Consider the following 576,716-nt stretch of genomic DNA (forward strand, 5'->3'; position numbering starts at 1 on the left):
TGCTCAGACTTACAGTTTAGTTGTGGTTTAAGCCTGTTGACGGACTAGTTGTAGGAAAAAGATGAAAATGTAAGGTGTGTTCCTCATCATAGCGAGCTAGCAGTCACTCCTCCTGACAGAAGCTTCAGTGTAAGAAATAATGTCATGGTCATGTTAAGGAGTTGGTTGGGATGGGTTGTCATGAAAGCTCAGTGTTAGTGGCTTTTAATAACTGAGTGGGGATGTGGTCAGCTTTGTTGCTCATTCATTCATTATTCATTCATATGAGCAGCAGGGCATGTCTGTGCTGTTGTTTCTGAGGTCATAGGTCACATGATGTAAAAAATGAGTCTGGAAATAAATATAGATGTACATAGTTAAGTGTATGATGAGTAACAATTGGGCTGCAACATAAGCTACAACTTTTTTCAATCAAGATTAATCTGTTTTCTTTATAATGTCAGAAAATTATGGATAAAAAGCTGAAAGAGACAATTTCATATTGCTGGATTATTCACTCAAACATTTAAAATTATATCACTTAAAGAAAAATATCAACTTTCTCAAATTTTCAATGCAGGAATGACTCACTTTTAATGCGTTCATTTTCAAAATAAACAATCAAGTAATCAACAAATTTTTTCAGCACTGTTTAAAATGTATCCCAGTATAACCCGATGGATTCCCAAGACCCAACTGACCTCCATTTGTGGTTTTTGTTCTGCAGTTCTTTGTGTCTATTGTACTAAAAGGATGGAGATAAAAATGGAGCACCGAACACTAATGAGGTAGCATAATATAGCGTTATAGAATGTCCACATCATGACAAATAATTACTTCCACAAGCACAAAGAAGTTGCTATAGAAGCGTCATTCTTATGCTGCGTTCACATGGATTAAGGCAGAGAGTAGGCAGCAAACCGGATATCATTTTAGTGGACGAGAGCAGCACGGTAAATTGTGGTGAGTTAACGGTAGACGGCATTGCAATTTACAACCGGATGTTACTTACCTCCCTCACTCAACACGAGAAGCTTATCATTTTAGTACAACAACACCCGGAACTTTCTAACCAGCGTTTAAAATCCTACAGAGACATCACACGCAAAACAGAAATCTAACCATAGTTTTATGTTTGCAATAGAATATCAAGAGAAAGCTGCAATTATAGCTACAATTACTAATACTAATTACATAAAAGATTGATTGATGGCGATTGATTTATATAGTTTATTCAAGATCAACAAAGCAACATCTCGAGCGTGTTTCGTTTTGCCGTCCTGTCAGAGTGTTTGTTCTTCCCGTGCCGTCCAAAAGGTGTTGTCCGTCTGCCTTCTACGGCCTTCCTGAATCCATGTGAACGCAGCATTAGTCTTAGTATTCAATTTTTAGCTGCATAAAACTGTAAAAGAAATATTTGTCATATGGCAAACACAGGTCCTAACAGATATGAACTGAAACTTAAGTTGATGTTAACTTTTTTTAACAGCAGACACTTAAACTAATAACACTAATTGCTACACTTAAGTGATTACTTGACCTTAGCCACTGTTTGTGTTATTGGTTCCAGCTGTGAGTTGTCCTTCTGTTTCTAATAAAAATGTCTGCTTTAAAAAAGGTCTGCAGTATGAATCTAATACTTCTGTAAAGAAAAGGAAACGTGGTTTAATTTTCATAAAGGAAACATGACAGGCAAATCAGAATATAGGAAGAATCTTATTGTGATGAAACTCTAAAGTTATCTTGCAATAAATTCAACCTTGCTGCGTTTGTAACCGATCTCCCCACATGTATTCATTCATTTTGAGTGGTTGATTAAATCGCAATCACATACATTCATAGGGGATGTTGTTTTCAGTTTCAAACAGGATGTTTAATAGAAACAGTTTGCCAGCCAGGCCATATTTATTACCAGAAACTCTAGCACTAATTGTAGGCTAATGCATATTCACTGTACTTGTCTGTGGGCCTTAAAATCCATTTAAACTCCCACCAGGTCTCTGCATTCAAGTTTGAGAACTATGGTCTCAAAGTTGTTTGTCCATCACATGATTAATAGATGTCAGGAAATGCCCTTGGGCAGGATGGAGGAAGGATATGCTTCTCATGCTGACTCACCGGTATCATCTCAACGTGCGCTGCAAGTTATACGAGCAGATATTTCACTCTGATTCGAAGCCGAGGCACAGGATAAAAGCAATTTATTTTTTCCTAGAGACTCTTTAATCAAAGTCCTACCACAGTGACGTAATTTGCCGTACAAAACCTGAGCGCTTCAAGGACTCAAGGACATTTTTGTCTGGGTGAATCTGACCTTGTTTGCTCTCAAATTCCTGAGCAGTTCCCTTTTGTCGCATGATCCCGCGCGGTGCTTGAACACATCAGAGCGATCCATCCATCTTATCTCGGAGATCACAGTCTCAGCTTTTTGTTTGTTGTGCTTCGCCTCAATGGAAAACGTCAAACAGACTTTTCTGTAAACTGTTTGTAGGGCGTTCTGAAGCACAAACGGTTGACCAGAGTGTGTCCACATTCCTGTCGAGAATTGCTTGGTCATGCAGAAGACAAGGAAGGAAAAGAGGTAGATAACTTTTTTTCCCCCTCTCAGCTCTTCATGTTTATTTTATCTCCCTCTCTGCGGATAAACAGACCCAGCAAGTCCCTGAACACACCAAGCCTGGATATCTGTCATTACCTAAACTAAACAGTTACTTTAGTCTGTTTCACTATCAGTAATTAGGAGTCACATCATTGTGTACAGTGCTGTTTGTTGCTTGGCAGTTGCTCTGTTTTAGCCAACTAAGTTGCATTTAATTACCATTAAGCGCTTTGGCAGCACACCCTAGAACGTGCATAGTTTAGTTTGGGCTACCGTCCCCCCACAGTAAACCCCATTAAGCTGTCTGGAGTTTGTAGTCTCTTTAGAGCATCTAATTATACACAAAGATCCATTAATCATGCTCAGGCGTTGCTGCCTCTCTCCTCCTCTTCCAGTGAGTGAATGAGACTAAATTCTCATGCCTTTTACCTCCAGACACAATCAAAAACATAATCACATTACGTTGTTTCCCAGGAAATGGATAAATGATTAGTATGTGACCGTAGTGAGATCTGGGAACTTTGTTTTTGTTTTGGGAGCCCGGGGGATATTTTATTCCCGTCCCAGTCTGAGTCTCAGGAGAGTAAATACAGTTATTACAAAGTGCAGCCGGGTGAAAGCTCCACAATTACTGTGTTTCTGTGAGAACAAGGCTTTACCTTTTTGTGCAACTTGAGCAGCCTTGGATGCGGTTTTTTGTACGACAGTGCCACACCCTCACACTGTCGGAGCAGGATAGGACCAGTCGCTGCTGACTAACAAGGTCGTTCTGTCCAGTGGAGGTAAAAGAAACAGGCACTACATCTTCTGGTTTTGTCCTTTCTGTAGGACTTTCATGCCATGTTTGCTCGGACATTCTGTCTTGGATAGATGTTTAATTCCACTGGGTGATATACTGTTTTGTTTTAATTCCTCTGCAGACATTACTCATCTGAATTTACAGGAATAGAAGCTGCATAATGACACCGTCTCAGTGTTTTATTACAGTCTGTCTTACATGGGATTTCAGAGGCTCGGGCTGAAATTAAGCCTTTAAAGCTGCACAAATCAATATCTTCATATTATCAATGGTTCAAATAACTTCCTGTAATGCGAAAGGGATCTGTTAATACCACCTCCACAGTCCTCCACAGCTCTACCAAGGGTTGTTTTTTTTTTGTTGAGTTTAAGCTGCAGCAATAAGAGCTGTTTTCTGCTAAAACCTCTGACCACCTCAAGTCACTGTACATGCACCAATGTGCACATGTTGGTGCTGCACTGCTCAGCACCAACATACTGACAAAGCTTGGCATTAGCTGTGAACATAGTGGAGTATAAAAAGAGTGAATACTTGAAATGAATTGATCTCGCTCAGGTGGCTGAGCACCTGATATCCATCAAAGTAAGGAGATATCCTCACACAGGATCCAAAACATTTTCATCCTTGTGCATAAACTCAAAACACTGTTATGATAAGAAAAAACCCTTTAACATAAACCCATCATGCATTTAAATTCAGCACTTGGACATGTGGCCTATCCAATGAAGCCCTGGATTCACGGCCCATCCATTTGGACCATTTAGCCAATCAGATGAAGTTAGCTGTGAGCTACGTTCATATTAGTTTGTGTCAATTTGATGGCGAATGCAAGGTCAGCTAGCATGACGGGTCAAGAGAGACACATCACACATCGCAAACTTTTAGTTTCAGGTCTTTTGAAGAATGAATAAGAAATAAATAAATAAACTAAAAATATTTCAAATTAAGTCAAGAGTCAATATACATCATATCTCCAAAATACATTAATGTTAGTTAAAGTCTGATGAGTCAGCTGATGTCTCCCTACGCCCAAATATTTAGAGGTGTTGCCACTAATGTAAAATCTTTTGTATCAAAGGCTCAAAATGACCAAAATGGGAATAACAATATTAAAGATCCTGTGAGGAACTTTTGGTATGTGTTGATTTTGGCGCCCCCTGTGGACTCACTTTAAATTTTTGCCCTGTAAAATGTAAACAAAGGCAGCGTGCAGTTAATCGCTTCGTCTGACACCTACCCCCCTCACCAGCAGTTTCAGGGATTAAAAATAACTATATAGAAATAATCAATCTTGCTGCTGATGGTTTGCTTATGTAGGTCATATAGAGTAATCAGAATTAATGTTTGATAACCGGCGAAAAACTCCTCATAGGAGCTTTTAAACCTCTATTACATGAGCTCTTCATTTACTTGCGTGTGAAGCTGTTCTTCTCGTACTTGAGCTTTTGACATTCTAACTCACTGATGCAACTTCTTCATTCGAACTGTCTCACATTTCCTGTGCAGGTTTGTTTCCATTTCCAAATGTGCGTCGGCCTCTTGCGGCGCTCCGAACCCCCTGATCCTCTTCAAGGTATAAAAATGCTTGAGCGCTGATTGCTTTTTCTTTTCTGGGGTCGAGGACAATGAACAGTCATTATGTAAGCTTTCATGCCTCCTCAATCCCTCTTCACCCCAGAGACAGGTGCTGTCTTAGCTGCCAGCACAGCCGCTGCTGGCTGAAGCCTCTGGCTGGACACAGAGCCAGATAAAGATGGGACTACATTGAATGAGTGCAGCTGCTGGTTGTTGTAGACTGGAGGTGCTCCAGTCTCTGTGTGCACATAACTTAGCACAGTCCTGCTAAAGTGCCGGGGACAGCCAAACCCTGAGTGAAGTCGGCGTGACCACTGAGCCGTGAGCAGCAGAGCAGGGAGGTAGAGACGTCTGCGTGTTGAAAGATTCGGGACGTGGCTGGATGACTTCTAAACTGCTGAGCTATTTCAGGCTAAAACACTCAGAGGCAGCAGAGGCGCGGCTATCAACATACACCACCACCAAATCCCAATAGAGATCCACAAACAGGGCAGCTATCAGTGCAGCTGTGGCGGGGTCAGTCTTTGCATTGCCACTGGAAGCTTGAGTGGTGAGTCTGTGTCAATTTGAGTTTTGGATTCTGCCGGTTTTTGCACCTGTTGATGCGATGCCCCGTTTTCTTTAAAGCAAACAGTTTGTCCTGGGTTGCACTTCCTTGGGTGTGTTTTTGTGTATGTGCCTGGCAGACTTGGTGAATGAAGAATGACAGGAAGCTGGAGGGCGAATTTCCGAGTTTTGTTTGTACTTTTTTTCAAAAGCTAGAAAAACTGAAGACTGGACGTTATTGTGCAAAAAGTAGCGTTAAATGTTAATATTATGCTTTTGTTTCTTTAACCAGAGGAAATGTGTTTTGACATTTACACAAGAAGGCGTGTGTGTAGTACAGTTTGCTTCATTTCACCACATTTATCCAAAAGCAGCAGCAATAACTGATTCATAAATGTCCCAAATCAGCCACAGTGAGGCCAGCGAGGTTGAGTGTGAGATAAGCGTGTCGTGTGTTGGTCATGGTTCAGAAAAAGTTGTGAATCGACCTCGCAGGCATGCAGTCACACCTCTTTATATAGTTGACCACAGTGGATAATGCTATTATCAGCGCGCTGTCGGGCCCGAGGAAAGCCCCACTCTTTGAAGTGGACTTCAATTTTAGCTGCTGGCGGCTTTGACTGTTTCTTCCCCCGCAAGACATGCATGTGACTCCATATCGCTGGGGACAAACAATTATATCACACACACACACACACGCACACAAGCTCAGGCTCCTCCTGAGTGTAGGTATTTCTTTAGCCCTAAGGCTCATATAAGCTGATGTGGAATGCAGCGCTCGATTATTAAGTGAACGGGTAAGCAACCTGTTTAGATCACAGAATTGTTCTTTGTTCGCTGCAAAACACATTTAATCTGGCGGCTTTTGTGACTTTAGGCGGGATTAATCGTGTAGTAGTGTTTATTCTTCCATGACAAGACATGTTTTTCTTTCCACTGCCAAACGCACTAAGAACCCGCGGCATGCCAGGGTCAGTTTTTTTAGGGAGATTTACCCTGAAACTAAAGCGGCACAATCACATGGTCCAGGTGAAGATTTTAAACCTGACGGACACATGAAGATGCAGTGTAGAAATCTCTTAACGCAGTTAATAATTGCAGACATAATGGGTTTATTTTTCCACCAAAAGTATGCTGTGTGCGAGGTCAGACAGTTGACTTTGCATATAGCAGAATATCGATTACTTATTTACCCTCCTTACAGCTGCCCAGCAGCCTCCTGGCAGAGTTGCATTGCCCTTTACGAGAGGCAAAGTTGCCCAACGTTCCAAAGAAAGCCGCCGCATAATGACTCACTCTCTGTCCTGCAGTCTGCATGTTTGGAATGAGAGATGTCATTCATTTGCTTGATGTGGTGGTAAAGCAGACTTCTGTCCTTTCATGACGACCTTGGCTGTTTTTAATGCCGCACGCATTTAGTTCACCAGCTGCTCCTTTATTGTCTGCGTGCCGTTTAGAGTTTATGTCACTCCTGCAGATTTCCAAAGAGATTGTGAAAAACCTTTTCGTATCACTGATAGAGTATTTCACCATGTTTGTAATCCTCGTGACATTAAAGGACCGTGCAATGCTTTTGTAACTTTTTAAGTGACGTTTGTTTTTGTGTTAAAATAGCATTTTAATGAAGTATTGTAAAACTGTGAGCCAACAAAAGTGTTCTCGAGGTTTAAGACACCAAATATGTTTTGAAACCAACCACAGCAAATGTCACAACAACATGGTCATTCATTTTTTTTTTTTAGCTTCTTCCAGTGAAAATAAAAAATTTTATTTTAAAGTTTTATTAAGTAAATAAAACAAAGTCAAATAAAATTTGCAAAGAAATGAACTTTTTCTCCTCTCCGCCGTGTGTGTGAGCTCTGAGTTTTGGTTGGCGGAAGTGGCTTCGTCGGCTCCACCCGCCGATCTCTACTGCGCAGACTCTGCCTCCAAATGACGTCACCATCGCAAGATGGCAGCACCCATCATTGGGGCTATTTTGGCATCAATTTTGGACAATGAGAGCAAACGGAGACGCGTCGTTCATCTATATACAGTAATTTATCCATACATTTTATGTACTCTGTTTTCCCGTGACAACGAGTAATATTGTTTTCTAGAGAGCTCGACTTATTTATCGCAAGATAACTAAGCTGCACCACGGTAACATTAGATCATAATGTTTTATCATCAGAGCTGCAAAAGCACAAAACAAGTACAGAAACAGGCTTAACTTACCTCATTAGTGTGGGCCATGGCAGCATGGCACGTCGTGGTCTGTAACATCACAATGACCAGCCTGTTTTGTTTTCTACATCGCTAGAGAGTTATCCCGTTATCACGAGAAAAAACAGCTTTGTTACCCCGAGATAATGCGAACAATAAGTCCAGATCTCGAGAAAAAGACTAAAACTTGTTATATTGTGAATAAAATGTATGGCTGCATGTCCACTTAGGGCTTCCGTAGTAGTCATACTTCCATAGGAATTTTCAGCTGAAGTGGTCACGACTGGCTGATGTGTGCAACAAGTGATGCAGGGTTGTAAATAGACTTTGCTTTGTTCGAAGACATCACAAGCCAAACAGGTCGGGAATGACTGGCCTGAATGCATGCAAAGCCACTGTTATGGTCTGTTAAAGGCAGATATTGATCGTTGGGGGTTGAATTTCCACCTGAAGCTTGAGGTCATTTATGTGTGTGAGGCAGACACACATAGATCTGTGTGTCTGAGCAGCAGCCTCTGACTCAGTGTTGACTGGGTCCTGGAGTCACATGGCTACTTGTCAGCAGGCTTGGAGGAGGAAACATAATCCTGAGGAGGAAGGCTGCTGCTATCAGTCGGTGCATGTCGGCCTGAGAGAGGCACTCGACTCGAGAGGCCGGGACCGCACACGCTCTGCCAAGGCTCACGCTCCACATCTCTAACTCTTGCTCCTTTTGTCTCCCTCTTTCTCTCCCTCTCTCTCTGTTTTCTCCCTCTGTTTGTTTTTGTGCTGCACTCTGACCAGACCCGGGTCTCTCTCCACGGCAGAGTTCAGAATTGCACTACAATGTCTGCGGCGGCTTCTCTGCTGTAAGCACTCAAAGGTATGGAACAATTACGGTTTATATTGATGAGTTTTTGTACTGCTTGTCTTTTACTGTCTATTTAATTCATTGTTTCAATGGGTGAGTCCTCAAATTAGGTTACCAGCGTCCCTATTTATAAGTGACACTCTAATTGAACTTAATACAAATCTTACTGTTTGTGCACACTTTCTAAACATCCAGCTGACACAAGGACAGAGTAGACCTGACTCAGGCTTAAACCATGATGATCTGCGACCAACAGTTGTAAACAAATCCTGCTCGGCTCCACAGGTTGCACGGAAGAAAATATCCCAAACTTTCCTCCCACTGGACTTTTAGGAGCACAAACATTATTTTCCATGGTTATAAGTCTTAAATTAGAGCCTTTAAAGGACATGCTTTTGGGGAAGTGATGCCTATCTAAATGCTGACCACTCATAGTTACTAAAAACAGAAGTATTTGTCCTCTTCTTAAAGCACACTCTATCCTGTTTATCACACGCATATTTTTCTGCATGTGTCTCCAACAAGCGATAAAAGTGTTCTGTAAAGCAGCGTTCACAATGTTACAGCTTGTTTTTGTGCTTGATAAGACGGTTACTTCACGTCACTTAGCAGCTGTCACAATCAGTGTTTAAGGGTAAAAAAAAAAAGTGTTCTTACAGCATGTATCGCCTGCCAACCAGAAACAACTGAATCACACTACGTCTTGTTTCCTGGTAAACTGAGATCAGTTAGACATTTGAAACCTCCTTTCCTCCCTGTCATTGTCCTGCTTTTATTTTATTACAGGCCTGCGCATCGGTTGAGGTTTGGACATTGTGATCAAGTTTCTATTCTAAGAGAGGAATTTTGATCGGCCGTTGGTGCATTTTATTCAACTTTAATTATGCCCCTTTTTGATTTTTGGAGAATTTGTAGATGAGCGTGCCGATCGCGGTCGACACTCGCGTTCCAAGCTACCAATTGAAGCCGGACCTTGGCTGGGATGTTCTGGCAAATCACAAGGTTAGGACACATGTGGGCTTGTATCGTGAGCTCGAGTCCAGCTCATAACCTCCGTCCCGCCGTCTGACTGTCTCGCTGTTTTCCCTTAATGTCATTATGAAGGTCAAAGGTCACACAAGAAGACGGTGGAAGATGTTGAAAAGAAAATTGCAACTTTTGAACCTCAGAGCTAGACTTGGAGTGAAAACGCATCTTTAGTTTAAAGGGGGGGTATTATGCAAATTTCAAGCTTCATATTTCACTCTGTGATACCTGTGGAGTAGCTTAGCATAATTTACAGTTTTAAAAAAATATATACATTTTTCTCACACTGGTGCTGAGTGCAGGCCCTCGTACAGCCTGTGCCTTTAACAACTCAGTCAGCAATGTCCCTTTTAAAGGGCCAGTTCGCCGATTTGTGTGCCTGTGGAGGATGCTTTCTGCTTCTCCAGTTGGCCTTGGAAAACCTGCACTGCACTTCCTCGATCTAAATCGTCAGGTTTGAAATGTAGACTGCAGACCTGAAGATTTGTTAGACAATCCACCGGTATATTCTAATTGTATTTCGGATTCTGTACGGCTCCAGCGTCTCTCGCTAGGCCCCTTTCAGAGGGAGGGGCGCAATGCACACTGGGTGTTGTAGGAATGTAGAATGGGCGAAACCACGAGCTGTTTGTACAACTTTCTCCACAGCTATGGCGCCAATTTCAAATACTATTGCTTCTATCGATCACAGAGAACACCAGCTTTGGCTGACAGTGGCTTTCTCCAGGGGCGAATTGCTCCTTTAAGAAACCTCGTCCCTACAAGCCCACTTTCTTCTGATTGGTCAAAGTGGAGCGTGTAGAAAAAACAGTGTGAAACCTGGCGTTCACAGCAGCCTGCAGACTGAGCTGGGAAGCCTGGGGATTACTCCAACATACTTTTACCTACAGATTTGAAACTTCACCCATGTTTAGTCTGGGCATCCAACATTGTAACAGTATATATATGTCTTAAAATGTAAAACAGCATAATACCCCCTCTTTAATGGTCAGAGGGAAATTTCTGATGACTCATCTTAAGCTTAACATTCTGCTGAAAACGGCAGGCCTGAAATGTGTCTTGATATTCCGAGTAAAAGGAGCTCCCTGAAGGAGACATTTTAATGGTGAGCTGAGCATTTTTATAACTTCTGGAAATTTACAGCATACCAAAGAGACTTTGTCAGGTGTATTTGTGATCTGTGGAAGAGATGACTCACCACCATGTCTACATCACAGATGTTAACAATGACAACGTTCTTCAACCGTCACCTTCCCCTAAAGATGTCAGAGAAATGTCAAAACTTTGATGATATTAAGATAAACTTAAACTGAATCCCTAATACGCCTTTAGATAAGAATGTGTATGACTGCAATGTTGGGTTGCAGTGGAGGTTACTCAATATCAGCTGTTGAGTCAAACAAATAGAGGTTGTGATGAATTTTGACCTACATACAGACGAGCTTTTTCCTCGTATTTTTTTAGGTCATCCTTTTAAAAGAGTTGACTTTTTTTTTCCCTAATAAAAAATTTAATTTGTAACATCTGAGGCTCTTTTGTTAGTTGGATTTGTAAGTTTACTGTCCGTAGATGATAAAGGCAGCAACCTCCACGTGATGCTGATTGTATGCTAACACTCTAGGAGGGTCACATGACGATGACAGTGACGGCCTGTCATGCTGTAAAAAGTCTTACTAACTGATAATGTCACAAGGCAGAGGTTAAGACAATTTGAACTAACCCAGATTAGCTTTGGAGTATAGGTCCAGCCCAAGCAGCGGATGACTAACTCTTTCTTAGTTCTGACATTTTTGGACAGAAGGAAGAACTCCAGAGTGTTTACAGCTCCTCCTGACAGGCCTCGGTCTGTAGCTGTTGCCTTCTTCCTGTTTTCATTCTTACTTCCTCTCAGGAGTAAGTCTTCCCGAAGCCCGTGACTCAGTCCTACATGGAAAAGTTTCGAAGAGCAGAAAAAATTTCCCAAGGAACACATTGTGAACCACCGAGCTTTAAGGGAAGAACTGCTTCCAGGAGAAATACAGAGCGGCTTGTCCTCCACTTCCTCTTGCACTGTCAGCATTCAACCATGTCCCTTTTGTCCTTTTGGCTGTTACATAAGGGACAGACACTTCTTTATTTATTCATGCCTCTGAGTGATTGCAGCCTCTCATCGAGGATCATGCTCTTTATAAAAGAATTGCAGGTATTGTTTTCTTCCTCTGATCACTATTGTTATCGGTATTATTACAGACGTGCCCTGAGGTAGATTAGCTGGTTCCCATGCTTTTCTCTCTGGATCCCAGGGTTCTGTAACGTTATCCCTGTGTAGCCAGCCCTGCCTCTTCCACAGCAGGGGGGTCTAGGTTTACTGAGAAAGTAATCTTCAAACACATGCGAGCCGACTCAAATTGACTCCTTTATCGCCATTACCACACAGATTGCAAAGTCTCAGGCGAGTTAAAGCTGTTACTGTGAATGGAGCAGCTGCTGGGATGTAATTTAGATTTGGCGCAGTGATTACCAACATGGCAGAGCAAACATGGAGCACTGCCAAAACACTGTGTAGTCTGCTCAGTGTCTCCTTGGCAGGTGATGTCTTTGTGCGGTCCAGTCCACATTGTCCAGCGCCTAAACGCTGCTGTCATTTTATCGCGCTTTAACGAAACACACGGAAAACTGTAGCTTCCTCGCTGTCAACAAGGTCGTTGATATGATTGTGCTCGGCCATCAGGGAGGCTTATCGTTTCTTTGATAGCTGCTGTCAGAGAGCCAGGGTGGCTTTGGAAGATGTTGGTTTCAAACTGTGACACAGAAAAGCAACAGGAAGAGAACGGACGACTGCTTAAAGACTGGAGGGAAACGGCTGTCTGTTAACAAGTCAGCCAGGGAGACAATTTTGGTTCAAGCTACAGGACCATGGTTGCCATGGATACTTAACAACTGTAACTACTACAACTTTATTAATTTAAATATATCATGTTTAGCATTTTTAGCCCGTTTTACTATAGCTGGAGCGATATATCAGTTGGCTGATATTAAAGGGGCGTATATCAGATGTATATCGGCACATGCAGTTTCCAGTATGCGGCGGTATGACGTCTCCTTTTACAGAACATTTCATGCTGCTGACAAAGATAAATAGTTTGTTGTACAATGCAGACTGACGAGTGATAGAGTGGGAGGTGATTCGCCGTGGCTCGTGCCGCCGCTTATCAAAGGGTCCTCTACACAGTAGCACTATGTTATCAGGCTCTTATCAGCCTCTAATGGTTAATGACATTGAATGGCAGTGTGATGCACGGCCTGAAATCAAGAAGCAAAGAAAGGAAAAGATACAGAGTCTCTATTTTGTGTTTTTAAGTGCGGCTGGGGCGGAGAGGAACTCGAGGTGCTTCCAGGAAATCCTTTATCACTGAGTCAGACCACATCAGACAGATAGTTTGAAAGTGAAACATGCTGTGTTTTCTGTTTTGATGGATTGGCACGTCAGCAAATTGGATTTGCGCAAATAGTCAGCGCAATTGAGGTCAAGGTTTCACTGTGTTTGTTGGGTGTTAAAGAATGGAAATAAGCCGCTGTCCGTCAAAGCTGGTGTTCTCTGTAATCTATAGAAGCAATAATATTTGAAATTGGCGCCATAGCTGTGGAGAAAGTTGTACAACCAGCTCGTGGTTTGGCCCATTTTACATCACTTTTGATCCATTTGGGGACATCTCAAAAACCATCAGAGTAAAGAAATTCATCTTTCGTGTTCTTCGAGGATGAATTGCGATAATTTTAACTAATGTCACCTCTAGCCCGGCATCTAAGATGAATTAGGTTTTCAAGGTAGACATCGCACCGACCAAAATAGACCCTACACCCAATCGGAGAAACAAAATAAGTCTTGTAACTCATCGTAATATAAACCCTTTTTACACTTTTTACATTATTTAGTCACCAACACGTAGCACTTGTACGCAACTAAAACTACCGCCCAGTTCGTCTAATCAGCGTCCTCAAACCAGCGGCAGCCATCATGGTTGTTTATGGCACTAAGACCTTCCCTTTATAAGATAATCTGTTGTGATTGGACTGACCTGAATCAGGCATGAGGGACATCTGTGTGCAACCAGAAGCATCTGCCAGAACATGAGCGTGCAGATTCGTCTCATTCCCAGGCTAATCAGCCGTAGTTGCACTTTCTGTGACGTGCTAATTAGCAAATGTTGGTGCGCTCATAGGCTCAACTAATTAGCTTAGCATTAGCATGTTAGCATAATCATTGTGAGAATGTATGACCATGGTAAAGCAATGATCTGTCTAAGTACAGTCTCAAACAGCCCCTAGCATGGTGGCTAACTTTTATTCTCCTTTATTCTCTTATTGTTGTCGCAATTTTTTGAGATTAATTAAAAAGTATAGCATCATTAAAACCAGCGCTTATCCGTTCTTATATGCTCGAGTAAAAATCCAAAACAATAACAACCACACCACTTCATATTGAGGGATCACTCTCCCACAGCTACAGTTCCCAGTGCCTCGTTTGCCTCATGTGATGACTCTCCAGCTTCACGTAGACTAACCCCACTGTCTCTATCTGCCTCCAGGTTATGCTGCCCAAAAGCTGTCTGAGTCCCAGTGAGAAAGAGAAGGGCTAAAGCCGCACCGATCCAAACCAGCTTTCCAGAACCTCTCTCCAGCAGCGAATCCACTGCGGAGCCATGAGCAACCCCGGCGCTCCAAACAAGATTACAGATACTGTGGCATCGGTTATTCACAGCGTGAGTACACACGACCGCACTCAGACATGTCGGATCAAGCTCGGCCACATGATACGACGCACGAGGAAGGCTTGGTTGCCCTGGTGACAAAGTTAAATTGTATTCGAGAGAAAATTGACGCAGTTCATGGCCTTTTAATGCACGAGAGTGTAGCTAGTCATTTTCAAACTCGCCCTCTACTTTGATTCATATTTTGGCTGTGCAGGATTTTTGCTGCATCAGCATCCTCCGTCCTCTCTGGCATCAGACTTTATGTCTTTTGGACAGTGCTGTTCCCTCCACAGCTATGTGTGTGTACAAATCTAGTCACAACTTGGAGCCAATTCCCTGGTAGAGTGCTTCTTACTATAAAAATAAAAGTGTTCAGAATAGTTAAAAAGCACAGAGAGGGAATTTCCCTTTTCATTAGAGCGCTGAAGAATGTGAACCCTTCCACAACTGAAACGGTTTCCTTCCTCTTTTTTCTTTAATTCAACATTTTACCAGCGTTGGGAACACTAAAATAATATTGGCACGTAATGAAAAGTGTAATTGCACGGCTGCTGGTGGGATTGATGTGATAAACATGGTGCCCAGGGGCAGCTGGTCAGCAGCCAAAGAAAGCAGCATTCCTCGACTCAAGAGGCTCTCGACGAGTTCATCTCGGGGTGATTAAGATGCTGCAGCCGAAATATCACAAGCTTAAAGGAAAAGTCCACCTCATGTAAAACCTCATATTGCTGGATATTGTAGGTTCGCGATGGTTGGTGGATTCCAGGAATTATTATGTTCGATTGCATCCCAGAAAATTGAAGGATCCTATCCCTGGATTTCCCCGAATGGCTCTCAACAGCCCAGATTAAAGAGAGCCCTCTGTGCTGTGGGTTGAAAGTGTAGGTGACTGGAACACAGTGGGAGCAAAAAAGATTTTCTCTCCACTTCTGACAAACTTGATGAGATGTACTTTTTTTTTTATCGTACTCTCCAGAGATCATTCCTGACACAGCACACGTTCCTGTTCAAACAGTCGTTAAGACGTGCTCATGGTGTTTATTTGAAAGAAACTGAGCCTAGTTGTATTTCAGTGCAACACCAATATAGGAAACGCTCGCTTTCCCTTAGCTTAGCATTTTTTTGTCTGTGAGCGGTCAGCTGCTTCCTTTTCCAGTGTTGCACAACTGTGTGAGCATGCTGACACCTCTGCATCTACCTCTGTGGACTCTCCTCACTGGACATAAACAACATAAGTGCTGTCCAAGTTCGAAACCTAACCCCCGCAGAGTATTTAAGAGGTGGAAGTGGATATAGGAAACTTGAAGACTGGAACATGAAAGATGTGCTGGAGACAGAGTGTGCTTTTAACTACCTCTCATATTTTGTTTTAGCATTTGGATCATTTATTTATTTAAGAAAACAACGTATCGTGTAATTTAGTAGCTCAACCACACCACAAAATCACAGCCAGACACCTACGCTCACAACAATAAGACAAAAACTAAAAATAAATGTAAAATAGATACTTAAATGCAATGTTAGGTTATTTTTATCATCAACATGAATGAAATGAGTTAACACATAAAAAGGTGAAACATGTCTGTTTCAGTGTGATGTAATGGCACACCTTTTTCCTACATGACAGTTTGCAAAAGTATTAAAGTATCACAATGGCATTGTTTGCTTGGGATCACAGAATGAGTCCTTTGTTACTAAAACAGTTTTGTCATGATGATTAAGGGAAACAAAAGTAGTCTCCACCCCTGTCCTGCCTTTTTACAATGCGGAAAACGTCTAATTAAAGACCCAACGTGACTCAAATTCATACCAAAAGCAACAACTCTATTTGATCAATCCACCTGTCTGTTCTCAAAATAAATACCTCACATGGTCTGAGAATACTGACTAAAACTTCAAAGACACATTTCTCATAACACACACAAATGTTAAAGTAATAATCTCTATGATTTTCATGTAAATAAATGTCTGTTAAGTCACTATCACCCAATGAGGTAACACAATGGTGGTCGGTCTCTGCAAGTGTTGCGAGTAAACAGTAATCTACTATGGCTGAACAAACAAAGAAAAGATGGATGACTACAGATACAACTTCAACAAGAAGTGAAAATCCAAAGAAAACTCGACGCTCAGATGAAGCAAACAGTCTAAAAAGGAAAGCGAACGTCAGCTTGAAAATTAAATCTTCGAGATTACAACTTTAACTATAACAGGGCTCTGGTTTAGCTCAGCAGGTAGAGCAGGTGCCTCACATGCACAGGCAATAGTCTCACCCTCGGCCCTTTGCTGCATGTCATCCCCCACTCTCTTCTCCCTATATGTCCTGTCTCTCTTGAGCTGACCTATAAACAAAGGCAAAAAATAAAAACAAATATTTTAAGACAATATTAACCATAATATGTTCATTTGTTTACGTTCATGTTTATTTCATCCTGTCATTTCACGAACAATCCCAGTTTGACTGCACACACTCGAAACACATCTGCTTCATGCAGACAGAGTTTAAAATCAAATCTTAACTGGATTTAAACATAAACAGCTTCTGTAAACTTTCAGACAATAATCTGATTTAGTGTCGAGGGAGGGAAGCTACTGGGCTTTCTTCAGGCACACTCGCACCGAGCCAAGGATCGGCTAGCCACGCCTTGAGGAAGACCCGATGAGGGCTCAAACCTGTCTGTGTTCATTTCTTTAATATTGATGTTCTTTTACGAGAGATGCCTTGATTCAATAACGGCATTTTAAACTAAAACCTTTGCTCGGTGCCTGAAGAAAGCCCAGTGATCCTTGACTTGATAAACAGTCTGTTACTATACTCCTTTGTCTTGCTCTTTATACTTAAAACAGAATACTTTAAAATGGATTGACAGTAGTTTCCCGTGTTGCCCCACTCGCCCACACAGTAACTAAAATACAGACAAATAAGTTCAAAGGGCCTTACGATCCAGCATACGTATGGGCAATATATAGGCCTTTATATGGGCAATGTGAGGTTTACAAGAAGGCTTGTGGTCTGATATCGCACAAACCATAGTCTATACACAAGATAAAACGCAAGATAAAAGATCGTATTAGCTGCTGAAGACACCAGAATATGTTGCATTGCTTTGATGAAAGTTTTGATTGACTCTCTTAAATCCTGCTCAGAATCAGCATGTCTTTATTGCCATTTATAGCACACAGACATATATCTCCCATAAAACCTGTTCAGATTGCAGACTGCAGTGTGACTGTGATATAATGAAACTAGCCAGCAGCCAGGTTGTCCGGTGACAAAGAAGCTTACTGCAGATAAAAATGTTTGCTCTATGACGGGGCCTGCGCTCTTATTGGCTGTGCTCTTGGCTCCAGCTCTTACCAGGTTAATTATTACCTCTTTAACAATGTGTGTTTGTGTACGCGTGTGTGTGTGTGTGTGTGTGTGTGGTCAGGGAGAGTTCAGATAATCTTCTCTGGATTTTTCGGGGGTGAAACAGAGTAATGTCTTGCCGCGGAAATCTGCCCGCGTCACGTGACTTCTAACTGAAATGGGTTGTCTTTCATAAAAGTAGTGGCGCCGCTTTCTTTTACTTTTGACATTGGAAAAGCAAATACAGCTATCTTGCTCACCCGCGTGTAACTTGATGGATTACGTCGACTATCTGTACTCATTACAGGTGAGTTTGTTTAGCATGGAGGAGCTGAGGTAACGTGAGTCCAAAACGTGGTCCTCTCTCTGTTTCTGAGTGTGATTTAAGTCTCGTTCTTATCAAACTCATTTCACTATATCCTTAGTAGTGCAAATACAGATTTTTTTTAAGTCTGTGTGTGACCTCACTTTGGTTGTTTTAGGTAAATTTAACCTCACCACGAACTCCGCAGCTGGTTAATGTTCAGTCAGGCGCTTGTGCTTTTCAGATGCGTTTTTACTTTGTCAACAGCTCATTGACTTTTCTCAGGCATTAGCAAACCAGGGTAATAATTACTACCTAATGTCAACCTAATGTGTCACTAGTTACAGACAGTCACCTCTCTCGTGTCTGCTGCAGTATGACATATTACACCAGCCGCAGCATGCAAGAACAGGGCGGCGGGGCATTGCAGACACACTGCTCCACCTGAGAACACCACTGGTTTTATTAGACTTATTATCATTAAGGAATAGTTTTACACCTTCATGAATTTACTTTCTAGTTAACAATTAAATTGTAAAACAGTGCAGTAAATATGAAAATGGAGCTAGGAGGCTGTTAGCTTAGCCTAGCATACAGACTGGAAAGAGGGGGAAACAGGTGTTAGAGGATGGTTGTTTCCACTTGTAAGCTAGTAGGCTGCTCGCTATGGTTTCATATTAGCTTAACGTCAGAGCAATGTTCTCACCCATCTGTCAGCAAGAATATGAAGAGGAGTATTTTCCTGAATTTTGAGCTTAGGCATTTTAACCAAAGAGATTTTAATTATAAAGTGTATGATTTTTTTGATGCCTGAAACAGTAAAACTCCAACAGCTAAAAAATCTTTCTTGGTAAGTTAATCTTCTCGTGACCCTGTTAGCTTTTTCTCGACCCCTTTCAGCAGTTTGACCCGGCAGCTCCAGCGTGAACCCAAATCGACCGTCATCACTTTATACTGCAATAGTGAACTTTGAGATTTAAGCGCAACCCATATCAGTGACACTTTGATGAGACAGTTGCTGTCCGGAAGTGAGCCATCACGCCTCAGAGAGAAGGATTAGTTCAGAACTGTTCACACCACCTCCCACCTATCATGTTTTATGACATGTCTAACCCTGCAGACTTCCTCAGAATCGCCCTCGCTCGACACACTCAGACTTTATCAGTATCTTGGGCTATCTTTATGCCTGGCTACTGAAACCTTGTTTGCACAGTATGAGTGATAAAGCTGTTGACTGTTCAAAGCACAATTACCGATACAAATATAATCAAAAGGTTTCACCAGACAGGAAGCAGAAACTAAGACATATTGTGCAGACTTATTGGAGGATGTCTCGATTACATGGCGTATACACTGAGTTTAAACAGTGCAAATATGTCTCTTACTTTATGATGAAATAGGAGGCGTGTGTAACACAGTGCCTTCATATTACAACATCAACCATTAGAGGAAACTGGGTTACAACTCCCAGAGAATAATCACAAACTCAGAGCACAACGTTGCTTTCAGATCTCCTTGCAGACTCGTGTAAAGATACGTAGGAATGCAGTGACTCAACAGCCACACGGTACGACGTGTTCGCTGCAACATCCGCAGCCTACAGTATCTCCCCCTTTCCCCTCCAAGTGCTGACTGTGTGGGATTTGAGCCTCGCTCACGACACAGATAATCTGCTCTGCAGCCTCCACATGCTGTTGAGTGTCCGCCTCGTTATATAACTCCGCCGCTGCACATGCACACGACTTTCTTAAACTTTATGAAATATGTTGCTTCATAATTTTTATTTTATTTTACTCTCATGCATTTCTACATTTTAATGACTTTCAGCCAAAGAAAATTCAGTATGTGTTTGTCTTTTCTGTTGTTGTTGTCCGCTGATATTCCTGCTGCCTAGTTTGGGTCATGTGATAAACAGCTTCAGTCACAGACGAAAATATCCTTACAACTATTGGCAGGATTTCCATGAACTTTGGTACAGATATTCATGTCTTCCTCAGGCACATCTAACAACTTCAGTGAATCCTTTCACTTTCTTTTAGCTCTTTTAGCACCATCACCGGGTCAAAATGTCAGTTTCTCAAACTTACATCCAAACACCTGTTAAACTAACGCCTTTAATCAGCTTTAGCTTTAAATGTAAAGCAAATGTAAGTATGCTAACTCTTAACTAAGATGGTAAACATTGTAAATAAGTTAGCATGCTAACATTAGCTTTAGCTCAAACCGTTGCTTTGCTAAGTTCAGTCTTACAGAGCTGCTAGCATAGCCTGTTTACTAGCATTTCTTGAAAACTTAATAAAGTTGGCACTCATTTTAAGATTAGCAAATAGTTAAAACATATTACAGTTACATTTCTATTGTACCTTTTTTCTCATTTTCAGTATATGTGCTTATTAAGAGTTCTTACTCCTAGCGTACAATCACTGTTAACTATAGGTTTTCACATTTCAAATATCAGTATTTGCTTTTTTTCCACACGCTTTCTAGCCTGCTAATTCCTAAAAGTAAACATATAAATATACTACTTTTATTGATCTTATGGATTGCTAATGCAAGATTTTCTAGAAGTACACCTGCACTCATGTATTTAGTCTTGAATGGGGGGTATTATGCTAATTTAAAGCTTCATATTTCACTATGTGGAGTAGCTTAGCATAGTTCACAGTTAAAAAACTCTCATACAGCCTCTGCCTGAAACGACTCAGTCAGCCCTGTCTCTTTAAGAAACCCCGCCCCTACCGGCTCGCTTTCTTCTGATTGGCCAGCTCTCTGAAGCCTGCTGAGGCTGCACTTTGTAGAAAAAACTATGTGAAACCTGGCGTTCACAGCAGCCTGCAGACTGAGCTGAGAAGCCTGGGGGTTACTCCAACATACTTTTACCTACAGATTTAAAACTTCACCCACGTTTAGTCTGGACATCCAACATTGTAAAATTATATATATGTCTTAAAATGTGAAACAGCATAATACCCCCTCTTTAAAGACTGAAAATAAACTGACCAAAGATGGTGAAACCTAGTCCAAAAAAATCCCATATTTACCTGAAATTCTGTAGTAAAGATGTCCCTTCATGGCCCATTGATTAAGAACACCTTGGTCAATATTTAAGCTTAAAGTTGAAGGTTAAACTGGGAGTTGAATGTCAAAGTGAGATTTTGTTCTCTGGCTGTTCAAACACGACTTATCCTTTCAGCTAGCATTCGCCTTCAAAGAGAACAAAAGCATTATTTATTCAGAGCAGACACAGTGGGCTGACTGGTGAAGGTGGCAGGCTGTTTGATCGAGCTGTGATTACAGCATCAAAAAGGCTTTTATATGCCGGGAAAGAGGGATTTCTCCTGCCTGTTGTTCCTTAATAGAGCAGGGCCAGAGCTCCTGTGTTGTCGTGAAGGACGGCAGTGACGCTTGTTGTCTCCAAATCCCATTGATTGGGATTAAGCTCACCGTGTCATCAGCAGATAAGTCCCTGAAACTTTGACTCATTACACAAGTCAAACTTTTCCTTTTTGTCCGTCACTTTTGTTTTTCCTCGGCTCCCCTCGGCTTGTTTTTGCACATGGTTTTCGGTTGTGGAAAATTCTCTCACCTCTTTGAGAATCCCTCACACATCTCTCCCAGCTCTGGGGATTCACTGTGAACCCGTGATATGAATGAGAGCTCTGTAAAAATAAGCTGCAGGATAGTGTAGCAGCACACATCTGGATGGGATTGCATACCCTGATGGGTTTGGATCAGTCGTCTTATTAAATTTTGAAGAAAGATTCTCCTCGTTAATTTTTGGCATGATTGATGAACTGAAGAGAAGTTTGGATTTGTAAAGATTTTTCCTCCAGTAAACATGATCTGTTCTGCTACTTGAAGTGTTCTTTGGTGCTTTAAAGTGCTGATTCGTCTTTTTACAGTTTGCTCTGGAGGTCACTCAGGGGAACATGAAGTTTTCTCGCTCCTTTTCTTGAGACTCTTGTTGACCTGTCAGGAAAAAAAAGACTATATGATGAATTAAACCTTGGGTCAATATTGAATGTGCTCCCGACAAGCTGCTTTCTACCTGTAAGTCTCAGCTGGTCCACACTTCAGTGCAGGCTTCTGTCACCAGTGTGTGGCATGTAAAAACAGCTCAAAGTAAACTCCTCACAGTTATGTGGCTCATGGGAATCAGTTTTTCACACTCTCTTTGGACATGCCTTTATTTATGAACAACTGTCGGGTTATAAATATGATACATTCAGGATGAACTCTGGAGTCTCCTGTCCACAGTTACTCATGTTGGTGGGTTGGATGTGCTTGTTTAAAGAGGATCAAACAAAGGGGCACAGCATGTTGACACGGTGTGTATAAATAGCTGCCAGTTCTTATCTGTCTGTATTAGGGATAGACCGATTATCGGCCGGGCCGATTATTGGCGCCGATATTCGGCATTTTGACGCATATTGGCATCAGCCATTTTTTTTTTTTTTTTTTTAATCCGACGGCCGATAAGAGATCAATTTAAAACTGGGTTATTTTGGCTCTGATGCATATGCTTAAAGGCATTTAAGCAAAGTAAAGTGTTGGAGTTATAATTATTATTATTCAAAATTTTGACGCCAATATTTTCACTTTTACTGCAAATGAATATCGGCTTCAAATATCGGTTATCGGCCTCCGTGACTAATAATAATCGGTATCGGCCCTGAAAAAACCATATCGGTCTATCTCTAGTCTGTATGTGATGGGTTATTTAACTTTATGGAAATGTTTAATTTGATTTGCTATAATATTATTTAGGAATTTATTTTTGCGGTTTTTGATACAGTTTGGAAAACCGTTTGATTATAAATGCGTAATGTTGGATAAAAAAGGCCTTTACTGAAATAAGGAAGCGATACCACAAGTGAAAGTTGTGCATCCAATATTCGATTTATTAGTATCATCAGTAAAATGTATCAAAGTAAAACTACTTTAAGGAAGTGGTCATTGTAATATACTGATGCATGCACTCTGATGCAAACAAGTGTTTTACCGCTGTAGCTGGAAGAGATGGAGGCTGTTTTAACGACTTAAAGCTCCTATCAGGAGTTTTTAGCTGGTTATGAAAGTCACTGGAATGAATACAGATGCCTCTTTATATATATATATGTTTTTAGATTACTTTTTTTGGCATTTGCTTTTATTGCATAGGACAGGAAGAGAGACAGGAAATGTGGGGAGTAGAGAGTGGGGGGTGACATGCACCAAATGATCAGCAGACCAGGAGTCGAGCACTGTAGGCTCTGTACATGGGGTGCCTACTCTACCAACTGAGCTAAACCAGCGCTTCCTGATGCCTCTTTATAAGCTACAAAAGCAAATGAGATATCCTAAACCAGCGAACAGATTGATTATTTCTTTATAGTTATTTTTAATGGCTGTAACCACTGCCGGGGGGCAGAGGCGATTAACTTTGCATTACCAAACTGCCTTTTTTCTTTATTTTCCACAGCAAAGATTCACAGCAAGTGATACGTTTCAATGTTAAAAGAAAGCATGATTTTTTAAAATATGTACAGGACAAGATCAGCAAAGAGATGAGAGGGAACACTTTGTCCACAGGGGGCGCCAAAATCATAGGAGCTTTAATATCCAGTGAGGTTATCCAGTGCTCTACAGAGGCAAAGAAATGGAAGAAAAATAAATTAGGCATTACAAAACAATGAGAAGTAAAATCCTCAATTACACAATAAGCGTGGATTTAATTAAATTACGCTAGAATATAATTATTTGTTAAAGCTAACATTTAGATAGAATGAAATACGATATATAAAACTAAGTTAGAGTGCAGTAATAAGTCCAACAAAGAAAAAAAGCCGCACTAGTGGAAAACAATCAATCAGTTAATCAATCCAGGGGTCGGGCTCCACCGAATGGTCTCAAGATAAATCTGTGGTCATGACAAAACGTTAATTCTGCATAATTCTGCTGCAAAAATTTGGAGATTTCTTTGTTATTTGGCTTTTTGTGAACACTGGATAATTCAATGAGTATTAAGAGGGAGAATGAGAAACTGAAACTGCTTACAAACGTGATACGGCGCCGTAACAAGACGGCCTTTTTATAAGAGGTCACATGACAAGAAAAGGTTGGGAATCTTATACAATACATATTCTTATATAAGCAAATCAAATGCTTCTTTCTGTTAAATATTAATCTGTAAAACAACCCGTTGTTAAAGCTTTCAGATGTATGTAGTAGATTAAAAAGTTAAATATTTTTTAGTTCAATGTACATAGATGGAAAAACTCACATGCAACTTTACTAGGCAGAGTTCAGCACATTCTACTCTTAGTTTAATATATCACAGTGTATTTGTGTACTTTTTCAGCAGTCTGCTGTGCGTGTCAGACACAAAGCTAAGCAGAAGCTGCAGGTGAGAGGAGTAACCGTACACCATCACATGCTTTCTGTTACTCCCTGCAGAACTGGAAAGAATTGAATATATGACACAACATGTTGGGTGTCCTGAGAACCGTTTGTGGGAGAATCAGATGACTTGTTGCCCCAGAAGAGGTCACTGCAGGATCTGACTACCTGTGCAGGATTCATGGAAACATTTAGGCTGCTTCGAGGCGGCTAATGCGCAATCCTGTTAGCCGGAGTAGATCCACTTGCTCTGTTGGCTCCGGCCAAACCCTATCACAACATCCCTCCGGCAGAGCGGGGCACAGTGGGGCGCAGAATCCTGCTGCAAGAAAACAGATCTCTTATCACCCACATGATCCCTGTCACACCACTGCACGGACAAACAGTAACTGATCAATGCACATGGCTATTGTTTCCAATTTAAGTCTCATTAGCAGAAGGGCGTGCGTGAGAGGCCTCGTCATGTGATGTCTGGACTGTGGCGTATTTGCAGAACCAGAACTCCCTCTAGTGTTGGTTTGTGAGGGTGTCCCAAACTCACACTACAGGCTAATTCTCTGCAGGGTTTAAGCATGCATTATGCTCACACTGGAATAAAAAGTAACTGTGCAGACTAAAACACTCCTCCTGATTGACACTATTCTCCCACAATGCAACACACAGATTAGGGGCTTATCACAGCTGGAAACCAGTCAGTCTAATTGTTGATGATGACTTAAGAGTTCCAGAAACATCCCAGGGGACAGAAATAACTGTTAATTTGAAGGGAAAACTTTTTCCTCTCTTTAATTGTTTAATTGGCAGAAAAATCCTAAAGCCACTGAAGTGACAAAAGCTTTATAAAGGCAGGTTTGTCCTGTAACCCGAGAGTTTCACCACTTAGAGAGTACAGGTACAGTCATCACACACGCAGACTTTTAATCCAGAATAAATCCAGTGAGAGTTGATTTATGTTTATTGCAAAAAATAAATATGAAATACAGATTCTGGATTTTAAACGATGACAATATAGATGCTAAAAGAGCAATTCTTTCCTGGTGGTTCTACATGACATGCGTTTGTGTTTGACGTGACCAATGAGCAACAACTTTTCATTTTTGGTTGTTTATTTTCCAAGATCCACAAATCAAACAAAAGGATCGGACGACGAGGCCAGAGTGTCGCCAGGCAAACAGACTACTACAATACTATTCAAACAATATGTCTTTGAAGGATCTCAGTCATCCAGGTCATTGTATTTCGAAGCTTAATCTAAAAGGCAGCTGCTCTTGGTTGAAGTTCTTGAAGACGTTTCACCTCTAATCCGAAAGGATCCTCAGTTCAGAACTGAAAGTCCAGTTGCCTTTTGGATTAAGCTTATTCAAACAATAAGCTTTTGGTGCTTCAGCAGCGGTCTAAAACATAATAGCTGCATACCTGAGAACACCTCTAGCCAAAATGTCTCACTGGATAAATCACAGGCTGCAGTCACCTGTCCATGAAGGGGGCGGGTGTGTTAATACGCACCGTCCTCCCACTCCGAGCCGGCATTCATTAATTATCGCTCAAATCATGACAGATAAGAAAACACACGTAGCAAAATTAATGACAAATTAATAACAAATCAAAATATTCAATACATTTTTAAAGCAACTATTTGGCTCCAATAGATGCAAATCATCAATTATCTGTCGTGCCTGCGGTCAATGATGCTATGTGCTGTGACCCTCCATCATAGATACATAGATCTTTATTGTCACTGTTATAAAAAACAACGAAAGGCAGTTTAGCAGCTCTGGACAAAACACAGCAGTATTAAGACAAAACAAGACACCCTACAAACATATTAAGAACATGCTAAATAAGAACATTAAATAAATAATAAAGGGCGTGTGCTGTGATTGGGGCTTGTTGGAGGGGCATCATGCGTCATATGTTGGCGCCCCCCACCACCTGCCTGGGGTGCACACATATTCACAGACGACTTAAATGCAGAAAAATTAATAAACAGTGTAAACTAAAATGCGGCTCCTACAGTCACAGTTTGATTACCTTTGCATGTCACAGATATCAACAATTCTATGGGTATTAAAGTATGTAGGATACTCCTTAAACTTGTGCTTTTATTATGCATTTTTCTACATTTATTCACATCAAATCTTTATTAACTAATGCCCTATGGCGTATATATAAATCAATCAAAAGATTTTTCCTCTTATTTTGTGTCTCTAATTTAAATACTCATTTGTTGTTTGTGTTGCAGCCAGAGGCTCCCGCTGCCTCATCACTGCACGGGACTCCTCACCCTGACGAGGAGGATGACGGGGACCTGAACAAAGCTTTGGGCGTCCAGCGCTTTCAGCAGATCCTCAGCCCCGCTGCTGCCGTACCTGATGAACAGCACCACAACTACCATGAGGAGGACATTGAATGTAAGAGTCTTCTTTTTAGTTCAATGCATTTCAATATTCAGGAAGCCACAGAATTAATAATAATAAGCTTTTAAAGCATGTGTAAAAAGTTGGTGTATCTTCTCCCCAGACCACCGTCACTCCTCTCACCACATCCACCGCCCGCTGTCCAAACTGCCCTCCGAGGGACGCAGGAAGAAGAGCAGCAAGAAAAGGAGGAAGGACAAAGATCACAAAAGCAGCCACGCTCCCAGCAGCGGCCCCATAGAGGAGGGAGAGGATGAGGAGGAAGAGGAGGACGAGGTGACGGAGACGACTTCTGTTCCGTCTGAGTCTGAGAAAGGCAAAGACGTCGAGGTAATCACTGAACTTTGTGCTGATGTTAAAGTGAATATATGAGTGAGAGGAGAAGCACTGATAGGATTGACTTCTGCCTCAGAACATTGTCAAGTATTTAAGTATTTACTAAGTATTTTACTAAGCAATAAATGAGCTGATTATTGTCTTGATTACAAACACTGTATGCAGATCAGCAGAGAAAAATCTGCGATGTGTGATTACATTGTTCAATATTGCAATAACAATAAGTTGTGCGATAAATAAACAAATATTAAACAGTGCTTATTAGCTATAACTTTTAGTATGTATGCCTATCTGCTGCTCCACATGTTTTACACAGTACCTGTGTTTGCACATGTCCCTCCTGAGTCCAGAACTATTTCAAAAAGTGACATCTATTAATCTGGTGGTAGCTGATAGTTGCTTGGTCTTCATCTTATCGCATCAAAATGGCCTGAAAGCACGACCATTATACCCAGGGCTCCATCCAACAGGTCACATTTTCGAATGCTTAGTGACAAAGCGCGGCTTGTTTACATAAAATGTGTTTTCTTATTAATCGCAATAAATTCAGACTTTTACGATGTGTTTATTGCGATAACGATTAAATTGTGTGCAGCCCTGATGCAGGTCTACCACTTGTTAGGGAGAGTTTTTATTTTATTTTATTAAATACTTTAGAAAAAATGTGCCATTTTACTCTGAAGTGATGTTTCGGTTTATTCAGGATTGAATGCAGAGATCCCTAAAGTCCATTCTTTTCAATAGTTATAAATGGATTATCAAAATGGTTTCTGAAAATGTTTTAAAGTGTGATTTATTTCGAATAAATGCACAAAAGTACAATAGTTGTATCAAGTCCACCAGCATCAGTGAATGTATGACATGTATAATGGTGACAATATCTTGTTTTAACTGCATTTTGTTATAAAAAAATCAAAAACAAAATGCTTTGTATAACGCAGGAAAGTTGGATAAAGAGCGCCCTCTGGTGTAACAGTCAGGTTGTAACTTTGCACACCTTTATCCCTTACCTTTATATATTCTTAAAGTCTTTAGTTAAAATAAGAACACCTGTAAATGTAGATGTAAAGGGGGTCATTGTGACTGTTAATGTCCATGTCTTTACATCTTAATGTTCAGGCTTCAGGATCGATACCCACCCCGCTCGCTCACTGTTGTAGCATTACCATATTTTCCTTTATGAATATTTCAGTATAGTTTTAATCATTCATCAGTGGGTTTCATGTTTGGTTCTTAGTATTATTAACATCATAATCAGGTTAAATCGGGTCCTGTTTTATGAAGCATAATGATTAAGATGAGTTATGTTGGATCAAATAACTGATTTTGTTTTGAAGTCGGATAAGCATTTCTGAATCCTTGTTGCCCTTTGATCCATCCTAATTCAGAACATCAGACGAGGACTTGAGGATGAATGGATTAAAAGCATTTTTAAAGTGCATTTAGAAAGGACACATCACATAAATCTGTCAAATTGACTTAAGAAGAGATTTAAAGAAGTCTCTGATTCTGCACGCCTCAGATCTCATCTCCTCTGGCAGGTCGTTCCAAAGTCGAAGGGCCCTGACAGCAAAAAGTACGTTCGCCTTTAGATTTGAGCCTCCACTTTGGAACGACCAAGAGGGCCCCATCCGAGGACCCAAGTGCTTTAAAAAGCTTTAAAAGTGATCAGTAAAATCTTAAAATCAATTCTAAATCAGTTCTAGAACAGACAGGGAGCCAGAGGAGGGAAGCAAGGACAAGTCGTCTGTTAAACCAGTACGAAGCCGAGCTGCTGCATTCGGGACCAGTTGGAGGCCAGAGATTTTTCTACTGGGTCTGTCCATTGTTTAAAACTGCAGAGTCCTCATGAGATAGATTTTGTTGTGAGAAAATAACTGCAGATTTGTGCCGTAGACATCTAAATACATCTGTTATCAAGATGAATTTCCTTTTTTACTTTAAAGACTTATTGCACCATGCTACTAAAACCCTTCGAGGCGTCTCTGTTTTACTCTGATATCCAAAGTCTTGCTTTGAGTTTTGGTTTCACTGTCGTCTTTAACAGTTAATAGCGCTCTAACTCTGTATTCTCTCCACAGTTCTTTCTTTCAGATGAAGACCATGTGGCTAAACGTGGCAAAGAGAGCCCCCACTCAGCCCGGGAGCTGGATATCGTACCGCACTCTGCAGAGGGAGCAGACACTGACGATGCCACTTCCTCAGAGTGAGTCGAGTCCAGTTCTCGGACTTAAAAACAAAACAGAGAAAGGGGCGTGAGAGATTTATAATCAGGCTTTACCTGCTGTGATGATTGCATAATGCATGACAGGCACATGTTTGCTCGGGCCAGCGAGGCACACACTGTACGTTACCATGTCTCAGGCATCCAGTGGGCCTGCTGGGCACGATCTGATGGACCTGAATAATCCGCTCCTCAGAGACCCATATATCACCTGTCGCTATAGACGACACAACACACCTCAGCAGCACCAGGCTCCCCCCTATGACATTTGCTTTTCCTCTTCATGAGGCTTTAATCTGGGCTGGGGGAAAGCTGCGGATACACCTTTTGCTTGTTTTCAGCCGATCAGAGGGGATGTATTTTACAAAACAAGCTGACGTAAGGGGAAAAGAATAGACTTATAGTTCTGTGGACAGCTGACAGTGACAGGACGGTGAGTTCATTATGTTCATTATGTTCATTCCAAAGGGAATTTAAAGGATTTGTTCTAGCTGAGCATCTTTTTGGAGTTTTTTGTGCATTTAAATCTTAAATGTTCTGACCTGAGAGATGCAGCTTTATCACAAGTGTAGCAACGTCTGCAACACAAAGTATCTGGGGTGAAAAAATGACCAGTAAAAACAGAGTAGTAGGATTTTGTTAAAGTATTTTTTCCTGCTTCACATGCAACGTTTTTTTAGGGGGGAAATGTTCAGTCAACTGAATGAAAATAACCAAAAAACAAAAGCTCCTCAGTCACTTTTTTGAGCCTTCTGAGCTACAGCTTTGTCTCCATCTCCGCTTTTATCTAGTGTACCGACCTCGCCCGACGCTTCCAGCCCTGGTCCGCCGACAGCGCCACCCGAACACATCCCACTCACCCGGGTTTCCTCCTCCAGCCGCGGCTACGACCTGCAGGAGCGACGGCGCACAGGCAACATGACGGGCACCGAGCAGGCCAAGTACCAGCGCATCCCCACCGACGAGAGCGAGGCTCAGACGCTGGCCTCCGCTGACCTGGACGGCATCAAGAGTGAGTACAGATTAATGACACGATGATGGGCAGGTGTGTTAATGGGGCACAGCATGAAGATTTTATCAAGTTTGTCTTTAAAGAGGAGGTATTATGCTGTTTCACATTTTAAGACATATATGTTACAATGTTAGATGTCCAGACTAAACGTGGGTGAAGTTTCAAATCTGTAGGTAAAAGTATGTTGGAGTAATCCCCAGGCTTCTCAGCTCAGTCTGCAGGCTGCTGTTAACACCAGGTTTGTGATGTCACAAAGTGCAGTCTCAGCTGGCCAGTCAGAAGAAATCGGGCTTGTAGGGGCGGGGTTTCTTAAAGGGACAGAGCTGACTGAGTCGTTTTAGGCAGAGGCTGTAAGAGGGCCTGCACAGAGCATCCGTGTGAGAAAAATTAGGAGTTTTTTAACTGTAAATTATGCTAAGCTAGTCCACAGGTATTACAGAGTGAAATATGAAGCTTCAAAATTAGCATATTACCCCCCCTTTAAAAAAAGTATTTTTAATGGCATTCAGTGTATGCCTTCACTAACTGCTTCATGTGACATGAGCCCCGAACCTGCATTGTATCTGTGTGTGTATTTGCTGCTCTAGGATCTGTATATTAATGAATCACATGACTACTTGTATGTCAAAGAGATTCATCTTCCCTTAGCTCTGTTGTGGCATCTTTAAGCTCAGTGTTTTGGTTTTAGACTCCATCTTTACTTCTTTAATGTCTTATTGGTGACATTTTGCACAATAAAACTCCCTGTTTGCTGCCTGCCTAGCAACAAACATTAGCGAGACACGGGTAGCAACTAGCTAGTGAACACATTTGAGCTTTTAGCAGCTAAACTATATCTCTCTAGTGGGTGGAGGAGACCAAACGCAGAGCTAAACAAGACAAAATATTAGTCCAAAAAGGTTCATCTTGGCTTCACTGAACTTCTAAATACTTTTCTTATCAATAGACAATGATTTTAAGGTGTTTTTTAACCCTGACATTTCATCTCACATTCTCTCTGGTGTTCCTTCTTGCGCATACCTTCCTGTTTCTACGATATATGTTTTATTGCATGATAAGCAGGGCATCTCTTATATGACGCCACACCTTTTGTTCGGATCTGTTTTGTCCTATTAAAATAGCTGCCTTAACGAAACTGTGAGAAGGAAACATCTGGGAGGCGCACACGAGCAATAAAAGATAAAGCAGAACAGGAATACCTAAGGCCAAGGTCATTCGGTCAGAGCAACATGTACCACCGTTGGATCAGGGAGGCCATTGAGAACCTGAAACAGGCCTTAAGGACAATGAACCAGGAACGAGGGGGCATATATGTCGTCCCACACCTGGGATGCTGTTCTCAGGAAGCGGTCGCTCCTGTCAAATCTGACAGGACGATCAAATCTGTATAAACAACAGCTGCTTAGACACGTCATATGAGTCTTCTGCGGAAGACTGCAGGAAGACAGCAGTCAAAGCACGTCAGGGTAAAAAACAAAGATATGCATTTATCAGTTGGACATAAACACGACTTGAAGTAAATGCCAGTTTTCCCGTGTCTGCTGGACGTATAATAAGGTCTCTATGTTCACTATATCGACTTCATAAAGTGGTTACGTGTCGGTCTTGTACTTTCTGCCCCCAAGTCATCAACAAATCCATTAATGCCAATTTAAATCTCTCTGTTTTTATAAGGTAATAACGTCAAAATACTTGTGCGATTACACAACAATATTGCATTCTGGGATTTGTTGATGCTCAGATTCCTTCAGAGCAAGGGAGCAAGGGGTGGCTCACGGCTCTAGTTCTTCTACATTGCGTTCGGCTCCCCGCTGCCCTGTGACGTTCCCGGCCCCCCGGCCCAGCGTGGGGTTGTGTTCAAGGTCGGGGAGATTTACGTCAGGCCTCCGACCCCTCAGCAGAGAGCGGCAGCTTATCAGAGAGTGTGTCAGACAGGCCCACATTATTAAATTAGCCGTTCCTGCTGTCAGCTGAGGCCCCTGGACTGAGGCCCAAGCCAACATGGTGGCTAATTGTGAAACATGGACCTCGGTTCACAACCTTGAATCATTAGTGAAATAAAACAGAGTTAAGTGGACGCGAAGGTAAATCAGAGAGGTTGTTGATGGAGGTATGGGCTTTATATCCTCCAGATATTCAGTCATTATGCAGCTTAGAGAAGCAAAGTCGAGCCTCCCAACATCTTCATCACCTCTTATTTTATGTGTCTTCTTTTATCTTCCTGCCGCCCTCATAAATCATCCTGGGAAAGTGTCTCTGTCTCTGGCTGCTGCTCAACAAGAGGAATTATTAGATCACTGTCCCTCCCCTTTTGTGTGACCCGAGCAAATTAACACCTCTGCTCACTGATGCATTCTGATCGCTTCAGCCGAGGCGGGGTCAGGCGCCGGTCAAGAAGCGGCAACTTTTTCCGATTTGTCAAAAGTCACACACACGTCGCACGCTGCAGTTTAGAGGCACGTAGTCAGACGGCCGTGCCAGCGCTAACCCTACGCCCACCACAAATCCTCCCCTACCTTCAAAAGCTGCCAATCAGGCCTAATCTTTACTCCAGGGGCTGCCCCAAGCTTCACTCGGACATCATGAAGGGACTTCACAATCGAGCCACTCAGTAGAAATGAAGAGATTGTAAAAGTAAAGCTAGAATGGACACGATTGATCGTACAGCTTTTGAACTTCAAATTGCCGCTTGGTTTTTAGACGATGAGTTTGAACATTGATGAAGAACCTTAAAAGCTCCCATGTTTATGTCATAGGACTCTCAGGCTCTGACAAAGGTAAGGTTGGTATTTTTTAAGGGGATGTCACTTACTTTCTAATATTTTCTTCTGCAGCATTACAGTCAGATTTGGTTAGATTTCTTTTAGCCAGTGTACCAATTTTGACCTCATCTTTGAAGTCAAATCCTGCTCGCAGTTTTGTGTTGTTTCTGTGCCATCCGGCGTCTCTCTCAGCATCCTTTTCAATGCCTGTTGTGCTGCCAGAGTAACTCTACTCTCTGCTGAGGGACCACAGAAACAAAAGCAAACTACCCTCTGTGACGCGGTGGGCTAAGATCTGAACCTTTAAGATCATTCGTGCATGCTTATTGCTGCAGAGTGAAAAATTGTGCAGCCTGTGAACTATTTTTTCGTGGTTTTATACCTTTCAAACAATATTTATTGAATTGTCTTCTCATGTCGCTTCTCCTCTCTCGTCCATCAGGTCATCGTTTTGAAGATGTTCCTGGCGTGCGCAGACACCTGGTCAGAAAGAGCACCAAGGGACAAGTGGTGCACATTGGCAAGGACCACAAAGAGCCGACCACCCGCAGCCGTAAGCAGGACCGAACCCCACACGAGGTGAGACATTACGCTGGACGTGCATCAATTAATGCTACACCAAGTTTAATGTTTGTTTTCAGCCTCATCAGTATCTTAAATTTTTAAATCTTCATTTCCAGGTGAATACATCCATTTATCCTGTTAAACTTACATGTACATAATAACATGTCTATATTCACCCTACCAGCCAGCATACAACATACACACCAATGCGTGCTTTCACTTCTACTGTTAACAGTTTACACATTCATTTTCTTATATATGCTCACATCACATAAATTAAAATTAAATGTTCATTCACAATACATTTAAAAGACTGGGCTGAAAGCCTGTAGTTTTATTAAAGGCACAATCTGGATCCTAATGTAAACGACACTCAAGTCCTCACGAAAAATCAACAGTCGGACGACGACGATTTAAACTCAAATCTGTCACCTTTTTCAACATATTTACTCAAACTTTAGACATAAATTGTGACAACAAATAATAATAACTTTATTGATATGGCAGCTTTAAAAACAGCTGTTGCAAGTGCTTTGACAGGCAAAGCCAAGCCAGGAACTCAGGAGGATAACAGAGTAATCAGTCAATAGGGAGGTCGAACAGAGCAGTGTACAAAATTCAACAAAAGGCAAGAACACAAGAAATCAAATGATAAAACTGCTTAAAAACCCAGAATCACAAAACGGACGGATATGTTTTAATGTGTCGAATAAATTGTACAAAAACGTGCTGCTAAGGAATTTTTTAGCTCGGGGAATGTTTGGAAAATAGGCAGATAAAACATGGCACGTTTTCAATAATCAGGAAATCAAATGCTGCAGTTTAAAACATTAGTCTGAAAAATTCACGATGCAGCAGTTTTAATTCACTTTCAATTTAAGGACATTTTTTAAGGGAGAACAATCTTATTTCCTACTTTAGACTTTACTTAATTCCCCCCAAAATCTGACCATAACTTGCAGCAAGTCCTGGGAAATGTTTGTCTCACATGCAGCGCTGCCGTCTCTCTCTCTCTCTCTCTTGTGGATGGGAGCGGGAGGGAAGGAGACAATTAAAAATGAATGAATGAGTTCTTTCCTTTCACACAGGAGAGGAAAAAAGAGGGGGGAGAGGAGGAGTGTAGGTAACAGGACACCGGGAGCTCCTGAGAGAGGGAGAGCTATGTTTTATTAACACACACATTCTCATACACAGCTCTGAGCGCCCCCCCCACCTATCCAGCAGCCCCAGTAAACAACAGGTCCCTGTCAGGTGTGTGATGAGGAAGGGTTACCTGTGCGTATGTGTGTAAAAGCGAGGCTGTATCAGTGTTTGAGTCCTCTCCTGCACCGTCTCGCTCCTCCAGTCGTTACCGGTGGTTGTGTACCGCTCCGCCTCGCGGCTTGAAGGCGTCCTGCTGGACGTGGGCTCGGGTCAGATGGCTGGGTACCAGAAGGTGAGGCTGGGTGACCGGCCGGCGTCAGGTTTGACCCGTGTGAGCGTGACTTCACAGGCATGCTGCAGGGGTAGTTTGGCACAGGAAGATGAATGAAGCCTGGTTTTTTTATTGGTCCTCATTTCACAGGAGACTCTGACTGACCAGCATGGTGTTCAATGAATAACCTGTCGACAGATATTTGATGCTGGGAGAGCTGAGAGAAGCAGATGATTGTCTCCCTTTGGCTTGTTTTGGCTGTTTGTCTGTATTTTTATGCAGTCGAACATCCGGCGTAATAACACGGACCGTGTTTCTGATGTGTGTGTTGAGTGAATTTGATAAATAACTTGGTATCCTGGTAAGAATGGAGTGTTTCTGTTGACATGCAAAATGCTCCACTACAGTCTCTACCACTAACCCAAGTTGTTTCAACTGCCCAAATACAAAGTTCAGCGGTTGCAAAATAAATATTTGACATATGCTAAAAGTGCATGCTGTTTTTTTGGGACAGTGCGGATGTTCTGTATCATATCTCACCTGCACCTGCGTGCTGTTCTCAGGTTTTCGTGGAGCTGAATGAGCTGACGATGGACAAGAACCAGGAGATGCAGTGGAAGGAGACGGCTCGATGGATCAAGTTTGAGGAGGACGTTGAGGAGGAGACCGACCGCTGGGGGAAACCTCACGTGGCCTCGCTGTCTTTCCGCAGTTTGCTGGAGCTCCGAAAAACCATCTCTCACGGTAAATTTATTGTAGTTCCTTTTAAGCCTAGAAAACAGCACTGAGCTAAGTATGTGAGTTTCCCAATTTGTGTGTGTGTGCGTGCACAGGTGCGGTGTTGCTGGACCTGGACCAGAAGACCCTGCCTGGCATCGCCCACCAGGTGGTGGAGCAGATGATCATTTCTGACCAGATCAAAGCTGAGGACCGAGCCAACGTCCTGAGGGCCCTGCTGCTGAAGCACAGGTCAGGTGCAGAGCGAGGCTGCAACAAACCTGCAGTGAAACTAAGTAACCTTTTAAGGCAATGTCGGCTCCAGTGATGATCTGCGTCTTTCCATCACTACAACAGCTTGTCTGCTCTTTTAGATTTGAAAACGTTTCTTTTGAATGTCTTTAGTACTTCAAGAGACAGTTTTTGTTATACCGCAGACAGACAATTGACTGAAGAGTCAGATTTAAGTGGCAGATATCTTGTCAGTTGGGAGCAGTTGCCATTTCTTATCAGATACTCACTGACATCCCGTTTTTCAATAGGGACCCATTTATTGTCAGAAGTCTGTGCATCTCCCAGCAATGTGCAGCGGAATCAGCTTTTCTATACAAATAATAATAACTTTATTGATATGGCATCTCTAAAAACAGCTGTTCAAAGTGCTTTGACAGGCAAAGCAAAGGCAGGACCTCAAGAGGACTACAGAGTAATCAATCAATAGTGAGGTCAAACAGAGCAGTGTACAAAATTCAACAAAAGGCAAGAACACAAAGCAAAAGGTCAACAAGAATAAAAGCAAATAAACGGAATAAAAGCAGTAAAACAGGCAGATGATAAAAGGCAGCCAAAGCAATCAAGCAATAAAAATAAAGAGATAAAAGACTAAAAGCAATAAAAGGTTATAAAACAATTGTAAGAAGACGACATCACATCAGAGGAAATCTAAACAGATAAAAAGATTTGAAACAGTAAGACAAATAAAAGATAAATACATAAAAGCAATTAAGGACAGTAAGATCACATCAAAGCAAGTCTGTAAAAGTGAGAAGTGGTTTAAAAGAAGGCAGGTCGCTCCTAAGTCGAGGGGCCCTGACGGCAAAAGCACGCTCACGTTTAGATTTGATCCTCGAGTTTGGGACGACCACAAGGGCCCCATCTGAGGATCTAAGAGCGCGAGACCCAAACGAGCTTTAAAAGTGATCAGTAAAATCTTAAAGTCGATTCTAAAACGGACAGGAAGCCAGAGGAGGGAAGCAAGGATAGGAGTCCAGTAAGAAGCCGAGCTGCTGCGTTCTGGACCAGTTGGAGGCGAGAGAGTGATTTTTGGGGTGATGCAAAGATCCCAACCTGCAGAGGAAATAAAGACTGGAGTACACTGATGTTTGCTTTAGTAGTGTTTGCACTTTTAAGGCTGTAATCAATTATATGGCATAAGAAAGAAAGAATGTATGTTTGTCTTTTTCCTTCTTTGGGCTTTTTAAATATGAGGAAGAAGGAAAAATCACTTCACTAACATCAGTATTGAGGCTGTAACCTGTGACGAGCTTCTAAGCTGGCTTTTCTTCATTTTAAGAGGTAAACAGACAATCATGGTTGTATATGATGTCAATATACGAGGACCTACACTACATACTTTTGATCAGAGCATTTAAACGTCCTAAGTACAAGTCTAAGGATGAGTAGTGATGAATCCGACTGCCGCATACTTGCTGCTGCTAGATGGCTTCACTCCTGGTCACTGCCTCTCTTCCTCCTCCTCACCCTCTCTCTGCCTCTCGCTGCCTCCCATAGTCACCCGAGCGATGAGAAGGAGCACAGTAGCCCTTTCCCCAGGAACATCTCCGCAGCCAGCCTGGGCAGCCTGATCACACACAACCACAGTGCCAATCACACCCATCAGCCAGAGCCGTCGGTGACCGACCCACTCATGGGCACTGTCCACGCGCAGGGGGAGACGGACACCCGCATAGACGTGGAGAAGAACGAGGTGCAGGTGGGTCAAAGTTTATTCCTTATATCCCAGCTACTTCTACGCCTCATGATCCTGATTTTGCTTTTTGTATTGCTTTCCATTTGCAGCAGAAGGAGCCGCCCGTCGTGTATGGTATGCATCGGTCCAAATCCAAGCATGAGCTGAAGCTGCTGGAGAAGATTCCTGAAAATGCCGAGGCCACTGTGGTCCTTGTGGGTGAGTTATCTCCCACTGAAGCCTCGAAAACTTAAAATCACTTCCTCTTACTTTTCATTCTGTCTGGGGCTGATTTAATGTTGTGTCCTGCCGTCCATCAGGCAGCGTGGACTTCCTGGAGCAGCCCACCATGGCGTTTGTGCGGCTGCAGGAGGCGGTGGAGCTGGAGTCCGTCCTGGAGGTCCCTGTGCCGGTCAGGTTCCTCTTTGTGTTGCTGGGACCCCCGACCACCAGCATGGACTACCACCAAATAGGACGCTCCATCTCCACGCTCATGTCTGACAAGGTAAGAAAAACCCAAATCACATTTTACAGTTACATCACGCAAACGATGAAACACACCAGATTATTATGAGTTATAAAGAAAGATTTTTTGTATGCTATTATAGGTCTAGTCCAGTCTTAGTGACCAGTATAGAAAGGGAAGTAAGATAAAATAGATGGTTGTCACATTAACCTGAAAGCAGGCCTGAAAACAAGAGTTAAACAATTACAGTTTGGAATATGTTTGGAGGTAACGAGTTGGTCGCCCTCATGCCTATTTTTGGTTATACCAGCTCCAGTCGTGTTTTAAGACATAAAATGCTCTGCTTGAAATATTAAATTGTGTCTGATATGTTTTTTCTGCAAAATACATTTAGTTACCTTGTAAAAATCCTCCCAAGGCATCCCCTCCTTCCCCCTCATTAAAAATTCCCAACTCTGCATAGGCCCCGCCCACTACGCACATTTCCAACTGCCCCCTCCGTCGCAAAAACAAAACACGTCTTTGCCATTGTTAAGTGGCAACGTGTTGAAACTTAGCTAGCTTGAAATGTAGTAATTAGCAGTAACGTTAACGTTAGCAGTCAGTAGTGAGTTAGCAAAAATGACGATGATGGTTACAGCTGGCTCGCGTGTCGCCGAAGTGGTTGCCATAGGTTACACATAATGATATGCATAGCGTCACCCCGTCCGTTAACTGGATTGGCTCCTTAGGTTTGTGACGTCACAAACCTGCCAATCTGAAAACGTGTTGTTCAGCCTGTCCTTGGTACACTGCAGTTAAAAAGCAGACAGGCCCAGCCGTGGAGATGACTGCTGATGTTGTCCCTGATATGTCTTGTAGCACATGAAGAACACCACATGGAGACGTTTACAAGGTTAAACACTTGATTTTCACTGGAGGGGGTCTTTAAATTTCTTTATATCTGAATCCCCATCCAGCAATTCCATGAGGCAGCCTACCTGGCAGACGACAGGCAGGACCTGCTGAACGCCATCAACAGCTTCCTGGACTGCAGCATCGTGCTGCCGCCTTCAGAGATGGGAGGAGACGAGCTGCTGCGCTCTGTCGCTCGCTTTCAGAGGGAGATGCTGCGCAAGAGGCAGGAGCAGGGGGTCAAGCTGATGGCCAAGGAGCCTAAAAGCCTGGAAGAAAAAGGTAAACGTGCTCTCATTTATAAGACATGAGGTGTTATCAAAGAAGTTTCAGTTGCTGACATGCTCTCTCCGTCACACAGAGGCCCTCCTCACGCCGCTGAAGAAGTCCGACGACCCCTTAGAGCGCAGTGGTCGTCCCTTCGGCGGCCTGATACGAGACGTGCAGCGGCGTTACCCAAAGTACCTCAGTGACTTTAAGGACGCCCTGAACAGTCAGTGCATGGCTGCTGTCATCTTTATCTACTTCGCTGCTCTCTCTCCAGCCATAACATTTGGAGGCCTGCTGGGTGAGTTAACCAGGAGTAGAGTTACGGTGGATTCCCAGCTCATCATCTCGCATGTCAGACCCCTTTATATGCTTTGTATTGATGTACTATTGTTGAAACTTTAAACCTAATTGATGTTCATTACGGTGTTAATCTGTTGTCTCTCTGTTGCTAGGTGAGAAGACGGAAGGCCTGATTGGTGTTTCCGAGCTGATTGTGTCGACAGCAGTGCAGGGTGTGATCTTTTGCCTGCTCGGAGCGCAGCCGCTGCTCGTTGTGGGCTTCTCCGGACCCTTGCTGGTCTTTGAAGAAGCCTTTTACAGTGTAAGTTGATAAAGAGTAAATCAGATCACTAAAAACGGAATCTAAATGGCTGACAATTTCAGAGCCTGTCAGATATGAAAGTAGGTTTATAAGGGACTTCCTGTTGTGGAAATGTTCCTGTGGGTGACGATTGTTTCTCGGCTCTCTGTCTTCACAGTTCTGCAAAGCAAATGACATGGAGTACCTGACGGGCCGCGTCTGGATCGGGTTCTGGCTCATCATCATCGTGATCGTCACGGTGGCCTTTGAGGGAAGCTTCCTGGTCCGCTTCGTCTCCCGCTTCACCCAGGAGATCTTCTCCTTCCTCATCTCCCTCATCTTCATCTGCGAGACCTTCATCAAGCTCGGCAGGGTACGCCTCAGACTTGGAATAACAACTCCTCATTAAGAAAAAGTTTTTGTTGGCACGCTGCGGGTTCACGTCCGCGACACTAAACTGAACAGACTAATCTTTGGACGATATTCAAACCTCGGGGTCGAAATGAGTATGTTTTTCTAGCAAGTGCACCTGAAATCTTTTGAGATTGATTGGCCCTGAGAGTTTATTGGATTAAGAGTTTAAGTATTTACCAGGCTTGAGATTTTGGAGAGTTTGCTTTTTTAGTTTATGGCACTGACTTGAAAGGCTTAATCTCATTTTCCAGGAAGTGTGTTTGCGCTACATATTGAGTGACAAACTTTTATCTCTCCTAGAAGCATGCATGTGTGTGTGAAATATTATGAATTTATTTTAACCCTCTGTGTCGTCGGGCAGATTTTCAAGGAGCACCCGCTGAAACGCTGCTCCCTGGACAACAACACGGGCAACGCCTCGGCAGAAAGTATCACGGTGGTTTTAAGCAACAGCACCTCGCCTGTGGCGGTCCGAGGGGAGCCCAACACCGCCCTGCTCTCTCTGGTTCTCATGGCCGGAACTTTCTTCATTGCTTTCTACCTGCGCAAGTTCAAGAACAGCGCTTTCTTTCCTGGAAGGGTGAGGAGCTGCAAAATGAAGCCTAAAATACTAACCCCCAAATTTGATTGGACTGCCTCGAACCTTAAATTCAAATTCAAAACAACTTTATTAATGCCTCTTGGGGCAATTGATTTGGATACAGCTTGTACATAAAAGACATAGGAAAACACAGCGACATACAGACAACAATATATTATACATAAGAGCTAAAAATAAGAAATAAGATCTAAAATAAAAACAGCTACTGAGTAGACTGATTAATGAATAGACAATCTTGATTAAAGGATAAAAACTCTAAGAAATATAAAAACGCATCATCCAGCGGAGGCCAAGGAGCTCGCTAAACTACACTTCCTCAATCTAGGACGCCCGCCTCTGATGTCATGTCTCGTTCAAAATCGTCAGGTTTGAAATGTAGACTGCAGACCTGAAGATTTTTTAGACGATCCACCGGTATATTCTCGTCGTATTTCGGATTCTGTCCCGCTCTGAGCCGTTGCCTGCAGCGAAACGGTAGTATTTCACTCCAGCGTCTCTCGCTGGGCCGTTCCTTTCAGAGGGAGGGGCGCAATGCACGCTGGGTGTTGTAGGAATGTAGAATGGGCGAAACCACGAGCTGTTTGGACAACTTTCTCCACAGCTATGCGACACTTTCAAATATTATTGCTTCTATCGATTACAGAGAACACAGGCTTTGAGTGACAGCGGCTTCTTCATGAGCTGAATTGCTCCTTTAAGTCTTAGTGCTAAGCTAAGAGGCTGATAGCTGTTGCCTCAGAGAGTAGCTTTATTTTGTCCCAAAATGTTAATCCTCTAAAACTATTTAAGCCAACAGATGACAAATTGTTGTGTCAACCTACAATATATTTAATATTCAAGAATCGATATAACAGTGTTTTCATTAGGTCCATTTTAGAGTGTGTTTTAATTTCACAATTTCCATCAATCCCCTTTCCTGTGATGTGATTAAAAGCTTCAGTAATCCATAATACAGATTCATAAATTGTTGGCTTATTCTTACATATGGTGAATGATGAATTGAATGGTGTTCAAACTGTCACATTTCTGTGGGTTTCAGTTTCGCAGGATGATAGGAGACTTCGGCGTACCGATTGCCATCCTCATCATGGTCCTGGTGGATTACAGTATAAACGACACATACACACAGGTAGGACTCAAATTCTGCCACTTAATCATGACCTTTGGTTTCATGTTCGTATTAATGTCAAAGATTCCTTTGTCGTAATCCTCATTTCTGCCGTCCTCTCGTCCAGAAACTGAGCGTCCCTCGTGGTTTCTCTGTGACGAGTCCCACCAAACGAGGCTGGATCATCAGTCCGCTGGGTTCAGACGGTGAATTCCCCATCTGGATGATGTTCGCCTGCTGTTTGCCCGCTCTGCTGGTTTTCATCCTCATTTTCATGGAGACTCAGATCACCACGTGAGTGAGGTCACATAACACGTGAATATCATCATTACATTATGAAATAGTTTACATTAAAGCTGTAACTTTAATCTCTGAAACTGGTGTAAAAAGTTGGATTATAGTGTTACACTTGATAGCAGTAAGAAAGTCATTCATCACAATGAATATATGATGTACTACAACACTGCTGGTTGACTTCCTCCTGCAGCCTGATCGTGAGTAAGAAGGAGCGCATGCTGGTGAAGGGTTCTGGTTTCCACCTGGACCTGCTGCTCATCGTGGTGCTCGGCGGCAGCTCGGCTGTGTTCGGCCTGCCGTGGATGGCCGCCGCGACCGTCCGCTCGGTGACCCACGTGAACGCCCTCACCGTCATGAGTAAGGCCGTCGCCCCCGGAGACAAGCCTCGCATACAGGAAGTGAAGGAGCAGAGAGTCACTGGACTCCTGGTGGCCATCATGGTTGGTAAGTATCACACTTTAAAATCTCATTCCTGCTCTTTTTTCCACTGTAAATGTTATATATGGCATTAATTCCCCTTTTCTTCTCTCCACAGGTATGTCTATTGTGATAGGAGACCTGCTGCGTCAGATCCCCCTGGCCGTGCTGTTTGGTATCTTCCTTTACATGGGTGTGATGTCCCTGAATGGTATCCAGCTCACAGAGCGGATGATGCTGCTGCTTATGCCACCAAAGTATCACCCTGACCACACCTACGTTCGCAAGGTGAGAACGGGGAGTGAAATTCTGTATGTTAGGTTGAAGAGATGCTTGTTTTTTCATCATTTAACGGGCCTCAAGTGTAAGAAATAAGACTTAAATGATTGAATGACAAATCAAGTCGTCATTTCAGCTCTTAAAAGTGTTAAAACAGTCTTCACTATAATTATTGTGAGCACCAAAATGTGTGTGGATGAGAGTTGAACCGAATAACTTCTGTTTCCTGCAGGTCCGTACGCTGCGTATGCATCTGTTCACCTGCATCCAGCTGGTGTGTTTGGGCGTCCTCTGGGCTGTCATGTCGACCCAGGCGTCTCTGGCTTTCCCCTTCGTCCTCATCCTCACAGTGCCTGTCAAGATGTTCGTGCTGCGCCGCATCTTCACCGTCAGAGAGATCGCTTGTGTAAGTTAACCAGGGTTTACCAGCACAGTTAAAAATCCTTCACCAAATCACTTCTGTAGCAGCGTGCTCGCAGATTTACTGACATTGATAATATTGTACATTTACAACAAAGGATAGTTTTCTATACACTTGAATTAATGCTGAAAGTTTGGTAACATTTAGAGCAATAGTCAAGTCTTTTTTAAGGTTAAACAGGGTGTTGCTTTCTTCCCACAATACACAAATGATACATCTTCCTTTAAAGCTCCTGTGAGGAACTTTCTGTTAGTGTTGATTTTGGCGCCCCCTGTGGACAAAGCCGTACCTCTTATCTCTATGCTGATTTCGTCCTGTACATGCTTAAGTGGTGGTTTTTAACAACAAAATCTCCACCTGCTTTCTTTAACAGTCAAAATATTTGCCCTGGAAAATGTAAACAAATGCAGCGTGCAGTTTGTCTGACACCTACCCCCCCCACCAGCAGCTTCAGGCATTAAAAATAACTATATAGAATTAATCAATCTTGTTGCTGATGGTCTGGTTTGCTTTTGTAGCTCATATAGAGTCATCAGAGTTAATTTCAGTCTGTTACAGAACCAGCGAAAAACTCCTCACAGGAGCTTTAATATTTCATATCATACTACATTATGTACAAATACTAAAAGATACCATACTGTATTTTACTGCCACTTTTATATCAGGCCTTATATTGTAATATATGCTCGTATACCTTTTACTTCATATCATACTGTATTATTTCATACTGCAGAAGTTGCTGCTATTAAATATCCATACATGTCACTTTGTCCCATAACTGTCATTTTAACTTGTCACTTCCTCCCACTTGTATAACAGCTTCAAAAGCCTCTTATTTTATTTGATCTATTCTTATTCTTATAGTATTTATTTACATGCTATTTTGTTTTTGTGCTGCTGAAGCAGCCGCATTTCCCTTCTTGGGATCAATAAAAGATTATCTTATTGCAGGGGTGCCCAATCCTCCTGGAGAGCTACCTTCCTGCATGTTTTAGGTTTCTCCGTACTCTAACACACCTGATTTGAATGATGTGCTCGTTATGAACCAGCTGAAGCTGCTCAGGGGATTGATAACGAGCAAAACATTCGAATCAGGTGTGTTAGAGTGCGGAGAAACCTAAAACATGCAGGAAGGCGGCTCTCCAGGAGCAGGGATGAGACCCCTGTCTTATTGTATCAGCAGTTTGAGAAGATTTCACATTCATTAATTAATTGTGCTCAATCAAGTATCAAGCAGAGATATTTACAATAAACCTAGCTGGATTTTACCTTCAAAAGGATTTTAATTTATAAGGCATTCTGGGAAATGTAGGACATTTATTTAGCAACTAAATGCCAATTGACTAGAAATTTCGTCTCCTCTTTATAATGTAAAATTAGAAACGTTTGAAATTTGAACCCTTTCGTCTCTTTTTTCTTCCTCCAGCTGGACGCGGATGACGCCGAGCCGAAGTTCGACGAGCGCGACTGTCACGACGAGTACTCGGAGATGCACATGCCCGTGTAACCCGCTGCAAGCCCTCATATCACCACCGAACTCCTCTTAGCGACACCTCAACATGTCAAGCACACTACCAACCAACGAGTCCTTCGAAAGCCGAAACACTCACAACCGGACTCCACATCACTGTGCACCGCTTCTTAGAATCACTGAGACGTGAAGGTACGGTTTGTTCGAGGCCGGGTTCGTTCAACTCTAATTAAGTAGCTTTTCATCAGATTATTTGGGCTCAAAGAATTAATTAAAACCGAGGAGATCCAACATAGATTGTATGTAGGCTTTTTAAAAACGTATATTTCAGGGGACAAGAGATTCCAAATCAAATAATCTCGAGCTCATGATTAAATTAACATAGATAGATTCATAAGATTAATTTTAGCCCTGAAAGGTTGCTCTGATTCACATTGAATATGTGGAGGATATATGGGATTTATTCTTTTATATTAACATGCTGAGTTACTGCTATACTAGTTTGTCGCTTTTTTTCATGTTTTAAGCTCACAAAGCGCCTTATGAAGGAAATAAAAAGGTATACTGAGAGGTCCTCATTCTGTCTTTATTAGACAGCCGATCACTTTACCCGCCTCTGAAAGCTCGTAGCACTTTTTTAACAGACACCAAATCAGAATAAAGACTGTATTTTATGATTATTTTATCTCATAGCGTCCACCTTAATCCCTTAAATATCAGTGTTGCTTAAGTGTGCTTCTTAAATGACTACCTGTGATTGGTTTTTAGTCTGTAATAGTCTAACCGTACATTGTTATGAACTCAAACGCAGCAGTTTAGATGATGCTTTTATGTCTAATCCTGTACCTGCAGTAAGTTAAGATCACCAGCAGAGGGAGATCTTAGGATAATGTACCCAAAAAAATACAGTACATGAGCACTGCAGTGTCCTATTACAAAAATGCAATGATGTAATGTTTTGTCTCACATTTTATAGTAGAAAATTACCACAGTGGCATAATAAATATATACTCTAACTGTCTCCACACATGTTTAGAGCACTAATGTAGAGTTTTTTGTGGTCTCACTTGGTGTGATGGATTTATGGGAGTCACTGTAATTTATTGGTTTCTTTGTCCAAGTGCCAAATGTCTGCTGTAAATAGTTTTGTGATCAGATAAATAAGCTGCAGTCCAGCCATCTCACATCTCCTAACATCTCTGTTAGCCTAAATTAACCAAATTTCACAGCCTAACATTCCTTTAATTTATCATAATTTTGCATCGACTATTTGTTTAAACATTTCATTCACGCTCACGTGAACTTGGTCGACCAAATTTTCCACACAAGCCGTGTAGACAATCTGCATCACTGAGAGGGAAGGATTTTAAATAATATATGTATTTCTTTTTGTTTTGTGTCATGTTGTATCAGTGTGACATGGATTGGTTAAAGCTTTGACTGTGTCAAATAATTAAAATTTCTCGGTCCTCTGTTACTCTCAAGCGTGTATTTCAGACACTACTTCCCCCCTCTGAACTCCCCCATGTCAGCCTGACCGATGCTGTGATCTTGTGCCTGTTTGCTGTCACAAAGGTGCACAAAATCAAAGTGCCTGTGGGACCATGAAGTGATCCGCTACAAGTGTGTGTTGTGTTTGTAGAGACAAAAAAGGTGTTACAGTCGTCAAAGAATAGCTGCACTTTTAGGACGCTCATGAATCAAACATCTCTCCATTATTTATCTGCTGCAATATGCAATACGTCACAGAGCCTTTTTGCTGTAATGCGCACACACACGCACACACACACACACACATCTTGCTGCATCATTGCCGTGGAAAATGAAGGGGATGTTAAAGGAAAGTAGGCAGTGGAGTTCAGTGTCAGTTTCGTGTTTGCTTATTGTGCCTGTGAATGAAGTGAAGGTAGTCTGTGTAAGCCAAAGTATCTGTCAAAGTCGTGAAATGCTGATACGATTTCTTGTTCCATTTCAAAAGCAATACACGGTCCAAGGGACTATTGCTGAGGCTCCCTTGTGCATTGATGGTTAAAATATTGATGACAAATAAAAGTTATTTTCTATTTATCCTGGCTGCTGTTCTGTCATGTTTTCTTTGTATGTAAGAAGAAATCAAATTAATGAAGAAAAGATCTTGCCATTTTAATAATGTCAATGTAGAAAACAAGCAAATTTTCTGCAGTGAAAATTCAAACTACACAATATGCTGCAAATCCAAATTACAACATAATAAAACTATCAAAAACAAAAATGTAGAGTGGTTTAGCTCGGTGGGTGGAGCAGGGGGGTACGCTAGGAAGCAGGATCAGCAATTATCGAGGAAACTTCATGGTTAACTCCGGGTTTTTAGTTATACGAAGGCGGTTCACTTCTCATTGGGGTATATCGCCATGGTAATTTCCGCTCCTACATGTCACCTGCACTGATGCAGGTTGTATTGGAGATAACAGATCAACCTGAACTACACACCACCTACTGACCAATCAGGTCTTTTGATTCAGGAGCTTTGAGAGCTGATTGTAAAAGGGAGGAGGGAGAGCAGTAAAACACTTCCGCTTTACCGTCTTGTCAGTACCTTAGTACCCCTGGCACGATGCCAACAGTAGTCGGCAAGAAGAGGGAAGACGCTTTTAACTTAGCTAATGCCAGCAAACTTGACAAAATGAATGGAGTGGATTCCATGCTCCAGCACAGGTTTGAAACCCTTAATTTGGAGGAGAAATTTGAATTAAAGCGCAACGGGATATTGTCATCAGAGATCTGTTGTGTCATATATCTCTTTGCTAGCTTGCAGTAAAAGGTAGCCTACTCACATATCGGCACGTTTCTGCATAAAATACCAAGCCTTTGGTAGTAAGCTTTATGCACGTCGTGTCACTCTTTGTTTTTGATGCAATGCCCGCCACTGTCTCCTTTTCCCCTTTTTTTCTAAACACCTGCATCTTTTATTCTCCCAATAATCATCAATATGCAGAGTAACAATAACTCACACACTCCAACAGTGATGCCGTTTTCAAATAGGCCTACAGCCTTACGATTAATTACTTTCATATACTGATGCTGAAACGTCCATAAAGCCCATTAACTAGTCCACTTTAAAGGGAGCCCTTTAACTTTTGCATAGTGGCGATTTGTCCTGTTATCAACTAACATAAGTAAAAATTTAAAATCAAACCGTCACCCGGTGCTCAAACTACGAAGTTCTTTCAAAACAAAAGCATAAATAAATACTCTTCTATATTATTTATAATAAAATATCTTCCTCAAACAAAATAACAAATAAAAGTCTAAATAATCAAATATTAATAAACTTAAAAAGGTATCATATGGAAAGTGTTACCTGCAGAATAAACTTAAATCTATCAAAATAAAAGCAAATAGTCCCAAAATAAAATAAAAAGTACCTAAAAATTAAAGTCTTGATTTCATTAAGTAACTTTGCAACACTGATAACAGGCTGACTGGATAAAACTTGAGAATGTGAGAATGTAAAAACTCGCGTGCGTACCGAAAGGCCGTGCAGCGTTCCATGGTTGCCATGGTTTGTCTCCAGGTGCATCACTTATACCAAATCATCATTATAACAAACTCAAGCGGTCGGACAGCCACGATAAATATTTCTGAAGTTTTAAAGCAAGATATTTTCGGAAACGTACTCTTCAACTGAGGATTTTCTTCATCCCGACATCAACTACAGACTCCAGAGACCGACTACAACAAAACAACAAAGTTTCGTCATGGAAAATGTGAGATTTTAACTTTTTGACGACCTTACGTGTTTACAATATGATGCAGACTGTACCGGGAATATTTAACCCTCCGTTTAATAATGAGAAACACTTTACCTGAAAGAAGCAAATATTAATAATGCTTTTGTTTTTTATACATCTCATTTATAAACATAATATTATACTGTGAATGTAAGTGTAGCCATGAATGAAACTACTTGAACTTGCTTTATTACCTGACAAAATAAGGTTTTAAGCCCGTTAAAAACCTACTCAAACACAGTTATCTATCATAATGTTGTATTTGTACTGTAAATGCGCTCGTAAGTCTTAAGTAATCGAAGAAACTTAATTATGTAATTTCTAGTCAATCTGAATGTGAAAAACTACCTGACCGTAAAAAAAAGACATTATATAATGTTAAGAGGCCTTTTTTTCAATTGAAAACATGTTTGTTTGTTCATTATTATTTTTTAAATTATATAACATTAAATATGTATTTTCAATTAGCATCCCATGCTAACAGTACGTGTTAGCATGCACTTAGCAACAGTGGCGAAGAAAAACATCTTTTTGAAATATGAACATTCTCGTACATAAACAATAGAATGCATTGTATTGTAACTAATGATTAGAAAAGCAGATCACAACAGTCAGAATGAAAGGAAATTGTATTTAAAAACAGTAAATGTAATGCTTTAATACACATAAGTAATGTAACGCCTCATCCTTACTTTAAAGACAGTTTAAATAGAAATTATTTACCTTAATATTATGATTTTTAGATTAAAATGTGCCTAATTCTACCTGCCTTTCTCACGGTGAGCCATACAAACATCCTGAAGCCTTGTTCTGTGTGTTTTGTTACAGTGTGATGTGACTTTCCCTCTCCTCGACCACGACTATGGTCGGAGGAGGAGGATCCCTGCACGCTGTGCTGAGAGAAAGCCTCAAGCCCATAGCCAGTGTCCCTGCTGTAGGAACCAGGTAACACATTTGATTTTCATATTTTGGCGGAAGAAATGTGTCTTTGAGTTCAATTTGACATAAATTATCATCATCACAATTAGCTTAAACTTTTGTAACCACATTTAGTACACAGCTTTGATTACTTAGAGGTGTCACAAATGAAATATATCATAGCTCATTAGCAGCTACATAAATTGTTATATATTTTATATGCACTATCCAGAATCCACACTTATTTGATGCATACAATTTGGTAGATTTATTAAAAGGGGCATGGCTTAACTAAAATGTAAACTGCTGCCTCGTCTACATTTCTTCTTGGTTGGTTTAACATACAATGACACTTGTTTACCTGAAGCAATAATCATGTTACATCGTCACATTTAGCCTGCAGAATGTGGCTGACTGCCAGGCTCTACCTCCACCTGCGAAGATTGTGTCAGTAACCAGGAAGCGTCCGACGTCATGCTCATGTATATGTTTGTGTCAATAATCAGTAATCAATCACTGTCTAAACCAATCAATCATGTTTTTTCCTCTCATGAACCATCATGATTTTAATTCTGTCTCTTCTGCTTCTCACAGCTACAAGAACGGCCGTCATCGTCCCTACAGCCTCGATGTGGGACAACCAAGCCTCACCTGCAGAATCTGGCTGAGTGCTGCAGCCCATGCCTCCAACTAAACTCAAGCCAAACACCACTGGCAGCAACCTCTGACTAAAGCCTCTGCCAACAACCTGAAGCTACTTCCTCCACCTGCAACCTATGAAGGAAGCCATCAGCCTCTACCTGCACAATAAGAAAGGCCGCTGCCTCCCATGCTTTAAACTCATGCCTCTGCCCGCAAGCAAGGTTGCTAACTCCACCTGCAACCTGTGCTAACAACCTGCAGCCAAAGCATCCGACTACAGCCTCTGCCAGAAACCATGAGGCTCCTCCACCTGCACAATGAAAAAGACAGTTGCCTCCCATACAAGAACGGTCGTCATCATCCCTGCAGCCTCGATCTGGGACGAGCCATCGCCGCCTCTAAGTGAAGCTGCTACCAACAATCTGCAGCCGCCTCCACCTGCAGAATGTGGCTGACTGCTGCAGCACATGCCTTCAAATCCAACCTCTGCCAGCAATCTGCAGCCGCCTCTACCTGCGGATTGTTGCTGACAGCTACAGTCCGTGCCTCTGCCTCCAGCCTCTGACAAAAACCTGCAGCCGCTGCCTCCACCTGCAGCCACTACCAGAAGCCACCAGCCTCTGCGTGCACAATGAAGAAGACAGCTGCCTCTGAAAATCGATCATGTTTTTTCACCTCATGAACCATCATGATTTTAATTCTGTCTCTTCTGCTCCTCACAGCTACAAGAACGGCCGTTATCGCCCCTACAGCCTCGATGTGGGACAACCAGGCCTCTGCTAGCAACCTGTAGCCGCCTCCACCTGCAGAAAGAGTGCTGCAACCCATGCCTTCCTCTCCGTCAGCCCAAGCCTCTGCCAGCAACCAGCAGTGGAAACCATAAGGATCCTCCACCTACGCAAGGACAACTGCCTCACACATCCAACTCAAGCCATGTGAATGAGGAACTCCTAAGAGCAAGTCATTTTGAAAGTCATTTAGCTTGTTGGCAAACATTTTGAATAAAAGGCTGATACTTTTTGGTGAAGGAATAACAGTTGTATATCTTTATGTGTCTAAGATAAGTGAGGTCAACGTTTCAAAGGAAAAAAAAAAATTCAAATGGTTACAAATTTCTTGTGTTACTTAAAATGTTTTGTTTGTAATTGTGAAACAGAGGACAACTAAACCTCTGTTGAAATACTGTAAATGTAGACATACACAGAAATGTATTTCAGGTTTAAAACTCAATACTGCACCCACTCATCTTTGGAGTTTCCTCAGCTAATGTGTGCGTTTAAACTCTCCACATCTATAAACTCATGCTCCTCAGCCAAACCTGCAAACCAGCAGAATTTTAGTTTTAATTCTAAGATCTCAAAGTTCAGAGGAGTTTCAGAGAAAGCAAAGAAAAAGAGAAAGTTTAAAACATCAAAAAGAAAGAAAAAATGGTGCTGTGGTTCGGTAACAGGAAGATCAGAATCAGAATTGGGTTTGTTAGTTTCCACATGCAAGGAATTTCTCTTGGTGTTTTGGACAATGAGACAGAATAAGAATAAAAATAAGTAAAAGCTATTAAACAGTAGTACTCCTACTGTCAGGGAACTTTAATAGAATTAGATCAAAAATAGACAATAAGAATAAAAAACTGCTACAAAACTCTTTTGTGCATGTGCAGAACGGATCAGGCAGCCGGGACGGATGGGGTACTGACACGTCTGATTTTATGAAATATATTAAGATGAGATAAAACTTTATTAACTTCTTCATATCTTTCTAATATCATAGTTTGCTCTGAGCATGTAAAATAGCTGAGGGCAGACTGATTGGTGATTGGAAAAGATACCCTGAGTATGTTTAGCTCGCTGTAGTATAGGTGCCAGGCGTCGCATCTATAGTGGCAACCATACTTCATCTCTCTCTTCAGCTTTCCTTTCAGTAATGGGGATCGAACCACTGACCTTCCGATTGGACGATGACCCACTCTACCTCTGAGCCACAGCCGCCCCAAATGTACTGCAAATGCAAAAAGCAAAACACGATAAAGAAATGCGCTGCAGAGACAAACAACACAAAAGAACACAGAGAACAGAAATGTGCAGCGAACACAGAAACACGCCCAGACTAAACTTCTCATATATTTAAATGTGTTTTCTAAGTTGCATTGCGTAAAAAGACACAGCGTGCTAAAACACTTATGTTGAAGTCAGTCAAGGCAAGACGTGAGTGTAGTCCCTGAGGGAAAGAGGGCTGGATGTTCCCTCCTGTTCAGTAAACCCCACGGAGTGGGTGGGCCGTTGAACTATCCACTCGTCCTCACAGAGGGAGAAAGATGGCTGCTCTCTGGCTGCTGCTGTTCAGTGTTGGAGCCTTGTTCTTTTCCTCTGATGCACAAGAGGCTTACAACAGACTTCCTGACACCTACAAGAAAGGAGTGGACCTGGCCCTGGAGAAGCTGCAGTCTCATGCTGGAATCCAACACCATTTTGGCTTCTTCAAAAGTCTGCGGAAGTCGGCCATCGAGGTACGTCTGCTTCTCAGAATCAGTGTTTATCTCACTCACTGATTTTATCAAAGAAAGCTGTTCAAAGCTAATCCTCTTCTCACTCTTCAGCCTGGTTATGACGTGATGTACATCTACCACCACTTCTACCTGAAAGCCACCATGTGTCCGAAAGGAACAGTCGACTCCACAGGGTGTCAGTTCAGAAACGACAGAGTAAGTCTGAATTTCCTTCCCGACCTCAGAAATGTGGAATATGTGTGTGACTGCCTGCTCTGACTCGCCTGTGTGCTGTTTTGTTTGTGCGTTCATGCAGCCGCTGATAGACTGCGCAGTCTGTTACAAAACATACGCAGGGCAAATTGAACCGGAGCCCAAACCGTACGTCCACTGTGTGCACAAAACGGCTCTCACAGAGGTAAGATCCCTTTGTCAATGACAAAATTATGAAGGAATATACCTTCATAAGATTGTTCCATTCATGTTCACTTTTTCCCTGAACGGCAGGTGATGAAGGAGACCAGGCTGCAGCACTGCAACACTCTTGGTTACAGCAGCGGAGCCCCAACTCTTCTGACATCAATAGGAGAAGCATGAACACTTGACTCATTCAGGTGTGGATGTGAAACCTTTCTGGGTTTTGTTTTTCTTTTAAGGAAAAAACAGATTACTATGATGTCACGTAGTTAACTTCCTTTACTTCTGTTATGTTTCTTGACTCACATTAGCAGCAATAAATGATAAACAAGGTAAACTGACAACTGTTTAAGTTATCAAAAAGTAGTGCCAAAATTTCGGGTGAGATTTTTTGGGTCAAATCCTCTGAAATGTGATGTTTACTTCCATTCAAATATGTAAGCTTGTTGACTTTGATCTGCAAAATTATCAATAAAGTTTAATTTGTACAAATGTAATAGTTTCAGTTTTTTCAATATGTACATTATTGATATGAATGGACTACTGTGACCTGATACTGAGTCAGTTATTGTTGACAAAACCCTTAAATAGTCCCTCATCAATACTTTAGAAACATCTCTGTGGCCCTCGGCCCTGCGCCAGTTCATTCCCACTAGTGTGGTAATAAAGGTTAATACTGTATGAAGTATTTACCTGAAGAGAGCAGGACACTGTAGTGTTTAGAAAACATTACATACACAGTGAATAGTTCATTTGTTGGGGACTATTTTCAGCAGTGGATTAAAAAGCCTGAAACCAGAAGAAAGCATAAGTTCAGATCGTTTTTAAAGGGCCAATTCGCAAATTTTCAACCTCAGTCCTATCATGCCGGTATATTCTCGTCGTATTTCGGATTCTGTACCGCTCTGAGCCGTTGCCTGCAGCGAAATGTTTCACTCCAGCGTCTCTCGCTGGGCCGTTCCTTTCAGAGGGAGGGGCGCAATGCATGCTGGGTGTTGTATGAATGTAGAATGGGCGAAACCACGAGCTGTTTGTACGACTTTCTCCACAGCTATGGCGCCTATTTCAATTATTATTGCCTCTATCGATTACAGGGAACACCAGCTTTGACTGACAGTGGCTTTTTTCCAGGGGCGAACTGCTCCTTTAAGATATATATTTTCACACTTTTCTCCCTTTTGTCACTTTTCTGTGTGCAAACACTGGATTTTTAACTAAAACTGCTTAAATTGAGAAACAAATGAGAAGGAAAAATCTGCTTTTAGTTTTAATCTTCATATTTCCCGTCTTCAGGAAGACCACTGCCTAGTAAGTAAACAGTGCCTCATTTTAAGGGGTCACATGATAAAATGGAGGGAAACACTGGCCAGTAAAAACATACTTTAAGTCTGCTACTTTTATCAGACAGCTATAACTATAAGTTAATTTATGACATCATAAACATTAACATCATAAACATTAAAGAAAAGTGTAAAAGTAGTGCTTCTTAACCGTTTGGTCATGTGACCCTGTGCAAAAGAAGCATCTCTCTGGGGCCTCTTTTCACATGAGCAGTTAATTGGAAACAAAGAGTGATTTCCCATAAAGCCTGTGGAGCGGTTGGTCTGAAGGGGTTTCTTGTCTGTGGCAACACTCGCAGAAAAAAATCACAAGCGGCGCCCAGTTAGTGACGCGTTCTCAGTCTGACTGACTGGATGACTACAGATACAACTTCAACAATAAGTGAAAATCCAAAGAAAAAGAAACAAATTGAACGCTCAGATGAAGACAAACAGTCTAAAAAGGAAAGCGACCGTCAGCCAGGAAAATCAAGAGTTACAACCGGAGCCAACCACGGACGCCACACATGCAGCACTGTCTGGATATCTGGGAAGTGTGCCCCCGCAATTACCGTTTATCGCTATAGGTGCCGCCGTATTTGTACTACTTTCATCAATTTAACTGAAATGCTAACTGAAATAAAAATAAAAAGAGGCGTTACAAAAAAAGATAACTTTATTGTGTGTTTACAAAACTAAATTTAAATAAAACTATAGAGAAAATGTCGAGTATGTGCCCACATCTACAATCACTGCCCTGTTGTTGTAGTTGTTGTTGTGTCCAGTTTATTGACACAGGCAGACTGACTGACTGACTGACACTTGACCTTTATAGTTTGTCTTTTGGTTTTGAGTACACATTTTAGAGTTTGATGTTCTGAGTTTTTCTGGCCCTTTTGAGTCCCGCCCCTGACAAGTCTCCCGTATAACAGGAAAAACTTTGAAAAGCATTTTCAAGAGATAAAAACTAAACCAAACAAACCAGCATTTGAAACGAATTAAAACTGAGCCGAAATTGGAAAGAAAAAGTCAAAACGAAACGGTTTCATTAACTAGGAAAACCCACTTCCCCGTTACTGCGACAAAAAGAGAGCTGGTGAAGCAAAACTGAAAGAGTTCATTCACCACTGCTGACCTTTATTTGTCCTGGTGCCAAAGGCTTTTCGTGACATGTCGGGCTTTTTGTAGTTCATCTAAGTAATAACATTTAAGCATATGAGTGTTAATCCTTTTCTGGCAGATTCATCTGTGGAAACTCCCCGCTGAGATTTGTTTTGTCAAGACAAGCTTCAACCTGCAACCCCCCCACCCCCCACCCCACCCCCGGGGTTGTTACGGGAACTCTGACACAGAAAGTGAACAGTCAGAGCAGCAGACCTCTTGACTGTCACTTGTTGCTCATATAACCGTTACAGGACTTGTTTTGCGTGTGAGTATTGATCCCGGGAGGGTGCTCTCTCTACGCAGAACTCCTCTTCCTCACACACTCACAGTGAAGATGGCTGCTCGGTTGCTGTTGCTGGTTTGTGCTGGAGCTGTGCTGTACCCTGCCGAGGCCCAGGGTCCGAACAATGAGCTGCCTGATAACTACAGGATTGGAGTCGATTTGGCCTTAGAGCAGCTCGACTCTCATGTGGGGGTGCAACACCATTTTCGCTTCCTGAGAAGTCTGGACAAGTCTGAAATCGAGGTAAAGCTGGCATGTGTTCATGTTTGTATAAGCAGCTATTTTATCAGCCCTGGGCATGAAGAGTTAAGGTGGGCCTCTGTTTAAGAGGGTTTAAATACCAGGCTTACTTCTTTTATAATGTCATTGTATATTTAGAATCGCTTCAGTGGGCTTTAAAGTCGCAGCAGAATTTCAGTAAATGTTCCCCTGAGAGTCCTCAGCGCAACCTCAAAATATATTACAAAACTAATCAGCCTGAATTTTAAATCTGTATCTTAACATGTAAAACAATGACTGGGGTTCTGCTGCAGATTCGTCCTGCTTTTTCCTGCATCTGTATGTAGGGTTTGGTTCTCTGCCTTCAGGGAGTTCTGGCTCATGCTTACTTTCACATCTGCTTTTAGTCAAAAGCACTCTGAATAAACATGTTTTCAGCTGGGGTTTGGTGTAGTCAAAGAAAACACTGGTAAGGTGCGTCTCTGCTGGAATGTTTGGCACAATGTGCGCATTGAAGTAAAGGTCATTCCGCCGAACACAAAAATTATCAGCGTTGGTTGGCAGCGTTTCATCTTTTATATATCAGTGTGTACTCAAAAGTTCTGCTTCAACGTGAAACTGAATCCACATGTGAAAATGATCCTCTGCTGTCTTTTCAGGCTGGATTCGGTGTGAAATACCTCTACCATCACTTCTACCTGAAACCCACCACTTGTCCCAAAGGAACATCTGACTCAAGCCCTCGGAGATGCCCCTTCAGGAATAACAGAGTGAGTAAAGGAGAAGCGGTCGTATGACGTATACATACAGTGTTCATGACATTAACAGCATCTTCTTTTTACTCACTCCTCAGCCGCTCATGGACTGCGCGGTTTGCTACAAAACAGCAGCAGACCAGATAGAGTCCAGTCCCAAGCCGTATGTTCACTGCATCCAGAAACCAAGACTCACAGAGGTATTTATATTTATGTACTCTTTGTTTAAAGTCTGTTCATAGTTGACTTTAAGCTGTATACCCGAAAAGGATACAACTTCCAGATTTGTTTTCGAGCTCTTGTCCAGCACACCGTGTATGCTTTAGCCTCTCTGTGCCTTTGGAGGACGCTATCCGCTTCTCCAATGGGACCTGGAAAACCCTGCCAAACAACTTAAACACGTCATGTGGTGGAGGCCATGGAGCTCGCTAAACCTTCCTTAATCTAGGACGCCCATCTCCAATGTCATGTCTCATAGGCGAAACCACGAGCTGTTTGTACAACTTTCTCCTCAGCTATGGCCCCAATTTCAAATATTATTGCTTCTATTGATTACAGAGAACACCAGCTTTGACTGACAGTGGCTTTTTCCTGGGGAATTGCTCCTTTAAGGCTACATTAGCTGCTAGCCTACCAGCATACCAAACCTGGACCCAATGCTTGGTTCCTTTTTGATTTAAAAGTCTGAATTCCCGTGTTCCCACCAATGACTGTATATATACATTTTCTACATATACATTTACATATACATTTCTTTTTATTCAGTCTATGGTTCCCACTAAGAACTTTAAGCTGGAAAACCCCCTGAAGTCAGATTTCAAACCTGGAAAGTCAGAAGAATCTTACCCCAACAAAATCCAAGATGGCTGCTCCACGCATCAACGAGGCTGCAGAGGGAGCAGCATGTAGTCTGATAAATGTCCTCAAAAAGAAAAGTCACTAGATACAGTGTTGGTTGGGTCTGACCCGACAAGTATACAAATGAAAACAATCTTGGTGTGTGGTTTCAGAATGAAATACACTTACCACACTTTAGTGCCCTGCCTCTCATCTGTCTTGGAGGCTAGTAGCTTACGGCTACATTAGCTGCTACTAGCATAACAAACCTGAACCTAATGCTGCATTCAAGTTGAACTGGGAAGTTCGAATTTCAGAGTTCTCATTTGGACAGAGAATGCCCCCTGAAATCACAAAAAAGTTCAAAGACTCTCACCAAAGCAAACTTCAGTATCCAAGATGGCTGCTCCACGCATCGACAATAGTTAAAGCTGTAGAAATATGTTGTTTATTAGCACTCCTGTCTTATTTAAGCTCGTGATGCACCTTCCTGTTTGTGTGTGCTTAAAGTTAGAGATTGTGTGCTCTGTGTTGCAGTCTGTTGTAAACTTACTCTCTTGTTTCAGGAAATGATGATGACGAGGATGGAGCACTGCAAAAAAATGAATTACAACAGCGGAGCTCCGACGCTGCTGGCGTCTACTGGCTAAAACACAAATATAACAGCAAAAATAACATGCAGAATCTGAAGTTGACCTGTTGCATGCTTATTTCACTCTAGTGAAGCTTTGACACACCAATGTTTAATGTCTTAATGTCTGTTGTTTAATGTTTAATGTCATCCAGGCATCTCTTATAATATATACATTTCAAAAAGCTGGTGATTTAAGCTCATTGTAAGTTCAAATCTGTCGTGAAAAATTTGAAAAAGTCGAGGTAACACTGTAATAAAAAAAAGTATGATGTAACTTGGATTGATTTGTTTCACTGTGTGCGGACTTGTTAGACATTTCTATTCTTCATTGGCTGGCTCTCTCATCCTGAATATCCGCCCCCCTACAAAAACACACAACACGTCTGCATGGGCTGAGAGGTGAAAGTCCGTGCAACAAACAAAAATAAAATGACAAGACAAACAACAGGGGCTGCACAGTGGTCCAGTGGTAAGCGCTGTTGCCTCACAGCTAAACCGGTGCAAACCCTGGTTTGGGCAAAGTGGGCCTTTCTGTGTGGAGTTTGCATGTGCATGTGTGGGTTCCCTCCGGGGTCTCCGGCTCCCTCCCACAGTCCAAAGACATGCTTGTAAGGTTAATTGGTGACTCTAAATTGCCCATAGGTGTGGGTGTGAGTGCGAAAGGTTGTCTGTCTCTGTGTGTCGGCCCTGTGATTGACTGTCAACCAGTCCAGGGTGTAACCCCGCCCTTTGCCCAGTGACAGCTGGGATAGGCTCCAGCCCCCCGCGACCCTGAACAGGATAAGCGGTATAGATAATGGATGGATGGATGGACAAACGACAGACATACACAGAAGACATTATTAGGATTGCGGTCATTATTGTAGTAATATAATGTCTATAAATTCAATAAATGTAACTGATTATGTTATACTTCTAAACCACTGCGAGAGAGAAATAGTGCCTTTTTTTACTCCGTGATATTTGACAGTTGTAGTTACTTTTCAGAATAAAGTTTAACATAAATAAAAACATGGTTATAGTGAATAAAATACAGCACACATGTTTCAGATGTTTCTTACTTGCAGATCCATCAAGGAGACATTTCAGAGACATATACAACAGATGAGCTGAAAGGATATCCTGAGCAGGAAATGGGAGCCTGGGAATTACTTCCACTGTAAAGCCAGCTGTGTCCACATGTGGCTCCTCTTCTGCACAAGCAGCAACACAACCCACAGGGATTTTCATTACATCTTACATCTGGGTTACTGGAACAGTGAGGAATGTTGTGGATAAGATGTTTGTGACTTTAAAGTACCCCTCTGTAAAACAAACTTAAAGTTTGTCCTTATGTTGCGTGCCGTAGTTTGTGTTTTCTGAGTGTCTCTCACCAGTGTGCTCCCCTTGCTGCAGCAGGTGATTAGGCTCACCTGTGTCAACTTAAGCAATCAAGGAAAGAGTATAAAGGGCAGGAGAGAGGACGCAGCGAGGGCCAGTGGGCCTTTCGGCTATGTGTGTGTGTGTTTCAGACGTCATCGTGCTCGTGCTCACTCCTTGTTTTTTTCTCGCTTTTTGTTCAAATTTTGCTTTAGTTGTAAATAAATTCCTTTTAAATTTGCCTATACTTTGTTCATCCCTTTTTTTTCCTGGGTTCTAATTATTGTTACTCCCCCCATCCCCCAGCCCAGTGGTTCCCAGCCTCTCCTTGGAGCTCCCCCGTGCTTGTATCTAAGAAAGCCTATCCTATCAGCACAGGATGACTCCAAAGGTTAATGACGCTATGCTCCTAAGATGTTGGAGATGCTTCCTGAATGGTTGGCAGCAGATTTTGGCTCAGCTCGTCCCCGCAGAGACACACAGGGGTTCATTTTGTTTGTGTTGGTCTGAATCAAACATGTATAAACAGGGAAAAGCTGGCAGCCGAGGCACATTTTTGCTTGTTGTGTCCCTTGATCAGAGCCGAATCGAGGCTAGATTTGCACAGAGATACGCCAGGGTCAAAGCTGAGGTTAAAAATTGAGGCATAATGGGTTTTTTAACTGCTGCGATGTCAGGTGCAGGTATGACAAATTGCAAGCTTTAAATTGGCTTTTAATGAATTTGTCACATGTTGCATTTAATCAATTTGTCAATCAAAAGCAGATTAACTCACAAAAATGTTTGAGCTGGTTGATTGTTTGAAGTCCTTTCATCCAGAAAAGTAAACAAAATGCTGTTTTTCTTGATTTTTCTGCCACATTAAACTGAATATTTGTGGATGTTGCACCGCTCTTCAGGGATAAAAAGCAAGTTGTTCACTTTATGTTGGTCTTTTAGGTCATTGTCACAGACACTTCCAGGCCTCTGAAATTAAAAAAACATTTTACAGTTACCTCATCTTGTGAAGGGGTCATTGCATGGGTGAAAAAATCATAAAGTATAAAATGCAATCGTACTTCAAAGAAAACATTGTGAAAATGTGGTACTGGTATTTTTATATGATGAAATTGGCGCCATAGCTGTGGAAAGTTGTACAAACACCTCATGGTTTCGCCCATTCTACATTCCTACAACACCCAGCGTGCATTGCGTCCCTCCCTCTGAGAGGAACGGCCCAGCGAGAGACGCTGGAGTGAAATGCTACTGTTTTCGGTGCAGGCAACGGCTCAGAGCGGGACAGAATCAGAAATACGATGAGAACATATTGGTGGATCGTCTAAAAAATCTTCGGGTCTGCAGTCTACATTTTGAACGAGACATGACATCGGAGGCGGGCATCCTAGATTGAGGAAGTGTAGTTTTGCAAGCTCCCTAGTTTTCCAGGGCCCATTGGAGAAGCGGATAGCGTCCTCCAAAGGCACAGAGACAAATTGCATTTTTTTCCTACCATGATGGCATTAGCTCCACATAACAGCATGAGAGGACTGAGGTTGAAAATCGGCAAACTGTCCCTTTAACACTGAGGGGATTGGCACACAAATCTAGCAATTAGCTCCAGCCGCTGGCCCCCTAGTGGCGTACCATCGGCCACTTATCAATCTGAGCGCTCCTGAAGTCTTTAGCCCCTGCTATAAACGCTAGTTTTTTACATTTTGGTGGACCTATTTTTCTTACAATACAAAACAACACTTTTTTTCGGAAACTGCACAGTCAGTGTGGTTTCTTTGTCCAAGGCCAGAAAGCTAAGCTGCACTGAATGGCCTGCTGCTGTGTGCATCCTGTATAGGACCTTGGATGCGACACAGTACATCGTGTACCCTACACGATGTACAGACTGTGGGAAGTGAGGGGAGACAAAAAGAGCCTCTTTTTGTCCAGGAAAAAAAAAGGAATTGAAAGAAGGTCCCTGTTACATAATCACAGCTCCCTGAAAGCCTGTTGACTGATTGGATAAAACAGAAAGGTCAGGGTAATCAAATTGTAGAGCCTGGACGGGTTTAAGGTTTGCTTAACTTCGTAAAGCTTTCATACTTGTCACGCCACATTTTCTATCACATAACCTGCATTGTTAATGATGGATTTGTTCACCAGCTCGTACATGCCCATCACCTCTGTTGATGGGAACATGACTGCTGATTACTTGGTAAAACTCCTGAAGCACTCCTTGCTTGTGCACAATTGCGTCCTTATTAAGGTGTGACTCACGGATATGTGTCCCTCTTCACATGCATCCATGACAGCCCCTCTCTCCATCATGCCATCTTTCTTTTCAAAGCCACATTAAAACAACTACAAAGTGGGCCTACTATCACCTCAAGAATATATCCAGGATTAAAGGATCCATGCGTTTATCTTCAGTCGACTCGATTACTGTAACAGCGTCTTTACAGGTCTCCCTAAACAATCAGTCAGACGACTGCAGCTGATTCAGAACGCTGCTGCTGGAGTCCTCACTAAGACCGAAAAAGGAGATCACATCCCTTCAGTTCTGAGGTCTTTACACTGGCCCCCTGTCTGTCAGAGAATAGACTTCAAAATACTACTGCTGGCTGAAGCGCTAAATGGTCTCAGGTGGTCAGGGACAATCAAGCCTGAAGACCCACCTGTTCACAGCTGCTTTTATTTTAATTATGTATATCTGCGCTGAAGCTTTTACTCTTATTCTTTTAAGATTTCAGCTTCTGTTTTAGCTGTTTTTAATTTTATCTTCACTTTGCTTTTCAAAGTCTTGTTTCTTTGCTTTCTTTGTTCTGTGTGAAGCACTTTGAATTGTCTTGTTGCTGAAATGTGCTATATAATTAAACCTGCCTTGCCTTGCCTTTCACAGATCACAGCTGTGCCAAAAAAGCCCAAATCCATGACGACATGGTTCGATATTTCAGGGGGAGGGTTCAAGCAATTCAAGCCCCTCTAACAGGAACATTCAGTTCTCAATAAAGAGGCTCTCCCCTCTCTGCCTCCCCTTCTCTCTCCTCCCCCAGCCTCCAGAAGGTATAAAAAAAGGAGTGAAATCCACTTGTTGCCCTTCACTCCGTTTCCTCTGCTTCAGTCGGACTGACGCTGGACACCCGAGCCTGTAAGTACTCTTTTTTATTCTGATGGAGATTACTCTACAAGAGCAGCTCAATGCATGAAGATTGCAGTTTATTGATGATGTGCTGCTGAAATGAAGTTTTTGCATTATGGTTACTGTGAGAATAAATGGATGGGTGTGTATGTATATTCAACAGAGACTTTGTATTTGTTGCAGAATCATGAGCAGGAACTACTTGTCCAAAAATGACGAGCTCCGCAGAGGAGACTACCTGATGTCCAACAACAGGGAGTGGAAGGCCGTTTTCCAGGTGAGAATATTTATGACACTTGTCAGGATGTAGCTACACGCATTGTTTAAGTGGAAATGTACGTTTAGATAACAGAAAAATGTTTCTCCTTCTGCCTGCAGGACGACGGTAACTTTGTCGTCTATGGCTGGACGCCTGTGTGGTCTACAGACACTGCAGGAACTGACGCCGTCCGCCTGTGCATGCAGGGCGACTGTAACCTGGTCATGTACAACAAGTGTGATGAACCCAGGTGGCACACAAACTCCTCCAAATCCAGCTGCAACATGTGCCGTCTCCACCTCTCCGATGACGGAAAACTGCTGCTGAACAAGGAATGTGAAGAAGTTTGGAACTCCGCTAAGTCCAAAGGCATGAAGTGACGCGTTTGATTTTTTTGTATGTGAACATAAATATAATCAAATAAAAGCGTTTGTAATCATTTCTGTACAAATCTTTCCTCCTCTTTGTAGAGAGCTGCGATCAGGCTAACGTTTGTCTCTGCATCTCAGCTTGTTGTACGGCTGCAGAGTGAATGTAAATTGTGTTACAGTAAAAAAATGGGCCGACGCCTGCGAGCTCAGACGGACAACTCGAGCTGCACTGATTTAATAATTGATATGCGTCACTTCCACACCACCTGACCACACTTCCTCCCAATGTGGCGGCCTATTTAAGCTGCAACATTTCCGGTCTCTCCCTCTGCTCTGTCATCGCCACCGCTGCCATCGCTGCGCTCATACTTCCAGCCCCACCACCACCCCAACATCCACCTGCAGGCTTCGACTAGAGGGTTTAAAATATTCTCTCATCACTCCTCAAATTTCTGCATGTAAAATAAATCTGCGAGGAGTGATGAGGTCGGGGCCTAGACGCTGAACACAAGCTGTGTTCTGCTGCTGGAATAAACATTTCAAACTGTAACAACGTGAGCCGTCTGACTGAACTTGGTAGCAAAACGAGTGTAAGATTTGGACTAAATTAGAACAAACAAAACTCCGAATGCTGCAATGAAGCAGACTGGCTCTCAGTGGAAGTGAAGCGAAGTTAAACTTGTAATAAACAACTCACAATATATTGGATAAGTGTTATCGATGAAGAAACATGTGAGAAGCATTTTAGCGTTAGAATAATCAGTCTTACTGACAGAAAGAAGTAAGAAATTTGACATACAAATATTTTATGTCATGTAGAATTAACATATTTCTCTTCGAGCTTGACAAATTAAATGACCAAAGAGGCGTTTTCAGTACAAATGCAGCACAAATGCTGTGAAATAATCTGCAACACCACCCAGCAATAAAACGTGTGACAGGCCTGGGGTCAAATAACGCTTTTAATCGGCACCACTTGGCATGTGAGCACAACGCCAGGCATTTAATTAGCGTCACTGGATTTGTGTTCAAAACCTGCCAACAGGCATTTCAAAAGGACTACCTGGGAATGATTCAGTCCCGCCAAGGGTTAAACCCCTTATGACGCCACTACGTGTGATGCCATCAGGTACCTAACGTGATAAATTAGCCCCAACAGATCATGAGTAAAAAAACATCTTTCTGATCAATAAAGACGTCTTTTTAAAAACAACTCTGTTAAACTTGGACATGCACAAGGAGCTGAGATGCAAAGACGTTCTTAAGCTTGATCGCTGCGCACTCATATGAACTCAAGCTGACCCACAAACATGCAGAAAAAATCTAACGCATCACTTCATGCCTTTGGAGTCTGCTTCAATAAATACTTATGCGAGCCAACATAAGATAAAAGATTAGATCGGTGTCGATGATGAAATAATACCCATCCACTTATTCTCACAGTGAGCCTTACGCGCACAATAAGCTGCAATCTTCATGCATTAAACCACTCTTGTAATGAATGAATAAAAGTACTTAAAGGCCTGTGAGTGCAGCGTCAGTCAGGCTGAAGCAGAGGAAACGGAGTGAAATTCACTCCTTTTTTTTTATACCTACTGTAATGTCAGGGTGGAGAGAGAAGGGGGGGCAGAGAGGGAAGAGCCTCTATTTTTTTTATTGAGAACTGAATGTTCCTGTTAGAGGGGCTTGAATCGCTTGAAACCCCCCTGAAATATCGAAACCATGTCGTCATGGATTTGGGCTTCTCTGGCACAGCTGTGATCTGTGAGAGATGGTGTGATGGAGAGAGAAGGAAGAGGGACACACAGATGCAGATTAATCAGTGAGTCGCATCTTAATAAGGACACTAATGTGCACATGTGCTGCAGGAGTTTTACCCATCAGTGGTAATCAGTAGTCATTTTCATCCCTCAAGAGAGGTGATGGGCATGTATGAGCTGGTCAAATAATCCATCTTTAATAATGCAGGTTATGTGTGGAAGGACGCATTACAAGTATGAAAGCTTTCCTTCAAGTTAAGCTCTATCTGAGCAGTTTTCAGTCCTTTCAGATTATGTAACAGGGAACTTTTTTTCATGACAAAAAGAGGCTCTTTTGTCTCCCCTCACTTCCCACAGTGTGTACATTGTGTAGGGTACACTCTGTACTGTGTCGCATCCAAGTTCCTATAAAGGATGCACACAGCAGCAGGCCATGCAGCTTTAATTTAACTCTGAATTACACTCCTTACTCCTGACTGGCCAGAGGAGCACATTGAGAACAACCAAGCTCCACACGGGGAGGCCCGGGCCAGCTGTGAACCCACAACCTTCTATCTGCAACCGTGCTAACCACCACACCACCATGCCGCCCTGCAGTACTTCACTGTTTAAGTAAAGCTACTTTTCCATTACAGTATGATAATTTAAAGGAAGGCCCTAGCCAAGGTGTTGTTTGTTATGCCACAGGTTGGATTTGAACCAGCATGCGAACGTGATCTTCAATACACAGGACGGGCGCCCTGTCCGTAGAGCTAACTCGATGCCCTTCCTTGAGGGGCATCATCCAGAGATTTAAACTGATTGATTGTAATCAGAGTACTCCTGCGATACACTTGTAATCTGATTACTTAAAAAAAATAAAAATAAAAATAATAATAATAATAATCTGATTACTTTGAAAATTGTAATGAAATAACTATTAAAAAATGTAATCAGATTACTTGAGATCAGATTAATTGTAATCAGATTACTCAATTAAATGCGATTGGATTACTTGTAATCAGATTACTTTGATCTAAAAAAAAAAAAATCTGATTAAATCAGACTTTTAAAAAATGTAATCAGATTAACTATAATCAGATTACTCAATTAAATGCGATCGGATTACTTGTAATCACATTACTGTGATTTTTTTCAAAACAGATTGAATCAGACTTTTAAAAAATGTAATCAGATTACTTTGAATATTTTACTGAAATTACTATTAAAAAATGTAGTCATATTAATTGTAATCAGATTGCTTTGAATTTTTTAAATCAGATTACTTTTAAAAAATTTAATCAGATTACAATGCAAGGGTGGAACGTACGCCTTGATACATGAAACAGGTGCTTTATCCATCGAGATAAGTTAATGCCCCTCCTGAACGGGATCCACCACTCCACTACTCTGGAAAGGGAACCATTATTGATGGAAATGTTCTCTTCGATACACGGAGCGAGAGCTTTCCCTATTGAGCTGACTGTACGCCCTCCTTTATGGACGCTCATTCAGTGTTTTAGTGTTTTTCACAACGGTAATGTTAAATGACTGAGGTGGGAATCGAACCACATTTACACGTGCCCTTAAGAGGTTGGCCTTTGTCATGAGGTGTGTCTTTTTTGTCCAGGTGAGTATTAACATCTGACATTAATTTGAGAACAACACATCACATGACATGGAAGCCATAAAAAGTTTGGTGAGGGAATCAGCTCAGTGCAGAGTCAGGTGTGTGTGTGTCTGATTGCCTCTGATTAAGAGCAGGTGTGCGAAGCCTATATATGCCCGTGTGTTCCAGTGGTCTGTGCTGACTCATTATCTGACCTTCAGAGGTAGTGAGAGGTTCTCTGTCTTTCTCTTGTTGTGTACGGGTGTGTGAGTCTACAGAACCTGTCTGTGTGATTTGCTCACCATTTCTAGCTTCACTTTTAAGGCTTGTGTTTTGGTTTCATAGAGTTTCCTTGTGTCCCTGTCAGTTTATTTTTGAGTCATCTGCTCGGCAGTGTTGGTTCAGTTTCCCCTTATGAGCCTTATTTAGTGATAGAACTAGGAAGTTACCAAGGCTCAAAATGAAGAAGCGACACAGAAGAGTCTGCAGAGTTGCCAAAACCAAGAATTTATTAGATAAGCAAAATAACCACAAAAAAAAACGCAAACCAAACAAAGAGCTGATGTGCCGGCAAAACTAAACAAAAAGAAGGGGAGACACCCAGATAACCCACGAAAGGTCGTGGGATCTGTGCTTCCCTTTAACCTAAAGCCCAACAAAAATAAAGCCTTGGAAGCGAGGCGACCAGTCTCATCAGAAACCAAGAAAAGCAAATGCAAACACCCATGATCAGCAGAATCTCATTGTGCTTTCTTTTAACAAAATGGCTTCTACCGCCCTCTTCTGTGGTATTCAGTTATTAGCATTCAACTTCTGCTGCACCAACTGCAGCACAGTGGCTGCTCTGTAACTTTACTCGTAAGCCTCTGAATATATCCAGCTAAAAATATCTAAAAGGTTACTGTGCAACAACCTGCTTTTCTTCAAAAAAAAAAAGAAACTTTAAGCATCTGGTTAGCCTTTTCTTTGTTTATACTCGATGTGATACTTCTGACAAAGGGAAGGACCCGGATGCAGACTGGGATCTTTATAACAAGTCACAACAAAAAGGCAAAAGGCTTAGGTGTAACTGAGTCCACGTAAATCCAACAAAAAACAGGCGAGAACACAAAGCCAAAACACAGAGAGCCACAAAGAATCTAGACACGTAACCACAACAGGTTTCATGAAGATTGACGCAACAGGGAAGGACGAACTGACACAGAGACACGTGAAGACAAATGTCTACATGAACACGGGTGTTTTTTCCCTCCTTCGTTGCAGAAAAAACCCGTCCACCAGAGCACGGTTATTACAAACAATATGACAACATATTAAAGCCTCTTGGGGCTCAAAAAAATGACTTTCTTTATAAAACGTGAGGGGCGCTCAGACTGGTCGCTCGCTGAGTTTGGTGAGGGAATCAGCTCAGTGCAGGGTCAGGTGTGTGTCTGATGTCCTCTGATTAACACATGGGCGGCTTCTCTCCTGCTCTGTTGGAAATGCCATACTATACTAGCAGTATATACTGATTTGACCAAAGTGTAGTATGTAGAATACAAACAAAAGCAAAATGTGCAGTCAAATGTGCATGCCAAAAATACCCGGATGTCGTATCTCCAGTATGCATCGGAACAAAGACTGTATATATAGAAAATGTTGGTCACACCAAATATTGATTTGATTTAGATTTCTCTTCTGTTCGTTCACTGCATTTTGTTAATTGATGAACACTTCCATTTCCGAAAGCATTCTTAGTTTACAGCATTTTTTCACACCTGCCTGAAACCTTTGCACAGTACTGTTGTTATAAAGTCTGCAACCCCGCAAGATGATAGATTTGTTTTGATTAAGAGGAAGGTGCACATTCCTCTCAAACATAATTGTACATAATAATTGTTAAATATGTGTGAATTAAACTTCATGATTTCTTATTTTATTTTCAGTTTGAACTTAAGATAAAATGCGATGTTTTCATTATTTATTCCTTTAAAATGTCCGCTTGTGCTTTGAGTTCAGTATTTTTCCTTTGTTCAATAATGCTTGAGTGTAATCAACTCCTGAAGAGGTGAGATTAAGTTCACCTGTGGTCAAGCTGGCGCTGATTACAGAGCTCACCTGTGATTTGCTTAAAAGCAAGATATAAAAGGTGTGTGAAATCAACTGTTGGATTGATGCGTGTCAGTTTGGAGGAGAGCCTGTTTTCTGTTTGAATAACCTCTTTTGTCTCTACAGAGGACACTTAATGATGATGATTGATAATGTTTTGTTTTGCTTGTCTGGATGGCCTGAATAAATCTACACCCCAACTGGTAAATCGTCAACCTGGTTTTGAATCCTTTTTTTTTTGTCTCACTCACACTGCCTGTCATCCAGAAGCATAACAACTGTATGTATATATGAAGAAGTGTATACATTTATATAGTCAAGTCAATAAATCAATCAACTTGAATTTCCTGTCTTTTGTTTGGTATTATTTTGGCTTTCATGTTGTTGGTACTTTGTACATCATGGTATTATTTTAGCTGTAAAAAATAGTCAGCATGGTGTAATTGTAAAAATAACTTTATTAACATAATAAAAAAAACGTGTTATATTTAACTGGTATGAATTAATCAGGTTACAAACTAAACTTGGTACAAAATTCAGGAGGAAATTGCTGACAGTGAAAGAGATTGAGGAATCTGAGAAATAAGGTCAATACTCGGGTGTACACTGTGAAAACAGAGGATGTAAGTCTGAGTCTGTGAGTCCTGAAACTGTTGAAGAGTGTGTACAGGGCTACGGGGGAATTTTCTTCATTTAAATGAAAGCTTTTATTGTAACTGCAACAAGGAACCACAAGGTGTCACGCTAACCATCCGGCTGTCTCTGGATGCACATGTGCAGAGCTGAGCATGAATTACCCTCTCTGTGGGTGCACGGAGCAGCTGCACATAAAAAGGTCAAACTGTTAAAACATTTAATTATGCCTCTCTTCATACTGAACCTCTGGTTAAACATCTGATTTAAATATTCAGTTTTATTGATATGACTACAATACAGAACCCATAATCTTGTGTTGTGTTAAAACTAAGTTTAAATTAAAACTGGAACAAAAAAGCTGGGTAACAAAAGATATACACCGATCAGTAGGACCATCTATTGCCGCCAAAGCAGCCCTGACCCGTCGAGGCATGGACTCCACTAGACCTCTGAAGGTGTGCTGAGGTATCTGGCACCAAGATGTGAGCAGCAGATCCTTTAAGTCCTGTAAATTGCTCAACTGGATTGACATCTGGGGAATTTGGAGGCCGAGTCAACACCTTGAACTCGTTGTCGTGTTCCTCAAACCGTTCCTGAACCATGTCTGCAGTGTGGCAGGGCGCACTATCCTGCAGAAAGAGGCCACTGCCATTAGGGAATACTGTTCCCATGAAGGGGTGTCAAAGTGACATCCACATGAGTGGCAGGACCCAAGGTTTCCCAGCAGAACATTGCCCAAAGCATCACACCGCCTCCGACAGCTCGCCTTCTTCCCATAGTGCATCCTGGTGCATATTCTTCCTCAGGTAAGCGACGCTCAGAGAAAAGAAAGAAAACATGATTCATCAGACCAGGCCACCTTCCTCCAGTGCTGGAGCCCAGTCCTGATGCTCACGTGCACATTGTAGACGATTCTTTTTGATGTTGACCGCATGCTGCTGACATTCCTGAAACATCCCTCTGTGCCCTAAACGTGGCTCGTCTAGGCCGCGCCATTGTCTGCCCTGCTCCTTGCGCCAAGAGGAAATCTCATTAACAGTGAGAGGAATTGGCAGAACGGGGGCTCGGTCACAGGCGGGCTCTCTGTGAGCACTGAGCGCTAAAAATAGAGGAGGAAGGTGGTTACTTTATAGATCTGTGATTACAACTGAAGCACAGATCTGATACTATCCACTGAGGGGCCTACGGTGAGTTTATGTGAGCGATGAGGCACAAAACATGAGTGGTGAGCGAGAAATATATACATGCATGTGTGTTTTATATACATCAAGCAAAATATGTAAGAAAAGTATGTTATTTTATATCACAAACAAGCATTGAAAATACAAATATGGTGATGTACTTCACTCTACTTCAGTATATTCTCCACCAGATGACGCGTTTCATGTAGTCTGGCGTAGGTTTTCCAGGGCCCATTGGAGAAGCTGGTAGCGTCCTCCAAAGGTACAGAGCGATTTGCATTTCTTTATCCCACCATAATGGCATTAGCTCCCAATGACAGGACTGGGATTAAAAAAAAGTCGAACTGTCCCTTTAAATTACTGCTTTCCTCCAGAGGTATTTTAAAGACAGAACCACTAGAGGGCGCACAAGATTTACACTACAAAAACTGTTCTCGTGAAGTAATACACACCTCTGCTTGATACTTAGAAATACGCACTAAGTACCGTATTCTTTGTGGATTGGGCTCAGTTTGTTTTGGGCACAGTTTTTTTCCGTACTCACTGAATTTTCAGGAAAGCAGATTTATTGATATATACAATATAATAATAAAACAACTGATCATTTCAAGGCTTAACAGATTGTGAGACCCTATTAGTCAGTTTCCTCAAAAAGTTTCCTCAGGTGGACACAGGAGAAAAAACGGCTATAAAAAGACCCTCAACCAACACAACATCTTACCTTCTCTGTCTTTGATATGACTTCTAAGAAACTTTCTTTAAATCCTTGTCTTGGCCTTTTTAGTTTCTTTCTCAATTACTTTTTCCTCTACAGTGTTCCAATAGAGGTTGCTTGGTGGTGCAGTGTCGCCTAACAGCTAGAAGGTTCCCAGTTTGAACCCCGGTTCAGACAAAGTGGGCCTTTCTGTGTGTTCTCCCCGTGCTCGGTGGGTTCCCTCCAGGTACTCCGGCTTCCTCCCACAGTCCAAAGACATGATCGTAAGGTTGAATGGTGACTGTAAATTGCCCGTAGGTGGGAATGTGATCGTGAAAGGTTGTCTAGGCTCCAGCTCCCCCGTGACCCCGAACAGGATAAGCGGTATAGATATTGACTGAATGGATGTTCCAATAGAAATTATAGTTCCTTGTTTCCTCTCCCAAATCCTATCCAGTGCAGTTACCTAGCAGAACATGACTTCTTCACTACATGCTAAGAGACCAGGACTTATACACTGGATGGGTTCCATATAGGTCACAAGTTTCCCTGATTGAATTAATTTGCAACAATTATTTAAACACAGTTTATCAAGCACTACAGGACATGTGAGCATGGTGTAACCTTAAATTACAAAGGATAGATCTGAAGCGAAGAAACGTTATACCACATGCCCTTCCTGTTCAAATACAAAAGGTCCTTTTTCTCTTTTATTAACACATAAAACATCCAGGCCCTGGTTCCCTGTTCTGGTCGGGGTTCTGGTTTTAGGGTAATAAATGTTGCAGTGTTCTGGGTTTGAATGCCTTGTTGGTTTGGTTTTGATTTATGCTGTCATAAATTACATAAACAATACACACCCGTTTCATTCAAAATCACAGCACCAAAAACTTAAAGCTCCTGTGAGGAGTTTTTCACTGGTTATGAAACAGACTGAAATTTATTCTGAATACTCTTTATGAGCTACAGAAGCAAACCAGACCATCAGCAACAAGATTATTTCTATATAGTTATTTTTAATGCCTGAAGCTGCTGGCGGGGGGGTAGGTGTCAGACGAAGCGATTAACTGCATGTTGCCTTTGTTTACATTTACAGGGCAGAAATTTAAGTGATACATATGACTGTTAAAGAAAGCAGGAGGAGATTTCAGTCAATCAGCAAAGAGATAAGAGGTACTGCTTTGTCCACAGGGGGCGCCAAAATCAACACAAACAGAAAGTTCCTCACAGGAGCTTTAAATATAGATTGCATAAAATGCAAATAAGTGTTAAATTCAAGCATATTTTTATGTCAATCTAATGTATTTCTAACAAAACATTGTTGTCGTCAGTGCCAGGAACCGACAGGATCAGATTGGCCCTCCCTGATTGCCTGACCTTTCAGGGTCAGAGGGTAATGGTGCCTGGCTTGTAAGTAGTTGGATTACTGAATTCGTCAAGGAGCCCTTCTTCTTATAATCTGCCCATGGTTGTGGACTGACAAGCATCTATTTAGCAATATTAGTTTCATATAACGTTGATTTTTAGCTGTAATTTATTAGACCGAAAATAACTAAAAGTAAAAACTGATTCTACAGTTTATTGTTGCAGAAAACCTGAGCTTTAAATTCAACTGTGTTCCCCTTATTTAATTTAAACCAGCTACTTACAGGCAGGCTCGGTTTCTACGCCAACCTAAATGTTTTGTGCGCACACACTGCTGCCTTTACGGTACACCATCCCTCTGCGCACCGTGCCTGGCAGGAGCCCACTGACTGCTTCAGATCCAGAAACACCGACAATGACGCGTGTGGACGATAGTCGAAGAATCAACGTTCTTTACTGAAAACAGAAACATGATTTGAGGGATGAACGCAAAACACTCACCAGGAATCTTTTCACTTCACGGACCGAGCTTTAAGTCCCGCGTGGCTTCAGTGTAACGAGACAGATAAGCTGAAAACCGAGCTATTTTGCATGCAGCCTAGGGCGCATGAAGTCTGGGATATATTTTTCCACCCTGTTCAGTTCTTCCGGTGAGCTTGTAATGTGTACACTGCTAGTTTTTATCTGAAGGGAGGTGTGGGTTTCTCTCTCTGACTGAGGGGTGCCTGTTTGAAGCGATATCCACCTTTTTCCTGTAAGATGTTTTGAGCGCCAAGGGGGCTGAGAGCGGCTGGTGTCATCAGGGGAGGGGGGGGCGGGTGTCTTCACTGCGCAGACAAGCGGCGGAGCGTCTCTGCGCTACCGCTCGTCTCCTCTGATCCACAGCAGACAGACAGACAGTTTCAGCAGGAAGGAGTGGGTGAAGGAGGGGAAGATTTTGTGCGCTGGGAAACTGGAATTATACGGCGGTAAAATGACGATGTCCGTCCCCGAGAGGAAATCAGGATCGGAGGGGAAAGAGGAGGAGAGCGAGGATGAGAGTGAGATCCTGGAGGAGAGCCCGTGTGGTCGCTGGCAGAAACGGAAAGAGCAGGTTGGTGTGTGTGTGTGAGTCAGAGTGTGTATGTGTGTGTGTGATCAGGTAATAAATGAATCAAACTGCCCTCTCTGATCATGCTGGACATCCTCAGTTGTGCAATTATCGAGCCAGGCCGAATAGTATTGCCCCATGGTTTATTGCACCATCCCACCATAACACAGTGGCACATCCGTTGATCGGCTTAGCCCACATAATGTCTATTTCAGGGGAACAGTTTGGCTGTGGTGTTTTTCTGTCTGGATCCATGTTTTCATCGCTGCTGCTTCGCCTTACTTCTTTGTCTGCAGGATTTCTGTTCAGGATCGTGAAATTGAACCTCTGAGCTGAACTTGATGCACTTTGCTTCAACACTTAACAACATTTACCGTGTTTATAACCAAGACTGAATCTTAGATTGCATTTTAGGTCATTAGAGACATCAAGCTTCTTTAATATGAGTATATTTTTGCTTCTTTTATCGCTGTTAAGTGATTATATTTATAGTTTGGACCTTTGACAAACAAGCAAGTGTAAGATGTTTAAGATAACTGTGGTGAACATGTTTCACAAATATTTAGACACCATGATGATGACTCAACAATCAGCAGAGTAATTAGTTGGTTGCAGCCCACAAACTAACTGTTGATCTTTTTAATTATACAAACTTTGACATTGCTGTTATTTTCCTGATCATGAGAGTGTTTTCAAAGTCTATAAAACGCTAGAAAACAGTGACATTTTCAGGACGATGAGGGCGTCAAAATAAAGGTTTACAATTTGTACAACATGTGTCTTATTTCCAAGAACTTCAACTCTTCTGAGTCCACAAAAATGAGCGACTTCCTGATTGCAGCTGCTCCTCACTGAATTTAGGGCAGCTTCAGACACACTGCTGAGGGGCTGATTTACAGGGTGAAGGTTTCTGTGTTTATTAAAACATAATTCATTCTGGTTGTTTGGTGTAATAAGTCCCTGTCAATCCCTGATCTGCAGATATGGCCGCTGTTTTTCCATGTCAGGGTCAGCAGACAATACATTACATAAAATAAGCCGGTGGCCTTGCTTGCAGCTTCCTGTCCCGTAAATAATCCCGTGTTTGTGTCTCGTCAACATCAACATCAAAGACATAAAAAGCAGCACAGCTTCATTCGCTGCATCAAAAAAAAAAGCTGTCCACACGCTCTGTGGGAGGAATATAAGGCATTCACAAAAGTAAGAAGCACACATTTGAATGTCTCAGCAGCTGTGGAGAGGTGGGCGTCGCCTCGTCTAAGAGCTCCAGATAAGGCTCGAGTTGAAGGTTATCTCTCTCACACAAACATACAGTCCTCTGTGTGCACGCTCTGTGCCATTGAGCATCACTCACGGTGGAAAAACACACACAAACTCAGGCCTATCCACCCTGGTGTTTTTCCACTAATTGATTACCCATCTGCGTGTTTCCAGGCTGGTTACTGCTGCAAAAATCCATATCGGAGCATCAATAGCAACAATGTCCTGATGTCAGCTTATGTCACGAAAGAATGCTAAGTTATAAAGTGTGTGATTTGATGTGTTTGTTTTGTTTTTCTTTTTGTTTGAGTTACTTTATGTCTTCAAAATGTAACAAAATAGCCAAAGCTGGCCATCATAAAACCCTAAGCCAAAAGCTGAAGCAATTTTTTTTGGCCGTTTATGCCTTTACAGAGAGAGAGAGAGAGACAGAGAGAGAGAGGACAGTGGATAGTGTTGAAAACAGGGGAAGACAGAGTGGGTGTGTCTCGCGGCAAAGGGCCGAGGGTAGGAGTCGACCCGGGGCCGCCACGTCAGGACTGTCGCCTCTGTATGTGGGATGTGCGATGTAACCGCTGAGCTAAACTTAACGTTTTTAAATTGCTCATTTTGTCCAAATGACCATCCATGAGTCAAAAGATACTCAGGTCACAGTGACATTTGAGCACCTGTTACAGCCAGTTTGAAGCACTTACATAAGTTCAATAGAATCTGGATAATAATACACAGCTGTTTAAAGTCATGTGGGCTGCAAACCTTATTTTAATGACAGTTCAATTTGTAAATAATTTCCTCAATTAACCGAAAAATGTTTGAAGACGAAGGATGAGTAATGCTGCTGGGTCTTTGTAGTGATCACATACAGGTGCTCCTTCAGGTTTGCTGTGGTTAAAGGGCCAGTTCGCCGATTTTCAACCTCAGTCCTGTCATGCTGTTATGGGGAGCTAATGCCATTATGATAGGAAAAAAATGTGTGCCTTTGGAGGTCGCTATCCGCTTCTCCAATGGGCCCTGGAAAACCTCAGCCAGACTTCGTCGTTTGAAAAGTAGACTGCAGACCTGAAGATTTGTTAGACGATCCACCGGTATATTCTCGTCGTATTTCTGATTCTGTACCGCTCTGAGCCGTTGCCTGCAGTGAAACGGTAGTATTTCACTCCAGCGTCTCTCGCTGGGCCGTTCCTTTCAGAGGGAGGGGTGCAATGCACGCTGGGTGTTGTAGGAATGTAGAATGGGCGAAACCACGAGCTGTTTGAACTTTCTCCACAGCTATGGTGCCAATTTCAAATATTATTGCTTCTATCGAGAGAACACCAGCTTTGACTGACAGTGGCTTTTTCCAGGGGCGAACTGCTCCTTTAATATTTTGACTGCAGGTCAGCATAAACATATAAATATACCAGTACCTCATTTTCACAATGTTTTCTTTGAAGGCCGATTACATTTTACACTTCGTGATTGAGTTCATTTTTTCACCCATGCAATGATGAGTGATGAGATGATCACAAGATGAGGTAACTGTAAAATGTTTTTTTAATTTCAGAGGCCTGGAAGTGTCTGTCACAATGACCTAAACATAAAGTGAACAACTTGCTTTTTATCCCCAAACAATCAACCAGCTTAAACATTTTTGTGGGTTAATCTGCTTTCGATTGACAAATTGATTAAATGCGTCATGTGACAAGTCCATTAAAAGCCAATTAAAAGCTTGCAATTTGTCATACCTACACCTGACATCGCAGCTGTTAAAAATCACATGTGCTCACATTATGCCTCAATTTTTAACCTCAGTTTTGACCCTCTCTTTGGCGTATCTCTGTGCAAATCTAGCCTCGATTCCGCTCTGATCGAGGGACACAACAAGCAAAAATGTGCCTCGCCTGCCAGCTTTTCCTTGTTTATACATGTTTGATTCAGACCAACACAAACAAAGTGAACCCCTCTGATAAGATCTCTGCGGGGACGAGCTGAGCCAAAATCTGCTGCCAACCATTCAGGAAGCATCTCCAACATCTTCGAAGCATAGCGTCATTAACCTTTGGAGTCATCCTGTGCTGATAGATCTGTGAGATCAAGTTGCAACAGTGCAGAAGTTTTATGAAGTAATCAATCAAAGAGCGCTGACATTATTCCAAGCACACTTCTCTGTACCGTGGCCTCCCTCCGTGCAGCAGGCCGGGGTGTGTCCCTGCGGCAGGCTTGAAATGTACATGAATACTCAGTAAATGAGCCAGTGGGTGAAAGTTCACAATGCACGCTGCCGTATCTGTTATTCATCCCAGGCATTAAAATAAACACCGGCCACGCTCGCATGGTCAGCACATGGTTTTATTTTCTCAGCAGATGCACAGGCGGGAATGTTTTTACGTTTTAAGACTGAATGAATGTGTTGCCTTCAAAGTCGACACACAGAGCGTGGGTTTCTCTGAGGGACGGACAGGAAACATGCCCTTGAAGTTACCACAAGAAGAGATGACAAGAAATTAATTAAACCGAATTGGTGTTTCTCCAAATTGGGTTGCACACAGTGTTGAAATGCTGCTCTCTTTGTCAACATTACTGGTTGTGACATCAGCACATCAGCAGCACCGTGATTTGTGACTGGGCGCACGTATCCTGTGATTGAGTCATCCCCGCCTTCCCAGACTGGCGACATTAAGGCGAACTTTCACACAGGCAAAGTAGTGTCTCATTAAAGAGTGATGTTGAGACACTTATCTTATCTGATCTTTGCATGAAGAAATATTAGTGAAAATGTAACGAGAGCAGACTTGAATTGGATGCCTTGAAGGGGAGGTTTTACTATGAGGCAGGACGTGAAAGGTTAAAGGTTTTTTACGCTATCAGCACTTGGAGCTAAAGAACAGGCTGTGACACGTAGCTGGCTGGTGCGTTTATACTTTGAAGGGGCTCTATCTTTTGAATGTATACTCTCATATTCTGCATGGGTTTCACATTTTTGGGTGTTTATTGTTCACAGTGAAAAAGTGAAAACTGCATCATTCAGTGTTTTTCCAGAATGACATTTTTAAAAAGGTCGCCTCTGAAACGGGCCGTTCAGAACAGCTGCAGGTTTCTACGTAGAACCTTGCTTTCACTGATATCCTCAGGCTGCCTTCTTGCACTAGCTTAGTCACGATTTCAACTTACCATTCAGATACCTCCTGGTGATTCTGGCTCGTACATATAAGGCCGAAGAACCGATCCTAGAACAGCCATGTTTTCTACAACTTTGGAGTGACAGTGCAGTGCGGCCGCTCGTGGGATCGCACACGTGAGAGGAGGGGCTACGCAGTCACTCCAAATCGTGGCTGAGGTCCAACCTTTGAATGGCAAAACTGCTTGTTCGTTTCAGGAGGAAGGAGAGGCTCAGAAAAATAATTAAATTAAAATATGTATACAATATTTAAAATGAAACAAACGTGATTCAAAAACACATTGATTGCATAACTAAAATATGTCCCCTTTAAAATTCCTGATTCCTCCAAAATTCTAAATTCTTCTCAGTCTCTTACCTCAGTTAAATCCAGACACAAAAGCTTCATACACATATTTTTACATCAAGTGTAACATATTCTTTCCAAGAATATAATTAGGTCTTACATAATTTGTGAACAAATGTCCCAAAAATGCACTAATGATTGAAAAAAGTTGCGCAACAACAGAACCTGCCTGAGAATCAACACGTTTTTAAGTTTTCCTCATATTTAAAGTTGTTTAGTGGCAGTTGTTTGTACATTCATGGGTGTTTTGCAAATAATAACTGCTAATAATTAATTCGGCAAACTGTAAATGCTGCATACAGAATGTAAACAAACTCAGCCCTTAAATAACAGGGCTGAAGCTAACCGCTAACTCGCCTTGTCAAAATTCACAAAACCCCATGTTAAAGCGTGACAGCCATAACAGCACAGTAGTAGTTACATCACAAAGAGGCACAGTCCAGCACTGACAGAGCAGCATCACTGCCCCTATTGTGATCTTGGCTCTATACTGCGGCATGGCAGACCTCCTGAAGTGAATCCACACCCTTCCCCGCACTGTGGTGCACCCGCAGCGCAGGACGCATTCCAGTAATTGCTCCATCTTCTATTTTGAGGAGCCGTCTCCATCTGCTCACAAAGAGATGAAAATGAGGCGGCCGGGGTCTGGAAGGTCGGCACTTACTTGTCATGATGTTATTTCACAAGCACAGATGATTGGTGAGGTTGAATTTAATGGGCGGGTGCTGTTTTCTGCATTTGTGTGTTAACCGTGTCAGGATTGAGAACTGGCACATACAGCAAGTGGTGAGCAGCGATATTGAAGTATATATTTCGACTTTAAAAACACAGATGTATTTACAAAAAATGAATAATGGCTGAATTCCATTTAGCTGCATTGCTGTCAGGCAGCCGGCCATCGCTAATATCGTTAGTAACACCAGTGTTTTCCCACTACAACAAGTCCAAATGTCTGCTGGGAAGAGGTCCAGCAATATATTAATCACAGCATTATTGTTTTGTATGCTGTGATGATATTCAGGGTTTCCCTCATTAAATCGCTCTGCGGAGGGGGAACAGTGGGCCGTCCAGATCCTGACACAGCTCATCTCGAGACCAATAAAGCGTGTGGGTGAAGGCTTGAATAAGAGACAAACTCATTTGTTGTGTTTAATTTATCTTCACAGCTTTCATTCTCTGAATGTAAATCTTTTTAAAGCTCCTGTGAGGAGTTTTTCGCTGGTCATGAAACAGACTGAAATTAATTCTGATTACTTTATATGAGCTACAAAAGCAAACAGACCATCAGAGACGAGATTGATTATTTCTATACAGTTATTTTTAATGCCTGAAACTGCTGGTGGGGGGGTAGGTGTCAGACGAAGCGATTAACTGCACGCTGCCTTTGTTTATATTTTCCTGTTAAAGAAAGCAGGGTGAGATTTTGTTGTTAAAAAACAGAACTTAAGGGTGCCGGTTTGGCTTACTGGTTAAATCGGCGACCATATACAGAGGCTATAGTCCTCAATGCAGCGGCCCCGGGTGTCATCCCCACTCTCTCTTCCCCTGTTTCCGGTCAATGTCCTCAAATTAAGGCATAAAAAGCAAAAAAAAATAATCTTAAGAAAACCCAAAAACCCAAACTTAAGCAAGAACAGAACAACATTTTTTGTCCACAGGGGGCGCCAAAATCAACACAAACCAAAAGTTCCTCACAGGAGCTTTAAGTCATAGAAAATGTAATGAATGGCAGGACATTAGATCTTACAGTATAATTGGTCTGTGCACCCACAGAGAAGTCTCAACTTGGCCAGAAAATATTCAAAATACAACACGTGATATAAGTCATTTATTTAGTCAAGTTTTCTTACAGTATATAAAAACAAGCCCACAATATTCAGCTTTTAATAGCTATAAGGATATAGTGATATTTTTAGTTTCCAGTTACACGATGTGTTACTCTAACAAGTTATCATCCCCTAAAAAGTGTGTTTTGTGTGGCAGGTGTGTTAAAAGTGCTTTGTCGTATGAAGATAAGATAGAACTTAGTTAATTGCGAGGGAAATTAGAGTGCCAGATGGCTCCAAAAATACAGTACAAAATGAGAGAAATGCAAAGAACAAATATAAGTGAAAATATAAAGCGTATGGGTTAATGCAAAAGAGAGAGAGATTATAATATGAAATTTGACCTCTGGTAAATATACCAAATAAAGTTATAACCAACCTCAGAAGTATAACACTAAATAACTTAAGTCAGATATAAATGTTATGTGTTAATATTTTTTATAATCAATAAATCTATTGTAATTTTTTTCAGCTTATCTTTGAAGTCAAAAGACTTCTTAATTCATATATTTGACTCATTTTTTCATCTCAAGTTTTATAAGTTTATCACGTTATACTGCCATTAACACGTTTTAGATCCTTTATGACTAAAATCATCACCTCGAAGGGATAATTTTATGACCGTTCAATGAAAGACGACCGAATATCATCACCTCGACGTATCCTCGATGTATGTCAGCCGTAGACCTCCAGTAGTCTTTGCAGCTTCTCCATGTCTGGCTGTAAAGAAGAGCCCATAAACTGAGCAAACACACCGAAGCACAGAGCGCTGCCCCTCATAAGCTCATGTCAAGTTGCGGCTTGCAGTGAGTGCTGCCTTTCCTGAGGGGATTCTCCTAATGACTTAGACTCCAGAATAATCCAGCAGTGCCGGCGTGTTTGCTGGTGCGACAGCTGCCCTACGAGGAATGACATCCACTCAGATTTCCCTGGAGGGGAAACGCAGAGCAGGGACAGTGAGCTTTGATCCACCTGTTAACATGGTCACTCTGCCAGCGGCGATCCTCCCTGCCTGTTGCTCGGGGTGTCGGGCTTTACTAGGAAGCACATTTGAATCCATTAATTCCTAGAATACAAAAACATGATCTGTGCAGATGAGTGCATCGAGTTTTGGTTATTTTTAGCAACATTAGCAGGAAGTCTCTTGGGCTAGCATTATTGCTATATATGTGGGATCGCCTGCGCACCACTGTGGTCTAGACTGAAATATCTTAGCATCTATTTGACTGATTGACATGAAACTTTGTGCAGACATTCATGGTCACCAGAGGATCAATCATACAGAGCGTTTGGATGCCTGAATTGTCACCTAGTGCCTCCATGAGGTTAAGATTTGTATCTGTTAGTGAACAACAACTGTTAAAGGGCTTACCATAAAATTTGGCACCGATGTTCATGCTGCCCAGAGGCTGAACCTCGATGACTTTGGTGAACCCCTTCGTGTAACACCCCCAACGAGTCAAGGTTTTTCTTCTGTCAAATATCTCTCGTTCTACTTGACGTGTTGGCAGGAAATTTTACACAGACATTCGTGGTTCCCAGATGATGAACCCTATGACTTTGGTGATCTTCCCTCAGCACCATGACTTGTCCATCACCACCATCAGGTCACAATTTAAATTTGAACATCACTTGTTACTTGTGGTGTAGACACCTTGTAAAAGTGACACTTACATTAGCCTTAGCTGTACATTGTGCTTAGTTCTACTTACCTACTGCTAATATGCTAATATGCTAACATGCTAAATTAAGATGTTATATAATACCTGATAAAAAAAAATGTGCATGCATATGTAGCATTTAGCAGAGGGCATCTCTGTGTGTTAGGACTCCAAAAACTCATTCAGGTACAGTTTGTGGATTTACCTTATTGTGATATAACACAAGTAAACATAAACCATACTCTGATCCCAGCTTCTTAAATGTGAATATCTTCGGGGTTCTTGCCCCTCTGTGACAGCAAATGTAACATCTTTGTCCATCCATCCATCCATTATCTTCCGCTTATCCGGGGCCGGGTCGCGGTGGCAGCCTACTCAGCAAGGTGACCCAGGCGTCCCTCTCCCCAGCAACATTTTCCAGTTCCTCCTGGGGGATTCCGAGGCATTACCAGGCCAGACAGGATATATAATCCCTCCAGCGAGCTCTGGGTCTGCCCCGGGGTCTCCTCCCAGTTGGACGTGCCCGAAAACCCTCCAAAGGGAGGCACCCAGGAGGGATCCTAACCAGATGCCCGAACCACCTCAACTGGCTCCTTTCAACGCGAAGGAGAAGCGGCTCTACTCCGAGCTCCCCCCGGATCTCCGAGCTCCTGACCCTATCTCTAAGGCTGAGCCCAGACACCCTCCCAAGGAAACTCATTTCGGCCGCTTGTATCCGCGTTCTCATTCTTTCGGTCACTACCGAAAGCTCGTGACCATAGGTGAGGGTTGGAACGTAGATCGACTGGTAAATCGAAAGCTTTGGCTTCAGGCAAACATCTTTGTGTTGTGGAAAAAAACAAGACATTTGTTGCCGCCATCTTTGGCTTGGAGCAACGTTGACACCAACATTTATCACTGTTTTATGACATTTTATTGGCCAAACAACTTTTAAATCCATAAAGAAGGTAGTAATTGCAGCCCTAGTACAACAAAGGAAAATGGGATATGACCTGGCTTACTCATTGAGGGTAAAGAACTTGACACATCTTTATGTTTGTTGCAGCACAGGTGTGTCCCCGTATGGCCGTTTATTAAAGGTTATTCCAGTTGAACTAGCCCGTCTGTTTTGTTATAATAGAGACCTGCAGCTCCTCCTTCTCTGAACGTGTGAATGATTTAACAACACTGTGTAATATACCCTCTCAGGTGTGATTACACAGTGTATTTTACAGCCTGGGCGTCTCTGGTCCAACATGCCACATTACATTAGCTTGTAGCCTGCTACTCTCATCCGTTGGTTTAACAGCCGTCATTGTTCAGTTTTACTACACAGCTCTCCATCAGCGGGGGTGTTGAGAGTGACATTGCAAATGAATGGTGTCACACTGTTGTTGTTCTCATGAGCTAAGTGCAGCTTCTGTGTTTGTGGAGAAACAAAGAGAAGAGATCCTGGTCTCACGGAGGAGCTGACTACTTTCTGATGTTTACATGCTGCTTTTCCTCAAGAACCCATGCACGGAGGAGGCCTGTTTATACAAAACATTAGCTAGCAGCATTTGCATAGCACCTGGATGAGGGTTGTAGGTGCTTATTACTCACCAGTCAGCATCTAGACAAGGAAGCTTTTACTAACCTCCAGCTCCCTTAAAGCTTGAAGGAAATGTCCGCCCCTTGACGTACACTGTTATCATCAGCTTGTGATATTTAGAGCATTCCAGGAGTTCATTTGAGAGTAAGTGCGGTAGCTGCAGCTGGCAAATACACTTTATTGCAGTTGAACAGGGAACAAGAACAAGAGGATAAGGCTCTAATCTTCCTGCGGCCACTGCAAAAAAATTAAAGGCGGAATCTTGTAATTTCCTCTTTTTAAAGTCAACATGCCCTCTGTGTGCCCTGTACAGAGCTAACTAGATCAGTAATGCCCGTAGATTGTTAGTTTTATGGTTGCAAATTGCTAACTCGTGTATATCACATATTGAATTCTCTTAATTTAATAATTTGTGTCCTAAAGTTGCTTAATTTAATCATTTGTTCCCTGGAACATTTCCACTTGACACAGAGGGACCCTCAATACAAACAGCCTAATAGGATTTACCAACTTCATCAACCTTTCAGTTGTAGAAATAATCGAGGAGTGTTGAGGAATTTCTCTCCTACTTGGCACAAAGAAAAGCACAAGCGTCAACAATCTGGTGCACAAGGTTCACTGTGAATTATAACCTAATGCCATCACTAAAACAGTGAATTAAGCAGATGTTTGTTCTTTTTTGCACCACTAGCAAGCTAACTAGCTACCTAGCTAACAAGCTAAGGGACACGTTTTGTTTTATAGGTTTGGTTAGCTAGCACTCAAAATTAAATTTTTTTTGTAACCTCCCTCAAAGAAACACAGGGACACAGGATTAGAGCTAAAATGTGTTAATTTCACAGTGTCTTTAAAGGTTGCTAATCAACAGTTGGTAAAGAAGACTGCTAGCTTATCCGCTCATTTGTTAGCTCTTTGTTAGCTTGAGCCTTTGTGATGCTACTGGGGCACAGAAGCTTGCTCCTTTCAAAAGATGGTGGAAGCTGATGATGTTTTTTGAGCCAAAGTACGAGCTACCGATTTAAACATTAAAGTGAAGATGCCATTATGGTAGAAAAAAAATGCAATTTCGCTCTGTGCCTTTGGAGGACAATATCCGCTTCTCCAACGGGCCCTGGAAAACCTCCACCAGACTATGTAAAACGCCCGCCTCCGATGTCGTGTCTCGTTCAAAATCGTCAGGTTTGAAATGTAGACTGCCGACCCCAAAATGTTTTAGATGATCCACCGATATATATTCTTGTCGTAGCGGGAGTATTTCACTCCAGCGTCTCTCGCTGCGCCGTTCCTATCAGAGGGTTAAGGCTAAGAATCAGTCTTCTATGTGTTTACAGATACACTGAATGACATTGTGAACTCATATGACCTTTGAACTGGACAGCAAACAACAGATGGTCTTCCACCTATTACTCATGCATCATTTTTTCATGTTACGATCTTGGCTGAAGAAGTTGCTGGGTCATGTGATCTTGAGGTATCCCATCACCTGGTTGTGAAATCTGAGTAGGTCTTTCTAGCGAGGCCTCTTAAGGGGGTCATCAGATCTGACGCGATATATAAAGAGGTATCTGTCAGCGTTTTCCACTCCAGCTGTGTGAAATGGACCTACCCAGATTTTCAGCCATGTCTGACGGGAAAAGCTGGCATGAAAAGGAATCCTCTAGGAATGGCTGACATGACCGCTGCGGGCTTTAACGGAGCTGTCCGAGTAGTTCACATCACATGATGTGTCGGCCTCTGAGGAATGCCTCGCACCTACTCAAGCATGCTCTACCCACAGTCTGCAAAATCTCTGGAAGCAGGATGTCTCCGAGAGTCGTCTTTTGGAAATGACAAACTTCATTTTTCAATGCTCCATTAATTCACGGCATTGATTCTGGCATTGAACGTCTTATAGAACCAATTAGATTTGCATAATTCAAACTGCATGATGGCGGCATTATTCATATCTCCATATCTATCAGACTCTTCTGTTGAAGCCTCTGTTTGCAGTTAACAACTCAGACTCCTAACATTCCTTGGTTTTTCTTTTGTGGTGTGTTGTTATTTTAAGTTCCCTTTTACTGGATAACTGGACAAATACAATCTGACAATATATAAACAGACTTAAATGGCCTCTGTTCAGACTATTGTAGCCACAGATTGAAGAAAGAATCCTTTGTAGATACAAAAAAATAATAATAAGGTCAACAATCCAAGACATAAATCACAGCAGGGTTAATGTGAAGAGTATCCAAGATCAAGAGGTTTTCTGGGAAACTATTCATATTGTATTATATTTAAGTAAAGTAGGCAGAAATATTCTCTGTCAGATCAAGGAAATCTGTCTTTCTAGTTCACTTCATGTTAAAATAATCAATTTTATGCAGAAAGCTGACACTAAGCAGATAGCTTAGACACATTGAATATCAATAACTACCAAGTGCCAAAAGAAAGCACACATTTTCTGCTCACATTTCTTAACTTCTTCACTTTTATTTGATCAGATACTTACTTTCATATATTGTATTTTATTTAGGAAAAGTTCCTCTTTGGCTGCTTGTTTTAAGACTTTTTGTTAAATGGAATAAAAGGTTTTTATAGATTTTATTTTCCTAAATTAAAGGAGCAATTCGCCCCTGGAAAAAGCCACTGTCAGTCAAAGCTGGTGTTCTCTGTAATCGATAGAAGCAAATAATATTTGAAATTGGTGCCATAGCTGTGGAGAGAGTTGTACAAACAGCTTCTACATTCCTACAACTCCCAGCGTGCATTGCACCCCTCCCTCTAAAAGGAACATTCCGGAGAGAGACACTGGAGTAAAATACTACAGTTTTCGCTGCAGGCACAGCTCAGAGCGGTACATAATCCGAAATACGACGAGAACATACCAGTGGATTGTCTAAAAATCTTCAGGTCTGCAGTCTACATTTCAAACCTGACAATTTTGAACGAGACATGACATCGGAGGCGGGTGTCCTAGATTGAGGAAGTGTAGTTTAGCGAGCTCCCTGGCCTCCGCAAGATGACACGTTTTACGCAGTCTGGCGGAGGTTTTCCAGGGCCCATTGGAGAAGCGGATAGCGTCCTCCAAAGGCACAGAGCGAAGTTGCATTTATTTTCTACCATAATGGCATTAGCTCTCCATAATAGCATGATAGGACTGAGGTTGAAAATCAGTGAACTGGCCCTTTAAGAATTCCCTCCTTATTCCCTCCTACACATTGTAAAACTAGCTTCTTACAGTGTCCATAATAGTTATTCAATATAACCTGATTTAACCGGAAAAGGTGAAGCAGAAGTCTTTCTGCCTTTATCTAAACTTTCATACAAACATCCGCTATATGAGAGTAGAAAAATGAGGGAATTTCCCAGTTCCCATGCAGAGTTTTGCAGATGCAGTCTTGTGATTCTGATGCACACACTCTTGGTTATAATAATAGTGTCTGGCCCAGTCTACTTCCTGTCTTGTATTGTAATGTGAAGCCTTTAATAAAGCTCTCAGAAGCCTCCCTCTGTCTAAAGTGCTGACTGATTCCCATCACATCGGAGGCCCGCTGAAAGGCTTTTTGCACAGCGCGAGGAGACTGTGAAAACATTAGAGGTGAAGTTAAGGTCAGGTTGTTGTTGTTATTGAAAGTGTTTCCAGGTCCAAAGTCGTTCCCCTCCTCACATCTGCCCCGCTGTTGCAACTTTGATCAAAGAACATGTGTGACTATCAGCCCTAAAAACATTACACAAATCCCTCAGAGAGCTCCTGCTGCTGCTGGCAGGTGAGGATAGGTTGTGCAAAGCCTTTACAAACACGACTATCTACTTTAAAGACTGCACTGCTTCAACTATCAATAAAACAGGGATACTACAAGAAGTTACATTTACCACGGGAGCTTCAAAGGGAGCTTTCTTCACTTTGTTGACCAGCTGATATGAAAACTGTGAGCGCAGCCTTTAAAGTGTTGTTCATTCCTCTGTCTTGACCTTTGAAACCAAATATAGATATCTCAGCGTGTGTCAAATCTGCACATAAAGAATGATCCTAATTTCAAGGCACTCAATGGAAGGACGTAGCACACATTAATATTCAAGGTTATGTATGTTTGCTGAAAAGTTCAGATGACTTTAGATTTTAATTTAAGTGCTGGTTAGACATGTTTTTAAGGCTGTGTTTGTACTTAGGATGTGTTCTGATTTGTTTCCACCATTAACAGACAACAATGGGCTGGTCTCGAAAAGAAGTTCCTGGAACTAAAAGTTTCTGGTACTTTTGGTTGAAAAGAACCTATCGAGTCCTTCATCTCTATTTTCATTCAGTTAGGGAGTCTTAGAAAATGATGGGGGTTGGGAGGAGCGATGAAGGTCCTCCAGTGTTATAAAAGCAGCTGTGACAATTTGTAATGAGTACATGAGTATACTGCCATATCAAAAGAGAAGTGGAATTAGCAGTTTAGTAATCTCTTCTTCTTCAGGGACCTGGATTTTAGGGATGGCAAGTGTTCTGGTTTCCGTTTGTAGTGCATTTGTAGTCCGAGTAATATTGACCAATCACGTATCAGCAGGCTGCGGCGCATGCAGGAAAGATATTCCCTGTGGAGAGCCGGGTAATGCGCCGTAATGACATCCTGGCTCCCATTAGCAGCTATCTGACAATTATTTAGCTTCTTATCAATCTCCCTATAAACAGACATCTGCATGCTACCAGCTAACAATCTGTTCTAGATCTAAAATTCAACTTGAGATGAATTCCCTCGACGCTGTGTCACGAAAGCTATTCAACGTTTAGTTTTCCTGACTTCCTTGAATGCATCCGAAATGATCGGTCCGGCCTCCGTTCAACAAACGAGCATTTTAAAAGTAGTTTTCTTCTCCTCTTGAGGAGACCTGACGAAGCTTAATTTTTACTAATCTGCATCATGATGTTTTTGGCAAAGGTGAGACCTGTTAATTAAACCTGTGCTGCACAATTAGTTTATTGTAACCGCTGGCGACACGCCCGGCATGTTCACCGTTGTCCCCAGAGGCTATATCGTCGTCTGACTATAGCCGAGGGGATCCGGGATTGGCAGTTTACAAGCACAAGATGGCCATTCAGTGATCGAAGTCCTCCTTTAACACCAATAGTCCAGTCGTCTATGATGTGCAGGTTGTGCATAGCCACTATACAGTAAATGCTTGGATGTGCAGTATTTCCAGTACTTTAAGAGTGATGTCAAAATGTAGCTGGGGTTGTTGATTCTCCTTCCTCCAAGGACGGCATTTATTATGTACTCTTATTTTGTAAATTTAACATTTGTAATGGTATTAAACACAAAAGCCTGAGATAACATCATGAACCTGGCAGCTAGTTGCAAAAATAACAATGGGAGACCTCCTTTCCCCCAAGTTTCACAGAAATTGGGGCCTGAACATTCTCATAATCCTGCAGACAAACATACAAACGTGGCGTCTTTGGCAGAGTTTATGATCTGCCCTGTTTATATTGTAGTCCGTTCTTTTCTTTTTAACCAAGAGCTGATGCTGTCACCGCATATCCCTTATATATTTATGTGTTTACATGGATGATCTCACTTCAGCAAGAAGAAAAAAAAACATCTTTTCCCACCAATAATTGTCGCACAGTCCCTAAAGCGATAAGAAAATGATTGCAGGGAAATGCAATAACATCTTCACTTGTTTAAACTTGAAAACAAGATTGTGCTATCACAGCCCGGGCGGTAAGCTGTCAGTTAAGTCAAATGATGCAGCTGCTGAAGACGCAGCAGGAACAAACTGTCCTGTGTAAAATAATCACATCAAATAGGAGCAAAACCGGTGGTCTCGAATTGTTTACCTACAGCTCCCCTCCCCCTGAGCCGAACATCTAGCTCGTGCTTCACAAGCTGAAATCCGATTTCCATCCTCTCATAAATCCGCTGTTGTCGCCGTGCGGAAGATGCGATCTAATTTGCATTCAGAATTTGAATGTGCTTGCGTTGTTTGTGCAGCCCAGGCAGCTGAAAGTAAAGCCGGTTTCTCTCATGCAGGAGGCACAGTAGAATTAAAGTACATCCCGGCAGCCATCAATCAGGAAGACGTCTGATGAATTAAATATAAAGGCAATGAATAAAAGCCTCCACCCTGCGCTGAAAGGTGATGATCAGCTGCTGTTGAGGACGCAGAGGTCGTGTCCCCTGTAGCTCTTTCTTGGAATAAAGGGGCCTGAAGTGAAGCTCACATATTATTCTTTTCATTATAGATAGTGGGCTTTTACAGGTAGATGCTATCTTTCATTAACTTGTAAACTCCTCTAGTAAATTCCTCAACTCATGGCTCGGGTACTGGTCAATATGAACATATAAAAGACGGCCCTCAAATACAGGCCTGGATAAAGGGTGGATAAACTCCTGATGCCTGCCTGTGTGTGTTTCTCTGACGAGCATGTGTGGAGACGCTGCTCGCCACAGGTTTTAATAAAGCATATCTTCTTCTTCTTTTAATCGTGAAAAATGCAGTCTTTTGCGATGTGTTCACTGTGCATGTTCATATCGCGATGACGCTGAAATTGCGATTCATTGTTCAGCCCTAGTTGGAAATCCGGCAGGTGGAACGTATTTAACAACAGCTACTGGAAAAAGAAGATTTGAACGTTAAGAAACCTGCAAAGATCAGCTAGTTTTACACATTTTTCTGGTCTCGGTCTCTTTAAATGCAGTTTTAGATCGTCTGTTGGCGGGTCCTGTTCCTTTATCTCTCGTGTTCAAGAGCTGGGAATGATTGTATTTCTTTAAATGCTGTTTAGAGGGACTACTTTAGCTTCTACTTCTCAGTAGATACTCTACTGCCACAAGAGGAACTTTGAGTTACTATAGCCCCTTCCCCACTGGACAAAAAACACGCTAACACCCTCTAACACTCGGTGACGCAGCAGAAAAGCGTCAGAAAGGAGTTTACTCCACTGGCAATGGGAAAAGAGACAATCATGCATTTATCAGCGGGTCTTCCCAGGTGTGAAAAACCCGCATTAACGCGCTTATTTTGGTGGGAAAGGAGTTTTAGTATGTGGCAGCACAGGTGCCCTCCATCTTTAAAAAACAACGTTATAGCTTAAAGAGAAGGTAGCCCTAGAAACTCGACCAAAACACAGACAAACGGACAGACAGTGAAGTCTTACAACGCCTTTCAAACTCTGTCATTTCCTGTAAACCCAGACATACAACAAACAAACAGACTGAGGCGTCCTCCATCTTGTTGTTGTTGTATGCAGCCAGCTGACATCACCTCTGCATGTTTATTGAAAAGAAAGCCTCTCAGACCGCTTCGTCCCCGGAGGCCGTTCCTCTCATGCCACTGTTTGATCTAAAAACACCTCACGTTATTAAACTCTGCTAATGACAACCCACACTGTCTACAGGTACATGAGGGTTAAATAAACAGACCCCAACCCCCCCACATGGTGCATTCACAGACACTCCTATTGAGCTTTGTCTTTAAAGTTACATAACAGTAACAGGCACTAAAAGGCAGCTCGCCGTCTCCATGCATGTCTGCCAACAGGGCTTTTGTTTGAACACGCGCTGAGGAGCCAGCTCAGGTTGACTCTCACTACTCGGCTTAAACCCCCCCTCCCTGGAAAATAAACACCACATGATCAGCACAACTCTTTTCTGCTCCGTCATCGTATTTGCATCTACTTTCCTTTAGCTTTCTCTGTATCTCAACATGGGGCCTCCTTTACGAGCTCAATATCAGCCACTTGACTAATCAAGGCTTTAAACGCAACAAGGGAGAGAGCAACCTCTCCTTGCGTTCTCACTGCCCTCTTAACGGGTTTCTTAGCTTGATAATGTTGTTTTCCTGCTCCACCCTCCAGTAATGGGAGTGTTACAAGCTAATGTGTGTCTCAACATGCACGAGCACGCCGCTACTGCGCAAAAACCAAGCTTTTAACTGTTTGGACGGCTACTGTGGCAAACACTCAATAAGCCTGTGCACCGCTGGCCAAGTTTTTTTGAGCTTTTACCCCGATTCACCTCTTCTGCTTGCTGAAAAGTTGTACTGCAGTAACCTCTGCTGGGGTTGCAGAGGAGGGGAGTGCGGTCTGTGGAGCTCACATAACATGTGGCTCCTCTGCTTGGTTTGTAGTAGCAATGAGGCAAGCTGTGTGTGTGGATTTACAAGCATGAATTGGGTAATCCAGTGGGCAGAAATTACCCCGCTTTATGGAGACTCTGAGCGACTCTGCCAGACCCTGTTAAGCCTCTCCAAGAACACAGTTGCACATGTTTTTAAAGAAACAAGAAGGGGGCAGTTTCATGTGGAAGCAAACACACGTTTCTTTTTAGCAGCGTGATTAGAGCTCCGGCTTCTTTTCCAAGAACTGGACCCAAAACCCGAAGCGAAACACTCCATCTTTGTCTTGTAAACCTTCTCGTCTCTGAAAGCTTTCCTCTGGCGCCAAAACTGTGGAAGTGTGAGTGAGTTTGTCGGGAAAATGGAGGCCCAGCTTGGACTTTGAAGCCTAAGTGAATCAGAAAGCAGCCCACTCCCAACGTCCGCCCAAGACCAAAGCACTGGAACTCTTTAAACTTCAGCTGACGTCATCTTCAATGAGGAATGAAACAGCATTTCTGTGGCCAGTAAATGAAGAGGCTCAAATCGAGTCATGTGTTCCATAAAACAAAATGTTTCTCTCTCAATTTTGTTTGATAGAAACCCATGAAAACAAATCAACATTCTGCCACCTTCAACCAGCGCTGATTATACAAACACAGTGTCTTGCATCTCTACTGACTTCTATTGTGCAGCGCTGGTGAGTCATTGTATGAGCATAGAGAACCATTTCAGGTGGCGTAGGGAGCGAGACATATCACATTGTAAGTTGGGATGGGTCAAACAAAGACTGGACTTTCAACCAGGAGGCCGTCGTTTCGAGTCCCATGAAAGTCAGTGTTGAGTTATTAATTGAGTTATTAAAAAATGCAATTTGGAGGACGCTAAACTACACTTCTTCGATCTAGGAACGCCCGCCTCCGATGTCATGTCTCGTTCAAGATCGTCATGTTTGAAATGTAGACTGCAGACCTGAAGTTTTTTTTAGACGATCCACCGGTATATTCTTGTCGTATTTCAGCCGTTGCCTGCAACAAAAACGTTCACCCCAGCATCTCTTGCTGGGCGGTTCCTTTCAGAGGGAGGGGCGCAATGCACGCTGGGTGTTGTAGGAATGTAGAATGGGCGAAACCACGATCTGTTTGTACAACTTTCTCCACAGCTGTGGCGACAATTCCTTGTTTAAGTGTGTTTACGTTACATAGAAGTAATCTAAGTTACATACGAAACTTAACTGACATTACTCCCAGCTGTTTTGCTTAATGGGAAAGGTTACAATCGGCATTCAGACCCGGGTCAGATGACCCTGCAGTAGACCCCGGGTAATTATCGCCTCGGCTCCAATCGGCAATGATGGGAACACAAAACCCATGTGGACACGCTAATCTCCGCCCCCTTTCCGGCACAATGCTATGACACGCATTGAGGTTCCGGCTCCTGTCGAATAAATACATAAGAACAACATACAAAGCAGAAGTTGTTCTTTGTTTCGTGCAAGTCGAGCAACACTGGCAAGACAGCGAGTTGAGAGAGCTGCTTCTGATCCGAGGGGGAGAAGAAATAAGCTGTTTCCGGCGCGTTTGTGATGTCAGACAGTGACGCAGCAGAAAAGGGACCAAAAAGAGTGTACTTCACTGGCAATGGGAAAGAAGACAATCAGCATTTATTAGCGTCTCTTCCCGAGTCTGAAAATCGCTTCCAAGAGATTGACAGGTGAGTATGTTTCCGGTTACTGAAGCTGTCATCCAGCTGTTTCTGGACTGCTCTATAAATAGACCTCACTTCGATGGTTAATGATTTATACAAATTTTGATATGTATTTTATTGATTTAAATGTGACAATTACATCATAGATATTGAAAACTTGAGTCTTGTTTTCTTTATAAAAACAAATTTGGTCTTCAAAAAGCGGGGGGGGGGGGGGGGGGGTCGTCTTAGAATCAGGGTCGTCTTATATTGGGACCAATACGACAATCCTATAAAGTTGAATAACATGCATCCTTGCTGAAGTGGAGTACAAGCACATTAAAATTACTTGAGTAAATGCAGTGAGATACATCCCACCACTGAGGTCGACTGATGGAAAATATGCGTAAAGGCTGAAATAGCCTGCGAGAGAGCCTTTAATAACTTGCTGTTTTTATCGTGGGAAATCCGGTAGCCGTCCTGAGTCAGAGTCTGAGAGTCTGCCGGGCCGGAGACTGGGACCTTGGCAGCCTTTAAAGGGCATCTTCCTGTTCTAAAAAAAAACAGACGCTGAAAAGGAGACGTCATTCAGAAGTGTTTGAGTGGGAGACGAAGGCTCTTTTACCTGACAGCAGGGGCAGAGAGACGTTTGTGTTATTCAGTGAGACGACTCATTTCTCTGTGAATGTGACTGATGAATTGTGGGTGTAAAAAGCAGCTGCAAGATCAATCAATCCCAGTGAGGAGAGCAGAGCCTTTGATGATTCATACAGATTTTCTACAGTTATGACTCGGCATGAATGTTTAACTCTACAGGAGCTGAAAAACGAGTGAATCAGGCTAATTGCTGCAGGGTCTAAAGGAAATGTTCTGCATGTTGTTGCTGCTGCAGTCAGAGAGGGAGTCTGAATGTTTCAGCACGTCTGATTGATTCCTCAATGCGGCATTTAAACTCAAGTTACAGCTTTCTTTATGTTTTACACAGATGATTAGCGCCTACAAATTCATTTAAAAGTTGGCCATCTACAAACTGTAGCGCTGTGTGGCTCTCAATGATTCTAATAAGAGGACCCCCTATTGATCTGAGGTCTGTTTGCCTCATTAGAAATGACTCGCGCAACAGGTCAACCTCGTTAACCTTGGACTCCCCCAGAGGGAGGAAGGGAAGTCTCACCACAGGATCAAATATATTCAGCCCAACATGAAGTTTAATGTTTTACTCAGGCATAAAATTGAGTCTAAAAACAAATGGCACAGATAATTGACATGATTCAAGTAATTCAGACCACAACCAAGAAGGATAACCTGTTAGACACTGACTTTCTTAAGGCTAAATGATTTGATGATGTTAAAGTAGACCTTGGACATGAGGCACCTGCTTTTTCCTGTATTCATCTTTTTGTATAATAATACCCAACGCTTACCCATCAATATACTGAGTAAAAATGACAATAAAAAGGGTCTGACAACGTGATATAAAAACAACATATTGTACACTGTTACACAAAGAGTTATTACTGTCAAAGGGTCTTTATATAGGCTAGTGTTCAATGTACTTGTATTTTGGACACAACATGAACTTTAAAGGCCCTTTTGCTTAATGGAAAATGGGAATGGTTACAATCGGCATTCAGACCCAGGTCAAATGACCCTGCAGTAGACCCGGGTAATTTCCTCCTCGGCTCTGATCAGCAATGATGGGAACACAAAACCCGTGTCGACACGCTAATCTCTGCTCCCTTTCTGGCGCAGTGCTTTGATGCGCATTGAGGTTCCGGCCGCTGTCGCGTAAATACAGAAGATCAACATACAACGGCAAATTTGTTCTTTCTTTTGTGCCTGATGCAGCAACACGGGCAAGCCAGCGAGGTGTGAGAGAGCTTCTCCTCATCCGAGGGGAAGTTTAGTCCTCTGGTTTGTGGGATTAGAGCCGAATCCCTAGCAACGGTCTGTTATCGAGAAATAACAGACCTCGGAATGCAGTGGTTAACCAATCAGAATCAAGTATTTACCACAGCCGTGTAATAAAATAAATATCGGCTGATATATCTTCTATCGGCCTCAAAAAACCAATATCAGTCAGGCCTTATTATTTGTCTTGTCAAGCACAGTAATTTAAGAGCTGAATCCCACCGTTGTGAAAGTGTTTGTTAAACAGCAGATTTCCTGTGTTTGGTAGTGCGTGTGTTGTGAGCTGCCAGTAGTACATAATAAAGGTTTTAGGTAGGATTCAGATATACCACTATACAAAAAAACATGCAATTAAATATCTTTGAACTACGTGTGGCGCCAACAGAAAAATACTAATATATGAAGTTGTGGTGTATCTTCGACCTTTGTTGCATTCCTTTCACTCTCTCACACATTTGTCCTGTACAATCAGCACGACTGTCTGCGATAACTTCCTGTGATTATTGATAGTAAGACACAACAGAGAGTAGTGTGATGATAACAGCACCAGATAATGAAGTATATTGATACTTTGTGCGGGTTTTCCCCTCTCATAGTAGAGGAGGAGGTGTGATAAGGAGGGTGTTATTTCTTTAATGAAGGCCTTTCGTATTTTCCACTGATAGTTTTGTCTCTGAGCCAAGATGTTGGTTCACATCCGTATCTAAAAAACACCTACAACTCATATTTATCATGCTAGATGAACAGACAGCGACGTATAGCATTAAATCAAGATAAACTTCACTTCACTTCTGTTGTGTAAACGTGCCGAGCAATGTCGAGTAGGATAATGTATCTCTTCAGAAATGTTACAGGTCTTATCTGCTTTGTCTTGAGAGGTTGAGCAGGAAGTAAACACGCTGTAGGTATGCAGTTAAAATGACCCTGACCTTGTGCTACCTGAACACGAGGTTGTGCGATTGGTTGAAATAGATGGGCGTGTGTTTAAAGGGCAGTGGGACTTTTCAGATTCACCGGATTGATGCACTGATTTAATTAGAGTTTGATTAGTTGAGGAACTAATTAGTGAAACAACAGAGCATTAACCCTTCAGCAGTCCAATCATATCTGAAGCGTATTGCGGAGCAACATTTCCAATCAATTGCTTTCTATCGCTTAAAATTATACTGATTTTTTCAAAGTTTATAGACATTATTATTAATTAGCTTGTTGTAAAGATCATTTGATCCACTTTAAAGTTGTCTGAATACCCATATTTGTTAAGTTCAAATTTTCTCAACATTGTCATTAAAGCTATTAAAGCTATTAAAATTGCAACTTTTAGTATTTATGAGATCAAATCTTAAACACTTTTTACAACATCCAGCCGTCGTTTTAAGTATTTGAATGTCCGTTTAGGCTCTTACAAAGTAAGTAACCTAAAGAAAGAAACGAGGAAAACAGCATGCTTTATAATTAAGCTGGAGCGGCTGTGGCTCAGTGGTAGAGTCGGTTGTCTCTCAATCGGAAGGTTGGCGGTTTGATCCCTGACTGCTACAGTCACATGTTGAAGGGTCCTTGGGCAAGACACTGGACCCCAAATTGCTCCCTAAGGTATCGCCATCGGGGTGTGAATGTTGGTAGTTCCTGATTGGAGATTGGTCCTTTGCCATCAGTGTGTGAAAGAGTGAATGTGACATGTATGTAAAAGCACTACATAAGTACAGTTAATTTACTATTAAATTGCCTTTATATTGACAAAACACTGTCCACATTAAAATCATCTTGTAAGAGAAATTGAGTAGATCCCGAATGTGGGATTTTAGACCGATATAGAAAAAAATCGATGGCTTACCGATATGGCGGCCGATATAGTGAACTCTTTTATATTGATTGTGCACTGATATTAGTATGCATGCAAAGGTAATCCATAAGCTGTTGAAACAAGTAACTTTATAATAAGTAATGAAATGTGAACAAATTCCTGTGCACATAATTTATTGGTAAGTTGATATGGGCAATATCAGCCTACCAATATATCGGTCAGGTAAATAAAACGGGTCTATTGTTTTGGTATCTGTATTAATACGAAGGGCTATCAGCACCTGAATTAGGAATATCATTTTAAATGTAAGCTCTTAAACAGTGAGGTGCTCATGACTATGTTGTAAAGTATAAATATGTAGAGAGTTATAATTCATGCAGGCATTTGGATGTGCTAAAGCTGTAATGAACCACAACCTTACACTCTTAGATTACTAATTAACATCTCAGACTTGCAGCGTAAATTGGTGTGAAAACAGCACTCCCTCACACGCGTACAGTATTTAACACACACACTCATCCTCTTCTGTCCTGCAGGTAGACACGAGATCAAAGCCTCATCCCCGTGGAATCACCGTCAGTTTGTAACAGCGTTATATAATGAGACTAGCCAGCACTTCCCATGCTTATCACATCCCAGCCAGAGCAGCTTTTCACTTCTTGAATGCAGCTGTGGTGCTGCCTTCTCTCTCCCGCTGGCGTTATAAATCTGCAGCTTTGTCACCGCGACAATGGGAGCGAGGACAGCGTGGCCGGTGTAATCTCGCAGCCCTGGTACAGAGTGAATCACTGACGCAGGCCGCTGCTAGACCAAGGCTACTGATTTTTAAGGAAATATTTTGTAATCTTTCGCGACGCCTTCAGATGCTTTTTCATATCCCAGTTAGGCAGACAAAGCGCAGGATTTGGTCAAGGCTGATGAGTTTTTGTTTGCAGGACTAATTGGATTTTATCAAAGCCTCTTTTATCAAAATGGATCATAGTTTTACAGCAAAACACGACTTATGATTTCCTATTATCCTCAGAGCTTTATGAAAGAGCCTGTCCCTGCTTCCCCCCGTGTTTTGTCTACATTGTGTCCTGTTTCTGTTTGTTTTGCAGCCACTCTCCCCTCTGTATCCATCTGCTCCGCTAACCCGCCTTGCTGTCCTACATTCCTCCAAGTGGGGAGCTTTGAGTGCCCCGTGAGAAAATGAAAAAGTGAGACATGATGGGTGCTGATCCGTCCTTGTGTGTCCTTTAAAAGAGGTCGAAGCTGGAGTCGAGGTCCAGGCAGCAGTGTAATTTAGATAATGTGACACGTGAAGGGATTTAATCTGAGAAAACGCTCCAGACAAGTACGAGTAAATCAGACAGTCATCGAACTGGGAATGTCGATGGTCGCTTTGCACATTTTCTTGTCACGTCGGCTGGTGCCATGTCGTTACACTTCACGCTGAGCAAACACACACACACGCGCTGTCCGAGACGATGACCTGATTGTGTGCTGCACATGTGACATCCTAGGGCGAGAGAGAGGGATAAAGAGAGAGAGAGATGTGAGAGACGATTGTAGAGGGGCTCGTGTGGCCGGTGAAGGTCAGCAGACGGTCAGTGGCTCAAGGCCCAACAGTGACCGGACAGAAAGGGAGGGAGGGTGCGCGACAGCTCTTTAAGCAGCAGGAGGTCTCTATATATGTCCGGTGAAGTCTGGTTTGCTTTGGTGTTTGCTCGTTAGCACTTTGATGTAACTGGACAGTGGTTTACGGAGGGAAATGGAAGGATAAATACACGGTGAAGGTTCGGTCTTAAAGGGCCACACTGGCAGTTTGTCATGGGAGCTACAATACAACCCGAGAAAACAGTTATTATTGGATGTTCTTTGTGGTTGCAGGTACAGCTGTTTAAGAGAAATAACTCATCTAACTTAGCTTTGGCTTTGGCTGCTTTGTAAGCTTGAAAGTTTGTCATCCGTGCATGCAGCTTTGTACACCAGATATTTATTGTTATGTTTTGCAAATACCTCAACTGGTTGTAATATTGATGAAAGAAGCAAAGGAGGAAGTCAGGTTACGTAGTGTAGAGAGTGAAAAACACTGCCTATGTCAGGCTGGATGGGTGGATCCTGATGTTCCTGTCTCATGTGTGACCAAAAACTCTACACCCACTTATATTAACTTATGTGCGCAGGTCAGAAATGAGTCTTCGCCCTCCAGAAATGTGGGCTGCACGGTGGTGCAGTGGTTAGCGCTGTCGCCTTACAGCTAGAAGGTTCCTAATTCAAATCGCGTTGTTGTTCTACCTCCGGGTACTCCGGCTTCCTCACACAGTCCAAAGACATGTTCGTTAGGTTCACTGGTGACTCTATAACTGTCCCAAAACAGGGGCTGCATCCTTCAAAGGACGTATTTAAAGGCCAATTGCGTCACAGCGGCGCATCGAAGGCTTTCCCAATTTGAATTCAGATGTGTCCTCCTTTTCCTGGGCGACGAAGAATCCATAGGGTGAACCTTTTGCGGCCCAACATATCCTGAGATTCATTGAGCACCAAACCACTTTTAAAAGATTTCAAATCAATCGAATAGCTAGCGATACAAATGTCAAAATAAACGAAAGGGGCCTTTAAAAAAAAGTTACGTGACGTTAGTTATGCTAGCTACCTGTTGCAAGGTGACAGGGGCGGCCTTTGGTGAGGCAAGGGTAAGGGCGGGAACAGCTGGTGACACAATCCTGATCAGGGTCAGGGCTGGAGCCTATCCCAGCTGTCACTGGGCGAGAGGCGGGTTAAACCCTGGACTGATCGCCAGTCAGTCACAGGGCTGACACACAGAGACGCGCTCACATTCACATCTATGCATAGTTTAGAGTCAGCGATTAACGAGCATGTCTTTTGAGATGTTAAATTAACTCAAAATCAAAGCATTCAATTAGAATATGTGAAATAAAGTAAAGCAGTGAAATTGTCACATTTCACCTGTTAAACAGAAAAGGCGTTTTTCGGTAGTTGCTGGCTCCATCATCTCAAATGCAAAGTGAAACGTTATCCAGGAGCACAAAATACACTTATTTGGAATAATATCAAACCCTGATTGATTTTGAGAGGCTGCATCTCGGCTCACTCTGCAGAGTTTCTGCCTCTTGCATTTTCATCTCTTTGAACCTTCTCCTCTTTGAAGCCGGTAGAATCTCAGAGAGCGAGAGCACGGAGCAGCAGAGGAAGAAACATGCGCTCATTTACATACAGTACAGACACCTAGCAAGTATGTGGCTGCATAATGCAGATTCCAGGGTGCAGCCTTTTTGCTGTACAGAATCTGCTTATTAAATATTAATGTGGTGGTGCGGCGTATCAGCTCGTCGTGGAGGTACGAGGCGAGATTCTGACGTGTGGGAGACAAAGCTCTTTGTCACAGCGAGGTTTGGACCCACACAGACCGAGACAAAGACTCGCTTTCACATAAGAAGCCTCTGCAGGAGAACCGCGCTGAAAGAGCTGCTGTATACTGTAGTTTCACTCTCTCCTCTATACATCTCTGCTAATCCTCCGTCTGGCTGACTCATCTCTCACCTTCTTTCATTTAGAGATTATACGCCAGCCTTCACGACATGTAAAAGATCCTGCAATGATTCAAGGCAATGAAACTGTCACCGCTAAAGGTCCGGGCAGCGTTTTAAACCCGTTGGAGAGTTAAAGATTTACGCTTCCTCAATATGGATTTTAGCTTAAAGTCTAAACTAAATGGTAAGACATAAAAAACACCACATACAGCCTTTAAAATGACCCTACAGTTGACTCAACACCTCTTTTAGACAACACAAACTGAACATTAAAACTGTCAGGTCGTAGGAGTCATTTCCATGCTGCTGCATTTTACTGTATGTTAGGTAAAATATTCAAATGTTAAAGCTCCTGTGAGGAGTTTTTCACTGGTTATGAAACAGACTGAAATTAATTCTGATTACTCTTTATGAGCTACAAAAGCAAACCAGACCATCAGCAACAAGATTGATTATTTCTATATAGCCTAAACCGGTGGTGGGGGGGTGGGTGTCAGACGAAGCGATTAACTGCCTTTGTTTACATTTTCCAGGGCAGGAATTTAAAATGAGTGATACATAAGATTGTTAAAGAAAGCAGGATGAGATTTTTCTTAAGCATGTACAGGACAAAATCAGCAGAGATGAGAGGTACAACTTTGTCCACAGGGGGCGCCAACATCAGCACAAACTGAAAGTTTCTCACAGCAGCTTTAATATACAAAACTAATATATTTTTCTGTCTTATTTTGCATCATTTACTAATTAAATCTAGTTTTATATTATATTTATTTTCTCCTGTTTCTGACTTTGAAACTCATAATTGTCTTTCATATTATCTCCTTGTGGGCTGCACGGTGGTGCAGTGGTTAGCACTGCTTCCTCACAGCGTGAAGATAAGATAAATCTTTATTCGTCCCTCACCGGGGAAATTTACAGTGTTACAGCAGCAAAGTGGATAGTGCAACATTACAATAAAGGACATATAAAAATAAGTAAGTAAACAAGTATATCCTAAAAAATATGTAAAAAGGTTCCTGGTTTGAATTCCAGTTTGGACGAAATGGGCCTCTCATTTCTCTCTCTGTGTGTCTCTGTGATTGACTGGCGATCAGTCCAGGGTGTAACCCCGTCTCTCACCCAATGACAGCTGGGATAGGCTCCAGCCCCCCACCACCCTGAAAAGGATACAAGGTATAGATAATGGATTGATGGATTATCTACTTGTGGGTTATTTATGGACCTTAGAAAGAGTAGCAAACATATTAGTGGAAACCATCCAGAATCCCATAAACAGCCATTCTTTATCTCTCTCTTGCTTTTCTAATATCCTGTCGAATCTCTCGTCGTATCCCTACTAAAGGTCGAACAGAAAAAATCCCTCTTATAGATCTTAAGAAAGATGAGCTTCACGTGGTTGATTAACTCTCCTTGTCTTGTAGACGACTTGTGCAGTTCTCCAGCGTCTCCCTCGGGAACGTGTGCCACTTGTTCACTTGGCTGGCGGCGTTCGGTTTGCAGTGTTCTCGAGAACACATCATCCGATCGAGTTCACACACCACACTGAATCCCCTCGGGTCCTCAGCGACACACTCACCGAGTGTGGAGTCGATTGGATGAAGGGTTCTGTAGATATACTCACATACACACAAGACAGACAGATTCCTTGTTTCCCTTTGTACAGAGATATACTGTAGTGGATTTGATTATTCAAATGGGTGCGGCTTATGTGGATAGATTGTTGTGGGCCCACAGATTCCAGTAAAAGATTATGTTTCTGAAACGTACGGTTCAGAAATTACAGACCAAAAAGTTTGCGGTTAAAGCACCACAATATTTGGCTCCCTTCCTTCATAGTCAGATATTGTGTAAAATGCTTTTATTTTGGGAACTACATTAAACTGTGGGCATTGCCTGTAGCTTTTAGCCATTGCAAAGTGACACACTGCATGTAAAAAGAGAGGGAACTGATGAATGAAACAACCTTTTCAGCGCTCTGTTGTCCTACATTTTGTGGCTGTCACTAAAGTAGACCAAGTTGTACTAAATACACCGTCCTCATGCCTCTACTTCTACCCATATCCTGACATTAGCTGTAGTTACAGCATCAAAGAGTAACTTGTGTTTTTACTGGTGAGTTTTGTCTTAAAGAATTTGAATAAAGACTGTCACACTTAAAACAAGACCGTGCAAGTGAGCACAGGAAAAAAGAAGTGTGTCGAGGTAATGAGAGGTTAGTGTGGCAGCCTTCAGGATCCAGTTTAACCCTGTTCGGATGTAGAGCAAACAAACATCAGAATAGAAGTGTTGTTTTGACATGAACACTCGATCCCTCAATCCCTCTCCACACCCTTATCCCACCTCCCATCCAGCAGCCAATCACAGGCCTGCGTCTGTGTGCTGTTTACGAGTCTCACGCTACCACGACCAGGCAACAGAGCCCTGGGACGTGGACGCTGGGACTGGGGACCAAGTGTTTCTCAACATCGCGAGGGAAAACAAACAACAGCCCAGGCCTGTCGCCACGGGGAAACCGACATAAATCCCTTCCTGGTGGATATTTAAGCGCAGGAATCTCATTTACAGCCAGAATGAGGGTTGTGTTCCAGCTCTGTAATACCTGTAATCAGATTATCATCTCCTGGACAGTGAGAGTGGAGAGATTATACCTCTTATCACGCCTTCTGTGAGCTTCACAGCTGCACTGAGCAATAAAAAAACCACAGTGACCAAAAACATTTCCTGGCTTACTTCATGGAAATATCAATCTTCAAGTGTCTGGTATCTGAATATTTATAGCCCTTTTTGTGGTCGCTCTGATTGCTGCATGTTTGGCGTCTCTTTACAAGCCCGTGGAGCCGGATACAGAGAGACGTTTTAGACACCATTCATCCCCGAGTCTCGACTGATGATGTCATGAAGCGTGGCACAAGTGGAGCTCTGTAGAACAAATCAATGGTTAGCATTTAGCTGTAAAAAGTAGTAATTGAGGTGCAAATAATAGTGGTTCAGTCACTACCCCTTCATGCAGCTCTGTGAGACGCCCAGCTGTTCAGCAGAGACGGCCAGCTGCCGTGTAAAGACCGTAGACATGATGATGATGATGATGGAGGAGGAGTGTCGGCCGTGCTTGCTGAACACAGCCATGTATCTTCTATAAAAGATGAGGATTCAGGCCCAGGAGGAGAGCAGACATACAGGGATGAGTGTGTTTTATTAAATTCAACAACAGGAAATTGTTATAGAGCAGGTTTCAAGAAGCAATATGTTGTAGATTTACCTCACAGCTGTGGGATACAGATTCATTACATGCCTTTCAAATGTGTCAGAAACTGTTTTTTATGGTTTGCCATATTTTGAAGACCAGCTCCAGTCATGTTTTAAGACATAAAAAATGCTCTGCTTGGAATAATAAATTGTGTCTGATGTGTTTTTCCGCAAAATGTATTTGATTTAGCTTGTAAAAATACTCCCAACGCATCTCCTCCTTCTCCCTCATTAAAACTCTCTGAATCTGCATAGGCCCCGCCCACTATGCACATTTCTAACTGCCCGTCTCTGCCATCGTTTAGTGGCAACTTGTTGAAACTTAGCAAGCTTGAAATGTAGTAATTAGTAGTAGTGACGTTAACGTTAGTAGTCAGTAGTGACTTTGAAAAATGACGATGCAGTTACAGTTGACGAAGTGGTTGCCATAGGTTACACATAATGATATGCATAGCGTCACCCCGCCCATTAACGGGATTGGCTCCTCAGGTTTGTGACGTCTCAAACCTGCCAATCTGAAAACGTGTTGTTCAGCCTGTCCTTGGTACACTGCAGTTTAAAAGCAGACAGGCCCAGCCATGGAGATGACTGCTTATGTTGTCCCTGATATGTCTTGTAGCTCCGTCCACCAGTCAGTTTTAGAACTGAAGAAGCCTTTTGGACGAGAGCTGAAATGTTGCCAGGACCTTCAACCAAGTCCAGTCGCCTATTCAATTAAGCTTTGACATCTTAAAGGGATAGTTCGGGTTTTTTGAAGTGGGGCTGTATGAGTTACTTATCAATAGTAAGTGTACAGTAGATAACAGTCAGCGCAGCTCTGTTAGGAGAAGCCGGACGGATTTCCTACACTGAAGCTAAGCGAAGCACCGCAGCAGACGGGGTCACGAGTACCACGCACTTTAGCCACTTAAAAGAGTCCTACATATAAACAAGCATTTTAGTTTAAGTATATTTTAGTTTTTTGTCACCGCTTCACATTGACGTCAGGCCTAACAACCCTGTATACTTAAGCATTCAGCACGCGGTATCGGATCAGCTGTTCGGGTCAGCGGCTTGTAGAAGAGACAACAAATAAAAGAAAATACAATATTATGGAAACGACGAAGTGCCGCTCACAGTGGGGACTGGAGGATATTGTTTTCCTACGCATGCTGTGATTTGTAATGTGCCATATGCCAGCTGTTTGGGTCAGAAAGTGCTGAGGCGAGCACTGACTGAAATCAAACCTCACTTCTCTGAAGCTATGACAGGTGGTGCTTGCTTGTTTGTTTTTTAAACATCCTGCTGACTCCAGGCAAGTAAAGGGACCCTGCAGACTGACTCTAAAATTGCCCGTAGGTGTGACTGTGAGCGTGAAAGGTTGTCTGTCTCTATGTGTCAGCCCTGTGATTGACTGGCAATCAGTCCAGGGTGTACCCCGCCTCTCGCTCAATTGCCCAACCCCGTGGCCCTGAACAGGATAAGCGTTACACATAATGAATAGGTGGATTATATTGATTATATTACAATGAAGGGGATGTATTCAAGATGATGTAAAAAGCGCATACAAGTATTGAAGCCATAATATGATATACAAAAAGACCCATGAAGAATAAGAGATTTAGCAGCAGGTGCGATAAAGGACTTTTACAGGCAGGTACATCACCCTGAAGGCAGCAGTGGAGGTTTAATCAATATGCACATTGATTTTCTTGTGTTTTGACGGTCTCACACCAACCCATCTGACACCAATTATCTCAAACAACACTTTTCAGGCTGTTTCTGTCCTTCACGTTTCTCTTATTTGCTGCTGAGCCACTTAATAAGAGCAACCGTCAGTGGACTCAGAGACTAGATTAGCTGCACTGACTGATTCATGATCATAAACTGCCTCCATGCACTTAGTGCTTTTATCATGTGTAATGCAGATACTGGTATGTCTAAAATCAATATTATATACGATACAGAAAAGGAGACACAGCCATGAAGCCTCCTTTTCTCAGCCTCTGCAGCTGATTGTGGACAAAATCACTCAACAACAGTGGCCCACAGCGAGGTTTTGCTTGAGAACAAAGCCTTTATTATCTTTGTGTACAGCTGACATGCTGAAAGATTGTGCTGTCGAACTGGTTATCTTGTGTACGGATGACCTCCTTCAGGAAAAAAAATCTGCTGTGAAAGAAGGACTTTAAAGTTATAATCTCGAAGATCTCAGTTTCGTTCTCTATGGCGATAAACGGTAATTGTAGGAGCCCACTTCCCAGATGTCCAGACAGCGTTGCAAATGTGACATTCACAGTTGTAACTCTTGATTTTCCTCGCTGACGGTCGCTTTCCTTCTTAGACTGTTTGCTTCATCTGAGCGTCGAGTTTGTTTCTTTTGTCTTTGGATTTTCACTTATTTTTGAAGTTGTTTCTGTAGTCATCCATCTTTTCTTTGTTTGTTCAGCCATAGTAGATTACTGTTTACTCGCAACACTTGCAGAGAGCGGAAAAGCAGCCGCTTAGCTCCGCCTACCCTCTCTGGCAGACCAACCACTGCTGGGTGATGGAGAACGCTTCACTAACTGGGCGCTGCTTGTGATTTTGTCCCCCGAAAGTCCCCACAGACACCCAGTCTGTAATACTGTGAATGCAAAGGCTTTCATCAGTGGGCCATCGGCTCAATCACCATTATGTTACCTCATTCGGTGATAGATAGTGACTGAACAGACATTTATTTGAATGAAAATCTTAGCACTTTAAACTGTCAAAGAAGACAGCGCTAAATTAAAGATAATTGCAGCAAAAGTAGCCTTCAAACTTCTACAATTCAGATTTTTTTTCTCAAATTATACCATTTTCAGGCTAATTTTCTGTGAACCTGTACTCTCTTTCTTCTGGGGTTGGGAACCACCGAGTTATAGTTTTCAATTCAGGCCAGATGTTAGGCCAATACCAGGATCAACAATTCTATGTCCTCTCTAACTATAAAAGCTAATACATTATTGATCCTTGTGAAAGAATCTCAAAGAAGCCGGGGAGCTTAAAAGGATTCCTTGCTGCGGTAGTAATATCTCAATCAAGGGATGTGTGTGGAAAAACACTGACATAGCAAATCCTTTGGCAGCCAAATAATTTAATATTTTCCCTTGCTGGAAATGACGCCAGCTGTCCATCAATTTCACAAACTGCAGCATGAGTAGCAGTAGAGGGTGTTGCAATGGACTTTTAACCCAAATCCAGCCTGCTGTACTCAGCATTAAGAGGTTACATCAGGTGAACTCATGAGGCAGCAATATCCTGTCATGAGGGGTCTTCTTTTCCGCTGCTGAATAAACGCTGATGGAGCCTCGAGCTGTCTGCCTCTGTCAGATTATGGACACGGCCTCTTCACCTCACTTAACGTTGCTTCCTTCTGTTTTTTGTAGTTCTTTTCTAAATCCCCCGATCCCCTCACTTCTCCCTCTCTGTCTCCGGCTAATCCATCTCTCCCCTCTTTACGCTAGCTGCTGCTCATCCTGTCTCTCCCTCTACTTTTCATCATGTTATAGCCGGCTGGCAGCTTTTAACATAATATCAGTACAATATCTTCCAAATGATGCCTTTACATCCATTAATGGGCATTGATGGCGTTTAAAAAGATGGATGATATGGAGCTTTTAGCGGATATTATAGTCACAGCAGGGGCAACCTCTAGAGTTTACAGGCCTTATCATGGAAGTGGCAGGGTGTCCTTGTACCTCAAATTTACTAGTTTCTCATTTTAACAATGCGTCACTTGACTACAGCTAAATATCACCCAACTTTGTGGTTCCCTTTAGCCCTGTAAACTGTTTGTAGCATTTTTCAGCTCTCTTTTGTAGTTTTAAAACCCGCAACCTTACTGTTTTGGTTCTCTCTCGCCGCCGCTCTCATGGAGTATTTACCAAACAGCAAACACACAAAGTTAGCAACATGCTGGTGAACATATATTAGCATTTAGCATCTAAAGAGCTACTACATATTTCCCTCTGGAGTTGGTGGCGTCCCAAAAAGGAGCTAAAAGAGAGTGAATGCTGGACTGCAACCGAATGCTAACACTGTCCCGTTTTCTAAAAGCTTAAGCTAGCAGCTGTTTGCTGGCATGTGTACAATATTACCTTTATTATATGTCCTTACATGTCACTGTCATGTTCATAGCTTGTTTCTGCTACCTGTAAGTGAAAAAATTATCACTTAATGCGGGCTTATTGTTGTGTTTGTAGTGTAAAATATTACAAATTAGACAGCTAGCATCAAGCTAATCTTACATGTGTTTCTGTGTGCCCCCTGCAGGTGAGCCAAGGTAATGTCCCCGGTGTGGAAAGTGCGTCTCTGGCCATGGACACAGAGGAGGGCGTGGAGGTGGTGTGGAACGAGGTGCTCTTCTCTGACAAGAAGGTCTTCAAAGCACAGGAGGTAATGTGGCTAATTGTGATGCTAATTCTAAGCTAAATCAATGTGTTGGCATGAGCACCAAAGTACTTGCAGGCACAGGGTCTTTCAGAAGCATAATATGGGTTATATTTCATCGTTACACATATAAATCCATTATTTATTCAGTCATTTATGTATTATTTATGAAAGTTATAACATTTATTGGTAAAAGTTAAGGTATTTAGAGATCTGAACTACTTTGGATGTGTGTTTTTTTAGGAGAAGATCAAGGAGATGTTTGAGAACCTGATGCAGGTTGAACATCCCAACATCGTCAAGTTCCACAAATACTGGCTGGACATGAAGGAGAACCAGGCGCGGGTACGGCTTCTTCTTTTACCCTCTCTGATCTCATTTTCTCCCGAGCTGAAACGGCATTTCGAGAATATCTAGCTTACGTATCGTGAGTGAAACAGGACGTGCAGGCGGGACATATCATTAGAGGGATTTGATTTGATCGTTGAGAAGTTGGCGTAAACACACGTTCTCCACAGCGCAGTAGCTAGCTAACTGACCGAGCGTTCTTGGTGCTCTGCGGCTAAATGCTGCAGATTGATTGGTTGAAATTGTTTGGTGCTAACTTATGTAAGCACGGGTTAAATTAAGTTTTACCGGAAGAAAAAAAGGTTCGGGTTTTGATATAAGAATACGAAGAAATTGATTTTCTGTATTTTTTTGGCCTATATTGTCAAATAGATGCACAATATTACCGGGGATGTGATCTAAAAGGATTAAAATGACATTTTTCATTTCACCTCGACTTTAAATTAACCGTTTTTGCTCCTTCATCTGTGCCCCTCAGGTTATATTCATCACAGAATACATGTCCTCAGGCAGCCTCAAGCAATTTCTGAAGAAAACAAAGAAGAACCACAAGACTATGAATGTGAAGGTCAGTGTTTTTTCCCTGGTCACATACAGTGCTGTCCTCTCAGTCTGTCCTGCGGTGGTGGCACAGGGTACTGCAGTTAAATGAGTTCTCAGATCCATATTTCCCACAGGATTAGAGATTATGTAAGCAGACACCCTCATGGCTTAGTCTTCTAAGACGTGTATATTATCCTCGCAGTGTTTAAAACCTGCATCATCCTCTCTCTTTTTTCTGTCTTCCACATCTGCTGCTTTTCCTTACATAATGCAACACTATAAATGCAAAAGAAGGTGCTATATTTAGTGTTTTTAGCATATATTGCTGAGAATTCATGTAATATTCTTTTATGACAGTGCAGTATAAATTTCCATATGCTCTTAGTGGAGGCAAATGTGCATCTTTAGAGGATTTATGTTGCTCTATGACACTACATTTTAGGCCTGGAAGAGATGGTGCACCCAGATTCTCTCTGCCCTCAGGTACTGACTGCTTTCTTCCCCAGAATTTCAATCATGAGAGATTATCCATCATCACATTCATCCCATTAACCAGGTGTTTCATTGTTTGCTGGCAGCTATCTGCACTCTTGTGACCCACCGATAATCCATGGCAACCTGACGTGCGACACCATCTTCATCCAGCACAACGGCCTCATCAAGATCGGCTCAGGTCTGCTCCCCGCAGGGCTTTTTACGTTACTGCGGCCAGTATTGGCCCCTCATGTTGTGGACTGTGGAGACTGTTGTGGATTTCTGGATTCACTCATTTACCTCTGCAGTTTAACTTAACAGAAAAAAATATCTCAATTATGCTTAATTTTCTTTCCACAGTTTGGCATCGGCTTTTTGTAAATGGTAAGGATTGTATAATTTTGTCGTGGATGTGTCTTCATTGGTGTCATATCTGTCCGTCAGTTTATCCCGGCTAACTTTTGCATGGTTTCTGTGTCTTCTTTGAGCAGTGTTTCCGGATGCCAGTGTTCATGGTAAAGGGAGGCAACACCGTGACGAGCAGAGGAATCTGCATTTCTTTGCTCCCGAATATGGAGGTAAGTGTGGAGCGAAGTTTGTCCCCCCTTTTTCTTAATTTCTGAGGGATTCAACCCAAAGTGACGATGTGGGGCGGCTGTGGCTCAGTGGTAGAGTTGGTCGTCTCTAAATCGGAAGGTTGAGAGTTCAATCCCTGACTGCTACAGTCACATGTTGAAGTGTCCTTGGGCAAGACACTGAACCCCACATTGCTCCCAGTATGAACAGGCACAGATTTGAGTGGAGATTGCCACTTGTGTGAATGTATGTGTGAATGGGTGAATGTGGCATGTAGTGTAAAAGCAACTCTGAGTGGTCACAGGTCACAAGGCTAGAAAAGTGCTATATAAGTACAGTCCATTTAACATTTACCATTCAGTCATTACCTCCTCAGCCTTATGTGACTTAAAGCTCCTTTGAAATTGGTAAAAATCAACAAACGGTGAGCAAGTCAGCCGCAGACTTATCACTTTCCAACATCACAGGATAATCTTTCCCATTGAGCACCAACCTGGATTTCAACTTTGAAATTTGGTTGAAAACCAGGTCTGAACGTGTAAGCAGCGGTGGGTTAAATCCGGTCTACACAAAGATCTTATTTCACCGCATTTTATTTGTCATCCAAAAATCATAAACACGGCGCTTTATGGGCTGTGCGATGTTAACAAGATTCAGAGACGTCGTCAAGGGAGCAGTTTCCACAGAAGAAGAAAAAAGAAGACTGAGCATGTGCAGGTACTTCGGTTGTGCAGCTCTGACTATGAAGGCTGAACATCCCCTGGATGCTGACGTAGTTCATTAATACATGACGGGCTAGCATGTTATAGGAGATGACGGTGGCGTGACGGTTATGAGTGCTTGATGTGTATGCAGTTATCGTGGGAGGAAAGCCGACTCGTTGGTGACTGTGATGCACGGCTCACTTATACATGGAAATTGCCGTTAATATGTGTGCTGAATCTTGTGACAGAAGCAGGTGAAATCTGGTCTAAACATAAAATCAGAAATGTTTCATCAACGTGTTGAAATAGTCGGTGAAAAAACAACTTTTGAACGTCTTTTCAACGGAAAAATGCTCGCTGGGTTTAATCACTTTTTACAACAAAATCCATCAAACATTTGTGGGAAATCTGTGAAATAATCAAGTAAAAGACAGCTACATTAAAATGTGGCCACAAACATTCATAAATTTCCACCTAAATTATTCAAAGATGTCTAATTGGATGTTCTTTGTTGCTTTATAGCTGTATAAAGATGGTTAATTATTTGATTTTGGTAAGGCTCAATCTAATGCTTACCGGCTGCATGCAAAGACTTAAGTCTCTCCTAAGTGATCTCTGTGTCTCAACTCCTGCATCTCTGCGTCTTCTTCTCCGTGTCCAGCTGGTGAGGACGATTACGCCATTGACATTTTCTCCTTCGGCATCTGTGCCCTAGAGGTGAGTGAAACAGATCTGTAAGTCCCCCCGCCCCCTCTCCCGCTCTCTCTGTGTTTATGTGAGATTGTGTTAACAGATCATTTGCACCCCTAGATGGCAGTGCTGGAGATCCAGGCCAACGGAGATACTGCCGTGTCCAAAGAGGCCATCATCAATGCAGGTCAATCTCTGGAAGACCCTCTCATGAGAGTGAGTATTAAAATACCTCATGTCCTAAATAAACACGGCAGCACAAGCAAAGAAACATGGAGATGAAGACAAACTGTCCCACATTATTACTCTAATAACACTCGCCTACACACACCACCTTGCTCTGGGTTTATTTCACACCACATGCAGACACTTTGTACAATTCTGTAGTGGATTTTTTCAGTAAAACATGCCAGGAATCAAATCTAGAGCACAGAGAGATGCTCAGTAAACTGGGTCACAGCGTACGGTTATTTGGATACATGTTGGACTCAGTGTCTTGTTGCTTTCTGCAGGAGTTCACACAGTCCTGTTTGCGTCACGAAGCCAAGCTCCGTCCTACGGCTCACGACCTTCTGTTCCACCGAGTCCTGTTCGAGGTCCACTCCCTCAAGCTGCTCGCCGCCCACTGCCTCATCAACAACCAGTGTGAGTTTCTCACCTCCACAGCCAACAAACCACACCGAAGTCTCCTCTTTCCCTGCTGATATCAGCTTGTTTGCACGAGCGGCATATACACTTTATCACTTTCAAGCGTTTTTTAGAGCTGAGTCTAAAGTATGTTTCTGCTTCATGCTAAATTATTCATTAATCATTCATCGTTTTATATTAAAACAAACATTTATTCTATTAAATCTGTTAACTTTCGTCCACACTTGTCCTTCATCTCCAGACCTGCTTCCAGAAAACTGTGTGGAGGAAAAAACAAAGTCGTTTGACCCCAACGCTGTCATGGCCGAGATCAAACATGACGACAGACAGGGAGTGCAGCTCAAGTAAAATCACACACACACCCCACAGATTATTTTTGAATATTCTACAGCCTGTCAGGTGAAAAACACTCACGTGCTCTTCTGTGTTTCCTTGCGTCCTGTAGATATTCCCACGTGTCCCCTTTGGAACTCGACAAGTTTCTGGAGGATGTCAAGTAAGAGGAACTACAGTATATGACTCTTTTTTTTTTTATCAGTTATACACTCTGAGTCCAACATCCTGTCCTTTCCTCTCTTCAGGAATGGGATTTACCCGTTGATGAACTTTGCCTCGTCTCGGCCTCACCCCGTCCCTCGCGCCCTCTCTCTGTCTCAGGAGCAGGTTGAGACCGTCAAGACGCCGACTCCTGAACCTCAGGAGACAGAAACGAGAAAGGTTAGACTTTCAGAGGTCTCTCCGAAGAAGTGTCATAAACACAACCTGTCTGGGTACTGGGCAAAAATGTCTGAGGATATATATATCGCTTGTAAGAAAAGTGTTGTTGTTGCTTACATGAAATCTGCAGGTGCTGTGTGCTTGCCTGTTTGCATATTAAAGATATTATTGCCTGTTCCCACTTTACTCTGTTTGTGTAGGTTGTTCAGATGCACTGTAATCTGGAGTCAAATGAAGAAGGGACCAAAACGCATGTGAGTCACACTGTATTACAGGCACTTTTGTTAAACTCTTTTGTTGGGCTCCTTCATAATCAATCACTTTGGTCTTTTTGCATAAATCCAGCTTGATTTAAATTTGACTTCTTTGATCTCTCCCCAGCTGTCTTTGTTTCTGAAGATGGATGACAAACTTCATAGGCAGCTTAGCTGTGACATCCTCCCAAGTAAGTAAGAATAAGGCCGGCATTGTTCTATATTTTTCTTACTGTCTGCAAAGTCCATAAGAGACCAAAACCACAGAAGCCCCAGTCTGTCTCTCATTATGTTCAAAAATAACCAGCCTTTGTCTGCCCTACCAAAAACTGTAGTATAGTATATAGTATATACTTTCATTTAAAAAAAATCTTTATTTTTAAGAGTAAATAGTGCATTTGTTGGGGACTATTTTCTGAGGCGGATTTGCTGTGCCAGGGAGGATTTTCTTTTAAAGATTACTTTTATTGGTCTTTTCTGACTTTATTAAGTGAGAGGACAGTGGATAGTGGCGGAAACAGAGAAAGAGAGAATGGGGGATGACATGTGCCGAAGGGCTGAGGGTGGGAGTCGAACCTGGGGCCACCGCACTGAGAGCTGTACCCTCCGTGCATTGGGCTGTCAGTTTAACTGCTGAGCTAAACCGGCGCCCAAGAGAGGATGTTTACAGCAGCATGCTGGTGTATGTCATATCACATCAAATCAAATTTTATTGTCATTTTGTAATTCAACGGTTGTACGGAGCAGAATGAGAAATGACATAACATAAAACACAATATAAAACACAATACAGTCCCTGAGCCCAAACAGTAAAAAACATACATGTAAAAAAAAACAGTTAAGACAATTGCTTGCATTTTCTAAAAAAAAAGGTGCCTGTTTAAAATCAGTGCAAGAGTACAAGATAACGGTTAAAGTGTGCAAGTAAATGGCAGTAGAATCAGGGGGTGTAGTGCGTCCCTTAGACCCCTTTCCAACCAAAATTAGCACGTTGACGCAGGTTTTTCCAGACCTGGGAAGACCCACGAATAAATGCAGATTGTCTCTTTTCCCATTGCCAGTGGAGTATACTCTTTTCGGTCTTCGGTAATAACAAACTTCCCCAAGGATCAGAAGAAGCTCTCTCACCTCGCTGTCTTCGCCATTGTATGTTGTTCTTTATTTACACGACAGTGGCCTGAACTTCAATGCACGTCATAGCATCGCGCGGGAAAGGGGGCGGAGATTAGTGTGTCAACCCGGGTTCTGTGTTCCCATCATTGCTGATCGAGCCGAGACGATAATTACCCGGGTCTACTGCAGAGTCGTTTGACCTGGGTCTGAATGCCGATTGTAACCTTTCCCACTAAGCTAAAAAGCCGGGTGTTAGCGGGTTTTTTGACTAGTGGTAAAGATATTTTACAATGTTCAGTGCCTTTTTCAGGCAACAGCTCTGCAACAGTTCTTGGACAGAGAGCAGGGAGACGCTAATGATCTTCTCTGCTCCCCTCACTACCAGTTGACTCACGATTAAACTATAGATTTCTTCTTAATTGAAATAAAGAAATGTGTGCGATGCAATGTGTGCCATTTGGTTTGTAATAGTTGTTGGACTACAAATGGAGCTCTGTAATATTAAAGGCAACAGCTACACCATATTAGGTTTTAGATACACCAGTAATACTTGTCAGTTGAATGAATTCATTGTTGGTTTTTGTCTTTATGTGGGATTTGTTGTCAATAAGAACAATAAAGAAAATCACCTTTCAAAAAATACTCTTTATGTTCATTTTCATCAAAGCTTTTTCTAACTGATTTGTTTCATGTGAACCTTTCAGCTGACTCCTCTAAAGACCTTGCCAGTGAGCTTGTTCACTACGCCTTCATAAATGAGGTAGATATGAAATATATTTTCTTGATGAGCAACAATGAATAAATGTCCTTACTGTGATTTTTGCATTTTAAGATAACAGGAGTCAAATTAGTTGTGTCGACATTCCATATCTAGTGTTAATAATGTCCTGTTTGTTGTGTAGGAGGACAGTGAGAAGGTAGAGAGGGTCCTGGAGGACGCCATCAGCCGATACCGGGTCCGAGCGCTCGCCTCTGGGAGCACACAGTGAGGAGGGGTCACGACAGCTGCTGGCCCAGACAGAGGGGCCCGGGCATGAACCACACGGGGTTAGAACAGCGGGTGGGATCACACAGCCGGGAACTGAGAGAGCGATGGGAGCTGACCCAGCAGAGGGATAAAAAATGGGACAAATACAGAAGGATGCTGGGTCATGACAGTCAGTAAATAATCCCAGAGAGACGGAGGAAACGGCAGCTCTGAGAGAGGAACCAAAAGCACCTCTGGTTGGAGGGCTGAAGGCATCGTGGCTGTGTTCAGCAAACCCACAAGGCAGTGGAAGATTGACAAACTCCCTGCCTAAAAGGGCTACCACGCCTTAAGATATCTTGACAGCTAAGGTTTTCCACAATGCCACTCTTCAGAACAGAAATGTTTTACTTACCGCTGCAGCAGAAGGACATTTTATTGCTCTTTAGCCTCGTTTGCACTCCGTCTACTTTTATTTACTTTGAATTGTAAACAAAGTAAAGCCTCCCTGACAAACCAGATCCTTCAGTTTATTTTAGGAATGTAATTCCGTCCAACATGCACTGTTAATACTCATGCTGTTGACTTATTTATTTCTTTATAACTGTGAACAATAGAAGCTTTGCACAAGCCTGTTTTTATTTGTCTTTGACCTGCAGAGTCCACACACATCTTTGGTTTAGGGTCACTTCTCCCAGAGCAACACGCGCCATGCCTAAATGTAGTGACGTGTAACGAGATGATGCCTCTCTTTTAAGCCTGTAGTGCTCTTAGGGGTTTTCCCTGTGAACGTGTTCTGAAAGCCAAAGACTTGCAAAGTGCCTGATATGGCAATGTGCTTTGGACAAAAGCGGCATCGTTCCCAACTTATCTATTTGGAAATTAACTCATTCAGGCTGCCTTTTGCAATTTATACAAAATAAGATTTGGACTTATTTGAATCTCTAATCATGAGTCATGGGAAGCTTGTTCAGTAAAATCATAGTCCTATATAGGGAGGAGGAAGAGGAAGAGTTGTTGATAATAATTGCCATGTTGTTATATATTTCTGGTACATTTATTTTTGCGGTACGTCCCAAACCATCTGAGGATATTTTCTAACCCTTAAATTGTTCTGTAAATGTGTTTTTAGGTGTTTTAAAGGAAAAATCCACCCAAAAGTCTTTAAGAATGTATGTTTTTAGTATTTTAGAAATAAATGATTTGCTAATCCCTCAAGGTTTCCATGGACTGCAGCTGATGAAAACAATTTTTCACATCCAGTGTAGTTTTTTTCCGGACAATATCAGTGTGATCTTTGGCATTGATTGCACTCCAGCCCACACAAACACAAAAATAGAATTCATCCCTTCAGCTCTTGTCAGATGTTTTCGTCAAGAATCGAATCGTTTGGGTGGATTTTTCCTTAACGAAACTGGACAGCAAAAAACAATACAGGAAGGTCTGATCTGTCTTCAGCATTATACTTTTGTTTGTCAGACTCACTTAAGCTCTGCTTCATCTGTTAACCTTGGTCTTTAAGGTCGCGATTTTATAACTGCTGTACAGTCATTGCTTACAGTACTTACTCTACTCTGTGTCAAGCCTTCTTATTAATGTGTTTCTGAAGACAGGAGTCCTGAAATCACCCAGACATTCACCTACTAGAGGCTGTGTTGTACATATTTGTTCGTGGCTGTTAAAGGGGTTTACTTTTAGACAAACTTTCAATGCAAAGCAGTGCCACTATTGCGCTCATTTCATCTAGTAAGCTGCATGTCTTAATAGCCTGCAACCATTCAAAACTCTGCATTTTGCCTTTCTGACAGTCTTAGTTCGGTTCCAGCTGGGATCTGACCAAGAAAATGAATGTTTAGACTGTGCAAACATGAAAAAAAAACCATCCATATCAGTCTTATTTTATGTCAAATGACATTTATTTCCTGTGCATCTGTTGAATGAAATTTGCCTTTGGATGTGTTCTACTTAAACCTTTGTTAAATATTGTAGCTACTGCAATTAAATACATGACAATAAACAATATGTGACATGTTGGATGTGTCTGAAATTATTACGATTTATGAATTATATATAGGATTAGGATTTACTGTTGTTGTGATTCTAACTGAGACATAGCCCAGTATATATTGAGTACATGTCGACATTAATACACTTATTTGTTCCCACTACATATTTAGTGGGAATTTAATTTTTGCTACAAATTGGCAAAAGGTGCAGTAGATATTGAAGTATTTTGAATTAGCACACAGGCTTAAAATGACAAGTTGGTATTAAAAAAGCAACAACATTCAGTTTTGGACCATTTCAGTCAAATTTTACAAGCCTGAAGCCAATTTTATATCAGTCTTTAAAAGTGTGCAAATGACAAGACAGACAAAAAAGCAAAAATCTTAAAAGAAGCTTGACCTCTTTTATAGGCTACGTGCAGAAAGAAGCAACACTGAAAAACAAACATTGAGCTGGATCCTAAGAAATTGGTTTGATTTACTCTTAAAGAAGCATGGTTGATTCTGTTACAAGCATACACTAACCCAGTAATGTTACAAGCAATAACCTAATTAAGACCACTGCTTATGTTTTAAAGGGAGTAGCATGCCATACAATAACGTTAAGACACTCTACATATTAAAATATTGGAGTTTTGGAAATGACAAAATACAACACTTTTTACACGTTTCTGATGGCCATAATCTTTGGTCAGCGACCAAAACATAATATAATACAACTGAACTTACTAATAATGTCATAATATCTGTGGGTCATAAAGGTATTTATAAAGATATTTTTACGTTATTTGCATCACATTTCAACACGAAATGTACGAAGCCCAAACGTTGTATTCAAATGTCCACTCTATCATCGCGAGGTGTCCGTTATCGCGATATCTTTCATCGAAACCTTTGAGATCTCGCGAGCTTTGTGGCTTCAGGGCCTCTCCAAGAAGGTGTGCTTCATGGCGGTTACGGAGGCTGCGGTAAATAAATTTCACTTTAAACAGACGCAATTAACAATTTTCTACTACAATAGTCGATGCGTAGGTAATACATAATGTGTGGTAGAGCCTAATTAGGTAAAATATCCTGTAAATAAATAATACAGTTATCTCACTGGGGAAAACGGCTTGCTTCGCGCGCATTAGTAATGAATGCCTAACGTAAGCTAATGTCAGCTAGCTCCCTGCTAGCAACAAAGGTGGCGTTGTCGTAAGCTGAATAGAAACCAGGCCTTGCTGATCCTATAGTGCATTTAGTCTGAAATATGCAGTCAACTCACTTATGTATTTAAAGATGACTCGTAGAAATGTTCACATCTTTAGCAAAAAACAAACATTCGGCTAAAGTTTAACCTTAGCATGTTATTGCTAATTTAGCTAGCTAATCTTACGGTTGTGTCGGGATGAAATGCTTCATTAGCCGTCATGCGCATCACGCTAACGTTAGCCGACTAAGATCCAGGGTGAGATGGGCCGGCTATGTTTAGATTGCAATGTAAAATAATACTGGCTGCCTGTTTTTCTTATTGTTAGTCTGAAGGCATTTTTTATTTCCCACTAGAATTTGTTGAATTGTTAAAGCTTCCCCATCAGTCCTCTTCCCCTTGGGGGCTTTCCTGCCTCAGTCTGGTGGACCCAGCGATTAGCGGGTTGCGTAGGTAAGGAGTTCGTCCGGTCCCACCTGGCTAAAATCCGGGTGCATGTCCTGAATATGCTATATGCCTAAATGAAAATATGTGCTGTATGAGGTTATTTGACTTCTGGTTGCAATGCAGGAAATTTCATTTTAGTAGTTATGGATGTACATGCAGGCAGGTGTTTGAACTCTTGAACACTTTATTTTTATAAATTGCTATTTCTGAATTGCAGGGAGGTGAAGCTCTGACGATGGAGAATGGACAGGGCACAGGCTCCAAGCTTGGCCTTCCGCCTCTCACCCCAGAGCAGCAGGAGGCACTTCAGAGGGTAGGAGATACAGTATCTGCCTTAATGTTACCTGGTTCCTTGTGTGCATGTAAATGTAACCATATAGGTTTTTCTTTAATATGAATAATTTACATGAAATGGCTTTTCTACTCTCCTAGGCAAAGAAGTATGCCATGGAACAAAGCATTAAGAGTGTGTTGGTGAAGCAGACCATCGCCCATCAGCAGCAACAGCTCACCAACCTGCAGGTGAGATGTGTGAAATCTTTGGGTACTCTACCCAAAACAAGTTTCTAATGTATGTGTTGCCTGTGAGTCTTGATTCTAGATATAATATCTTAATCTTGTCATACATAAGTAACTCAGACATCTCTCAACTCAGAAGTCGGTTTCGGTTTGTGGTGTTCGATCAGTTTAGCCTTAAATTCCCTCCTCCACAACTCAGTGAAAAAGACCATGTAGATGTAGACCAGGTGCCCTCGCTATTGCTTCTGCTCTTTTTCAGATGGAGATCGTCATGAAGTCATTGGTTAACATGTTAAATGCTTTGCACTTTTAAAGGGGACTTGTTTATGTTTATTGCTGTGTGGTAATTTGTAATTTAGATAGGGGAGGCAACTCCCCAAACTGTATGTTGTTTAGAGGGAGTGTCTGAATATAGTGTTAGCTTAACCGCTCTTGTCTATCTAGCAAAGCAATGACAATTTTGAAAAAGCAAAGCTAAGGGATATCTAACCTACTTTTCAGCACTTTTTTCATCTTTACTGTCTTTCAGATGGCAGCAGTGACAATGGGCTTTGGAGATCCTCTCTCACCTTTACAATCGGTCAATAGATTATTAAATTTTTTTTCTGTGCGCATTCCCAATGGAAAAGGACTGTTAACCTTCTTTTACTGGTTGCTTTAGCAACAATCCCTGCCTTTTTATCTAAACAAAGAATGCATATTTTGTAAGAAACATGGCTTTCTACTGCTAGTCTACCAGCAATCATGTCCGTAAGCCTTTGTGAGATGAATAACTGGTGTTAATCTTTGGAGCTCTTATTTGTTTTTTTGAGTCGTATTGGGATAATTTGTATAAGAATTTTTCAACTAGAAAATATCCGAAGTTCTTTGGCTGTTAACAGGCTTTAATCGACTTTATCAAGGGTTTATATACGTAAAAAAGTCACTCCTCTTTGAAAAATATGCATTTTCTCCATTATAAAAACAGAAAATGCTTGGCATGGGACGAAAGAGGGATAGCAATCCCTTTAATGGACCAAACTGAGAGAACTGCTGAAACAGGGATCTTTTGGCCATCTCAAAGTCAAGTTTTTTTCTGTCAAAGAACAAGTCAACTTTCCTTGATTCATCATTAATTAGGCACATGCCATTTTTGTAGGCAATAGAATGAAATGAGCAAAAGCAGACTATCATCAGGCATCAATAATACACAGCAACTTACGGTGGTTAAGCCACACCTCCCCTTAAGCTTGAGAAGAAAGTTTGAAATGCTTTCATCAAGACTTTGTATGGATTTCGTTTGAACTCCACGATTACTTTTGTTACCTTACTTGCATCCCCGGACTACAGGTCAGTTACTGAAGCCAAATATTTGTGAGGGCTGTGCATGTCAATCACTTTAGTGTGTTTTCCTCCATTTGTCTGTTCAAAAGTAACAGAAAAGAGACCATATTGTAATTACAAGTGGTTACATCAATATTTTATAACTGTTATTCATGTAAGCATTTTATCACAATGTTCTGTCCATTATTTACAGTATCCCATTATTACCCTATTTACCTGTCCAGACCCCCTAACTTTAAATTGGCCTCTTAACTATTATTGGGGATAGCAAGCACAGTAGAAAATACACATTTATTGCTATTAATGTGTGTGTTTGTCCTCCTTTCTTTTTCTCTCTAATTCTTATCATGTGTTGTTTTCCCTGGTTGGCAGGTGGCAGCTCAGCGGCAACGTGCTCTAGCCATCATGTGTCGGGTGTATGTGGGCTCCATATACTATGAGCTTGGTGAGGACACCATCAGACAGGCCTTTGCCCCCTTCGGCCCAATCAAGAGCATTGACATGTCCTGGGATTCTGTTACAATGAAACACAAGGTCAGTGTCAAGCTCTTCCAGTTTGATTTGAACGGTTTGTAGTTAACAAGTCATCAGTGTTGATGTTTTGTTTGTCGTGCACTTCTTTTTGACTGTGCAGGGGTTTGCTTTTGTGGAGTACGATGTGCCAGAAGCTGCTCAGCTGGCTCTGGAGCAGATGAACTCGGTCATGTTGGGAGGAAGAAACATTAAGGTAAGTTGTCCGGAGGTATGAGTATCTCATGAGTTCCTGGTATAAAAGGAAACAGCTTTAAATAATACATATTCTATATAATTTTGGCGTAGGTTGACTGTGGGGTTTTTGAATTATTCCTCTTCCTAAATTTTTGATGACTTGTGAAATTACTCACATGTGACTAATTTCTCTGTCTCTCTTTGCTTGTCTGCCTTTGATTTCCAGGTGCGTGTGTTTTTTGTATGTGTGGGTGCGTGTTTAGTGTATTGTCTGTCTGTCTGTGTGTTTGTGTGTTATGCTTCCATGATTTCATCAAAGCTATTTTAGCGACCAGGATTCCCAGCGGCGCGCGGCGTCACTCTGTACCCATGATGGGCTGATGATGGGCTGCGCCTGGTTGGTGTTGCTTGGCCGCCCCATCTGTAGTACAGATCCCAGTCGCACATAGATACTCGTCTTACAGAGAGAGCTCAGATCTTTTGCAAAAGGCAGGAAGTTGTCAGTGTGCGTAGCTTTAGATTGATACATGCGTCCCCCTTTTGCTGTTGCCACCAGCTCAGCTTGTCACATATAGTCAGAGCTGCATGTTCTTGTTTGATTGTGTCGGTTAGTTTCAAAATTCAGTTTGTATTTTAAATTAAGTGATATTTTCTACTATGGAAATGGAAAGTTGTTTTTTCATTATTGTACAGAGGGCTGTGTAAATTTAACTTAACTCATTAAGAAGAATATCCCAGATAGACTCTAGTTTGTTAAAGTTAAAGTTTTGAATATTTGTACTTATTTAAAATGAGATGGCTCTGAAATATGCTTGTGATCGACTGCGATCTGCAGAGTATTATCCTCCATTAAGTGTTTTGGTAATGTCTTGAAAAGATGGAAGTTAAAGTTAGTGTTTTGTATCTGGTGATACTATCAGAGTAATAGAAAAACAATGACTTGAAGTTTTAAATGCTTTTCAGATCCCAGAACTTCTTTATCAAATCTTCTAAGACAGGGGTGGCCAACTCTGCTCCTGGAGAGCTACCCTCCTGCATATTTTAGGGTTCTCCGTACTCTTAACACACCTGATTTGAATGTTTTGCTCATTATCAATCCTCTGAGAAGCTTCAGTTTGTTGATAACGAGCAGATCGTTCAAATCAGGAGTATGGAGAAACCTAACAGAGGCAGGAAGGTAGCTCTCCAGGAGCAGGGTTGGCCACCCCTGTTTTAAGGGTATATAATGGATGTGTTCCTCAACATAACCAGAGATTAGTTGACAGCATAGCCTTGTGTAATGGTTGTAGGAGGCAAGTGGCTTTGATTAAACTCGGTGGCTACTGAATTTCAGCTCTGCAGGGACTTAGTTTGCGGTAGTGCGTTCTCGGTTGGAGCTGTAAACACCGTACTCAGTAGCCCTGCTGGTATTATCTGTGCTATAGGTTGGGCGGCCAAGTAACATCGGTCAGGCGCAACCCATCATTGACCAGCTGGCAGAGGAGGCGCGCGCCTTTAACCGGATCTACGTGGCATCAGTCCACCCTGACCTGTCAGACGATGACATCAAGAGTGTGTTTGAGGCCTTCGGAAGGATCAAGTCTTGCACGTTAGCCAGAGACCCCACCACAGGGCGACACAGAGGCTTTGGCTTCATTGGTGAGCTGGAGGGCCGTCTTTCGCTCGTGCTCTCAGTGTTGCCTATGCTCTGCTACTAACTACTATTTTATTCACTTACAGAGTATGAAAAGCCTCAGTCAGCCCTGGACGCTGTGTCTTCTATGAACCTCTTTGACCTGGGGGGTCAGTACCTACGGGTGGGCAAAGCAGTGACTCCGCCCATGCCCCTACTGACCCCCACGACCCCTGGTGGTCTGCCGCCTGCTGCAGCTGTGGCTGCGGCGGCAGCCACCGCTAAGATAACGGCCCAGGCAAGTATGAATCCCTTCCAAAGGGATTTAATGGCCTTCCAGGTAAATATAACCCAGATCTAGCTAGAATTGACACCAAAAGCACAGATTATATGGGCATAGAGTTTTGATTGAGGTGACTGGGAGAAGGCCAGTTTTGTAGCGATCATATAAAAACACTAGTTGCCCTGACTCAGTGTCAATTTAACAGCCCTTAAATATAACACTTTCTGGGCTGAAACTTTTTTTTATGTAGTTTAATGTGTTCAAAACACAAACGGTGTATGTACATGTACATGTTTGTGTACATTGTACAGTAACTAAGTGATAAAAGCTCCTCCCATTCACTGATTGGGTGTGTAAGCTAAGAGTCTTCTCTCTTAGTTAGCACAAACACATTGACAGCTACTTTTCAGTGTGAACAGTAACAATGATTAACCAGACAGTTGTGTTCCTTGTATATTTTGCCATGATTGAAAGGTTAATATGACTGCTGTATACAGTATTTATGATTTATTTATTAAGACTAATCTATGACTGGATTCAGTAAATGTGTACTGACTTAATGTTTGACTTTGATTCTCACTAAGAGAGTTGAGGTTGAGCTCACTCTGTGCCATGCTTTGTGATTGTTGACTGTGCTGCCTTGTGCTGTGTTCTGTGTGTTTCCCTTACCTAATGTCTTCGGCCCCCCTCTCTTAAGGAGGCTGTAGCTGGCGCTTCAGTCCTGGGGGCGTTGGCTGCGCCCCAGCTACTCAGTCAGCAAATGGGAATACCTCAGGCTGTCATGGCTGCCCAGGCACCCGGGGTCATCACAGGTGTGTACCAAGACATGAGTGAGTGCTCATTTTTTATAAAACAGGATGTTAAAAGATTTTAAATGTGCTAAGTTAAAACATGCAGCTTTAAAGGAAATGTAACTTTACAGGGTTTTACCTATTGATTTTAAACTTACATTTACTTATGTAAATATGCATTGTTTTCTTTGCACCAATCTATTGATCTAAAGTCAGTATATCTAACTTTCCCCTATATCTATGTTCGTGCAGACCTGATTTTTTTAAGTTCCTTTATGGAGTCGTTAAAATGTGTAAATGTGTTAATTGATGAAAGTTAACTTGCTAAACTGTGTGTCGGCACTGGGTGATTTCTGTGGTACAAAATGCTAAATAAGGAACCACATTTTTGGGTTATATTTAAGATTTGTACCACAAATCCAGCGTCTTGCTAATTAGTACAGCCAGCCTTCTTCTTGTATCTTAAAATAAAGTTTGGTTGATTATCAGCTCATGTTGGCACAATATCCTAAAGTATTAATTTCACTGTGGTTGTTTTATGCTTTTAGCGTGTTCCCATTGACTGCATGTCTGCCTTTTCTTTAAGGTGTGACTCCAGTGCGTCCTCCTATACCAGTGCTTCCCCAGGTCGGTCTTGTGAACCCCGTGCTCGCATCACCGCCAGTCCTGTCAAATCAAGCTGGTGGCTCCAACCAGCAAGAGAGGAAAGAAGAGAAAGAGGAGATGCTGCAGGACGGTACAGGGCAGGAGATGTTGAGTGACCAAGAGCACATGAGCATCTCGGGCAGCAGTGCCAGACACATGGTGATGCAGAAACTGCTTAGAAAATCAGAGGTGAGATGTGGCAAATAAAAGCTTTTATCCTTTTTTTTAAATTGAAGTCAGTTACTTTTACCTTTTTAAAATCTTGCCTTGCTCCCCTCTAGTCCACGGTGATGGTGCTTCGAAATATGGTCGGCCCAGAGGACATTGACGACGACCTGGAGGGCGAGGTCACAGAAGAGTGCGGGAAATTTGGCTCCGTCAACAGAGTCATCATTTACCAAGAAAAACAAGGAGAGGAGGAGGATGCAGATATCATTGTCAAAATCTTTGTAGAGTTTTCCATGGCCTCCGAGATGAACAAAGCCATCCAGGCCCTCAACGACCGCTGGTTCGGAGGTCGCAAAGTTGTTGCAGAGGTGTACGACCAAGACCGTTTCAACAGCAGTGATCTCTCTGCCTAGAAAGGTCTGAAGTGGTTCACCAGCAACAATCCTAATACCTGTTGCCCCAAATCGTTTCAGCCACAGTCACTGCAGCTAGAGATGCGGGTCTCTGAAACTTGTAATTACGTTTTTATTTCCTTTTTTTTTTTTTAATCACTGTTGATATTAATGTTAAATACCCCATTGGGTGATTCATTAAATATATTTACATGTCATATTTTGCTTTGTGATCTGTAAAAACCTGTTTTTTTTTCTTGGTGCAAGTTTCAATTTTTTGTATTCCAACCTTGTAAAACATTTGAGTTTTCCTGTTTTTGCTCCTTTTGTTTTTGTCTTTCATAAATTTGCCGGGACATGAAAACATTTTTTTTTCTTTCTACAATTAAAGGTTTTTGTTTGTCCATGAAAAAGTGTTGCAATTGTTTTTGTTACACCTGGTTATTCATGAAGATATTTGGAAAAACGTTTTTTGTTATGATTGTTGAACAAAGGATAGGATTTAAAAACATGTACATAAACCAATTACATAAATACATGTACTTACTACTCCTTACGTTGTTGTACAGGGAATTCACTTTTAATAAAATCCCAGAATATCAATTGCAGGGTTTGCAGTTTTTACACTGATCATATGAGGTCTTACTCTTTGTTGGCATAGTTTATGAATGGTTTGCCTTGTAAAGATGGGTTTCCCTTTCGTGGCAGCTGCATCATTAATTATTTTGCACTGCACTTTGGAGAGAATATTCCCCTTTCAAGGCTTATTTTATAGTCCTGCTTCTCTGCTGTAGCATCATAACTTAAATTTATGCCAGTCATTTGCTCACTAAAGTTCAGGAGAGGAACCCTTAACATAAGGGAGAATGTAAGTGGATGTTAAACAACTTCTTTGTGTGACCTTGAAGACAGATATTATTGCGTAACATGTCACACAACAGTAAATTCACCATTGCGATATCAAAAAATAAGACCGAACAAACATTTCTCAATAACTCAAACTGCTTTTTCAATTACAGCAGCAAAACGGAGGAATGCTATCCCCACAAGTATTTAAGTGTATTAGCTTTCATTGATCTAAAAGTTTGGAAGACAGAGTCATATTGTCATTAAGGTCTGATTATACCTCCTATTAGTGTATGAATTATTATTTTTTTTAATGTTATATCTGCATTATGTACACACATAGGGACAACAGAATTAAAGAAGGCTCGTGTTATATTCTGTGCAATTAACTTAATGTACATCCTATAAATTAATGAAATTAATTGAAGCAAAAAACATCAAATTGACTACAGATAGATGCGGGGTTTTGTTCAGATTTGTTCTCAAGGACTCAGGACATGGAAAACTTTGAATGTCTACATGCACACCATAGTAGAGCCCTTTTCAGTTATGTAACTAATGCATGCAACTAAATGCGTGGCACATGACAGGAAAAAATATTCCTAAGTCGGTTGATGCAGCAAAAAATTACATTTTAATCAATTAAAAAGCAGTGTAGATGTCGGGCAATTTACTCAAGGAAATGTTATAATTTTATAAAATGGATAATGGTTTAGTTAGTAGAACTGTTACCAGTTGAAGGTAACTAGTACCTGCCGCTAGGTGGAGCTATAGTGTCTCCAGCCACAGAGGCAGAAGTTCCGTGTGGCCTCTGCTCCAGCTCAAACCGAGCCCAGCCCCCAACACGCCAAACCGGCCTGCCTCGGCTCCACAAGGGGAGGGATGCGCGGCAGTTGCTGAAGCTCCGTCTCTCGTTGCTGGCATTTTACCTTCGTCGCACTAAAACAACAGTCTCCGGGCAGCTTTTTAATGCCTACTGGGATGTTGCCACGACACACAATTGGAAGAAGGTGTTTCCGTAGTTTTTGTTATACTAGTGTAAGCTAACGGCAGTTAGCACAAAGGCGCTCAGTCAGCTACTAGCCGATAGTAGCTAACTGTTACTAGCTTGCTAACAACACAGCCGGTGAGGACGAGCACATCATCGCGCAGCCATACCCAGGTTAACCTCTGCGGAGTCGCTCCATGGGTAATGTTAACTGTTAGGTGGTAATAATTTATCTGTAACCTATGTCATGTGGTTGTGAAAGCAGTCGTCACTCATGACTAGGATACTAAAAGCAACGTCTCTGCATCGCTGGGTCGTTGGATACATGTTCTTAAGCTAGCCACGACAGAGCTCTCGGTCTCATACAGGGATGTTGGCGGTAGCAATACCAGCTAACGTTTCTCCGTCTCTGTGAAGAAGTGAGTACAAGAAGTGAGGAAACACTTAAGCCAAGTGGGAGATCTCATTTTTGTTTATGTTAATTGTAATTCCGGGTTGGATGACGCGAAGACGCTGACAATCCTTCAGCACGACTGAACTGAAACTGGGAATATCGCTAACAGATCGAAGGGATTATTTTTGTCTCTAAGTGGATTTTGGCCTCCTGTTCTGGATCGCCGTGGGAACATAGTACGTGCTTTGACATTGAGGGTACCCACTCCCTCCAAAAAACCTCTTTCCCACCGACCTTCCCCCCTGCTTCACCCTCCAATGCGGAGATTTCAGTAGCACCGGCAACCAGATCCCCCTCGGCGGCCGGACATGCTGAAGTGTATCCCCCTGTGGCGCTGCAACCGCCACGTCGAGTCGGTGGACAAGCGGCATTGCAGCTTGCAGACGGTCCCCGATGAGGTGTTCCGCTACAGCCGCAGCCTGGAAGAGCTTCTCCTCGATGCCAACCAACTCAAAGAGCTACCAAAGGTATGCAGACCAAGGTGACGTTAGACCAAGAACGTCATCTGTTTGTCATCAGTGATCTGTAATATTTCCATGACTAAAGTTGATGGCTTTCTGGCTTAAATTAACCCTGTGCCACAGCACCCTTAATATAAAGTAGAGTTCACTGAACCTTTGTGAAAATGCTACTTCCAAGCGACATGAGCAAATAAGTTTACATGACATCACCTGCCCAGGTACTTCCTCCTAAACAAGCCTTCCTTATTTCCCAGGAAATGGGTTTGGCCTTTCTGCATTGCAGTGCTGCTACAACCTCAGATAATGATAACAAAAAGGCCACAACACTATACACACTACCTTTGAAGATCTAGTCATAAACTAGATAATGCTGTTCCTGATAACTGCCGCCCATGTTGGATAATAGGGTGATAATCAAAATGGACAAGGGTGATGGGATGTACTATTCAGTGCATGCTTGGTCTGCTTCATGTTTCGAGGGACTAGCCCTGACCAAAACAGCTGGCACTCAACGCATTGCCTGTAGTAATGGCATTGGTTGCCAGTTGGATTGGATGCAGTGTGGGAAGGCATGCGTGGAATGAATTGCGATGCTGTCCCCACCCACACGCCCACTATGTGAAACATGACAAAAGTTCCAAAGAGTTTATTTTAAGGAGAGCAGAGTGGTTGATGGTCTGTTTTCCCTGTACGTCTCCAGAACTGAGAAACAAAGCACTCGCTGGCTGGACTTTCCTTGTTTTATTCAGTTCAACGAGGCATTGTTTATTATTAGCACAAGGCACTGACTGTGATTGTGATAGAGCAGGGAGTTTGAATGAATAGACTGGTTAGTAAAGGACATTGCCCGTCTCTTACATTTCATGGCCTTTGCCTGGTGGTGAAAGGGACAAGTTGCACACTTGCTAATGAAGATTGTTAACAAGTTGAGGTCAACAGAGACTGACGTGTTGACAAAGCACAGCCTGTTACCTTCTGGGAATCACAAACAATAGAACGTGCTTGTTCGTGCTCCAGCAATGGAGACATTTCTTTTGGAGAATAGCCCCTTTAATTGCTTTGACATGTGTTTTTTTACACATAAGAGAGCTTGTTGTAGATCAGCCCTCTAAAAGTTCCTTTGATAAAAGATGGCCTTGTGCATAACTACTCTGAGGACACAGATTTTGCCTTTGGTGATTGGCCCAGATGGTTGGAGAGCTAATCAAAAAGACACACTTACAGTTGTTGCTGAATATTAACAAGAGTTGTTCTGATACCAATGCTAGTATTTGAAAAGCCTCTGACTCAGCCTAAAATGCATGTTGGGAATCGGCGTATGCCAGTGTATGCTCCCAAAAAGAGACAGTTACACAGATTAAAGCAGTGAAACAAAAACTCTGTCTTTCTCAGACGCATTTTGCACAAAACGGAACATTTAAAGGGGCAGTAGGCCAAGCTGCTGCGAGATGTTTGTAGATGCTCAGCTCAGTTTTAAGGTTAGGCTCTCCTCATTTTCATCATTCATGGGTTTTTACCTGGAGCCAAATTATCTACAGAGGTCTCACACGAGAGAGATTTGTAAAGAAAAATCCCTGTTATACAACGATACAATCATATCACATCCATAAAATGTTAATATTACACAGCAGTAATGTTATTTTTCTTATATAAAAAGATCTCTATCTTCTGATTTGCAAATTCACACACTAAATAATAATGTAAAATCTGTATTATGAAGGAAATGGTGTTCAAGCATCTCTATCTGACACGTCTTCAGTTTAGTTAGGGCCTTACTTTGCACACAAACTGAGGCCCACTTTTCCCGACAAGGCTTACCTGCAGACAGTTGTTGCGATTGCACCACTTAGCTCATACCTGTCAGATATCCACAGTGTATCTGGTGCACAGCCCCTGAAACACTGAGTGACAGATACACCCAAACACTCTGGCGCAGACAGCCAACCGCCAGTCTCTCCGTGTGGCGCAGGCTTCAACCGGGAGACATAAATGCGTGCTGACAGAATGTCTCGTGTGGTCGCGGTGAATGCGTAGCGTGCAGACACAAAGCATATGGGCCCTCTCTCTGGTCCTCAGAGTCAGCGGGGCTTCAGCGAGGGAGCGGTGTGAGAGGTCAGGCATGTACGGGGTTTGGAACAAGGGCACTGTCTGTATGATGAATGACATTACCATAATAAGCTCATAAGTGAGTAAGAATGTCTTTATGCATTTATGTGCTCCTTCCCTGTCATTGTGTATTCATGTCAACATCCAGGGTCAGTTTTGCTCATCAGTTTTTTCTATGCGCCTGTGAACAGAAAAGGTGTGGAGGAATTGTGGAATAATTGGCTGCACCTCCACATACATAATGCCATGGATGGAGAATAATCTGCTCACAAACCGTCACTCCTTTTCGCTGCAAACCTGGAGCAGTCATAAACGAAACAATCAATACATCCATTAATGTTGTCTATAGAGGTGTTAGGTTTGGTGCTGCTTAGGATGGAGAGGTCTAGATGGTGTCGGTCGGGGTTTAACATAGTGAACAGATGGAGATTTAGTCGTCCTGACAGTTTCTTAAGTTTGCTGTGACTCACCCCCACCGCACTGCCCACCAATCTTAGATTATACTCTCAGCCGTAGTGATGCCTCCTTTTGCCACATCAAGAACATTTTAGGTTTGTAAAAATAGAAACAAAGTTGTTTTTGTCAGATCTAGGTTGAGATTGTATCCAGGCAGTCATCATACTACATTAACAAGTGACATATCTGGATGGAGTTTAGAGAACCTGTTAAGTAGCAGGTGGTCAGGAATTCCCCTCATGCACATACGTCCTTAGCTCTTAATGCTGTGTTGTGGCAGTTTTCACCCAGCATTAAAACTAATCTCAGATAGTCCGTACGGGTTCTCTTGCTTTTATGTAGTTTTAACATAAAGGAGCCAGTAAAACTCTAAAGTTCATATTAATTTGCAGACCTGCTTCTTGCAGATGAAGCTCTTATATTTATTATTTATTACATAATTAATTGTGAAACATCTGGTTAAAAATACACGCCCTTGATCCACATTTCCTCCACCTTCTCAGTGTTTTCAGCCGGGAAAGTTTGCATCAGGTGATCTGAATTTCTCCTTTGCCGCTATGGAAAAACTACCCCTGCCTCAAAGATCATGTTGAGGAAGAGGGAATTATCTTTTTAGCATTCTCAAGTCCCATGACAGGTTACAAAGAAGTCCATTCACAACTCTGATTGCCCTCCACCCCCCTCCTCATCATATCCAATGTCATGGCTCTTTTGTGTCTCTTGTGTGCACTGCCCCTGACCAGGCGTACATTAAGTCTGCAAGCATATCATAACCCAGATTAGCGCTTTCAAGATTCTTTGTAGGTCAGTTCCACCTGCTGAAAAATACAAGGAGGTCGCTTTTTTTGGAGAAGGCTGCAGGTGCTTTGCAGCAGCCCAAAAACAGCTCTAACACATGAACACAGCCGCGTATATCAACTTGTTTTCCATGTTTTCCATTGTTGAAATAGGGAACGAATCCCTGATGGGTGTGTCCTCATTACACTTTGCAAAACAGGTTTTATGCTTGTCGCTCCCTGTATTATTACCTAATAGGATCTTCCAGATACACTTCATATGTTACAGTACACATTTCCTGCCTTAACACCTGCCACAACCAGAAATATTAGAACTGTTACAACTAGTAGCTATAAATCTACAGTATGACTGCCACCTGTGACTTTGGAGGTCATAACAAGGGGAAAAAAGGGAACATGAGATGTGTAGATATGTAGTTGTTTGAATTAAGAGGAAGTGTATACAAATAGGAAGCATGACAGTGCAATGTTTTTGACCCTCTATCACCCGTGCCCTGCGTTATACGTGCGCTAACAGAGCTCTTGCTAAAGGGCAGATTAGGGCTTCGACCAGCCGTGAAAATGCCCCTCAGCACCACATCTTTTTTTTACCCTCCCCCTCTTCATACAGGCCAGTGCGTCTCAGCGTACGCTTCCTCTGGGATCTGCTTTTCTGCCGTTTGGGTCTCCTTTCAAGCACATAAATGCTGTGATAAAAATCGGACTGCTTTTCTTCTCTAGTCCCTTGTGTATTTTCAGCCTCAGGTCAAGAGAAACCCAAATTAGGCCCCTCACTCAGCTCCTGCTCAATGTGAATTGGTCTGCTATTGTTTAGCCGAGCTTGAACGGTGAAGCGTGTCTTTGTTTTATGTATTTTTATAATTGTTAAAGATTGAAAAATGGCACCGCCAATTGAGGATGACCGATGCTCCACCCATGTACTGTATAATGCGTGAGAGAAATGCAGACTTTCCGAGCTCGAGATCCAAAAGTTTGCTTCTTACTGAGAGAAGTTTGGTTTAAAAATCTAGGACACTTCACGTTGTGACCTTGTAGTCTACTGTTGAGCTCTGCAGTCCATCTCCTCTCCCCAAGTTTCCAGTTAACTCTACAGGAGAGCCCTGGTTTGTCTCTCCCCTGTGACTGGCTGAACAAGGCTAGGACCAAAGATAAATTACACCTGCCACCGGCCTCTCTGCGGTAAAACCACAGTCGTTCTTTCGGCTCAGCTCTTTGTCTCACTCTTCATTCCTGCTTTGGGAAAGCGTTTTGAAGCCTGAGGTACTTTTGTTCAGAAAGTGTGAACGGATCTAAAGGAAGATTTGTTGTTTTGTTTTCTCACACCAGACTACAAGATTTCGTCAATTTGTGGTTGTAATTGACTCTACCCCTTTTCTGATTGTGAAAAAAAACATCCGAGAGAAAAACAGAAGTAGAGGTTTTAAAATCTTTTGTAGTCCGTACAGAGCCAGGCTGTATCACAGTGCCTGGAAAGTGAAAGAGAGGCCATGAAGACACAGCAATGTGAGAGATCTGGCTTTCTTTTTGATGCAAGAGCACATTCAGCAGGTTTCTTTGTCTGAGCTGATGACCAGCTGGTCTCACATCCTGCCTGCCCCCCTCCCCTCCCCCAATCTGGTGGGACAGAGTGGTAGAGGGAGGTGTGTGTTCGAGTGAGAGAGTGAGGGAGTATGTAGTGGTAGTGGTGGGGGGGGTGTCTTTTATACCGCAGATGGATTAACAGGAGAAGGGGGGCTATGGCACCTACACTAGAGGAAGGGATCAGGAAGCTGAGCTCCACTGATCCCCGCTCCTCTGGGGCTCTTGGTGTTCGGGTCATCCATCCATCCATGAGTCTGTGCTGACATGCCGTGTCAGGTGGGAAAGGAGCAGTAGAGACGTGGTCTCAGAGCTAACAGCTGGTCCCCTGGAGACTCCTGCTGCACAGTGTGGATGGATCTTCTGCTCTTCTGTCTGAAAAGCACACACACACACCCCTCCCTCCTTTTATCCCTGACACTTTGAGAAATCGTGCCGTTTTTCTGGAGGACGTCAGCAATGTTAACAGTAGAAATATCAAGCCTACAGTACAAAACACATTGCTGCTGGAAGAACCGTATTAAGACGGCTACCTCAAGTGTTACCTGCACACCAGTAGTAGCAAGGTGCATGTGGACGTGCTGCTAAAATGTAGAGATTTACTGCTTTTCTGTCTTTCGTTGCGCTCAGCGTTTTAGCTTTTTTAAGAATATTTAAGCATCTACAAATAAAAGTTTTTAAATGAATCAATATTGGTAATATTCCTTGTTTTCCAGCCTGCTTAAGTTGGAGAAAAAACACTCCACATTATACATCCCCTTCATTATAATCTTTGTTCCCCCCTGTGTGGACCTGTTGACTTTCAGTACAGTAGCACTTCCCGCTCCGGCCTCTGTCGTCACATGACACAAGTCTAATGATTCCTGACTCGTCTGTCAGCAGTGCGATTTGGACCTAACACTCGTCTGTACACCAACGCTTCTGTTTCTCACCACTCCTCCATTCACTCTGGCCTTGGTCACCAGCCTCAAAGGTAAACAAGGAGGCAAAGCTCCGGTGAATAATTGATGGCTGTGGTGGCGGTGGCAGCTGTTTGCGATAGGGGAGAGTCTGTGGCGGGGCTGCATGCCCTGCTGGACTGCTGTGATAGGACGGGTGCTCTGTTGACAACAGGCATTAAGTACACACAGACAAGATGCGCAAGTTGACGCCATTTTTTTCCCCTACTGTATTATCATTGTGTTGATTTCATCCTTTCAGCAGCAGCCCGTGTTTAGAAAGCTCTGAGGTAAAGGGCAAAGGCCCGTCTGTATACAGGAGCAGGGAGAGGCACACTTAAATCCTTTTTTAAAACACGCATAAGCTGAAACGCAAAGTGAGAACCAAACTTTGTGTCAGAAGTGAGGAGTGGACTCAGCTCTACTGTGGGTGTTAATCCAGAGTTTTCCACCTTGGGTAAATTTGCTTAGTCATGGTTGGTGTCAAGGGCCACATCTAACATGAAGATTAGGACATGGAATTAGAGATAGACCGATATGTTTTTTTCAGGGCCGATACCGATTATTAGTAGTCAAGGAGGCCGATAACCGATATTTGGAGCCGATATTCATTTGCAGTAAAATTGAAAATATTGGCGTCAAAATTTTGAATAATACAAACTCCAACACTTAACTTTGTTTAAATGCCTTTAAGCATATGTTTATTAAACAAACAAACTTCCTGAAGTTTTATAAAGTAAAAAAAACAAAGTTAAATAAAATTTGCAAAGAAATGAACTTTTTCTCCTCTCCGCCGTGTGTGTGAGCACTCTGCACTCTTATCGGCCGTCGGATTAAAAAAAAAAAAATTAAATAAAATTAAAAAAATTAAAAAAGGCCGATGCCGATACGCGTCAAAATGCCGAATATCGGCCCGGCCGATAATCGGTCTATCCCTACATGGAATAATTGTCAGCCAATAAAAAGTCAGAAAAAGTCAGACCTCATTACAAGTCAAAAGTAATCCAAGACAAAATCCAAGAAGTAGAAATCTTCAGAAAAGTTGAAACAACCAAATGCTTCATATTTTTGTCCTGAAAAATATTGAGCACGATTGATCAGCAGCTTGTTGAAAGATTTTAGTTTAGCTCTCTATAATTCTACTACGGATGCAGGATATTATCAGCACGTTATCGGTATCTGCCAATTATGGCTTGAAAATGACATATCGGCATCGACAAAGTCATTTTCATTGTTGTTATTTATTTAAAAGAAAATGTTATATACAAATAAATATGGCCTTTTGTACAAACCTAAGTTTAAGTACTATTCTTATATCAACCTGTGAATGTGTACATTTTATTATTATTATGTAATTTCTGCATCTGCCAGTGGGCCACTGCAATCAGAGAAGGAATGATATCAATTTCTACTACAGGGGAGAGTTGATGTTCTCTGCAATTAGGTGGGGGAAAAACGTGCCAAATATATCAGTATTTAAATCGGCAAAAAGGATTGGAGAATATCGGCAAAAAATCCAGTATCGTGCATCTCTAAATTTTATAGCCATTTAGAAAACCGCATAAAGTTGTAAATATAAAACTCAAATCCTGCACAAGTTCTGTCTGCTATATAAGAAAAATCCTGAAAATACATTATTATTTGTTAGCTGTCAACAAGGCTTGGTTTATGCAGTCAAGCTTGTCAGCAGATTGCAATTGCCTAGCGCAAGGATGGTTATTTCCCATCCTGTTAGCATTATAGTTTGAGGTCATGTCGTGCTTGATGTGTATTTTTCTGCTTGAGTAATCCGTCTGTCTCACTTGTACATTTTCGACACATTACGTTCACAGACCCAAAAGAGCCGGCTGTCGTCGACAAACAAGCGTAGTTTGGAGTAGTCAAGTGACATTTTCTCTGCGATGGGATGCTGTGTCTGAACCTTTTGACTACACAGAAGCGTAGGATCCACACTCTCTGTATCACAAATGGTCCTTTGAGGCTAATCTGTCAGGGTGCTGCTGATGTCACTGTGGGGGGAAAAGGTCGCCAGGGATGGCATTAAAACCAACCACAAACAAATGCTGGCCTTTATCTGCTGGCCACACACAGTCATTGAGGGCCTCTATCTATCACTCTGAAACCTGATAGCCCTGACATCCTCCACCCAGTGTGCTGTCTGCACCTACAGCTGTCTTATCTCCATCCAGTTCGGTATTCACAGTCAAAGATACCTGCTGGATTTAGAGGAAGGAGACACGTTTTACTACTTGACACAAATGCTTTGTAATATTTATTAAACAGTACAAGTGGGACCAACCAATAAGCAACTACTTCAATCTCATAGCAGCTATCACAACAGATCTGCTGCCCTTTAAAGCGTGTGTTAACACAGGTGGGTAGTTCTGTCTGGGCTAGCCCCGGCGGCAGAGCTGCTTCAGGACGCATGCACAAAACCCTGGTTTGTTTTCTCTGCGGGGCAAGCCAGGCACTCAGTCAGCGTCTACCATCGAGCCAGTCTGATTTTGTTGACGCCGGTGTTTTTCTTGTTGATTCCTTTTTGTTGGGAGCGTCTCTCTCCGAGCAGGATGTGGGAATAATCAAGTGAGCCGTGGAATGCCCTGTTTTTGTGAGGCCATCTCCACTCTGGACCTTGTTTTGTAGACCATTCAGACAACTTGAAGTCCAGGCAGGAAAAACAAGCATTTGAGGGGGGAAAAAAGTGTTTTATTGTGTTTAGTGTTTATGTCCCCTCTTCTAGAACAGCAGCAGCCTCTGGTAAACACACTCAGTAGCTTGCAGTATCTCTGACTGATTGCGTTTATGATAAATGATGTAAGGCACCTTGTTTCCCTGTAATCTCACAAGATGTTGCACCAACCCGTGAAGGAATGTTAAGCCCAAGAGCCCCTGAGTCATGATAAAGGAGTACGATAATTCACTTGTGGCTGCAGCACTGTTTACTACTTCAATGGCCGTGTCTGCACCACTTGAAAACTCCTCACTTCACCATCTCACCGCCTGTCGTCCACAGGGCTCCCGGGTGCAAACATTTGGTTCCATTTTGGGAATATTTTTTTCCCAACCCAACCAATTATGATTGTCCCTAAACTACTATGTCGTGCATTTCTGAATAACTGCTCTTTCTCTGCGTTTACATTTAGAAGCTTCTGTTGAAACTGCCGCAAATAAAGCAAAAGCTGAATTTGCATAGGAAAAGTCACAGGTTAAATTAAATGTATTTTTCGAGACAGCTGGGTAGTTATTATATAAAGCCAGTCATACCTTTTGTGCACACATAAGCTTATTTCTAAAGCAAACGTTTGTCATTCAGTGCACGCACCTACAGTGTTTACCTGCTGACTGATAAAGTACAGATGTGTACTTGGCAGTAACAGGGCTCTATTGCAGAGCTTTGCGTTTCCTGATCACTTAAGTTTTTGTTGACAGAATAATCATTTACAACTTATCTAAATTGCTGTGTTGTCTACTTCTCCTCCGTATTGATCACACTATTGATTTAGCCAACCACTAGCAAGTGGATCAATGAACTTGTTATGGGGGAAATGTTTTCCTCGACAATGTATGCCAGGAAACATGTCATGTTTTTTTGATTATGATGTATTTTTGCACCTTAAGCAGGACAGTGCTTCAGGTGTGCCTTCAGCTGTAATTCCTAAAAAGCCATTGTCAGTCAAAGCTGGTGTTCTCTGTAATCGATGAGGCAATAATATTTGAAATTGGCGCCATAGCTGAGGAGAAAGTTGTACAAACAGCTTGTGGTTTCGCCCAGTCTACATTCCTACAACACCCAGCGTGCATTGCAGCCCTCCTTCTGAAAGGAACGGCCCAGCGAGAGACTCTGGAGTGAAATACTAACGTTTCGCTGCAGGCAACGGCTCAGAGCGGTACAGAATCCGAAATAAGACGAGAATATTTCGGTGGATCTGCTCTAACAAATCTTGCGGTCTGCAGTCTACATTTCAAACCTGATGTTTTGTACAACACATGACATCGGAGGCGGGCGTCCTAGATTGAGGAAGTGTAGTTTAGCGAGCTCACTGGCCTCCGCCAGATGGCGCGTTTTACGTACTCTGGCGGAGGTTTTCCAGGCCGCATTGGAGAAGTGGATAGCGTCCTCCACGGGCACAGAGCCAAATTGCATTTTCTTTCTACCATAGTGGCATTAGCTCCCCATAATAGCATGAGAGGACTGAGGTTGAAACTGGGATCAGTGTTTGAGTGTGATATATTCCGTGCGCCGCAGATGAGCCTGGTACATATTTTAGTAAAGGAGTTATTCAATCTCCCATTTCAAAATATCTACATGCTCCTGTCTGCAACAAGGAGCTCTGTTAAAAGCAGTCAAGTGGGCATTTTTTCTACATGGAAAAATGTATTTATATTCCTGAAAGTATGGCCATTTTTTAATCAAGTGTGAAAACTAGGATTTCTATGATGAAACATCATTTGAGAACCGATCTTATTATGGCTCTTTTTATTTAAAGCATGGAAGTAAAGACCGATTTCTGTCAGTTAAGACTGAAATAAAGAAACCCAGCTCCTGCAGCCCTGCTCCAATCATATAAATATGTTTTGCCCCGAAGCAACACAGCTGCGTAAAAGTTCAGTGAAAACACTGGGCTGCCTGTGAATTTCTGTACGAGCCAGTCTCCAGGCTAGTGTATTGTTGCTGTAGAAAAATAGAAGTGGGTCAGGACCACCTGTGAGGGAAAAGTTCTGATTTGGGAGCTTTCCTTTACTGGATTTTAACAATGATGCTTGGTCATGGTTGGTTAATTGGTTATTGAGCAAACACAATATAACATAGGTTGAATGTGTGGGTTGTGCCACATGACCAGCTTGAGTCTCCTAAAAGAGGTGCTGATGGGTGAATGTTTGTGTGTTGTATGACACAGAATAGATGAGCGAGGTCCTTTGGAGACCACAAAGCAGCACACACACACACACACGCATGTATGTGTCACGCTCATGCGAAACAGTCGAAGCAGTTTGTAGAAAAAGGAGACGGCAGCAGTTCGTGTCCTGTGTGGCTGTGTGTGTGTGTCAGCAGCCCCCCCTGAGCAAATCTATTCATCTCCAGTGCAGCAAAAATGCCCTGATTTTGTTCTTTTTCTAGCTTAACCCTTTCCATCGCTTTGTTCTCGTGTTGATGTCTCTGCTTTTAAGTCAGTTGACACAGTCCCAAGAAACAGATTCAGCAAGTGTTGACAGTTTGGGCATTGTTAATAGTAAAAGGTCAGTTATTTTCACTCGCAGAATTACAGCAGCTCACAATGCAACTCTTTGTTTTCATTCTCTTCACTTTATTCTCCCACAAGGCAGCTTTCTAATAATATTTCTTCAGTCCTTGTTGTGTAAGAGCGCGCTGAAAGTTACAAAAGCATATTTAGGCTGCAGATCCTTAATACAGAAAATATAAATCTTTTTGGTTGAGCTTTGTTTTGGGCTAAACTGCGAAGCCGTGTGTCCTCTTAACTCAGCATAGCTTTGTTTGCACTGCAGCACGTGACATCCGAGGAAACGCAGGCATGCCTGGAATCTCCAGGAGCTTGCCCTTCCCTCGCTCCTCTCTCGCGCTCGCACACACTTGAACTTACTCATTGCACATTCCTGTCGGTGAAGCCCACACACACAGGCCCTACACTGAACACTGAAGCATGCAAGATACTCATGCGTGTCTTGCTTCAGTTGAATTCTCAAGCTAATCGAGCTTAATTTCTGTTACGCCTTGTTAAGTATGAGGCTCCACTCTAATGGTGTGTTAATTAAGCTAGCCCACAAACGTCTGGGACTTGAAACACAAATGGGAATTCTGGGAAGGAGCTGAAAGAGTTTAGAAGTACTTTTTCTTTTTGTGTAGTTATATTCAGATTTTGGCAGGTCCCAGTTATTTTTTTCTTTGGATTCTTTGGAAGTTGTATCTGTAGTCATCAATCTTTTCTTTGTTTGTTCAGATTACTGTTTACTCGCAGCACATGCAGAGACCAAAAAAGCAGCCGCTTAGCTCCGCCTACCCTCTCTGGCAGACCGACCTCTGCTGGGTGATGGAACATGCGTCACTAACTGGGCGCCGCTTGTGATTTTTTCCACGGAAGTCGCAGCCTGTCTGTAACACTGCAAATGCAAAGGCTTTTATCAGTGGGCCATCGGCTCAATCACCATCGTGTTACCTCATTTGGCGATAGATAGAGACTTCACAGACATTTATTTAAATGATAATCTTGCATGTCTCTTGACTGGGAGTACAAATATCTGCTGCAACGACATGCACAGACTTTGCTTTTGCAGAGCTGTTATGCAACTTTTCACGCTCAAGTTGGAAACTGTTCAACTTGAGTGGGCATGTTTACGCCTCACTTAACCTTTTCTCTGATCTCTTTCCACTTTGCGGTATACAGAATCTAAAACCATTGCAGTTGCATGTAAAGCTCTCTTGAGGCCGATTCTATGCTTGTGTACATTTTTGAGACAGGCTGACACGTTACTGAGTTTATCACTATTTGTGCACTCTCTGGTGTGAGCAGAACCCTTCATATCTCTTGTTAGTGCAACCAATGAAAACATTTCCCTCCTCAAATTGCTTCTATTTAATTTTGCACGTCCGTTAGCGAGGGGTTGTAGACTGCATGAGGATTGCTGGGACAGGCTGCAGAGCGAGTATTGTCACATGTTGCTCTGTGCACAGGGATCATTTGTGACTGTGTGAGACCTTGTGAGCACAGGAACAGCATGTCAGGTAAGGTCAAGGACAAGTACAGATTGAGTGCAGTATGCTTGGTTGGACTCTGTCACCTCATACTTTGTTAGACAGGAACATGGCTTGCTGGCAAAGGTACAACATGTGCTATCTGTGCTCTAAAGTACAGTGCATCATCAGGTTCCCTCGTGGTGTATTATTAGATCTGCTATCACACACCAGGTTTATGACACTGGTCATGTAGAGGAGCTGCATTTCATGCAGCCACGGTGGATCGGCGTGTGCTTAGGGCTAGTGTTTTGATGGTTCCTGACGTTGATCCTCTGTGGAGTCATGTGGGAGGGGCGTGCAGACAACTCTGTAATTACGCTGTCTCCATGACATATTAATGGGATTTGGCATGTAATCTTAAGTAACGGCATGCTTGTCTTCTTTGTTGTGTTGAAGATAAGCGCATGTGCTTAAACGTTCTTCCGGGACCGTGTTTAGGAAGATTGACAACGCACACATAAAAAGATAACCCACGTAAACCAGATTACATCACAGAGATGGTTCTCCTGTTTGTGATGAGCCGCTGCAGATGTAGAGATACTGTATTTATTTTCAGAGCAGATAACGTGCCTGAATCAAGCGAGGCTCACTGTCACTCGAGCATCACTCAGGAGGTTTCTGCTCCCTTGTTTCCCGGGCAAATTCAGCCAACAAACTCTGGTCTCCAAGGTAATGAATCTCCCAGGGCCAATAGTTTGCCTGATGCGGGGGCGCGTTTACCCTGTGTTGTCAGGGAGAGTCACCAGATGAGCTGGGGCTTCCCTGTCACTTTAGACCTATAGTACTATCTCTCTCTCTGTGTGGCGATTGCTATTCCAAATCTAAATCTGCATGCAACACTGCAGCCTTTGCATCAGCCTGAGACAGAAGTAACCCAGACCGGAGAAGACGACCCACTTCTCTCAAAGCTTCACTTTCCTAGGGCTCTCAAAAAGCTGCAGCAGCAAGACAGGATGTTTTATAGTGACGCCTAAAGTGGAACAGGTTTTTTTTTTCCATAGGAGCTGGTCGGCTAATTCTTTGAACTGCATAGAGGTGACTTTGTGCTGCCTTTACTTACTGTAGGAGGTTTATATGTTGCTTTATGATCTGTACTCACAACTCTGCAAAAGGGCCAGTTCGCCGATTTTCAACCTCAGTCCTATCATGCTATTATGTGAAGCTAATGTCCCTGTGGAGGACGCTATCCACTTCTCCAATGGGCCCTGGAAAACCTCCACCAGACTAGGTAAAACGCGTCATCTGGCAGAGGCCAGGGAGCTCGCTACGCTACACTTCCTCAATCTAGGACGCCCGCCTCCGATGTCATGTCCCGTTCAAAATGGTCAGGTTTGAAATGTAGACTGCAGACCTGAAGATTTTTTAGACGATCCACCGGTATATTCTTGTTGTATTTCGGATTCTGTACCACTCTGAAAACATTATTATTTCCCTTCCTTTCAGAGGGAGGGCCGCAATGCACGCTGGGTGTTGTAGGAATGTAGAATGGGCGAAACCACGAGCTGTTTGAACAACTTTCTCCACAGCTATGGCGCCAATTTCAAATATTATTGCTTCTATTGATTACAGAGAACACCAGCTGACTGACTTTAGCTTTATGTTATAAATATATGATACTGTTTAAGCATCCCCTGCCTTCAAAACAAGCTTCATGCAGTAGATTGAGTCAGTTAACTGAATTTTTTCTTTTGGCAGTGAGCGAATAGAACATGAAACCCTCACTTTGACCTTTTAATAATGTATTTACTCAAAAACAGCGGGTGGCATTGTGTAATCCAGATTTGTTGGATCCAGGCAAAACTGACAGATGTTAGTCAGCTCGTGGGTATTCAGCACAAGACTGGCTGGTGATGCCACCTGAAAAGGTTGCTTTCACTCCAGGCCCACAAATAAGTCAGGAAATAATCTTTTATCTGTTTAAACTGTTGAATAGTTAAAACTACATTGCCAAAAATCTCTATTTAAAGATATAAACATTGTATGCAAAAATGTAGAGAAGCCATGTTGTGTCTGCTGCTCTTTGTTTCCAGGTCAGTTTCAAACGGTCAGGGAACATTCCTGAGAGAGTAATATAAAGACAGAGACCTGCGTGCAGCCGGCTGCAGGAGAAGGGAATGCCAAGACCGTTGCTGGAAAACGATAGACACTGAGCCACATGATCCTGTGAGGGAGGTCACCACCGGAACACATACAATGCATCAATTGTACCGAGGCTGCTCGTGCACTCCGAAGACCTGTGCTCTTTTCAGCCGGTTTCTGAAGTGTACATCTTACAGTTAAGATGCAGTTTGCTTGGAGAGCATTTCTTACTCTATTCTTGCAAGTGTTAGGCTATAATGTATGCGATTGGACATTGTGACCAGGCCTTGCCTGACGCTCTATATAAAAGCACAACTTCAATAATTTACCACTTTTTTTAAAACCATAACAACCAGCTCAGAAACGTCCGCAGATTCAGTTCAGTGTTCCTCTTTCCATAAATGCTGAATCAACCCGCTGTAGAGTCAAAGTCCTCCCATTATGTTTTAAATTACTTTACGTGCTGACACTTTACTCACAAGCCACAAAATTGCTTGTCTATACAAAGCCTGGGCCATGCTGTGCCCTAAGTCCTGGCAGCCATGTTGGTCCCCTGCAGCAGAGCCTCACTATGGGACAAAACGGAGAGCTGGCAGGCAGCACATACCGGATCTGGCCCATCCAGGAAAGAGCCGAACGTCCTCTGCAGACCGTAAACAATAGGCCCTCTGGTTTTTGTGTCATGTTTGTGGGAACACAGAAAGAGAATGAAGGAGCATGTGATGAAGTCAGGGAGAGGGGGTGGAGAGGAGAGGTGGAGGGCCTCCTTTACAGTTTCTGATCTGAACTCATTCATGCCTGCTGTGTGAGAGCATAGCTGGGGGATCTCCGGCCATTAGTTCATCTAAACAGAACAGTCTGAATGGGAGCAGTGTGCAGGTGCTTGACCTTTTAATGTATCAGCTAAAACAAATCTCGAGGCCCATGCCTTTGTGTTCAAACTGTGGTCCTGATCAGCTCAGTGACTTTCCAGACACCTGCATCATTTACATCGTGTTTGACAGAAGGCTTTAGATTTGGTTAATCACTACATAAGCCCCCCCTACATGGTCGGTCATTCTCTACAGCAGATTTCTCAAGCACACGTTGTAGTTCTCAGTAATTATATTGTTTCCCGCTTCCTTTAATGTAGAGCTACGATCTTGATAACAGTCTATTGATTGTCTTGCTTAAGTGTTGTGATTGTTTTAGTCGGATGGACGATGGGCTTTATGAAACCTCAAACTGCACGCCGGCGTAAGAGCCCTAAGTCCAAGGCTTTCAGTCCGGCTGCTGCTTTGAATCTAGTTTGGATTGCAAATCTGTGCAGGGATTCTCTCAACCCCTATTACTCTCTCTCTCTCCTGTATGTTTCAGTTTATCAAGTGGTGGACATCGTGTCCCGGGACTGGTTAGGCAAGCTTTTCTCCCGCTCTATCGCTGCGACGGTTTTAGTAACCAAAGCAGTGATTAGCCCACCACTATGGCAACAGTTGAGGGATTACTCGTCTATTTTTAAAATGCTGACTGGAAATCGCTTTACTGCACCAAGCGATCGCCGTTCTTTGACACAGAAAGCATAACCCATAGTGCCACGTGCCAAGCGCCAAAGTGTTAACTAGAGATAGACCGATATGGTTTTTTCAGGGCCGATACCGATTATTAGTAGTCAAGGAGGCCGATAACTGATATTTGGAGCCGATATTAATTTGCAGTAAAAGTGAAAATATTGGCGTCAACATTTTGAATAATACAAACTCCAACACTTAACTTTGTTTAAATGCCTTTAAGCATATGTTTATTAAACAAACACACAAAAAGCGCAGGGAGTTCCCAGGGTCAGCAGCATCTCTTATAAAGTTAACTGAAAACTTAAATAAATTAATAAATAACTTCCTGAAGTTTTATAAAGTAAATAAAACAAAGAAATTGCAAAGAAATGAACTTTTTCTCCTCTCCGCCATGTGTGTGAGCACTCTGCATGCACAGCTTTCACTGCTGATTGGCTGTTACCCGTGCCATGGCTCTGCCTGTAACCAATCAGTGCTGTGGGCGGGACAATGCTGGAGACAGAGTAGTGACTGCAGACAGAGAGGCACGGCTGCATCAGAGCCAAAATAACCCAGTTTTAAATTGATCTCTTATCGGCCGTCGGATTAAAGAAAAAAAAAAGGCCGATGCCGATATGCGTCAAAATGCCGAATATCGGTCTATCCCTAGTATTAACCATCAAAACACCTGTCTCTGAAAGGATATATGTAGTTTATCACCTTTGAACATTTACACTGATAAACACTGCCTCCACTTTTGCAAACTAAAACCATAAGAAAGTGTCGCTTTTTCAAAATGCAGTCTATTACATGTTCACGTGTCGCAGAGGTACTCCTCAGCCTTTTACTTTGCGAGTGGAAGAGCCTCTTCGCCTCACAGGATGCCACCTCCACCTGTTCTCTCTCAATCTTCCTCCCTCAGCCCTCTGGAGTCTGCATCAACAGACACAAGTGTGATATAGGCCTTCTATTTATTTCACATTGTGCTGGCATGGTGTATACAGCTGTCTACGAGGAATCTATAAACTAAACATGCCGGGCTGCACAGTTGGCTGCGTTCAAGATCAGCTGAAACATAATAGCATTATGTCAGCGTTCCCAAGAGGCAATGGGGGAAAGCCTTTGCTGTCACTGTGGTTGTTTATGAACCATGTTGGCTTTGGAAGACATTTTTCAGCACTCATTATCGGCCTGTGCTGTTTGAGGTGCTTATTGTTGTCCGCACTGTCATTGCTGCAGTGTAGGCTTCCCTTTTTCCCTTTGCAGTTTCCCCTCATCAACAGTCTGTCCGGGCTTCCACGTGTTTACCCAGACCAGGATGCTGGAAGCCTGCAAGCATATACAAGATCCCTCGCATGCACACAATCATAAACACACGCATACATAAACTGTGTACATGTACCCACGCCTAAAGCCCTTCAGCTGGGGTCATCCATCCTTTCCTCCCCGACTCTGTCCCGACACAGGCTCAGTAAAGAAAACATGGCAGCACAGCAAAAGTACAGGATGTCCAGAGGGCTGAGAGAGCAAGAGAGAGTCGCTGTTTATGCCAGCATGAGCTGAAAGTTGCCTGAGGTGGTACTGAAGTGTGTATGAGACAATTCACTGATCCATAACCGTATTTTGTCTACCACATATTTTAAGGCCTTATGTGTAAAGATTTGAAGATAAAATAAGGAAAGACAGTAAAATCCGGAATATAAGTCACACCAGAATATAAGACGCAGTCTGTTTTAGGGGGGTTATTATTATTATATTATTATTATTATTATTTCAAAACTCTTTCAATGTATTTTAATTAAAAACACATTCAAAATTCAACATGTCGTTCTTGCAATCCTGCTAGCCGCCGGCGCTGTAGCTAGCGGTAACTGGCAGCCTACGGTAACGTTAATTATTGAGAGAGTGGCGGCTGCAATGGCGATCATGACTGTGCATGTCTGTGAGGCAGCTTTGGCAACAATCCAGTTAGTTTTGCTAGCTTAAAACAGCGAGTAAAACACAACACAGCACGGCTGCATGTTGTAAGTAGGAGATGTTGTAGCGGCTCGGACCCGGGAACAGTTTCATGCGGAGGTGTGATGTCACCACTTAACCGACAACTTTAGCTAGATTATAGTACATCGCCTGCGTAAAATACCATCAGACTATAACATACCTCTCTCTGTATTTTATACTGGTATATTGGTCACAGCGGTATATAGGATGCAGCCCACGTTTTACACTGCATTTTACGCCAATGTGAAAAATCAGGGTGTATCCAACGCTCTTCAATGGATGCAGGACGTCAGGAGGGGCTGCTGTCCTTAGCTCAGCCTGTTTTTAACTTTCCTTCTAGGCTATACAACAGTGATATGTAGGCCTACATATTTTTTATCACACTTGTTTCAGAAGGGTAGTCAGTATCTGCAAATACTCAAGACATGGTATCTTAAACGTCATCGGACAGGAAACACGGCATCAGAGCATCTTTAGACGGAACCTGCTACATTATGAAATCAGCTTTAAGCCTCTACAAATGTGTTTTGTTTTCATCCAGAAAATCCTCACCACCACATGCAGTCGTTGCAATTCTCTCCTCATCATACTGATTTCGGCTTTGCTGACAAGGGCAGAGTTGTTACCAAAATGTGTTTTTTTTATGGTTAAGCCGCAGCTTTAATCTCCCCTCGATATGTCATTGTCAGAGCTGTGTTTGGCTACTTTAATGTGACGTGGTGGTATCGCTCGGCCTGGCTTTGGGCTGTGTTTGCTCTCTGCGCAGATCAAAGCCACCAGGACAGGTGTAAGTAGATGGGAGTTAGCTTCCCTGTCAGTCATCCCGGCTTCACCACGCCCTGCTCTCTGTGTGGCCTGTTGAGCGACTGGAGCCGGAAAAAAAGGGGTAGTCACGGCTGAAAGTGCCACTTAAGTGAAACACAAACAGTCCCACTCACATGCACAGAGCTTCATAATTGCACGACAACAGTCACACATGCGTCCTTTTCTTTGTGTGTGCAGTGCACGCATGTTTGATTGAAGTTGATCGCATTAGCTGCTTTGTCTTTAAGTGAAACGCACACACGATGAGACACTATAGATGCAGGGCAGCTGTGTCGTGCTGGTGTGTTTGTGGATGTGGTTGCTCTTGCTCACAAATACACCTGAGCTGCAAGCAACAGAGCGAGTGTGGGAGAGAGTGGGTGAGGGCAGAGGAAGTGTAGTGCATGTTTATTTTAAGGAAAAAGTACGGTGTGTAGGTTAAAATAAGAATAGTCCACTAGATATAGAGTAATGCGTTGTTCCTCAATGGACAACAAGGAACAAGGAATTTAGGGGACTCTTGAAACCAATTAAAACCACACTTAAAGGACATTTGTTGTGTGTTTTGATTAAAGAAATGCATTAGTCTTCTGTGTGAGAGAGGGTCAGTGAGTTGAAATAATTTGTTGGTCAGTGGCTGAGGTCTCTGTCCCCATTTGAGCTCTGTGGGAATCCATTGTTTACCCTCCATTCTCCATTAATAATCCACCATCCCTCCCTTTCTCCCAGCTCTCTTCGCACACAATCTTCCTTTTCTCCTCTGCGCTGCTCTCCCCACTCGCCTCCTCTATCCTTCTTAGTCATTCCTGCCTTTTGTAATCCTTTGCCACATTCCTCTTTCAAGTCCTTCCATTGCTGGCCCTCTCTCTCTCTCTCCCTCTCCTCCGCGGTGCCCTCTCGGACAATGGAGGAATCCCCTGGCTGGGAGGGGGGGGGGAGCGAGAGCCGGCCTGTGACTGACAGCCCTGCTGTGTGGGGCTGCCGGCTTGGCCTTTGTCCTTCTGCCAAGGAAAATGGAGGGAACCCAGAGAGGTGGAGCAGTGGAGAGAGTGGAGGGAAGGAGGAGGAGAAGAGGACCAGTTAGAATCTCATTCATGTGCAGAAGTTTCGGGGGATGAAAAAGTTCTCCGCGGGGGGAGGGGATGCTTTTGCAGAGCAGCAGAGCAACCTCAGCGTGTGTTGCTACATTAGAATTGGCCTTGAAATAACTGAGCATGAAGCGCTCCTACTTTTTGCTTCACATAACTCCGACTACAAAGTTTAGCAAGAGGACATTGATTGATTCTTAAAGCGGAGCTGCTTTGTGTCTGTGGCCTCTCATGTGAGTAGTTTATACCACAACAATGAGTGCAGCTATCTATAGGAGCGAGTGCAGTAATGAGGCTCGCCATCCGAGCGACCGAGCAAGTTACTCAGTCAACCAAATCCTCTCCGCCTTTTTATTTCCCCGGACGCTGAGAGAGTCCAGGCCCTTCCATCCCCTCCCCTCTCTTTGAGCCCCTCACCCCAGCAGTGTGCGTAGTTTGTGTGCATTGTGAGGGACTCGATATTGGAAAGAGTGGGGGACATGCGGACTAGGCCGGCCGGGCAGATTTTGCATGAGATTAAGAGGCTCAGGAATGTGTGAATAGGAATTCCACTTACAGCGGAAAGGAAGTGAATTAGAGTAAAACAAAAAAAGGGAGGTCGTCGGAAGAATAGACGAGAGGTTTAATGACGGTGTGTGGAGTTTGACTTCCTCCCTCTAGCTGTGCCTTCATTGATCGATACATTTGTAGACATTAGACAGCATACATTAGAGTTTTTGTAACTTTGAACCTGGACTCAGGTTAATGATTAAGGGCGAACATGGAGTTAAGTGTCTGGGATTGCTCTACGGTCTCCTGCACACTAAAAAAGTGGCTGAATTTAGTGTCTGTGTGTGTGTGTGTTTGCAGCGCAGGAGGAGCCGGCTCCGTCTGTAGTCTGATGCCATGATTGGAGAGAAACCATAAGCTAAATGGAGTCACTTGACTGGAACACTGCAGCCTCTGTGAACATCAGGCCTCGGTTCACTGAGTTACAGTGGCGCGTATAGAGAGCGTACAGTTTCCTTGCATGTGTCACAAACACACATTCTGCTTCTCGGTTATCTGTCGTTACATTTTAATTAGTTTTTCTGCAGTGATGTGAGGTCCACAAACATTAGCATTCCAACATGAATTTACAGTCTCTTCCAGTGCACGTTAACACACTCATAAACACTCTTAAGCAAACACCTGGCGCTGCTAATACACGTGAACACACAAATCTGCACGTTAACATGCTGCTCTGTGCCCCACTGACACACACACGCTGAGTCTTACTGCTGTAGCCAGAATTTTTGGCAACCTTAAGCAAAGTAAAACTAAGACTCTGTAAACAGTGCTGACTGACAGACCTACAGCACAGCCTCCTCTCTCCTGTGACTTGAGGACGTCTGCAAAGTGCAAAAGTGTGCATGCACACATCCTGAGGCACATCAACCCACTCCGTCTGAGAGGAATGTACGCTAAGCAGGGTGCAGATAACACAAAGCAATGCATTCTACGATGCTCCACACAGCTCTCTGTCACAGGTTGCTCATGGGTGACGAGGCTTCATACACTGTATAGTAACGGGGGGGATAGCTCTAATAAGTACCCGCACCACAGAACTCATTTCACACTAGCTTGCGTTGGTCACATTGTGGATGTTACACGGACCCGATCCTCCCCTGTGTAAGAGCTTATCATGGTCCAACAGAATCTGTGCAGCTGGGTCGGCTTTCAAAGCCGTCTTCTGAGCCATTAATGTAATTTAGCTTTTTTTTACCCTGGAATTTAAAGCAGTTTGGGAGGGAACATGGCTGCAGGCTCGACTCTACTTTTTTACTCAAATGATCACATACAGTTGGCTCTCCTTTTCAGCTGCTCGAAATCGTTTAAAACACAATATCGTGCCAGACACTAAAACATATTGTAATGGATTTCTACTCCAAATGCATTAATAAATCATCCGGAAAAAAGCAAGTGTATAGTTTTCATACATATTCAATAAAATGCATTGTGATGTAATGTATCCTAAAGCACTTAAAGGAGCAGTTAGCCACTGTCAATCAAAGCTGGTGCTCTCTGTAATCGATAGCAGCAATAATATTTGAAATTGCCGCCATAGCTGTGGAGAAAGTTGTACAAACAGTCGGGGGGCATTGATCGCTGCAGGCATGGGAGGCGGGCATCCTAGATTGAGGGAGTGAGGTTTAGCATGCTCCCTGGCTCCCAGAGGTTTTCCAGGGCTCATTGGAGAAGCAGATAGCGTCCATCAAAGGCACAGAGCGCAATTGCGTTTTTTTGCTACCATAATGGCATTAGGTCCCCATAATTAGGGATAGACCGATTATCGGCGCCGATGTTCGGCATTTTGACACATATCGGCATCGGCCTTTGTTTTTTATCCGACGGCCGATAAGAGTGCAGAGTGCTCACACACACGGCAGAGAGGAGAAAAAGTTCATTTCTTTGCAAATTTGATTTAACTTTGTTTTATTTACTTATTTATTTAAGTTTTCAGTTAACTTTATAAGAGATGCTGCTGACCCTCGGAACTCCCTGCGCTTTTTGTTTGTTTGTTTACTAAACATATGCTTAAAGGCATTTAAACAAAGTTAAGTGTTGGAGTTTGTATTATTCAAAATTTTGACGCCAATATTTTCACTTTTACTGCAAATGAATATCGGCTCCAAATATCAGTTATCGGCCTCCTTGACTACTAATAATCGGTATCAGTATCGGCCCTGAAATAAACATATCGGTCTATCTCTACCCATAATAGCATGATAGGACTGAGGTTAAAAATTGGCAAACTGGCCCTTTAAGACGCAGTTTAAACTAAACATGTACTCTAATGATACGGGCGAAGGATGAGAATGTGCCTTATGCTTCCCTCTCGCTGAACAGTTGGTCATACTTGCGTGCGGACTGGATTAAAGACATCCAATCATATACGTTTGTGCATCTTCGTTGAATCTGAAGACAGTAATTATAGACCTGGACATTATAGAAGAGTAATGTCTATTGGAAAAGTCAGAGGATCAATGACCTGCTTCATTTTATAGATAAAACAAAAGTTTTCCTAATTGCTGTTTCTGCTGAAAATGCTTCTATTTCTGAGTATAGTGCTGCAAAAACATGCACTTAATGCTGTGATAATGGCTCACTAAAGGGCTGTTGCTGAGTGGTATGCTGTATTGTGCTCTTGAGACCTCACACTGCCCTCTGCTGACACGGCTATCATTTACCTGCCCACACTCTCCCTCCTTTCTGTTCCACTGTACTTTATCCCCCCCCTCGTCTCGCAGCTTCGCTCCCTTCCTTAAGCAAACAACTCTCACAAGGAGCTCTCATTAAAACAGTTGTGAAGTTCTAAAGGAAAATGCAGCGTGCTAGTTCTCACCAACGTGCTGCCTCGCACCAGCTCAGCCCTGTGAAGGCTGCGTGAGTGACTGAGCCGACTGCTGCGGCGCGCTAATAATACAATAAAGAGACGGTGGCGGTACACTAAATCCCCCTCCTCCCACTTGTTATTCCAATTGACCCATTGACCCGTATAGCACTGTTTGGTTCCCTATTGTTTAATCAGTCGGTGGGAAACGGCAGAGACATCAAGTCCTGTTTCATTGATGGAGTTAGCAGTTGTTAAATGTCAGTGTTTGATTTAAGTTATTCAGCATCTTGCGGCTTCTCAAAGACACTAAAATAGATGTTGTAAATCGCCTTGTTCTTATTAAACGACTGAGTAAAGCTGGGTTGAGCGCCGCGTACAGCATTGCATTTGTTTCCTAGAAAAACACCAGCAGGCCTCTCTGTGATCACCCGCTCAGGAGTGAATGGCCATCTTTGTGAGTGTTCATGACAACTTGTTCACAGTGCATGATTATATTACTGTCTCTCTCCTCTTCACTGACCGAGCTCTGGACAATATCAAGAGAGGAGAGGAATGCGCTGATGCAGAAGCTCTAATTTGGTGATTGGTTTGGCCTGCGTGGAAGAATGGCCGATTGTCCGTTAGCAGTAATCTGGCTTGACATAATTTGGTATAAGAGTTGTGCTTCACGGTGAGAAGAAAAACCCGAAGCCTCAGCATTTATGGAGAGTAAACAAGTTTGTGTATTCTTGTACCTGAAGCACTAGTTTTTAGGTGTGCTCTGCGGCATTAGTCGCAGAGTGTCACCTGTTCTTCCAGCAAGGTTGCCTCCCCTCCTGGGGGCTGGTTCCCATCTGGGCTTGGCCCTGGTCACATGGTCGCCCACAGCTCCTGTTTCCTGTTCCTGCCATCTGATACCTGTCACCTGCTACTCAGGGAGCCAACACCCTCTTTGTCCCTCTCTCCGGCTCCGTCCTGTCCTGTATTTATGTCCTTCCCTCATATCACTCTCCATCAGGTGTGGATGTTAGTTTAAACCACCAGTTAACCGCTGCTGGGAAATGTTTGGGATTTCACTGGAAGTGCAAGATAGAGCTTGTCAGTACTTTCCCAAACAGATTCTGGGAAATAAAACTGGTAGGAAAAAAAACTTGCTGCAGTAGCATAATACGTTTAGAGCAGGATATGTCTGTCACAGAGGAACAGTGCAGAGCTAAACTGGAGCATTCTTCTCTTTGGCAGCGTAATGGTAGCGCCGTCTCCCCGCATGTTGTCTGGAGTGTGTGTACGTGTGTGTTTTCACGCTTGTTTCAAGCAGAAACCTGCTAACACACATCAAAGATGGGTTATCTGATTGACTACATGTTTATGCAACAGTCTGGACACAGGCGTGTTACGGGGCTGCATTTTTACAATGTTAGTCCGAGGGACAAAGGAGGCGCTTAGAAGTGTTTTGGATTCTTATCAATGTCTCATAATTGACACACAATGGTTGTTTTCAGCAGAAGGCCTGGGGTTTAATTTTAATTAATGTTAGGGCTCCAAACATGCAGACGTCTGTGCATCCTTAGTTTAGAAAGCATCCCTGAATAATGAGTTAATACGAATTCCAACCCCAGAAGCCCAAGTCTGCAAGAGTCTTCATTCCTCACAGCCTCTGAGAAGTGGATGCGCTTTGACAGACAGTGGCTCCTCTGTGGGCCGAATAGGAAGGGACTGATTGAGGGGTTAATAACTGCATAGCTCTGGCCCGTTCCTCTTGCTGTCCCCGCCAGCCTGTCTTGTCCGTCCATCTTAACAGCAGATGACACAGACACAGGCGCGCACACACAGCGGGCTGGCGGAGGAATGTTTCTGAACGCTGTCCCGTCCAACAACCAGCCTCTTGTGAAAGCACTTGGCACGGCTACAGCGGCAGCACTCTGCGCAGCCCTCCTATCCAAAGCCACTTTGTTTGGGTTGGTGTTGCCATGGCGAGGGAGAGTTGTTGGGAATATGACGGTTGGAATGTTTTTAAAACTCAGTCCTGTAGATGGGAATCGTCTGAATATACAGGATGCTTTGTGCTTTCAATTTGGAGTCGGTTAAGCAACAGCGCAACATTTAGCACGCTTTCAAGAGTAATCATAACATCATGTTTAGGCCTGCCACTACACTTACTGACTAAATCTGATGTGTGTCCACTTCTGGTGTAAATACTGTCAGTAAAGCAGAACTGATCAGCTGATTAATTTGAACTTGACTAACAGAAAAGCAAGTACTTTAACAAGAGATGTTTTGCCTGCAAAATGTGGTCATCCTGCACTTAAAGGGCGCATCAAAGCTGTTCTTGTTCTTCTTTGAGGTTAACACAGCATTGTTTGTCTCCACAGCCTTTCTTCAGACTACTGAACCTCCGGAAGCTCGGCCTGAGTGACAATGAGATCCAGAGACTCCCTCCTGAGGTGGCCAACTTCATGCAGCTGGTGGAGCTGGACATCTCCAGAAATGGTACGTGAATACACGCACAAGTTCACTGAGCGATTTGTGTTGTAAGACCACCCATTAACACACAATTACTTTAATGATGTGCTTTTAAATTAACCTTCCTCTCTTGCTCGGCCACCCAAAAGACACAGAGCAACCAGGGGGTTGATGTCTGTAGATGTGGGCTCAAGCAACGGGAGCGTTGCCAGATGAGTTGAATCAACACGCTAGCAGCAGCCATTAGATAAATATTTGCTGGCCCTCTTTGCCAGTCAACCCCCCCGGCACAACAGACATTCATACATGAATCTCCATGCCCTTGAAAATTCCGAAAAAAATAAATCTAGCAACACAATGCAGCCAAAAGAGACTTAAGGTGAACCTCCTGTCATTTGGGGCTACGGTTTAATTTCTGCAACACACCTTACACGCATAACGCACACAGGTATCTTGCCCTCTCTGTGTCCTTGCACCACGCTACACACACTCTCGCTCTCAGTAGCAGAGAGGGCCTACATGCTAGATATAAGACATCTGCTCTGCTCCACACTGCGTCGAGTGCTGTGTGAGCAGTGTGCAGTGGCCTGTGAGGGCCTTTCCCATCTGTCTGCCTGTCTGCTCACCTGCTCCTCTGCTGCAGGACAACGCTGAGCCAGATAAACGTCAAAGGCTGCTCGGCTCAGTAGGGATTTCTTAACCTGCACCTGCAGGATCCAGTGGTTCACCCTGTCGAGCCAATAGGTCAGACTGCTCTTTGCAGATTCTAGATGTGCAATCGACTACGCAGGCAGAGTGAAAGTGAAATCATGTCTTCATCTTTTATAAGCTACTTTATACTGTGCAAACTAAAATGCCTGGCTTACAAAAGTGTTTGGATCTTACCAACTGTATTTAAATTCTAAGTCTTTTAAAGGGCCAGTTCGCCAATTTTCAACCTCAGTCCTATCATGCTATTACGGGGAGCTAATGCCATTATGGTAGGAAAAAATGCCATTTGGCTCTGTGCCTTTGGAGGACGCTATCCGCTTCTCCAATGACAGAGGCCAGGGAGCTCGCTAAACTACACTTCCTCAATCTAGGACGCCCGCCTCCGATGTCATGTCTCGTTCAAAATCATCAGGTTTGAAATGTAGACTGCAGACCTGAAGATGTTTTAGCCGATCGACCAGTATAATCTTGTTGTATTTCGGATTCTGTACTGCACTGATTCGTTGCCTGCAGTGAAACGTTAGTATTTCACTCCAGCGTCTCTCGCTGGGCCGTTCCTCTCAGAGGGAGGGGCGCAATGCACGCTGGGTGTTGTAGGAATGTAGAATGGGCGAAACCACGAGATGTTTGTACAACTTTCTCCACAGCCATGACACCAATTTCCAAATATTATTGCTTCTATTGATTATAGAGAACACCAGCTTTGACTGACAGTGGCTTTTTCCAGGGGCGAACTGCTCCTTTAAGGATGTAAGCAGTGGTAGTAGCAATAGTACTGTCTCACAGATCTATGACTAATTTCAAGATGTTGGACTATGTTACTCAGAACAGTGATAACAACAATAAACAGCCCTGTATCAAAATATATTTTTTTAAGGTGTGTACTTACATTATCACTGATGTTTAAAAGAATGTTGGCTTATCATCCGAGGAATCGAAATAGTGAGGAAGAAAGTAGGCCAACTGTTTTTGTTAGCTCATGAACATGTGGCTGTTTCATTAAAATAAAAGAAGAAGAAACGTTAATAAACCAGCTTTAACTTCACACTATCTCAGCACAAACAAGATTTCTGCATGAGTAACGTCAATTAGATTTCCATCGTCATTGGTGGGTTCACTAAGAAGATAGGGAGATCCCATGGTACTTCACAATGACATCAGCTACAGATGTGTGATTGCTTTCTTCAGTGTAGGGGGGGATTAAGACGTAATAATAAACTTTGACCACGTCCTTCCTAGTACAACTTCCATCTATTTCTGTCTCATTTTCCCTTCCTTTCGCTCACTTCTCTGCTCTTGCACAGCTGCTTGTGATTAAAGGAAACTTAAAATGATTTGCTCCATCGAAAATGATCCTCAAGCACCACTATACATCTGTGCGTCCATGGTGCTGACTCCTGTCTGCCTCCTCTTTTCTGCTGCAGACATTCCTGAGATCCCCGAGAGCATTAAGTTTTGCCGGGCCTTGGAGATCGCAGACTTCAGTGGAAACCCCCTGTCCAGGTGAGCCCTGTGACTCAGTGAGAAAATATGATGCAGGAGAAAAACAGTGCAGCAAACAAAGCATTATATAAGCAATATATCTGTGTGCTCTATTAAATGTGCATGGACACGTTTGAATGCATAATCTGCTCTTAATGCTGATTTCTAACTGAAATTCTTCAAATGTTTCTGTCGCTGAGTGTTAATTATGCACAGTGCGTGAACTAATGCATGCAAGAGATCATGCTTTGTGTATGACAGTTAATCCCTTTGATATCAGATGTAAAGTCAGAGCTCTAACCCTCTTTTTACAGCCACAGATGAGAAATGTCTGAGTGGTGTTTCACCTTTTAACTGCCTCCTATAGAAAAGCGACGGCCTGGCGGGCAGCAGCTTTGAGGCTGAATACTTCCACAGATGTAAAAGACCCACTAGTCTCGTGTGTGTGTGTGTGTGAGTCAAGTGATCCCATGCATTGTACAACAAAGCCTTGAAAATCTCTCCACTATTTCCCCCTCCTTTCTTTCTGCTCCAGATTGCCGGATGGTTTCACTCAGCTCCGAGCGCTGGCTCACTTGGCACTCAACAACGTGTCATTGCAGACGTTGCCCAACGACATTGGAAAGTACGTACACACATGCACAATCTCTAGGATAGTAAAAGAGACTGTTTTCAATTCAACATTTCTGATCTAAATTATGGTTAAGAATCTACTCTGTTAAAATTGTTAAATCATGCCATCACACCGGTCCCTGTTGTCAGACTGGAGGCTTGGACTCAGTCAGATCCTTGACGCATGAGGAGACTGAGCAGGTTTTTAAGTATGAGTGCGACTCTGTTGCCCAGTGGGCTCGGAGACAGCTGGTCTCTGGGCTCTGGGCCACTGCTGGGCTCACACAGATGGACGAGCCCCTCACCATGCCAGGCAGCCTAGACGAACAGACCTGCCATCTGACTAACCAACCTGCCTCTCCTCTCCACTCTCTTACTCCCCCATCTTCTCTTCTCAACGCTGCCAACTCCTCTTTCTCCTTCCACTCGCCTCCTTTCCTCTGCCACTCCTCCTTCTATAGCCTCGCCAACCTGGTGACGTTGGAGCTCAGGGAGAACCTGCTGAAGTCTCTGCCCACGTAAGTGTCATCTCCCTACAGTGTACATTTGCAAGGGCCTCCCTTCCATCTCTTTCAAGCACAATAAGCTCGGTGTTTAAATAACAAGACGACAACGTACCCATAAATCATGAAATATTATTACAGCAGTTTCTCCTTGTGTTGCTTTTAAAATATACATCACAATTTGGAAGAACATGACAGAAGCTGAAATGCACATGTAGCAGCGTAGCTTCAAAGACATTCTTTTCATATGTAACATGTGAATGAATGGCATGTCTGCTCTTTGCTCCTACAGGGCGCATACTCGTGTGACTAACTCCATGTGCTCTTTTGTGTGTGAATTCAGGTCGCTCTCTTTCCTGGTGAAACTGGAACAGCTGGACCTGGGCAGCAATGAACTGGAACTTTTGGTAAGACAAATGTCAATCTCGCATTCGCAACACCCCCATGTTTACCTCTAAAAACACAGCAGACCCAGTCAGTCACACCTGAGGCCCTGTGTGCACTGTACCCCACAGCGGGAACGCCCACCTGTCTCAACAGGACAGGGTAAACAATGCCTCATGACATGACGAGGGTGGAGGCTGAGCAAACTGTTGACATAACGCCTAAACCCTGTCTGACTGCCTGCATTCTCCTCTATTTCATTTAGACTTCAGTTTGAGGTAATTTGGGGAGACATAGCATAGTGACTGCAAGAGTGCAAACAAATATATGTTAAAGTTATAATCTCGACGATCTGTTTCGTTCTATTTGTTGGCATACGCCCCAGATAACCAGACGTCCAGTTGTAACTCTGACGATCGCTTTCCTTCTTAGACTGTTTGCTTCATCTGAGCGTCTTTTTCTTTGGATTTTCACTTATTGTTTAAGTTGTATCTGTAGTCATCCATATTTTCTTTGTTTGTTCAGCTATAGTAGATTACTGTTTACTCGCAACACTTGCAGAGACCTGAAAAGCTGCAGCAGAAAAATAAAGGCTATTAAAAGAGGTGGTGCAAATTTAAACTTGATGATTAGTGCAAAAACAGTGCAGTGCAGATGTGCATAAAAATGTATAACCACATAAGTGAGTGTTAAATTATACCTTATAAGAATAACAGATCCCAGAGAGAGAAGATCTGTCTTTAATCATCCTCTTTCTAACGTCGTTGGACTTTTAACGGCAAATACAAAAACAGAAAACCAGATTCATTCATTAAGATTTGAGGTTCATTCAAACTGAACTCTGTAATTCTTACAGCAGTCATACTAAAATTGGAAATCCAAAGCTAGAATCAATTTTGCACATCCTGACATTAAAATGTAACTACGAATCATCCAATTCACTAACAGTGTGCCTGTGTATTTAGGGCACATGCATTCTGTTTATGCTGTGGTCTCAACCCCTCCAAGGAGCAGCTTTCTGCTCACTGTTGCGTGTATTGATTAGAGCATGCAGTCTCTGATTTTGCGCATAAAACAACCAACTGACCCTATGTGCTCCCTCTGTACCTCACAGCCTGACACCCTCGGTGCTCTTCCCAACCTGAGGGAGCTGTGGCTGGACCGTAACCAGTTGTCTTCATTACCACCCGTGAGTACCGTTCTCTTTTAAAGGTAATGGTGGTGTCGTGCATCTGCGGCTTCTACAAGTACACTGTGTTTGCGTGCAGGAGCTGGGGAACCTCCGGAGGCTGGTGTGTCTGGATGTGTCAGAGAATCATCTGGAGGAGCTTCCCTCGGAGCTTAACGGCCTCCTGGCTCTCACCGACCTGCTGCTCACACAGAATCAGCTGGATGTCGTGCCGGACAGCATAGGTGAGACACACGGCAGAAACAGGGAGACATTGTCAGTGCGGAGATTTAGAGAGAAGACAGTGTGGGGTTAAAGGTGCCAGTGAGGCGTTACATCTGATCCAGGAAGTCCAGTTTTAATAACGGATTATACCAGAAGACTGTGAAGAGGTTTATAATGGTCTCTCAGAGGACTTGGTGGCAATTACAGTATCTTTTGTTGACTATATAATTCAGGGCTTAGATGACACATTGCATAGTAGCAAAAGTACAGCATCAATTTTGTACTCATTGGCAGGTTTTTCTTTTTACCTTTCTCTTTAGCATCTAATTAGGCTCCACAAAATACAGCTAACCCTGTGGCATACACGTTGGTCTGAAATAAGACCAGCACTGCCCTCTACTGGAGAAATGATACCAGTGAATAGTAGCACAGGCAGCAACAACAGCTGTAATTTTTCATTCACTTCCACAGAATGGGCTTACACATAAAGATCACACAGTCTTAGTGTGTTTTTGCTGCAGTTTGTAAAAGTTGTGTTGTTGTGTTTTGTTCTCCAGGCTGCCTGAAACAGCTGTCCATCTTGAAGGTGGACCAGAACAGACTGACCCTCCTCACCGATTCAATAGGAGAGTGTGAAAACCTCACAGAGCTCGTCCTGACAGAGAACCTTTTACAGGTACACAGGGAGACATAAACCACTTACAGCAGCCTTACGTTGTCCATTTAACATCTATTAAGCTCCATTATCATTTCCCCTGATTTATTAATGGCTTCTTTCTCGCTACATTAAAGTCACTTCCTCGCTCGCTGGGCAAGCTGAAGAAGCTGACCAACCTGAATGTAGACCGCAACCGCTTGGGCGGCGTGCCCAAAGAGCTGGGCGGCTGTGCCAGCCTCAACGTTCTCTCACTGAGAGACAACCGCCTGGGCAAGCTGCCTGCTGAGCTTGCAGATGCCACCGATCTGCATGTGCTGGATGTGGCTGGGAACAGGTAACCTCACTTAAAGTCCTGCACTCTAAAAACACAGCAGCTTTTCTTGCTAAGGTTAAAGAATTCAATTGGATGCCTTCGCCAGCGTCACAGGCATCCTGCAGAGACATTGGGTTTGCCTCACGGCTATGCATCATTTTCAGAGGGTCTTAGGTAATTGCTGAAAGATTATAGAGGGGCAAGGTTTCTGCTGGATAAGGAACATCAAATTATAGAAGTTAGAAGACTTTTGTGATCACCAATTTTACCATAAAAGATCACAGAACTCTCCAGTGGTTTATATTTCATTTTAAGTTGCTGAAAAGATGGCTGACCTGACCTCCTCCCTTGTTTCGTCCAGATTACAAAACCTGCCTTTCGCCCTGACAAACCTCAACCTGAAGGCCATGTGGCTCGCAGAGAACCAGTCGCAGCCGATGCTCAAGTTCCAGACGGAGGACGACGAGCGCACAGGAGAGAAGGTGTTGACCTGCTATTTACTGCCCCAGCAGCCTTCTCCGAGCCTCGGTGAGTAGCGCTTAGATAATGCAATGTAAAGCATTAATTGGTCTAAAGTCTTGCTCAATCATTGAGACGTGAAAGGCATTTAAATTGTCTGTGCTTGTGGCCTCTGCAGCTTTTTTTGTAGTTTAAATGACACAAGTAGTTTTTACTTAATTTCTAAAAAAGCCACAGCGTGCTTTTGGGTCATATCTTTTTAACAAATTGATGCTTAAACCTGTTATTTTGAAAACATAACTGCAAACCTTTTTTTACTGTAGTAACTAGTAAGAAGTTAGGTTCATATTTGTATGTTCACAATTTTGTTTAGGTCAGTTACCGGACAATTCAGTGTATAAGAAGCACTTCTAATACCTTTTTTAACATCTAAAAAGTGGGCTGCGTCCTGTTTACCAGTGTGACCATTATACCGGTATAAAATGCAGAGAGAGGTATTTTATTGTGGTACGATATTTTACCCAGACGATGCCCCTATAATCTAGCTAAAGCTTTGTGATGAACATGCACCGCCAGTGCAGCCGCCGTAGGCTGAGCTTAACTACCGCAACATTAGCTAGCAGGATTGCAAACTCGACACGGCGTAAACAGATGGTAGGCTATAATTTGTGTGTGTTTCAAATTTAAATAGTCTTAAAAAATGTTTTTAAGTTTTTATTAATAAAGAGCTATAAAGAACCTTTTTCCCTCTGGGAGCCCCCCCAAAACAGACTGCGTCTTATGTTCCGGATTTTATGGTACTTCCAAGCTGTCCCTTCAAAAGTAATCTACAGCTCAGTTTGACATCTTGCTCTCCTCTGCACTTTCCCTTTTTTGTTTCCCACAGAGAACTTGCTACAGAACAGCGTAGATGACAGCTGGACAGACAGCAACCTGAACCGAGTGTCAGTCATTCAGTTCCAGGAGGAGACCAAGGCTGAGGAGGAAGACGACGAGGCTGCAGCAGAGCGCAGAGTGAGGAAACGCGACAGTACAGCTCGACTTTATGCCGTCGCTAATGCGTATTTGTTTGCCAAAATCCCGTTTTTAATCTTTCTTTCTGTTTCAGGGCCTTCAGCGCAGAGCCACGCCGCACCCCAGTGAGCTGAAGGTGATGAAGAAGGTGATTGAGGAGAGGAGGAACGAAGCGTACACATCCAGACCTGATGGAGAGGAAGACTTTCATGACCCACAGGTACGTACATCATTCTCTGTAATAGTTATCATGTCAAGGGAAGTAGGCAAAATGAAGCAGAAATGTCACCCCAGATTTAATCCTGAATTATAGAAACTGATGCTTTTGGTTTCAGGAGAAGCGGCTCAGTGACTTGTCCAATCAGAGCCATGACTCCCAGGTGTCTAACAGCACACTGTCAGCCCACTCCCATGAGGACAGACAAAATGTGACCACACAGAGGGAGGACCTTGTAGACGGCCACTCCCCTCAGGAGGAGGAAGAGCTGGATGAGATGGAGGTGGAGTACATCGAGGTGAGTGTTTATCCATTAAATTGTGAACAGATGTGTTTGGACAATTCCTCATTACTATCCTTCAAACTGAGAGAAAATCCTCCTGTTTTCTTTCCTGCAGCCTACTGTGCACTTTGCAGAGGAGCCCATCATCCGCGGCGGGGATGAGGACGACGAGGAGGACGGCGAGGATGGCGAGAGGAGCGACGAGGAGGATGAGAGGCCGGTCGTTCCCGCCGAGAAGCAGCGTCTGATCAGAAAGGACACGCCACACTACAAGAAGCACTTCAAGATCACCAAGCTGCCAAAACCGGAGGCCGTGGCTGCGCTGCTGCAGGGCTTCAGCCCCGACGGCCTCAACTCCCCGACGCAGCCTGCCGAGGATGAGCAGGACGAGCAGGACGAGCAGGACGAGGAGGACGAGCTGAGCTTGTGTACCCCTCAGCAGCATCGCAGGTTGGAGGAGCTGGAGGACAGCCGGCACCAGAACAACTCCAGTCAAGTAAAGGTACGGAGAGATGTCAGCTGTGGAGGGAAGCATGCGAGTTATTAGTAGATAGTAAGAGGATGATTTATATTAGCATTACTTTCCTACATATATAGAGATATAGAGTCTTATTTTACGCTTAAGATTTTCTCCTCACGTTGTTGAGTTGAATATATTGTCTGCCCGCTCACTGCCTCTACGTAAGCACTTAATACTGTATGCATAGAGTGCCCTTAGCACCTTGCAAGTTGCATTAAGTTTGCTGCTAGCACTTATCAAGGATGTGGAAACGCATGCAGGGTCATTGTGCAAACGAAGACATGTATCCTTGAGCATAAATCAAGGGAACTACTTTCCCAGGAGTTGATGTTGTGGTTTGGCCAGATGTCCTTCACCAAACACTTTGCATCATTTAGACACACACATGTTCTCACATTGGAAGCTTAATTACTCTTTAAATCTGTGTTTCCAAATAAATAGCTTCTTCTTTGCACTAATAACATACCACATATAATGAGCAGCTGCAAGCCTTTCTTGCAACACCACCAGCCCAGTTCAGCACTAAACTTCTCACCATATTTATCAGCCATCTCCTGATTTTAATTGAATAATGACATTTTCACACTATATGCTCTCATAACACTGTGCCTGTGTGCTTGTTGGTATGAATGGAGCGAGTGCCAGTGCTACTTATGCAAAACTGAATCTCCTTATTGATCGTAAGCTCTCGATGTATTTGATATATTTTGATTCATCACGCTGAATGTAGGACGCTCACACTGTGATCAAACGTCACCTAAACGAATCTGTGCTGTGCGTGTGTGTTTTATGATTGTGGGTCTGGATTTGTGGCCGACCTCAGACCAACCAGAACGTATACTGGCAGAGCTGGAATGTGAGATCCAACGAGCCTCTATTGTGTCTTGTTATAATCTTTAATGGTATATTTAATTTACTTTAGATATATAAAGATTCTTCTTGTAAATAAAAGTCAACAGGACAAAATTCTTTTTTTTTTTGCTCTGATTTTATTAAACCTTTTTGTTGAACTTTCTGTAAATGACTTTCGTGAAGTCATCCTTTTTTTGTACAGTCTTTGATTTTACAAACACAAGCCTGTTTTCTAAAATGAAAGCTTGCTACTGGAGGAGTTTGCTTTCTGTGGTGTGGAGGCTGGGAGCTTTTGCCTTCTCCTGTCCGCTCTCTCTACACTGCGCTGCAGCTCAGCTCCTTGGTCTTGTCTTTCCGTCTCTGCCTGTATTTGCTTCTGGTGGCTGGGGAGTGAGTGTGGGATGGCTCCTGCTTCAGGGTGGTCCCTCCCAGCAGAGGTCCCACAACCTGGAAGCAGGCAGATGAGTGCTGGGTGTGTTTGAAGTTTTTGGAAATTGTGGGAGAGTGATTCTTTTTTTTTTTTTGTGCGTGTGAGCATATTTTTATTTTGGCCTGACTAATCCGCATGCCTCTCGCTGGTTCCTGTCCTAACAGGGGGTGTCATTTGATCAAGTCAATAATCTGCTGATTGAACCTGCTCGAATTGAGGAGGAAGAGGTCTGTACATACTCTTTCCCGTCAAATCTGTCTCTCCATGCCTCTCACTGACTCATTCATTCACCCACCTGTGTTCAGATGTAGAAAAAGAACCCACAGAAATCCACCGGCAATCCGAGCCAATCACTAGGGACCCCCTAACCACAACTCATGTATGAGGAGGCCAGAGTGGCAGAACCTGAATGCAGGAATGAAGGGAAATTTGTATTTCTTACTTTGTTTTTTTAACTAGACAGCAGCGGTTCACACAAAAACGTGCAATAAGGTTTTATAAATGTGCTAAGTTTGAGTGCATCACTAGTGAGCAACGTCCTTCACTGTTTTGAACCTGCACTTTGACCTGGCCAATTAACTCTTTTAGTTCTCTTTCAAGGAGCTAAATGGTTCCTTTAGTCTGATGTATGACGGAGCAAGGTGTAATGGTGTAAATAAGTAATGCCCCACCCACCTAGTCAGGGACTGTTTAATAATGTCCCTCAAACCTAATTCAGATTCTGGTCCCTGCAGCAGAAATGCTCCTCCAAAGTAGGGATAGACCGTTTATCCGCCGGGCCCTTTGGCATTTTGACGCATATCGGCATCGGCCTTTTTTTTTTTTTTTTTTTTAATCTGACAGCCGATAAGAGTTCATTTCTTTGCAAATTTTATTTAACTTTGTTTTATTTACTTTATAAAACTTCTGGAAGTTTTTAATTTATTTATTAAAATTTTCGGTTAACTTTATAAGAGATGCTGCTGACCCTGGGAACTCCCTGCACTTTTTGTTTGTTTGTTTACTAAACATATGCTTAAAGGCATTTAAACAAAGTTAAGTGTTGGAGTTTGTATTATTCAAAATTTTGACGCCAATATTTTCACTTTTACTGCAAATGAATATCGGCTCCAAATATCGGTTATCGGCCTCCTTGACTACTAATAATCGGTATCGGCCCTGAAAAAACCATATCGGTCTATCTCTACTCCAAAGGTTCCTGGTCTCTGAGGAAAGTTAAGACATAATTTGTGCGATCGCAGGCACAGTCTGTTCCATCTAAATCTTATACATTACGTGTGCTACTAAACTAGAACTCCATTCAGAGCCGGTAATGAAGCTCTTTATCTCACAAGTTCACCATGGCAGCTGCTTCTTTTATTGTGCCATATTTCTCATTCACAAGGAGAAGCTGTTAACATATGACTCACCCCTGATTACAGCTTTTTAATAACGAGTAGTTAGACTTAAAGGAGCTGTCCTTGTTATTATCCGTACACATTAGTATTTAATCTTAATGTGTAGTTTAATCTTTAGCCGTCCAATGAATTAACGCTGCTAAGTAAACAGTAGCTTTGTACATGGTCCTGCATTTGACACAAAAACAAGTCCAGCATCAGGTCCTGCCACACTGTGTCTCTGCTACTGTACCTTTCCTCTGCTTCTGCTGCTTTGCTTCCTTTCATCTACCTCTCCACGCCGTGTTGCCCTGCAGTGAACGGGCTGGTCACACTCTGGTTCTACACCAGCTTCCTCCAGGTGTATTTTGTTTGGTACAAACAGGTAACTCAGCTGGCGGCCAAAGAAGGAGCTCCAGATTGATGAAGATGGAAGACGTTTACCAGCTGTGTCTTAATTGTCAATCGTATGATTTAACTAACTTGATATTTGCATTGTTAATCTACATTTTTTTGTGTGTATGTATCTGAATACTGTCAGACTTTGTTGTTAGAAACATTCAAGTTTCATTTAGTCACATGTAAAAATAGTTTCTAAACAAGTATTTGTGAGCTTAAAGCCTTTTGATATGAGTGTTATTGTTGTTGTTTTTCTGCCTAAGAACTGATTGTCATCTCATTACAAAAATGCTGGAGTATCTACACTTCAGCTCCAGGATGCAGCCCACTCGTTTCATCTTCACATTTCCCCTTTTCCTTCCACCTGTCCCTCATTTGTCTCCATTCCTACCATTTGCATGGCTTGCAGGTATACTGAATATATATATACAGTCTGTTACAGCTTCTTTAGCGAGTCCCTTCTCCCGTACACTCTTTATTCAGTAAGGGTCGAGTACAATTAACGAAGTCCTTAGACAGTTTATGTTTGTTCTCTTTACGTCTGAAGTCTAATGTCAGGTAAGTGGAAACGGAGGGATGATTTCGATAAAGCTTATTTTTTGTCACAACATTCTTTGAAAGCCAAATTCAAGGCACAAAATCATCCAGCTTCCATGTAAACTGACGTTAGGCTCCAGACAAGTCAGTCCATCCATCTGTTGGCATGGTGACAGGATGCTGCTGTGATAAGACCTCACCCTCTTGCAGAAGGAGGGAGGTGGCCCATAATGTAATCTTAAGATTAAGAAACATTACAGGCTGCCCCCCTCTCAGTCTGACCTGAGCTGAGTGGTCTTTAGAGGAGCTTCACTGCGTGTTGTGTTGACTCCGCCTTACTCGACTTGCAGCACAACCTGACCATCCAGAGGCAAACAGGCGGCCTGGGTATCAGCATTGCCGGAGGGAAAGGATCAACACCTTACAAGGGAGATGACGAGGTAAGATGTGCACCTGAAACCTGGTTAGGTTCAAGAAATCAAAGGCGATATATTATACAAAATTCATTTATTGGTTTTGTGTGTGTGTTCAGGGGATCTTCATCTCCAGAGTATCTGAGGAGGGTCCTGCAGCCCGAGCAGGGGTGAAAGTGGGAGACAAACTCCTAGAGGTAAAAGGTTTACTTTCATCTTAAGCAAATCTTTCTCCGTACAAGTCGGTCATTCCCTCTGATCTTCTGTCTCAGGTGAATGGAGTGGACCTCAATGAAGCAGAGCATCACACAGCAGTGGAAGCTCTTCGTAGCTCCGGCGCCACAGTTTCCATGACGGTGCTGCGGGAGCGCATGGTGGAGCCGGAGAACGCCATCACCACCACGCCGCTGAGGCCGGAGGACGACTACTTCCCTCGGGAGAGGCGGAGCAGCGGTCTCGCGTTCAACTTGGAGACGACGCCAAGCGGGCCTCAGCAGCGGCTCTCCACCTGCCTGATCCGAAACGACAAGGGGCTGGGGTTCAGCATCGCGGGGGGGAAAGGGTCCACGCCATACCGCACAGGAGACACGGTGAGACTTGTTAACTAAGCCCCAACAACACTGGCTATAATGGTTTTATCAGTCGTTGATTGCGTCTTTTGCTTTAGATCGTCTTGCAGTGTCATCTTTCTGTGTTTAATGAGTCCCCATGACATAAACATCAGCCAGCAGGGCAGTCTTGAAGTTAGGTCACAAAGTGTTTGCAGGAACTGTCTTTTTACAGCGTCCACTCCAGCCGCAGCGTTTACAGTCGTCACCAGGGAGACAGAGATATGAATAGCCAGGACTTGACACCCGATAGGTCAGCTGTAATTGGACGGGGTGAGGTGCATATTTGGGCCAGCGCGACAGTGCATCGCAACTCATGCAGCTCACCGGGCCCGCAAAGAGGAAAGGACTCATAAACTTGTGATTTAGGCGGGTCTGACTGTAAGTCTTGCCCCTCTTTCAGAAGCTTTTTGAAACGGACGCAGTGACTCAGCTGGATGTTTGTTTATTTGAGGAGGACGTGCTGCAGACTTTGCTCCTGCATGTGTTTACACATTTTGCTTCTGTGAGGCAGATGAGGAGTTCAGCTTGGTTGAACAAACTGTTTTAATTATCCAGAGAGAGAGGACAGTATGTCTCAGGGGTCATGGTTTTTTGAATCAGCTGATTGTGTCTTGATGATCAAATAACATGCTGCTTGTCACTCGTAATTTATGAATGTGTTTATTATATTATATTTACATCACATTTTCTTGTCATGTGCTGCTAATATCTCAGATATGCCTCTATAAAATGCAAGCTGTGACAAACAGTGACTGACTGTTAACCCCCCCATTTTAGACAGCTCACAGTTAGCACATTGATTTATAGCAGCTTGCAGCCTGTTGCACCAGTTTACCTCCAACCCTGACCCTCTAACGTGACACACACATGCAGGGGAGGCCACAGAGTTAGTTGCAGTTCATAAGCAGCATGTCTGTTATCTTTATTTCTGAGAAACACTCTTAAAAACTGAGTAATTAATTTTAAAATGTACATAATGTTAAAAAAACTTGACAATGTTTTGTGTCTTTTTTTTAGGGAATCTACATCTCACGCATCGCAGAAGGCGGAGCGGCACACAGAGACAGCACGCTGCGTGTAGGCGACAGGGTGATCTCTGTGAGTACTACCCACCGCCTCCACATCTCCATCTGTTCATCACAGCACTCAGAGGATCAAAACAGGGTTTCCTTCACTATGTTTTCATGTGGAAATGTCAGAATGGCTGATCTGGTTTCTCCTCCATTATTACCTCCAATAGAGATCTTAGAACGGTGTTATAGTAGCTACAGTTTTCAGGTGGCTAAAGAACAAAATATAAAACTTCATATTAATCTCAATCTTTTTTAGCCCCATTAAGTACAAAGTAAAGGAAACTCTGCATGTCGCTTGTCATCGCTACGTTTTGACATTTCCATGTCCGCAAAACTAACAGAAAGTTAGCTTCACTGACGTCACTCTCAAAGATCAAGCTGGCAGCTGAGACAGATTACTAACACAATCTTCATACTGATTCTAACCCAGTGTCTCCCTTCAGTTGGTTAAATATTCAAGTACTGAGGTTGTACTGTATGTCTCCCTGCTGTACGGTTCCAGTATGAACTCTCCATGCTCTCATTATTCTGTTGACTTGCATGTTTTTATATCCAGTCAACGCCTTGCAAACTTTCTCATCTCTCACTGTTAACAAATTGATGATTTTGATGCGTCCTCTCTGGCTATGCTCGATGTGAAACTTTGTGCTTCTTTAATGCAAATCCTCAGAAACGCTTCCTCTGCTTTCTTTCCGAGTTTCCTCTCCTCTTTTCCTGCGGGAGTAAATTTTTTTTTAAAGCTTTTATCCAGTTATCTTTATGTAGGCTGCCTCATTTTCTCTCTGTCTTACATCTGCATGATCACTAATGCGTTAAATGCATCTCCTTGCCTGCTTGGTGGTGGGTCCGGTGTTGGGGTGGAGTGGGCTGAGCCTGTCGTCCCTGCTGACATGGTAAACACGCGCGTGTGCGACCACAGCAGCGGGTGCAACAGCGCGTCGGCCGGTGGTAAGAGCTGGTACTGTCGGGTCAGTGCTGACCTCTGCTTGTCACTTTGGACCAGAGTTAAGTTTTTAAGACAGTGCATGCCTGAAACTCTAATACTGAAGCCAGGCTAGAAAAACTAATGACTTAATCGTTTTTAGAACAAAGATGCAGCAGTCCTGGGGCCTGAGAGGCTTGCCTTTGTTGACTTAAGATCAAACATTTTGGAGAAACTTCACTTCCACTTGTATTTTAAGTAAATTAAGGCAAGACTGGTTAGTAAAGTACGAGCAGTCATGAGCTGCAACAGGAGCCTTCATGACGCTTGCTCGTAGCCTTCCTCCCCCGGCTAAAATTGCCTGCAGCAGCCCGCTGTTCCCCCCGCTCCCTCTTTTCCTCTGCCTGTTCCTGTTGCTCTGTAGGTGTTCGGTTCTTCAAAATAACAGTACTCACTTTGATCCACTCACAAACACACTTATTTCTGAAATAACATATATTGAGAGGAGACTGATTTCCGCATGCCATTTCCAGCATGTATCTTTCTTTTTTAACTCTCATCCCGGCCAAATGGCTCGTTGTCTTTGGGAGCTTCTTGGTGGGCTGACACCCTCCGGGGTTGGTTTTACTGTCGATCCAGATCAATGGTGTAGACATGACAGAGGCCAGGCATGACCAGGCAGTAGCGCTCCTTACCGGCACCTCCCCCACCATCGCCCTCCTGGTGGAGCGAGACCCGAAAGCACCAGGGGGCTCTCCAGGTCAGTCCCGGGCGCGAGCCCACTCCCCTCCACCCCCAGAGCCCTCAGACTCACCCGACCAGGAGGAGGAGGGCCTCTCCCTTCATGGGAACCACCTGAGCCAGATGGAGGACGAGTATCCGATCGAGGTGAGGCCTCTCGGGAGCGACTTCAGCACTTTGATATGTTTGAAGGCTTTTTAGTTTTGTAGACCTTGCTTTAGACGCCTCATTAACGATTCAGCGTTAATGTTTGTTCATTTGGCCCCCGCCTTACCCTTAATGCCGTCCAGTTCCAGAGAAGATGGTGCATGGTATGAAGGCTTGGTCCACTTTAAGTAATGCAGTAGTGTAGAGCGTAGCCTGGTTATAACTGCTGTGTCATCCCGATTGTCAATAATGCAAAGATACTGCTGATAGAAGATACTGTTATCTTAATAGCGACTAATGTCAGAAGATAAGTGCATGCATTAGAAGGATTTGTTTTGATTAGACAAAGTATAGATGTAGAAACGAGTTACCTGTGATATGTTTATTTAATTCAATCTATTAGATTTAGGCTTGAAATATTTCCTTCCTTTAATCCTCACAGGAAGTGACCCTGGTGAAGTCAGGGGGCCCTCTCGGCCTGAGCATCGTGGGAGGCAGCGATCACGCCAGTCACCCATTCGGGGTCAACGAACCCGGCGTGTTCATCTCAAAGGTGAAACATCTAACGACATGCGACTTTCCTTGTTTCCAAGTTTGTATTTTTTTGTTTCCTAAAATATGTTTCTCTCTTCCTGCCACGCCTCTCGTGAACAGGTGATCCCTCACGGCCTAGCATGTCAGAGCGGACTGCGCGTCGGGGACCGAATACTAGAAGTGAACGCCATCGACCTGCGTCACGCCACACACCAGGAAGCCGTGCGAGCCCTGCTGGCCAACAAGCAGGAGATCCGCATGTTAGTGCGGAGGGACCCCTCGCCCCCTGGGATGCAGGTACAGTCAGCTCAATCTAATACTGATGTACTGACACATGCCGGTTCACCTGACCTTGCCTGACAAACTGTGTGTTTATCATTGAAGGAAATTGAGATCCAGAAGCAGCCAGGGGAGAAACTCGGCATCAGTATTCGCGGAGGGGCCAAGGGTCATGCAGGAAACCCCTTTGACCCCACAGATGAAGGCATCTTCATCTCTAAGGTTCTAAAACGATCTTATATGTCACAACTTTACATTTGTTAGTACATTTTTAGGCTTTTTCAACACATTTGAAGGAATTGGAGCTCAAAGAGTTACTTTATTACAGCTTATGAAACAGTCACAAGTTATACTGTTTGTTGGACTAAGTAAGGAAAAATGTTAGACCTTGGTGGCCATGATAACAGTTACATCGTCGTCGTAGTCATCAGCTTATCATACTGTGGTATTCAAACAGGTGAGTTCGAGCGGTGCAGCAGCCAGAGACGGACGACTGCAGGTGGGCATGCGTATCCTGGAGGTGAACAACCACAGCCTGCTGGGGATGACGCACACAGAGGCGGTGCGGGTGCTGCGTGCCGTGGGAGACTCCCTGGGCATGCTGGTGTGTGAAGGCTTCGACCCACGAAAAGTAGCTTCTGTGGAGGTAAGAGTTTACAGAATGGATTTTAAAGGAAAGACTAGCCTTCATTGTCTTTATTTCAATTGAGGTATAGACTTGCAGATAGAGTATCTTGAAAAATAACTGTTTGTGTTGATTTTGTATCATCGATTTGTTGTAACTGATATTTCAAATTGTCAAACAAAAGTATTTTTGGTCCGTTTCCAGGCGTCTCCTGGCATCATCGCCAACCCATTTGCGACAGGGATAGTCCGTAAGAACAGCTTGGAAAGCATCTCTTCTATAGACCGAGACCTGAGCCCAGAGGAGATCGACATCATGCAAAAGGTAGATTAGACGTTGTTACATACACTGATATATTGCAGAAAGCAGTCATGTACTGTCCAGGCGGGATAAAGCCCGAGAGAACAGTGTTGGTTTAAACACCAGGAGGCAGAAAACAACCCCAGATAACAGCAACTGTTAGAGGTCAAGTCAACACGTGAGTCAGATGTTTTGTTCCCAGCAGCACTGTGCTTCCCCAGCACTTTGGTTTCAGCAGGTGGAATTTTTAACAACAGCCGAGTTTGACTCACTCCAACCATGAACACCACACATACCCATCTTTTCACTCCAGCCCCCAGAAAACGCCAGCACAGTTGTTTATTTTGTCTAGATTAGCTTTTGGGAGACTGCCCGTACTAGAGGAATGTCAGGGGGCTTGTTGGTTTGCTAGTTCCTGTTGTTCCTCTGCACAGTTTAAGGGTTTTGTCGCGCAACCTCTGTCAGAGCAGGCGCTGCTTCTGTAAGGATTTACGGGATGGGCGTGAGCATTTATTTAATGTCTTCTCCAGGAGTCTGAGATGGTGAGAGAGACGTCGCAGTGGGAGCGGGAAGAGATGGAGAAAGTGGTAAGTGAAACTAAAAATCTATTACTGTTCGGGGAGAGCTAGAGAGTTTGCAACACAGCGAGGGAAGAGAATAAAACATTTGCTGTATCAAGGCTACAAAACACGGCCTAACAATAGTCAGAGTGGAGCTTTAGAGTGAGAAGCTCGGGTTGTTTGTTAGCGGGTGAATGAAGCTTCTCCTCTGCACCCCGTGTGGGTATTGTGTTTGACAGAACTATTCCTGCAATGTCCCACCTTGCATGCTTTTTCTGCTCCCATAGCTAATGAATAGAGCACTTTTTAATGTGTGCCGATCTATCCTTTCTTTCCCTTCTGTTTTTCTCTCCTTTCTTTACCTCTGGTGTGTTTGGTGTGATCATCCAATCATCCAATCATCTCCATACCACTTCCCAAATGTTGTTTTTCTCCACTTCACCCCCTTTAACACGTCTTTCCTCCTCCATAAACCCTCCATCTTAACCTCTCATCGCATCACTGTGTGGCTGTGTGTGCTTGGGTGTACTCTCCTCCTCCTCCCTTCCTTTCTTGGTGAAGGAGCGTATGCGTTTGGAGCGTGAGGAGGCAACTCGCCTGCTAGAAGAGGAGACTGAGGTGAGACACTCCTCATCGACAGCCTCCCTGTCTGACAAAGGGCCACAAAAATACCACATCACTATCTGCGCAGGACTTTACCATTTGTTGTTATTTCAGGGGGAAAAAATAATATATGAATAAGGCAATATATTGTCGTCCTGACTCGTGCAATACTCTTATCGATATGCTGGATTAATTTACAAATATATGGAGCTCGAAACAGATTTCCCTGCGATTTCAACTCACCGCATCACTACGTCATTACGCCTCGCATCAGTACTTATGACATGAATAAGGGTAACATGAAGAAGGAGACAGCAGGATAATGTCAGGCAGCTGTGAAAAGACGTTAAGAGATGCGCCGGCCACTTTCAAATCCAAAGTCCTCATTTGTTTTTACAGCTGTTCTATAATTCTGTTAACTTAATTTACAAACTAAAACATTGTTTCATCTCGGTTTGTGTCAAATTGTATAAAACTGACACCATTAATCCTGCACTTCACCTTTTTAGGGAAATGTTGTATTCTTTAGTTAATCAGATATCGTGATATTATCGTTATCAGGGGCCGCGTATCGCATATCGTATCGAGATTTACCCTGCGATTCCCACCCCGAGTGTTGAGCCATATTCATTCTTGGTTGAATTTACTGGAAAGAGTCCAGGTTGAGTGCTAAGTAGTAGATTTCGCTTTACTTGTATTGACGCTTCAACAACAATTGTAAGTGTTTGTGAGTGGCAAGGGTGGCAGGGCAGACCGTGCCTACATGGTTATAATTGAGCGAGAGGATCAGGAGAAGGTAGATTAAAGATGTTTGTATGTTATAGTCCAGTAGTAAAACGTATCACTATCAGTTATATTTGGTAGAGACGCACATTAGGCTTCTCTCTCCTTTGGCAAACTGGTAAGAAAATACGTTTAATAACGACTAAATCACAAAATCATTTTAACATCTTCTGTGGAACCTGCTTTTACTAGCCCACATCGAGCTCACAAAGCTTCTGTCACAGTGAATATTATCCCAGGAAACTTTGCCACCTTTTCCTCTCATATTAATGTCTGATCCGGTTTCTTACGTCACTTCTTAAAGGATGAGGCTCGCTGTTCTTTTCAACAAACCCAACAATCTGTCATCCCGCCACTTAATACTTTATCACTTCTGCAGCTAATGCCCATTCTTTCCTACTGTGGTTAAAAAATGTTGAACAATTTTCAGCACCTCACTGGACTCCTTAAGTTAGACAATACAGCACCTATTGGTTGTTTTGAAACTTGTCTAGCCGTCTCTGATTTCCTATAGAAGATTCACTTCGAAATAAACCTCATCTTAGTCTCCTTCTTACCTCTCTTCTCTATATATTCTCTTTAGAACATTGGCACTGGACCTCTTAAACTTGACTACAAAACTCTGGCTGCACTGCCCACCACCAGTCTGCAGAAGGTCAACAGGGTAAGTCTTTCAATATTTTCTTATGTTCTCAGGCAGCTTTATAAATCCTGTAACTTTGCAATGAGAGTGCAGTCCTCTCGAGCGGTGAGTTGCTCGTGTCTTTGTGCGGGCTATGTTGGAAATGGCCTTCACGGCTCAGAATAGACCCCTTCATGGAATCCTTTGTGTTCGTGTCCTGGGAAACTGAGTGACCCAGAGCCCACGAGTTGCCCCTCCAGGAGCGGGAATGTTAACCTCCCTCCATGTGCATAACCTCCAAGTCAACATTACAGATGGTGTCTTCAAGGCCAAACCCATTACAACATGTCACGGCAGTGTGATGTCATTTTGTCCTACATGAGAAGAACCTGGATTAAAGGAATAATATGAGGACCAAGGATTGAGGAAGAAGTTTGTGCTCATCCAGAGAGAAGTCAAAACAAGGAAATAAAAGAGGAAGAAGAGGAATCAAAGAGGCTGTGAAAGAAAGACACATGGACGTATCTACACGCCACACAAGAAGGTGGGACTGAAAGAAAGCATGGCCAGAGGGCTGGCACTGTCTGCTCTGATAAAAAGACTGTGAGTGTGTGAAAGAGCTGGCGAGCAGGGGGAAGGGGACAGCTGCCCACTATCAAACGGCCTATCCTCGGCGATATTTTAAACCTGCATCCGGCTCTGAAGTGGATGGAGCCTCTTTGGTGGGTGGGGTGCTAGACTGAGAGGGAGGGTGTCGTCTCAGAGGGACGGACAAGTGTGTCAGTTTGAGCTCCCAAAGTCCTCTGAGGAGTACGTGTGAGTGGACGTACGGCGCTGTGCTGACACCATCCTTCAGGTATTAGGGTTTATTATTTATCTTTCCTTTCTTGTATTCGTCTTCTTTCGGTCTCTTATTTTGATCTCTGTGTTGGCAAAGTTTCTAGTTTCACTTGGTGGTTTAAGACAGACGTAGGCTTTTCAGAAGATTCAAAAAGTAATTGTTCCTATAGAACATTTGGGTCAGACACCAATGTATGCAAGCTTTAAATAGACGGCTATCACGACTTAGTTTTTGTGCCCTACTTGTAGATGTGTGGCCTGTTGGACAGTCCAGAAGAACTTAACCCACATTTCATGAGCAGCTGTTTATGCTCGGGCCATTAGAGCCGGATTTGCTGCTCCAGGACACGTGGTCCTGCTCAGACTGACCCTTTATCACCGCCTTAGAGTTAACAAAGGTTTAGCTTAAAAAACAGAAACGGCTCTGATGATTTAGAAATGTTAACAAACCCTAATTGAGTCTGTGTTCTCTAATGGTTTATTGTGACATCACTAGAAAGAAAGGAAGTTTGGTTTAACACTGTTAATTAAAAACAACATATTTTATCCCCGACAAGAAAATTTGAGGACCCAGTTATACGAACAAGGCATATGCTTGGTCTAAAGCTAAGACTGTCGTAACTTGGCGTTCTAAGTTCAACCTAATAGTTAAGCTGGTTGCACCGTCTAGTTTTTAAGCCTTCATCTTGCTCTGACTGAGCATAGATCTTGCTCCTTGCACAGGAAGTTTCCTGAACGAAGCTCCCTGAGTCGGAAAGAAATAACGAAGTCTAAAATTGTTTGTTCCAAGTAAACTTCTTCTTGTTTTGTGTTGTTTTGTTGGACTGTTTGGCCGCCAGCATGTTCTTGTGCTGGCTGTAATTATGTTCCCTTTCTTAGTGTCGATTAAATTCCCTGCTGTTTTTCTTCGATCATCTGCACAGTTGCTGCAAATGATTAGCTATAAGGCAGGGGGAGATTGTTCACAACTTATCCTAGCTACACACACTCATAGGCAATAGCCATAGTCGCTTAGCCATTGATATTGGCATGCATCGCTCGTACCAGCTAGTAGTAAAGACTAGGCTTAACTTGGGTTTATGAACAATCTTTAGAAAGGACTTTAAAGTGGTTAAACAAACCCAAGTAGCAGTTGTATTTGACCAGTATGTATTTGTGCTGGTTTTAAAAGTCCACCAACATTTAACAAGATGAAGAAAAGCATTCAAAGATCTGAAAATCTCGCAAACAGACTCTTTAAAGCCTCAACAAATGGCAGATTAAAAAGTGTGTGTAAGTTTTACTCCCAACCGTTGTGTCACCAGCTCTTCCCAGCATGTTCGGCTCAGCGTGTTGGCATGCCGGCGAACAAGCAGCAGTCTCTCACACCCCAGCTGTCCCTCACAGTCTGTGTCGGAGCCAAAAGGGCACTCGTTCACATTCCATCCCACTGACCCTCGTCCCGCCGCAGACTCTTATAGTCAGCATGTAGAGAGCCACGTTACGGCCTCACAATGCTTGTTGTATTCTTAGTCAGGCTATTTTAATTATCAGGGTCACGTCTCATAAAAATTATCTGGGTTGAGGCTTTTTAAGGAGGTATTTCTCACTGTTGCGCATCTACAATAAAACATGACACTTCTATAGTTGCAGTTACAGTCTCAGGTTTCTTTACATGGGTTGGGTTAAATAGCGCATATTTCCTCCCCTTCTTCAGTTACACTACACATCCCCTATGTTCAGTACAGTAAGTTAACTGGAGCCTGAGTGTCTCGCTGATCTGATAATGTGTTTATTTAAGGCAGAGGCCGAGAGCCTGGGCTGCAGTAATGTGTCTGTTAGCTTACAGCAGCAGTTAACAAGTGGTGAATGATGAGCAATGAGACACTTATCTTTAAGGCTTCGGGAAAGATTTAGTGATGTGAGGAACTGTTTTTAGCAGCTGTAGACTTGTGTGTCCAGACTCTATTTAAAGAGGCACACAGGACAGAAGGGAATTACCAATCATGTCATCTTATTTGTAATGGATCACTTTTATTTTTACTTGTTACCAACATTTTGGCCATTTTCAAAAAACAGCTTTTTAAAGGATACTTCTGGTTTATTGCAACTTGGATGTTGATTTTGTAGTTTTGATTATTGGTTGTGGTAACATTGTACTCAAGTTATTTACTGAGGTCTCTAGACATGATATAAAACACGAGCAGGCTAAGGAGAGGTAGCTAGGTCGTTAGTCAAACTCATGTTAAACAGAAAACAAAAGCAAAGAGTAAAATTTCTACACAATCTGTTTTAACATTTACAGTTTAAAGGCCAACGTCCTATGTTGACTCATTTATGGGAATAGTTTGCATACACACAGTTTTCCTGGCATAGAAGGATGACAGTAAGCCAGGCTGCTATAACTTGTAGTTGTCACTCAGGTTTGACCTTAAAGTGATGAAGACGTTAAAGTGATGATCTCGAAGATTTTTCTTTAAATAAATGTCTGTTAAGTCACTATCTGTCGCCAAATGAGGTCACACAATGGTGATTGAGCCTATGGCCCACTGATGAAAGCCTTTGCATTTGCAGTGTTACAGACTGGGTGTCACAAGTGGCGTCCAGTTAGTGACGCGTTGTCCATCTGCCAGCAGTGGTTGGTCTGCCAGAGAGGGTAGGCGGAGCTAAGCGGCTGCTTTTCCGCTCTCTGCAAGTGTTGCGAGTAAACAGTAATCTACTATGGCTGAACAAACAAAGAAAAGATGGATGACTACAGATACAACTTCAAAAATAAGTGATAATCCAAAGACCGCTACAAAGGGAGCCAACCGTGGACATGCGAGACTTTCTGGATATCTGGGAAGTGTGCTCCGTTACCGTTTATCGCCATAGGTGCCGCCAAAGAGACGCCAAAACTCGTTAAACTGCTGTCGATAAGTCTTAGATTATCCAGATCTTAACAATTACTTTGATGAGAAAAGTGTTCTAGAAATATAATTTTAAAATGGTCAAGCTATAAATATAGGACAAATGTACTAAAGTGGGATTATCCTTTTACTTCCTTTCATATTTTCTCCTTTATTCTCTTTTCAAACATTCAGCTTTTATTCTTTTCCACTTGTGATTATTCCCTTTGAGTGTGTGTTTAGCTTTTCCTCAGTATGTGAGTTTTACTGTATCTGCCTCCCTCTTTTCCTTGTCCAGTTCTCTACATCTGTAAGTCTGACTGCTCCCATGGAGGCCCCCCTGCAGGCTCAGTTCGGAGCCCCTTTAGAGCCTTTGGGCTATGAGCCTTTTGGTTTATGCCACCCAACAAATCCCCTCGGCAACATGGACCCTGAGTCCTCCCCAAATCTGACCACAGAGCACAGCTACCTGCATGGATCCCAGTTCGCCCCCAATGGGACCTCCACCACGGACAGTGCTGGCTCATCAACTACCATCAGTTCATCAACATTTGTAGCCGAAGACGAGGAGGAATGTATGGTGGACTCTCAGCCGATCTGCTTCGAGGAGAACCCTTTCTTAGTGGCCAATCGTAAAGGAAAAGGCCGTCCAGCCGGAGAGCAGATCCTGTCGGGGCCTCCTGTCGGCTACGGGAAGCAGGGCCAACTGCAGCCATGGTTGTTCAGCAAGGCAAGATGCCTGCCTGCGTGTGGTGTGTTACTGTGCACAGTTTGTTGTTTCACTCACTTGTGACACAGAAATTGATCCAGTGGTTTAAATTGCAACAGGCTAATATTTCCCTCAGGTGTTGGTAGAGACTAAACACCGAGCTAAAATTGAGCGAATATTGGACTTGCATTCTACAGGTGGACAGAAACACGACCCCAAATGATTGATAATGTTGCTTCGTAACTCCTGGATGTGTGAATAAGCACACGCTTTCCAACAAGCTCGTTCACTTGGGTTCATTAGTGTAAGCTTTACTCTCTCATGCAGCGGAGAAGTAAAGTGATTCTGTCATTGCAAATGTTCATGGGGGCATATTTCTTCTCTAAGCCAGGGTGTGTCCAGGTTGTGTGTATTAACCTGAGTGTAACCACAAGCTGAACTGGTGCATGTTTTTGCTGTGAGCACGGCGCTTGTGGCACCTCCTGAGGTATTCGAGCACATAGTCAGAACATCGTCAGGATCGACAGGAATGTTCGTCCCAACAGCTGCGAGCGAGGTCATAAGTCACGGAGGACCACGACCTGCAAGGAGCACAGAAATGTGCATGTTTATCATCCAGAGCTTGTTGTTGGTTGAAGTTACATGATGTTGAAATCTACAGGACTAACCAGTGAATCTTGTTTTGATATTTGTTTGCTACATGATGTTTTTGTGTGAAGGTTTCCGCAGCTGTTAAGTGTTTTTTGTTTGTTTTTCCAGGCACCTTCTTCTGAGTTCCCCAGGACGGACAGCCCGATAAGGGAAGCACCATACTCTCCTACAATCCAACCGGTGAGCCGCCCCGTCACCCTCTATCCGTCATCTGCTCTCCTGCCATCCTTTGACTTAATTTTCTCCTTTTCCATGAGTCATATCTACAGCTATAGACGAGGCATTTTATAGTTGACACTTATGACCTTTCCTCCCGCTGTAGCCCAGCGTCCACTCTTCCAACAGCTCCGTGTGTGCGGGCAGAGAGACACGCTTCGTAAGTGGGTCTTGTGGCCCTCTCTGCTCTGGCCTGGATTTTTTTTTTTAGCTCATGCGACGGCTGCTCTGAGATCTCTATGTGTTAATAAAACATAATTAGTTAGAGCTACCGAGTCTGAAAAGCATGTGACTGCATCTCCACGGCCAGCTGATGACTGATGCTTTGCTCATGCAGACTGGATGTGCATTCATCAGAGAAAAGGCCTTAATAACCAGCTCTGGCTTCTTCTTCTGTCACAGGACCATAACAAAATAAATGCCCATTTTTCCTTGAGCAATCCCAGTGTTAGGGGACAAAATTAAGATATCAGCTTAGCAGAATGTGGGTCCTCCATTGGTGTTCAAACACGCTCAAGGCAAACCCTGGTGGTGTTGCATTGTTTGATAGCGTCTGCCTTTGGCCTGGCATCATCCTAAATACGCTCCTATAGTAGAAATGTAGTGACTGAATGCACTCTGGGTGGAAACTCCATGCATTTAATTTCACTGTTTTTATTGTGTTTTTTCAAATATAACTTTTTGATTTCAGGCCAACGTTCATTTCACCTCCACTCCTACTGCCAGGGACGAAACGTCATCATCAGTGAGTGTGAAAACAACTTGGTAGACTAAAGTTGGATTGATCGCATCCACCATTAGCTCCATTCATTTTGAGTTGTCATTCATCCCAAAGTTCAGTGTGTCTTTTTCCTCTGTACAGATCGTAAGGCAACTTTTTTTATAGATGATCTCATGTATCAAATATTTGTTTACTCTCCAGACGCGACCAGGTGCCATCCAGCCAGTCGGGCGCGTGCGGCAGAGTCCCTCCCCCGCCACTCCGGACGGCCACAGCCCAAACCCCTTCCAGCATGGCCCCTCCCCCTTCAACTCCCAGACCTCTGTAAGACCCCTCACCACCACATAGTGCTGTTTTCTCTCCACATTCTCAGCTCCGTGCCGCCTGCTCTCACCGCACAGCCTCAAAACATCCGAGCGCTGTCTCGCTGCAGTACAGCAGAGAGGCCGATAATCATGGCACCAGAATGATATTTTTTCTAGAACCAAAGAAAGGAAGACTTGTTTTTAACGCACAGGGGAGTAGAGTCTGTGCAGGTGCTGTTGTCTGTGACCCCCAGGCACACCTGGAGGTTCACTGTTTGAACTACACCTGCAAACGCAGCATCCTGAGCTCATCATTTCTTCATGATCGCACCTTTCTAAAACCTTATTTCTTCCTCTGATAAGCAGCATAGTCGGATTGGAGAATAAAGAAGAAGCTCTGATTACATCTCACATCTTCCTGATTTCACAAAGGAGCTCATACAGAAAAACTCTCCAGGCCCTACTGTGTGTCTCTCTCTGGCATATCCCCTCCTCTGTCACATGAAACCAGCCGCCATGCTCTTCACCTGTTCTCCACAGTCTTCTTCAACTCTGCTGGTTTTTTTCATAGTCTACCCTCTCCTCCATGTCTCTGTCTGTCCGTCCTCTTCTTCCCCTCGGCTCCTTTACCATATGATCCTACCCCATCTCCTCCATGACCCCCCTTCCCCCTCCCCCTCCAACCTCCCCCCTGCAGCCTCGCGCCCCCTCCCCCACCTCGCCCGACGAGTTCCCCATGAATGTCAAGCAGGCATACAAGGCGTTTGCCGCCGTGCCTCGCTCACTGGCAGTGCTGGAGCCGCCGCAGGTAGGCCTCGCTGCCCGGGCTCCCCCGGGTCACATCGACAAAAAGCATGCTGTGCTGATTGGTTGGTCTCGCCCCCCGCCCCCTCCTGACTGGGGCAGGCTGTCCTGTAAGGAGCCTGCGCCGTGTCGGGGGGCCTGTGACGTGCTGTGACGTGTGGAATGCGTTCATCGTTGGTTTTTGTACTCCAGTGCCATCGTCCGTCATACTGGTGTTCAGTCTTGATCCATTCGCCATCCATACATGTGGCTCGTGAACTAATATTGAATCACTTTCCCCTTTTTGTACATATTTGATCCCAGCTCCTAATCAGTCTGCCTGCTGCTCTGTACCTCTGTCTTTGTCCTCAGTCTGAGTCTGAGTTTATCTGATTTAACTAACATCTGCTCATGCCACTCTGCCAACAGGATCTGTACGGTGTGAGGAACAATTTCCACCCAAGGCAGCCGTCTCCAGAGGTGAGTCAACATATGGACCATTAAATATTAAAAGCACAGCTGGCTGTTTTCACGTATGTGACAGAATATGAGAGGATGACACATTTGAAAGAATGGGGATCAATTAAATTCAAAGACTGACATTAAGTGTTCAGAACCTTACAATTCTTTTGGTTTGAAGAAATTAACTGTTGCAGTGTGAGTAGTGTGTTGCCTTGATGTTGCTAGGTTACCAAGTTTTTTCAAGACCTCTTGTAGGGTGTGTTAAAGTTGAAAGTAAAATGTTTTTTGCTCTCGCTGAAGAAATACATTCATGACATTTGAAATGGGTAAAAAAAAAATATCTTCTTGGTGTAATGATGTCGCAAAAATTTTGGTCAAGAGATAATAATTTAACAAAAAACTTATGACTCTTAGGATTTTTTCCCAGCAGGAATCTCGGGGTTGTAAAAGAGGCGATAGACTTATATTTGGCCCCAACAGAATTTAACAAGTGAATGTTTAATCCAAGCTGGAAAACCACATATGGCTAAATGTGCTCCAAGTTGCATACCAGAAAATAAACCCCAGTTGCTCTTACTGTAGTCAGTTTCGTCTGACCGTGTGGTGACGACCTCTGTGGCCTTTTCAGCCTGAGTTGAACAACGAGGTGTTTGATGATGACATAGAAGGTCAGGAGGGGGCTGGTAAGAGTCTGGCCAACAAGCCCTCCCCCCGTCAGGACTATATGAGCCTGGCAGCAGTGCCTCGCTTCTCCAGGCCCAGCATGGAACTGCAGGTACCCACCGCCTCCGCCACATCTACGGCAGCCCTGTTCCTTGTTCGGGCTGTGGTGTGCTCGGCTTGACCGGTGGTGGTGTCTCTGCTCCTAGGCTCTGGGAGACAGCCGTGTTACTTCTGTCGTATAATACGACTGCCGGTTTATTTATCTGAATTGAGCTTCATGGTGCTGGGTGCTCTTTTTGTGAAGGCTAATTTTTCTCTTTCTTCGTGGTCCATTGTACTGGTTTTCCTTTGGCGTCCTCTTTGGCTCTTTTGTCAAACTGCAACTGCAACAATTCAAATACCAAAAAAAATGTTCTTATCAGAAAATGTTGGCCTTTATTTGCTGTTTGGTTTTATGTAAATATTGCAGTTGCTTCTGGTGAAAAATGTGTTTGTGTTCTGTCATTTATTCCTCAGAGTCCTTCTCCTGGCGGCAGGAACAGCCCAGAGCAGCGCTCGTTCAGGGACAGACAGAAGTATTTTGAGATCGACGTGAAGCAGCAGACGCCAGACAAACCCAAACCTCGAGTCTCTCTTGTTGGAGAAGATGACCTGAAGAAAATGAGGGAGGAAGAAGGTTTGTCTCCATAGATTCTTCTTGAGCTTTCTTCCCCAACTAAACCATCCCATAGGTCTTTAAATGTACAACTCTGTTTGTCTCACCCCAGAGAGGAAGTTTGAGCAGCGGGCGAGGGAGTACCTGCTGGATGAAGACGAGGAGGACGAGGAGGAGGACTTGGCTAAGCAGATGGCGCAGATGAAGGCCTCTGGCAAAGTGCTGCTGGATGGAGTGGAGTACAAGGTGGAGCCCGCAACCACCCCAACGCAGCACTGCTCCACACCACCCAGCTACAATGTCACACCACCCAGCTACTGCGGCAGCTCAGGGTAAGAAGTGCAATTAACATTATTGCTTTAAACATTATTCGTATTATTTCCTCGGCTAATTGTTTTTGTGTGCAGGCCTTCGTCTGTCGATGGAAAGGGAGACTCTCAGAGGAATTCACTGGACGACAGCTTCAGGTTGGAGCAGAGGCCCAACTCCATGTCCGGGTAATTACATTGAACACAACGACATCAAAGTCTTTTGCTGTTGTTTTTGTCACTGTTGTCATCATTGCTGCGCTTGTGTGTCTTGCCAGTCTGATCCCGGTGTACCCCGGGGAGTCTGCGGCTCCAATCCGCACAGCCAAAGCAGAGCGCAGACATCAAGAGAGACTCCGGATGCAGAGTCCAGAGCTGGCTGTGGCCCTCGACAAGGACCTGTCCCCCGCTGAGAAACGAGCTCTCGAGGCTGAGAAGAGAGCCATGTGGAGGGCAGCACGGTAAATATGACACGGGTCGAGGAATCATATTGTCTTTGAAATGTCCTCAATTCTGACAGATGTACATCACAAGTTACTTCAACTTAAACTTGGTTGGTTAAAATTGCTTTATCGATCTGAAGGCTTTGACAACTTTTCCTCAACAACACAATCCTGTTTGTGTTGTTAGTCTGTCTCCTCTCTTTATATTTGGGTCTTATTTATAATCGCTGGCACTCTAAATGTCTTTTACCTTCCATTCTTTGGTTTTCTTCCCTCTTTCTGTCTGTATGCCTATCTTTCCTTCCTCTCCTCCTATTCCTCCTTCACCCTGGTGTTCCTCTCGCCCTGCTCCCTCCTCCTCTCCTCCACCTCCCTCCCTGGCCTCGCGGGGCCCAGGCCTTACGGCCTAGAGGAGGATGTTAGGCAGTATGAGCAGGACCTTGCTAAGAGGCTCTACCAGGCCAGAGTGAGGGCATCTCAGGGCACGGCCGAGGCCCCCCAGCCCCCCACCTCCTCCTCTACCTCCTCTGCTGCCTCCCAGCTCAGGTCTGCTCCTCGGCCCTCAGCCACCAGGGCCAGACGCACGGCATCGTGGGGGTGTGCTGGGGTGCTTTGGGGTATTTTGCTAGATGCCGAGTTCAGAAAGGTTCAAGCAAGCACTCGCAGGGACACTGTGACAGTGCTTCACTGCCTTTCTAGTGCTGTCTTGCTTCTGCACGTCTTTGCTGTTTCTAGCTTCCTCTGGTCCCCCCTCTATCTTTTCTCTGTCTTGTCCCCCTTCCTCTCTGCAGCACTCTTTTCATTTGCGCCTTGCTGTTCTCTTGACTTTCATATTTTTATTTGTACTAACATCCCGCGGTAAGTTTGCAAGCTATTTGTGAGTTAAGGGTTTGCCTACTGGCAGTAGGTCATCCTTTTCCTGGAATGCTTCTTGCGTTGAAATTAAATCGATTGTCACAGCAAACCAGGACAAGGAGCACCCAAAATAAGCAGTGAAGGACACGACACCCACCTGTAGGGGTGTGTGCCTCCTTTCAGTCTTCCTCTCTGTATTTCACCTCTCAGTATCTAACGTCACTGATCTGATGGTGGTTTTTCCTCTTGTAGGATGAAGTCTCTGGAGCAGGACGCGCTGAAAGCTCAGATGGTCATCGCTAAGTCTCGGGACGGGAAGAAGCGTGGCACGCTAGACCAGCTGACGGAGTCGCCCTCACCTGCCCCAACACCCTCTCCCACACCCATGGAAGGTAGGCTGTTCACTCAGGCCTGTTAAATGACAAATATAGCGTACAGTGCTTCATTGCCATATAATCTTTACTTACTAACAAACTAATCTAACTGCTTACCTTACATTTTGTTTTCTCCTCACAGAGCTCAGTCCTCGAGGACTAACCTCTCCAGGCAGGCTGGTAAGAATGAATTGATTTCTGGTTTGTTTTTGATGGATTCTCTCCGCTGGCCTTCGTGTCAGTGTGATCTGTTGACTGTATCGTTTGCACACACTTGGAGAGCTTGAATGATCAGATATTTGAAAAGGCTGTAACACTCACTTTGCAATTAAATGTAAGGAGCTTTATTTAAAAAGGCAACACATAAGTGCTGGAAAGGGGAAGAATGCAGATTTGCTTCAAACACATTGACATTAATCCACCATCTTGCTCATTTTCACTCTAGCCAATCAGCCACAGCCAGCTGTTTGAATCACCCATTAGCCTCTCTGCCTCCCATCTCCCCTTTTTTTCTCCATCCTTTTCCTCTCCTTTGACTTTTACCTTTTCCACCCCTTCTCCTCCTTTCTTTACTTTTTCCCCAAACTACTACTCTTTTTTTCTTTCTCCTTGTTTTCCTCTTCTCCCTCTCCCTTGACCTCCGCTCATTCCTGTTTGCTATCCTTCTAGTCCCTGTCGTCAAAGAAGTTTGACTACCGACAGTTTGCTGCCATTCCTTCTTCCAAACCCGTATACGACATCCAGGTATTATTGGCTGCATGCTGAGCTCCCGGGGTCCCCGGCCTCCTCCCTCCCCCCTGGCTTCTCCTGCTGCCTCCCCCCTCTAGTTTTCTCTCTTAATCAAGAGGCATCAGTGCGACTAAAGTCTAGGTTTTGGCTCCGCGATTGATCAGAATTTCCTGCTCTGCACTTTAGTGGTGTGGCTCACTAACTCGCAACAAGAGAGACTCACTCTATAAACAGCACTGCACAAATCAGCCTTGGGTCTCCCTCGAATTCTGCCTCTTCTCACCTGGTCTTCCACTTACCACTCACAACTACAAGAGCATCTCTAGCAGTAACCATTTACATCCATCTATCTCTCAGCTAACTAATCTATCACAGACAATAACAGTCACGCAGACAGATTTTTGGTCCCACTAACCAGAATTGGTTCCGGGGGAAAATGCCACAAACTCTGCATCTCATCCACTCTCACGTTCACTTCCATCGGCTGTCTTGTTCCACGCATGGGTCTCATGTCAGACGGAGGAATCACATCCTCCATCAGACTTCCTCTCATGCTCTGGCTTTTGAAATCTGCTGAAGGGTCACCTCCTGCGCTGTTACAAGGGTAGAGCTGCGTAGGCTTGTGTGGGAGAAAAGTTGGGAGGGGAAGCAGGGGAATCCTGGAGAGGTGCTGGAGTGAGCAGTGCTTGTCTGAAGGTGGTCTTTTGATTTTTGGGGGTCAAGTATCTGTGGTTGTCTGTGTCACTGTCAAGAGTGTGGTTGGGTTGTTCCACAGTGACTTCAGTTTGTTCTCCCTTGTGTGGACGTAATTGAATTGACTATAAGTGTTTGTACAACATTTCAGACTACTGCATATGCACTGTTTTAAAGCTGGGCCATAAGGTGACTATTACTTATAAGGGATAGTTCTATGATCTCTAGGGACCACTACAAGCTGCAAAGTCACATGACAGTAGAGCTTATGTAATTAACAATGCAATAATCCAAACATCAACAGTTGTGGAAAAAAGTATTATGAGAGAAGCTAATTTGTGGCAGGGCAGCCCGCCTCCAAAATATGACATTATACCTTAAGCAAACTTTACATTGTGTTAATTTCACTAAAGTAAAAAGACAAATGTATTTTGGACTTTTTAAAAAAACAACAACTTATGACAACATCCTAAAACCCACAGCCAGAGTCTGCCAATGTCGGACAATGGTGAACATGTCGGACGTGTAGCCAGCGGTTAGTGAACAGCTTCCAGTCAATACTTCCTTTTCCGCGTTCTGCTTTGTTTACAGAAAAAGAAACCGTTTTTCTTGTGATTTACTTTAATTGCTTTTGTCGAAATTTCAACATCATGATGCAGATTAGTAAAAAGTAAAAATGAAGCTTTGTCAGGTCTGTCGTCAAGAGGAGAAGAAAACTACTTTTAAAATGCTCATTTGTCGAATGGAGGTCATATTGATCATGATGCATTCAAGAAAGTCGGGATATTTGAACGGCTTTTGTGACACGGCGTCAAGGGAATTTATCTCAAGTTGAAATTTAGATCTAGAACGGATTGTTACTTGCATGCAGATGTCTGTTTATAGAGATTAATAAGAAGCTTAATCATCACCAGATGACCGCTGATGGGAGCCTGGATGTCATTACAGCGGATTCCTGTTTTTCGGATTGGTCAATATTACTCGGACTACAAGCCTAGCACAAACGGAAACCAGAACACTTGCCATCCCTAATATCCATATCACATTTCTATGTAGAAGCTATAGTGCAAAGTTGGTCATATGATCCTCCGCTGGCAGGTTGTAGTGGTCCCTAAGTTAAATGGACAGCTTCTCATTACCGATAACAAAAAGAAAACATAATAGCATGAGCACAAACACAGAAGTTAACACGCTGCTTGGTTTCAGTTGTGCGTTGGTGACTCGTGTTGGTGCTGCACTGTTGCTGTTTGCTGTCTCTTTGTGGATATTCCTGCACAACACAACAAACCCCGGAACTGATGACCTAACTTAACCTCCCTTTCCTTTAACATGCCAATGTCTGCCGGGAAAGTAGACGAGTAGAGGTACTGTGGCTTTAGGCTCTGACCGATTGGGAGCTTCAGTGCTGTCTGCTAAACGAGCAGTGAGCGGCTGGCACGTCTTTCACTCTCCCTCCCTGCTAGCTCCTCTGCTCATATGGTGGAGGCTTCCCCCTGGGTTACAGGTCACTGAAACACCCACACCTCCCAGATATTCACCGTCTCTTCTTGTCTTCCAGTCCCCTGACACAGTCGATGACATGCAGTTCATTGATGACGGCTCCAACAACCCAGGTGAGAACTCGAACTATCCGATATCTTTATAAAAGGGATAAATGAGAAAATGTGTCCGGATGACAAGTAACACGTTTATTACTTCAATTTCTTCTATCCCCTTTGATTCAGGTGACTACCTGGGATAAGCAGCTGCCGTTGGTACGATCCTGTGTGTGTGCATGCGTGTAACTGTAGGCTGACTTTTTGTGTGAGAGGAGTTTGTTTTAGTATGTGCATTTATTCTCTAACCTGCCAATTGTGTTGCAATCTGTGGGTTCAGGTGTTTGGACGGGTGTGTGTCTACTCAGTTGTGCTTCGCCTACTGCCGCCCCACCGAGCAATGTATGAAATAGTAACTGGAGTTTAGATTAGAGTGGAAGAGAAGTCTGCTGTGTCTAAACTAATCATCCAACACTAACCTTGATCCAGACTGTGCATGAATTTGTTAAAAGCTTTGACAGTAGGTTTACATGCCCTCAAGAAAGCAGTTCACCAAAGTAATGGGAGTTGTTGTTGTATGCACTGTAGTAGCCTGGTTACTGCCTGGCCAAAAGAAAAGTCACACGCTCTAATATTTCGTTGGACTGCCTTTAGCTTTGATTACGGCACGCATTTGCCGTGGCATCGTTTTGATAAGCTTATGCAATGTTAGAACATTTATTTCGCCAATCTTAGACCTAGATCTAACCAAGTGAAGCAACCCCAGATCATAACACTGCCCCCACAGGCTTGTGTGGTAGGCACTAGGCATGATGGGTGCATCACTTCCTCCGCCTCTCTTCTTACCCAGATGCACCCATCACTCTGGAACAGAGTACATCTGGACTCATCAGACCACGTGACCTTTTTCCATCCCTCCAGAGTCCAATCTTTTTGCTCCCAAGCGAATTGAAGCCTTTTCTTCCGACTAGCCTCACTGATGAGTGGTTTTCTTAAACTACACAGCTGTTTTGTCCCAATCCCTTGAGTTCTCTTCGCATTGTGCGTGAGGAAATGCTCTTACTTTCACTATGAAACATAGCCATGAGTTCTGCTGTTGATTTGATTTCACCAAACGTTTAAGTGCTCTCCAATCACGGTCATTCAAGATTTTTGCAATGCACTCCGAGTGGTGGGAAAAAGATGTTGAACAAAGGGGATTGCGAGTTAGTTATTTAAGTAACTTTAATCAACTCCTGCTGTGACCAGACTTACAGGCTGGGTGCTTCAGTTTTATTGCTTGAAATTTTTGGGTCCTGCTTGTTTCCAGCTGCTGATCTAAACGTTGGGCTTCTCTCGCAGGTTTAAGGGATCCATCTGCTTTCCAATCAGTCAAATGCTCCACAGCTAGCATCGCGATCGTATGTGAGAAGCAGCTAAACAGCAGTAGATTTGAAAGGTGCTAAGTGGGACTGTTGTTTTTTTCTTGTGTCTATAGGGCCTGCTGCAAGCCCCGAGGCCGAGGTTCCCGCCACGCCGCCTGCCACCTCAGCCCTGGAGGAGATGGCTTTGTACAGCAACAAGCGCAAACTGAGGCAGGGTCGCCGCAGCCTGGAAACCGCCGTGCCCACGTAACACCTCACACTGAGAGAAAAACTACGAAGACATAACGGGAACACACACACATTTTAATCACACTGTGGAACACTGGTAACACGTGGGAGCATCCACAGGAGGAGCAGAGTCACTAAACACTACAGAGTGTCAGTAGAGCGAGATTTCCTCTCCTATATATAACCACTGCAGAGACTATGAAGCTGATAGTCGCATACACACTCACTTATATCCTGCGTGCCAGTCTTGCCTATACAGTCTGTGGATGAGACGGCAAGTTGCTCAACAGACCCTCAAAGGCAAGGAAGAGCTAGTGTGGTTAGCTAGGATTGCTACTTACAGACCATTCTTCTTCTTTTGTTCCACTCTCTGTTTACCGAGTAGAAGCTGATGTATTTTTAAAAAGGAGGTGACAGAAGATTTTAGTGTTTATTTTTGACACCTCAAATGATTTTGCTGTTTTTAAAAAAAAAAAAGACATACTGGAAGATAAAAGAAATGGGTCATAGCTATACTAACGTCTTGAATGATATTTTTAGAATTTCAGTGAATAGATTGTAAAATGTCAGGGCTTTCTTCAGATTCGGGCGGATAGGAGTGTAAATATTAATTTAGGAGGGAACATCCTGCTACCTTCACAGTCGGAGCTTTTCGGTGAAAACAAAACATATCTTTTTTTGCACTGCCACTTGTCAGCTTTTTAACAACCTTTATCTTAAGTAATTTATTGTTTTTATCATTGTATTCAAATTGAAGGCCTTTTATTTTACGCTGTTTTAATCCACCCAGAGAGCGTGACTGATGCTTATAGTAAGTTATCATTTTAACATTTTCAATGCGTTATGGATCAGTCAAACCATATAACTAATCCATTGCATATCACTTTATATATCTTTTTTCTCTTAAACTACATGTACACTTTGATTTTCTTGATTAAGTCATATCTACAAATTAAACTGCCCAGGACACATACAGCTACTTGGAGCGAATACGACTACATATACAATATAACATTAAAGTTTGCACCCTGCGCTTTAAGCATCATATATAAATTAACGGTACTTATCCCGCCCTGTTTGTTTTATTAATTATATCAATGATTCATTTTTATCCTTGAACTATCTGGAGGTATTCCAGAGTGACGTGAAGGTAGCAGGTGTTTTATTTTTCTGTCGATGGTTAATTTAATCTGATGCCACTGAAAAATCATTTATTATTGTGTGAATAATGTACAAATACTGAAAGGAAAACAAACTTTGGGTTTGAATCTGAGCCAGTCTTGACCTACACCAAGCGAGTGTCTGAACTGCTGATGCGTCTGGGTTTGGACGGGCTTGGTATCGGGACGCTCTCTGCATGTATATTGGTTTGTTAATGGGAGAGCTGAGAGAGGCAGAACCGTTTAGAAATCCCTCTCAAGACATTGAGCCCATTCATACATTCAGTTCACTGCTCGACATATTGTCAGTTCATGTATCTGATGGGTATTTTTGCAGAATCACAGCATAGTAGCATTTCTTTTAATTTAATGTAGGGTCTCTTAATAATAGCTTTCCATCTTGCTCTCACTGACTGAAATTCAGTTTGTTTGATAACATTTGCAATGGCTGATATCTCTTTTTTTAACTTACAGTAGGTAATCTTTTTTTCAGATGGGTTTCACTACATTATTAATGCAGTGTTTCAAGTTTTTGTGTTTATTCTTTTGTCTTGAGTTCTCTTTGGGGGCTTTTTCTTGCAAATAGGTCGGAGGGAAAGGGTCAGAAGTCCCAGGGTCAAGGGTTAGAGCTCACACAAGACTGTAACTAGTGAATTTGTACAACCAAAGAAGTCTATTTTGTGGTTCAGGAATAATAAATTTTACTTTTCATTTAAGAAGCTGATTCATTGTGTTGTGTCTTTTGTGACTGATTAATGCACAAAATTAAAAGTGGATACACTTTACAAGAAGTGACACCATGTGTGGACGCCGTAATTCAGGTCTTCAGTTTGTACAAAAACTCACTCATACAGGCTGAATTGGAGGGAGTCTTCTCTGTCCTGCAGATGAGTTCCTCTGCACGGGAGTAGTGGAACGCACCCTGCTATTCCTCTGAGAAGACAGAATTAACAGGTTTGTAGATTACAGATAGTTAAGATCTCTATATAACCGGTTTTAATGACAATGTTGTAGTTCAGGATTGGTGAGGTAATATAACCAAATTATGAATAACCCACTCACCCTTTTCAGCGTTCTGTAGCGAGCGTTGTAGAAGGACTCAGAGCTGCAGCCATCAGGGAGAGGCTCATACGGCAGCTGCTGGTTATAGTCTTCCTAAAATCAGCAGGTATGCAGATTAAACTCGTCACCACAATGTAATCACAACTTTTCCAACACTTGAAGACAAAATGACTTCCTCTGAAAAGCCTGAACTGCAAGTATTCATTTAAGCTAGCTTAGAAAATATATTGACTCTAATATAAATGAGTCATAAACTTGTTCTTTCTTCACGTTTACTAAAGTGTTTTGTTAACTTTGAGGATTTGCTTTTAAATACAAATTTCTTAAGCTCTTACATGGAACAAACACTGTTGTAAATTTCAGGCAGACTCACATGTGCCAGGGTCCTCCCTGTAGTTTCATCCAGCTCCTCCTCTGCTACAAGGAAAGACTTTGAATACCAGTTCTCAAATTCTAGGACACAAACAAAAGCTGTTGATTATTTCCCTGAGCTTTCGAAGACACCAGTCGTTATAGATAAAGGTGTGTAAGGGAAGGGACCTGAGAGAAGGCGCACCCTGCACCGATCCACAAGGTGCTGACAGTAGTCGACCTCTGACTTGATGTCACACAGCACCTCGTATCGCTGTCGATACAGCGCCTTCAACCCTCTGAGCTGCATCAATAATCTTGCATCTGACTCCTGTTGCACTGACTCGTCCCTCATAACCAAATATTGACCTTCATACAAAAACACAGGTTTTGATGATGTGATGATGCGTCTGCACTCACTGTATAGGCAAGCATTGGGGGCTTTAAATATCACCAATATTGACAATTCTCCTCGTTAAAAATCATTTGATAAGAACGTTAAGAGCAGCAGAGCACAAGTTCAAGCATCAACCACTTTACTGATGCAAGCATTAGAAGTACCTCCTCTCATCTCCTTGTGCTGTATGGTGGCCGCGGTGCAGTCGATCTCTCTCTTGACAGCGTTGACCTCCTCAGTGAGCTGCCGAAGAAGACTGCGGCGTTCCAGCAGCACGGCCTTGTTCTCTTTAAGGATGCCGTTGATTTTGCTGCCTTGTCCCACCTTAAAATCCTCAAAGGCTTCTGCTTTGGGTGGAGGAGAGCTGGGCACAGGTGGCAAAGGTAAAAAACAACATCATACACATTCTATTCATACGATAAAGATATCTGATTGATTGATATATCTGACACATACTCAGGGTGGAAGGGTTCATTGCCAGGCGGTTGTGATTCTTGTGTATCCTGGCTCTCGGTGTCTGGTTCCCCTGACTCCTGTTCTCTCTCAGAATTCAGCGTTGATTTGGAGGAGTTCTCCAAGTGCTTCCTTGACACTGGACTGCCCCCTCCCTGCCTTTTGCTTTGGCTGGAAAAATCATATTAGGAATTAGGAAAACCAGACTAGTGCATTTACATAGTCGAGCCCAATCAGGCAGACTTGGACCGAAATACATAGTTATCTAATCGGGCAAATAACTTTTAGAGATGTTGAGCTCTGATGTGTTTTTTTTAATCAATTATTTAATGATAAATTGTATGAGGGTAGTTTTTTTTCATCAGGCAAACTACTATCTCTGCACCCCTGGTCTAATGTATCTCAGAGTGCGGTCGAGAATTATGACAATTAAGAATTCAGATTTCACAAAAATATAAATGTTTCAGCCAAAACATAGACTTAAAGGAGCACTTCCCCCCTGGAAAAAGCCGCTGTCAGTCAAAGCTGGTGCTCTCTGTAATCGATAGAAGCAATAATATTTTAAATTGGCGCCATAGCTGTGGAGAACGCTGTACAAACAGCGCGTGGTTTCACCCATTCTACATTCCTACAACACCCAGCTTGCATTGCGCCCCTCCCTTCCCTAGATTGAGGAAGTGTAGTTTAGCAAGCTCCCTGGCGACGTAAAATGCGTCATCTGGCGGAGGTTTTCCAGGGCCCATTGGAGAAGTGGACAGCGTCCTCCAAAGGCACAGAGCGAAATTGCATTTTCTTTCTACCATAATGGCATTAGCTCCCCATGATAGCATGATAGGACTGAGGTTGAAAATCGGCAAACTGTCCCTTTAAAGGGAAAATAAAACTAAACAAAATGTTTATGAAAATTATCAATACACTGAATTCATCAGCACAATTCACTGGCTTCATCTTCAAATGTTCACTTACCCCTGTTTCTCCCTGGACTTCTTAGTTTTGGCTTTGGTTGAACTTAGGCTTTGGGTGTTTTGAGGTGACACCCCAAAGCTGCTTGCATCCACATCCTCAGCACAGCCTCTGGTATCCAACTCCTAAAGAGTTTACAAAGCAACATCTCATCAGAGCTCAAACACATTGAGTGTTCACTAAACGACAAGAGACAAATAGAAATATAACTGCTAATTTCCATGTGGTGCCCTCAACCGTGAATCAGCTGCTGACTGACCTTGACAGAAGCTGTGTGGGCACTTTGGTCTCGCGCCACCAAGTTGTAGGTCTGGCTCTGCTGAGCAATCACCTTGTGCTCCTGTTTCCTGCTCACATAAACATGCTGAATCGCTTACCATAAACAAATAAAGCCGTGTTCCAATTTTGGTCTTAATAAACACATGATTTGAAGGTGCAGAATTTAAAAAGGTAGATGATACTCACTGCACTGCAAGCTTGAACTGGGCAAACACTGCTTGGACCTGCCTGACACTTACGACCTGTAATATGTCATCCAGAGCGGAATTTGAAACATAAAAAGGACTCAAACCAAAATGGTGTGTTCTCTGTTATGTTCACTTAAATTCAAAAGCTTTTAATGGCATCAACGTTTCTGGAAAAAATTCCTACACTATCAAATAAAACAACAAATATTTGGACAATTTACAATTTTTGATTTACATTAAAATCATCCAAAATGTAGATATGTTATGTGTGTGTGTTTTGTGTTATGTTCTCACACTGATTTCTTTCAGGCTTCCCTCTAGGTATCTCTGAACCTGGCTCTGGATCTCAGCATGTTGTGCTTCAGACAACGGCTGGTATGTGATGCCCTGACGGTTCATCTACAAAAGGATGAACGGTAGACATTCAAATTGTCATGAAAGGTTTAGAATTTGCAGACAATTGCGCTTGAACAATATAATATGAGCAACAACTTAAAGACCAGCTCCAGTCATGTTTTAAGACACATAAAATGCTCTGCTTGAAATAATAAATTGTGTCTGACTTTTTCTGCAAAATACGTTTTATTACTTTGTAAAAATCCTCCCACAGCATCTCCTCCTTCTCCTTCATTAAAAGTTCCCTAATCTGCATAGGCCCCGCCCACTATGCGCAACGTTTCTCCTTTCATAAAATACAGCCGAAAACAAAACACGTCTCTGCCATCGTTTAGCGGCAACTTGTTGAAACGTAGCTAGCTTGAAATTTAGTAATTAATAGTAGTAACGTTGACGTTAGTAGTCAGGAGTGAGTTTGCAAAAATTACGATGACGGTTACAGCTGGCTCGCACGTCGCCGAAGTGGTTGCCATAGGTTACACATAATAATATGCGTAGCGTCACCCCGTCCATTAACGGGATTGGCTCCTTAGGTTTGTGACGTCTCAAACCTGCCAATCTGAAAACGTGTTGTTCAGCCTGTCCTTGGTACACTGCAGTTTAAAAGCAGACAGGCCCAGCCATGGAGATGACTGCTCATGTTGTCCCTGATATGTCTTGTAGCACATAGAGATGTTTACAAGGTTAAACACTTGATTTTCACTGGAAGGGGTCTTTAAAATCGAATGATGTCATAAAAGGTTTAGAATTTGCAGACAATTGCTCTTTAACAATGTAATATGAGAAACACCTTAGAGTCAGTATTTAAATTTAGACCCAATATTCATTATAACAGTTAACTTGTACAATAAACTTAAGCAATTATAATGAAGATTTCCCTGTAAGCTCTACTCACCTGTGTGTTATACATGGACAGTTCTTCCTTCAGCATGTCTACGTCTCTCTGAAGTTTCTTGATTAGAGCCTAATCAAAACAGTGTATTTCATAAGGTCCCTCTGCATGCAACAATAAACTGTAGAGACTGTAAACAATAAAACTACATACAGTATATTTCACCATGCATGTCCTCCTGGAGGAATATTTGTGTCGTATAATAAGGTGAACTCACTGCTGGATCCAGGTGTTCATTTACAGCAGGCTCAGTTTGGACACGCTTCATTCTGCTGGCAAAACGCAGGGTAGAGAGCTGCAAAGAGCATACATCATCATACAGAGTTGTATCACACCATGATGAGTAAGACAGAGACTGCTTTCTGTTTATATCATATATTACACTCCTTACTGTTTCTTCTATCTGTGCAGCCTCACCGTAGATGTTAGCCACAAGCACAGTGTTGCAGTTTCCCCCTTCACAGACAAATACATCATGTTTTACATCTATTGCCACAAAACTAAGTACCACTTAAAACCAGTGGCCTGCCAGTCTTACCCAGTGAGTCTTTGAGGGCATGTGTGAGTTTAGTCTGCCTGAAGGGAATGTGCTCTCTGCGACGATCTGCCAGGGCCAAGATGGCCTGCTCCAGGAACGACAAGGACTTGTTGATATACACGGCTTCCTTTAACATCTGACCCTCTGACTGGAAGAAGAGGAAGCGTAGAAGAAATGGGGAAAATAGACAAGACAATATTATACAGAAAGGTGATATTTTCCTCAACTTTTCCTTAGGGATCAAAAATTTCAAAGTGGACATGTTATATAATCAGCCACACTTGCAATAGAGTCCAACATCCCACCTGCAATCTGCCATACTTGAACATTCCAACAGTCTATGTTTTGCAATCAGTGAAGTAGATAAACTCAAACTCACCCCAGTCTTTCCCAGCCTCTCTGACCCGGCCAAATCCACAAGGTTCAGCTTAGAGGTGACGTATTTGGCGTCAGACAGAGTCCTAGAGCGAGACTGTGAAAAACAAATGATTTTTTTTAAACTTAAAGTCACGTTTGAGCACCAAGATGACACTAAACAATACAGCAACCCATGAAAGGTATATGTGTTCATACCTCTATATGCACAGTGAAGATACAGTGGGACCTTGAGGAGTTCCTATTCAAGGCATGAGATCCAATAATGCGATTCATCTCTCCCTAAGTAAGAAAGTACGAAAGAACTTTATCAAGGTTAAAATCATCATGAAAATAATACCACACCTCGAATAAGCATTAAATAAGAACTATTTTTCAGAATGAATAATCTAAATGTCAACCTATGCGGTCTGCTGCATAAGCCAAGTCAAGTTAGAGGGGCTTTTACAGCTGTTAGCTTCAGACCACACACCTCAAACAGCAGGTTCAGAGCCTCCACCTCGCTGTGAACAGGGTGAAGAGACAGACCTCGGATGAACACCCCTCTGCCTGGCTCCTCCATCACCACCATACTGCGTTGGGATGGGTGTGGGGACCCCAGCAGCGATGAAAGCAGGTCCACCAGGGTCTCGTTGTAGATCTCCAGGTAGGAAAGGTGCACGGAGAAGGCATGCTCAGTCCTTTTCTCTACCTCCTGAAACACCTGAATAGCGTGTTGGAGATTCAAAACAACATATTTATTTAATGCGGACCAGGCAGGGGGTTTAGAGGTAAACATTTTGATATGAGGTACCTCCTGAAGGGCCCGAGGGATGATGCCTCTCTGCTTGTATAATTCTGTGGATCCTGTCATGGTGTATGTCTTTCCTGAACCTGTCTGCCCAAAACACACCACAGTACCTGAAAATTACATGAGACAATATTAACATATAACATTGTACAATAATTTGTACAAAACTAAACACCTTTTATAAAGATAAACATAATGTATATACCATTAAAGCCATTCAGTGCTCCCAGTACAACCCGTTGGCACACTCGGGCGTACAGCTCCTCCTGGGATACATCTTGCAAAATGCCTTCCAGACAGAAAGTCTGGGAGCTCAGCTGACTTTTCCTCCTTTCATGGAGCCGCCTGGAGTCTTTTTTGTGATGGACATTCACCGTCTAAGATGAGACAGCAAGTTTTGAGTGTACACAAACATAGGGGCTACTTTAAAACACAAAAACAGACACATTTATTACACAAAAGGAGTCACAAGGTGTCTGCTGTGCTGTGTTATGTTATGTTATGTGTAAGATTCAATTTTGACCAATTTTATGAAATGTGATGCAAATTCTGTTGGGGATCTGAAACACATCATTCACCTTCATACATCGGTTATGTTTCATTATAATGTGTCACAGTTTTATCTCTATCAAATAGAGATTGGTGATGAAAGTAAAGTAAAAATCAACATGAATGCCTTGAAAATAAACACACAGAAATGTTGACATGTCATACTAAGAAAAAAACAGTGCTAGTTTGTCCATGGATGCATGATGCATAATACTAAGGCATCTAGACACAATTTAGACACCTGGCCTGAAGAAGTGCAGCCATCATTGGTGTAATTAAATGCACCTGTGCATTTTCTGCTATGGCATGTCAAGATTTCTGTTTAAAAAATACCTGTTACAACAGTTACAATGGTTCACTGACTAAAAATGTCCTCACCAAAAGACAACATAACATGGTTTTAGATAGCTCAATAATTCTAGGTGGAAAGTCGGGGGGGGGGGGGTTAACTCTAAATTATATATAACCCTTGTGTGCTAATTAAACATCTATTTATAGTTCAGCATTTATGCTAGTTTGTTACAATTGTTAGGTATTTACAAAAACCTAGCAAGTAACGTTTGTGTTAAAATAATGTTTCAATTAGGCCTAGGTTTTACGAGTTTAATGGTACTATCTTTTACTTTCAAACTGCCAAAATAATTCTTGCTTGAGGGGCAAAGATGGCTCCAACTAATTTTTAACCCAAACCAGACAAAACTAAAAACTGTGACCTTTTCCTGGAAGTTAGCCAGAATTATCTTCCAGCACAGCTATATTACGTCAAATAAGGCTTAATTGGCTCTTGATACGAGTACTTTAAAAGGCTGAAAATGAAGTTACCTGTCCGTCTGGGAGACACTCAATGAGGTCTCGTGCGAAGTTAGCCGTTGGTCTAATTCGGACAAACACTTCGACTTCGCTGCTGTGAGCCTTCATACCAACTCTGACAGAAACACGACGAAAGGAGAAGTAAACTACAGTTAACAGCCTCACAGACTGTGTCAGACGGTACAAATATATAAACTACGACCACCGGATATACTCTACATAAGGTAGATTTAATGACAATGGGTCATTGCAGCTCACTTTATCAGCTTCATTTCATTTTCTGTGTTCACCGTGCGTAGTTTCCATTCAGCGTCATGGCAACGACCGCGCGCGCACAATGAGGCAAAGTGGCAGAGCGCGCGCCCCCATTGTGCTTCCTGAACGTCTACGAACTTTATCACTGGGGAAAAACGTAATCGTAAATCTATTAATTTCACTCAAATTGCAATAACTGTGTATAAAAGTAAAAATATAAATACAGTATCCTCTAAGTTAATTACTGAATAAAATGAAATAAATCAGCAAAAAAAAAATTTATTTCGATTTTTAGATTTAAATTTGAACATTTTGAAATGATTGAAAAAATATATACATACTTGCTGTATGACTTTCATGAAGAGATAAAGATGCCCTGTGGGATTTTCTTCTTAACAGAAAAGTCATACATTCAGTGTTACTCATCAAAATGCATTATGGGTATCATCACGTCTTTTACGTACAAGCTGCTCCAAACAAATTAGCCCTAGGGGGATTAATAAAGTTGTTTGAATTGGGTTGAATAAAACATCTGCAACGCCGGTTTTCTAAATACTTTAAGCCCTGCGTTTTTTGCATCCATGTTTTTTGCTCTCTGTCTTCTTCACTACTTTTATTGGCACATTTATGACACATTCCCATCACCCATGTTAGTGAATTCTTGGCAGGATTCTTGGCAACAATTTTTCCATAGTGTTATTAGAAGTTAAAATGTCCAGACATTCAACATTTTTCCATTTTTCCATTTGCAGAAAAAGCAGATGAAGAGGTCTACAGCATGTACTGTCTTTCTTTATTTAACAGGTTAATTTATTGATTATGTAGCTACTGTGTTTGATATCCAAAGTCAATGTTCTCACTATCCAAACACTGTCTTGTCTATGGATTAAGGTTTATAATTCAAACTCCAGTAATATAATATAATGATGGGTTAACGCAACAACCAACTCACAAGTGAATAGACTCCATGTGACATTTATGTCTTTTCACCGTTTTCTATGAGATCTTTTAGAGTTAAAAGTTGAGGATGTAAATTATTAATTGAGATGGTGTTTGTAGAAGACTATGAATTATGGCTTCACAAAACAAGCGGTTGGGTTTTGTAACACTTTAATACTAGCAGAAAGATTTTGGTGAATTTAAAGCAGTACTTCAAATTGCCCACGAGACATGAGTACTTTGGAAAGGCTACGGGGTTTGGCAATGTTTCTGTTGTGGGAAGAGTTTGGATGGACTGTGGTAGACATTTTCACTTTATTCAACAACCTTTAAAGGGCTTTTCATCAAAACCTTGGGCTGATTCAATTAAAATTGTTCTATTTAGGTATGTAGTTACATATATGGTTCCAACTAGTCTTCTTTCAGTTATTAAAGGAAGTGATTTTGTGCAGTTCGAGAAAATGATGAGGAAGGACAGGAAAATTGATTTTCTGAGGTGGCTCAGACTGGGACATAAAACTCACACAGTTTCCATAGAAAAAACTGTGATTACTCGTTTGATTAATTTGTCATTTTGATAATTAACTATTTGTAAACCAGGCTAAATTACTTTCTAAATAATACTGTTTATAATGTGCTTGTATTAAAGACAACTCTTGACAAGGGTTCAACAGATACAGACAGATGTATGCATTTAAAGTGTTTCCCTGTCAGCACTGTGTTGTGTTTAAATTGTAACATCTAGACAGATAAAAACACAACAGAACAATTGCTAGCAAAAGAATAGCTTTGAATGACCAACAGGCTTTATTCACACTTAAATATATTTTATTTTAATTGTAATGTTTCTCATTTCAAGTGACCAAATGTGAGCACAGTATTACTGGCAATTTAAAATGGGAAGAGATGAGTAGGTAGACTTTGTGTGTGTGTATAAAGGACAAACAAATAAACCAAGCTGGACTTTGATTTGAAACGGGAAATGAACACTTTTGACATGTAACAGACTCCACCTCCTGACGTGGACAGTATAAAGCAGGCGAACTGTCAGATTTGAGGCTATTTTATGTTCAAGATGAGAGGACTCACAGCACTGTGTCTGGTTGGATTCATTCTCGCTGCCTCGGTAAGACAGTGTGGTTTTGTTTTTATCAATTAATGCTGGTATTGCCAGCTTTTGTGTTTGCTACTTACTTTGCAATGTCTTGAATTGCTGCAGCTTGATTTGTTTCCTAATGCTGAAACGTAGTCTTCATCAGTCTTTTATATCTTATTAAGCATGCTGTATCCTTCACATTGTAGGCCTGTTGCTTAACTAGCAAAAAAGAAACAGATTTCAGATCTAAACAACTTTAATTTCAATAAAGAGCTAACGTTTGGAGTTGTTATCAGACTGCGGGTATCTATGAAACAGGATTACCGATCGATTATTTCGCTGCTTTATTTGAGACCTCATGTCGATGACCCTGCACAAGCAGAATAAACAAAAAGGCAAATAGATGTTACACAAGCATCAAATGTGCTTTTGGTGCAGTGTTGTGTATTTTTTATGTGTATTTCTGTTTCAGTGGTCTGAAGGAGGCGCAGCCCCACCTCAAAAGCCGGTACAAAAACCACAACCACAGGTCTGGGTAGGTGAAACAAGTGGCAGCTGGGTAAGGCGATCAGTGGAGTTGAGGGTGATTTAAGCGGTTATTACAGCAGAGTGAAGAGCCATGAAATTCAAATAGGAAAAAAAACCTGCACATGTTATTTTGGCCTTACCATTTTGATAATCAAATAATTAAAATCAAATCTGTTCCTTCAATTTTTTTGAGTAGTGTATTCATGACATGACAGGGCGGCAAGTGTCCAAATCTTTGGAAATATTGGTTTTGCACTGAGAAGGAATCCCCTTCTTAATTATACAGAGGAGATCTGTGTGTTCTGAAGCATAAAGTACATTAACATATTGTTACAGATTTCACATGTAACAAATGTTACTAGCTGGCGATAGCCTTAGATGAGCTATGAACAAACACACTAGGATGGTCATTTTCAGCTACATATCCCAAGTCAGCATGCAAGCATTCATATGGTTACATCAGTTAAGCCAATGTAACTACCTACTTAGATTGAGGTTAAACGGGAGTGTTAATAAGTCTTTAGGAGTAGTTGTTAGTTTACTAAGGAAAAAATATAACTGACGAGTTATAATTAAAGAGAGGGACTTTGGCCTACGCAAAAGAGTTGTTTGCATTCAGTGATTTAGGAAGACAAGATAGATTTAAATTTAAAAGTAGAATTAAAACCAGAATTAACACAAAGCGGACTCTGCTCAAAATACGAGGCTGTGCAGCAGCAGTGCCACCTTGTGGCCGGTGGGAGTAACAGCAGGATAAGGATGGAGTTGAATTGTGAATATGTCAAGACAACAAATACTTCTGAGTTTGTATCATTACCAAATGTTTTCTTTAAAAGGGGGGCGATTGACCTAAATTTAAGGAAAAATTTTTTTAAGATTTGTCAATTGAGAAACGGAGCCAACATATTTAAATTAAAGCACTGTCTCTAATAAGGCCTGTTTAAAATAAATGTAACATTCATTAGGATGGAAGTCAGTCAATCTGGTAGGCGTACGCAGAGATGTACTCATACTTAGGAATAAATATTACATACTTACATGACAGCATTAATGTAAATTTCAGAACTAATTTTAACTTCTCTTTCAGGTCGCAGATGTTTGGACCTCTCTTGGTAACAGGGCTGGTTTCAAAGTTGAACCGACTGATCGAAATGTGACCGAGGTAAGAAACTATTCAGCACTCACTGCAATACCATTAAATCTGCGAAACCACCTTGAAACATATTTTTTTATGAAGTAAAAGAAAGCAAAAGAGTGTACAGCAATCAACTACAAATATTGTATTTTGATTTTAAGCTGTACAATGTTGGTCGTTCTCTTTTCTTAAAGAACCCTGAAAGCCTGAAAGCCTGAAAGTGAATGAAAGAAGACACACTGCAGAAGGGCTGAAGAGATGCCAACGTGTTGACAGAGACGACCAGTTAATTCATCTGCTGGTGTTACTGCCTGCTTCAAATAAACATTTCAAGTCTGTTGTGTGAGAAAAGTTTTTTATTTGTTAATATGCTTAGTATGAGGTCATTTGAAACGTCTACTTTTTTCCAAAAAGAGCTGAAGGTACGCAAATTTATCCACGATCTGTCAAAGTCAACACCTCCTCTGACAGAATGAGACACATCAGGAATTAGGCGAGTGAGTTTGAGGGGAAGCAGGCTAACATCATTTGAAAACGTCCACTTTCCACATCTACAGATTCAGACAAGACTTCATTCACAAGGATCACTTTATTTTTTTAATGTTAGGCTCTTCTCTTTTCATTACAAATATTATCTACGTCCACTCAAAGTGTCCCAGCAGGGATCGACGCTCCCTGACAGCTTTGATGGAAAGGACAGAAACATAGAACACAAATCCAGTTCATCTTCATCTTTCTTAATGTAACTATGCTTGTAGTAAAAACCCATTTCATATAAACTGGGCGTCCCACTCATTTGTAGGTGTATAGTACTCTGTTGGTTAAGTGACAGTCGCTGTAACTCTCTGAAAGTGAAGTTCTGCGCAGGGCTGACAGCATGTCAGGAGGAAAAGCCTTGATAAAAGAAAAGTTAAAACTGGGGTGTGAACTCCGTATGGCCAAACAACCTCAAATATTCTATTAAAGTGGTTTCCCATCATTCTCTTGATACTGTAACATCTGTGACCATCTGGTGTCGCATCACAGTTAAGTATTTCTACCAAAAAAAATGCTTTCGGATTAGAAACCAGCTTTAATTTCTCTTTTGCTGATGTCTGAAAAGAAGACAAAATGAAGTAAGGGAAGCAAAATCAAACAGTGGATATGAAAGACAGTTAGTACTTGTAATCAGGCAAACTAAAACAGCACGACATACCTGAACAAAAAGGATTTGTTTTCTTGTATATGGCGATCTATTTGTCACAAAGTGGTGAGATCCAGAGGCAGGCAGCGGCCAGTGAGACAACAAGCAAAGTTCTCTTTAGATGACATAGCAGTTTCTTTCTATCAGTAAGGCCACTTTATATAGAGATTCTAAATGAGGACCACAACCTATCGCTTCTTGTCCGTAGATCTTCGCAGAGTGTCATCAACATTAAGGGAAAAAGCTTCAAGTTTCTAAATCAAAGAGCCGGATGGCCAGCTGTGTGTGTGTGTGTGTGTGTGTTTGGGGAGAAAGGTTGGTGTTCGCCCTATTCACCACCACCAACACCACCACAAAAAAAAAAAGCTCAGTCCACATCGTCACTACCAGCCTTACAGCCGTAGCATCCCCACTCCCAAAAGCCCCAACCGCAACTCAAAAACCACCCCAAAATACCATGTGCGATTGGGTTATAACGATCTTGCAAAAAAATAGATATTTTCACAGAAGTTTGTAAAATCATCTTGCCTAAAGTTATCTTCGATGCTCTGTGGCTTTTATCAAAGCAAGTTGAAGTCCGGAGAAAAGTTGCGTCACACAACTGCTGCTCTGAGTACAATCCACAAAGGACAACTATGTCGCCTTTTGTTGCTGCTGCAGTGTTGTACGTTTGGGTGTTTGTTGCTAATTCCTTTTCAATTACTCCCTCTTTCAACAGCCCCTTCAGATGCAGTCCTTCAGTTTTGCCGACCAAATGCGTGTTAAGTGTGTCACTGATTCAATAAAGGGGGTTTTACTGTATGTTCTGCAGTGGTGTTGCTGTGTGCATTTATGTGTATGTGGCTGTGTGTGTGAGTAACCAGTGTGGGGATGGTGGCAGGACTGCAGTCAACACAGCAGGATTTCAGCTTCCTTCGAGGGGCTGGGCTGCACCGTGCTGAAGGGGCAGGGAGGGACGGAGGGGAGCGGATCTACTTATCCCCCAGGATGGCGTACTGGTTGTCGAGCTGCAACTGCTGCATAGAAGCGCCACCGGTCTCTTCTCTACCACGATTCCTGTGTTTCACAACCTCGAAGGTCTTCTCCATTTCTCTATCCCTGAAACACAGACACACATCGATTCAGTCAGGAAACCAAACCTCCCAAACGAGCCACGTTTAACAAACTACTTTGAGTTCTTACTTGCGAGTCTCCACGTGCTTGGCGGTGGCCAGTAGAGAGGGGAACTGTGCGTCACTGAAGATCTCAGGAGGCCCCGGGTTGTGTGTTCGTTTGGTGGTAGTGAGCCGAGCCCCTGGAGGGCGATATACGCCAGCAGGCTTCGACTCAGGCACCTCGACTTCCTCTGCAATAATAGAAATAGAAAAAAAGTCCATTCAGTGTCCTACAATTAGCAAGAGTGCCTAATACATATGGACTCTAAGGGTATTTTTAGTAACACATGATGTAATCACCCCCTGACTTCTTAAAATGGCAGATTTGCCCTAAATAGATTCATAGCTCGTCCCTTTATTGGAAACAAAAACCCAAGAAGGTTAATTTAATTCAAGTATGTAGCATGTAAAGTGATACCAGACACTTCAGCATTTATAGTCTAAGCTAATTTGAAGGCCTGTCCCTAATGTTAAACAATTAAATGTCGAGGTTGGTTTACTCACCCACAGGTGCAGCAGCCGGAGCCGGAGCGGCACCAGACTTGTTCCAGGGACCAGAAAATTTGTCTCCGCTCACCAGAATGATCTCTCCATCCTCACCAACCTCCTCCTTCTCGTACTCCTCTTCCTCTCTCTCGTCACTGCAAGGCGATCAATTCATTATTTTAAGTTACCATTGTAACTGAAGAGGAGTTGTATAGTTAGGCAACAAGAAATATGATATTTTTTAAGGGTTGGAAGATGGGGGACAAGTAATAGGGACCATGGTCTTTTAATGGCCCACATTTGAAAATAACCAATTATGTGGACAAGAAAACGAAAAAGCAAATACATATTTCACTCTTACCTTATCTGTAAAGCTTGGAGTCGCAGTCCACTGTAGTCAACTTCTTTCTGCTCAAACTCTTTCCATTCCTCGTCCTCCTGGGCAAAGGTAGACATTACTTCAAAGCACACAAAAATGACATCTACAATTTCCTACAACTTTCAGTGTTAACAAAAAAAATTACAAAAGCCATAACAGCTCTGGGTACGCCTTTCCCATCAATGTGACATGTTGTTTAATTGTATAACTAATAATAGGCCTTTTTCACTTCATGACTTTTTAGCATATCGAAAAAGGGAAAGCACAGGTGTTTATATATGTTTATAGTAGCATTAATGATGGCTGTATTCCATTTAGCTGCTTCAATTTCATGGTCCTGGTTGTGTGCATGCTAACTGCCTGTCATGGCTTTCTCAGACACCTGAATAGAACAGAACCATTGTTAAAGTTATCATTAACACCTGTGCTTTTCCTCCCGTTAGAAGTCAAAATGTCCGCTGTGGAAAAAAGCACATACAGCGTCGTCACATAATCACAACATCATGTCAAGCTAAAAGGCAGTCAACCCCGTGAAACTTGTGACAAATGGCGGCTCGGCCTAGTTGGAGGGCCACGATTCAAAGAGGGGAATGACAGCTTCCCTGTGCGAACACAAGGCCACTGTCATAATACGGGCTAATGGATAGGCCTAAAAAAAAATTAACAACTGTTTATTTGACAAGGAATGAAAGCTAAAGGTTGTCAAAAAAGCACAACACGCGGGTGGTGCAAAATTTGGTATTCCATTAGAATATGTGCCATATGCTACGTTAGCTAGCTACCGGCGTTTTCTCCCATCATGTCACAGTATTCCCCACATCCATGGTTTTCCCAGATAACTTAGAGAAACGTCAGCAATACGACCTGTCAACAGGCTAAGGTCAAATTTGAGGAGGAAGCAGAATGGGCTGGGGACACAAAATTTGACACGACACCGGTATCGCAGAGGCAAAAAAAAAAAAAAGTTACCAGAGAGCAGTGTAGCTGAGTCCGTTACCTTTTCAATCTGTGCATCCTGATTCTCGTTTTTCGACGATTTTTCCTTCTCCCTCTTGGTCTTTTTTATCATAGCAGACGTGGGTCCGGTAACGGCCTCCTTGCCCTTTCCTTTTTCTTTCTTCTTCTTTTTATCCCGCTTGGCAAAGAAATCGTCCAGACTCTTCTCTTGTGGAACATCCGCCATTTTCAAAGAACAACGTTAACGAGTTAGCTGATCGAGCAATGACAAATGTGAAAATCTGCTCTCAGAGGAAAAGAACAGCGGTTCTAACAGTCGCTATATACTGAGTCACTCCACAATCTGGCGGTTTAACTTCTGTTACAAGCTGATAAAATTGTCCACCCTGGATCCCTGACTGAAACGTTAGCTACCCTGTCAACCATGCCATGCACGGGCTATTTGACAAATCTGTCCCGTAACCCGGAAACACCTTAGTACTGAACCGGAAACACCATAAGCTTTACACAAAAAATAAAAGCGCAGTTAGTAATCTCTAAGATTAAATTAAAATTGTATTCAAACTTACTTCAAAGCATTAAATATTTAATATAAAGAAATAAGTCGTAATAATGTCTCAGAATGTTAGTGAAAAATGAGCAAAGTAAGTTAGCAAGAATTCACTTGGCAAGGAAATAAATTGATGAAATGTTAGAAATAATAAATTAAATAACCCATTTTACATCAGAATCAAACAATAATAAGTACAACAGAAACAGACTGAATCAAAGATAATGCCTCTACCACGCTTCAGAATTCATGAATAGATGATATAGAGTAATCTATAATTGTGTCTAAACATAATTTCAATCTTTGTGCAAAGATGTGGGCAAATCATTTTGCATCATTATCAGTTAAAGTTATAAGCCTCCAATTATCAAGCAGTATACGGTCCTTGTTGGGTTTAGGTATCAAGGTAATTAAACCTTGGCACATACATGACGGAAGCCTACAAACCTCTATAGCTTCCTGAAAAACATACAGCAAAAATTCTGAGATATGATCTTGAAATACTTTATAAAATTCTCCAAAAAGGCCGTCATTACCTGGGGATTTATTGTCTTTCAATTTATTAATATTCTTTGTTAGGTCATCAAGGGATAAGGGTTGATCACAAATTTCTCTATCAATATCACAAATATTTCCCGCTTTACTTTAAATAGAAGAAAAGAAACCAAATTAATTATGACTGTTTTATGAAATTCTTCCACAAAATTAGAGATTGTTTGGGGATCCTCAGACATTTTTTCACCAATCTTAGGTTTGTGCATATTATTAATACTGGCATTTCTCCTCAGAGAAGCTAAGTGACTAGCTACATGCCCTGCTACGTCACGTGGCCAACTACCGTAACCAGCCACTTGACAAGACACGTGACAACTACGTGACCAGCTACATAATAAACTACGTGACAAGGTTGTGTGTCAAGCTACATGACAAACTACAACATATATTGAAATTGTCGCTGTTTTAATGTCTCTTACCTTGCCCTTTTGTGCTCACATCTGTTAACCCCAATCTTGGATCCCATCAGACATCTGACAACCATAAAGCCTCTGGGCTCCTGTGAACAGGGCATGTAGCCATGTAGCTTAGCGATAAACGACTTCCTTTTCCCTGTGCTGCATTGTTTACAGAAGAAGAAACCGTTTTTCTTGTGATTTATTTTAATTAATGGGTCTTACCTTTGCCGAAATATCAACATCATGATGCAGATTTGTAAAAAGTAAAACTACAAGCTTTGTCAGGTCTCCTCAAGAGGAGAACAAAAATACTTTTAAAATGCTCGTTTGTTGAACGGAGGTCGGATTGATCATTTCTGGTGCATTCGAGGAAATCGGGAAATCTGAAACTGAACGGCTTTCGCGACACCGCGTCAGGGAATTTATCTCAAGTTGAATTTTAGATCAAGAACGGATTGATTGCTGATAGCATGCAGAGATCTGTTTATAGAGATTAATATGAAGCTAAATCATCGTCAGATAGCCGCTGATGGGAGCCGGGATGTCAGTACTATGCATTAAGTTCCACCTGCTTTTGCTCTCCACACTGACTGTTTTTTCCTCCGCATATGCTGCAGCCTGCTGAAATTGGTCAATATAACTCGGACTACAAGCGTACTGCAGACAGAAACCAGAATACTTGCCGTCCCGGAAATCCACTCACTGAATCTGTAAATAGACATTAGTTTACCTCTGATGGATTCGGTTTTTGTTTCTCGATTCCTCCTGCTAAACGTTGTTTCCATCAGGACTCACGATGAAGACATGGAGCTATCTGATGAAGCTTCAGAAGTGTTCCATGCTGTAAATGAATAGTGTCAGTGTGTTCATTATGCCACAGACTGCTTACCTTTGAATCATGATGTAGAATAGTTTAAATGTATGTCATTTTTTGTGCATTTTCAAAGTTTTCTTTATTATAAGCTGTCCATATGAACATGCATAGGTTAAAAACTTTTTTGATAATCTTATATTGTGTTTTATTTCAATTTGTTACATTGGTTACATTGGTTACATTAAAGAAACAGTGGCTGCGTACAACATGGCAGATATCCACCATATGACGACTACCTTGAATTGACATTTAATCACTCAAAATTAAGTCAGGACTTATAGTAATTTTATAATTTAACGAATGAATGAGTTTTTATATATTGAGCAAAAAGATTTATCTTTTATCTCTGGGTTTTAAGGCAGAATCACATTTATTATTTAACTTTTTAACAAGGATCATAAAAGGATTCTTGCAGAATATAATTATTTGAAAATGGCTCTTATCTCGAAGTAAAGCAATGATTGTTTTTTAATTAAAATTTTGAGACCAAATTGTGTGCATGACCATGAGGTTACAGAACAAGAACACACCTGCGTGTGTTTATGCAATGGTTTATACAAGGAGGGTAAATCAGGGGCTGCTTATAACCTTGTTAGATGCTCTTAAAATAGTGGAAACTTTATACTTATGTGGGTGCATAACAGACAAAAGTTGAACCGTCATATTTTGCCAGAAATAAACAGGCTACAAATCTGCTAATAATGTCCAAACCTAATTAAGCCTCTCCCCAGCTGTTAAGCAGTTTGTAAACAGATTACTGAACTGACGTCATATTCCCAGAGCTGGAGGTCACCTGACCAGATGCAGCACTGGTGCACAAAGAGAAAGTTCCAGCTCACTTCATCAATAGATGTGCTGTGGTTGGCAAGACTGTTTACACTGCTTTGTTTTACAGTAAACCAGTAAGTATGATATAGGTCTAACTCAGATAAACAGACCAGTGTGTGTGTTTTCTCTGTTTTATTGCTCAGCAGTAAAAAGTACAGTGTATACTACAGTACAAAAAATACATAATGTTGAACACTGCTCCACCGTGCCACTGAACGCTTTGTAAAATATTCACTTTTGAGCGTGCAAAACAAGAAGCCCGGCTGTGAGCATCCAATGCAGGAAATATCAATATGTTTAACCGTGTTATTCGACATCGCCGCTTGAATCAGCGGTTTCAGAACAACATCTCACAATGCAGAAAATCTTCAGCGACGACAGAGGCAGGCAGCATTGATTAGTGAATAAAACTGCGGCAATGCAAAGTAAAACTGATGACAGAAGGACCACAGGTTCAATAATCATGGAACAAAATATTCAAACGCGCTTTTTTGATTAAACCGCCTCTGTATGTGCTCACAGTAAATATTCAGCATACATTATGAGTCTCTGGTCATGATTTTTGACAGCCTCCGACATGTATCTTATGATCCAGCAAATCATCATTCACAATCACTCAACATTTTGCATTGATTGACAAACATTGTATTTATGGAGGGAGACATTTACAGTAGCAAGGTTGGTCTAATTGTTTCCTACAGTGCTGAGGATGTCTTCCTCTAACTGCACTATAACCATTGGTGACTCCACGAGACAGACGAGAGACACACAGACAGACAGACATACAGAGGCACACAGAAACAGACAGAGGAACAGATCAAACTGAGCTGAATTGATACAAAGTTGACTTAAAGTAACAAAGATATTTGGTTAAGGGGGCAGCACATTAAACTCCCGCACGTTACTGCACACACATGCACAAACAGGGCATTCACACACACACATACTGATATATAAAGGGCCAACATAAGGACTTAAGACATCTATGTGGTCCCTCTTTAGAGAAGCTGGTGACACATGAGGGGGAAATTCAGCCAAGACTGCAGGATGTAGACCCCATAACACTGCACAAAGTTACCAATTAAATCTGGGCCCATATTTATCAAACTGATCGACTTTGGACTTAAACTTTTACCTGCAAACTTCAGAATGAACTAAAGAATAAAAAGCTTACTTAAAAAGACTGCAGAGGTATCAGAGGGTATAAGTATTGTTTTATTTCTCTGATGTACTTTGTCTACCAGCAGCAGAATTTCTGTCCTGTTCCAGATTGCAGTAAATGTAGTAGCTCACATTTTGCTGCCATCTCATCCAATTTCGTGTCATTTAATACTTGGTATGTAGAAACATATACTATATACTGTATATACTTGTTAAACATGCAGTAACTAACTTCTTATTAGTTGTGGCTAATAAAGAGTAAACTTCCTGGTTCGAATCCTTGTTCAAATACAGAGGGCCTTACTGTACAGTCCACAGTCCAAAGACATGCTCCTTAGGTTAACTCATAGGTGTGAGTGTTTAAGGTTGTCTGGCTGTATATGTCAACCCTGTGATTGACCAGCGATCAGTCCAGGTGTTACCCCGCCTCTCGCCCAATGACACCTGGGATAGGCTCCAGGCCCCCATGCGACCCTGAACAGGATAAGCGGTATAGATAATGGATGGATGTTGTACTACTCTGTTCTGCTTTTGCATTAAGTTTTATTAACATAATTCATCAAGTAGCATTATTTATGTATAAAGACACTAATGTGAATAAAATGGATGATTATGTATTATAGATATAAATACATGATTATTGTGGTTTATTCCACATTTTAATTGCTGCTGGAGACAGGCAGACAGTCTCTGATTGGCTACTCCTGCTCAGAGCACACATGTCATTAATAAAATAACATTTACGGTTTGTTCTACAAAGTGTGTTGCTGTTAAATAAATATGGGCCCTGATCCGACAACTGATGCCTCAAATCTCTGTTTCCCCCTCAAGTACATAGGTGCTATATTCAAGTTCAACAGGCTATAAGTATTTTGGGATTTATCTTAAAGGAAAAATAACATTACAAAGAACAGCTTTAATGTTTTCATAGCACGTTTCTCTCTCTAAAGCAGACTTCATGTGGCGACACCCACAGTGCACTCAGCATCAAGCCACCGTAAAGGAACAAAACCACATATACTCTGTGTTTTATAAAGACAATAAAAACCTTTTATCACAATTAAGCCTTTGTGTAGAAAATGTACATCAGAAAAATATGCAGGTGCATTCTCATAGTAAATAGTGTCTGTTTACATCGCTCTTCTTTCAGGTTGTGTTTTTTTTTTTGTCATATACAGTATAAAGTCAAAGTCTCTGGATATTTACCACATATATAAAATAGACAACAACAGCAGGGGGAGTCGAAGACGGGGGATCCAGCAGTGTCTCTTTTTTTTCTGTCCCTAGATGGCAGAAGCTTTGTCTCTGTTGATGAAGAGGGTCTCCTGGCAGAAAGGGTTAACGAGGACCATGCTGCTGCCGCTGTAGTCTCCATTAGGGGGGAGACAGGTGTCTTGCTCCTGCAAACACACACAGGGGCGAAAAAAGAAAATTAATGAATGTGCGTTAGTGTTAAGGAAAAGCTGTGATTCATGATTGGTGCTCACCATTAGTGCACACGCTGCAGTCTACTGTATCTATGAGCAGAGTCAGAGAGGCTAAGAGCAGAGTAAAATATGGGTTCGGTGCAGGGACCCCGGGGTTTTTAAGGAGGTGGTGAACAAAGATATCTGACAGAGCAAGATGAGCAGAGATACAAAGGGAAGGCGGAAGGGGAAGGACATAAAGCTTCACGAGCAGAGAGAGAAATAAAGGGAGGGATGACTCAGAAGAAACAACAGAGGGACTTAATGTTAGGAAGGAGGGGGAGGGAAAGGGGGGATGATGTGGAAATGGTCGCTGATGGTGAGTCAGCAGTAATAAGGCAACTCGGGAGGAGGAAGGAGGGAGGTGTGAGAAACAAAATGATCTGTATTACAGCAGGAATCAGCTCGTTTTATCAGCGAGATCCAAATCAAACCGCCGCTGTAATTTACAATCATTTCACCCGCAGCACTGTCATTCACCTAGAGCACCAGGGAAGCTACAAGGCTGCTGCACTACAGACGCAGGTGAGTCAGGGGAAAACAACACCTGGGTGTCACCAGGGGCATCCCACACATGTTCCAACCTCAGCTTCCCTCTCCTGTAGCCAGCAACAGGCAGCAAAGGACGGCAAAGTGAGCAACGGAGAAGGAATAAAAGAAATGAGACACAGCGAAATGGCAACTAAATCAAAGATAATGCAGACAGAACAAAGCAATGATCAATCACAATTATATATGGGAAAGAAGAGGCGTTAGAGTGCTGATTCGATACTACATATTGTTGCTGCATTGTACCTTGTCCACCAGATGGCGCTGTAGTGCACTAAAAAGTCCCATTTTGGACAAACTGATGCTCTTAATCCAGATTTTGCCTGTTTTTTTTTCTTATTGTAACAGAGCAGAAATATGCAGGGGGTAGACAAACAAAGTCATTGAAAAGAGTTTATGCTCTTAGGCCGCATATTCAAATCCTCATCTACAAAAACAGCCAATTAGCAGCATTTGTCAGCTCAAAGGATTTACATAAACCAACAGCAGAGTAAAGAGCTTCTGCAGGAGGCCACATTTTCTGTGGTCTAATTATTGGCTGAATTATGAAGTATGCTGAGGGGAATGCAGACTCAATAATATACAGCAAATAAATAAACACCGCCCAGGAGACTGACAAATACTTATTTATTAGTGAAATGCATTCTGTGTGATAATTACCAGGGCTGCAGGGAGGGCTTTTAATACCGAGATTGAGTCCAAATTTCCATTACAGATAGTTAAAAAAGATGTCTACCACCAACCAAACTCTGTACACATTTCAAAGCAATACATTATGTTCTTTTAAAGTTCTCTACAGCTGTGGTTCTCTACTGGTGTGTCAGGACCCAAAAGTTGTGGCAAACGGTCGATGCTGCGCTTTTATTTTGAAGGACGTGCCTCTGACGTACGTGCAGTAGGAGTGTAGTTCATTCACACTCCATGTATCCACTGAGTGGGTAATCCCATGTACAGTTACATTTACAATCTTGAAACTTGATGAGCCCGAATGTGTTGAAAAAAGGCTGCTAATTTAGATTTTCCTCTTATGCACTGCCACCTGCTGGTCATTTTGCTCGACTATTAAACTGTTGCGTTTTGTTACGTTGACAAACTGTGATGTTTTGTTCCATCTCAGGTCCAAACTGCACCATTTTTTATTAAATAAGTGGTTGAAGTGGTTAAAAAACGAAATCAATTTGGGTCGAGATTTGTCATTAAGTTGGTGGTGGTGGCTCCTCCTGAGGCTAGACCAGTTGAGAACCACTGCTCTACAGTGCTTAGTGAGTAATTCCTGGAAAAACAGTTTTTGGCCCTAAGCAGTTCAACTTTAACGAGTTCAGTCTGAAAACGGTGCATTATGTGTGTAATCATCATGAAACATCTCTTCATGTCATAAAACATTAAAGAGGAAACAACCTCAGTGTCCTGGTGGTATTTTTACAAAACAGCTGGGACATGGTGTTAACAATGTTCTGCCAAATTAACCTTGAACGTATTTTGGAATTCAATAACATTATCCCCTGATGAGTACTTTAAAAGCCGAGTTTGCATCAAATAACAGTACTGACTGGAACAGTATAACACAGCAGCACAGGACAGCTTGTACGATATAATACCCCTTTCCCTCCAAAATTAGCGCATTGACGCAGGTTTTTCAGACCTGGGAAGACCCGCTTATAGATGCCGATTGTCTCTTTTCCCATTGCCAGTGAAGTATACTCTTTTCTGCTGCATCACCGTCTGACACGTGAAACAGTGAAGATGTTACGGTGGTTAGGTCTTTATTGTATCTATTACTCATTCAGTCTGTTTATCAAACTCGGCGCCGACAAATTTGGAACGATGTTCGAGCGCTGCTTGAGCTTGAGCTGAGATGACAAGGAGTCGCAGAAGTTACCGACGGAGCATAGCATCGCTCTGGAAAGGGGGCGGAGATTAGCGCGTTAACACAGGTTTTGTGTTTCCATCATAACTAATCGCAGCCGAAGTGATAATTACCCGGGTCTACTGCAGAGTCATTTGACCCGGGTCTGAATGCCGATTATAACCTTTCCCATTAAGCGAAAAAGCCGGGTATTAGCAGGTTTTTTGACCAGTGGGAAAGGGGCTTTAGAGATGTTCCGATAAGCCATTGCCTGTCAGTATCATGGGCGCAATTTAAGTACCCCCCCAAAAAATCAACCTCTTTTGTTTGTACTCCAAAATGATACAGCAATAAGGCAATCATGTATGGTCTGTGGTTGTATAAAAACTTGCTCCAGCTAGTTTATCATGTAAGTATATCAAGAAACAAGAGTGTTATGTTAGTCAAAGCTAGCAAAATGTCACCAGTCCGTGTTTTCCCACTAATATCATATATTCTTATTATTGCAGTGGATCGTAGAAGTATTCAGGATTGACTTACACTGAAGTCTAAGTATCGGAAATGGTATCTGGAAGGAAGAAGCGTCTCTATTCCAAGGAGCATCTCTGTACAATAAGTACTACAGTGTCAGACTCAAGTGCACTCCAGAAGGCCTCAAGGCTCGCTGACAGGCGAGATTGCACATGCATCCTCATGTAGTTCCCATACTCATTATATCTTTTCTGCTGACTGACACCACTTTAACGTCCCTCCACCTCTGTGTGCGGTATTTTGTACCTCGCTCTCCAGAGTGTGTATCTCTCTGGGCAGCTCCACAGCGTGCCGGCTGAAGTAGTCCATGGTGATGGCGTTGTTCCAGTAGCTGAGGTTGTTCTCCTGACTTGACGACTTCTTCTTCCTCCTCATGCAGCACACGGTCAAAATCACAGCTGGAGCGGGCACAGACAGGAGAGGACAAAACGAGGGGTTAGCACACAGGCTGGAGGAGCTGCTGCTTCAAATAGAGCCTCTTAAGGCGCCCACACTTGCTGCTCAGGCAGGAGCTGTCATGTTTCACGACAACATGCCACTGCAAGAGGAAATTGTGGTTGAAAAGAGGTACAGTGTGAAATGCCTACTGTGCTCGTAGTAATTTTGAGCTTTCAGAAAAACTAAAACTGTAAGTCTCTCAGTAACAAACTTACAAGAATCAAACAGGAAAGTTATTTATTATCAAAGGGGAAGAAATACTTATTTCTCCATCTCCAACAAATATGCAAAAATTGTGTTTTGCCTAAAGTGCATCTCTGCTGCTCGATGAAAGAAAGCCTCCTTTCCTTATTATTATTATTCTTTTGCTAACTCTTGAATTTTATGCAACAGGATAGAGCCCTGAAGGCAGTCTGGAGGCTGTCGATGTGCATTCCCTAAAAATGTTAACCAGGAAAGTTTGTGGGCTCAAGCTAGGATGAAAGTTTCCTTAAAGGAATAATCTTGAAGATTTTCATTTAAATAAATGTCTGTTAAGTCATATCAATCAACGAATGAGGTAACACAACGATGATTGAGCCTATGGCCCACTGATGAAAGCCTTTGCATTTGCATTATTGCAGTCTGGGTGTCTGAGGCGACATTCGCAGAAAAATATCACAAGCGGCGCCCAGTTAGTGACGCGTTTTCTAGCACCCAGCAGTGGTTGGTCTGCCAGAGAGGGTAGGCGGAGCTAAGCGGCTGCTTTTCCGGTCTCTGCAAGTGTTGCGAGTAAACAGTAATCTACTATGGCTGAACAAACAAAGAAAAGATGGATGACTACGGATACAACTTCAAAAATAAGTGAAAATCCAAAGAAAAAGAAACAAACTCGATGCTCAGATGAAGCAAACAGTCTAAAAGGGAAAGCGACCGTCAGCGACGAAAATCAAGAGTTACAACCGGAGCCAACCGTGGACGTCACACATGCAGCACTGTCTGGATATCTGGGAAGTGTGCTCCTGCAATTACCGTGTATCGTCATAGGCGTCGCCAAAGAGAACGAAACTGACATCTTTATAATTACGGTTTTAAAGGAATAGTTTAATATTGTGAGAATTACTTCACTTCCCTTTAGGAGGTGGATGAGAAGATTGAAAACACTCTCATTTTTGTCTGCCAACTAGCTTAGCTTAGCATAAAAACTAAAAGAAAGGAGAAACCGAGGGTAACAAAATCAGCTCCTCCAAAGTTCACTTATTACCACCTTGTTTGTAACCTGTTCTTTTCATCTTTACATAGAAGTCATACAGTTTCTCCTGGTTTCAAGTCTTTATGCTAAGCTAGGCTAAACTGCTGCAGGCTGTAGCTCCATTTTTTACTGAACAAATATCAGAGTTGTATCAAGGTGAAGGTAAAGGAGATTCATTCATTTATCTTTTTCAAGTTGTTACTTACAACACGAGGACACAGGCACACTGATGGCCAGCACGATCCACACAATGTCCATCCTGCTCAGGCAGATGGTCATGCGGGAAGGCTGGGGGTCCACTGTGGGGCCTGAGCTGTTTCCGGGCGTCCAGGGGTCCTGGGTAGTGGCAGGTACCTGCCTGTTCAGGAAGTTCCCATTGGCCGTGGAAGGGGGCTCCGAGCTGTTCCCCTGAGAGGGCGCCTCCTCGACTGAGCTGCTGGTGGAGAGCAGCCCTCCAAACACAGTTACATTCCCCAACAAGGGTCCCAGAGGGGCATTGTCTGTGCCATTACCTTGAACAACTTCAGAAGTGGTGGTCTCACTGGGTGAAGTTTGGCTGTTTGGGATGATTGTTGGGCTCTGTGTTTTGACGCTGGGCTCACTGGACAGGGCTGGAGTGGAGGTGGTGGAAGTCAGGTTCTGTGGTGGGCTCTCGACTGGAGCAACAGACCCTTCCTTTGGCTCTATCACCAGTTCATCCGTGGGGGGCTCGTTCGCTCCATGCACCTCCCTCAGGGTGATCGCGTGGTGTGCGACCTTCTTGGCATGCTCCCTGAGTTTTAGGCCTGGATCAGCATTCGTTGATGAAGAGGAGAGGGTTGTCAAGGGGGAGCGCTGGATATCTGGAACATACTCCCAACCAGGTTCGGTAGGTTTTTCTAAGCTTAACTTCTGAGGCTCTTTGCTGAGTGTATCTCCTCTATCTGGTCCAGAGCTGGACTTAAGAGGCAGAGGGTTTGGAGCCCCTTTAGCTGTAGATTCAACATTTGTGTTCGGGTCCCCTATGCTGGGAGATTCAGGGCTGCTGCTGTTTCTGCTGGCCTGGTTGCCTCTGGTTACTGGGACTTGTAGTCCAACCAATTTGTGCATGTGGTCTCTGTTTACAATATCAGAGCTCTTCTTAAGGGGCTGATTCACACGACTTTCAGTGCTCACAGTGTTTGGGGTGACAGTGTTTGTGTCATGAAGCGGAGGGTCGCCGTTAGCCAGGCTTGAAGTTTGGGTCGTGTGAAGCAAGGCAAAAGGGTGGAGAACGGCAGCAGTTGGGAGGATGATGCTCGAGGGTTTCGTGCCTCCTTTGGATGACCATTCCCCGCTACTGGAGCCTTCCTGATGCCAGTCAACGGGCGCAGGTTTGGGGGCAGACAGTGGGCTGCTGTGGGCGGCTGCCATTGAGACAGAGTCCTGGGATGTCTGGATGAGGTACAAATCCTGTGCTGATGACACCAGTCCTACTGGCAGTGCTAGGAATGCTAGAACACCTGTAGGGAACGACAGAGAGATTATCATTAGCACATTATGACAAAGAAAATCCTTTTTTCCCCATGTCTGTCGGCCTATACTTCATTTCTCTCAAGGATCTTGCTACTCAGAGTCAGACTTGAGTGCAAACCCGGCAGCTGGATTTGAGACGCAGAGCCGTGTTTTGCATTCATTACGCTTTTCAGCCTTTAATCTACTGAACCGCTGTGTTTGTCACTCACCTAGTTTAACTTGGTGAGTGCTTTATTAACTGCATTATTCACTAGACAGGTTCCACTGCGTGTGCCTGTGCATGTAGAGGTGGCAATTAGGATGGGAGGATGGCTGTCTTTGGACGCAGAGTTCAAAGAAAGCGGCTTTATTACTCGATGGAAATGCTTAGAATGCTAAAGTAATGAGTAATTTTTGATTACAATCTCCAGATAATCCTGGAAAAGGGTAGTTTAGAGTATAAAATTGAGTATTAGATATCTAAAATAGGGATACACGATATTGGATTTTTTGCCGATTACCGATACCGATATTTTTTTGCCCGCACACCTAATTGCAGAGATCATCAACTCTCTTCTGTATTGGAATTAGCCTACAGTATAATGGTGATACTCTTATCACATTTGTTACAACGGTCGGGGTGACGGGTCTTGAGATGGTTAATCAAGTTTGTAGTGTTGAAAGACTTTGCCTTGGCACCTCCTCGCATCACCGAAGCTGAGCAGTCATTGCAAATAGCAGTTTTGCTGTCTATTTCAGACACTTTGAAAAACTTCCACACCACGGACATTTTGGCTTCTAACTCTCTCATGCTGCAGGTAGACACACGTGACGTCATCAGGCTGCGCCGCGCAGGTCTTCTTCGCGCCGGGGACATTGCGCCGAGATCAGGCATTTAATCAAGTATGCAGCAGCCCATTATTTTATCGGTTAATTATATCGGCAAATATCGGCGTGTTGGCTGATATCCGATATTTCATTTTTAAGCCAATATCGGCCGATAACGTGCCGATAATATCGTGCATCCCTAATCTAAAATAAAAAATTTTTTTAAGTAAAACTATGATAAGACATAAACATTTCCAAGAGTTTCAGTACTTTAAATAAGGGGTCATTGTTAAAAAAAGAAAAGCATTTTCTGTAACAAACTATCCAGTAAAATTCTCTTTCTGCCACTGAAACCGCCAATTCTCATTCTCAATATTGGACAAGCAACTTTTAAAGATATTTCTACAATTAAAGCATCAAAATAGCCGACTCTACATGCTGAAACCATCTCGGGGAGTCTGACAGATTCACTTTCTGGAGCTCAGTCCCATAAGGAGACCGTGCAGTGACAAGTCATTAGCAGTTGCCTGCGGGGAATATCGGTCCTATTATGTTATCCAGACAGCAAGGCAGTCATAGAGGGAGGAACGTGCAAAGGCTTATTAATCTCCCCTCTGCTCCCTCTCTTCCACCCCTTATTGACAATGTTAAACACAGCTAATGTGATACATTAGCAAAGCTCCCACCGGGCTGTTTCTATGCAATCAGCTGAGAACAGAACATGCTAAGCTAATGTTCAAAAATCAAGTCTGAATGAGGTTATGTCGTGTGTTTTTGACACAGGATTCTGAGTATGGGAATACTTTAACTCCCAAGGTTATATCAACACTTATTGTATTTTAACCAGCCGTGAATTACTAGTTGATTTCTCGGAGGATAAGGCTGACAATATTCTCATGAAAAGAGCTAAAGGTTGTCTTTCACAAGCTTCTTAAACATGTCTGTGGCACTCAGCCCCAAGGCCATTCGCTCCTTCTGAAGATGTGAATAAAAATGGCTCAGTAATTTCCTATAACAGCTGTGAAGAAACAGTGCATTCAGTTGGGGACTATTTTCAGCTGTGGAGTCACGCATATTTGGTTTGCTCCTGATTGTTAATGGTTTGACTGCGGAGCATCTGGGAAAGACTAGATTTAAAATACAGTGTGTTTGATCAGGGTAATAAAGGAACAGAGTCTCATTGTTGTGTTTTTGATATTCTTATAGACATGAATAGAGCTCTGTGGCAAAGACGGATATAAAATATAATTCAAATATGAATTCATTGTTGATTTTAATCCTTTTTGACAGAGGAAAGAAGAATTTTGCCAGCCATATCTTTTTATTATACTAAATTAAATAATGCCTCTATTGCTATGTGCATATCCCGATGTGCGCCCAGTTAGTGACGCGTTTTCAATCAGCCAGCAGTGGTTGGTCTGCCAGAGAGGGTAGGCGGAGCTAAGCGGCTGCTTCTCCGCTCTCTGCAAGTGTTGCGAGTAAACAGTAATCTACTATGTCTGAACAAACAAAGAAAAGATGGATGACGACAGATACAACTTCAAAAATAAGTGAAAATCCAAAGAAAAAGAAACAAACTCGACGCTCAGATGAAGGCAAACAGTCTGAAAAGGAAAGTGACCGTCAGCCAGGAAAATCAAGAGTTACAACCGGAGCCAACCGTGGACGTCACACATGCAACACCGTCTGGATATCTTGGAAGTGTGCTCCCGCAATTACCATTTCTCGCCATAGGTGCCGCCAAAGAGAACAAAACTGAAACTTTTGAGATTACAACTTATTAAAGAGAATGGAAAAATGCCACAACAAAGGCCCTTATTGAAATTGTTTTCACACAATTAAACAATAAGAAAAATATAGTAGAGACAGGAGAGAATTAGGGCAAGTGATTAAGACTGCATTGTTTTGGATTTAAAAGAAACAAAGCCCAGTCCAAAGCCTCCAGTGTGACCTAGATGTATCTATGGTAAACCAGTTTCAAGAGGGGTAGAGGAGAAAAAGATGGAGGAGAGAAAAGAAAAGGGGAAAAAGGGCCATAAAGATGAAAGACTAAAAGCCCCCGCAACAGTCAATGAGTAATCGCAAATTTTCTTTGCCATAGAAAGCTCTTGTTTCCTCTTTGTTCACCGAGGGATTTAATATATACACCACAGCAGAACAGAACCCAAAGCACTGACTATTTAGACTCAGCCTCTGAATCATTAATCATATTCCTCCATACTCAATCACACAGACTACCAGGAGAGAGGGTCCAGGCCCTGTCTTCCATTAACCAGGCCTGTCACGTCTCTAATCCACGGAGCCCACTCCAGACCCATATCTGAGGAGATAACACACTTGGCCATCTTTGATTTATGGCTGCTCGTCTTTCCTAAGATGATCCTTTGGGCAGGATAATGGAACACAGACAAACCCCAACCTATCAAAAGTATTTGGGCTGTTGATGATCATCGGTAATGTGAGTGGTGGCCCCAATGGGACAAATTGGGAGGATGAGGCGTTATTATTACAAAACCACAGTTTAAAGACGTCATATACTTGTTTTTAATATTGGAAAGGTAGCTGCAAACAAAGTAGAATAATAACTTTTCCGTGCAAATAAAGAGGATGTTTTCAAAGCTGTGGTCTGGCTCGAGCCACACCTTCAATCACTACCTAAACCTGGCTGTCACAACCCAGCAACCCGACACTCGGCTCCCACTGAATAAACCATGATTACACCCAGACTCCCTTTAGAGACAAAGTTATATCAGAAACGTGTAAACTAAATGCTGTGACAGATACACACAAACAGGAACACAATCCTCTGATGTGTCAAAAATGGGCCGCCTCCCCCTCACCAACATTACATTAATATTAATGTCAGACTTTGCAGTTTAGTTAAATCGTTTTTTTATTGGAGAAAATCTAAAATGTTAAAAGGAGAATTTTCTTTTTAAGTCAGCTTCAGGCATCTGACTGTATTCATTAGTGCTAAATATTGACTTGCCTTTGGTTTCTGAATCAGTCTCTGTGTTGACTTCTGAGTCAGAGCCTCCTTGTTTGATTTGAAGAGTAATAATAAAAAGGCAAAACACAGGTTGACATTTGGATGAGAAAATTAATCATTTACAATCTATGAGAAGATTTTTTTAGAGCCTTAACTACATGAATGTTATCTGAAGAAACAGACACCCCTGTTAGCTTTGCACAAAATCTGTACAGGCGAACACGACTTCTGCGTCTTCATGGCGCTTTGTCAGCTTTTGTTATTAAATTGAGCTTCATTGTGTGATTTGCTGAGAGCTGATAAAGGTGGAAAATGGTGGCATCACGGTACACTCATAATTTTTCCAAGATCAAATGTCACTCTAACTATGGCTGCGCGATAAATCGTTTCACCATCACAAAAGCGACCTGTGCATGTGCAATAGGCACATCCAGGACACAACTATGGAGGGAACACGTCAAGCTGCTACTTAAACATTTGGTGCAAAAGGAATGGTCGCCATTTTCTCGTTTTCCATCACTATACTAAACAACCAAAAGAAGCCGGTCTGTTATCACATTAGTGCAGGCCTTCATGAGAGCACAGAGTGCTTTCTGTGTGTCACCTGCTGTGGGGGTTGGATTATGTCAGGGATGATCTCAATGAATTAAGAAAGAGGAGATCTCAGCTGTCCAACGTACGCAACACACGTGTTGAAAAATTCTATTAGTTCTATTGTATGTTATGTTATGTTATCTGTTAAAGTTAAGCAGGTGGTACATAAAAAGTATCGTGGGGGAACAGTACCACATACAAATTAACCTCGTAAAGGAGCAATTCTCCCCTGGAAAAGCCACTGTCAGCCAAAGCTGATGTTGTCTGTAATCAATAGAAGCAATAATATTTGGAAATTGGCGCCATAGCTGTGGAGAAAGTTGTACAAACAGCTCGTGGTTTCGCCCATTCTACATTCCTACAACACCCAGCGTGCATTGCGCCCCTCCTTCTGAAAGGAACGGCCCAGCGAGAGACGCTGGAGTGAAACGTTTTCTCTGCAGGCAACGACTCGGGTGGTACAGAATCTAAAATAAGACAAGAATAAACCGGTGGATCGTCTAACAAATCTTGGGGTCTGCAGTCTACATTTCAAACCTCACGATTCTGAACGAGACATGACATCGGAGGCGGGCGTCCTAGATTGAGGAAGTGTAGTTTAGCGAGCTCCCTGGCCTCCGCCGGATGACGCGTTCTACGTCGTCTGGCGGAGGTTTTCCAGGGCCCATTGGAGAAGCGGATAGCGTCCTCCAAAGGCAAAGAGTCAATTGGATTTTTTTCCTACCATAATGGCATTAGCTCCCCTTAATAGCATGATAGGACTGAGGTTGAAAATCAGTGATCTAGCCCTTTAAGGTAGGGAACACAGAAGCCTAAAAACGTATGACTACTGTGTAATGTTAGGTAAATAGAGTTGACAGATGAAGTTTAGCATGTGCTACATAAACATACAAACTAACCTCTTTAGATTGATGATACTGATATTCAGCAAGCTGCTTGATTTCTGTAACAGACTGTTCTGTGTTCAGAAATAAGCTAAGCTAAATAAAGTTAGCATTTACAGTTAGCATTAACGGGCAGATTTAATAAGAAGATAGTACTGGGACATGGACACAAAGTAGTAACAGCCTCTGTGTTTTGTGGCCTCTGTAAGCATTGTGGAAATGTGTTTTCCAACACGTCTACTTTGACCAATACAGTATATCACACATTGCTGATTTTCTGTGTGTGTGCAAGAGTTACATGTGCATCCGTGTGTGCACCGTGTTGCACTCTGAGGCAAATGGATGTAATTTGTCACATCGGTTGGGCGTCGGGCTGATGGAGTGAGAGCGTAAGCAGGCTGAACGCAGACGGAGAGCCCGGCACTGCCTCCGCTAAGACGCGCAGACGGAGAAGCAGGCACAAGCGAGCGAATTAACTGGAAGAAATGATTGAAAAGGCCCGAGAAGTGAATTGAGCTTTATGAACATCCATTATTGAGTTGAAGCACCGGGAAGACCGGGAGAAAATTGGATGGAAAAGGGGAAGAATGGCGAGGTCGGACGGGGTGGGAAAATGTGAGGAGACGGTCAGAGGTGTAGTGGGAGTGAAGATGTGTGGGTGTTTCATCAGAGATAAGACGCGGACAAAAGGAAAAAGTAGGGATTAGAAACATGCGGTTCAAAAATAGAAATCGCACGGAAAATATGCCTCAAGTGAAGGAGGATATATATGGCAGGTTTTAAAAACATTCGTCCTGCTCAGCAACACCTGTCTATTCAGCATTATTTTTCCACTATTGTGCCTGCTGGCTGTTTTTGTCCTGACATGATATTTTAAAAGGAGCACGAAAAACGACACAACAGCAACAACAAACAACACAAAGGTGACGTTGAGTTAAATCTCTCTCTCCTTGTCCTACATACTTTATAGGCGCTCACGCTGTTATCACTCACTCCAACCTGTTGCCCTGACTATCTTTATCAAGCAGACGATCGTCTCAGAATAGCACATGCTAATAACACGGAGACAAACAACGCCCAGGTGAAATTGCCACAAGATTATGCCGCCATTTATTTGACTAATGGCGCCAACCTGTTTTCCATCAACAACGCTCAGGGGGTCCGGAGGGGAGGGGGCAATTTATGCAGGAAAGCTGCTGAATTAGGGCTCCTTTGAATGCAAAGGCAGCCGGTGACATTCGTTCAAGTCCTCCATTGATGCCATCAGGGGACATCAATAAATCATGTTGTAAAGCAGGATCCTGCGCAGTGATCCAATGCAGGCTTTGTCCCACCAATCATTCATTATTAGACTCAATGTCAGCGGACAGAGGCCACAGCGGCTGTCAGTGAAGCTAAAGTTACACTAGATATAAAAAGCAGCATAACATTTATCTGCTGATGGAATTCTGTGTTAAATTTCCCTCCTAAGCAAAGGCTCCTTTACAGAAGAACAATATCGCTCAGTCACATGCATCATGAGTCTTCCAGCCTAATCAATCATCCCGGAGCACTTAGTGTGCGGTATGCACTCGCCCGGCTGCATGATAAATCCAGAGATGTGGGGGCTTTGTATTCGCCACGGAGGCTGGTATATTTATCTTTCTTTTTCCAGGGGTCACCTCACGCTGCCTGCGATGGAGAGTGATGTAGCTGGAATGTACGGACGACAATCTGCCCGTGAAGCAAGTGTTGCAGCCGGGGCTGGTCGTGTCGCATCATCAGCGGGCAGCTGGCAGTGGCACTATTAGAACCGGAGGCTCTACAGGAAGCCAAAAATAGGAGCTGCAAAATCATCCATCAATAAGAATCGTCAGGCTGTACTCGCTCCAGCAGCATGATGTGGAGTAAAGAGAGAGGTGTATGTATGGGGAACAGACAGCATCCAATGACAATTTGGCCAAGGTTACATGTATAAATGAAGGAAGCTGCAACACAATGATGCTGTATTAAGATAAAATACCTGACAATATCGCATTAAATTGACCTGTATGATGTTTTTACTATCATTTCTGCTCTATATTTTTCACTGCAGGCTTATTATAGTTCAATAGCTGTTCAAACTGCAATATTATTTTATTCTTTAAGGTGTCCAGAGGCTGCAGAAAAAACAGTAACTAAATAAATAAGATTTTTTAAAGGGGGTTATCACGTGATGAAAAAGTTAGTGACGCGTTTTCCACACAGCAGTGGTTGGTCTGCCAGAGAGGGTAGGCGGAGCTAAGTGGCTGCTTTTCCGGTCTCTGCGAGCGTTGCGAGTAAACAGTAATCTACTATGGCTGAACAAACAAAGAAAAGATGGATGACTACAGATACAACTTCAACAAGAAGTGAAAATCCAAAGAAAAAGAATCAAACTCGACGCTCAGATGAAGCAAACAGTCTATAAAGGAAAGCGACCGTCAGCGAGGAAAATCAAGAGTTACAACCGGAGCCAACCGTGGACGTCACACGTGACACTGTCTGGGAAGTGTGCTCCCACAATTACAATCTATCGCTATAGGTGTTGCCAAGAGAACGAAACGGAGGTCTTTGAGATTACAACTATTACGTCTTTAGTAACATCTAACACAAATTATCTTTTACTTTCTCTGAATGAATTTGATGACGCAATCCAGCAATCAAACCTTTCTTTAAAAATACCAAATCCAAAGTTTCTGCAAATCTCATTTCAGTTCTAAATGTTTCAAAGAGCTCTCCCCACAACTCGTGTAAGAGCCAATTTAAAATGTCTTATTGTCAGTTTTTGTTGGTGCTGAGAGTGTCGCTGTGATGCTACAGCTACAGGCATATATGGCAAGGAAGAGCGCTGTCAGGTCAGGTGTGTGACCCCAGAAGGGCATACGGGCTTTGACCGCTGTATCGCGAGGGCTCTGTCTGAGTTTGTTGGTTTATTTTCCACCATGGACCTTTTTTCACTACAATGCACCAATGGATAAATAAATAAACCGCTTTTTCTGCAATCCGGTCTGGCTGCTATCTGTTACAACTCAAACTTAGCAGCTTCTCCAGGTAACTGCAAACTGCGGACAAGCGCGCCAGCCAGGTCGCTCCTGGATCAACACATCTCAGTCGATCCGTGTTAGACTGATCTCCTTTAACAACCAATATTAATCCTCAGGTTAATGAAAAGCATACGACCTTAGTTTACTCAATTAACTCAGTAAAAATGTGAAAGTATCTGACAAACTGCAACAGAATTCTTGTCCATTTCGACCTGACGCCTGTAAGCACCTGTTACTCTGTTTGATTGATTTATATATTCTTCAACAGTGTGTATCTATCAACAATCACGTCAGTGTGCCCTTGAGTAAGACACCGATCCTCTGTCTTCTCTCTCATTGTAAGTTGTTCTGAATAACTCAATAATGCATGTCTGCCTCATCATCTAATGGGATAAACACACATAACTGCTGGTTTTGAAGCCCCAGGGCATTGAACCATAACTAATAATTAAGCATGTCCTCCTCACCACCCGGCCGGCCCTCCGTGGATCACATTTAGCCTCATTTATGCTAATCAAAACCGCTCCGCAGTAGCCGACGAACCTCTGTGGGATTCCCCTCAAATCCCTCGGGGCAAATGGAGAAGGCTTTATCTCCAGTGTTCATCAGAATACCAATGAGCCTCTATCACATCCTACCAGCTCACACGCACCACGCCACAGCTCCGCTATCTAGCACAAAATGAATTCATATCTGACTTTTCAGGATAAAGGCTGACAGACCTGAATCAGAGTAATCATAAGCTTTAAATGGGGAGTTTTTGTTAAAGGTAGTCTGAGCCTTTAATTCAAAGCTTGACGTGCCGTCAGAGCGAGCCACAGAAGCAGATCAGATCCATCGGCTTCAGGCGGACAGAACCCTTTCTCGGCAGGGCGACTGGAGAGCTGTCTGACTAACTGCTGCTCAGATCGGATTATCACGCCTGGACAGAGCGCTATCGGCCCTCACCGAATTCAATGGACCCACTGCACTCGTCGAACTCATACCAGGACCAACAGCAGTACGACTACAATGCTATTGTGAACACCTTTACCTGTATACATTATCACCAACAAACCTACCATTAATACAACCAATAGTTCTTCTACAGCACAATGCTTAATACTACCTGCACCAGCAGCAACTACTCTGGAGGTCCAAGTGCTACCTTTACTGTTATCACAAAGACCACTGCTGGAACTGCCATAAAATCTCTACTACTACATCTGCTGCTACAATTACTTCTTCTACTACTAGTGCAACTGTTGCAACTGCAAGTTCAACTGCTAACACCACTGCGACTACTTCCATAAATATCTCCACGACTACTATAAGAAGCAGTAAAACATATTGCTACAACTGGGCTGCACAGCACTGCAGTGGTTAGCGCTGTCCCCTCACAGCTAGAAGATTCCTGGTTGAAATCCCAGGTCAGACGTAGAGGGCCTTTCAGCCTGTGGGTTTCCTTCCTCCCACAGTCCAAAGACATGCTTGCTAGGTTCATCGGTGACTCTAAAATTGCCTGTAGGTGTGAGTGTGAGCGTGAAAGTTTGTCTGTCTCTATGTGTCAGCCCTGTGATTGACTGGCATTCAGTCCAGGGTGTACCCCGGCTCTCGCCTAATGGCGGCTGAGATAGTCTCCAGCCCCCCCACAACCCTGAACAGGATAAGCGGTGTAGATGATGGATTGATGGATGGATGGATCACTACTTCTAATACAAATCTATTGCTTCCAACCCTTCTACCGCTATGCCGCTACTGCTATTGCTAAGAACAATGCTACTACTGATACTACTACTACTACCATTAGAGCTACTATCACTCAATTATAAGTCAAACTGCTAACACTTCTACCTCTACTACCAAGGCTTCAATCACTATATTCTGTGTTCTTGTCTTGATTTAGTCTTGTTTAGTTCTGTAATTCATTTCTGTTTCATTGTTTAGAGATATTCCTCCTGTAGTTCTAATGTCACAGTCCTGAGTTTGATTTTTAGTGTTTCCTGTTTTATTTTGTAGTGCCCCATGTATGTCTTGTCCTGTGATATCCACTTCCTGCCTTTGTGTGTTTCCCGCTTGTTTGATTGTGTGCCTTGCCCTCATTGTGTTAATTAGTCTCACCTGTCCCTGATTACCCTGTGTGTATTTAGTCTCTGTGTTCCTACCCTTCTGTGCCAGATCTTTTGAGTCGATGTCCGTGACTATCCAGTATCCTTGTTGCTCATGTTTCCTGTGTGGATTTTCATCTCGGCTTTTTGTGTTTCTCCCTCGTTTTTGGATTCCTGGATTCTTACCAAGTAAGCCTTTTGTTCTTGCCCCTTGTTTTATTTAAATATATATCTAAGTCACCTTCTTGTTTCTACTGAAACCGTGACAACTACCACTTCATACTCTTAGAAGTTAAAATCCTGTTTTAAAAATGTAACTTAAGAAATAGTACAAATGTACACGCATCAAAGTGTGCTCACTTTGCAGAATTAACCGCTTCAAAATAATGTAAATTATATTATTTGACTATAAGACATGATTCACAAATGTTGCAGCTGCAAAGCTAGGAAGAATTTCACCACTACTTCTTTGCATAGTTTGCAGTAATCTATAATTATACATTTTATTAGTTGATTTAATTTTGTTTTAATAATCTTAATCTGCAAAGTAAGTAGGAACTAAAGCTGTCAATTCAATAAAGAGAAGCACAGCTTGAGCCCCGTGTAATGAATGTGTAGACACTCGTCTTACTATTACAACTGTCATCCTCCTCTCACTCCTGTCACTGTTACTTTATTGTTACTGAAGTGATAAAAGGCGGACGTGTCATTCTAATTCCATATTTGTGCCTAGTTTGTAAGAGCGGTACATTTAAATGATGACATCTGTTGTCATGAACAGTTCAGTTAAAAAAGATACATGCTGAGTCACGCTTTTCTTCCTTTCCACCCTGTCACGCTTTTCAATTACATGTCTCATCATGTAACAGTCCTTTAATGACTAACTCATAAAAGACAGGTCTTCCTGGAAGCCATCCTGATGTAGAGATGTATGCATATCTTGGGCGTATAAATAGAGTGTTAACTTCACAGTAGCACAAACAGACAAATTCCTTTGGTTGTCCCTGGGTGTGTTCGTCTGTCATTCTGCGCAGAGTGTCTGTCCCGTGGGCTGGAAACAGACAGATAGGGCACATCCTGTGGCCCTCTGGAACCATCCTGGTGGAGAGGGACTGACGAGGCGGAGTGGTGGCGAGGCAGAGCGGGGAGGGAGCTGCAGATGTGAGCCTCGTGATAAGAGGGAAAGCTTTCGAAACAGGATAATGGCTTCCTGTTTGAATGCGCCGCAAATTGTTTGTCAGGTTACAGCGGCTTTGAACAGAGACGTGTTTATCGGAGGATCGGGCCGAGGGAGAATGCGAAAACAGGAACAACAAAAGGGTTCTTGTGCTGTTTACTGGGATAATGATTTAGCTACTGTGACAGCGGCAAAAGACCTAACAGGAAGGAGAAACGTTAAACAGGAAGTTGTCTGAACTGCAGGGCTGCAGTTATACAACTCCACTTACATCACAGACACTGCCAGTTTCTTCCACATTTTCTCTGTTATTTGTGGCTTTAACAAGTCCACAAACTGTCGCAAGGAACAATTTAATCATACAAGACAAGACCAAATTGGATTGGGAAGATTACTCAAGCTTTGTTTCACCATTTGTACTACACTTCACACTAACAGGCCTTTCAAGTTATCTATTTCTTAAAGGAGCTGACTTCTAAACACAATTTGCACAAATTGCCTTATTTGTCAGGCTTTGCTTTGAAGACCGAGCTGCCAGACAAAACCTAATTTGCTCGAAACAAGTAAGTTCCTCCCATTGATTCAGGTGTGTTATGTCATCATAACAGGCTTGCATAAGTACATAGGGAGCTCTGGTAGAAAAGGGAGAAGGCAGAAGAACAGAAAGCTGCACAGAGGGTGACTCGAGGCAAAGAGAGAAACTTTTCCGGCTCAGACACTTGTTATCGTGCAAGATTTTCCACATAATTTCTCTTCTGTCTGCAGCATCTCTTGTGTTGCCTCTGGCCTAAGGGTGCAGAGGCACATCTGTCTCCTGCAGGCTCGACCAGAGAGTGAAATGAGAAATGTCTCTGAAAGGCACAGATATTTCAGGCAACTCCAGTGGAAGCGTTATAAGCCAGAGGAAGACAGACATCAAGTGGAACTTCAACTGAATGAAACGCACTTATGAGCGCCATGCTTTCAAAGACAACCTGGACACAACAACAAAAACAGAGGCTCAAATATTGTCTCATTATGAACTCTCGCTAAGCTAGTCCGCACTCTCCTCCCACTCTGGATTAAGCCGCTGCAGTGTGACCTCCCTCCACCTCTGCTGCAGCTTAAAGCACTTCCCTCAGAGCGGTCCAGTCCAAGTTTATCACTTCTGAGGGATTGAGGCAGATTTGTCCGCAGACAGCCTTTTTTTGGCTCCGCTGCCCTGAGGTGGAGCTTGGGAGTGCATACAAGATTTCATCAGCCTGTTTAGCTAACCGTCCAGGAGCCTGGTGGGTCCCAGTCTGACCCCCTCATGATCCATATTTATGTGACATTCTGTGCTGGTAGCCTGCCAGAGCTTCCGACATCCACTCCCAGAGCCTTGATCCTGTCCTCTGAATTTAAAGCAGCACAGACTTCAACTGTGACAGCAACTTATAAGGGATAAAGCACTGTATTTACAGTATCTTTATACTACAGTATTCTTTTTATTCACATATGATAGGCTACTAATAGGATACAGCAAGACTTGTCGTTAGAAAAAGCATCATTAATGGATTAGTTTTGGAAATATGTAATTCCATTCTTACTGGAAGTTAGAAAATAATCTGTCAGTAGACGGTTAGCTTAGCCTAGCTACCTGCTAACACCTTTAATGTTCTAGTTACCATTCATATGTTTTATTCAAACCAAAAGTCAACATGTAACCACTAGTAATAGTTTTAACCAAGTAATGTGTTATTACTGCACTTTAAAGGTGCTAGCAGGCAGAGTTTTCTGCTAGGCTAGCTAGCTAATTTTCCCAGGCTACCAGTCTATAGCTGTGTCCCAATCCTTCGTATCCCACGATTCATTGCGCGCCAATTCAAATGAAATGGCAGACTATGCAGCCGAGGAATATACTTTAAAATGTTAGTTTTTGGTTTCAACTCAAATACCTAGCGTTACGCATGTTTAAGAAAATGAAAGTGCCCTTGAAACAAATTATCTTTAAAGTAATAGGTCAACTTACTCGACGTTAGTTATGCTAGCTAGTTAGCCCGCTAGCTACCTGTTGCTAGGCGACAGGAGCGGCATTTGGTGACGCAAGGTTAAGGGCGGGAACAGCTGGTGATGCAAACAGGAAATACTCCGTAGACCAGACCGTCTCATTTCACTTCGGCTTTAACGATCTACGCAGGCTATGAACGGATCATACTCTGTAGACCGCCTCCTTCGAAGGCCGCAGCCCCGGGATCGGGCCACAGCGTACGTGATAAGCTATGCTAACAACGTGCGGCTTTAGCTTCATATTTGACAAACAGATATAAGAGTGGTATTGATCCTCTCATCCTACACCCTGCAAGAAAGCAAACAAGCTTTTATGTCAAACTCCCATATATCCTGACATTTAATAATTATAGAGAAATGCCTGGAAAACAGAAAGTGGATTGCTCACATCAGCTGCATTGTCTTTCAAAGTAATTCAACCTAAATCGATATGTTGCTTTATAGTCAATGCAGACATCTCTGGGAGTAATCAACCACCTTCAATTGGCTGATATAAAATAGTTAAAAACAGACTAATCATTCGCATCTCTACCATGAATCTCATAAGTCGTGAACACTAAGCAACCGCACACCGAACCATGGCTGTATGATGTCCTTCTTGGTTCCTAGAGTGTTGAAAACGTTTAATGTTTTCCCATATAATTTATGTTTTTGTTATATCAATAAAAAATGTGTATTCTATGTTTCTACAGCCTATTTGTAAGATAGTTTCCGGACTTTTCCATTGACCCATGGCATTCTGGGTCCCTGGTTGAACACCCAGGAGACCCTGTTGATGCCCGAGTCTACTCACTCAGCAGCTGGCAGCGCAGGACCTGCAGGCTTGTCTTCATGGTATCATGTGGTCCGGCTCCTCCTCCACAGTGCTCATGGTTCTCTGTTAAAGAGAGAGAGAGAGAGAGAAACTCAGCACTCAGGTATCCAAATTATCAGTATGATACACTGTGATTAATGTTTGGCAGTTTAAGAAGAGTGGAGACAGAAAAGGAAGAAGGGATTTCCAACATGATTTTGCGGCTTAACCTTGACAGTTTAATCCTTGTAATGACTCCCAGACAACTGCTACCTCTCACAGCAGATAACATGAATTATATCTCACTAACATTTCAAAATAAAGGCTCAAACGGGACTGCAGTGGTGGTCAGCCTCAACTGCCGGGCTTCAAATCAGCACTGGCATCCTGCAGGCTGTCCTGGTCAGTAAAACCAATTACGGAGCATTAAACATTGACCAGTGGGCCTTGTTCTGGGACAGCCACTGTGTGTGTGTCAGCGAGACAAGAACCCAAGGGTGCTCTTAAGGCGAATGACTAACTGATGGCCTTCTGTTCAATGAAAGGCCACACACACATCTCCTTTCACCCCCAGAGGAGGTGTGTGTATGTCTGTGCAGACTTTTGCCTCTCTTTGTGGAAATGCCCTTGGGCAACACATGTACCCCCACACCACTCACACCCATACACTCAAAACAAACAGACACCTACTTCTAAAGAGGTGTATTAGAACATATACACACACCTAAGCACCCTTCACCCCACCTGCATGAATAATCTGTCGTGAGTGTGACATGTGAAATTGGATTTGCGCCCCCCAGGACGAGGGGTCTGGTTTCAGGCAACCTGTGTTCCTGTGAGAGATGTGTGAGATAGGAGGGACAGACAACAAAAGCACAGGGTAGTAGGGTACTGATCCTTTCACAAGGCGTTAGTTCTCATAAATGCAGCCTCGCTCTGGAGACTAATAGGAGGAAATGCACAACATCTGAGTCATCCTTGTTATTCTGGTGCCTTTGTGGCAACCTATTAATGCCTGTAAGCTATTGGGAGCCATAAATCTGATCTATGAAAGCCTAGAATATGTGATAAATTATGTTATATTTGCTTCTACCAGTTTAGTTCAGTTTCTATCTATCTATCTATCTATCGTTGAAAGGTGCTGTACAAAGCAAACAGATGTACAAGCACAACTTCAGCTAACGTAACAGGAGTCGTTGGTGTTTGTCTGTCTGTCTTTTCCAGAATGTTCTGCTAACATTACACTTGCTAACAAAAAGGCAGCTAAAAACTAAAGGATCAACATGTGTGTTTTAGTTGTTTTTTTTCAAGGGAACATCAAAAGTAGCTACCCACTTACCTTAACAAACCTAGCAGGCTAATGTTAGCCGTCTAGCTAGTGAGCTAACAATGACTAATGTCTAACTGCACCCCACAAAAAACACGTCAGGAGATATTAAATGTACATTAAGCACAGGGGTCAGTTATAGCTGAGCACACACAAACAGTTGGGTAAAAATGTTTAATATTTAATTTGAAAATGTTAGAATATTGGCGTAACTGACGTAACCTAGCTTAACATCCATTCAGCTACATGACTGCTTTTTTTGTTAGCATGGATAATCAAGTTTTGCTAGCTCTGTTAGCTTAACTGTTTGCCAAAATAAGGCAAGATTTGAGGGCATTTCTAACTCATATACAAAGGCTTTGAAGTATTTTTAAGGTTACTTTTTTATGATTTTCTATATTTAATGGAGTTTTTGTCCCCTAACAAGAGGAAATAAATAGCTAAACTAATGGACACCGAATTGCATCAAAAACCAAATAGAACCACTTATCTATATCCCCCCCTTTGGCTTGATCCTCATTTTACATAGAAAATGAATAAAATGAATAAAAACAATATTGTAGAATAAAAAAATAAGCAAATAAATTGGCTATCAAGGCACACTTAGCCTACAGATGACAAATGCACTATATTGCTGTTGTTCCAACTGTTTAGAAAATGAAAACAGAGACACTCGCTGCTTCACCGCTCTTAACTCACAGCTTTGACTATAATGGCATGGGCTCAGCCATAATATAGTGCGAGTAATTGCAAAAGAGATGAGGCTGCAAGAATACACTAGTAGCAGGAGCAGAAAATGAGTTTTTCCACAGCTTCACATCTAAAGAAATAGCAGCAACCATCCCAAACCTCTCCTCATATCCACTCATAGCAAAGGCACAATGCTGCAAAGATTGCAACGTACCATTGCAACGCTTCTTCTTCCCCAGGTTTAATTTTTTAGGGTCACGTTTCTGGCCTAATGAGCTCCATGGCAGGTTGCGAAAAGAGCAGCTGAGCCTCTCCACGGTGATTACACCTCATCAGCGCTGCCAGGCCAGCGCAGGCTCATAGACACGCTTTTTAATTTGCAGGGCACGAGGGGTGATACTTGGGGAAGGTGGGTGGGTGAGAGAGGAGATAGTCACAGGGAGTGTTTCATTTATACGTGTTATCACAGAGCGGAGCAAGATTTTTGTTGCGAAAGGAGGACAAGAGCAGGGACAAAAGACAGGCTGCGCAGGCCTCCTGCAGGGGGTGTGCAGGTAGAAGATAATGCAGGATGACAGTCAGGGTCGCGGCACTGCCAGAACCTGAGGCAGGATGGGAGTTTCGCTGGCAGCTGCTGACAGTTTTGTTGCTGCTACGCTAAGCACTCAGACGCAAACACAGAAATCTGGATACAATTCCACTAGTTTGGACTTGTTTGCTGTTGGAAGGCTGGTGAGGGATCATGACCTTGTTGCTACACAAGGGATTCCTACTGTTTGAAAGTCTGTCAATTTACATAAGAGATGCCACCACATTAAAAATCAAGCCCTCCATTCATTGCAATAAATCCAACATCAAAAAAATAAGCATGGCTCAACTTTTATTACAACCACATTTGATTTCTTCCAACAAACGCTATTTGTTGGCGAATCAAATATGCATAGGAGCCCATTCTTGTTAGAGAACTTTATAAGGGATGTGGCATGGATGACTTTCTGTTGTATACAAACCTTTAGTCATACTTTTATCAGCCTTTCTGCAGGGTTTTGGCTTCAAATAAAAACTGAAACCACACTTTCAGGATCATATTTTATTGTGAAATGTGTAAGAACATGCTTCAACCAATAGAGCCCCTCTTGTAGTGCTGTTTTCAGCCTGGAGAAACATGGAGTTAGGAACTTCGTGAACAGCAAGTTCTCGTGCAGGTATAGAGTTTCTTGCTGGTAGGTCAAAAGAAGGAGTGAATAGCTACTAACACTGTTAGCATTGAAAAAGACTGCAGTGAAAGAATATAGACCAACATTTTAAATCAATTTCGCCTCAAGCTCCAAAACCAGAAAAAAAAGAAAATACTGGCTTCAGCAATTAATGAAGTATTCAGAGATGCTTTAAAGCTACACAGCTTTTCTTCTCATCCATAGACTCAGATTAGCACTTTGCAAGTAGCAGCCTAGCTTCTTGCTGGAGAGAGGGAAAAAAAAAATTGCATGGCAACTGACATGCACACAGACGGCAGCTATAACCATGGCAACCCTAATAGTACATTATATTCAAATTCATTCACAAGGACATATTGGGCCTCAAACAGAATTTTGAAAATAGAAAAAAGGAGGAGATTTGGAATAACAGAAATTCTCCGTCATCACAGACGTAGCATTGTCTCGTGCTCTGCAGGTTTGGGCTTTGCGATCCTGCTGACAGGTCCTGCTCCCTGAAGGTCCCAGTCTGCGGGCCCTGAATAGTGTGTCTACAGGGGCCGCAGACTTGAGGCAAAAGCCAAGGTCACCCAACGTCACAATGAAATAAGCCTGTCACTCCATCATTCTGTGGCCCCCAGCCGCAGGGGAAACAATGCTTTTAATTTTGGACTTCCCTGTATTCTGCGGTTATGTATAGGAGCTGTGGCAGTAAGCTGGCTGCTCGCCCAAAGTGGCTGCAGCCTGGGAGCCTTTCCATAACGACAGAGAAGGAGAAGGAGGAGGAGGAGGGAAGGAAAGTGTGGGAGTCGACTACGACGGTGTGAACTACAGTGTTTTGCTCTCACAGTCAACTGATAAACGGAGCTCCTATCACAACTGCTCTAACTGGTGCTTTCCTTCACCAGTTTCGAAGCCACGCTCTCACGCTTTGGTTTATCTGTCTATTAGGAACCGGAGAAAGCTCTCTGGCTGCTTCTGTCTGAGGAAAAAGGCACAGAATAAAGAGAGGTGAAGTGTGAAGGCTGTGGCTTTGAAGTCATCTGACACAGTGGCGGACTCAGACTCAGGAAAAAGAAGGCACAAGAGCACAGACAGTCGTAATGCATTTATAGTGAAACAGTGGTGAAACCTTGCTAAAGATTAAAAGAGTTATTTTAATTCTGTGAATTAAAGTTTAATTACTACGCCTCAAATAAAATCACACAGGAAACTATTTAACCATTTAGAATTAAGTAGCTCCCTGGCATATAGGGCAGCCTATACGGCATCATGTTCCTGCAATGGAAGAGAACCCAGCGAGTATTGCACCAAAGCATGTATTAGACCTGCCGATGGACTAAAAGATACTGTGTAAGTAGGGATGCACGATATTGGATTTTTTGCCGATATCCAATATGCCGATATTTTACAACTCATTTAGCCGATTACCGATACCGATACCGATACCGATATTTTTTTCCCGCACACCTAATTGCAGAGATCATCAACTCTCTTCTGTATTGGAATTAACGTACAGTATAATGGTGATACTCTTATCACATTTGCTACAACGGTCGGGGTGACGGGTCTTGAGATGGTTAATCAAGTTTGTAGTGTTGAAAGACTTTGCCTTGGCTCCTCCTCGCATCACCGAAGCTGAGCAGTCATTGCAAATAGCAGTTTTGCTCTCTATTTCGGACACTTTGAAAAACTTCCACACCACGGACATTTTGGCTTCTAACTCTTTCATGCTGCAGGTAGACACACGTGACGTCATCACGCTGCGCCGCGCAGGTCTTCTTCGCGCCAAAGTCGGGCATTTAATCAAGTATGCAGCAGCCCATTATTTTATCGGTTAATTATATCGGCGGATATCGGCGTGTTGGCCGATAACGTGCCGATAATATCGTGCCTCCCTATGTGTAAGTGACATGTATTGCCCATAGACTGTATATAAGCCTGTATAAGTGCCTTAGCTGCAATTTTTCTACTGGCCTGCAGGGGGAGCATCCACTAGTCGCAAAAAGAAGTCAGATAGTTTGGACCCAGTGTAGAAAACTACCCTATTCCTCTGTTTATTTATGACCTCATGAAAAAATGTTCCCAATGAGTTAATTGTTGCGATGGCTTGCTTTTTTAGGGCGGGGCTACCTGTAATTGACAAGTCAGACAGTGACCTCTAAACCAGGATAGAGACGCTGCAATACGCATCCCCCTGTAGTCTAAATATGGTCACTTCCTGCTCGTAAAAACCAAGATGGCGACGGCCAAATAGCTTCAAAATGGTATTAAAGAAAAACAATAGTTTACATCAAGGTGGCTACGTCCACTTCTTATATACAGTCTATGATTTTGCCTAGCTTGGGCGTTGAGAGTAAGGTATGTTTAAAGGTGCAGTTCCAGCAGGGGGCAATAATGAGGGGAACGAAGGAGAACGTAGTATAAAATGTGGCAAAGCCTACATAGTGAGGCGGGCAGGGGACTATCATGCAGAATATTAATTTGAAACTAATAGTTAACGTTCAACAAAACCGTGATATTTTTCTAAACCTAACCAGACTGTGACTGTCACTTTAAATAATTCTCAATAAGCATGGCAAAAACACTCCACAAACTCCCCACAGGCTGGATGGATACATGCGGTTAATTACACTGATGTGCAAAGACCTAGACCTGCAACTGAAACGAACACTTCCTGCCTTTCTGCCTAAATGAGGTTGAATTCTTTGAAAGTTGTTAATTAAAACTGAACAGTGGATCTGTGCTCCATCATATAAAACTGTGGTTACATCAGTGCTGAATTCATGGCATCAAAGCCCAGGCTCGATCTGTAATCTCAGAGTGTTTATCTCCATTTCAACTTGTGAGAAAGCAACTTCCCTCAGCCCAGCCCTTCCTCAGCGCCTCGGGAGACGTGCCCACGCAGAGGGTGTCCATTTTTTCCTTTGATGCTGTTTTGCCCTTTGATGGAAAAACAGCAAACAGTCTGTGATATGGCTGTGGCTCTGTCAGTGTTGTTCTGGCGTTCATGTTGATGAGGCCTGGCAGAGATTTAGGCTGTAATCCAGGAGCGCAGCTTTACCTCCGAGGGGTGTAAACGCCATCTTGGTGACCTTGCAAAACGAGCAAACTGCCTGGCACCAATCATGTAAGACTCAGGCTTACTGTGCAAAGGAGAAGCTGATTACTGATTACAGATACGAACAATTCTGTTATGAAACCATTTTTCATCAGTGGGAGGGAACAAAAACAGAGCCAGTGACTCAGGCACAAGAGAGACTCTGCTCTGGGCTTTGATAACTTGATTATCCAGCCAGGATACACACAACAACTGAATGATTACGAGCATTGATTCGATGCAACAACAGGCCGGAATTAAATGCAAGCAGCAAGACTACAAAGCAGGAGTGGGTTTCCGGGGAGCTTTCTACTCCTAAAGGCGGCCATATTTGCTGAGTCACGGTGGTGAGCTGTGTGTGTGCGCTGCCACTGTCAGCTGAGGCCCTGGATGCTAAACCCGGCAGGATGAGATGCTGGATGTGCAGGTTATCAATCAGAGCCATCGCTCCCCTTCAGGTCCTGCCCGCTGAACAGCAACACACCAGCCATTAAAAGTACATTAGGATCCCAGCATGCCGTTCACTCTGACTGTAGCGCCGGAGGAAACGCATCACCTGTCAGTACTGTACTTTACCTGGTTACATAAACATGCAGAAACATGTGGAAACACTCTTTGACTGTACATGCGCAACATCATATTCAAAGTATTGTTTCTTTAAACGAACACTTGGGAGTTAAAAAAAAACCTTCAAGCGTGCAGAACGCTTTCACTACTAAGGCCTGGCACACACTCAAAGATTTTTAAAACCTTGACACTTGTTGACAACGCGAGATAACCCACACATGACGACAAATAATGATAGATTTGTTTAGAGCGACGATATGACCAAAGCAGCACACCACACGCTAACATATTCCATTCATCAACAACTCTCAAATCTTGAGAGTACGATGGGCAGGAATTGGTGATGGTAACTTTTGCACTACTTGAACTGAAAATTCACAAAGGAAACAGCGCGAGTTGTGCTTCCTTCTTCAGTCAGCTTGCTACCCAATTGGCAGTCGTTGAGCGGTTCCCCCCACACAAAAGAAAAGTGATGTCAGGAAGTACTTTGACAAATGAGACGACAATAATGTGCTGTGCAAGATATGTGGCGTTAAACTTTTATAATTCTAGAAATACTACTTCGATGCTTAACCACATGCGCTTACAGCACCAGGAGAAGCCAGCGGAGACAAACAGCAGGCAGTCTCGCATCATTTGCTAGTCCTGTTAGCACTGTTGTTGTGATACCAGAGCGGAGAAGATTAGCCTGCTTAACAAAAATGGTGACTGGAGATATGCTCCCATGAAGTGTTGTAGAGGGAGAAGGCTTCTGTGAGCTGACAGCGTTTGTTTAACCAGAGTACAAGCCACCACTACGCCAGACATCATCATTAAGTTGAACGTGTTATTCACGGCTCATCAAGGGAAACTGCAGCTAAAACTGCCATAAATCAAGTAAACTTCATATTTATTTTAAAGTCGAGCTGAAACAGCATTTCGAGAGTATCTAGCTTCCGTATCGTGACATATTTCCGAGTGAAACAGGACGTGCAGGCGGGATTTGATTTGATCGTTGAGAAGTGGGCGTAGACAGACGTTCCCCACAGCGCAGTAGCTAGCTAACTGACCGAGCGTTCTTGGTGCTCTGCGGCTAAATGTTGCAGATTGATTGGTTGAAATTGTTTGGTGCTAACTTACGTAAGCACGCGTGAAATTTAGTTTTACCGGAAGAAAAAATGATCGAATTTTGACATAAGAATACGAAGAAATGGATTTTCTGTATTTTTTTTGGCCTATATTGTCAAATAGATGCACAATATTACCGGGGATGTGATCTAAAAGGATTAAAATGACATTTTTCATTTCGCCTTGACTTTAAATTGTAATGTATGACGAGGCTGTTGATTTAGAGTTACGTGTTAAGCAACACAGAACAGAAGCCCATACAGTCTGCTACCGCTGTGACGCTTGACTACGGAATGTTACAACAATGTTAATTGAAGGGTCTGTTGTTGGTTGTTCAATAAATGCATTTTAAATCGCACTTACTTTCTATTGTTGGCAATTTATTCACATTAATGTGAAAGTGTTAGATAGTAATGTTATCTTACAGGCATATAGCCTGCTATTTCTGGCCCGAGGGGTCCGTGTCCGACGTATGTTTTTTAAACAGTAAAAAAATATTGAGATTATGGAAATGCCCATCCCTACTTAAAACCATTAAAACATCTTTTTGGGACTTGGCTTAATTTTTTCAGAAGTGGGGAATCGAGCCCAAAATCGACCCGATTATCTTCTAGTGTGTAACGGACACATGGAGTCCTCGGGTCCAGAGGTGATATTTTAATACGCTCCCTAAAAGTTGACGTTGAAGTAGACTTTGATGCAGTATTGGTTGAAGAATCTTTTTTTTGATGTGGGTCACAGTTTAAATCTGGGGACTGTTCCCATTGTTCCCATTGATGACGGTTGATGGGATTAAAGATGGAGGGCACGTCACCTTACCACAGAAGGTGCCACCCCAGGAGTTGTAGAGATTATTGTAAGTCCACCTACAGGAGCAGCAACTCTTAAATCATATCTCATATCCACGCCTTCACTTTAGTCCATGGGTTACTTATTTTAAATGTCAGTACTGAGAAAGAAGGACAGTGTAGCATTAAAGATGAAGCACTTTCCCATTGTATGAAAGCTAGATAGAAATGCACATGAGCAGGGACATCTTTGAGTGTGTTAGTCACTATGTCATGACAAATATTAGTGGGGTTGTTTTCTTTGTTCCTTTCGCAAACTTCATCATCACTTGCCATTCATGCCAAAGCTCTGAAACTCCTACATCCCATCCACAATGAAGCATCGGACGGTAGCTCTCTGCAGCTTGAATGAATTTCAAACTCGTTCAGTGAAGAACTCCCACTCAGGAGGAGCAGTGCACCTGCGCTCAGGGGCAGCAGAGGAGGAGGTGAATAGCATCGCCGGCCTCTTCATTACTCACACACGCACTCACACACAGCCACGACCGATGACTAAAGCGATGCATCAGACGAATCGTGGCCAAAGCCCTTTCTGTGGGTGTGTGAACACATGTGAGACAGACTTGAGAGATAAATGGTCGCCAGCATGAATTCCTGCCCATTTGTACAGAGTCCCTTTACAAAAGAGAGTCTTACAGTATGAGCTTCCTGTGCTCACACCTCACACCTAGAGTCTGTTTGTTTGGTCCCAATCGAAACCCAAGCTCTCACACCGACCTAAACGACCCGCACCGAGGGGACAAACGCTCCAGGGTTCGGTTCAATCGGACTAGGCTGGTGTGAACCCGCCCTTATATGTGTAACATGTTCTGAAACAGGTCCAAGTCTAAGACAAGTCTTCTTAGAAAAAGTCTCAAGTGAAGCCTGAAGTCTGTTAGGGCTAGACGAGAAAACTTACCCAGTCCAAGTCCCAAGTGGTCAAGTTAAGTCTCTAGTGGTCAGGTCAAGTTCCAAATCTTTTTAGATTCAACCCAAATCTCAAGATTGAAGTCAAGTCTTTATTGTTCAAGTCAATCCTCACAGTAGTCAAGTCCTAGTCCTTATTTTAATAACATGAATAAGACTCTACTCCAAGTCTAAAAGTCAAGTCAAGTCTTGAGGGAGTCAAGTCGAAGCAGCACTGGTACTTTCTATGTTTTTTACCCTGCAAGAGAAGGTGTCAGACTGAGGCAGCCACACTGTATCACACCGGGTCATTAAAACCAAGGGAAGGCCAGACTGTCTGACACGTTCGGCAGGGGATTGAATCAGTGGAACAAAAAGGGAGACAGGTAACAAAGCCCCGGGGGAGAACCAGACTTGTTATATCACTAGAAAGAGGACACCACAGACTGAATATCAAGCAGTTGGAGTGATTGACGGAGGTGTGCTGTGAGCGGGTACGTTTGATTAGCGCTGAAGTCGGACCTGACAGGCCAAGAGCACAGAAGAGAAATATGTATCGGTGATGTCTCCCTTGTTTTTGTTTGACTTAAATTAAGACGGTACACTGTGATATTGTCAGACAAATCAAGAATTAATGCTAGAATCATCAAAGGTAGAGCTTTTTTTCCCAGTAACAGTTCAACAATCCATTATGGCAGATACAAATACGTCAATTAACCGAAGCATCACTTGACACATTTTTCAGAAAGCGAGTGGGCGATTATGGGAAAGCACAAAATCAACTAAAAAAAAAATAGAAGAAACAGTTTGAGAAAAAGGTGAGCACAGCAGATAAGTTAAATAAGAGCACTTCATCACAATGAACCTGACAACACAGATAGATAAGCTGTAAGACAATGTCCAACGCTGAATCCCATCTCATGGATTTCTCCTGTAAGGCCTCCCAAGTGGGTGATATTCGGCTTCTCTGTTATTGACACTGCACAGACGCCGTCACACCTGGAAACCTTGAGACCAGTAATACCTGCAAACTCTCTGCACAAGCTTATTCCTCCTCTCCTGAGAGAGTTCTTGAGCCAGGCCGTAAAAGAACAGACATTGGGATGCAGCTCAGCCTCGCCACTGTCTGAGTCGTAAATATCCCTGCCTCCCTGCTCACTCTCTCCCTCTTTCTTCTCTCTGTCCTTACGTGCCCCCTGACTCAGTGAGCGAGTGACTGCGAGCGGCTCGCCGGTGATGAAGAGTAACGTGAAACTACAGCTTGTCACGTCTCGCTACGCTTGTCACAACCGGTAACACAATCGAAGAATAACATCTCCGAAAAAAAAGGTGAAAGGGGGGGTTTAGCATGGCGGTCACACTCTCCACACTTACTGGATGCAAAGTGACACTTGCCAGAGTTATTCGGTTTGTGGTGCATCGGCCTGAACGGAAAGCAGACGCTCATGGAAATGCATCCTCGCTCTGGAAAAGGTCAAGTCAGAGTGAATCTACAGCATGTGCCCAATAGAAATAATCAAAATGTGGTGGTTTAAATCCTGAAACACCTCCATGAATATTAATATTTGATCACAGAAGAGGTCACATGACTGATGAAGGTGATATGATTACACAGAAAGGATCTAAATATAAGAGGGAGTATTACAATTCCTACATGTTTTTTTCCGGTTTGTAATTCTGCACTACATAAGTGAAATGAGATTCTGTGTGTACAAATAACTGCGTATAGCATTGTGCACCAAAAAGGAGAACAGAACGAGAGGAAGAAGAGGTCAAAGTTCAGTATGAATACTGCAAAAAACGATCTTTTACAAGGTGTCTGATCTTCTCCCTTTAAAATAAGTGAATAATTAAACTGCAAATGGAGCTAAGTTGCCAAATCTAGCTAAAAAAAAACCCTCTGAGCTAAATTTAGAGCAACCCTTTCTTTGCCCTTTTTGTCTCGCATCGAAAAACGCCCGAGGTAAAAACATCTGATCAAAGCCCCATCGTCGCGTCTGTCTCACAGCCTGGTCTCGAGACCGTTACATCTCACGGTGCGGCTGGAAGCTGTCAGGGCCGACAGACGGATTGATATGTAAAGTCTGCCTCTCCAGCTCGGCCACATTGATTATTGGAGCAGCTCCGCTCGATGCGGCCACACTAACGGCTAACAAGCACATAATCCTCCGCGTAATAGCTGTCAACGATGTGAATCTACACCTGGAAAACATGAAGATGAAGTATTTGACCTCATCAATCCAAGATTATATCACTGCCTCTGTAGCGTCTCCTTCTTTACCTGACTTCTAAAGCATTCATTTTCCTTTAAGAAGATCATTTTCAGGATTGATTAAGACTCAAGAAATGTGGTTTTGACTTTAGCTCTTGATTTAGCTTCCAAGAGGCTGAGACGACCGGTTTGTTGAGTATCTATTCGTTAATCTTTCATAGCTCTGCGCACTTCAGGCATGGATTCTTGGATGATAGACTAACTTTGCATAAGAGCACAGTTTTCTGACTCCCTAAAGCCGGGATTCGTCAGAAGATGAAGCTGTTAGCGCTCAGTAAAGTGATCTCCAACAGCGGTTCTAACACGGGGATTGATGTTGTAGGAAAGCCTTGAGCTGCAGGGTCTTTCTTCTCCTCCATCTCCCCTCTCTCTCTCTTTGCTCCCTACTTCTTTAATGTCATGTCATGCTTTCATCCGAATAAGTATCTTGCTTTTCCCTTGCTCTCATCTTGACTTCAGGCTTGGTCTTCATGCTTCACGAGCCCCTTGAACCAAAGAAGGCGATTTGAAAATGTCCGTCTAAAGTTTGCATTTGAAATAAATTTAAAAAACAGGATGAATCGTAAAAAGACTTCCAACCAACAAGTAAACATGAACATGTCTTATAACTGTGTATCTCTGTGCGTGACTTAGTTTGTACTGACACTTTGGCAGGCTTAAAACAAGCCACTGATTCTCCTGTATTGTTCTGTGCTAACAGAAAATCATGCTAATTGAGTACAGACAGATGTAGCAATGAATTCAAACCAGTATCATGAATTAAAAATGTGAAAAGGTCACAAATAGAAGGGAGGAAGTGTTAATTCATTTTTATCACAGTATTATTAGCGTCAATGATCAATATTTAAATATAAAGGGGGCTGCTCAGAGTGACAGAGAGTTCTCTGTCGGTCTGCAGTTTCATTCATAACTGTGGAGCGAATTAGCATCGTTTAGCTTGGTGTTTTTGTTCCATGGAACTTAAATGAACTATTCTGGTTCACTTGCCGATATCATATGCGTCACTTTCATTAGAAGCAGGCAACAAATCCCTAAAAACCTATTAAATGTCTTCTGCCAAGCACAAAACAGCAGCCAAATTAGCAGCTAGCTAGTGAACAGCTAGCAGCTAGCTAGAGGAACATGTAGCCGCTAAACAGCCAAATATTCCCCTAAGAAGCTTAGAGGAGAGTGAAAATAAGTCTTGAGTTGGGTTGCCATAAATATTAAACTGGAAATGAATGCTAAAGATGCTTATTGTCTACCAAAACAACTTTCTGTGTGTTTCATCTGTTTCTGCTGCCTCCAAGTGACTAAAAAACAACCAAACATACGACAACAATTCATGCAGCTCTAAAAATATACTTCAATTTGTCATTTTCCAATGTGAATCCACTTAAAACACAGTGAGAATTAATATATTTAGCACATTTTTTAAGTGTCAGCTCATGAAAAAAAAACTGAAAGCTAATATTTAGACCGAAAAGAGACTTTTTTTGAAAGAAAAATGGACTAAAAGTCAGAGGGCTGTAGAGGAACAATGGAGAGAATTGTGACTTGTTAAGTTCAGCAGAAGTACAAAAGACTGACATCAGATTCAGGGTCACACAATGAAGATACAGAGGGCTGACTTCACAGTGGAATGAGAGTTGATATAAGAAAGCATGCACTTTCCCTGGCTTAATATTCCATATTAATGTTCCTTATTATTTATAACTTCTTTAACAAAAGAAAAGCTGCAATATGTGATGTCCAAAACTTTTGATTGGCAGATTAGGAGTTAGTGTGTTCAGGAGCGGTGGAGGTTAGCACGACATCAGATTTCCTGTAAAGCCGGGTGACGTGGGTGTCCTCCATCTGACAGCCGGTCTGCAGCAGGTCGAACACCTGTCACACCTCACTCTCTGCCAACGAAGGCTGAACTGCTCGTGACCAAACTTTCATTTTAGAAGACACGGTTTGAGAGCAGCCGATCCTCAGAAACAGAGTGACTCAGCTGGACACGCCGTGCTTCTTAATATGCTCAGTATGAGTCAAGCTACATTTCTTTAATTTGTAGGTTGAATGACTAATTTGGTGGATTTTAGAGCTTCTGAATGTAGCACTACTTTGATTTTCTGCTTCTCTTCATTTCCATCAGCTACAAAGAGGGATAAATACCCAGCGTGACTGTCCAATTATTTGTCCAATGCAACTTAATTTTTGATTCAGATTGATAATTATTCTTTGCTTCCTGATTCAATCATCAATCTTTCATATTCATCACGATTGGACAACAATTACAAACCTCTAAGGGACATCCCGTCCAATCACATCTCACTGTTCAATCTGCTCTCTGCTCTGATTGCTAAAGGGTGACGGTATTTTTAGCTCCTGATATTCAATGAAAGCAAACACTTCTCCAGAGGCTTTAAATTGAGACAAACAGACAAGCCAACACCACGGCAAAATAGCATGACACAGCAGTAGTGCTGCGACGCCAGGGGTGCTGTCAGCCACAATCCATTCTCCATCCACCCAGCAGGCAGCACAGTTAACACGAGGCGTCCCTGAACGCACCTTAACGTCTTATACAGAGCAGGTGAATCGTTACAGAAAGCCTGGTACACTTTATCACAGAACCAGAGCACAGGCTTTGATACACCGAGTCAAAACTTTGAGAAGAAGAATTGTTAATGCACAGCAGCACCACCGCTATTTGTCGAAGTACTTCCCACCAGGAGTCGAGTATTGAAGCCTGATTCTGAGGGGAGGAGAGGCGGTGGTCTTAGAAGAAATGGTGACTCATGCATCAGTAAGGGTTAACTAAACTGTCCTCAAATCCACTCAAGCCCTCATGAAAGGACGCATATTCACATTTCAAAGATGGATGCAGTTTGCAGTTGAGCTGCACGTCTAAATGACTCATTTCAAAGTATCATGCATGAACATGAAAGCTTTTTAAATTTGCCTTTAAATTAGATTAAAGATGGAGTGACGCACTATGACCCACTCATTGTTGTTCCCTCTGGGCGTGGACTCTTCCTGGTTTTACCTCATGCAGAATAAGACGCCCGGGGGGTTTCCAGCAAACATAGAATGCATAATACCATAAACAAGCTTAATCCCTTCAAATCATCATAACAGATGTGAGAGGACAATGTGCTGACTTCAACATGCAGATGGTTGAAAGCCAAAACAAACTGGGCTTTTTTTTTGTTGTAGTTAAGCATGGTTTGAAGTTTGATATTTCTCAAGGGATAATTATTAGAATAGAGTAAAGCAAAGGAATACGGCTTCCCAAACTGGGGATTGGGACCCCCTGTGGGGTCGTCAGATAAATCAAAATGGGTCATGAGATGATTTGCAAGATTGGACAAAGGAAATAAAAATCTCTTTTATATTGTGAAACATTGGATATTGGAGCAAATAATTAAAGATCAGTTTACTAGATTTATTGTTCCCAAGGCCGAGAATGTACTTTGTGGTCAAAAACTATAAAGTTTTCCCTCTTCAGGCAACTAAAAACCTTTCAAATTAAACAATAAGTGAACTGCTCATCACTTCATCGTTCAACAACAGCTTGACGACGTATGCAACTTGTGACAGTCTAAGAAAACTTTAAAGAAATACATGATTCTGAGCGTCTTTTACGATTGAGAGACAAGCGCAACTAAGAAAACTACAGGAAGTGAGCTAACCATTAAAGGAAATAACTCACTGAGGAAATCCTTTTGTTCCAGAACAATACTGTAACGTGAACTTTAACATGTAAGGGCACAAAAATGTGACAAACAGGCCGTGGAATTCAGTCTTTCCTGTAGACGTACAATCTGATCATCTTACTAAGAGTATCTATGAGGCACACAGGAGCCACGTCTGGAGCACGACAGGAAACAAAGGCCTTTGGTGCATTCAGGAATTTCCATGAGGTAGCCAAAGCAAATGTGCTGTCCATAACAATTTGCATTGCAAGGGAGGAAATACATATTGTGTCCACCGTGTCTCTACACTTCCTGTCTCAACTCGAGGGCTGCATACGTACTTTCTGCAGAATCAGAAAAGCACACACCTCAGCGAGTGCAGGAAGTTCCTACACTCTACACACACATCCCTAATTTTGCCTCCTGACGCAGCCTCTTGTCTCAGTGACAATGGCAGGAATGAGAAGCAGCGGGGTGGGATGTTTTTCGGAGGGGGGGAATGCATTGTACCTCGTTTCCTTGAGTGGTGCAGCAGAGAGCGCTCAGAGCCAGCTGGGACGAGCGAGCGAGAGGAGCAACATCCGCAGGGAACGTCCAAGGTCCAGAGATTTCCCGCCGGGCGATGACCACGTGTGTCTGGAGACGGAGGGACAGATTTGTATTGTTCTCCTCTCTCCTCCTCCTCCTCCTCCTCCTCACCCTCTCTGCTCCACCTCCCCCCCGCTATTAGTGAGACGGATTAACTCCAAGAGCTGCTAGTCCTGAGAGTGTGTGTGTCTGGCTCGCTGTACACACACACACACACACACACACGCATCAATTAGGCCTTCTCCATGAGATTTAGCCTGACAGACGAAGGCAAATGCACTCCACAAAAACATGACAGGGACAATTGGCCTGAAACTGGAGAATTCGCTCATGGTTGAGCAATTCTCCAAGCAGTCTAAAGGCCTAATAAGCCAATTACGCAAAGGCTAAATTGCATGTGGTGGAATGCACACACACACCAAACCAAACAATGCAGCAAGTTTTTGACTGGCACACTCAAAGGTGACTCAGCTTCTGAGTGATGGAGCTTGAAGTCTTTCATTCGGACAAGAGTGACCTTTCTTCATCAGCCTCCACAGGAGAGAACAGGAAGTAGAGAAGAAGAGCTGGACGTGTACACCTTGATGTAAATGTGAGAATTGGCGGCAGCTATGACCTGAGATGATGCTTCCTGCGGCTCTGGGACTCGTGTTTACCTGGACATGACAGGAGATATGAGGGTGTGGGGACCTGACAGGGCTGACATTTTAAAGTGAGTTCCTGTCCAGTGGGAGTCCAGTCGCAACAGAGGAGGTGTCAGAGGGGCAGAGATGTGACACATTACTTGGATTAATATCACAGAGCAGAGAGCGCCCTGCGGTGCAAGTGTTGTTATCAGAAACGCAGCAAATCATGAAAGGAATATAATAGAACTGAGTGTCTTTAGAGTGAGAGGAAGACGCAGACAAGCACTGAATGTTAACTGGACACAGTCAATGTCTTGTGCTCACTTTTCTATTTCCTTATAGACAATAAAGTGGGGGAAAGTGATCTAAAGGATGTTAAGACTGTTTTTTGTCTCTCTCTTATTACACAGCATAGCTTTTTGTGACTTTCTGAAGTGCAAGGACTTTTGTTTGTCTATGAAATATATCTGAAAGTACACGAATAAAATGAATTTTAAACAGCATAAAACCTGATGTAGAATACTGGCTTTCTGAAAGTCACATTCTTAAGATTTGTCTTCAACTGATAACTTAATATGCAGCTAATTTTTACTTCAATATGGATTAATCTTAGTAGTATTTTCATAATTATTGTACAAAAAAAGTGCTGAAATTTCCATTATCATTTCTAAAAGCACGACAAGGTGCCTCTTACGTGCTTGTTTTGTCTGGCTAACAGTCAAAAGATTCACTGAACAAAGCCTTAAGCTAGCAGCGACTTTTAACATGTCAGAAGCTGGAATCACTAATTCTTTGGCATTTTACATTAAGAGTCTTCAGCTGTGTTAGCACGTGTGGCTTTAGCTACTCAGGCAAAGCAGTGCTTGGAGCTAAACGCTAACCCCAACATGCTAACATGCTTCTAAGTTTAATCCAACAAGTTAGCTTAGAATGACCATGACCTGGATGACAGGGAACCTTCACAGACATGCTAACATGCCGTTTAGCAGAAATAATGTTAACCAGCTTAGTTTAGCTAACTTAGTATGCTAGTTAGCAGAGTGTTAGCATGCTATGAGTACAAGACAGGGCCCTATTATGGCAAAAAAAGCTGTAAAAAAGATTGAAAATGAGAAAATAAAATCCAAATGTTGTCAGTTAATGTCCTGACACAATAAATCAAGCACTTCAGCACTGAATTCAAAGCACAGAGCTGCATGAAGGTTTTTTTAAACATCAGAAACATTACCACCAAACACCAAGGACACAATTCCAGCTTCAAAGACATTAATTAAAAAGTGTTAAAAACTGGAACCTTCATTTAGAAACAGCCACTAATATCCTAATAATAGCATACAAAATGATCCACGGGCCATGCAGCTAATTACTGACTTGCTAACAGCATCGGGCTGCACTGCTGTGAGCACAACAAGATAATTATTCTGAGTCAGATTCTGTGACACTGAGAAAACTCTCTCTATTTTCTCAGTCTGAAAATGCTGCACACTGCAGGTTGGTGGTTATTTGTGTTGAGTTTTAGTGTTTCATTCTGAAGCACGATGCAAGGGGATCAGGATAGATCAGCATGTTAGCGCCTCAAAGGAACTGCAAACATGCACAGTGTTTAAAATAGTTCCTATAGGTTTGAGAAGAAACCTCATAAGAAGCTTGGATTACTGGCAAACATGAAACATCCATCAAATATCTCCAACAGATGCCAAGTGGAGAAATAATGAAGCAATCAGTGCACCGACTCAGCATGCTAATTAACAACTAGCTAGCACACCCACCGCTTGCATCCCTGTGTAGAGTCTGTGCGTGGGTGTGTGTGTGTCTGTTTTAAAACGCTCTCCTGGAGAAAAATGTCTCACCAACAGACGTTTAATTACCGGAGGATGGAGGGCTTTGGTTCGCCCGCGCCATCGCTCATGGCTGAATTAATGAATCGGTAAACAGCGGAGGAACTCGCCGAACTCAGCATGGTTTGGATGAGATCGGTGACACCACGCGTGTACACACTCACACACACAAACACACACATATAGAGTCAGCAGTGTTTAATGTTATGGATGAAGGGGTGGTTGAACACTATGGTGGGGTGGAGATGGAGCTTAGAAGAAGAGTAAGTCTATGATTAAGTGATAAAGCGCAGATGATACACGCCCCTGCGTTCTTACAACAAACTGAACAACATGAAGACTATAATTACTCTGCGTCATATGAAAAGTCCATGTAGTTATCATTAATCTTGGTGTTGACTATTGAGGGGAAATAATTACAAATGGATGACAAATTTTAAAAAAGGGGGAGGGACTTGATACATTCATTTTACGATGATATACAGCAGAAAGCAGATGCATAATTTGACTTTTAAAAACCCGAAACCAGAAAATATTGGGGCATTCTTTCCCCAAAGAAGCTTAAAACAATAATTTGTTAACAAAAAGTGGCTTAAAGGGAATAAATACATATAGGTGACGGTTTAAACGGGGGAACTTGTATGATAAACAACAAAGAAAGCAGCAAAATCTCACTTTTGAAAAGCTAAAACCAGAAAATATTGGGCATTTTTATTTAAAAATAGCTTAAAAATCTAATTGACTATCAAAAAAGTGACAATAGGCTTGAGAGACAAGCTTCCTTGCTCCACTTTGGGGTTAAAAATGAATCCAAATATTGTTTAAAACAGCCACAAAGCGGGCTGCAAAAAACAAGTGCTCCAGACAAAATGAATGTCAATGGCATTCCAGCGGCCTGTTTACAGCTATCGTAGTTAAATGTCAAAAGCTCAGCCCCCGCGGGGGAGACATCACTGGCTGGGTGAGAATTCACAGGTGTCTCTCCCTCCATCACTCTGCCGCCGCTCTACTCTGTGTCACGTCGGGCTCAGGACAATACAGCGGGACGGGCAGCAGGATCTATTATTAGTGGAGGAGTGAAGAATGGAGAGAGACCCCGGGGGGAGAGGAGGGAAGCCACCAAGCCTCACTGATATTTTAAGAGATGCTGTGGTGACAGTTTCTGTAAAAGATGATTTCTGAACCGCATTCAACAAACACACTTTAAAGGAACATTCCAGTGGTTTCACACTTTGTAACTCATTCACTATAAATCACTTAAACATGTGCAAAATGTGCATTCACTTTTATCAAACTAACAGGGTCAGATTAAACCATTTTTTGTGAAAATATTTAACATAAAAAGTTGTTTACAGAAATACACCATGCAAGTAATAAAAACCTGATTAAAAACAAAATTTTATCTCAGAGTTTAATGTTAGTTAAAATGGTTCTTAATTAGTTTATAAAGAAGGGAAGTTATAAAGACGTTATTTGCAATTCTGCAACTCAAATTGGTGAACCTGCTGCCTTTGGGACCCTGGGCCTGTTTTCCCCATTGGTAATCTTTGCTGAATTGCTGTGATGTAACACTGACAAACAGTGACGACATTAGCTGCAACCGTCACAGCGGCACGTCGAAGGCCGTCCCAATTCGAAGGCTCTTTCAGAAAGGCGTCCTCCTTTTCCCAGGCCACGAAGGATCCATCAGGTGCATCCTTCGTGGTCTAACAAATCTTGAAATTCATTGGGCGCCAATTCAAACACTCTTAAACGGCAGAGGTATACACTTTAAAATGTAAACGTTTTTGGTTTCAGCTCATTCCAATAGCTAGCGATACAAATGTTACAAAAACGAAAGGGGCCTTGAAACAGTTATGTGACGTTAGATAGCTAGTTAGCCAGCTAGCTACCTGTTGCTAGGTGACAGGAGCAGCATTTGGTGACGCAAGGTTAAGGGCGGGAACAGGAAGTCCTCCGTAGACTAGATCGTCTCATTTCAGTTTCGGCCTTAGCGGTCTGCACAAGCTACGAATGACTCATCCTCCGTAGACCGCATCCTTCAAAGGATGCAGCCCATGAATTGAGACACAGCATGCTAATTAATGTCAAGCTAACATTTGAATATGGTCTGTTAAACTTTAAGTAAGCCAACCCCCATTTATGACACAACCTGTGGACAGCATTAAACAGTGTATTTGCATATTACTGTAACTACTGCTGAAAGACTAAATGTGATCACGACCTTATTTTCACTGTATTGGATGACATTATTGACTGTCTGCTTCAGTCTTCATTATTCAAAAAAAATGTGATGCAATGCACCGTCTCAGCCCACTGTTTGTTTGGCTCCACTGCAGACAGATTTACAGGCTCACGTTTTCCGTCACATCTCTGAGAGCTGTTGCTTCAGGCGTCTTCGTTGCCGCCTGCATTGCCAAATCAACAAGCATTGAGCTCAAAGAGAAGCTTGAACAGTACGCCAACCAACAACTCGAAAAAGCGTAGCAATTTATGCGCTGTATCTCTGCAAACAAAAGTGCAAAAAAAATACAAGCATTGGTTTTACGTTCATTATCCACTGTGACTATTTCTCCTTGGACAGAGCTAGGCTAACTGTTTCCAGTCTTTATGCTAAGCTAGGCTAATTGCCTTCATCAAAGTGGCATCGATCTTTTTGATGTTACTCTCAGCAAGGAAGCAAATATGGCTTATTCTGAAAACCTATTTCTTAAAGGATTATAACTTTAAAGAGTACATGTGCAAACACAGCTGTAAGTCTGCAACTGTGTGTGCAAACAAGAAAAATATGTAATAAATCTCACAGCCCCAGATGCACAAACTCTCCTCTCAGTCCTGAAAGGGAGAGAAAAAATCATTGCAGTTACTACAGCGTGTTTGACACATCGTATACCACAGCGAGCTGCAGTGTTTTTACAGCACAAACAGCCGGCGCAGCGACCACTGTGTCCAATTTATTTGCAGCTTCTGACAAACCCAAAACGTCAAGTCATCTCTTCTCCCCAAAGGACACTCTCCTCTTCAGGGAGGGAGGAAAGGGGGAGGAAGGGGGAGTCATTCCAGCAGCTTCAGCAGCAGTTTCATTTGCCGTGTGCTGCCTGTCGTTCTCTCTCGGTACGTGTGAGATAATCTGGGTGCGAACGTGCATCTTGTGGTTCAGCGGATCAGGGGCAGAACAATGTGAGAGTGTGCAGACAGTGAAGGACATTTTTATTTCCAACAGCCTGTTTTTTTGTTGTTGTTGGTGCTTCAGCTGCCAGCGCTGTACTCACTCCAGCTTCAGTGCCACTGTCTCCATGGTGAAGAAGCTGCCATGAAACCAACACATCCCTGCCACCACAAACACATCCACACACAAACAAACCAAATCCCACTGTGTCATTTAGTTTTCTTTTAAACGCCGCTCTGTGTTTGAAAATTAATTTACCGACGCCTCTCTCTCCATCTCTTTCGGTATTAATGCTGCCTCACATTACTAGACAGCTTTTCCAGGCCCCCGGGAATCTCTCAGACTGGAGAGCGAGACGCCCGAGGAGGAGAATGGCAGCAAAACCACACAAACTGCGCTCTAATTGGAGGTGACAAGCGCAGATAGTTTCATATTTGAGGAGTTCTCCCAGAGCTGGTTAACGGGATGATTACAATGAAATGTCAGCTCCCAGGACACCTTTTGCAAGGAATACATCAGAATCAACACTCTGGCTTACTCTGTAGCTGTCATGTAGAGTTCTTAAAGGGACAGTACAGAATTTTTTGATGTGGGGTTGTGTGAGGTGCTTATCAACACACAGCGCATTAGCCGCAGTAGATGGCGTTTAGCGTGACCACTGTTTGGAGAAGCCAGCCGGAGTACCACCAACATGGAGGCTAAGTGAGGTACTGCTGTGGACGCGGGGTTTGGAGCAAAACGACTTTAGCCACTTAAAAAAAAGTCAGTTTAAGTATACATCCATCCATTCATTATCTATACTGCTTATTCTGCTCACGGTCGTGGGAGGGCTGGAGCCAATCCTAGCTGTCACTGGGCGAGAGGTTGGGTGCACCCTGGACGGCTCGCCAGTCAATCACAGGGCTGACACACAGAGACAAACTATGCTCACATTCATACTTTAACCATGTCTGTTAAGTCCCTATCAATCACTGAATGAGGTAACACAATGGTGATGAAAGCCTTTGTATTTGCAGTATTACAGACTGGGTGTCTGTGGCGACTTCAGCGCAAAAAATCTCAAGCAGCGCCCAGTTAGTGACGCGTTTTCCATCAGCCAGCAGTGGTTGGTCTGACAGAGAGGGTAGGCGGAGCTAAGCGGCTGCTTTTCCGCTCTCTGCAAGTGTTGCGAGTAAACAGTAATCTACTATGGCTGAACAAACAAAGAAAAGATGGATGACTACAGATACAACTTCAACAATAAGTGAAAATCCAAAGAAAAAGAAACAAACTCGACGCTCAGATGAAGGCAAACAGTCTGAAAAGGAAAGCGACCGTCAGCGAGGAAAATCAAGAGTTACAACCGGAGCCAACCGTGGACGTCACACATGCAGCACTGCCTGGCCAGTTTTTTCACTCATTCATGTATTTATTTTGGGCTAACTCTCCTGATTTTGGCATATTTTGCAGTGGTTTTCCATAATCTTCAGAAAAATAATCACTGCAGACGTGGAGTTGTTTCAGTGTTGCTTATTGAGTGTGGATGTTTATGTTCAGGCAGCTGCTCGAGGCCGTTATCACTGGAAGGAAAACGGTGAAATCTACATGGTGATCAGGACAGAGCCGGAAAAACACAAACATGCTTCGTCTTTGAACTCTCCTGAGCAGTGAAGTTTTGTGGCACTTAAGAACCCAAACAGATGATCCACAGCTCAGCAAGTGCGACGAATACAAAACCGTAGTGTGGTTAAAAACATTCTTCCAAAGAAGGGCTGTTTGAGTGCAAGGTGAAGAGGTAAAAACGGTTGAAAATCACACACACTTAAAAAGATTTTTCTTTTATGTCAACCTTTTTTAAGTGGCTAAAGTATGAGTTTGTCGCGACCTTGTCTACAGCGCTACATAGCTTAGCTTCTAGGCCGGCTTCTCCAAACTGAGCCCGTTCTGACCACCATCTACTGTGCATTATAAAGTCACCATTGATAATTACCTCATACAACCCCACTTAAAAAAATCCAAACTACCTTTAAGACCAACTTTAATGCTCTGGCGCAGTCTGACGAATCTCCTATACATCTACCTTTACCTCATGTGACCTCGCCAAGGGCCTCTCTGTCTCCTTGCCAAGCGCTGCACATGAGGAACACCAGTCTCACTGCTCCTCGGCCCATCAATCAGGCTCTCCAGCAGCCATGAAATGAGCCATATGCGGCATGGGCCGGGGCAGAGACGGAAAAACAATGAGTTTATAAACACAAGTATTTCCTTGAATTCATGGACACAAACAGCTTGAAAGAGGGATGTGTAGGTCACAAAATTAACCGCTAGCTTTGGCAAGGTGATGACAAATGCAGAGTGTGTGTGTTTGGAAAAGAGTTCGATTCATTAGGCAGTGTAAAGCAGAGATGACCAAGCATTTAAGACAAGATAGGGGACCTGTTTCCCTCCTCACCTCAATCCTCCACCACAATTAGCTGCTGACAGTGACATAGCAGCCCGGTAATAAGCTCTACCATGGGGAGGGGTCTCCTTAGTCTCCGGCATATGGTGCCACTTTAATCTGCAGCCTCTATCAGATGAGTCTGGTGGGTACACAAGGTTTGATTTTTAACTGATTGCACGCTCAACAGCTTCCAGGATGGATAAAACAAAGGAGGTAGACTATGAGTACAATTAGCCGTATCCAAAAGCTGACAAGTCCTCCTGACGTAGAAATGAAAGGAGGTTTATGCTTTTTGATGTTGCGAGATTTCAGCGATAAAAGAACAAATATCCAGATTAAAGGAGTTGCCAAGGAAACAAGACACTTGATCTTTTTTTCCCCCCAGACTTGATAGAAAAGCACTTTTCTGGGTGAGAGAAATGCGCTTCCTCGCAAGCCGGGGTCACAACCTGCCGGCCATTAGAGGCTCTGAGTAATCCTGACAGGTGAGCCCAGCCTGAGACCCCGTAATCATCAGGCTGACACCTGCTTGCATTGTCCCGCTCTGTCACATGACCCCCTCAAGGCGATGGCTGGGGGCAGCGGGGGTAACATGTGCCCCCCTGGACTTGTTCACCCCCAGCCAGGCTTTCCCATAATCCTATTAGACCCAGTCATCTGCGCTGCATTAAAAAATGTGCTGAATGACCCTAAAACACCAACCCTCTGTGTCCCGAGGAGTCCCTGTTTTTACTTTTCACTTGTACGTATCAAACACCTCTCATGGACAGAATTTTGTCCTCCTCATGAAACATTTTTCAGCCTTTTTGGGCGACTAAACAGTTGGAATGAAAAGATTCTCAGGTGCTTAAAGTTTTGTCTGCAAAAAAAAACAACTAAGCCAAGCCTGGTGACCACTGTACACAACAATGTAAGATATGCACCCCTTAAAACACGGAGAAATCCATGTGGAATTATGTTGCAGCACTGCGAGATCATCCTGTAGTTTGACGTAAGCAGGTTAAAGATTTGACCTCAAAGACGCCCCTTGGTTGAAGCAGAAATACTTTTTACTTCTGACTAAATTATTGATTAAATATGTCTGTTAAAGTTTTTTGGACAACAAACACAAGATAAAGTGTTGCACAGGCGACAGGAGCAGCGTTTGGTGCCGCAAGGGTAGACCAGACCGTCTCATCTCAGTTCGGCTTTAACAGCCTACACAGGCTATGAATGAAGCATCCTCCGTGGACTGCCTCCTTCAAAAGGCTGTAGCCCCTGGATTGGGACACAGCTAATGTTTAGAAGCTTATATCTTTACCATGTTCCCACCTTGGTTTAGTTTGTTAGCATGCTAGCATTCGCTTATTGGCATTTCACACAAAATACAGATGAAGCCGATAACAGTGTCATTCATTTTGCATGTATTTAGTCAAAACATTATCCAATAGATGTTGAGACATTTCGCTCAAAACCACAAAAGTAAACCTCATGGTGGTGCTAAAGGATATATCAGGGGATTACCAAAGTCATTAGGATTCATCCTCTGGGTACCATGAATGTTTGCACCAATGTTTGTGCCAATACGTCCTTTGGTTGTTGAAATACTTCACTGAATAAGTGAGCCTCTGACCTGCTGGTAGTGCTAGCTTAAAAGGGGATCATCAAAGTCAATACGGTTCATCCTCTGAGCACCATGAATGTCTTTACAACATTTCATTGCAATACATCAGACTGTTTCTTTTAGATTTTTCCATCTGGACCAACAAGTGTTGGACCAACTGACAGCCTCTGAGCTAGGCTGCTAAGCATGGCTAAAAAGGGTTGGGGTTGCGAATGTGTTGCCATGTTTGTTTCTTCACACTATCGCCAAAAATGAAGTGTTTTTCTCAAGCTTGAATGTGAATAATACAGACTCCAGCTTCCACTCCAAATCCCCCTTTTCTACTGAAAGCTAAAAACAAGCTCTTGTGTGAGTTTTAGCCTCCCTGGAGATCTACTGTGCGTGTTCCCCAGCCTGCTGTATTAGCTCTATCAAATACTCCAAAAATTCTCTGAAGCAACACTCTGAAATCTCCTTACATAACGCGTTTACAGCGGCTCCTTCCCGAGGAGGAACTTATTTGGGCCCTTTCGACCCTTGGGTCCCTCTTGGCACAGAGGGTGACCATCAGTGGGTGGAGGTGCAGATTGGAGTGGCACGGCTGCAGACGAGGAATGTGAGGAATTCCCCTTGTAAACACCTCATGCTCGGACGGTCACCGCGCTCTTATCTCCATGTGCCAATCGCCCCCTTTAATCAACATAATGGTTATTCATTACCAACGCCCCCTCTTCTTCTTCTTCTATCTGCTCTTCCTGTGGCCTCTGCATGGTCAGGGCAGGTGGGGTATCTTGTTTACCTGAGGCTCCACATGGTGTATTATTCACTCTGATACCCCCCCAATGGACAAACACAACCAGCTCTGATACTACTGTATACGGCACAATGGTTTTCAAATGTCAACAACATGAAAGAGATTCCTTCGTTCTGCACGTCTGGCCCAGGCTCCGTCTGGTCCTATGGGAACGCTCTTTAGCCGATAGGATCATAAGTGGCTAAAGGAGGGGGGGATTTATTTTTTCTTCCTCATTGAATAGAGCGGCTTTCGCTTGCTTTTCAGCGCGCCACCTCCCCCCGTGGTTCCTGTATACGAGCCCCCTCTCAGCTTTAATGAAAGTTGTCTCCAAAGCAGCTGAGGGCCTTCGTTAATACGCCGTGGCATTTACAAAGCAGGAGAAGAAACGTGCAAGCACATGCTGTTTTTTTTCCTCCCTTTGCTTAGGTGAGATCCTGCTTTAGCCACTTTGTTTTCACCGAGCTGGAGGAAGGTGCGAAGTCCATCCTGAGCACATACGGCGTAGCATGAGGGGGCCCACGGGGGCTGCATTCCTCCTCATGGTGTACCACTCTCTACCAGTCATGAGGGACGCTTACTTACAACCATGAAACCCGCTCACACCGCCACGGTCACATTCCCCTACGCTTTCCCATCAGCTCCGACTTTCTGCTGCAAGAGGCAGAAACCAGATTTTTTCCTTTTCCTGAAACTTCCCCTGACACGTTTATTTAAGGGAGGTCAGTTGCTCTGGATGGGAAAGCCGATATTTTCCGGGTGTTTTTCAGTGTTACTGTAGGCTTTTCCTGACCGGGCGATAAGAGAGCAGCTGTGGAGATTGTACAGCAGCTGAACTCTAAGAACTCTTCCGAATGTTGACAGTAGATATCAAAACACACAGGAAGGTGCTGAAATGACTGACACAGATTGTGGCCTCTAGGATTTGTTGCTGAAAGCCTAAAAGGAAAATCCTCTATGAAGTGGGGACTCTAGTTTATCCTCAAGAAGATCAAGGGTTTGTTCCTTTTTTTCCTCATCCATGCACCTCACCAAACTCCTGTATCAGCCTACAAGAGTCTAATGTTTAACCTATAGGATGCACATTGATTAGAGTCTTCCTTAGTGCTAGCTGATCTCCGGATATTGAAGCATTTCCAGGAGCTACTCTTTTGGTTTTTCAAGTGACGTCAGTGTTTTTTTTACAGATAATCTTTTTTGTCTTTATGTGACAAGTAAGTGTAGAGCGACAGGAAATATGGGGTAGAGAACATGGGGATGACGTGCATCAAAGGGCTGCAACTCGGAGTCAAACCCGCGGCAGACGCGGCGAAGCCTTTGCATCTGTACACGGGACGCCTGCTCTATCGGCTGAGCTAAACCAGCGCCCTGTCACTGTTGTTTTAAACTGTCTTATTAAACCACATTTTAGTCTAGCGAGGTAAAGTTTATGGCAGCTCGGCTCAACGAAGCCCCAACGATTTGAAAGGCAATGATTTTAACCGTGAAGCAGCTTAATTCGCTTTAACAGTGTTTTTCCCTGTCTTAGCGACAGGGTGCATTTGTTTTGGTTCGAGTTAGGGAGGAGGGGTACGATCACTTTCCTAACAACAAAGTGTGCACCGGGGCGGCCGTGGCTCAGTGGTAGAGTCTCTTAATCGGAAGGTTCCCCGACTGCTTGGGCCTTGGGCGAGACACTAACCCCAAATTGCTCTATTGGGCTATAACAAGCTAGCAGCAGCTCAGCTTGCAGCCCCTCATGACGTCCTGTTTCCCCCAACGAAGATCATCTATGAAATCCTTATATCTATTTTTTTTCAGGTTTTCCTTGTTTTAATGATGTCGTCTATTTGTTATGAAGCAGAGGAGACACCTGCGGATAATTTGGCTCCAGTAGAAACCTTGCGAAAGATAAATCTGCGACTCTTTAAGTTTAAGGTCTGCCATGCTGTTGCTCCTGATAACTTTAGGCAAAAATAGTCCACTTGTAACTTGAGGTCTTCTCCTCTGACTTTTAGGAGTAGCCTTATTACTGACAACCAACTTATCAATAAATCAACACTCGTTCTGCGCTAGATTAACGACTTTAAACTTGATTACAGTTTAACTTTAACACATTCAGCTGAGCAAAAAGATGCTGAAAACCGAGTGATTTGTTGGAAGATGGATCTATGACACAAAATCAACCAAATAACATCCAGCAAAAGAATCTGCGGTGCATCTCTGCAGACATATTACAGATCCCTGAGTATCGTGCCCAAAGAATAAACGCCCCTATTAGTGTAAAGTGCTTCGCTCATGTTCCCTAATACCCATTCATGGTATCACAGCATGTCAGCTCGCCCCGAGGAAGCTGTCAGCTACAGATGTCAATACCCCCGCTGACCCCTCTCCCTCCCCCCCGAACACAGCGCACACACATGGGACAGGAGGATTGTTCCCCCCCCCTAGAAACAAAGGAATGGGGGGTTTCTGTGGAGAACAGGCAACCAAACATTCCTGACACAATGGAGAGAGTGGCCGGCAGGTTCAATTAGTACACACTTTAAACTGAGCTCTATACGGTCCCACTGTGCTCCACAACAAAGCTGCAATGGGGTGTTTGGTGATGCCAGTCTGTTCGTGGTGGTCGTACATTTTAAGAGAGTTTCAGCTATTATCTGCTTTGTTGCTGCTGAAATAAAGCACTCAAAGGACACTTAAGGAGAAGATCTGCAACTTGCAAGATTGATAGCTTTCTCTGTTTATAAAAACTTATTCTTTTTAGGAGTTAGCTAGCAGCACTACCACTGCTTTAAATTAACTTAACCTGCAAGTGTGAGGAATCTGCAGCCTTAATCTTTCCAGGAATTAAGTGCAAGCAAAAGTCTAATCAAACACTTAAGAGCTCATGTTTTTAATGGCAGTGACAGCCCTGTCTAAAGAGACCATGTAATCATTCCTTATGCTTTATGATTTTCCAGCAGGGTTCCAGAGATCTGACCAGCAGCAGCTCAACTTCTACAGATGGAATCTCCCTGGCTTGATAGCAACACATCATCCAATGCATTTCATGACGCTCTAAACCAATAGGACATGCTGTATATTTGGATACGTTGCAGGGTCAATGGATGCAGAGATTTGGTGTGACTGTCTCTGCTGCTAAACCAGGATTTCAGCAGATCTGATGCTCAACATAATCGATGGATAGAGCAGCCAGTAAAACCCACCACAGGTGCAGGGCAGAGGCTGAGCTGTCTGATCTGAAGTAGAGAAATAAACCGGTGTACTCACCTACTACACAAGGTGCGCCGTAACGTCGGGTACTTGGCGTATCCGAGAGAAACGAACCCCCAAAAGCCGCTGTGTCACACCATCCACTCGCACATGTTTCCAGTCCCCACCGAGAAATGTCACAACCATGAGCCGCAGAAACACAGCCAGCGGACTGCAGGAGCAGGAGCGGACCCTGTCTGTCGCGGCACAGCGTGTCCAAGCGCGGGATGAGATGCGTTTAGGGCGCCACCCTCCGCCGGACCTCTGGGACTCTGTGCCCACCTTTTCCTCCCTCACTCTGGACGCCGTGAATATCGGGACGTGAAGGGAAACTCTCCGCCTCGAGGCAGCGTGATTCGCGGACTCCCGGGATGAAATGTGAAGCGTGATCGCTCGTTAATGCGTGGTGCGCAATTAAGAGGCGCGCAGGACGCCGGTGCCACCCACTAACGGGGGATTTCGTGGCGAGTGTACGGGCAGGGAATTTTAATGAGGACTGCTGCAGAGTTTGCTCCCTGCACGGGGAGTTTTACTCTCTCTCTCTCTCCGTCTTTACAGGAACACCTTAAAGTTATCTCACAGGAGAGGAGGGGGGCGACATGACGAAATAAAGCCACGACGAAACTCACCTCTTGGCCAACTGCCAGTCAGCGCAGCGGGGTGGATTAACCCACCTTTATGAGACACCTGTTGACTGAGAACATTTCACACATCCTGATTCAGAACAGACATTCAAAGCAAACTGTGACTGATGCTGTACTACTTCATTACTACTACTTTTCCAGCTTGCAGAAACTGAAGACGAGCATAAACACGCTTTTTAGAAAAGCTCGAACACATTTACGTAAAACGGTTAATCGATTAATCGGTAATCATTCAACTCATTAACCGAGTAAAAATCTTATGTACTTGTTTCATGAATGTATTTGAACTTTTTTCTCTTAATCAGTCAAAATTAGTACAATTCAAACATCTTTTGACCCCATAATCAGATATTGAGCTTATAATTTAAAAAGATAAATAAAAAATAAAGCAAATAATATGAAAGCAGTCATATTTGAGCAGACACGATATCCATGGCAACACCCTTAATATTTTTAATTGTGTAATTGTATTCAGCTTTAATTAGGGCTTTAAATTGTTACTGCAGACACATACAGCATGTCCGGCTTGGCTTCAGTGGGCATCCTTACCCTGATAGGTTTAATCCTTTTTAAATCTGACGATTATATCTGAGGTTTTCCAAACCTTTTAGTTTGACATATACTAAAATAGACACACATAAGACCATTTTATGCAAGTTTTTTTTATCAGTTTAGTAGCGAGTGCTACAGCTAAGTAGGTCTGAACTTGGCGGCTTCATTGGATGACACAGCTACAGGGTTTTGCAGGGATATTTACAAAGTACAAACGGTGACAAAACATCTTTTCCCAGTTTGAGAACCACCGATTGAAACAATGATGTTCAGTTATTAAGGAGGGAAATCTTGTGCAAGCTTCTCCTCGTGCCCATGAGCTGTTCCTGCCTTTGATGAGGTCCCTGGAGACTCCCAGAACCCTGCAGCCTGAGTCATGTTCCTCTGTCAGTACACCTCCTTCTCCTCTAATCCCACACCTCGCAAACTGCAGCTCAACCCTGAATCTGTCAGGAGGCTGTCAGCTGGTTCGCCTATTATGAGGTTAAACCACTTATCTGTCCATATGGGAGCGAACAGGGGCATCTAGCTTTAGCTGGCACCCTGGTACTAAATAGCACGTGGCTTTACTAGAGGCCTAAACTGACAGCGGGTAAACAAAATCTGGTGTTTACTGCAGGAGATCAACAGCACTGAAACACACGGGTGTGATTTTAGCTACTAGATGCCTCTTTTACTTTGTAAGAGTAGAGACACAAGCTTTTTAAAAGTTAAAAACTGTACAAATAGATGGAGAGGAGGGTTTTATTTTGAAAAATGAGGAAAAGAGCTGCTGGAAACATCTCTTTTATTCTTCAGGAATAAAAGAGCACATCAGAAACTCGCTCATTCTGTTGTTCTCTCCTAGCGCAGGCCTGAGTCATACAGTGAAGATGCACTGCCCCCTACCGGCCAGATCACGTCGCTGCACCCAATTACAAAACGTGACTCGACATTTTCCGCAGACCTTCATTGACTCATCCATCACAGTCTGAGTGCAGGCAGCAGCCAAGTGCAAAGCTCTTTAATGAGGAAGCCAGAGTGACAAAATGAGTGCTACATTTATTTTATTTTTAGGAGATAAAAAAGGAACATCTTATTTACATTCACTTTCACAGACATGACAATTTAAGTGGAATTACGAGTGACTTTTCAGTTCAGACGCGTCTTTGTCAGCCGCGAGTTGTCTGCTGCTGCTTTACGCTTACGTGACGGAGTGCCTGGAGTTTCGTCAGGGCTAGGTGCAGTCAGGTGGTACAGCTCGATAGGAGGGGTTGGCTCCTGGAGGAGAGGGAGAAAATAGGAAGTCTTAAGGAGTCTAACTTCATTCTTGAAAGATTGTAATTTAGTGCAGAGTAATTTCATTTAAAAATCCTGAGAAGTCAGAATCGAGAGTCAGTGTCTACAAAGCTAATTCCTCACATCACTATCAGCATTAACCCACTGACCTGCATGAGGTAGTCTGCGATGTACTCTGGCTTCAAGCACGTGACTCCTTGTGAAGTCGCCTCCGATACGTCGACTCTGAAGTCTCCTGGCTTCAGCCGACTGAAGTCTGCAAACAGGTGAGTGGCCTCCTTGTACAAGGACGGGGAGGGACTCGGCAGGACCTGGAGAGATAAGATCACAGCTAAGAACTATTGCTTGGACATAACTAGTTGGCCCAGCCCACTTCCTTATCTTGTTGTTATTGTCAGGATGTCCCTTAAAGTGTGTGTTTAAATGTGTATTAGCTCCTGTTTCATTTCTGGCACCAACTTTTTGCTCTTTTTATGACAGCAGCTGAGCCACCTCTTGTATCACACAGCAGAAGCCCTATATTAAATGGTAGCATTTCACTCTAGCGTCTCTCGCTGGGCCGTTCCTCTCAGACGGAGGGGCGTAATGCACGCTGGGTGTTGTAGGAATGTAGAATGGGCGAAACCACAATCTGTTTGTGCAACTTTCTCCACAGCTATGGCGCCAATTTCAACTATTATTGCTTCTATCGATTACAGAGAACACCAGCTTTGACTGACAGTGGCTTTTTCCAGGGGCGAATTGCTCCTTTAGAAATTGCAATGGAAACAAGTAAAGGCCAAATGATGTTGGATTCACACAACAAACCTTTGCGCTGCCAGACTGCAGTAACCTCCTGAAGCCTGATTCTCTGCTCTGGTCGATGTTCAGCATGACCGTCCATCCACCGAAGGCTCCCTGATAAACAGTTAGTATACTTTAATACACAACTGGTACAAAATACAATACTAAGGACAGTGATACGTTTTCTGCTAGCTCTGTGTGTATGAGCCTGTAAGCACCTCTTGCTCGGAGCGTCCCTGCAGGGTTTTTCTCCAGCGCATTGCAGCCAACGCCAGCCTCCTCTGCTGGGACGTGATGGAGGGCAACGCATCCAGGATGGAGCTGCTGCCCCACTCATACTCATCCTCCTGCAACACAACCAAAGAAAGACATGTTAAATCTTTGTCAGCATAAAAAGTAACACTTGTCACTGACCATTTTGGGACAATTTGATGAAGATGGGTGAAGATTTCGACTAATAAATACCTTTAAAACTCTTTGAGTAAACTATAAAAACAATGTTGTGTAGAAGATAGTTTGGTGATGCACTTCATTGTATTGCTTTATTCCATTTCCAACATCAAAATGGTTTATATAAGGAACAAGGCCTTAAAGGGATAGTTCTGATTTTAGGACCAAGTTGTATGGCCTGCTGCAGGCGTAGTGATACTGGATTGTTCAAGAGAGAAAATAGTCCCAAAAACGGCGCAGTACATAAAATCCTAGAATGATTATTTTGGGTTGGAAATGGATCACCATTGCCTCTGTGTAGTTTTTGTAGGGTAAAACTTTTTGGTTTCATGACCCTGGAATCTCACCGGAACTACATTCGGAACCGCCCAGAACTCCGACCACGGGACTCGGTGAGTAAGCTAATAGCTTTGCATCCACTACACTCCAACAAGTATTTCATACAACTTGGTGTCCAAAAATCGGTACCATCCTTTTAATTGACATGCTACATATGAAACCCAAAACACTGGCAAACCCTTTGGATTCTGACCTGGATGAAGCAGCCCACGGAGCGGCAGGCCTCCAGGTACGAGCGGTGCAGGATCCATTTGCCGGCCGCCATCGCCGCCAAGTACTTCTCATTCCGCAGAGGAGTCCCGACGATGATGTGGGAGCAGCTGGGGTCAAAAGACTGCTTGTCCAGGACTACGCCACCTACAACACCAAACAGAAAAGGGAATGAAGAACTAAAGATAACAAATTCTACTATGTAATCAATCTGCCCCTCTTCCTGTATGTTTCTCTTTATAAATATTGTATTGCCATTGAGTATACCATGTTAAATTCATTAAAGCTGGTGTGTGCAGCGGTATATTAAGCACTCAACATTTCTCTGAGATGAAGCATCTGTGGGAGGAAATATTCCCAGCCCCCGGAGGCAGATCCTCCCTGTTAGTCATCAGGGATTAGCTTGTCTGACTTCGGGCCTGTGATGTGCAGTATGATGAAACACTGTAAGAGGCCTAATTAGACTCACCGAGCTCCTCGATGAGGTGGCTGTAATCAATGCGCTCCTGAGGGCTGAGGGAGGACAGCTGAAATCTGGGTGGCTGCTTTTCTTCCTCCTGAGGGACAGAGAGAAGCATCAGTAGCTTGTTTAAAAAGACAGTATAGTACAGCTGATGTTCTGTACACATTTTATGTTTGCAGTTAGTGTGTACGTGAATCCTCACCTGTGGCTCTGGTGCTACTGCGGGGTTGGCGAGTGGGAAAGCGATGCTGGGGGCTTCAGGAGTGAGGATGCTATTGTCTCGCCTCTCTGATGGAGGCGTCGTAACTCTCCGGCTCATATGCTGGTCGATGACATCACAAGCAGCTGGGAGAGGATACAGCGGTTACAGTGAGAGTTAATTGGCTATAAGGGAACATAAAGAATGCCAGAAGCCATGTCTCTCCTTTATTTAACTTAACGAATGTCTTAGTCAAGATTTGAGCAACATTAAGATCAGTTGCTCGGAAACATTTGTAAACAGGAAGTCAGTGCGGCATCTCAAGCTGTAAAACAACTTCCAAAATTATGGTAAAATTAAGCACCAATCATTAGTAGAAATAAAAATTATTTTTGTATGCATACCTTGAGAAACATGCGTTATATAATTACTAGTTTTCATGGTAAAAATGTCCAATTAGTTCTTCTCTTTAATCTAAACGGGTCCTATGTTAGTAAGCTAACTTTACCCTTGTGTCAGTTAGGCTAGCTGACAGCAGGTAGGTGTAAATCTGTAGTAACAACCTATCTATGCAAAACAGATGTGGTGTGACTCGTGTCAAATCTCCACTTAGTGAAAGCTCAGGTTATAACAGAGGTTAAGATTGCATTTGCTAACATCACTGTTTGGTTTGGACCTGCCACCAAACAGGGCAGGAACAGACTGCAACGGACTATCAGATCTGCAGAGAGGATTATCGGCACGGACCTGCCCTGCATCCAGGACTTATACCGGTTCAGGTGCAGGAAACGGGCAGGTAACTTCACCACAGACCCCTCACACCCCGGATACAAACTGTTCAAACTTCTCCCCTCTGGCAGGCGTTACAGAACACTGTACGCCAAAACATCCAGACACAGGAACAGTGTCTTTCCCCAGGCTGATGAACAGTTAACTTAGTCAATGTGTCGATTCACATTCTCTGTATTTGCAGAAAATACTACAACCATCTACCTCTATATAACAACCTGATTCATAACAATATTTATCTCTGCACCTTTGCGTGTCTGTACACTGAGAGTAAAGAACCCACATGCTTGGCCAATAAAACTGATTCTGACTCAGTTGGTTCAAGCAGCTCCTGATCTCTTACCCATCTCCACCAGCTCAGAGTCGGTCATGGAGTCCCTGAAGTGAGCGCCGTTTTCTGCAGTGGGAGGAGGCGGTGGCGCGAGGGGCTCCGAGTGCTGCGAGGGACTGCCAGGCCACTGTAGATTATCAGCCAGCTTGGCCCTCTCCTCTCTGGCTGTGGGGTCATCCCACACTATCTGCTCGCTCTGAGACGGCTCCGTGTTTATATCCATGGCTGCTTCTCTGGTGACCCTGAAATCAGGAGAGCAGGAGGTGAATTTAATCGAGGAGAAACACTAACAATTTCAAATTTGGGTTCTTTAGAAAAACAACTCTCCTTAAATTTTAGCAGTTCGCTTTTAGACGCTTCCTCACCTCAGAGCTTCAAGAGTGCGTCTGTTCCCGCTGCGTCCAACCCGGCTCCCATCAGGTGTGTGGGGGCCCGAGTCGGCCCCTCCTGATCCCATCCTGCTGAGCCTGACTGAGGCGCGGCGCCCTGTCGTCAGCTTGGTGGCTGACATGATCTCCTGCAGCTGTCGATGCAGGTTCTCTCTCATTTCTAGCGTCTCTGAAATATCTGCACACAAGATAATCATGACTCAACATGTTCTTTTCAAGGACATTCAGGAGCTTTTTGATTAATAAGCAGACTCACCACTTCTATCCGCAGCATCGTGCACATCTTCTTGATCCACACTTCCATCGCTGACACGACGTACGCTTGAAGCTTCTCCTGCGTTCACACTGTGTTCACTCTGAGGGGCAGATAATTAAACAGATAATTCAACGGGGAACAGAAAGACAATTAAATAAAGCCCCCCTGGTCCTGCATTAATGAGGTTCCTCTTTATCTGATAATAACATTAAATATTGATTCACACGAGAAACAGGCACAGAAGCCGATTCTTCACTGTATCTACAAACTAAAGCGACAGAGCCACAGAAATTACAAGAGCCACCTTGTCGTCCTTTGCCTCCGAGATGTCTTTGAGTTGTGTCCGTGTTAGAGGTGGAGACCTCTGAGAGCTGTTGGGCACCTGGCTGAGGTTGAGGCTCATCTTTGGGTTGTAGGTGAAAGGATACAGAGACTCGGGGACATGCCTCTGCTCATCAGCACACTGCACGAGGCGACAAAGGTAGCTTGTTAGCACAGATACATACACAGCTTAATAGAGCTGCCACAACATGAAATTTAATGAAATGATGATGATGGGAAAAATGGCTTCCATCTGTCTGCAGGATTAGCATATCAAAGTGAGGCTGCTTTTGTTGATGGGATAATATTTCCCCCAGGTGAAATGTGAAAGCAGGAGGCACAAAGCACACATGGAAATTCAATCTATCTAATATGAATTTATGCATCTTCTTTCTTTACAAGCTTGTATAACAAAGTTCTTCACAATTCTCTGTGACAGCAGCACTGTAGTTAATTTAAGATCTTCATGTTGATGAGCTAAAAACAGATCTTTCATAATAAATACTGACGAGACGTTTGTTTTGTTTTAGCTAAAGAGACGGGACTAAGATGTTGTCAGCTCTCAGACATTCAAAATGCATGATATTTTAAAGCCTCATGCAGCAGTCAGAGATAACGGGCATCACAAAGGTGGTTGTGGACTTTCTCTGTGAACTCAGGCTTTCTGCTTCAGGCTCTGTGCGCGCTCACAGAAAAAGGGGGCGTGTTACACGTCATTTGACCATTTAGCACTGACCATCAGACTGTTTAAAGGAGAAGCGATGAATCAAAAAATGTAATTGTCGGAGCCAAAATAATGATTTTTAGTTCATCATTTGAAAAGTCTAATGAAGAAGATATAGTGTTTTAAATGTGTGTATAATCTGTCTTGCACCCTCTGCAGGTTGGAGGTCACTTAAGAGAGAGGGGCGGAGTCACTAAGGTTCGGCTGTAATGGGAGCTAACAGTCTTTTGACCACACAAAGAGTTATAGAGCTTTTGTTTGTTGTTGTTTTTTTGTCAATATAATTTTGGAATTGAATAAATAATTTTTCTTGCAAATACACCTCTGAAAGTTGGATTTATTTTTCTTTATTGGAAATCAAGGAGTGTCAAGACAACTCCCCCATTCGGCCTCCACAGTGGCTGTTATTGAACATTGGAAACTAAACCAGAAAGGACCTCTTGAAAATAGCCACTACAGTAATCCAGTGTCTTTTGATGCTGTGGCCTCATTATTCTTTTCCTGTATGGATGATCTGCTGAAGTTAAGGTGTTAATTTTACCTGAAGCAAACAGGTAAACACGAGAAGAGGGAGACTGGAGGGGGGATTATTTTCTCAAGAGAGAACTTTTTTTGACTAAAATGAATGACTTCAATTTGATGACTTTTTGTTGACTAAAACTAGACTAAAACTATAAATGGTCAAAATGACTAAAATGTGACTAAAACATGTTTGAGACTGAGACTAAATCTAAAAACCCCAACCCTTGGTATTTCCTCTCCCTACGTGTCAGTTATTGCAACCTACATCTGCTGCTTACAACACCAGCTCTGCTCACCATATTCTTTTGAAAGTTCCTAAAACAAATACGGCAATCGGCCTGTCGGTGTTCCGGGCTGCTGCAGCCAAAGACCAGAACGATCTACAAATAACACTTAAACTAGACAATTTAATCTCAAAGTCAGCTTTCAAGAACGCTATTATGGACATTCTCACTGAAACATGCTGCTGCTTCTCCACCTAAAACAAAAATCAACTCATCTCTGTCTGTTTGCTGCTGTATTTTTTGCTGCTGCTAGCTATCTGCCCAATGCTTGTGCGAAAGTCTAGAATTTTATTGGGAGTAAACATGTATTAAGAACAACTCCATTAACATTGTCAGTAAAAATCTCCTGTTTGGTGCACTAAAGAGTTAAAAAACAAGTTAAATAGTAAAGTAAAGCTTTGGTTCTATATACGTATTTGCTACTGGTTAACTTACAGCCTGCAGCCAGTGTTGGGAGACCACATGCAGCCCTCTCTCCTTCACTCCCCTGTATTCCCGGGTGTTGTCTCCCACACGACCCTGGTAGATGTAGTGTGTCACTGTGTCGTCACAAGCCCACCTAAAACAGGATTGAACAGAGACTTTTTGCACCCATATTAAAATAAAAATAAAAAGGATAGGCACACATTTTCTCAATTGTTCTTAAAACAATCCTGACATGTAAATGAAGAGAGATCTGTTATTAAAACAATTTCAATGTAAGAGATCAGGTAAAAAAACTCCTTCCTTTTATCAACAAAAATACATTCTGAAGGTCAACTGTAGCGATAACTACTGTGCTTTTATTTTGGAAATCCCTCCTTGTGGCTCCAGACAGACCAAAGAAACATGGCGCTAAGATAGACTGCTCAAATAATGTTCATATAACCAGTATAGACAAAAAGACCCTTCTCTAGTACATATGGGCTTGTTGAGGTTGAAGATATTAACATTTCCTTTGACTGAAGTTTATAAGAACTTGTTGATACCTGAAGTCGGCTCCGAGCGAGGCAGCGACAGCGTTAAGTTCACCCTGCATTTTGCTCAGCTTCTTTCCCACACAGATCACAACCCCAGAGAGGGGGGCAGCTTCCTTTTCTGGGACCTTACAAACAAAAGAAATATGAGCGTCATTGTCATTAGTAGTAATGGTAAGTAAGTGATTATGAAATTAAACAACCAGATACCTCCTTCTCAGTCGCCTTGGCGAGTTGGGGGCTGGCAGAGACGGCTTGCATGTCGCATGTGACGCTGTTTCGGCTGCTGTTGGCCAGAGCCACCTTCAGGTTCCTGTTGATGACATCAGTGAGTGGAGTCCCCGCCCTCTCTCCGGGTTTGACTCTTCCCCCTGGCGTCTCCAATGCTCCTAGTGCATCCTTAATAAAGGAACAGTGCAAACTGTATAATTACAGTATTATCTATTGAATTAATGCACAAAACAAGCCTTTAGCACGAAATCCAGAGTCCGAACCTTGACGTTGAAGGAGGGCCTGAAGAGCTGGTCTCTGCTGAGGAAACGAGAGGGAGTGTCCAGCTGCAGGGAGGCTTCCTTCTGCAGGGGGTTCCTTCTGCCGCCCTCCTGGTTCTGTGTAGGGGTGCTGATATCCTCTTTGGGTTTCCTCTCGTCCAACATGGAGCGGAACACTTTGCTCTGAAAGCGACCCACGTCCAGCGGGGTAACGGCCTTACCGCTCTGGAGACCCAGAAGAGGGAGCTCTGGAGACAAACGAGCTGGAGGAGGCATGACCGGCTTCTGGGAACCACCGACGAAACTCTCATCATCCCTCTCTGTAGAAGAAGAAAATAAACCTTTAAACAATGAGTGCAAATAAAACATTCATTTACATCCACATTTAGGCTTTAAGGACACTTCTCTAACCTGGCGAGGGTGGTAGGTCAACTAGAAAACGCCCCTCCTCTGCTCTCTTTCCGCTCCGAGCAGACTGCAGTATCCAGTGCCTGGTGACGGCTGGGAGCCCCCATTTCTTCGCTGCCTGGTACTTTGTGCCTTCGGGGGTCTGCAGCACCAAGTGACTGCTGGCCAGCATGCCTTTCTTCTGGTTGGCAAGGCGCACAAAGTAATCCTGGACACTGCAGGAGGGACAGAAGAAAGAGAGAGGACCAAAAAGATGAAGGTAGTTCACAATGGGTAGGCAGGACACATGAGGGTAGAAGTCTGCAGGAGAGAAAGTGAATTTGGAACAACTTCCTCCACATGTCTCTACAACTCTCCACGTTGTTATAAAGCTAAAACATTCTTTGCCTGGACACAATAACAAGCGATGTGTCGTGTCTTTAAATATTCTGCCTTTGCCTTAGAACCTGGGAGCTAATTATACATCCACATCTAGAATAAGTACTAAACACTCCCGAAGCTCTTAAAGGGCCAGTTCGCCAATTTTCAACCTCAGTCCTATCATGCTGTTATGGGGAGCTAATGCCATTATGGTAGAAAAAAAATGCAATTTCACTCTGTGCCTCTGGAGGACGCTATCCGCTTCTCCAATGAGGTTTCAGGGAGCTCGCTAAACTATCCTTCCTCAATCTAGGACGCCCGTCTCTGACTCTTCAAACGTAGACTGCAGACCTGAAGATGTTTTAGACGATCCATCGGTATATTCTCGTCATATTTCCGATTCTGTACCGCTCTGACCCGTTACCTACAGAGAAAACGGGAGTATTTCACTCCAGCGTCTCTCGCTGGGCCGTTCCTCTCAGAGGGAGGGGCGCAATGCACACTGGGTGTTGTAGGAATGTAGAATGGGTGAAACCACGAGCTGTTTGTACAACTTTCTCCACAGCTATGCCGCCAATTTAATATATATTGCTTCTGACGATTACAGAGAACACCAGCTTTGACTGATGGTGGCTTTTTCCAGGGGAGAAGTGCTCCTTTAATGTTTACACGATGTCACCCAACAGTAAAAAACAGCATGTATCAGACTGCATACTTGGCTCCGAGGTGCTTGGCCAGCTCCACCAGAGACTCCCTCTCCGCTCCGGTGAACTGGCTCACAGAGAGAACACAATCTTTGAGAGGAAACCGTCCGTCCATCACAGGAACAGGAGTGAACAGAGGGTTGGAGGAGAGCTGCAGTACGCACTCCTTCTCCACACACATGGCCTGAACATGAACAACAATGACATAATATTAAAAACAGTCCTTCTCCTAACACAGATAAGAAGAAAAAAACTGTGATTATGATCTTACCAGCCAGGTGTCAGTGACCACCTCGTCCACCGTGGCCTCCACTGAGCAGCCCAACAGTGGGACCACTGCATAGTCTGCAACAACGCGTGTGCGGCCCATCAGCACCCTGCCTCCGTTTTCTGTCACCAGTACGGAGAGCTGAGATTCTGCTTCAGCGCCGAAGCCAACCAGAAGGAAACACTTCCCGAAAAACAGGCCGGCCTCGCTGGCCTCCTGCAGGGTGGATTCAGGCTCTGGTCCTCTCGTCTGGCTCGGTGCCCACGGCTCAGGCTGAGGCACCGCAGCTGCAGCGAAGGACTTCCTGCTGTTTGCATCTGCTGGTGGGGGCATGTCAACTAGAAGATAGACGGAAAATAAGACCAGCTGTGATAGATAAAATATATCTTGTAGAAGAGATACTTGCCTACTGTCGGGTCATCATCCATGTACTGTGAGAGCAGATCTTCATCTGCCCTCGTCTGCCTGGGAGTGCTGGGGCTGGCCACAGGGGGAGCAGCTGAGAGGCGGGAGGTGGCAGTGTGACGGGCTGGCACGGATACGGCAGGGGGCAGACAGTCAGGGTGGAGGTAAGCATCCTCTGGGAGCAGACTGCCTTTGTTGAAACTCTCCAGCAGCCACTGCACTGTCACTACATGAGGTCTGAGAAGTCACATACAAAAAGAACGTTTTCATTACACGGGGTGAAACAGTTAAATTTAAGCTGATCTTTAATGACATAATATCGAATGGAAAATTGACTTTGTATTACTCTTATATCTCTCTCGTGTTTTAAGATCCAGCAATTCTGTACTTGTTCTGATTTTGTGGGCGGAAAGAAGTAGCAAGAAAAAGAAAAGATCTTCCGGTTCAGACCTGTGTGTTGCTTTGGACAGGAAGTTCTTGAGGTCCTGGTCCAGCTCTCCCATCACCACATGTGTGAGTTCCTCGCTGGGCTGGTTGAAGCGCAGACCTCCTGCTGCGTTCACAAGACGCCGCAGCTTCTCCAGCTTCTTCCCCGGCAGGCCGCACAGATACAGCTGCACGATATTTAACATTTGTAATATTGTTTTTCCATTTTAGTCAAGAAATTACCATCCATCGATTCATCCATTATCTAGACCGCTTATCCTGTTCAGGGTTGCGGGGGGGCTGGAGGCTATCCCAGCTGTCATTGGGCGAAGGGCGGGGTTACACCCTGGACTGGTCGCCAGTCACTCACAGGGCTGACACATAGAGACAGACAACCTTTCACACTCACACCCACATTTATGGGCAATTTAGAGTCACCAATTAACCTTACAAGCATGTCTTTGGACTGTGGGAGGAAGCCAGAGACCCAGAGACCCCGGAGGGAACCCACGCATGCACGAGGAGAACATGCAAACTCCGCACAGAAAGGCCCACTTTGCCCAAACCAGGGTTTGAACCAGTGACCTTCTAGCTGTGAGGCAACAGCGCTAACCACCGTGCAGCCCAGAAATTACCACATAGCTATTCGACTTACCTTACAGCCATCCAGTATATCATCGGCTGGGCACACGGTGAGGTCCAGGCTGTCTATGGGGTCGGGAGCTTCCAGGCGGCTGATGGTGGCAGTCGTGAGGGCTGTGTCATTTATCGTCATGCTAGCATTGACAGAGATGTGGCTCAAGCCCAACAGAGAAGGCCCATCTGGAGTTTAAAAAAGATTCCTTATTAAAATCTATTGCCTACAATTAATAAACGGACGTACAAACTATCCTGCGCCCGACCCCTAATCACGCAATGAGAAAGAAAAAGTTACATTCCTAAAAACAGTCAACAACGAACAACTATCAGCCTCTGACTCACCCTCTTTCTTGCTTATTCCAGTTGGCGTTGACGTGTGCGGTCTTGTTGTCTTTGCTGCGTTTCGCTCCACAGCGTATCTGCTCTCATCTTGACAAAAGCCCTTCTCAATACTGTCGAACAGCCAGTGCAGAGACACGCAATACACGTTCCACTTCCGCGCACACTCGTACTTCTGACCTGCAACCAAAAGCAAGTACTTAGAATGAAACTGACACCAATGGGGGTGCTATTCAATCCGAGCCACATGTTATTAGATAATTATCTGTGGAATTGTTTACATTTTTAACTTGAGCAAAAGCTGTAACACATAATTGAACACAAAAATCACATGATACTTAATGTCCTATCCCTAACTGAGGTTTGTCAACAATGCTGAAACTGCTGGTGACTTGCCTGTTGGTTCACTGACGATGAGGTGTGTACACTCATTCATTTTGAGCTGCCCGGTGTAGTTGGCTCCGTGCTGCTCACAGAGCCGCTGCACCTCTTTGCGCTCTGTGCTAGAGAGGCCGGTCACACAAACAGTACAGCCATTCAGGACAGGGCACAGGTAGTCCTCAATGGCTAGATCTGTGTACCTGAAAAGACTGAAGGAGGCCGAGAGAGGTGTTTAATATCATTATCGTCTAAAGTGCCATGTTTTTGTTGTTATCATTATCACACAAGGTTATATAACAATGGTATGAATTGATGCATTTATATTTCTACAGTGGCGTTAAAACAGAAGTGTCAGTCATTTGAAATTCCATACCTGTCCTGGGATTTCTCCCAGCATGCTTTGACCCATGCAGGCTTCAGGATGGGTTTACCCAGGCTGGCAGCTACCAGGTATTTCTTGCTGCCCACGTCTCCTGCTATCAGATGTGTGACGGATACATTTAGGTCAAGATAGAAGCGTCCACCCATGAGTTGCACAAGATCCATCACCTCCGTCTGTAGAGGTAGAGAGAGAGAGATTCAGACAGACAAAAACAAATAGACAGCAAGTTTAAAAAGGGTGAAAAAAACATGCCCTCAGTTTGTAATTGCAAAACATGTTTTTCAACCATGCCAATTATTGCTTTATGTTGTTGCTGCCGATGTGTCCCTAAAGTCCCTAATGCTGCTATCTATCAGATAGAGTGAACCAACCCGTGTTGCTTTATCCAGGCTTGTGCAGGAAATTGTGATGTCAGCCATGGCCATGTTATAAACAGGGTTCTCTGCTTTGGGGACACAATGTTGCTGCTGCAGACAGTACAACACCACCAGTGGACTCACCACTCGACAGCCAAGCTACATGAAAAGGAACACAACAAACAGTAAGAGAGGAAATGCTCTCAATGATAGCCTTTCTTTATTTCTTGTAGGATTCAGTTCCAGGTTTTAATCAAATACTGAGTCAGACCTTTTTGCAGTGCAGAAAGGCCGGGGTGGTGAAGCTGCTGAAGACAAACAGAGATCTGTCATTCTGGTCCATCTGTAAAACAGCATCTTCATCGATGTTTTTTAAGTGTTTCTCAGACTGCAGCTCCAAAATGGCCTGCGCAAACATAAGACAAACATTATAATCAGGTACACATGAGACATTAGAAGAAAATGTACTCATTATCAGCCAAATAATGGAGTTTACCTCATATGCCTTGACAGCATACTCTGATTTTTGTCCTTTACTTTCGACAAACTTCACAATGAAGCCTCCCTTATCTCCTTTGGACATGGTCAACCTGTGACTGATTAAGAAACAGTGAAAGACTCAACGTTATCGTTTGTTACAATGTCATTAGCTACTCTTGTCAGCGGCCTCTCGGTCAACAACACAAAGCTTAGTGATACAGAGAACATGCCATGACTATGCGTCTTTTTTTAAAGGCACAGATAAAATTTTAGCAAGCAAATACCAAACGGACTACAGACTTATACATCGGTATACATATTAAACATAACAAACTCCATAATATTAATGTTAGCTGACCTTAGTGGTACTTACCGTTAGTTGCTCTTAATGCTCACTGTCAGAAAATAAAAGATGTAGTGTCTACCACTTTGACGGATCAATATGAACTCCAACTCGTCATTGGGAAGCAGCTTAGCGTTAGTGTGGCGAGTCAACAAGAAACTCCACGAAATAAAACACCGTATGTTAATGAACGCTGCTGTCAGTTTTAGACAGAGCCTTTGCTAACTTAACTTTCCATGTTACCAGTTAGCTAACATTCAAATAAGCATATGTAACGTAAAAAATATTCGACGGCAATAAGTACTCATATCAAACGTAATTAGTATCAACAATATTTTATAAATTAATACATAAACAGAAATAAATTAAAAATAATAGTCGTGTAATTCAAGTATTTGCTCTGTTGTTGTTGTTCGCGCCAACTACGCAACTTCCTGTGTTTCCTGCTAATTCGACCGTGTGGAGTCGGACTGCAGTGAATAAAAGATCCGCCCGCAACTTAATGTTCAACATGCGAGAAATATTGTAGCACGAGCACTTATTAATATTTAATTGAAATAAATATTAAATTTCATATTTTATTAAAAGGATATCAAAACAGTTTCGAAAAATCTCGTTCTTCATTCTATTTCAGGAAATACTATTCACTAAATTCCTTTAAGAAAGCTACATTTCGGATCCCATGTTAGGTTTATCATATTGTACGAAGTCAAATAAAAGCAATGTCTGGACGGTTACAGTTTCCTGACTAATTGTTCTAAATTAGCTTTAGCCTAAATTTGAATTATGAGGGAGGACCAACATCTTAAATAATGATCCATATAGCCTTAATAATAATAAAGTCCATGACAAAAAAAAAAATCTCCCAGAAACCTTGCTGTTGACATTTACCTGAGAAATCTGATTCCTCATAAATCCAAAAATATTCCATAATATATGCATACTATAACAACAAGATAGTGGAAACGTACCTATGTGGTACCCATCAGTAGATATGTGAAATATGTCATGTGCATATATGTCATGACTATCCTTATTCAATTTTTTTTTTTTTTAAGTAATTATTAATATGAGAATAACCTAGATGCCAGTGTGAATGGAGACATCAATAATTTTACCTGGAGGAGCCTACATTCACTCTGCATTTGGCAGGTGCTACTTTCATTCCACATTGGCCCCATCAGGTTTTGGGCCATGTCTTTCAATAGCAGGTTTAAAATCAGATCATGGTGTTCATTTGATAACTTGGCCTGGTTTAAAAAAAAACCCAATTTAAACCACTGGGATTATTTCACTCTCTGAAAAAATATTAAAATGTAATGTAAGACAGAGAACTAATTAACTGTTCCTTCCAAAAGCACAAATGTACATACAAAAGAACAACACTGTGGGTTCCCTTTTATTCTTAAAATTTTATGTACAAGTGCGACTGATTTATTTTTTTTGAATGTACATTCAATATAGAAAGTTTATATACGCAATATTACATTGAACATTTCACAAATTGCACTAGTCTTTCACATAGATTCAAAATCAGAGTCAACGTCATTCGTCATGTCTTTGCAGAAGCTCATTTTCCGGTGGTTATTATTCACTTATAAATATTCTAGTGCTTTTTGCATTCTGGGGAGGGAGGAGGAGAATTACTTTTAAAAAAGTGAGGCAGAAAGGGAGGCCTTCAAAGAGAGAGCAGAGAAGTATGAATTAAGATCAGAGGAATAAGAGGCTGGACAAGTGGAGAGGAGATGTGTCGACCTGACTAAACCAGACATGATGTTCTTCAGGGGAAATAGGGCAGAAAAATCATACACATATATTTTCTGATTTCCTATCTTTAACATTTTTCCTTTTCCATATGAGAAACCATTATATAGACTAGTATATAACTTGTTTATGTAAGAGGTGGATAGGTCCTGTGCACACGTGTGTCACCATTCCTTCTGTGAGGACTTTGGTTAAGTGTAGCCAATCAGTATACGACAAAGGGGAATAAGATAATAGAGAAGACACAGTTAATCTATTATAAGCCTCAGTCTTTCTCATGAAAAAAAACAAAAACAAAATCTAGAGTAAAAAATATATTCATACAAAAAGTAAACTCTTCTGTGTCAATGGAAGAAACAAGAAAAGTAGCTCAGAAAAACAAAACAACTGTGGTCATTCGTTAAAACAATTTCAAAGTGTTTATGAAGACTTGAGTGCCATTTGTGAGGGGAGAGGAGAGTGATACTGGAGGAGGTGTTGCAGAGATTTTGGTGACGGTCGACGACGGCCCGCTCTCCTCCTCCGACCTTCTCTCTCTCTCTCTCTCTCTCTCTCTCTCCGTCCCCTTGTCTGGGAGCTGAACAGTCCCTCTCTGAGCTGCGGCCGTGAAGCTGCAGGGCAGTCTGGGTGCCTGAGCGTGACTGTGTGTGTGTCCATCAGCCTTGGTCTCCGATGTCGTTGTCCACGGGGGGTGGGACGCTGGGCATTACCGTGGTGCCAGTTCCTGCTGTAAGGTAGCCTGCTACTCCTGGACCTACAGGCGACAGGAAGGTGGATACAATTCAGTGCAGGTGTAACTGTAAGGGACAGATGGAGCGCTAGTGGTGAGCTACAATGATGTTCTAAACTAAAGATGTCGACTACTGAATGAATGGAGCGACCCAAACTGATTCTTCACCATTTTTAACACATTTACAATAATGGTGACAGAGTTTGGAAAGGTTGCTAAGTATGAAAAAATGTCATACAGTAAGGGGACACATTAATATCTGCTCAAGTGCAGCGTTTATATTTATAACAGCCATTTTTATACAGCTGCGGTGGAACTACATTGGTTTCCATGTCTTTCTAAAGTAGCTACTTTGATCTATTTTTATTGACCACTATGATTACCGTCACTTAAAAATAAGTTAATGTAATAAAGTCGAGGAGGTGTGGATTATTACGAGACAGTTGGAGCTATTCACATTGTTTTATTTAACATATAGTCATTTATTTATTTATAGAGTCCTGTTCGTGCATGTGTGTATTTCGGGTCTATGTCTGTGTAGCATGTTTGTAATAATAAAGTGAAAAAACTTGAATCTCCCTTCTAAATATACTAATAGAAACTTGCTGTGAATCTTTGCCATGAAAAAAGGCTGTTTCGCCCACGTGCTGTCAATCTCCCTGTCTGACAGCTACCCCCTTGGCAGCAGTTACAGGCATTAAAAATAACTATAAAGATATAATCAATCTTTCCGCTGATGGTCTTGTTTGCTTTTTTAGCTCATACAGAGACACGAGTGTTAATTTCAGTCTGTTTCATAACCAGCTAAAAACTCCTCACAGGAGCTTTAAATAAATATAAAAGACAATGTATTTTTGCCTGGACCTTGAAAGTCTGTTTGGATCCTGCGTACGATTCACTCTCCCCGTGCCGCAGTGGCTGCTTTGATTTTGAGTTTTGTTGGTTGACGAGGCCAAATCGTCGCTATAGTTTATAAACATGAGTCGATCTAAATCGTATGTGCCTACTACTTCTACAACAAATGCTCCAGCATCTGAACATGAGCTTATGTTTATTGATAAAGAGGTCATTTGCTTCAATTTAAGGAGTGTGTCGCATTTACACGATACACAATGACTGTAACATGAACACAATGTCTCTACTAAGCAGCACGTGAACAGGAATATGAAAGGCATAATTTAAAGCTCCTGTGAGGAGTTTTTCGCTGGTTATGAAACAGACTGAAATTAATTCTGATGTCTCTGTATGACCTACAAAAGCAAACCAAAGCGATTAACTGCACGCTGCCTTTGTTGATATTTTCCAGGGCAAACATTTAAAGTTAGTGATGCATATGACTGTTAAAGAAAGAAGGAGATTTTTTGTTAAAAGCCACCACTTAAGCTTGTACAGGAAAAAATCAGCAAAGAGGTACGGCTTTGTCCACAGGGGGCGCCAAAGTCAACACCAACTGAAACGTCCTCACAGGAGTTTTAACTTTAAGACCTTTAAGACATTCAACTTTATTTGGAAAAATAAAAAAACAATTCATATTTATTTAATATAATATATATAATATATATGTAATATTTCAGTTTATTTAAATGTTGTCATTATTAATCCGGGTTAAAAATAAAACAATGGAGCGTCAGTTATAGGATAAACTAAATTTCAGAGTACATTTTTTGTGTTCTTCTAAAGAAACTATTTTTCTTTCACTATTAGCTACAAACTGCCAATAATAAATGCAATAATTCAATAATTCAATTAATAAATTCATCAGGCTTTTTTGTTTCCTACATAAAAACTGTCCTTGTCTCTCCTACAGAAGACTGGAAATCCCCCGGCCTTCCCCAAGTCACGTCACATGTGAGAGTAATCACATTCATGTGTGAATGTTTTTGTTTATCCATGAGACTACATGGTGTGATTAAGAGTTAGTGGATGGAGATGAAGATCGTATGACATTATTTTCAGCAGTGCAAGGATGAGGAGGTGGGAATGGAAAATTAAGTGTGGGTCAGAGATGGAGGTTACGAGGCGAGGAATGGCAGTAGGAGCCAGGACAGTCTACCTGCATCAGAGCAAGAGAGAGGAGGGCTGCAAGGGCCCTGCTTAGGAGTCTAGAGCCCGCCTCGCAGTGGGCTGCTGGCGGCCAGGAGAGAAGGAGTGGATACCCCTGAGGAGGAAATGTGGAGGACAAGGAGGAAGGGAAGGACAGAGCCAGGAGGTTAAAGGAGAGAGAAAGGGTCGCTGGATTCAAGCACAAGTGATGAATCAGCCATAAGGTGGTTTTTAGGATAAAGCAAAGCAGTAAGACTCAACAGCTTAGAGTCAGGAAGTCAAGACTTACCGTTCAAACACAAACAGAAAAAAAGTAAGTAAGTTGTAAGTTTTTTAAAGCCCGGTTAGGTTTATACAAACACTTTACCTGTCAGGTATCCTGAATGCTGAGACTCTGAGATGAAAAGATCATGTTTCTGGTCTTTGAAGGCACTCCACACTGAGGACCTCGCGAGAATCTCATTCACCTGCAAAGCAGTGATCGGCAAAGAGTTTAAAATACAAAAAAAAAAGATTATTATTCACTGGTTTTAATAATAAGCCTGCTGGCGATGTGTTCCTGTCATACCTGCTCTCCAAACTGCAGACTGCGAGTCATGGACTTGAGAGCCTTCACTATCTGGGCCTTGGTAGCTGAAGGATTTTCTAATGTCTCCAAACCGATTCCTTCCAGGAGCTTCAAGAGGTATGGAACCAGTTCCACTCTCAGAGCCTGGTAAATTCATTAACAAAAATATAGTATCCTTAATGAACATAAAATGTGTAATATTATACAAAGAAAAACAATAACCGGCGGAGGTTTACCTGGGCAACGAGTTCAGTCTGCTCCTTCTGGAACATGCGGTTTAGAGCTTCACAAGCCAGTCCGGCCATGTCCGCCCGGGATTTCATCCCAGCCATGAGGGGGCCGATGGTCTCCAGGGCAGCCATGGAGCGCACACACAGCTGCACAAACCAAGGTAACCAAGACATTGTATGAGTTAAGTCGTACTTCTAATAGTGAGTTAAGTTCAACTAAGTCCTCAAAGTTAGAAAGTCAACTACACAAATATTTGGCTCCTCACCTCATTGTCCGACAGCACGTGGATGAGGCGGATGGAGCTCTTGGGCACGGCGTTGTTCTTGTGGTTGAGTGCCGCCAGGATGCGGGGCAGGTGACCCAGAGGAGGAACCTGGTCGGCCAGCTGGCTCTGAGTGCTGAACAGACACACTGCTGCCGTGGTAACCGTCTCCAGGGCCTCACCCTGCAGGAGACCAAACAAGAAGAGATGAATAATTGGTGTGAGACAAAAACGAGTGTAAATATCAAATGTGAAACAAACATGTGATTGTTTCTGAGTCCGGTAGCTCACGTTGGGGTTGTTCTTCTCCAGCAGCTCGGTCAGGGTCTCCAGCAGCGACACCAGGAACTCTCGCGGCTTGCGTAGCACCCAGCCTGGCTGAGCGATGAAGATGCGCAGGAAGACTCCGCCCACTTCCAGCTCGCCCTGTCCTGCTCCACAGGCCACTGTGAAGTCCTCTGGCATCTGAACACACAAAGCAAGAATTAACAGTCAAATTAAATCATACACAACATATAACTGTCTATTGTAAGTAATGTATTGCACTTACTTTCCAGTTCACATCAGGATTATCCTTCTGCTGTTTAAAGTGCCTGCAGAAATGTAACAAAGACAAGGAAATGTCATTAAGCATCATATATACTCAAATATTCCACACGTCTCTTCACAGCTCTTGGCTGAACAGGGTATGAAACTGGACTCATGTCATACTCGAGCATCATCTCCCGCACAGTGGTGGACACTTTCTCCCTTGAGCTGTCATTCCAGATGAGTTCAGGGTTCTCGTGTGTTCCCTCGAATATGTGCACGGCCGCCTCTGCGTTGTCTCGCATGGCGTCCATGAACACACCAGGGAGGAAGCGCATCAGCGTTAGACGCACCTGGCAGAGAGCAGATGATGAAAAGGCTTAAGGATAAAATGATGATGGGAGATAAAATACAACAAGAAGATGAGTCAGCTTTTAATTGTTCTATTTATATCCATCCAGACTGACCTTCGGCCCGACCAGCTTGTCTGAGGTCATCTTGGAGAAGAGCTCTGCAGTCTGTGTGCGAACCTGAGGGTGTGTGCAGTTACAGAAGAGGTCTAGCAAGTAGATCAGAGCACCTGCAGGAAAAAAACAACATGAGAATAAGGGAACTCAGAATGTAGATAAACATGGAGCACTTAACGGAAAAGTTACACTGACCTTTGGCCATCGCCTCTTTGACAATCTTTGTGTTAGAAGTCAGTGCATACAAGGTTTCCAGCACCATTTGTCTGCCTACATGATGAAAAAATAACATTTATTAGTGCAAAGATACAACAAAATGGCAGCAAAGAGCACAAATAGAAAGTCAGGACTTGTATTTTAAGCGTCTTCTTACTGGAGGGGAGCGAGTGCAGCAGCAACAGAAGGTTGGACAACACCAGCGACTCGGCGATGTTGCTAACGCATTCTTGGTTTGATGTCACTGTATTCACAACCTGCAGAGGAAACAAACGTCACTACAGTGCAGAGACAGACTGGAAACTACAGTATTTATTAGGAGCAAAATCTAACCTCCAAAACCAGCTGCTGCACTCTGCCGGCTCCATGAACCCGCAGCAAAGAGAAGAGCAGTTTGAAATGGCCGATGCACTCCGATTCGGACCCTGAAATCACACACAGAGAGCTGCTTAGAGGAGACGCTCCAGGTGAGGTTAAAGTTTCACACAAAGCAGACTCGTCAGATTCCAGATCTCACCAGGGTTGTTCTTGATGACGTTGCGGAGAGCCTCTAAAGCCATCTCAGCAAAGCGGAGCCTCTCGGCGTGCTGCTGGGACTCGACCTTGTTACTCTGACTCATGGCCAGCAGGGTGTGCAGGTACTGGGCCTGAGAGCCGACGTAGTCCAGCAGACTGGCTGCAAATGCTTTAGGGTACTAAATACAGAGATGGTAGAACACATTACGGTATTACAAAAGGTTTATTTTGTACTGAAAATTAACCAGACAGAGTCTTAAATGTGAAAATAATCTACTAATAAAGGTATAATGAATATGGCTGTGGAAGAAGGGAGTTAAAAAGATCCATCAAGATCCAATTTGTGTTTTAGTTTTCCATTTACTCCACGGAGAAGAGAGAAGGGAGAAGACCGATGGCGAAGGGCAAACGATGCAAAAAGGCAGACTGTAATATATCTTGTCCTTCGACTCACCTCCAGAGGGAAAGTAGGTTGTTCATTGTAGACTCGGACAAAGATCTCCCCAACTATCAGCTCTTTGCTGTGATCAGTGAACACAAACTCTGCTCCAAAGCTTTTATCATTTTCTCCCTATAAAGAGACCAAAGAGAGGATGCATGAGTTACTTGTTATTATCTTTATTATTATGAAAAGAGAAAAGTATATACATGGTTTCTTACCCTTTTGATGTTTCCCTCCTGCTGAACCTCCAAGAACTCCAGCAGCTCGGCTCGGGTCCCGTTGTTCCAGATCAAGTACGGGTTCTCTGAGTTACTATTCAGCAGCTTCAGGACCTAGAAAGAACAACAGGGCAGGTGGAACTCAGCTTAGTGATTGGGTTTATGTATGATTATGCTTTATGATGTATAGCAACAACACAACCCTTCCTCCCCACTTCTTCCGCATACCTCAGGAGGAGATCCTGTCCCCAGCTTCCTCGAGATGTACGGTGTCAGCATGGCCGCTAAGCTCTTGCGGATGGTGGGGTTCTCTGGAGGCGTGCCCTCCAAGCCGTTGGTCTCTGAAACTGGATTGTCCTCGTCAGGCGTGTGTGGCGTCTGGACGTAGCCTCCCAGGCGGCTCAGAGCAACCAGGCTGAGCTTGGCCAGGCTGTTTGCGACCTGCTGTTGGTTTGTCTCCTGGCTAGCCTGCACGCCGCTCTCCTCCAGGGTGTAGTCGTAGTTGAAGAGGTAGACCAGCAGGTGCCAGAGAACACCGGCGTGGTACAGATGGGTCTGTAGGAAGAAATCCACCGCGAACGAGCTCACGCACTGAACTGTCAGGGCAGCAGTTTTTGGGAGACCCTGAGAGGAAACAAAGCAGAGGACATATCTTTGTTAATGCTTGTCTGTAAAAGTACAGAGCTAACATAAAAGGGGCTACATGTAGCATTATAATTAAGGCCTACATGAACACGGGTATTTTTCCTCCTTTGTTTCCCCCCCAAAAAAACCCCGTCCACACAAGCACGGTTATAAAACAAAACCTAGTCCAAACGAAAAAAACCACAACAGAAACGTCATGAGAGTGTCCCACTAACAGGCGGCAATAAAAACCCCCGTCATGCAAAGAACAAAAAGAAAATTGCAGCCAATCAAAAGTCTGAAAAAAATCTGTTGCCTGAAGTAGTGCATCCCGACGCCTCTGTTCCACAATATACTGGACGAGTAACTGTACATATATGTGTAAACATATAAAAAGTCCTGCTAGCAAGGTTAGAAGCATCAGTGTTTTTATCACGTCCGTCATTTTGCAAGGACTGTCGCCTCATTTGTGACGCCTCACAAAAGGAGATAACTCCAAAAATGCCCCATCTATGCGTCTCCGTGGAAACAGAGTTTCTTAAAGTCTTCACCCTGGCCAGAGTTTTACAAAAGATCTGTTTTCAGTGACCTAAAACGGTGTTTGTGTGTGGACAAAAGGCCAAAACACAGAGAAAAGGCTACGTCTTTGAAAAATACCTGTGTACTTGCAGACATAGCAGTTGATGTGACTAAAAACAAGCAAGATGACTGTCAAGATTACTGGTGGTAGCCTCAAGAAAGCTTTTACATTTTAATCAGCTTTTCTCCAAATGCAAGACGGGTTTGAGTCCAAAGTAAATATATAACTAGACAATAAGAAATAGAAACAGAAACTGTAACTCTTTCTTAAAGAAAGAAGATTAAAAAACGAAACAAAAAACACTTCCAGCATCTTCATTCTCATTAGAATAAGGTTATAAAGAAGAGATCTTTAAAGGATAAAAACATGCTTTGTTTTGCACCGGCAGACTCGAAAGTGCTCCTGGCTTCTTTTCTAAACAGTTGAAGGTCTCACAGAAAAGCTTACAATGACATATTGATGTTGAAAAAAAGAAAAGTAGTTCACTTTACAGACAAACATGTTCTCACCTTTCCATAGAACAAGATGTGACAGAGGTCCCTGATGATGTTGGGCAGTTCGATGATCTTTTCCCTGCATTCCTCAAACTGGGCTGCTACACTGTAGCACTTACAGACGTGCCCGCACACCTGTGACACATTAAAGTGTTTAATAAAGTTACTACAATCAACACAGTGCTCGTCTCTAAAGAGAAATGTTACTACAGGCGAGTAAAGACTATGTTTTGTACCTGTACAGCCATGTCATCAGGCTTGCTGGATGCAGTTAAAACGGCAACACAGCGAGAGAGAGCCTCCAACAACACCTGGTTAGATATAACAAATTAATAATCATTCAATAACACTTCTCCACATCCACATGTAGATGTCTAGTTATCTTTCAGATTTGTGAATGTGCATGTACCTCGATGCCGTTGTCGCGGCGCAGCTCCTCTGCATTAAGAGCCGAGCAGTTGACGGTGTGGAAGGCAAGCTCAACGGCGGCCGGCAAGAGAGGGGAAACCTTGGAGAAGAGCGACTCATCCTCTGTCTCCATGGTGATTGTTTTGATGAGCATAGGGTAACCGGCGTATTTGTAAGGTTCCAGTTCTGGTAATAGACAATGAGGCGGTTAGAAGAGTGTCTTTCCAAATATATCGGAAGAAAAACAAAAAGAAAGTAGGTCCGTCTCAGTACCTTGTTTGTGTCGGTTGAACAGGATGCTCTGAGTTTTCAGGATGAGGATGATGTTCTCTGGGTCGGGGCCGTCCACGATTCTTGCAGACTTTGTACACAGGAACTCGTAGGCTTTGTTCACTTTCTCAAACATGTCCTGAAAGATGTACATTAAGATGAAATCAGTGTATGAAGCAACAGTTTGTAAGCCCTCACATGCATATCGTGTCAGCGATGATGGTGATACGCACTCTGCCCTCGGGGTTCTTGTCAGGATGATACTTCTGCGCCAGTCTGAAGTAAGCTTTCCTGATTTTACTCTCCTCGTGCCTGAATACAAAAACGTCAACATGTCTTGAGTCATAAAATCTAACTCCACATTTCAACAGCATTAAACATAAGTTATATTTTATGTTTAAAAATAAAGATGATTATTACAAGATAAAAGGTAACAAGTGATAGCAAATCAAAGGCCACTCACTGCCCCTGTCCTTTGGGGAGGTTGAGGACTTCATAGGCATCATCTACAGACATAGAGGGAGGCTTTTTCTCCACCTCCCTCTTCCAGGCTTCAAGTGTGTCTTTAAGCAGCTTTACCTGTACAGAAAATTACATTGGATCAGAGTGTTAAAAGAAACATATTTCACAAAGTGCAATTGGACATTGATAAAACAGTAAAAGGTTGGATATATAAGGATAAAAAAAAGAGTCATACAGCATCTCTAATTGGCCAGTTGGGGAAGCGGATGGTGTCACAAAGGTGTCTGAGGTAGTAGATGTTGCAGAAGAGCTCGCAGTCCAGCTGAGGGAAGCTGATCACGGGGATGGGGCAGTACTGGTAGAGGGCCCGCGTGTTGCTCTGCAGCCTGGGGCTGAAGTCTGCGACGTGGGCAGCTATCTTCTCGATCATCATCCGCCTGAAAAAGAGGGTTCAAACACAGCCTCATTAAACACCTATAAACCACTTTAACTGGCTTAAAGAGGGGGTATCATGCTGTTTCACATTTTAAGACATATATATAATTTACAATGTTGGATGGAAGTTTCAAATCTGTAGGTAAAAGTATGTGCTCAGTCTGCACTTTGTGACGTCACAAAGTGCAGCCTCAGCAGGCGTCAGAGAGCTGGCCAATCAGAAGACAGTAGGCTTGTAGGGGCGGGGTTTCTTAAAGGGACAGAGCTGACTGAGTTGTTTCAGGCAGAGGCTGTTTGAGGGCCTGCACAGTTTTTTTTTAAACTGTAAATAATGCTAAGCTACTCCACAGTTATCACAGAAATATTAAATATGAAGCTTGAAATTAGCACAATACCTCCCCTTTAACTTACATTGCCTTTAAAAGTACACAAACAAGACATGTTGCTGAAACATAAGTACCTCATCTCGCTGCTCCAGATGGCCTCAGGTGTGTCAAATTCTCCGAGGAAGATCTCAGAGATGCGCTCAGCCTCGTAGTTCTCCAGATAACACACCATAGCTTCAGGCAGCACCGGACCCAGAACACTGCGCTGCACTATGTCCTGACCCTTAGACTGAGGAGGAGGTAAAACAGATATATGTGATGTTGGATTCATTAGATACAATTTAACCTTATAAAATATCTGAGGTACAAATAAATCATTTTTACCTCCTCTGATTTGAAGGCTTGTTTCAGATGTGTGTACTTCAGGAACCTAAAGAAAGCAAAGGAATATCTCAAGGGGTCAATATCTACAGTGCAGGTTACATGTGCCAATGTTCACAATATTCCTTTATGTGTCTGGGGGGTAGCATTAGCATGTTTGGAGGTTGGTACAAGATGCTTATGAATCATCTGTTGCCTGGTGTTACCTTGCCACGGGGAGCACATTGGAGCCGGTGTACATCATGATGAAGAAGAAGACGCCGGTTAAATAGAGGCGCTGCAGATTCGGGTTGTCTTGCATCACCAGGTACAGAACATTCGCTACCTTTTCCACCAGGATGGGGTCAAAGGTCAACAGCAGCTGAAGTGGAGGAAGGAAAAACAAAGGATGACCATTAACTTGACATTCCAGCAATACACTAAATTACATATGACAACAAAATAACTCGGATGTAATTACCTGGACAATGTGAGGAAGGCAAGCATTGTCACTGATCATCCTCTTGATCTTCGGTAAAGGACGGATAATGGAGTTGTCTTGGTCCCTGAGGAAAAAATAAATTATTACAATGTTTTTAAAATATTGAATTAATGAGGTGTTTCCTTGACGTATTCTCTGCTCGACCCACCTGCTGGGGTAGTATGAGCACATGGTGATGAGCATGTTAAGGATTAGTGTAGCCAGGTCCGACTCGTTCATCACTGCCTGTCCAGACGCCAGGAGGCACCATTTCAGCTGCGGGATGGCCTGCAGGGGGCGCCAGCCGTCCATCCCCTGAGCCCAGCAGCGTGTCTTTGCTGTCAGGACGCCGGTGCTCCAGAACTCCTGCATCTGGAGAAGCAGAAGTAAAAATAGAAATATAAGTAGATAACCAACCAAGATGAAGCAATAACTGGGAGAATGCAAAGACCTATCATGCTATTATGGGGAGCTAATGCCATTATGGTAGGAAACACATGCAATTTGGCTCTGTGCCTTCGGAGGACGCTATCCGCTTCTCCAATAGGCCATGAGAAACCTCCACCAACCTACTTAAAACACGTCGTCTGGGGGATTCTGTGAGGAAGATTTTACTCCAAATAACAGTCATAAAAAAAATAAAAAATAAAAGTAAAATATTTGAGGTAACATTTTAAGATCACATACCTCCTCAAAACTGAAAGGTCCTCTTCTCTCCTTGTCTGCGTTTCCAAAGTACCACTCCTTCTCGCTCTCCCTCTTCATGTCTGGCGAGGCCTCCAGCACGTTGCTCTGTGGAAATTAAGACGACCTCTGTTTGACACTCCAGACTGATTAATTAAGATTTTCACACACGGGTCAACATTAAATTCGATGTTATCCGGGGCTCACGCAGGATTACAACATCCAATATCATGCATTACATCAACAAAGCTCGGTGTTTAATCACCTGTAAGGGCACTGTCGCTCTGCTGGTGTGCAGATGGGCCATGGTGAGCAGATCCACAAGTATACGCACTCCATTAGAGTCCATCACCTCCTTCACGTTTTTCTGCAGAACCAAAATTAATTATTACTCAAGACAAAAAGATAGAATGTGGGTTTATAGTGAGCAGGCAAAAAAAAAGATGCACTGTCGCTTTAAGAGCTTACCTTGTTCAGAATGAGCTTGTTCAGGAAGAGGATGAGTCTGTCTCTTTCCAGTTTGTCTGTACACTGTAACCACAGAAGAGGGTGTAGGATTTCAGGATTAATTAAAAGGACATAAAAATGCTCTATATAGGTTTTGGCAGGGTATGTTTTTACTCACTCTGTCAAGCATTCCCACAATGTATTTAGTGTCTGTGAAGGGGCCAATCTCCTCGTAGCACTTCCCGTAGACTATAGCGAGCGCCTGCAGGCACAGGCACTTCATCGAAACTTTGGGTGTCAGCAGAAAGCGATGGTAGAGTTCATTGAAGAACTCGTATCTGAGAGCAGAGAGGAGGCGGAGCATGAGTCATCTTTTTGGTGTCAGTACAGAATTATAACATTAAGCAGTCGGTTGTTGTATTGGGAGTCTTACGATCTCTTGATGGCATTTGATTCTTCGTTTTCATCCTCCTCCAGCAGCAGACGCAGGTAATAATCCCCGATCTTTATCTCATCTGAAAGGCACTCGTATCTCACCTGCAAATGGGAACATACACAGAGAAATTTAGTCTGAAACTCCAGGTTTTTTTGCAGTTATAGATGAGATCAAGGCTGCAGTGAGTGTCACATACGCCCACTGAGCACAAACCTCAAACTCCTGGTGGTTCCAGGAGATGACGGTGGCACTGCCGAGCTCTCGGTCGACGCTGAACGCACGCATCTCCCCCTCCAGAGCGTCCCGCAGCTCCTCCCTTGTCTTCAGGTTCCAGATGAGGTTGGACCGTGCGTGGTCGAGCTGGAATCTTAAGACAGAGAGCAGGTTAGGATGGCAGGCAGAAAGACAGAAAATCTAATGGATTTATCACATAAACAGTACAAAGATGAAATTTTCTACCTGTAGTAGAAAAGTTCCCAGTTCACTTCGATCTTTATTCTCTGCCGTCTCTTCCTCAGGATGACCGGCTTTTGGTTTGGGTTCTGAAAATAAATGAAAGCCACAGCATTTTGACAAACTGCTTCAAGGCAGTCGATCATTATTCACAGCATTTGTCCTTTTTCAGCTCAAGGCAGTGAAGAGAGTCGTGAAGTTACAACAGTGACGACATGAGCAACATTTTCACACAGAAAAAATAAAAAGCACCAGACATGAAATGAATAAAACCAGTATGTGAAAGAATAAAGAGATGCTTTTGGGAATGGAGAAAGCAAGATGACACAAATAAAACCCAAAAAACAATGTTATCAACAATCGCACCGACAAAGAAATAAACGGAATGAAACACAAAAACCAAGATGGGATCCCGTAAATTGGCTGCTTTCTGTAATTCTTGCTGGGCGAGACTCAACTCTGCAGAGAGTGCACTTTACCTGCCGCATGAAGCATTTTGTCCCCTTAAAAATTAGCACCCTGATTGCAGGTTGCTGATGCTGCTAAAAGCTTACAACCTTAGAGTGATAATCTCGAAGATTTAAACGGTAATTGCGGAAGCACACTTCCCAGATATCCAGACAGCGTTGCATGTGTGACGTCCACAATTGGCTCCAGTTTTCCTGGCTGACGGTCGCTTTCCTTTTTAGACTGTTTGCTTCATCTGAGCGTCAAATTTGTTTCTCTTTCTTTGGATTTTCACTTATTTTTGAAGTTGTATCTGTAGTCATCAATCTTTTCTTTGTTGATTCAGCCATAGTAGATTACCGAGAGCGGAAAAGCAGCCACTTAGCTCCGCCTACCCTCTCTGGCAGACCAACCACTGCTGGCTGATGGAAAACGTGTCACTAACTGGGCGCCGCTTGTGATTTTTTCCACTAAAGTCGCCGCACACACCCAGTCTGTAATACTGCAAATGCAAAGGCTTTCATCAGTGGGCCATAGGCTCAATCACCATTGTGTTACCTCATTCAGCGATAGATAGTGACTTAGCAGACATTTATTTAAATGAAAATCTTCGAGATTATCACTTTAAATTATACACTTCTTATAACTTGCAAGGTTAAGATTGTTCTCTATGGGAACATAAAGCAAAATGGCTAGTGTCCTCCATAATGAAAAATGGCTGCTTGGAAAAGTTCCCTCTGCTTATAGTAAGCACAACCATGTCTCAAAGAATTATTGGTCAATATAAATTACATGCCTCTATTGATAACAGGACAAGAAGAGGACTGTCAAATCTATGCTTTTAGAGTCTTCATAATACTGTAGATGTGTTCTCTTGCATCTGCTTAAAGACACGTTGAAATCCCTTCTAGACAGAACGTCATCGCCTGGCTGAATCAAGAAAAACACGCTCAATTTGTCACACACAGATGGAAAAACATTTTGACGAGGTGAAAGAGCATTGAAAGAACACAGCACGGATCCCATTGGTTAATCCTACTTACCAGGTTATTTCTGTCCTGCTGCATTGTTTGACAGCATAGAAACCACACAAGACAAGGGGAGGGTGGGGCAGAGACAACACAGAGAGATTATTGTTCCTCAGATCAAACAGATGAATTGAAACAAAAGGGTAAAAGGTCATTGGAGTATATCATGCTAAGAGCTAGACATTCAAAACCAGATTATTATCAGACTATGCACTAGATTAATAGTTTCCCTACATAATTGTTTCTAACTATGAATGGAGAATGTGAAAGTGATTTGGGAATATTCAGTGAAAGCAAGCAAATCAAAATATGTATATGATCAGCCATTTTTAACCATTTTAAAGAGTGAAGAAAAGGAAGCCCGGCAACATTCAGGTGAGGACAGTTTTGTGGTTAGACTTGATTTCAGTTTTGTGGAAACATTAATGAGCAGCATTAGCCCACAGTTACATTAAAGCGGGGGTATTATGCTATTTTCAAGCTCTGTGATACCTATGGAGTAGCTTAGCATAGTTTACAGTTCTCACACTGGTGCTCCGTGCAGGCCCTCATACAGCCTCTGCCTGAATCAACACAGTCAGCTCTGTCTCTTTAAGAAACCCCGCCCCTACAAGCCTGCTTTCTTCTGATTGGCCAGCTCTCTGCAGCCTGCTGAGAGGCAGAACTCAGTGTTTGAGGCGCACCTGATGACACTGATGTCTTTCCTTCACAGCCGAAGAAACACTTTCTTAACCAAATTGATGAGCAGAGCCGCTGAGCAGAGTGGTGGAGAGCAAAAAATGTCCGAGGAAGACTGAGCTGCTGGGTGGCCGTGTCCTTGAACTGTGACAGTGGTAGGAAGTTCTGCTGGTTCTCAGGCAGAGTTCCTCCACTTTGTGACATCACAAAGTGAAGCATCTGGAGAAGTCTGTCTGAAAGCAAGTGTTCGCAGCAGACTGAGACTTTTACCTACAGATTTGAAACTTCACCCACGTTTAGTCTGGACATCCAACATTGTAACATTATATATATGTCTTAAAATGTGTAACAGCATAATACCCCCTCTTTAAGCAGACTAGATGACACCACGATCCACACAAGTTCAATGTGAAACGCCTTACATCGACCTTTGTGTCATCCTGTTCAAACAAGAACTAAAATAACACTTTGGAAACACTCAGAAACACCTGCAATAGAAAATTGTTGTCATGGCAACAGAAAAAGTGTTTGTTAACAAGAAAAAAAATTTGCACAAGCAGTCTGAACAGCATTATGCAAGCCACAGAAAAAAACACAATGTGTTAGTAACTTGAGATGCACAGGGTTCATAAAGTCAGGCAGCAGCAGAGCTGGCACTGCTCTCCATGCAGAAACAGCAGCAGCAGCAGCTGAAAAGTGTTAATGAGTACATCTCTGTATTCTGCAGTACTGTTCAGCATCAGCAGGGGGAGCAACAGTTAGCAACGCCTTTGCAGACAAAGTCAGCAGCAGTTGCAGCAGCTTGTCTAACAGGTAAAAAGGTATATCAGCCCCTCATTCCCATTCTAGAAGAACATAAATCCTCACCTCCTTCTGGGCTATCCCCATTTTATCTCTCCAGTGCATCAGCACCAGATCAGTCTTCTCCTTGGCAAACTTCTCCACCTCTTTGGCTGCTTTGCCTGCGATCCGCTGCCACTCGGGCACCTTGTTTCGATTCAGCTGGTCCTGTAAGAAACAAACATTTAAGGATGTAAAATACTTATTTATTCTGCGCTGCAAAAAAACTCAAGATGTGATGTGGTTGCCCGGTTACCGTGGCAATTTTCAAGTTGTCACGGATGTGCATTCTGTCCACGTCTTTCTCCGGGACTGCGTCAGGACTGTCCAGGTAAGCCAGCAGGCCTGTGGGCTAAGAGAGAAACAGGTAAAGGGTTAAACAGGGAGCCTCAGCTGCCAGAGAAGCATTGGCTCACATCCAGGAGTACTTTGCTTGTATCACCATTATTGCACTCTGGCCAAGAATATTGGACTTGCATCAAATATTTGTTTAAAAGGAGCTGTTTTGTAGCCGTACCAGTATCCTCTTCAGGAGGTTCATGGCGACAGGGTTTTCTGCCGTCCACAGGCCCACAAGGTGACGACTCAGCTGCCTGTGGGGAAAAATGTGACATTGAGAGACGGCATCTTCTTCTTCATCCACGGCAGCAACTAAATCTTTTTTTCTGCTATTATCTAAAGCGCTTTAAAGAAGTAGAAAACCGAACACAAAGAATTCCCATGCAGCTAGAACCAACATTCAACTGACTAAATAAATATGAGCATGTGGATTTAATGAGGTTGGACCTGTTGGTAAGCATCCGCTGGTCAGCGCTGATGGTGAACAGAGAAGTGTGCAGATGTCTTGGAAGAGCTCCTTCACTCAGTGCCAGCTCCTGCATCTTAGTGGCTATTTCTTTGTCTCCCTCCTAAATTATAAAACACAGTTTGGTTATGATCATAAAGCAGGAACACTAAAGACAATCATGAAATCATTCGCACTGAAATGACCCAAAAAAGACTTACCTCAATAATGGCCTTCATCACCAGACCTGCTCCCTTCACTATCGCCATAGAGGGATGCTAGAGATAAGGACAACACGCTTCATAACACAAGCATTAACTGAATTTATACCTGTTGTGTTAGTGACATAAATTAAGCTTTTCAACAGTACGTTCACAGAGGTGAAATACCTGGAAAAGTTTGAACAAGGTGCGTCCATTGGAGGCAACCATCTCAAGCAGCATGTCAAACTGCTGCCCCTCTGTGGTTTCACTGTAGGGGGCGCAGAGGGCAAACGTTAAGAAGTCCAGTAAGGCGCTGATGACCAGAGCTCCTGTTCCATGGTCCTGGAAAACACAAAACAATAAAGCGAATCAGAGGTAAGATTTTAGATACCCAAAATTCACAAACATGTGCATCCATCCATCCATTTTCTTCCTCTTTGCAGGGTCGCGGTGGCAGCAGGCTAAGCTAACTAACTCCTCTACTCTGGGTCTGCCCCGGTGTCTCCTCCCAGTTGGACGCGCCCGGAAAACCTCCAACGGGAAAGCGCCCATGAGGCATCCTAATCAGATGCCCGAACCACCTCATCATGCTCCTTTCAATGCTCGGAATAGCTGCTCTACTCCGAGCCTCCTCCGGATGTCCAAGCTCTCTAAGGCTGAGCCCAAAGCTCATGACTATAGGTGAGGGTTGGAACATAGAACGACTGGTAAATCGAAAGCTTTGCCTTCAGGCTCAGCTCCCTCTTCACCACGACGGTCTAGTACAACACCCGCATTGATGCTGATGCTGCACCAACCCGCCCGCCATTTTTCCTTCACTAATGGTTTATAAAACAGTAAATTTAAACTTCTAAACTTTCTAGTTCAGCTTGCAACCAGGTGACTGACAATAAGAAGAAGTGTACCACATTCGTGATGAATTTTTCAAGGAGGTTTTCCAGGAACTTCTTGGAGGACAGCAGGGAGGCCTTGTTCAGCTGCTCCTGCCTCAGGTCATAGTCATCATGCATCGGCTGCAGAGAAACATGAAAGAAAGACGGTCTCAGCCAAACAGCCGGATAAAAGTCAACGCTGCATTAAAATGTTTCATAGTTATTTATGCATTTGGTAGATGTCTCGGTGTTTAGGTGACACTTACACACATAAGGGCACAGAGCATGTCCACAGCAGCATGCGTCACACCGTTGTTGTTCCGTTTTAAAGCTTTTACCGTCTTTACTCCCAACTTTTCCCTGAACCTGGAACACACAAACACACATTCACAGATTTATCAGCACTAATAGAAGAGGTGAGGAACACAGACAGCAGAAACTCAATGAAAACAAACCATGAAAAAACGGTTTTATCTAAAGAGGTCTGGGGTTGGATACACAAAGAATTCATTGCTTCAGAAGTGGCTTGTTGTTTCTTTTGTTGAAAAGCGTCTTGCACTGAACTACTGAGTGTAACAATATCAAAGAGGTGTTCTCAAGGCAAAAACAAACTATTTATAGGCATCTGTGTCTTTTGGTTGTGTGAGGGAAACACCAAGCTACTCTCTCAATGAATCTTTCAGGAAAGCCAATCGTGGCATTTTTGCTTCACAGGAACAAATAATAAACAGTAAATACAGTTCCTCTCATACATCTCAGTGACCCTGAAAGAATATATGGTTCTTATATATTGTTATATACAAACATTTCAGGGATAAAATGGACAATGCGGAGAGTGGTAGAGAGATGGACGCACAAAAATAAGAGTATGAGATGGCGAGTGTGGGAGGTCAAGGCAAATCGAGGCAGACAGCTCGACTGAGTGACATAACCTCCCTTCTGTGCCGGTCTGAAAGCCTGAGATGAAAGCAGAGTAGAGATAAAAGAGGAGAAGGCTGACCGGCAGACAGCTAAGAAATACTCAACAAGGATAAGAAACAGACGGGCAAAAGGGCAGACTGAGATGTATGGATTCATATTTACGTTGCATCTGTGACTCCAGACCCTTGACCAGACCTTGGAATGACAGAGCATGCCTGTTACCAGCAGCTCAACAGAAACTTTAAACCAATAAAATCAGGAAGTTTAAGCGAGATAACAAATGCATTCTTACTTAGGCAGCTGGGTGAAAGCCTGGAAGCCGGCCTTAGAGGCCACCAATCGGCGGATGGCCTGGAAGTGGCTCTCCAGCTCGGCGTTAACAGTTGGCAGCTCGGCCTCCTGGAACAGGAGAGCCAGGATGGCGTTGTTGATGAGCTTCTCTTTGTTCTCAGAGAAAAGACCCTGACGAGAAAAGAGAGAGAGATAAAGACGAGGAAATAAGAGGGGATCCTACTTGCGCACATGGGTAGACATAAATCACACAGGAAGTGAACACACTCACATCTTGGGTTACTGCATGCAGCACTCCACTGTAGGATATGTTGGCGTTGAATCTGAACACTGCATCGGCAAAGTTTCCATCTAAGCAAAGAAGGGAGGGATGGAACGATTAACCAAAACAATATATCACCTCCAAGTGAGGCTCAGAGGCGACAAGCTCTGCAGCACTGTTCTTTGGGACAACGTAGCCCCAGTCTGTGCCTCATACACTACCGTTTTAATTAAGACACAAGGCCAAGCAGCCAATATTTTTAATGATACAAGAAAAAAAAACAGTTAACCAGGTCATGAAACATAACTCTCAACCATCTAAATCAGTTATTTAAATCTCCTTTTACTGTTGACACTAAAAAAAACGTATTCTTTGGTTCCTCCTTTTCCAAACAAGCTGCAAAATATACATATATCTATTTTCATCAGTTTTACTGCCAAATATTGATGCTTTTATTTTAACATTTTATTTTTCCATACACATATATGCACACATTAAGAGGCACAAACTGAGGCTAGGGACAATGATGCTGTAATGTCAATGCTAGCAACATTCAATCTTTACCATGCAAACATGCTGCTGTTCAGGAGATATTATGTCAACCTTCTTTATCAGTTTAGCATGTTAGCATGCTAGCATGCCACTATTTGCTAATTAACAATAACAGCTCACTGAAGTCAGAGATATAATGATACTAGTATGGCTAAAAAAAATAAATTACTTAAAGGGCCAGTTTGCCGATTTTCAACCTCAGTCCTATCATGCTATCACGGGGAGCTAATGCCATTATGGTAGGAAAAATGCAATTTGGCTATGTGTTTTTGGAGGAAGCTATCCGCTTCTCCAACGGGCCCTGGAAAACCTCCGCCAGTTGAAATGTTGACTGCAGACCTGAAGTGTTTTATACGCTCCACCGGTATATTCTCGTCGTATTTCTGGTTCTGTACCGCTCTGAGCCATTGCCTGCAGTGAAACAATAGTATTTCACTCCAGCGTCTCTCGATGGGCTGTTCCTTTCAGAGGGAGGGGCGCGATGCACGCTGGGTGTTGTAGGAATGTAGAATGGGCGAAACCACGAGCTGTTTGTACAACTTTCTCCACAGCTTTGGCGCCAATTTCAAATATGATTGCTTCTATCGATTACAGAGAACACCAGCTTTGACTGACAGTGCCTTTTTCCAGGGATGAATTGCTCCTTACATTTATTCATTAAGGGGATATAATCATAAACATAAAAACCAAACATCTAAACCCCATCCAATGATACAAAATAAATTGAATGAAGGGCTCAGACTCACTCGGAGGCGCTGCCAGGAATTTGAGATGCAAACTCTCCACCTCCTCGTCCACAGGCATGCTCAGTAGGCCCCATCTTTGTCCTCTCTGCGTGGGAGCCATCTTGACACATACATCCCTGTTCCCTGATGCACGGACTCCATCAAGTAGGCTGGCCAACAGAGAGTCCCTGCAGACACATTTACAACCAGTGTCAGCTAAATGCATTAAAAATGCTCTATCAAAGCTGACAGATGCAAACAACACACTTCTCTTTTAGTAAACAAGGTAAACAGTACAGAAAAAAAGCCAACTCGGCCTTTACCGTCACTATGCGCATGAATAAAGGTGTATGCATTACATCTGTGTACCTTTCTGTGGAGGAAAACTTCCTGATCTGACCTCTGATGAATTCAACAGTAAACACCTGAGGGTTGTCTACGTCACAGATGAGAGCAAACACCTGAGTGGAGATGAGACCGAGAACAAGAGAGAGAAAAACACAGGGAGGAAGGGCGAGATTTTACTCGTATCACACAAGCGCTTTCATCTGAGCTGTTAACTCGCAGCCACGCAGGTCATACATAATGAAACAAACACAGACAGCGCAAGATTTATCGTCACAGGAGTACAACACGACAGAAAAAAATCCAATGTTTTATGGCTTGTGCTCACCTCTCCGAAGGGTTTGATGGTGACTATGTTGTAAGAAGCTGGATCTCTCTCCACTAGACACGTCTCTGTGAGGCAAAGTATACGCTTAACAGGCTCCTAGAAAAAGACAGAACAAACAGTCATAATACTGACAAAAGTCATTAAATAAATTTTATAGTATTTTAACTAATGAAGGTTGGAAGCAAAAACTGTTTTTGGAATTAGAAAAAGGCGCAGCATATTAACCTTTTCAAACTACGAATGAAACCACCAAATTACATGACATTGTATTCATAACATTTAATAAAAGTCTTAGAGTTAGAAAAAATAGAGTTTCATATCAAACAAGCAGATTAAGTTGCTGAAATTTATCCCTGAACTTTTAGAAACACACAGGACTAAGAAGATAAAAAGAGCGCTCTAACCGGGTGCCGGGAGGTGATCTTCTGCACCACAAACTCAGCCAGTGAAGTGATGCTCTCGTCCGAGCTGTACTTCCCCAACCTGTCAGTCACAAAATCCTCAAAGGTCAGCGCCTCCTTCCTCAGTCGTAGCGTGATACCGATGAAGTTCCCAGCGTGCTCTATCGCGCTGCGGATGATGTCATCGCGGTTCTCCGAGGCAAACAGATGCTGAGAGAAAAAAGGCAATGAGACTTTTTGCTAAGAGACAATACACTGAAGAACAGAAGAAGATATACTTTAATATTACAAACATGCTACACAAACATAGACCTGAAATACACACATGCACAAACAGGACTCTATGGACATGCATTAATGGAGAGATGTCAGAGAGAGGGGGCTGCACATGGACATGTGCCCCGAGCAGTTGAGGGATTCGGTGCCTTGCTCAAGGTGCGCCTCAAGTGCACAGGAAATGACACGGCACCTCTCCAGCTACCAGCCCCAATTTCCCTGTTTGGTCGGTATCGGGACTTGAACCAGCCACCCTCCAGTCTTTGATTGATTGCATACAAATAAACACACAAACTGTATGAGTGCATACCAGCCTGCTGAAGCCCCCATAAAGGATGCAGAATCCTCCCTGGTAGTCAGAGACCTCGACGAAGCCCTCTACGTTGCGATAGTCGTAGGAGCACACCACCCGGTTGGTTTGTGGGTCGATTTGATCGATGCCGCCCGGCGTCACCTCTAAACTCACGGGCTTCCGTGTGTCACTCCAGTGGTGCTTGTAGCAGTTGTAGCGCTGTTTCGCACAAGTTTTTAACAATGTTAATTTTGGCGTCACAACAGTGGAAGACATGCCTCAAAGGGTTCTTTATAGATTTCACTACTTACCCTGCCAGTTATCTTTCCCTCTGAGAACTCTGTTCTGAATCTCTGTGAAGAAGAAAATAAAGAAACAAAAAGTTATTACATTTCAGCGCAAACTTTCACAGCTGCCTGCGTAATACCTGCAAAATTACAAATACAGTAAGTTAGCCCTTTGGGGAAATATCCCTCCTTGTCGCAGTCGTAAAACACCTCAGCAAAATAAGCTCACTTCTTCACAGCAACAGACGATCTGCTGATGCACATTTGTCATAAACACCTCCAGTGAGTCAAAACGCCTGTGATCTGCAAGCACTGCATTCCCAAACAGAGCGTCGTACATAACGTGGCTTTGCTGTTGCCGCAAATATTTTATTTAGGACGACACAGCCAAACGCACAGCCATGACACAGCTAGAAAGCATGAATAAGCCACATCAAAGTCCACGTCTGAGGCTGTTTAGTCATTGTGAAGTGCTGCAGCTGTGGGTGTTTTTCCCTCACCAGTGCTTCTGTGAGCAGCTCTGTCCGATGCTCCGTCGAGAACTTGAGCGTTTCGGACTTCTTGCCGGTGCCTTTGCGGAATGTGAGGTTGAACTCCGTTCCCTGACCTTTTCCAACCGGGCCGATGCCACAGATGTCTCCATAAGGCCACTGGCAACAAAGACAGCAACAATACAGAGACAAACCATTGTTAGAGACACACATAACATTTTAAACACGGTACCAGATGTTACAGTAGCACTTTAAGTCCACCTATTAAGTATTTATAAGCATTCAATTTGAGACGAGCCAATATATCTGCCTGCAAATATCATCTGGCCGATATGGGCACATCATGATATATCAGTATTGGTGTAAGCTTTCCAATATGCCCCAATATAAAAAAATATCTTTAACAAAAACTATAATGCAGAAAACAATGCTTGGGGTGATTTATATCGGCTGCCATATCTGTAATTAGTGAATTTACCCCTTAAAAGCTCTGTAGATTTATTAATACAATGAGGTTTGTTTCCCACATTTACACCTGTATTTTTACCTATGCTATTATACTTAAGGGTGGACAATTCTCATTATATTTTAGTGTTTTGCACAGACTATATGTACGTATATGAAAGTATATGGATATGTATGCTTGTACTGGAGTGGATGAGTAAATAATGTGTGAAAATTGCTAAAGACACCTGAAAAAAAGACAAAGAAAGAAATTGTATGAAAATGTATACACTGTATTGTTGGACGTAAACTAAATAAGAATTAAATTTAAAAGAATCGGCCCTGAATCATTCTCAAATACTGATATCAGTCAAGATCTATTTTTAGTAAATTGTTTACAACATATTATGTAGTTTTACTGAAAGCAAATATAAATGTTTTTCTTAGTTGTTACCAACTGTAACTCCTTTAAATAGAGATAGTGATATAAATTATTTAAAAAAACAGTTTCTTAAGAGAGGTTATTAATTTGGAACTATACCATACGTTAAAAACACTTATACAACCGACCAAGTAATCTGATTGGACAAGAGGCATTCCATGAGTGCTGATATAGAGAACAACATCACTCCGCCTCAGCCGGGTCTTCTAAATATTGTTAACTAACATCAAAGCAGACTGTGTACGTCTACATTAATCAAGGTGGTACCTCTGAATCACACAGCAGACTCTTATTTTACTGGTTGATGATAAATCAAAACAAACAGATAAATGTACGTGATAAAAACAGCTGCTCTGTGGTAACCTGTAGACACAGAGTGCAGGAGAATGTCTGTGTTGCTTGGCAACAATAGTCCAGTTTCAGTTAAGTTGGTGGAGCAAAAAATTATCAGTTATTTTACTAATATTTGCCGTTTGTATAACTGTTAGATAAAGGGAATATCACACTCTCATGTGATATCGCTTCATTAAATCGTCCCTATAGCTATGTTCTTCTACATTATAGTGTGTAGTTAACCGTTTCTTAAATGTCTATAAACTGTTAGGAAATGCAAAACAGGGGTTGTGATGGTATTTTCATCCTGTTAAATGTAGTTATTCCCTCTAGAACAGCATTGATGCTACTTCCTGTTTATCCATGTTCCTGACTGAGGGGGTTAACGAGTCAGGTTTCATGTCCTATGGGGACTGTTAACGACATGTTTCATGTTCTAATCAGTGTAACGACATGCTGCTGCATATCCCCTCACTGCAGAACTAAAAGCTTATTTTACGGCTGAGCGCATGTAGTTAAAAAACACTGCCTTTCAGCTTTTAGCGAGAGAGCAATGTGTTTCAAATGGATTTACAAGTGTGACACGGAGCCCGAGAGCAGCACGTCCCACAAGCACCTGTGAGGCACTGATAGCTACAGCACAGACGAGCTGAAGCGCCTTCATTCAGGATCGTCCATGACAGGCTGCATACACACTGACCTGATTTGTTACTTCTAGCGTGGTAGGGTTGTAAGTGGTAATGCCATGCGTCCCCACTGAGAAGACTCGCTTGTACCTAGAACACAGAGAGAGGATGAGTCAGAAACACAGCCTACACATCACAACCTGCACACAGAAGCAGTCAGTCGCATTATGTTAGCAGTGAATGTAAGAAAGAGGCTGAATGTGGAGTTATCTATCAATATATCTCAGCATATAAATAAAGTTCCATTGTGTCTGATAGAGGGCAGGGTGGTGTAAGAGAAAAAGCTCCATTTGCAAACTCATTGTGGCCCTTTGTGATATAACAATGAGTCAAGGACAGGTGACATCACCGGAGCTCAGCGAGCTGATGATATCATCCACAGGCAGGTTTATTATGTCAGTCTCCAGACATTTTATGAGGCAATGGATGAGATAAGGTACTAAGAGAGAGGTGATGAGGAAAGATAACTAACTGCCATTATTAAAGATGCAACAGCGAGACAGTTAGCTGGATTAAAACAATCTATAGCGTATTATCTTGATTAATTGATACGTTTTTTGGTCAATAAAGTGTTAAAAAATAGTGAAAAAACATTTTCTTTGTTTTGTCCACAACCCAAACATTTTCAGTTTACTGTCACTGATGATAAAAAAAACAAAAAGTATTCATATTTTTGGAGCCAAAATGTGTTACAAAGTGTCTCATACCAAGATAGAATAAACACAATATAAAAAACAAAGTCTGTTATGTATTGGGATGTAAATTAAGACACCGAACACAGGGTGGAGGCTTGGTTTATTCCGCATAAAGCCAAGCTCCGTTTTATGTTTATGTTGTGGACTGATTAATGTAAACCTTCCATCAATCCATAATCTATAGATCTTATTCTGTTCAGGGTCGCAGGGTGGCTTGAGCCTATCCCAGCTGTCATTGGGCGAGAGGCCGGGTACACCCTGGACTGATTGCCTGTCAATCACAGGCTGACACACAGAGACAGACAACCTTTTTATGCTCACATTCACACCTACGGGTAATTTTAGAGTCTAATGGAAACCTTGTTTTGTATAATTCAAAGAAAATGCTGGAAGTAAAAATTTAGACACTACACATACGTAAGGCTGAAGTCAGTGAACTTTGACCTTTACTCTTAAAAAAAAATATGACTATGATTAATTAATAGATTATCAAAATAGTTAGCGATTGGGGCGCTCGTTTAGCTCAGTTGGTAGAGCAAGTGCCCCATGTACACAGGCTAAAGTCCTCGACGCACTCATCGCAGGCTCGACTCCTGGTCTGCTGATCATTTGGTGCATGTCACCCCCTTCTCTCTACTGCCCACACTTCCTGTGTCCCTTCAGCTGTCCTTTCAAAATAAAGGCAAAAAGCCACCCCCCAAAAAAACTTTAAATAAGAAAAATAGTTGTCAATTAATTTAAAGGTTGACAACATCATCAACATCATAATATTTACTAGATATTCAATTCATAGTTGCCTTATAATCAAACATTACAGCTTTAAAATGTGGGACTCTTTCTATACAATTACCACATAAAGGTCTCTGAGACATTTAGACCAGAAAAGGCAGAAGCATTTTCTGTAAGTGAGTCACTCTTTTACACTGAAACAACTACCACTAATTCATCTGAGCGGTTATGAGCGCGGGGCTTTCTCACATCGTAGGAAGGAAGTGTGAAATTCTGTTTCTGCCAGCCTTTCTGCATGTTACACAGAGTGAGTGTGTACGTGTGTGTGTGCGTGTATGTGTGTGTGTGTGTGCGTGTATGTGTGTGTGTGTGTGTGTGTGTGTGTGTGTGTGTGTGTGTGTGTTAGATTGCTTGCCAACAGTTTCAGTTGCCCAATTCATATAATTTTGTCTTCAAAATGACTCATTTTAAGGTTTGGATGATGTAAAAAAAATTGTTTTGATGAGGTTTAGGTGACAGCTGGGAGGGTAAGGACGTGCTTTATGAAAGGGGTTTAGTTGTATCAGGTATATATGCATGTTCATGTAGGTACAGGATGTTCTTTTAGCACCTCCGTAGCAATACTAGCCTGCACACTGAACATGCTGACTTGGCTCCTTTCTATCTTGCACGTCCTCATTAGGCCTGGACATTAACAGATCTAGTAAAGTTCCCAGCTAGTCCTACATAAAAAGGAAGTCACATTGAGCGCTTACTTTCACATAATGCATTCATACTTGTGCACGGACCTAACAACTAACATAAACAGACAGGACATGCAGCGGCCTGAGGCGAGGCTGAAGAGGAGGATTCGGTCTGACCACATCCCACAGTCAGTTCCCTTCCTTTTTCACAAGTATACAAATGTCATGTCCTTTTTTTGCACCTCCCCTTTTAGAGAGCCTCTGACCAGCTCTCCTCACACCGAGTTTCCTTTCCACTGTTCTCTTCTTTCATCATGTTGGGCCACAAAGTCTGAGACCACGACTCTGTGCTGCTCCAGGGTGCTATTTCTCTCTACGCTGCCCGACCTTGGTGTTAAGTGGCTGGCTAACCCGGGTGTCAGCACAAGCCTAGTTAATTATTTATTCTCAGTCGGCTGATTTTTATTTCTTTATTCTGTCTTAGTACAAAGGCAAAATCCAACCCTCCTTGGCTATTGTGCATTTGTATCGCTATGAATCCGATAAGCTGTTCCTGCTTTGCCATACATGGTTTAACTTTAGTTTAGTGGTGTATTCATAAGGGACAAGAGAGAAACACTGATGGTTGCAGAGGCTGTATCCAACGCACTTTTAATGTGTGTATATAGTCACGGCTAATTTCCACCAGACCAGTCCCTTGATGGGCATTAATGGTTCAAGCTATTATCAAAATGACTTGCACAGAGCAGGGTTCATCTTTGAACATCATGAGAGCACGCATAACGATGATCGTGAAATAACATTCCTCTTAAACATAACCAGAAAGACTGAAGCGTGCAAATTACTGCATAAATACAAATGCATGAAGTCCCCATTTAGCCAACTCCATGACCAAGTGATGCAGTTATAAGTGAAGAGGAGGAAGTGGAGCTTTTTCTAAAGATGTAGAAGCCAAAACCAGCTCAAATTAAGCACTTTTAATGCATTATTTTTCATCTACAAAGTGGGCTGCGTCCTTTATACCTGTGCGACCAATATACCAGTATAAAATGCAGAGAGAGGTATTTCACTGTGTTAGACGATGGCGCTATAATCTAGCTAAAGCTTCGTCACAGACATGCGGCATCGTGACCGCCAGTGCAGCCGCCACCCTCACAACAATCAACGTTACCGTAGGCTGAGCTCAGCTAACGCACCGGTAGCTAGCAGGGTTGCAAACTGGACATGGCGAAAACAGATGGTAGGCTGTTATTTGTGTGTGTTTTGAATTTGTTTCAAATAAAAATAAATTGAAATAGTGTTGAAATAACTTGTAAACTCATTTTCATTAAAGGGGAAAAATTGTATACATATTTTAATTTGATTATTTTTCAGAGCCTCTCCTTCCTCCTGAGACGAACAAGCTTTGCCATTCAAGGGTTAGACCTTAGCCACGATTGGCTGACAGTATTTGGAGTGACCGCGTAGCCCTGCATGGGGGAGCGGTCGCACTGCAGTTACTCTAAAGTTGTAGAAAACATAGCTGCTCTAGGGTCGGTTATTCTACCTTATATGTGTGAGCTAGAATTGCCCGCCAGGAGGTGTCGGAATGGTAAGTTGAAATCTTGACAACGACTTGACTACAAGCTAGTGCAACAAGGCAGCCTGAGGTGAATGACGGTGAATGACGATTGGTCGATTTCAGAGAAAGCAAGGTTCTACGTAGAAACCTGCAGCTGTTCTGAACGGCCCGTTTCAGAGGCGACCTTTTTAAACGTGTCATTCTGGAAAAACACGCCATTATGCAGTTTTCACTTTTTCACTGTGAACAATAAACACCCCAAAATGTGAAACCCATGCAGAATATGAGAATATCCATTGAAAAGATACAGCCCCTATAGAAAACCTTTTTACCCTCTGGTATGAGGACCAAAACAAACTGAGACTTATATTACAGATTTTACGGTAATACAAGTAGGTAAGAAAGTGGGATGTGAAGAAACTAAAGTGAATTTGTTTAAAAAAATATGATATTTTATAATCACAGGAATTTAAATAATCTTACCAGTGTTTTGCAAGCTATGCTCCATGTACTGCAAATCACATTACTTGACATTACTGCGGACCATTTTACAACCTGTGCTGCTGTGGTTCAGATTTCCATAGGAAAATGAACTAAGCAGACACTTGAAACTACTGACAAAGCCAACATAGTGAACGTCATGTCTGCTTAGAATATTTTCTGGAATGGAGGGAAAACAATAACAGTCAAGATGGGAAGAAAACATGCAGAAAAATCAGTGCAAATCAATCAATGTAATGATGATGTTGTCTGTACTAAAAGGTCCATAAGAGAAGCATTGTCCAAAAGAAAAATACACGAGGAGAAAAGAGGATGTTATAAACAAGCTTTACTGGTATTTTGCACTGCAGATATAGTGCGGGATAAGTAAGTTGCTGTTCTTTAAATGTTACTGTACGACATGTCTGCAGAGCTTTTCCTTCCACTTCCACCGTTTCATAATGTATCACATTGAGCAACTTCCTGTATCTGACTAAACCCCCTTAACCGCCTTTCTCCTTGAGCTACAGATTTGTCTGACTGCATAAAAAGCTAGAAAAAAAACGACATAATCCCCAACACGAGACTGGACAAACAGTAGATTTCAGAGATGCAAAGAAGGATGAAAGGAGAGCTGAATGTACAATGATGGGAACCATTGAAAAGACTGAAAACCTTGTTGTAATTATCACAAGAATAGCTTGTGCATCTGTCAAATAGGCGTCATTATAGTAAGAATGCATTTAAAGAAGATTCAAAGGACATTTGAAATCAAACCCCTTAAATGACACCAAAAACTCTAAGTGAATCTGCTTCATTCAAAAAATCATGCAGACGCCCCTCATTAGGACAACACACACAGACAGATCTAATGTTCTCCATAAGCAGTATCACAGGACTTGAATTGAACATGATCATGAGCACACGCACAGAGAGAGACAAATGCAGTTATAACGCTAAAGCAACCCCACAGCAGCTACAGTCTACTGTCATTTCAGGCTCTCAGACATGCATTGATTTTTTTTTACAAATGTGATTATGTCACAATCTGAAACACTGGGACACTTTTGTGAATGACACTCGGAAAGTAAACCAGACAGACAAGAGGGGAAACAACAAATCATCAAAGCATCATTGTGGCTCCCTGCAGATGACTGATATTCTCCACAGACCGGCCTGCCATATATTCCAATCATCAAAGATTTGATAAAAATGTGTTTGAGCGTTTGTGTCAACAACTCAGAGCTGAAGCCTGATTGTTCATCATGCAAATCTTTTCATAGCCACTCTTTAAGACTGAAATGTCATTTGCATGGGTTTGTATAGTTCTTGGACAAGATGGCACATCAAGTGAAGCTGAATACAGCCTAACATACTCATACTTCACAAGACAAGTGCTTTTTATACACAGCCAAGAGGGCACACTAATCACAGAGGAGTCTAATTAAAGCAGACTTTTGGGTGCATGTTCTGTATTCACAGAGAGGGCTGTGCTCCACTCATCTGTGCACATTCACTGTTTAAAAAGGAAATTCTTGCCAGATTTTATGTCCAAAGATGTTGGTGAATGCAGTCAATTAAAGCAATAAATTACGAGGTAAGTGGCAGTGCTATGTTGACTGAAAAGGCTGAGTTCTCCTGCTCACAGAGAAGTGGCAGCAGGGCCTACATGTACCAGGATGCATTGTGCACGAGCAGTTGAAGCTTAAGTTCTGCTTCGCTGAGCTGCAGAACAACAGAAGGTAAAGACTACAAATCCAAGCTTGAATATCCTGTAGTTCTTGCAGGCCACCAACTAGAGAACATCTGCAACGCCTGTAGGCATCTCTTGTTCTATACAACTTAGATAGATAGAGATTAGGTTGGAAATCGGTGAACAATCCCTTTAAGTCTGGTTTGATCCTGTAGCTACCTGGCTAAAGCCCTGGCTAATTAAACTATTTGGCAGTTTGCTTTTGGCCAGCAAGTATGTCTTCTCATAGGTTGGTGAAAACATTGGTGGGTGAAAAGCAAACCGGAAACAAAACTAGACCACAATATCTGAGGTCTGTACGAAGACAAGTGAAAGAGGATATCCTGACATAACACCTTCTCTTTCTGTTCGCATACTCATGTGACTTCTGCCCTTCTTCAAGCAGCTGATGAAGCAGATCTGCTGAACTATAAGAGTCTGCTTTCAGAGGTTAATCTCTGGTTCCCAGCATCCGTACACGTATACCCGCAACGCTTCACTGATTAACCACGGAATTACATTTCACAACCACCAAATAAAGTTTAATTTTCATTTCCCGGTTGCCCACTTGCTCATGTAGACCTGTGTTCTCTCATCTCTCTGTCTCTCTCTCTTCCTCCAGGAGAGTCAGTTCAAGTCCATTTAAATTTTACATAAATCTAAGTTTCCATTTGATCCAGGCACATTAAAGAAAGGCCAGGAGGGGGGTCAGCTGACATGTGTCGTACTATACAGTTTGTCCTTTTACACAGGTTTAAACTGCATCATTATTCAGCAAAGGGTCATCCATCTCCAATGTCCCCCACGCGTACATCAACACTCGCCTCTGCCGGACACTTCAGGAAGCATTAGCAGGATGAAGCTCTGATGAAGGCTAATGCTCTGCCGCCAAGCTTAAGTTACCTAAGTCAATGGCAGCCAGCCTTAATGGGACAAAGACATTTAGAAAGCAGGTATTGGTAATCTGATCCCTCTGGCTCACTACTCACACTGGAAGCTGTCCATCTATTTCAGCTTAGAGGGCCACCAAGCATCTACAACATTCCTCATGTCGTTTAAGGCCTATGCTGGCGTGCAGTAAGTGTGCATTACATTATCTGTTATATAAATATATAAACACCCTATACATTAATGTGTGTAATGCATTTACACGTTCATAATGGGCCATTTATACACATGTTTACATCATAAATATAGTATGTTTGCCTCATGCTCCTGTAATGTACTGTACTAATTCACCTTAATTACTAACCACGAACACGTCCTTCCTGTTCAAAGTATATTTAGAAAAAAGGCAGAAACAAAAACCTCATTTGTTCTATATTAACATACACGGAAAAATCTGCCCTGTAATCTTAACGGGCAATCTACACAGGCAACGTATTTTTGACACGCGTGTGCCGGGACAGAACCGCTCCAATGTTTGTCAGTGCTGCAATCTCCACCAGCCGCGTATGCTGTGCGGGAGGCGGGCGTAACACACGAGGAATTTTTCTGCTGCCCCATTCGTTAGTTATTGTTCCCTGCTGCTGCGCGTCAGTGAAGCATAGAAAGCTAATGACTGCTATATAAATACATGAACACAACCAAGGAATCCATGTTAAAGGATGTGATCTCTTCATTTTGGCCAACTTCAATTTCACTTTCCTATTATTGATAGTCTAGATGAGCAGGCAAGACTAATTAGAAAGAGCAATAAATATGCACATTTCCTCAACATCCGGGTGTACGAAATAAGTCTACACGTCGGTTGCAAAGTTGTCAGACTTTTTGGCGTCACTGCCACCCCTATTTATGGCCAAGAATCGCAACTACCATTGGCTAACTTTGAGACTCATCTTTGCTGTAGTCGCAGCCGGTGTAGATTGCAAAACAGATGCTGCAATGACGCTTACGTGTCGCGCGTGTTCGTCTGACGCTACAGTGTCGGCGTAGATTCCCAGTAATAGTGAATTTCATCAAAGTAGGAATATTTATCTTGTCAAATGCTGTTTAACATGCTCAGAATGTATGTATTACAAACAGTTTGATCTATTAGAGTATGACTCACATTAAATAGGAAATTACTGCTCCTTTTTTTGAATATATTAAGAGACATGAAGAAGAAAATATCTGTACCCTTAGGTAAAGCATTATTACATGCTTTTGTTTCTTACAATACATGAATATCAGTACCTGGGAGACATCCAGCTTAAGACAAGTTCTGCCAGTATCTGTTTCTTATAACAATGAAATTAAATTTCATAAGACAGCTACACAAAACCCCACGTCACTACTGCTCTCAGAGCCCGCTGACAGTGGTCTGCAGACCTGCTATGCCTGGCTGAGATAAGGAAGTCAACACAATGGAAGCACTGAGTCAGGATTTTCCCAAAATGTCTTTAAAAATGGGTTATGAAGAGAAAGATTAAGTCAAATTTTCCTTGTAAGACCGATACAAAGACGATTAGAATAATGCCGCCAGCCTTGAAATCCTATCAGCAGAGATAAAACAAACATGTCGTGGCACTTACTTTCCTCTCCAAGAGTGTTTGGTGGTGTAGAAACAGGCCAGGTCTTTGTTTTCTTTGACGACGTTCATCTTTCCACAGGACCTGCAAAACAGAGAAAAAGGTTGTAATGAAGAGGATCAAAAAACAACCCATTGCTTTTATAATTTCAGCACAGAAAGAAGGCCTGAAATACACATGGAAGAGCTCCATTTGAGCATTACTCGAAAGACGTAATATATATTAGTTACCCAGCAAAGGGAAAGAATGACAACCACTTGTTTTTAATGTCAGCAAATATCTGCACCTTTAAAACTCATTACTACATCAGCATTCCAATATATGGCCACACACTTCACACAGTCACTCAACATTTAGCATCTTAAAGGGAGAGACTCCCAACAGACTCTGCCTTGGCTTCACAACTTATTCTAAGTAAACTGTGATGATCCAGCAGCAGAGAGTGGTGTAGCACACCGAGACAGACTGATTCTTCACTGTGATTACTCAGCTATAAGCCGTGGCAACGTTGCAGCTGGTGGAAGCGCATGACTTCATAAAAACCACTCTTCTTTGATATTATCCCTCGCTCCTTTATGCATGCATTTTCAAAGGACTACTGTTAAAAGAGGTAGAATGCAGGATCGGGTATCAGCTCTGATCCAAATACTTGAGGTGTAAGTAAATATTGATACACTTCACTAAAGCAGTATTATGTCTTGTGATACTGTAGTGATTCTATAAAACGCAGTATTGATTTCTAAACTCAGTTAACAAGCAGAGATTTAATCTTTTTTGCTGATATAGTGCTATGATGTAGGATGTTACAAGCCCAGTTTCCTCTGTCCTGATTTCATACCAAAGTTGTTTTTTTAAAGAGGGGGTATTATGCTGTTTCACACTTTACATTGACATATATATATAATTTTACAATGTTGGATGTCCAGACTAAACGTGGGTTAAATTTTAAATTTGTAGGTAAAAGTATGTTGGAGTAATCCCCAGGCTTCTCAGCTCAGTCTGCAGGCTGCTGTGAACGCCAGGTTTGTGACGTCACAAAGTGCAGCCTCAGCAGGCTTCCGAGAGCTGGCCAATCAGAAGAAAGTGGGCTTGTAGGGGCGGGGTTTCTTGAAGGGACAGAGCTGACTGAGTTGTTTCAGGCAGAGGCTGTATGAGGGCCTGCACAGAGCACCAGTGTGAGAAAAATGATGAGGTTTTTTTAACTGTAAATTATGCTAAGCTACTCCACAGAGTGAAATATGAAGCTTGAAATTAGCATAACACCCCCCTTTAAACTATTACATTTTCCTTAGTTTGCATTAGTTGAAAGAATCCCAATATATTGCCTGTCTCAAAGTATCTCAATATTACGCAATATATTGAATTGCAACCCTGGATCATATGCATTATACCGCCAAGATTCTTGCCAGTACACATCCCCGTCCAATACCATTATTCATTGGCACCAGTACATTACACAGCATGTAGCACCATCTGAACTATGCCACCATAGAAGTGTCAAGGCTGCCATCAGCAACTAACGTTACTGTTTTAGACACTGATTTCAACAAACAACGACAGTGCTTGCAGAGAATGCAACATTAGTCTGAACTGCACCGAATGAAGCTGTTTCACATTATAATTAGTGTTTCTGTGATGCTTCAGGGGACACAGGATGTCTAGCGAGCCTAGCTGCCACTCATGTTAGCTAAGTTGTGTGTACATTCTGGGAGCTTGTTTTAGATTACGATTTCTCAGAAATTAAATAAATTTCTATGGCAATTATTTTGTGTATTTATTTATGTTTTACAAAAGGTTAAACCTGACCTTGCCCTACAACACTGATGGCAATCATATCACACCCATACAAGGTGGGTAGTATAAGCTGTTATTTTTCTATCACACTCATATCAGGTCAGTACTCAGTATAGGCCAAATTCAGTTATCGGAGTCATGATTGGTAGAAGTGGTATCATCATCATCATCATCATCATCATCATCATCATCATCATCTCTAAATAGAGGAATACTTGGAAATCACAGGGATCAACCTGCCTGGCAAAACATTCCAGCCTGATGTCATAGCCACAAAAACAACAAAACGGTGCACCAGCTGAGCATGTGTCAACATGGTCTGGTACAAAGCCATGTGGCCTATTGATTGTTTAAAATAAACAGGGAATAGGCTTATGTCTTAGCCTATTGTAATTTCCTTTAAGACAGATAGACGCTGTCAAACCTAGACAAAAGAATAACTAGGTTACATATTTTGTAAATAAATCCGAAGAGTTTCCTTTCCCGAAAAAACACAAAGCATTGGTGAGCTGGATGAGATTTGTGTTTTGAGACAGATTGTTTCAAACGAAATAAAGATGAAGGCATCAAAGACAGGCCCGTCAACAGAGCAGAATAAAGCACAAAGAGGGAATAACCACCCCTCCAATCTTCAGTGCAGTAATTTGCTGGCGGCTGCATTGTGACAAGGGGAACCTGTGTCAGCACTCTGGCAGGATCCTGGAAAAATCTGACTCCTGTTTTCCTTCCTCTGCATGTCAGTGTTCAGCTGAAGCACAGAGCAACAAAAAAAGCTGTAAATGATGGACTCCGCTATTCTCCAAAGGGATGAATCTTTGGTGTTCAAAGGGGGCAGGATGAAAGCTAATTCACAAGCTACAATGTTGGATGATGACCTTTAAAGATTTGCCATTTTCTGCATCCTTAATAGATAGCTTTGTGCTGCAGAAACAAAGGTGCAAGGAACAGTCAGAGCCAAGTTTTACATCAACTGTTTTTTTTTTTTCAAACTCTCATTCATGGAGCTGCATAATGAATCTAATCCAAAGCAGGGGTCTGATGGAATGCACAATAGGAGATGTTAGAAGCAAGCAATGCACAGTGTGCTCTTTGCTGCTGCAGAGGGCAGTGCAGTTTTTATTATATTACTGTGATGTGTGCCCTCTGAGGAGAGAAAAAAAAGGGAAGGCAGATTCCAGGATAGCGTCATGTGATCACACCTCCCAGCAATTCCTGCCTTTATGCAGATCAATAGCAAACTATTCATGGAATATCCTGATGGAGTTTAGCTTAAAAAAAAAAGAAAAAGTAAACAGGAAGACAGTGAAGTAAGAATATAAATACAACCAGGCCCAAAGCAAAGTACACAACATTTACAAGATAACTTGATTAAGACAGGTCTCACAACTTTCTGGAAACACTTTTGATCATTGGTCTGCCAACTGCTGCAATTATGAATGGATAGCTGCGCTAATAATCCCATAGTAGGCACGTGCTTAACAGCAGTAATGTACCAGCCTCTGAATAGGACCTATCTGAACTGAAAACAGAACTGCATAGGAGATAGAGACTCACTATATATAGACTATAGACACAGGTTTTAAGTATCATGACAATTAAGATTAAACAGCTTCTTTGCACTTCCTGTTTGTTTGACTAAAGTTAGTTTTCTAACCACAGCTGTTAGATAAAAAAAACTTGGATTACCTTTTCCCTTTTGGAAGAAAAAGACTAGGAAGACTGCTTCAGCATCACTGTGGGTACAAGGGTCAAACTATCATGTGCCTTTATATGGCCATAACCATATTTTACATCTCCAGTTAAAATATATTGAATATATCACCACAGCTTAACTGACGGTGCATTAAAGTAAAGTTGGGAGCCAATGCTGAGAATTGGCCTAAAAAAAATACATTTGGAACTCATGAACTACAAATGAATTATATTATAAGCATTTGATTAAGCTTTGACATAACCAAAACATATGGCAAGTATCTTGCTGGTTTCTACAAGGTGGGTTTATTCTGCACTGAAGAGATGTTGCAATGTCCTCCCTCTGTTAGCCAGTTAAATGAAGCAATCCCAACAACAAGACGGGAACTGCACGGTCGGGAACTTAGTCTTCTTAATCTTACATTGTTCTTTACAGGAATTCGTGAGCAACTTCCTTTGACAATTATAATACATTTGCAGGACAAATAAGACATACACGAGACGTGTTCAACAAGGTAACGGTAATTCGTAAGTCCATTTGAGGACGTATGCTGACTCCCGATCTGTCAAGTAAATTCATGACAAGCAGCATTAACGTTACCTGATTCTCTGTCTCAAGCTAGCCAATATCTGCTTCATTGCAGCGGGCCTACACGGTTAACTGCCCGGCTAAAAACAAGCACGACAGCACCGTTGCTGCGATGTTGACGCTACTACTCCTCCTAACTAGAATAACTAACAGAACAGACACCTTTGTTATCATTGTTTGTTTGCCAAATGCAAAATAGGGGCTGTGTCTGGCTAATGTTAGCCTCAAGCTATCGGCTAACTAGCACATCAGTCAGGTTTTGTGGCAGTGCTAGCTAGTCGCATTAGCAGCGGGGTTCAATCAAGCAAACATGGAGAAGATGGCTTGAGGAAAGTGGCAGTTGGTGGCGCGTGCATTTACCTGTAGAATCGCTAACGGGTGTTAATCGTAGCCGTCCCTCAGCCCCCCACCCTCCTCTGAATGCGACCGGTGCTTCTCAGTTTTCCCACTCTGATGCTGAAGGTGCTCAGTTACGGCGTATTCCCCCCAACAGGGCTCAGGACGCTGCCATATTCCTGATACCAAAAGTGTGATACTGCGCACGCGTGAGGCCTGCCTGTCATGCGGCTGTCAGCTGATTGGTTTGTCGGCACGCGGAATTATCGAGATACCTGACCCCAGATCCGACTATTTTCATTTTCTTCCGTGTTTGCATTGATACATACCGTCGAAACTGACCTCGGAACAGTTTTTTTGTACTGGGCTAATGCAGACAGGGTTTGATAGCAGAATGTTAGTTTCCATTTCGGCACAAAGACAATTTGAAAACTAAACAGATAAACCGAATAGTTTCCAAATCACCAACATGTCAGATAAACATAAACATTTGATCCGAATTTGACAGTCATCATGCTCAAACTGATTTTAAAAGTTATTTCAGTGAATAGCTGTGATGAAAACGTAAGTCAGTTAACCTATATTTCTCTCATTTGCATTTTTCTGCTTATATTTTTCTTTTCCGTGCCTTGTAGGCAGTTTGCAGAACAATGAATGACTAATACAACCTGTTATTTCTTTTTGTCAGATCAGGAGAAGAAATACTATTGTGCCCTCTAGGGACACAAATGCATCAATACCTCTGGTGAGAATGAAGTTAAACAACTTACAGTCTTTTCTGCAGTATTAGTGAAGCCTTTACCAGTTTACATGTAGACTAAGACCAGGACAAAAATAATTACGCGCACATACACTTGCATCTGCTTATGCCAGAAAAGTGAATTAAAAGACAACAAAATCATTGAATTACTGTCTAAACACCAGCTTCAACATCTTCAATGTTTACAGTTATGTGTGGGAAAAATACACTGTTAGATCTGAAAAAACTTAGGTAGACATATGTGTGAACCTCATTTAGCCACTATAAAAGTATACATTCCAATGTTTTCCACTAAAGAAGTTTACATTGTTTTGTTTTTATAAGTCTATATGGTTTTATTGTAATTATTTTGTCTTATTGTTAATTATATATTGTATTTTGTGCCCTATACAATTATTTTCTTTGCATGTATTTACTTTTGCAATGTCTCAAATTTAATTTCTTTAACAGTTTGCTGAGGTAGTTTATGGATCAGCCTCAGAAATGACATCAACATCCACTAATATTGCTTCTGCTCCATGAGTTAAAAAATGTGTGAATAATGAAAAGTAACCGCCATCTTCTGACTGACCAATGTAGAACCGCAGCATCAGTATAAAGGATGCTCTGCAAAACTGAAAGTACTGACTTGTATCTTTTAAGAATAAGGTTTTGACATACGCTGTTAGGTCCCTGTTTTAAATCGTAAGTGACTCACCGGGATTGAAGGTAAAGGGGAAACATCTTGGCCTCTGTGACTGACTGATGTTACACAGTAAACTTGAGCAGGGCAGACAAGACTGGTCACGTTATAAGGCATCTGATTTGGTGACCGACCATGCGCAGCCCGTTAGTCTAATTTAATTACAGCTAGAGAGACATGGGGGGGGGGGAGTTCCTTCTTTCTTCTCAGGAACCTCCTTCATATATAAGTAATGTCCTTTAGGCTTCAGTGGCAGAGAAGAAGGAGGCCGTGCTGCAGAGGCTTTATGAAGTTTTTATTTAGCTCACATGGAGTCAATAGAGTTGGATGGAGATGCAGCCATACTTGGTCCCAGCAGTTAATCAATTGGAATTGGCATTCAGTTTATACTACAAAAGCTATAATAATCAACAGTAAATAAGTGGATTTTAATTTTAAATAAACTGATGTTATAGACTTAATTTAAGTACAATATAAAAAAATCAAGTGTAATCTCAGCTCTATGGCAGATGTTTTTTCTACCATGGCCTTCATTGTCATATGCACAAGAATTACAGTAAAGGAGTAGTTGGCATTTAAATTCTTAGATATCAGGCTCCCTTCAAAACTGTTTATACAAATGTGTATTTTTTTTTTTTAAATATCACATGAGTGTTCATGAAAAAACGTTTTTTTTTTCTATCTCTATGACATTAAATAGTACAGCAAGCATATCTAAAATCTAATATTACATGAAATAAAAAAATTAAATAATATTATTATAGGCCATGAGATCAATGATTTTAACAGGTTGTACAGGATTATAGTAAATGTAAATAGATAATGAGTATAGATTGTGGACAAGTTTGCACATTATTTGTCTAAAGTTTACCGGTATATTTATGTAGTAATTCATATAAATAATGAGATGTATGTGGTTGTAAACTTTAAGTGACCACGTAAATTACCAGGTGGGGTCAGTGCAGTATAAGAAGTGAGGGACCAGTGCTGACTTCTCTGTGTTGTAAACATCAGCATTTTCTCAGTCCTCACACTTCTATTCTTACTCTATACTGCCATCTGCCGCTGAACAATAGACCATACATCGGAACAAACCTAACTGCCAGATGATAAATAATAGCCTACATGCTGTACATGTAGATCAACATACATAACTCTTAGATACACACAGGACTTTTAAGTTACGTACGAGAAATAATATTGACTAGATTGAATGACAGAAAAATCCAACGTAGTGATTATCACGCAAAACTGAATTACACCCAAGCGAAATTACGAATCACAGTTGTATAACGGCCCTTAAAGAAAACATTGGATCAAATATCGATATTTTTTTCCGGATTAAATGTGCCGATTATGAAACTATTGTGTTGCATATCTTTTATTTTAGGAACGTTGAACGTAACACTTTTTGTTCCATCATGTACGTAGCGCCGTTGAACGCACCTCCCGTAACCAAGGTGATGACGCTATTCTCCGTAACCAAGGCATTCTCAAGGCAAACACTAGCTGGATAGCTAGGTTAGCCAATCTGCCAGATAATCTTTTAGCCATAATTTAACCCCCTTTTAGCGTATTGAGTTTAACTTTAAGTATAAGACAGTTTACTAGAACCTTCGACTTCAGCAGCTTTAGCGACTTTAGCTTCTAGTCAGTTCGCTACGTGGCCTAAATAAGAGGCAGAAACACCCATTTTTCTTTTGGATCAGCTCAGTCTACAAGCTAGCTTACAAAGTAATATTAACGTTAGCTGCACAGCCACCATGGTAAGTAGCTGCTATCATTTCCTGTTTATGGCTAGCCAGACCACCTGTTTGCTTTTAGAAGTTATCACGTACAACGTCTCGCTCTGTTTTTATCAAACACGAGTATACAGTTAGCAAGCATCTCCATAGATGGCACGTTGTATGCGCAGCCTCATGTGAATAGGCCCTGTCACATATTAGCAAGGGAAAATCCTCTTCAAGTTAGCTTATAAGCTAGTTGTGGTCTCCATTATAGCCTCACTGTCTTTCTCTCCCGTTTTCTCTGTCCATGTTTCATCTCTGATGATGAATCTTTTAACCATTTTATCTTTTTGTCTCCATTTAGGCTGAATTTGGATTTAATGAACACCATCAGAATGAAGTCATTAATTACATGAGATTTGCACGTTCAAAGAGGGTCCTGAGACTAAAGACCATTGACTCATGCTTTGAAGAGCTCAAAGACAGCAGGTGACTGGTCATTTTTAAGCTGTTAGCATCTTTATTTGTATATAAATTCAACTTTAATTCACTTAAGACTATTATTCAGTTGGAATGGAAAGCATGTAGCAATGTTAAGATGGATGTTTAATAAGTATTTGTACATATCTTTCTATCTGAAGACTGGTAGAGGAAACCTTCACAGTGGACGAGGTGAGGGAGATGCTTGATGGGCTTCAGGCGGTGGTGCGAGGGGAGGTGGAGATGGAGCTCATCAACACAGCCCATACCAATGTGCTGCTGCTCAGGCAGCTCTTCTCCCAGGCTGAGAAGTTTTACCTTCGGCTGCAGAGTGACATCTCAGAGCTGGAGAACAGGTGAGCAGTGAAGAGGAAGCAAAGTAAGGCTTCCTGATGATTGTAGAGTTCATAGCCTTAAAAACACCCAGCAAAAAATTGACAAAAGATAAACTTGTCAGGGTTGCTTCTACAGGAGAACAAAATGTTCTTATTTAGCTATATGGATTTTAAAGCTTCTCCAATGTCCTGAAAGATAATGATTTTTATTTTGTTAAGCTAATGTTTATTTTGTGTCTTTCTTGCAAAACATTTTGTAAACAAATGATTTATGTGACAGTTCAGGGTCAAACCGAGATGGGCCTCTTAGCACGCAACACACAATACACCCTCAGGTTCATGAAAAGACCTCCTACACTGTGTACCACTTCCTCCTCCTCACTACTGCTTATGGTTAGATCTCTAGATGGCAAAAAGGTCATTGCAAAGCCACACGCATGTATACACTATGTGAATTTGACCCCTTTTTCCATCACAATGGTTTCCTTTCTGCAGTGATGTTCAGTTAGCCTGAAAACCACAACATCTGTCAGCTCCTCACTATATTTTAAGGTCAGTTTACGCTACAACCATAGTTGAGCCTTCTGTGCCAGGCCAATATAGTGGAGGGAAGCAGAGTGTTGAATGTTAATTAATCACATGAGCATAAAAAACTGAAGCTGAAGATTGTACGAGCAATGTGTCAGTTTCTTCGGTACAAAGTGAAGTTTTTCTTTTCTACAATCTTGTGGACTTTTTGTTTAAAATGAAAACTTTGCGCTGTTGTTTTTAATACAGTAGATTTTTGCTAACAAAATTTAATAAATCAAGGCTTTTAGAACTAAAAGTTTTACTTTCTGCAATGCTTATAACCAGTAGGGCTAAATGAAAACACGTCTTGTAATATGGGTAACCTACGTTTTTAAACCTTACCATTGGCAAAAAATGAATTGCAATTTCCATTTCACAATAACATTATAAGTAATACTGTTTCATCTAATAACGTTACAAAGCTTATATACAAATTCTCTCTACTGTCAAACATTACTAGCGATCAACTTTTTATGACTGTATACATTTGAAGGGGAGAATTATCACAAAGTTTGTGCCAACATGTAAATAAAAAATCTTTACAAAAAAAGTCATTATACAACAGTTAGTGCCGACCAAGTAATCTGATTGGACAAGAGGCATTCCACGAGTGCAGATACAGATTACAGCATCACTGGGACCTTTCACTGTGTGTATCACTCCGCATCAGCCATGTAGTATGAATAATGTTAATTAACATTACAGCAGACCGTGTATGTCTTCATCAATCAAGCTGGTACCTCTGAATCACACAGCAGACTCTTATTTCTATGGTTGATGATAAATTAAAACAAACAGATAAATGTACATGATAGAACAGCTGATCTGTAGACACAGAGTGCAGGAGAATGTTTGGGTTGCTTGGCAACAACAGTCCAGTTTAATTTAAGTTGCGGAGCTAGTTAACCTGTCGGAGCAAAAAAAAAAAATCTGCTGTTTATTGTTACTTTTTACTACAATTTGTCGCTTGTATAACTGTTGTTAAAAAGCAATATCACATTCGAGGTTGTGATGTTGTACTGAATATCATCACGGCTGTGATTATCTTTGGCACGAGGCCACAGGCCGAATCACAGCGGTGCTGATATTCAGTGCAACATCACTCGTGTGCGATATTGCTTAAACAACCCAAGCTTACTGCTATTACCAAGCACGGATGCTTCGAGTGATATAGAGGTTTTTTTTTTTCCAATGCAGGCCTGTAAATGTCATATTAGTGATAAAATCAAACCACATTGTGAAATGCTATCAGAGTATACGTTACACTCTTGACATTTTGGCAAAGGATCTATTAAGGCTTTTCGGATTAAATATGGTCAGGTCTTTGAGCGTCAAGGTTGTTGTATAGATAAACAAGTAATTCAGTGTTTTGCATTGTAAAGAGTCTCTTCTAAAACGAGAGAATATGAATGGCAGTTGTTCTATTGTTGACTTTGATGTAGAGATATGCGTGTAGAACTAAAGCCCAAAGCACACAGCATCCTGTTCCACCTTATGGTAGTGAAAAGGAGGAAGCGCAAGACTTTTCCATGTTCACTACCTTCACATTATCTGATCTTCAGTATTGAAGTAAAAGGTCATACAATTCTCACCTCTGTAGCTGACTGTTGTTATACTGCGTTATAAACTAACCTGTCGTGGTCAATGTACCACTCCACCGCACATTTACACAGATTTAAATGTATTATATGCAGATGAACTTCATGTAACTTTTGACCTTGTTACCTTTCACCTTGTTAACACACTGAGCATGTTTTGGAAATGTTCTTGTGTTTGTGACATGAACACGGTGGGTGGATAAATAAAGCCTTTATTTATGTAGGGTTATACGTGACTGATATGGCGTCTTAAGCAGGGAATACGCCCCGTTTGACAGTCTACGTGTGCTCAGCTGCCTTTTACAAACCACATATAAGCCTTATAGAGAGCTGTCGTTTTCACCACAGGCATATCTTTTAGTGCTAAACTGCCATTAGGGTGTTTGTTTTCCCTTCCAAAGATACATAACCGCTAAATTGTAGTGTGAAAAAATAAAAAACACCAACAGTGTGGTCGTGTTTGAAGATGATAAAGAACTTGAGATGTCTTTCACTCTGCTGGGTTTTGCTTACAAAAAAAGGCTTCATATATTTTTACAATTTCCAATAGTTGGTGAGATTTTAAGCTTCTTTGTCGACCTTTCTCTCTCCAATTCTTCTCCCTTCTCTACCTGTATAGGGAGCTGTTAGAACAGGTGGCTGAATTTGAGAAGACTGACTTTAAAACCACCGATAAAGTGAGTATGATGCATGTAAACCTTAAAAAAAAACTACCATCAACCGCCATTTTTCATGTGTTCAAAGAAACTTGCACCCACATGGGATCCAGTTACAGTGGACATTTAAAGTAGTTTCAGTGATCAGGCCGCCTGTTTTTCACACCTAGCTGTGCGGTTCAGAAGTCACTCTTCACTGAGGTTGAAACGTGGTTTTTACGAAGCTGTCTGAAAGAAAACAAATCAACTTTGTAAGGCAATACTTCGCTCTTTCATGGGCTTGGCTTTTCACACCTTTCTTAAAAAGTAGAAACTACTCATCTTCAGATTTCCAAGAAAAGCAAGACTAGGTGGTGCTTTCTTTTTACCGCCTTTTTACAAATTAACTACATTAAAGTGTTAGCAAGGTAAAGCCAACGTATTTTAGACTAAAAAAAGGACTTTTCTGTCTTTGTTTCAATCGAAAAGTGTTTATTTTGTTCCCAGATAAACCAGGAAACAAGCAAACCCAAGCTAGCACCGCTGAATGAAGGTGGGGTGTCTGAACTTCTTAACAAGGTAAAGACATATAATGGATTGCATGATGCAGATTAAATGTTGCGCCTTCATAGTCGTACTCAAACACTCCTTCACGTCTGTTTTGAATATTCCTTCAGGAGATAACAAGACTACAGGAGGAAAATGACAAACTAAAAGCCAGGCTGCGGACTCTAGAAACCCAGGTATCACAGTTAGCCACACATTTTGTAATCAAAAAGCATCTAGTTTATGTTGTTGACCTTTTCCTCTGATTAACGTTCTTAGGCGATGAGTGCACTAGATGAGAGGACCAGGGCGGAGAGAGCTCTGAAAGACCTTCAGAAGGTGCAAGGTGAACAGCAGGTATGGTTTGTCTTGCAAGTGGCATCATCTTCGTGCTTTCCATTCTACTACTTTATTTTTTTTTATTGCACCTTAACGGTTGCTGTCATTTGATCTTATTTGCTAACTTGGACCTTAAATGGTATGTATCCAGCTGACCACAGTGCTGCTTTTGTCTGTTCCTGTGTTTAGGAATAGGGTCTAGATTTTGTAGCGTAATAGCGCTGATTTTCATTTACTCCATCTGAACTTTTGTGTTGTTTCTCTCCCCTTCAAGCTGGCCTCTCAATCGCAGGACATCAGCTGTCTCGAGGACACAGTGGCCGCTCTGAGGGAGGACTACGAAAGGTCTCTTAGTGCCAACGCTGTGTCCCAGAAGGATCTGAAGGAAAACTTGATCTCTGCCAAACACGAGCTTCTGCGAGTGCAGGAGCAGCTGGCCATGGCAGAGAAGGTACGTCACTGTTGTTTTTACCTGCAAATGACAGTTGCAAGCATCTGGAGTTAACACCCTTCATATGTCAAGTGTTGTTTTTGGGTCAGCTGAGGTTGGGGCGTTAAGATTCTGTGCAGGTATTTTCATGTATGTTTGTGTGGTTTGCAGGAGTTGGACAAGAAGTTCCAGCAAACTGCGGCCTACCGCAACATGAAAGAGATCCTAACCAAGAAGAATGAGCAGATCAAAGAAATTAGGAAAAGATTGCAGAGGTGAGTATTTATCAATATTAATATAACAATGCAGTCATTATCAGGCCGCTCCTGAATTTGAGAGGGTTTCTTTGAGAGGAATCGCTGCTTTAATGGCGCAAAAATGCACTTTTAAATCTAGAAAATGATGGTATGTTACGGAAAATGTTTGGTAGTAATGTAAAACAAGCAAAAACACAGAAATGGCTCCTCAGTTTGAATGTTTATGTACTTTTTTAACTTGTAAAATTGGCTTTCTTTCTAAGAAACGGCTATATTTTCATATTTGTAACGCTGTTATTGCTCTCTTTCAGATATGAGCCCAATGAATGAGTTCTACCGGAGACAGCTGGTGAAACAGGTGTCCAGAGGGTAAGGCGGGACCAAAATTTACGACTGTGGTTTGGAAGAGAAACCATGGGTTCCACTGCTGTAAGACAAGAGAGACAGAGACAAGCACTTCCATTGGGAGTTGTTTATTCATGTTTTACCTGGCATCTTCAGTAGTTTTTTGGCTTCAGTAAAAAGCGTGAAGGTTGGCAATACACGCAACTGAACACGCAAAATAAAGCCGTGACAAACGATAGCTGTGCTTTTTTTCTACGTCTCAATTTGGAGCTCTCTCACAGTAGCTAGCAGACTTCCCTCAGTGCTCTATGCAATTACTATCACATCCCTGTTTGAAGAGGCCTTGTCTATTTGCTGAATTGGACAGATGCGTACTGTCTGCCTGAAGCTTTGCAGTCTTATCTATCAGATGGTTTTAGGTGATATTTAGCTTTTTAGCACCTGCTAATTGTTTATTGATATTTTTGCTGATCAGTCTTTTTAGCATTTTAGCAGCCCCCCCTTTTGGAGTCATAATTAAAGCATCATTGAGTTAGACTCAAGCAAAGTCCAACTAATAATAAGAACTTCAAAGTAATGTCTCCTGACCATTTGAAGTCACCCCTGCTTTCATTTGTTACTTTAATACTTAAAAGGATTTCACACATAAACATTTCCAATGATCTGGCATTCTGTGAAAGTCGGATCGTCGAAAATATTCTGGATTTCACGCATTAATTTCTCCACTTGGATAATGATCTAGAACGATTTCCCTACTTCCCTACACAAAGGGCATAGAATATTTTTGTCTTAATCTTTAACTGTGTTCTTTTCGTATCGTGTGGGTGACGGAGTGTAAGAGAAAAAAATGAATATATACATGATGTTCATGAGTTAATGCTCTTGTAGAGTATGATACATCTACCCTATATTACACTACACTAGATGTGCGTTGGTTTGTATTGTGCAAAGTATGGGGTAATAAAAGCTGTCACCAAATGTACGTGTGGTCATTTTTAGTGTCTTTCTTAATTGTTTTTAGTTTAGGTTGTGTGTGATAATTCACTAATCAAATTGAGGATGTTAGATGGCTTTCTGCCTCATGATTTAATCCTAATATTTGAGCTGTGCTACGTGTTCCGATCTCATGAATATAGCAGACGGTACTTATGCCTCTCAAAGGGCTAAAACCGGTCCAGGGTCTTTCCCTCTTATGACCCACTGCATGCTGGGAAAGGCTTCAGGGTGTTTGTGATATATTGAAGATATGTTGAATGTAAGAAAATGTATGAATTGAGGCGCTGGTTTTGCTCAGTTGGTAGAGCAGGCGCCCCATATGCAGAGGCTACAGTCTGGGACGCAGCGGCTGCAGGCTCGACTCCCGCCCTCAGCCCTTTGCTGCATGTCATTCTCTTCACCCTATATTTCCTGTCTCTCTTCAGCTGTCCTATCTAATAAAGGCAAAATGGCCAAAAAATAATATTTAAAAAAAAAAGAAAATGTTGTGAAAATGCTGGCTGAGTCAACAAGGGGGCGCCATACTGCAATAATTCCGATTTCTCATGCAAAGCTGTTAAATTACATGGGGAGGCATTATCTCTGTGGCTCATGCAGTTATGGTTACAAATAATCTATTACTAATTTAGGTGGATGTGGACTCTATGATGAGCTCATTTCAATTTAGAGTACTGTATCATGTGTTAACCACTTGATGGTTTTACAGGCCAGTGCATCTATAAATACTCTTGTCTTGTTTTTACAAAGATTATTTTTGTCATATCTGATTTTATCTGATCAGATTTTAGGATATCATGGTTATATGTTTAAGTAATTGATCCCCCAGGATGCACCTGATGCCTCAATCATCAGGGAAAGGATGGATGCAGTGGACAACAAACAAGGCCTTTGTGACAAACTTATGGTAAGATATTTTTATGCTTTTGTTTTTCTATGTTAGATGGGACAGAAAGGAAATTGGAATTATGGTCAAAAACTGTCCTTGGATGCACAGTGGATGTAGTAACTGTACCAGCCCAGAAGGACATACCGAACTTGAATTTGAATTTGTATGTGTTTAAGTACTTGCACACATCTTCTCCAGTGTAAACAGGCCTATAATGTGGATTAGGCCTAGATTCTGCGTACATGTAACTAGTTAAGTAAGGTCAAACAAAAAGTTTCCCTAGTCTTTGAACGGTTTAAACATAAATGATTACAAGAAGCATTTGTTAACATCAAAATTTTTAATGATATCTTTTCACATGCATGTACACAATGCAGTTGTCTGAGAGTTAGGATGTGAAAAATAAACCTCCCACAACTTCTACAAAAAGACATCTTTGTTTTTGCCTTGCCTGTATGTTAACCACTGAGCTAGAGACAGAGTAGTACACAAAGTGGTCACCAGTCACTCAACTGTCAACACCTTGTTGTTTGCAGTGAAACTCTTCAAGCCACAGTCTGTCCTGACTTAAACTTGTGTTGGTTTTGCATCATGCGCAGGAGTCAGATGCACACTTTTCTTCTGATGGGGGAGGGGGAGGGGGAAAGGCACTGATGACAAAACGTGATAAAGAACTGTGTTCTTTAAAATGCTTTTGTTCTGCAGTGAAAAGACAAAAGAAAACGTGAAATTCATTTGAAAAGACATTATTTATTTTGCTCCTTTTTACTCCAATCACAAGTCTGTCCTGACTTAAACTTGTGTTGGTTTTGCATCATGTGCAGGAGTCAGATGCACACTTTTCTTCTGATGGGGGTGGGGGAAAGGCACTGATGACAAAACGTGATAAAGAACTGTGTTCTTTAGAATGCTTTTGTTCTGCAGTGAAAACACAAAAGAAAATTCATTTGAAAAGACATTATTTATTTTGCTCCTTTTTACTCCAATCACAATAAAAAAAACATTTACAAGAGACAATTGTGTTGCATTTGCGTATACGTCCAATTTCTATTTGCGTGCATCTGTTTTCTGTTAGCAACTGAAGCGTCATGGGAAAACTGCTGATAAGTTCAGAAAAGATGCAAATGCTGAACAGTTGTCTATCAGTGCATGAAATAAATCACAGCGAGCAGGTACACAGGAAGTGGTGGCAAGTTTCTCTTAGAACCAAACTCGGCTCTCGCGCAGCTTTGAGCAGCAACAGCGACAGTGCTTTCCCACAATGTAGGACAATTGTTAATACATTTCAGAGCGGTAATCATTCACTGTAGCTTCCTGCTCGCTGATAAAGGAATCACGGGGGCTTTCTCAGTTTCACTTGCACGACACGAGCGTCTTGTTTGGTTTTTAACCAGAATCATATAACATACTTATGCGTGAGAAATTACGCACGACAGTGAGAGTGGGATTTTCAGAGGAACAAATAGCTCTCATCTTTCAGTCCCTCATTACTGATGCGTATTGTGTGACCAAAAAGCTTCTGTTTTCATGGGTTTTAATTTGTCGCAGGATATCTGTAACAATCAGCTTTACAAAGACAGGACAGCCAAACTATACAGCAAGTTGTATGTTTACTTACTATATAATTAAAGTGAGTACATTTTACTCCTGAAACAAGAATTTCCACTGAGGGCTAGACCATTAGCTCACATGGGCTAATGTTAGCAAAGATTTAGCTATTGCTACTGCTAACAGTAGCTAGCTTAGATCAGTAGGATAAAGTGGACCATCACTACTGAATCATTTGGGCTTTACAGTTTGTTCTTAACCTCGGAAATAGCAGCTGCCGGAACTAAAGGTCCATTTGCTACTTATGCTAGCTACTGTTAGCAAAGGTAGCTATATTGGCCTATTTGACTTGATGAGTCTTCAACTCTGCTTTTGTTGCATTTTTTGCCATTATACTACTACAACTCGACAATTGAGCCCTTCATGGCTGCTGTTCATCGCAAGTGATATAGTCTTGCTCTTAAAGGAACGTTAGCTTGTATAGCATAATAAAACATGCATGTCTCAAAAATTTTAAGGAAAATGGGAGAAGCAGCAGTTCAAGTGAACATCCACAAATCCATAGACGACAAACATGAAGTTTAACAATAACAGAGATAAAAGTAAATTAAACGAGGAAACAACCTTGTTAACTGTTAAGAACAATGTTTGCCCAAGGTAGCTAGCCCTAATGTTAACACAAGTATGCTAGCTAGCATGTTCACAATGACTATGCTATCCTGGTTAGTGGTGTTTTTCAGCTTTTGTTTCCTGTTAGTTGCAAATTAGTGTTACACACAAAGTAAGGCTTAGGCTGTAGGAAATGCCTGGCCCTCAAATAATTGCTCGCATATTTAAGTCTTAAAAATCAAAAGGTCCATCGAAGTCAATGAGATACTAAGGCCTGATTAAGTGATATCAGGTTTTAGTCACCTCTGAGAAAGGATGTTCATCAGTTCAAATGGTAATAATGTTAAAATAACATCTCTTACTGTCCAATGTTATTTGCTTTAGATCAAACATTAAAAAAACATGTATTATCACTGTAGCTTTTATTTTATACTCGAGCACTGCACTTTTAAACTGGATGACTGAGATGAAATGCTTCTCATTTGAATGTTGTTTTACTCTTGTCAGTGACTCGTTGACTTGTGACAGTTGATTCACTGCAGCTGCATCATTTGACCACATCAAGGTTATCTGTGTAACTTGGCGAAGAAAGAGCACGTAGTACCTGTAAATGTGATACTGTGCTAACTATGATTAACCAAACTCAGGCTTTCCCCTTTAGTCCCCATGCACTGCTGTTATGTCACTAACCATACAGCCTGTGTCCTTTCACACTTGTTGCTTTTTTGTGGCTATCCAAACTTTTTTTTTATTCGCCTGTCAACTCATTTTCAGGCCATAACATTTTCACTTACCCAACATTTATGAAGGTCACGTCATATATCATGTGACTAAATCATGTGAATTTGACTGCAAGGAGGAAGTTCGACATGAGCATGTAAAACCTGTTTAATAACGTTATGTTGCACTGAAAGAATGATAAAAGTATGAAATACCAATTAAATAATCTAAGGAAAGTCTACTTTTTCCTTTTCTGCTACAAAAATCCCAATGCGCGTCATTGCAAATGAGTGAATCAGCATCTGATTGTGACATGATATGAAATATCAGTATAAAACATACATTTCTCATAAAAGCACAGTCCAGTGCAAACCAGTAGTTCTCAACAAAACCACTCTCTTAGCAAAGATTAAAAGTCTTCATGATCTTCAACCTGAGAACTGATGTCTGTGATCTTTTTTTGTCTGCTTGATTCATTTTCAACTTGATTTGCAACAGTGTGTCTTGCTATCTGTTCTGCCCACAGTTTTATACTCAGATCAGTTGGTTATCAGTTGGTGACGCTGTGTGTGTGAAACTTCTTAGTATGCCACTTTCTTCAATTATTCGTACTCATCCGATCATGACACAGCCGTTTCCTTTTTGTCTCACTGTGATCAAAACCGAGAAACGCAACCGGTTGGTACAATTCTGAAGAGCTGATGACCCTCATTGGTGGTGAGAACGAAAAAGTTATATATCAGGCCTTGATGTGAAACTGTGAGAAGATTGAGAGCCCAAAGACCAAAACCCACTAGGTTAAGACACGCACACAGGAAACAGATTTACACTTCCCTAGACAATTAAGATTTCATACCATTTAATCAGTGACTATAAAAACTTGTGTCATTACTCAATCCCTTATATGGTCCCACAATACATAATACAATAACTAGGTTTTGTCTGGGCTTTAAGTGACACCTTTTGGATAACAGAGACTTTCCTCTGTAATATCCTAAGAACTTTGGGTCAACTATGTTGTTGACTGTTTGCAATTTAAGTATTTCCCCTTATTCTTGGCAATACCAGTGAACTTTGTATTTCCCTGTTTTCTCAGAAGGTTCTTCTTTTCTTTGAGAGCACATCACATGAAAACCTCTGACCTGGCAGCACTTGATACTGGATCATGTGCATTGTTTTGTTTATAGTGCAACGACTGACGCCTGTAAAGTACTAACCTTAATAATTTTATTTTTTATTTGAGTGAAACAAATTCAAATCCAGTTAAAGGTGTAATTTGATGATTTGGGAACCATGTGTACAAATTTCTTGCTGAGAGTTAGAGGAGAAGATACCACTCTCATATCTGAATGCTAAAGCTAAGCCAGCAGCTAAATAGCTTAGCTAAGCGTAAGTACCGGACACAGGGGGAAACAGCTAGCCTCTGTCCAAAAACATTTGCCTTCTAACACCTCTTAAGCTAAATCAGAACGTTTTCATAACAAATTTACTTTTTTCAATCCAAAAAATCTAAAACACAGCAACTTTACAGAGTCTGCCTCTAGTCCTTATGCTAGGCTAAGCTAACCACTTCCTGACAGGAAGCCGTGTTCAGTTGCAGACGCTCAATAAAAAAGGAAACACTAGCATTTGCTAAAATGCTGACTAATTCCTTTATATAGTCTTTAACGAGGTAAACACCACGTTACTCTAGAAAAAAGGGATGTTTAGAGGTCGCAAACATGTTTCATCATCGCTAACTTGTGAGTTAAGTTCCCAAAAAAGGAAACAACACAAATAGACTTCCCAAACAGTCTTGACCCACTTATTAATTCAGACATCTTACACCTACAGATAATGGTTGCTTGGACAGCTATTGTAGTCACTAGTCCACACCCTCTAAGCAAAGTGGCCCGTCGGTAAGCTTATCTTAGCGTATGTAGCTACAGGAAACAGAGGAAACAACTAGGCTGACAATGATTAAAGGTAATAAAAAGTCTTCCTCAAACAGTTTTAAAGCAAAATCAGAACATTTTAATAATTGAGTTGTTTATTCAATACAAAAAACAAACGTGCAACCCAACTTTACGGAGTCCTCTGCCTCCAGTCTTTAAGCTAGTCTAAGCTAGCCTCCTCCTGCCTCCAGATTAATGTTCACCATACAGACATGAGACAGTTATCTATCTTTATCTTTAAGTTTCAATAACAAAGTGACACCGGCCTTGCCCCAAAATGCTGACTAATTCCTTTAAATAAAGTTTCACACATTTAACATCAATTTTCTTTGACGGTAAAAACGCATCTAAAGGATATGTTGTAACCGCTAACTTGAAAGTAAAGTTCCCAAAATTCAACCTCGCAGGCACAAACACTTTTTATTCAGACAATTTACGACTGAGCTATAAAACAGTGACAATTACATCTCCACACAGGCTACCTCCTCTACTTTTGCTCTTTGATCGTGCCTTACCGTTTTCAGTTTCATGCATCACTCATCGAGTGTTACCCGCTCCACCTGTGTGCACAAAAGTGTGTCAAAAATGGGCTTGGACTTGATCAAACTCAATCAGCTGTGAAAGGAATGTGGGTGTAATGTTTTGGTTCAGGCTTGATGGCTATGGTTCAGCGGGTTGTGTCTAATATTCACAGCTTCCCTTTGAAACAAGCCCACTGTGATCACTTTTAAAGAGATCAAACTCAAATACTTCATATTTTTTTTATAGTGCTGCTTAGCTGAGTTTGGTTTGAAGATATATAAAGTGCCAGAGGTTGCGTCATGTTTTGTCTTTCTGCAGAGAGGAGTGTTATCAGCACGTCATCGTGTGGTTAAAGGGAAGTCATATAAGAATGTGAAGACGAGTCTGGTTGTAACTTTACCAGCTGTGCTACCAAGACAGAGAAACAAACAAGGACTGAACAGTTGCTCTCTACATCCGATCACTATGGGTAAGTCATTTATTGCACTACAAAATAATAAAAAAAATTATTTAGAACATTTTTTTTATTTAAGCTTATGCATATGTTGCATTAAGTTTATCCTTTTTTACAAGGAATGGACTGTACTTATATATATATATATATATATATATATATATGTATAGTCTTTGTGACCACTCAAAGCTGCTTTTACACTACATGTCACATTCACCCCTTCACACACATTCACACACATTCACACATATTCACACACTGAAAGCAGAGGCTGCTACCTAAGATAGTCATCACATTCACACCCGTTGGCTATGGGGTTAAGTGTCTTGCTCACACTTCAACACACACTGAGGGAGCTGGGGATCGAACCTCCCATCTTCAGATTGAAAGACGACCGACTCTACCACTGAGCCACAGCCATGTGTTGTTTTTAATGAATATCCATTGGTTCTTTATAGATTACACAGACGAGCCATTGACAACTTTTATGACAACAGAAGCGGATTATTCTGGAACTGTAAGTATGAGGTCATTTTATGTAGCCATGACAACAAAACGAAACAGCTGTGAAATTGAAAATGGGGATGTCTGTATGAGGGAGAAGACGATGTTGATTCTGACAATTACAGAGCAAAACTTCCAAATCTGTGTTTTAGTGCTTTTTATTTGTCTAATGCTGTGTTATAGGACACAAAAAAATACTACGAGGTTAAACCTAAAACTCAGGCTGCCGTGCAACTATTATATATTTTGTAATGTTTGTTTTGTTTCATGCTTAAGGTACAGTCGATTTATCTAAAGCAGACATCTGTGAAACTCAAATGCCACAATCAGAGCATCAAATTTTCCATTGTTTATGTAAACCGAAGCCCCGTCTTCACCTATCTGTTTATCTCTGCCCTAAATCTAAACTCGATGCTTTTTTGGTGCTGAGCTCTGCTGCGGGGGCCCCCCACTCTGGAGCCCCTCAGGATCGTTTACCCACTCTCGGGCTTGGATAGCTGCAGGAAGTTGTGCAGTTGTGTGGTTTCTCCTGCACAGACACAACACCTGCACCTGAGAGATGTTTTTTTGCACTCTCTGGTTAGCTTGTACGTCACAGACAGCGTTTGAAAGCACACCGCTAGAAACATGATGTGTTATAAAACCCTGACAGCAGTTAGCGAGATGGCTAACACAAACAGAAAAAAAAAGCCTGACAGGAAATTAAAACGGAGAAAAAAAAGCAGTGTATCCAGTGCACTAAACCTTTTTCTCTTTCTGATTGCAGGACCCTTCTGACTACCCAGATGAGTATGATGCAGATATCACTGGCATGTGTAGCCGAAGTTGGGTCCGGCTGTTTCGAAGTTATTACGAACCACCTCTCTTCTGGACCATCTTCATCCTCGGTGCGTTGGGTAACCTGATGGTGGTCTGGATCTACACCACCGTGCGTCACCGCCTGAAAACCATGACCGATGTGTACTTGCTCAACCTGGCTGTGGCTGACCTCCTCTTCCTGTGCATGCTGCCCTTCTGGGCCGTAGATGCCGTCAAGGGCTGGGACTTTGGCGTCCATGCCTGCAAAATGGTGTTCGCTATCTATAAAATCAACTTCTTCAGCAGCATGTTCCTCCTCACCTGCATTAGCGTGGACCGCTACATCGCTATCGTAGAAGTTATCAAAGCGCAGAACCTCAAGTCTAAGAGGTTGTTCTACAGCAAACTTGCCTGCCTGGTTGTCTGGTGTTTCTCCATTCTTCTGGCCATCCCTGATATGCTCTTCGCCAAGGTGAAGCCTGCCGGACGTGAGCAGCCGTCCTGCACTCTGGTCTACTCAAGCGACATCCACAACCAGACTAAGATCCTGGTTCTGTCCCTGCAGATCAGCATGGGCTTCTTGCTTCCTCTTTTGGTTATGTTCTTTTGTTACTCTGTAATTATTCGCACTCTTCTGCAGGCGAGGAGCTTTGAAAAGCACAAGGCCCTCCGTGTCATCTTTGCCGTGGTCTGTGTGTTTGTCTTCTCTCAGCTGCCATACAACAGTCTGCTCATAGTGGAGGCCACGCAGGCAGCAAACACCACCATCACCGACTGTAATACTGTCATTCGCTTTGATGTAGCCAGACAGGTTGCGCAAAGCCTGGCATACACCCACGCCTGCCTAAACCCGTTATTGTACGTCTTCATTGGAGTCCGGTTCAGACAAGACCTCCTGAGGATGGTGAAGATGTGCGCTGGAGGTCTGACCAAAGGAGGGCTCAGTAAAATACAGGCACTTCCTAAACGTCCCTCTGTCATGTCGGACACTGAAACAACCCCTGCTCTTTCATTATAAACCAATTTACCAAATCCTCAACCTGATACCGGAGCGTAGTTCCACATGATATTAATTTACATGTTATTTTGTTCATCATGCATTAATTGCTACTAGCACAGCAACAATTCAACTTCATCTTTCAGAGCAATAAAAAACATAACAACCACTGTATAAACTGTATATTAGTGTAAATACTGTTTTTTTAGGGCTTGTATTTTACATCATGTATTCTTTGTGTGCTGTCGTTACTGAATAAAAAGTGTATTTTTGAGTTTCTACAAAATAAATATAAAAAATGCTAAAACATCAAGCAATTTTGGTCATTGCTATTCTGTCCCCTGGTGCAACGTCAGCTTTACTAGCAGTTAGTGATGAGCTCAACACTTTATCTACTAGACCTATACATGGGAAAGTGTTTGAGTGCTTTCACTGGCATAACGTACCTGCTGTGGTGGGAAATAATGTGGCCGCTGTAATCCACAATGTTTTCGGTCTGACTGGTTCAGTCTCACTCTCGTCTGTGCCATGCTCTGAACAGACGTTTGTAACTGTTGAACCCTGTATGTGTTTAGCTTTTAGTTGGCAGTTTCACAGCGGATGCTAACAGATGCCAATTCACGCTGGTATGATTTCCCACAATGGCCTCAAAACGGCTGTAGCTCAGACAGTGGCAGACAGACCGTCATTGCTTCCGAAACCATTAATTATACAGCCAATACTTCCGAAGAGCGGCAAACTAAATGCTTTGATGCACACTTTTTTGTTTTGTACTGGTAAGAGCCAAAAAAATCTGCATTAAATCCAATGCTTGCAGGAGTATTTTGCGTGACAAACTGAGAAACAGTGTCAATGTTTTATGACACCTCCACCCAGAAACTGCTGCAATCAATCCAACATGAATCTGAAATGATAAGGCTGTCTAAGGTTGGCATCATGCGTCGACTAGTCTGTGTTAAAGTGAAATAAGCTCTCTTTGGAGGTTAGATTGGTTGAGAGTTGGAGATTAAAAGATCTTGAATAGCGTCATTTTAGAGAAACGTTAAGGGCAAAGACTGCAGAAGGAAGAAAAAAATGTACGTTAGCTTCAGTTTAAAAAAACAAAATCCAGACTGTTTTTGTGGGCACTGAGGTTGGCTCCAGACAACCTGCTGAGTACAGGTGAGACCACATTATTTTTTTCTTGCTTTGTACTGTTTTCTCTCTTGCAACAGCAAAAACATCATTTTGCATTTTCTTGCATTTTAACTTGTGTCTGTTTGAATGTTCAGTAAAAGGGCTTAAACAGACACCATGGTGCTTCTCGTGCCTCTTTAAAAAGACAGAACTGCTAATATATGTCATGTTCTGTTGTATGACTTTGAATCTATACAAGTCATACTGATCCTGAAGCTGTTAATGTTTAAGTTAGCAAGTGTTCTTACTGTTCCTCTGTAGTGAATCAAGGTTTTATCTATGACTCAACCATTACTTTTTAGGTTTTTGGTGTCTTTTTACCGGCCTTTTTCACACCTTTATTTATAGAGAGGACAGTATTGGAAACAGGGCAAGACAGAGTGTGGGATCACTGTAACCTCCACCCCCCAACCTGTGAGGCTGTAACCTCTGTACATGGGCCGTTGATTTCAACACTGAGCTTAACCGGCACCCTGGGGTCTGTTAACTAACTAGTTTTAAGACACTCGCTCACAAGACTTCACCTGACTCATGTTGATGTAAACTGAGCCGCAGGAGTTGGTTTCTGCACGCACAAATATGATAAAGATCAGATCAAGCGATTGCAGAACGTCTAAGATTGTCTTTTAAAGTTAAAGAGATACAAAACTGTAAAACTCAAGCAGTCAAATTTTTTCTCCACTAAAAGTACAGATGAGCAAAATTAAAAGCCATTGTTCTTCAGGGAAAGCTCCCCTGTGACTGATGTTGCTATATGAGCTGTCATTGGATTGTTACTGATTCAGAAATGTGTGACGGGGGCCTCAAAAGGACATAAATGTGAAAGTAGAAAAAACTAAATTATGCGACTCTAACTTCTTCTTAGAAAATGTGGCCTCTTTGGGTAAAAACAATCCATGAAACCACCTGAGAGGTTCAGAGGGGAAATGACTCTCCTGTGAAACAAACACCTCATGACTGACTGAAACATGACAAGAGGCGCCTTGCAGATGCTGTTTTTCAAAAGGGGTTACTCGTCAAAAGATTGGTAACCTTAAATTTGTCTTTTTTTTTTGTTTGTTTTTTGTTTTTTGTTTACATCTAAAAGCTTTTCCTGTATTTTTTCACTGAAAAAGTTACAATTCATGTTGATTTATTTTACCACAAAGATCTATCAACATAAAAACATACCTGTTACAGTTCTTGGTTTCACTGAGCAGTTAAATCACGGCCCACATACAGAGCCCACAGTCCTCAGTTCGGCGGCCTCGGGTTTGACGCCCACCCTCAGCCCTTTGCTGCATGTCATCCCCCTTTCTCTCTTCTCCTGTTTCTAACACTGTCCACTGTCCTCTCTGTAAATAAAGGCATGCAAGGCCCAAAAATTATCTTGACCTTAAGGTAGAAGCCATTAAAAAACCCAACATGTTTAAACAGTATTAAATAGCATGCTATTCAAAAATCCACAAGACAGAAATACAGCCCCCACAGTGGTCTCAAAATAAAGACACGCCTTCATGACCATGTTCTGTATGATACCCTCTAATACATCAATGGATGTAAATTTGTCCAATTGCAGATTGTTTGCTGATTATTGCATGCCCCGTGTGCATGTTAAGAAAATGCCAGATACGTCAAAACCCATGTTAATTTAACAGCAGCCACTTTGAGGAGCTTAGACAGAAACTGACATAGCTGAGACCGAGAAGGGGACAGAGAGAAGATGGTAAGTTTTCCTTTTAGAATGACAGACTTTTATATTTGTGTCACGCCCAACTTCAGGGTTTACAAGACACCAAAAGTACACATGCTGTAGTCAAATATTTCAATACATTTAATTTCATACAGTAACTGTGAGCGGCGTGGTGGTGTGGTGGTTAGCACTGTCGCCTCCGAGCAAGAAGGTTCCTGGTTTCAAATCCATAGTGGGACTTTCTCTGTGGAGTTTGCATGTTCTCCCCGTGCATGCGTGGGTTCCCTCCGGGAACTCCGGCTTCCTCCCACAGTCCAAAGACGTGATCGATAGGTTCATTGGTGACTTAAAAATTGTGTGAAAGATTGCCTGACTGTATGTGTCAGCCCTGTGATTGACTGGCGACCTGTCTAGAGTGTACCCTGCCTCTCGCCAGCTGGGATTGGCTCCAGCCCCCCACGACCCTTAATAAGCCACATAGATAATTCATGTTAATCATACAATTTTTTAGTAATCCCTTGATGAAAATCTTGCCGTGTTGTTGTCTGCGAGACGTTGTAATAATACCGAATGCATGTGAATAAGGGTGCTGGAACGTGTAGTGAAACATACAGATAAATCAATGCAGTGGCCTAAAAAGTACAACATTTCCTCCTTAAATGTAGTGGAGTATTAGTATAAAAAAGCATGTAGGTAAATTGAAGCACAGTTCTTGAGTAAACATCCATCCATCCTTCCATTATCTATACAGCTTATCCTGTTCAGGGTCAAGGGGGGCTGGAACCTATCCCAGATAGGCGAGAGGCAGGGTACACCCTGGACCGATCGCCAGTCAGTCACAGGGTTGACACATAGAGACAGACAACCTTTCACGCTCACACCCACACCTACGGGCGTGTCTTTGGACTGTGGGAGGAAGCCGGAGTACCCAGCATGCTCAGGGAGAACAGAGAAACTCACACAGAAAGTCCCACTTCGTCCGAACTAGGAGCCTTCTCGCTGTGAGGCACGTGAGTTAACCACTGCACCACCGTGCAGCCCTTGAGTAGACATACTTAGTGAAATTCCAACACTGTCTGACCAAATTGTAATCCAATTTGAGTTTATCTTCTTCCCAAACACAAATGTGTTTATAAATACACTCAGTTAAGACTTTCTGCACTCAGCAATTGCTTCAAGTACCCCACGGTAACTGCAAGCTCGCTTTTATTTTATCATGAAGTACCGGAAATGTCCACAAGGTGGCGTAGCTTGCACAGCAGAGTCAGCCTGTGGGTTTAGCTTTCTTCCCAGCAGACGCACTAGTTGGAAATGAAACTAACCCCATCTAGTGGCGGTCTGCATTGGAGGCCGTGTCTTTGAAAGCAGCGTTGAACATCAAGTTTCAAGTTCATGAGGTTTGTCTTGTTCTTGCAGAAAGAATCTCACTCCCAAAGAGCTTCTAATAGACAGGCAGATTGATTGTAGACTGTAATACTAATATTCCACGTTCCTCATTATCCCACAACTGAAGCAGCACAGTAATCACCACTGGGGAAAACAGTAAAAAGTACAAAAAAAAACACAGTGAGCCGGTCTGGTGAAGAATGCGAAATGCGAATGTGAAAGACTCACAAGTGGAGCAGCACCTGTGGTTTGGGAGCATCCCATCCATCTTTCTGCACACGGGGAATTATGTGTGTGCGTGTGTGAAGGAGATGTGTGAGAGAAAGAAAAGAGGGATAGAGGGGGGACATAGTGGAGTTTATGAGTAATAGGAGGGACAAAGGAAGCATATGTGACCTATGACATTGAACGGGCTCGGTCTGGTTTAAACTGGCCTCTGATCTGGTTCTGTGGACCCCAGAAGGCCTCAGGGACCATATTACGTGTCAACAATGACCCACTGGCTTTTGAGCAGCTTTTACTACTTTAAAAAGTCACAAGTGAAAGTTATAATGTGGCAAATCTGACGTAAAAATACTGAAATTATCACAGGAAATGGAAAAGGAAAGCTATCCTTTATCCAAGCAAACACTCCTCGCCGTAAAAAGAAATGTAATAGAACTTGGACCTCCACAATCCCAGCCCAAACAGGGAGCCTCTTATCGCCCGCCATCTCTCCCACAGCTAATATTTCACTTCAGCTCCCGGGCCCACAGAATGAGAGACGTTTCCATTTCATGTCAGTCATTTCCAGGCCTGTGTGTTACCTGTGCGGTGATAAGTGTTTGACTGACTGGGAGTGTCGTTAGTCACTGTCCGGCGCAGAGTGACAGCAGCAGATTGACGCGGATGATGAGAGGAAGGAGAGGCCCAGTGTGTGTTCAGGGGACAACAGAGAAAGCTCGGTTATTGGAGGGGGGGGAAAACATACACAAACACGCTAAGCATATCAAGTTGGATTAAAAGAGAAAGTCTGCCTTTTTAATTACACATTTAAGGGACATAAAGGATCACATGACCTTCTAATTTGCAGTTACATTTTTGGTTTCTAAAACATGTGACATCTACTGCTTATTTAACCCTAAAGGTGGAAAATTGTCATTCATATACATGAGCAACATTTTAATGCTTAATAGTTTGATGAATACAGGTAAATGTTTGTTAATTCATTAATGATATACTTATCTAAATATTACAATACCTAAATGATATGTTCTTGTTTTGTTTGTATAGATTTTTTGCACTTTGTTTTCACCTTTGAGCTGATTGATAGAGTTTTAAGTTCAAAGAGGAATTTTATTAAAATTTTTTATTTAACATATTATTTTTCAGCTATAATAATAACCGAATTAAAAGAAACCTTCCCATATATTTACACTTATATATCTAATAGTATTTAAGTGAAAGTTTTAGACCCATACTTGCATTTGTTGAAACTGCATCGCATATTTTTTGGCCACTAGGGGGCAGCGGACACAAGTTGTAAAAAAAAGAAATTGAAGTTGCTAACACATAAAACATTGAAATATTTTTGATGAATATCCAACAATATAATCTCACTTTTAGCTAGCTAGCTTTTGTCTCCACCACCACCTGGGGGAAACATTTTCTTCACTTTTCTGCTAAAGGCTCAGCTATGTGCACCAGCTAGCTGTCTGCCTGCTGTGCTAAGAAGTGAGTGTATTCCTACTTTGCCTTGGCTCATTATTTGATAAATAAGCTTATGTACCCTGTTAGCAAACTGCTTTATACACTTTATTCTTTAATTTTGACAATAGCAGTTGGTTTCAGTTGAACATTCTGTTGCTATAGCTACTACAGTTTTTTAGCAGTTGCTACCTAACTGACATTGTTCCATTTTGTCACATCTGTATCCAAGCATACAGACCGACATATTTTATCTACTTCCCTCAAGCCTCTTGTTGGAGTATTAATGTAGGTTCGCCTTTTATTAGAGCTGTTTTGAGATTGTTGACTTGTAATTTAATTGTATAATTTATGACTAGCGGGCTGCTAACTAAGCCAGCTACTAAACTAGCTCTCTGAAGCTAATGTGTTGCTAATACATCATTCTAGGTAGTTAGCTAACTTTTAAATAACTGTTGAGCTAGGTTTTCCTCTTTTACTTGTACTATTGTAAACTATGCATATTTGATTTATTACTATGTTTTATTTCCAATGGGGACTTCATTTAATCTTTCGCTGTTGGTGTAGCCTACTGTTTCTGACGCTTTAGCTAACAGGACAGCTAGCCTTAAGGCTATTTGTGTGTCTCCAGCTTCTTTTTACTTTAATTTGTTATCAAATAATGTTTTATAAAACTTAGATGTCTGCATTTCTCTCTAAACAATGCCAGAAATATACCTAGCCAATGGTTTAACCTTACTGGCATAACAATCTCTTTTAATTAGCCTAATCATAAGAGGCAAGAAATATAATAAAACTGTTTCAATGCAGATGGCTGTGAGAAATTGTTTATTTCAAAAACACTATTTCAGCCTTTAAATAACAACACCCTCGTATCGCTTTCACCATTAGTCTCACTCCTGGGAAACCTGGCAAAAACAAACAGGAAGTAGCACAGCACTACAAGGCCAAGAAGTTCAATCTCTGGACATCTCTGGAACATGTTTTCACCCTTGCGATCTCTACCTTTTCCTTTTTACCTGCTCTTCTCAAAGCGAGGCAGCGAACCGTGAGATGGATGGGCTGAGCGTTGCCAGCTTTTCCAAAAGCGAAGCGAGTCTGACTGCTGCTCTACCTGAGGAGCAAAAACAAAAGAGCCATCTCTACCTGTAGGACTGTGGGAGTCGAGGCTTTGATCTGGACCAGAAAGAGAGAGTAGTTTGATGAAATATTGATGCTTTTTTTTAACTGTGTCCTGTGGGAGCTCAGTCTGCTCTCAGGATGTGTGCGCTGATACACAATACCGCTCCGTGCTTCGCGAGATGAGAATGGACTTGACTATGCTGCTGAAGGAGTCTTATCGGTCCTAATGGGCCTAATAATGACCCCCCACTCTGGGCTTGGAGCTGGCCAGGGACTCCTTTTTTGGCTGATCAAAAGAAGACTTACTTTTAATCAGTCAACACCTATTGTAAAATACACGCTCAGGTGATGTGCGCCTGACAACATCTTTACACAACCTTGACAGCAAAGCCTGCACCTGACTTAAATCTTTATTTGGTGCTCGACGGGTAATCTTTTGCTCTTGAAACAAAGGTGCAACTGCTTTAACTGTACATGTTTTATTCTTTTACTCGTACATTTATAACTGGAGAATGTAATCCTGAAAATTCATCCTGATTTATTTAGCCTGGACGACCCCAAATGAGAAAGTCAACACTTTTAAGAACATTTCTGAGGCTAAATTTTAACCTGACAGACAACTTTTACATAAAAACATTGTCATCTTGAAATTACTTTAACCAGTAGATAAACAAACGTCATGCACATGTTTGAAGTCACTCTTAAAAGTGGCACTTTTCAGCCTCTATATTAAAAAATGAAGGCCTTTTTAAACCCACTATAAGACCATGTAATATGATTTCAACTGGCTGCTCTGAAACTTTGATTTGAGTTTGTCTGAGTGACCCACATTCTTCCAGCAACAATGATCTCCACACGCGCAAAAAAAAAAAGAAATCTGAATATTGATAATTGCCTAGAGTGCTTTTGTCTGAAAGTTTAAGGCCAACACGCTCCAATCAGAGTGGAAAAAAGAGGGTAAAGACGAGGGGAGGGGGGGATTTATCACTCTCCCATGCTCACGTTCATACGCAGAGATATGCGGCGGACATAATGACTTCTGTGCAAAAAAAAAAGAAGCCATTATTTAAAGTTAAAGGAAGAGGAGAAAGAGGCAGAGAAATGGCTCGAGACGGGGGAGGAAGGAGGGGTCTTAGGAGGAGCCAGGGGCAGGAGATAGTCTGGGAAAGGTCTGGCGTTAAAGTGGAATTAACATGCCTTTCCATTGGAGTCCATTAGATAATCATATTCATACCACACAAGGCTCCAAACCCGCTCTGTTTCATTATTCCCTTTTAATCCAGCCTGATAAGGGGGTGCAGGCGACGTGCTTTTATTATGTCGTCATTTGGATTCCACATGAAATCCCCACGGGACGTTATCATGGGGAAATTGCTTAAATAGCCCAAGTGGATATAGTTTATTATTTCTGACGGATTCAAAATAACTGCAAATATCCCTTTTTTTCTGATTATTTGGGGGCTGAGGGTCTTATCAGTCATTCACACTAATGGCCCACTCAAGCCACCCGATACCTCCGGCATAGGGGGGGATGCTGGGAGGAGAGGAGGGGAGGGCTGTGTTTAGTGTCCTGAATGTACAAGTGTGTACAGGTACAGTATATGTGAGGAAAAGATGAGTGAAAAAAAGAGGTAGAAGAAGAGCAGCTTCTCCACTCCTGACAGCGGACCAGAGGTCACCGAGGCTCTCCTTTGTGGTTTGTTTGTTTCTCTGCTCCCCGGCAAACAATCCCAGAGTCAAGTAGTCGTTTCTTTGTAGGCACACTTGCACGATTAAGAGTAAGCAAACACTTTGAGTTAATCCTGCTGGGCCTAATGATTGTGTAGATAAAGACAGGAAACATGACCTCACTGCAGTTATACGGTGGCCTATTGTTGCCTGCATGTTTCCATCTTTGGTCATTTGAATTTTTCAGATTTACCAAAAGAGGTGATTGATACTTTTCATTTTTTTTAAAACCTATTGAATTATCTGAAAAAATGGGTTTGCCACAAAGCTGTTTTTTGCCTCCAAAAGCTCGCCTGTTTTTCTCAGCTCATGAAAAAGAAATATGGTTTTCAAAGTAAAGCAACAAGGGAGCCAGATTAAGCTCAAAAAGTGTCCAATTCAATTTAATTAATGTCATTTTACCAGTCAGGTATAAGAATAAGACGTGCTCGCTTCTCTCTGAAGCGCAGTTGGAGAAATGAAATCAAGGCAGTTCAAACAAAAAATATAACAACAAAATAATAATTAAAAAAATTACAAAATAAAAGTCATGTTTAAAGAGTTCTGGCTGTAAATAGTAGCATTAAGTCATGTGTATTGTTACAAAGTCATAATGTAAAGTATTACATAGTGAAATTAACAATTCCTATTAATGCACAACCCATGTCTATAAGAGACGCCTGCGCGTGCATTCTGTTATCATAATATATTTTAAAGCTCCTGTGAGGAGTTTTCAGCTGGTTATGAAACAGACTGAAATTAATATGGATGCCTCTTTATGAGCTACAAAAGCAAACAGGACCATCAGCGACAAGATTGATTATATCTTTATTTATTTTTTTAATGCCTGTAACCACTGCCGGGGGTCAGGTGTCAGATGAGAGAATTAACATTGTGCTGCCAAATCAGCCTTTTTTCTATATTTTCCACTGCAAAGAGAGCGATGCATTTGAATATTAAAACAAAAGAGGATGACGGTAAGAGGTACCACTTTGTCCACAGGGGTCGCCAAAATAAACACAACCGGAAAGTTCCTCATAGGAGCTTTAAGTAACATAAAATGAATGTATTTCCTAAGTTTTGAGATGTGTCTCTCTGTGATTACTGCCTTTACCAGGAACAGTTTGTATGACTCTCTTTAATGGTATTCTCTTTTTCTACTGAATAGAGACAGAAGATGACACAGACAGGAAACGTGGAGGCTGAGGGGAAGCTATGACATGCAACAAGGGTCCCGGACAGGTATGGAGGTATGTTTTATGCGTCTTCAGCACTGGTTTACAAGACACCCAATCCTTACCGGTCTTAATAATCAGATTATTGTCATTTATAATAAATATTTAAGAAAATAAATATTACCCACAAGACACTGTCAACAGTTTCCATATGTACTTTCTGCCACATGGGGAAATTCACACACTTACCAACAAAGCCGTCACAGGGGGGATGTGTGAACTTGACGTGCAAGGCCCTGCTCATTGACGTGCATGCTCAGCCACCACATCTCTGGAAGTGTTGATCCTCGCAGTGACTTATTAAATTCTTTCCGACTTGTGTTTACGAAATCTGTCGCGCTCTCATGTGGCCGTTATTGTGTCCTCTTCTCCCCCGTCCTCGCAGTGAGCAGCGAGATGGAGCACGCGCGACGTAACGACACAATATCGCAAATGAAAGAAACGGGGGGAAAAAATTGTTCGGTTAGATTTTTGAACAACAGGAATTTCATTCAGAATCATGGTGGGTCAACAACAGGCTTAAACATATTATATATATGATATACTGTATGGAGGATGCGAAGCCAGGGCTGCCAGGTTGTGCTACTTTTGAAGTGTTGCTAGTGACCCTGTGTGAGGCCCTTTAGAGGTGTGAGGCCCTGTGCGGTTGCACACTTCGCACAGCCCATGCGACGGCTCTGTTCACCAATGGTAGAAAGTACTTATCGGTAAGTAAATATAGGTGAGTCCTGTGAGGTCATTTACTCAAGTGTTCCCATTTTATCCTAGTTTACACCTTTAATTCACTAATCAAGTACATTTCATATGTACTTCTTACAACTTCCAACACTCACCTACATTTGTTTGACAGCTTTAGTTAATGGTTACTTTGCAGGCCATTTACACGACCTTCATTTAAACAGCTTTAGTCCAAATTATCTCCAACTAATATCCATTGATATATATGTACATGTGGTATTCTACATGGTAAGTCCTATTCCTTTTAAAATTAAAGTACATTTTTCTGCTAATACTTCTATGCATCTCAATACTAACTGCAGACCCTTCGCTATATCTTTACATGCCGCCTCTCTGCTGTGTAAAACACTCATTCCTCTGTTCATGCAGCCGCTGCATTTCACATCTGTGCGCACATAATATGCTTATTCTGCTGTATCCATTTCACTGTGACATCTGTCCAGCGGCGGAGAATTAAAGGCAAAAATCCAAATGCCTACACAACACTCTGCCAAGTATTGATTTACTGTTACTCGTGTAACATACGTGGACTCACTGAGCACTACATACTATTAAAGTGAGATCACGGCTGAAACTGGAAACACGCCTGCCAGTCGGTCATTTTTTTTTTTTGCACGAGACGGAGACGCTGATCTGTGGAGCAGAGCTTTTATTTTGGAGACTTGATTGTACGGGAGGAGGAAAAAGTGACAACATGCAAAAGTGTGTGTGCTTGTGATTGTGTGAGTGTGTCTACCTTAGTGAGAACACCTCCCTGTCTGCAGATCTCAGGGTCTGGAACAAACAGTAGTTCCTTCTTAATTGGGGTGAGATCTGGGGCTTAAAGGGGGCCAAGAAGGGACCCGAACCCCTTTCTTTCTCCTCCAGAATCGCTTTGGCTACAGAGGTGCTTTTGATGTGTGCTTTGGCTCTGCGAGCTCTACTCTGGAATATGTTCTTGGGAGACCATTGGTTACTTGCCTCCAGGCAGAATCTCAATCCCCAGGATCCTGGCCCTCTTTGATGAAATACTTTCGGGAGCCGCTAACCCTACTGATGCCCATGTGCGCCCCCTCCCTCTCTCCTCCTTTACCCTCTTGTTCTCCCCCCACCTCCACGTTCCTCGGATTCTCTTTGAGAGATTCATAACAAGGACTTTATCTCTGTGTAGTCCAGGCCAGATGAGCACCGCCTGACAAACTGACAGGAGAATTAGTCGTGTCTTACAGAGCACCTTTGACTGTCTCCTCCTCTCGGACTGACTTCCTGTCGTCACGGAGACGGGCAGTTTCATTTTGATTCATATCGCAACCCATATTCTATCAGTGTGCGTGTGTAGCCTGTCTGTATTTCACTTTTGAAACTCATGACCTTATTTATAACGTCTGGATTGTGATTTAAAAGCATCAAATTCAAACACTTGTGCTTTGATTTTGATATTTTATTGATTATAAGGAAAGAAAATGCAAAAACTATCAGGAACCAGCAGATTTATTATTGAAACGAGAAACTATTTGAGTTCAAGCAAGACTGTGTATTCCACTGTAATATTTATAGTAGCATCTCTTTTAACTTTTACATTCAGAATCCATCTTCTGACATTAATCTGACAAAGTAAAAGTCAAACATTTTGAGGTTTATTGATGACAAAGACGTTGACACTTGTGACAGAAGATTGATTTTGGCGGTAATTAGTCAATGCAGACTTTGTTGGCCTAATTAGCATCAAGAAACTGATTATAAAACATCACTTCTTTATATGTCGCACTAACTGATCAGGTGTGTGTATCAATGAAGTTAAACACTAACCGCGACTTGATGGACTTGACCTCTCGGCCACACACGCACATTTAAATCCTGGTTAAGCGATTAACTGGTGATTTTTTGCCCTCCAAACTCCCACCTCTTCATTGATTGGAGCGGCACCCTAAAGACCTCTCTTACCACATCATTTCCCTGTATATTGATTATGTATATTGATTATAACCTGACCCTACAGGAGGGCTTCCCTCTCCTGCATTAGGTAAGACTGTGAAGGCCGAGCCCGGGGGACTACTTTAGCTCTCATAAATAGACAGTTTCCAATATGTGAATCAGGTTGCTCCATAATTCAAATTGTCGTATTTTAAGGTGGATGATTTGGGAAAAGTCCTGAAAAATAACACTTAAACTTTACCTGAGCAGGAGTTCTATTTCCGTGCAATTTTAAAATTCTGTCTAGTTGTGAATCTTTTTGTGTTTTTATGCAAACAAGTTTAAGTTATGCAGACTTTTGTTAGGCTGAATTTAATGTCACATATGTGTAGTACCTTCCTTCCTTGATTCCTTGTAGATTCCTTGCTGTGGTTCAGGTTCCTTCAAACGCCCGTGACTAAGTTACAAGGACAGTTAAGGAGAAAATAAACTAAAAATGAAGCCAAAGATAATCAAAATAGAACTTCCTTATCAGTGAAAACGTCCATTTTATTTATTTTTCTTAACTTGGGTCATTTGTAGACTTCAAAAAAAAGGCCTAAGAGGGAGAGGGACGTGTGTAAAACGAGTGTAATGCTCCTTACACTGTAAAAAATGGTCTAATTAGGGTTTAAGTTTTAAAAAATGGTGGCTAAAAAAAAAAAAGGCAGAAAATAAGGCAGAATGGAAGAAAGGGGGTTCACAAAATCAAAAAAAGGAGGGAGGCAGTGAGTAAAGGAGGGAGCAATCCGAAGGGAGGAGTCAAGCGAGGGAAGGAGCAGCTGGAGTCCCACACTTCGCCCTCTCTCTTCTCCTCGCAAAAAAAGCGCTCTAAATGTAACAACAACTCTCCATGCGCTTTACGCACATCTGCGGTCTGCTCTCGGCAGATATTATCGGCAGGCTCATGGTGTCGGTCCGGCGCTGGTTCAACACAGACACAAACTGTGAGGAAGAGGAGAAAGACAGGCAGGAGGAAAAACTCTGGCAGCGCCGTTTTGGAGTTGGAGTTGCAGCGTAAAAAAAAAAAAAAAAGTCCCAGGCAGGCAACTCCAAAGGCACATCTGCAACTTAGCAAGAGAAGAAGACAAAGACAGAAGACAAATCAGCTTTTTAATCCACGTGAAGATACAAAAGTGAAGAATCAGAGGGGGAATCACCCAGGAAGAAGTAAGTACATTTACTCGCTTTTTTTTTTTTAAAGTTTGGAGAGGCGGTTAGACTTTGTGGAGCAGCAGAGGTTTCACATTTCAAAACGATGGCTTTTCATACACGTTTAAAAGTAGACATGAAGTAGGTTAATGGACGGAACACTTGTAAGAAACAGCAGCTTTTTAAACAGCGATGTAAGCTTCGATTTGGGACTCAAACAGCCGTTAATGCACCACAGACTGTGTTAGTCTTTTTCCTGGGTGTGATTTATTCTCTGTGAAATATAGCTTGTTAGAAACCCCGGATGGCAAACTTAACAAGTATCCCACAGACAGATGTGCGTTTTCAAAACTAGTCGAAAGTTGCATAAAGTTTGGTTGCAATGCAAAACTTGTCGTTTGATCTCTGACGAAGCAGATAAAACACGTGGAATTCTAATGGGACTTTTGAATTGAAACTTTGTGAACTTCTGCAAACATGTAACTGTATTGGACTTTTGCCTGAAGAAGAAACGCGCGTGCGGTTGAAGTGAGGAGTAAGGGGGGGTGCGTGCATATTTATGTGCCTGTGTGATCATATTTCAGTGTCTGTTATTGATTAGGTTTATCCTGTTGGGAGTTCTGCAGGAACATGGACATGCTCAGACACGGTTTTTTTTTTTAATCCATCCAAGCTTGAGAGTGACCCCTGGCCTTGACCTTTAACATTTAAACATAATACACTTTATTGGCACTGTACAACTTAAACATTTCTGCAAAACTGGCTTCTATACTATTTTTATACTCCAGATTTAAAAGTACATTTTATGCCTTTTATCATATAAATATGTGCATGAAATAAAGCTACTGATTTAGTTTAACTTGTATTTTTAAAAAGTGCAAATTGCAGTATGTCAAAGAAGTGAAATAGTGCTTTTTGTTTCCTGCATACTTTCACTTTATGCAGAATCAAGTGTCAGTGAAAAGCCCAAACATTTAAATTCAATCTGACAATTTGATTTGCAAGGAAAAAATGTGCAATTTAATGTGCTTGACCTTAAAATAAAAACCTGTTTGAGGATAGATCAGAGCGCGTTTGAAGGCACGTGCATGTGCTCAGAGAAATTTAAGCCCATTACAGTGGGCTCTGTGGCCCTGCAGGGGTCCATGTGGGGAGTTTTAAGGGGCCCTGAGCAAAATTTGAAATGCTGTAAAGTCACATTAATTTAGTTTATTAGAATTCTCTGGATTTATCACAATTTAGAAAACAGATAAGATGGACTGAAACAAGGAGAGGTTTGTTCCTCTCGCAGACGTTTAAAAATAAAATCAAGACAGAAAAAAACAAACTCTCACATAAGAGAGTAGGGTAAAAAAAAAAACCTCTAACAGAAGTGTGTGTGTTCATTTTTGGGGGTCCCGGACATGAAAACGTTCGCCTCCACATGTGCAGATATTTGTTTGAAACTTTTCCCTCCTGTCCTGGCCAGCTGTTCCACATTTTATCTGCTTGTCTGCTCTCGGGTTTCACACAGACGACGAGGGTCCGGGGCTGCTCAGCCATGCGGTGCAGCTCAAATCCTCCTTTTTTTGACACTTGGCGAATTATTAACGGGGGTCTGGCTCGCCCCGGAGACGGAGCCGAGAGCGAACACACCGAATAAGATGTTTAACAGCACAAGTTCACACAGATAAAAATCTCCTTTTAGCTGCGTTTATGAGGCTGTTCCATCATTCATCTCTGCTGTGGTTTTGGCTCCAGGCGGAGTTTTTGCAGGTCTTGGTTACATTTGTGTAATAAAATTAAAAAGAGACTGTCACATAAACTGTCACATAATATGTCTGTTACTTTATGTAAAATAACAAAATAACATTTCACAGGGCCTAGAAGAAGGGAATAAATCACTGTCATGTCAATGATTCAGCTCAGTTAGCGTGAGAAATAATGAATAGACGGATCAGGCCTTAAACACACACGCTGATTTTAGGCCTTATATTTTAAATTTAAAAATGACATCATGGGAACATTTGTAGATTAAATTCTGTTCTTATATATTTTAACAAACGGATGCACATTTCCCTCGATATGTTCTGCTTGGAATGGCATGTCCTTTATTAATCATTATAAAATAAAACTGATACTTAAGAATGCCATAAATACCATATGTTAACCACTATTTAATTTTAACTTGGACCAAAATTATTATGGCACTGATTTTATTTTAAGTGTAAAATTTAATACATTTTTCATGAGCCTGAATTGAGTGTGATTAAGTTTCAGTCACTGACTTATGACGGAGAAATTCGATATAACAAGTAAAAACTTAAAGTGTAGTTTCTTTAATTTCTGTTTTTACACAACATCTTGATTTAATTTAAAAATGTTTAAATATGTGATGTAAAAAACAAAATAGCTCAATTTATAAGAAATAAATCACTAAATAAATCTACTTTTTTCTGATTATTTTATGAGAATGTTTAACTTTTTTTTAGTATGATTATATTTTACCTAAAAAACCCCACAAAGGGTAAACTGCTGTCAAAGATTTGCACCTTTACCCAAAAACAGGACTTAGTCTCATTATGATGCAGCAGCGGTGATGAATGCAGAAGTGTTTAAGATGCTAATCTGCTGGAATGAGATGCACGACTCAGAGCCACTCGCTTGCTGTAGCCAGCAGAGATGCATCACGGCCGCTCTCTGCTCCTTCAGCTGCACGCGTGAGGAGCAGGCGGATAACGTTTCCCTGTGCAGGAGTCACTCCGTCAGATAGCAGCGGCGTGCTTATTTTTTTTTATCTCAACTTTAAATACTCCTTTAAGTAAAATTATGCATAGCGACACAGGCCCGGTCCAGCCGTGACCCGGCGACCCTGCAGAATAGAGGCTGTCATGTTAATGCAGGGAGATGACATGCTATTAGCTTTTGAGCTATGGCCCTCTCCTCTTGCATTCACGGTTAAAGGCAGGTTCTGTCCTCAGGCCTTTGACACCCCGCAGGAAGAATACCTGTTATCAGAAGTGAATGCAAGAGGCCCTAATGAGCTGTGTTGTTGTGCTAATGCCGCGACCTGAGGCCCCTCAAAGAGGTGGCAAATGTTTTGTTAGAACGAGGGAAATGTGAGGAAGTTGATTTTCCTTAAGATAATGAGGATTGTAGTTTATTTTTAGCATTAGCTCACTTTGGTTGCAGGTTTTTCTGCAGGTTCAATCAGCCGTATTTTAGGAGGCTACAGGAATCACACAACGTTGTAAAAAGAAACAATAATTTTAAGTGCTAAAATACACAGAAAGCACTTGACCAGTGAAAGTTTGGAGTAATTCCCTGTGTAATTTGATTAGCTGTTGCTTCCCTTGCATAAAACTGCTGTAACAGAGTAGATGGCCCCCAAAAGAAATCCCTCACTTTGATGATTTGCTACTTTGATATGTTGACATCAAATGAAACAGACACAGTGGGGAAAGAAAGAGGACAAGTCAGACAGAGGTAGCGGTTTAGGAAAAGAAGAAAAAAAAAGGCGGGTGGAAATGTGTGTGCGTGTGAGCTGGTGTGGTTTTTGCGAGGCGCGGAGGAGTGCCATGAAAAGTTGGGCTGAGACGGCAAACCTGAGAAGCGTCAAAACGTCTGGATGCATTTGCGTGCGAGCAGAGACAAGAAGGGGTCTTGGGGTGTGCGAGGGCTTCTCCTTGGCCTCCTAATCCCCAGGCCCAGCCATCCCTTCAGGGCATGCCTCAGATCTGGCTCTCTGGCTCTCCGCGCGGACGACCCAGCTCCGCCAGCAGATTTAATATGCTATGTGTTCCTGCTCCCCCGGCTCCCCTCCACCTCAACCATCATTGTCCCAGAGCGGGACCCCCGCTCCCCGCTTCAAGGAGCCTGCTAAAGGCACCTTTCAAGCCGGGTGATGTCTTTGGATAAGGCGTGCGTAGGAAGGGGGGAAAGTGGCGATGAAGAGGGTGTGAGTCTCAAGATATCAGACTGTAATTTTAGATATGTATATTACACACATTGAGGAATCTGAATACACTTGAGGCTTTCGCAAACAGCACACTGACACAACAGTCAGTTGCAATGCATGCATGTACATGCAGTCTCCTGCTCGCTCACACTTCTCTTTCTCTTATTCTCCCACTCGTGCAAACACACAGGTTTAGTTATTATTTTACTCCTTTTTCTTCTCCCCCTCTCTCGTGTGGAAGCAACTTTTTTTCATTTCTTTTTTGAAGAAATAAGAAATGGGAGGAAAAAAAAGTGGGAGCTCAAGTTGCCTTAGCAGGGGCCGAGAGAGGGCTGGTTTGTTTTCCATGGCTTTGGCCTGCTGGAAACTCCAACTGGACCTGACAATTAGTCTGGTCAACTGCTCTCCAAGAGCGAGGCACCATAAACGACATTAAAAAAAAAGAGCTAAAAGTACATTTGAATTTGAATTTATGCTCCATCAAGTTGTGTCTGACAGCTGAACATAAGCCCGGTTGTAGGTGATTGTAAATTTTAACTACAAATATGCAGGTTTGTGTGCGAGAACGCAGAGTGTGCCAGCGAGCGGCTGCGTTTTCTTTTCTCACATACTTGAGGAGAAACAGGACAGGTCACGCCTGCATGTGGGTGCCGCTCGTCCCCTCCTCTGTTTGCCGTAGCTGCCGTAAAAACGTCTTTAAGTCCGCGGTGTGAAGTGTAGCAGCAAGAGGTGAAGTGCTTTTGCTTTGGGGGCCCATTTGCTTGCGAGCTGTGTGTAAAGTTGAGCGCCTCAAGACGCAGTTTCCCATGCTGGGTCGGGGCTGTTTTTGCAGATGTGGCATTGTGTCAGCTTTGATGGGAGCCGGTTGTGGCATCCGTGAGGGGGTCTGCGCTTTCTCGTCCGGGGTGGCGATTGGGGGGACGGATGAACTGGCTGCTTGCTGGGAACAATGATCTGTCACCTACTCCTGCTTCTTGATGTGTGACGCCATGTGTCAGACTCTGTCACCACATTTTTATCCTCCACAAATAATTTGATTCAAGTTACAAAAACTATGTTGTTATCTGCATTCTCTTCACCAAACTTCTGTCCTTACCCCAGTAATTAAGTTATGTATTGTCATGCAATAATGCTCACAAAGTGAGCCCCATGTGTTTGCAATCCCATGCTGCTTATAGTTGTCTTTCAGTGGGAGTTATCCCTGAGTCCTGCAGCATCCTGGAGTGGAGGTCAAGGAGGGGTCTATTGTTTGAATGTCAAATGTAAATCCCAAGGTTAATACCTGAAAGAAGCCCAGGCCCAGACATTCTCCCTCCTCTCCAAACATGTTTAGATGAGTACCTCTTCCCTTCTTTGCTGCTTCATTTCCGTCTGCTGCCGACTTGGGGCAAGTTGAACCCGTCTAGTGTGTTCTTCTTTGCAATGAATGCTAACAGACCCGGCCTCTAATAATGCCTCATCTTAGAAAAACAAAAGGGGGAACTCTACTATCTGAGTGAATTTCTGCCCCAACCTGAAAGAGCCCTCCTTTGACAGCGCAGCATTTGAAGACTAATCGTTTTTTCTCATGCAAAGCACGCTGTTTTAAGAGCCCGGGCCGCGGAAAGAGAGGGGGCTGTGTTTTAACAATACTCCGCAGGGAGTGAGGAACAGGGTTTTGGGAAGAGGAGGGGAGGTGGGGTTGAAGAGGTGGGGGGGGATTCCTCTCTCCTTTGCTCCTCAGACAAAGCCCGGTTCCTTTCAGGGGTTGCATGGGGGGCAGGGTGTGAGGGGAAGAGGAGGGAGCATCCAAAGAGTTTAAGTTCCTTAAAAGAACGGGACTCCAGCCGTTTTTAATGACAGTTTGTCATCATGGCTCCTCCACCTTCCAGGGGGAAAAATGTAGGCCTGGTCTTGCAGTGACAGGCCTGGAAAAGAAGTGGGCCCGAGAAAATTTATAGGGAAACAGAAATATTAACGTGTACAAGGGGCCCTAAAACGGCTTTGGCTATTCCTGCCAGACTGGTGTTTTTATTAAGAGGGGTCGACTTGCTTTGGAAATATATCTTATTCATGAAGAAAGCCAGGTTAGACTTCCCAAAGAATTCATTATGTTCCCCCAGATGCGGCTTTGCGGTCTGCAGCCGTCCCTCGGAGGACGTGGAGCGTGGAGCGCGACATTGTAAAGCCTCCCTCAGTGGGCGCGGGAGTGCGAAGGGTTCCATTTGTCAAAGGTGCCCGAGTCTTTTTCCCTCCTCAACACTTTCCCGGCTCAGTCTCAAACTCATTGTCTGAGCAAAGGCAGGACATTAGTCACCGCAACACCACGCGGGAGCCTGCAGGGGCTAAGGACCAGCGCTCGGGAGCCCGGGCTGGGACAGAGGGAAGGAGAGAGGGAAAGGTGAGAGGAGGGCAAGAACGGAGAGGAGGAAATGTGGGGTAGACGGAAAGTGAGGAAGAGAATGTGTGTGGGAGAGAGGGAGGAAGACGATGGGGGGGTTAGAGGGAGTGGAGTCTGTAGCTCTACCTCAGGGCTCAGTGTGTAAGCCCCTGTCTACCCCCCAAAGCTGCTTTCACAAAGAGATTTACAAGACAGGTCTCCGGTGTGCTGCGCTGCCCTGCATTATGAGTGAGTGAGTGTGAAAGTGTGTGTGTTGCTAAAATAGACCTTTTCTTTTTCTATCATCTATGCAAGACAGAAATTCACCCAAATTTACCAATCCAGGGCAGGTCAGATTCACAACAGCCCCAGTGGAGCTGTGTGAATAACCTATTCCCCCTGGTGTGTGTGTGTGTGTGTGTGCATTCATGTGTGAATGTATTTCACAGATTCACACATACAAGGGATGCTGTTAGCTTTTGGAATTATTTATAAAGCCTGGCTTTTGTGTGGCGCTCTAAGTCCCTGTCTCCTTCCATTACTGCCTATGACTCTACCTGGGCTACCAGCGCCCCAATTCTCCCTCAGACTCCCTTCCTCAGGGGTTAAATCTAAACCTTTTAATGCAACTACTTTCCAAACAGAATCATATAATGGAAGTGTAAATTCGGAGGGACATCGGGGCATATTTAGAATATATTTAATAACTTGTTAGGGACCATAACATCAAAGCAAACGTTAGCATTCAATCACTTCTAACATAACCATTTCATGATGTTAAACAATGCGACAGGAGAGGCCTAAATTCCAAGCTAACAGCAATGTTAGGTAGGATTCAGTTGAATAAGAAACAGGCCAACAGATAAAGTTAGCATCCAATCACTTTCTCACTAAACTTTCTTTTTGATAGCAAACTAAAATTAGCTTAAAACCATTTCTTACAGAACCATTTCATAATGTTAAACTATGTGATAGGAAAGGCTAACAGCTAAAGTTGGCTCACTTTCTCGCTTGAATTACTTTTTGATAGCATAATACAATTACTTTTTTTAAAGCAAACGTTAGCATTCAACCGTTTCTCATATAACCATTTCATAATGTTTTAAGAGGCATTAGGAAAGGCCTCGTTTTCTAACAGTACTGATAACTAGCTAACGGTAGGCTAATTGGTTGAATGCTGCATTAGACAACAGTTAGCTTATAATGACCTTCTAGCTAAAGTTACTTTTTGATAGCATTGTTACATAAAAGCAAATGTTAGCATTTGTCCGTTTCCCACATAACCATTTCATTTGCTAACTAACTGTAGCCTACTGTTCACTCTAGCTAACGGTAGTGTTAGGTAGGAATCGGTTCAATGCTACATGAGACAACAGCCCAAGTTAGCATAATCACTTTCTAGCTAAAGTTACTTTTTAAAAGCAAAATATAATTACTTTTTCATTATGTTAAATGTGATCTGGATATGCACACTACTGCCCTTAATTCTCAGTCAGAGTCATAGTTCTAGTTTTAATTATTTATTCCTATAGTCACTTTAATGACAGGCTGCTGCTATTGACATTTTATTACTGTCACTTTTATTAAGTTCTAGAGAAACGCTCTCTAATTTTGCTTACACTACTGTTGTATGTACAGCCGAATGATAATAAAGTTTGATTTGATTTGATTTAAACGGTACAATAGGAAAGGCATGCATTCCTAGCTAACAGTACTGTTAGAGCTAACGGTATTGCTACATAGGAACTGCTTATGTTAGCCCATAACCACCTCCTAGCTAAAATTCCTTTACTCACTTGTATTACAGGACACAAAATGAAAGGCGTACAAAAGCTTAATGTTAGCTAGTAATTTGTTGAATTTGTTATATCTAATGAGTTATAAAATATATTGGTTTGACTTAAAATGTGGCCCTTTGAATACAGTCATTTGATGTAATGAGAGCAAGTGAGCTTCCCACCCTGAGCGTGCGTCAAATGAAAATTGCTACGTGTAAATATAGTGAATACAACGAAGAGGGAAGAAAGACATAATGGAAATATTGTGCTGCAAGCGCCGACTACTGACATTAACTGTATATCTGATGAAAAGAATTCAAAGAAAATCACGTCTTTCTCTACTAGCTGAATATTTGCTCCTCTTAGAAAGTACTTTTCTCATAAATAAAAACAAAAGTCATAATCTGTGCAGGCAAACACTTCAGAGATGCGCAAAGTTTTCCTGACCCATCCCATGTGGCCCTCATTACCCCGTAATCCAGGGAGGGTTTTTTCCCCCTTTTTCTTGCACGGACAGAGCGGGGGTGAAGGTTTTAAGTGCGTTTGAGATGGTTTATGTTAATGTTGCTTTTATTGAAACAAGCTGGGATGTGATTATAGTCCTGCTCGGTACATATGAACGGCAAAGTTGCTCTAGTTTCCCTGTCTCCCTCTGGCGAAGAGATCAATGCAAACCAGCTAACGCGGGGTAATACGCCATTAGTACACACATTGTTGGAGAGATTTACATACATCGACCGGCGAACTGATAAACTAGGTTCCGTGTCCTAGAGGTAAGAATGATTGTGTGAGTGAGTGATTAGCTGAATGAACTCCTGGTTGCATAGTGTGTGCGTCTGTGTGTGCCTGTGTGTGTGTGTGAACCATCATCATGTGACTGCCAGTCCTGTGTGATAGGTGCCAGATTGCGTAGCTGCGAGCCAGGTTGTCTCTGCTTGTCAGGAGAGCAGGGTGGAGGAGGGGAGATGTGAGGATGATTACACTGTACACTGTTCCTCTGATCTGATTCATCACTAACTGTCTCTCCTGCAAAGGGTGAACTTATTATCCCTGTCTCAACTTCCACCGTGGAGCCAGCTGCTCTCCATGCTTCCCAATTAACCCCAGGCACCCGTCAAACGCTCCAATTAAGGCCTCCTCCTCCTCCTCTTCACGAATTTATTTGCCTGCGTTAGTCAGCCCGGCTTCCTTTTGGAGGCTCGAGCGTGCGGAGAGGAGTGAGTGAGCGGGTCGGAAAGCGTTGTGCATGTTTGTTTAGGAGCTGTCCTAAGCGATGGCGTTACAGCTCCCAGATTTATTTGAGGTGGGGTTCCAAACAGCTGAAACAAGTAAATACATCCAGATGTTTGGCTTCCTCGCGATCTTGCCGATGAGCCTGAGGGGGCTGCCTGTTTAATGACAGTCTTGTTCCTTGCTCTTTATGCCGGGGCCATTTTGTGACTGTGCTCTTTGGAGTTTATGGGAAGTTTTTTTTTGTTGAACAGTGCTGTGAGGTTTATGGCATCTCATTCCAGTGTTGTGTGGTGTAATATCATCTTGGTATGCGAGTTGCGTGAGTCTTTTTCGCTGGGCTCAGAGTTTCCTCAGCCTTTCAAAATCCGAAATATTCAGCTGCGTGTTTTTGATGCATTGGTTTCTGATGCGCAACAGCCTGTGTGTGTGTGTGTGTAGGAGTGTTGCTGTAGGTGGGGTACAGGTTTGGCAGTGCTGCTAAATCCTCTGAGACTGCATGTGTGTGTGTGAATGTGGGTGAGTGTGCGTGTGGAGCCTAGAAGCCGGCACAGAGGGATGGGGGGGCTCTATTGCTGATATGAAAGTGAAGGGAGAGAGTTGTCTCCCGACGCTGCCGTTGGGAGAGCCGTCAGGGAGCTGGAAGTCTCCGGGACTCCCTCTGAGCCTCAGCTGTCTTTGATCTCACACCTCCGCTGCCGTACACACAGTATTACTCTGTGGAACTCTAACCTGCCGCCAACCCTGCAACACACACGCACAGTGGATGAAACCCTTAAGTCGTATGCTCCACTTATCGACCAGCACAAGGGCCAGTGAAGCCACTCTTCATATGAAGGCACTTCTTATTATGTTTAACTGTTGTACACCAGATATACAAATCATATAAATATAGGAAATCTGATCTAAAAAAAATTTAGAGTGAGAATCCAGAAATCTGACCCCTATTGTCAGGAAAATCAACATATTGTATAACTGATTAGCTATAGTTACAAACCTGCTAATGTTAGCATTCAACCATTTTCTATCTAACATTACCGTTTGATAGTTTACAAGACAAGACAGGAAGGGTACACATTCCTAGCGATACGGTAATGTTAGCTAGGAAACTGGTTAAAGGCTACAATGGACGACAGTGAATGTTAGCATGTAAACACTGTCTAGCTAACATTACCGTTTGATAGTTTACAAGACAAGACAGGAAAGGTATACATCCCTAGTGGTACGGTAATGCTAGCTAGCTAACAGTAATGCAAGCTAGCGAGTTATGTATGATGGGAATTGGTTAAATGCTACAGTTAACGTCAGCATTTAACTACTTTCTAGCTGCTTTGATACACACTACTATAAGAAAGACATAACTCCTAGCTAAATGTACGATTAGCTTGTCATTAGATTGGAATTGGTTGAACGCTACAATGGAGAACAGTTAACGTTAGCATTTAATCACTTTCTAGCTGTTTTGATACACAATAGGCTACTAGACATATTTCTTAACTAGACATATTTGCTTGCTAACAGTAATGTTAGATGGGAATTTGATACAATAGACAACAGCTAAGGCTAGTATTCAACTACTAGCTACTGTTAAAGTTAAAGTGTAACATGATACAGCTACGTAGCTAGGTAGTGGTTCAACGCTAACGTTAGTGGTCATGATTTAGCTGATGCCCCTTTGGATATTCACTATCCACTGACATTATAACAACATTTGAGCTTCACACCCTGAGCATGACATCACAGGACAATTGCCATAGAGTAAATTTGGTAAAAACAACAAAGAGGGAAGAACTTTTCAAAACAGAAACAGCTAGTTTACATGAAAATTTGGGCCGGCAGCCAGGATTCTAAAATGACGTCCCAAACCCAAAGACGTTTAGTCGTCCATGATATGAAACAGAGGAACGTGAGACATAACTGTGTAACCATCAAATGTTTGGCAATTTTTCTTGATAAATTAATTAAACTAATCAAGTGAGCGTTTCAGCACTAGATAATATACACAGCTATAAATAATGGGTCATTTGAGCCAGCTGCTGAAAATAGACCCATTTCATCATCTGTTTTTGTAGGCGCGATTCATAGTGGTGTTAGTTTAAGACCAGCCACCTCATTAGAGACACGTACTTTGTGTTGAGCGTACTCCCTCCCCCCCTTTACTCCTGTCCATCACTGATATGTTGCAATAAGGCTGGAGTGCTGATAGAGTGACCTTATTTTAAGGTTTTTTTTCCAGCCCATCTGATGAAGGATAAGCAGGAGATACAACATTATCATTGCTTTCTGCTTATGTGGAATGTGTGACCCAATGTTACCCCTTTGGATCAGTTCCCATCCACACAGGAAGTTGAGCATTAAAGCAATGCCATTTCTTCCTTTTCTCTTCCTTCTCCCCTCCCTCTCTCTCTGCATTCCTTTGACTGACTTGCGGCACATTTCAGGACAGCTTCATTCAGCATTCCTTTACATCCAAATTTGTTTGCCCTCCCCTCTTATTTTTTCCAAGTCACCCTCCGTTTAGGGCCTGGCTTTATCATGCCGGAGCCAAACACCAAGACAACTTCATCTCATCCAATTTTCACCCCTTTAATTCGGTTTAAATGGCACGGCCGCGAGGGCCAGAACGGGAATTAATAAGAGCCAATAAAGCTCGCCGCTGGGGCATCGCGGCCAGTCTTTAAGTAAACATTATGACTTCTTGAGGGGGGATTCAGGGGCAGCACTTGATGAATTGTGGCGGAGCTTGGGAAGGGCTAATTTCTCACTTAGCCGTCCTGATGGGGCTGGCTAATAGGCCTTGCTCTGCCTGGCTGATTGTCTGCTGGCTTTATTATTGTGCATTATCGCGCTGCCCCCTGGCTGTTGTTAGCGCTCGGCCCCGGAGACGCCAGGGCCCGTCATTAATCACATAGCAGCTCTGACTCACTGCGCTCCAACACTTATCCCAATGACTCTAAGGAATGAAGGAAAGGAAAGAGAGATAGAAAGAAGCAGGAGAGGGAGCTCGAATGAAAAAAGTAAGTTGGAAAATGAACTTTAAGTCCGAGAGGGCAGAGCAGTTTTGCGATAACTCCGTAACCTGTAGCTGTACGGCCTCGGGATCGCTCTCAGTAGCCTCAAATAGTACTTCTCTTTGTGCTACGCTTCTGTCTAAGACACGGAGGATAAAAGGAGTGTATTCTACAGTCCCCTGGGCTAAATGTGAAGACCTACTGTCAAACCCATACCTGCTGCCACTACACTCACACAAGACCATCTATCTGCTTGATCGTCCTCTGAGTGCGAGAGAGAGAGAGAGATGTGTGTGTGAGGTTTTCATCAGTACAGGAATTTCTCTTCCTCCACTCATCCGCTCCCTGGGGTCCCCCCCTTCTCTTTTTTTTATGATCGCACTTGCATACTGAGCGGCGCATAGCGCACCTGGTGCATCTCCTGCAACTCCTATACACACTCTTCCACACGTGCATCACATAGGGGCCGCGCTCTCAAACGATGCAGCATGCGGCGCAACATGTTCTGTTTCGCTGTGAAAGTACGGCGAAGGATGTTGTTGTCGCGCTCTGCAGCATCGTAGCAGAGCGATTTCTGAAGGTTTGTATGAAGAAGAGAGATTTCACTGGAGATGAGAGGCCCGCTGACAGGATACAGACCTCACTCTCTTTTGCTTTACAGTGTGTGCCATGTGCCGGGACCACTTACCTTAAAAAGCATGTGGCGTCTGCGACTGACGCTGCTTTTTCTAATGCACTGAATTTCAACGTACTGTGTGGATACAAGCAAAGTCTGTCATAAACCGAGGTGGGAAAGAGTTCAAATACTGAAACGGAAAGTTTTGAGGTATCTCTACTTGAGTATTTAGACAACTTTTTACTTTTACCCCCGGTTTTTTAAATTATATTAATTTATAGGACAGCTGAATGGACAGGAACTGTTGGGAGGAGAGAGTGGGGGATGACATGCACCAAATGATCGGCAGACCAGGAGATTAACTCTCTAGATGAGCTCTACCAACTGAGCTAAACCAGCGGACCTACCCCCTATTTTTTACCACAAATATCTGTACCTTTTACTCTTGCATTTTAAAACAAGCTGGTCGAGGTGCTGGTTTAGCTCAGCGGCTTAATCGAACATCCCATATCAGAGGCTACAGTCCACTGTCCTCTCTCTTTCTCAATAAAGGCGTAAAAGGCCAAATAAAAACAGGCTGGTTACTCCAGCTTAAATGCATTCGAGGGGATCATGAGGGGATTTATGGATCATTTTTATTTTGCACCATTGTGCGCCACCTTCCCCATATTGATATTAACCTAATTGGATGGGACAATGTGTGGATACCTTAACATATCCATCAGAACAAACATCACACAATGTAAAAACAAGACCAGGTCAAATGTGGCTGACTGCATCAGGTCAATGTGCGCTTTTGTGGGCAATGTGTTACAAGGACTGTCCTTATGAGGCCGATGACAACGTGTTTGAAAGCAGATGCGCGCTGCGGACGTAGGTGCAGCCCCGCCTACTCCCCGAACAAAGTATCCAGAGCCGTATAGACAGAGAGTCGCGCCAGTGGAGGTCCAAAATGCTCAATGATTCGCCACTGCGATGTCGCAACTCTCTCTCTCTACGGCTGTGAAAGTACCGTCACTCACTCACTCAGTCAGTCACATACAGACCCGTGTGTACCCGGCGGACAGACAGGGAGAACTTTATGTGAAAGTGAACCTTTCCACATAGAGCAGATTAAGAGCAGCAAGTTTCCCCCATGTGACTGTTTTACTCATTAGAGCAAAGTTGTTTCTCTTTTTAATTCTAAGTAATTGATTTAAGTTGAATTTCTGCCAAATATGACGTGAGGTTCAGTCAGCTGTGCACAGAAACAGCCGATAGAAGTGTCCTTCAAAGGGCTACTTTTTACTTTCCCCGAGCCTGTACTTTTTTAAACGTATACTGTAAAGAAGTTAAATTCCAAGTCCTTTTTTTTACATGAGTATCTGTTCTTATACTTGAGTAAAGAATGAGTGAACTTTTGCCTCATAACATTTTAAAGTAAGGAAGAGTAATCTTAATCAATGCAAGTTCAAGGAAAGAAACTTTTACTCGTGGAGGAATGTTTTCTTCTCTTTCAAGGACTTTCCATTTAGCTGAAGTAATAGTTTGCATTGTTTGCTTTGGCCTCAAGTAAACGGCTGAACAAGCATCTTTTTCATCTTCTTTTAAAGAATCAGGAAAAGTGTCTGATCAAACAAAAGCTCTACGTTTCAGCTCGGGGAGAAGATGAATCAAGCTGAGAGCAAGGGGGGAAACCAATACTGCATAACTGGGCCACCGCTGCAACAAAGCAGCCTGCATTATCCATTGTCTCAGCCTTCACAGCCCCGCTCGCCCTGACACAAGTGGCTCACCAACAAATGCAAAGTCAAAATAAATAAACAGTCTAATAAGCAGAGTTCTGTGGGGAAAACGCCTCAGATTTCCATTGTGGCAGATGCTTTATTCGCCCCTTATCTGCCGGGTAGCGAGCGCAAAAGAAGCATCGTGTAAGCGTTCCGATTACATCGTGTGGGTTTGTTACACAGGAATGTAAGATGCACTCAGCTCATTCTGCGGTGCGACACACAGGGTCCCTCACCAGCCCGCCAAAGCATCTGAAGTGGAGAGGTCTGAGGGAGCAAGACGCACGCGAGGATAATCTTATTAGCTGCGCTGATGAGCTGTGTTGTTGCACTGTTTGTCCTTGACAAATAATATAAACACTGCGCCTCATTTGCACAGGCTTTTATTTTTTCATGTTTTCTGCAGTGCACTTGGGAAAGAAGCCCCTGTATGTCTAGTGTAAAGATACATTTAAGACAGGTAGATCTATTTAGGGCTGCATCTTAAGATTGTTTTCATTATTGATTAATCTGCTGCTTATTTTCATGAGTAATCGATACATTTTTTTAGTCTGAAAATTGTCAAAACTTGTGAGACATGTCTTCAAATTCCTTCTTTTCTGCAACCAATAGTTCAAAAACAAAAGACTCTTCATTTACTGTCATAATTGATGAAGAAAAGCAGCAAATCCTTACATTTAAAGAAGCTTAACCCAGCAAATATTTGACATTTATGCTTGAAACGATTAATCGATCAAAATAGTTGCCGATTAATTTTCTTTCAAACGACCAATCGATTAATCGATTAATCGCTGCGGCTCTAATTTTGTAAAAAGCCTAAAATTTCATTTGCAATTCAGTTTTCACAAGTCTACTGGAAACATAATCAAGTAAAAAGTGTCAATAAATGGATCAAGAGTGTAACACATCATGGTGGGCTATACCAACACTGTGACTGTACACAAACGGGCGAGAAGGCCTCGCACTAAACCAGTTTACATGTGCATATCTGGGATTTGATATGTGTGTGTGTGTGTGTGTGTGTGTGTGTGTGTGTGTGTGTGTGGCGGGGTGTGACTAATTCCTGCTAAATGGCCCTTACTTGAGGGGCTGGTCCCCATCAGCTGTAGGCCAGACTTAGTGCCATCTGGGCACAATGTTAAGTTTCACTGGTGAAAGGGAGCCACAACCACCAAATCCCCCCGCCGCCTCCCTCCCTCCTCCCCTCTTCCCCTTTGCCTTCCAGGGCCGAGGGCGAGCCATAAGTGCAGTGTTGAACACAGCATGGAGAGCTAAGTATGTGGTTTCCTCGCAGAGCCATTGAGTTTGGGAACACCTCCTCAGTGGGGATTTTGAACCCAACGCAGGTCATCTTACCCACAGAAAAGCTCGTCCACTGTCTCCTTAAGGGGCCTCATCCCCTCGCTGACCTTCTCCAATGCAAACACATGCAGCCTGAGCCAGCGCGTTCTGTTTTATTGCTAGATTCAGCTAATCTGGCTGAAGGGCTCCCACTCCTCCTCCTCCTCCTCCCTCTTTGCCCCTCAGTGTTTTAGTTATTCCAGCTGTGCAGGAGCCCTTAATGTTGTTGGCATAGCTGCGAAATGTGCAAAAACACACATTGTACACACAGGAAAACATGTGCAGGCATGCAGGGGCGCAGCGAGGCGCACACACATGCATGCACACACACACATGCTCCTCCCTCTCTCCATTCATTTTCTCCCCCTCTTATCCCACTTTTGCTCACAATCTCCCCTCAATCGTCTCCATCTCCCATCTCTCCCCTCCCCTCTAACTCGCTGCGCCGCGGTGCGTTTGTGCGCCGTTGATAAGCCTAAGATAGCAGATCTCGGTGGTCGCTGATGTAATGATGATGAATGCTGCAGCGCTGCCAGTCTCCCCCCTCAGGGGGCCCTCGACGCTGAACAGTCGCCCCTAATGAAATGAACACAAATACAGTACCCTGTCTGTGAGGGGGGGCAGCCAAATCTAAGAAGACACTTCAAGAGTTTATATAAAAATGTCCCCCAGTTTCTCAGCGTGTGTGTATGTGTGTGTGTGCGTTTGCAAATGCGTTCCTAATGACAGACTGCAGTGGAAGTGGAGCTGCACCTAAAGCAGTTTCAGAGAATTATACTTGTAAAGATGTCGCCTTTAAATAACAAAGGCGGTGATTTTTTGATAGCGTTAGCAGCCGTTTAAGCTCGAGCGGAGAAAAAAAAAGAGAAACTGCATTTTTTCTATCAAAGGCAAAAGTTTATTTTAGTGTTTCACTTTGATGTGTACAATTTGCAGATGACTTTCAACTCGGCGCCTTTGTCACCAAGGCGTATAATTTATGTTAAATTGATTTGCTTAATGTGCTTATAAAATAAGAATGTTTTTTTTTTTTTTCTGAGGGAACCGTCTGAATTGTGGTATTTTAAACCTGTTTAATCGCCTCCATTTCTGTGTGGAAGGATTACAGTGGAGCACAAATAAAGATACACCCTCTTTCTCTCTTCTCTAATTGGGTGTAGGACAGACATTTCATGGGGAAGACGTTAATATGAAATTAACATTTATTTTGGGGAACAACAGCGATCAATGCATAGTTGTAATTCCTCCTCTTTTCTGCCAGGCCTCTGCGACACAACACTGATGCTAACATCTCTGTGCTAGCTCATGTGAATGTATATAAAACTCTGCTGTCTGCCTCTGGCTTAGTGAAAGTGCCAAATGAAAATGACATGACACTTCAGATTAAGATCTTGTGCGAAAGGATAAACACAACTTTTCCACATCAGGAAGAAGTCTCGGTGTAAACACAGATGGGAGTGTGAATTTCTGAGCATATTTTTTGGCAAAAATGAGCAACAAGAAAGGCCGAAGCAGAGACCAGGAACATCTGCAGGATTGGGTGTGGGCGTCCAGGTCAGAGGGATTATGGGTGAAAAGGTCCTGCTTTTAATTGCTGCTTTGGAACTGTGGCCTGCCTGCTGGAACACAAAAGGCCGGTCAGACACGCTTCAGTGGATCGGACTTGTGAATATTTGCCCGAGCGGTGGAATGCCTCGCTTTCTCCTCCCCTGCAAACCCCAACGCAGACCCTCATTTTAACTGCAGCTTTTTTAAGCTCTGGTTTGACTCACCTGGAAACAGCAGCAAGGCACACTCATGCACAATCAAAATGCAAAGCATGTTGGGAGTTATCAGACACAGCTGGAAAGTAGGCTCCCTTTACTTTACCAGAATGAAGTAGTGACACTTAAAAATCTTCTCTGATCACGCTCCTGTTTCAGTTTCTGCGTGCAAAAGAAACCCCCCAGAAACGACAGCACTCGAATCCAACACACGCAGAAGTGATCTGAGATGATATCTGAGCGAGTGGGACAAAAAATGTCTTTGGTTAGCGATGACGGCTACACATGTATTCATGTGGGAGTGATTAGAGGACGAGCTCTTGTTTAATTCTGTTTTGATTGGTAAGGCAGTAATTGCATTGTTTTTTTTTCCGTCTCTACAGTTTTGTTTTTTTTGGGGAATAAGCCGGCAATTGCTTACAGATGTTGTTGTCGGGTCAGAAAAACGAAGGCAGACTCTGGTTTTTTCAGGGGGTTGGGAGGAAAAAAAAACAAACAAAGCGCACAGTGTTTGTCTGAAGTTTACCCCTCACCACTTCCCCCTCGACTCACCTCCTTAGGGAGTTGGTAAATATCACCCCCCCTCCTCCTCCTCCTCCTCTTCCCCTTTTCTTGTAGTTTTCTCCTCTGTTTGCATTACTTCACTGCTGGCCTTTTTGTATCCGTGCATGTTTACAGGGCGGAGGACAATTAAAACACACACTCGGGTAATTAGCCGGTCTTTATTGGAAAGAAGACTAAATATTTCCAGTCCTCCTGCATGAATTATGGCGCCTAAGTAAAGGCTTTGTATCGGCCCAAATGAAGCTGTCCTGTACTTTGTTTAAATGAGCGGTTGGTTGTGGTGCATCACCGTGCTGTCTCCATAATAAAAGACCTCCATGACCTAGATAGATTCGAGTTTGTAGACGGCCTCTGAGGTGCTGAACCGAGCAGCATGTCTGCTAGACTGTTGGCTGAACCCCTTCTAAACCCACAGACAGCATTAACTCGAACCACCTTTATTCTTTGAAAGAAAAATTGCCCGGCACCATGATATTCCCAAAAGGGCCTTCAAACAACCCTTGTTTTTTTAGGACTGTGAACGTTTCTCTCTCTGTGGTATCCCCTTAAGGTTTGTGCTTTCTCTGTGGAAAGACTGCTCGAGCAGGATTATCAGTATATCCACAAGCTGCCTGCACTTCTATTCTCAGATACAAACCCTCGTCAGGATGTCCTGCCGCGCTGTGTTTATAGAGATGTTGATTTTTTTCTTGACAAGAAGTCAGAAGTTTAGTGCAGCACAGTTGAAATGGAGGTAATCTTAATTTTGGTTTTGGAGGTTTAACCGCAGTTAGAGGAAGGAGAAGGAGATCAGTCCGGCAGACAAGCAGATCAGAGCCCAGCAGGTTTTAGTTAAAATAAATCAGGGTGAGCTGCTGGATTGACCCGAGGTCTGCTCTGGGCATCATGAAAAGGGAGGATTGGATCTGAAGTTTTCCTCACAAGGTTCCCAGTGTTGGAGTCTTTCCTTCAGGCACTCTATTGTTAAAATGTTTCACTCAAATCAAGCAAAAAAAAGCTTAAATAAACACAAAATCGAACCAAGAATAACTTCAGTTTAACAAGTAGAGAAATGCCAGTAGAATATAAATCACATCTCTTTTGTGCTTTCAGTCTCTGCCTTCACTCATCTTCTCTTCCTTCTTCTCCTCCGCCAGTTATCCCGTCTCCATGAGGTGTTGAGGAATGAACCATCGCAATGGAAACCCAGTCCCAGGCCAGTTCAGCAGCTGAGAAGAAGAAGAGGGTGGAGACCATCGTGGCGACCAAAGGCTCATCAGCGCGCAATGACATCAGCGAGAAGGCGGTGGCCTCCAGCACCACCTCAAACGGTACGCATCGCTTCTGACTGAGCGCTCACACTGAGCCACCGTGGTTAATGTGAATACGATTCTGCTCATTTGGAATACACCCAGCTTTGGTGAGATCCCTCCATTAGTCAGCTGAGTAATGGTAAAATGTAGCCTCAAACCACGAGTGAAAGGCGACGTCACCAGCCTGTTCGCACTCTTTCGTCAATTGTTAGCTTACGCAGTCGCCCAAAGTGTCAAAATATGAAGCTGAAGCTTCGTCATGTCTAGACGCTGTCCTCTACCGTGTTGTTTTGACGTGGCGTTGAAGTCAAGTGTGAAGAGTGCTAGTTTCCAGTTAGGGTGGACGGGCGATGGATGTGTCAAACAAACACTGAACTTTAACCCGTTAAGAAATAAAGATAGCAATGTTGACTGATGTTGATTTTTACAAGCGCAATTATCTTAAACATAACCGACGTTGGCTAGATAAGGGATGTTAGTTAGATAACCTATGGTAGTTAAGGGTCATGCGTGCATTAGTATGTATTTATTATTGCTAACTGGCTGCAAAGCCCTGCACGAAACAAGCTAAAGCCCCTTTTACACTGTCAAGGCGGGATTATAACGCCTCTGTTAGGTTCCGTCCTTAATGTGAAACGCACGGAGGCAGAACGGTGAGGCGTAGTCGTTTCACTTCTGAGCCGGCCTCGGAGGTAGTAACAGAGGCGAAATGGCATCAGCGTAAACAGCAGAGCCGTCAGGGCAGAGCAGCGCCGTGTGTGTGTTTGTTTACACCTTGCGCACGTTTAGCTTTAGCAACGCCGGAACTCTATGTAAAATCACACACTGGGGCGGCTTTACGCTGGCGTTGCTTGGTCCAATGTAAAATGACAAAGGCTGCATGACGGCGGAGCTTTGTTACGGCGCTGAGAAAGAACTGCAGTGTAAAAAGGGCTTCAGACAACAGTGGTACCCAGATAGTCATATTTTGAAGCTTAGGGCCATGGAACATGCTGCCATATTTGGCGACCTGGACGTGTTGATGTGCCAAAGGTCAAAATGATCAAACTATCATCGTAGACAGTGCCAAAATAAAACCAGTAATCAATTACACATTTTTAACTTGTATGTCTCTGTTTCTTTAAATGAAAGCACAGCAAGAACAGTCTCATTACCTGCTGATCTTAAAGATGATTAAAGTGTCGAGAAGTACATTTTAATATCAAACTTCATCTCGTTCTCAGGGACAAACTTTCCCTTCAATCACACATTTTATTGTTTTGTTTCCTACATTTAGCTCAAGTCACTAAAGCGTGATGTTTTGATATTTGCCAGACCTCCGTTAGCTACAGATCGAGGCTGCTATACATCACTTGCTATCACTCAACATATTTACGCATCTGGGCCTTTGACCTGCTGGGAACCGAGGAATGTTTTTGTGCCTACGTTCTCATAACTTTAAGATGAAATTGCTCAACTCCTGAAAACATGATTTAAAGATTAAACGCTGACAGATCCTTGCTTATGTTACTTAAGTTTACATTAACCCTATTCTTTAGCGTCACAGGGAGTCACTGGTAGCTAAACTTTGGCATGTTTACACAGCAGTGTCTTCAACACGTGCTATTAAAAGCTTACAGTCTGCTAAGCCTGTCGCCTTTTAGCCTTTCATTCTTAATTCAGTCGCTGGAATGAGGAATATTAGATTCTTTCTGGTGGGAAGCCGCAGACAAAACCAGAGTGCAGCTGTGCTCATTAGCCGGGAGAGGATTTGGAAGTTTTTTGGGTGTGGATGGTTGACTTTTCAGTCACCCCAAATCAACTCGAGTGTGAACGGGGGACAAACAATCCCGGAGAGCGTAAATAAGTTGCTGTGACTCGCTCCCCATATGGGAGTTATCACAGGAAGTGGGTAAGGTAATGCATCCTGGAGCGTCTTGGAAACACTCTCACTCTTACTCATTCCCAGATGGCGTGCACGGATTTATTAATTAAAGGGGCAGCACGGAAAAGGAGTTTGTTGTGGAAAAAGCATGGATGCAATTTGGCTCAGGGAGAGTGGATTTTTCTTCATAATGTGCGGATAATTACAGCTCTTAAACCTCGCTGAAGATTCTCCTACAAACACACGTTAGGAAAAGTCACACTCCCTAAAATACAGTAGCCTCATAATTCACTTTACAAAGGGAGTGATGATACATATCGGCAGAAAAAGGTCCCTTTAAGATCCCCATCTCTCTCTCTCCTGGAATAGAATATAGCTTACACATTCTTTGTGTTGTAATAATTACAGCACATTCCCCAAGTCGCCCCCAGAACTCATAACCTCTTATCAGGTGTAACCCGACGCTCGCCTCAACTTTAACCCCCGTAGCCCCTGCCCGACCGCCTCCGTGCAAACAAAAGGTAATTGTGAGCAGCTGTGGAACCCCGGAGACTGGTTCTTCTTAGGAAGGCCCCGGCGAAATATTTCCCCCTGTCAGGCTGAGCAGCAGCCCCTGATGTAGAGCGGTGGAAACCCCGTGGAGCGCCCAGCAACAGCGTGCTAGGATAAGTTGTGAAAAGTGGAAAATGAGTTGGGGCAGGGGGGCTTTTTCTGGGGGATTTTCTTATTATTTGAGTTGACAATAAACTGGTACAAAGCAGCTTACAGTGCACACAAGTCAAACAAAACAAAACAAATATTAAAACAACCATAAAAGCAGAGTAGGGCTTCCATGTGTAGAGATCTCAGAGCGAGGGGGCTGCACATGGACATGCCTTGCTCAAGGACAGCTCGACAGTGCCCAGGAAAGGAGCTGGCACCTCTCCAGCTACCAGCCCCAATTACACTCGGTCCTTACCGGCCACTTGAGCTGGCCACCCTCCGGTTCCCAAGCAAAGTCCCTACAGACTGAGCTACCGTCTACCCCAAATGCAGAACAATGGGAGTTAAAATACAACTGATGCTCTTTACCTGAAAATCACCTCTATAAGGGTTGATGAACCCAATCTATTCTTTCCAACACTGATCAAATATATCCTCCTTGAGTCTCAAAGTGAATGTTTTTTTTCCATGACAAAGATTGAATGCCTCATACTGGAACCAATCTACAGCGGTGGACCTTTTTTTTTAATAGAACCCGCTAACATTTAAAGATATAGAGCCAAGAAGTTTGCATTGGTATCCTACCCAAATATAAGACCTGAAAACCAAAGTCAATGTTAATTTTTAAAGCCTTTCCCTGCTGTCTGTGACTGTCTACAAGTAGTTTTTAAGTCTCAAAACAATCTCTAAACACAGGCTAGTGAGATGCTGCTTGGACTTTCCAAAGAAATCAATGCTACCAAGATACGAGAGTCGGGACCCTAAAAACACTGTGTGTATTTCACGTTGGTATGTGCGTGGCTGTGAAGGACGCAACAGTGCACGCGTCGGCGAGCTCCGTGACCGCCAGCTGTCTCAGCGCTAATTGTTAGCAAGCTAACTTTACGTTGACAGGTTTCCTTTAAATCAAGCCTCATGTGCGGAGGGCTTGGTAACGTTTGCCCCATGGGGCTATAAAGGATGAAGTTACCCGAGTCTATTGTTGAAGTCGAGCTGAAACGGCATTTTGAGAGTATCTAGCTTCCGTATCGTGACGTATTTCCGAGTGAAACAGGACGTGCAGGCGGGACATATCATTAGAGGGATTTGATTTGATCGTTGAGAAGTGGGCGTAGACAGACGTTCTCCACAGCGCAGTAGCTAGCTAACTGACCGAGCGTTCTTGGTGCTCTGCGGCTAAATGTTGCAGATTGATTGGTTGAAATTGTTTGGTGCTAACTTTACGTAAGCACGCGTGAAATTTAGTTTTACAGGAAGAAAAAATGATCGGATTTTGATACAAGAATACGAAGAAATTGATTTTCTGTATTTTTTACCGGGGATGTGATCTAAAAAGATTAAAATGACATTTTTCATTTCACCTCGACTTTAATGTGGGTTAAATGCCCCAACAACCCCTACATCAGCAGTTTGTCAACAAATTGAAAGTGAATCGCATCTTATGTATTTACATGGAAGCTATTTGCCATGTAAGCTCATTTGGGCTGAGCATCTAATGATGCAAGATACTACACTGATATCAGAGAACAGACCCCCATCTCACTATATTTTTGTTTTATCTAACTCTACTTTATCTGACTCTTTTAATTTGAGAATTTGTCAACAGTCAGGTAGAAGTCATTTGAAAAGTGTAGTCCCGGTTGTAGCCGTGCTAGCGGTACAATGAGCCAGAATCTAAGTGTATCTTCATAAAATCAAAGATCACAAAAAATAAAATCATTTTGTTTGAAGTCACAAGCAGGTGTGAGGTCTCCTGTAGATTTAACTCTTGGAGTTGAGGCAAATATTAGCTTAATAAACAACTTTTTAGGTTCTGGTTTTGCTAGCTTATCCAAAAACAGCGGCAACAACAACTTGAGCCGAATGCGAGCCGACGACAATGCGCATCAGGTCACGCAGTGACGCAGGACATAAGGCACCGCCCCCTGGTGAAATACCGTGTTTTTAGGGAGTCCCACCAAGATACAGCCTAGATCTGATCAGATCTCGTAACCGATCAGGGGAAACTTTATCTCCTTGTATTTGGCTCTAAACTCCTCAAAGGGATGTTTCTCCATTCAGCACTGTCTTCCCCTCTTGTTTCTGCTCTAAGTTCTTTCCAGGCTCGGAGTAATTATCAAGTCCTGGTTGGAGCGTTCCCACATGGTCCCCTAAATGGTGGCTTCATCCTGTGTGCCATTCATCTCCGTGCCCCCTCCTCTCGCAATGACAGCTCAAAAGAGCCGACTGTGCCACAACAATGCTCTGATTGGTGCTCTTTAGGAGAGGTTTTTAGGAGGGGGTTGGGGTGGGGTGGGTTTGCGCTCCCCTCCCACCCTCATCATTCGGCGGGCAGGTGGACCACAAAGTCCCCTGATTCTTTTGTTGGTCCTGAGCTAAAAAAAAAAAAGAGATGTCCAGGCTTTTTGCCTGAATAAATCCTGTCGTCATGGGATAATTTGCTAATAATAAAAAAGGAGGTGGGTGGGGGAAGAAGAAGAGAAGGGAAAAAGTTCTGGTTGGTTGGATTTTTATGATATGGCTGATTTTATTTGAAAAATAGAGGGAGCTGATGTAAGGAGTCAGATGAACACTGGGAGTAGTGTTTTACTTCGAAAGGGCCTCTATAAAGTTGCTGGGACCTTTTAGTGGTCATGCTTTAAAGGGCAAGAGCAAAGGGTCTCAGAGGCAAACAAGTTAAGCCTTAAAGGGCAACAAATGTTCGGCTCTCGTGTCGAGAAATCCCTAAGCAAATGGAGAGCGTGGCTAAAGTGTTTAAAGAAGGAAAAAAGGGGACACTTGACTGCTTTGAAAAAGAAAATCTCCAGAAGAATGATACGGAGAGCGAGGGTGGGGTGGGGGGGGGGGGGGGGGGGGGGGAGATAGAGGAAGAGGAAGAGGAAGAGTGAGGGGCCACCTTCTTTTTTAGGCAGCCATTTAAATGATCAACAGTAAATAGAGGGGAATGTCATCTGACAGAAATAAAGTTCCCGTTAACAGCGGGGATGGAAAGTAATTTACAGATACGCTGTCCCCGCCATCTTTGTGCCTCGCAGATAAGGTTTCATTTCAGAAACGGATAGGAGACATTTTCACTTACGGGCCCCCATTCTGGGACACCTGTGATAACAGCTTGTGGACCCCTAATTGAAAATGGGTTTCAAAATGGATTTTCACTTTTCTTCCTCCCCCTCCACACCCTCCCTCATGACTAACCCCCCCCTCCCTTCCATCCCTTTTTTCCTTGGCGTTGCCTCGTCGTCGGCAGAGGGAGGCGATATTGGAAGGACAGGGAGGGAGGGAAAGACGGGGGGGGGGGAAATGTAGTGTTGGGAGCGGATCATCCCTCAGCCCGTGTCACAGCTATGACAGGCGCGTGATCCGTCTTATTAATGAAATCATTGATCACTTGATGGGACTCATAATCAACTGTTTCTCCACTGTGTCCTGCCTCATCTCCTCCTCCTCCCTCCTCCTCATTCTGCCACCTCTACTTTCCACGTTTTTATCCCCGTTTTATCCCCCTTTAAAGATAAACCACTTTGGCAATCTTGATCTTTTATTTGTCTTACTGAGGTGAAGCTAATTAAATATAAAAATTGTATAAAAATATGTGTTTTAGCTTCTGCAGAAGTTGCAAAAAATGCATCCACGTACTCCCTTAAATTGTGTTTTTCTTTAGGAGGAAACAAGTCGGCTTTAATTTGTTGTTTGTGCATCACCACAGCTAAAAGGTGATCTCTGTCATCTGTATTTGCTCTGTATGTATTTCACGGGGGGACCAGCAGAGGAAGCGGGGGCCCCTCTGTGTTACCCTACTCGGGGCTCTGCCTGTGGGAGCTAATGAGAGAGGACTGATGGAGGGATAAGGGACCTCATGGGAGCGCTGGCTGGCCCACGGGTCAAACAGCACAATGGAGGAGGCGTTATAGAGCCTGACACACAACCCCACACAGGAAAACTGGCTTTTAGTGTCAAAGGAGCTCTGTATGGTACATCAATTATACATAAAATACACAAAAACACATTATTTAAGCAGGAAATCATAGAAGAAAATACAAATTTAACCGATAAAGAGCTGCTTTTGTGATTCAAAATGAGGATGAATAAGTGTAACATACCTGTAGATTAGGGTTAGTGAAGTCACACTGGCCCCATGTGCACACAGTTCATGTGCCCGGTCATAGACATTTCATGGATCTCTGCGCTGAAAGCAATTTCCTGCAGCAGCAGGGGGACGGGCTTTGGCAGAGCCACCTCACAGGGGCCTGAGGCGCAGGATTAGCTTAGCCTCGCTGCTACTCAGGGCGGAGGGGAACCTCAGCTGCCCGGCCCCAGTCCTGCCCAGCCTGGCCTCGCTCATCTGGCACACGTCTGCAGGCCCTGATCTGCCCGCTGGAGCTGCTGCTCGGCCCCTGCGCTGCTGGAAGATGCATATAAGCCACTGCCGCAAGACTTTTGCACGCTGTGGGGATGCAGCCAGAATTTAGCTGTAGTGGAATTGCATATTTGGGTTTTTTTTTGGTCAGTGATCATCCTACTTGTTTGCCTTGAAAGAACCTAAAATGTCGCTGTTATTCCAAGAAAACTGGACAGATCCAGAACCTTGGTACATACAGTAGCGACTGAATTTCCATTACATTTGAGTATTCTTTGTTGTATTATATATAAAATAATCTTTGACATCTCAGTCGTAGATTTCTAACTCTAATACGTTGTGATAATTCACGCTGACCATCACAATGGCCTCCTGCAAGAACCCGAGATCATTTTCACTGACACGCTGAGAGCCAGAATGGCCTGGAAGTCAGAGGTCACGGAGGTCAGAGACGAGTCTCTGAAGCGTCCTCTCAGCCTCACAAAGACAAATCAGTCCTGCCCTGTGTGAGCGGAGGCCCCGGCCCTGTTACATCCCTGCAGCACAGCACTGTGGCCCTACCGTCTCACTCCTCCCAGAGAGGGAGGCGGGGGCGACCGAGAGACCGCGTAAACTCATAAACCCACAAAGTGAGGAAACGGTAGTTGATTATTCTAGCACTCTGTCTATTTGTCGGCAGGCATCGGCGGCCTCCCTCCTGCCAGGAGGAACAAAGCAGGAGTGTCCTGACCCTGCCAGGAGGATTTATTGTCCTCTCGCTCACACCTCCTCACCACAGCCGGGTTCTTGTTGAAGTAGCAACTAGTGGCCCAACCACCAGGGAGGAAGTTTATATGAAAGAATGACGTGTGAAGAGAGGCAGGCCTTACTAGTAAGGATGTCCTGATCAGCTATTTTAGCCCCCGATCCTGATCCGAGTTGTTGCTTAGGCGCAGCAGCCTTTTCCTCTGTTGCTTTAGTGAATGCACCGTATTGGTAGTATTGAACGTAGCTCTACTGCTACCGCCTTGTGAAACGATCATATTGCATATATTGCAAGTGGCTGTTGGACTGTTTACAATATATCCACACTGCTGACATTTTAGCCACAGGGTTGCTAATGCTAAGTTGCTAAGCGTTTGCGTTCTGCCGCAAATTGTGCTCAGTTTACGACAGCTGACGTAAATGATCGGGGTGAGTTGATCGGCTCAAATTGCCGATCCCAGATCAGTTAAAAAATAGTTGAGATCGGGATCGGGACGTCCCTACTCACTAGTGAGCTGATGTTTTGCATTCTCAATGTGATTTTGATCAAAGGGTTTTAGAGATAATTAATATAATATGCACAATAAGGCTTCTGCCCTTTTTATTTTGAAGTTGCTTCTTTAAATATAAGTGGAGTCGTGTGAGTTATATCTTTGTCCTTTCCCCTCATCAAGCACATTTTTCTTCCTGACATGTGGCAAAGCAGAAACTATTATTTAAAATCATAAATCAATCAGTCCCTTTTAAAGAAGTCATTGAGCGTAATAAGAAACAGACCGTTTCATTTTTGGCATCGCGTCTTTTAAAGAGACAGCATGTGAACTCGTATCTGCTCCAACAACGTCGCATTAAAACATCTTTGTTTTTGTCCATTTAAGCGAAACATCCAGAAAAATCTGAATGTCACAGAATGTACTGTGTGAAAGCAGCCGGCGTGTTTGAGGCCTGCCTCCGCTCAAAACTCACTGGATTAAATCGAGACATGCTCTCGGGTCTGAGAGAGCAAAAGGCCCCACACCCCCTAATCTCTCTCCCCTGACCTCCACACCCTCTGGGCCTTGACTCTCACCCTTCTCCCTGCTCGCCCCCTCCCCTTTCTCCACCCCGACTCTCTCCCTCACAGTGCGAAAGAGGAGCCAGGATCAAAGGCCACAAACCACGGCAGTGATTTCTGGTGATTGATTAGAAGCAGAGGTTGAGAAGCAGCAGCGGCTCTCTTCCCCTCCGCTCTTCCCACCCTCCGGTGCTGCGTGCGCGCTCTCCCAGGGCTCTCGTAAATAGCTCGGGCTTCAAGTGTGAAAAGAGTTGCCACGATTGGCAGACGGAGTCCAGGAACACATCCGAGCTGGAGCAGGGCCTGGCTAGTTTTTCCTCGCCTCTTCCTCCTTCCTTGGATGGCAGGGGGGTGTCAGTTGATAAGAACCATTTGTTGTCTCGCTCGGATCTGGGGAGGGACAGTGTAATCCCCTCGCCCTGGTCGGTTCACAGAGCTGGAGGAAAAGAGCCGAGCAGAGGAGAGGAGAGGAGGAGGAATTGATTTTCAGAGAGAGGGCATGCGGAGAATTGAACTCAGATGTGCAGCAGAGACGGGGTTTGAAAGAAAGAACTCTACTTGCGGGGAAACAAATGTCTGTAGCTTACAGCTGAGGGGCCGTGCAATTTGAACTTGAGCAAAGTCCTTCTAATGTTAATCAATTGCATAGCTGTCTTTCACCATCCTCTGCCCGCCTACTCCCCCTCCTCCTCCTCCCCCTCCTCCTCCCTCCTCTTTCCTGAGCCCGACTCAGCCTTGAGGCCTCTTGACATGCAAGTGGTCCTGTAAAGGCATTTTAATAGGCCATGCCCATTCAAAAGGCACAAAGATTAATGCCTGAACCACATGCGCGCTTTTCTGCACAGAGACGCAAACACGCACGCACCTCTCTTCTCACCTGGAGCTGCGAGTCTAATGATGTTCGGAGTGTGGGCCTCGCAGCGACAGCTCCAGTCCCGCGGAGATGTGTCTCATGTCAGACTTTGCGCCAGACAGACTCCAATAAGGAGTCGGGGTGGTGTTGGGGTGGGGTGGGTGTTCTCCAATGCAGCTGGAGCCGAGCCAAAACTAAAAGTGCAATCCTCTGAAGGTTTTGTTTTTCCTCTGCGGTATTTACAAAGTGATTGAGCGCATTTTTGAGTGTCATGGAGTATCTCATTACGCCCTTAAAAGCTTTTTATCAATCCACATGCTCTCGTACACATGAGTTTCAAACCGTAGATACTTAGTCATGCATGCACGCAGACACATAATCGCTCATTTTCTCTCCGTTCCTCGACTGCAACAAACTGTACACACAGACTTCGTGCAGCTGCAGGATGGGGCCGTCATTATTAACTGTTTGGCGACCTCATGACTTCATCTTCGGTGCTGTCAGAGGCAGCCCACATTATGTCTCCGCCCGGCTCAATGGGCTCTTTGTTCTGGCTTGGCTCTGGAGCAGCTCAGCATGGGGCTGCGTGAGTCCAACAGTCCCACTGCGGCTCCGGAGGGGATGGAGAGGGGGGGAGAGAAGGATGGATGGAGGGAGGGAGGGAGTGGAGGTTTCGGTAAAGAGAAGAAGAATGAGGGATTAGATGAGGAAACCACGAGTGAGTAACAAGAGATTAGCAGGAAGAAAGTGCAAATGAGGTAGAGAAGGTGGGATGAAGAGAGGTAAGAGAGGAAGAATGAAGGATGCTACAGGTGAATCCTAAAGTAGTATGATAATTTTAAACTCCTTCCATCCCACTGATTCATTTCAAAAATGAACAGCAGATTATGAGGACAGCGTGTCATCCGAGCCGCACCGGCCTTCCTGGTGTGGAATGTGGGATTAATGGCAAAGTAATGCAGAGATTAGAGAAGGAGGCGAGAGAGAGGAGCGGGAGAGGAGGCGGGAGTGACAGGAGAGGTCATACATGAGCAGAGCTCATTACCCGAGAGGGGACTGCCACAGGGGCCAGAGAGACAAGGAGAGACTCAGTGAGTAGAGGAAAGTCTTCAGGAGGTGTGATGAGGAAAACCAAAAGAATAAAAAGAATTTAGGGAGCCACATAACACAAGAATGTGTCCCAAGTATTACTTTACTATGTGGCTGCATATTTTTAAAACTAATATCTGCACTTGTTGAGTAAAACAAACACTATTCACTCTAAAGCGAGATATGTGTCAGTTGACCGATATTACGAGGCCAATATTGACCTATTATAGATTTATCGGTGTCAGCTTTTATGTTTTTCCAATATGAGCCAATTATTTTTTTGGCTTTTGCCTTCACTAGATACGACAGCTTAAGAGAGACAGGAAGTGTGGGGAGGAGAGAGTGGGGGGATGACATGCACAAAATGATTGGCAGACCGGTAGTCGAACCTGGGATCAGTGCATCGAGGACTGTAGCCTCTGTATGCGGGGCGCATGCTCCTCCAACTTTGCTAAACCAGCGCCCCAAACTTTCTTCTTTTATAGAGAAACAATACAAAAACAAAGTTTGGGGTGACTTATAAATGGTGTCAGTGTGTAGTTTGCCCAGAAGAACCCGCTCGGACTTGACAGGTGCTGACAAGAAAGGTTTGAAATATATAATAATGCTATAAAAATCAGTTCAAAATCCACATCGACATGATGTTTTTTTATTTCAGGGACAAAATATCTTGTGCATTATGACGACATATTGCCGATACCGGTGTCGCTATCGATATTTGTGCCATGTATCGATATTTTTATTCACAAATATTTGTCTCTCTTAACAGATTTCCCTGTGATTTTGACTCCTCACGTTAGCGCTTATGATGTGAACGAGGGTAACGTGAACGAAGATAATTGGCCGAAGAAGCTAATCAGATATTGCGATGTATCGTTATATGATTGTCTTGCAATATATCAATTATGGCAAAATCGCTGTATCGTGATATTATCGTTATCGTGGGTCACGTATCGTATCTTGAGTTACCCTGCGATTCGAACCCCTAACTGGCACCCATATGCAGTTGTGAACTTTAACCTTTATAATCAGTATCGGTATCGTTCAGTATTGTTCCCATTTGTGATATTGCAGTAAAAACTTTTAAGCATCTCAACATAGAAACTTGAGATGCTCTTTGGTAAATGTTTGTTTGATCCATTATGAATATTACAATTTTATTCCCAAGCAGTCAACCAATCAATCAAGTTTTATTTGTATAGCGCCAAATCATAACCAAAGTTATCTCAAGACACAAAAAAGAGCAGGTGTAGACTGTACTATTTTATGTTATTGAGAGAGAGGCCCAACATGAATCCACCATGAGCAGCCCTTAGCAACAACAGGCAGAAACGTCGAGCAGAACCAGGCTCACGTTGAACATCCATCTGCCTCGACTGGATGGGGCGAAAAGTGGGAGTCATATTTGTCTGTCAGTTTGAGCAGCTCTGAGAGTGACATCTTCTCACTGCGCGTGTAGGACTCTTGACACGTACTGGCTGATCTAACCAAACCATTGCCCCAGCCGCTAGTCCACGATGTCAACCAAACCTACAATTTTCACCCTGCATTCTGCTTTTTTATTGCACTATAGAGCCACTTATGTAATCATATAGAAAGTGTGGTGCCTTTTCCTTTCCCCTTCTCACCTCCAACCTCCAGCCCCCCCCTCCCAGCAGACTGTGGTTTAGTCTGTTTGGCCAACATAGCAGATCCTCTAATCTGCAGAGCTTTCCCTGCCTGCTGCAGACACCGTAATGAGGGGGTCCAGGTCTCACCTGTATTTTAAGGGGGGAGAGGGGTGAATTACACCCTGTTTATTAAGCTGGCACTCCCATTCATATCACACACTGGGTGAGGGTCAGGTCTGGGATTTGGTAGCAAACGTCAGCCTTAATGATGATAGGATGTCGGAAGGCAAATGACGACTGATAGGTTTATAAAGGGGTCTTTGTGAGGGGATTTGGCACCTTTTGCGTCTTTTTTTGTGGAAAAAAATGTAGGAAATGAACAAATATTATTTTATATAATTAATGTGTCACACTGTAAAGGCAGAAATTTGATTAAATTAACACTGAAGGTTTCTTTTTTAACACCCAGTGATTTAATGTTTGCGAAGAACAGTCCCTCATTGTAGGAACAGCGTGAAGCAGTCAGTTAAGTTGTTATTTTATGACATTTGGCTTGTAGTTTGGAATTCAGATTGTCATGCTCTCTGGTAAAACGGCCTTATGTCCAAATGTGACGGGTTAGAAACTGTAAGCATTACCAGCTGCAGCATCAAAGGCCCGGGCATGCTGTTCATTTAACCCAGATCCGTCACACTCATGTGTAGCCCCTGATTCAACCTGTAATGTAGACATTCAGCAGAAGGCATTAGACTGAGACTAATGCAGAGTTATGGAAGCGAATTAACTCCAAGCACCTCTTTACCTGTGATATGTCAAACATTATTGACTATATCTAAATATGTTTGGTTAACTAGTGCTGTAGGGTTCACAATGAACGTCTGTCAGGTCAGGCTATTACAGGGCTGACATTGTGTGGTCTGAAAAGTGCTTAAATTTGAATCCTCTTCGCTCTCTTAGTCCACACAATGGCGCCTTTTTGGACACATAAAGATTAGCAAAATGAATGTTCAGAGTGAACTTGGAAGTAAGCCTTTCAGTGGATTTTACCTGTTAAAGATGTGGCTTTAATGACCATCTGTCACGGTGTCAGATTAAGCAAAAAGGTAAGGACCCAGAAGCAGAGTTAAATATAAGGTTTTACTAATAAAAGGGAAAAATGAACAAACAAAATCTAAACTCCAACAAAAGACAAAAAAGGAGAATCAGAAGACACAGCAAAAAACAGGTAATCCAAGGGAACACAAGGAGCCACGAGGATATCAGGGGAGGCACGAAGATAATCCAAAGACATGAGGAACAAAATCAAACCAGGAAGGTCAAAGACATAGACTCCACAGGATAGACAACAATGAACTGGCAACGAGACAGGGGAGCACAAAGACCAAATAAACTTAGGAGGTGAGGCTAATCAGACACAGGTGAGACAATCAAGCGGCAGGTGAAAACAATCAGGGCAGGGCACATAATCAAAGAAGCGGGAAACACAAAGGCAGGAAGTGGACCAACACGAGAGACAAGGTGACAAAGTAAAACAGGAAATGATCTAATCAAAAAGACACAAATGAAATACTAACTAAACAAGACTAAATACTGACAAGAACACAGAATAAACTAAATACAAAACTAAACGATGAAAACTCATGACAAGGGACAAAGTGACAAGGTAAAAATAGAAATAATATCTAAACACCAAAATACAAAAAAACATAACTAAACTACATCGTCACATCAGTATTTTATCCTACATCAGTTGTCTTACAGTAACAGAAAAAGATGTAAATAGGAACATCTAAGTTGAGAGTTCAGCAGGTTATCACAGACCAAACAAAGTTTTAGAGACGCTGGCTGAGATGCACAGATTTGTTTTTTGCCAATTGAGATTTTCCTACCGTTTGGCCATTTTAGTGACAAACAAAACCTGGACCTGGATCATGGTTTTACACTTAATCAGCATTTTTAAAAGTAGCCTGTTTCTTGTAGATGTAGTCTAAGGATGTGTCTGAAATCATCCTCTTATTAACCACTCTGTATAGGGAGTTCTATGTAGAGGGCTGTGTAGTGAAGTCAGTGGTGAAATGAAGCAACACTTTTGGACACCACTTAGGGCAGTTGGGTTAGGGTCAGTGCTCAGCTTCGTAAATCGCAGTGCAAAGCTTTTCACAGTGCATTAAGGGATACTACAAACATTCAGACAGCAATACAAAATGGCCACTATATAGTGGACCTTATAGAAAGCAGTGAGTGATTTCCACCACAGCCTGTGAGTGTTTTTCAAACATTGCTCTTCAGTCAGTTTTTCCACTGCTTTCTGAGCTGCGTAGCAGGTGTGAGAAAAGATCAGCAGCAACAGAGCAGGCAGTGAATTAGACTGATCTGAACATCCACGGGCCTAATCACCACCGAGGAGAGAGAGGGAGAGAGAGAGAGAGTCCACTCTGGACTTAGACGTTCACCAGTCATTGATAAAGTGCTTAGCAGCAGGAAAATTAATGAATCCGGCCTGACTGGTGGAGGGGGTTTTGGGGTTGAAGGGGAGGGAGAGGAAGGGGAGGAGGAGGGCTGTGGGGGGGTAATCCTGTTCCAGCTAAATGGCTGATCCCTCTCATTCCTTAGATATCAAATGTCAAGAGTTAAATTAGCCTGCTAGCCTCAGATAGGAGTTAACATGCTTTTAAATGGGGCGGGGCACAGCGATTCCTGCCCCCTCTGGGATAGCGGGCAGGTGCCTTTGAAGTGTCTAATTATCCAGCTCCTAGTAAGTGCTAGCTAACTATCCTAATGGGGGCAGCTATGCCTCAATACAGTTCGTGCTTATGCACTTAAACACATGTAAAAGAATGTGCATATTTAGGGAGCAAATGCAAAAAAGGACATAAAGTTGGAATCATAAAAAGTTAAGTGAGAAGACTTGATGATCTCATTTCTTTTCTATAAGGTGGAAACATCCACAGTGGCATTTTGGATCGTATTCGATGTGCTTGAAATTATTGTATTATTTTTTCTACTTAACTGTTGGCTCTGTGTTTCTTTGCTTTGGCTGGATATCTATTTCTGTTGGCGAGCCGTTCCTAATCTGAGTGCCACAGACTTGGTCCGCATCACTTTGGTGTCAGAAGTGGGATTCCAGTGCTGAGGCCCAGTGGAAAGCTGGCCCACTCTGGTCTGGTAGGCAAAGTGCCCAGATTCACCAAAAAAAGACCCACTATCCCAAATGGACACGATTCTACCCCAGTCTGCCCTCGCACACAATCATTTTGTATTGTTACAGAGGACAGTGTAAATAACTAACAGGTTATGTCTGATCATAGCTGACTTGTGACTATCTGAAGCAATGCTAATACAGTCTATAAGCCAATCAGAGCACATTTTTTGCTTTGAAGCCTTGATCAAATGCATCTCTTGGTGTTTGATTCCTCAAAGAATGCAGGCCAAGGTGCCCTTTGAGTGAAAAACCTTAAAAGCTGTAACTATCCATGGTCAAAAATGCATCAGTGTGCATTTTAGAGTCGGGGCTTTCAGCTCTTTCGCTGCAATGCTCATTGCTCCCTCACAATGTGGCCCTGATGAAATGGTAGTGGGGTTTCGGGGACGCTCTATGGTGGGCCGGTGCCCCTAATGGGTGAATAAGGGTTAGCTAGGGGCAGGCGGGGGCTTGGCACGACACTACCCTGCTGTGAGGCTGATTTGAGGTGAGCGCAGGGAAGAGGGAAGGCGCCAAGCAGGCTTTGATTTGCCCCTCCCCAGCCCCGGGGCCTGGAGGCTGGGACTGCAAGATGCTGAGCTCTGGGTGAGTCCCAGCAGACCCCTGGCGGCAGAGAGAACAGGCTGGGGCTGTGGGTTGTGGAAAGGGGGGGGGGGGGGAGGTTGGGGCGTGGGCTGCCGAGAGCCAAATTGAGATGTGGGAGTCGTCGAATTTGCCTAGATGAATATTGAAGAGGGCATTTGCGGGCGCTATGTGGGAAATCAGCAGCTTACAATAGACTGCTAACCAGGAGAGGGAACATCCTGACCTGCCCATGCCTCTCTCTGCAATTCGTCCAAACATCAGTCACAAGCTGATGGTTAAATAATGTACCACTACGGGATCGCTCTACAGAGACAGATTCAGACATGAGTAGAAAGTTAAAGGGAGCAAACTTTGTGTTTGGTAAGTTCAGAACGCTTCCAAATACTTTGACTGGGGATTACTAACTATGCCCCCAACAGATATGAGGGTATGACCTTATTCTGCCTTCTGACATTTACAAGACTTGTTTGTCAAGGACTTTCACCAATTTCTAGGCAAATGCAGGAAGATCCGTAAGGACTCTGTAACCTTCACCTAATGCTGAACTGAACTCTGTTTTGGGGAAGGCACCCAGCTCCTCATGGCACTGAGCCCGTCAGCCAAGAAGTTGATCAGAAAAATACCTCACACAATTGCCGTAATCCCCTGTGCTCTTGTTGTGTCGGGGTTTGGTAGAGTTTGAACGGTCTCTCTCCCTCATCTTTCAGCCTTCGCTAATCGTGAATGATTCCCTGTGTCTATAGCGCCAATGCCAGGGCCGGTGAATCAGGTACATAAGCCTAAGCCGCTTGGAGAGGTGCTCTTATTAAACTCTAGCCAGCTGCTGGAATTTTTCTTCCCCCTCTCATTGTTAATTGGGGAGTCTTGAGTCGTTCCCGGGAGTTGATTTGCAAGAGAAAGAAAAAAAGGAGCAAGAGATTATTGCACAGGAGGAGAGATGCTTTGAAGAAGTGTTTAGTGATTTCACTGCGTATCCTCCACTCTTCTCCTTCTTGCTCCCTAGCCAAAACCTGTTTGTGCCATGGACAACAGTGCTTAGAGAAGTTCGAAGGTGGAACACAGCATATGTTTGGCTTTGGCTCAGAGGTACAACAACACCTCCTCTGATGTTAAGGATTTTAGGAGAGGGGGTAAACAGGGAAAGAGTTACAATGTGCAATGGCCCTTTGTGTATCCCTGAAACATACATGGGAGAACAAATCAGATTCTTGAGAGTCAAGGATAGACTGGCATGTGGAGGAATGGCAATCCTTGTTCTTAACCCATGCCTCTAGAAAATACCCTTAAAGAACAACAAGCCAATGGTTTTGTTTCACTTTGAATTGGCTGGGCACCCTTAACTTAAGCCCCCTTGTCCCAGCGCCGAACTCTCAGAGGAATTGGCCCCACTCCATATCTCATTATCTCTTTTAAGATTTCATTTTGTCATTGCATCCACACTCTCTTTTATGCCTCTATATTAAAGGCCATGCATAGGGTTTTCTCTGAAGGTATTCCTACCAGTTTTACAATAGAGACCCCAGACAAGGGGAAAAAAGGAAGAAACCTGGGCTTTAGGATTTAATGAGTGGCTTGCTGGGGGTGAAAGAATGATAGAAAGCAAGTGAGGGTGAGTAAGAGAGAGTGCATTTGTAGAGGGTAAGAGAGAGAGAGAGGGGAGAAAGAGTCGTAAGGGAGGAAGAATGCAGGAATGGAGCACCAGGTACCATAATAGTAGCAGAGAAAGCTCCTGAAATACTAGAGCTGGGGCGTGTGCTCTGATCAGGACGGCAGTGAGCACAATTACCTTCTTTTCAAATCCTTCAGTGACACTGCGGGAGGAAGGAGGACTTTGAAACTTGAAAGGCAGGAGCTCGCTTTCAACCTCAAACGCGAGCAGGAAAGGGCTCTGAAATTTGTTCAGTGCTCCCCATCCACCATTAGCTTGTTTCTTCCTCTCGCCTCCAGGCATTTAAGCGCTTTTTGAAAAGATGTTAAGAAATTCAATCACCATAGAGAGAGAGCGGGATAGTTCTTTTTTTTTTCTGTTTTTTTGAGAGGCATGCTTTCCTCTGGTCCACTGAGGACGGGCCTGCTGCTTTTGTATTGGGCTGAATAGACCTGCAAACTGGTGGAGGACTGGATGTGGCAACCATGGGAAAAGAGAGGGAAATAAAAGAGGAATGAAAAATGAGGGAGGGAAAAGGGAGAGGGTCTGTTGGGCGGAGGGTGAGAGTTTGAGAAGTGTTGCAGGGTTGAACTTTTAAAAGTTGCATGTGTTTACCTATGTCTGCTTTGTTTCCATTAGGCCATTTTTTCATGCTACAAGGATAGAAAATTACCAGTATCAATATTGGCCTTGAATACTGCCTAAAATGTTGTATTGGGTATTGACAAATAAGGGCCAATGCACAAATCCAATACCTTAACCAGTTAGCCCAAAAAATCAACCGGGTTAAGGTAAATTTTAAAACTGTGTGGTGCTAGCAGAGAGTGAACCGTGTCAAGCAATCTGAGTGTTACCACCAAGTGTAAGTATCTGAATCGGAATTGGGAAGAAAAGAGGCTATCAGAACATCTCCAGTTTGGTAAACAGCACAAAAGAGAGACCTTACTTGAGACTTCTGGTCCTCTTCCACCAGTACGAGGAGTGGATTGACCTTTGTGCTGCTGGGTGTTTGTTTAACCATTTAAGGTGCTATAAACTCAAGTAATGAACCCCCTTAAGGTGGTATATGGTAGAATGATGAACCCCCCCGTGGGCTTTCCATGGTGACTGGAGGGGGGGAGGTGGCACTGTGACACCGCTGTGATTGAACTATTAGTCGCTTGACCTCCCTTGGAGGAGAGAGACATGTATGAATAGCAGCGGGGATCACTGCAGAAGGAGAAAAAAGAAAGGACGGACAAGAAAGATGGGGGAATAAAGTGAACAAGACAAATTAAAATAATGAAAAATGCAGGTACGTCTCTTTGGCAGTTCTTGTTTGCTTGGCTACAGATGTTTTATGCTAGTTTTAGCACCCAGTGGGCTCCTACTGCTACGCTATTTAAGGCCTTAGTAGTAAATCTATTGATAAAACATCAAACATCTGATTGATAGCAAGAAAAAGAGCCCATAAATATGGAGAAAGGTCTCACTTCCCCAGATGTAATGTTAAGATGTGAGAGAGCTGCTAGTACACAGTGGAATCCTGTGCTACACAGCTACATGCTCTACCCGTAGCAGTTTTGGCTCCCAGCATAGTTTACAGTCTCGACTTCTTTCAATCCATGTCAGGAGATGAACCCAATTCCGAAATCCCTTTATGTTAATATTGCGCTTTGCAAGAGCAGACCTATTAATCCAGCTTTAACCGTATAAGTGCCATTATTCCCTTAATAAGATCACTGGCTGTGCAGTATAGGATTAAATACTTATATCATAACTGACACTGTCATTTCCCGCGGATGAGAGTGGCTTGCCTCTCTGGCTGTCAGTTCCGCGTTAAGAATCCTTGAATCTGCTGCCAGTGCTGCGCTGAGGCACGGCTGGCCCGAACGCTGGTAATGGATGTGGGAGAGTGAGGGGAATAAAAGCAGGACCCGTGGGTTGTTACCCGTCTCTCTCTCAATCCCATTCTCTCCTTCTGTTCCTCTCTCTTAACCTCCCCCTTTCTGATCGCTTCTCTTCTTCTGTGAAGTGGTACAGCATTATGGCGGCCCTCTTCAGTGCTCAAGGTAGTGCTCTTTAATCTGGCCCCTCTTCTCTGTTCTTAATTGGCAGTTGGATGCTGTTGGGTTGCAGTGCGTAGTGGGGGAGCACCACCAGGCTGCTAATTCTACTGAACGTCTGGCGCCAAAACGGCGGCATTTTGCCAGATTCTCAGTGAGGGACATTAACGCTCGGAACAGTAATGGGGTATACTGACCAATACCCTCAATGGTGAAATCATGACTGGGCCTGAATATGGGGACCATTCACAGCAGCAGATTATAAAGGAGTCAGGGCCTGAAGAGTAACTACCCCAGACTTTACGGATCAGACCTGGTTGAGGGACTTGATTTGAAAGCAACTTATTCCGCAAACAATCTCCCAAGCTGTCCCGCTGTGAGCGTATGAGGGTTCTTTTTGCATCCTCTCATGAGCCCACATATCTCCAGACTTTCCTGTGGGACTTACTCATAGGTTGACGAGATATTTGTGACATAGTGCGAACATCTGGCTTATTGCTGGTGCTGTAGGTTTGTAGAGTTGTTTGTGGTTTAGGGAAGAGCCTGGGATTGGACCTTTATAGTATCTTACTACAGAAAGGACTAATACCAGGTCAGACGGCTAGCTGACCTTTATACTTGTCAGGTTAAAGATCAGGCCAAGGGTTAAGGGTCAGGTCTTCCTGGTGGAGCTCAGCCCTTGAACTCAACTCCACATTTATCCTCTTTATCCAGCATGCTAAAAAGCTTTCCGCAAAGAACTAATTCTGCCGTCAGTGTACGAAAGACTTAGTCTGAGAACAGAGCAAGAGAGTGGGGATAGGGAGCAAAGAAGAAGGGTGGGGCTGATACAAACAATGATGCTGGTTAATGGGTCGAAAACTTGCGCTGCCTCCTTCATGGGAATCCATTTCTTAGGATTGTTTCATCCTTGGTGTCCATTTACAACATATTCCTCTGAATCCCACATCTGGCTCCATGGAAGCCTAACCCTGCAGATTTTATAAAGCACACTAGGTTTCAGGTGTAAAAACTGATCTCCAGCTCCTCCTTCTACCCACACGTTCTACGTGAACTGATTTCCCAAGCATGTTTATGGGTGTTCAGAACAGGTCTGTGTGAGAGTGGGTATGGGTATGAAACATAAGCAGGTAGGAAGGGAGATTCTCACATCTACTCCCACATTTTATTCTGAAGTCTACCTATAATAAATCTGTAATTCTCTCTCTCTTTCTGCAGAGGACGAGAGCTCAGGAGCGCCTTACCATCGCGAGAGACGCAATGCCATCAGCTCCCAGGCCCCGACACCCGGCGACAGGACCATAAGCGAGGAGCCGTCCACCTCTACGGAAGAACGCCCCTCCTTGCTCAAGAAGGAGCTGCATAGTTCCCTCCCACACCTGACCGAACATGCCCTGCCGTACCGAGGCACCTTGTTCGCAATGGACCCCCGCAATGGCTACCTTGAATCGCACTATCGTAAGTCTGCTCACCACAAAATAGTTGGTATTATTTGTTTTTATGGTGGAGAACTTTATTCTGCAAAGTGAAGAAACTACGCAGCTGAAGGACGTGTTTGTAGTACCAACACACTGAGGCCAAGTTTGTCTTTTACTGTAGGTGAGAGGCAGGACTGCCATACACTTGATGAAGTCTGACAGATTAGCCTCTCTCTTCTGCTCGCTCTACACACACACACTTTCAAGCACACACATTGTTGAACACATGCACGCACACTTGTCTTGTTTTGTGCCTGGGAAGTTAGTATGGGGAACGGCCAGCGTAGCTTCTTAATTCCCTCATTAGGGGCCTGTCTGAACACAGCACTCCGCTTTCTCTCATCAACACACACTTCAAAGCCCCAAAGCAGTGCCGAGTCAAACCCCACCACCCCCTACTCTGCCTCTCTCTCTCCCTCTGTGGGACTCGGAGAGTGTGTGAGAGAAAGACGGCGAGAGAACGAGAGAGAAAAAGATAGAGACTAATGGAGATGAAGCCTGAGAGATTGAGGTGAAGGGAGAGCTGTGGCTTGAGTGAGATACCAAAGATAATTTGAAAGAAAAGGTGAGATAGACGGTAGATGAAAGCGGAACGCTGTGTGTATGTGGAAAGAGAGAACAGGAGATAGATGATTGGGGAGTAAGAGGCTGATTAGGAGGTTAATTCAGTGGCCACTGTAGCCAGGACTTAGCCTGCAGACAAGGATTTGATGTGATAGCTTGTTTAGTTTGGTTAAATTGGCTCTGAATTGGGGCAGACAGAGTGGGACAGAGGGATTTTAATCCAGTGGCAGTAATGAAAAAGTCCAGTGGACCCCAACCTTTATACTGTAACTCTATTTATCCAGTCACTTCATTAGCTGCTGCTCCCTCGTGCTTGGGTGCCTGGGAGTCACCAAGGTGCCTCTTTAAGGTAAAGGTTACTTAAAAACCAGGCGATGGTGCTGTGGACAGGACCCTCGAGGGCAGAACATTACTGCCCATTACATCCTGACCTAACTCAGCAACACTGCCACTTCTCATTTTATGTGTGTGTGTGGGTATGTGTGAAGGAGCTCTGGAGGTTCCAGACCATTGAAGCCTTTGGGGTATGGGTGGGGGAGAAGAGGGGGGGGGGGTCACTCTGAGGCTTGGGGTCATGTGGAAAAGTCACAGTCTGAAATGGAGAGTTCAAAAGCAGCAGGAAAAGTCGAAAGGGTTATAGAGCTTCAAGAGGTTTCGCTTTGTGCACTGGGACTAGAAAGGTTGCAAGACTGCAGATATACTAGATAGAGAAGAGTAGAGAACAGTGATGCTTGTTGGAAGCTAGAGACTTAAGGTTCATAGATTTTGTCCTCCTTTTGCACTTTATATTTCACACGTCAATATAAAAGTCTTTTAAATTAGAGCTCAAACAATAAGCTAATGCAAATAGCATGACCAGTTGCAGCTTCTTCAGATTTCTTACTCTGCTCTGTTTGATATTATTTTATATTGAATATTTTAGTAATAAGGATTGGTTACAAGTAGGGATGCCCGATATTTTCCAACACTTTTTGCCGCTTGCCGATTTCAACACTGATGTATTAGGCACATGTTTATTTCCACCTAATTGCAGAGATCATCAAGTCTACCCTGTAGTGGTACTGATATCATGCCCACTCTGGCCCACTGGCAGATTCCTGAGATGGATGATACAATTTGTAGTGTTGAATGAATGAGATTTGGCCCCACCTCGCATGACCGATGCTAATCACAACCTTGCTGTCGGTTTCGGAAACTTTGAAAAACTGCCATACCGCAGACATCTTGAACCCTTCTGCACACTTGACGGAAGAAGCGTGGTGCAGGCAGTGCACGCACACACTCGTGCAGAGTGAATCTCGTAGCATTACGCCAAGCTTTTTTAGGGAATCATTGAGCATTGAGGCCTAATTAAACCGTTGTTTTATTGGCGGAAAAGTTTATCTGCCGGTGCCAATATGTCATTTTCAAGCCGTAATCTGCAGGTACTGATGACGTCTTAATGGTTTCAAGTTTCTTCCAGTGATGTTTCCATGTCAATTCTCTGATCCTGACTCAGGATGACTTATGATCTAAGATGTGAGCATAGCTGTGTAAAACACCTCCTCCTGGCCCCAGGTGTTGAGGACATGGGGAGTCCCTAAAGGCGGCAGTCCCATTCTGTCTGATTGAACCCAGTACCACAGCTCAATCCCCACAAGCTCCAGCGGTCTGAGGGTCAGCAAAACGAAAGGGTTCCCCCTGAAAACCTCTGCTGCCCCCCTTCCCCCCCGCCTCATCTGCTTTGAACCAGGGGCCTGTAGCGCCTGTCGCCACTCGTGCGCTACAAGGTGTAAAAAGCCATGGGCTCCTGTTCTGGTTTTCTGTTTCCACACACACACTCATAGCCCTTACTCTATCAGCGGTAGTCCCCCTCTATGAGGGCTTTGTCACCTCCTAAATTCATCCCAGGTGTGTGTGCATGTGTGTGTGTTTGTGATGGAGAGGGGGCCCTAAGCCTTTATGCTGTGCTTGCATAGCGTACCGCACCACGAAGCAGACAGCCAGGTAAATCCGATTACTCTTAGCGCTGGTGTGTGTCAGTGCTTAATGTGCCTAAATGCGACGGCACCTGCAGCCTCCCCACACCTGGTTGCTGGGTCGTTAACGTGGCAGAGAAGCTCTGGGAGGCGTGGGAGTTGAACAACAACAAGAGAGCAGGGGAGGTTTATCTTCAGGGGTCTGGGCTCGGGGTAAATCTCTGCTATTCACCCAGACTTGTGATCTCCCACTCCCTTTACGTCCGTGGACTAAGACTGTGTTTACTCTGGTTTTTACTCCCACTTCAGCGCAGAAAAGAGGAGGCACTAAGAAAACATTACCCCTATTGTTGGCATTAGCTAATCGTGGTGATGCCTGCGTCTTAGCCGCTTTTCTTGGGCAAACACTGGATAAGAGTCCACATCCTTCTTAACACAACACTAATACATGGGGCTTTGCTGCGGGATAAGAAGAAAGGATTGAGATGAGGATTAATGAGGGAGGAGTCTTTTTTCTAAGATCTTAATTGTGCAGAAGTGTGAATGGGATGCACAGCGCCGACATCTGTTTACATTGTTTGCTGATTAGCCGGTCAGCGGTCCTGCAGCAACAGTGAGCCCACTTGCTGGCGAAGCATCTCTCTTTCCTCCGAGGGGATCTTCTTCTTTAAAGTGTGGCTTTCTTAAACACTTGCCCTTCTTTGCCAGCCTTAACACACCCGTGGAGGGACTGAAAGCACATTTTCAATGGCTTTCTTGCAAATGTTAAAACTGCACTGAAATGCCAACAAATGTTTATGGTCTTTGCCATGCTTTACAGACACTGCGCAAGTATTTTGGCGCTGAAGTGGCATAAGTTTTGTGGCTGTGCTGAATCTGTGATGCTGTAGGTCATTGATAGGAGCAGACCAGACACATTAACAACCATATTTAAACAGTCTAAAGCATATGGTGTAAAGCGCACACCGCAAGGGCAATGTCCAACCCTCTTTGCTGGCGAAGCAGTGCACAACCTGGGTGCAAAGTAAGACGCAATGCTCAAATGGGTTTTATTTACTTTCCTAAATATTCATAGGTGTGTTTTGGTTGTTACTTGAATCAAACGAATCACTCCTGTCCTGTCTCATTCCCTTTAAAGCAGAGAAGTGTGTGATGTGGAACAGCCTATGATGGCGAATCTTTCTATCTGAATAAAGCGTGTCTAAAAAGCAAGAAGATACTGCCCCATTGACTTTGAATCAAGTGCCTCCAAAGCACCTCACCACAAATAATTTTGAGACCAAAGCAGGCATTGCTGCACAGATGAGGGCAAGTACATTTGATACTTACACAACGTGGGAACTCGGTGTTAAAATGACAATTGTATCGGTCAGAAAATTGCAATGACACTGCGCTGCACTGTGTGCCACTTTGCGCAGGGTCTAAGATAGGGCCCTAAGTATGTCTCTAGGCTATGGTGGCTGCATATCAGTCCCATATTCTTGTGGTTAGCTCTTTACAAAAATCTAGCTGATATCTTGCTTCAAGGGCCTAATCCCCACACTAAAGCCTTACTGTCCTTGACTGATCTCAGAAACCAAGCCTGCTAAGCTAGAGGCAGAGGAGGTATGGATCTCTTGGCTGAAGGATTCCTCCAAATCTATCACAATAACCCTGCTCTCTGAGCCTGGCCAAAGGTGACCGCTACCTGGATCATACTGGCCCTGTGTTCTGGGAAGGCTAGTGGGAACACTGAGCCGTGCCGTAAAAGCCGTCCCAGGGTTTTGTGATGTGGTGGGGGTGGCTGGTGTCCAGTCACAGGGGTTAAACTCTAAACTGCTGCGCCGAGCTGATCTCAGGCCTACTGGGCCGTAGCGCGTCAGCCGCTGCCCCGGCGTCAGTCTGTCTGCCTCAATATCAAAATGCAGCTGACCACTGAACTGAATGAGCTAGCTGTCACCAAACTGAACGTGATCCGCACAACAATGGACCCAGACTCCCTGTACTTAATTACAGTGCTTGGTCTTTCAGTTCATATGGACTGCACAGGACCTTCCGTGTGTCTTGAAAGAGTGCCAAAGAGAGCAAGAAAGAGCAAGTTTAAAATGTGTGTGTGAGTTGGAAAAGAATACAAAAAGAACACTCTCTTCAACTTGCACTCAAAGAACAAACTTTCTGGCCTCTTGTTGGTTTAAACATGACAAGTCCTGGCTTGGATACTGGTTCAAACATCCTCCCCCAGAAGAACTGGGGAGTACAGAGGAGAGCCTGGGGTGAGAAGACACGTGCCTGTTTCGTGCCTGTTTCAAGGGTAAGTGTTTGTCTTTGTGATTGTTTCAATATTGGCTTTTTGAGCGCGGTGGCACGGTGTAGTCCCCCAGCGGTGTTCTGGCTCAGAGAAGCCTCGGGCACACTGCAGGCAATGGAGAGGGATCCCTTCCATCCACCACCTTTCATCAAGAAAGAACAACATGGGCCTGCGCTCGGCTGTGGCCCGTTGGTCCAGCGCACCAGGGATAATCAGATGATCCCCTTTTATACAGCTTATTAGAGGCATCTCATGCTGTAACATAGGCCTTATTCTCACATGCATGTGCCCCTTTGTAGCTCTTGATGATTTAAGAGGGTTTGTAGTGCTTCGAGAATGCACTTTCATACCATCTTAAGGTCATGTGGTGCTCCTACCCCAAAGCTGATGCGTGTGGAGTGAATTTCTCAGCTAGTTCTTATTAACAATGACAAGATTAAATGTGAAGGGGCTAAGAAGAATTAAGAAGAATTTCCAGAGAACTTGAGATCTTCAAAGAAGAAGACTCAGCATTTCTTAGTATCATTGTCGCAACATCTGTCAGTGTCTTTTTACTTCTTTTCAAATGAGATTGCTTAATCAGCGAAGCCACTGAGAAAAGAAGAAACAATAGCACTTTGCTGATGTTGTAAAGGCTTAAAATGAAGATTTGCTGCATGTCGTACATCCAGAAGAATGAACTGCAGCAAACAACAAAAACATTAAGCTATACCATAAAAACAACAAGCTTAATGCTCATGGGGGCTTCTCCTCTCCTCAGCTAGCTGCTTGAGCTTCTTCTCTCCTCCTTAAGTTACCCTGCAGTCTCCAGTAGGATAATCACCTCTGTGTGCTACGGGAGAGTCAGTTATTTCTCTTTCTTCTTGTTGGGTTCTTGTGGATCCAAATCTCATCACTCCTATTTTGTGTTTGCATTCCTCTCACAAAGTGGCAAAGATAAGCACCCTCATCCCTTCAGCCAACAACCCGTATCTTGCTCTTGTCTCTGGAGGGTCCCGAGTATATATTGTTCTACAAGAAGGGAAGGCTGATGAACACAGTGTAATTAAAATGTTTCCAGCAGCCTGGTGAAATGTAAGATATCACTGGAGAGAAGGGAGTGAGAGTCTGAGGGTGTAAGTGAGACAGAAGGCTAAGAAACAGCGGGAAGAGCCAGGGAGAGTGCAGAAGAAGACGGAGGAGGGGGTGTAACAAAGCAGAAAATGAAGAGAGACATAAAAGAATGGGAGCTCAAGGAGGTCAGGCCCATCACAGGCTTTAGTGTTGCCTTTAAAGATGCCTGGGACAGGTGGCAGCTCCAGACAATCTCGCACCACAGAGCAGCATCCTCTCAGGAGGAGATAAGGGATTCCTCCATCCAGGCACCATCCTCTCCTTCACTCACAGCCTCCTCCTCCCCCTTCCTCCCATCTTGGGGTTCTCCCAGACAGGCTGCTTTGATGTGGCGCAGTGTGAGCGGGCAGCTGTAGGCCACGGGGGCTGCGGCAGCGCTGCTGGGCCACTGGGCCAGCGGACCTTTGGGAGGCGACTCGAGCGCAGCTCAATCAGCGGGGCTCTCCGGTGCCCGGCACTTTCAGGTCTCATTAAAGCACTCCGGCAGGGTTAATCCTCTTTAAGGTTTACATGGGCCCCAGTTTGTCTCTCTGCCCAGGCTGAGGGAACCCCTGGGCGCCACCTGCGTGACAAAGACTCAAATCACTGTGACACAACTTCCCTCCGTCTGTTGCCTCACTCTTTCACATCCCTCTTTCTCTGTGTCTTTCTTTTGCCTTCCCCTGTGCATTCTCCCCTTCCCTTGATAGTACCTAGGCCTGGTTGTAAGTCTTTTAGGATTATTTGGGTGGAATCTGTTGACAGGGGTGCAGTAAATGGATTACAACTTTGTCCTTGTTTTGGGATGCTGCGAAGAGGGAAAGGGGAGAGATCAGGAGGATGCGCTTAGAATAATGAGAGGGGCAAAGAAAGAGAGATAGAGCGAGAGCAGGATTAACTGGAAGAATTAGGAAGACGATGCAAGAGGAAGAGAGGGTGAAAGAGAGGCTAAGGTGACAGCAACAGAAGGAGAGCGGAGAAAAGAGAGAGAATCGGAGAGTTCCAGATGTTGTTGTACTTATAAGACCTAATTGGTGCAGAAGCGTCGACCTCTGTCTGGCCCTGTGGAGCCCAGCAGCCATTTGTCTGATTGCTGTGACACTGGGCTTTGTGTTTGCTCTGTGACACATAGTTTCCTCCATTAGGCCAAATAATGGCCACGTACCTCTGGAGGCCAAAGCCGACTTTGTCTAATGTCTGTTTGGGTTTGGTGGAAAAAGGGGGAATAGGCTTACATTACAGGGGGAAATACCATTTGATTTTAAAGTAAATCAAAGGACTGCGAGGGTGGTTTTTAAAGTTAGGCTTTTAAAGTTAGAACTGTGGATTCCTGACCGTTTTCCACAGGATATAATGTGTTTATAGATTGATTTCCCACTTTTAAGGCAGCCATTGGTTTCCACTGATTTTAAAACATAAGAAAATCAGCTTACAGAGGCTCACAGCTTGCTTGGGGAGGATCATCCAAGTCATTTTGTTGCCAATTACAAACTCGACTGTTTCGCAAATTCAAGGGCGTTCCAATGTTGAGGTTCCAGAATTGTTTCTCAAATTTCAACTTTTCCACTGTAAAGGCCAGTTCAGATCAATGATTCGCAACAAGACTGGATGCAACAGCCAAAAGAATCCCTTGACATCTGATCGTCAACATTCTAAAACGGGGCCGTTCACATCAAAGCAACGCAACGCGCACAGACGCAGCTGACCGTCTCCATAGCAACAATGCAATACACACCCCACTACTTCTGTTTTAATACTATAACGTTAGTGTTAGGCCTAGGTTACATGAATTTACTAGCTGGATTTCTGTTACCTTTATAAAAAATAAATGGATGACAGTGACAGTGACATGCTCGCAATGTTAGCTGTAAAATTGATTAATCAACGGCGAGGACGGAGAGTTTGGAGCCGCTTTGGCTACTTTTATAATTCTACTTTTACCTTAATTTGACAGGACAGCTGAAGATCGACAGGAAATGTTGGGAGTAGAGAGCGGGGAATGACATATACCAAATGATCGGCAGTTCGGGAGTCGAACCTGCCATCAGTGCGTTGAGGATTATAGCCTCTATACATGGGGTGCCCGCTCTACCTACTGAGCTAAACCATGCCTACGCCCCGTGCCTACGCCAGTTTATGCTGTTTCCTGATTGGCTGAAGTGAAATAGCTACATCATTCTGTTCTAAAACTGCGGTTGGAGATTTGACAAGTCAAATCTTTTGCAACTCCAGGCAGCGACTTCAGACGCTCTGCAACAAACCAGTTCACACCGCTGCAATTTTCTCTGCAACATTCTAAAACCATTTTGTCGTGTTGCGAATCATTGATCTGAACTGGGCTTAAGAGAGTTTTGCTGTATTATAGTGCCCTTTAAAAAGCACCACTAAGGAGAATTTTCAAACTGGGCTCTTCTTTTACCATGCCATAATACATAATTCTGATGTATAAAATAATGCTTATTGTGATGGATTACTACTGTTCAGCAAGATTAAAGTCTCTGCAAGTAAATATTTATAGCACACAAACACCAACCTGGAAAATTTATTCTGTAAACAAATTACCAGCACTGGTCAGTGGCCTCTCAGCATGTTTCAAAATTGAGAAGCTGCCCCGTTTCCCAAAGCAATGTCCAGTCTGTATGTTATTATAAAGCAACCTCACAGTCGCTATCACACAGCCACAGTCATGCAGCTTCAGTATTACCTGCGCAGGGGCTGTAACGGGTTTGGGGTCAGCGTGTCACAGGGAAGTCTGATACAGCTGTGGCGATCATGAACACTGTCACTGATATGACCTTGAGTCGTTTAGATGTCGCAGTAAATCAGAATAATTTATCATACATTTCTGAGATACAGGCATTTAAAGGAGTCTTAAAAAACAGATCATAGGTGCATCTTTATCGTTCTTCAATGGCCCCTTCTAAAGCGGACTTGTATTTGAGTTGAATAAATCACACAGTGGGAGTTAAAGCAAAATAAATGTAGCGAAGTCGTGGTGAGTTAACGTGAGGTTTAAATCAACTCCCTTCACTCTGAGAGGTATCATCTTTTGGAGAGGAGGAGATAGACAGATGTGAGAGCTAAAAAGAGAGAAGGGGAAAGAGGTGTAGCACAGTGTTTCAGCTACTAAACTGCTGTGTAAATCTCTCCCCAGCTGGGTGGGGGAGAGGAGGCTGTAAGGTGGGGTAGGGGGTGCTGAAGCAAGAGGGGGGCGGGCCAACGCACAGCGCTTTGTTCTGCTCCCCAGCTTATCCCAATCTGGAGAAATTCACCAAATGTAGGAGATAGATTGGCGCTCCACAGAGGCCTCGTGAAATAACCTTCACTCCCTGATCCACGCTGGGATACAGGGAGGAAGGGAGGCGGGGAAGGGAGGGGAAAAAACGCGGCAGAGCTGGGGTTGGATGGTGCTGGGGGGCCCCTGAAAGAGCAGTGTGCGTGCTTAGCTCCACTCTGTAGCAAGGCGAGGGCCGTCGTGCTGGAGTGCAATTTGTTAAGATTGACTCGGCTTGGTAAATGTCTTGCAGATGCTGGGGTTCCATTAAGATATTTGGGTGACTTGTGGAGAGCCGAGGGGGGAGGACTGCAAGAGCATGGCCTACAACTTGATCTTCATCATCCTGGTTGCCTAAATCAGGGGTTCTTACTGTATATTGTTACCCAGCTGTTGTTGAATACTCGATGCTGATTGGTCAATTTCAACATTCTAAGGTCTGTTATTTCTCTATAGCAGACCGCTGCTTTGAAGAGCAGACCATTTAAGGGGATGTAGCTCTGATTACAGACTCTGGAGGACCAACTCTGCTTGTATCAGTCCCCAGAAAGAAGTCAGGTAGAGTTGACGTCGGTCTGTTTCCTGTGGGGGGGGGGAAGAGTCGGAGAAAAAGCAAGGGAGCCGAAATCATATAAAAATCTGAAGACAAAAAAATCAACAAAATTGAAGAGGACATATAACATGAACGACGGGATACAACAGTATTTAAAGACCAGTAAATGGAAAATATCTACAGACTTTTACGAGGCAGGAAACCTCTATTAAATGCTTTGGTGATTTGTTTGGTCTAGATCATTTCTCTGTTGAACATCAGTGGAAATGTTCGATTCAGTGTGGATTATGACAATTAATTAGACAGTTTAACCCTCTAGACCTCATAGCGCACCGCAGCGCCCGTTCTATATTTCACTACAGCGCCCAATAGTGCCTGTCATTTTAAAGTTATTTTTAGTGTATCGAAAACGGAAAATAAAGTTATGAGCTTTGCATTGTAGATACTTTTAAGTTGTCACCGATTAACTGGAACTGGAAATACACATCGGTAAGTTGAAGTCTTCTTCGAGTTTACAAGCCGGAAGCCGTAAGATTGGTTTTGAGTCAGATCCTGAACCACTGTGCATAATGGAAAGCGACGAAGATGTGAGTTTACGTTTTTAGCTGGAAATCACGTAAATACCGTCACTGAACAGCGGGACCTACCTGACTTTCCCTGCCGAAGACGGACGCTGTTTCCCTGTGGGAAGTGCGCCCCCGGTGGTTGGGAGGACTGACTGGGCCACGGCGACTTTTCCTCTTATAGATTCGATGATTTTTTCCTCATACAAGTTTCAAAAGACACTACACATTACTGTTGTCTGTTCTTGTGACATTGCTGTGTGGTTTGAAGTGATTTAAGTGAGCAACATTCTAGAATTCTACTGGGGTCTAGAGGGTTAAAGAAAGCTCCAGAGTTGATTGAGACATGGACGCAGTTTCAACCCTAGAGTCCAATGGACTATTTTATTTAGCAGGAGAAATAAAATCCTTCTTTAAATCAACAAGTAATTTCTGAGTCAAAGGTTTGTGTCAAATTATTTATTCCTTTACCAAGTAGCCATGTAATAAGGGGGATAATGTACAGTGAGCTCCACGTCTGGGTCCTGCATCATCCTGTCGAGGCTCCATTCCACTACAACAACCCGCTCACTGTAACATCATCCCGTTCTTATTTCAGATAAATCCCCTGCAAATGGGTGCATATTTTACAGGAGATACTCATCTTTAAAATGTGAACTTTAAGATAAAGTTTGGCAGGAAATTGTTGCATGTCTTTTCAGATGATGTATGAGCTTAGAGAGCCCTTGCTCGAATGAAAAATTACCCTCCATGTTACTTTGTAAATATTGGCACAAAGAGATAACCTGCCTGAACATTAAGTCCGTGGCAAATATGCCCAGACTTGCAGAACCATGAAAAAAACCGACGGGCATTGACCGACTTGTTCAGTCTAGACAAACAAATTACTTCTGACAGCGAGTAGCGATGGAATGTATACTCGAACAGGGAGCCTCTTATCGCGCGCAGCTGACGTTTCTCTTTTTACCACTCACTTTCTGTTTTTCTTTTCCACCATGTTAATTACATTTACCCACAGAAAGACTGTTTGTGTTCAAGGGTGTGAGAGCAATCGAGCAAGAGAGAGAGAGAGAGAGAGACAGGGAAAGTGAAAACAGAAGAGAACACAGCGGAAGAGATAAAAAAAATCTATTGATTTACAGAGGAAGGGCTGAGTGTGATCTGCCAGCCTCGCGTTTATGATGAATGGCAGAGAGATTGGCAAGGCAACACTTAACATTCTTCTGTTATTTAACCTCTCCGCTCGCTTTCTTCTTCCTCTTTCTTACTTTTGCTCTTTGCCGAATAAAAAGGCTTTCTCTGTTCTAGTGCCCGAGCATCGCATACAGTATGGAAAGCTCTGCACAGCGAGAACATTAGGCTAATTTATACAGCGGTAATTAGGCCATTAGACCTGAAACAATCTGGGACCCGTAATTAAGCAAAGCGCTCCAAAAGTCAACAGCAACTCCCATTGAGCTTAGCTAAACAGTCCCCGAAAGTGTTATTTACATGTCCAAACAGCTTGAGGTCTCAGTGTAAGCAAACAAGATGAGAGACGGGGTGTGAAGGGATTGATCAGAGGGAGAAGTCGGCGTCGCAAGAGAGCCAGTGCCCAAACTAGTTCCTCTGATAGTCTGCACTTCTGCATCTCTGTATCTTGCAGCATGAAAACTTAAGGGAGGCTCAGTAACAAACTTTAAGAGGAAGGCTATTTTAAAGTCATAGCATGCAGTCACTAAGTAAATACTCATAAGGCCTTTTAGCTGGTCGAATCTGTGTTCCCTCAAATACCCTCAAGCGGAAATGTTACGCATAACAGGAGTTATTTTTAATGATGTTATCATTCTAAGACGATGCAAGATGATTAACAAAACAGAAAAAGAAGATTTTGAAGTATTAAGAAGTTTTACTCATACAGGCCTTGTTCAAGGGAAACAACCTTCTCACAACCTTATGGACATTTGCAAGTGTGCTGGTGTTCATTTTAAGGGCTCATATTAAGGACATCACCACTAAACATCCACGTATTAAACATAATCTAACTTCACAAACTCTAATTCTAACAGTAGACCAGTATTGCAATTGTACTGCAAAATCCTTTTTTGAGTAAAGTTGGAGACCACTACGGCAAGTATCCTAAGGTGACATCTCCAGGACTAGGTACAAGAAATGTTGCAGATGAAAGCGCCCAAAACTTTTGTATTGTATTTCCATTGTATTTGCAACAAGTTAAGTCATAAAGGGATGTTGCATTGTATTTTTGATGACAGTAAAGTTGTGTACCTGTGCTTTTATTCCCTTCTAATAAGGAGAGAAAGATGTTGCACTCACAAACTTCTTCGTCTTGAGCATCCTCCCCTCGCTCTTGGAAGTGTTGCACAGTTCTGGTGAAACTGCGGGCCCCGCTGCAGACGAGCGTGCCTGAACAGTGAGATCATGAGCGCGGAGAGAGGTGGCATAATGAAATCTGGCAGTCACAGCCGCGGCGCAGGCTTCATATGTTCCACATTAGCAATTCACAAACCTCTGGAGCGGGCCCCAGCAGCCCCTTTCCTCACTCCGCCTTAGTCGCTTATGACAATCTGTCACTGGCTCTTTGTGCTCTCGCGGCGCAGCGGCGGCGAGGAGCACGCAGTGTTTACGGAGGAGCGCTTCGTCCTCGGGTTGCGGGTGACACTCTGTTAGAGCCGAGTCAGTGAACCCTCACCAGAGGAGAGGAGGAGCGCAGGTTTATCAGGCGAGACAATAAACTCACAATGCTGAGTTGACAACAAAAGAGGGAGAAGTGAAATTGTTTGTGTATTATCAAAAACCACGTCAGAATTGTGAGTGACAGCTCAAATCCTCCTAAAGTATCACATCTCAGAGCGCAGAGAAGATCCTTTGTGGTAAAACTTCCATTATGAAAGGAGATTAACCAATAAGGATATTCCAAATGATGTGCTTTAGGCTTTATCCTCCCCTTGTCCTCCCCCTTTTCTTTTGAAATTATTCAAGTGTCCAATAAAGGACAAGGCAATTACCATCCTCTCTTTAATGAAGGGGAAGCTGGCTTTTGGTCCTGAGCACGGTGTGTTTGTGTTGAATTAGAATTAATGAGCCTGGTCAAAGTTTGCCTCTAATTGCCCTTTCATTAAGACCCATTTGTAATCATGTCTTAATGACTTCCATCCCGTCTCGTAAAAAGATTTAAAAGAAAAGGGAAAATTCAAACCAAAAATGAATATCACTGCTCTGAAAAGTTCGAAACAGGTCATTAAATGTGTTTTATAAGAGTTCTGAGGAGTTCATAAGTTGTTTGAGAAGCAGAAACTCAGTCGATATTTCAAAAGATGCGTCGTAAAACAGTTTGCAAACTATGACTTGAGTATTTGATGGTTTCATTCCTTTTAGTATCCTCCTGTTGCCAGTTGTGGTTTACCATATTCAACCAGGACGAAACTGTCGTTATAAGACTTTCCTTTGGACCGCTGGAGCTGCTTTGGTGTGTGGTTTCAATGGGAAGGTTAAAACTGTGACGCGTGTCTTGGCTTCCTACGTGCCCTCCAGCTGTATTCTCCATTAGAGGACAAGAAAACCCCTGAATATCCAGAAGAGCAGGGGCAATTTAGCCGCGGCGTAAACAGTAAAGAGTCCCTGCAGGAAACACTTGAGATGGATTGCAGGCTGGTGTATCTCCTTCTCTCTCTGTTCTTTTTTGCGACTGTATACATTCCCTCCAGTGACACACGGGGCTGTTTGCCTCGCTAATGGAGAGCCGCGCTGGCGTAAAAGAGGTGGCAGGCTTTTATTTAGATAGGGCCGCGGTAAAGTAAACTTTTGAGTTGGATTTAAATAAACCTCGGCGGAACGGTTTGCCATGCAGGGAAGTCACGGGCCAATGCGAGAGGAGGGAGGGAAGGAAAGAGCGATGAAGGGGGAAGAAAAAGGGTCCATTCGAGGCGCAAGGGTGTGCTGAGTGAGGAGCTCGAGACGTAAACATAGCGGGGGATCTGGGTAATTCAATGAGGAGCAGAGGTGTGGGAATGTAGGTGTGTTTTGCTGATGATTTCACAGTTTGTTATCTCAACAGTCATCCCTCATTGCCCAACAGGACAGAGGTTAGGGCAGGGATCAGATTACAGAACATGAAACTCTTCCTCCCAACCAGCCAGAACCCAGAACATAGTCCGCTGTATATCTGAAGGTCCATTTCCGACTCTGACAGCTGAGGGTCGACAGCGTCGGAGTGGTGCAGTTGAGTAAACAAAGCAGATTCTGCCCTCGTCTACCACAAGCCCATCTCCGCATCCCAGCCTCCCCTCCTCCCTCCCTCCCTCAGCAGCTCTGGAATCGGCCGAGGTGAGCCAAGCCAAAACTGAGTCATCAGGAGGAAACTATCAAACAGACAGAGACGGAGTGCTCAGATACTTGCCAGAGCTGCATGGAGGAGGCTTTTACCACTTATCTGTGCTGGTGTGAAAACAGGATGAAAACCCTCCAATGATTACTAGAAGTTTGCCTAAGTTTCCTTTTGACTTGTTGAGCACTTCAGGCGGACGCTAATGTGCTCTAATAGTGCTCTAATAGTGCTCTGAGTGATTTCATGCTGTGTACGGGAACATTTGTGTTCAACAGGAAATAATTAGAAGTTAGAGACCTTTTATGGTACTTTGACTCACAAGAATGAAATCATACTTAAGACCTGGATTTTGTAGTTATTTGTGCATCATTTCATCTGATTCTGCACCTCAAGACCCAATCAATCCCCTCTGACATTTCCTACCTCAACCACAAGTTTCTCCTCGTTTATAGTGAAAGCTATAAGACATGTCAAAGTAAATTTTCTTGTCACACTGAGTACTATGTAGCTTGTAAAAACAGCTGACGTCTTGTTGCCGTCGACTTGTTTCGATACTACACCAGTAAATGCCTTCGATACCACAGTTTAGGCCGTATTGACTACCAATAAATGCGTCGACCTAATACCATAATTTATTAGCCCCTTTAAATTGACTTGTTTCTTTGTCTCCTTAACAGTAGCATAGCCTAGCCACAACAAAAAATATGGCTACCACTTCCAACTACTTTTTTAGAGCTGCAAACGAGAGCAGTGTGCTGCTAACGGAGGGCTAGCTTGTTAAAATAGTCAAAGCTAGCTAAATGTCAGCATTCAATGTTGTTTATTTTCACATTTTAAGGCTGTTTTTTATTTAAAGTTATGATGATAAGATCTGTTAAAAACACAAAATCAAGCAGTTTCCTGTAAAAATTCTGATTCAGTGGACACTGGAAGTCAAGGGAGGTTGCTAGCCGAAATGCAGCTAACATTAGCTTGTTTCTAGGTGCTCAGCTTGTTTTTAGGTTAGTATTCCTTCAGTGTACTATCACATCAATAAAGGGTTACTAGAGTACCTTACAGCTGTTAACTACTACTTGGTATTGGCCAATAGTCAAGTTTAGGAGTTGTTATTGGTATCACGTAGAGAAAAACGGTGTCAGTAAAGTGTTTATTGTCTGTGGCTCTGAGGAGACGCATATTAGTGAACAAAAGTCTGGTTGCTGCTGCTTCAATTTTTGCAATTCTGGTTTTATTTTGTCTTCTGCAAATCCGGTAACTCAATTTAAATCAATTAAATACTAAAACCCTGAATTATCTATTTAAGACTTGCATTCTTAAGCTGTATGATTACAACAACCCTAAACGGATCACCTCATGACTACTGCTGTGTTGGCTAACGCTGCCAGCGATCAACCCCAATGAATAAATGAGTGATGAGGTAACCAGACCTGAGAGGTGCTGGGGGGATCAACACCTGCTGAGTTCCCCAGCTGTGTCTGGCATGGGCCGACACTTGTAGAGCTCTCGGGCACCCCGCTGTTGGCCATCTGCCCTCTTGGCAAATGCCTCTAAATGTTTACAATCAAAAACACATAGCTAGCAGCCTCAGAGACTTGCTGCGTGAAGGTATGCAGATGTTGACACATGCTTTGCCTCAGGGTGCTGATATGCAAACTTGGCAATGGTCTGACTAACAGGCAATAAAGAGACATGTGTTCAAACAGTGAATAAAGTTATTAATTTGTTGACTTTTGTGTGTGTTATTAATTTGCTGCTTCGATCTTTCTGTACAAGTTTTAACCCATCTTTGTTTCACAACTCTGCAGCATTTGAGCAGAATATCCCCTGGAGACTTTACTTGTTGCAACTCGTCCAACAATAGTTGCACAGTCGCAGCACAAAATTCCAGCTTTAGTTTTAAAGATTATGTTGCGGAGTGCAGTTAAGGTTAGAAGATGAGTGCATGCATATTTGAATCCAGTCTGATGGCAGCACAACAGTTTCAATTTCAGGGGTAAAAATAGAGAAAGGCCTGGAAGCTCATATTATGCAAATGTTTTAATGTTTTATCTCGAGGGGCGAAAAAAAAAGACGCCTCTCGATTCTCTCTGGCAGTTGTGACAAAACACTGAAGCGGGAAAGGATGTTTTTGTTCTCATTATGTACATTTCATTTGTGTACTTAAATGTTATCCTTTGTTTGAAACCATATAATGTTGGTGTGGTGAGAAGCGCGCCGTTTGGCTTCCCTTCCTACGGTTATTTATCGCAGTTTATTTTGAGTTCTATCTGCCTCGAGACATTCAGAAAGACTTCCTCAGTGAGCATTTTAGAGCTGTGCAGCTTTACTTAAGGGAATTTAATGAGGTCTAATTTGGGTGGGTCTGCTGAAAGATAGCCATCAACCACTGCCTTTCATTACAGCTGCTGTTTAGATAAGCGAGGAAGGGATGAATCCACATGACAACATGTTTTAGAAGACTTACTTACAAAGTGTAAAAAAATATCAAATCTTAAATTTCTTTTCTCTTTCTCTTCCTGTTTTTTATACAGCTGCACCACAGTTCTTCCCCACCTTCCATCCTCCCGTGCCGATCGATGACAGACATACCCAAGGACGTTACATCTACGAGCCTTCCCCTGTGCCCCCTCTTCACGTGTAAGTCTCTCAAACTAAAACGCACACACACTCACAAGAGGCCTCTTCTCGGCGGTGGAGTTTCCCTCTGTTTCATATTGATACGTCTTTTACGTTATTGTTCTTAAGTTACATCTGTGGCTCTGACAGACACACCAAGGAATCATCTTTTCAATGTGTTATTGTCCAATCAGATTGAAATGAGCCTTTATGTTGGTAAGGCAGTGATGCGTTAGAGTAATAACCAACTATTCCCCTCAAATTTCAAATTCTGTATAACGTACTTTATGGTTTTTGCTCCCCCATCTTTGTATGAGCTACTGAGTAAACTTCTTGTTTAAGTTTTAAACAAGCAAGTAAAACAAGGTACACAATTTCATCTGCACCCCACCAATCATTTGCGAGCTCCCAGCTTGTAACGGCGATACAAATCAAGCTCCTAAACTTCCTTCCGCCTGTGGGCGTGGAGCATCCTCCTCATGGGTGCTGGGTGCCTCTCTTTGCCTTTCAGGATCAAAGGCCACGGCCCCCGTACGTGCGCAACATGATCCGCATGTCAGAGACACGCAAATGAACATGTGTCAGAGACGTGGAAATGAGAGCGCGGCGAGGGGGGAGCCTGGGAGCATGCGATCCTCATAAGAGCAGTGATCAAGCCTTGTCAAGAGAGGGAAGCGATTCCTCTGCTGACATCTACCCATCTCTGACAGACACAGATGGGCTCCTGACACATGAACTGTATACAACTTTCCAGCCCGCCTCATCCAATCACATGCATGTAAGCGCTATGAGATATGAAGTGAGGTAAAAACATGGTGTCATGCCTCGTAAGAGAGAACGGTAAGTATGTGCGTATAAGCAGGGGAACTCTTATTGACCAAATTCACACAGCAGCCAATTTCCTCTGATGTCATGCTCAGGGTGGGAAGTTTAAAAGCTGTGTTATTATCATATTGCTAGGCTGTAAGTCATATAAATACAGGGTATCTAACAGATCTTTATTATTTCATCGCTTCTCGATTAATCGGTAACTGAACAGAAAATGGATAGGTAAAATACAAAAAAATCTGGATGTTATATTTGATAACCTCTTAGCTACGGTCAGACAACAGCTAGCGTTAGCATTCAGCCACTTATAAACTTCCTAAGCAAGGCTCCATTACTGTTTGGTAGTGTTACATTAGTGTAAAATTAAATGTTAGCTAGAATATATTTATGACTAATGTTCTTTAATCTTCCTAGCTAAAATTATGGTATCTAAGAAAGTAGCTACATAACGTAAGCTTTGTAAGCTAACATTACTAACATAGCTAACGTTACCTCACGTTGGCTGTGTAATACTTGCTAACGGATGATCAAATATGTTATTTTATTTTAAAATAAGGCCATATGTCACTCCTCATTTAAATTGTCTTTTCATTTGCTCTTTTTATGGCTAAAAGCATATCTTACAGTTTGGTAGTGTTACATGATAAAATAGGAAAGGCATGAATTCCTACATAATTTAATGTTAGCTAGATTTTATTTCCTAGCTAATTTAGGTTTCCTAGCTAACATTATGCTAGCTAGGAAGCTAGCTAACCTAATGTTAGTTATGTTAGCTAATGTTTCTAATGTAGCTAACATTAGCTGTTGTGTAACACTAGCTAACGGGTTATCAAATATGTTGTTTTACTTTGAAATGTGGTCTGATGTAACTTTTGTCTTTTCATTCGCTCTTGTCGTGGCTTTTATTACAGTTTTGGAGTATTAAAAAATAAAATAGGAAAGGCATGAATCCCTGGATAATTTAAGCTACAATTCATTTCCTAGCCAATGGTATGTAAGCTTCCTAGCTAACATTATGCTAGCTAGGAAGTTAGCTAACCGAAACACCTAACATTTCTAACATAGCTAACATTAGCTGACATTGGCTGTTGTGTCACATTAGCTCATGGGTTATCAAATATGTTGGTTTACTTTAAAATATGGCCTGATGTCACTTTTTTGTCTTTTCATTCGCTCATTAATCTAGAGGCAGTGAAATTCATTCCTAACCTGAGTGTGATGTCAGAGGAAAATAGCCACTGTGAATTTGATGAATTACAGTAGTCTCGACTGCTTCTGACGGTGCTGGCCAGGTCTGCAGAGAACTTCAAAGCACTCTCTTACACTCATTTTTAGTCACCTTCTCTCCCTCTTTCTGTCCTTTTTACTCTCTCCATCATTTGTATTCTTCGTGTTCAAACCGTGAGGATTTGCTTCATCGTCCTTGCTGCACTTGTTTCCTTCCCGCAGACAAGAACGAAGCGATCACGGCGCGACGAGGACAAATTGGATGGGGCAGCTACTTGGGCCGCATTATGTTTGATATTCTTCATCATTATCAACTCCCCCTCTTCTCCTCCTCAGGAGTCATATCTCTCCCTTGCTGATGTGCCACTAAGCGTAATGAATTTTTTATGTCCCCCCACTCTCTGCCTCCCCACCTCCGGCCCACCCTACCTCTCACCCCCTCATCTCCTGCAAGAGAGGGGGAAAAAAAACAGAGGGGGAGAGAGGCGAGGAAATAAAAAAGGGAGGTGATTGATGCCCCGTGTCACTGCAAACAAAATGGCAAATATAATTTAGCATTTAGCTTATGCAGAGATAATGGGGCGAACACGCGCCGGCAACACAGGCGCGAACAAACAGCCTGGCTTGTTATCCGTCAGGGGTGCTTTGGTACGATGTGGAGCACAGGTTAGGGAGGGGGAGGAAGGAAATGAGGAGGGGGGAGGAGGGACAACACAGAGCCAGGGAATTGAATTAAGGGGGGAGAAGTTATGCAGCGCTGGTGTCTTCAGTCACTCCATCCGGACAGGAGTTATCTGCGCTTGGTTTACTGTCAGCGGAGACACGGCCACGCTCTGCCGTGCTACTTATGGCCCATTTATCCAAACCATTAAGCATAGAGCTGTTTAATATGACACGCTACACTGAGGGAAACTATTTGTCATTATTATAGGGCAGCTGTTTAGGGGCTAGCGTTGTTTAAATCAAGTGTGTGGACTCACTGTCATACATGTTATCTATGAATCTACGTGGGTTTGCTATTTTACAGCAACAAAAGTTAGCTCATGAAACTTTACGTAAAGAGCAGATCTAGATCATACTCTTTGCAATGTCATTTAGAGACATCAATGAGAATTTGGCAACAGTGGCAAAGAATAACTTCCTTTTAACAGGCAGAAATCTCAAGCAGAGCCAGACTCGTTGGTGAACAGCCATCTGCCACGAGCGGCTAGGCCGAGACACGGATGGAGCAAGAGGCAGAGTGAAACAAAATTAACTGCTTGATTAAAAAAGCAGCTTCGAATTCCTCAGTGAGAAGAAGCACTCATGAGTTTGGGTATTAAGGCTGCATCCAAGCACCTGATGGCAAATTAGAGATAATTACACTTCCAGGTTTAACTTCATGCAAGTTTCAGGTCAAACTTTTTGACCGCAGCACTGCAGCCAGAAAGTAAACCTTATAGGGGATTAAAAAGTGATGCATTCTGCTCAGTAATGTTGCTTGTAGCGAGCCTGAGCAAATAGAGGCAGTCAACGCATAGCTGTCGCTTCAGGGAAATGGAAAAGAGGCGGCTTATGGAGAAATATTGAATTGTTTTAGGACAAGTTCTCCTCGGTGAGCAGAATTAATCGTTATTAGCCCTCTCAAAGATATGCCTAAGTACACAGGGACTATTATTGCAGTACTTCCCCATGCAGCCTCTCATTACGGCCTGTAATTACAGTTGGGTTTGCCCCTGCGGCGCTTCCATCAATCCAGCCAGCTTCCCCCCGCCACGCACACAAGCCATTCACCATTGGGCATCCGTGGCCGGAGAAAAAAACACAGTGTTCACGCCCGGCAGCTTGTTTCCTCTCCGCCACAATGACACATCCACCATCCGTACGTGGCAAATGAGCAGAATCATATCCTATTACAGTGAAGGGCCTAATTGAAACATGTTTATTTATGGCCCCCGTTTTCAGACGAGGAAGCGGGCGTTAGCGGCGCAGCTAACGGGCTCCAGCGATATGAGGCGGTAGAATTAAATTAAAAGCTCATAAAATGAAATATGCTCTGTATTAGCTGTTTGACACTTAATTTGCCTTCAAATGAGCAGAGGAAATCACAAATTAACTGTCCTTTGTTTTTTTCCCTCCTAACCTCACCTCCCCTATTAGGCAAGGGAGCACGCAATTACAGACAGAGGCTAATCGTTTAGTTTATGAATTCTTGTGGGGAAGGTACCAATGTGCCATTCAATATTAAAGCCTGAGGGTCCGGGGGAGGGGTGGGGGTCCCTTCTTGTGGTTGCTTGCTTTGCTCAGGAATGAAAAGAGTTCTAAATGAAACAAATGAAGAAAACTAACAACAAACTTCTTCAGAGTTTCTGTGACCTCTGAACTTAAGCTTGATTTCTGTTCTTAAAGGGCCAGCTGAAGTCTCTCCTGTCCTGAAACTAGTGCTTTTTCCTCTGGTCTGAACACAGCTGACCTCCAGCCTCACCAATAAGAGACAGAAGCCCTTCCTGGTCCAGAGAAGATGCTTCCTGCTTAAATAAACACATTGATCGTTAGAGAACCGGCTCTCCACAGGAGCTCTGGCCCCCTCTGCTCCCCTTATTGTGCGGGACTGGCTTAATGGGAGTTTAGGGGGGAGTCCGGGGTCCAAGAGAAGAGACCGCTCCTTTCATTCCAGCTTTATTGCCTGACCACGGTACACAGCAAAACAAAACAGCCCTCTCATGCGGCTCAGCGCCGGGTCTCGGTCACCCGGAGACGGCTCAGAACAAACAGAGGTATTCCTCACAAGTCAATTATCAGCATCGCAGTTTGCTCTGGAGTCCCGGGGCCCTCGTGCTGTGAATGGAGCCACTAAAACAACAAAACATTCTTATGGGTGAAGCAATTGACTCACAACCTTTGCGTTGTTACCGTATGTGGATTACAGACAATTACAGAGTCTATTACGGAGTTTATAAAGTTGTAGCTAAAAAATGCCCCGAGTTTTTGTCTTATAGGGTTTTGTTGTCAATTCTGAGGTTATATTTACCCTGAGCGTTGACTTTTAGGGGTTGTAAAATTTTTGGTGAAGTATTTATACTACTACTAAAATATTGAATCAATCAAAAAAGTGATAACGCAAAAAAATGCCCCCGATTTTGACTTACAGGGTTTTGATCTCAATTTGTTTGTGTATTGAAGATAAAATTTACTCTGAGCGTTGACTTTTAGGGTTTGTGGATTTGCGATGACATTTTTATTTATAGTTTAACATACAATATTTAATGAATAAAAAAAGGTATAATTCAAAAATAGCCCCGGATTTTGACTTACAGGCTTTTGTTCGCATTTTTTATTTGTATTTGAGAAGAAATTTACCCTGAGCATTGACTTTTCGGGTTTGTTCTCAATTGGATTGTGGATTTGCGATGACATATTTATACTTTAACATACAATAATGAATTAATCAAAATTATTATAACGCAAAAAAAAGCCCTGAGTTTAGACTTACAGGTTTTTGTTTTCAATTTGTTCTTTTTATTGTGGTTAAATGTGCCCTGGGCATTGACTTGGTTCTCAAATTGTTTGAGGATTTGCAATTATATAATTACACTATATTATATACTTTATTGAATGAATTGGGGGTGGAAAAAAGTAAAGTGAAAGTGATGCCCCGAGTGTTGACTCAAAGGGTGTGTTTTTTCTTTTGGATTTGGAGTTTGTAATCAAATATTTGTACTATATCACAATATTGAAGTAAAGTTTTCACATACTTAAATTTTATTTCGAGTATTTTCCTCATTGTGTCAGATTTTTACAGATTGAAAAAAGAAAAAACAGTCTGAAGCTCAAAGATGTAAAAAAGAAAAGATTGATTTTAAAGAAAACTTTTCAGTGTGGCTACTGAATAAAGTCCCGCTCTGTGTGAGTGCAGGTGGGGGCAGCGAGGGTGTGTTTCCGTGTTCCTGGCCTGTGCGGTTGTTTCATTCAGGAGTTGTGTTTGTTCAGCTGCGGGCCCGGCCTGACTGGAAGGTTTTTCTGGAGGTGCCAGGGGAGAGCTGCGGCGCGTCTCTGTCATCGCAGCACAGCCTCAGTTTGAAATGATGAAGCAGGAAGGAGTTAATTGACTGAAGGCCTGTGTGAGCTGTTGCTTCACAAGCGTCATTGTACGAGAAGAGTGAATCACCTTGTTTTTATTTTCTTAAGGCACACGAGATTCTCACCAATTTCACACTGTTTCCATACACCAGCTCTCTCCTGCTTCCCCCCTCGCTGTCCTCTGCCTTTGGCGCGGAGAGAGCGTTTCCTTTTTCTTTTTTTTTTAAGATGTGCGGCGTGTTGTTTTGTTATTTACATAAACTGTTGTCAGAGCGCCCAATCTGGGCATAGAGGAGCGGCGTGTTGCTTAGCATAAAGACCAGGGTCTTATCTCAACACCTCCTTCCAGATGGGACGAGGCAGCGCATTGCAATACACACACACACAAACAAGTAGACACACACACACACACACATAATCTAAAACAATAGAAAGACAAAAGGGTGCAGTGTCGCTTTTATAGAAGCGAGATGAAAACTGTTTTGTGCAGCTTCATCAATATCTATGTATGGTGTGATTTGAGGCCTCATTTCAGGCCAGACTTCATTATGATTTTTACTGATTTTGTAGCTTTTTTTGTAACATGATTCCATCTATCAATCCCTAGTTGTGGTGTGATTTGAGTTTAGCATGTAAAGGCCTCATTTAAAAGCTGATGTTTTATTTTCAGGCTAAACTTCGTCACAATTTTAACCAATCTTCTCCGATTTTTTGTGCCTGATTGTGTAACTGATCCCTGGTTCTAACCCCACTTGACGATTCCCCTTTTAATATTCACATTTAAATATTGTCTAGACCGAACCAGAATGTGAAGCGAAGCCATAAATTAGAAGAAGAATTGATGATTATTTCACAATCTCATCTGATAATTTCTGTCCAGATACGGCCGCTGTCACCGGGTAGCACGCGGGAGAGACGAAGGCCACTTTTTCATCCTCCTCTCCAACTGTCCAAAACCCATTCTGTGTGACTTCATAGGTCACCTCTCTCTCTGGTGCAGTCACTGGTTTCCCCCCTCCCTCCCTTCCCTCGCTCTCTCCTCCCCCGCCTCCCCCCTTCTTTAATACTTTCTCTATGGAGTAAGTCGGGGGGACAGGCGGTCACGCAGTCGCTGGCTTCATGATTAATGGTGTTTATTCTTGACAGAAGGCTCCTTTATTTATCTGCATTGCAGTTTCACTGATACTATCAGTCACCTGAATGAAAAATATTCAGTCATACCAATTTTGCAGTATAATTGAGTAGAGTCACTTCCTTTCAGTTTTTTTTCCCCCCCTCTCCCCCCTCGCTCTCCTCTCCCACTCTATCTGGCAGCCTTATCATCGCCACAGTAATTTTCGCGCCGCGTTGTTTGATATGGAGAGGCTGGCTTTAGCCGCATTTGACATAAAGCCTCTTCAATTTTCACTGGAGAAGAAAAAAAGGGGGGAAGAAAGAAAGTTGTGCACCACTCTGAGAAAATGTGCGAAGAAGGAAAAGTATCCCCCCCATCCCCCCTTTCTTTTTTTCTGAAGCAATTTCAGGATTTAGAGAGAAAGGAGATAATGCCTAAGCAGAAATATGGGCAGATTGAAGTTACAGTATATCTATTTTTTTTTGTAATACACCCGTTTCAGAAGCCTAAATGGGCAGTGTAGCCTTTTTTCTATGCAGGCCGTGGTATTTTGAAGGCACCTGTGTGTTTTGAGAATGATGGATCCAGCAGGTTTGAGGAAAAGGGAGAGAAAAAAGGGTTGGCACAGCAGATATTTGACAAGGCCTGTAAAGGTTTTAGGGTTGAGTCATTACCCGTGGAGATGTGTTAAGACGTGTTCCAAAACTCTGCTCACCAGGATACGATTACCTGCACTCAGGCTGCTCCTTCTGCGCGTGTATTTGTATCCCTCCCTAAATATCACATGCATTTTTAATGTTTCAGTTTGCTTAACGCCGTCCGATTTCCTTATGTAACACCTTTATTCATGCGACTCATTATTCCTTCAGTAAATATTTCCCCTTCATTGTAATTCTTCGCTGTAAGTCCTCTGCTGACTTTCATTTGAAGGCCGTCTTATAAATACCTCCTGAAAAAGGTACATTTCGATAAAAGGGGAATACATTAATCTGTAATACGAGGCCTGTGAATTTGCACATGTAACACATTAGTGGATTTGATTTCCTCCACACGAGTCATTTGCCCCCCTCTTCATGTTTGAGATCTCAATTTGTAGCTCTCCCATGGAGCACAATGGAGAACCAGGTCTGAGGGGGAGAGATAACAGGCAGGTGCCAACAGCTCTGCGCTAATATGTGTATGTGTGTGTGTGCGCTTGTGCATCTGTGCTTACACACCAACACACATTTGAAGTATTTCCTCAGTGTTTGAGGATCGCTGTGTTTATTTAACTGCCATCTTTTTTATTTTTGTTCGCAATTTGTTGCCTTTTATTTTCCTCTTAAATATAAAACAAAAGCAAAATTACACTTAAATAGTTTTACTGTTTTTCTTATTATGCCACCCCATTACAGTTTACATTTTCATCTTTGATATTTAATCATGTCTGGTTTGCAAAACAATTTATTTATCAACATGTAAATAATTATAATAAGCCCTATAAACAAGGCTGCAAATAACTATTATATTCATCATCGCTAAATGCACCTTTTCTTTTCTGTTTTGATGATTTTGATGCAGAAAATCACAATTGTGCATCTGAATTTAAAACTTCAATTCTGCATTTGATTATTTACTTGCAAGACTCTATTTTGCAGCAGCATGATGAGGATCCAAGAAAGGATTGTTGCAGACTAACAGTGAAACCCGCTGGGAGCAGAAGGTACTAGAAGGTGCATGAGAGGGGGTAATATTACCACTACAGGCTTCAAACACACTGCACTTCTATTTCCTGCACCAAATGCACAGTCGCAATCTCCTGGAGCACAAATTGATGTTTTAATCGAGTCAAAATCCCTAAAATATTCTGTTTGCAAACACATATGACAAAGTAGAAGAGGAAATCCACAAATTGAAGAAGCTGAATCCAGAGAATATTGAACATTTTAGCTTAAAGAATAAGTGCAATAATTTAAATTAAAAGCTCTGAAGCCCAAATATGGTGCACAGAAACATTTAATTTGTGTGATATATTCCATTAATCACCCGTGCACAGGCTTTATGGCTTTGCTGGTAACTTCCTCGCTGGGTGTGGCTGACTGTCACTTTTACGAGCCGTGCTGCTCCTTAATTGGTTTTGTAAGCGACCCTCCTCTCGTTGGAGCGGAGCTGTTGGAGAACAGCAGCGAGTGTCAAGATATTACAGCGCTGGCAGCGCGCCGCCTCGCATCGCCTGCGCAACCTGCCGCCGTCCTCGCGTCTGTTTCAAGCTGTCACTTAAATACATCTGCAATCAGAGGAAGTATTTCGCACGGTACATAACGCACACTAATCGATTTCAGCGCTACACTCTTAAAAAAATTGAGTCACTTCTTTCTGCTTTATTTGACTCAGCCCTCGCCCTGCAGACGTCATGCTGTAGCCGTGCAGAAATGTGGATTTTCCATTACTCTGATCTCCGGGCTGTGGGCTCCGGACCCCGCGATCCCACTCTGGGGGCCAGTTACAGCAAGTAACGAGGCCGAGGGAGCAGGCTCATAAATCCTCTCCAACTCTCTCCTCATTTTCCAGCCTCCATCGTTCCCTCCTTTCCTCTCCTCCCTCTTTACTTTGGCTTCCATCTTTCGTAGTCGAGCCTTTCGATATATGAGGCACGACACCTAAATGCAACAAATGAAGTATTAGCTCATGTTGTCTATATGTTTATCTTCTTAATCACACAAAAAATTGCATGAAGGGATTCTATTGTTTCAGCCCCGTATTAGATGTGGTGTGCTTTAAAAATGAAAGTGACATAGAGAATATTTTCCTCATTCATGCCTTGTCACTTTTGTATCCCATGATGCCTCCCTTTTTCATGTGGGAGGGGTTCAACTTGTGACTTTTCTTTGTCTCCCCCCCCCCAACTAGTGTCCGGTGGGAGCTGCAAAATTGCAAAGTCATGCACACAGCTGCAGGGTGACTGCACTTGTAAGAATGCAGCAAGCTTTTTTTTTTCTGAAATCTCAACGTGAGTAATTTTACAACACAAGTTTATTTAAATGCATTCAAAAAAGGAAACTGGAGCAAAAATCTACAAATGTTTCCCGAAGCAGCTGCTTATTAAGAATTCCCTCCCACTCACATCAGTTTTGTTCGCTCCTGCAGCAGGTTGTTCAAACATCCTCCTTTGCTGTAATCCAAATTTTACACGTCTCTGTGTTTAGCTTCTGCAGGCCCGAGCCCGGCTCCACCGCGCTCTCAGCCCCTTCATGATTAAATATCAAGGAACTCCACTTGACATTTTATTAGTCCAGCAAGATGGATGAAATGGCGAGAATAAAGTAGGCTGTGTCTGTTCACTTTCCCACCAGCACTTGCCTTTCTCCTGGTTCTCTCCTTCCCCTTCCTCTAACAGAAGTATGTATTAGGAAAACGTGATGGATTTCACTCTGAGAAGGAGATTTTCAGCGCTGAGAAGGAAACATATATTTCTGTGTCTTGTACCTGATGCTCCTGTTCTCCCTCCTCCGCGTCTCATCCCTCCTCCTCCTCTTCCTCCCGACCCCCTCTTTTATTTTTTCTGTTGTTCTACCTCAGATCTCCGTCTGAAGGATTAACCATCTCCAGCAGTGTGTCTCTGCTGTCTTGTAGCGCTGTGTATTGTTTGTGATTTGCTCGGGCCCATCCGTGCGGCTGCTCATTTCAGCAGCCCAGCGTGACGCGGTGAATTGAGGGGGATCCACGCCGGCTCCTCGCAGCCCTGGGCCACACTCGTTCTCCTCAACCCGAGACACACACACTCATTACCTGACTTGTTGGGGTGTGGAACCTGAACCCCTTGTTTGGCTGCAGGCGTCAGCTGCGTTTTTGTGTAAAGGCATCGGGGCCATCGAGACGTTACTTGAGAGGAAAAGGAAAGATAGATGTGCTTCCTCCCTGTTTTCACAAGTTTAACACTTCAACACCCAGGAGTCCCTTCCTGTCTTCTTGGTAGCCCGCGGCATGCCAGGAGGAAGTGAAAACACAGGCTGAGAGCGGCGCTAATTCCACCTGTGCTCGCTTGTAGAAAAAAAAAAAAAGCAGCAATCAAGTAATTTGCAGCAAATGGAGATGAAGGAGAAATGCTTCATGCAAGAAAAGAGCAAAATCAAGCGCAGGAACAAGAAAATGTTTCTTGTTTTCTTTGGTTTCATGATTGTTCCCTGATTCCAGCCCCCTCCTTGAAATTACAGGAAAAAAGGCAAAGCTCATTTTGTGTAATTTCACTTTCATGTTTTCATTCGGTTGATTTGCTTTGGTAGCCATTCTTATCTCAGTGGCCGAAATTACATTTAATTGCAGAGTGGAAAAATGGTGAAACAGCCTGTGAAAACAAAACAAAAAACCCTGCTGCGTCGTAAAGCCAAATGTAAACTATTCAAAACCGAGCTTGTGTTCGTTGTGATTCCAAAACCAGGAAAGATGTGAGCTTTCTTTTCTGATAGCAAACCCCTATGACTGCAACTGCCTTCATCTAAGACGAGAACTATTTTTCTCATGTGACACACCTCCAACGGGGTCGTGACCCAGCAGCAGCAGTTCCAACCAGATCCTCCGACACCTGCGCCCGTGTGTTATGACTTGAGCGTGTCACACTCGCTGGCTCCTGTTGATAAACACGTGTTATCACTCCAGCGGCGTGGAAATGATACGTGCCTACAGGGACTCCACACCTTTCCGAGTGTGCATGTCCTCCTCCTGCTGCTTATATGTAGACAAATGTGCGTGAAACACACACGGAGACGGAGGAACTGGACAGTGAGTGTGTGTAGTGACTGTGCAGTGTACGGGAATGTCTGGCACGCCTCCAGAAGTACCCCGCAGCGAGGGAATCCTGCTTGATGTGACCATGAATAGAAAGCCATCCCCGCCCCCTGAACTCACCCGGACCCTTTGATGTCAGGGGGTCACGCAGAGACCGCGCAGCTCCGGGGGGACATTGCTACCCAGAATGCCTGGCAACCTCACCGTGCCATGCCAAAGCCGAGGTCTGCTCTGCCCGGCCAAGTAGGGCGGAGGGAAGGGAGGAAATTTAGACTACATGGGCAAAAATACATGGGCCTGACTTCACATCAGGTTTGACTTAAAATGACGCTAGTTTTAGGGAGATATTTTGGTCGCTTGTGGAAATAGGAATCCCCCGCCCCCACAGAAAACAGTCAAAGTGAAGTCAATGTCAGACTGAAGTTGTAATGAGTCCACAAATCTGTCTAATACGAGGCAAATCCATCCCAGGCCTATAAATCTAAACCTACGCTGTAGCTATATGTGGCGGGACTCCTGTAAACTCTTTTCATGAACCATAAATCCAACTGTCAAGCTCAACCTTTAAGCTAGTTAGCAGAGATGGCATGTCCTGAAAGTGGAGTAAACTCCGTCTGGTGATGAAGATGAAAACGTTTCCTGCACGGTGTCATGTTTGTCAGTGTCATGAACTCACAGCGGTGAGTCAAAGGTGGTCCCGTTTCGAAGGCTCCCTCAGATGCAGCCAAGCCATGCGACCTTCTTTGCCCTGGCAAGATTCCCAGGTATCCCAAGATTCATTGCACAAGATGGCGGACTCTTAAACACTCTTATACACTTTTAAAAACGTTTGGTTTCAACTCAATTGAATAGCTAGCGATACAAAAAAGTTAAGTTACGTGACGTTAGTTATGATAGCCAGTTAGCCCGCTAGCTACCTGTTGCTAGGCGACATGAGCTGCGCTTGGTGGCGCAAGGTTAAGGGCGGGAACAGCTCTTTGGCAAAGCAAAGAGGAAATCCTCCGTAGACCAGACCGTCTCATTTCAGTTCGGCCTTAGCGGTCTACTCATATTTTCTCCAATGGCCAGCAGGGGGCGACTTCACTAGTTGAAATAAGTAAGATTTTATGAGGGTTTATTTATTAGGATAAAGCAGGGTGGGATTTTGGGCGGGGCTACCTCACACAGTAGCCTGTCAACCAGGATAGTGACCTAAGAATGAGTTTCATCGTCTCATCCAAATATGGTCACTTCTTGTTATTAAAAACCAAGATGGCGAACTCAAGGCTTCAAAATGGGAGTTCACATACCAATTGGTGATGTCACGATGGCTACGTTCCTTTTTTTATACAGCCAGATCCAGGGGCTTGTGGTGTGACTGAATGCAGGCTAGACCTGAAAGCAAAATTAGTTTGAACTGCTGCTGTAATTGTCATTACTGGAAAATGAAATCATCGGAATGTGCTTCGGTGACAAAACTTATAAAGACTTTCCCTGTGATTTATTAGGAATCCAGAATATATCTACCTTCCTCTGTTATGTCTGTCTCCCTGTCTCTGTCTGTCTTCTCCCCTTGTCTCGGCTCCCTCTCCTCTCTCCTTGGGTCTCAGCTGGCTCTGTTCCTGTGGCCCTTTGATCTCAGTGAAAGGGTTTGGAGCCTTTAAAGTGCTTCTGTTTCCGCTGTCAGGAGCCCCTCTCTTCCTCCTCTCTGGTTTAGGCTTTCAGAGCGGTGGCAGCCTTGTACTGTAGCTGGGTGGGTCAGGGGGTGGGGGGTGGTGAAGGTTTCTCTAAGGTGGTGAGATGAGGTAAAGTTGGAGGGGATGTGTGATGCTGTCAGCCCCGGTCATGAGAGGACCTGACTGATCCTAGTTCTCTCAGAAACGCCAGATCCCACCTCATCCAGCCCCTTGTGGCCACAGCTGTTATGTGTCAAGAAAGACACGGGTTTAACCTGTGCTCTTGTATTTTTGTACGTCGGTTCTTCCTGAACTTTTCATATATATGAGGACACTGTTTTCAAAGTGTTGTACATCCTTCCAGTCCAAGGTCATCACCTTAAAATATAGTAGAACCTTGCTCCAACAACATAATGTGAACCACTAACATACATCATTTTAACTGTTGATGGATCAGTGTTTCCCAAAGCTAAAAATCTTGTTTTGCCCACAACCCAAATTTCGTTGGTGCAGTTTGGTAGGAACCGTCTGCAAAAATTGCGAAAGGTTTTACGGCACGACCTTCCGGAAAAAAGCCTCGGAGGCAAACTTGTAATCTCGGTATGCTCAGCGGGGACATCGTGGCAGAGGCAAAGAGAACGTTGAGGGAGGAAGCAAAGAAGAGACAAAGAGATGATGATCAAGCAAGTGGGCGCTCGAGAGTAATTCTTGCACTGGGTTTTTGTCGTTTGTCCGGAACTGTTGGGTCCCAAAACTTGCGTAAAGGGACGGAGGAAAATCCAACTTCTGTTGGACTTGTTTGGTATCGTGACTCCCAGTTTTTAGGCCTTTTCTTCTTCAAATCTCCTTCTTGGACGACTCTGGCAGCTCTGTGTGAAAAAATTATGATGTTTGAGCATTCACAGTTGCCGGATTATTGGATTTGGACTCAGCAATTTCCTGTAGCCTTCTGTAAAGCACACATCAAGAAATTTTCATTTTATGTCATGTGCAACCATTTCATGCTTGAGCTAAAACGATTTTGCAAAGCACGGTTCCTGTTTTAGCAGACCGCTGTGTCAATACCAGCAGGTCTAACCAGGCTGCACCACAATGATACCTTCTGTCCTACATTAAGTCATCAACCTTCACCGCAACTGTGGGTTTCTGCTGCAGCTTTCACCCGGAAAAATTATTAGTGTTGATACAACCTTGTTCCAAACAAAGATTCAAGGCCGGTTTACATGAAAACACACCCTTACATGAAACCTCAGAATCGTTCGGGGGCATATTTACTCTTGGCAAGTGTATATTCATCCGGTGAAATAAGACGACAGTTTAAAATCCACAGACCGCCCCATGTAAACATGCAATGTCTTAAAGAGGCACTGGCTGGTTTAAGCGAGGCCACGTGAAAGGAAATGGCTTCCATATGTCAGGCGCTCAGTCTTTCCTCGTGCCCTGTTTGCAGGACGAAGGTTATTAAGAAGAATAAACCTAGGAAGGGAAACAGAGGAGCGAAGGAATAGTTCTTTCTATGCTAAGGCGAAGAAGCCAGCAACCCCTGCGGTACAGCTTTGATGTAAATCTTAAATCAGGTGTAACTAAGACGCTACCTCTCCCACTCACACATCAGCACACACACGGGGTGAACATTCCTGCACACACATACTGCACTATGTCAGATTACTTCCTTTCGTCATGTAGATTAATGCATTCTGGCAGATGTTAAGACGATCACGACCCTGCAGAGAGCAGCTGAACGCCGAGGATCGGACACTCTTTTGCTTTTTCTCTCACAAGAACAGAGACACACCACACTCCTCCGAACCATCCATCTCTCCACTGTCCTCCTCAAATCCCCTCACACCTGGCTCGGCCCCCCCGAGACCTTCTTTTCTCTCTTCTTTTCCAGCTCCTAACTCTTCTCTGTCCACCCTTCCCTCTAAATTCATGGTCCATATCTTCACACGCTCCCTCCTGACTACTGTTCATGCTCTTCCCTCCCTTAGGTTCCTCTCCCCCTTTCCTCCAATCTCTTCAAACTAGTCTTTTCCTCACATGGACGTAGCCACCCATTCATTTGATAACTCCCCCATTTGAAGCCTTGAGTTCTGCATTTTTTTGCGCCATCTTGTTTTTTTTGGGAACCAGAAGTGACCATATTTGGACCATGTAATCTGTGTCCTGTTTGACACATCAAAGATGTTGCAATACTATTTTTCCTTCCTGATACCGATTCCGATACCTAGACTTGAGTGTTGATCAATACCGAGTAACCCTTGAATACTTGTGCCATTAAAATATGTACATCAATATTGGTGGAAAAGCACTGATTGCTGACATTTTGCTAGCTTTGACGAACCTTACACTCTCTGCTAGCGCTAAACTGTTGTTGTTTGTTATCGTCACATGATCATTTACCTGGAACAAGTCGAGTTTTTGGGGCTAGTTGGTCATGATATCGGAACGGTGGTATTTGCACTGATACTGGTATCGGTACTGATATCGGTATTGGTACTAATACTGTTATCGGTAGTGATACTGGTATTGGTACTGGTATCGGTATTGGTACTGATACTGGTATCGGCATTGGTACTGATGCTGGTATTTGCACTGATACTGGTATCGGTACTGATATCGGTATTGGTACTAATACTGTTATCGGTACTGATACCGGTATTGGTACTGGTATCGGTATTGGTACTGATACTGGTATCGGCATTGGTACTGATACTGGTATTTGCACTGATACTGGTATCGTTATTGGTACTGATATTGGTATCTGCACTGATATTGGTACTGATAGTGGTATTGGTACTGATACTGGAATCTGTATCAGTATTGATATCGGTACTGATAACTGGTATTGGTATCCGCACTGATACTGGTATCTCTATCAGTACTGATACTGGTATCTGTATCAGAACCACTCTATTACAAATGGGGCCATTAATGACAAAACGAGCATCACGCTGTAATGAAGAAGACTGGAAACTATAGATTGAGACCATAAACTCGTTACGTTTTATACGATCTGACCTCCGTTGCAACCCGTGCAGTTCCCCCTGCTGGCCATTAGAAAGAATGCAGGTTAATGGCACTTCTGCATTGGCCTCACTTCTACTTCCACTTCTTTTAATAATCCATGTTCCTTCTTTGTCTTTCGACAGGCTGAATAATCACTCCCCGCGCCACCATCTTTCTTTCCAATCAACATGTCTGCTCCCTTTCTTTTGTTTTCTTTTTTGGACCACCTCTTTTTTCTTTTTTTTTTTACAGTGTTCCAGACCTTCCAGTAGGACTCTGCTCTTATTCAGTAATTTAATTGGAAAAACAAGGCGAGCCGAGGCATTTAGCCAGGGTCAGTGTGGGGAGATGCAGCCAACGTATGACAGGGTTAATCAGTGTCATGGCAGCCAGAGTGGGTGTCTGGCTTTACTCAAACACACTCGAGGAGGGCCAGACAAGAAAAAAAGTCTTGCGACCTTTCCTGCTGGGTTTTTTTTAAATACTTTTTTGATATTAAAAAAATGTCTAAAACTTTACATGCAGCCATTTCAGTGGTATTAGGATATTTTTCTAATATACTTTACCTTTAAATCGAACTTTTTACATCTGAACATTTAGAGATTTACTTGATTTTTACAGTTTGAACGTTACTTATTTCACTGTTACACTTGCTGTTTTAAAAAGGTCGAGTCCACGATGTGTTTCAGAACGTTCTGTTACCAGTGACAAAGCAAGTTTCGTTGAGTTTGCCCTCGATGCAAATGCTCCCGTATGGAAGAGTGTGTACGTGCTTGTGTGTGTGTGTTTGTGTGTGTAACGCGAGGTCAGCCATGTGACATCAAAGCGTCAAAGCGTCACATCTGCAGCTGTGTTGTGATCTGCGCAAATGAGGCATGTAATGGTGGCGTGTGGGTGCACGACTTGCTTATCATAAACACACTCGTTCACACACCTGTTTTGAAGCGCACCGTTTGCCCTCAGCTTCGCTTGCAAGGCGTGGAGGAAGTAAAACAATCGCTTGTGGATCTTTTGACTGAAGACGTGCAGAAACACACCAATCGAATGGAGGTCAAGATAAAAAAATCCCATGACTACGGTTCCCTTAGTGTGTCACCTTTGCACACTTTAACAATGAAGCTGAGAATCCTCGCAGGACTTCCTCTCCTGAGAGTGCAGCTTCAGCATGTCTTAGACATGTTGTCACACTCTTGAACGCGGTAAAAGCTGCTCAAATCTTCCCACAACCCCTTTGGGCTCATTACAGAAAGACTCCTGAAGTTTATATGTGTGAATTCCTGTGTACACACATGTCCGTGTGTTTCGGTCTGTCCTTGTGTGTGTGTGTGTTGTTTCCGCTCCTCAGTGCTCATTATTTGCCCTGGCCTGAGCTCTTTCATTAGGGGGGCTGGGAAGTGGAGGGACGGAGGGGCCGGTAGGGGATCAGGGGAAGGGGCGGAGGTCGTAATTGGGCTGTTCCGCTCCCCTGGCCTTGCTCAAGGTCACTGCGAGACAAACTCCGGGGCCAGGTCTCTTACTTTTTCTTCCCCCTTTCTCTCGTCTTTTTCCCACCATTTCCCACCTCTCCTCCTCCCTCTTAAACCCTCACTTTTCCTCTCCCTCCCTCCCTCGCTCGTCCTCTCCTCCTCCTGGGGTCTTTTGTCACAGTAGACTGGTCCACCGGGGAGCCGCAGAGAAGTGGAGGGGCTAATTCAGCCTAATCTCTGAGCCTGTTAATGTCTGGCTGATATGTGGATTTCTCCTCATCCTCGGGGGACGGCCTTTGTGGCGAAGGCCATCATTATGAAGTTTCCGAGCCCTCCTAGCCAATTATAAGAAGGGAGACAAATTAGTTCATCTCCAGCTCAGCTCATAAGAAGTTTTCCTGATTGTTCTCAACTTTATTTCACATCTCAAACCTCGGACACAGTTCACAGTCTGATAAAAAGAAGAGCCTGATGGTCATATTTTCTATTTAAAGCACAAAGATTGTGCATCTTGTGTGAGAGTCTCTGATGGATTTTGTACAACATTGTACCCGTCATGTGCAATTCTGTACACGGTTTCACTTACAGTGGTGTAGCGTTGCTTGTCTGGCGCTGGCCGGCGGTGAGCTCGGTCTAACGTCTCCCTCTGATTAAGACGCAGTGGTGAAAGCTGCCTTTGATCTGAGGAAATGTCTGCGTAGGGAGCAGTTGGAATGCAGCGCTCTCCTCGCCGCCTCGCAGATGGAGGCAGAGAGATAGAGTCACAGTCCGTTTGTCTGGCTGCTGCCGCTGGTCGTCCTCCCACAGGAGGGAAGTCTGGATGGTCGAAGTCTGTCAGGCTTGATTACACGAACATGATGCGGCTGCTACGAGTCAAAAGGATTTCTGGAATTTTGTTTACAGTTTTGCTGACACAGGATCATCTTCCACTTATGAAGCTTTTTGTTTACTTCGACGAAGGAAGTCGACGACAAGAATGTTGACACTGGATTCAACTTTCATCATTATTGTTAAAGCTCTTGTGAGGAGTTGTTCACTGTTGGTAGAGCAGGCGGCCCACGTTCAGAGGCTACAGGCCTTTGACGCACTGATCCCAGGTCCGACTCCTCGTCTGCCAATGTCATCCTTCACTCTCTCCTCCCCACATTTCCTGTCTCTGTTCAGCCTTCCGATGTAATAAAGGCAAAAGGCCAAAAAAAGATCCAAAAAAAAAAATCAGCAAAGAGATAAGAGGCTTTGTCCACAGGGGGCGCCAAAATCAACACAAACTGAAAGTGACTCACGGCAGCTTTAACAGCAAATGAGGCTTCAAGTTCAAATTTGCCTAAAGGGGTATTTGTCATATGACAGCCTCTATCATTGGAATGATTGGAATGAAAGTCAAGCTAACTTCTGCCTTTACTTAAATCTAAATCCACCAAAAGATTTCAGGAAAAAAAAAAAGCGGAATTCTTTCCCAACCCCCAAATATTCAGGCCTCGCAGTCAAAGGGGAAACTTTTTCCAGGCCATTTGTAGAAAAGCCAGACTGATATTTGGAGTCATGTGACCGATACAAGTATTCTTTTTGTTTGGCTAACTTTTCTCCAAGCCCTCTCTTATTTAGCTCTGTCTCTGTACAGTGAGGACGTTGAACTGTAGTGCTCTGGTTGCCCACAAATAACAACAAGTTTGTCCTCCATCTCAGCTTCTCTGTGAGAAGAAACTCAATGCTGATAGGCTTTGGTGACATAGCATCGTGCAAAGTTCTTGCGGATGCATTAGCATGTCACCCAGTGTGAATTTACATCAATCTATTCATGTTTAAAACTTATATTCTCTCTGTGTCTCTGCAGGCCTCCTGGGCTGGCGGGCAGTCCAGCTTTCTCCGACATCTCCCTCATCCGGATCTCGCCCCAGCGGAACCCCTCTGTGGGGGCGGAGTCGCCCTTTCACCCTCCGCACCCCTACATCAACCCATACATGGACTACATCCGCTCGCTCCACAGCAGCCCCTCCATCTCCGTTCTGTCAGCCACGCGGGGCCTCAGCCCTGCAGATGGTGAGCAAAGTGAAACACACACCAGCATGCTTTACACGATGCACGTATACACCCACACACACACACACACACACACACACACGTGCACACAACCCCAGTGGAGCAGAAATTGGCGACAAACCCTCAGCAGACCCTTAAAAAGGATATTTGATATTGATTAGTGAGGTTTGATTGCTATTAGGAGGAATCTGGATTCTGTGTATCAGTTTAATTCCTGTTAGAGATCAGAGGAGGTCAGGTGAGAGGCAACCAGATCCATCTCTATTAAGACCCCGGGGTGGGGGAGATGTTATCTGAGTGAGGGAGCGGGTGGATGGGAGCGTTATGAGTGCAGAGGATCCGTGTGGGTGGGGGCGCAGGTTGGAGGGGAGGCTAATCCTTTTGATCTGTGAGTCATGTCAGAGACCTCAGGAGGATGCTTCAGTGAGCGGCAGGGTCACGTACAGTTACAACCCGCACACCGAGGGAGGGGGGCGGGAGGGGGGCGGATTCAAGTTCAGGGTTGGGTGGGTGAGATGGTTTGTTATGGTGTCCTACAGGGAGCGTTTGTTTCCTGAGATCTAAAGGTGGATTTGGACCTGGAAGTCAATAAAAGTGTACACGTAAACCTGGTTGAAAACATAACACAAGTTAAGCAACTAAAAGAGGATGGAAAGATTGGTCGCATTAAATGATGCAGTTTTAGTATTAAGTGAAGCCTATTTATTGACAAAAAAAGTAGTGCCAAATTACTTTTTGTTGATTATTAATTTTTGTGCATTAAAAATATCAGCAAATTTTCAGTTTCAAGCTTAACAAATGTGAGAAACACCTTTTTTTTGTGAGTTTTTCAAATTAAGATGCTTGAACATAAAGAGCATTAGAGACAGATTCCTGCACAAACACGAACTATTTAAAAATCGCCATTGCGGTAATAAGAAAAATAAGTACATAAAATAAATAAATAAATAATAATAATTGTTGGTCTGAGAGAGAAGCAGTCAGGAGATCCTGAGAGAAACAGTTTTAGCAATTTGAAGATATCACCTTGAGCTTTTTTGTGGATAAAATAAATGACAGAATAAACAAATAACAACTCAAAAAATTAAAAATGACAATGAAGAGTAAATGTGCTAATTTAGATGCCAAATACTCAGTTTATCTTAAAAGTCTTCAAATTTCCTGATGACCTTTAACGCCCCTCCTGTCTTCAGCTTCAAACCTTTGGGCACTTCAGCAGCAGAGACCCACTTCAGCTCCCCACCTTGTGTTGAAGTGTATTTTGAAAGGGCAGATAGCGGGGGCACTTCCTTCACACCGGCACACTCCACTTCAGCTCATCCACTGTTAAAAGCTGCGTGTAAGTGAAGACAGAGTCGAGCCTCTGCTGGCAGCTGCGCTCATCCGCTCTCCTGCTCTCCAACGTTCGTGAACAGGAAGCATGGACTAAAGCTCAAACTCTCTACCCTCCAATTTTCCATTACCGCAACATAATGTGCACCAGCCTCAGCTTAGTTTAAATCAAAATAGTTCCTCCAACCTACCACATGATCCCCCTTTCACTTCATAATGCTGTGAATTGTGAATGAGGCGCCTAATTACTCCTTTAATCAATCCGCTGATTAATTAACCCATCAGCCTTTGTGTTGTTAGTATATCGCCGCGCTTACAGGGAGCCTCCTGCTTCAATATGCATTTCTTTCCCAGCAAAAGTACATTTGAATAATGATGAATTAATTAACAGAATCTAATGGAGATTTAAAGTGGGTGGGATTTAGTGCCACCCTCTCGCTGCCACACATTTGCTTTTTCTTTCGCGTGCCCCTCCCTCACTTTCCTCTCCTTTCTGCGCGAGAGGAGGTTCAGAGGTAGGCTCGCCCCTGATCCTATTGTAATGCTGAAGGAGCACCCGGTGGCTCACGGAGTCCTGAGGCAAGTCTCTGCCTTTTTCCACGTCGAGTGCCACACTGACAGCCTCTCCCCCCCCCTCCGCCCTCTTTTCCCGCTCCCCACTTTCTGCCCCCAGGATCGCACTCGGATGCCAGCGTTTCTGATTTAGAAATTCCGCAAAGCCCCTTTTTTTTTTTCTCCCGTGCGTGGATCCTGAATGGGCCACATTATGGCTGAATGCAAAAGCAAAGCTAAGGCGGAACACTGGAGACAATTAAGAAGCTCCCCCCCTTCCACTGAAGACATAATACCCAGATCGAATTAATTTAGCATTTTTTCTTACATTCATTCAACCAATCATGGATGCATATTGCAGGCATACAGGCCAGCCTTAAGAGGAAATCTCCTCATACACTGTTTCTTTATTTATTTCCTCAATAAGGGGGAAAAAGATCTGCAGCACTCTGTGGGTCTGAACTGATTCTATATTTGCATCCAAAACCACAGTGTTAGTCTTTCCCTTCTCTCTTTCTTTGAGTATTTGCATAAGGAAGCCCACCACCAGATGTTTATTTTTAGGCTGCAGTTCAAGGACTTACAACACGCTTTAACTGAGGGAATGACTTGGAAAAGAGAGAGAGGAAGGAGTTGGATGCATCTGTATGCATGCAGATTTATCTGGGCAGGTTCAGGCCTTTTGTTTTCACAAGTTTTAATTATTATTGAGATTAAACACCTTCGGTTTTTGCAGTGCTGGTGCGACGAAGTTAGAAATTTGGGTTTCACATTTTTGGGTGTTTATTGTTCACAGTGAAAAAGTGAAAACTGCATAAATCCAAGTTTTTCCAGAATTACATTTTTAAAAAGGTCGCTTCTGAAACTTGCCGTTCAGAACAGCTGCAGGTTTTTACGTAGAACCTTGCGTTCGCTGAAATCGACCAATCGTCATTCACCTCGGGCTGCCTTCTTGCACTAGCTTGTAGTCTACTCAAGATTTCAGCTTAGGGGCGCTGGTTTAGCTCAGTTGGTAGAGCGGGCGCCTTCATTGCACTGATCGCAGGTTGGACTCTCGGTCCGCCGATCATTTGGTGCACGTCATCCCCCACTCTCTATTCCCAACATTTCCTGTCTATCTTCAGCTGTCCTGTCAAATAAAGGTAAAAGCCAAAAAAATAATAATAAAAAACCTCCTGACGTTTCTGGCTCGTACATATAAGGCCGAATAACCGATCCTAGAGCAGCCATGTTTTCTACAACTTTGGAGTGACAGTGCAGTGCGGCCGGAATCGCACACATGGGGGAGGGGCTACGCGGTCGCTCCAAATACTGTCAGCCAATCGTGGCTAAGGTCTGACCTTTGAATAGCAAAGCTTGTTCGTCTCAGGAGGAAGGAGAGAAAAATAATTAAATTAAAATATGTATACAATTTGTAAAACGAAACAAACTTTACCAACGCAATTCAAAAACACATTAGAATAATAGAAATAATATGTAGCTAAAATATGTCCCCTTTAATATAAGTGAAAGAATAACAAGTAATAACTGTTGCAGTCTTATTGTAGTATTTTCTAGTGCAGCAAACTTAACAGAAAAAATATCAAAATTTTAAATTTGCATCAAAGACCATCTTTCTTCTTCTAATCTTTGCATAAAGAAGCCCACCACCAGATCTGTATTTTTAGGCTGCGGTTCAAGGACTTACAACAAGAAATAACTGAGGGAATGACTTGTGAAAGAGACGCATTTAGAGGTAAAAAGTGGCAGAATCGTTTGCTGCATCTTTATGCATGCAGATACATCTGGGCAGATTTAGGCCCTTTGTTTCCACATGCAGTTTAAAGGAGCAGGTTGCATATCTGCACACTGCAGCCTTTATGTGTACAACACACACGCAGAATCTCTGGCAGAAGATGTGTCAGCCCACATACTCTTACCACACACACGCGTATATATATACACTCTCTCCAGAGTGATCAAGGAACAGTAAGAGGAAGAGAAAAAGGCTGTTTAAGAATCGTATTGTAAGACGATCAGTTATGCTGCTCGCTGTGAAAGCATCAATCAAACACACTAATGCACACTCACTGTAATCTCTGAGCAAGCACTCGGTAATCCCCAGCGAGCCTCTCCACTTCAGGTGAAGCTCCCCGTGCAGCTGTTTTGCTTAACTTGATGGTGTTGCTAATGTGCTCATTACTGTTCTGCTGAGCTGATTAGCATCTCATGTAAATGAACACTGCACAGGTGCTCTCCCTTTCTTGTTTCCCCACTACCTTTCTTTTTCTGCTCTCTCTATTCGCCGTGTTGACCTGTTTGTCCTCCTCCTCTAGTCCCTCACACAGGTCTGACCACAGCCGAGTACTACCACCAGATGGCTCTCCTTGCGGGCCACCGTAGCCCCTACGCGACCGACCTGCTCCCCTCCGTGGCGTCCACAGCCGGCGCCAGCAGCGCCAGCGCCCTGCACATGGAGTACCTGCAGGCCATGGAGAGTAAGTCTGCAATGATCTCACACTTGACACATGAAAGATGGCCCAGATTATGACACACACACAGGCCCACTCCGGAGTGTGTTTGTGTGTGAGATTTAGAGACCGTGGGAGTTTTCTGAACTGATGATTTCAGTGCAGATTTTTAAAATCAGTTCTACACAACAATGTCAGAGTGTTAGGAATGTATTTAGATCTTTTATTTTTCTTATTTATAAAGGCTAGTTTTATATATGTTCACAGTGTTAAGATCTGTTATCTCCACATTATTATAACTTTTCATGACAACAAAAGCTTCCCTGCTTTCAGCTTTCTGACAACGCATTTTTCAGTTGATTTAAGGGAGGAGTAAAAGTTTCTAAACCCACAAACGAGCACATAATCTTAATTTTGTTTTAAAAAATAGAATTAAAATAACAAAATTTGGAGATACATGATTTCTTTGGACAGTAACGATTTAAAGAATTCATTTATCTTTAGGATGCAGATCAAACCGCTTCTACGCCTCTAGGTTAAATGTGCTAAAAATGTTTCTAGGTAACATATAATAGTGTTTTTAACAGCCTTTAAAGGGTCTACACAGGAACATGGAAGTTGCATGGTTGTGAAAAAAGTAGTGCCAAAGGAACGGGTTGTCAGACGGTAAAGTGAAGCAGTGAAAATGCCGTTCACTTAAGGTGGAGCCTTTTTTTAAAAGGCTAAAATACACTTAATCCACAGTGGTATGTAGACCAAAAAAATCACAACTATCCCTTTAAATCACAGCATTTTAATATGTAGAATATCAATAAATATATATTAAAATGTAGCTATTGTTCTCAGGTAACCTGCCACAGGAAAAAACAGATTTTTTCAACCATATGTTGCTCAGCGGCTGCAAAGACACCCACTGTATTCCTGCCTACTGGGATCCACCTTAAAGCATTATGAGTGCATTCCTACATTATAGCACGGGTGGCCCCTGTGGGAATTGAACCTCTAAAATGCACCTTCACAATGCACCTATCGTGCACTATTTATAGACGAATCCGCAGCTCCACCGCGGCGAGGAGGGACCTGCAACTTTTACTCTGACACGATTTAAATGAGCTTTTGTCTTAATGTGTTGGGCTCAGGACTGTGTGCAGAGGACTTATGCTAATGAGTTATTTTAAAGTGTAAATAGGAAATTAAACGCACACTGAATCTTAGAGAGGTCGCGCAGCCTCACCCCGCTCCCTTTGATGAGAATGTATTTAGTCAGGCAGACGCCGCTTTCATGGAAATCCGGGGTGAAGTTCCCCCGATTCCTCTGAACAAACTAATTAAAACTAGCCAAACTTGTGCGGGTATCAGAAAATTAATTGCTATTAAGTGGGAATTGGAATGTCCCGCCATTCATCACTGGAGAAATCCTTTCTTCTGTGTCACTTTTTAAGATTAATAGACTGAAACAAAACAATTAGGGCCAAATTTAAGTGGAGATGCGATGCTCCTCACTTTAAAAAACGCCTGTGATCATTGCTGGTAATAACTCATCACGTTTCAACAATGTGTGTTCCAACGGCGGAGAAATTAACACTTTAAAGCTTTGTTGGATTTCAGAAAAAACACATACAAAGAGGAGACTATCAAGAGGCTTTGGCTGATAATCTGGGCTACTGTGTTACTGCGGCTATTTTAGTCTATTTCACATCAGTGTAATTACCTTCAGTGAGAGCTGTGCTAATGAAACAATGAGCCTGTCCTGCCTATTTGTGCTCTAATGGGCTATTGTCTGTGTTCGCACTGCCTAATTAGTGCCATCGCTCTCTTGGATCACTACACTAAAGTCTGTATTTGAGCTATTTATTAGTTCACTTCATATTTTTTCCACTAAAATATAATTTTTGTCATTAATAGGTTGACTTTTAGTAACACTATGAAAACAGGAAATCATGTTTGATTCAAGAATTGTTTGAAATCAATACAAGTTTGTTGCAAAATATTCAGCACGTGTGTAAAATTGGAATTTACACAAACACGCAAATTCTCATCTTGAAAATCTTCTTGAAATGTATGTAGGTGTTTGCATGGGAGTTGTAGTTTTTTTTGCGCTGTAATTTTTGCAGGTTGCCAATAATAAGTGTCACTTCAGCTATATCCACTTCAACAATTCCACAAACAAATCATCTAATCTTTACGTAAGAAAATATAATAAATGCAGAAATACTTAGAAATATGTTTTCTTTATTCACGCACAGAAATATTATTAGCCTGAGTATCTTCACAAGTTTCTGGCACAAAAAAAGTCTTTCCCTCCCCTTATGGTCGCATCCCTCTCCGGTGGCCTCGAGGTGTGTCGGCGAGGGTTCATCCCCAGTTTTGGAACCTGCTTTTTATTTCCAACGCCGTCAGTCCGGCCTGTCCAAACCCTCCCCGGCCACGAGAATTAATGACGCTGCGCGTAACCAACCCGTCCCGTCCATAAATCAAGAGGAAATTAGAGGGACAGTCCTGCTACGAGCCGGGACGCTCCTCTCTCTGTCTCCCCCCGGTTGGCCGATTTATCATTTGGGCTGGGCATTAATAAACACAACTCCCATGAGGCTTTGCAGTGGTGGGACGCCGGCCTTGCTTCGCTCTCTCTCTCACTAGTAGTGAATTCGGCTTCAGTGTCAGGTGTGTCAAATTTTGGATGTAGAAGGTTGTCCAAAAAACAGATTTTTCGTTCGTTCGGCGAATGAAACGGTAAAAAAAGGAAAGATGTCAAGTTGTGGGATTTGTATGTGTATATATATTTGTCATGAAAAAGGCAGATCTTCCATACAATGACAATGTAAAGGGGGTGTTTCTCTCCATACAGCTTCACGCTGTAGTAGAAGCTCAGGCCTACGTATGCCAGAACACCACTGCTGCACACACACACACACGCTCCCATCCACACACTCTGATTACCATGTGAATGGAGCGCTCTGTAATCGTTGGATGTGTCAGACGAGAGATGGAGCATTTACGTTCGGGAGATGGATGGATTGTGGGGGACGTAAATATGGAGGGGGGTTATCGGGGCTGCGTAAGCTGGTTTTGTTCGCTTTTATCAAATAACTCAAAATGTTTTATTTCCAAGTCTTGAGTCACAAAGTCATTGTGTCAGTTCACGCACAAAGCACGACATCCCCTCAGCGCTTTCTTTCTGTCTCCCCTCCTTCCATCTGCCTCTGTTTTTCCCTGTCTTGTTTGTGACATCTCCATGTGAAAAGACAACAAAAGTCATGTTTTAATCTCCACCCGTGGCTCATTGTATGTGCACAGAGAATGCTCGTGCCGATTCCGCCTTTTACCTTTTCAAACCCCCTTTTTTTAGTGTTTCCAGTCAACACATTTGATTGCATTTGAATAACGAGTCAAATTGGACTTGATTAAATATTACCATACACAGTCAGAGCATTTCTCCAACATAAAAGGCATGTTTGCTCAGGGATGAAATGCAAGCAGTGCATCAAGTGACAGCCGAACACTCATTCAGACGAGCCTTTTGTCTGATGATTGACAAAAGTGTCATCTGTTGGGGTTAGATTAGGTTAGAGTTTGGATGAAGTCAAACACAAAATCACGGCTTTTTTTTCCATCTGTGACTAATTTTTGGGAATTTAGCTCCTTCAAAAAAACATGGAACCAAGAGAGCAGGTTTATTTACACTTTAATTCTCCTCCTTATCCTGCAGGCTCTCGTTTCCCGAGCCCGAGGCTGCCGTCGCGGCCCAGCAGGAAGCGTCCTCTGCCCATCTCCCCGCTCTCCGAGCACAGCTTCGACCTGCAGACGATGATCCGAAACTCGCCCAACTCCCTCGTCACGATGCTCAACAACTCCCGCTCCAGCTCCTCCACCAGCGGCTCCTACGGCCACCTCTCAGCCGGAGCCATCAGGTAACTGACCCGCATTAAACTTCGGCTTTGATTTCAAGGGAACTTTAAAGGTGTAAAAAAAACGCTCTGTTAGGATGTCATTCAGAGGATTTGATTGATTTTGTGTCTCTCTTGGAGGCCATTGAGGGACTGAAATGTGCCAATGGTAGATCAAACAGAAGGATCTCCCCTGAGGTGGGATCATATCATTGATCGGTGTTTTTCACACTTGTAGAGCTCAACTGATCGGTAATATTACGGTAGTTACAATGCACTCTTTTGCATGTGTGTGTGTGAGAGGAAGAAAGTGTGTGTTGTCCGTATCAAACCCCCATGTGGGTGATGATCTCCCAGCCAGCCAGTCAGCCTGCCTCCCCGGCGGCTCGTGTCAGTCATCCGGTGCACCTCACGGAAACATCACATACATCACGCCCCGGTACAAACAGCGAGCAAACAGGGGACGCAAAAGAAAAGAAGAGAGAGTGGAAAAGGAAAGATCCATCGCCCCACCCACAGCCATTGATCAGCGATCTGTAAGAAGAGCCTGATCAATCACGCTGCACGCTCAGCCACTGTCCCGCTGACAGGAGCCGAATAGCCCGAGCCAGCAGACTGATGAGTGATATGACAAGCGGACGGGCCCCCAAATGTGTCTCGGCCCATTGATTTCCACTCGGCTCGTAATAAGATCAGCAGACGTATGGGTCGCAGCAGAGCGAGGCGTCGCAGCGCAGGATGAATGTGGAGCCACACAGACGTGTGTTTATCCGCTGGTTCACCTGTGGTTCGACAGACCCCAGAGGAGGTTTGGTGGCTTCTGGGATTTAGAGGATAAACAAAGTTAGCTCAGGTTGAGGCGAAATAAACTGACGGAACAGGGAATTAATTTAGCTTTATTTACATGGCTATACGACACACTCAGATTGTTTATCATCTGTATCATTTGCCCAGTGGAAGAATGACATACTGCCTTACACAGACCGCATGATAATTCACTGTGTTAACAAGCTGAACATTCATTGGCAGGGATTTGCCGGCAGCCCCGTGGTTCCAGCATTACCACACAATCTCCTGTCAGATTGTCCTCAGGGAGGAGGAACTATCCAGAACAATCCATTTATTCACTGTCTTCCCTTTTTTTTGCCTCATTGCCTTCCAACTTATGTTTTGGTGAAGTTTTGATGATTATTTTATCTCATATAACTCCTCTTGTCTCCTCTAGCCCAGCGTTGAGCTTCGCCTACCCTCCAACCCCGGTCGCTCTGCATGTGCACCAGCAGCTGATGGGCCGCCAACCGGGCATCGTGGGCTCCGCCTTCGGCCACAGCCCGCCCCTCATCCACCCGTCGCCGGCTTTCGCCACCCAGAGGCCCGTACCCGGCATCCCCCCCTCGGGGCTCAGCGCCAGCGAGCGCTCAGCCCTCTCCAACGACTCCTCACAGGTGAGAGCGGCGGCAGGCGCCTGTGCGATTCATCATCACAGGTAATAGATAGCGGCGTCGCATGCCAGCCACATCTCAGTGAAACACAGCAAGCTAACGTGGTACAGGCAGGACCCCCCCTCCATGCGCTCCTCTCCTGGGAGCTTCCTCCTACTTGTGTTGTCTCTTGTTTTTTAGACTGCCGAGCATGGCGCAGAACGTGCCTGCAGCAAACAACAAGGGGCTTGTTAGCATAGAATCCCACCGCTGACTCCATTAATCACTAGAGAGAGAACAAGGATATAGAGAGGGAATATTGACATGGATGGATGGATCCAAAGGGGCTTTTCTCTCCTTCCTCAGCCCTTACTGTATGTGCGGGCCCATATTTGAAGTAAATATTCAGTGTTTATTACGCGTCCTCCCTGCTGTTCCTCTTCGCTTCAGTTTGGTGTTATGTGGAATGAGGCCTGATTCAAATTGGGCGCAAAAATTGCCTTTTCTTTCTCCTGAATAAACAGAATATTGCTTTGGGGCCAGAGCTGAATCTCATGTTTCAGCAAAGAAAGTAAGAAAGTGCTCTCTTGACGGAGACTGAAAGCATCGCTAAGAGAGTGTCCTGTGAAAAACATTTTCAAGAAAACTTTCCAAAACTTAATCAGAAATTATTTTCTTCTTGTGGGCTCAGTGTGTAACAAGAATTCCCCCATGGGTGAATTTAAGTCAGGGCCAAAGTCAGGTCATGTGTTGGTTCGGTGAACGGTTCAGTGAATTGCTCCATGAGTTTGTTTTAATTGCTGTGATTAGAGGAGCTAATGTGATACAGTAAATAGCTTAGTTTTTCATTTATATAGTTTGCAGGGGACTGAGGGTACGAAAGTCATTATGGTGCAACCGCAGTTGTTTTTTTTATGCTTGATTAAGCAAATGATTGAGTGACTTATAAGCATCACATGCATTTTTAATGCTACTACGGAGGATAGCACAGAAAGAAAAGTAAGATAGAAGATGGAAGCATCTGCATTTTGTCAAATGGGTGCTTAAAGAGCAGCTCCAGTCATGTTTTAAGACGTATAAAATGCTCTGCTTAAAATAATAAATTGTGTCTGATATGTTTTTTCTGCAAAAATACGTTTAATTACCTTTTAAAAATCCTCCCAAGGCATCTCCTATTTCTCCCTCATTACAAATTCCTAATCTGCATAGGCCCCGCCCACTATGCAAATTTCCAACCGCCCCCTCCGTCGTGAAAACAAAACACGCCTCTGCCATCGTTTAGCTGCAACTTGTTGAAACTTAGCTAGCTTGAAATGTAGTAATTAGCAGTAACGTTAACGTTAGTAGTCAGAAGTGAGTTTGCAAAAATTACGATGACGGTTACAGCTGGCTCGCGCATCGCCAAAGTGGTTGCCATAGGTTACACATAATGATATGCATAGCGTCACCCCGTCCGTTAACGGGATTGGCTCCTTAGGTTTGTGACGTCTCAAACCTGCCAATCTGAAAACGTGTTGTTCAGCCTGTCCTTGGTACACTGCAGTTTAAAAGCAGACAGGCCCAGCCATGGAGATGACTGCTGGTGTTGTCCCTGATATGTCTTGTAGCACATGAAGAAGGTTAAACACTTGATTTTCACTGGACGGGGTTTTTAAAATATTGTTTTGTTTCCACAGACCAAACCAACAAGTGAATCTGCAGTGAGCAGCACAGGAGACCCCATGCACCACAAACGCTCCAAAATGAAGCCAGAGGAAGAGTTGCCGAGCCCAGGCGCAGTGAGTGTACAGGTGGAGATTACCTACATTTCCAACAATATAAAAACATAGTTCTTCTCACTGGCTATGTAAGATATTCTGCAGTCATCGACATACTGGCAAACACTGTTTGGTAAATCCCACAATTCACCAGCAGTTTTTTATTTTTAGATCTTTTCCAGTAGAATAGGAAGCCTATATAATGACTGCTCACGTGCCAAAGTGGCTGCAACAATAGACAAGCTTACCAGCCACAGTTTGTATTTATGTACCTGCATTTGGCTCTTTGTTGGTGTTAGTTTCCCACCCTGCTCTTATCAGTCGCTGTTTCCGAAGCGAAATTGATCTTTGCAAGACTGGAAGGAAATTGTTTTTTCTTTTGTTTAATCAAAATTTTAAGTGGCCGGCGAAATGAAAGACGAATGTGGTAACAGTAAGTGTTTGCATCTGCAGGAAAAACCCTGTTAGAGTCGGGCAGCAGCAGATGTGGTAGAAGCTCTCCTGTATGCGCCCACACCAGCGCTCTGCTCAGCCACCAAACGGTGACAGTGAAATATGTCTGAGCTAATAGAGCAACCTACAGCAGGAAAAGGGGTTAGATTCTTCAAATACTCGCCCCGGTCCTGTCGTATAACAACTCCCAAATACAGAGCAGGGCTTTCAGCGCTACATTTCCTCCCTCCACACTTCTCCCAGGCAGACAAACACGGCCGGATTAACAGGGGCGCTGTGGCTGAGACCTGTAACCAAATCATTTTTCACTGAGCCTTTCATGTAAACCAGCAGGGCGGTGAAAAAATACCTTTCATGACAAATTTGGATGGAAGGCAGTTCCTGTAGCTTTTAGACCTTTCTGTCAAAGCCTAGTATTTAGCACATTTATTTCTGTTAACGTGTTTTTGAACAAGAACTTTTTCACTGTTGTTCCTCAGGACCATCCTGATGGGATGACCCTGGTGAAAGAGGAAGGGGACAAGGATGAGAACAAACAGGAGCCAGAGGTGGTTTACGAGACAAACTGCCACTGGGAGAACTGCTGCCGCGAGTTTGACACGCAGGAGCAGCTAGTACAAGTAAGTAGCACACGCACACACGTGGCTAAAGCTGCTTTTTTTTTACACTTCTATTCTATCGCAGAATGTTTAATTATCCACATGAAGCTGCCCCAAGCAGTTATGTACATCAATGTTTGTCAGGATACTAGAAAGAAAGAATATTTCATGTCAGTTATCATGCGATGTTGGCAAACAACAACTGTGCATTGCTAGCAGAGAGCATAATTTAAGTCAAGCTAGCAAAATGGCAGCAACCAGTGTAAGCTAGTCACACATTTTAAGGCTGTAATTTTTTTATGGCTGAAAGTTAAGGTACTATAAACCTAAAAACACAACATAAAGCAGTTTCATGTTGTGTTTTTAGTTCATATTATTTTATCTTTAAGCTACGAAAAAATTACAGCCTTGAAAATGTGTGACTAGCTTGCTGCCGTTTTGCTAACGTCGAGTGTAACTTAAGTCAAGCTAGCTAAATGGCAGCAACCAATGTTAGCTAGTCACACATTTTAGGGCTGTAATTTTTGTCTTAGTTTAAAGTTAAGGTAATAAAAACATAAAAACACAACATAAAGCAGTTTAATGATAAAAATTAGGGTTTCTAAAGCTATTCAGAACCGACAGGAGTGGCTACTAGCGGCTAATGCAGCTAAGGTTAGCTTTGATTGTTTCTTGGTGCTCAGCTTGTTTTTAGAGTAGGATTCTTTTAGTGTACTCAGCAGGGCCAGCAATTATAGCAATCTTATAACATCCGTACACATAAGTAGAATAAAGTTGTTTAAAAAAAATAACTTTTTTAAATTGCACTGGTGTGGAAGTGACATCGACCAATACTCAAGTTGAGGTATCAGAATCGCTCTTAGAAGGGAAAAAATTGTATCAGAAGATAGCTGCTGCATTTCTCTCTTTAGAGGTGCTTACAGCTTTAAGTTAGGTGAAAACACATACAAAAGATTTCTCGATGCAGCTCAGAAAACACACTCCAAAATTACAGTGTGTTTTGGTTTGTATGCTGTGCGAGGTGTCAAAATTGCTCTCCTCAAACTCTGTCCATCCCAGCAACCTCAGCCGCAGCTGCACTCTGCACAATGCCCCAACCCCTGCCTGCGTGTCCGTGCAGCAGCAACATACAGTACAGTGGAGTCAGAGCTGCAGGCATTGACTGATACTGCTGCTGGATTCCTGATTGGATCCAGAGACGGTGGTAATGGGCTCAAAAAGCTGAACGGGGCTAACTGATTTGGCGGGTTAAAGCCTCCCAGAGTCAGGATGTGAGCTTTGTGTACAACACTGGGCCGGCCCTCCTCCTCCTGGCTGTTATCACAACTCTCACACAGCCCTGGAGATGGATGGCTCTCATCGCATTGCGCCGGAGGGGTCAGCGTTAAGCTAAATATTAATGATATTACGGTCGTGTCACCCCCAGTAGGGCTACTTACACTGACGCTATTAGCTCTGCTGCTCTGTCGCGGCCTGTGAACCTCTCACTCGTCTGCTCACTGAAGTTGGAGAAGTGTTGAAAATACACCAATATGATGCCGAATACAAGAGACGCTGGAGTGCACACACACACACACACACATGAAACACACATCAGCACACATCTGATAGAAAGATCCTCAGCTCTTCACAGCTGTCTATTTGCCGTCTTGACATTGCAATCCTCAGCCGCGGTGGTAACCCCTATCTATAATTGATATCCTCAGCGCGGAATGGGCTGCCTCCAGTGTTTGAAGGGCTCGGCTCAAAGGTTGAGGATCTTGACAACTTCTTGCCCCTGTTTCAGGAGGTGGGATGAGTTAAGGTGGTGCTGGAGGAGGAGGAGGGGTTGGAAAAGCGTGCTCACATCCTCCCCCTACTGTAGTCACACCAGGTGGCCATCTGAGCTAAAAAAACAACGTCCTCTCATTCCTCCATAACCTTGCCAAGCTGCACTTATTATCAGATCGCCAACAAAATCCTTATTAGTTTCCCATTTTTTCCATCACGGAATTGTTTTTTTCTCCGGCATTTGACTTTCTGATATTGCATTTTATTTCTCATTTTCTATGCACATGCAGATATGCGGAGAGATGCCAATAAAAAGTCTTCGCCTACAGAATCCCTGCCCTCTAATTCAGCTGCACGGACGAGAAAATGCTCTTATCTCTGTGCACCCCCACCCCCCTCAGTAATAGGATAAGTACAGTATTTGGACCACAGTGGCTCTCCTCACACACTGGGAGGGGTTTGGGGGGAGGGTGGTGTGGGGGGGATTTCCATATAACCAAACAATGAAGCGTCCCTTCCCCCTGTACTTGTCTTTTGAAATAGCTTTGGGGAGAAAAACATGATAAGAAAAAAAATAGCACTTTCTCCTTGGTCGGTTAACCACTAACGTTTGAATAAAGTTTATACAAGGATTTATATTAGTCTGACTGCTGTGCTGACAGCCTACGTCATCAAATAAATGTTAGTTTGAGGTATTAAAAGTAACAGCTCGGCAGATCTCTTTGTGGTTGGCCTAATTTTAGAATTAAGCCTCCACACCACCCTCATCGCGTTCCACCTTGTTCAAAAGCTCTCCTGCCGCGCTCTTCATGCATATTTTTACACTCTCCAACGTGCTCTCACCATGACACGCCGTGGCGCTCCTTTATCATCTGCGTTTAAGCGCTCTCGGTGCAGCCGATAAGATAAACATCAGATCTACGCAATTTAGCTCACTTATCTGGCCTACCCAGTCAGCAAAAGCGAGGCGGGTGTCAATTTTACTTTGCTGTATTTATTTCATTTGTTACATTTCTCCTCCGTCTCCCTCTCTCTCTCTCCGCTCAGCTCCACATTCTTCTGCTTCCCCATTTCTGGGCATAAACCTCTCCCTCACTCATTTTCTCTTTCATTTTCTCTCCCCCTCCCTCTTTCCCCTCGGAGGGAGTACTTTTAAAGATAAGGCCTGGTGGCTTCTTTAATGTCTCTCTTGAAGTGGGCTTTTTTGTGTCGCCTGAGATGCCAACCCCACACTCCCATAATTCACTAATGTGGCCTTTGCTGAACAAGGACCTAACGCTGATACTTCACTGTGGAGAAATCTACAAGGGCGCTATGCATCCAGTGCTCTTGTACGATGAAAAAATGTAAGTTAGCCATTTTTTCATCTGTGTGGTAAAGACGTTTTTTAGGCAATAGTTGCTGCACACAAAAGGATAGAGTGGGGAGGACATGCAGCAAAGGTCACAGGTCAGAGTCACACCCCCTTAGTATTTTAGACTGCATATGAAGGCTGTCTGATGGGGTTGGTGGTCTGCATGTGTGTGTTCTCATCAGGCCCTTCCCGCCCTCCACAGTCCACCACTCTCTTCCAGGTCGTCTACATAGGTGGCGCTGTGATGGGGAGCCGACTCTCCCTGTGTGCAGCCTTGCTGGGGCGGCTGCTGCGCGCCTCCCCGGTGTTACAGCGAGATAAACGCGGGCGCAGTCTGAAGACTGCCCCCCTCTCTGGCTGCTGGCGCGGGCTTTTAATTGGTAAAATGCAGATTTTTTTTGATCAGGAGAAGGATTAGGCTCCTTATCTGTCAAGAGTATCTTACTCTAAGATGAAAAGACTGTGCTGAATTACACATGCCAATTCTAGCTCCCTGCCCCCTGCTCGCTCGCTCACTTACTCTCATCCTCCCTCCTTCACTCAATTTTTCCCCCCTTAACTTCCTCCCTCCTCCCTGCTTTGCCTTTTTCATGCTCTTTTTTTTCCTCCCCACTCTCTTTACACAAAGCACTTCAGCAACTGACATCACAAAAGAGCATATGATTTATTAGGCGGTGTTTGATAAAGCTAAACGGTGTTGCGGGTCCCACAGCTTAGTGAAATTGCCTTGTAAACAGGCCCTCTTTTCATGCACGCTTGCATTCTAATGCATGAGGGCTGCGTCCCAGAGAGAGCTTGATAAGGAGACATGGAGATGGATACTGAAGTGGGCAAATGCTGGTAAATAGTAAAAAAAATGAGATTGTGTGTGTTATATGAGTGTGTGGAGATGTGTGGGTTTAAGGATTTGCATAGAGGGAGGCTTTTATTCTTTAGAAAACATCAAAACACAAGTGTAAAATTCTCTGTGTTTTTAGTTTAATTTGTTTATAGATGTTGCAATGCAGCCATGCACTGCTGCAGCGCCCGCACCTGTGTGTATGTGTGTGTGTTTGCGCCTCTCATACGTCACAGACGGCTACAGTGTCCCCTGTGTCCGTGTCCCTGGTGCTCCCTGTCGTGCGACTCCCCTCTAAATCCATCTTGGTGGCGTTTTTACAGTTGTTGGCCGATAAGCTGGCAGGGGGAAGATGAATAACCTGCCGCGCCGCCGCTATCAGCACCTGTTTGTCGATTTAGCCGGCCAACGGGGCCTGTCTGCTCAGCATGGAGATTATTGATTCAATAAGAATTGCCATTAGATCATGCCATTAGGTTTCTCGGCGGCCCCTCTCCCCGTGCTGTCTGTCCCCCTCTCTGTCAGCTCAGAGGCTCATGCATCACACCCGTCAACGACCTCCTTCATTTGTACAAACAGGGTGCGAGTGTGTATCCGCCTGTGTGTGCGTGCGCTCGTGTCGTGCCAGCCACCCGCGTGATCCAACACCGCAGCGTGCTCCCATCGCTCTCAGCCCGGGGATATTGAACGCTGCTCACAACAGAGCGATTGCTTGCCACAGGGATTCCCTCACAGAGCGGGAGAAAAAGAGAAGACGAGTCAGGTTTTCTCAGCCTCTGACCGTGCTGAGGAGGAGATCAATCTTGGGGAAACTTCACTAACGTCTGTGGTCATCCAGTCCCCAATCATTTTCTGTGGAATTAGTCTTGTTTTGTCACTTTGAAATTAAAAAATGTCAAGTGAGAATAATGGAGGTCCTTTGCGGATATATTAGTGTCAATTTTACTCTTTGCTTTTGCTGTCGCTCCCTGCTGTTTCTGCGCTGACTCATTTGTCGATACTCCTCCTTTGGTATAACTGGAAACAGTGTTTTTTTTGTTAGAAGTGACTTTGGGTCAATAAGTCTTGAAGAAAGATTAAAAATAGAGCGGGTCCTTGTGGATGTGACGGTCACGGCTGGTGGTTCAATGCGGGGTCATGATCCGTCCACTGGGCAAGCCACAGGGAAGGTACAAAGATGCCATTGTCGGATCAGTGTCGTGCCCGGAGGGGAACTGACCCTGAATACTTTATTTGCTTTGGTCCTGCATGGTTGATAGCTCAACGATGTTGACAGCAAGTGCTCAAAGAGAGCACGTTTTCCCCAGAGCATTCGAAGTCAAGTTTCTGTTTCTCCCCCTTCCTTCTCTCCTGTTGCCATCCCTTCTTCTTCATTCACCCTCAAGGTAAAAAGACTCCTCTCCGCTTCTAAGGAATGTAATAATACCGGTTTCTTTTGGTCAGGATATTGTGTCTGTCTCTCTGGGTTTAAATTGCTCCCGGAAAGGCACTTCAGAGGCCACCACAGTGTTGTCTCTAAGAGAGAGCCAGATGTTGACTTCATCCCCAGAGGGTCCTTTTTTCCTCCTACCCTTTTTCATTCCTCTGAACATCCACCACTTACCTGGTTTTGCAAGCAGTTAGTAAGGAAAGAAAGAAGCAGAAAAAGGGGAAAGAGAAAGGTGGTGTCCACAGATATAATGCTTGGCCGGAGTTGTAAAGCCCTCGCTTTTCAGATGCCTCGACTGAACTTCTGGTTTCTTGTCCCTTTCCCTCACCTCCCTCCCACCTCCCCGTCCTCCTAAGCCTCAGATTGGAAGTTGCCACGGCAGCACAACTGTCAGCACTTGTCACGGAGAGTCGAGGGCCAAATGTGATGCGTAGTGACAGGGTTTTATTTGAAAAATCCTGTTCAGATCGGACACTGAAGCCTGCCTTTTCCCCCTTGTTTGTGCAGATTTGGTCAGAGTGAGGCAGAGAAACAAAGGCCCGAAAGAAAGGAAGAAAAGACTTAGAAAAAAGAGATAGTAACACACAACAACAAGTCCACTCAAGGCAAAATAAAATTGCATAGTCCATAGTAAAACTCTCGTTAACAGACGCAGCAAGAGCGAATCAAAATCCATCGATCGGTTTGGTTGAAGTTCTGTCATCTTCTTTTCTAGCACATCAACAATGACCACATCCACGGGGAAAAGAAGGAGTTTGTATGTCGATGGGAGGAATGCTCTCGAGAGCAGAAGCCCTTCAAGGCTCAGTACATGCTGGTGGTCCACATGCGCAGGCACACAGGGGAAAAACCCCACAAATGCACGGTAAGGATCCCGCTCGGTTAGATTCGTTTCTTTGCAGATGATGTGCTGTTTTACATGTGATTTGCTTAAACAAGATTCGGCTCCAAGAGTGATGTCCACTTCCTCGTCTTCCTCTTCTTGCAGTTTGAGGGCTGTGCCAAGGCCTACTCCCGTCTGGAAAACCTTAAGACTCACTTACGATCCCACACGGGAGAAAAACCTTATGTGTGCGAACACGAGGGCTGCAACAAGGCCTTTTCCAATGCCTCAGATCGGGCGAAACATCAGAATCGCACACACTCAAATGAGGTACTAACTTACATATTTTCAGACAGTTAAGCTGCTTTTACTTACATGAATTTGGTGTTTACATGCATTTTCTGTCTTTCATTTCCAGAAACCGTATGTGTGTAAAATCCCCGGCTGCACAAAACGCTACACAGACCCTAGCTCCTTACGCAAGCACGTGAAGACAGTTCACGGACCCGAGGCGCATGTCACAAAGAAGCAGCGTGGAGATTACCCGCGCCCTCCCCCCCAGCCTAGGGAGCCTGGGGGCAACAGCCAGGGCCGGTCCCCGGGGCAACTGCCCCTGGGTGGGTATACGGACCAAAGGGAGTACAATCATGCTACCTCAAAACAGGATGAATGTCTGCAGGTCAAGTCCATCAAGACAGAGAAGCCCATGGTGAGACTTTACCTTTCGTATCAGTTCATTCACACCTTTATTTTTATTCTTTTCTAATACTTAAACTACTAATTCCTCTCCTTTAAATGCCTAGTATTTAGTTTTCTGTGTGATTTAACTTTGAATTTGGATCATTCACATTAACACTGACATCTTCTAATGGGTAAACGTTTTCTTCTATCCAATGCTTCGGCATTACTCTCTTCCCTTTCTAAGGACAGTGGGTAATCAGGTGAGATAGGTATCCCTATATTCGTAAAGCATTCTTTTCTTGCTTTTTATCGTCCGTCTGACTTTTCTCACCCCATCACTACTGCTTGACTTTCACCAGTTTTGTTCTCATTGTAGGTTTCCCCTCATGCCTCATTTTCATAAAAAAGTTTAGTCATTCATTGTAAAACACTTTGAAAAGGGCGATGATATTAACCAAAGACAGAGCATTTGGGCAGAACTGTGAGGGCACTGAAAGTATCCTGCCCAGGGCTCCACTGCACAGCCAAAATCATTCACACAGTTAACAGTGTGAATACCCTCGAAACACTGTTGATACTAATGCCAAAAAAGTAATTCCATTATTCCTCAGTGCCACATAGATCCTCAAATTCAGTCAACAACCTAATTAGGCACCAGTCCGTCTCACAAGAGGCCTTTATCCTATTTGTGTATCCTCTGAAAACAACCCAAAACATTTCTCTCTTTTGTTTTTTTTCGTGCGTGTTCCGGCTGGATCACAGGGGGCGATTACTCATGCCCCAATAATGCGCAAAACATTGTCTTTCGAAGTTATTTGGTTTGACAAACCAGCTCAAACTGCAGCGATTATGCAAGATGATTGTATAAACACTTGAACAGAGTAATCTTCTATTATGGTCTTTAATGGATATCTATCATTTTGTAATGTTATAAGTGATGTGTCATTCAACAGATTACATTACATCATTCTTTGTGACTTATGACATTGTTTATCTTCCCATGTCTTACCTAAAATAAACTCGGTATTACTTTGCCGTCTTATTTTTGTTCTTCCTAAATTTTCCTTTCCCCCGTCTGTGTCTGTCAGACGTCTCAGCCAAGCCCTGGCGGTCAGTCTACATGCAGCAGTGACCAGTCCCCCATCAGCACCTATCCCAGCAGTGGAGTCCAGCTTGCTGTGAGCGCCGGACGCTCACCAGGGGAGGGGCTGGAGGAGAACGGGGAGAAAGAGGATAACGACGAAGAGGCGGACGAGGAGTGTGAGGGTGAGCCGGCCCCCATCATGGACTCCACAGTCTCCACGGCAACAACTGCCATGTTGACCCTGCAGGCGAGGCGAAGTGTTGGCCGCCCCCTGCGCTGGATGGAGCATATCAAGATGGAGAGGCTGAAGCAGGTGAATGGAGCGCTGCCCAGGCCGGGCCCCCTGTCCCCTACACCGCCCCCAAAAGGTTCCACGCTACCCACCATCCTGGGGAAGGGTAAGCTCAATTTTTTCAGCTATTTTAAGCTTCATTTTTTTTAATTGAATTTGAGGTCCAAGCAGGTATGGAAATGTGTGCTATTCTGCTATGCATAGTACCAGGATGCCCATAAGGTGGGTGGGTACGGCCTGCCTTCAGAGTAATTTGGGGTTCAGTGTTTCACCGAGAGACACTTGTGGACAGAGGTGGACAGTAACAAAGTAAATTTACTTGAGTAATTTTTTGAGTAGGCTATCTGTACTTTAATTGAGTATTATTTTGGGGGGAAACTTGTTACTTTTACTCCACTACATTTGATTTCTAAAATCCCAAAGACAATAAACTGTCTTTGTATAGTTCTGCGTCTGGTTTGTCTAAGTCAGGGGTGCCCAAACCTGCTCCTGGAGAGCTACCTTCCTGCATGTTTTAGGTTTCTCCATGCTCCACACCTGATTCGAATGTTATGCTCATTATCAATCCCCTGAGAAGCTTCAGTTGATAACGAGCAGATCATTCAAATCAGCTGTGTTCAAGTACAGAGAAACCTAAAACATGCAGGAAGGTAGCTCTCCAGGAGCAGGATTGGGCACCCCTGGTCTAAGTGATGTTGCTGTACCTGTACCTTGCACGTCTCCACGGTTGAACGTAGAGCAAACATCACTCAGATCAGGCGGTTCACTTAGTGGTGGTAATGATGGCTACGGCAGAGAAGGATGACGGTTCTCCACCTGAGCACCCATGGCCGTATCTTCAGCCCATGTTTGAATTTTTTTTTAAATGAAGAAAGATTTGTATCGTTTAAAATGTTCGCTCTGTTTACCGCGCGCAAACTTCATACATCCTACATAACAAGTAGTTTGAATACTTGAATGCTAGCTCAAGTAATAATTTGACTGAGCAACTTTCACTTATATTGGAGTAATATTTGCCCAGGAGTATCTATACTCTGACTCAATTAATGAAGTTGTGTACTTTGTCCACTACTGCATGTGGACTGCAGGAGCCGGGGATAGAACCGCCAGTCTATCAATTAGAGGACAACCCGCTCTACCTCTGAGCCACAGGCCTCCAGAAATAATGTTTTGAATTCTGTTTTTTTCCAAAGTATTCTTGGCATGAAGTACTCTTATTTCAACCTGAGAGCAGTTTACAGTTAAGTATGTGTAGATGGAATTCCCGTCACCAAAAATATGTGTACAAATCTCTCTTTGTGAAATAAATTATCCTGAATTCCATCTTGGCTGAAGCATTTAGGCAAAACAAATGCTTAAAATGTACTGCTCCGCTGGAAAATGGTATCAAAACCATATCAAGCTGTACATCATATCAGAGAAAAAAGCATGTAACAATGTTTCATGGCCAAGTGCTGCCTATTGTCCATGGCAACATCTGTGAGAGAGATCTCTCCACACGCTTTTTTCTCTCTCATTCTCCTGTAATTCCCCTATCGCCTCATAATTTCCTTGTTTTCTCTGTCGCTGTCCAAACTTTCTTCATTCCTTTTCCTTTCTCTGTTTTGTTCTGCAGGATCCTGTCTGGGCAGGCAGTGGGGGGTGTCTGCTCCTCAGCCACCTGCTCATGCTGAGCTGGGCAGCACAGAGCTTACAGTGCTTAATTTGCTCCGAGACCGGCGTGACAGCAGCGGCAGCGCCACCAGTTCAGCCTACCTGAGCAGCAGTCGACGCTCCTCAGGCATCTCCCCCTGCTTCTCCAGTCGACGCTCCAGCCAGGCCTCTCAGAGTGAGGGCATGATGACAGCTGCCCACCACCGCCGCCGCCACAACCTAAGCTCCACCGACTCTTATGACCCAATCTCAACTGATGCCTCCCGCCGGTCCAGCGAGGCAAGCCAGTATGGAGGTGGGGTAGGAGGAGGGGGTGGAGGGATACTCTCAGGTGGGGGGTGTGGAGGTCTAGGAGGTGTAGGTATAGGCGGAGGAGGAGGGTCACGGGGGATGCTCAATTTAACCCCAGCACAGCACTACCATCTGAAAGCCAAGTATGCAGCAGCAACTGGCGGCCCACCTCCCACGCCTCTACCCAACATGGAGCGCATGAGTTTGAAGACTCGCATGGCCATGATGGACGAGGGTGGTAGCAACCACTCTTTGCCGCCTCTTGTCAGACCACATCGCTGCAATGACGGCACCAACGGGTACACCAATGGGTATACGGGACATTCAGGCTACAGGAGAAGGGTCCTCTATCCTGGCGAGGGGCCACTGAATGGGAACCGGAGGGCCAGTGACCCAGTGCGGACGCAGGCTCCTGATATTTGCAACTTGCCCCCAGTACAACGCTTCAACAGCCTTAACAACCTCCACCCTCTTCCACCTCTGTCACATTATTCTACACCTGAAACTCGCAACTTTAGCCTACAGAATTACACTCGCTCTGAGGGCAACCTGCAAAGAGGTCTGCAGCACTCACCTTACACTCCAAGCATTGCAGAACATGCAGCCTTAGAAGCCCTGGCCATGGAGGATGGGGAAGCCAGTCTGTTGCTTGGGGATGAGGATATGCTACCAGATGACCTAGTGCAGTATCTGCACTCCCAGGTTCAGGTGGATGATGGCTCATACATGCATTTGGAGGACCAAATAGCTCCTAGCCAAAGGGACACCTCCAATGTATCTGTGGAGGCGACAGAACCGATCACGACTGGGTTAAATATGGCCTTCCCTGGGCCTCACTGTCTCCAACAGCAGCAGAACGGAAGAGAGCGAAAGAGCCCAAGTAAGCTTCCAATCCAGTGGAATGAAGTGAGCTCTGGAAGTGCTGACAGGTCTCCTCAGAGGGAACAAAACAACCAGACACAGTGTGGAAGGTGGTCAGGTACGGATGGACCCGCATCTGTGCCATTTGGCAGGTTTGGAAACATGGTTGTTCAGCAACAAGTGTCCCTTGATTTCCAGAACAGTTGTGCCCAGGCTAATCAGTCTCAAAGTTCTTGCTATGTCAACCCTGAGGTGAAGCTAGAGACATCGCCCAACTCCTGCATGGAGATGAGAGTCTCTGGTCACAACTCTACAAACACTTTTGGAAGGCCTAACTTCGCACAGATCAATGATGGGCCTCTTCTGCAGGGCTACAAACAGCAGGCCTCTCATGGACCTCAGAAACAGAGCCAATTCCTGCAGAACCACAACAGAAGCACCTCTTGCCAGGTTGGGAACAATCTAGTTCTTACCAGGGCCTCTATGGACCACCCACCCAGCCTCTCCCAAGAAACTGCTCTTCATCACAATCGGCAGTTTCATGCCCCTCGTCCGCCGAACAGTTGTAGAAACTTGGTCAAGCCCCAGCAGTACATCACTCCCGAGAACTCTGTTGAAATCCAGGCTAGTCTTAACCATCAGCAACAACTGGACCACTGTTCCCTTGCGCATCAGGTATCAGTGCTAAAACTCGAGGCCCCAGACCATGGATACTTAGAGCAGGGCTATGGCAACTGCCTCTCTTACGAACCAGCTGATTGCAAGGCCTCCTCGTACCCTGTTCTGGAGGACCAGTGCTTACTGGACTCCATGGCTGAGCCTGTGGGACAAGGTAGTGGTAGTGGCAGCGGGAACTCTGTTGCCCTTCTCTCCCCTGGTGCTGACCAGGTGACCAGCACGGTGGATGGCAATGTGCCTGTTGTATTAGACGAGGGGGCAAGCCTGGACTTTAGTGCCATGCTGGAGGATGGCTTCGACCAGGGTAGCCTGGTCTCAGGGGTGTTGAGTCCCTCCATCTTTCAAGGTCTGTCCAGGACCTCATCACGGCTGACCACCCCTCGAGCATCCGCGACCTTCCACAGTGTGGCCCCGGGCCTGAACAACATGGCAATTGGGGACATGAGCTCCCTCCTCACCACACTTGCTGAGGAGAGCAAGTTTCTGGCAATCATGCAGTAGCTGCTCGCTCTCTCTCAGCTATGTCCTCCCTAAGGAAAAAAGAAAGAGAAAAACTCTGGTGTATGTGAAGATTAAGACCAAAGTGGCAATTATGAGAACTATATTATGTACTTAAAGTGTTGTGGAACAGGCAGATGCCAAACCCATTTATTTTGTAAAAATGTCATCCCACACAGAAATGGGATGTGTCAAAAATATGTATAGATAAATAGTTTTATTCCTTTTCTGGAATGAAAGCTATTTTTGGAAGCTCTTCTCTTTGTATACTACGTGATGGTGAGCAGAAGCTCACTTCTTGAAAACAGTATTCTGTGTATCGTCACTGTTTTTGCTGTACACACTGATGGTAAAAATGCATGAATTCAAGGTTAAACATGAACTCAGTCTATCAAGGTACATAGACAAGCCCGTGTGCCAAGTGTCTCCTGCTCTGATCCCCCAGGTACAAAGCCGCTAAATCCATTCTTCTGCAGCAGGTCGGACATGGGTCATTGATTTAACAGGCCCTGATGATATCTTTATATATCATAGGTTTTAATAAGTGGTGTCTTTACATCTGTTGTCATTTTGTTTGTATGATACTTTTGTGAATCTGTTAATGTTTTAGTGCTTCTACCAAGTTTTACCAAGTGGTGTTTTTGTAACTGCAGTACGGTATCGAGTCCACACATCCGAGTCATGGAGGCACCATAGATAGTCGTCTACTTGATATCTAAATGGCTCAATTTAGTTAGTCAGCTAAGGTACTCACACGTGTATATAACAGTGCTTTTATATTCCGGTTGTGATAATCTAATTATTGATGTTGGATTGCACGGTTTCTCGGAGCTGTTATGGAAACAGACATTTTCTCCTTGATGATCAAAGGGCCCATTTGGTGCTTTATGTATGCGTACATAAATAGATATGAGTACTTTGTTTTTAATCTGTCTTAATGACCTACAGTGGTCCACAGCACATGAATTTCTCACTCATGATGATAAATGCTGTAAAGTGGTGTGTTTTGTTTCATAGGAAACCATCTGTATTGTTTTTTTTCCAAAGCTCTTAAATTCAGAATGTGTACTGCCACCAAGTATTGCAGTGACTTTGTCGACAGTGTTAGTATTGCCTTGCAGTCTCATGCGACTGAACACAGAATATTGAGTAGTTTACCTTTTATTCAGCGTCAAAGCAATGAGGTACAAATTGTTTTATTGTTCTTTGGTACTTTTGTCATTTTTGTAGCTGTGCATTGATGGTGTTTTTTTTTTCTTCCAAAAAGTAGAAATCATTTCCTTTTGAAGGGAGGAAATTACATTGAGGTATGTGCCTTATAAGTATCTGCCTGTCGGTAAAGAGAAAGATCACTGCCAATCTTCCATTGTGAATTATAAAAAAATTAAAGATCATTTAAAGTGTCTCGTGAGACCAGAAAAAAAGATGAAATGATAGAACGTTTATATAAGAAAAGTCTGAATATCAGAAAAGTAAAGACTTGCGAAATGCATTCTACTTTTCTTTGATTTTGTTTTTTTAAGTTTTCACATTTATTGTGCTTTTCTTTTTTTTTTTATATCAAATGTGTAAATACAATACTCTTTCTGTAGGTTTAGCAGAGGAAATGGGAAGTATCCTGGGGCCAATAAAGAATTGACTCTGAGAGCAGGGATTCCCAGGCCCTGGGTCGAGGCCAGACACATCTGGCTCAGAGCGGAGAGTTCAAGGGCCCAGCACTGCCCTCCGCCAGAAGAGCCACTTTGCTCTTTTATAACTGACTACAAATGTTTGTATGGTTTTAATAAAAATGGAAATTATATTTCAAGTCTCTTTTCGTCTTTGTGTGCTGGGTTTGATAATACATGAAGGGTGTGGGTTTGAATTGTGGTTTTCTTTCTATTAAGACAACCACCCAAGATAAAGAGAATAGACACTACTGTTATGGTTTACACACTCCTTATATTACCGTAGAACAAACTGATGTGTTCTTCAAAAAACACCCTCAGAACTTGTTTTTTAATTTGATTAAAAGAGAGAAAATAAATATACAGCCTTCCTTTACTTTAGATGTTTGGGAATAGACTAAAAGTTACAAGATCGGTCAACATCAGTGCTTCTTATGCCCTCTTCTGATCATCACAGGAAATTGCACTGAAAGCTATGAGTTATGCAGTGTATGAATTCCATCCCCATGAATTTGATAGCATGGTTACAGACGGTGTTTGGTTACATATTCACATTAAAAGCAGTCATGTCCTCGTCTCTCTGTGCTAAGATTAAAGCCAGTAGGCGTTAGTACCCCTGCTCATTCAAACCGACATCTTTACCAGTGGTTATTCCACTATAACCCGCGTGTATCTAAAGACCCCGTTAAGGCTCACAGCCCATCAGCTCATTTCAGAAGTCCTTTAAGAGGGCTTTTTTTTGCAAGCACAGAAAGCTCTTGCATCATTCTTTAACTTTCCAGATGGAGAAAAAATGGGAATCTTTTCGGAGTGAGGCTCCCATTATGCTTTTAAGAAGCTCAACACAAGTGCAATCATGTAACGGGAATGAAGGGTACAGTTGAGATTAGCTTTTGTAGAGAGGGAGCATGAGAGCTGAAAATTGTCCAGACTGGACGCAAGATTGACCGTTTTTACTTTTGATGTTGGGCGCAGGAATATCACCTCGATCTTCAGAGTGCACTTAGAGCACCCTTTTTGGACAGCTAACTTCCAGTTGAGAAATCTGTACACATGTTCTATGAGTGTTTGCTTCCTGTCCAACTGTTTATATGAAGATATCTATTGATAAATAGGATGTACAGGTTGTCAGAATGAAGAAAGGGGGTTTGGTATACAATAGGAAACATTTTATTACTAAAAAGTTGTGTTATACTGAAGGTGCTCTTTCAGCAGCGTTTCCACAACTATTCTTTATTGAAATCACAAGATTGTTTTTTAACCACTTAATGGAAAAAAAAAAAAGAATCACACATGAAATGACACTAACTGTGGACTATATACAACAATGGGAGAGGAGGGTCACAGGGGTGGCTTCAAGAGGCCAGCATTGTTTGGTGTTTTATCACACTAGGCTCGTACAGGAGGCACTTAAATGTGAGAGCCTTAAAAGAGCCAGGACCGAGCCAGAGTGCTGGAGCGGGAGGAGGGTAAAAAACTTAAACATGGAAATGTCCAGCGACAGAAAACAATGACAACCTGCTTTGAAGAAAAATAAATCTTGTTCAAGGAGTACATAATGTGCATCTATACCTTCAGTTCAGACCTCGTGGCCTGAAGAATTTGTAAGAGGTGGTGATGTGGGACACTGATGCACATACAGAGCATTTACATAGGCCTGCACCACAGAAATCTAGCACACAAAGGGTGCACATTCAAAAGCATGCATAGCCCCACAATGACAATTGTGATTAGAAAAGAAATGATGTTTTTTAGACGTCTGCAACTACAACAAAACTCAACTGTCTGCTGCTTGAGATTGTTAATGCAAGAGACACAACAGTATTTACAGGAATTATATTTTTCTGTCACTCCAATGCCAGTTAAATAAAAATAAAAGTCCATAACTGCATTGCCGGGTATGAGGGGGAAGTTTACAATGATATATCGCAAAATCGGTGTCTTCATGAATGGCTACCATCTCAATGATCTATTTACAATAAAACACAATTATGTATCCGTAAAGAAAAGAAAGTCGAGGAAGAACAAAAAGTCCATGACATTCTGAATAGAAGTCTGTGGGTTGGCTGCTTCGCTGCAGAGTTCCTGTCAGAGCTGGTTTAGTGGTTGGTTCTGTGTCTGCTCTGGGAGTGTGTTGCGTTCAGGGTCTCAGATCTTCTCCTGGATAAAAGGGTGCTGCAGAGCCTGGTTGATGCTGATGCGTTTGGCTGGGTCCAGCATCAGGGTGCTATCCAGCAGGTCCTTCAGCTGCATCACCTTCTTCCTCTGGTCCTCAGGCAGGCGCTGGCCTCCGATCATGTCCGCCAGCAGGTCTTTGGTGGGGTTGATGGTGCTCATCACCGTCACCTTCTCCTGATGGGGCAAAGAAAGGCAGAAACAGATAAGTTCAATTTGTATGTAACAAACACTGAAATAAAATAACAGTCTATGCAAATTCTTCAGCTTATAGATTTCTCATCAGGGGAAGATGACGGAACGCCTTACCCTTTCTGTCACTTTGTCTACTTCAATGTACAGGAAGTTCAAATTCTGATCAAAGTGCTGGTCTTTGAACAAGCCTTTACGGATCATCTGAGGAAAGAGAACCACAACATTGCATCAGCCGTAACTTCTTGAACGCTGCATTGAACAGGAACACGTCTCGCTTCATCCGGGAAAGGGAAACAATAACTGACGGAACTGAAATTCTATGATGCAATCTTACCTTGTTGGGCATCTTGCCCTTGAGGTCCATCGCTAGTTTGATCATGTGGTTGTTGGAGGATCCAGGAAACAGGATCTTCCCGGTGTAAAGCTCGTATAAAGTGCAGCCAACGGACCACATGTCGATGCCATAGTCGTACGGCTTCCCTATGACTGAAGCAGAAACATATTGTGAGGAAGGACGACTTTTGAACGCAGATAATTTAAGGATAAGTTGCTCGCAACTTACTGATTTCTGGAGCTCTGTAGAATCTGCTGACCAGGTACGGTGTGATGTCGTTGTCGGCAACATGGGATGCAGAACCAAAGTCGCACAGCTTCAAAATGGTCTTTGACTCATTCACCTTTCAGGTACAAAAAAATAAAGTTACTACACACAATATTTTCTTCTTTCTTTAACCTGAATTAACTGGATTTTCACTGTACCAGGATATTGTCTGGCTTGATGTCAGCATGGAGGATGTTGCATCGTTTGAGCAGCTTGAGGGCCAAGAAGAGCTGCTGGCTGTAGGAGCGCACAGCCTTGATGTGGAGCCCGACATCTTTACCGTATTTCTTCAACACCTCTCGTAAATTCATGCTACGGATGACAATACAGACGGTGAGAGAGTGAGGCACGAGGAGTACACTTCTCAAATCATGAGAACAACAAAGAGCGGTGATTCTTAATTCAGTACCTAAGAGGCTCAAAGACCAGACAAAGATGCTGCTTGTGGTAGAAGTGCCTGAAGAGGCGGAGGCAGTGGAACTTGTCGTCAGGATCTGCGTCATTTAGCTTCTTGAGGAATTCTAACTCTTTCAACCCCGTCTTCTGCCTGTGAACAAAAATATTCATCCATAAGTTTGCCTGTTTTTGAGCACATCTATACTTGCTTTTGAAGTACATTTTTTCATGACTTACATGAGCTCGTTGTTTCTGATGATCTTGACTGCCACCTCCTGGCCGGCCCTGGCGGTGTCCCTGGCTCGGATCACGTTGCTGAAAACACCCTGACCAGTGTAGCCGTACACATCATAGCGCTTGTCCAGTGTCTCTCCGATGTTCACCCCTAAACGAAACACAATTCATAAACTTGTTAAAGGCAGGAAGGCGGTTACTGCACTTAATAAATTGTACACTGAAACTGCTCCATGCACAAGCCTTGTATGGACACATTATGATATGGAGTTGTAATGGCACATTGATATGCGACAAAGTAAACATTTATGTGCATCTACTGATACTGATTTGCCCCCAGATAACCTGTGTAAGCAAATATAAGGTTATGAGAGGCAGTACTTACGGTAGTAGCCCTCAGCATCAGTCCAGTTGTCCCTGAGGTTGGGGTTCTCCTTGAAGTCCTTCCCTACACCTGCTGCTCTCATCCTGGCACTCTGCAGGAACACAAATATAAAGCCAGCGGCTTAATAAGAGTAACGCTCAGCTGCACAACAAAATTTGACTTTCAAATCTTCTTACATCAAAGTCGGCAGCAAACATGTCGTCGGACTCTGTAAACATGTCGGGGGCTGAAGGCTTCTTTGGGTTTGCTCCTGAAACAAACAAAAACAACAAAAGGAAAAGGACAGGTTGAGTTTCTGGTTATCCACCATGTTGTACGACAGAATATCTGGTACTTGTGTTTTATTCACATACTCTGCAGAGATCAAAATATGCTGCAGGTGGCAGAGACACCCAGGCTTTGGATTACAAGCCAGCAACTGAATGAACACATGACAGAAAGAAAGAAAATTAAAAATCGCTGCATCACACAACTCTGCATTTCTCACACAAACCAAGACCCCAATACACTTTTGGTTTTGGTATGATGTGTATACTTGATCAGTGCATGAAACAACAGGATCAAATAGGCCACAATTTGCACAATTTAAAGGCAGGGGACAAAATGCTACCCATCAGCTTGCACCTTTATAAATTCCTCCACATCTGCTAAAATGAGTGTGACCGAACCGATTTTGCTTCCAAGCATAAGAGAGTTTTCTAAAATGATTGCCGCCCCTGTTAGAGCTTTCAGCCGCTCAGGTTCTGATCTCCATGTTCTGAGAAAACTGCTCCTCAGTGATGAAGCGGAGAAGAGGAATCCTTTCCACATTTCAAAGGTTAAAGTAATGGGAGAGGTTTGAGGGAGCATAAGCAGCAGTATTCTGTCGTTACCTCGGTCAGGCTAACCCCATTCAGCCTCAGAGTTACTTTGGGAAAAGGAAAAGGTCAAGCACAAAATTAGCTCTAAGATTAGAAGCCAAACATGATTGATGTCCTGTTTAAAAACTAGTGCTATCATACTTCTGGCAGATATGGAGGAAACTGCGCTAAATGGTGAAAGGATACCTGCCAAATGAGTAAGCACTACTTGTAAATAGTGCTATAATAGGACAATGTTTGCCTACTTAGACATGCATCTAATTAAGTCCTGTGCATATATCAGAGAGAGAAATCTGAATTATGCAGGAATCAATTGTATGTGCGTAACTCTTAAACATACACCTGACTGTGTGGTTCATTCAGTTGGCCTTGTACGCCGACAGATGTGAGAGTTTGGAGCGGGACATTACCGTCTTTCTCCTGTGCGATGAGGTTGTGCTTGGCTTTGATGTTGGCCTCGAAGGTGTTGAGGTTCTCGCGTTCATACTCCTTGACATCTGCGGCTACTCGCTCCAGGATGTCGTCCGGTGAGGGGGACCGGCTGCGTGTGCTGCTTTGGGGGCTGCTGGGCTCCGACATCATGTTTGTGTCTTCATTCACAACCTTGTATTTCTGTACGACGATGGGAAACGTTTGACCGTGAGATTACACATTCATTGACATTTGCTGTGTAATTTCTAGAAGCAATACTTAAAGCTTCAACGCTTATATTGGTCTAATAAGATGAATAATAAAACAGGAGGTTGAGATCAGCAGAGGTGTAAACAGACCTGGACGATGGCCAAACGCTGCTGGCGGCGCTGCTCAATAAGAGCTTCTTCATCTACTTCCTCTCCATCAAAGTCCTCCAACCTGCAAACACAAGCCCACTTTAAGAAATATGGAGCACAATTTCCTGTTTCTATCTGGGCCAATGTGAGAGAGTTCAGTGGCAGCGTATCAGCTACAGATTTTCTGACCCATTTCCAACAGCAACACATTGATAAAACCCCGTCTCTTTCAAACCCTTAACACGATCTGACATCCTAAGCAGTTGCCTTGAACAAATGTTTTTATATATTATTAGTCAGCTGTCATGGTACAATGACTGTGATTAAGTGTTTAGATGATTGCAAAGCTCAGATAAGCATCCATATTCTTGATGAACAATGCAGACTGAAAGAGAAACATCGTCGTTTGCATTTCCTTTAAATTTATATCTTAGCTCACATGAAAAGTAGCTCTTGTTGCTTTGATATAATCTCACACCTCAAACTGAATATTTAAACCACTGTGTGCTCAGTAGTAGGGATGCCACGGTGGGGAAATTTTCCCACCGGTTAATAAACTAAACTCGTGACACCACCAATGTTCCCGATTACACAGGACATAAAAAAAAAAGTAATAGATGACACTCAAACACCTGCAGAGTGCTTTAGGGCTGACCCGAATAATTAGGAGACGAGCAGATATAACACAGATCTGTGTGTTTCTCATGCTCTGTACCCCGCTTAATATGGTCGCCACCTGTCCGTATTTCCCGGCACAGTGGATGACACGGGCAGGAGCTGTAACCTGCCGAGTTCATCATAGTTTTTAAGGCAGCGCGGGGAGGACACAGACGTTTAATAACGTGGATCTGTGTGCAGATCTTTCTGTCTGTCTGTCACTGTTAACAGAGACTCCATGATCAAACTAAACTGTACCACGTCATCACTTCAGTCCGCGATCACCTACTCCTTCCCTCCGTGCCCGTGCTCTCCCCCTCTCGGCGCTGCGAGTCTGCATCACAGTTTTTACTAGGCTGTATGATGTTTTTTAAAGTCTAATGAAGGTGAACGATGCTCCTTGTATATTCATATTTCTATACGCCCAAAAAAGGCAAAACGACGGTGTGGGAGTTATGCAATCGGTGGGTGTAACTCTGACTACCGCGGCAAGCCAAGTCAGTAGATGTAGCTAACAGAAGGGTTGGTCTCTCCTTTACTCACACTTCTCCCTCCGAGGACTCCTGGTCCACTTTCATGCCCTCTGACAGGCTGCCCTTGAACTTGTCCTCGTCCCTGCTGCGTCTTCTTCTCCTCTCTCGATCGCGGGACATTGAGCGTCGGTACTGTCTGAGCCTCCCGTACCTGTCTCTCTCTCCAGCCCTGCACAAACAGATGTCAAGGAGGGACAGTTTATTACTTGGTTAAATCTATTCCAAAAATGGTCGTGCAAAATGCTACTGTGGAAACACACTTTCAGACAGGAGCGCCAACAAAGACTTTTTAGTAAAGACAAATATCCCAACTCAAAACAAATGCCTGACTAAATATAGACAGATAACGTGTGCCTTTGATAACATAAGAGACACAGGTGTACAAAAATATCCTCTAAGAGACGAATGAAAGTTGAGTAAAAAGTGGCATCACCTGTGTCCCAGTGGAGAGCGTCTGCGAGGAGAAGAGCGGGAGCGTCGTCGTGGTGACATCGACCTCCGTCTCAGAGGTGAGCGACTCATCCTGCGGCGAGAGCATGCTCTGGGACTGTTTTCTCGTGAACGATCTCTGCCTGGCCCCGCGTCTGGGCGAAGGCGCTTCCTGTACAAGCATCAGGGGACAGACGAGCTGAAGTGGACATCCTACATCTCCCAGTCAAAGATATCTATTAAGATGTTTATGATATTTTAAACACTATATAGATCTCAGTATTTATTTACCTCAGTGGTGAGTCCTGCCTGTCAACATCCCTCCTCCTGGCATCTGGTGAGCGGCTGCGGCCCCTCCTGGGTGGGGATCTTGTTCTGGATGGTGAGTGGCTCTGTTTGGATGTCCGGTCAGAGGCAGTAGCGGCGGGGTGGTGGGCATCTCTGTGGCGAGGAGAAGCACTCCGTTTCCTCACGGGGCTGTGAGGCCCTCGTCGATGAGGGGAACGGTTCTCTTTCCCTGACGAAGCGTCCTTGGATGGGGACTTGGCTGGCCGTTTGTCCCGGTCAGCATCCGAGCGACCTGGGCGTTCTCGTCCGAGCGATCTGGACCGTCGACCCGCTCTGTCCTGGTTTGGTCTGTCATCCCGCTGCGGAGAGGATCGTTTGTCAGGGCGGCCGCCTTTCTGCTCTCCTCTCCAGCTGGAGGGGGAGTTTGACTTCCTGCTTCTCTCCTTGGAACGGTCAGCGCTGCCCGACCGTTTTCTTTCCTTTGACCTGCTCCTGCCGCGGCCTCTGTCCTTTACACTTGTGTCCTTGGTGCTTTTGGTCACCTTGTCCTGCTTAGACTCCTTGGCCTGTCCTGGCCTGTCCGCAGACTTACTCCGACTGCGACGCTTGGAGTTGGACTTACTGCCCTCGGTTGAGTCCCGTCTAGATTTCCCACTTTTCCCCCCTCTGGGAGAGATGGGTTTACCTGAGCTGCCCCTTTGACGCTGTTCTCCATTTCTCACCCTAGCATCTCCGTCCTCCTCAGATCCAGAGTTGTAACCCTGAAGGATCAAACCCATGCCTGACTGAACCTTGCCCTCCATCAACTGGCTGTCCAGCTCAGCTTTGATCATGGCCCTCTGTTTCTCCAAATCCTCCAGCAGGGCCCTGTCGTCCAGGCTTGGATTTCCAGAGGAGGGTGAGGATTCGATTTTTCTGTGGCTGGAGGAGCCGAAGAGGACAGCACCACCGGAGGGGGAGGAGCCTTCTTTGCGTTTGTGTTTCCTGTGTTTGTGACGATGCTTACGTTTGCGGTCCTTGTCCTCGTCAGAGGCATGTTTGTGTTTTTTGTGCTTGCTGCGATGCTTGTGTTTTTTCCTCTTATGTTTCCCGCTGCTGCTGTGATGTTTGACCCCCTCTTCAGCCTTCTCGCCATTAGTCACTGCCTCCTCCTAGGACAACACAAATAATCAGCTTGATTCATTCAGGTGCAGTTTCATGTCAGTATTTACATTTTTAGATTGTAAAGACAGTGAGAACGCTTTTTCTTGAATTACAAATTGTCGTAAATTTGTATGTTAACATTTAATAGCGGCTCCTTAGCTGCTACATGAAAGTTTTAGTATGTTTGTAGAGCAGTTTTTAAAATGTTACATTGTTAAGCTGCTCTTGAATATAGCTTTGTGAAGAACTTCTACAATAATACATGATTGACTCCATGTCTTTTTAATGTGTCCAGATCAAGATTAATTCAAACAAAATTAACTTCAGAATTAGAATCAGGATCATGGCATCATACCACTGAAGATATTTAGGTCTTGCTGTAGTCCACCCCTACCTCTTCCTCCTCCTCTTCCTCAGACATGTCTGCGCTGTCTTCATTTCCACTTCTCTCCTGGCTCTCCAGATCCTGCTTCCTGTTTGAAAGAACAAATCATTGACCACATATTATAATATGCTGATACTATAAAAACAGTCAGTTATTCAGAATCACTTGATTGAATAAAATGACAATAACTTTGCAGAGAACACTGGTCTCTTACATATCTGTAAAGTATCTAATGTGATCAGGTATTAGGAATGCACAATACTGGTATTTTTGCCGATATGCCGATATATTTCAACCCTTTTTGCCGATTTCGTTACCAATATTTTAGGCCCGTATATATTTTATATTATATTTTTTTTATTTATCAAGTCTCCCCAGTAGTGGAATTGATATCATGCCTACTCTTATTGTAGTGGCCCACTGGCAGATGCACAAATAACACAACACAGTGCCTAAAATGTACACAATCACTTCAAGAAAACTACTTAAACTTAGGTTATGTACAAAATGCCATATTTATTTGTAAGTCACATTTTTTTTAAGGAAAACTGTAATATTTGTCAAGGGAATCGTTGAGCATTTAGACTTAATTAAAGTGTTGTGGTGGAAAATATCAGCAGAAAAATGACATATCTGTCGATGCCGATATGTCATTTTCAAGCCATAATCGGCAGATACCGATAACGTGCCGGTAATATCATGCATCCCTAGTATCAGCCATGAAATGACTATACTAAATGTCATACAACTGATATACGACAGGAACATTTAAGACATTGAAAAAATTAAATGAATCAACTGAGAAGAGCAATAATTCCTAATTGTTGACCAAATAAACATTGGGGGAAAGAGCTGGTACAGAAGGTCTTCATTGTTGTCTCTCAGCCAACACTAGTAACCATTGGCAACCGGGGACCCATTGACTTCTAGCATCAATGAAAAATAAGAACTTTCTGTGCAGTGCTTTAATCCTTCTTGTACAGTGTTCAGTAATTAGGGGACGTGTTTATATAAATATTTTGTTACATAAAACCGTTGATTGATCTATTTTCGTTAAGCACACTAAGCCATCAACCAGAAAAAACCGTTAGATCACTGCAAACACTAGTTGGCTAGCTCAGCGGTTAACATTAGGTAAACCATGGTTACGTAATGTGCTGAATTTGGCAAGAAACTTACAACATTTTAAAGCATCAATGTCCGAAATAAAAGCCAACAACCCAAGTGATTAAAATCTGCCCCTAAAATTTAACTATGTAAACTTTACTTGTTCGCACGACCGCCAAGATTTCCACTCATTAGCTCGGATATGCTAAGCGTTTTTAGCAAACTTAGTACTAGCAAGCTACATCCCAAGGTAGCTTCTAGCTATGCTAACTTACGTTACAGGGTCATTATGTGCTACCGTACACACACGTTTGACAACACTTAGTCTGACACGATCATGTTACGGAAGGAAATACACAGCGGCGCAGTTGATGTACTCTTCTGAGACACATTCGTTTACCGAAACTTAATGCTAGGCACGCTTGAGAACATTAGCTAGTGTGCTAAGAACGTTAGCCGAACGTTGACAAGTAATTTAGCTAGCCCAGGCGCGCGTGAGGCTGCTACTCTGCTAACCTCCGCAGCCATAACTCCCCGGAGAGGTGCGTTTCTATTTCACACAAGGAAGGCGCTCACACATGTTTATTGCGAACGTCTTATCTTTAATTAAATGACTTACACGTGTTCGTTGCCATTATTCATTCTGCTGGACGCGATGTCCATCTCAACGTCGGCCATTTTCCTCAGCCTAGGGGCCTTTTCTTCTTCGATTGTTTTGACCGCAGAAGTACACGGATATCAAAACACTCAAACGCCCTCTATAGTGCTGGCGGAGTACAGCAATCGAGGTGTGTGGACTGAAATGTTTCTGTTGTCCACCAGGGTGTATACTTGTGTAACTAAGCATTTTTCAGTTAAATTACAGGTTTCACCACAGGCACGAATGTATAGGTGCCATTCGACAGCAGGAACTTTCCCCAGGAACTAGTAACCTTTTGAGGAACTCTGTGCTTTTTGATAGCAGGAACCAGGGTATAAATTTAGTCCCTGGAAAGTCCCTGCTCAAAAGGTCCGGGACCTTTAAGGGGGGGCCTGCAGTGCTGATCAGTGATGATATTTTTATTTTGCACACAATTTTTTTTTTTGCACACATTTTCTATTTTACAGCTCTGTTTACCTTTTTCTTTTTTCTTTTTTTGCAATGACCTTTTTATTTAATTGTTATTATTTACTACTGCTCTAAATGTGTCTATTGATATTTATCATGCATCTCTGTTTGTACTCACTGATGTCAAAAATAAGGAGTGTAACAAAAAATGTTTCAGTGTTGTTCAGTTGATTCCAATATATTGCTCCAAGCTAGTTTTCGAATGGGTTTCCATTTTTGTTGTAACACCTAAACCTCTTCTTAAAAGTGGCATAATAATCCAAAACTAAAAATGTAGAGCGAAAGATATGGATTTAAACATCAGAATTAGAAAGTGTAGCCTATATAACATAGGCTATACAGTGTTCTATGAGGTTCTCTACAAGTATGCAGTGATGTACAGTGTTAAAAACTAAACTAGTGCACCAGGAGCTTTGGGTGCAGCCTTTTAGAGACAACCAAATAGGATACAAAAAGACAGAGAAACAGTGGTGGGTTCTAGGAGGTTGCTTACGTTCCTTATACCACAGAATGGCCCTGGAAGTCTAGGAGTGGTTTTGGGGCCCCTCATGCCCCATGGGGTGCACATGGGGGTTGTTCTCCAGACTGTGGTCCATTGGTTTAAACAAAAATACTACTTGAGTACATTTAGTCTCTTCCAGCACAGCAAAAGTAGAAACCTAATATTAACCCATGGAATTATCCTGTTAACATAACTTCATCATTAGTGTTATATGTATATGTATATTTCTAGCACAGAAGTGTGGTTGCAGTCGTGGCCTTAAGATACTCATCAGAACAGCTGAGCTGTAAACATGCAACAACAAATCCATCAGAGATGTTAATCCTTCTCAGAAGTGAAACCACAAAATGTGATAATAAACCGGAAAGCAGCAATGTAGCAAACACCAAATCTGATTAATTGTGATGCATCCTATGAAATGTAACATAATCAGACAGATCCGAGATGTTGGGCTGCTGTGCAAAGAGTTTGAAAAAGTAGACGACCTCAGCCTCTAACACGTCTCAGTGAAATCACACGACATTCAAGGATGCAAGAGCATTCAAGGGTGGTTATTATCCTCGCTTGACAGCTTTATATGAAGCTGTAAATCGTGTTATTGTGAGGCACCTGTGGTTGTTTATTCACAGCAGTGTGAAAGTAATAGAGGCGTGCGGATATAATAGCATTAATGTTGACATGCTGGCAGATGGGACAAGTGCTGCTGGCAGATGACGGTCCTGCAGGTGTTTCATTATCATCGTCTGTTTTAACGACATCTTGTTTGGTGTGGGCTAGACTGAAATTTAAAAATGCTTCCTTGACTTTGAAGCAAATTCGATAAAAAAAGATAAAGTTTTGCCCCAAGCCATCTAATTTCAGTAAATATATGTATGTGTACACAGTATACACAGAGGGTCCAGAGGCTGTAACTCACAGCCTGGGCCTTCTGCTTTGTATCTCAGATTTACAGCGTATCTCAGATTTATATGGTGAAGTTGCAGGTTGGAAGTCTCGCCACAGATTAAAGTGTCGCTCATGGAGACATTAGATATTCCATTAGTTGAGACCTGTGTCCAGTGTGACCGGTAAATCATGGACCTGTACAGTATGTGGTTAGTGTTGCGTACTGCTGGGAAATCTGGAGAAGGAACTGTCTGACTGTTTGTGTTGTACAGTTTATGATTTATCGTGTTGTGAGACCACTTTGTAAAGATGAACCTCTTACTTGTAATATATGTTTTTACCCATTTTGACCTTCTTGCTTTATGTTTATAGTGTACTAACCTAGCAGACAACCAAAGGAAAGGCATACGAAACAATACATGAATTTAATAGTTTACTCTGAAAGTCATAAAGGGATAGTTTAACTGTTTGACTAAACATATGTTTAGTAAGAATAACAATGCAACTATAATGTCTGTCCATGAACTATGGGGCTGGAGCCAGAAGACAGTTAGCGTAGCCTAGCATGAAGAGCGTGGGAAACAGCTAGCCTGTGTCAACCAGCGGCAACTCCAGGAAGTAACTACTTCTGACCAATGAACAGCCTCGCACATAACCCACTGTAACACAGCAAATGTTAATTTTTTCCCCTCTAGTCTTTGTATGGATTAAAAAAACACGAAATGATGCATACATTAGTGTACTTCATCCTGGCTAGCTTTTTGCATCTTTAATGCTAACCTAAGATAACCGTGGTCCGTGGGTCAGTTGGTTAATCTGTCCTTAAAAGCCATTTATGTCTGATTACAAAAGTAAAACAAAAGAAAATAAATGTAGTGTAACCTTTAAATTGAAGTTTATGGTTACAAATATGTTGTAATAAGTGCACATTGGTAAGAACTAGCTAAAATAGCATGAATTATAGCCCCCTTGATGTGGCTAGCATTGCTAATTTTATTCTGCATATTTTACACGTTTCCTTAAAACGAGGAAACGAGGGAGGGACTTGTTGCAGATATTGATTGGCATTTTATAGTTGCACCACCGCTTACTATTAGAACACTCAGGCAAAAACAGAGACACATATCGCTAGCTAGCTTGAAGGTTTTTAGCGCCATTGGGAAGGGGTAGAAATATTAGAGAAAGCATTTCAAAGGACACAAAATTAGTACCAGCAGGAGTGCAGGATGACTGATCCCTTTTTTTTTCTTTCCAGGAAATGACAACTCAATATCAGTACCAATAAAAATGTTGACACTGTTAGGCTTTAGACTCGTAAAGGTTACTATCAGCGCAGGATGTGAAAAAAAACCCTGAGCATCTACTTTGATTTCATTGGAAGTTAAACATTAACATGACCTTTTGTTAGTAATTAGCCTCAGTCCAACCATGAAATCAGAACATCGTTTCACATCAATTCACGCAGCAAAAACCGTGATAACATTGCCGATGGAAGAAAATCCACAGAGCCAACTACAACCCTAAACCCTCAGATCAGATTTATGTCCTTGGTAGCTGGAGCTTGGATTTCCATAGAGAGGAAATAAAGCAAGCAGACGTTAGGTCTGCCTTGACTCGAGAGGGCCCCGCTCTCCAAGCTTCACTGGAGACACAATAAGGATGGGGCCATAAAACATGAGGTCCAACAGATGCACAGAGACGACAACCACAGTCCATTATACCGCCTGTTAAAAACACTCAGGCAGTCCTCAAATACACCGTCACCTCAGCCCCTGCACTCTTCTCTGGGTTTTGTCTGCTGGAGCGAACCGGGACAGAGTTATGGCTCTGTATGACTTCCTCCGAGTGAAGCTCTGCCACGGCTCACAATGCTACTCAATGGAAAGGGAACGCCTGCTTCCATCAACGCAGATGTTCTTTGTTCCCCGACAGATGTGTCCAACTCTATGTTTCTCGTTCTTCCTTTCTTTGCTTTACGAGCCTCTGATGTTTGATTTTCTGGAAGAATAGGGGCTGGCACAGGATTTACAAGTGCGTAGAAGCAGGTTTGAGAGTATGACCTGAGCATATTGCCTTGTCGGAGGATAAAATTTATGTTTGCTTTATGATAAGGGATGAAGAAGCAGGTTCACATTGACATGGCTTGCGAGCAACTAGGGCACGATGACTTTGAAACTGGCCGAATCATTTCTCTGTTGTCCTCACAGATGATTTTAATGTAGAAAGTCATTTGGAGAAGGCTGTGCAATGATTTGGAGCTTGATTTGAGACAGCCATGTAAACACTGTCACTGCAAGCTGGGGTGTGGCAGTTTGGAGTTTGGCATTGAAGGAAAGACAAATTAGAAAACAGGAGACAGCGAGGCACTCATTTCCCCCCCCTCACTGCACAATTAAACATGGGTGGACAATTTTCTAAGGTGGTAATCAAGGCCCCAAAATGTCAGCCTTTACCTAGGCTGTATGTCCAAGGTGGCGTACCCTGGTCGCAAGGTAAATGTCCACCACAGAATAAAACTCATCTTACATAATGTTTTTTTTTGATTTTTTGCTGTTTCTTCTCAGATTTGTTTTTTAAGGAGGTGGTGGAGACCAAAAACAGAGCTAAAAGAGAGTGAATATTGGGATTCGCCGGGTTGCTGGAAACATGATTTCAAACGTATGATAACACTATCTCCATATCGTTTTGAAGATTAATGTTATTTCAACCTTGTGTTCAAAGTTTGACTCCGCTGCTTCCAAGTGGCCATTGGAGGTTGGTCAATATTAGTTAGATTTGTCTAATATTTTGGGAAACATGCGTATTCACTTGCCAAGAGTTTAATGAGAACTTTGATTCGACTCTCAAGTGTAATACGACTAGTCTTCACTGTCCAAAGGAAACAAAATTTACCAAACAGCATTTGTAAACATCACTTATTTTTATGTTATATGTTGTTAATTTAACCCATAAAATCAGAAGCGTACAGGGTTATGTGCAAGACTATTTCTTGGCTGGATGCTTTGACTTTATGAGGTCTTGTCTCACTGTGACGTTGCCAGCTCAGATTCTAGGATATGAAAGATGATTTTTTTTGTTTAGACAAAAACATTGTAGCTCCATTTCCAGTCTTTATGCTAAGCTTAGCTAATTGTCTCCTTGCTTAATGTTTATATTTAGTGATAATATATAAAACTCTAGGATTTTTATTTAAATAAATGTCTGTTAAGTCACTATTTTTCAGGGAAAATATCACAAGCGGCGCCCAGTTAGTGACGCATTTTCCATCACCCAGCAGTGGTGGCGAAGCGTCACACATGCAACACTGTCTGGATATCTGTGAAGTGTGCTCCTGCAATTACCGTTTATCGCCACAGGTGCCGCCAAAGAGAACGAAACTGAGATCTTCGAAATTACAACTTTAATAGACAGACGTTAGAGTGTTATCCATCTCTTTGTCAAACTATTGGAAACAAAGCAAATAAGTCTATTTCTAAAAATGTAAATCTTACATGTTGTCGCCTACACTTTTAGCCATATACATTTTGCATCCAGTACAAATCTCAAATTAATCTTTATGCAAACCTAACCCAAATCACATTTCTTATTTTAGGCCAAAGATAAGTATCCCTCTTCTCAATTTAGAGTAATTGTTCTTATCTTCTATCCCGTGCTTACATTTCAGCTTGCTCAAAAACAAACCGTCCTCTATCTGCTGAAACATCAGTCTCTCTTAAACCAAACCAACCCCGAACAGTTCCCCTTTCTTTTCCCTTCACAAAGTTTCGTCCTCGGCTGTCTTGTAACAAGAGACAAATGTGTTTGGAATTCTGCATGCGAAAGCTTTTAAGGATGAGTGGGCAAAAGTCTATTTTTCCATTTAAAGTTTACTCTTTCAGAGGAATTATACCAGAATGGGGGATTGAGTCAGAATGTGCTGACTCTGTAAATGTGGCCAAACCGCAGATTGAAGCACCACTCGAAACAGACAGATCCTGTTATTACTCAGGGGGAGAGGGGGATTTCTGATAATACCAAAGCGGTTTCTCTGTGTAACACAATCATCCTCTAATCATTCAAGCTTAAAATGAAATGTGCAGCATACAGCATCTCCATACCTGGAAAAATGAAACCATAGTGTCAGTAAGAAACAGAATAGAACTCCATTATTTAAAAGATGTGGAAGGGCTGTGGATGGTCATGACTGAAATACCTAAGCAGCTATTGGATGGATTGATAAAGACGTTCATTGTCCCCAGAGATTAACCCAACTGACTTAGGGGATTTAACATTGAACTTGAGCTCCTTTTATGTAGTTGCCATTTTTATTTTCTGGGGAAAATCTCAACTAGTATTTGGTGGCTTACCAGTGAATATGGTACAGATGTGTATGGTCCCCAGATGGTGAATCATAATACCGTTGGTGATCTGACTTTTGATTTAGCACCATGAAGTTGACATTGTTTTTTTTCAGTGACATTTCTTAACAAATATTGGATGATTGCCGAGACATTTTGTGGTCTCAAGAGGATGAACTACAAAGTCAATATTTTAATTTGTCGAATACTTTTGTTTCTGACTAAATAATACCTGAAGAACTAATGTTTCCATTAGCCTCAGTCAGCTGTACCTAGCATACTAACACGTTAAAGTTAGATGTTGGCGATTGTAAACATTCCACCTGCTTACTATCGGTCAATTAACATTAGCTTCAGTCAGCTGTATCTAGCTTGCTTATATGCTACCCTTTAATGTTGGCCATTGTAAACATTTTACATGCTAAACATTGGCAGGTTAACATTTCCTTTAGCCCCAGTCAGCCGTACTTAGCATGCTAACATGCTAAACTTAGATGCTGGCCATTGTAAATATTCTATCTGCTAAACATTGGCAGGTATACATTTCCATTAGCATCAGTCAGCTGTACCTTGCATGCTAATATGCTAGCCTTAGATGTTGGCCATTGTAAACATTTGACCTTAAGGTTAACATTGTCATAAGCCTCAGTCAGCTGTTCTTAGCATGCTTACATGCTAAACCTATATATGTTGGCCATTGTTACGTGCCGTAGTTTTGTGTTGTGTTTTCCGTGTGTGTGTGTGTGTGTGTGTGTCTTTCTCCTGTGCTCCTCAGGTGCTGATCTCCCTTTGCTGCAGCAGGTGATCAGGCTCACCTGTTACCACTCCAGCAATCAGGAGAGAGTATAAAGAGCAGCAGAGAGGAGACAGCCAGAGCCAGTGGGCCATTCGACTGTGTGTGACAGACCTCTTCGTGTTCGGGTTTACTCTTTCAATGGAAAGAGGGCGTTTCTTCGAGGCCTTAGTGTTGTATTGTTATTTACAGTTTTTGGTTTATGCTATGTGCTTTGTCTTATAGAACAGCTTCTCTTTTGTTTAGAAGAAGCTCGCTTTGTGTTTCCTTTTTGCCTTAGTTTGTTAAATAAATTCCTTCAACTTTGCCTATACTTTGTTCATCCCTTCTTTTTCCAGGGTTTTAATTTTTTGTTAATCCCCTCATCCCCTAGCCCATTCAGGGGAACGTAACACCATTATAAACATTTTACGTACTAAACATTGGCAGGTTAGCATTGTTATTTTAAATATATTAGCATGATTATGTTAGCATTTTGTTTAAAACACAGCCTTACAGAGCTGTTAGCTTAGCTTTAGTGTCTTTTTTTACTTGACCGAGTTTGAATTGCAACTTGTAATCTTTCAGATGCAAAATGAGACAGTCTTCTGGACTAAATGTTATTTTTTTGGCAGTGCTGAACAACAAAGCAGTTAATTTGTACCCCATTCAAATTGAAAGTACAAGTTGGCAGACGTTGCTTTTATTATTATTCATTAGAGGCCAAAAGCTTTGTCATTTTGGAACAGTAACAAGGCTAATTGGCTGATCAGGCTGCTCTTTTGCAGTTGAACTCAGTCATTACAGCAACTCACTATTTATGAGCTAATGGCCAGGCTTTTGTATCAGTAAACCAGACCAGCCCATTTCAGCTCTGCCTCTTTAAAAGGCCGTATAAAACTGCACCTCACAGCTCAACCAGCACATGAAAAAGACAACTCTCAGTGCTGGCATGGCCTTCCTTCATTATATAGTGCATCATAGTAATCTTCATCCCACTGTATAATTTCTGCTCCAGTGCAGGCAGCTCTAAAGGAGCTCTATGATTCTGTTCTTGCTGTAAACAACAGCTTAGATCATCATATAATTTTACATTCATGTCATGCTCTATCTTTATACTTTCATATTATTTTTCATATTGAATACTGCTCATTAAGAACATTTAAGTGGCACAAAAGAATATAGAAATGACCTGACTGCCCTGTTTGGAGTTGTAAGATTTATATTAGTGATGCGGAAACTCTCACAAATGTGTGATTGCAAGCTCAAAAGGGACACGACTTTTGCATCAAACACCTGCTCTGTCTCATAAAGTTTATTGTGCACATTACAGCGTGATTGCTTCACCTGATCTCACAGGTACTATTTTCAGTTTTATGCACAGATTTATGTGCATTTGTCTGTCAAGTAAGGAATTTTACGGCTTCATTTTAGTTGCAATCAACCTGCCACTTCCTGCACAGTATTGTCACGGATTGCTTTTACCAGAAGTGTTTGCAGACAGTCCTTTCCCCCACAGCAGTTAATTACAGCTGAATCGTCATTACTTGGCTTGACCATAACTTCCTGTATAGCTCTTTTACTGGTCTCTGGCTGTCCACTCTGTCTCACTCACTATGAAACATTACTCTGCGGCAGCTCAGTGGAGACTTCCAGAGAAAATATGCTCCTTTTTTGGTCACTCTTACAGGAGACAAATAATAGGTTGCGTTTATCTGTGGCTAAAAGTTGGCTAAAATACTCGGCTATGAATTATGTGGGGTTAGAAATTGGGAATCTTGCATGTAGGCAGATTTTAATGCTTGTTGGTCTACATGAGATTGCATTTCAGCAGTCTCTTCTCGAAGTTTTCCTTGTGGTTATTTCCAAACATCTTATTTCAGGGATTTAAAGAACACATGTTATTAAAAGTTATCGGAGGATATAAAAAACGCATCATTCATGATTTTAAATGAGGAGATGGACGGTTTTGTCTTTGCAGCCCTGCATTCTTTGCATAATAATACCCTGTTGTCAAGGAGGGAGGAAGGAAGGAAGGAGGGGAGGAAGGAGAGGGGAGGAAACTGGGCTGAAAGACGAGCAACTGCTGATCCAGACAGTGTGAAGTGAAATGTTCTGGATTTAGGGGACTGGACGAGGGAGTAGCTTTACTTTAAGAGATTTTGGAGGTTTGGGACTTTAAATACAATCTTCTCCACGTGTCGAAACGGATGACGCGAAAATAACGAGTTGTTGTTGGATCAATATTGATGAATCGGTTTTGTTGGGGCGGTATCTTTGACTCTAAAGTCTATTTTTTTCTCAAATCATGCCACGTTTAAGATTACGCCTGTGATTATCCGATCAGTCATCCTCCTCCTCTTCCTCACACACAGCTGCAGCTCAGAGAGCGCTGACTGAAAAGTTACTAAAGTTTCCTCGTTGGTTGGAGTCTTTTATTTTGACATTTCTGTGTCTTACTGCTGTCCGCCCCAGCAGAGCAGCATGCTGGACTGACGTCTGAGGAATGGCATCGGCTGTGTTTGAAGGCACGTCGCTGGTCAACATGTTTGTGCGGGACTGCTGGGTGAACGGGATCCGGAGACTCATCATCAGCCAGCGGGGAGAGGAAGAGGAGTTCTTCGAGATACGGACAGAGTGGTCGGACAGGAACATTTTATACTTGCACAGGAGTTACTCTGATCTGGGGCGGTTGTTTAAAAGGCTGGCGGAGTCCTTTCCTGAGGACAGAAGGGACCTCTCAAAGTCTCCGCTCATAGAAGGTGGGTCTGATGGGAAATAACAGAAAAGTACCGTTATATGGCTGGAAGAGAGGATAGAGCACGAAAAAAGCCTCAGAGTATCACAAAATAATGTAACTGTTAGCATACATTTGTAGGGTTTATTCTGAACAGGGGCGTAGCTACAAACTAGGGGGGCCATGGTCAGGCGGTGGCCCCCTTGACTTTAAATTGAGAAGCCAGAAGGTGCAAGTTTGTGGCATTATATTTTTGATTAAATACTTAAAGGTAAAACATGTTACATTTTGGCATTATAATGTCTAAAAACTTTTTTTTTTTTACATATTTGTTTGAGTTGCTTTCTTACATCTGCCCAAATGTTTCCAACAATTCTGAAACCATAACACGTTACTTTATTCAATGTAATACCCCTTTCCCACTGAAATTAGCGTGTTGACGTGGGGTTTCCAGACCCGGGAAGACCCACTTCCCATGCCTTTTCCTATTGCCAGTGGAGTATACTCCTTTCAGTCTCTTTTCGGCTGCGTCACCATCTGACGTCACAAACGCGCCGGAAACAGGATTAGTAAACAATAGTACACACAAAGAACTTACATTATACTCTTTGGTAAGCAGTATGGAGGCCAGTGAAGATGTTACGGTGGTTAGGTCTTTATTGTATCTATTTCTCAAACTTGGCACCGACAAATTTGGAACAATGTCTGGACGGAGACGGGTGGAATTTGTAGCTGAGATGATAGCAGAGATTAGCGTAGCTGAGGCGATAAGTACCCGGGTCTACCGCAGAGTCGTTTGACCAGGGTCTGATTGCCGATTGTAACCTTTCCCACTAAGCAAAAAAGCAGAGTGATAGCAGGTTTTTTGACCAGTGGGAAAGTGGCTTAACTGTTTCATGTTGTTGCCTTTCTTCAGGGAAGCAGGAGTGAAGGACGTCAACGAATTGTTTACGTTAGCTAACATCGCTTGGGGCTATTTCATTAGCATTCAATAACATAACTTTAATACATTAGCTTGTATGTAAACATGATTTTTGCTAAGTCACGTCACATAGATTTTTAATGGAAGACTCGCATAATCCCACATTACTTTACACTACTTATAGTTTTAAACCCTATCAGCAGAAATGACCACTTTGCTGCACCATAAACGCAATATCGCTAGCTGCTATAACATTACTGACTTCTTTGTTCTCGGTGTAAACTTTGTGTTTTGCATCTTTGGCTCTACCAGACCAGAAAAACTCCCCAGTGTTGTTTTGGGGAGGAAAACTTTGCTTCTGCTTGTAGAGGAAACCCCCTGTTAAATGATATTCCTGTTTACAATTTGATTCGGATATCACAACAGCTGCTGTTTCCTTTGGGAAAAATCTTTACAGTCACACTCTGTAATCTAACCAGCTGTGTGAAATTTTTAAACATTTTAAATGGACAATTTAGAAACATAAGAGCAGCTTCCTTGCAGCAAAATATCAGAAGGAAAACATCATCATCATTACAGTCAGGGTTTAGGGCTTCAAACACAGACTTGCATGCTTTTGTTTGGACAGGTTAATATTTAACAAAGTCCACTTTCAGATGTCACATTAGCAGACCTGTCAAATAGCCTGTAAACCACAAGACGGACATGCTGACAGCATGTTTTTAAATCTTTGTCAATATTTAGGAGCTGAAAGGTTGTATGGGCTGTATTGATTTCCCCATGGGGAAACACCTACAGGACCTCCACCAGAAGCACTTGGCTCTTTGGCGTCATTACTCTGCAGGAGGAGTGGATGTTAATGGGCTTTTTCTTTGGACAGCTCGGGAACAAACCAACAGTTCTGAGGCCGGTAGATTGACTAAAGGCAATGCCTGAAGTTTATCTTCTTCTAATGTCTTTGCAGAGAAAAGACTGCAAAATATTTCCAGAAATCAATTATGAAATGATGAATTAATTTATGAAAAGCTGCCGTGACATCTTCTGCCAGCGTCAGAGCTAAGTTTCAGGCAGGGATTTGTAAAGGGCAGTCTTTCAACCATAAGTAGCCCAAACCTTCGGCCTCCAGGGTCTGGATCTTTGACACTGTGCTGTTGTGGCGCTGCCAACAAGATTGGCAGAGCTCACAGCTTTTTCAGGGTGTACAATCTCCCCACATAGTCTCCTTGGCACTTCCCTTTTGTCTCTACGCACTGAGCCTATGCGAATGTTTTGGAAACATCCCTTCAGTGGCGACTGGAAAGCTTTGCTTCCTGCCTGAGCACTGAAATAGCTGATGGGCTTGTTGACAGCTCGCTGCTTTATGGCTGCCAGTGCAGTGTGCAGTGCATTATGGGAAGAGACATTTCAGACCTCCTGACTCACTTTTCACTTCTTTATTTACTGTCTGCCCTCCTTTATATCCTAAAAAACAGAAGTAGAATTGTTACAGGAGACATCAGTGTTACTTTAGTGACCCAAGCTAATTTGACAATTCAATAATGAGTTAAAAACCTGTCTCTAATGGCTGTTCCTTTACTCCTGTTCAATATTTATTCTGCATCCTTTGTAATTGCCCTTCAGATTAAAAGTCCCCGGCTCCGGTCTTTCTGAATACACTTTGCTCCAGTTTCTGGCTCTGCTCATGTTTTCCTGTTTCTGTGCTTCACCCCGGGCAACAAGGACGGCGTGCAGAGCTTTCAGACTGATGTCATGATGAGACAGACAGAGAGAGAGAGAGAGAGGGTGGCTGGGAGAGGAATGGACTTCCCATATTTAGTCCCTCTGGTCTGCGAAGGCCTCATAACACCTACCTTACATGTGACCCCAGAGTGAGAACAGACAGGAAGGGATTGCTCACATTCCACATGAAGCAGATTCCACAGAGGAGCGCTGATGCAGGCTGGGTCTGAAATCACGCAATGCTTTATTCTTGGATACTTATTAATCATCATTTTAGTTGGTTATTAGATCACTGTTGGATCATGTTTTTATGAGGTCATTAGGAATTCTGGTTTAGTTGCCTCACATTATAGAAAGTACAACTTGGTTATTTCCCACCCTCGCACCTCTCTGTTAAGCAGCCAGAAGCTAGTTAGCTTAGCTCAGCAGAAAGACTGGAAACATGGGGCCACAGCTCGCCTGGCTTTGTTCAAAAGTAATAAAATACTATATTTACCAGCACATCTAAAACAAACCAATCAACAGTGTTGATTGAAAAAAGCCCATGTTTAAAATTGACGTCTTATTGTTGAACTCTTCTGGAAGTTTCTGTCCCCGTACAAATGTAGTATAGCAGTAAAACTGAACTGTGCCTTTTTACAAGAGGGCTTATTGGTACAAATTAGAGAGCTTTAGAGGTGCTAGTCGGTAAATCAGTGCAAAAATCAAAGTATAAGTTTGATGCTAAGCTAAGCTAACTGGCTGGCTCTGACTGTTGCTTTACACCCAAGGTAAGGGCCTCAGCAGTGAGTCTCATTGTGTTTTTTGTGTAACTGGACAAAGAAGATATAACTCAGCAGCTGCTCAGCGAGGCTGAGCCAGAATGTTTAACTATTTGGATGTTCGTATTCAGTGAGAACATTTAGATTAAGTTAACTTAGCTGGAACAAAGTACTAAGCTGCTAGAACTGCAGATGTGCTGGTTTAGCTTTCTGTGGTAGAGCAGGCGCCCCATGTACAGAGGCTATAGTCCATGACGCACTGATCGCATGTTCGACTCCCGGTCTGCTGTTCCCCCACGCTCTACTCCCCACATTTCCTGTCTCTCTTCAGCTGTCCTATAAATAAAGGCAAAAAGCCCAAAAAAGTTAACTTTTGAATAAAAAAGGGAACTGCGATATAGAATTTGTCAGCAAGTTCTTGTAGCCTATTTATATTCTTTAATTGCACTGTAATGTGAGAACTATCCATCCATCCATGATACATCCTGTTCATGCTGGCAGGGGGCTGTAGCCCATCCCAGCTGTCATTGGGCGGGAGACAGGGTCTGAGCTGGGACTCAAACTAGTAACCTTCTAGCTGTGAGTTGAAGTGACAGCGCTAACCACAGATTATGACAGTATTTGGTGCATGGTGTTGGTGAATTAAAGTATGGAAACCTGTTAAAATATCAGTTTTTAAGTAAATGTAGTGAACTAGAAAATACTGGTTTCTATGACGTGGATGACGTGGGCTATTTTCTCATGGACATGGATACTTATTGATGCTTGCTGCTTGTTGACCGAGGCGTCCAGAAATAACCTGCTGACTAAACGGCGGACAGTTAGCGGTTAGATGATAAAGTGTCAGACTGCTGACATGTGCTTATCAGATCCATGCAGAGGAGAGATGTGAAATAGCTGCTGCTTACAACATCTGATGACTGCTTAGATACTGTGTCGAAGGATGACTCGGACACAGTCGAGTTCCTGTTTTACATGATCTACCTCGACTGTGATGTGCTAATTGATCAACATGTTTGGCTGTCACAGAGTTAAAAGAGGGGAACTTTAGTGTGCGATTTAACTTGTTATTGGGGGCTGAATGAATAATATCAAGTTCAAGATGCTGACATACAGCTTTTACTTGAAACACAAGGACCTCTGCAGCCAGGAAGCCCATGCAGGAAATCGACTCTTCCACAGGAAATTGAAGGAAATACACTCAGGGACCGTGGCGGGGGGGGAAAACATAGCTGCACTTTGTGTCAGCGTCTTTGAAGACGCTTTCCAGACGACCACCCTGTTATTTCAACAAACACAGCAAACCTGACATTTTTAGAGATGAAACTGTGTTTTCTCGTCCTCGCCTGCGACTGTGTGGTATTTTTAGTGTTTTCCCATGAGCCCCAGTGGGAGGAGGAGGAGTGTCCTTGGCAATTAAGTTGTGCTCTGCAATTTCAGTGTCGAGATTGATTGCATTTTGTCCCGCCCTCCTGCTTGGACAAAGTCAGCAATGCACCCCAGAGTTTTGTGCCCTTTAAACACTTTAATTGATTGAGGTGACGCACATTAACTTTGCTCCTCTTTAACTGTTTTACCTTCATAATGCAGGAGAAGAGTTGAAAGAGGAACTCAGCAGACTCTGATAACACCAGATACCACCTATAGTAATGAAGAAAGACGAGGCATTAATATCTGATTCTAACCAGCATCTTTAAGCTGATTCACGTCCTTGATATTCTGATGGCAGCAGGTTAATTCTGCGTGCGTCCTGAAATTGCAACTAAACACACAAGAGACCCACTGCGGTTACCGCGATTAAATCTTGCACAACTTGCACCAAGCTGCTGCAAAAATTAACCACACATACTTTGTTTTGCACATCAAACAGGCACTTTATATCTGGGTATCTTTCTCAGCCTGCAGTGAACATCATCTCATCGCTATCTTCACCCAGCTGCTGATTCATTTGCGGTTTGGAATTATTGACATGTTTGCATTTGTTGGCAAATATTTAATTTATGTTATTGTTATGTTATTACGCTCTTTTATCGCTATAGTCGTAGTTATAAATTCAATTTGGCTATCCTAACACAAAAATAGACTTTGAGCGTGTCCCTAAATATGGATCAGATGGAGATATCGTGGGCTCGTGGCAGGGGACGAGCTCCTCTGGACTTTCCACTCAGTCAATATGTTGCGTTGGAACATTTTAAGGTGATCTGATAACTGGTGACGATTGCAGTTTCAAACACACTGTCCCCTCTGTCCCCACATGCACCCTGTGTGTCTGCACTTTATAACTTATGTGCACTTGTTTTGCACTCGATTCATAAAATTAGGGCCCCCATAGCAGGATATAAAGTATACTTATCTGTTTACAAGGATACTAACAAGACTGGGTGTGGTCTCTGTGGTGACATTTTCGTGTGTAAGATGCTAATTGCTGTTAACTGAAGCTAACCCTTTTAAATTACTTTCTACTTCACGTCTGGCACAGTGCAATAAATTCCTATAACATTAAACAAAGGGCCCGTGTCCACATTGCGCCTTCTTCTGGCAGAAACGCACTGGCAGGGCGCTGCATGCGGGTTTTGTTTCTATGACAACAATAAGTTTAACTTACCACACATCTAACAACAAGCTCACAACTCGTAGGGCGATAAAAGCACAACACTTAGCACTTGTTCGGCCGATCTGCTCCCACAAACGGGCCTTTCGCTCTCTATTGTGATACTGTTTGTTTGTTTATGTACAGCTCCGGGTAGGCAGAGAGGCCAAAATAAGTTGCTCCTCCACCAGGGTGACGAGTGGCGCCCCATCTGATTGGGTGCATGAAAAAAGCGGCAGTGACGACACCGGCGCCTTTCTGAAAAGTTCCGAAAAAACAACGGGGTGTTCCAGCGTCCACTACCTCAATTTCAGAACACTTCTCACCGGCGCTTACTGTTGCTAGGTTACGAAAGTTGTCTGGCGGCCCTCGGTAGTGTCTGTTTTAATTTGGAGAAAGAAAGAAAGAAAAGAAAGATGAAAAGAAAATGTAAAAACTTTGGAAAGGAATGGTGTCCTGGCATTAGCCCTCGAAAAACGAGAGGATTAACTTCTTCTCCGCCACTGTTGTTTATGTCGTAAGTCCCGTCCTTTCTTGATTTTGATTGGTTGGCGGTGTTCCAGAAGTTGAACTAGTTTCAAAACAGCTGTTCAGTTGTGACAAGAATGTCAGTATATCTATCTATTTACTCACTTAATGCTTATTAGTTATGCCTTAATTATGTTTACAATACTGTTTCTAAACCTACTTGAGCATCAGTACAAAAGAAAACTGGATTGTTATTTGCCTCAGACCGTCCAAAATCTGGACTCGGAGCTGTTCAGATCTGACGAAACACCAGAATATATATCAGTTAAAGACTTTGACATGTATTTGACACATTTAAAGATAAAGCTGACTTTACAGGTTTAACAACAGAACCTGATCCAGAGTCAGCATGAGGTTCAGACTGAGTGGGAGTCTCCATTAGTGATGACTTCTCAGCCCATCACTCCTCACATCCCCCGCGGCATGATGTCGTTACTGCCGGCCATTATAAATGGATGAGGCTGTGACTGTGCGTAGCGTAGCTTTAGGCTCTCTTACTCAGAACTTCCATGTAACTGTAACCTCTGTGTGACCACTCACAGCAGACACGGCCTCGTCAGTGTGTCTGCAGTCTGCATCATTACTCTCCTCACCGCAGCTCTTTGTCAGCACGGCTGTAAATGATGCTCTGCTGGCTGCTCGCTCTCATGGGCGGCTGCTAAAAGTGCTGATATCACACTCCCACCACCTCTTCAATTACAGCCCTACTTTTATGCAGGATGCACATATTATCACGGACACAGCTTTTTACGCTACCGTTATTTCTCCTTCTGTTGTTTCTGCTTTGGTCAGTGGCAGTTTTACACCATGTTCTTGCTCTAAAGACAAAGATAAGTAGCTCTGGGATAAATATCAGTGGGTATTGTTATTTAAAAAGGTTACAGTAAAAACGCAGCCTTTTCTCATGCATTTTTGGCAACCTTTGTGTCCATTTAGGGATAAATTCAGACGTGCCTGGCTTTCTGTGTGGACAGATAAGAGCACGATGGCAGCAAAGGTCACAGCAGCTGCCCTTTTTTATCACACAGGCACAGAAAAAGTTACACCACACATTTTGATCATGGACATTTCACTTTTTAGTCGGTGATATTTGCTTAAATATTTTAATATATTTTCTTGCCTGTAACAATTGATACAGTTGTATTTGTTTATACTGTTATAGGCTGAGAATGTCCTCACCAAAAGTACATTAGTAAGGGCCTGTGTCCACTAACGTTTTTTGCGCTGGCAGCACCTATTTTCTACCAGTGCAGTTTTCAGTGCTCAGCTTCCTAAGCACCAAAACGCCCTTGCACTGTCAGTTGAAAATAGTTCTTTTGGTACACCACGGCGCTCATCAATGTCACTTCTTCCACACTGAGCAATCAAAACCAAGAAGGGGCGGGACTTCCGATATCAACTTTGTCAACAACAATGGTGGAGGAGAAGCTAATTGCTGCTGCCAACGCCGAGACACGATTTCTTTGTTGGTAAAATTTCCTAGGATAAAAGCAAAAATTAAGCATACAGAGCAATTCAAAACAGACTTAACGGTCACTACAGAGGGAAGCGGAAGTGCCGCCAGACAACTTTCGTAACCTAGCAACAGTAAGTGCAGAAGTTGAGGTCATGGATGCTGCCAGCGCAAAAAAAACTTAGTGGACACAGGCCTTAAAGGTCGTCTTTTTAAGCTCCTTATAACTACAAATATTTAGGTTTATTGTTACGCAGTGACCTCTAGTGGCAGGAGTAATTATGTCAAGCAAATAGAAGGAAGTCATTGTATAAAATGGGAGACGGTCTGGACCGCGTTTTAACGAAATGCGTAAAGTACCGAAGTTATGTCTTGAACCTAGCCTAGCCAACGTATACAGCATACTTATTTTAACCTAAATCATTTTGTTTTTCTAAACCAGTTGTTTTGGTACATCAACATCACCAAACTGAGAACATTTCACAATGTTAACCACATGTTACGCATATATGAGGAGGCGTTTCCTGCTGCCTGTAGGGGCAGGAATTTCGGAAACGCTCCTGCTGATGGTCGTAAGATTAGAAGGCGTAAGAGGGTAGGAGGAGAATCCTATGTGGTCGTATTTGTTTTCGGAGGTTGAGAAAAAATGCCATAAAATTAGAAGATACTATACATTTATATAAACCGCTCTGAAACTCTAACAACAAATTCTAAGGGTCATAGGCTTCACAAAGGTAGGACTTGTACACAGCTGTTGTATTGAATTACATTACATTTAACAGGAGACTCTTGGAAATTATAAATCTTCACACTAGAGCTGATGATTTAATCTTATGTGTTCACATGTGTTTGTTTCAGGGCTGGTAAAAATCAAAGAGGCAAACGACATCGAGGAGAAGTTGAACGAGGTGGAGAGGCTGCTGAAGAATGCCATCAACATGCCGTGCAAGGTCGGTTCAAATCGTACTTTGTTAGCATGTTCACTTTGCTTTAGAACAGATGTAGATTTTTGTAAAACTATATAGACCAGATTATTAAAGAGCTGTCTCCACAGTTCTCCAGGTCAGAGGTCATGTTGACTTTCTTTGAGCGATCGCCGCTGGACCAGGTGCTGAGGAACGACAAAGTCCACCGAATCCAGCCGTGCTTTCAGAGTCCCATCAAGATATCAGGTACATATCTGGTATTGCTTTTGGAACACAAACATGGAGCCAGTGTTTGTGTAACTTAACAGCTGATCCAATACTGCTCCCTGTACCTTGTTAGAAATCATGCGGTCCAATGGATTCTGTCTGGCCAACACGGAAACAATCGTATTTGATCACAGTCTGCCGGAGGAGAAAGAAAGACCCTCGTCCACTGACTCTGTGGAACATACGTGAGTATCAAGACCACTCCTCCGTACTTTTTCATTTGTCATATTGGCTTTTTATAAGGTAGCGTAACAGAGAATGACTTGCTTGTTTTCCACAAATATAAGGATTTAAGTGTACAGTAAGTAAATGTGGAAGTCCTTGGATGTAACCCAACCAAAGGACCCTCCACCCGAACAGGAAGTGTGTCTGTGCACCTCTTCCTTCCCTGGGTGTGCGTAGGAAGCAAAAGAGGAACACATTCCTTTGGTTCTTCACACAAAACAAGACTTTACATAACTCTCAAATAACACTCTGACCTTGTCCCTGATAAAAAAAGTCTCTTTTGTATAATCCAGATAATTAACTCAGGGCCTTAAATCAAACGTACCAATCCTTTGATCCGTCAAAAAGAGGTCCATCCTGTCCTCGGGAGTAATGTGTGATTTATTTTATTGGCAGGTATGACGATGGATCAGAGTTTCTCCCGATGGAAGCAGACTTGTGTGACGAGGAAACAGAAGCGTATGTCACCAACCTTTCCTACTACCATCTGGTCCCGTTTGAAACTGACATCCTGGAATGAGGAGCTGATACCTGTTGATGGACACATGAGGAGTCTGTGCTCTTAAACGGAACCTAGCTATGCACGGCTAGGCATAGCGGCTCCAAGGAAATGCTGCTGCTTCCTCTTATTCAAGTCTGGATGTGCCGGACAGTGTGCACCACAACGTTCGAAGAATTACACCACAGCACCAATCTGTTTTTGTCCACTTTTAGCTACATCACCAGTGTGCCTCATCAGAGCCTTACCTGACTGTATAAACATGAAGGGATTGTCTAAATGCTACACCTTGCTGTGGCAGCAGCAGTGGATGTCCTGCAGTTTTTAAACAGATGCAAACAGCTGGAGAGGTTTGAAAACTCTGCAAGAAGAGGGGAGATGTTAAGCACTTAGACCTGAATGCAACAAATGTACAGTGTTGGACTCTTCACTGTAACTTTAAGAACTTCAATCTCAGTTTTTCAATCTCTTGCTCTTACTCTCCAGTGGACCTCCATGATGGCATCAGCCTTTCTTGGAGATGTGTGAAGCATCTGCAAAGCTTCCCCCTGATTAACGTTATCCGCAGTGTTTCCACGTTGGTGTTTTATTCCTGTGGGGACACAGGAAGCTGTCACAGAGCTTTGTGTGTAATATTTCTCTATAGTGCAATTTCCACCAGCATTAAAGACCTTTTATGTTCATAAAATATCAGCATGAAACTATCAGCTGTGATATGTAGTTGATTCTTTGGCGTGAGAGTACTCTTAAGATCCAAGTGAAGCTAAACTGCACCTGATTAATAAGAGAGATACAAATGTGTGAAGGTAAGCTATAACTAAAATTAAAAGAAAGGAAATAATAGGGTCAATTTTGTGCAATTCATCCCTGGAAAAAGCCGCTGTCAGTCAAAGCTGGTGTTCTCTGTAATCGATAGAAGCAATAATATTTGAAATTGGTGCCATAGCTGTGGAGAAAGTTGTACAAACAGCTCGTGGTTTTGCCCGTTCTACATTCCTACAACACCCAGCGTGCATTGCGCCCCTCCTTCTAAAAGGAACGGCGAGAGACGCTGGAGTGAAATACTACCATTTTCCAGTCAAGGACATTGATCGCTGCAGGCAACAGCTCAGAGGCGGATTGTCTAAAAAATCTTCAGGTCTGCAGTCTACATTTCAAACCTGATGATTTTGAACGAGACATGACATCGGAGGCGGGCTAGATTGAGGAAGTGTAGTTTAGCGAGCTCCCTGGCCTCTACCAGGTGGTGTGTTTTACATAGTCTGGCGGAGGTTTTCCAGGGCCCACTGAGCGGATAGCGTCCTCCAAAAGCACAGAGCCAAATTGCATTTTTTTCGTACCATAATAATATGATAGGACTGGGGTTAAAAACCGGCGTGCTGGCCCTTTAAGCATATAATATTTTTGCTAATGCCAATTTATGCTGACAAACATTGTTAGCATAAGCATTACATACTTTTGCATGTTTCACTTGGTTCTTGGACTTCTGTCAAATTAAAGAATTGAAGAAATATAAAGTGTAATTTTTATGTTGTAACACTCTTTCCAAAGTGAGAACTTAATGCTGCCTTTTTAGATGTTGATGAGACTATTTTTGTCTTTATTATAAATTACAATGTAATATGTGTTAGCTTGTAATGTCGCTTTTTTCTGTTTGTAAACAAATAATTTAACCCTTGCAGAGAATCAGTGTTGCTGTTATTACGTGGGTCGTCTCAACGCTCTTCTTGTCACGTGATAAAGCCATAAAACGGGGCAATGAGAGCTTTGTTTTATGGGTCAGTCGAGGTCACATCTGAGCCGTTCTGTAAGATGACGTGTGGGTTCAGTCGAACAGCTGAATGTGGGAGTCTGCAGCTCGGGGGAAAACAAGACGTCTCTTTATGGAAGGAAGACAAACGGCCGTGCTGTAGTAAAACTTTCTATAGGAAAAGTTGTATGAAAGAGGCAAACACTTGATTAAAATTCATGCCTTTTGTATGTTTTATGGGCCCTCACACCATGAGGAGAGGGTTGCTTTCACCTCTTGCTGCGAAGTGAAGGGTAAAAATGTTTATTTGTGTTGGATTAACTGTAAGGAAGTAGATCTGTATTGTTTGTTTTCACAGTTTTGTTTATGCACAAGTCATTGTTGCGTTACAATGCAGTCTAACAGCGTGTGTCCACTGTGTTTTTGCCCTTCAGAATACAAAGCCATTCAACCCTCACAAACTTGGCACACGAGACTACAGCAGGACGCTCCTCCACATGAGTCTATTTAGTAACACAGTCATGATCACCATTCACCCCATGAGAAAGTGCAGCTCTTTCTCAGGGTGCAGAACTATTTCTTTGTGGGTTTTTTTCTCTTTTCTCCAAGAATGACCAATTGAAATGACGGATTTCCTCAGTCTGCCTTAAGATCCTTTGCGGGTTTAGGCAATGCATTATAAATAGTTCTGACTTAAATGGTACTCAGTGCAGTGACAGGAATGAGTAACACAACGCTAATGGTGAAGTTGTGGAACATATCGGTGTACCCATCATGCCAGCGAGGGTGAGGACAGTGTGATAAAAAATCTGAAAATAATATAACACAAAAGTTTGTATTTATTTTGTAAATTTCAGCCACGCTCTGTGAAGCTAACCATTTTATGCCTTATCATTTCATTTCTACGTGCTCATGTGTAATGTGAAATATTTTGTAAATGTGTCAAAAGGGTTGAATGAAGTTAATTATAACCTTTGAAAATGTTTATGTTGTAACATGTTTGATAACTTTAAAGCTATTCAGACAGTATTAAATACAAATTATTATTCTCAAAGCTTTTCAAAATAAATATCTTTCCAAAAAATGTGATGTTTTATTTTGAAATCATGATAGGAAGGTCAAGAGGTCAATCAGTAGAAGACAAAAAACTAGTTACTATTTTTTATGTTTTTACAATACCTCTCTTAATATCAGAGGGAAATGTACTTTTACCACACATAGTTGACATGAAACTATAGTTATAACTTTACAGTTAAAACTTTTACAAACAAAGCATCTTATTACATATGCAACAGAACATAACGGTATGTAAAAGTTACGTTTGAAGTAACTATTCTTGTTGACAGAATTAAATTGCTTCTTACATGTGCATCAGTACTAGTAGTCAAATATCAATAAAGATATTTAATACAGAACAATGGATCAATGAATACTTTTTCCACCACTGTAACACACTATGTAAAACCAACAAGTACAAAGGGAGTACAATTTTGAATGCAGCATGTATTTGTAATTTAGTATATTTATATTGCATGATTTGTACGTTAAAATAATCTTTTTTTTATTAACATCTTTGCAAATACACACATATAAGGCACATTTTTTTTCTTGTACATCATAAGGCAAAGCTTCTGCCTCAGGTTGAGCATACAAACATAATGCTAAAACAAAAATAGATTATATAAATAAAATACATACAAAACTTAAAGGAAGGGCTCTCTCATATTACCTTAACATTTTCAAGAAGAGAAAACTGTTTCCAGACTTTCTTGTCTTTAAACGTTTACCATAACTAAGTAAAGTAAACATACAGTTGAGGATTTGGCCTGATGCCCGTTTAATTTATCTTGCAGCGCCGCCTTGTGGTAAGTATCGGCAGTTATCATCTCTAAGAAGTTATCCAAACGAAATTACGTTTACACAAAGCTTGTTTAAAAACCCAATTAAATATAACTAAAATATGAGATAAAACTTATATTTAATATGCTGAAAATGCTATTTTCATTCGTTCGTTATATATATATATATAGATATATTTGTTAATAAATAATACGCTGCCGTTGCCGGTTAACGCCTTCAGGAGTCTGCGTGACCCCGCGCATGCGCAGCAGATCCTGATTTAGCAGCTGTATTTCCTGCTTGCTGTTTCCACTCGAAGCGATGGCAGAAGTGAAAGCTACCCTGTTTTATGGAGGTACGTTCACCTTTTTATTTCACGTTTATTCAACATTACACCAAACGGGTTAACGCAGCATCTGATAAAATGAGTGTTGAAGCGCCTGTTGTTGAAACTATTCAGCAAATTGATGCACAGTTAGCCGGGGTCGACAGCTTTAGCTGGTGATGCTTCAGTCATGAGGTTTCAGGCTGCAGAGCTGGAGAATACAGACGGTGTAAAGCTTCTGTTCGCATTAAAATAACTTGTTTTTATTTCTGTTTTTATTTTACAGTTATAGCGGCTTTCCTCAGTTCAGCGGTGCTTGCATTTGTTGAAGATCTAGATGACACGTAAGTGATGCACTCCTCCTGAATGCTGCTCTGTTTTACCTTCCTGTCACTATGACCACATTTTAACATGCGCTTATAATACAACTTCCTATTAGACTGCAAATTAGACGTTGGTTCAGTGCTTCCATCTTAATTGTTTCCTGTGAGCATGCTAGTATGGGTTTTTCTGACGTGAGCATTATTTGTTTGATGCAATAATGTCATCATTTTATGGCTTAATCACATATCCAAAGTGCTGCAGGCATTAAATAAACATAATATGATTGTTTTAAAGTAAGAAAGGATGGGGGAGGTCTTGACTCTGTGTATGGTTTCTGGTTGCACAATGCTCTTTAATTGGAAGCCTGAAGTGGGAAGTCTGCAGATATCTTGTCTCTTGTGTATTTGTGTTTTTTTTGTGATTAGGGGTCTTTTTCTGCAGCTTTTTACCCATAGAATAGCAATTATTCTTCTCTCTGCTGTAGCATTATTTCGTTATTTTTCATGTTCATGTTTATCATGTATCAAGCCTCTTGCAATGTGAAATATTTAGTCTACAGTAGGCTATGTAGCATATGATATGAACCGTAAGTAATTCCTTTTTCTTTCTGACAGGTTTAAAGACACCAGAGTGAACGATATCTGGCTGGTTGATGTGAGTCCTTATGCACACATGCACACACGCATACAAACACACAATCTAGTCTGGGTCCATTCAGCTGTGCTTTACTTTTTAACCAGCACGCCACTGTCCAGATCATCCCCTGCGGAAGTGGCAGCAGTCAGGGCGGGATGTCGGAGGGCGGGGGCCGGAGGGGCTGTGCAGACTGTCCTCTGTGTTTGTGATTAGTGAATGAGAAGTCATGCATGCCGGCCAAAGCCAGGGGGCTCGGAGGGGGTTTATATCAGAGTTTGTGTCTGGGTCCATATAAGCTTATATAGTTCGAGCAGTCAGAGCTGCTCTCGATCCTAGTTTGGGTTACAGGAGTGAGTCCTGAAGCTGGAAAGTTTCTGTATTAAGAGACGTTACTATGTGTTCACAACTGAAAACAAAAGAAATCATGGAAGTAAAAAAGTTTAAATCGGCCGTCCACTAGAAAAGGACTTTAAGTTTAGTTTGGGCATGAAAAACGTCAGTTGCCGTTTTAATTGATGAACCGACACAGTTTCAGAAGAACTTATTAGCCTTGTTTTGGCTTCACGGCACGATGCGTTTTGGTCTCACGACTTCTATCAATCATGTAACCAGCAGCAGTCGGCAGCTGTGACCAACCAAATAACTATAAACCAACTAACTGCACTGAATGACGTACAGTCGAAGTTAGCTACTAGCTTGTGAACATGGTGGAGCGTTTAGCAGCCTGTAGCCAGATGTCAGAAGGTCGTGGGGACCGAAACCGTAAACATTTGTTACATACAAATAAGATTGATCAGTTCAAGCGCATGCAGTGACGCTACATGTAATCATTTGGGAGTGCTTGTGGGTTATAAAACCCATTGTATACTACCTGGTTAGCATCAAACAACAGACACAGTAAATGACTAGCCGGCAATAATAGTGTCGCAAAAATATCCAGACATTTCCTTTAGGACTTGGTAGAGAGCTAAAAGAGAGTTAATGTTGCTCTTACATTTCCCACATGGCTTAAGACAGGACTCCAAAGGACTGATAATGCTGCTCTGTTAATGGATGTGCACACAAGCAACTGTTTGCTAACAAGTTTGCTTTATCAACTTAAACAGTACAACTTGACAGTAAGTCAATACTGTGTTCTTAGCTTTTTATCCCACTCTCTCCTGACCATTGTTCGCAGCGGTTGTCTCCGAACACTTGTCATGTTTGACTTTTAATCTATTCCAGAGTTCATACACGATATGAAGTAGTCTTTAAAGTGCAAGAGTGGCAGGAGAAGAAGAGAGAAGAGCTTCTAAAACTCTTCAAGGTCAAGACAAAAGCTTTGATGCATTTCAGTAGAAGCAACCAACATTAAACAATATCACCACCAAATATTTATTTGTGTGGTGTGCGTTTAAGTATTTTGTTTGAACCCCTTTATGTTATTTACTCTATAAATTATTCTTTAAGTATAAAGTATAAAATTGACAGTGTTTTGCACCTGATCTACATACTGCTCTCTCCTCTTGTTTGTTTCCAGTTCTATGCACCGTGGTGCGGCTACTGTAAAAAGCTAGAGCCAGTATGGTATGACGTGGGAGCAGAGCTGAAGAGCTCTGGGTCGCCGGTCCGTGTGGGAAAGATGGACGCCACGGCTTACTCCGGTGAGAACATGACGAAGTATTTTTAATGTCTTCCCTTGGAGACCCTCTGTTCCCACATGTTCTTTCATGTGCTGGAGACAAAGATTCAACCTAATCCACCTGCGTTGTTCAACAACATGACGATGTCCTGTATGTCCTATTAAAACCATAAATGTTAAAGATTTATTTAAATATTATTTCATGATTTTATTGTGTGTTGATCATGATTTGAGTGAACATTACTATTTTGAAAGGCCAGCAAAATCACAATCCTCCATTTAACTGTGCACTCTGTGCCATATAAAAGTAGTAACTAAGTATCTATAGACTCGTATCATTGAATACATTGTTGACAAACTGAAACAGCGTTTCTATTTCACTGGACTTCAAAAGAGATTGTTCAGTAATTGCAAAATATTCTTTTTAGATTTTAGCAGAGAGTTAGACGAGACAGAAAACAGAAACTACTCCCATAATCGGCCTGTTTAAAAAATGCTAAAGCTAACTGCAGCATTAGCTCAGCTCAGCTTAGTTTAGCATGGCTACTAGCCTAGCTCTGTCCAAAGGTAACAAGCTACATATTATTCTTGTGAAATTGATATCACTCTTCTCCTCTGACATCTACTAAAAATTTGATGATAGCATAAACCACAAAATGTTGGACTGTTGTTATAAATCAAAAATGTTTAGGTTGCGTTTTTCCTGATCGGACACTTTGTCAGAAAGTCAGAAGCTATTTGAACACTGTAAGAAGATAACACAACGTTTGTTGAAGAGTTTTGATATAATTGTTTTCTGTGTTGCAGGAATGGCATCAGAGTTCGGTGTTCGTGGTTACCCCACCATAAAACTGTAAGTGACTCATAACTCCTCTCGACCTACCCTGTCTTACCCTTTGTTAACTCTAAAGTCTGTAGAGCCACAGTTACTACTTAATTCTGATCGGTAAGATGCTATTTCTCGATAGCAGACCGTTGCTATGAATAACAGACCGTTGCTAGGGATGAGGCTCTAATCACACAATCAGGACGACTAACTGTAATCATATCAATCTGCTGAAAGAAGTCCGGTAAATTTGACGTTGGCTTGTTTACAGAGGAAAAAATGAAAAGAGACAAAACAGCGGAGAGAATGCTTAAAGGTTAAACGATGCAAAAACTGAAGGCGACGACAGATAGATCTACAAAACTGAAGACAGCACATGAAGTTAACATTAAACAGAACACAGTACAGGATAGCGTGGTGTTTAAAGACAGTGAATAGAAAAGAAAATGTCAACACTTGACAACAGTGACGAGACAGAAAACCTCGATCAGGTGCTGCTCTGATTCCTGTGGTCCTGTTCAACTTGAAATGTTTCCATTTAAAGCTGCTGTGAGGAACTTTAGGTTTTTGTTGATTTTGGCGCCCTCTCTAGACAAAGCTGTACCTCTTATCTCTTTGCTGATTTTGTCCTGTACGTGCTTAAGTGGTGGTTTTTAACACAAAATCTCCTCCTGCTTTCTTTAACAGTCAAATGTATCCCTCACTTTAAATTGGTGCCCTGTAAATGTAAACAAAGGCAGCGTGCAGTTAATCACTTTGTCTGACACCTACCCCCCCGCCAGCAGCTTCAGGCATTAAACATAACGACATAGAAATAATCAATCTTGTTGCTGATGGTCTGGTTTGCTTTTGTAGCTCACATAGAGTAATCAGAATTAATTTCAGTCTGTTTCATAACCAGTGAAAAACTCCTCACAGGAGCTTAAATGTGAGTAACAACAGCTAGCTTAGCTCATTTTAAGAAGAGTTAATCGTTGCTATGGACGACGCAGCTCTCACTGTGAGTATAAGGGACTATTTTTACAGAAAATGCGGGAATATAATCATTTTTAAAGTAACACAATGTATTGTAATATGATGTAATGTATAGTGAGCTGGTTGTTGTCTTTTCCCCTTGAGGTTCGGCCTGTTGAGATGCCCTCCGATAACTTACTCAGGAGGGAATAAGGTGTTGTTGCTGCCTCCTGAAGGTTTAACTAAGTGACAAATCTGCTCACACCTTCAGAGGCTAAATTGCATTAGGTCCAGCACTGCTGGATGTTAATTATACACTTGTTTGTTGAACTGTGTTTAAAGCTTTAGAAATTACACCCCTTCCTTTTACTCTCAGGACCCAAATCTATTTAATGTATCTTTTGATCTATTCATCAGCGAATCAAAAGGTGGCGTGTGACACATTTGCCACCATTTGACTGATTTTTCCCTCGCGTCTCATGAAGTGTAGGTGACATTTTTTTATATGAAATTAATGACGCCAGCTGCTCGACAGCAGAGCTCACGTTGACTTGAGAGAAATGATCTTTCCACACGGCACAGTTTCCTCCATATATTTCCAACACATTCATTTGTCTGCTCGCTGCCGTAATGGGCTCCCCATTTAGTTTCATCAAGCTCATTTGGGAAACTGTCGCAGGATCGCGGCAGGGTTCATAACATCAAACCAAGCAAGTGATGAAACATCCATGGAAGACACGAGATGCCTCCCTCAGAGACAGAGGGAGACTTGATTTAGAGTCTGTTTCCCCCTGAGTTCGTTAAGCCCTTTGGGCTGATGCAACCTTAGCAATCCTTAATGCAGTCTGCTTGTTGAAGCTCGACGACTCGGGCGCTTGCTTTGGCTGGAACTCAGTTAGGGACATTTGTTTGTTTGGTTCCTTTAATTGCATCGATTTAGATTAAGTTGACATTTGTGCTGAAGTTTGTCCTGATGGATTTTCTGTTTCATCAGAACATCTTGTGAGAGACAAGTTGTCTGACTTGTCTTCAGCCCATTAAAGCCAGGACTTGTCCTTGGCACAGTTAAAAGAGCTCCTCAAACAATTGATTATTGTTAATACTGATTCATAATTAATTATTCAGTCTGCTTGTGAATTCACGACTATTCAGCTGTTTGGCAGCAATTAATGCATAAAAACATGCAGACCTGCTCAAGAGGTTCAGCTTCTGTTCTTATACAGCTCCGGAACAAGTAAACAGACCACTCCAAGTGTTCCTTGAATCAGCATCTCTCTCTACATGTCACGGCCAGATCAATCCACATCTGAACCCTATTGAAACCTCCTGAATGTGATTAAGAGGGAGATAGATGATCGCAAGCCATTGAACAAAGACGAGCAGCCTTACGTCACCCAGCAGCAGTGTGACAGACTGGTGGAGGGCATGCCAAGATGAACGCTGTAATTAAAAACAGTTTATTCCACCAAATATTGATTTCTGAACTCGTCCTGAGTTAAAACATTAGTATTCTGTTGTTTAAACATGAACTTGTAAACTCGAGGTCTGAAATACATCTTTTGGTCCTTATTTTCTGCAAATAAAATACCTACATTAATTTGGAAGTAGGGAGAAATGTTGTATAGAGGAAAACAAAAGTTCATTTTACACAAACACAGACCTCTAAACAGTAGAACCTAGGGATGCACGATATTGGATTTTTTGCCGATATCTGATATGCCGATATTTTACAACTCATTAAGTCGATTACCGATATTTTTTTCCCGCACACCTAATTGCAGAGATCACCAACTCTCTTCTGTATTGGAATTAACGTACAGTATAATGGTGATACTCTTATCACATTTGTTACAACGGTCGGGGTGACGGGTCTTGAGATGGTTAATCAAGTTTGTAGTGTTGGAAGACTTTGCCTTGGCTCCTCCTCGCATCACCGAAGCTGAGCAGTCATTGCAAATAGCAGTTTTGCTATCTATTTCGGACACTTTGAAAAACTTCCACACCACGGACATTTTGGCTTCTAACTCTCTCATGCTGCAGGGAGAAACACGTGATGTCATCACGCTGCGCCGCGCAGGTCTTCTTCGCGTCGGGGACATTGCGCCGAGGTCGGGCATTTACTCAAGTATGCAGCAGCCCCTTATTTTATCGATAGTTCATTTTTAAGCCGATATCGGCTGATACTGATAACGTGCCGATAATATCGTGCATCCCTAGTAGAACCAGAGAAAAACATACTTTTGCAGTGGTCTCTTCATTTTTTTCCAGAGCTGTATGAGCGTTTTTGACTGTTTTCTCAGATTGTTTTTTCAGAAAACAAATTTCTGTGAGTGAAAACTGCTTGTTAATGAGAGAGGTCAGAGGTAGTCCTGTCAAAATTTGCAAAAAAATGCACAATATGTCCACAAGGGGGCATACCAATACACGAGAGACAAACTTACTTGCAAAGATATATTTATTCAAACAGAAACAAGCCTTTTAATAGACCAACGCAGGCTTCCTACACCTTACAAAATAAACAAAAATAACAAGGTTATGGTGGAACGGACATTCAGCGCTCCGAGCGAGCTGTGATGTGACAGATTTATCACACCTATAATAATCTGTATGCTGGGGGGGAGAATCTCTCTCTCTCTCCGGCCGGGCTTGGATTTAAATTCTCCGCCATCATTAGCACGCGCCACACGGTTGTTGGCTCGTTTCAGCTGGTTTGTTATAAACCTATAGTGATGTTGTGTGCCTTCAAAGATGCTCCCACAACCAAGAGCGTGCATTTTTTCACATCGAATATTAACTTTAAGAATCAGTTTTTTATTACACCTCTGTTATATATTAAAATGTAGAATATTCATTGTCAGAGGAGAATAACAAGACAGGACAGTGACAGTAACTCAAACAAAAACAACAGCTCTTTGAATCAACGCCATGAATACATCAGGCTAAAGTCTGAGAAGTTTTGCAGGAGAAAGTGGCCCGTGAGGAAAGCAGCTGGAACCAGCTTTTATTCGCCGGTTTTGCTTGATTAAAGACTAAAATAACCAGATTGTCAGAAGAGTTTCTAATTAATTTCCTGCTGATTGACCAATCAAGCAATTTAGTGTGAGCTTTGCATCTGCTGTTCTACTCCGTCCCCTTTTTTTGTTCATTAAATGAGTTTTTCAGACAAAATTAATATCCTGAACACAGAGTTCAGTGTCAGGCAGCTGATTTCCATTTCATTTTATTTTCATGTTTCAGCTGGTGTCTTTAATCAGCTCAAATTAAAGCACATTTATAATGGTGCATAATAGTTTTGCAATTAAAAAAGCCGCCTCTCACTTTTGTCTCTTTCTCTCAGGTTGAAGGGGGATCTCGCCTACAACTACAAGGGCCCAAGGACAAAAGACGACATTGTAGAGTTTGCCAACAGGGTGGCGGGGTGAGTCACAGCCGTCAACCTCTTCAAACTGCTAAATAAATAGAGCTTCCTTGCTTCACAGGAACACATAATGTATTAGTAAGAAGCGTCCCGGCAAGCTTATCATGGAGGCCGTATTTGTTTTAGAGCTCAATCGGATTTCACCTTTTGATGCTCAAGTTTAAGCCGCTGTATCAACGCAGCCTGACAGATTCTCCTCCTTGAGGGAAATCGAGCTCGATCCGTGACAGAGGGTTTGATCAAAAGGTTGGCTCCGGCTTGAATCGGGACTGCAAGTCGTCGAGCGTCCACAAGGGGGCGCCACACGCTCAGAAATAGAGAAGGAGTGTTTTGCTGAATTAACTCGTCTCTGTTTGTGTTTTGTTTCCCTCTTTAGACCGGCCGTGCGGGCGCTCCCCAGCAAGCAGATGTTTGAGCACATGATGAAGCGGCATGATGTGCTGTTTGTGTACGTCGGTGGGGATTCTCCCCTCAAAGTAAGCAGCATTTACATCAACCAAACATGAAGCAGGACTTTATTCTAAGTCTCCAGAACAACCACAGTGTTAAAAGAGTCTATAGAGTGAATAACAGAAGCATTCTCTGCTGCTGTTTAAACATCTGTTAACACAAGATTAGTGTGTGTTATGTTTTATTGACTGAGCCTTTACAACACTGCACAATTAAAAGCTCTTATGTAAATGCTTAAAGTAAATCTGTTTGCCGTCGCAGGAGAAGTACAACGACGTCGCCTCCGAGCTCATCGTCTACACGTATTTCTTCTCGGCCTCGGAGGAAGTGTTTCCAGAGGTAACTCTTTGAATATGCTGCAGTTTTGTCATCATATATTATTGATGCTACTCCTCTGTATTGTTCCTGCAGTACATGTTTCTATCTGGGCTTGCTTTAGAGATTGAAGTGAGATATATAATTAGATCCTTTTAGCGTTTATCCTGTACGTGCATGCGATGAAACAGGGCTTGCATGCTGTCTTTGCAGTATTAAGTTGCTTTAAAGCATGTAAAATCTGCAGCATCAAATAGGAAAATGATTAAAGTCATATATCTTTTGTCTTTTTAACAGTCAGTAACTTTGCCCGAGCTTCCTGCGGTGGTTGTCTTCAAGGATGGAGGCTACTTCACCTACGATGGTGAGTGTCTTCATGCACTAATGTCTTTGTTCATAAAAAAGCCTGAGAAATAATTTAAAGGGCCAGTAGGCAGCCGTTTGTATACGAGCTCCTCGTCCTTCCTCCCCTGCAGCTCTTGTTTTCTCTGGCCGTGTTCCTCCAGTTTTCCCGTCCCTGCTGCCGCTCTTTCATCCTCCCCACCACGCTGAGTTATGGTGCGCCTGGCCCATCATAAAGCACCCGGGGCTCTGCCCACTATTGTGTGTGCGGCGAGGGCCAGTGATGTTGTGGTGGTTTGTCTTTGGGCGGACATGCATAACATAGCAGGCCCGGGTCGGATGGGCGTGTGAGACCACAGTTTATGTTAAGGAAAGCAGAGCAGAGCCTATACGGTCATTACAAGACCTGAATCACTAAAGCAGCCGTCATGCCTGCTAAAACATTTGACATAAAGCTGCTTTTTTCTGTTGCTCAATTGGAAGCCTCTCACCGCAACAACGTGAGCTCACCATATTCCTCCAGGATGTCTTCTATCTCGCTGCCGCTGAGGGCCTCAACGGGGAGGCGGAAGCGGAAGTGAAGAGCATCGAGGCACAGTGAAAACACAAACGGGCCCCAGTAGTGGCTGTTGGGTAGATTTTGTGCACGGTGAAGCGCCCTGAGAACAAAATCCACCTCCTCCGGCGCCGCCTGCGAGGTCACGGTCATCTGCTCCACCTGACTACTCCGAAAGGGGGTCTTCCCGCACCAGAATCTAAGCAGGAGAGGCTCGCCGCAGTACACGTTGACGACAAAAACCCCGCTTTCTTCAGAGTCCTCCAGGACCTTGATACGGAGGATGTGGTGAATGTGTAGCATCGCCATGGTGACAGCGTATTAAGCTCGTCAAGGACTGAGAAGGTGAGCAGCGTTGCCAAATGACATGTCCTTCCCTCCTCACATGGTGGATTTCTCCTTTCCTTTATTAAGCCTAAAGAAAATTGAAAAACAGACGGGTTATCAGGTCAAAGTGGATGAAAAACGACAGAGCGAGGCTCATTAAACACTTACCTACAATGGCAGAAAATTCTCCACTCTGCGTAAGAGGAAGTACTTTCCCTGTTCCCGTTTTCACCACCTGTGATCCTCCTCATCCAATTTCCTCCAGCTGAGCTGTGCTGTGTTTCTCTGACAATTCTTCTCGCTGGAAATGTAATGACCGGATGTTGCATTAGAGGATAAATAAGGCAGAAGCACCTTGTGTGGTTTTCTGTAAACACTCACTTTGCATGATGTTCTGTTTGGCTAAACGCCTCAGACACATTTGCATCAGCACCCAGTGACACAGTTTTTATGGCTGTGACACTAAGAGATCATTTACAGCCATGTAGAAAGTGGGATAATGAGCAGTACTTGTGTCAACTTAAAGGGGGTTATTTTGCTATAACAACCTGCTCGCTGTACGTTATCACGCTTTAACACAGCTGCCAGCTGAAGTCATCAATAATGTTGGTTTCCGCTGAATTAAGTCTTAGCTTGGCGATTCCCTCGATCGTACTCCACATCAAAAAATCTACAGGACCACTTGGTGAAAAGTTGAACTGTTTACTTAGACAAATAAAAATCTGGTCCATTGTCCAAAGTTGTCCAAAAGAGAGAGCGAGAGAGCGAGAGAGGTCAAAAAGTGTGTGCCTCCACTCTCTGCTTGTCTGGATGCAGCATTATTGCCCCCAGACTCCCTTCTCTCCCCTGATCAAAGCCACTTAAAGGGGCGGTTACTAGGAAGCAACAATATACTCACCTATCTACTAGTGACATTCTATGCATTTAAATGATCCACATACATTATGGTAAATGGTAAATGGACTGTACTTTATATCGTGCTTTTCTAGTCTTCCGACCACTCAAAGCTGCTTTTACACTACGTGTCACATTCACCCGTTCACACACTGCTGGCCTAAGTGCCAATCTCCAATCAGATTTATGCGACCGGGAGCAATTTGGGGTTCAGTGTCTTGCCCAAGGACACTTTGACATGTGACTGTATCGAACCCTCAAGCTATTTGAGAGACGACAGACTCTACCAGACTATAACTGTTACTAAATCAATTAGTAAATACTGTAAATAATAAGTAAATGTCCCTTTAAATAAATTAACCATGTTTTACCTATTAACTAAAAATGATTGTATGCTGACTAGATGAACATCATAAACTGCATAAAAGGCAAAATAAAAAAATCTTCCACTAAAGAAATAGTCCCTTAAACTCCACGATACCATGGCTGTGGTTAACTCTGTAGCCTTCTTAAAATCAGTCTACTTAACTGTTATAATCAACAACAAAACAGTAAAGTAAGGAAAGGTGAACAAACTGCACAAAGGAAATGAACACTGCCACAGCCTACACCGTGTTTGTAGTGTTTTCGTCTCTGTCATTCAGTCTTTAAAGCTCGCTTGCATTTCTCCACTGTTTTCTTCTCTTTTTGTTTGCTACAGTAGAAGGACCAAGGTTAAATTTACCTGACTTCTTTCTGTGTATCAATATGATATGACAGTCACTCCTCCAGAGTCTGTGATCAAAGCTGCATCTCCAGTAACAGTCTGTTCTTCATAGCAGTGGTCTGTTATACAGAAATAACAGACTGTAGAATGCTGTTATTGACCAATCACAATCCAGTATCCACCACAGTCATGTAATAATGACGTATAACACACAGGTTTTTTTTAAATATAATAATTAATTAATTATATTAATTATAAGTATAATTTTTATCTACTGGCCACAGAGGCCCTGGTTCTCAGAACAAACAGCAACTTTTATTAATCTACTTCCTGGTTTTAATTTTTTAAAGGGGGGTATTACGCTAATTTCAAGCTTCATATTTCATTCTGTGATACCTGTGGAGTAGCTTAGCATAATTCACAGTTAAAAAAACTTTTTCTCACACTGGTGCTCTGTGCAGGCCCTCATACAGCCTCTGCCTGAAACCACTCAGTCTGCTCTGTCCCTTTAGGAAACCCCGCCCCTACGAGCCCGCTTTCTTCCGATTGGCCAGCTCTCTGAAGCCTGCTGTGACGTCACAAAGTGCAGCGTGTAGAAAAAAACATTGTGAAACCTGGCGTTCACAGCAGCCTGCAAACTGAGCTGAGAAGCCTGGGGATTACTCCAACATACTTTTACCTACAGATGTGAAACTTCACCCACGTTTAGTCTGGACATCCAACATTCTCACATTATATATATATATATGTCTTAAAATGTGAAACAGCATAAAACCCCCTCTTTAAAGTATTTTATGAAGATTCAAAACACTTATTAGGAAGTCAGGGCCCATTTCCAGATCTAGTTCATTGTGTCTGTGAAGCATAGAAGCCATCGAGCAAAGCCCCTCTGTCCAAACACTGCCTCTCCCTTTGTGTAAAACGATATGTGACGTTTTGTTGTCGAGCTTTGATTGGTTTAGTGCGACATCACAAGCAGCGGCATCCCCTCTGAAGTGCTCTGTTTAAAATATAGTCCAGCACAGAGGCTCATGCATATTTAATATCTGAAATACTCACTTTCATATTGCTGTACAGGTCTGCTCTGTCACTGCGCTTCAAGGGCTAAATGGTTTTGATCATTGTGTGTGCGCTGGTTTTGTTTAGTCAACACAGTTTGCTATTTGCAGATGCTTCACTCGCCAGGAATGAGCGTTTAAATATGTTTTTGTGTGTTAATACACATTAGCTTACACTCAGAGGTCAGCACCAGGCCCTCTGTTAGTCTGCCTCTGTGGTTTATGGCCTGCTTTTGCCTCTCCTTGTATGGAAAGGCAGATAAAGCTGCCAGATGTGAGAGCCAAGTATTTGCATAGGTTTATTGGGAGCGCTTGAATGACAGCGAGATTAACAGTCCATGAATGTGATGACAAGATGAGATCACAGCTGAAGAGGTGATAACACACTGATGACACTTTGTGACGGCACACGCGGACAATATTCACTTCATGGCTTATTTGAATTTGCAGAGGACGAGGGCAGCGCGTCGACGTGCTGATGAAAAGTGTAATAACTGCTGGTGACTTCATGTCAACACGTTTTATCCCCTCTGTTTCATTATCCACTTCTTCTGTGAGTTATTTTTAATTTTTATGCCAAATATGTAGCTAATGGAACGTGACACTTTGTTACAACAGCATGTGTATTTTAAAACCACATATTTACGTAACAATGAAGGTGCGTAACGCTGCTTGCCTTAAAGTAAGACTTTTAAAGGAAGGAAAAATCTTTACAAAATAAAAGTTTAATTCATAACTAAGTAATTAAACACACCCTTGCTCTAATCAGTACACTCAGTTTTGCAACCACAGCATCACTTTGACTGGTAAGACCGATGACTGTATATAAAGATGGATGACTCTTCTCCATCTGCTCTCATTTAAGCCAAAATAGCCCTGTGATAGGCGCTGCCATCTTGCGATGGTGACGTCATTCGGAGCCAGAGCTGCGCAGTAGAGATCGGCGGGTGGCGCCGCCGTAGCCACTTCCCTTAACCAAGACACACACTTAACAAAAACAACCAGCGAAGATACCGCATGTCGCCGTATTTAACAGCAGAGCGGCTTCTAGTGTTGGTCTGAAGCAGACTCTCACAGATATGAAACTTAAATAACTGTAGTGATTGTTTTAGTTACGTCTCCTCTCGCCGTCCTCTTCCACTCTGCAAATCCGGAACAGATCGGCTGCAGGAGCCAGATTTGTCAACAGAGCTGTCAATCATCCTTTTTACAGCATCCAATAACTAATTAAAAGTAAACCTGTCAGAAAAATGAACACTTGGACGTAATTCAGCATGATAAGAACTAACTATAATGACAGAAACCATGTTTGAGAAACATTTATTTGATGTATATTTTGACTTTATAGTTCATGTCCCATCTGTTAACATGGAGGAGGCGGGCTTTATGACCTATACTGCAGCCAGTCAGCAGGGGGCGATAGAGAGGGTTTGGCTGCACTTTTAGGTAGCTGTCATGTCGTCCATGTTTTTATACAGTCAATGGTTAAGACCAGTGCCTTTGGTTGCTAGCTAATGCTTTGCTACTTATTTCTCAGTCTTGCAACAGAGGCGAAATGGCATCTGTGTAAACTGCAGAGCCGGCAGGGCGGAACAGCACCGTGTGTGTGTATGTGACACAGGCCGTTTGTTTAGATGTCGCTCATATTTTGGTTCTGCAACGCTTGAACACAACGTAAAAACACACAGTGGGGTGGCTGTACACCAGCATTGCTTGGTTCAATGTCAAATGGCAATGGCGGTATGACAGCGGAGCTTCGTTACAGCGCTGAGGGGCAACCGCAGTGTAAAAGGGACTAGTGGTTTAGCCAGCTTCCCTCACAGTCATCACAGGGGCAGAGAGCGTCAAAGCAGCCAACAGACTGGAGAAAAGCTGCCCTTCCTCACGCTATCCGGCTTCACGTTGCTCTTTGTTTCTATTAGTTATTTATCTTTTATGTTAAAGTTAAAGTTTGCAGCCTTTCATTCTCCTGCATCTGCAGCTTAAAGCCAAAATGCACCACCCCAGTGTTCATGGTCCCCAAAGGATGAATCCTACTCACTTTTTTGATCCCCTGACTCTTCCTTTATCACCACCAGGGGGTTGTATTCTTTCTGTGTTTCGTGAAATATCTCGATAACTGTTTGATGGACTTCCATGAAATTTGCTTCAGACATTCCCGGCCTCCAGATGATGAACTCTGGTTACTTTGGTGATCCTATTACTTAACATATTGTGCCATCGTCAGTTTTTCCATTATCTCCCTTATGGCCCCAGTAAAGGGCCAATTGGCTGCCTGACTGACCAACAGTTCCTTCATTGGGCCGTGCTGTACATGTCTTTTTACTATTATTTGTTTATTCCAAATACATATTTTCTTGTCAGCTTGCTTCCCTCCAAATATAGTCGCTCTTTTCATAACCGAGGGACACAAATCACTTCCATCCCTTACTGTAGCTTTTTTGTTGTGCTTCTTGGCAACTAGCCAAATAATTTTCACAGTTAATCTTCTGAGCTTTTCTCTCTCTGTCGAGTAAGAAAGCTTGACTTGTCCTGTCGTTTCACTGAGCGTTCCTTCACTGTTAAACACATCACTTTCCCCATCCGCTGTCCCACCCTGTTTGAGTTATCTTTGTTGATGTTGTTTCCTCCTCTCGCTCTCGCTCTCACTCTGGTTTTATATCCAAGCTATTCTGCATTGTCTTGGAGGTCTTCTGCTTGATTAACCTCCATCCTTGAAATGTGTCGGAGCTGCCTCCTCCCTCCGCTCAAAGAACTCTGACACGGGATCATCCTCCACTCCACCCCCTGTCTGATTCTATCTCCCCTCCTGCCCCTCATCGCTCTCCCTCTCGTCTCCCGCTGCGTGAACTCTGGCGCTGACAGGCTCCTGTAGGGCGGTATGGAGATTGCGAGGGTTCGGCGCCCGGGAAGCGAGCGGCTCTAATTTGTTTCAAGGTGAAGCGGGTTCAGTCGGCGTGGAGGTTCATCAGGGCTGTGCGATCCCGGCACGGGGCCCTCGGCTCTCTCTGGGCAGCTGCGTGCTGTCTATAAAGCCAAAACATCTGTGGGAATAACTCAGGAATGTCTACCGGATTCACTGACTCAGCAGCTTTAACAATAACGCTGCTCCGCCTTTGCAGCGCTGAGAAATGCATCGCTTTAAGGTCGTTTGCACTAACACTATTAAACGCTACGACCTTGAGGTTCTAAAAGCACGCTCAGGTTTTAGCTTGTCATGTTCGGTACTGCGCTCCCGGCTCCCTGCAGCTTTAAAACCATGTTCAAGTCATCAGTGTTCATGTAATTATTGCAATGCAAGCAGAAAGGTCATGATAACTTATTAACATGTCATAATGAGGTCTCACACACATTTGACATCAATTACGAGCATCCTGTAGCCTCTCTCAGCCGGGGGAAACGGCGCCGTTCAAGCAGGCGCGCTATTCATCCCCCTGGGGGGACGGGCGCTGTTTCCCCTGTTTGCATGTTGCCTCCAGATGTTCGGGTAGCAACAACATGTGGCTCGCATCCAGGAAGCCATCCTTTATTTCACTTGTTTATTTGTTGCACTTTATCTTTTTTTTTTTTTTTCTCCACTAATGCATCTGTTGAATTATGCATCTGCTCCAAATGTGTAAAAATCTGGCAAATGCTGCGTCCTGAAAATGAAGTGTTGGGGAGTCATTTACAAACCAAATGTGTTTTTTTCCTTTTAAAGACCGAGCGGCGTAATAGCTGCGGAAATGAGGTCAAGTGAGGCTGCAAAACAAAAAGTTTTTAAATGGCTCTTTGGGAAATAGCAAATAGATCTCTTACAGCACGCTGACGGGAAATCCAGAATCAAAAACACGACACCATTGATCATTTACTCCTGGATTGATTCCCAATCTCTTCCCACAGAGCCACATTGATCTTTTCCAGACCCCTAATAACCTCCCTGACTCCTCAACACCGCTGCGTCCCTCCCTCAAAACCCCATCCCTGATCATTGTTTAACTGACCTCTGTCTCCGGATGCTCGGCCCGCCGTCTCCAGCAGCAAACAGGTGGTAAACACGCTGATCTCCTCACAATCCTGGCATCAATACGCCCGCTCTGCTCTGCTCTGCTTTTAATATATACAGGTCGTGAGCAGAATGTCAATCGGCTTTTTTTTTGTTGTGTGCTTCTGCCTCTGAAAGATTGTGTCTCTTTGTGTTGCAGAGTACGAAGACGCCAGTTTGTCATCGTGGGTGAACAAGGAGCGCTTCCAAGGATACCTGCAGATTGATGGGTTTACTCTGTATGAGCTCGGAGAAACAGGTGGCGTGTGCATCACATTACTCATCCATTATGTTTCTGCACTCCAGAGACGCCACATTCTCAGCTACTTTCCCCAGTTTAGGTTTAATGTAAATGAGTCTCCAAAGTGCATCTAATCATTAGTGTTGTTTAATATAACTATTAGTGATTCATACGTTCAGCTTAACATACATGTAGTTTAGCTTTTGGCTGCAACAATGGTTATTTTTATGATCAATTATTCGCAGACTGAGGAATGAGTCCATAATTGCTGAAAATAATGATAATTTTCTATTATTCTGTCGTTTATCGGTCAGTTTTTATATCAGGAAAAGGAGAAAACTGAAGATCAGTGTCCTGATAAGTTATTTTCTTGTCTACAAACTAGAGATAGACCGATATGGTTTTTTCAGGGCCGATACCGATACCGATTATTAGTAGTCAAGAAGGCCGATATTTGGAGCCGATATTAATTTGCAGTAAAAGTTAAAATATTGGCGTCAAAATTTTGAATAATACAAACTCCAACACTTAACTTTGTTTAAATGCCTTTAAGCATATGTTTATTAAACAAACAAACAAAAAGCGCAGGGAGTTCCCAGGGTCAGCAGCATCTCTTGTAAAGTTAACGGAAAATTTAAATAAATAAATAAATAACTTCCTGAAGTTTTATAAAGTAAATAAAACAAAGTTAAATACGATTTGCAATGAACTTTTTCTCCTCTCCGCCGTGTGTGTGAGCACTCTGCATGCACAGCTTTCACTGCTGATTGGCTGTTACCCGTGCCATGGCTCTGCGTGTAACCAATCAGTGCTGTGGGTGGGACAATGCTGGAGACAGAGTAGTGACTGCAGACAGAGAGGCGCGGCTGCATCAGAGCCAAAATAACCCAGTTTTAAATTGATCTCTTATCGGCCGTCGGATAAAAAAAAAATGCCGATATGCGTCAAAATGCTGAATATCGGCGCCGATAATCGGTCTAACCCTACTACAAACCAAAGATTATCAGTTAGCTGTCTTAGAGGAGAAGAAACCAGAGAAAAATTATATTTAGGAATCAGAGATTTTGACTTTTTACCTTAAGAGACAACTCAAACCAACGACCTCAATCTAAATAGTTTAATTTAATAATTGGCAACTAATAGATTCCTTTCAGCTCAGCAGAAGAAACAGAAATGAGGCAAATCCCTATGTCTGACTAGCAGGGGTAAATTTAAGGCTTTTATATGAGAGGGCAGTGGAAAGTGACGGAAACAGGGGACGAGAGAGAGTGGGGATGACACGCAGCTTGGGAGTCGAGCCCAGGGCCGCCACATGGAGGACTGTTAACCTCTGAACATGGGGTGTGCAATTTAACAGCTGAGCTGAACTGGAACTCACATTTTAGGCATTTTTATGCAACAAAAACAATTAAATAATCATCAGCATCTTTTTCTGTTGGCCAACTGACTGAATCTTTCAATCTACCAGCTATTTTTAGCTTTCAAACATTTGACAGAGTTTGTTTATTGTGAGCTTATTAGTGCTTTTGTTTGTAGCTTTTTATTTAAGTGACCTTTTTACTTTTAATTATTATTGTTAAAGGCAACATTTTTAAGTAAAAGAAGGAATACTAGCATATAAACAGTTAACAGTGTTCATTTCGTTAACGAAAATATGATGATAAATGTTCGTCAGCGACCTTTTTTCCATATTGAAGGTGAGACGCTGACGAGCTAAAAATAGATCGTTGATAATGAAAACTCTGACGACAGGAATGTTTTGTTTTCGTTAAGGAGACGAGACCGGACTAAAATGTTAGTGTTTGTCTGATGTTTGATGTCTTTGACATTTAAAATCCGTGATATTTTCCCCCACTGTGCGTCTAATCTGTTGGTCGAAATACAAGCACTGCATTCCTGTAACTGGCGTGTGCAGATCCCCCTGAATCTGACACCTTCCATACAGGTGATGATAACTACATGACGGCATCCACACAAAACAGGTTAGGTGGGAAAAAAAGAACAGATAATTATTTAACGTAATGCACTTTAATAACAGAGACACAGAGACGCCTTGTGGCTACAAATTAGGTGGGAAGAATCAGTGGGAGCGTCGAGGCTAGATTATCCAAGGGAAGGAATCCTGATATTGAAGAGAGTGAAATGTTGCTTTATATATTAAAAACACTTGGTACAAGCGGACACCTTGATACCAATTTCTGATACCTGTATCAGGCTAATTGAATGAGTTTAAAGGGATAGTTCGGTTTGTTTGAAGTGGGGTTGTGTGAGATACTAAGTGTACTACATACAGTGGATGCCGGTCAGCACGGCCCGGTGTTTAGAAACCAGCCAGAGTGCCGGCACGGAAGCTCGTCTATAGGGTCAGATAGGGTCAGTGTCACACCTGTTTTATCCACTTATAAGGACATCTCACATAAAAAACAAAAGTGGTTTCAATTGTACGCTATATTTGAATCATTCTGTCGGATCAGCTGTTTACAAACTAAAGAAAATACAATGTTATGGAAACGACAGAGTGAGGTTCACGGTGGGGACCAGAGGACATTGTTGTCCTTCATGTGTGAAGTGTTTTATAGCGCTGAGTTACAGTGGTGTTAGCGGTACTTGCTGACTAAAAGTAATGACTAAAATGTGACTTTTTATTGACTAAAATGTTTAAAGCATAAAGGGTGAAAATGACTCAAATGTGACTAAAACTAATGCACATTAAAGCTAAATCTGGAATAGCTGCACAAATGAACTCTGCAGTACATCAGCAGCACTTTGCGTGCAGCTTAACTCAGCCCGTCTGCTTTAATTATATTTCACACTAAATCCCTAATAACAGGCTTCCATTCCCCAAAACATCCAGTCTGCCACATGACGACTTTATAATTAAAAATCTAAGATTTACAATCAGCTGTGTTCAAATGTTCCTGGTGAAATTATCTGTTAATCGTGGAGCTGTGATCGAGAAAACTGTCCCCTCTCTTTAGACTGAAACTCTACTTACTCGAATGCACAGACACACTGTTCTCCCAGGAAATTTAAGCTCAAGAGTGAAACACAAACTGTCTCTTAAAGACTTAAATTGATGCTTGAGGAGAAAGCAGTGCCTTCTAATATTAGATACAGTACTTTACCTCTTTATGTGCAGTTTACTCAGATCAGTGAGGCTCAGTGGTCGGAGTTTGTACAGGTTTCTATCTATCCTGAATGTGCTGCTTAGTACTGGCACTCCTGAACAAAGAAAAGCCTCTATAGCATTTTAATTGGATAAACACGGTGTGACTGATCAAATGCGGCACAGTCTGAGGCGTCAGTCTGTTAGAATAAGTTTAGTTTAGATCGAAGAGAGTTTGTTAAAAACAGGATAAACAAACTTCTCTCTAAAGGCGTTTCAATCAAGCGTCAAGTTTCATGCACTTGAGCTCGCTGTCGGGAGGAGGAGGGACATTTTAATGCTTTCAAACACAACTTTAGTCACACTGATGCAAAAAGTGGAGCTTCTGTCTAAATAGAAAATCAATGAGAAGTCTGAAACTGTAAATTAGATCCGTTTAGGGACAGAAAGCAGCTTATAAACAACATTTATTAGACAGATTCACGGTTTGATTTTCTTGGAGGTGGACAGGAAGGCTTCAGAGAGTGGATTAAATGTCTGATAAGCACAAAACAAACAGTCCTTTTAAAGAGACACGACTCTGCATTTGTTTAACAACATCCTAAACCAAAGTATTGTAAGAATGCACAGTGACATAAGCTCGCAATCACCCCCAGAACTTCTTAAAACCGCAGCTTTGATGCAGCTTCATACCAGATTTCCTTTTACATAACTTCCACCCTGCCGCCTGGAAACCGTCCGTGACCACCAGGGGGCAGGCTGGTTCTCTCTTCCCCACAGCAAGGGGGCTTCAAGCCTCAAACCAAACCAGTCTGAAACACAAACCTTTTAAGTTGTGTAACAGTTCTTTTTTTTTTTTTTTTTTAACGAGACCTATTTGTCATGTCGTGGGTTTGGGTTTTGAATGGCACCGAAATAGCACTTCAACCCCGAAAGTGACCACTTGTTTCCTGTTCAAACACAGCAGAAAGCCTGAGCTAGCTCGGCGATTGAGTGATGAATGAATAAAGCGCTCTTAGTTTCTTTCTTTCTTTCTTCTCCCTCCTGCTGAGAGGTGATTCGTCTCCTCCAGAGCCTCTTATCTGCCTGCCATTGTCTTCTCAACCTCTTTCTGTGCGCAGGGTTGTGATTTGTAATCTCTGTCTAACACCACAGGCAAATTGGTGGCGATTGCAGTCATCGATGAGAAGGACCCCACAGAGGAGAGCGGCAGGTACAAAGAGCAGTGAAATTAAAAAGCATGCCTCTGTATAAATGACTCCCACGGCTGCCACAATAAGTGAGCCCGGCTTTCAAATAAAGATAAGACTTGCTGTTATTGTTTGAGCCTCGCCACAAATTGCAGGCGTCTGCTAAAAAAAGGTCCTTCGACTCATGTGGTATTTCACTCTCTTCTCATTTGCCTTTAGATTAAAGACCCTGATTCAGCGGGTGGCGAAGGAATATAGAGAACATTTTAACAGGTAAGGCACGGATCCGCGATGAGGTGAAAGATGAACAACCAATTTATACATTTATTCTAGGACGGTGCACTCGCGGGGGAACGCGCGCCTGTCTCCTCACAAGCAAGTTTATGCCTTTGTCAGGGCACGTCTGTTTTCGTTGAGGTTCAGTAGAAAGGTAATTATGCAAAATGTCAACCTCCAAATATAGGTGTTCCTTTCAGCTGTCAGTCAAAAGCTCCGCTCCGGTTTGTGTTAATGCATAATTTTCTGTTTTTCTGCTGCTCCGATTGTGAAATAACAACTGGGGATGGGATTTTTTGTGCTACACGCTGCGTTCTTGCTGGAGAGGAACCAATTAGACAAGGCGCCGAATACAGAGAGGAAATACCACCAGAAATGTAGAGTTTTATACCTGTGTTATCATTATTTTCGCTCTTAGTGGACAGTGAAAGTTGGTAAGAAATATGATGGAGAAAAAAAAGAGTAAAAACATAAAATATCAGAATTTTTCTTGGCGTTTTTGGTGCATTAGAGCAAAAATCTTAATTTAAATAAGAATAGGAAACAAAATAAACAGAAATAGAATCGGATAAAATCAACAATGTAAATATAAAAGATTATTATCTATAATGCTTACATTATATCCAGAATGACTTTATTCTCTAATGTACACTGTACGAACAAACTCATCTCATCAGGGAAGAGGGCCGCAAACTGTTGAGGGTAGGAGTCAAACCTGGGGCCGTATATATGGGACGTGCGATTTAACCGCTGAGCTAAAGTGGCGCCCCCTACATACACATATTAAATAGCAATAAAAAACACTGATAAAATAGTAGTTCGAAAACTGGTGCATTCAGTGAAGTCCTGTGTCCACTAACAGCGCAAACAACCTCAATTTCAGAGCGGTTCTCACTGACGCTTACTGTTGCTAGGTTACGGAAGTTGTCTGGTGGCACTTCACTCTTGGTAGTGACCGTTAGACTGTTTTTAATTACTCTGTGTGCTTAATATTTGCTTTTATTCAAGGAAATTATACAAAGAAACATAAAAACAATGGTGAATTGTAAATATGCTGCACTTATACAGCACTTTTCTCGTCTTCCGATTACTCATGTCACATTCGCTCCTTCACTCAAAGGCCTAAGTGCCGAACTCCAATCAGTATCTATGCACATTCATACCTGATGGCTATGACTTCGGGAGCAATTTGGGGTTCAGTGCCTTGCCCAAGGACACTTCAACATGTAGACTGAAGCAGTCAGGGAACAAACTCTAGATCTGGAAATTTAACCCTAGAAGAAACGAAACGATTAGCTTCTCCTCCACTATTGCTGTTGACAAAGTTAATATCGGAAGTCCCGCCCCTTCTTGATTTTGATGAGTGTGAGAAAAGTGACAAGCACGGAGGTGTTCCAAAAGTTGAACCATTTTCAGCTGAGATTGCAGCGACAAAAAAACAGCTGCCGGCGAGGGTGTTTTTGCGCCGAAAACACTGAACTGCATTGGTTATGTGTAGAAAATAGGCGCAAAAAATGCAGTAAGTGGACACAGGCCCTTATATGTCCTTTTTAGACATTCTTGCACATTATAAAGATGTTGTTGCACATAATCCTAACCTTCTAACTGAGATATAACAACTGGGGAAGTGATTTTAATGTTGCATGATGCGTTGCTGGCTCTGTTCTTTTAGTGCAGAGGAACCAATTAAACAGGCGCTGAATATAAACGGAAAATGAGACGCAAAAAGTCGAGCGTTGGACCTGCGTTATCTGTATTTTTGCTGTAATTGGACAGTAAAATTTGGACAGAAAGATGGGGGGAAAATGGAGACTATGCACAGACACAAGCGCATATATGTGCAGCAGGAGGATGCAGCGAGGACAGTAGGTAGGTCATCCTTCAGCTTGGGGACCCAGCTTAAACAAACATGTGCCCAGCTGAACTGGCCTGCATTCAAATCAGCTGCAAGGCTGCCGTTCTGCGACTGACCCGCATCTGTGATCACTCCCAGCGGGGCGGCAGGCGACAAGAGGATTTCCTCAAAAGGATTAATAAAAAAAAAGTCTCACATTTCCGTCATTATGTTGTGTTTAAGTCCCTCGCTGCGCCCCGTCATTGACCGTGTTGCTTCATCAGATAGTTTTCTCCTTTTCACTGAAGAGGTGTTTCTCAAACCGCCGTGATCAAAGTGTTTCTCCCTCACCAGGCGTTCCCATTAGGACTGATTGAATTACACAGATCTCTATCATCAATTAGCTGCTATCCTCCACACCAGCGTGTGTTTTTGAAGAGTTTTGAGTGCGAGATCCCCACTGAGATCAGAGCCAGCGTGGCGCTCTGATGGTACTTGTAATTACATGTCGTAGGCTTGAGTGTCGCCCCCGGTGGTGGGCAGAGGCAGCGCGCAGGGTTCGAGAGAGGTGATGACTGACGTTTGATGAAGTCCTGAATGTGGTGGTGTTCGGCTCAGCAAGCATTTGTAGCATTTCGACAGAACAGTGATTTAAAAGCTCAGATCAGAGAGGGAAGCAGTCTGTGTGTGGGTGGATCCCCCCTCATCCACATGCCTACATGTGCGTAAATTGCACTTGTGGAATAGTCCGATTTCATCAGCTAGTGGGTTGAAATTCTGCAACAGTCATTATTGTATCAGCTTTTTTGTGCTGCACAGAAGGTTGGTTATACAAGACGAGACGAGACCCTGGCAACAAAAACGAAAACTGCTTTATCATTGGCTTTCTGTTCGTGAATGACACTGGACTGTCAAGGATTCAGACAGTACTCAGCCCTATAGAGGACATCCAGATGTTGGGTTTAACATTGATTGAGTGTGTCTTTTAGCTTCTTGTTTTGTTTTTGGGGTCTGCAATCGTAGTGTGATGGTTTTCTCCACTCACCATTACAAGCAGGCAGCTGCAGCCTAAAAGCACTGTGGGGACTATGATTTTAAAATACAGCTAAGAGACGGAGTGGGCTCCTTACTGTGGAGCTCAAGTCCAGATGCTGTTTAAAAACTGACAAAATATTCTAACTCAGAGAAAGCAAAGCATGCTCAAAACATAACGAAGCTCTGCGTCATGCCACTTTTGCCATTTTACAGTGGACCAAGCAACGCAGGTGTAAACCCAGCCAGAAATGTTTTGTTCTAAGAACCTTCTGAGAATGTTACGTGTGATGTTCTGGTAACGTTTTGAGCGGGAAGTTTCTATTTGGCGTGTTCTCTAAAAAACATTTTCATTGAGAATGTTCATATCACATTTCAGGAACGTTTTATAAATCACGTTCTGATAGTTCAGGCCGTTACTAACATCCTGAAAAGATCCTCAGAATGTTGCAGTGAGCATGTTCTACCTTTTGTTTTTATGTAACATTGAGCAAATGTTTTATAAAACCACATCAATACCACCTCAATAACATCCTGAAAATATCTTCACAATGTTGCAATTAAAACGTTTTGTCTTAGTGTAAGTGTAAGTTGGGAAATGTTTCTCTCCCCACAACATAATGTTCAAAAGAGTTTCAAAATCAAACAGTCGTTCTTACTTATTCCTGTTAAAGACACCTCATGTAAAAGTTTGTGTAAGGGCTGCGAACCTGCTGATAATGAGGTGACTTCCTGTTGAACATTCTTCCCTATTATAAACAAGCCTTGTCTATGCTATCCAACCCCCACACATACTTTTCCTGGAACATAATATCTGTTCAAATACGGCTCTAGAAAACTCCTCTTCATGTATTTACCGATAACGTCAATAAACACCCATTAGTTCTTCAAAGTTACATAAATAGCTGACATTTCAATTTTACCGGAGGGAGAGTCTGAGATCATATATTACCAACTTCTGCAGAAAATCTAAAAGTGTTTTCCAGTAAATTTGTGTTACTCATTCCCTCGGATTGCTTCATGCAACTTTCTCAGTAACTTACTCACCCTCATTGGCCGGCCCGCTCCGCTGTCTGGCTCAGAAGTGTCAGTAAGAGTGGGAAGACAGGAAACAGACCGTGTAAAAAATCTACGATATAATCCGAGCTATGAAAAAAACATCACATTCTGTTCACCTCCGTGTCCGCCCGTCTGCCTCAGACGTGCAGATGTCTGATCAATAACTCACAAAGTTACAAACCGACTTTTGAATGAGCTTTGTCCCGCTATTGTCAGCGAGATTATCTCCGGCACGGACAGATTTTATATTGCATGCTCTGGATTTATTATGCAGTTCAGCCTCTTCATAATCATGTCATTGATATAAGCTCGGGCAGCATTGTGCAGCACCCGGGGGAGAAACGTGCGAGATGTAGCTATGATTCAATATGAATATAATATATATGTAGAGGCCCGCATAATCAGTCATTCAGTGAAAGTCAGCGGCTTCTCCCGGACTTCTCAACCCCCCCTCCCCCCCTTCTTCCCCCTTCTCTCCTCTAGTCTACCCACAATACACTCTGCTCAGACATAGTGCAGCACAATGAGATACAAATTGAATTCCTCCTCCTGCCTTATCGTTTAGATAAATCACCTGAGCTTCTGCGGTTGGAGAAAACCTGAGACGGCGCAGGATGGAGCTTTGGGGAATTTTTTTTCCTTTCCCGCGTTGACAAAAGTGATCCCAGTTTTCCCAAAGCAAAACACATAGGATTCCATTCGTTGTGATTATTTTCGGTGTCCAAGTGAGACACAATTTCTACTGTATTATATGTCTTTTTTGATGCTCTGTTTCCCCTTCCTCATACCACTGATTTGTCCTGCTTCCCCAGAGACTTCCAGTTCGGCCACATGGACGGGAACGACTACATCAACAGCCTCATAATGGGGTGAGTGTACCTCTTCTTGTCACCCTCCTCTCCCGCTACCTTCGCATTACTTCCTGGCAGCTATTTAACCAGGTTGAGACTGACTCGTAATGCCAGCCTCTCCTGTAAAAGACGCTTTCTTGCGGAGAAGTCAATTACACAGACGGACTGTCATTTCTTTTTTAGCGCTCTTGGAAATTTCAACCTTTCGCCGTCACACACCAACGCTTACAGGGGGGGGAAAAGTGCACAAAGGGGGAGAAAGCTGCTGTAAATCTGCTCGTGCGAGGGCGGGAAAGTAAGAGGGATATAAGAGGGATAAGGCGATGCATGGATTACATCTATAGCGCTCATATGTTTTAATAGCTTGTCAAAGAGCGGCGCTAATGATGCCGAAAGCCTCGCTGCAGACGCTTTGCACCCGGGCAGAGGGCCCGACTGCGTGCGTGTCTTCCTCTAAGAGGCCCTGCAACTGACATCCCACACTTTTAATTAGACACAACCCCGCTAGTGTTACAGGCCAGCCGGGCTGAAGCAGTTGGCGTGTCTGTTTTGTGTCTACCAGCCTACTGTATCTAATTATGTGTCTTTGTGTAATGTTGTGGGGGTTGTGTGTGTGAGAATCTGCGAGCGTAATAGACCGCTACAGGATGTTCTTTTAATTTGAGCGTGTTATTGTTTGTATGAAGGAGATTATAGCAGACATGGTCTCCGGCGTCTGTAATTAAAAGTGTATCAGTGGGTAGAGTAGAAGTCGGTTTTGGGAAGTATGACGACACTACAACTAACAGATTCTCGATACACGGCAGAAATTAGACAGACAGTGTTTTTATTTCCGAATAAAAGAGGTGATTAGCCTTCCTAATTTTTTTTGAGTACATACAATATGTATTCGCTGGGTTTAACAGGACTGATTTTGGCCGCTGCAGCACAGGATTAATTGCCGTCCTTTGAGGAATAAAATCCTGGCCTGTCAATGTCCACTAATTCTCTCCCTTAGGAAAGCCATGGAAATAAATCTGATGGCTTTTTATCCCTCTTCCTGTCATCACAGCGATTACTGTGTTCTGGCAGTAGTCTGTCTGGCGTACGGCTGCCCCTGCTTTCCCCACATAGACACGTTCAGGAGTACACACACACACAACATGAGCAGCACTCTAAGCCTGAGGCTGTCTCTGCCTCTGTTTAAACGTGGGATTATTGCTAACCCCGTTTATGGCATGCATTGTGGGCTGTGAAAAACTTAAAGAGATGTGAGGTGACTGAAAAGTCTTTGTGGGACGGGAGGAGTTGTAACTATAGAGGGTTAATGTCTAGAAGGATCATTACTTCCACACAAAGCAGCAGTCATTCTATTTGCATACTAAATGTTGCTTTTGTGGAACCTCTAACAAATGTTTTTTGGAAATGAAAACCATTCCCACAGCTAAGGCGTGACAATGGCAAGTCTCAGCTAACAAGTTTACAGTTGGGTTTTTAATTAAGTCCTCGTGCAATAATTAAAGCTCAGAAAAATGCCTCTAGTAACAGAAAGTGAAAGGGAAACTTGGGGAAAAAGAACTAATGAACTGCTGATAATGAGCCCTGAGTCTCATTAGGAAAAAAACAAAACAACTTAGAATAAAAAACAAATGTTATCTACACATCTTTAGCTGTGAATATTTTGTGTTACATTTTAGATTTCTGTTTATTTTTAAGAGTAGTTCCAACATTTTGTTTCCTTGTGGGTTAGATGAGAAGACGCACTTTTAATACATTGTTTTTTTCATCTACAAAGTTGTGTAGTTATATTGGGCTGCATCCTATATACCAGTGCGACCAATATACCAGTTTAAAATGCAGTTACGCCAGGGACACACCGGAAGCCGAAGCGCCGCGAATAGCCGCGAACGCCTAGAAGCTGAGCCAGTTTCCTTTCGGCGCCCATGTTAACCGATTGTGTCGTTCACACCAGACGCGCTGCGGCGCGCACCTCCGCAGCCGGCTCGCGCCCTGCAGCGATCGTTTCGGCGTCTGGTCTATTTTTTGCGCGAGCCGCGAGCGATCGCGTCAATCCTGGCAGGAAGTCACGCATGAAACAACGAGAGAATCCGGTCAATTTTCAAAATTAAAACAATTTTCAAAATAAAACACGGCGATTGACAAATGCAATGTTATATTTGTGTGCTTTTATATATTTGTCAGTATCTAAACAGAGCGCGAGAGAGATGAAGATACACACACGCGCACATACACACACACAAACACAGACACACAGACACACACACACAAGAAAGAGAGAGACACAAAGTGGACTGGCTATAGGGGGTGGGGGCGGGGTGTCAAAACACACACGCAAACAGAGAGAGAGAGCATGATGAAAAAACAGCTCCAAATGTGAGTAAACGACAGCTGAGGAGCAGAGTCGCTTGTCGACCGGCGCGGAGAAATGCAGCGCTTCCTTGTCCGGTGTGTCCCCGGCGTTACGGTTTTTAACCCAGATGATGGCACTATTGTCTAGCTAAAGTTTTGCCACGGACATGCGGCGTCATGATCGCCAGTGCAGCCGCCATCCTTACATCAATCAAGGTTACCGTAGCCTGAGCTCAGCTAACTCACTGGTAGCTAGCAGGAGATCAAACTCGACATGGTGAGAACAGATGGTAGGCTATAGTTTGTGTGCGTTGAATGTGTTTCAAATTAAAATTAATTGAAATAACTTGTATTCATGTTTTTATTAATAAATAGCTACAGAAAACCTTTTTCCCCTCGGGACGCCCCCAAAACAGACTGCTACTTATATTCCAGCGAGACTTAAATTTCGGATTTTACGGCAGCTACCACACACGGTATGCTTAACATAGATGGTACAGTCCTGAGAACATCCCTGCCAGGCAACAGCAACATTGATAACAAAAGACCCCGTATTGTTGTCTTACCAAGTTGCTATCGGTGTCTGGAAGCTACTAAGACCAAGAATTAAGCAAGCTAGCTAGCGCACAACTTACAGCAAGAAATGCAAACGCATGACAGAGGACAGTGAAAAGGTGTTCAGAATATCAACATTTTCCTAAGACATATAATAGTATGTCATGGTGATATAATGTGTATATAATACACAAAAATAAAAGGCCAAAACCAAAAGCCACGCAGTTAGCTAACAGCAACCTAGCAAAACATGTTCACCTAGATATCGTTTCATAACCTTACTGTCCCTAAAACAAAAAATGAGCTGTTCTGTATTTCTTTTTATGCAAATAAAGAAGACACAAGTTATTTGTGAAGTTTAGAGATAATGGTCATGGCATATTTTTAACTGGAGGGAGCCAGGCTAGCTGTTTTTCCCCTGCTCTCATTCTTTATGCTAACAGAGGCTAACAGGCGTGTAGCTCTAGCTTCAGAATGAACACAGAAAAATGAGTATAAATCTTCACATCTAACTCAAAAAAACAAGCTTTATTCCTCGCTTACCTAAAGTGTTGAACTATTCCTTTTGTGTGAAAATGATGATGTGTGATTTATGCTAATGCTAGCCTAGGCTAACAGCCTCCAGATTCAGTTCCAGGTCTAAAGCTCAGATATGAAAGTGGTGTCTTTCTCATCTACCTAAGGCAAGATGGGAATTAAGTGCATTTACTAAAAACGCAAAATGTTCCTTCCATAATCAACATAACATGAATAAAAATAATAATTACCCGTGATTATACAGACGCCTTTTTTCCAGCTGACAGGATATGACTTTAATGTGTGCTTTCGGCCTGTTCTAATGCTACAGTACAGTATATGACCCTTCATTATGGGCGGTAAACCCCGGTAGTCTCCTCTCACAGAGGTGAACAGGCTAATCCATATTTATTTTAAATGGGTGCCATCTGTTGGAGTAGGCAGGATTTCACATGGAATACACACTCCTAATGTGTGCGTGTGTGTGCGTAAAATGTGTGTGTGTGTGATCGCGGTTCACAGCTGGACAGAGTTGTGAGGCGTTGATGACTCTACCGCTCGGGCGTGTGTGTTTGCACTCCTGATCTCAGCTGGGTGGTGGATTGGGACAGTGATGGATACGAGTGCGTGTGTGTGAAATTTGTTGCCGGGTTGAGTAACACCGCGGGGATGTGAGTGTGGCAGCGCTGTGATGGACTGTTCGTGTGCCTGAGCCCGTGTGTGTGTGTGTGTGTCTAAGCACTCGGATACCTTATCTAATCCTGGGTTTGGTGTTTTGTCCGAGACGCGAAAGAGGGATTGCTTGTTTATATGACCTTGTTTGTTATCTCACTGAGCTCTGTAATTCCTCTGCTGATTTGTCGAAGTGGAGAGCGTACAGTGTGTGTCTGTGTTTCCTGCAGAAACGAGGCAACATCACTGGGTTTCTTTGTGTATGTTTAGTCTCAGCATGGATGCAGACTTGCCTTCTGCTGGACTCCCTGCGATTCCCTTGTCAGCTGTAATTTGCAGAGGTCTCTTTAACTGTGACCGGCACAGACCTATAAAGCCCCTGAGTTGCACACTGTTTGCATAAAAGATAGAAGGAGTGCCACCCTGAAATAGGCCAGGCTGCAGAATCCTCTCTTTGAAAGAACGCCCATGGGAAAAGTTAGGTTTCTCACAGTACAAAGGGTTTGTTTATCCCTTTATTGTAATCTCTGTGTTGCAATTTGTTCCTCGAGAAACCACAATTTGTTCCTATCTAATGATGCACTTTGATAATGGCAGCACAAGGTGCCGAGGTTAAGAAGATTAAAAGCTGCGTTTCTTGTTTTCCTCAGCGAGGTGACGGTGCCCTCTGTTATCATCCTCAACACATCCAACGAGCAGTACTTCCTGCCCGACGAGCCCATCGACACCATGGAGCAGCTGGTCCAATTCATCAACAGCGTTCTGAACGGCTCTGCACAGGTCCAAATCTCTCTCCTTCCTCTGCTTCCTGTTTATGCATTCAGCTCAGTGCAGCCCTCTCCCCCCTCCTTCCCCTTGTGTTGTACCATTGTAATCACACCAGTAGTCTTCATTAATCAGGCATGTTGCCTTGCATTTTAAGTCCCCTCTGGAAAATATTTTCCCTAGATGAGGTATTTTTGCAATCTTCTTTTGCATGTTTAGATTTCATATTGCTGTCGCGTCTGAATAGATCATCCACAATAATGCTGTCTTCTTAGTCGCACACTGAAATTACTACACGACTCCGTATTGTTGTAATCCGGAAAAGAAATGTCAATGCGTTCCCAACACTACACGAAAGTCACCAGATGTATGAAACCATAAGCCAAACAGCCAGAGGTCCTTTTTCCAACAAAGGTCCGAGCTATTTTTTCGCTTGGCAAAACAAACCTCCTCCCACCAAATAAACAGAAACAGAAACCTCCATGTTCCTGCAGTCCAGCTCCAGCACACGCCTGAAGTTTCAGCCTCTTCACTGTGTCGAGGCTGGTTTGCTCTTCATGCAGAAATGAGATTTAAATACATTAAAACACCTTCAAAATATATCAAAAGGTGCAACAAAAGTGTTGCATTTCAAGGGTGCTCTTCTCATCTTTTTTAAGTTCTGTGGAGAGTTTAAATTGTTCCAATGCATGACTAAAATTCATGATTTTTTCGTGTGTTTTTCATAAGAAGCCTGAAAAAGCATGAACACTCAGGTAGAAAGACGGCGTGTTTAGCTTCGGATGAAGCTCAAACCAGCCAGGGGAGGACAGAGCTGACAGGCTGTGGCATCTCCTGCAGGTTTTAAGGGAACAGATAGGTTTTTAAGTACATCCACACTCTGCTGTTGTGTCACATAGGCTCGCTTCTCTTTTAAAATCCACCGTCATTCCGTCCTTAAGAGAGAAAAACTCCATTGAAATGTAAAAAACCCTCTCAAACTACTTATGCAGTCGTCACACAGCCTAAGCTCACGTCTGTGCAACAGCTGTTTCCACAGAAATCATCTCCTGCCCACCTCCGGCTCGCTCACAGACGTCATGCTTAGTCATTGCTCGCTAATTGGCCGTCCTGATGAATTAGCTCTGGGACAGATCACTCTCGGGCTGTCCAGGTGCTGTTTCCAATAAATGAGCTCAGGCCGAGTGGACCTGCTGGACAGTAAACAAACGAGAGTGGAACATGTCATATGATTTTGTTAAATAAACAGTACGCACACTGAAGTCTCACAGGTTCAGTAAATCAGACATTTCAGGTGTTGTTTGAGTAGTTTTTTATGGACAAATCGATATTTTTATGAATTTGAAATGCATGAAAACCATACATATATATTACATCAGTGGCACAACACTGTGATAGACTAGACAAGCTACAGCTTCTGTGTCTCTATTAAATGGTGTGTCTCCCTGCAGGCGTATGGAGGCGATGGCGTCATTCAGAGGATCAAACGCGTGGCCTTTGATGCTAGATCCACCATCATGGTAAGTTGGTGAGAGTTCATTCTAGGCTGCTGCATGTTGACAGGGTGGAGAATATATCCAGAGTACATGTAATTGATGTTTAAATTAATCAGTCATGCTAATATATAATGTACATTTTAATAATAAATCAAACCTGATTTTGGCTTCTTTTTTTAAAGACATTTAATGATTAATAGTTAAATACAGGATATTGCCACCATGACCTTAACAAAAAACAAAAAAAAAATATTTAGCTACAAATCATCATCATACTATAGCTTCAGTTAAACATACAGTAGATATTTTGGACACTTGAAACGGCATAAATAGCTGTTAACACAACAGTGACATATGAAAAAGTGCATCTGGCAAATGGTAAGCATCCTGCTGCTTATTTACATACCCAGCCACCTTAAGTTCAGTATTCACTTGTTGCTCGGTTTTGGTCTCCACCAGCTCCTGAGGTAAATATCTGTCTTTTTAGCTGCTAAGTGCTTCGTTTACTCACTAGATGCTACTTTTCTCATTCTTACATTTCCTGTTGAGAATGTTGGACACAGTGGACGGTAGCTTGAAACCGGTATGAGAGGTAATAGAGAACAAGAACATGATAAGTCAAAGGTTGAAGGATTGTTTTCGTTGTACCGACTGGTGTGATACAATTACCGCACCACTGGCGCCAAATATCGATATTTAAATTTAAAAAAAATGCAGCGCTCGAAACAGATCTCCCTTCCACTTTGAGTCACCGCATCATCGTTTTATCTCAATTTGTGTCAAATTCTGTGAAACTGACACCCGACTGCAGTGAATAATTCATTCATTCTGCACTTCACCTTTTTAGGGGCATTTTGTATTCTTCAGTTAATCAGATATCTACATGTATCATTATATGATTGTCTTGCAATATATCAGCTATCGCAGAATCGCTGTACCGTGATACAATCGTTATCGTGAGCCACGAATCACCCCAGAACATGGTAGTACATGAAGGGAAACGAAACTAGGTACTCAGATCCTGGTTTTAGAGTTAATTATCTTACCGTGCCTTCTTTTTAAATGTCCCTGCATTACTGACGTGCTCCCATGATGAGCATCGACCGCTTTACAAATCTTGCAGGCGATCCTTTTCTTTGCAACGTTAACGGTGAAATGCTCCCAGACTTCAGAAGATTCAGGATGCTATGGTGTTGCATCGGCCACCGCCATTTTGCTACGTTTTGTTTACCTGTCGCTTCCCGGTTGCTACTTTGCATGCGCAACTCTCTGCAGAGATGGTATTTTAGTCGGCAACGTTGCCTAATCGTTTCACCCCTAGAGTCAGTAATAACTACCTCGGTGCGTCCGTGTGACCTTCCCCTGTTTACATTACACACAGTTTAAGTTTGTCCTCATTGTGATTTAAAGTAGTGACCTGAAACCCAATTGAAAAGCCGCATTTCTTTGCTTAGTCTCAATTTAGCTCCGCAGTAGACCCATAAATTATAAGTATACCACAGAATACCTCGCCCTCGTTACATGCTACGCATCATGCCTCACCTTGAGTCTGTTTGCCAGTTGAGGGTAAACACTGTATATATATGCAACCTGCGCATAGTTCACTAAAACTGTAAAACAAATGCCTAGGTGCCGTGTTCTCTCCCTGTGGGAGAAAAACAACATCCAGAGGACGAGCTGGGGAGTCTGACTGAGAATATGCAATGCAGGCAGTAAACACAGCACGGCTAAGAGGAAACAGTCAGCAGAGCGGGAGGAGGTGGAGTAATGAGGGCGCACAGAGGGTCAGGAGGCTGAACTTGCTTCTCCTCCCACTTTTACTCCAAGTTGTCGGTTCTTTTGGGAGAGCTGGTGTATTTTTACCGAGGGTGTGATAGGAATGTAAATACAGCTGCGTTGTAATGCCGCTCGGGTGGCACAGTGGCACTCTAACCGCGGGTAAAGCTGCCCTTAACAATGTCCTTAAAGGGATGTAGAGAAGTCCTAAAGAAAAAGTACAGATTGGATTCAGGAAGAAGGTGAAACACAAGAGAGAGTGACTTTGAGAGGCTTTGGATTTTACTCGTTGCTCACTAGCAACACTTAGCAATTAGCACAAAAGCAAAAATCCATATCTGAAGGGCTTGTTATGCACCTGTGGCAGAAAGAAAAAGCTTTACTCTTCCTCCTCCCTAATTTTAGCGAGCCGCACACATCACCATGGCTACTCTTGCTCACACTGCCATGATATGACACAGAGGAGATCGGCAGCAGCCATCAGCTTGCCCCCGGAGAGCCTATCTAACTACACGTCTGACAGGAGCATGAGGAAGCAGCCATTAGACCCAATGACTCATAGCCAGCTCTGTTAGCATAGCATACCCATCTCCACCTCGTGTAGCATCACAGCACAGACAATTACCATCCCTCTTCCAGTGGCAATGACTGGAGGGGATATGAGTATTTCTCTTCTTCTCGGCTCAGCGGCTGACGGAAGTTGCGACCGAATATCCCCTTCGAGGTACATGATACTGATGTATCCTGTTATATGAAGTCAAAATGATGTATTCGGCTATATTGGGGCCAAATGACGCATTTGTCACTGGGATCATTTAAAGAGGAACTTGCAAAGTTGTCCTTCAGTAATTGTGCGTTGTTGTGCCTGCAGGAGATGAGGAGTTGTGTTTGGAAGGAGTAAGGTGGTTGAAAGTTCAAGACATGATTGTGAAAGAGATGTTCTTAAATCAAGTCCAGGCCCGAACCACTGACGCGACTCTCTGTCCATGCGGCTCTGGATACTTTGTTCGGGGAGCAGGCGGGGCAGCTCCTCCGCTGCTCGTCCGCTCTCCTCACCTACGTCCGCCACGCGCACCTGCTTTCAAACACGTCGTCAGCGGCCTCAGAAGGACAGTCCTTGTAACACATTGCCCACAGAAGCGCACATTGACCTGATGCGGTCAGCCACATACTAGGTTTTGACCCAGTCTTGTTTACAGTAATTTCATCTAACCGGGATAAATGGACTGAAACTTTCATTCATTGAAAAAACGCAGACCTTGAAGAACCTCTAACGCCTGAAATCCACTGCATGGTTTGGCTCTACATAACACATCAGACATGACTCTTGAAACCATAATTTGTTGGTTTTCCATTGGCAAAAGTCATGGAAAGTTCCTGGTACTTAATCAAGAATCAAATTTGTGGAGGTTCTGAGAAAGTTAAACCATGACATAAATCTCAGTCCCTCCAGGTTTGTCCTCTGACATCATTTCCGTTGGCTTCTGTTGCAAGAGTCCAAATATAAAGGGTTAAAACTCTAAATTGCCCGTAGGTGTGAGCGTGAAAGGTTGTCTGTCTCTATGCGTCAGAGCCTTTGATTGACTGGTGATCAGTCCAGGGTGTACCCCGCCTTTCGCCCATTGACCGCTTGGATTGGCTCCTGCCCCCTCGCGGTATAGATAATGGATGGATTGATGCTCAATTGCTAACCATATGTGCGAAGGAGAATTTATGATTGTCTACTCTTTATTTTGTGGACGGCTAAAAGTCTTCAACATGAATTAGAATTAGTTTTATTATAATGGTTTCACTGTATAGCGTTTCATTGAGAGGTCTACCAAAGTTAAAGATCTGAAATATTCAGGCAGACAGCTTGTGCCTCTTTATAAACATAGATTAACATCTGTGGCTAAAGTTAATTGAGAATATTATGATACAAAAAAATCCTGCCTGTTATTGTCGTGTGGTGCAGACACAATCTGACGACACCCAGCAGTTTTATGCCATGTCGCTCAGCTAGGATCCCTGCCTTCAGTGAGCAGGAACGATCAGCGGTGGAAAACGAAGTACAGAAAGTACTATTCGTTTGTCGAGCAATCAGAGTGCAGTAGAGGCAATAACATGCAGTGTGGAAAAGCAGCTGAAGGGACTGTTATCTAATTATGTTGAGTCTACAGTCGGCAGATGGTAAAAAAAAAAAGACAAAGAAAACGAACAAAAAGAAAATATAAAAAGTCCCAAAAAGTGTGTGAGCATGCAACATTTTCACACAGGTAAAGGTAGGTAGGTGAACCTACTCTAGGCGAGTTTGTGCGTACATCTTCAGACTAGTATATTAAGGTGAACCTTTGCTTGTGTTTCACATTTGAGACTCTTTTATTTGTTTTAAGTTCAAACCGGACATAAAAGTACAAAAGACCCCAAAGGATTCCAGATAAAAGGCTACAACGCTCCAATATGGCCGCGAGTATAAAACAAAACATAAACAAGACAAATGAGAGGAGCTACAATACAGACAGAATAAAACAGTTCAGACAGTCTAACATTATATGACTGAAATTAAATTAATACTAAAATATTACAGCCTGTCTGAGTGTCTGCAAATGATTTGTGACCCGACTTCTAAAACACCTCCCTGAAGCTTAATGGCACAAAGCTAATGCATGAATACATGAATGGATAAAGATGCAGCATCCCCACTTAAAACATAAAGGCCAGTCTGCACGAGGGGAGTAGCTGGGAGGCTCTTTCCTTTTGTAAACAATGGCTGACATATAACACTTCTTTTTAAACAGATACTCGTGTGTTTTATGTGTGAACTTTAAGAAAGGTCAGGGCCGTAAAACACATTTTAGGGCTTGGGGGCAAAAATGATCTCCTGGCCCCCTTTTAACCCTTTTTCCTCTAACTTCCTCTACGTTTGAGCGTCCGTCCTTTTGCTGCTGCCTATTCACATACCAAGCAGACTTGTAGCAACATTAGCATTAACATAGCGTCAGGTTTCTGGCCACGTGACAAACATAACTCCAATATTCACAGTTCTTTTTGCTCAGTTTTGGTTTCCACCAGTTGGTTCTTTTTATGTCGTAAGCAGATATAGATCACTGACTGTATATAAAGATGGACGACGCGTCTCCATCTACTCTCATTGTACAAAATTGAAACCAAAATTGCCCCCATGACGGGCGCTGCCATCTGCGCTTGATGACGTCATTTGGAGCCAGAGCTGCGCAAAAATCCCCGGCAAAGATCCTGCACGTTGGCGCATTTAAAGGGCCAGTCGCCAATTTTCAACCTTAGGCTAATCATGCTATTATGGGGAGCTAATGCCATTATGGTAGGAAAAAATGCAATTTCACTGTGCCTTTGGAGGACGATATCTGCTTCTCCAATGGGCCCTGGGAAACGTCCGCCAGACTACGTAAAACGCGCCATCTGGCAGAGGCCAGGGAGCTCGCTAAGCTACACTTCCTCAATCTAGGACGCCCTCCTCCGATGATCGCCAGCGTCCTTGACTGGAAATTTGTAGTATTTCACTCCACTTTTGTGTAAATATATTTGGTAGAACTCTGTTTTACCAACTGTTCTGGTCGAAAGAACGAACAAAACAAACAGACTTTTCGCACAGACCTATAACTTCCCTATGTAACCACGCCATCGCTGGGCTGTCCTGTCAGAGGGAGGGGTGCAATGCACACTGGGTGTTGTAGGAATGTAAAGTAGAATGGGCGCAACCACAAGCTGTTTGTACAACTTTCTCCACAGCTATGGCGCCAATTTCAAATATTATTGCTTTTATCGATTACAGAGAACACCAGCTTGACTGACAGTGGCTTTTTTCCAGGGGCGAATTGCTCCTTTAACAGCAGAACAGCTTCTTATGTTGGTCTGAAGCAGACATTCACAGATGAGGAAAGTTCAATGACATGACTGTAGTGTTAGTTTTGTCTCCTCTCGCTGGTCCTCCTCCTCTACGCTAATCCGGAACAGATCGGCTGCAGGAGCCGTATTTGTCAACAGAGCTGTCAATCATCCTTTTTACAGCATCAAATCACTAATTAAAAGTAAACTTGTGAGAAAAATGAACACTTGGACGTAAATCAGTATGAAAAGAACTAACTATAATGACAGAAACCATGTTTGAGAAACATTTATTTGTTGTGTATTTTGACTTTATAGTTTGACTCATGTCCCATCTGTTAACATGGAGGAGGCGGGCTTTATGACCTATACTGCAGCCAGTCAGCAGGGGGCGCTCAAAATGTTTTCTTTTTTCAGTCTATGATATAGATAAATAACTAGTTAGCTATGAAGGAAGTTAACATATCCATTCTTATTTCTACAAAGCTCTCATTTGTAAATTAATTCCCACGGCAACCCTACGTTCTTAATCCCATAGTTTTACTTCATAATTAAGATGCCCTTACAAAGTACTTACATTGAATGCAGTCTGCATACAATTGAGCTAAAGTTGCAAAATGATAGCCACTAACATGTTAGTGCAAAAGACCTGAGGTCTTGGTGCCCAGCTGAGCTGTGGCCCACTTTCCCTGGTTGGTAATCCTGATATTTACAGAACGAGCATGGTGGCTTTAAGAAGATTTACAGACTCTTCTTAGAACGGTTAAAAAAGCTTTAGAGTCTTTTGCACAAACATTTTTCTCTCCTGTGTCCTGTCTTGCTGTCCTCATTTATTCCATTATTTCCCTAACACTTTCCCTTTTTTTTGTCTTCCTTTCATCTCTAATTGTCCCCGTCCCCACATCAGTCAGTGTTTCGCAGCTCTCCACTGCTGGGCTGCTTCCTCTTCGGCCTACCGCTGGGTGTAATTAGCCTGATGTGCTATGGCATCTGCACAGCTGAGTCGGACGACGGCCCGGATGACATTGACGCGCTCAAAAGGGACGGCCTGACTGACGAAGAGGAGGAGGAAGAGGAGGAGGAGAGGCAACACGCCGCTGAGCTTGAGGGCCCAGAAGACGGAGAGAACGAGGAAGACGACAGCGGAGAGAAGGCTCCCGAGGAGAAGAAAACCGATTAACGCAGGGGCTCCCCGTCGGATAGAGGATGATAGGCCTAGTCGAATTCAGTGACATGAAACTCAAAGACATATCAATGTATTACTGTTCTGCTTCTTTGTCTTTCATATCACTCCCCCTGAAAGCCCCTCTAGCGCAGACTCTTCTCCCTTCTTTGAGTTCTATGCGACAGTTTGTAAGGTCATCTGCTCAGCGGAGCCATCGAATCATGTTTAAAACAGCCTTTAAATGACGGAGTAAACACGACAGAAGAAGGGACGGCTGCGAACCAAACGTACAACTTATTTATTGTGATTCGATGAACGGGTGGTTCATTCCATTCGATATGTCGCCCTTTAATTGTTACTTTCTTGTTTTCTAACCGTTTAAAAGCCTTTTTTTTTGTGTTACAACCCAATTTCTGCTCTTTTTTCCCCGTTTACTACGATATCCTAGAATAGTACGTATAATAGAGAGTAGATAAATCTGGCCTTCAAACTGAATACAACTGAAGTTCCCCATCCCCCTAAACTCAATAGGCTCATCACGTTTAGCGATTGACGAGTGTAGAAAGCAAAAGGAAGTGCCCAAGAAGGAAAAATCTGCCATAAATGAATCGTGCTTTTTCTATCGTACGTTACAGCCTGAATTTATTTCTTCTTTTCCTTCTACAGTGTGCAAAGCAAAGTGCCGAGCATTTCATGTTACGTCTCGTCCCAGCCACCTGTTAGCTGTTAGCGTCCGTATATAAACAGAGCTGATGGAGAACAGCTGGAATGGTAATTGGTATCAGTCTGACTGATGCTGGGATATTGCAATTTTTTTTTTTTTTACCTCATTTCAACCCAACCTGCTATAAATTCCTCGTGTAGACGGATTGTACCTGTACAGCAGACACCCATAACATGCACCAGTAGTTCCTGCAGCTTTAACAAGACGTATTCCTCAGATAGACTGGCTCTGTCTGCCTCAATATTACAATCTGTCCTCCATCACTGGTTGCTATTATTGAATTCCGTAGACAGGTTGAAGTTTACACCCTGAAGTACGACGACTGTATGATTTATAAGGACCATCTTTCTCCTACTTAGTTTCACCCCCTTTTTTTGGGCTATAAATGAACTGAGAAACTTGAGACGGCTGACAATGGTGGGTATTGTCAGCTATCTCGTTGCATAGAAATCAATCTCTCTCCTGTTTTCAAACCCTTGTGACTTAAGTGTATGTAATAGCTGTAATCAAGTAGGGGTTATGGCTTCCTCTGGGGTGCAGGTGGCCGTTTTATTTTATGAAAAGAGCAATTTCCTGAAATCTGCTACAGCATCTGTACGGCCGGTTTTTATGAAAGACGCACAGTAGAGCGCAGCTTGTTGGATGTGGGGCCACAGTGGTGTCTCTCAGGCAGCAGGGTCAGCGTCAAAGCATCTGACAACTTGTTACATCGTGTTCTGTGTTTATAAAATAGCATATTTGTCGCTTAAAAAGGCAAACGTAGTCAAATTATTACGAAAAACCTGTTAGTTAACTTTTAAAAACTACAAAAGGGGTGGGTGGAGAGACATACTGTACAAAAAATCTTGTGTCAAATAATCAAATCTGTAACACTTAGCGAATAAATATATAGTTTAACGCCATTGCCCAGAAATAAAGACGCAATAATGTAGCAATAGTTACAATTTTGGTAAATGCTTATTCACTTTCTTGCTAGGGGTTGGATGAGGAATTTGATACAACTGTCGTGCCTGAAGGGAAAATATGAAACTAACTAGGAAGCTAGCTTAGCTTAGCTTAGCTTAGCTTAGCACAAAGACTGGTAACATGGGAAAATGGCTAGCTTGGTTTTTGTCAAACGATAATAAAATCTGCCTAGAGGAATCTCCAAACCTCCCTTATTAAATCTTCTTGGTTAAACTTGACGCAACTTCCTGTCAGTCTTTCCTTGTTGCCTGGAAACACAGGGATGCTAAGACCTAAGGAAGTCACTGCGCCCCACCAGAATTAAACCACAACATTTAATGGTATCTTAATGGGTAAACAAACAAGTTATAACATGTTTATTACTGATATTTATAGGTAGGATGCGTTTCCCCTTTTGATAGAGCCAAGGTAGCTGTCTCCCCTTGTTTCCAGTCTTTATGCTAAGCTAAGCTAAGCTAATCAGCTCTACTTTCATAATAACCACACAGATATGACATCTATCTCAATCTTCTCATCTAATTCTCAGCTCAAGAAGGGAAATACGTTTTGTTTTGCATTATTCATCTGACACATCATGCATTATATTTAATGCGTACGGTGCTGCAAAGTAATTATAAGTTTGAAATGAGCAATGAGAGGCTCTATATCAGGCTTCCTCTCGAGGGGGCTTCAACACGCGGTAATGAATGAGCGTTTAGTTCACTCTTGACCTTGGGAACAGAAGTAATCTTAACTCTGGGTCCACATCCTGACTTCTACTTCAGCTTTCAATCACATCTCAGATATAAAAAGTGGGAGTAGTAATTTAACAAACTCAATGACAACCGAGCGAAGTACCAAGCTAGTAAAAGAGCCTTGGATTAAGATATTTTTAAATGGTAATGAATGTTTTCAGCTGTTTTTTGCTATTATCCCTCTGAAGCGGATTTCAAAAGCAGACTAATGAGATGGTTTCAGGATTTGTTGTTCATCGCTGCTCTTTTCGTCGTGCTTTTGCAGCTCAGTTAATCTTGTACCTTGATCGACTTAGGCACCTCAACCTAAGCACACTTTGTTGTTTTTAATACGCAGAGTTCATCTGTGTTGTTACTGTGAAACTGCACTAAAGGAAACCATGCCCTCGCCTTGCCTTCTGGTCTTTGTAGTTGCCTACCATTCTCTGCCAAACTTCCTCTTTGGGTTTGAATCGAGATTGTCACACTTTGTTACAGGATTGAACGATTGAAATAAAGATTGTCCTCTTTTTTCTTTTGTTGACTGCTCTCTTTTCTTCCCATCTCATTTACATAGATTGTTTTTTTCTCTTTTTAAATCATCCGCCTGGCTTCCATTTAGATGTCTATTTCTCCATCTATCTCCAATTATCACACGCACAAATGTGTTTTTTCTCCACTGCGTAATCCGAGGTAGAGGTGTCTCCTCAATTATAGCGGACATAATCAAATTTTTGGAGATCTCGGCTTAACCGCAGCTGATTGCATTACTTGATGTGAAACTCATTTATTTCTTCTCTTTGGGGAATAACGGCGCTCACAATTCAAACTCGGAGACGTGACTTTACATAATGAAAAAGCACAATGTCGCGGCGTATTTCCTTTAAAATCTGACCCTTGCAAAGTTGGAGAGATAGAAAGCAAATATGGTGTCGGTTTGATGGGTGGGTTTTATGGTCTGAAAAAGAAGGAAGATCTTCATTTTCCATTGGGTGTCATTCCGGGGATAAATTACCACAAAGGGGGGAGATAATATATTACTACATCAGAATCAGTGTCATTGAGTGGTGCTGACGCAAAAGTAATTCATCGCTCAATTACCTCGCTATATATTCTCAGAATGAGCTTCATCGTGTGGTAAATGAAGGAGGCCTGCTGTCTCATTTTTTTTCTTCTTCCGCAGGACCAACAATCTAGCGCACTAGACAAGGGCAATTACACTCCGCTGCTCATTCCGACGCGTGTCTTACGTTGAAATGGCAAATTAAGGCGAGATAGTAATCATCTCATTTCTGAATCACATAGGAGGTGCTTAATGGTTCTGGGTCACGTGTTGGGTCAAGGTAAAGAGACGGATAGTTATTTGAGTTAATGCTTCAGGGATGTATTAAGGCTCAGTTTGTGTCATTCAAACAAAGAAATTAATGATTAGCTTTGTTCGGATGGAAACCAGCCCACTCTCTTTCTCTGAGTCTTTGCACATCTTGTTAGAAATACAGTATTTTTTGCATCACGCCTGATAGATGGTTACAGCTGCTAAAGTCCATCTGTTTGCTGCCACTTAAAAAAACCCCACAGAAACGCCTAATTAAGCAAAGAATGTAGGCAAATTTACCCTTTTGAGATATCGCAGCCCCTCAGTAAACAGCTCTTTCTGTGTGTTTTCTTCCCATTGTAAGCAGTTAGATTATATCTCTCAGCCCTATCTGACTATTTTTTTTGCGCTGCGACTTCACGTCAAAAGTTCAGCTCGGTTTAATAGCCGCTTGTCAGCCTGTCTGTCAATAGACGGTGCTTGTTGCTGTTGTTTTCTTCTGAATGGCCTGACATTGAGGAAAACTTTTCTTCAGGGCTGTTTGGAAATGAATGCGTGCGATTGCTGCCCATCATAGCTCATCAAACAAACGCGCACACGCCCGCAGAGGATAATATCTGGCAGTTGAAAGGAAGATAAGAACACATTACAGTGAAAGAAATGTTTCTGAAAGACAGTGAAAGTATAGAATATCTCATTTGAGTCAGAAAAACAGAAATGATGGTGTATTATTATGCTGTTATTGATGCACACAAAACCAATTTTAAGTGTAATTTCTGTTGTGATTGAGTGTTATGTTACCTGATCTTTCCATTTGTGCCTCCCCCTGATTTCAGATAGGGTCAACACAAATATGTTTACAATACAAAGCCTACAAACACATCTTCATTTTGTCTCAACTATTTACTATTATATAGTCACAGTCTATACACTTGCGTACAAACGTAATACTCTACTGTCATGTCTCGTTCAAAATCGTCAGGTTTGAAATTTAGACTGCAGACCTGAAGTTTTTTAGACGATCAGCCGGTATATCCACCGTGTTTCTGATTCTGTACCACTCTGAGCCATTGCCTGCAGCGATCAATGTCCTTGACTTGTACAACACCAGCTTTGACTGTCAGTGGCTTATTCAAGGGGAGAATTGTTTCTTTACCTAACCTGGCTGTAGCAGAAAAAAATGCCTAAAAAATACACCATAACTGTGACAGTTTGCACTGAAATTACTTTGTAAGGAACCAAAACTTCTTTAACTTTTTATTTTTATTTTTTATTTTTTTTAACTTTTTTAACCTTATAAAAAGATAGGCCTAACTGATTGGCTAAAATACTATGTAAACACTGACCTTTGGTTTCACATGGGACTCAGCTAGCAGTCTTCTAGGTGAATGAAAAAGGTCTTTCTGGTCAAAAAGTAGAAGGCTAACTTCCGGCTGCCCACATAAGTTCGAATTCGCCATAGCTACGTTCTTTGTCAAACCACGCCCTACGAAAAACCAGTCCTTATCATCGCCAAGGGGTTTCCTTGCAGCAAACAGCACCTGCGGGGGGCCTGTGGCCTGGTTTACTTGTCGTTGATTCCATCCACTTAGTACCCCCTTAATAGGACCCCCGCAACTTTAAGTCAATTTGTCTGCTGGGAGTTTTGAAAACTCGCAGCCTGTCTGTTGTTTTTATATTTCTGTCGCTGTATTTTGAAACAGGTAAAAGTGTAACAAAACACATATTCTAGAACAGAGCGTAGAAACTGTTTAAAATCATTTGGCGTCTTAATTACTGATTACAATCTCTCTCTCTGCATGTGTGTCTAAGTGCATTTTGACCTCTGAATTTGAAGTGTCCTTTTCTCTTTGACATGTCACGTTAGTTAGCATAACATGTAAGCTAGTTAGCTGTCCAGTTGGCAAACATGAGGGGAAAAGTAGATTAAAATCGGGCGCAATAAATCGTATGGAGCAAGAGCAGGACTGGATTTACACGGACAGCAACTGGATGGAAGCATCAATGGTAAGTTGTTTAGGACATAGGCTTGTCATGAATGCTAGCTATCTGGATTATTTCACAACTTTGCACAACAACGCATTGTTTTTTGCCGCTAATGTTGTAGACAGTTGTGAAAATGACAATGCTTGCACACGAGTAGTCTGTTGTTCTGTGTTGGTTAATATTTTGGCTTGATTTTGGCAGCTTGGCTGTATGGACATGCAACATCGCTGATATAAAATTGTTGAGTGCTCTGCTATTTTGTCTGCCTTACTTGTTTATCATTTATCTCACTGAGGTTTGAGTGAATTATTTGTAAAACGGAAGTTTCTTACGAGCAGTTGTGCAGCTTAAGCATGAACGGGTCCCTGTTGTAGTGATGGGAATTACAGATCTTTCTTCTGGCTCTGCTCTGCAATAAGAGCTGACTGTTTTTTATTCTTAAATAGGCTACCTCTTTATTTATATCTTAATTATAAAACCAAATTTAGCAATGTTATGACCTATTTTTGCGTATTTATCGCTTAAATTGTTCAATATAATTATACGAAACCTTAAAACGTATTAAATACCATCATTTTAGCCATTGGCTCCGCTCCTGCATTAACCTCCAAGATCACATGTCTGCCCCTTTCATCACAGTACATTAGCTAGCTTTAATGATCAAAGTAACCTATCATTAGTTATACACACATCACCTATGTGCAGGGTATGGAAGCCCTTAATGGACATGCATTCATGCATTTTATTCAGGGCCTACTCCGTTTTCCCGTGATAGTTATTTCTGGTCATTTTCTTGAGATCGACTTATTTTCCTTGTTACTTGGGAAAAGCTGGTTTTCCCATTTTTATGGATTAATTTGGCCCATTAGCTCGAGACAACAAAGCCTGTTTTCTCGTGATAACGGGATCATTTTCCAACAATCTAGAAAACTAAACACACTGTGACAGACCAGGACATGCCATGCTGCCATTGCCCGCATTAAAGAGGTAAATTAAGCCTGTTATGTTTGTTTTGTGCTTTTTACAACTCTTGGGATATGAGTTATCTGAGGTTATGGTGGTGCCGCATCGTAAATGTCCGCTAAGGGTTTCCGTAGAAGGGCAATAAGAGCAAGCAGCAAAACCAGCACATGCCATACTACATGAAACTACAAGTATTTAATGAAACATTTCAATCATACCTAGATCTTCTTCATGTGAACGTTAGGATTGCCCACCCTCACCTGCTTTGATACTTTTGCTCAGCTTTGATTGGACAATTGCAGGTGGGGGGGAAAGGTTTAGCAAAGGGTCAACTAGAAACCATAAACCTCAGGAGGATTACACCTCGTTGCCTCATCCGGACTCCATATCCTGGTTTGTGACAACTCTTTATTTATAGCTGGAGCGTACAAATGATGTGCAGCTCTGCAGAGAATAACAAGAGCATGGCCCACATTATCCCTGTCACCCCTAAGTGCACTGTAAGCATCTCCCAGCCCAGTGTTTCTGCTTATCACTGTGCCGAGGAGCTGCTGCCACACAGCAGTCGCCTAATGATGTTGCCCGGGTTGTTATCATTTACTGAAGGGAGCTGTCCCCTCAGGGGGGTCAGGGTGACTTACAGTACCTGAGACATAGCTGTTACGGGGGAGACGGCATGTACCTGAGTGTAGCAGCTGATGCTCCTCTGGGCTATTTTCACAGTCCAACCTGTTCATGCACCGAGCTAAAAATCAGATTTAACAGCCAGGGAAGACAACAGATTCATCAACACATGGCGAGTGTTCTCTGTGCGTGTATCTCAGCATGTATTTAATCTGGTCCTTAGTCCCTTCACACAGATGTTCACAGACGTTACGTGACGTTTCGCTCTCTAGGTCCACAGCTTACTTCCAAGTCCTCTTCCAGTGACTGCAGCCAGCTGCGTTTTAATGACAGTACAGTCACTAACACTTACTTATACACACTGATGTTAGCACCTTTTACTGCCCAGGCTGTAGAACTTGTGGGAACAGTTTCTGAATCCCTTTAACCCTTGAAATACTGGATTTATCCCTGGAAACACCACTGAGGCATGAAGAGCTGAGTGCTGTATTCTGTGAAGAAAGTGGGATTTATTTAAGTTAGGAGCTTTTGCACGATAATCTTTTAAGGTGGCATGTCTAGAATATTCTGAGCGGGTTGAGTCACAATTGAGATCTGGCCATGTCTGTACATTATAAGTGATATCTTTCCTTATTGAAGCAGAATATGAAATGGAATCAATTCATCTTCTTATTCTGACTTTAAAATATTAATGGAGTTCTCTAATTATCAACATCGGGTACCTGTAGCTAAAAGGGTAGCCTGTGTGTTTTTGGTGTAATTAAAGTTCGGACCCCGACAGGTGCCTTTAAATATTAAGTGCTTTTTGATGTCTGATGTTTTTAATTGATCTGTTTTATCTTTGATATCAACTGCAGTGTTGTTGTTTCAGTGTTTTTTTAACATCTTGTTTGAACTTTATTTGATCTAACACACCTGACCAAATATTTATAAATCACGCAAAAGGAAAACAAGACATTAAAAGGAAGAACAGATACAACGCAGATTCTGTGAAGCGAACCACTACGCTACATACAGGAGACAGCTAGCTTATTCCAGCGTTGAGACTGGAAACGGGGGCATAAAGTTATTCTAGCTCTGTCTAAATGTTGTGGTTTTACACCACCTTTATAACAAAAAAAGCTAGGCTACAGTTCCCTAGCTCTAGTTTGAATTAAAAACAGGTTTTAATTTTCTTCGCAAGCTCACCGCAAGTTTTCCAAAATGTTAAACGGTGCCCTTAACAAAGTCAGATGTTGTCCAACTCCATCCTAGAGTTGCACCGAATCTGTTGTTTGAAGGAGTTTTGTGGGTATGTATCAATGGCTGTATCCGTCTGCTCTCATTGTATTGATGCCAAAATAGCCCCCGCGACGGGCGCTGCCATCTTGCAATGGTGACGTAATTTGGAGCCGGAGTTGTGCAGTAGAGATCGGCGGGTGAAGCCACCATAGCCGCTAACCAAAACACACACTTAATTTACCGAAAAAACAGCAAGGATCCATCTATAATGACAGAAACCATGTTTGAGAAACATTTATTTGGCGTGTATTTTGATTTTATAGTTTGACTCATGTCCCATCTGTTAACATGGAGGAGGCGGGCTTTATGAGCTATACTGCAGCCAGTCAGCAGGGGGCGATAGAGAGGGTTTGGCTTCACTTTTAGGGAGCTGTCATGTCGTCCATGTTTTTATACAGTCTATGGTATGTATCCATGTGACTTAGTCTGGCAGATTATGGTAAGTGTCAGTGAATCTCTCCATTTGTAAGTAAAAGAGTACGAGGATGTACCGTTGACTCAAGTTTTCCATGGGTTGTGAAGTTACAGTAGTCTGTGCTTGTTCAGTGTTGTGTATGTGTTCCCTGAACCGCTCTACCATGATGAGTCACTGCTATTCTTCACTGGTTAGTTAGCTAGTTAACGATCCCTGAGACAGGCTAATGCTAACTTAATCAGCCAACAGTAATAAGCTGGCTCACAACTTGATGACTGAAAGATGGAGGAGACAATGTTTTGCAAAGTTTTTCTGACACATTCAGAGTCATTGATGCTTTGGCGTTAGCATTGTCGCTATATGGTGGCTCACTTCATGCCTCTGCTTGTAAAATCATTATTCTAAAAGGCTAATTATTACTGTTTTGAACTATGTTGCACATAATAATACAATTCTGTTCAACTTGATAAAGAACAGGAGACTTTTATCGTGACATACAGCAAAGACTTCATCCATAGGGGATTTAATTATGTGGTTAATCCAGGGAGGGACAATCCCACCCTGCGCCCCTTCTGCACACGCCCCTGAATCCCGACACTGGAGAAAAATAATTCCTTTAAAATGAACCCTACGCCTTTGAGAGTTCATGTGAACAATGACAAGTGGAGTCGAGACAACCGCTCCTGATGTGCTATTCCTGGGAACAGCAGTGCGAAGTGCTGTTAGTGGTCATTACTGAGCCCACTTTAGCATCCAACACCACGCAGGAATAACAACAGAGCGCCTGCAGAGAGTAATAACATCTTACTGCTCCTGTGGCCACATTTGGCTCAGGCCAGTGGTTAACTCTGCAATCTAATAGTAAATGTTTTCTTTTCAGCTCCCTCTGATAGCTTTTTAATTGGTTTTAGTGACATTGTCACCTCTTTCCCTCAATCGCCTTGAGACCGTGTTGTGTTTGCGACGACGAGGGAGCTCTGTAATGTAATCATGAAATAATCATAATTAGGAAAACATAATTGTGAGCAGTTATTTGCTTTAAAATGACCCAGAGGTAATCTATAAAAATACATTTTTTGTTGATAGACGGCTTAGAAACACGGTTAAAAACAAGCAGTAATGAGGCTGGAGGCCTGAAAGTGTTTGGGCCACAACAACCGAGGCTGACAGACTCCTCTGGGCTTTCTGTTAATACTGCACACAGAAACCTTCTGGCTTGTGATAACACACAGTTGTTCTTTGGTTGTTGCTCTGAATTATTCTAACTGCATCAGGCTATACTGCACTGTTTCTATAATATTTGTAACTGTGGGCAAAAAAAGTGGAAAAACATTAGGAACCGTTAAATGATCATTTGGTGATTTGCTGATCTGGTTCAGGTTCTTGCCAGCTCCCTGGGCCCACTAGCACCTTATATGGGACCCCACGCCAGGAATCTAGGTGTAATTATTGATGGTGCTTTTAAGCTGGACAAACAGATCAGCTCAGTGGTCAAGTCTAGCTTTTTTCAGCTGAGACTGTTAGCTAAAGTTAAGCCTCATCTAAGCCAGAAGGATCTTGAAAAAGTTATCCATGCTTTTATTACCTCTCGTTTAGACTATTGCAACTCCCTGTACATTGGTATCGAGCAGTCAGAGCTCAACCGCTTGCAGCTCGTCCAAAACGCAGCAGCCCGTCTCCTAACTGGAACAAAGAAACGTGACCACATAACTCCGGTGCTGTCTTCACTTCATTGGCTTCCAGTTAGGTATAGGGTTGATTTTAAGATTCTTTTATTTGTTTTTAAATCTCTAAATGGGATGGCCCCGGAATATCTAGCTGACCTTATCAAGCTGCATCAGAACCCAGAGCTCTCAGATCTGCAAATAAGATGGTTTTGGATGTTCCTCGATCCCTTTTAAGTACTAGAGGAGATCGAGCCTTTGCAGTCGCGGCTCCCACTCTGTGGAACGCATTGCCTTTGCCTGTACGGACTGCAAATAGCCTCCTCAATTTTAAATCCTTGCTCAAGACACACTTGTTCTCCTTGGCCTTTGGCTGAGTATAGCTCCCGCTATATGGTCTTCTCTTTGCTAAACTGATTGTATTGTTGTTATACTATATTGCTGTTTTTTGTTAACTGTAAAGCACTTTGGTTGGCCGCTGGCCTTTTTAAATGTGCTATACAAATAAAGCTGACTTGACATTGACATTGACATTTGAAATGATCACCCACGTTGGTTAAACAACACGGGGGGCTGAATAAGATTTATGAACATCCAACATGAGTAGCTATAAATAGATGAACTTTGATAAATAGCAACAGTTATTTCCTGTCGACTGATTCCGTTTCACACTTTAAAATGCAGCTGAGCTCCATTTCGTAGACGACCCAGCTTCACTCCAGTCTAAAGTCTGAAAACCAGAAAAAGATGTTTTTAAAATTTTAATGAAGGAAATGAGACATTTAAGACAGCCAAATGTCATTTTCCTGTTTTCAACATCTGCTGCCTCTTAAAAAGGTTCACTGCTCTTCAAAACCAACCAGTTAAAAGAGAATTTAGTTCATCCAAAACATGTCTCTTCTATGGTTAAGTACATAAAGTTCCCCTCGCTGGGCTTTGGTTGAATGTTTAGTTCAAAGTTCAGTCAACAAACGAGGCGGCTCTCAGTAACCTCTTTAAGTGCAGTATCAGGACTGAGTTGAACCATTTTCAATATAAAAAGAAAACAAGATTCTATCATGTATGTTTTCTTCAAACAACAAAGAAAAGCGGCATCGGGATAGTTTAATTCACAAACAATGCATGCTGGGAAGTCGAGCCTTAGAAACGTAATGTAATGAATTAAGCGAACAGTGTTGCATTAAAGGCACAGTACGGTGTTCTGGGTGTAGTGGTCTCTCAATCAAAACAATAACAAAACACATTGTTTGATGACATCATGAAGTGGAGTGGCATTATGGGAGTTGTTGTTTTTAAACAGAATCACATTGTTGTTAAAATTAATCTGACATGACTCTGACATGACATGACAGGCGAGGCAATTTATTTACTGTTAATGAACATTACAGCAGACTGTGTACGTCAACATTAATCGGGCTGGTACCTCTGAATCACACAGCAGACTCTTATTTCTCTGGTTGATGATAAATTAAAACAAACAGATAAATGTACATGATAAAAAACAGCTGATCTGTGGTAACCTGTAGAGTGCAGGACAATGTTTGGGTTGCTTAGCAACAATAGTCCAGTTTTGGTTAAAGTGTAACTGCACCCACAGGTCTGACCATAACTCCACCCAACACACAATTTTGAAAAATGCTCCAAGTGGGCAACGGGCTGAGAGGGGGTGGGTGTGTCCGGCAGCTCGGTGACGTCTCCTCCCCTGGCCAGAGATAAAAGGAGAGCGACACAGAGTCATAAGGCACATGTGCCACAGAGGTCTCTTTTGAGGTGGAGGACTTCTTCCCTCCAGAGTCCCCTGAAGAGCACTTTAGTGTGGTGGAGGACCGTGGTGGTCCCGAGCACGATCAGTTCCATCCGCTGGCCCCAGCCCCACTAACGCCTGAAGCCGGAGCTTTTGGAGCCGAGGCGATGCAAGTGTGCATGCTCCGACAGCCCTTGCATCTTGTTACAATTATTTCTGATTCTGATTATCAAAATGTTTAATGTTTACAATAAGAATTGACCCCAAAGAACTTACATCATGTACTTTTTATTTAACATGACAAACACACAGCAGTCAAAACAATATTAACAATTTTATAATTAGGACAGCTTATTTCTTTTCCATTTCAGATTTTTAGTCTGAACATCTGGCTCATGGTTTTGATTAGATGAACTGGGCTTCAACTTGCTCGAGATTTGGCCATGAGATCTCATAGCGCAAAGAACAAAGCCACACGAGAGTTCAAGGGAAAGGCATACTGTATAACAACACGCTGAAAAATCCACTCGCGGCCAAAGCCAACACTAACAGAGAGTAACATAAAGATCAGTGCAAAACTAACTTACATATTCATGGACGCACACACGATAAAAAGACTCTCTGTAGTAGCTGCAGTAAACAAGTCCGGGCATGTCTCCCCCACTGCCGTGTTTCAAGGGGATGCGCTGAGTCGTGCTGCGTTCAGGAGCGCTCAGAAACGTGACTGACACGTTTCTACGTATTTTTAAAGATGGATCTTGGGATTTATGAATCGATATTGGGTCATTCAAATGATTAGAATCGGAAAAATCGATTTTTTTAAACCCAGCCCTACTCGTGCCTACGACCGAATCACAGCCGTGATGATATTCAGCACCACATCACTCCCTCTCCTGTGATATTGCTTAAATAAACATCATTTCATTCTAAATTTATTAAGTTCATCCGTATCAGTGAAGCTGTTTATTTTTCCATTGTCATGAAGTATATTTTTTTATATAGCAGGATCATTTATATAAAAGTTTAACAGTAAAATGTGTCACTTTTTAAACATAAATAGAAACTCAAACTGTTCTTCCTCCAAACTTCATCAAAAATGCTCCAAAATCAAGTGAATCCCGGATAAAAACAACCCCACAATGTCATTGTCAGGCAGCGCTGCTTTAAGGCAGTGACATGTGCTCTCTGTGGGGACACCAGCAGCCTGCGTGAGCTGAGCAGAAGTTGTCAATCTTCCAGATAAATCTTCTCAGAGCTCCACGCTGCTCAGACCACCCGGGAGGATCTGGCCCGGAGGTTCGTCAAGGACAGCCAGAGGCGGATTCAGGACTGGCCCTCAGCCCTGTTTTTTTTCCCAAAGTGGGCTGTCTCCTGCAGATTCACTTCTACGTGTCTCTCTCTCTGTTTGATGTTCGTGCCTGTGCGGTGTAGCTGCAAGTAGGGCAGAGATTGTCTGTCATGCGTTTTCCGCCTATCTGGACTCGGTTTAAACAGAGCGGAAAGTGAAAGCGCGGCTCCGTACGGGCTTTAGCTCCTCTGGCCGACGATGACAGAGAGGGGGAAAGATGGGATGCACCGCGCACCTGGAGTTAATGACGAAAATTTTTAACGCTCATACACAACGTGAAGGGTCCTGCAGGATCACAGGCTGCCACAGACACTTAGAAGCTACATTTGTCAGGAGCAAAGAACGGGGAGCAGGCAGACAGTGTTTCCTGTTAGAGTCCTCCGTGGCACCAGTTTGTATCAATCAGACCGTCCTGACAAGCAGCGCCAGGCAGGAAGAGAAACAGATGCCGACTGTCCTCGCTGAGCAGAAAAGTGCGTGTGATGTCTGCAGTTTGCTGTCTACATTCTTATCAAGGATTGATTCATGAAATCATTTCAGTCTGGGATCTATTTAGAAACATAAAATATATCAGAACCACATTTTTGGACATAAAAATGTCTGACTTTAAAAGAAGGAACCATATGTTCTTTAATAGGAGTAATAATATTGTCAGACTAGGTAATTGTTTGTCGAATTTCGATACTCTAACTCATTTTGAAATATAAAAAAAGAGAACAAGAAAAGCATTACTTCATCTGTAACAATTTAGGCGTCTCCGTGCAGCCTGCACTTTAAACAATATTTTATTCATTTTCCAGAGAAAGACACAAAACAAGATGCAGAGCCCTTCACTGCTGAGCTGCATATCTGTGTCGTGTGGAATAGAGCAAATACAATTAGGAGGAAAATTCTCCAAAATGATGAATGCACGAGCTCTGGCTCCATTGCTCCATCCATTTGTCTTTCTCGGTAAATTATACTTATTGTTGTGATGTCTCCCCCAACCGGCGTTAAAAGGACTTTTTTACAGTGTATTTTTGTTGAGCTTTAAACCAGGCAGCTACTGCTGATGGAAACCAGCCGGATAAATCAATACAAACACGTCAACATGCTGATTATTCACCTTTCGAAACAACACACACTCAGTCAGCAGCAACAAGTCGACCTGCAAGTCAAGATTTCATTTTCACAGCCGTCCAGTTTGGCAGAAAAGTTTTAAACACAGAAACTCTCAAATAAGTGACCTTTAACTTTGCCCCCAGTTACTGCCGGTACCAGTCCGTCTGCCAAGCGTGGCACAGAACGCAGGTTGCGGTGGAAACAGAGGCAGGCTTATCGCTCACATTTGAAGTAATTTTACAACACTTGCTTTTTTGATTTCACACAGAAGTGAACAGAAATTGCTTCTCATTTCTACTCTATAGGGATTATGAGAAGCTGTTTTCGCTTTGAAGCTTGCTGGTTCATCTTTAGCCCCTTTTAAACTGCCAGGTCAAGGTGGGGCTGTTGCGTACGGAGGCGGAATGGTGGAAGTCGTTCCACCTCTGAGCCGGCATCGGAAAAGTAACAAAGGCCTAACAGAGGCGAAACGGCGGAGCTCGCTCCACCTCTGAGCCGGCATCGGAAAAGTAACAAAGGCCTAACAGAGGCGAAGCGGCGGAGCTCGCACTGTTTGTTTACATGTCGCACCTCATTAGCTTCGACACAACACACACTGGGGTGGTTTTACACCGGCGTTCAATGTAAAATGGCAAAGGCGGCATGACGACAGAGTTTCATTATGGGGCTGTTGCAGAATCGCAATATAAAAAGGGCGAGTGTCAGCTGAAATAGCTCCCACCTTTCATCAGTTGTAGCTAGCTAGCATAGCACTCAAATGTAAAAGTAGTGCTCCAACATCAACCGTAGTAGTGTCATAATATGGGCCCTCAATGTGATTACATTGGCTGATAACAGGCGGATTTTTCTTCAACATGTTGTGAGACCAGGCTGGGACCCTCGACCTAAAAATGTACGAGGACAAATTACTTCAGAATTGCCCGTTGCATTTTGAACAGGGATAGATTCTGTTCTTTTTAAGCTCTTGCCTGACAGACCACCGAGCCTCTAAGTCAATTTTAGATGGCTAACAATTAAAAACAATACAGCAAAGGTTATTTAATGCAACTTAACACAGCCTTCCTTAACTGTGACACTTCAGTGAATGAAAAGACATTTACTGAATAAAAGCAATTTATTAAAATTCACTGCCTAAATAAAAGTATTTTTTTTCCCAATCAATCCCCTTTTATCTGCTGCACTTGCTCAAGATCATTCACAGCAGTTTAAGAGTATTTGCTTCCATGCAGCTTGTGTTGCAAAGAATTGTGATGTTTGTGGAACTGTAATGGTGCACTGGCAACACTCGCATTATGATGATAAACCTGGTTGCTACAAGCGGCGAGCTACATGCAATATTTGGTGGCCACAGAGCAACTTTTTGTTGCCATTGTAAATGTTGAACGCTGACGACTCGTTAATAGTAACCTATACTGTTAATGAGTTTCTTGAGCCTCCCCTTATTTGGAGTGAGATTTGTCGCTGCAATCTTGCGGTGGTGACGTCTTTTGGAGCCAGAGACCGCGCAGTGTTTGTTGTTCGTCCTGGACGTTGTAGTAATGTTTCCAGCTGACTCATGAAAGAGAACCCTGTAAATCCTTTTTAGACTTCCCCACGATGCATCATGTTTTATTATATAATATTAGATTGAGTCTAAAGCTGCGTGTTCAAGGCATAATCTCGACATCATCTCCCGTTAATGATCCCTGTTGGGACATCGTTCTTGTACTGCAGTGTAAAGCATCATTAGATGTATTAAAGTTCAGCATTATAAATAAAAATGTAACAAAATGTACTTTGTAAAAAGGTTTCTGTCGGGCCGCTTACTTGAATAAATAAGAGCAGAGTAATGCTTTAATGTTTCTGTTCAAAGAATGGCACCTAATGACGGTTCAGTTGTTGGAGTGCCATACCAAACACAGGTAACTCTCTTGTTGCATCTTGGATGGCTGCATGTGCCACCCACTCCACTCAAATAATTTTACAGATGATACGCTGCATGCCCTGCTCTGCCATACTCCGGTAAGTGATGTCGCCACTGTGGCTGAAAAATGTAAGGCTGCAGAGGAACGTGCAACAATAAATGCGATTTATGACTTCCTAAAATGAATGTGGCACAAACAAAATTGTCCATTTTCATGGTCTGTGCAGGAATCAGAAGCACGTTAACTTCCTTATTCACGCGGGGACGACCAACCCCAGCAACTGAGACTTCTCTCTGCTTTATTGCAGCTGACACTTCAACTTCATATCCTGCTGGCGAAAACCTTTATATTTTCTATTATGTGCCATCCCTCATGACTGACACGCACAAAATATCCTGCAGACAATGCTGGAACACGCTAGTCTTCTTTAACCTCAAAGATTCTTATCGAAAATTGTGTTTCAAAGACCCCAGACCCACTCATGATGCAGAGAGAGACATTTGCTCTTCCTCTCTATAATTCATTCCCCCCTGTCTATCTTTGGCTTCAGTCAACAGCGGCTGATATCGGAGTGAATCTGAAAACTTGCCATTCTTCCTCCATTAGCATGCAGGAGGGACGCCATCTTTTTGCATGTGAATAAACAGCTATTAAAATGACAGTGCGACTCTGGAGAGGATCAGAGATTAAACGCTGCCGCTGATTGACACTTTTTTGATCCCATTTCAAACATTCATTTGAATAACCTGGTGTTTATTTCAACCTCGTGACAGCAGACACTTTAGACAGCAGACAGAATAACCTTCGGCTGGATGATCCGAGCTCAGCTACTCATGTTGGCTGTTCTGCAGCTCTGAAGTGCTGCATGTTTGAGCAGAAGCATTGTTTCAGCCTTTGTCTGCGCTATAAGTACTCTTACAGACAGTTCTTTTATTAGACAATGCTTTGTGTGACTCAGTCTTTGTCTGACTTTTAAACTTAGCGTCTCTCTTTATACCCTTCAGTTTTATTTCTTACACTTCTGAAGTCCCTCAATCAGTGAAATTCAGACGCATTTATCCTCATCTCTTGCTGAAAGGCAAACCAAGTTAAATGAATAGTGCGCACACCCGAACCAGACGTTCTTTATTTAATCATGGTATGTTTTATAAATGCACTTTCTGAATCGAAAGCATTCATAAGTAATTAATAAAGAAGTGGATGCAGACTAGACTACTCTTCTAAGGAGCGACTGAAGCAGAATAAAATGTATGCTGTTCATTCAGGTAACAGAACTTAAGAATGAAGAAAAAGGCGATTAACAAGTATTTACCCAAATAGCCTGATGCTTCCTGAAGTGTCAGCTAAGTAGACAGATGTAGACAGTCTCTTGAAGAGTGATATCCAAAACTCTGGGTTCAATCAACACACTTGTTACAAGACATTCAGTGAAATAGTGAAAAAGAAATACTCTATTGTAGGGATGCACGATATTATCGGCACATTATCGGTATCGGCCGTTATTGGCTTAAAAATTAACTATCGGATATCGGCCAACACGCCGATATCCGCAGATATAATTAACCGATAAAATAATGGGCTGCTGCATTCTTGATTAAATGCCCGACCTCGGCGCAATGTCCCCGGCGTGAAGAAGACCTGCGCGGTGCAGCGTGATGAGGTCACGTGTGTCTACCTGCAGCATGAAAGAGTTAGAAGCCAAAATGTCCGTGGTGTGGGAGTTTTTCAAAGTGTCCGAAATAGATAGCAAAACTGCTGTTTGCAATGACTGCTCAGCTTCGGTGATGCGAGGAGGAGCCAAGGCAAAGTCTTTCAACACTACAAACTTGATTAACCATCTCAAGACCCGTCACCCCGACTGCTGTAACAAATGTGATAAGAGTATCACCATTATACTGTACGCTAATTCCAATACAGAAGAGAGTTGATGATCTCTGCAATAAAGTGTGCGGGAAAAAAATATCGGTATCGGTAATCGGCTAAATGAGTTGTAAAATATCGGCATATCGGATATCGGCAAAAAATCCAATATCGTGCATCCCTACTCCTATTGGATTCATGTTCATTGACATGAATTTCAAACTATTAAGTGAAATGACCAGACCTCAAAGTTGCGTTGGCAGGTGGTAGAAGTTTGACATTTGACATATTTACTTAAACCTAACCAAATAGTTCCTAAACCTCAACCTAAGTAGACATAACACGCTGTGCAATGGCCACAGTTTGGTTAGTTTAAAGCACCAAAAATACTTGGTTTAACTGTAGGAAAAATTCGGTCAACATTTACTTTTAATTTAAATCTCCTGAGGGTTCAACTATGGGTTCAGTATCTTGCCCAAGGATACTTCGCCATGTAAGCTGTGTCTCAATTCAGAGGCTGCATCCTTCGAAGGACGCGGCCTACGGAGGATGAGTCATTTGTAGCCTGTGTAGATCGCTAAGGCCGAACTGAAATGAGATGGTCTGATCTACCAAGGATTTCCTCTGAGTGTCTTTGTGTCACAAAGCGCCGCTTATAGTGTCGCTTGAAGTTCCAAGGCCCCTTTCGTTTTTTAAGTACCAACAAAAACAAAAACAAAAACGTTTACATTTAAGAGTGTATTTGTCGTCCGCTTCAGAGTCCACCATTTCATTTGAATTGCCACGCAATGAATCTTGGGACATTGGGCCACTCAGGATGAACTCAATGGATCCTTTGTGACCCGGGAAAAGAAGGACGCATTTGTCGGCCGCATCTGAAGGAGCCTTGGAAATGGGGCAGCCTTCAACGCGCCGCCGTGACGCAATTGGCCTTCAAATACATCCTTCGAAGGGTGCAGCCCCTGGATTGGAGGAGCTGGGTATTAAACCACTGACCTGTTCTATGGTCGCCCTCCAAGTTGTAGGCGCAAAACGCACTTGCACACGTTTGAAAGCCATGCTGTCATGAACAAAAATGGGAATTTGTTCCAGTGTACCCAAGTCTATAGATTACCTACGTGATACTGTCAGACACTGCTGTAAGACTAGGTAAGTTGCAGAGTTCAAGACTTAGTAGAGTAGTCTTTGCACAGTTTCTAAAGCTGAGAAACTGCTCCTCATAACTCAGCCGACATGCTGCTAGTAAAACTTTTTTCTGGTTCCAGACATCTTGTCAAAAAGCGAGTGAATGTGGATGATGGAAAGACTTGAAGCTGCAGCCCTGGCAAACGTTTAACTTTTCATGGAGAGCTCTCCCCTCTTATATGTCTACTCTGATTTTAGAAATTCAGACATCACTTTGCCTGTGAGGGATAAACACGATGAAGACTGCTTCCTCCGTGTCAAACACTGAATCGTCTGGGCCGTGGTCTCTGCCCGGGATAATGAAGTGTTGTTGTCTTGGCTAACAAGCGCTCGCTAGCTGACTGGCTGAAACCCTTAACGGCACATGATCTGAAGGCCTCCATGTTAACTTGTTATGTGAATAATGACTCATTGGCATCAGTGGTGGCATGACACTTCTGTGATCACAGCGGGAAACTGAACTCTCCCTCCCTCTTACACACACTCCTATCAGAGATTTTTATAGCGTGACTTGTGTATCCACTTTCTATGCGTCACTAATGTCGCTCTGTTTGCCTCAGCAGGATTTTTATTGGCACTCCTGCACACATCGAGGCATCATTCACTAGACCAAATGAATCTATGAGCTGTGAAATCATATGAAGGGTGTAATGATAAGCTATCACAAATCTGCTCTAGCTTTTGTGGCCATAAAACACACATAGATTTAGCGCTGTGAATATGCTGACACCTGAGGGTGTGAAAGGCAGCAGAGTAAGGATGCACTGCACCTCTTTTTTCCCTTAATCAATCTTTAACATATTTCTTCAGAGGCATCGGACACTTTTATTACACTCGAAAAAGCACCCAAAGGATAGCCATGCTCAGTCTGTAATGAATAACGTACATGTTTAATTTAACATTCACACATAGCCCGGCAGCTTCCGTGGGATTTTATGAATGTTGTTATTTTCCAACAAGAAGTGAAAAATACAAGAATTCCCACACACACTATAATCTGTAAACTCTAGTTACATACGCAAGCTTTGCGTCTTTTATCAGAAATACAAACACAAGAACATTTGTAATTCTTAGTCCCATTGCCAAACTGTTTATCCCTGAAACAAGATCATACTCAAGAGTTCCAGCGGTATGTAAACCAGGCAGAAATTTTGTTTATGAGTTGGCCCAAGCTACGCCCTTCCACTAAGTTTAATGAAAACCAGGCCGATGTTTTTTATGTAATCCAGCTCAAGCACTGACAAACAAACAGCACTGAAAACAGATGGGATCTGCGATTACTTAGAAACCACTGTCACCATTTGGTCACTGTTATTACTTGTTTGTGAGATGGATTCGGGCCCGCCCCAAATTGCAATGTGGTCTTTCTTGGCCCATGCTACGCCATTCTACCAAGTTTCATGAAAATCCAGACAAACAGCATTAAAATCATGACCTGCTTGGTGGAAGTAATGATACAATCAAAAAAACATCTGCAGACTTACCAAACAACACAGAAAAGAACAAATAAAGAGAAAAGGTCAAAGGGTTTGTATGTAATCCTGCTGTTTACTTGAATCGACCGTTACAAAAGTAGATGAATGCAAAGCACTGAACTGCTCAGGCTGTTACTTTCTCTGTAAAAACTAGTTTTTTGTTAAATAGGGACTGTGTCTAACCATGGTTAACTTTCTGTTGTTGTTTTTTTTATTTACAGTGGTCCGCAAAAGGTCCAGCAATGGTCTACCAATAGTCCACCAAAGGTACACCGATGGTCTGCCAATGGTTGGTCCACCTGTGGTCTACCAATGTTTGATCCACCAATGGCCCACCAAAGATACACCAATGGCCCACCAAAGGTACACCAATGGTCTGCCAATGGTTGGTCCACCTGTGGTCTACCAATGTTTGATCCACCAATGGCCCACCAAAGATACACCAATGGCCCACCAAAGGTACACCAATGGTCTGCCAATGGTTGGTCCACCTGTGGTCTACCAATGTTTGATCCACCAATGGTCCACCAATGGCCCACCAAAGATACACCAATGGCCCACCAAAGGTACACCAATGGCCCACCAAAGGTACACCAATGGTCTACCAATGGTTGGTACACCAGTGTTCAAGCAATGGTTGGTTAATCTGTGGTCTACCAATGGTCGACCCACCAATGGTCCACCAAAGATACACCAATGGTCTACCAAAGGTACACCAATGGTCCACCAATGATCCACCAATGGCCCACCAAAGGTACACCAATGGCCCACCAAAGGTACACCAATGGTCTACCAATGGTTGGTACACCAGTGGTCTACCAATGGTCGACCCACCAACGGTCCACCAATGGTCCACCAAAGATACATCAATGGTCTACCAAAGGTACACCAATGATCCACCAATGGTCCACCAATAGTCCACCAAATGTACACCAAAAGTACAACAGTGGTCCAACGATGTATTCAAGGCTAAAAACTATGCAAAGGTCATTGCCACCCAAAAATGACCAGTGAACTGCTGAACAAAATAATCCAAAGAACAAAAAGAAATATGGAGTGCAAAAAAACAAAAAAGGTTACAGCTAATTCTCAACTTTTATCATTCTTATCTTAGTTGGGCGAAATTAGGATTCAACAATATGTTTCCTGTAACTGCTCTGACCCCATGACTTTCTATAAAAGAAATAAAAAGATTTTAAACTCCGTTTTTTGAGCAGTGCAGTCTCTGCCAGAAGCAGCGTTTTACAGTGAAACACTTGGCATCACCGCCTCAGACTGAATCGCTATAAAAAGATGGTTCATCAGGGTCAAAATTGCAAATGGCACCAATTAGGAGTCCTCCTGTCATGATAAGCCTCTTCTGGCAGGTTCTCTCACGTCCAGCCTGTGTGTGTGACTTATGTGACTGATACCCCTGGGTGAATCATAACCCTGTTGCCTAGCGCTGTATCGCCTTCCCATCATTCTTTTCACACCTCCCTGTCCCCTCCCCCCTACCTCCCCTTATAGTCTATGGGGGGAAGTTGCTGCCACACAGGTTTCTGGTATCTCAGCGCCCATCTGTCATCAGCGGTCAGCCCGGTTCCACGCGGTGTCCAGGGAACATCAGGCGTGGGCCGGCTGCCCTGCAGGGTGGCGTGATGACCTCAGTGTGTGTGTGTGTGTGTTCACAGATTGGATGTGTGTCAGGACGAGCAGCAGGTCTGAGAAGATATCAGCTGTAAGCGTTGCGTGTCCGTGTGGAGCGGTTGCGTGTCCGATGGTTTTCACAGCCTCAGCAGTTAGCACACACGGCATGATTGGTCGTGACTGAAGAGTCACAAGACACAACAAAATATAATGGCTACAAGACTGTTTGACTACCGTGGAGTTGTGGACATCAAATATAGGAGTTATTATGAATTTAATTATTTAAATTAAGTACCGTAGGAGAGATTATCCAGGCAACGTTAGTTACTGAACTTTTCTTTATTAGAGTAATTCAAGATTTTTAATATCTTAAACAAACGATGTTATATTTAGCATTTTTCAAAGGTAGCTCAGTTACCTATTTAACTTTAAGGTACTTAAACTTAAATAGTTTCCTATTTCGTCTACTTTATTTACTGTTCCGAGTTATATTTTGTGCTGTTTACACTTTTTACTAGGGGAGGGAATCCCAGGGTAACTCACGGTATGATATGTGATACGTGGCCCACAATAATATCACGATACAGCGATTCTGTGATCATTGATTTTAATGCAAGACAATCATAACGTGACACATCACGATATCTACTTCTAACTTCCTCTTTGCCCTATTAATTTCCCAGAGGGAGTCATCCCAAAGGGATCAATAAAGTTGAGTCTAAGTCTAAGTCTAAGTCTATTAATTTCCGTTCACTTTGACCTCATTCATGTCATAAGCGCCATTGTGAATCTGTTTAGAGCAACAAATATTTGTCAATCAAAGTATCGATATTTGGCGCCATATCGATAATTGTATTGCACGAGTCAGGACAACATTATATTGCCGTATCAATATTTTGTCCCATCCCTACTTTTGACCAAACTAAATTTATTGTCCACTTCCTGAATACAAAGACATAAAGCCTAATCAGCTGAGTAATGATAATTGGATGCATTATAACAGACCAAACGACCCAACAGCACAAAGTGAATGGAAAATTAAAATGAGCTCAGTTGTTGCTGACAATATTCATGTACTTTAAAACTTATTTTTAATGCATGACTTGTACTGTTAATATTGGCTATGCTACATTTGACTAATGTCTACTTTAAGTCTGAAAGAACCTGAATGGATGTGTTGCAGAAGATATGGGTATTGTACGTACAGTACTTTTCTTATGACGTTTAATATTTCTGTCCAGTTGCATCAAGCATTTTTATCTTTTTATAACTTGCAGGCAAACTCCTGCACACTGTCTGACTTGCATAAATAAATGACAACATATGGGTAACATACCCAGAAGTATTTTTCAACTTCCGAGCTTCTTATAACCCCGGTGTTATGTTTGAGGCCCTTTAGTCCAAACTTCTATTAAAACATACTTAACATTGTTTCAGGAGTCAAATATCTAAAGACTTCTGTTGTAAAATATGGCCTTGATCTGTGATCAGTGTTAACTGTACTTTTGTGCAGAAATAACCTCCTATTTCCCGAACATGTTTGTTGGAGCTCTGTTGTGAAGTGTTTATTCTTTGCCGGGAAGTTCGACCTTTCTGGTGACTAATTAACCCAAACATAAGTAAGAGTTCTTCGTCTGTGAAAGACATTTGGGAAAACACCATTTCTTGTTGCACAGTCCGTACAAGACAAAACATATTTTCTTCTTTGGTGTATTAACAACACTTTATGTGCTTTTGTTTTGTCACAGTTTGTTTGTAGCAAAGGAAAGACTTAAGAGTTTGAAACTTTTGTGTGTATTTGGTTTTAATGAGGTCGGAAAAAAAGAGGGGAAAACAAGGAGGAAGCAAAGCCAATGTCAACAGAAACGAGGGTTAATGAGGTTCGAAGTCTTCAGCCGCAAAGTCTGACGCTGCTGTTCTGACTAAATGAACCTAAAAAGACAAATTTCAGGGCCAGCTCCAGTCCTCGCTTTTTTTTTTCCTGCCAAAGACAGTGTGTGCATCCCAGTTTCCCCGCAGTAAGTGCTGAACATGTGATTCTATCAAAGGCCGTTTTCCGGTGGTTTCAGCATTTTTAAATCACTCGCTAACCCAGATTTGGTCTCTCTGCTGAATCCCAACCCAGATCTGGTGTGTTGGCCAGCCGCTCCACACGACGCTGAAACGGGTGATTTATCAGTTTCTCGGAGTGGTGGGAAACTAAATGATTTATGCCTCGGCTCTTTTTCTTTTTTACCCAAATCTCCTTTACGCCGCTGCTGCGTCTCGTTCTCTTTATCTTCTTGTCTCTTTTGCTTTCCGTCTCTTCCACTTTTCTTCAGAGGTCATGCCACTGACGTGTAACGTAAAGCTTGATGGGTAATCCTGACATACGCTGAAGCGATCCAGGAGGCCGAATGCGATCCTGATGAGCACTTATGATTGATCAGAAGCTTTTTGACATTTACATTCTCACATAAATGACATGCGTCAATCCCAGCGTGCATTCACAGCGGGATGAACATGCACTCAGACATGCTCAGGTTAGTGCCAGACTGGATTAATGCACAGGCCGGAGCTTTGCAGATGCAAGTTACTGCTCATTTTTTCCTCCATAGAGAAAGTGCTCGATGAATAAAACATTTGCGTATAAACACATATATTGATTTAAATATAACTCTATGAATACGCTCTAGATTGCTCTTGAGATTTGGTCCCATTCCTTTCCCTTTTCCCTTTTCCCATTATTCCATAATCACTGACGTTAGCATATTTTTTTCTCCATCTTCTTTTTCCCCCCTCCTTTGCTATCTGCCAAAAAACGAATTGGACTATTACCATCGTGCATGCAGGAAGCGCTGCCGGAGGATATAAATTGGGCAAATGCAAACAAGTGGGATTCGCTGATCCGATATGTGACTCACTAAGTCGCGAATTTGGGGCCTTGAAAAGTCTGACGGCTTAAATCACTGTCAATCTGGGCAATGACGCAGAGAGGAGGAGGAGGAGAAGGAGAGAGAAAAGGGGGAAATAATGAGTTCTCCCACGTCGCTGAAGGGCCACAAAGGCCACGGTAAATATGAACGGCATTTAAATCGAAGCTATCGTACGTGGCTCCCTGCCAGCTGACCACAGTTTGACCTCATGCCTCTTTCATGAGCTCCTGTTGATAAAAATTCATAATCCTGATCTGCATTCTTTGATCAAAAGCCCCCCTGAAATGTGCAAACAGATTGTCACCTTGTCTGAAACAGAGATGCTTCACAACGAAGAGCGCGGGTAAAACCACTGCGGGACACCGGGGCCTCTCTCTCTGGTACGAAAATGATACTTGAAAGGGGAGATAAAATATTCACCAGAGAGAAATGCGGGGAGATAGCGCATAGCCTTGAGCTAGCAGGGCTCCCGCTGCGAGATGCAGAGAGAGAGGAAGAGATAGCAGGATGAAAATGATAGAGAGGACGATGGGTGAGTGGGAAAATGGAAAGTGAGAAAGAGATTTACTGAAGAGGAGATAAAGGAGGAACAGGTGGAAGAATGACCACTGGGTTATTAACACCTCCAAACTGTAAATCTGCCTCAGTGCCTGTTAAATTTTAACTTCCCCTGGAAAGGTCACATCTGTTTGCAAATTTGTGCAGAAAAGGATGCTTAACACGTCCCTAAAGCTGTACGCGTTTATAATGTAGTGCAAAAAAGACAATTTACCCTCACACACGTCAAAACAACAGGCGACAATTATTTCCACCTGACATTTCGTCTCCTCAGCAGTGCCGGAGACACATCCAAGAGATCATTAGATCATGGGAGAAAAGCATGATGTATCGATCCAGGACACAAAATTCTAGGTCACAATTGATTAGCAGACGCCGGCTTTTTGCTCGCCTCTCTGTCATTGCGAGGCCCCGGCTTTATTTTTAGGCGAGGGGCTGATCGATAGGAGGGCCGCTTTGTGCGAGTCTCGGTGGCATCGTGCCTCCCTGTGGAGTCCGTGTAGGTCAGACCAAAGCACTCGCAAAGGTTGCACCAATGATGGGAATCAATGGTTGGGAAATGTCAACTAACATGGCTGTTTACGACGCTGGAGGACACTTTGGAGATCCTTGTTGGTTCACTGATGTCAAACCTCCAGTTTCATTTTTCATCCCTTTAAACATTTGGGAGATATAAATCTAGGAGAGGCGGCTGAAGGAAACAAACAGGGACATTTTCAACCTATGAAGACGAGAGTGTCTTTTAAGAGTGTAGTGGTTGCATTTTTATTTTGTATACTTAGATAAATGTGCCCATCATGGCCTTTTAAGAAACCACAAATGATTAAAGACCAGGTCCAGAATGCAGCACATATGATCTTATGTAATGCCACAAAAAGTCCAAAATACTCCTTCATGTGACATACAGACGCACATTTTTAGACTGTCGACCAACAGCACACGTATGCAAAATCAGAATTTATTTGTTGTCATGTTTCCGTTGACCTGACGACTGTAAATTGGCTCTGTTTTGGTCTCCACCAATTCCCGAGGGAAATATCTGGGTCTTTAGCTGCTATGTGACTCAAAATGTTCATCAGCTAGTTGCTAACCAACAGGGTGAGTATATGAAATCTTCCTGTTGCATCTAGACATAAAGCTGATGAAATTGGCTATAGTAAATGGAAATCAGTAAAGTTGCAGGTTGTGAAACCAAAATAATGACTTGGAAGTTGTTAACACACTCCCCAGAGCCGAGGACTGGGATGATAATGAGTGTTTGTCACTATGCACACCTCCTCTTACATTATAAAATGGAAAATTGATCCTTTGATGTTGCAAAAACATTTATTTGTGCAGCTTTAAAGTCTACATAAAAATGTCTAAATTACCACGAGAGACGTCAAGCTGAGAAATTAAATTGTACAAAATGCCATCTTTTATAAACAATTTAGACAAAATAAAACAAGTATTTGAATAGTTTTCGCAGATATAGTTGGGCCCTTTGATAATACATGTTACATGTGATGTAAGAAAATAATTGTTTTGTGTATTAAATAGAGCCTGACCATAGACTGTATAAAAAGATGGACAACATGAGAGCTCCCTAAAAGTGAAGCCAAAACCTCTCTATCGCCCCCTGCTGACTGACTGCAGTAAGGGTCGTAAAGCCCGCATCCTCCATGTTAAGAAGTGGGACATGAGTCAAACTATAAAAGCAAAATAAAATGATTATTGACAGCTCTGTTGACAAATACGGCTCCTGCAGCCGATCAGTTCTGGACTAGCAGAGTGGAGGACGATCTGCGAGAGGAAACGTAACTAAAACAATCACAGTCATTGAAGTTTCCAAATCTGTGAATGTTAACCTCAGACCAACACAAAGAAACTGTTCTGCTGTTAAACACACCGGCGTGCTGGATCCTTGTTTTTTTGTCGGTAAGTTAAGTGTGCGTTTTGGTTAGCGGAAGTTGCTACGGCCGCTTCACCCGCCGATCTCTCCTTCGCAGTCTCTGGCTCTGTATGACGTCACCATCGCAAGATGGCAGCGCCTATCACGGGGGCTATTTTGGCATCACTTTCGTACAATGGGAGCAGATGCGTCGTCCATCTATATATACAATCTTTGAACCTTGACTGATATATCTGCTGGTCGTTATTATCGGGCCGATATTGGGATATCTTTGTTGTATCAGTAATGGCATAAGTGTTTTTTCTATATAAGCAGACAGTGGTTCACATCACAATTGTGGACATATTCCTTATTAAATTAATTAGCAGCTTTCTGACTACATTTGCATCGACATATAAGAAAAGGTCTATTTACAATTCAGCTCAAAAATTCACCATATCGGCTCTATATCAGTAATTGGTGATATTTTCCACTCTTAAACCGATACCGGTATCAGTCCCAAATATGCCTTATAATTTGGACTCAAGTATTGAATTCAAGCTATAATAGCAAGTACTAATACATGACATAAGCATGGCTATATTATCATCTTTCAACAATATGTGTTGAGAAAACATTTTTACCTAATTGAACAGATTCGGTGTTTTCACATCTATTATGTAACCTTGTAATCCCCATAATGATCTTTGTACTGTGACGAGTAATACATCTGACCGACGCAGTCGTCAAATGTTAAACACACAACACATTACACAATTAAACAAATGTTGTGAACAAAGGTGACCTGACAGCACGATTATCCCTCCGCACTGTTCCAGGCTTCACTCTCTCTCTCTCTCATTTCCATATGAGAGTCCTCTCATGGAGCGAACATCCGCCCACTTATGTGAGCCGCTTGAACTGCTCGATGACTCAGCGGCGTTCCACAGCGAAATCACAATCTGTTTGTGAGAGGCACTTAAAGATCCTTAATCCATTCTGAAATTGGCTGTGATACGAGTGGCTGTTTTCACTTTATGGTGTGGCAGATTGTTTGTTTATGCTTTCCAACTGTGTTCAAAGTCACCTGTTTGATAAGTGCAAAAATAATCCAGACAGTAAATGATGCAACTATGAGGAAAACCGTATCAACCGTATTTTTTCCACGTTTTTCCTCATGTGAAGACTGTGTCAAAGCTGTCTGCAGAAATGAACCGATAAAGTTTTTATATTAATGCATTATTGATTTTTGTAGACGTTTCATGCAAACAATCATGAGAAGAATCTTGAGGTCAGAAATTCTAAGCTAATGTCAAGCTAATGCATTTTTTATTGCAAAATGTCTCCGAGGACTACACAACAACCTGTTGGAACAAAACATGAAAATTCAGCTGTAGAAATGTGTTTATTATTTTGTTTTTCTAAATATTCTCACTTCAGACCTTGAGAAAATATTCAAACAAACACTACATATGTAAAAAATTATTCAGATCTAAAGTATTCAGATCTAAGTATTCAATTGTGTAGAAATACTCTGTTTCAAGTAAAGGTCCTGCATTCCATATTTTACACTTAATTGCTGTGGGTAACTTTGAGAAACCAGGGATAGTTAGCTAGCAAAGTGCATCGTTGTCAGTTATTTACTATGTTTGTGTGACTAGGATTAGCTTGCTAGCTTTAGCTTTACTTTTGTCTAGCCTTGTGGAAGTCTGGTAATACACAAAGAGCGCATGGCAAGCCTTTTTTTATAGCATTAAGTAACTTATTAAAACACTTGGAGATAAATAAGAACTAACTATAATGACAGAAACCATGTTTGAGAAAAATGGATTCGACGTGTTTGAGCCATGTCCCATCTGTTAACATGGAGGAGGCGAGCTTTATGACCTATACTGCAGCCGGTCAGTCGGGGGCGATAGAGATGTTTTGGCTTCCCTTTTGGAGAGCTATCATGTTGTCCATCTTTTTATACAGTGGTACAAGCTTATGGTGCGTTCCATTTACTTCGGAAGTCGGAGGTCGGAACTGGGAATGAGTCACACCTGAGTTGACTGCGTTCCAGTACAAGAGGTCAGAAAACCAAGTTGGACGCCTCCAGTGAAACAGTTATTGTGCTTGCTCTCTTGGAATACAGACAACTACAGAACAAATATGAGGTCCACAACATGTCCACAGATAGAAGTTGGACAGTACTGTGTGTACGACTGAGTCAATGAGACACAAATAAGACAGAAGGGCTAATAAAGAGTAGCTATACGCATGGATAGCTCCAGCCAGGTTAGCCATTGTTAGCAATACCAGTGGATAATGACGCATTATGCAGTATTTTGCACATACAAACACTGTAACAACATGGCCACAGATAGAAGTTGGACAGTACTGTGAGTACGGCTGATTTCATGAGACACAAATAAGACAGAAGTGATAATAAACAGTTAATACTTCATTTGCTGTTGATGCACGGAGATATGAGGTTGGGCTTGGTGAGGTTCCTCCGACTTTCAGAGTTGGAAATCCGACCTCAGGGGGCGTTCAAGTTGAAATTTCCGACTGGGAACTTGGAAATTCCATCTTCCGAGTACAAATGCAACACACCATTAAACAAGAAGAAAATAGACTCCTGAAATTATTTGAGTCTGGCAGAGCAGTCAGTCAACGTCTGTCTCACAAGTAAAACTCACATGAGATTAATGTAGGCTAAGATTGGAGTTTGTTTGGACCTAAGCAGAAAAAAAAGGGTCATAGCTTCTTAACAAAGGCCAGTCAACTGACAACATTCTGAGTTGGGTCCCGCTCTAGTGCGGCATTATGTTGGGCTCATTTATCTGGCACAGTTCAGTGTTGAAATAGGGCTGGCTATGCAAGACTAGTCTAGCGTAGAGGCCTAAACTAGCTCGCAACCATGTTTCATTTAAAACGTCTCTCACAACAACAACAAAGTACAGGTTAAGCACATCTGTTGTAAACTTGTGCCAGTGTATTTTCAGGTGTATTGACACCAGAGTTGCCCGAGTGCAAAGATCTATACGAGACCTGTTGTACTTATACAGAGGTCCAGAGTATCAGAGGCTCAGGTGCTGGTGTGAGAGAGATAACAGGTGATTATAGAAACATCCACCCCCGTAGGCCCGGTGTCACCCAAAGAGGCTCAGCAGTGCTGGAGTCAGCAGGGCCGCGGTGCGTGCAGGGCGGCAGCTGGTCAGGCCGGGGCAGCTGCTTCTCCGACACACTGCTCCGAGCATTGATCCCTGCTACCCAGCCTCCTCATGCTCATTAGCAGCATTACTTGGAGCACTGTAGGGCCGAGGGATCCAGTCAGCGGTCTGAGGAGAAATGATAACATACCCGATTTTCAGGCCAAGGAGCAGACACAAGGGCCAGGCGGATTAGAGTGGAGCACTGTCTTGTTTGGCCAAAAAAGTGAGTTTAACAATCTCTCGGCCAGCTGGTCATCTGTAGTGTGTATTAAAGGCTGGATTGTGGTTGCAGCACCCGAGGACATGATGACGACAGCATTCAGGCAGCCAAGGAAATAATAACAAGCAAGTTTAGAGTGTGCTGGAACAGAAAACAATACTTATATTACTTTTCTGTGTTTGCAAAGTATTTACCTTCCCAGGTTTATTGCTGAGTGTCACATTCACAGCAAACACGGCGCTTGAAATGCCAGCTATTTCAAGGCCTGCTTACAGCGAGACTCAGAATCCCCTTTTCCCCCGGTGTTCATCTGCTGATAGACCCACAGCACGTAGGCAGGATTTGATACCTTAGGCAGATGAAATGTGAGATCTCGGCTTGTGTTTTTTTGTCTAAACGCACATATTTACATATTTTTCAGAAGGGAAAAAAAACATTACCTGCAGAAAGTAGAGTTTTCAGGTGCATAAGGTCGAGTATCAGAGAGAGGTTTTTTCTGTACACTCCCACGCTTGTCTCACTGTCCAAAGGCTCGAAATGCACTAGTTATTTCAACAAGTGTCTCTTCTGTTCTTTGATTAGCACTAATGAAATGATTAGCAAGAACACCAGTGAAACACAGTAATGCTTTCTTTTTCTTAGAATGTAATTGATAGTGTTAACAAGCATGTTGGTATAAGAGCTGACACTAATCAGATTTTACTGTTAAATAAGAAGCACCAGTCTGCTGTGTAGTTCATATATTTCACACAGAGCTGTAGAGGAGCATCAGGCTTCATGATCAAACTAAGTTGTATATCGCGTCATCACTACAGTCCGCGATCACCCGCTCCTTACCTCCCTCTGTTCTCCTGCTCTCCCCCTCTCAGTGCTGCGAGTCTGCATCACAGTTTTTTTTATATGATGATTTTTAAGGTCTAATGAAGGTGAATGAGGCTCCATGTATATTCACAGGGCCTAAGGTTCTAATATATTTAGTAGTAACCCCCCCAACACTGCTATATGAAAAAAAATCGACGAATATTCGAATCTTCGTATTGAACGACCAGTTGCGACTCAAAGAATCCCGATTCAGGTACTAGCCTATAAGTAAAACACCACACAACATTTGTATATCAGCCTACTTGGGTGTCATTTTCAGCCAACTTCTTTCTTAGTGTTTCAAGTCTTTTTAAGAACGAGCGGCTAGTTTGTGCGGCTAGTTTGCTAAAGTTGGCAGCAGCTCAGCTCCCAGCCCCCAAAGATGTCAAAGAGTTCCATAAAACACTTACTTACCGTGTAAAAACTTTATTCAGTATTAAACTGGTTTTTGATTACCAACGTAAATACAAGCTAGTAACTAGCAACGAGTTAGCGACAGCTTGGCTTACAGCTACCAATGCCCTGAGAAAAAACACTGATGTTTATCAGGAAAGCACTTTATTTAGTGTTTTACTGGCTTTGATTATCATGTTTTGTTGTTTTTGAAAGAGGGAGACCTCTGTGGATAATTAAGCTCAGATTTAAACCCCCACAAAAGCTTAAGAGTGAAAGAATCCTTGTGTAAAAACAAGTTAAGCAACTAGAGCCAAGCTAGCTGCAGCTCTGGTCACAGCCCCCAATGCCCCAAGAAAAAAATCTGATTTTTAACAGGAAACCACTTTATTGAGTGTTTTACTTATTTTAATTATCATGTTTGGTTGTTTTGGAACCAGGGAGACCTCTGTGGATAATTAAGCTCAGAGTTAAACCCTCATGAATGCTTATAAATGAAAGAATGTTAAGCTAAGCAGCTAGAAACAAGTTAGCAGCCGCTCAGCTAACAGCCCCCAAAGCTCTAAAGGGCAACAGAAAAACAAATATTTAACATAAAAAAACATAATTCAGTCTTAATCACCAGTGCTGGTTGTTTTAGAGAGGAGGTGACCTCTATAGATAATTCAGCCCAGGGTTAAACCTTCATAAATGCTGTGGAAAGCTAACGTTAAAACAAGCTAGCAACGAGTTAGCAGCAACTCGGCTCACAGCCACTAAAGCCCTGAGAAAAAAAATGCTGATTTTTAACAGGATTTTTTTACTGGTTTTGATTACCAGGTTTAATTGTTTTGGAGAGGAGGAGACCCCTGTCGACACTTTATCTCCACCCATAAATAGTGAAGAGCTCCTTAGCTGGAAACAAGCTAAGTACTTAAGAACAAGTTAGCGGCAGCTCAGCGAGCAGATCCTTGTAATGTCCTTTTGCCTATGAACTTTTCACGTGGAACTGGTTTAATAAATGTTTTTAACTCCTCTAATATGTGGTCTGTGTAATCCTATGTACAATGACACAGCTAAAAAACAAAAGAACAGATTTGACAGGCAAAATAAGAGTTAACTGCCTCCTGCTAAAAACCAGCTAATAAGGGACAGCCCTAGTAGATATTAAACCTCACAACATGTTTCAAAGTTTACAGTTGACATGGCCACTAACAACCATTTAAAGCCAATTAAAAGATGTAAGAATTGAAAATGTGATGCGTACATTTCAGCTTCATTCACCAGATACTGCAGCGAGAACAGCACTGCTGTAGCACACTTCTAAATTATGCATTTATTCCAGACAACCGACACATTTTCAACTTTGTGTTTTCTTGTGGGATTAACACTTGAAATGACTTCTCATGTAGAAAATACACTTGAGTAGAAAAGTTGGCAAGAAACGTCTCGAGCTCTCATGTCTTTTGCATCTCAGGTGTGTGTGTGTGTGATCACAAAGTGTCACTGGTAATGCGCCGTTCACGAAGTTGCGTTTTTTTTTTTTTAAAAGAGGCTTCATTTGATCCCCAGCAGCGCCGCTGTGCTCCCTCAGCACCAGCACAAAAATACTGCAGAGAAAGAGCACTGATGTTCTGTTACTTTCCTCATAAACAAACGTCTGACATTTGCCGTCTTAGACATTCAACATTGCACCTTGTACTTCTGTCAAAGAGTACCTTTTGACTTTCACAAGTAAGTCTCGTTTGAGGGGAGTCTGAAAGGATGATGTGAGGAAGACGGCTTCCCAAAAATAGGCAGCTTATTTATATGTTCAAAGCTCCAGACATTGCTTGTTTTATCTAAATATATATTTATATATTTCATCTGAGTGGTTTGCTTGAAACAGGATGTGGCGTTGTCTCGGATAATAACGGGGAAATGTAAGAATATCTGAATGTCAATCTGACAGAGGCAGCATTGTGGCATCAGTAAGGATAAATGTCCTGATAGGTAAAGCTGAATTATACTTAAAACATTAAAAACAGATGAATCACTCAAGCTCAATATGTTGTGTCATATCAGCTCTTTTTTTTTACCTTTGAAGTCAAACATTCCATCCTCCAGGCTGAGCAGAGATAAGGGCCAGTGACAGAACATCCATCCATCCATCCATTATCTATACCGCTTATCCTGTTCAGGGTCACAGGGGGGCTGGAGCCTATCGCAGCTGCTACCTACAGAACAGTAGCAGGGAATTGTTAGGTTTATTTCAAATCTCCATTTGTTTTTTAATAGAACATTGTTATAATGAATATTTACATACAGTAACTAAAGGTCAAGTTGTTTCTTACAAGATTTGTTCTTTAATGAAGCATTTAACACAGTTTAAAAAGACTGAATGTGCACTTAATCACTTAACTTATCATTAGAGTTGTTCCAGTACCTCCAAAACAGGAGCCTACACAGCAAAATATATGAATATATCATGGCTGCCAATTGCAACTTCTGCTTTATGATTTTTCTGGAAGCATCATATGAAGAAAGCAACATTGTGTTGCTAGCAGCTGTTACTCAGAGCTAGCAAAATGTGTTTTCTAATTACATACTTAAGGCTATACTTTAAAGTTAATTTATTGTAAATGAAACCAGTGAAAGTACCAAATAAAGCAGTGTCATGGTTTCTCTTAAGCTCTATGGCAGAGACGGGCATCAGAGGGGGCTGCGAGCTGAGCTGAGCTGCCGCTAACGTTAGCCTAGCTTCTCAGCGTTTTTCAGTGTAGTGAGCCAGGCCATACAACAGTAGTAATCATATCCCATCCATAAAAGTAGTATTAGTAGTATACAGCTATTTAATGTATATTTCCTTCTCAAATCTTCTCATAATCTTTTACTGTTGCTAGCTTAGCTTAGAACAATGACTGGACACAGTGGGAAACAGCTAGCCTTGCTCCAGCCAATGGAAAGAACAATCAGTGTACCAGCACCTCTAAAGCTCACTATATTACATATCCTGTTGTGTATTGTTGTGTAATTTTGTGAGTTTTAGACGTGTTGGTACATTTCTTTCCATTTGGATGGAGCAAGGCTAGCTGTTTCCCACTGCGTCCAGTCATTGTGCTAAGCTAAGCTAGCCAACTGTTGCAAAAGCAGCATATCCATAGTACTGACATGAGATTGGTGTCAATCTTCTCGTGTTTCTCATGTTTTCCCTAAATGTTAAAGTATTCCTTTCACTACATATCAGTCACACAAGAGACACTACCAACTTTAGCATTTAGCAAGCATTAATATTAAGGTATACAACATTTTTGTTGGAGACTTTTGACCAAAACTAGGAGTTAAAAGTAATCCCTTTACATCTGTTTAACTTTTTTAACTCTAAATTACTTCATAGTCGTGGTATAATAAATTACCCCTATGAATTAATTACTGCTACTATTACTACTACTACTTTAAGATAAGATAAGATAGTGCTTTATGGATCCCCTAACGAAGTACTATCTTATCTTATCTTATTCCCTATATTAAACTATCTTTAAACAATTAAGCAGTCTGAGACGGTACCAATCTTGAACCTTGACCTTTCTTTTGATAACTGCTAATCATTAGGTCATCCTGCCATCCTGCTAGACAGAGTCCCTTTTCATTTCCTCCTGCTCTCGCCGCTCTACACGTCCTCTGGGAACATACATTATCATGTGGGCGTGAGGGAGGAAGACGTCTCCTGAACACTTAAAGATTTAAGCCTCCAATTTGGTCCATTTCTCTTCTCTGACGACGCTCTCGACATAATTCCATCCAGCTGTTCCCCGACCAGCGAGGCCGGTAATAGCAACCAACAGCACTTCCCTCAGTCGGCCTGAATTAGGGACGAGACGGGGGAGGAGGAGAGGCAGGACGCACCTCAATCTTGACAAAATGGAATGATTAAAGCTTTTGGAAACCCAAGTTTCATCTCCTCTTTTCAGCCAATTTATGACAGCTCTCATTACTGTCCCGACGATGGCGGCGATGTCCCAGACGCGCCGCACACTTCCCAAATTAGCAGTCCTACATCATACTGCCTGTTTATACATTCAAAGTACACAGAATGGGCTGTAAAAGTACATCATCTCAGAGAGGACGCAGACCACAAGCATGTGACAGCGCTCGTCTTTGCATCTGCACCTCGTTGCTCTGAGATGGTAGCAATTTCCTGGAGATTTCATGTCAGCTCTGAAACTAGTTCCCCCTCCTTTTCCTTTTATCCTCTGCGAGCAGCGATCCGCTCTCTGCCCATTGTGTCTTTCCGGAGGAAGAATATGAAGCTGGCAGGTAGCGAGAAAAGCCTGATTGGTGTCTTGCATCATTAAGAATGGACCACAGCACGGGCGTCTGCGTGTCTGACATTTCAGAGCGACATGAAGCTGGGCCTGTCACGCTGATAACGTCCCTCGGGTTGAGGTTGCGAGCGAAAACACAGATTTTATATATTTATTTCTCATTAATCCCACGCGGTAGAGGTGGCAGCTGCGTATGAAAATTGGCATATTGACCGTATCGTTCTCTTTGCTATCACGATGTTACTCCTTGTATCAAAAGTGCAGCAGCTTCCCTGTGAAGCATTTGTATGCTCATGCTCGCACCCAACTTTTGAAGTAAGAATGCGGTGCTAATGTATGCAAGGGGACTATTGTTGCAAAGCTTCATGCAGAGAAATGCTCTTTGCTGTGTCCCTAATGGGAGCGAGGCCCGAGCATAATTGAGGAGAAACAAGGACTGCGGGCCAGTTAGCGGTGGGACCCTGGAGTAATAGCTCATGCTACGTCTCCACTGCCACCTCTAAAAGTAGCATACGCCTTGTTTATGGTTGTGGAGCTTGCGGTTTTAAAATTCCAATGAGGCTCCCATCCAGCGCTGTCTTTATCAGGCCGGATGATTTAAGTGCTCCCAGGGAGCAGGAGACCGCCGCCACCGCCGCCGCCTCCTTCACAGAGCGCGTGCAGTGTGCAGCAGGGGGTCGCTATCAAGTGTGCTTCATCTTCAAGCCTCTCCACCGGCCTTTGTGAGAGCGCCGTCCCCAAAGACCGAGGTCATGGAGAAATCACTCATTCATAGCTTTTGATCCATAATTTCAGATATGGAGTATTATTTTGAAAGGCTTTGTCAAGGACTCTTGCCCTTTAATAGAATAACTTAGAATTCCTTCATGATGACATCCAAGTCCATTTTTCTTGATTAATTCAGTTTGAGAATATAAAGTGTCCATGTGCTACAGCATTGTATGCACAACTTAAATCAGAATTAACAGCTAAATGCTTGACTATTGACTCTAAGATTTGCAGCCAGTTTACATCTGAATCATCAGAGAGTTCTGGAAAGAAGACAAGAGATTAATGGGCCTTTACCGTTGGCAAGAGCTGAGCAGAGATGGTTGTGGGCTTATTAAGGCTGATTTTATTGATCTACAATGTGTAATATGAAGAGATCTTTCTCATTATTTTGTTTTTGGTTGGTTGTCTGATTTCCATTTCAATTACATAAGCTGTTAATATATGTGCACAAAAATGGCTGTGATGCTTGTTAAATATCCAGGCATTGAACAGTAAAATAGTTGAATTGTGCCACATACCCGCCGTGTTGGAAGTCATACACTTTCTGTTTTTTTGCTAGTTTGCATTAAAGGTTTGTGTTGCACTGAATTACATGAATACATTCTGGAAGTTTCCTTGGATTGAGTGGCGATCAGTCCATGGTGTACCCCACCTCTCGCCCAATGACAACTGGGATAGGCTCCAACCCCCGCGACCCTGAACTGGATAAGCGGTTGAATTCAGAGAAATATTGTCCTTCATCCTTCACTGCATTTTTGACAGCTGTAGCTACTGGTTACATAATCTATATTATTTATTAGAAATGCATGATGACATTATAACACAATGAATAACAGTCTGTTGTTTGTTATGTTGTATAAAAGCAATATCACACAAGAGGAAGTGCCGTTGTATTGAATATTTCTTTGGCCCTCAGCCGTGCTGATATTCAGTACAACAGAACAACCTCGAGGGTGATACTGCTCTATAATGTCACATTAACAGAATGCAAGAGTGGCATTTCATTGGAAATATGCAACAACTTATATGCAGTCCGTTCGACACGAATCCCTTTGGGTTAATCAACAGTTAAACATCAGCTTTTTAGTATGAAATAACCGCACGCTATAGCTAAATAACATGTTACAGAGCAACGTCCCAACCCTCTACAACAGCAGGTTTACTTTTTGTGGTGGCATTTTTCTGATGACGAGACCAATAAAGTTCTCAGGGAAACAAAGTTGTCTTTCGATGTCTTTTAATTGAAGAATAATAATAATTGGGTAAAAGCAACTTGAGCTGGGTCAGACCAGTACTACACAGAACGCAGCTGTCTAGCTGACTGACACAGACTCAAGGTTCACAGTGTATGTTATTACGGAAAGAACTCCTTCTCACAGAGACAAAGCAAGGTGTTATTGTTATGACTTTAGCTGAGGGGCCTGACTATCTAGAGTTTACCCCTTGCCCTGGAGCTCTCAGCCCCAGACAAGGCCACCAACTATCTCTCTAAGACGGAAGGAGCAACAGTAAATCATGCACAAGACCCTGGAGAGGAGTAGACAAATATATCCTTAAAATTAACCTTAGCTGATTATACCATGATTATTGATTCTATAGTAGTAAAGAAGTTTAAACATGTGATCAAACAGGTTAACATCAACATTTTCTTCACACTATTCATACTTAAAGTATATTTGTTCATAAAACTGACATACTGTACATGTTGGACTTTTCCTTTGTAATGTGTTGTAGTGCTACTTTTACTTTACTTTAGCTTCCCCTGACAAAAACGTTAGAAGAGCAACATGTTCATCTCATGTTCAGAGCATCCATACGATGGTCATAGAGAGCTCCTCTTCCCTCAGAGAGCATGTATCGACAGATGTACATCAGAGAGACACGGCTGCGGAGCTGGTAATTGAACGTAAATTGAACTTCTGCGTTCGCAGATTCAACATTTATAAGCGTTCCTTGTTTTCTGAGCATATGGCGTTCCGCTGGGGCTCTTCCCATATGGCGCGGTGCCCTGGAGAACATGCAGTCAGAAAGCTAACATCTCGGAGGCTCTTTTACATGATATGACTCCATCAACCCCCTGATAACATGAGTGTGCATGTGCAGACAGAGCAGCTATTATTATACAGTATGAAATACGACGCATTAAAGTGCTGAAATGGAATGTGGGATTAATGGTCGAGTGCTGTTTCTATGATAAGCATTTTGGGTGAACTGGCACCAAAATCCCATTTAATTGGAAACATTTCTGTTGCTAGACAACAGAGCTCAAAACTGATTAATTAATAACATTTTAATGTTTTACATGAAAAGGAAAAAGATTAATTTTGATGTTAGAAAATGAGCTTTTGGCATGTTTAGAGCGTAATAAGAGAGAAATGATCAAAAGCCTAAAAATAGCGACCGAAATGCTAATCTACTCAAATTAGAATTGATAAATATTGTAGTAACAGATATCATTTCTCAATTAACCCCACTGGGTAGGGATTAACTTCATAATCAGGAGCTGATGTTTCTTAGGTTTTGTTTTCTGCACATCCTGAAAGAGCTTTTTTAATATGCCGATCTGCCATCGTCTAAAGACAAAATCTTTTCCTAGAACGACGGCCAACTTTTTCGGGCCGTCCGAGGTAGCCAGCAGTTAGCGACAAAGGACTTCTCGCCAAGACTTCCTTTTCATGTGCTGTGCTTGTTTACAGGCCAATTGGCAACTTGGGAACAAGAATGGAGTTTAGATACGACATCTGAGAACGGAGTGTTCCGCCCCTCTTGCTCTCTACACTCTTCCTGCATGCAGCCAAAGCCTGCGGATACATGATTGGACGTTTGTAGTACGTTTGTACTCCACTCGGACTGCAAATGGACTACAAACGAAAACCAGAACCCTTCCTGCAACATACAGATTAATATGCTGTTATTAGATGTTATTAGATTATCTATATGGCTGCAGCACCACTGTTGCCACACATCTAGAAGGTTCCTGGTTCGAATCCCGGTTCAGACGTAGGGGGCCTTTCTGTGTGGAGTTTGCATGCTCTCCCCGTGCATGCGTGGGTTGCCTCCGGATACTCCAGCCTCCTCCCACGGTTGTCTGTATCTATGTGTCAGCCTTGGAATTGACTGGCAGTCAGTCGAGGGTGTACCCCGCCTCTCGCCCAATGACAGCTGGGACAGGCTCCAGGTAGAAGACGCTTATGATTGTAGTGAAACACAAGCACTTATATATAAGATATAAAACATATTTTTAATACTTTTTCTGCAGATGAAGTCTGTAAATGTTGGATATAAAGATGTGATTTTTGTGCTTGAAGTGAGAGAGTCATGAGTGCAGATAATGAGCTGATGCGAGGTGATGTATGGAGTGTAAAATGTGTTATTTGTAAGCTGCTCCATCTACACCGCCTCTCTCTCTGTATCTTTCAATCACGCTGCACAAAGTGAGCGGACACATTTATCACTAGAATTTAATTCCCCGTTTCATTGTGGTCTCCGCAGCTCGCCCGTATCACTGATGGCGTCGATCTCTCGCGCTAAAATAACCGAATTAGCGACCCGGCGAAGAGACGAGACGACGGATTCAACCATTATCGCCATGGCAACATGAGCCGGGAGTGAGAGCTGCCGGTTTGATATTGCACTCCCCGAGCTTCGGCTCACTCTTGTTAAGAGGACTGGAGTTCAGAGCATTTTTGTTCTCTTGGAAAATGGGGGAGAAAAGCGCTGGTGCTTTTGTGCGCAGGCCTTCAGGAGATAAAATGTGAACTATGAGAGGTGTGAGGCTGATTCCAACATCGAGACAAGAAGCGTGTGAGAGGGTTTTCTGCTTTGAGAAAAGCACAGATTACATAAAGTTAACATTAAAAACCAGATTCCTTTCTGATACTCGCACAAAATGAAAGTGAAAGTCAAACACGTACGGAAAGATAATAAGCGTTGAGAGCTAAGAGGATTGGATCAAGTACATTTTCTAGCTTTTTCAGTCATTTCCATCATTTTTCTTTGTGCAAAGAATGGAAAAAAAGAAATAGTTTCCTTGAAGTTCACATCAGGACATTCAGAACATTCAGTAAAAAAAATTCAAGCATCAAATTGTAGAACATCAAGGTATAGCTGTAAGAAATCAATGTTTTGCTGTGGCTGTTTCACAAACATATTTGCTGTAGCTGCAGGCAACTGGTGTTTCTGCTGCTGCTGAACATTTTAGGTAAATTACACAGGCCCTATTTTCTGCTTCCACTTTTCAAAGGAAGCCTGCCAAAGTGTCAAATAAATGTTGACAAGGAGGAGGGGAAAGTGACAAAGAAAAGGTCTCTTGTAGAAAAGCTTGTCAGAGTCGGTAGGTTTTCCTTTTATGTGGAACGTAAGAAGAAGTTTGGATTGAAAAAAGCATAATAAGAGTAGATATCATTAAAGGAAGAGCTATGTAGGCTCGTAAAGACGTAACAGTGCAACACATTGTCTTTTTAGTGGTAGTTGACCTTTTGTGTATCATGTTTAATGCCCAGCTAGCAGCCTTAATGCTTAAATTAGCACAATGACTGGAAACTGCTCTTGGCTAAGATAAAGTCTGCCATGTAACCTCCAGTAAAAGCCAAAGGTTGGCATTTTTACACCTACCATTTACGTTTATACAAATTAAATGATATATCAGGTCGATTAGTGAACTTTAGAGGTGCTAACAGGCTGTTTTTGTTAATATAAGAATAGAGCCAGGCTAGTTGTCTTTATGCTAAGCTAGGCTAACCAGTTATTCATTTTAATCGTTAATTAAAAAAAGATAGTCTTATTGAGATTAGGTTTGATGTACAATAAATAAATCATATACAGTTTAAAGCAGTGGTTCTCAGCTGCTCTAGCCTCAGGACCCAACACCTCCTTAATGACGAATTGCAAAATTTAATTAACAGTACAGTAGTATTAACAGCATAACAGTCAAGCAAAATGACCAGCAGTACATAAGAGGAATATTCCCCTACAAATCATTCAGTTAACAGCCTTTTGTCAACAGAATAAACTCTAATAAATGCAACATCCGAAGGGCTCATTAAGAATGTAACTGTAGCTGATTACCCAGTGAGTGAATACATGGAGCGTGAATAAACTACACTTCTACTGCACGCTCATCATAAGAAACACATGTCCTTTAAAATAAAAGCTCAGCATCGAGTTTTTGCCACAACAATTTTTTTTTTTTTTCAAGCACACATCTGCGACCCACTGAAAACAGCTCCGCGACCCATTTTTGGGTCCCGACCCACCAGTTGAGAACCACTGGTTTAAAGCACACTAAGGTGGTCAATATTTTCGGTACTTGTATACTTTTAGATACAACGTGTTTCAAAACCTTCAATCTCACGTTTTCACGTTTGATAGAACCGAAAGATACCGAACCTTTGAGAAAAAAAGAAAAACAGATCTACAGTCAGATTTTCAAACCAACTCTGGTGTGAGCGAGAGAGAAAGAAACGCAGCGACATAGACAGGAAGTGGAGACGCAAGCAGCTTTAACAAAGATTGTTTCACAGCGGCAGGAAAAAATGAAAAAAACAAGATTTGTTAATTCTCTTTTTGTTGCTGTGGTATGGATGCAGGTATCGAGTATCGATTGTGTTTACTACTATAGTATAGTATCGTGACACACACACACACACACACACACACACACACATAATTTACATACATCTGTTACACATTTTCACAGTTAGGAAAACCATGTGCACGTTAGATTTTTATTCAAGTAGAACCGTGTCAAATGTTCAAGAGACGTACATCTGAGAGTTAATACAACACAAGCAACAGGCATCAAGACAGGAGGAAACAAAGTCAGTAAGTGCCAACATACAGCTTCAAGTGCGATCGGACACCAACAGGCAGTGTATAGGGTATTTTTTTTTTTTTTTAAATAATAATCATCATCAGCAGCAACATCATGAAAATCCTAGTCAGCATAAACTACATCCTCGGTGTCATCATCATCAATAGCATCAATATCATTAAGTGCAGAGGTGTTGATGAAAGAGCTGGGTCTTTAGCTTCTTCTTAAAGGTGGAAGGGACTCTGCGGACCGAATGGAGGTAGCTCGTTCCACCACCTGGGGACGACTGAGGAGACGAGCCTAGTTAGCGACTTAGGGCTCTGTTGTAATTTCATATTCTTGTGGAACTCTCTTTTTATGTGTACAGACACGTAATAATAATCAACTTCAGATATCCATCTTATGTTAAAAAAAAGTAAAAATATGCAATGTTTATATCAATATTCTGCTCTAACTCTCCACAACAAAGCGAAGAAATCATTCCAACATGTCAAAACATTCCTCCTAACGAACTTCATCGGTTCGTTCTGTATAAAAAAGTTCAATTAATAGATTCAAGTCGCTGCACAAACACTTTTCACAAAATTTCAAACTTTGTGTTAGCAATTAAAATTTGTATCACATAACAGAAACCAAATGAGATTCCACTTGTTCATTCTCTCACACATGAATCTGTGCCAAGTCTTCTTACCATCACTGGAAACTCATTTTGGTTATCTCCGTCTGAATTGTCCCAGTGGGTCTAAACACAATTTCTCGTGCTCCTCAAGGAGCCGGAGACAATGATTTAATTTCACAGCACAATGTGGCTCTTCTGGTCGTCTGCCATTGATGTCGCTGAAACTCTCCGGTGGTCACGAAAGATGGGACCGGCTGAGAGATATTCATCACTGGAAGCTGCGTCGCTACATCGATTGAGCGTGTCAGGAGGATTCATTGTTCATACAAATGATGCAGGAATTGCAACACAATGTTGGGAGACATTTAAAGTGAGAGCCGAAACAATTAGCTTTGATTGAAGTGAGTCACACAACCCTAAACAGCTCTTTAAAGAGGTATTGCATGTGTGCCGAAATCGGATTAGTTCACCGGAAACAAGAGACACCTTTCAGCACTGACACTAAGACTGATGCCTTCACTGACATAAAAAGTACAAAACCTCTTCCACCGACAGGCCATTCCTGCTATAATGAATTAAAATCCAATTACAAGTGCTCATTACCGTAAACAAACAGCACATTAGCATCAAATATGCAAATGAGCGAGTATCATATAACTCAGTGTGATGAATCACTGTGCTTTAGACGAGAGGGACCTGGCAATGTGTCTGTAACAGCCTGTTTTGTTCCCTCTGACTGTGTGGAAGCCACCCAGCGCAGTTATTTGCAGCAAATAGCGTCTGACTACAGTTATTCGCAGCAAATATATTTCCCATTAAAGATTCATTAGTAAACCAATGTACCAGACATATTCTTTTCATCGGAAACGCTCGCTCCAAAATAAAACGGCCTCAGAAATGTGTTGTGGTTTCCTCCGGGTTCCTTGCAATTAAGTCTGAACTTGCTGTAAACCAAAGATTTGTTGAAGAAGTGCCACTTTAAAACAGAGATGTCAAACAGGAGCTGACGGGACTGTAGGGCGAGGCTGTAATTCAAAGTTATAGTGAGGCAATCAATCATATGTTCTTTAGGTATCACTTTGGATTTGTTTCCCCTGTTAGTTTGTCATACATTCATAATGCTCAGCGTCAGTGGCGGGCTACCACAGAGGAAATTTCAACTCTTTGGATTGATGTCAAAAGCATTATGTAAGTTGCTTCTTTTTTTGCCAAATAGAGTGGAAAACAAAGAAATGACTTATATATTTAAGAATTGGCACAAACAAACAGAGCATTTGTGTTTGAGTGGTTTTATGAAGATTGTTAACTGCGTTTTGGAGTCTACAAAAACAGATGAAAAGTCATTATGAGTTTAACCAGTCAACGTCCTGCAAGAAGGGCTGTGTTGGTATCAAACAATGACTGTATATATCTATAGACAACGAGTCTCCATCTGCTCCCATTGTACGAAATTGATGCCAAAATAGCCCCTGTGATAGGCGCTGCCGTCTTGCGATGATGACATCATATAGAGCCAGAGTGTGCGCAGTAGAGATCGGCGAGTGAAGCGGCTGTAGCCACTTCCGCTAACCCAGACACACATTTAACTTACTGGAAAAACGCAAGGATCCCGCACACCGGCGTGTTTAACAGCAGAATAGCTTCTTTGTGTTGGTCTGAGGTTAACGTTCACAGGTATGGAAACTTCAATGACTTCAGTGATTGTTTTAGTTACGTTTCCACTCGAGGATCGTCCTCCGCTCTGCTCACCCGGAACTGATTGGCTGCAGGAGCCGTATTTGTCAACAGAGCTGTCAATCATCATTTTGACAGCATCAAATAACTAATCAAAAATCTTTGTTTAGCATGTTAGCATGCTAATATTGTCTATATAGCATCAAAATGTAACCCTGACGGGCACATTAGTTCTGCAGGTGTTTGTTCATGAACCAAAGCATTGGGCAAACTAAAATCTTGACCAAATTTAGGTTTTAAAAGAAAAGAAAGACTGAGGCCCTTTTACACTGCCAGTTCTGGGCAGGATCGTTACGCCTCTTCATTTATGTAAAATGCCAGAGGCAGAATGGTGGGTCGAAGTTGGTCCCCCTCTGAGCCGGCATCAAAGGTAGTAACGGAGGCGTAGCAAAGGCGAAATCAGTGTAAATGGTGGAGCGGGCAGGGCGGTACAGTGCTGTGTGTGCATGTGAAGCTCACGCTGTTTACATGGTGCGCACGTTTTGCGCCAGAACACAATGTAAAAACACACACTGGTGCACTTTACACTAGCGTTGCTTGGTTCAATGTAAAATGGCAAAGGTTGCGTAAAGGTGGAGCTTCGTTGTGCTTGTCGTTAAGTTTGTCAGTTGATCTTGAGGTGCGCATGAATACCTGTAGTTTTATGGCAATCCATCGAATCGTTGAGACATTTGAGTCAAAACCATAAATTGTCAACCTAGTGTTGGTAGAAGAGGAAAAGTCAAGGGATCACCAGAGTCAGGTACATCCTCTGGGTACCATAAATGTCTGTACTTTGGTGCCAATCCATCAATTACATTTTGTCAAATGGGCGCAACAGGTAACAGTCATGTTATTACTTGTGTAGTCTCCAGGTTTGATTGTTGATTCATCCTCTGGGTACCATGAATATCTGTAGTAAATATCATATTAATCCTTCCAATAACTCCAACGATAAGATGCTTCACTCTAAACTCTAACATAAAAACCTCATGGTGGTGCTAATGGCAAAATCAGGGAATACACAACTCAGTAGGATTCTTCCTCTGGGGACCACGAATGTCTCTACAAGATATCACAATCCAAGTGACAGGCTAGTGTTTGAATTACTTCAGTCTGGACCTAAATGTTCAGTATTCTTTTTCCAATCTTAAAATTGCCATAACGGATTAAAGTGAGTCACAAAGTTATTGCACATGTATGATAAAGGCTCTCTTAGATTTGATGTGACGCCTCTTATCTCCAGAGTGACTATAATGTGGGTAGAAAGCAGCTGGTTTTATTCCACCCTGTCGCTTCTCTGTCCTGTAAATCTTCACGGTTATGTGAGACCAAAGTGAAAGGAAGAAAGGTGCCTTTTCATTTTTATGTCTGTGTCGAAGAGCATTGACTGGAACACATTATCCTCCATCAAAGTGCATTTACAGGACATCTGTTGGATCTTCTCACTTAAACAGACCCGCGTGTCGTGGCTATTGGCAAGAAAATGGCAGGTTTCTAAGGTGCACAGAGGAGACTTTTCATGTGTACCACTTTGGTGAAAGGAACACCTTTTTGTGAATGGGGTTGCTTTTACACATTTCTTGTCGGATGGAAAAATAGATGCTAAAATGTCCACCAATCCAATACCATACAATCACTGTTTCTGGTGGTCTATACTTGTAATATATCCATGCCAACGACCACAATGTTTCTCCTGTACTGTAAATCTCATCAACACTTCAGCCTCCACATGCATTAGTATTCATGAACTCGTTCTATTTTGAGCTACATACAGTATATATGCATGCAATATAACAAACATTAGCCCTGTGTTTGCTATATAGGGATTATAATATGGCAGAGTACTCTGCACTCTCAGGATGTGCTGCATACAGCAGGATTGTTT

At 42.8% G+C, this 576,716-nt stretch overlaps 17 protein-coding genes across 41 annotated transcripts; 11 read left to right on the top strand and 6 right to left on the bottom strand.

Annotated features, from left to right (window-relative positions):
- Positions 1-8,339: 8,339 nt before the first annotated feature.
- slc4a2b (solute carrier family 4 member 2b) lies at positions 8,340-47,023 on the top strand. Its single transcript, XM_069667698.1, has 23 exons — positions 8,340-8,565; positions 14,148-14,321; positions 26,586-26,754; positions 26,864-27,090; positions 29,178-29,302; positions 30,112-30,332; positions 33,537-33,673; positions 35,636-35,816; positions 35,906-36,041; positions 37,581-37,782; positions 37,869-37,977; positions 38,079-38,263; positions 39,184-39,400; positions 39,480-39,686; positions 39,841-39,989; positions 40,147-40,341; positions 40,744-40,962; positions 42,023-42,112; positions 42,219-42,385; positions 42,579-42,832; positions 42,924-43,093; positions 43,317-43,490; positions 44,932-47,023. Exons 2-23 carry the CDS (start codon positions 14,262-14,264, stop codon positions 45,010-45,012), a joined length of 3,675 nt encoding a protein of 1,224 aa, XP_069523799.1. The 5' UTR covers positions 8,340-8,565; positions 14,148-14,261; the 3' UTR covers positions 45,013-47,023.
- Positions 47,024-55,877: 8,854 nt separating this feature from the next.
- LOC138595940 (uncharacterized) lies at positions 55,878-58,902 on the top strand. The gene is made up of 4 exons (XM_069667469.1): positions 55,878-56,214; positions 56,850-56,960; positions 57,044-57,145; positions 58,349-58,902. The coding sequence occupies exons 1-4, from the start codon at positions 56,023-56,025 to the stop codon at positions 58,430-58,432; spliced, it is 489 nt and encodes a 162-aa protein (XP_069523570.1). The 5' UTR covers positions 55,878-56,022; the 3' UTR covers positions 58,433-58,902.
- A 3,907-nt stretch (positions 58,903-62,809) lies between these two features.
- LOC138596043 (B-type lectin plumieribetin-like) lies at positions 62,810-63,582 on the top strand. Its single transcript, XM_069667619.1, has 3 exons — positions 62,810-62,893; positions 63,068-63,161; positions 63,263-63,582. Exons 2-3 carry the CDS (start codon positions 63,072-63,074, stop codon positions 63,521-63,523), a joined length of 351 nt encoding a protein of 116 aa, XP_069523720.1. The 5' UTR covers positions 62,810-62,893; positions 63,068-63,071; the 3' UTR covers positions 63,524-63,582.
- A 9,655-nt stretch (positions 63,583-73,237) lies between these two features.
- nrbp2b (nuclear receptor binding protein 2b) lies at positions 73,238-117,440 on the top strand. Of its 2 annotated transcripts, none has more exons than XM_069667845.1 (18): positions 73,238-73,919; positions 108,256-108,378; positions 108,616-108,717; positions 109,199-109,288; positions 109,706-109,746; positions 109,842-109,936; positions 110,098-110,121; positions 110,226-110,315; positions 111,679-111,734; positions 111,828-111,923; positions 112,220-112,352; positions 112,597-112,699; positions 112,801-112,851; positions 112,937-113,072; positions 113,273-113,326; positions 113,454-113,517; positions 115,144-115,199; positions 115,342-117,440. In XM_069667845.1, exons 1-18 carry the CDS (start codon positions 73,800-73,802, stop codon positions 115,426-115,428), a joined length of 1,521 nt encoding a protein of 506 aa, XP_069523946.1. In that variant the 5' UTR covers positions 73,238-73,799; the 3' UTR covers positions 115,429-117,440. The 2 variants fall into 2 exon arrangements, with proteins under 2 accessions (XP_069523946.1, XP_069523947.1); XM_069667846.1 differs by having other exon boundaries at positions 110,229-110,315.
- An 895-nt stretch (positions 117,441-118,335) lies between these two features.
- On the top strand, positions 118,336-126,095 carry LOC138596222 (poly(U)-binding-splicing factor PUF60-like). 7 transcript variants are annotated; one of them, XM_069667841.1, is made up of 12 exons: positions 118,336-118,380; positions 118,961-119,057; positions 119,269-119,364; positions 119,484-119,573; positions 120,100-120,150; positions 121,266-121,427; positions 121,528-121,620; positions 123,026-123,239; positions 123,321-123,553; positions 124,194-124,326; positions 124,874-125,121; positions 125,214-126,095. In XM_069667841.1, the coding sequence occupies exons 3-12, from the start codon at positions 119,287-119,289 to the stop codon at positions 125,511-125,513; spliced, it is 1,602 nt and encodes a 533-aa protein (XP_069523942.1). In that variant the 5' UTR covers positions 118,336-118,380; positions 118,961-119,057; positions 119,269-119,286; the 3' UTR covers positions 125,514-126,095. The 7 variants fall into 7 exon arrangements, with proteins under 7 accessions (XP_069523942.1, XP_069523938.1, XP_069523939.1 ...); XM_069667837.1 differs by lacking the exon at positions 118,961-119,057 and having other exon boundaries at positions 118,341-118,380; XM_069667838.1 differs by lacking the exon at positions 118,961-119,057 and having other exon boundaries at positions 118,341-118,380; positions 124,886-125,121.
- Positions 126,096-127,247: 1,152 nt separating this feature from the next.
- scrib (scribble planar cell polarity protein) lies at positions 127,248-191,803 on the top strand. 13 transcript variants are annotated; one of them, XM_069667045.1, is made up of 47 exons: positions 127,248-128,247; positions 154,072-154,189; positions 156,298-156,376; positions 156,891-156,980; positions 157,429-157,485; positions 157,814-157,877; positions 158,969-159,043; positions 159,123-159,267; positions 159,805-159,923; positions 160,040-160,239; positions 160,580-160,746; positions 161,564-161,691; positions 161,786-161,911; positions 162,027-162,206; positions 162,307-162,693; positions 164,158-164,220; positions 166,656-166,745; positions 166,838-166,915; positions 166,991-167,308; positions 168,347-168,427; positions 169,964-170,212; positions 170,655-170,765; positions 170,867-171,043; positions 171,131-171,247; positions 171,483-171,671; positions 171,855-171,974; positions 172,481-172,537; positions 173,072-173,128; positions 174,480-174,560; positions 178,524-178,955; positions 179,694-179,765; positions 179,908-179,961; positions 180,493-180,546; positions 180,724-180,846; positions 181,525-181,635; positions 182,040-182,090; positions 182,701-182,847; positions 183,252-183,411; positions 183,503-183,722; positions 183,798-183,887; positions 183,977-184,159; positions 184,538-184,687; positions 185,249-185,388; positions 185,513-185,550; positions 186,040-186,114; positions 188,351-188,405; positions 189,805-191,803. In XM_069667045.1, the coding sequence occupies exons 1-47, from the start codon at positions 128,089-128,091 to the stop codon at positions 189,939-189,941; spliced, it is 6,174 nt and encodes a 2,057-aa protein (XP_069523146.1). In that variant the 5' UTR covers positions 127,248-128,088; the 3' UTR covers positions 189,942-191,803. The 13 variants fall into 13 exon arrangements, with proteins under 13 accessions (XP_069523146.1, XP_069523147.1, XP_069523140.1 ...); XM_069667046.1 differs by lacking the exon at positions 178,524-178,955; XM_069667039.1 differs by lacking the exons at positions 178,524-178,955; positions 179,908-179,961 and adding an exon at positions 188,517-188,546 and having other exon boundaries at positions 189,805-189,891.
- A 122-nt stretch (positions 191,804-191,925) lies between these two features.
- kif9 (kinesin family member 9) lies at positions 191,926-199,230 on the bottom strand. The gene is made up of 20 exons (XM_069667051.1): positions 199,135-199,230; positions 197,969-198,140; positions 197,767-197,873; positions 197,446-197,676; positions 197,172-197,255; positions 196,978-197,070; positions 196,599-196,746; positions 196,452-196,516; positions 196,278-196,355; positions 196,064-196,132; positions 195,067-195,171; positions 194,771-194,826; positions 194,565-194,652; positions 194,309-194,430; positions 193,346-193,507; positions 193,054-193,253; positions 192,682-192,861; positions 192,515-192,594; positions 192,142-192,234; positions 191,926-192,012 (listed from the first exon to the last, which is right to left on the bottom strand). The coding sequence occupies exons 1-20, from the start codon at positions 199,228-199,230 to the stop codon at positions 191,926-191,928; spliced, it is 2,316 nt and encodes a 771-aa protein (XP_069523152.1).
- Positions 199,231-203,419: 4,189 nt separating this feature from the next.
- Positions 203,420-207,693, bottom strand: cdv3 (carnitine deficiency-associated gene expressed in ventricle 3). Of its 2 annotated transcripts, none has more exons than XM_069667725.1 (5): positions 207,275-207,693; positions 206,260-206,333; positions 205,917-206,053; positions 205,441-205,603; positions 203,420-205,356 (listed from the first exon to the last, which is right to left on the bottom strand). In XM_069667725.1, the coding sequence occupies exons 1-5, from the start codon at positions 207,458-207,460 to the stop codon at positions 205,230-205,232; spliced, it is 687 nt and encodes a 228-aa protein (XP_069523826.1). In that variant the 5' UTR covers positions 207,461-207,693; the 3' UTR covers positions 203,420-205,229. The 2 variants fall into 2 exon arrangements, with proteins under 2 accessions (XP_069523826.1, XP_069523825.1); XM_069667724.1 differs by having other exon boundaries at positions 206,260-206,336.
- A 4,670-nt stretch (positions 207,694-212,363) lies between these two features.
- On the bottom strand, positions 212,364-263,792 carry tmem108 (transmembrane protein 108). The gene is made up of 5 exons (XM_069667919.1): positions 263,483-263,792; positions 233,559-233,642; positions 217,868-219,142; positions 216,239-216,390; positions 212,364-213,000 (listed from the first exon to the last, which is right to left on the bottom strand). Exons 2-5 carry the CDS (start codon positions 233,596-233,598, stop codon positions 212,884-212,886), a joined length of 1,584 nt encoding a protein of 527 aa, XP_069524020.1. The 5' UTR covers positions 233,599-233,642; positions 263,483-263,792; the 3' UTR covers positions 212,364-212,883.
- Positions 263,793-265,700: 1,908 nt separating this feature from the next.
- Positions 265,701-279,180, bottom strand: topbp1 (DNA topoisomerase II binding protein 1). Its single transcript, XM_069667403.1, has 28 exons — positions 278,967-279,180; positions 278,610-278,709; positions 278,385-278,519; positions 278,129-278,272; positions 277,749-277,930; positions 277,391-277,584; positions 276,998-277,174; positions 276,672-276,838; positions 276,041-276,204; positions 275,592-275,827; positions 275,189-275,523; positions 274,929-275,101; positions 273,857-274,068; positions 273,449-273,765; positions 273,165-273,353; positions 272,967-273,082; positions 272,434-272,557; positions 270,452-270,610; positions 270,148-270,247; positions 269,868-270,069; positions 269,515-269,744; positions 268,386-268,528; positions 268,190-268,277; positions 267,704-267,867; positions 266,940-267,068; positions 266,746-266,835; positions 266,088-266,249; positions 265,701-265,920 (listed from the first exon to the last, which is right to left on the bottom strand). The coding sequence occupies exons 2-28, from the start codon at positions 278,694-278,696 to the stop codon at positions 265,792-265,794; spliced, it is 4,548 nt and encodes a 1,515-aa protein (XP_069523504.1). The 5' UTR covers positions 278,697-278,709; positions 278,967-279,180; the 3' UTR covers positions 265,701-265,791.
- Positions 279,181-280,327: 1,147 nt separating this feature from the next.
- Positions 280,328-318,286, bottom strand: LOC138595817 (dnaJ homolog subfamily C member 13). Of its 2 annotated transcripts, XM_069667261.1 has the most exons (57): positions 318,135-318,286; positions 313,703-313,783; positions 305,324-305,399; positions 303,414-303,563; positions 302,938-302,979; positions 302,645-302,845; positions 302,062-302,268; positions 301,658-301,753; positions 301,354-301,445; positions 301,006-301,172; positions 299,717-299,796; positions 299,447-299,616; positions 299,317-299,349; positions 298,500-298,599; positions 298,267-298,374; positions 297,548-297,703; positions 297,380-297,436; positions 297,161-297,282; positions 296,892-296,967; positions 296,631-296,726; positions 296,402-296,542; positions 294,872-294,889; positions 293,388-293,470; positions 293,142-293,295; positions 292,926-293,029; positions 292,671-292,830; positions 292,514-292,576; positions 292,311-292,412; positions 292,049-292,153; positions 291,531-291,733; positions 291,362-291,446; positions 291,108-291,262; positions 290,905-290,950; positions 290,655-290,809; positions 289,995-290,196; positions 289,761-289,876; positions 289,531-289,609; positions 289,301-289,436; positions 289,029-289,213; positions 288,856-288,930; positions 288,635-288,754; positions 287,150-287,545; positions 286,922-287,035; positions 286,716-286,832; positions 286,263-286,440; positions 286,079-286,170; positions 285,903-286,002; positions 285,725-285,799; positions 285,530-285,642; positions 285,246-285,415; positions 285,085-285,127; positions 284,826-284,999; positions 284,538-284,717; positions 284,278-284,418; positions 284,042-284,185; positions 283,841-283,940; positions 280,328-281,454 (listed from the first exon to the last, which is right to left on the bottom strand). In XM_069667261.1, the coding sequence occupies exons 2-57, from the start codon at positions 313,768-313,770 to the stop codon at positions 281,357-281,359; spliced, it is 6,819 nt and encodes a 2,272-aa protein (XP_069523362.1). In that variant the 5' UTR covers positions 313,771-313,783; positions 318,135-318,286; the 3' UTR covers positions 280,328-281,356. The 2 variants fall into 2 exon arrangements, with proteins under 2 accessions (XP_069523362.1, XP_069523363.1); XM_069667262.1 differs by lacking the exon at positions 299,317-299,349.
- Positions 318,287-321,056: 2,770 nt separating this feature from the next.
- lztfl1 (leucine zipper transcription factor-like 1) lies at positions 321,057-327,783 on the top strand. Of its 2 annotated transcripts, none has more exons than XM_069667505.1 (10): positions 321,057-321,318; positions 321,644-321,768; positions 321,921-322,115; positions 324,882-324,939; positions 325,405-325,476; positions 325,575-325,640; positions 325,723-325,800; positions 326,057-326,233; positions 326,384-326,487; positions 326,781-327,783. In XM_069667505.1, the coding sequence occupies exons 1-10, from the start codon at positions 321,316-321,318 to the stop codon at positions 326,797-326,799; spliced, it is 897 nt and encodes a 298-aa protein (XP_069523606.1). In that variant the 5' UTR covers positions 321,057-321,315; the 3' UTR covers positions 326,800-327,783. The 2 variants fall into 2 exon arrangements, with proteins under 2 accessions (XP_069523606.1, XP_069523607.1); XM_069667506.1 differs by having other exon boundaries at positions 326,075-326,233.
- Positions 327,784-334,427: 6,644 nt separating this feature from the next.
- On the top strand, positions 334,428-337,078 carry LOC138595851 (C-C chemokine receptor type 9-like). Of its 2 annotated transcripts, XM_069667326.1 has the most exons (3): positions 334,428-334,498; positions 334,942-335,000; positions 335,754-337,078. In XM_069667326.1, exons 1-3 carry the CDS (start codon positions 334,495-334,497, stop codon positions 336,801-336,803), a joined length of 1,113 nt encoding a protein of 370 aa, XP_069523427.1. In that variant the 5' UTR covers positions 334,428-334,494; the 3' UTR covers positions 336,804-337,078. The 2 variants fall into 2 exon arrangements, with proteins under 2 accessions (XP_069523427.1, XP_069523426.1); XM_069667325.1 differs by lacking the exon at positions 334,428-334,498 and having other exon boundaries at positions 334,671-335,000.
- Positions 337,079-350,220: 13,142 nt separating this feature from the next.
- gli3 (GLI family zinc finger 3) lies at positions 350,221-455,358 on the top strand. 2 transcript variants are annotated; one of them, XM_069667197.1, is made up of 15 exons: positions 350,221-350,606; positions 370,090-370,263; positions 391,217-391,456; positions 408,623-408,728; positions 428,664-428,869; positions 433,069-433,230; positions 436,913-437,114; positions 438,316-438,535; positions 440,188-440,301; positions 441,201-441,341; positions 447,427-447,576; positions 447,700-447,864; positions 447,953-448,243; positions 449,304-449,697; positions 451,207-455,358. In XM_069667197.1, the coding sequence occupies exons 2-15, from the start codon at positions 370,131-370,133 to the stop codon at positions 453,573-453,575; spliced, it is 4,893 nt and encodes a 1,630-aa protein (XP_069523298.1). In that variant the 5' UTR covers positions 350,221-350,606; positions 370,090-370,130; the 3' UTR covers positions 453,576-455,358. The 2 variants fall into 2 exon arrangements, with proteins under 2 accessions (XP_069523298.1, XP_069523299.1); XM_069667198.1 differs by having other exon boundaries at positions 440,188-440,289.
- A 1,028-nt stretch (positions 455,359-456,386) lies between these two features.
- On the bottom strand, positions 456,387-466,096 carry prpf4bb (pre-mRNA processing factor 4Bb). The gene is made up of 16 exons (XM_069667626.1): positions 466,017-466,096; positions 464,300-464,378; positions 462,766-463,913; positions 462,479-462,646; positions 462,056-462,214; positions 460,856-460,937; positions 460,496-460,697; positions 459,402-459,475; positions 459,226-459,316; positions 458,844-458,991; positions 458,620-458,757; positions 458,369-458,522; positions 458,172-458,286; positions 457,944-458,095; positions 457,724-457,810; positions 456,387-457,591 (listed from the first exon to the last, which is right to left on the bottom strand). The coding sequence occupies exons 1-16, from the start codon at positions 466,073-466,075 to the stop codon at positions 457,388-457,390; spliced, it is 3,060 nt and encodes a 1,019-aa protein (XP_069523727.1). The 5' UTR covers positions 466,076-466,096; the 3' UTR covers positions 456,387-457,387.
- An 8,956-nt stretch (positions 466,097-475,052) lies between these two features.
- On the top strand, positions 475,053-488,580 carry pxdc1b (PX domain containing 1b). The gene is made up of 5 exons (XM_069667922.1): positions 475,053-475,763; positions 484,570-484,661; positions 484,766-484,883; positions 484,978-485,089; positions 485,526-488,580. Exons 1-5 carry the CDS (start codon positions 475,508-475,510, stop codon positions 485,647-485,649), a joined length of 702 nt encoding a protein of 233 aa, XP_069524023.1. The 5' UTR covers positions 475,053-475,507; the 3' UTR covers positions 485,650-488,580.
- A 929-nt stretch (positions 488,581-489,509) lies between these two features.
- tmx3b (thioredoxin related transmembrane protein 3b) lies at positions 489,510-531,662 on the top strand. The gene is made up of 16 exons (XM_069667466.1): positions 489,510-489,572; positions 489,829-489,886; positions 490,481-490,520; positions 492,022-492,145; positions 492,931-492,976; positions 497,241-497,321; positions 497,698-497,797; positions 498,033-498,110; positions 498,384-498,450; positions 506,154-506,252; positions 510,496-510,553; positions 510,750-510,803; positions 515,544-515,600; positions 520,325-520,454; positions 521,891-521,959; positions 528,462-531,662. The coding sequence occupies exons 1-16, from the start codon at positions 489,539-489,541 to the stop codon at positions 528,732-528,734; spliced, it is 1,368 nt and encodes a 455-aa protein (XP_069523567.1). The 5' UTR covers positions 489,510-489,538; the 3' UTR covers positions 528,735-531,662.
- Positions 531,663-576,716: the final 45,054 nt, after the last annotated feature.

Source organism: Semicossyphus pulcher, unplaced genomic scaffold, assembly GCF_022749685.1.
Source record: "Semicossyphus pulcher isolate SPU_LCO1_2020_fin unplaced genomic scaffold, fSemPul1.0.p SCAF_18, whole genome shotgun sequence".
Lineage (NCBI taxonomy): Eukaryota > Metazoa > Chordata > Actinopteri > Labriformes > Labridae > Semicossyphus > Semicossyphus pulcher.

What these genes read in the sequence shown, in the direction of transcription:
- slc4a2b (XM_069667698.1), top strand. Translation starts at nt 14,262, where the DNA reads ATGAGCAACCCCGGCGCTCCAAACAAGATTACAGATACTGTGGCATCG. An exon ending in CCGAAAAACCATCTCTCACG is followed by an intron (nt 35,817 to 35,905) that starts GTAAATTTATTG and finishes GTGCGTGCACAG; the next exon opens with GTGCGGTGTTGCTGGACCTG. An exon ending in GGCCACTGTGGTCCTTGTGG is followed by an intron (nt 37,978 to 38,078) that starts GTGAGTTATCTC and finishes GCCGTCCATCAG; the next exon opens with GCAGCGTGGACTTCCTGGAG.
- LOC138595940 (XM_069667469.1), top strand. Translation starts at nt 56,023, where the DNA reads ATGGCTGCTCGGTTGCTGTTGCTGGTTTGTGCTGGAGCTGTGCTGTAC. An exon ending in TGGACAAGTCTGAAATCGAG is followed by an intron (nt 56,215 to 56,849) that starts GTAAAGCTGGCA and finishes CTGTCTTTTCAG; the next exon opens with GCTGGATTCGGTGTGAAATA. An exon ending in AGAAACCAAGACTCACAGAG is followed by an intron (nt 57,146 to 58,348) that starts GTATTTATATTT and finishes CTCTTGTTTCAG; the next exon opens with GAAATGATGATGACGAGGAT.
- LOC138596043 (XM_069667619.1), top strand. Translation starts at nt 63,072, where the DNA reads ATGAGCAGGAACTACTTGTCCAAAAATGACGAGCTCCGCAGAGGAGAC. An exon ending in AGTGGAAGGCCGTTTTCCAG is followed by an intron (nt 63,162 to 63,262) that starts GTGAGAATATTT and finishes TTCTGCCTGCAG; the next exon opens with GACGACGGTAACTTTGTCGT.
- nrbp2b (XM_069667845.1), top strand. Translation starts at nt 73,800, where the DNA reads ATGACGATGTCCGTCCCCGAGAGGAAATCAGGATCGGAGGGGAAAGAG. An exon ending in GGCAGAAACGGAAAGAGCAG is followed by an intron (nt 73,920 to 108,255) that starts GTTGGTGTGTGT and finishes TGCCCCCTGCAG; the next exon opens with GTGAGCCAAGGTAATGTCCC. An exon ending in ACAAGACTATGAATGTGAAG is followed by an intron (nt 109,289 to 109,705) that starts GTCAGTGTTTTT and finishes ACTACATTTTAG; the next exon opens with GCCTGGAAGAGATGGTGCAC.
- LOC138596222 (XM_069667837.1), top strand. Translation starts at nt 118,360, where the DNA reads ATGGCGGTTACGGAGGCTGCG. An exon ending in AACAGCTCACCAACCTGCAG is followed by an intron (nt 119,574 to 120,099) that starts GTGAGATGTGTG and finishes ACTGTCTTTCAG; the next exon opens with ATGGCAGCAGTGACAATGGG. An exon ending in TGGGAGGAAGAAACATTAAG is followed by an intron (nt 121,621 to 123,025) that starts GTAAGTTGTCCG and finishes TCTGTGCTATAG; the next exon opens with GTTGGGCGGCCAAGTAACAT.
- scrib (XM_069667045.1), top strand. Translation starts at nt 128,089, where the DNA reads ATGCTGAAGTGTATCCCCCTGTGGCGCTGCAACCGCCACGTCGAGTCG. An exon ending in TGACAGAGAACCTTTTACAG is followed by an intron (nt 159,924 to 160,039) that starts GTACACAGGGAG and finishes GCTACATTAAAG; the next exon opens with TCACTTCCTCGCTCGCTGGG. An exon ending in CAAGGCAGCCGTCTCCAGAG is followed by an intron (nt 182,091 to 182,700) that starts GTGAGTCAACAT and finishes TGGCCTTTTCAG; the next exon opens with CCTGAGTTGAACAACGAGGT.
- kif9 (XM_069667051.1), bottom strand. Translation starts at nt 199,230, where the DNA reads ATGAAGGCTCACAGCAGCGAAGTCGAAGTGTTTGTCCGAATTAGACCA. An exon ending in CTCTGAACCTGCTGTTTGAG is followed by an intron (nt 197,256 to 197,445) that starts GTGTGTGGTCTG and finishes TTTCTTACTTAG; the next exon opens with GGAGAGATGAATCGCATTAT. An exon ending in TCTTCACTGTGCATATAGAG is followed by an intron (nt 197,071 to 197,171) that starts GTATGAACACAT and finishes TGTTTTTCACAG; the next exon opens with TCTCGCTCTAGGACTCTGTC.
- cdv3 (XM_069667724.1), bottom strand. Translation starts at nt 207,460, where the DNA reads ATGGCGGATGTTCCACAAGAGAAGAGTCTGGACGATTTCTTTGCCAAG. An exon ending in AGGATGCACAGATTGAAAAG is followed by an intron (nt 206,337 to 207,274) that starts GTAACGGACTCA and finishes ACCTTTGCCCAG; the next exon opens with GAGGACGAGGAATGGAAAGA. An exon ending in TCCGGCTGCTGCACCTGTGG is followed by an intron (nt 205,604 to 205,916) that starts GTGAGTAAACCA and finishes CTATTATTGCAG; the next exon opens with AGGAAGTCGAGGTGCCTGAG.
- tmem108 (XM_069667919.1), bottom strand. Translation starts at nt 233,598, where the DNA reads ATGAAGACAAGCCTGCAGGTCCTGCGCTGCCAGCTGCTGA. An exon ending in CCTGCGCTGCCAGCTGCTGA is followed by an intron (nt 219,143 to 233,558) that starts GTGAGTAGACTC and finishes CGTTCCCTACAG; the next exon opens with GTGTTCTAGCATTCCTAGCA. An exon ending in TGTGCCTGTGTCCTCGTGTT is followed by an intron (nt 216,391 to 217,867) that starts GTAAGTAACAAC and finishes TGCCCGCTCCAG; the next exon opens with CTGTGATTTTGACCGTGTGC.
- topbp1 (XM_069667403.1), bottom strand. Translation starts at nt 278,696, where the DNA reads ATGTCCAAAGGAGATAAGGGAGGCTTCATTGTGAAGTTTGTCGAAAGT. An exon ending in GGATGATGACCCGACAGTAG is followed by an intron (nt 275,524 to 275,591) that starts GCAAGTATCTCT and finishes TCTATCTTCTAG; the next exon opens with TTGACATGCCCCCACCAGCA. An exon ending in CAGTAGCACCAGAGCCACAG is followed by an intron (nt 268,278 to 268,385) that starts GTGAGGATTCAC and finishes TCTGTCCCTCAG; the next exon opens with GAGGAAGAAAAGCAGCCACC.
- LOC138595817 (XM_069667261.1), bottom strand. Translation starts at nt 313,770, where the DNA reads ATGAACGTCGTCAAAGAAAACAAAGACCTGGCCTGTTTCTACACCACC. An exon ending in TGCTCATACTACCCCAGCAG is followed by an intron (nt 291,447 to 291,530) that starts GTGGGTCGAGCA and finishes TTTTTTCCTCAG; the next exon opens with GGACCAAGACAACTCCATTA. An exon ending in ATCCTGATGTGAACTGGAAA is followed by an intron (nt 285,000 to 285,084) that starts GTAAGTGCAATA and finishes TTGTGTGTTCAG; the next exon opens with ATGCCAGAGGACTTCACAGT.
- lztfl1 (XM_069667505.1), top strand. An exon ending in TGTCTGAACTTCTTAACAAG is followed by an intron (nt 325,477 to 325,574) that starts GTAAAGACATAT and finishes ATATTCCTTCAG; the next exon opens with GAGATAACAAGACTACAGGA. An exon ending in AGCTGGCCATGGCAGAGAAG is followed by an intron (nt 326,234 to 326,383) that starts GTACGTCACTGT and finishes TGTGGTTTGCAG; the next exon opens with GAGTTGGACAAGAAGTTCCA.
- LOC138595851 (XM_069667325.1), top strand. Translation starts at nt 334,917, where the DNA reads ATGAATATCCATTGGTTCTTTATAGATTACACAGACGAGCCATTGACA. An exon ending in AAGCGGATTATTCTGGAACT is followed by an intron (nt 335,001 to 335,753) that starts GTAAGTATGAGG and finishes TTCTGATTGCAG; the next exon opens with GACCCTTCTGACTACCCAGA.
- gli3 (XM_069667197.1), top strand. Translation starts at nt 370,131, where the DNA reads ATGGAAACCCAGTCCCAGGCCAGTTCAGCAGCTGAGAAGAAGAAGAGG. An exon ending in TCTCCAACGACTCCTCACAG is followed by an intron (nt 438,536 to 440,187) that starts GTGAGAGCGGCG and finishes TTGTTTCCACAG; the next exon opens with ACCAAACCAACAAGTGAATC. An exon ending in CGCAGGAGCAGCTAGTACAA is followed by an intron (nt 441,342 to 447,426) that starts GTAAGTAGCACA and finishes CTTCTTTTCTAG; the next exon opens with CACATCAACAATGACCACAT.
- prpf4bb (XM_069667626.1), bottom strand. Translation starts at nt 466,075, where the DNA reads ATGGCCGACGTTGAGATGGACATCGCGTCCAGCAGAATGAATAATGGC. An exon ending in AATAATGGCAACGAACACGT is followed by an intron (nt 464,379 to 466,016) that starts GTAAGTCATTTA and finishes TCTTTCAAACAG; the next exon opens with GAAGCAGGATCTGGAGAGCC. An exon ending in AGGGCAAGATGCCCAACAAG is followed by an intron (nt 457,811 to 457,943) that starts GTAAGATTGCAT and finishes CTCTTTCCTCAG; the next exon opens with ATGATCCGTAAAGGCTTGTT.
- pxdc1b (XM_069667922.1), top strand. Translation starts at nt 475,508, where the DNA reads ATGGCATCGGCTGTGTTTGAAGGCACGTCGCTGGTCAACATGTTTGTG. An exon ending in AAAGTCTCCGCTCATAGAAG is followed by an intron (nt 475,764 to 484,569) that starts GTGGGTCTGATG and finishes TGTTTGTTTCAG; the next exon opens with GGCTGGTAAAAATCAAAGAG. An exon ending in GAGTCCCATCAAGATATCAG is followed by an intron (nt 484,884 to 484,977) that starts GTACATATCTGG and finishes GTACCTTGTTAG; the next exon opens with AAATCATGCGGTCCAATGGA.
- tmx3b (XM_069667466.1), top strand. Translation starts at nt 489,539, where the DNA reads ATGGCAGAAGTGAAAGCTACCCTGTTTTATGGAG. An exon ending in ACGATATCTGGCTGGTTGAT is followed by an intron (nt 490,521 to 492,021) that starts GTGAGTCCTTAT and finishes GTTTGTTTCCAG; the next exon opens with TTCTATGCACCGTGGTGCGG. An exon ending in GGACGCCACGGCTTACTCCG is followed by an intron (nt 492,146 to 492,930) that starts GTGAGAACATGA and finishes TCTGTGTTGCAG; the next exon opens with GAATGGCATCAGAGTTCGGT.